This window comes from Carcharhinus amblyrhynchos, chromosome 34 (genome assembly GCF_965287045.1).
Source record: "Carcharhinus amblyrhynchos chromosome 34, sCarAmb.v2.hapA, whole genome shotgun sequence".
Lineage (NCBI taxonomy): Eukaryota > Metazoa > Chordata > Chondrichthyes > Carcharhiniformes > Carcharhinidae > Carcharhinus > Carcharhinus amblyrhynchos.
The window spans coordinates 7,621,435-8,070,358 of NC_137357.1; the positions used below are offsets into that span (position 1 = coordinate 7,621,435).

At 41.7% G+C, this 448,924-nt stretch overlaps 3 protein-coding genes across 5 annotated transcripts; 2 read left to right on the plus strand and 1 right to left on the minus strand.

Annotated features, from left to right (window-relative positions):
- Positions 1 to 29,147: 29,147 nt before the first annotated feature.
- tet3 (tet methylcytosine dioxygenase 3) lies at positions 29,148 to 379,784 on the plus strand. 2 transcript variants are annotated; one of them, XM_080217173.1, is made up of 11 exons: positions 29,148 to 29,899; positions 116,816 to 116,872; positions 268,171 to 270,922; positions 292,024 to 292,114; positions 328,014 to 328,107; positions 343,672 to 343,880; positions 348,839 to 348,989; positions 351,268 to 351,357; positions 361,609 to 361,746; positions 364,784 to 365,117; positions 368,175 to 379,784. In XM_080217173.1, the coding sequence occupies exons 1-11, from the start codon at positions 29,150 to 29,152 to the stop codon at positions 370,022 to 370,024; spliced, it is 6,516 nt and encodes a 2,171-aa protein (XP_080073299.1). In that variant the 5' UTR covers positions 29,148 to 29,149; the 3' UTR covers positions 370,025 to 379,784. The 2 variants fall into 2 exon arrangements, with proteins under 2 accessions (XP_080073299.1, XP_080073300.1); XM_080217174.1 differs by lacking the exons at positions 29,148 to 29,899; positions 116,816 to 116,872 and adding an exon at positions 196,144 to 196,544.
- Positions 379,785 to 407,393: 27,609 nt separating this feature from the next.
- LOC145361173 (MOB kinase activator 1A) lies at positions 407,394 to 424,090 on the minus strand. Its single transcript, XM_080216793.1, has 6 exons — positions 423,841 to 424,090; positions 417,729 to 417,895; positions 416,928 to 417,021; positions 412,903 to 413,036; positions 412,236 to 412,399; positions 407,394 to 411,392 (listed from the first exon to the last, which is right to left on the minus strand). Exons 1-6 carry the CDS (start codon positions 423,852 to 423,854, stop codon positions 411,315 to 411,317), a joined length of 651 nt encoding a protein of 216 aa, XP_080072919.1. The 5' UTR covers positions 423,855 to 424,090; the 3' UTR covers positions 407,394 to 411,314.
- Positions 424,091 to 425,001: 911 nt separating this feature from the next.
- On the plus strand, positions 425,002 to 442,025 carry LOC145361365 (heterogeneous nuclear ribonucleoprotein H-like). Of its 2 annotated transcripts, none has more exons than XM_080217051.1 (12): positions 425,002 to 425,092; positions 426,662 to 426,777; positions 427,978 to 428,133; positions 429,038 to 429,181; positions 432,214 to 432,352; positions 434,454 to 434,644; positions 435,051 to 435,149; positions 435,405 to 435,526; positions 435,960 to 436,095; positions 439,325 to 439,438; positions 440,343 to 440,450; positions 440,710 to 442,025. In XM_080217051.1, the coding sequence occupies exons 2-12, from the start codon at positions 426,699 to 426,701 to the stop codon at positions 440,805 to 440,807; spliced, it is 1,386 nt and encodes a 461-aa protein (XP_080073177.1). In that variant the 5' UTR covers positions 425,002 to 425,092; positions 426,662 to 426,698; the 3' UTR covers positions 440,808 to 442,025. The 2 variants fall into 2 exon arrangements, with proteins under 2 accessions (XP_080073177.1, XP_080073176.1); XM_080217050.1 differs by having other exon boundaries at positions 425,041 to 425,162.
- Positions 442,026 to 448,924: the final 6,899 nt, after the last annotated feature.

Sequence of the window (448,924 nt, forward strand, 5' to 3'; positions counted from 1 at the left end):
CTTTAGCATCCATCATAGTCTATGAGCTCCTTATGGGGAGGCAGTTGTGCACTGGACAAGTTATCCAGAATTCATGATAAAGCTCTGGGGACCCAGGTTCGAATTCCACCATGGCAGATGCTGAAATTTGCATTCAGTAAAATAAATCTGGAATTTAAGAGTCTAATGCTGACCATGAAACTATCATCGATTGTCATTAAAAACCCATCTGGTTCATTAATGTCACTTTAGGGAAGGAAATCTGCATCTTTACCTGGTGTAGCCTACATGTAACTGACTCTGACAATGTGCTTGACTCTTCACTGCCCTCTGCAATGGCTGAGCAAGACACTCAGTTCAAGGGGCAATTAGGGATGGACAACAAATGCTGAGATCCCCACATCCTATGACCGAATTTAAAAAACTCCTCTAGTGATGCTTTCTTTTTCCTTAGCTCTCCTAGACAATGAATATCCTGATTGCAAGCAAAAGAATAGCATATTGTTATCTGATGGTTCGTTGAATGGTGGCGTAGACCATATGCTATGCAGTTTATTAAATCAATTAAGAAGCTAATAAAGATCATTGATCAGAAATTGACTGGAATTTTCCAGTTGACCTTCAGGTTCCCCAGCTGTATTAGGAGCTCAGCAGATGCTTGGTGGTGGCAAAGTGAGGGGAATCTGAGTGACAAAGTGGGGGAATCACTTTGGGAGCCTCCTACAGCTGCCATACCAATGTGGTCACAGCTGCTGTTACAAGCTGCCCTGTGTAGGTGTTCGACCTCCACAACAATGGTCAGGCAACTGTGGCCATTTCACTTCGGTTTTATAAAAGATGCTAAGAGGGTGCCCCAAGATAGAGATAGTCTCTCTCTTCCTTGTCTGCCCTGGCAGGCTGTAACTCCTCCTGTTCTGGACAATCTCCGATCAGCCCTCCATCTTTGAGAACCTTACTACTGTCCTTAATTGGCCAAAAATTGCTTTTTTTTGACATGGTGTGACCATAAAGCTGGAAGAGAATGTTGATGAGGTCGAAGACAGCTTCCCTTTCCTCAATTAGGTATTTCCCGTTGCGTGATGACACAATTGCTGCTGACCACACATTCAATGTAAACTGGGGAGATAGCAGGATTGTTTTCTGACCCATTTTCCTACACCCTACTCTAGTTGCTGCAGCTCCCAGGACACCGAAAGAAAGTTTGACAAGATGCCTGAAGCAGTGTTGGTAATGGCCCAAAGTCTCCAAATAAAGACTTTCTCTCTCTCCATTTCAGTCCAATGCACAATGATTTAGGCATCAATCTCAGCTGCAGCACCATTTTAGGACCTCGCAGTGACAGATTCCATTTGATGCCAGGATCTTGCTGAAGATTAACCTTACCTGTCAGGTCAATGGGTCAGAGTTACGGTGAGGCTATAGATTTTTTCCTAATGTCAGCCGGCCTCTGACAGAAAATCCAGCTCATGATTTTCCCTTCCTTTGTTTATGTTCATGCATGAACAAATAGAATCGTGAAACTAAATGGCAAGTATGGATAATAAATATAAACTGTGCTATTTCCTGATAATAGATAATCACCCGCTAAGCAAATATTGATGTTATTACCATCCCATTTACAAGATGATTATTTTTGATGATGCACAGTTCTTAATTTATCAGTCCACAAAGTCTTCAGACTCGTCAGCTGCCTTGAGCAGCTCCAGTACTTGCAATTTATCAAAAACCCTTTCTGCTAAAATAATGAAAAGAAGAATGCCTTGTGTATGTATAATGTTTTTCACAACCTGATGATGTCTCAAAGCAATTTGCAAACTACGAAGTTCTTCTGAAGTCTAATTGTCATCATATAGAAAATACTGGAACAATTTACAAACACCAAACTCCAACAAATAGCAGTGTGTCAAAGTGACCATATCATCTGTTCTTCTGTCATGAATGAGGGATAAATATTTGCTGGACGCTAGGGGATAGCTGTTTTCTTTGCATAGTGCCACAGGACCTTGGAGAGCAGCCGAGGTTTTGTTTTATCCCTCTTAGCCGAACGAAAGCAACTCTGAGAGTGCAGCGCTCTGTTAATAGTGCACTGATTTTTGTACTGAACTCTCTCCACAACTTTTTGACTTGGAAGCCAGATTGCTACCACCTGAGCAACTGATGACCCGTTGCAACCTGTTAAAACCAGCATTGAATTTTCAGAAATTTCCTCCAAATGAATATCTAGGTTACAGGAGCCATTACACTCAGTCTCCGTCACAATCTTTTCCCTTACCACCAGACCCATCCCTCTCCCTGGCAACTGTCTAAAACTGAAGACAGTTCACAATCTTGAGCCGAAATTTTCTGGCTGTGCTTGCTGGTGGGGTCTTCTAGCCAATGACGAACCCCTGCCGTGAGAATCCTGGCAGCTGGGGGTTGCATATAATTGGAAATCCCATTCATATTGGCAGGATCAGAAAAACCTGCAGCTGCCAATGGCAGGCCACATCTGCTGTCATCAAACACGTCATAAGAAGTCTCACAACACCAAGTTAAAGTCCAACAGGTTTATTTGATAGCAAACGCCACTAGCTTTCGGAGCGCTGCTCCTTCGTCAGGTGAGTGGGGAGTTCTGATCACAAACAGGGCATACAACGGCACATACAATTTACAGAACACTGATTAGAACGTGAGTCTTTACAGCTAATCACGTCTCAAAGGTGCAGACAATGTGAGTGGAGATAGCGTTAAGCATAGGTTAAAGAGATGTGTATTGTCTCCAGACATGACAGTGAGATGTTGCAAGCCCAGGCAAGTCATGGGGGTTACAGATAGTGTGACATGAACCCAAGATCCTGGTTGAGGCCGTCCTCGTGTGTGTGGAACTTGGCTATCAGTCTCTGCTCAGCGACTCTGCGCTGTTGTGTGTTGTGAAGGCCACCTTGGAGAACGTTTACCCAAAGATCAGAGGCTGAATGCCTGTGACCACTGAAGTGTTCGCCAACAGGAAGAGAACAGACTTGCCTGGTGATTGTTGAGCGGTGTTCATTCATCCATTGTTGTAGCATCTGCATAGTCTCCCCAATGTACGATGCCTCGGGATATCCTTTCCTGCAGTGTATCAGGTAAATAACGTTGGCCGAGTTACAAGAGTATGTACCGTGTACCTGGTTGAAGGCGTTTCACGTGAGATGATGGCATCCGTGTCGATGATCCAGCATGTCTTGCAGTGGTTGCTGTGGCAGGATTGTGTGGTGTCATGGTCATTGTTCTCCTGAAAGCTGGGTACTTTGCTGCGGACAATGGTCTGTTTGAGGTTGTGCGGTTGTTTGAAGACAAGAAGTGGGGGTGCGTGAGCAGCGCTCCGAAAGCTAGTGGCGTTTGCTACCAAATAAACCTGTTGGACTTTAACCTGGTGTTGTGAGTCTTCTTACTGTGTTTACCCCAGACTAATGCTGGCATCTCCCACCCATATCCTAAGATTTATTCTTATCACATACTTGTACCATTGCTAAAACCATTTATCTTCATCTGTCACATTGCCTATTGCCTTCCCTACATAATCTTATCTGCTGCTAAAACTCTCATCCATATCTTTGTTACCTTCAAACTTGATTATTTTAACGTGGCTGGTCGCTCACATTCTAATGACAAGAAGATGAGTGGAAAAGCAAATTGCATGGAGGGCGTGGAAAGTCTGCAGAGAGATCTGGATAGGCTGAGTGAGTAGGCGAGGACCTGGCAGATGGAATATAACATCAGCAAATGTGAGGTTATCCACTTTGGTAGAAATAATAGTAGGAGGGATTATTATTTAAAGAGTGAAAAGCTGCAGCATGCTACTGTGCAGAGGGACCTGGGGGTCTTTGTGCATTAATCGCAAAAACTCAGTCTGCAGGTGCAGCAGATGATCAAGAAGGCGAATGGGATGTTGGCCTTTATAGCGAGGGGGATAGAATATAAAAGCAGGGAGGTCTTGCTGCAACTGTACAGGGCACTGGTGAGGCTGCAACTGGAGTACTGTGTGCAGTTTTGGTCCCCTTATTTGTGAAAGGATATATTGGCCTTAGAGGGAATACAGAGAAGGTTCACTAGGCTGATACCTGAGATGAGGGGGTTAGCTTATGAAGAGAGATTGAATAGACTGGGCTTGTACTCGTTAGAGTTTAGAAGGCTGGGGGCGGGGGGGGGGCGGATCTTATAGAGACATATAAGATAATGAAGGGGCTAGATAGAGGTAGAGAGATTCTTCCCGCTTAGAAAAGAAAACAGAACTAGAGGGCACAGTCTCAAAATAAGGGGAGTGCAGTTTAGAACGGAGTTGAGGAGGAACTTCTTCACTCAAAGGGTGGTGAATCTCTGGAATTCTCTTTCCATTGAAGTGGTGGAGGCTACCTCGTTGAATATATTTAAGTCACGGGTAGATAGGTTTCTGATAGATAAGGGAGTTAAGGGTTATGGGGAGAAAGCGGGAAAGTGGAACTGATCCACTTCAGATCAGCCATGATCTTATTGAATGGTGGGGCAGGCTCGAAGGGCTAGATGGCCTACTTCTGCTCCTATTTCTTATGTTCTTATGTTATCTCTGAGGTCATTCAAAAGTAAGTCATTCAAATGTCTGCTACCCAAATCCTAACTTCCACCAGATCCCCTTCATCCATCTCCCTGCTTTGATTTTAAAATTCTCATCCTTGCTTACAAATCACTCAACGGCCCCACCTATCCTATCTATGAACTTAGGTCTTGGGAGCAGGAGTAGGCTGTTCGGCCCATTGAGCCTGCTCTGCCATTCAATAAGATCATGGCTGCTCTGGTTATGGTCTCAACTCCACTTTTCCATCTGCTCCCTTTGACTCCCTTTCTCTATCGAAAATCTATTTAACTCAGCCTTAAATTCAATGACTCAGCACTCTCTGCTTTCTGGGGAAGAAAAGTCCACAGAATAAAGATCTAATGAGAGAAACAAATTGTCTCATCTCCATCTTAAAGGGGAGAGCTCCTTTTCTATCCCTTAGTTCTCACCTCCCTCACAAGTGGAAATATCCTCCTGGCATCAAATCTATCAAGTCTCCTCAGGATCTTATATGTTTCAATAAGATTGCCTCTCGTTTCATCTAAACTCAAATGGGTCCAACCTATTCAACCTTCTTTCATAATTCCTTCATCCCAGGAAAAAGTTGAGTAAACCTTCTTTGAACATTTCTCCAGAAATTTTTTTTACAAATAAGGAGATCAAAACCACACAGTATCCCAAATATGGAGGTGAATTTTCCCATTCCGCCTGCCATGGAAATCGAAGTGGGCGAAGGGCTGACCATGAAGAGGTCCGTTGACCTCAGTTGGGGTTTTCTGGTTTCAGGGCGAGCTTGGCCAGAAAATCCTGCCCATGGTCTCAACAAGGTCATGTACAGCTGCAGTAAAACTTCCCTCCTTTTATATTCTATTCCCCATGCAATAAATGCCTCTGTAATCTTTTTCTCGGGACAACAACACCTCTTAGGTGTCTGGACGCACTCAATTCTGACCTCTTCAGCATTGATGCTGTGTCTTCTGCAGCCTAGTCCCAATGCTCTGGAATTCCCTCCCTATTCTCTCTGCTTTTTTCTGTCTACCCTCTGAGAAAATTTGGGTTCAAATTACACATGCACTCTGTTGTTGTGGAATCAGAATGTGATGAGTTAAAACAACTTACTGATGGACAGTTTTATGGTGGAGCCTTAAGCAAGGTTGAGGAATTGAAAGAAAGTCTGAAGGCCATCCATGTGTTAATGGTACGGGAGTTTTCTTATGACTTATCTCTTTATAAGCCACTGGTTCAAGTTGTGCGCAGTTGTGAACACTTCAGGAAAGATGTAAAGGCTTTAAAAGTGTATCAGGGAGGCCCACCACAACTTGGGGGACTTCAGATATGAGGAGAGGGTGGAAAGGTTGGGACTGTTCTAATTGAAATCAGGAAAGTTAACAAGTGACAGAATAGAGATTTTCAAAATGATGAGAGATCTTTATAAAGAAAACAGAGAAAAACAATTATGTCTGGCGAGTGGGTCAATAACCAGAGGTCATTGATTTTAAATAGTTGGCAAAGATCTAGAGGGGAGATAAGTCTTTTTTTAAATTTCAGTTGTCATGATTTTGAACATAGTTGCATAAATAATTATAAATGGAAGTTGAACAAGTCCTTGAAGATGAGGAAATTATAGGGTTACAGACTAAAAAGCAGTCTGATATGAATCTAAGCATGACTATTCTTTCTTAGAACCAGCACAGGCTGAATGATCTGCTTCTGCACTGTAAGCTTCTATGATCTGGTACATTTTAGAGCTTGTTTAAAAACACAAGACAATAAATACTGGTCTTTGCACGATGAATGGTGTTTTAAAGGTTAATGGAAATCCTGAAGCTGTAAATGTTGTAAGTGTCCTGTTTGTAATATGAAGAATTGTGTGCTGTCAGAGTTAAATGGCTCAGTCCTTTGGGTGCATATTTGTGACTTGCTGTTCTTCAGGCATTGTGGGTCTCTTGTTGTAATGTTATCTTTAGGAGCCATAAAGGAAGCACATTATCAAGGGAATGTGTTATACATTCTCGATCAGTGAAGGTTATAAATTACATGTACTTGGAGAGGGTGTGGTATGTTTAAGTGCCTAATGAGGGAGGTTAGTCTGTGAGTGTTTGTTGTTTCAACATCCTCAAAGAAGAAAGCGTAGTTTGGTTTGATGTGGTTTCGACTTTGTGGAATAAAACATTAACAGGAGAATTTAGATTTTAAAATCTGTATATTTGGAATCACCCTTCATGGTTGTGATTTTTCCAGTAATATCGAATGCATTCTCAGTTCGGTTTGAAGGCCATGAGCAACCACAACACATGATCTGTTATTTTCAAAGAGATCCAAGAATCAAATTAGTGCCATACTGGTTTAATAAGAGATGTTCTGTCAGATTTCAGTCGATAACATTGCTGAGGAACATTGGGGAGCATTGCAATGTGGAACTCATTGCAAAGTGGAAAAATTTGCAAACACCACTATTGAACCATATAGTTACGCACAGTTGTGGGTGGAAATATGTAACGATTTAAAATGAAAATATAACCCCTTTTTTCAAACAGATAATTTCACATTTTTGCAACTTCCATCAATGGTGTTAAATTAGAAAGTTTTGACCTCCAAACTGGGAAAAGACAATATAGCGAATTTTGAAAGGAAAACCAATGCTTATTTGTATAATGATGAACATCAGGCTTCAGCTTTTACTTGTGATAGATGTGCATGTTGACATCGTTGTTTGATTTCAAATGATCTGACTGAAATAATGTGCACGTATTTTATACATTTCTCATTCACATACAATATCCATACACATTCACTGAAAGGTAAACTGCACACAGTTTTCATCCACAGTTCATTTCAGGCCATTGAATATCTTATCGTTTTGTTCATGTGCTGTAATATTGTTTGAGAAGGAGTCAGTTGGATTTCTGATATGATAGAAATCTGTTTACATAGAACTGTTGAACCAACAGGTGGTGCCAACTGGCCTCACACAGAAAACAGACTGACACCAGTGAACTTGCAGTAAGTGAGCAGTGTTCGACCAATTCTGTCACTATTTCTTTCCAACTTAATAAAAAAGAATTCTTTACTTGAATGATTTGTGGAATAATTTCTATCTTTTGAAATTTCTAATGCTAACCCTTTAAATTTCACACATTAGCAGCACTGTTAAATCTGAGACATTGGCTTATTATCAGACTCCATTAACATGCCAGCAGGACTGGTTCTCTGCACACGGCACAAAATTTATTACGAAAGATGACCTTACGTGACTTCTTGATGTCAGCTCATTATAATACTGTGGTAATGTTCTCTGAGCACATTGGACTAGGCACTAGGTCATGTGTGGGCAGGGCATATGATCAGCCAAAATACTGAAAGTTTGTTATTTCCTTTTAAAGAGAACTGCAACTATTTGATTGTAGCACAAACTCTGGCTAGAATACCAAAAAAAAAGAAATCCTATCACTTCCACAACTTAAGTTTTCCAGTCAGGCAACAGAATGTCATAGAACATCTATAGGACAGAAAGAGGCCATTCAGTCCATTGAGCCTGCACTGACAACAATCCCTCCCAGGCCCTATCGCCGTAACCCCATGTATTTACCCTGCCAATTCCCCTGACAAGAAGTGGCAATTTGGCATGGCCAATGTGCCTAACCTACACATCTTTGGAGTGAGGGAGGGAACCAAAGAGAAAACCCATGTAGACATGGAGAGAACATGCAAATTCCACACAGCCAGAGATCGAAGCCGGTATTGAACTGGATGCCTAGCGCTGTGAGGCATCCCCATGTAATCAACCAGAGATACTGTTACTGAGATCCTAATTCCAGGCTTGGTTTTGCAAATGAATACTCTCACTGGGGCTGTACACACCTTTGGACCAATATGCAGCCATCTCACTTATGCAGTTTCAAAATGTTAGAAGATCCCATTGTGTGAGTGACAATGGAGATGTTCACCCAGCCAACTGTCTGCTCTACATTCATCAATAGACATGCTAACTAATCCAAACTGTAGGAGAATGGTTGGTGAAGGTACTTATGACTGAGTTCTCAGAGTACTGCAATGTCTATCCAATTTAGTCATCCTGCAAATGACTAGTGCAAAAATTGTGTCGGATGGCAAGTGGATGCAAAGCAGGCTCAGAATTCTTCAGGTCCTGGGCATAACGAACACTCAACATCCCTTCGCACAATTACCCTCTGCCATTTCGCTAAAACATAAATAGGTGGAAATGCAGATGAGCCTATTTTGGTCATACAAGGGCGACAGGATGCATGCTCTGTTCCTGAACAGTGAGGCCTAAGGTGCCCCATTTTGGGCATCATGACGATGAAGCCAATGTAACCCAACCTCTCGGTGAACAGTGCAGATTCAGGTAAAATTCAAAAGGCAGGAAAACTTAACCTGGCCAATTACCATCCCATCAGTCTACTCTTGATCAGCAGAAAGTGATGGAAGGGGTCATTGTGCTCTCAAGAGGAATTTGCTTACTGACACTCAATTTGGGTTCCGCCAGGACCAATCAGCTCATGATCTCACTACAGCCTTGATCCAAACATGAATAAAAGAGACATAGTGCAGAGATGAAATAAGATTGACAGCCCTTCACATCAAGGCATCATTTGACCGAGTGTAGCATAACAGAGTCCTGGCAACTGGGGAATTGGAGAAATCTCTCTACTGCTTGGAGTCAGAACTCATACAAAGGAAGATTGTTGTGTTGTTGGAGGTCAATCATCTCAGTCCCAGGACACTGCAGCATGATTTCCTCAGGGTAGTGTTCAACCATCTTCAATTGCTTCATCAATGACCTTCTCTCCATTCAGGTGCTCTGGTTTTCTCCCACATTCTGAAAGACGTGCTGGTTAGGTGCATTGACCTGAACAGGCGCTGGACTGTGGTGACTCGGGGAATTTCACAGCAACTTCATTGCAGTGTTAATGTAAGCTTTACCTGTAACTAATAAATGATAAACTAAAGATCAGAAGTTGGAATGTTTGCCAATGTTCACAAACATTAGCGACTCCTGAGATACTGAAGATGTCCATATCCATAAGCAGCAAAACCTTAATAACATTTAGGCTGGGGCTGATGGGTGGTAAGTAACATTCACACTATATAAGTTCCAGGCAATGATAATTTCCAACAAAAGAGATTCTAAACATCTCCCTTTGACATTAAATGGCTTTATCATTGTCGAATCCCCCACTATCAACATCCTGGATGTTACTATTGACCAGAAATTGAGAATAGCCATATAAATACAGTGACCATAAGAGCCAGTCAGAGGCAAGAAATTCTGCAGTGAGTAACACACCTGGTCACTTTCATGTATTCTGCACTGTGGTGTACTACATGAACAGATGTCAGGAAATGCAGATATGTTATTGGACTGGCTTCACACTCCAAATCCTTCTACCCCAGGGCAGTCCCCGAGCAGATCTTAATGGCCACATGATTTGCTCCCTTAAAGGGCTAAGGACCAACATACATAATACTCTTCCCCTTTAACAACAATTTCCCCATAACAGAAAATAACAATGTAACTTATTTACAAACAATTACAAAATGTATTTGCAGAATTACTCCAATGCAACTTGATGGAAACATAATAAATGTTTCATTTTTGTTTCTTTTCATATGTTGTAATTACACTGACATGATCAATCTGTCTGGGGGATATATGTCTCCTTGGAGCTGGAACTGGATTTTGGTTCATTTCCTGCAATTGTGGCCTAGGTGAAACGCCTATCAGTGAACCCTTTTCCCACTCGTCCTCGGTCGCCAGTGTTGGCCCCACCTTCATGAAGGTGCTATGAGCTCCATGTCCCCCTCTTCTGGTACCCCCACTGATACTATTTTGAGCAGCTCTGAAATGGTTGATGAGGTTCTCACCGTTTGATGTGGGGCCGTCACCATACCGGGTGTTCACTGTCTAGGACAACAGTCCTGTTTTGGTCACAGTTGCAGCTGGAACTCACTTATCCATTGAAAAATAGATCCTGGCAAGGACCAACTTGCCCTTCTGGGATGCCCTTATCTTGGCATGCTTGGCTTCCTGGGCCATCTGTGCCTCCTAGTTTCTCTCCACCACTCTCCTTGTCTCATCCAGTCTCAGTAGGTCAAACATTGTATGCAACTGCCTCCTAAACAGTAACACCACCTGGGAGCAGTTGGTTGTTATGTGGGGCATGTTCCTGTACACATTAGAGGGCCCTGTCTTCACCCAGAACATGAAGTTATCAAACCAATTTGATCACGAGAGATACTCAAATTGAGACTGCAATTCATACCTTCCACTGAGAGAGATGGAGCATTAGAAAGGAGACGATTAGAGGTATTTTTGATATTTCAATTCAAATATTTTTCTCACATTCAACATCTCAGACTAAACCGCAAGCAAGACCTTATTTAATATTTTTCATGTTCTTACTTCTCTGAGAATTAGAACATGTTACTTACCTGTCAAACATCTTAATCGTATGTAGCATGTCCAAGGATGAATCAATATCATTTCAGCTCACTTGCCTTCAGGTTAACTTATAATGTTGTGCCTTTGTGGAGGCATAGAATCAAATATGCAATAATCCTCTGCTTTCAAAAAGAACATGGTGTAAAATGGCGGCATCCTAGTATTGGAAGGAAAATGTACCTATAGTCTTCATGCTTCTACCTCCTTTCCTTGATCAGTTAATTGATCCTGGCACATCCAGTGCATTCGACAAGTGTTGGCCCTCATGGCAGTGGCCGACCAACTGAGTATGTGTTCTCATGGCTCAGTTAAAATGCATTTCAAAATGAAAAGATAAAGACTGAGTGGCAAAATTCAAGAAAAATAAGGAACCAATTTCTGTCTTCAAGTTCGGTTGCAAAAACAGGGGACAAGTTCCTTATGTCTATTAACCAATCTGACATTTGTTGCCTGATTGAGGGATTAGTACTTCATTGATTAGGGGATTAGTACTTTATTGTCCCAGTAATAAAACAATGAAACATCAGAGTGCCCATTTCATGATTTGTGAACATGTGGAATTAAAAATTTAGAAAGAAAGTTGGACAAAAAAGTGACATTTTGTTGCATTCCTTTCGACTCAGAGTAACAAGTTCACAATGTCGATGAATGAATGAATGGTAGGGGACAGAAGAACATTCACAACATTTAAAGAGACAAGGATAAAAGCAGTGTTGCAAATCTATATTGCTCATATAAATAAAAATATTATACCTCATACAAAATGGAAATGTTATACTGCTCTACTAAAGAGAGTGGAAACTGTAACTACAAAACTAAATATAATTTAGCAATGACCCTACTTTAGTGTCAGAATATTTGTATGGCAAACTGATTGCAGAAGTGAGATAAAACTGGCTGACCTTGGTATCAAGACAGCATTTGATCAAGTGTGTGACATCAAAGAGCCTTCATAAAATTATTTAAAGAGGAATTGGGGAAACCTCTGCATAGTCTGGAGTCATACTGAGCACAAAAGACGATGCTTGTGGTTTGGCAGGCCAATCCTCTCAGCCCCAGGACAGACATGTGTATAAACTAAATTGGAGAAGTAGGCCATTCAACCCCTCAGGCCTGTTATTCCAGTCAATAAGATCATAGCTGATCTGTTTGTGTTGAGTTGCTCATTCCCCATTTACCTCCGATAACCTTTGATTCCCTTGCCCTTCCTTACAAAAATTCAGTGATCCCACTTCCACTACCTTCTATTTCAAAGTTGCACAATCCTCTTGGTGGGACTTTCCACACACCCGCCAGAGCATGTTTTGTGGCAGCAGACATGGCTTTGCATTGGCTGATGGTAGGATCAGCTGTTAATGGGGTTTCCCATTCTGTGCATCCCCGCCGCCTGGAAACCCACAACAGGGATTCACCGTCAGCAAGACCAGAAGATCTGCTGGTGAGGATGGCCTGAAAATTTTACTCCAAGAAAAATAACCAAACAATCCATGAATTTTTTAAAGTTTATTTTATTAGTCACAAGTAAGGCTTACATTAACAATGAAGTTCCTGTGAAATTCCCCTCATTGCCACACTCCGGTGCCTATTCGGGTCAAGGCATCTAACCAGCATGTCTTTCAGACTGTGGGAGGAAACTGGAGCATCCGGAGGAAACCTACGCAGACACGGGAGAATATGCAAACCCCACACAGACAGTGACCCAAGCCTGGAATTGAACCCAGGTCCTTGGTGTGAGACAACAGTGCTAACCACTGTGCCACTGTGCCACCAATGACCTTAACGGACAATAAAATAAGTAGCATTTGCAGAGGATAAAGTAGCCTAGACAACATATTAACCTTAATTAAAACAATTCTACCCAACCAGAAAATTTGTAAAGATGAACAACAACGTAAGTCCATTAATAAAGGCCAATAATGGAGGAAGGTTTACCTTTTATAATTGCCAAAAACCAGGGATAATATAAATGTCCAGAGAAAGAAACTCCAACAGACACCATCTAAACCATTGGGCACCTTACTGGACTGAAGCTCTTTTATGGCACTCCTCCCCAGAGGTTGGAGTATTCAAAGCTGTTCTCAGATCCTCCAAGACAAAAAGAGAAGAAACGCTCCATAAGTACCAGAGCATCCTCAGCTTGTAATGATTTATGCAAATTTACATAAAAGTTCTTAAAAGTCTTGTTAAGATCTTCTGCCCTTATCCTTCTATTTCCCTTGGAGTTCACCACCGGAGCTAACGTCCTAAAGTTTGATTTCTTCCCAGTCTGAAAAGTCAAATACCTACTTGGTTTATTCCCAAATTCATACAACCTCTGCTTAGCAAACCTCAAACTCTTCTGGGTACAGTGGTTCAAAGAGAACAGTGCTGTCCTAACTACATCAACTTCCCTCTGCTTCATGCGGCAATCATTGTACTGTACCCCCTCTCCAATTCAGCTTGCTGGACCTCTAACTGAAACTTCTGCTCCATCAACCTACACTGCTTTTCTAGTTGACAATGGGTTGACCAAACCTCTAACAAAGGCCTTGAAAGCCCCCCACAGAATAGAGGGGCTCACATCAGGAAGAGAATTAATTGAATAAAAAGCTTCAAATTTGGTCTTGAAGTATGAGATGTAACTATGATCTTTAAGTAAAGATGCATCAAATCTCCAGAACCTGAGCCAAAGGTGGGCCCCTCTTCAGAAGAAATTCTAAAAAACTGGAGCATGGTCAGAGATCACAATACTTCTGGTCGTACAAGAGGCAACTGACTCCAGGATCATTTTTGGCACAAAAAAAAGTAAACCCTGGTGTGACATAAATGAGGGGCCAAAATAAAGTGAATTCTTTCTCCTTGGGAAACAAAGTTCTCCACAGATCCAAATAACCCACCTCTTTACAAGCTAAGGCCAGCATCCTAACCTGCTGCATAAAGGGGTTTCTTGTAATAGAGTTTATCAATTAGTGGTTAAGTCGCCACCAATAAAAGGATAATCAGAGGCCAAGTCAGCAAAATCCATAAAGAACTTAGTGACAAAGTTTGCGGAATAAATAGGGGACCATAAATATTCATTATACATACATTCTTCCCATAACCTACCCCCTTTGCCTTTCATACGTTTTACCAAACTAAAAGGCAAAGTCTGATTAACCAATACCACTACCCCTCCACTGCTCATCGAGAAAGATGAAAAGAACACCTGCCCCATCAATTCCTCTGGAATTTTAGGTGTCCCCTATAATCCAGGTGAGCTCCTTGCAACAGAACTACGTCAACTTTCTCCTTCTTAAGAAAGGACAACACATTTCCCACATATTTCAGGAAAAAAAAACTTCATAGTAGTTACTGCCATTGCTTATCCAATCACAAAAATGCAGGGTATTAGTGCAGGTAAAATGGCAGTTAAACTGTCATGCCACACTTGAACATGCACCAAAGGAAGCCTCCCCCATCCCCAGCCGTAGTGATGGCAACAACAAACAATACAATGTCTCCTCTCAGGATATATAGTCTATCTGTACCAGAACATGAGTTAAGCAAGGATTCTATAACCCCAAAACAGCTAAAATATAAAAAATACACAAGCCCATAGGAGGGGAAGCTTATATATTTCAATCAAATCACTCACCACTCTTCTAAACTCCAACAGAAACAAACCCAGACTTTCCAACCTATCATCATAAGGCAACCTATTCATTCCAGGCATCAATCTAGCAAACTTGCTGCATGACACTGCTGGAGGAATACCTTACTGTAGTGGCCTAGGTCCAGGCATCTTCAACTGCTTCATCAATGACCTTCCCTCCATTATAAGGTGAGAGGTGGGGATGTTCACTGATGCAATATTCTGCTCAATTCACAACTTCTCAGATAATGAAGCAGCCAGTTCCCACATGCAGCAAGAATGGGACAACATTCAGTCTCCACATGATAAGTGGCGAGCAACATTTATACCATACAAATGCCAGGCAATGAACATCATCAACAAGACAGAACCTAACTACTCTCTTGAGCTTCAACGGCATTAGCATCACTGAACCCTCACATCCTGAGGTTACCATTGAAGAAATTTATCTGGATTAGCCACATAAATACGTTGGCTATTGGAGCCGGACAAATGAGTATTATGTGGAGTGTGACCGCACCCCCTGATTCTTCAGTTTTTCCACCATCTGCAAGTCACAATTCAGGATGGAATATTTTCCACTTGCCTGGGTGAGTGCAGCTTGTACAACAATAATGAAGCTTGACACTACTCAGGACATGGCAAAGCAGTTGACTGGGATGTCGGCACCTTAAATATTAACTCCTTCTACTACCAGCACACTGCAACTGGAGCATGTGCCAAGCTTCCAAACTTATGGTGCTTTAAACAAAAAGAACAAAAGGAGCAGATGCATGGGAACACCATCACTTGCATGTTCTCTTTCAAGTCACACTCTATTCTGACTTGGAAACACATCAGCCAGCCTTCATCAGCCCTGGATCAAAATCCTGAAATTCTCTCTCTTATAGAACTATGGTTTCATCTACATCATGCAGACTGAAACCATTCAAGAAAGTGGCTCATTGCCAACTTCTCAGGAACAATTACAATTGGCAATAACATCCCACAAGCACCTTTTAAAATCACGTTAGTAGTCTCACTCGGGGCCAAACAATGTTCTGCATAGAAAAGAAAAAATTCACACTGTTATGCAGAGGCAGTAGTGCTCTGCTGAAGCTCAGTTGGGAGGTGTGTGGGATATTTTATCCTATTCTCATTGTTTTTCAGCACCAAATTTTCTCAGTTAAATGAGTAAATAAGTTCAATAAAAATTTCTGAAAAATAAAAGGTGTACCAAGGGAGTATGGCACCATCAGTGGTGTTATCTTTTGAACAAATTGAAGTCTTTTTGCCTGTTGCAGTGAATATAGAAGTTTTCCCCGGGGTTGCTTGGTGGCACAGTGGTTAGCCAAATTGTTTAGCACTGCAAACTTATGTCTTAGCTTTGAGGCAACCCACAGCTAAGGAATTATTATTTTAAGAAACATAAGAAATAAGAGCAGGATTAGGCGACTCAGCTCTTCAAACTCAATCTGCCATGAAAGTACCAATCTATCCAAAGAACCCGCATGAAACAAAAATTTCACTTTTCAAGACTTTCACCATAACAATCAAATCAAAATCAACAAAAAATAAACATTGACCAACAAGCAAACTGTATTCCATAGAAACTATGAATTACACTTTTGTCTGATCTTCTACTTCAACACCATTTTCCTGCACTATCCCAATACCCTTTATGTTTTTTATAAAAAAACTTTCAATCTGTCTTGAACATACTCAACAATTGAACCTCCATAGCCTTCTGGGGCAGAGAATTCCAATGAATTACCAACCTCTGAGTGAGAAAATGCCTCTTTATCTCAGTCCTACATGGCCTGTTCCTTATTCTGAAACTGTATTTCCTGGTCCCAGACCCCTGCCCCCGCCGTCAAGGCAATATCCTTTCTGCACTTATCTTGTTGATCCCTGTAAGAATATTGTCTGTTTGAATGAGATCAGCTCTCATTTGTCTAAACTTCAGAGAATATGGGCCGTCTATTGAATCTTTTCTCAAAGGACAATCATTCCATCTCAGGAATTAGTTTGGTTAACTTTCATTGCACTTCCTGTATGGCAAATATGTCTTTCCTTTGGTGAGAAAACCAAAACTGCTCCGGGTGTGGTCTCACCAAAGCGCTATGTAATTACAGTAAGACATCTTTACTCCTACACTCAAATCCTCTTGTAATAATGTTACCATGATATTTATAAAGGCTCCACTTGCAGGATGCAAATTCCCTTTTCCCGTGTTACAGCAACACTATAGGGTTCAGCCTGCTCTGCACTTGCCTTCCCCTCTCTCCAACTGTGTTCTACCTGCTGTGGCTGGCGGTGGAGAAAATCCCTGCAGTGCAGAAAGAGGCCATTTGGTCCATGAAACCTGCACCGACAACAATCACACCTATGCCCACATATTTAACATGATAATATGCAAATCTCCCTGACTTTAAGGGGAAAATTAGCATGGCCGATCAACCTAATCTGCACACTCTGTGATTGTGGGAGGAAACTGAAGTTCCTGGAGGAGACAAGGGGAGAATGTACAAACTCCACACAGACTCAAGGCTGAATTGAACCCGGGTTTCTGGTGCTGTGACATCGCAGTGCTAGCCACTGTACTACCATGGATTAAGAAGACAGGATTAAAAGTAAAATACTAGAAACTGGCTTCAAGTGATATTAAAATGTGACTATGTGGTATTGGTATCAGAAAGACCCAAAACCTAAATAGAACAGGGAAGGGAATAAACAGTACTTTGATAAACAGTGACGTTGCTCAATCAGAATACTTATCATTTTGTAATGTGGCACAGAGGAGTGCTGGGCAATGTGAGCAGCGGGCTGGTGCTGCAGTCAGCACATATTAAACAGTGGCCACACTGGAGCTCCCATAAACCCTTCATGTTCTATCACAAATGTAAGGAAGTGAATGCTTTGGGTGCAGTAGGCACTGCAAGAAAAACAATGAGTGCCTTGCACTCAGTCCTATGTACAGTGTGCTTTCTGATTCAGTAGATTTATTTTGGGCATCTTATGGATCGTGGTGTTGGATTTTCAAACTCTATAAATGTGAATTCCATTGAGTTCTAACTTCTGCGAAGCTGGATTATCGACAATGACATCAAGAATCAAGTTATTGAGCAAGAACAAAGATTGAACATGTACTTGTTGAAGATACCTCCATGGCGTGACAAGATTGTTGTTCAGAACCAACAAACAATGTCACATTTAAGGAAATCAAAAATAATTATAAATACATGTTTGGTTATTTTTATTCAACAGTTTCAAAGCCTGTATTTTTGAAGGAGAAACCAGGTCCTGTTTTCTTGGTGGGGGAGGGGTGGTGGGTGACAGCTCTGTGCCTGGACTCTGTTAACAATCAGGATTGTCATTGCATGAAGCGTGGCTGGTTTGTGATAATCTTATTCTTGGAATTCAGATGGAGTAAAGGAGTTGTCAGGTCACTTGAGGATCTGATACTGTTTGAACAAGAATGGTTGAACTCTTCCGGAGGAAGATTGAGTTTCGAGAGCCTTTGGGACTGCATTTGGTGGAATATACGTACTTAGGGTTCAGTCGAAGAAATCTGAGAGACTCCTCTTTGTTGTATTAATGTATAAAGTGTAATTTATAGTGTCTATTGAATACAATTTGTTTGTTTGTTCATGGTTTTCTTTATTGATTTTGGTTTAATTATACAATGAAAGTCTTAAATAGTAAAATCTTGTCCACTGGTTTCTTTGGTTGGAGTTCTTAGGATGGAATCATAGAATCCTACAGTGCAGAAGGAGTCTGCACCAACTACAATCCCGCCGAGGCCCCTATCCCCATAACACCATTCATTTACCCTAGCCAGTCCCGCCTGACACTAAGGGACAATTTAGCATGGCCAATCCACCTAACCTGCACATCTTTGGTATGTGGGAGGAAACTGGAGCACCCAGAGGAAGCTGGGAAAAGTTCAGTACTTGCATATTATTCTTTGCACAGGAAAGAAAAAGTATTTTCTTGTAGGACATCTGTGAATTTTTTTATACACAAGTCTGGAGCCTCAGAAGCAAAATAGTTGGGAATAGGTATTTTGGTTGAATTGTAGACTTCCATACAATTGTAATGTCCTTGACTAGAATACGTCATAAGTATCTTGCATCCCGCTGCATTATTACAGCACCTCAAACAGATTATATGAAAATAACGGATTTAGTCAATTTCAGGGCAGATTATGGAAGGTTTCAGAACAATGTAGACATGCTGGCTCAATGGTAGATAGTAGCAGTTTCAAATTAATGAGGGCTATTAGTAAGTTAATATAATTTGAAAGGAAAATAAAGAGTGGAAAGACACGAAACATATACATACGCAAAAGAGACCAAGGAGTTCAAATACTGTACATGATTACTTGAAAATATGAATGCTGGTAGATCAGACCATTACAATGTCCAACCGTACTTTGCATTTCATTAAAAAAGAGGAAATCATTTATGATAAATTTGTATGAGTCAATAGTTAAGCTCCAGTTTGGGTTACATCCCGAGACATAAAACGTATTAAATCCATGAATAACGTACGCCTGGGATCATAGAATCTTAGAAGTCTTACAGTGCAGAAGGAGGCCATTCAGCCCATCAGGTCTGCACCAACCACAATCCCATCCAGGACCTGCTATATGCCTGACACTAGGGTCAATTTAGCATGGCCAATCAACCTAACCGGCACATCTTTGGACTGTAGGAAGAAACCCATGCAGATGCAGAGAGAATGTGCAAACTTCATACAGACAGTGACCCAAGGCCGGAATTCAACCGGGTCCCTGGTATTGTGAGGCAGCAGTGCTAACCACTGTGCTACCGTGTTGCCCCAAAATGGGAACTAGAGTTACGTAGAATGACAAAAGAGACCATTGAAACAGACATGTGTGAGAGAAGAATTAACATTATTAATACTCATGTGGTGAATCCAGAAGGATGATTTCAACAGCAATAATAACAACAACGTGCATTTATATCACCCCTTTACTATAGAAAAGGGCTGTCGTTGGGCAGAAAGTGAGGCAAGATTCTCAATTATCACTAACAGGATGTGAAGAGAGATTCGGAGATACTTATTTATACAGATGTTTGTATGAGTAAAAATAGATAGTTAAAAGGAAATGGGCAGGACAGTGAACTAGCACAAGGCCATTTCATCTCTTGGTCCTTGTTAGGGCCTTGCAATGTCTTGCACTGGTAACACTGGCATGCATTAAGCAAGGAAAGGGCAGAAAGCTGAAATTTTGACCTCTCTGATAATTGTGTGTCAGCAATTTACATACCAGCAATAGTGAAGATATATAGAATTCTGTGGCTGTTAAGTCATTTTCGAATGATTATCTTACTTGTGTTCATTCTTGGAGTTGGTGAGATTAGTGTTATTGGAAGTTTAAAATATTGTCATCCCAATGAGCAATTTGAATCATACAAATGAACTGTATGTCCAAGCCATGGAAGCATTACAGTCGATCAGAACAAGAAGGACAGGTGCAACCAGAGCTCACAAAAACTTTACAGGAAGGGGGGAATGCCATGAATTGTATGATGTACTTTCACATGAGAAATTAAAGCAGTGAATAAAGAAGGATATACAGTATACTATTCAAAGTAGAGCAAAAGAGTTCTCCCTGTGACCTGACTGACTTATCTTTCAACCAGAATCACCAAATATATTACCAGTTACCTAGCTCATCACTGTTTACTGTGTACAAATTGGCTGCTGCATTTGCCAGTTCTACCTAAGGTGAATTCAAGCTTATTGGTGTGGTGTATTGGTGTGGATCTGGAGTCATGTGTAGGCCAGACATGGTAAGGATGGCAGATTTCCTTCCCTGAAGGATATTAGTGAACCAGATGGATTCTTAAAATAATTGATGGTAGTCTCATGGTCACCATTACAGAGAAAATCTTTATATTCTAGTTTTAGTAATTGAATTTAAATTCCACCAGCTGTCATAACAGGATTTGAACCAAAGAAATGACCTAGGTCTCCAGTTTACTGACATTACCACTATACCATCATTTTGCCCTAGTCAGTGTAGAAGTGAAAACAAATGCAATGCCTTTAGGTGGTGTTGCCAAGCAGGGCAAGTGGATGAGAAATAGGAGAGAGACAAGAATAGATCCATGGGGGACACCAGAGGAAACAGTGCAAGAACAGGAGGGGGGAGCCACTTCAAGTGACTCTTTGGCACATTTAGTTAAGTGTAGAATCACACGAGAGCAGTCCTACCCAGCTAGATGACAGTGGAGATGTATTGGAGGAGGATGATCTGGTCAACCGTGTCAAATGTGGCGGATAGGTCTACAAGGATGAGAAGGGAAAATTGATCTTTGTCACTGTCACATTGGATATCATTTGTGACTTTGAGAGCTGTTTCAATCCATGTCAGGGGTGGAAATCTGATTGGAAGGATTCACATATGGACTTCTGGAAAAGGTGGGAATAATTTTAGGAGGTGACAACGTATTCACCGACTACATTCTTAAGTCTTCAGAGTTAGACTTGAATCCATGACACTGACTCCGATACAAGCATGCTACCCAAGTACAGCTGACACCACATGTGAAATGAGTTTAGGCTATTTTCATTCAGCTCCTTGTATAATTTTAAGCATAACTTAAAATTGGCCACAAAAAGGCCATAGACAATTCTGGCATCCTCTAATGAACATTTGTGGTACCAGCTACAAAGATAGACCCTTCCCTAGGACCAGTTTCTCCCCACGCCCTGTGGTGTACTTCACGGCATTGAAGGTGGGTGCCATTGGTTACCTGATCCCACCACTGTCAACGGGGTTTCCCTGCCACAAGGGTTCACACAGCGGGGATTAACCTCCGGTCTCACCAGCGTAAACAGCCAGAAAATTATATGGAGTCCAAAACTCCTGGCTTTACTTCAGGCATTGTTTCACCAAAGCATCATACAAGTTCAGCAAGATTTCCTTATTCTTGTATTCCAGTCCCCCTGCAGTCAAAGCCAACATGCCATTTCCACTCCTAATTGCTTGCTGTACCTGCATGCTAACTTTCTGTGTTCCTCGTACAAGAAAATCCAAGTTTCTCTGAACATGAACATTTATAAGTTTCATGCCTTTTAAAAAATGTTCTGTTTTTTCTATCCCACTAACAAAGTGATTAACCACACACTTCACATCTGCCATCATGTTGCCCACTTATCCAAGTCATCTATATTTATTTCAGATTTTCAATGTCCTCCTCACAGTTTACTTGCCATCTAACTTTGTATTGTCAGCAAACTTAGATATATTACCAATATCTTCCTCTAAATCATTAATATAGGTTGCAAATAACTACAAATGTTTTTCTTAAGTCAGACTAGTTTAGCAGCATTAATTGAGGAAACACTATTTTAGTAGTTACTGATTATAAAGCATTAAATTAAAACTGATACTAGCACGTTCATGCATCTGTGTAAATGCATGCTACTATTTGTCCAGGGATAATGCCTGGAATTAAAAGGAATTCCAAAGGTTCCCCTCCCCCCTTCCTTCCCATCCCCCTTCTCCCCTCCTCTCCTCTCCCCTTCTCTTCTCCTCCCCCAGCTCACAGACACACAGTAAACACTAATGTTGTGCTTGGCCAATCTCTTCCTATATAGCCTTTGTTTCCTGAGACGAATTGAACATTGAATGGGACTAAGCCGGCAATTGAAAGCACCATATGTTTAACATAATTTTAATTCCTCCTCTTGCAACAATATGTATTTATATGTGTTTAATAAAAGACATGCAAATTAATAAATCGACATTCACAAGATTGTCCAGACTGTGTGATTGTTAATTTATGATTGATATGGGCACTGTGGTAGCAGGTTTGCTGAGGATGGGGGTGGGGTGGATAATTATTGTAATCCAGACTGAGACAAACCGTATACGTGCAATTCTCTTGAGATCCTACAAAAATACACTACAAACAATGCCTTATTCTTGGATTTTAGGCACATTTGTACACAAAGCGAATCGGCAGAAATATATCTTACATAAATATAAACTTTCCGGAGCTTTTTGTTGCCTTCTCTCGGCCAAAATACAAATACATCTTTAATCCACATATTTTGAAATGTTAAAATACTTTTTAAAAAGTTTCTTAATAAATAAAACGTTTATCACACGTGACAGCCAGGATATTTTATCCGCTTTGTTTTCAGTAAAGCAATAAACTGGGATATATTAACTATGTTTTTATTATAATGAGTTATAATTTGGATGTTAGACATGAAGATTCAGATTTATCGCGAGCTTGTGAGAAATGTGAGAACAATATAATTCTTCGAGCACCAAACTTTCAAAAGATGAATTATTCTTTGTGTGCCTGCACTAGACTATGGCGAGTAAGGTAGTACCGAATCACTGTCGCATTTGTTAATTTAGGTATTTAAAAATCTGAGAACTGCATCAGAAACGTCATATGGTAACAACTCCAAACAAAGATGTATTGGATAAATCCATACTTGCATTATCGTTAATTGCGAAATGGACATTCATTCAATTGAAATACATCGTCTTGAAAATTAGTTTTCAATCAAGTTTGAAGTAAATAACCAAATAATATTCACCTTTCCACAAATATATCAAGAATCCGCATGTTGTGTGGCAGTGCTTTACTTGAGGTTAGTTAATGCTATGAAAACTGCACAGCACAAATAACCAAGCCCAGCGAATGACTTAAAGCAAAAGCGGTTTCTGCTAAGAAGATTTTGGGGACTGTTCGCCACAATTGTAAAAGTGTGCTGTCGGGATAGATTTGCATTTCAGAGCTCTCACTGGGGTGAGCAATAAAGGTTTCCCTTTTGCTATAGGAAGCCCTATAGTAATGATGCCCCCCGTCAGGAATCCGCTCAGTTTCACAGTTTCTAAGCGACGGTTCTTTTCCATTAACCTCATTTTGCCTCTTCGTCCGGGCTGAGAGGACTGAGGCCAGGGAGTGCTCTACTAAACTGCTTCCCTTTAATCACTCGTATCACACGTTTCTTTTGTGCTTTACACTTGCGTCGTGCAGTACGTTTCTGGGGGCTCTTTTATGTTTTTTCCAGACTTTTCAAACGATCACTTGCACTTTCACAGCCGTGAACAATGTGACTTCATTCTTCAAAAAACAAAATTAGTTCAGATCTTCCCTTCGCCCGGTAAGTCGTGCTTTGTTCAGCGAACTGTATTTCCCTTTTAATATGTTTCATTTCTTTGCAATGCAATCATGATATTTCCAAAAGAACAAGCAATCCCACATTGCTTTTTCTTCAAAGCGACATCGTATGCCACAACAAAGCAACTCGGAAATTCAATGAAACAGATGAAGGTACAAGAGCGGAATTGTCAAAAGAAAAACAGTTGTAGCAAAAATAGTATTTTTAGTTGCTCAGTCTTCATGTGTATTGTGTGCTATCTTAAGTTACATAGTCCTATATGCACGGCCGGCCTGTGCGATTAAATTTGCAATTCCATTCTATTGTTTGAGTCCGCCTGCCCTATTCCAGCCGAGCGCTGATGGATCACATTCCCTTGGAGGTCTGTTGTATACATTATTGCAAGTGCTGTCAAATCTATCGTTCAGTTGTGAATTAATTCTGTCCGAGCTATGTACTTTGAGGCTGTTGTGCGCTGTTTTAAAGTTTGGCACTTTAAGGCTCTTTTTCTCAGCCACGTGCTGAGGGCTGGGGCTTTAAGGAAGTCCAGGAACTTTTTCCGGCAACAGTCCACCAGACAGAAGAGACCCATTCTCTAATGTGGTTAGGAACCCGTTTATGCCAGGAGGAGCTGCTTCGTCTACTTGTTTCAATGTCAGAATTAACCAATTCATCTGAACCCCGATTACAATAGTGGGGAAATACTGTATCGGTTACGGTCGCATACGTTCGTGGGTAGATTTGGCTTTGTTACATGTCTATTGTTGGGAGGAATCGTTCAGTTTCAGCTGTTCAAGATATAAACGGATATGTGTGAGTTTATTAAAGTTATTATCAGCGGCTATATAATAAAGGCACTTCAGTAAGAGAATATTATAATACGGTATCTTCAAACGCGAGATGAAACGAAAGGGATCTGTGCTCGCCCTCTGAACTGTCAATAATGAGTGACTGGATCCCAGTGACGGGAACAAAGGCAGCAATCTTCAGACTTAATTGCAAACACAAGCACCACATCATTGAGGCAAATGGACCAATACACGTAAAGAGTTTGTTGAAAATAGGCAAGATTACGAAATGAGTAAATCGATTACTTAGGAGAAATAGAAGCAGGAGTTTTAAAAAACCGTTGGACCTATCATTCTCATACCCAAACTCTCCTAATTTTCCCCTTGACTCTATTCTTCTCTCAGGGGGCCATGAATCTTTCAACTTGTCCATTCCAGAGACCCTTGGAGGCTGAATCTTTCAAAATATTCAAGGATGAGATAGAGAGGTTCTTGAGGTATGGCGGAGTCAAAGGTGATGGGGAGCAAGTAGGAAAGTGGATTTCTGGCCAAGATCAAAGTAACCCTGATCTTGCTGAAGAGCGGAGCAGGCTCCAGGAGCTGTGTGGCCTGTTCCTGTTCGTATTTCTTATGTTCTTTTGTTCTCATTACTCCACTGAACACAATACTCCAAACATCTATCAATTTTTGAGCAAAGATGTGTTTGTTTTTATAATTTACCATTTATTTCCTCCTGTTCTGCTTTCCTAATTGAATTCAGGGTAACAGCTCAATGGTAATAATAAACATTTACAGGTTAATATTTTATTTAATGTGAATAAACACTCTTGACATTACTCCAATTTTTTTAACATTTAAGAGAATTAGAAGTATTTGTAAATGCACAAAGGGGACTATTGTTCGAGTTGTTTGCACAATTTCGAAAACGAATTGTGCAAGGTGTTAGTCTACAATTGCTACACCTCCTCATTTAAAAGATTGTGCAATACGCCAGCAAGAATCACCATTAAAGTAAGTCATTAATCACTTTTCACCCACCCTGCCCAAAGGATGGTACATGTCATTTTGCACAAACAGAAATTTAACTTTTGAAAATCCATTCACGTGATGTGAGCATTTACTGCCCACCCTAATAGATCTTGAGGACATGATGGTGAGTTGTCTTTTAAACCACTGCATTTCGTCTGGTGTAGGTACGCCCACAGTGCAGTTAGGGAGGGAATTCCAGGATCAGGGCAGCATGGTGACACAGTGGTTAGCATTGCTGCCTCACAGCACGAGGGTTCAATTCCCAGCTTGGGTCACTGTCTGTATGGAGTCTGCACGTTCTCCCTGTGTCTATGTGGGTTGCCTCTGGGTGTTGTGGTTTCCTCCCAGAGTTTGAAAGACATGCTGGTTAGGTGCTCAATTCTCCCTCAGTGTATTCAAACAGGCACCGTACTGTGGCAAGTAGGGGATTTTCACAGTAACTTCATTGCAGTGTTAATGGAAACTTACTTGTGACACTAATAATTAAACTTATTAAACTATAATTTTGACACAATGACAGTGAAGGATCGGAAATGTGTGGCTTGGAAGGGAACTTACAGCTGGTGGTGCTCTCATGTATCTACTGCCCTTTGTCATTTTAAGTGGCAGAGATTGCAGGTTTGGGACTGTCAAAGGAATGTTGATGAGTAGCTGCAGTGCATCTTCAAAATGGCACACACTGCTGCCACTGTTCATCAGTGGTGGAGGCTGTGAATGTTGAATGTTGTGGATGGGGTGCCAATCAAGCAGGTTGCTTTGTCCCAGATTGTGTTGAGCTTCTTGAGTGTTGTTGGAGCTCACCCATCCAGGCAAGTGGAGAGTGTCCCATCACACTCCTGACTTTGCCTTGTTTTTGGTGAACAAACTTTGGGAAGTCAGGAGGTGAGTTACTCACTGCAGGATTCCTAGCCCCTTCCCTTTACTATTTTACATAGTGCTGCTATTTGCAAATATCAACTCTATTGACTCGATCTAAGTTTGCTATTCTGAGTAATAGTGCTAAGGGCACTAACATTGCATAGAATTATAGAATCATAGAATCCTTACAGTGCAGAAGGAGGCTGTTCGAGTCTGCACCAACAACAATCCCAACCAGGCCCTATTCCTGCAACCTCACATATTTATCTTGCTAATCACCTGACACTAGGGTCAATTTAGCATGGCCAATCAACCTAACATGTACATCTTTAGATTGTGGGAAGATACAAGGCTGGAAAATTGGGCAGACAAATGGCTGATGTAATTTAATCCAGATAAATGTAAGGTGATGTATTTGAGAGATCCAATTCGGGTGGAAGCTGTAAAATAAATGACAGAGCCATTAGGAGCATGGAAGCACAGAGAGATCTGGGAGTACAGGGCCACAGATCCTTAAAAGTGGCAGCAAAGGTGGAAAAGGTGGTGAAGAAAGCATATGGTATGCTTGCCTTCATCGGCCAGGGCATCGAGTACTAAAGTTGGCATATTATGTTACAGTTATATAAAACATTGGTTAGGCCACATTTGGAACATGGTGTTCAATTCTGGTCATCACACCACCTAATACGAGGGATGTGGAGGCTTTGGAGAGAGTGCAGAAAAGGTTTACCAGGATGCTGCCTAGTATGGAGGCTATTAGCTATGAGGACAAATTGAATAAATTGGGATTGCTCTCCCTGGAGAAACAAAGGCTGAGGGCCGACCTGATAGAAGTTCATAAAATTATCAGGGGCATAGATAAGGTGAATGGTTGGAAGCTTATTCCCAGGGCAGAAATGACGATTCCAAGGGGGCACAAGTTCAAGGTAAGGAGGGAAAGATTCGGTGGAGATGTGCGGATGAAGTTTTTTACATGGAGGGTGGTGGGGGCCTGGAATGCACTGCCAAATGAGGTGGTTGAGGCAGACACGTTAGCGACATTTAAGACTTCTCTGGATAGACACATGAACAGGCAGGGGATAAGAACAGATGGTTGGTCTCGGTAGGACAATGTGATTGGCACAGGCTTGGTGGGCCAAAGGGCCTGTTCCTGTGCACTGCTGTTCTTTGTTCTGCATTGTCCATAGGTGAGGAATTTCTGCTCAATTTTAGGGTAGGTCTACATTTAAGGTAGATTCTACAATTTTCGGTCCCGATGCAAAACTGTTTGAACAGATTAAAGCCTAACATAGGAATTGTTCCAAACAAACAATTACTTTGGATTTTGTGGAGATTTTAGATTATTAAAGGTTGACAAAAATGTATTTCAATGATTAGATTGATGCATCAGCAATACTCAGGTTTCATATTCTCCTCTGAATAAGATTTGGGTTCAAGCCCCATTTCAAATTTTGAGCAAATAATACCAATTACAGATATATCACTGGACTACTGAAGGGTTCTTGTATTGCTGAGGCATTAGATTAGGCTAATTCTACCGACTCTGGTGACTATCAAAGACAGTAAAAAGTCTGACAACACCAGGTTTTAGTCCAACCTATTTATTTGATAATAAATAGGTTTTGATAATAAATAGGTTTTGATAATAAATAGGTTGGACTAAAACCTGGTGTTGTCAGACTTTTTACTGTGTTTACGCCAGTCCAACGCCGGCATACCCACATCATGACTATTAAAGAACCCACTTAAACATTCTCCTGGTATGTTGGCTAACACCTATCCCTTAACCATTGCGGTGAAAACAAAGGGATCAGTTGGCCACTATAATTTGTGGGACCTTGCTGTGAGCAAGTTACCTGCCACTTTTCCCCACATTACAACACTTATTCTACTTCAAAACTAATCCATTGACTTTTGAGTGCTTTAGGGCATGTTAAAGCCATGAAAGACACTGTATCTACTAAACACCTTATTTGCTTTTCCTTTTTTACTTTAACACTAAGTCTTACTGTTGGTGTTTTTATAAATTGAGTTATTGTAGTACGAAGTAAAAGTGTTAACCATGTTTTCACTGTGTTCTTAACGTATAGAGCCGTGGGGTTGTCAAAATGTTAACAGTTGAGTTGCCCTTCCGAGATCTTTTAATAAGAATAAAGCTATTATTTCATTTAGCTCTTTTAGTATCGGTTTGTGTACCTCTCCGTCATTTTATTCTGTTTCAAAGTCTGACTGGAGACTATATAGTTTGACAATCAATCGGTTGGCTGGTGAATTTAAAAACATAACTAAGAATTAGTGCAGATGATCAAAAATTGTTTGGAGCAGCACATTCGGAGACGTAAGTCGCTCAAGGTGACGTGAATTCTTTTTATTCCGTCCATTATTTTTCAATTAGGAAGGAACTAAAACTTCTTTGGAAGCAAAACTTTGCAATAGTTTTCTTTGAGATCGCTTATATGAAGTATTTAAGGATAATGTTTATTCTGACACAACTATGTTCCGCGTCCGTTAAATTTGTGATTAATAATTGAAGTCACTTTGGTTTAAGTCACAATATTTGTACTTTATTTCTTTTAGAAGTTTTTACCTAACTCGAATGAGACTACTGGTCAAGGTAGAAGTAACCATGGTGACAAACAACATTTGTGAAAGGAATTGGATTCTTACCTGATTAGTTTGAAGTACTGATACTTGTTTTGAGGTGCTTTAGATGATGAAAAGTGTGCTTGAACATGCTCAACCCCACAGAATCCCAAAACAGTAAACTAGCGAAAGAAAAAGACGGGCAGTGGATGAAAGAAGATTTTCATCTGGTGGAAAAGCCATTGGCCATCAGTAGTGTGGAATCAGGGAAAATTCATCAACTGAATGGAAAAACAGTCCACGCAACTGGAAATTCTAATACAGGATCATTAACACAGCTAGTCTTTCATTCTTTTCTAAATCAAACCGAAGGCCCGGTCCTCATCAAGCCCATTGGGAAGTCAAAAGTATTAGTCGGAGCTGACGTACAGAGCTCAAAGTCAAAAAATAAGTCCGCAAAGAAGTCTGTGTTATCTTCGACTGCTTCGATAACCTTCGTTTTCCCCAAAGCAAAAAAGGCAATGATGAAGAAAATGAAGCACATCGATAAAGCAGAGGATAGTCCCGCCTTTATTAAGGCGTCGCCTGAAGACTTTTTTGAGAGTGGCGCAGCAATTGAAGAGCACCAACTGAGCGATGAGTATTCTAAGTCTAGTTACGAGGACTACGACGTTGAGACCATGATGATGCCATCTAAACTAAAAACTCCGATGTTGAGTTCAGTGGAGCCACCTGTTCATCAAAAGAAGAAACGCAAACGCTGTGGGGTATGTCATCCTTGCATGAAAAAAGATAATTGTGGAGCATGTAGCAATTGCAAGAACCGCAAGACTGGACATCAGATTTGCAAACAGAGGAAATGCGAGGAACTTAAGAAGAAACCTGGAGAAATTACTGAGGTAAGAGATCCATGGTTGTACTAACTTTACAACACAAAGTGCAATTTCAATATTCTTTCACCTTATTAATGATGGTTCATGATTATTAATTATTATTTGATGGGTATACATAGAGTGAATGCAAGCAGGCTTTTTCCACTGAGGCTAGGAAAAAAAAGGTCATGGGTTAAGGGTGAAAGGAGAAAAGTTTAAAGGGAATATTAGCGAGGGCTTATTCACGCAGAGAGGTGGGAGTGTGGAAGGAGCTGCCTGATAAAGTGGTAAATGCGGGGTCACTTTGAACATTTAAGAAAAACTTGGAGGGGTACATGAATGAGAGGGGTGTGGAGGGATATGGTCCAAGTGCAGGTAAGTGGGACTAGGCAAAAAATGGTTCGGTACAGACAAGAAGGGCCAAAAGGCCTGTTTCTGAGCTGTAATTTTCTATGGTTCTAATTTGCAAGTAGTATCAACTTGAGGAGAAACTTTTCTAATAGAACTGGCACATTTTGAGAAACAATACAAGAATAATCAGATCTTTCTCTAAAATACAAAATCTTTTGTGATGTCAGTTTCAAGAGCTTTTAAGTGACTATCAAATAAATCAAAGGTTTAATCATCAAAGGAATTGATGTGAAGCCTAAAAGATCTACTGACCAGAATGGCTCCATTAAGATTGTAGCCTCAAATATCACATGCTTGTCTAATACTTAGGAAAAAATTGAATTTAGTTGGGTAGTACCTTGCCTTTTGTTAATCTGAAATTCAGAAGTGTGGATTTCAGAGAACAGGAGTTCCTTGGCACCTGAGATACAGCTGTTACATTAAGCTCCTAGTTGTTGTCTCCCTTTGTGACAAGCCCACTCAAACCTTTATTAATTTTTAGAGTTTCTTTGTATTTCCAACTGTTTTTCTGCTTCTAATATTGCCTTCCTTCTTTCTCATTTTTTTGCATACTTTCCACTCTTTGAGTGACCACTTTGTTTTTCTCTGCTTATTTTTCACATATTTTTCTTTGTTGACATTTTTTTCTGTGTTTTTTGATCATTCATTTACCTATCTCTTCTGCATTCCTTTTCTCTTTGGTTTTCTTGGCAATTTGTTTTCATTTTTTGTCCCTGCTCACAGTTTTCCTTCCTTGGTTTGACTTTATCTTGTCAATTTTCCCTGATTTGATCTGATCCCGAAGACCACATGCATGATGAACATTGAGCAGTACTGAAGATGTAATTTTGTACAGTTCTGGAAAACTGGCAATAACTTTGTGCAAGCTGAAACATAATTTGTATGGCTCAGTGTTAGTATTCTAACCTCTGGATCCAAAAGTTGTGTGTCCAAGTCCTGTTCCAGAAAGTCAAGTACAGAATCCAGGCTGACAAATCAATTCAGTATTGAAAGAATGCTGTCATCTTTTTTTCAGATATGGTGTTAAACTAAAGTCCCTTCTGCCCTAATGAAAATATTGTTGAGGCCCCTGAGAGATGGAGCAAACAGAATTCTTGCTAGTACATAAAATGAGAGGAGGGCAAGTAAAGAGGATTTATTAAAATGATGGAAGCAAGGGAGATTTAACAGGGAGGGAACACAAGGAGAACCCAAACCTTCATGGCTTTCTGAATGTTTTTGAGGATGTAGGAAATAAAATAAGACGTTTTCGTCAATAACAGTTGGGGTCAAAATGCATGCTGTTGAGGTGGAAGCTTTAGTCCTTTTTGATTGTTGTTTTTGAGTCAGTTAACATGATTCATTTGCTGAAATGCATCAACATGCCTCTTGAGCATCCTGATGTTAATTATTGGTGACTGTCTCTTCAACTACCTAGGCCTTTAACTTTGGAATTCACTCTCAAAACCTCTCCAACACTCTTCCTTTCTTTCACCCTTTAAGACATTTCTTAAAATCAATTTCTTTGACTAAACTTTTGCCAGCAGTTCTAAATTGTCTTATGTGAACCAATGTCAAATTTTGCTTTATAATGGTCTCATGAAGAACCTTGGGATGCCTTATTACATTAAAGTTACTATATAAATAGAAGTTGTTGATGTTATTTTACATCAGTGCACAAATTCTGATAAAATTATTGGTTGTGATGTATATAAGAGGAATAAAAATTCATCTTAAGTTTCATAGAATCTTCAGAGCTGCACACTATTCATTTTTATTTGTTAGTACATCAATTATGCCAACCAAAGCAGGTAAAAGTTCACAAATTCTCTGACATTATGAGCTTAAACTCATGAATTACATACTATATCATTATCTGAGTAATGGCTCTCACTAAGATCCGATGACAGAATGGATCTTGTCCGAAATAATTTTGCATTCCTTTATTATTAAGTTTTTTGCATTAAGGTTAAATAAATTAGTAACTTATTCAATGAATTGCTGGAAGCTCTGAGCTCCATGACAAGTGTCAAATTAGATGTTTTTTGAAAGCTGCAAATTGAGTGAATTTCATTCCACGTGTTTGCACTAAACCAAGTGAACTTCTAGTGTGGAACAGCAAATTGTGCGGAGGGTGTAGAAAGTCTGCAGAGGGATCTAGATAGGCTGAGCGAGTGGGCGAGGACCTGGCAGATGGAATACAATGTTGGCAAGTGTGAGGTTATCCACTTTGGCAGGAATAATAGTAGGAAGGACTACTACTTACAGGGCGAAAAGCTGCAGCATGCTACGGTGCAGAGGGACCTGGGGGTCCTTGTGCATGAGTCGCAAAAACCCGCCTACAGGTGCAGCAGGTGGTCAGGAAGGCAAATGGGATGCTGGCCTTCATAGTGAGGGGGATTGAATATAAAAGTAGGGAGGTCTTGCTGCAACTGTACAGGGCACTGGTGAGGCTGCAGCTGGAGTACTGTGTGCAGTTTTGATCGCCGCACTTGCGCAAGGATATTTTGGCCTTGGATGGAGTGCAGAGGAGGTTCACTAGGCTGATACCGGAGTTGAGGGGGTTGAGCTATGAAGAGAGGCTGAACGGACTGGGCTTGTACTCGTTAGAGTTTAGAAGGATGAGGGGGGATCTTATTGAGACATATAAGATGATGAAAGGGATGGATAGCGTAGAGGTGGAGAGGTTCTTCCCGCTCAGGAAGGACAGCAGGACTAGAGGGTACAGCCTCAAGGTAAGGGGGGTGCAGTTTAGAACAGAGTTGAGGAGGAACTTCTTCACTCAAACGTTGGTGAATCTCTGGAATTCTCTGCCCATTGAAGTGGTGGAGGCTACCTCGCTAAATATATTTAAGATGCGGGTAGATAGGTTTTTGGTAGGCAAGGGAATTAAGGATTATGGGGAGAAAGCGGGAAAGTGGAACTGAGCCACTTCAGATCAGCCATAATCTTATTGAATGGCAGGGCAGGCTTGAAGGGCTAGATGGCCTACTCCTGCTCCTATTTCTTATGTTCTTAGTGTTCCAAATTTATTTGCTGTCCAATAATTCTGTTCAGTTTAGCAGTGACAGCCAAATAAATTGCAAGAATTGTTAAACCAGTTAAGAACTACAGTATGTTTTAGACATCTGCATCCGTCAAAAGAAAATGATTAAGAGAAAGTTTGAGTATTCTGTTCACTACTTGTAATTCTATAACATAAAAAACATAGATTACAGAAATTTATTTCCAACATTGTAATAATATTAGAACCTGCAATTATATTATTGGGATGGGTGTACAAATGTGTAAAATATTTGTCAAAGCAATGATATTCTGGGTAAGGTGAGGTCACAAAAAATAGATCAGTCCAGATTGGGTCAACCTAACACCAAATTACAATCTTTTGATTTCTTCTCTACAAAAATGGAACCCTGCAAATTTTATTTTAATGCAGTAAGAAGTCTCACAACACAGCCGGCTTCAATTTTATTTTATCCAGAGAACAAGGATAGGCTGATGGTTTCCTGGATTTGCCAGAAATTATTCAAAATACTTTCCCTGATGTATGTCTGTTCTTTAAAAAATACTTTTCCTTTTGGTTCCTTGTTAATTATAGTAAATATCTTTCATATAAGGGTGGCATGGTGGCACAGTCATTAGCACTGCTGCCTTACTGTGCCAGGGACCCGGGTTTGATTCTGTCCTTGGGTCACTGTCTGTGTTGAGTTTGCACTTTTCCTTCATGTCTGCATGTGTTTCCTCTGGGAACTTTGGTTTCCTCCCAGAGTCACAAAGATTTTTGGGTTCGGACAGAGAAAGGACATGTCCCTTTTTCTTCGTGCTCTGCCACTTTTCTTTCTGTGTGGGTTAGGTTGATTGGCCATGCTAATTTGCCTCTTTATGTCGGGGAGGAGTAGCAGGGTATAGCGGTGGGTAATAGGGCATAGGCGGGATTGTTGTCAGTGCAGGCTTGATGGACTGAATGGCTTTCTTTTGCACTGTAGGGATTCTGTGATTTAACTTCATTTGTTCCAATTGACTCATAAGAACATAAGAACATAAGAAATAGGAGCAGGAGTAGGCCATCTAGCCCTTCGAGCCTGCCCCGCCATTCAATAAGATCATGGCTGATCTGTTGTGGCTCAGTTCCACTTTCCCGCCCTCTCCCCATAACCCTTAATCCCCTCTCTTATCAAGAACCCATCAACCCGCTTCTTAAAAATATTTAGCGAGGCAGCCTCCACCACTTCAACGGGCAGAGAATTCCAGAGATTCACCACCCTTTGAGTGAAGAAGTTCCTCCTCAACTCCGTTCTAAACTGCCTCCCCTTTATCTTGAGGCTGTGCCCCCTAGTCCTACTGTCTTTTTTGAGCGGGAAGAGTCTCTCCACCTCTATCCTATCCATCCCATTCATCATCTTATACGTCTCAATGAGATCTCCCCTCATTCTTCTAAACTCTAACGAGTACAAGCCTAGTTTATTCAGCCTCTCCTCATAGCTCAATCCCCTCAACTCCGGTATCAGCCTAGTAAACCTCCTCTGCACTCCCTCCAGGGCCAAAATATCCTTGCGCAGGTCTCATTTGCCTGAAAGATACAGCCCCTAAATTTTCTTTGTGAAATGAGTATGAAAATGCTCTAAAGTATCCTTAAGAATAGGAAGGGAGATTTAAAGTTCATTTTCCATAACGTCTTGTATCAGCGAGTGCAAATCTTCTGACTCCAAGTAAAAAGGTGACCATAGGCAATGTAATTGGACAATGTGTTAGCGTCCTACTATATATTTACATTTAAACATAGAGTGAGTTTTTTTTAACAGCTGCCTAAGGGTGAATAATGGTAATATATCTAACAGCACTTTCAGCAACTTCTGAAATTCCATGTGGTTTACAAGTAAAAAGTCACAAAACTAAAAAATGATTCTGTGGGAACTGTTGTATTTTGTCTAATACAACAACAATTTATATGGTGCCTTCAACGCAATGAAATGTTCCAAGGCAGGACCATTAAGTGCATATTTAAGGGCTTTAATACGGGCAAGGTTGTATTTCTTGTCTGAGGCCCTGCTCACTCCATGGTGAAATTGTACCTGGGTCTGGCTGGTGGGATCCCAGAGGGAATCCGGAATCCCAAAGAGAATCCCAACCATGCAATTTCACGTTACCATACTCCTCCTCAAAACCTGCCTGGGGAGGGCATAAAATTCTAGCAATCCATGTTTGAATCCTTTGAATCAGATTTCCACCCAAATTATGACAGTGAGCCACACAGAAAGATATTATGTCAAGTGACCACAAGTTTAGTCAAATAAGTAGAATTTAAGATGTGGCTTAAAGGAGGAAAATGAGTTAGTGAGGCAGAAGGATGTAGGAAGAGAATTCTGCAATTTGGCCCAGGTACCTGGAGGCACAGTCATCAATGATGGAGCAATCATGATTAGGAATGCAAAAGAGGTTCAAATTAGAGGAACACAAGTACCTTGGTAGATCATGGGGCTGCCCCTTCTGACTGGGCATTATTAGAGGGGTGTTGGAGAAGGATGTCACAGTTGTTTGACAATGTTATTGGCTGGCAGCTCTCCAAGGCAGACTTCCTTCCAAATCGCGCCTGCTGCCGATTAATGGCCAATGAGCATGAAATGGCAGTGGGCCTATTAGGGTCACCGACTTGGCACCTCCTCATTTGAAAATTGGGAACGGAAAGATGGGAATGGATTTGGGAGGCAACAAAGTTCAAAGATTTTGGTGATTATTTGTGTGATTCTAGATTGTGCTGGCAGGTAATGTGACTGCAGAGAAGTACCATCGATGAGTCTGATTCTGTCTGAATGTGAATTTTAAACAGCACACATCTAAAATGATAGCAGTAAGAATCACAAACCATGACTGGTATTCTACTTCTCTAACCTGTTGTGGTAAATTGTACAGCATCCATCACAGTCCTGGATAGGATCACTCAACTCAAAACAGATGTGTAATCAAATTAACGATTTTCCTGGCTTGCTTGACTCAGAGCTGTCTCACTGTGTACATTTATACCATCGGGGAAATCATAGTACTCACCTTTTATTTATATGCAGTGAACTGTGTGTCACAAATCACTTTCTCTATTGTTTTACGACTAGACCCAAGTTAATCAGCTATTTACCATTTACATAGATGATCTGGAGGAGGGAACCGAGTGTATGGTGTCGAAATTTGCTGATGACACCAAAATTGGTGGAACGGCAAATTGCGCAGAGGGTGTGGAGAGTCTGCAGAAGGATCTAGATAGGCTGGGCGAATGGGCCAGGAAATGGCAAATGGAATTTAATGTTGGCAAGTGCGAGGTGGTCCACTTCGGTAGGAATAATGGTAGGAAGGACTATTACTTACGGGGCGAAAAACTGCAGCAGGCGACGGTGCAGAGGGACCTCGGGGTCCTTGTGCATGAGTCGCAAAAACCCAGCCTGCAGGTGCAGCAGGTGGTCAGGAAGGCGAATGGGATGCTGGCCTTCATAGCGAGGGGGATTGAATATAAAAGCAGGGAGGTCTTGCTGCGGCTGTATAGGGCATTGGTGAGGCCGCAGCTGGAGTACTGTGTGCAGTTTTGGTCACCGCACTTACGCAAGGATATTTTGGCCTTGGAGGGAGTGCAGAGGAGGTTTACTAGGCTGATACCGGAGTTGAGGGGGTTGAGCTATGAGGAGAGGCTGAATAAACTAGGCTTGTACTCGTTAAGAGTTTAGAAGAATGAGGGGAGATCTCATTGAGACGTATAAGATGATGAATGGGATGGATAGGATAGAGGTGGAGAGGCTCTTCCCGCTCAGAAAGGACAGTAGGACTAGGGGGCACAGCCTCAAGATAAAGGGGGGCGGTTTAGAACGGAGTTGAGGAGGAACTTCTTCACTCAAAGGGTGGTGAATCTCTGGAATTCTCTGCCCGTTGAGGTGGTGGAGGCTGCCTTGCTAAATATTTTTAAGACGCGGGTTGATGGGTTTTTGATAAGCGAGGGGATTAAGGGTTATGGGGAGAGGGCGGGAATGTGGAACTGAGACACGACAGATCAGCCATGATCTTACTGAATGGCGGGGCAGGCTCGAAGGGCTGGATGGCCTACTCCTGCTCCTATTTCTTATGTTCTTACGTAATCTCTGTGGCAGACTTGGTAATCCTTTACAGTAGTCAGACTGGAGAACTCTTAATAGTCAACTCGACTCATTCATGGACTCTGGAGTGGTAGAGCTAATACGATTCTTTCCAACTCACTTCAGGCGAGTCTGCAAGTAATTGTCCCAATAGTTAGAGTTGCTCTGGCCAGCGTGATAAATGTCCTATTGCTGTAAAAGTAACCTAAGTGAGGAGTAGCCTATTAGCAGCTCATACGTTGTATGTAACCTTCTTGCAGCTGTTGTGCTTATCGATGGAAGAAATTTTTGTGGCTGCCCTTGAACCTTTTGGCCTGTGTTAGCTCTTTGAAAGATTTATCCAATCAATCCAAATCCACTGTCTCTTTGCCTAAAGGTCGGAAAATGAATTAATTTGAAAGTAGAAGATTTTGGTTAAATAAGGAAACTATTACTGTAGTAAACAACTTCAGTTCAAATCTTGTCAACCACTATATTTTGATTTAATGCAATGTAAACTAATTCAAAGACCAAATGTAACACCATATCTAGGACTAGGAATTCTGTCTTTGCATTGGGAAGTTTCTGTCAGACTTTTGAATGGACTTACCTTGTATTAAGTTGATCTTTCTTTACACCCTAACTATGACTGTAACACTACATTCTGCACTGCACAAGAAGAAACCAGGAAATTATAATGTTGTCGGATTAATGGAAGTTGATGGAACTTATCATCAGGCAGAGGGCAGAATCTTCTTGGCCCTTTCAAAGCAAGTTACAGGCTTGATCATGGATGCCTAGGGCTATCCTCTCCTGATAATTCCAGCCATGATCTCAGACAAAGTACAGATCTAGCCTTAAAAATCTATCTTGCCATCAAAAATGTGATCAAGCAAACAAGTGCTGTGCTTGAGTAATGGTTTTGCTAGCTAGGTCATTCATGCTATATTTTCCTGGCACTGTCCGGGGCATTGTCCAAGTGCCAGGTGAGCATTGCTCAGGTACCAGCTGGCATTTGCCAAGGTACCAGGGTGGCACTGCCTGTCTGGCACTGACCAAGGGGCACCCCCACCTTGCCTTCAACCCTCCCCTCGCCCCCTGGGTGGGGGAGGGAGGGACCTCAATGACTTACTGTTCCACCAGCGAGGCCAACACAATTGTTCCCTGATCATGGGGAGCAGCTGTCTGTTGCATGCTGCACAATTTTGCCGTCATAAGGGGTAAATTCTTGTTCCTAGTTGGTTGATTATTTTATGGATCCAGCAGTTGCCAAAAAGTGAAGATTGGAACAAATAAATTTTTTAAAGGCAGGAGAGGACTGAATTACTTTTGAGAAGAATGGCTGAAACCAAGTTTAAACATCAGAGTATGATTTCCTACCAATGTTCTCTGAATCTGAACCTTATGACGAATGAAAAATGAAGTAGAAATATTGACATGGCTTATGTCCTTTCCAAAGAGAAAACAAGATAAGGCTTTGGCACTGATATTTCTGAATAAAAGCTGGAGCATGTGCAAGGTATTTTTGGAGATAGAGGGTGAAATTTAATGAAATTTTTTTCAAAGTGTCAGGCGCGAGATCCATTTTTTTCAGCAAGTTTTCAGGCTCAATCTTATGCACTATGTCTGCAAAATTTTGGACTAATCTGTTTCTTGCCAGAGAGGCTGTGGGCAGGGATTAAGGAAGGGCCTGACAGCCTGTAGAGGGAATTGTGCAGATATCTGATATTGCACATGTGCATTAACAGTAGCAGGTGTCTGACAGACAAAGAGTGAGCTTTCAGGCCCCTGCTACTGCAGGCAGCTTCAAGCAGCTCCTCCCACCCAGCAATCGTGGGAGCCTGTGATCTAAGACGTAGCCTCCACTGACCACCTCCCCCCACTCACTGCCACCCAGACGAATCATGGATGGCCCTTCCTCCCCCACCGATTGTGTGCAGAATAGCAGCGGGTTCCCTCCCCCCACAGGCCTGCCCACCCATGGGCCATGCCCATGGCTCCGCGCCCACTGCCCACCCCCATTAGCCCTGCCCCTGACACTGTCTGGGGCACTGCCCAAGTGCCAGGTAAGAATTGTCCAGGTGCCAGGCTGGCATTGCCAAGGTGCCAAGAAGGCACTGCCTGTCTGGCACTGACCAAGGGGCACCCCACCTTTCCCTTGACCGTCCCCTCACTCCCGGGGGTGGGGGGTGGGACGGAGGAGGGGAGGTCTCAGTGACTTACTGTTCCATCAGCGAGGCCACCACGATTGTTCCCTAATCATGGGGAGCAGTTGTTTCCCTCGTCGGAGAGAAGCTCTCCTGGCAAGGCCAAAAAGGCATATGAGACCAGATGATTGAGCACCGGGTCCGTTAAACACACGTTAATAAAGATTTAAATAAACTTAACTACATTAACTAGCCTCTTGCCCATTTCCAGCATGAGGCTGACTACGCTGGAAATCCGGCTGCCATAAAATCTTGCTGGTCGCGAAAACTGGTGTCATTTGTGCTTGCTGCTTTATGCCTGTTTTGCAGCGATAAACCTCCCCAGAGACTCAGCAGTTGGACACTGAAGAAAGTTTGAATAAAATTTATCAGAAAGATAATCTATTGAATGAATACATGGTATGGTCAGAATTTGATAAATTTAGAAAGTCAGATTGGTATTTCACAGAGGTATATATCATGGAATTTAATGGACTATATACAAAATTTCAGAAATTCTGTTTGGTTCAGTGTTGGCATTCAAATTGTTGGGCTGTGCTGAAGTCTTGCACATGGATAGGCTCTTGGTCTTCACATTTTCAGAGAGAAAGAGAGAGAGAAAGACACCCTTCTGGACCAGATATCTGAGGCTTAAAACAATTCCTGGGAAAGTCATCATTTCCAGCGGCCTTCATGACACAAATGGGACATCGAATGCTACATCTTTCGTGACAATGGTAGGTGCATTACAAGACCATTCACACCGGGTACAACCGTCAACACAACAGAGGAATTGTGGACAAAAGAAATGGGGATGGGGATGGGGACGTTTTTAACAGTCCAGCTGTTGAGAGGCATGGAGTAACAATAACAGAAGAGTGAACCTCAGAAACATCTGTGGAATTATTAATAGCTGTTTCAGATGTGATTCAAAATATAATTGTGTTAAATTGTCCAAAATAGAGCCACAGGGTTTTAAAGGCAATGCACAATATGAAATGTTTGGAAGGGGAAGATGGTGGTAGCCAGAATTGTCTGATCTCGCCCGTGGCTGGGATTCCCCAATCCTGTTGCTATGAATGGAGATTTGGCTGAGTGCCAAATTCTCTATTCATGCTGCCACCAAAAAGTGCGGCAAATATTGATCAACTGAGGGAATTGTACTGGTCACAAGTCTGGTTTGAGAGTATGAGTCATGGATTCATTTAATTATGCCAGTGCCATATTGGACTATGGTTGCACATCCATCCGCACGATGTGAAACAGATTGTTTGAAATGTTATTTAGATTCACTCGGTATTAGGAATTGAAGTCAGGTCAAGGAATATGAAAATTCTACTTGCTTTGTGTTCTGGGATGACAACACATGAAGTAACTGAAAAGAGTGATGATTCCCCATAGGATGGGTGGGGGTAGACCACTTTATTAATACAAATGTAGTAGTTAGTGAGATATTGAGCAATTCATCTATGAAAAACACACAAATTAAACTACACATCAACCATGATAAAGCAATTGTCTTTGGAAGATTGATATATTTGCAATTCATTCAATCAAGATATTATTGCATTCCTTTAGCAAAACCTAGCATCACCATTCGAGTTAAAGTGGCATCAAGTGATAAGAATTTGAGAGAAAAAAGCAAATTGTCTTCAGGTTACATCAACAATTCCCTCACTCTTCTTGTCACAGATTAAAAATCTTTTGTTGCAGGGGTAGTTGACAGTGAGTATATAAATCTTATTGAAGCGGAAAAAGTGATATATGTAAAGAAGTATAAAGGATCCTTCCACAGCCTATTGTAAATTTTCATTGGCATGAAACTTTAATTAAGTAATAGCTCTGGACTTAAAGGTCAGAATGATCAACCATCCCTTATTTTATGGGATTTGCCTGTATTTGAGGGCAATGTCACATGTTCTGGCTTGAACGCTGCTGGGACAATGTTGTTTCGATATTTTTCTGTATGTGCAGTACCTGCTGTCCTCCTGTTTGTGATCAGTAACACCTCCTCCTCACTCCCATTTTAACAGCTCTGGCAGTACTCCCGCAGTCTAACTGACCCCCCCTGCCCCCACCCATGGCATGTACTTTAACCACATATTCATGAGTATGTAAGTTGATCAATATAAAAGTTGTATCTTTGCAGAGTAAAAACTTCTTGAAATCAGCAAAAGAAATGAGTGATGTAGAAGGAAAACTACAGAAATTAAATAAATATGTTTATTGCTACGGTACTTTGTTAAAGGACAAGGATAGAAATGCTTTTGTTTTACATTTCCTATACACGGTAACAAAGTTCTGTCTGTCTACAGTAATACCCGGTAAAGGCAAAAGAATGATTATGGATAAATCATAGAAAAATGTATAGGAATCATATTGAGGGCAATGGTAAAATTCCTAATTGACAATGGAGGGGGGGAGTATTTGCCAATTATGAATTCAGAGACATGGACATTTCAGCTCAAAGTCCTTTCAATATTGGGATTTATGAAATAAATCCTAATATACTGATTGATGAAATGCTCCATACAATCTTAGCTGATCAACAAAAATTATAAGCTAACATCTGCCTTGGCGTGGGCAATCCATGTGATGAATTCATGTTAATTGTCGGGGACAAAATCCAAAAGTACTTTCTGTGATATGTGATCATCTGCTGGCCTTGGAAGGGACTACAATTCTTTACATCTTTTCTGTGATATTAATGCACAGCATAGGGAAATTTTTCTCAAAGGACAACTACCAAAGTTGGTTTGAGAGTAACATGCATACCACAAGAGTCAAGTGAATGTAGAAATTCCCCGCCATTGCGGGGACAGCAGGGCAAATCACTGGGGAAATTCAAATATTGGCTAAACGATAAAAGGTAAGATTTATGGACTGGCAAAATTAAGTAAAACTGTGGCACGCTAGAAAACACAGTGCAAGGCCGTAGAGCAGATCCAAAAATAATTCTGGCCCTTGAGTGATCATATATTGGCAACAGAATCTCTATTCATGGGAGGGAGAGATATAGCAATAGTCCAGAAAGAGATAGGACAATTAGAGGCCATAGTTTGACGAGAACCAATATTAGAGAACAATTGAAGAATGCCATCAAAAGTAGAGGTCCCTATGATCCAGAAGTTTTGGTGGCCATAAACTCATTGGAAGAAAACTCAATATGAGAGCTAGAACTAAGTGTTGGATGATTGGAAAGAATTTTTTGTATATTCTCAAATGCCAGAAAGAGGCAGCCAGCATTATCAGACAGGCGGATATATATAGAAAATGTACTTCCTGATGGGACATATAAGACTAAAACAAGATTAGTAGCTCACGGTTTTGAAGAGAGACTTATCAGAAAAACCAGACAGTGCAGAAAGAGGCCATCTGGCCCATCGAGTCTGCATCTACCACAATCCCATCCAGGCGCTATCCCCATATCCCTACACGTTTACCCGCTAACCCTCTAACCTACGCTTCTCAGGACACTAAGGGGCAATTTTAGCATGGCCAATCAACCTAACACACACATCTTTGGACAGTGGGAGGAAATTGGAGCACCCGGAGGAAACCCACGCAGACACAAGGAGAATGTGCAAACGCCACACAGACAAGCCGGGAGTCGAACTCAGGTCCCTGGAGATGTGAAGCAACAGTGCTAACCACTGTGCTACTGTGTTGCCCCACTTGTTAATCAAGATGTTAAAGTGGACACCCTCACTCACAAAAAGTAATCCTGAAGATTTTATTAACTCTTATAGCCACATATTCATGAGTATGTAAGTTGATCGATATAAAAATTGTATCTTTGCAGAGTAAAACTTTTTGAAATCAGCAAAAGAAATGAGTGATGTAGAAGGGAAAGTACAGAAATTAAATAAATATGTTTATTGCTGCGGTACTAGATCATAAATCCTAAGATATAGTATGGAGCCAGACTAGACCCTAACAATTTTCTATTTTGGTGTTAATGTGAGAATAGATGTTTCACTCCTGGTGCAATTCTACTGACAGACAAATGAGCTTTTATCAAAATACTTATTACGTACAACACAATTAAACTGTAACAAATGAATCAGCTTAACTCTTAACAATTGAACAACACTTAGACATGACAAGATACAATTGTTAACTTTTAACCTGTCACTATGAGTTCCAATCAAGCAAAATGTCTCTTTCGATTTAAACCCCTCATTATAATTAGTTAGCAAAACACAGGAATACCTGCTTGTAACTTAGGTTAACAGTCCTAGTGGTTTCAGAAAGCCTCTGGAGAGAGAGCGAACAACTCAGCGAGACACCTGTTTATTCTAGCAGGTCCAGATAGTAACTGCTTGTGTTTTAAAATGAAAATAAAACTGTTCTATAAACTTAGCTCCTCCCATTAATCACATTACTGTCTCTGCCAGCCAATCTAATCAAAACTCACATGACTGCATACCTAGTCTAAAATCCCAGGAAGGTCTAAATAAATAAAAAGTCAATTAACTCTACCAAAGTAACACATTCCTACCTAAAATCAGTTATTATTATCCTGCATTCTCAACATTTGAGTTGAAAGGTTTTCCAGACAAATCAACTCCTGTGACAAAACACTGCCTCTTAAAGCAGCCCCAAACTACGCATAAAATGTATCAACGTAATACAGTATCATCACATTATGGATTGAATGGTGTGTTGATGGTATGATATTTTACAATTAGGTCTGTTTTGATTTTAATTTTTTTAATGTATTATTGTCACATATAGAGTATTTAGTGAAAAGTATTGTTTCTTGCACTTGATACAAAGTGTACCATTCACTGAGTACAGAGGGTAGAAGGAAAGGAGAGGGTACAGAATGTGGTGTTCCAGTCATAGCTAGTGTGTAGAGAAACATCAACTGGAGGTAAGTTGTGTTCAGCTGAAAGCGGATCCAGCAATGTTCTACTGGTACCGCAAAGAGAAGCTTGTGGCATCTTTATAATGCATGTTGATGATTTTCTAAGAGGAAGTCCTGCAGAATTTGTGCAATTTGTGATAAGTAGAATTTAAGATTGGAAGTCAGGCTTCAGGTGCCTCTCAATACATATAAGGTTAGACATTAAGTGGAATTGATCGGGAGTAATCTTGAATCAATAGTCATACCTGTAGTATGATGCACTAATATTAAATATGTAAATAGTCTACATCATCAGTGATGTAAGATCACATGACAACAGAGATAGTTCTGTGTAGAGCCTCATGCTAAACCTTGTACAGAGTAGTATGTTTAATAAAAGGTAAAGTTTATCAACAGTATAGCCTCCAGCAACACCTCTAAATACAGACAAAGGACAACCTCATCTGGATAGAGATAAGAAATGGTAAGGATAAGCAGTTGCTTCAGAGAATGGCTTATAGGCCTGTGAAAAGTAACTTGCTAAAAGTAAGTGCTTAGGGTGGGGGACACAGGATGAAATAATGAAGAGTTATGAGAAAGATAGAATGATAATCATGGATTATCTGGAATATTACAAAAGGTCAAGGACGGACATGTGGACAGGAGAGCAGGGTGGTGTGTTGAAATGGCAAGCACCAGGAAAGTCTGGGTCCTGCTTGTGGACAACTGAAAGTGTCTGCATAGCAGACACTCCACTTCTTCCCCTTAGGTCTCTTGATTTAGAGTAGACCACATTGGGAGCAGCAAATGCAATAGATCAGATTAAAGGAGGTGCATGTGAAGCGCAACTTGACCTGGAAATATTGTTTAGGCCCTGGGATGGTGAGCAGGGAGGAGGTAAAGGGGCAGGTATTACATCTTCTATGATTGCATGGGAAGCTGCCATTGTCAGTTGGTGAAGTGTTGGGTGTGATGGAGGAGTGGACCAGAGTGTCTTGGAGGAAACAGTCCCTGCAGAATGCTGACAGGGAATGAAGGCCAATGTGAACTGGAGGGACAGCACCTCATCTTCTAATAAGGCACTTTAAACATTGAGTTCAACAATTTCAGAGCATGAACTCTCTCCTCCACCTCCACTCCTTCTCCATTTAGTTTATTTCATTTCTTCTTTTCATCTTATTCATCCATATTTATCACTTTATATTCTTATTTTTATTTTTCCACTTCTCAATTCTCACTTACTATCTTGTTTCCCCCCTTCCCCCACCTCACTTCAGCCAACTGCAGCATTTCTACACTCTGTCACTTTATTCTGCCGTTTACACGTTCCGATTTCTTAATGGATCACTCCGCACTATTCTCAGTCTTTATCATCAACAATGACATTCCCTTTGTCTTTCTGTCTACGCCATTCCTATCAACTACAGCACCTCCATTTCCCCTCAACGTCACAGTATAAATCTTGTCTGATTTTCCTTGTCTTCATCTCTGATGAAGGGTTGTCCTGACTCAAAACGTTGGCTCTATTCTCTCCCCACAGATGCTGTCAGACCTACTGAGATTTTCCAACATTTTCTGTTTTTTGTTTGAGATTCCAGCATCCACAGAATTTTGTTTTTATAAAAGTAGGGATGTTTTGCGGCAGTTGTATAGCGTATTGGTGAGATCACGTCTGGAGAACTGTGTAAAGTTTTCGTCTCCTTGTTTGAGAAAGGATATCAAAGTGTTAGAGGCAGCTTAGAGAAATTTCACTCAATTGATGTCTGGAATGGTATTTCAGCCATGTCCTGGTTGCTATGTTTCTGGTAGCTCCATGATCTCATCTCAAAGACTCCTGAGTTGCTTGGAGGATATCAACACTAACAAGCCACAGTATCCAAGATAGTATCAGAGAGTTTACGTGCATTCTGTGTTTCTTGTAGCCATCTCACTCCTTTCAAGTGTTTCCTTCCTTCCTCTCCTTCCTTCTCAGGCCAGAACACACGTTCCTTTTAAGAGGTGCTGTTAAGTGGCATTGGAGATTCTGAGGGCGGAATTTTACAGGCACGTCTGCCTGAAGTTCATACGATCTTGCCCAAGGCCAATGGAAAATGCCATTCACTGAGCCTCGCCCGCCCCCAGATTCGGGGCGGGCGTGCCAGTAAAACTCCAGCCTGAATATCCAAGCAAATCCTTGCTGCCCACAGGTGCCCCAGCGCTCCAAATAGTCATGCAATAACATTAGATTATAATCAACAGGCAGCCCAAATGTTATAGGATGCCTAAATATTTACTGAAAGATGTTTGCAGTGCTTGTGCTGCAATGCTCCCCATGCAACTTTTGTAGTTTCTCATTGTTGCCTTGAAAATAATTTTTTTTTTTGCTTATTGACACAGAAATTAATATAAATCAGATTTAAAATGCTTACACATGCTGTCCAGAACATAAAAAAAGGAACAACTCTTCTGACTCCTCTCAACACAGATATAAAGTTGTGAAAAGATTTTTTATCAGAAAGGCATGTGGTAATTAACTAACTTTAATTTTTATCATGTATTTTGCTGTTGTTCCTTTAAGGACCTGACAGAGCTTTGCCACTGACTGTACATTGTTTAAAAATCCACATTTGTCTTACAGCAAACCTGATAATGGTTAACTGATTTAATGCATTTTAAAGTACTGTTGGGATCGATCCCAGAGATTTTCTTCACTGGCCAGGACTTTCTGGCTGTTCATGCTGGTGGGATCTTTTGGTCCTGCTGCAGTGTGTGGGACCATTAAATCCTGCTGCTGGTCAGCAGCTTGCTATATCCCATAGAGAAACATACTGCAGGGGAGCTAGCAAATCCTGCCCATTCTTTATGGGATGTGGGTGCCACTGGAAAGACCCATCTATTGCCCATCCCTAATTGCCCTTGAACTGAGTGGCTTGTTAGGTCATTTCAAATGGCAGTTAAGAGGAAACCACATTTTTGTTGGTCTGGAGTGTCATGTAATCCAGACCAGATAAGGATGACAGATTTCCTTCCCCAAACAAACATTAGTGAACCAGATGAGTTTTTACGGCAACTGATGTAAGTTTTTATGGTCACCATTCCAGATTTATTAATTAAATTTGGACTGAACCCACATCCTCACAATCCTGGGTTTGGATCACTAGCCCAGTGACATTATCACTACTCCACTTCTTCCCCTGGAAGAGTCTCCAGTGCACTACCCAAGAACACATGCACTGTACACAAAGTCGGGACTAATCTTTCAAGGTCAACAACACATGAACATCTGAATAGAAGGTAACTGATTGACCATTCTCAAATATCATAGTAAATACTCTGAGACAGCATAAAAATCGAAATAAATTCTGCCGCAGAAACTTAACAAAAATACAATAGGCTTTAAAGCATGAATTTTAATAATATGGAGGGCCAACAAAACAACAATTATTTTAAAATAATTTTAAATAGGAAGGTGACGATATCCTTACTGGTTGTTTTGCACTTTTAAAATGACTAATGGTAGTTTAAAAGGAGGACTAATGTCAATTTCATACCTTGTCTATGGCAACAAAAAAAGTTTTATTTACTTTCTATGTCCCAATTAACAATTTTAGTAGTTTATTAAAAAATATGGATTAAGAAACACAGAAATGATGTAGAGATTCTGCTTGGGTGAAATTGTCAATCTGAATGTAAGTTCTGCCATGAAGCTGCACGATCAGGTCACATTTTAAAATGCAATTTTTAAACATATTTTTGCTTTACAAGATTCCTTGAATTTTTAGATTTGATTTGACATGATTTGATTTGATTTATTAATGCCACATGTATTAGCATACAGCTAAAAGTATTATATCTTGCATATTATATAGACAAGGTATACCGTTCATAGAGAAGGAAAGGAGACGATGCAGAATGTAGTGTTACAGTCATAGCTAGGATGCAGAGAAAGATCAACTTAATGCAAGGTAAGTCCATTCAAAAGTCTGACGGCAGCAGGGAAGAAGCTGTTCTTGAGTCGATTGGTACATGACCTCAGACTTTTATATCTTTTTCCTGACGGAAGAAGATAAGAACAATAACTTGATGCAAGTTGATTAATCAGAATGAATCTGAGAGTTGAATTTTCTGGGTCACGTGGAGATAGTTTTGGAAGCAGGGAGGCCAGGAAAATAGGGCACGTGGGAAACCACGTTGGGACACCTTCTCAACACTTTCCCACCTCGGGGGGACTTCCTCAGACACAGGTGGGGACCAAAATCAGATGTCTGTTCCAACATTTAAGGTAATGTGTGGGGGCCATTTTCAGCCTTCAGATCGATTCATACAATGGTGCAGTTAAAGAAGATGATTGGTGAATAACTGTTAAGTTGTTATATTTATTATAGTTGTAAATTTAAGGTGTGGCAAGGCAACTCAGCCAAGTGGAGTGTGTCTGCTATGGGATTTGAGAAGTTGTGGATGTGCCATATATCCCAGACAAACACATCTTTAGCAGCCCCTGATTTGGAATTCAAACAGCGGCTAGAGTCAATGTAGCACATCCAAATGTGGAGATGCTGGCATTGGACTGAGGTAAAACACAAAGAAATCCCACAACACTAGTTTAAAGTCCAAACAGGTTTATTTGTCGCAAAAGCCGCAAATTTTCGGGACAGCCTGTCCCAAAAGCTTGCGGCTTTTGCTACAAATAAACCTGTTTGGACTTTAAACTGGTGTTGTGGCACATCCACAAGGCAGAGAACTACATGGATAGCAGGTTTAGGAAGGTGGTCACACTGCAGTTTAGGAGCATGTAGCCAGTGAGGGAATGAGTGACTACCAGTCAGTCTTAAGAGAACCAGGCATGTAATGCAAGAATCCCCTGAGTTGATCTCACTTGCTAACCGGTTTTTCATTTTGGAAATTGGTGAGGACAACGTTTCTTCAAAGGAGTTCAGCAAGAGCCAAATGGAGCATGGATAACTCCGTTGCACAGGAGGGGAGAAAGATGAGTGAAGAGGAATAGTAACAGAGGATTCATTAGTTTGGGGGACAGATAGGCATTTCTGTGGCTGTGGACATAATTCCAGGATGGTATGTTGCCTCCCGGGTGTCAAGGTCAAGGATGTCATAGAATGATAGCAAGGGTGAATAGCTAGAGGTCATGGTGCACATTAGTACCAATGACATAGGTAGGCCTGGGTTTCCTCTGGGTACTTCAACAGTTCAAAGATGTGCAGTTTAGGTTGATTGGACATGCTAAATTAACCCTTTGTGTCCTGGGATGTGATAGTTTAGAGGGAGTAGCAGAGTAGCTAAGCAGGGATAGGGCCTGGGTGGGATTGGTGGTGCAGATTCGATGGGGCGAATGGCCTTCTTCTGCACTGTACGAACACTATGATTCTGTGACTCTATGAAGAAGAAAGTCCTGAAAGCAGACTTTAGTGTGTTCAGAAATAAATTAAAAAGCAAGATCTCAAAAGCAGTAATCTGAGGATTACTTCCAAAGCTATGTGCTAGAATACATGATTGGAGAATTGGTGCAGGAGGGAGGGCATCAGATTTCTGAACATTGGGCTGATTCTGGGTCAGGTGTGATCTATACCAGCTGGACAGGGTGCACCTTAGCAGAACTGAGACTAGCATCCTCGTAGGAATATTTGCTAGTGCTGTTGGATTGGCAGGGGGTTGGAAGCCTGAGAGGGATCTCATATTAAAGGAAAACAAAACTGATAACAGGAAGTAAAAAAGTAACAGGTGAAATTAGAAGGCAGGCAAAACAAAGGCAAGTATCAAATAGGATCAGAGTGTGGAATAATGTTAAAGAGACAAAGTTGACGACACTCTTTCAGAATGCATGCAGCATTCACAACAAGGTAAATGATTTGAAGGGTCAGATAGAGATAAATTGGTATGATTTGTCATTGCAGAGACATGGTTACAGAGTGATTAGGACTGGAATCTGAATATTCAGGCATATTCATCATTTAGGAAAAATAGGGAGAGGAAGATTGGTCCCTTGGTTCCCTAGATTTTCTCAGCGATTTATGGATCTTCCTCCAAGAAGACAAAGACAAAATAATTGTTTAGTTTCTCTGCTATCTCCTAAACTCCATTTTAAATTTCCTCTCTCCACCTGTAATGGACCCATATCTGTTCTTGCTGATCTTTCCTTTAGCACATCTCAAAGAAGCTTTTACAGTCTGGCTTTATGTTACACACAAACTGAGTATAAGGTAAATCAACTGTGCCTAACGAAGGAAATTAAAGGCTGCATTTGATCAAAGGAAGTGGCTTATAAACATGCTGGAGAAAGTGGTAAGCTCAAGGATTGTGGGCAAATCAGAACCAGCAAAGAATGACCAAGAAACTGGTCAAGAAAGGAGAAAGAGAGGGGTAGCACTATTAATAAGAAACAAATTAGTGAGAGTAAATCTTTCATCGGAGGAGCAAGATCAAGGGTGAGATTCTCTGGCCGCACATGTGCCTACGCCAGAAATCACCACCTGAGCTCAATGGACCTTTGAACTTTCCACCGAATTTTCAGACTTGCTCACTACAATTCCCATGAGACCAGAAAATTTACCCATAGATAGTAGACAGACAACGGCTAGAATTTGATAGTCTACAATAAATATAATTTCTTTTAGACATAAAAGCGCAACAGGGAAGATGAATCAATTTTGCCTAACAAAAGAAGTTAAAGGCTGCATTCAAAATAAGTGGCTTATAAACATGCCGGAGAAAGTGGTAAGCTTAACGATTGTGGGCAAATCAGAACCAGCAAAGGATGACCAAGAAACTGGTCAAGAAAGGGGAAAGAGAATATGAATGTAAACTAGTGTGTAACATAAAGGCAGACTATAAAAGCTTCTTTAGGATGTGCTAAGGGAAAGATCAGCAAGGACGGATGTGGGTCTGTTACGTGGAGAGAGGAAATTTAAAATGTAGAGTAAGGAGATAGCAGAGTAACGAAACAATTATTTTGTCTTTGTCTTCATGGAGGAAGATCCATAAATCACCAAGAAAAACTAGGGAACCAAGGAACCAATAAAAATGGGGAACTGAAAAAGATTAGTACTAATAAAGAGGGAGCACTTGAATAATTAATTGGATTAATAAATAAATCACCTGGACCAGATGAGCTAGATCCCAGGGTATTGAAGGAGTGGCTATAGGGATAGTAAGTGCATTAGTGATTATCTTTCAGAATTCTATGGATTCTGGAAAAGTTCCTGTAGACTAGAAAGAAGCCAATACAACCCCACTGAGAGAAAACTGGGAACTACAGACCTGGTAGTTTTATGTCAGTAGTAGGGAAATGTTAGTGTCTATCGGGATTTATGAAAGGGAAATCAAGTTTGACAAACAACTTGCAGCATAAATAAAGGAGAACAAGTGTGTATTTGGATTTTCAGAAGATTTTTATAAGGTCTCTCACAGGAGATTAGTAAACAAAATGAAAGCACGTAGGATTGGGTTAATATACTGCTATTGATAGAGAATAGGTTAACAGACAAAAAACTGAGTAGGAATAAATTGATCATTCTCAGTACAGCATGCTGGATTTCTGGATACTAATGAAATCAAGGCTTATGGGAAAAAATAGCATGAGAGGTAGATAATCAAGCATGATCTGTTTGAATGGCAGAGCAAACTGAATGAGCCAAATGGCTTACTCCTGCTCCTAGTCATAAGAACATAAGAAATAGGAGCAAGAGTAGGCCATCTAGCCCTTCGAGCCTGCCCCGCCGTTCAGTAAGATCATAGTTGATCTGAAGTGGATCAGTTCCACTTTCCCGCTTTCTCCCTATAACCCTTAATTCCCTTGTCTGTCAAGAACCTATCTACCCGTGACTTAAATATATTTAGCAAGTCATGGAATCCGTACAGAGCAGAAGGAGGCCATTTATTCCATCGAGTCTACACCAATCACAATCCCACCCAGACCCTATTCCCATGACCCCTCATATTTACCCTACCAATCCCCCTAACACAAAGGTTAATTAAGCATGGCCAATCAAAATAAGCTGTGCATCTTTGGACTGTGGGAAGAAACCAGAGCACCTGGAGGAAACGCACACAGACAAGGGGAGAACGTGCAAATTCCACACAGAGACCTGAGACTGGAACTGAACCCCGGTCCCTGGCTCTGTGAGGCAGCAGTGCTAACCACTGTGCCACCCCTATGTCCTTCTGTCCCCTTGAAGCCACATTTAGGTATCCAAACTGGAATTCAGCCTGATGTAACGACTGAAACCCAACTGGGAAAATCTGCTCCTGCACTGTCACGGCCACCACTTATTGTGTATACATAACTGAAAATAATTTTTAAAAATTATATTGAACATTTTCACATGCCATGGTCAATTTTCAGTAAATTGAAAGAAATTTTAAAATGTGTCCGTCAGTGTTCTTGTGCCAAAAAGCAGTGTAATTTTAATGCTGAAAGCCCACAAAGGGTGCAATTAAAAGAAAGTCGCATTGGTAATCAATTCAGTCTGGAATATATTTTGTTTTACGGACAGTGCTGGCTTCAAGGATGATGTTTTGTAACAATTGGAAAAGATCATAGAAAATTGACTTGTGCTGAGTATAATTTGCACTCGAAATTCTATAATCTTTTATACTGCTTCAGATGAATGGTGCAAAGAGAAACAACATAACTGAGTGGAAACTCCAAGCCATAGACCTTTGTTGATAGCATGGTTTATGAACCTGAGGACTGTTTCAAATTGTGAGCTGTGTATGTGACAAAAAAATTGTATGCTGTATATTCTTTTCGGTGCCATTAAATTGAAAAGCAAGATTCACAAACACCACACTATCTGAATTTGAAACAGTTGTTTGAAGTACAGTACATGGTTTCTTTTAATTTCTGCGTGACCTCCCCTCCCCCAGTTGTTTCCGACACATGAAAGCAACCTTCTTGCACATGCTTCTGATGATGTTGGGAAAGAGACTATGCTGCAAGCTGACCTTAAACAGATCTGTGTGGTTTTTATGGTTCAGTTTCCTTCCCTATTTTAAAGAAACTCAAGATATGCCTGCTTTGGTCAAAGTATAGTGACAGACTAGATAGGATATCACTTTAAGGGTGAGCCCCATGTGTTTAAAGACCTTGATTTTTGGAACAAATGAAACAGTATTGACGGAACTGAGAACTGCAAATTTTGACTGCCATTGTAGACCTGAGAGAGGCCCAAGAAAAGGGATAAAGAAACAGGATACTACAGCTGTAAGAAGTAGTAGTAAATGCACATTTAATAGCAAGGAGCGATTTCAGTGGAAAAAGCGTGTAGCTTGTTATTTCAATAATGAAAATAATTGAAAACTTACGTGAGTCCAATTCAGACAGTATTTTATTAATAACTGCGATGTCAGAAACTTAGTGGGTTGGCAGAGGGGTTAGAGAATCATAGAGTTGCACTTTTCAGGTATTCTGGAAAATCTCCAAGCAGTCCTTCAGTAGTCAGTTGATGCCATCCAACCCTCAATCTTTCTGCCAGATGCAGTTGTTTATTTATGAAGCGTCATGTAAAGGCATGCTTAGCCTTTTTTACCTCAGAGAATACTCCATACCATGCCCTTTCAACCCTCTGGTCTTACAGCAAGAGGATCAGCCAATTACTCCTGCAGTCTCTGGTGAAATTTCCATTCTTCCATGTTCTAAACTATCTTTTCTCATATGGCACTGATTAATGACAGCATTGGACTTCTGACCTTCAAGGGATGGGGGAAGGGAATTAAGAAAAAGACTGATAGAGAACCTATTGCTTATTGTCTTTTAAAACTTATCACCTTATATAATGGCAGAAAATTCAGATTTGGTCACAACTTAAAATCTGAAATTAAAATTATTGCATAAACGAAGTCCATGAGTGTACTCTGGTGCCTGTTCAGATTAAAATTTCTGAGTACCAATTTAAAATCAGACAAAAGAGATTCCAACGAGGCAAGTTTGGTTTTAATTGTGGCCATTATTCATGCTGCAACATAGAACAAACTACAACATATTCTTCAAAGCGAAATTTGCTGTTATTAAGTGAGGTAGTTTATGTCATATATCCTTACGTCCAGCATTGTAAATCATTGATTATTTTGTTATTCACATCATAATAACTGCATTGTCTGCTGATTTGGAAAGGATAGCAAACAGAGGAATGAATTTATTGGAAACAAAATAGATATGACCATGTCTTAATACAATTATTTACATTCTTTATTTACTTAAAACTAAGCATTTGTTTTTTCCTGAGAGGATTAGTTCTTCTTATTGGGCGGAATTTTCTCCTCTTGTTGAAGTGTCAACTCGGGTGGGTAAAGAGGAGTGCAGTCGACATGAAGGTAATATTTAATTTTAATTTGTGTCTCTTTTTGTCAATTTTCTCCCTTCTGCTCATCTCCTTGCATTGATTCCTTACTGTTACTTGTGTTATGAAGCGAAGGTTGACCCTCTGCCTTTCAGAACTAACACCTAACCGCTAAAAGAGGAGTACCTCTCATCATAATCTGTTAAAGGTATGTGTGAAGTGGTATGATCTGTTCTTCAGCAACTTTTTATGGTTAAATCAAAAATAATTCCGACACGCTCTCTAAAAAGAATCAACAAATAACACTTTATTTATCTAACTAACAGTGAGCAGGTTAACTAAGCTACCAACAAACCGAACAAAATACTATTCTAATAGAATGCTATTTAGATAAATACTATTCCCACTTTGTAACAAAAAACAGAATTTGAGTCACCCTCTAAATTACAACTAGTTTTGGTATCTTCTGGAAACTTCAAGTTTTCTTTGTTGATTTCTTCTTTGCAATTCAGATAGTGCTTTCTTTTAGGACATAAATGCAGTTATGAGAGCCAGCAAGACTCTCTCTCGAGCTGTGAGCGGTGACAGGTGGCAGGTGCTCTCCCAGTTCATGCTACTGCCCTCATCTTTTATACCCCTGGTGACATATCAATATTTCTCACAATAGGATTGGTTCCTGGTTACTAAAAGCATCAAGTTCAAATTCAATGGGTGTTTGGTACCTACTTTAAACTGATTGGCTAAAATTCAGAAACAGCCTGTTGTCCTGGCAACACTGCTGCTTGGCCATTGATACAATGGGTGGTGTTTTGTGACAGGTGGGACGTGGTCGTAAAGTGGGGCGTAAAGCGATTAGCGCGATTGGCACTGGTTTTTAATGACTGGCGCCATTTTACAACAATAGGATTTCCGGCGTGGTCAGCCTCTCGCTGGAAATGGGCAAGAGGCTGTTAATATATTCAAATTTATTTAAATACGTATTTCAGTGTGATTAACGAGCACGATGCTCAATCGTTCAGGCTCACCTGCCTTTATGGCTTCACCGGGAGAGGTGGAACCAGAAGCCATTGAGGCCCCCTGGGGAGACTGAGAGCACAGGGGGAGGGTGCCCTTTTGGGCAGTGCCAAACTGGCAATGCCACCCTGGCACCTGGGCAATGCCACCTGGCATCTGGGCAATAACCACTGGGCAGTACTGGGGGCTGGGCCACTGGGGAAAGAGGCCAGTGGGGGAGCAATGGGGGAAGGGCCAGTGGGAGCAGGGCTAATGAGGAGAGGGGACCACTGTCGTTCTTCAGTGATAGGTGGGGGCGGGGCAGTGGGACTGCGATAGGTGGGAGAAGGGCAGCAGGGTTACGATCGGTGGAGGAGTTGCTGAGGGCTGTATGTCAGGCCGCTGTCCCCCATGATTGCAGTGGGGGAGCTGCTTCAGACTGCCTGCAGTAGGAGGGGCCTGACAGCTCTTTTTCTGTCAGACCCCTGCTACTGCTAATGCGCAGTGCGCATGTGCAGATGTCTGATGCTGCATAAATCTCCCTCTGCAGACTTTCGGGTGTGTTAAGCCCCGCCTACAGGCTTCTGCAGCAAATAACAGACTCGCTTTAAATTTTGCAGGGTGCATATGATGCGGGGGAGGGGAGGGGCTGGACCTGAAAACACACCCAAAAAACAGACCTGAAACTCTCCCAGTTCCATACCCACCTGGCACTTAGAAATGAAATGGTAAAATTCTGGTCAATATTTCAATCTGCATACTGGTACCAGATGCAGCTGCATTTTTTTTTAACTCTCTAAGCACAGCAGAAGCACGACTTTTTTAAAGGAACCATGCAACATTTTTACCTCTTCACATTTTACAATTTTTTGTATAATTTCACAAATACCAACCTATAATTACTCTACTCAACTTCACAACACCTCCCCCTTCAGGAAAAAATGAGCCATCATCGTGAAAAGATGGCTTCCTTTTTTTCTCTTTTAAACTTGCGACAAAGCACTTATTACTCTACTCAACTTCACAACACTTGTTTCCACACTCCAATATTGCCTTCCAGTAGTCTGAACTGAGACACGAAGAGTGTTCATTTGGGCAGAGTGTTTGAAGTCTAATTGACTGTATCATACCTCAACTTGAGCCTACCCTTAGCCAATACAGTGTGCATCCAGCAACAGACAGTTGTTTATACAGAAAAATGGGCACCTTACTAATGCACAATTATATGGTCTCACAAATGAATTAATAGGGTTAATGTGTGAAGTTCTCACCTGGGTGAGATTTGTCAGTTGGATTAGGTGTCTGAGGCCATTGGGCAAGGTTTTGGAAATTCTATCCTCCATAAAAGTATGATATATTTTTGCAGTACCTAAGTTTTAAATTCCGGTTATGCTTTCAGGGTTGCAATCACAGGAAGCACATTTTTAAAAATTCATTCTGAGGGACATGGGTGTCGCTGGCTTGCCAGCATTTATTGCCCATCCCTGGTTGCCCTTGAGAAAGTGGTGGTGAGCTGCCTTCTTGAAACTCTGCAGTCCACGTGCTGTGGGTTGATACGCTTTTGGGAGGGAATTCCAAGATTTTGACCCAACAACTGCGAAGGAACAGCAATATATTTCCAAGTCAGGGTGTGAGTAGACTAAGTGAATTTGCAGGCGGTGGTGTTCCCATGTATCTGCTGACCTTGCTTTTCTAGATGGAAGCGGTTGTGGGTTTAGAATGTGCTGCCTAAGGATCTTTGATGAATTGCTGCAGTGCATTTTGTAGATAGTACACAGTACTGCTATTTGAGCATCAGTGACAGAGTGAGTTGATGTTTGTGGATATGTTGCCAACCAAGTGGGCTGTTTTATCCTGGATGGTGTCAAGCTTCTTGGAGTGTTACTGGGGCTGCACCCATCCAGAAAAATGAGGAATATTCCATCTCACTCCTGACTTGTGCCTTGTAGATGGTAGACTGGCATTGGGGAGTCAGGAGGTGAGTTACTAGCGCAGTATTCCTAACCTGTGACCTGCTCTTGTAGCCACTGTATTTCTATGGTGAGTCCAGTTGAGTTTCTGGTCATTGGTAACCTAAGGATGTTGACAATGGGGGATCCAGTGATGATAACGCCATAGAATGTTCACAGGTGGTTTTAGAGTGTCTCTTATTGGTGATGGTCATAGCCAGGTCATTTGTGTGGCATAAACGTTACATGCCATTTACAAGCCCAAGGCTGGATATTGACCAGATCTTGTTACATATGAACATGGACTGCTTCAGTATCTGAGGAGTTGCACACAGTGCTGAATATTGTACAGTCATCGGCAAATATCCACACTTCTGTCATTATGACAAAGGGAAGGGCATTGATGAAGCAGCTGAAGATGGTTGGGCCTACGACACAACCCCTTGAGACTGCTGCAGAGGTGTCCTGGAGCTGAGAAGACTGACTCTGCATAATCACAACCATCTTCCCAAGTGCCAGGTATGACTTAATCTTTGTAAAATGCCGTGTTGTGGGCTCTAAAGAGGAACTGGTTTTGGACGATGGGATTAGTGTTGCTATGCTCTAAATTTCAAAACTGAAACTGGAACATGCTTTGGGTTTTGATATTTCCTTTGCTATTAATGAAAACATTTGTTTATTCACAAACAATTTGTCTGTGTAATAATCTTTCCAAAGCCAATTTTCAGTCATCATCACCTTTATTTAAAACGTGCTTAAGGTGCCGTACACTGGCTGCATTGTACAGGTCAGATCTGAAGCCTTTCAAATGCTCGCCTGAGTGGAGCCACCTGGTTTTAAACTTCCTTCCCTATTGGGCAAGCCTCCACTCACCTAATCAGCAAGCTTGCATTCTGTTCGGCCCATAGGGACATCTGTTGACAATCCCCCATGGCCATCATAACATCCTTAAGTCAGTTAGTTCCCCAGCACCCCTACCACAAGAGGCCCTTTTCCACTCCTTAGCGATTGGCCTGGGGTCAGCTGAAGGCAGGACTGGATCGGGAGGTATGAAACGGAATGGACATCTTCACTTATGAAGTGAGTATCGTATTGACGTTGGTTCTTACTGAAGTCCTGCTTCAGCTGAGACACTAGTTTCTTCCATTTCCATCTCAGAATCTGTATCCTCATCTTGTGGAGGGGCAGGCAGAAGGTCAGCTTCGAGTTAAGACTCTGCTTTGGCAGTGGTCATCCCCATCGCTGGTCATAAGGCCTGCACTGACATGGAATCCCTACCCAAGAGATGTTCCAGATGCTTTGTGACAATTTTGCCTTGCATTTGGACTCTATAACACACGGGTTCTTTTTTTCCTGTTATGTGGCCCTTGCAGTTAAAGGGATCAAAGGGAATGGAGAGAAAGTGTGTGTGCTGGTAAAGGCAGTGTCATTGTCAGAGAACAGGACTTCAGGTATCACATGCATGTAGAAACCGTGTTAGGTGGTACAAACTTTGAAGCTCGATATAAAGAAGCAACTGCAGTGTCCAAAAGACAAAATTAATGTGATGTTTATTTGACTTTAGGACGAACTCTCACACTGGGGCCGGAATCGCCCCAGTGGAATTGTTAATTGAACAGAGGTTTTGGACAGATTGATGCATTGTTTGTTTAATCTGACCTAATTCAAAGTACTGTTGTTTTGTGTTTTCCCCGGAATATTGTAGAGTGGGGCTTGATTAGGTTGATTGACAGGTAAGGTCATGCGATTGGATGTAGCTAGGCTTTCACAGAGAATGCAAAGCAGTCTACTTTTGGGATTTTTAGATAGAGGTTGCTTTCTCTATATCTCTTGCTCTGTTTGAAGTTCAGACTAGAATCTGCCGTGAAATAAGCCTTTGGGATTTTACTGTTTGGGGTGGACCTTTCTCTGGAATTTGCTGCCATGAAAATTAGAAAGCAGGGGTTTATCTGGTTCACTCTTCTGAAGTGTAAAAAGGCTGGGTATCTTGTACTTAGGTTAGCATTTTTGGTTACTTTGCTAACTGGTTCTACAGAAGGGATTATGTCTAAGGATACCGCTAAAGTGGAACAATAGAGATAGCTAGCCATTAAGAATTATATTTTTGTCATATTTAAGTATTTTAATTAGTAAAAGTTATGCTAAATTTTTTTGTTACATTCTAACATGTTCTTGAATAAAGTTTGTTTTGATAAAAGCTTCCTGGTGGGTCAGTTGAATCATACCTGGAGTGAAACACCTTATGCTCACCCCAATGCCCCCAAAATCAAATTCAAAAGTTGGGGTCTAGGCTAACTTCATAAAATATCTTGGAGTTTCTGACCTGGCCCTTAAAATAGGCAACCCCATATTTTTAAACAGTGACCCCTGGTCCTAGATTGGTCCACAAGAGACAACATCCTTTCCACATCCATCCTGTCATGAAATCTATCTGATTTTGCTTGAAAAAAAAACTCTCCAGCAGGTCTGTCCCACTTTGGTTACAGCTGTAAGGGTGACTTGAGTACATTCCTGCCGAGGCTAGATGTGACATCGCTTCCAAGTTACAAGAGCTAATTACATTATCTGTAACCAGAAAGGATCTGGGACTGGAGTTGACAAGCTACCAGCACAGTTTTACCAGTCATGTGCACTGCATGGCAACAAAAAGACCTGCCTTCAGCTGGATTATGGGATGAGGCCTTTAAATAGTCATTAATTGGCCACTTAAGGGCCTCAATTGGCAGCTGGGCAGTAAGGCTGTAGTCATAGCTGAGTGATTAAGACAATTGATTAAAAATCCATTGGGGTCTCTCGTATGCAGGTCCAAATGCTGCTGAAAGATAATGGAAGCAGAAGAAATTGCTGGCAATTTGATTGTGCCCTAGCCAGGAATAACCTTTGGAATAGTAGGAACATGATGGGTAATATTGAAAAAACTTATCATTTTCATAGTTTCTTTTGAGATTTAAAATTATGACCTAAAAATTGATTGTTCCTTGGAACATCTAGGCCTGTGGACCATTAGATAAGGACACCGGGCCTCCGTTATCTGGCAGGGGAAAACTGTACATTATTTTGATGTTCTCTGACAACTTGCCAGAAAATTGGAAATTGAATTTGGGCCATTGCATTGACTCCAGGGTAGACCAATCTAGCAAAGGGGCAGGCATGAGGCCCCTTATTTGCATAGCTACCAAATTGTGGATAGGACACTTCCAAAGTGGAATGTGTTCATTCATGCTGTCTGTCATGTTGGAGGCTTTGGTACCAGCATCATTCCTGTAAAGTTCATCAACCTATCTTTTTTAGGAGCAATGTTAATAAGAAAAATGCTTGGCAAATCTTCATTTTTTGGAGAAGAGATTTGAGAGCCATATCCAATTTTTAGCATAGTGATGTCACACACAAATTCAATGCCAATCCATTTCAACACAGTTTAAATAAGTTGCCTGTGTATTTTCAAACAGGTACCTTTTAAGAAGAAAGTCAAAAAGATCAGAAAAAAGTTGCTAAGTGAAATGAAAGATGCCACAGTCCCAGTGGAGTGCACTCTATAACACTGCTCTCCTCCTTGAGGGAGAGAGAGAGAGAGCTTACTGAGGTGTAGTAACCTGAGGGTCATTTTACCTCAGGTGAGGGGCAAGGTTGAGAACGCAGGGCCTTCATGGATAATCTCCACTGCTATAGCAATTAAATCCATGCTGTTGCTAAGTACCCTAAGCAATCCCACGGCTGTCACATTTAAATTAGTCTCCACCGAAACATAGAAACTGGGAACAGGAGTAAGCCATTTGGCCCTTCAAGCCTGCTTTGCCATTCATTATGGTCATGGTGAGAATGTCCATCTCACTATCTGTTCCTGCTTTCCCCCCATACTCTGTGATCCCTTTAGCCTAAGAGATATACCTAACTCCTGCTTGAAAACATACAATGCTTTGGCCTCAGCTGCTTTCTGTGTAGAAATTCTACAGGCTTACATTCACTGGGTGAAGAAATTTCTGCTTAACTCAGTTCTAAGTGGTTTACCCTATATTCTCAAACTCTCTCTCTGCACCCCACCGCCCGCACCCCTCCCCCCCAAACAAAGTTCAGGACTCCTCCCGCCATTGGGAATGTCCTGTTAGAATTTTATAGGTTTCTATGAGATCCTCCCTCATTACTCCAGTGAATATAATCCTCACTAACTCAATCTCTCCTCATACATCAGTCCGTATTGTTTGCCTTCTTCATCGCATGCTGCATCTGCATGTTTACTTTCAGCAACTGGTGTACAAGAGCACGTTTTCCTCTCTCAGTTTATAGTCATTCAAATAATAATCTATCTTCCTGTTTTTGCTAAGCGGATAACCTCTCATTTATCCACGTTAAATTGCATCTGTCATGCATTTGCCCACCTACTCAATTTGTTCAAATCAAACTGAAGCATCTCTGCGTTCTTCTCATAGCTCACCCTCCCAACCAGCTTTGTGTCATCTGCAAATCTGGAGATATATTAAATTCCTTCATCTATATTCCCCCTGAGAGTGAGAAGGTGAATGTAGTGGATTGGTTGAGATCATTCATCCTCTTCTTGCAATGGATGGCATTTCTCATTTGGGGGGGGCATGAGCATTGGCTGTACTGGTGACTTGCTGCCAAATCGGCATGGGTGAGGTTGGTGGACCTCATGCTCCCATTAGGATTGCCCCCAGTGCAATGCTGTTAAACTTTGGAGCAGCGTGCTTCATTCTCTTGGGGCACATTCTGCTGGTCAGCGTGACAAATCCTGGGCTGCAGAGTGTGATAAGTGTGGATTAAATATGGCATTTGGCCACATGAGGCAACATGATAACAATGGGTTGGATGAATCCCAGCCCACTGCACCACAAGATGTATCATGAACTGAAAAGCATACATTCTGGCATGGAACCCCACCAAGACAGGCTGGCAGGTTCTGTGTAGCTTTTCACACCTACTTTTGCACATTGTCTTCAGAAAATTAGGCCCATTAGGAGAGGTGGCCAAATGCATAATCAGCAAGTTGGATTTTAAGGATTGTACCATAATCAGTGGCAGCTCATTTCTTGCTATGTCACAGGATTATGGGTGTAAACATGACTCCAATAACTTTGGAATATAATTTAACATGACACTTAAGTACAGCAGTGAGGGAATATCAAAGGCATAATTTTTCAGATAAGATGTTAAACAGCACGAGAAGAAACTGTTAAGTGCATCAAGAAAATGAACTTTGTCATAAATCAGCCACTCCCATCCACACCCTTCACTATGTTCCTCAATCTACTTTCTTTCTTGACCACATTAACTTCATTCTGAATCTATTTATTGTCGTAGCCTCTAGTATTTGTTCATCCAGTTAACCTCAGCTAAATGTAAAAATCATTCAACTGTTCAATTTTTTTAACATTGTGATGAATGATGTTCAAAAGTGCCCATCTCCTGCTGCACAAATTAATGCTCAGATTTATCTATAAAATAATTCCCAGATTTATCCATAAAATAATTTCCGGCTTGGGTTGCTATTTGTGTTTGCGCGCCCTCCCTGTGTCTGCCCCAGTTTCCTCCCACAGTCTGAAAGACATGCTGATTAGGTGCATTGACCTGAACAGGTGCCGGAGTGTGGCGACTAGGGGAATTTCACAGTAACTTCATTGCACTGTTAAGGTAAGCCTTCCTTGTCACAAATAAATGAATAAACTTTTTACTTTAATGCAGAAAGAAGTACATTATAATGCTAAAATACATATATTAATTAAAGTGCAAAACAAACCAGTTTATTCCTACTTCGACAGTCAGCTGTGCCTCAGGTGGTCGCATTATTGCCTGAGTTACAAGATTCTGGGTTCATGTGCCAGTCTACGTTATAACACAAAAGTCAGGGCTGATATTCCAGTGCAGAATTGAGGAAGCGCTGTACTGTTGGAGGTGCTGTATGTCAGATGAGATGTTAAACCAAGGTCCAGTCTGCCCTCTAAGATGGATATAAAAAATCCTGTGATACTATTTGAAGAAGAGTGGGGCAGTTATCCCTGGTGTCCTGGCCAAAGTTTAATCAATATCATTGATTAAAAACAAAATCCTGAATCAATATCATTGTCACTGTTATGTTGTTGTTTGTGGGAGCTTGCTGTGTGCAAATTGGCTGCCAAGTTTCATATCTTACAACAATGGTTACACTTCAAAAGTACGTATTGGCTGCAATGATTTTGACACTGTGGTTGTGAAAGGAACTATTTAAATGCAGATGTTACTAATATATTGAAATGGTAATATTCACAAAATCAGGGTTTGTAGTATGCAAGTCTTACAAACAGCACAATAGCATGCTGTAAATAGCAGTCTGGTACTACACATAGAAACTAAAAGCAGGAGTAGGCCATTTGGCAATTTAAGTCTGCTTTGCCATTCATTTTTATCATGGCTGATCATAGAATTCAATACCCCCATATCCCTTGATCCCTTTTGCCCCTTGAGCTAAATCTCATTTCTTCTTGAAATCAGACAACGTTTTGGCCTCAACTACATTCTGTGGAAGTGAATAGTGGTAGGGCAGCAGGGTCACAAGTGGTTAGCACTGCTGCCTCTCAGTGCCAAGATTCCCAGCTTGTGTCACTGTCTGTGAGGAGTTTGCATGTTCTCCCTGTGTCTGCGTGGGTTTCCACTGGGTGCTCTGGTTTCATCCCACAGTCTGAAAAGTGCATTGGCAGACTAAGTTCTCCCTCAGTGTACCTGAACAGGTCTGGAGTGTGGCGATAAGGGGATTTTCACAGTAACTTCATGTAAGCCTACTTGTGACTAATAAATAAAATAATTCCACACATTCACCAGCCTCAGTGTGAAGAAATTTCTCCTCACCTCAGTTCTTTGGTAAGTGGTTGGTGGTGATCCCCTGGTCAGTGGGGGGAGATCATCATTTTTTTGTGGGAGAGGAGTCCTTTTTCCGAGTGTGGAGATCAGGGAGCCATTTCAAAATGGCAGCCCAGTCTTGGAACAGTGGGGATGACTGGCTGGTATCTCGAAATGAGCTTTCAGATGGGTGAATACCACTTGACAGATGCTCCCAATGCCAAAGACAAATATTCTTGTTTTTACTCCAACATGGCCACTAAGTTATAAAATGGGAGAATCGCGGCCTTTGTCAAAGCTTTTCATCTTGCACTCATCAACACAATTTGCAATACCCCACTGCAAGGGAAAAGAATAAATTTATGCAGTATGAGAACATAAGAACATAAGAAATAGGAGCAGGAGTAGGCCATCCAGCCCTTCGAGCCTGCCCCGCCATTCAATAAGATCATGGCTGATCTGTCGCTGCTCAGTTCCACTTTCCCGCCCTCTCCCCATAACCCTTAATCCCCTCTCCTATCAAAAACCCATCAACCCGCGTCTTAAAAATATTTAGCGAGGCAGCCTCCACCACTTCAACAGGCAGAGAATTCCAGAGATTCACCACCCTTTGAGTGAAGAAGTTCCTCCTCAACTCCGTTCTAAACCGACCCCCTTTTATCTTGAGGCTGTGCCCCCTAGTGTTGTAGAAGATAGTGTTGTGATTGGTAAAGATGTTGCCATGGAGAATGCACCAGCTGATGGTGACTGACAGTTAGCTGCCAAGCTTATTTGAAATTTAAACCAGGCAGCTTGACATTGAGTGGTCACTACCCTGAGAAGTGGCAGTCCTTCATTTTGTTTAGCTGAGACAGGCACCATGAGTGTACATACATGTTCTTTCTGTCTGCAAAGAAAAGAGGCCGTGTGTATTAATATATGTAGCTACCAGTATACCCAAATGCGCCACACTGTGAGCCTGACTGACAATCTTAAGTTGGATGTCAGCATAATTTCTAGCTCACTAAGGATTATTTTACATATGTTGTCCAAACGTGGGACCACGTCTGATGTGAAACACTGTGCTTTGAATTTTCAAGCGCTGGCTAGTTGGATATGGTCTGTACATTGCCCATTGTGAACAGCAGGAGAGACATGCTGTTTGATATGATCCACCAGTGTTTGGATTTATAGCCTACATAACTAGCGTCATACTCATACTGAAATTCATATGCCACAGTGCTCATTTGCATGACAGACGGAATGTCCTTTTGGCTTGATAGCAGCATCTACTTAATGGCAAATACCACGAGTGTTGCTACTTCACAGTTGCAGTTTGAAACAGCCAGTTTCATTTCAGCCAGCTCATATTTTTGAGCTATCTTGCCTTTCCGGACTTAGAATTAATCTGGGGACTTCTTAGAGTTTAAAGTGATGACCTTAGGTCTGTTCATAAAATTGCATGATATACAGCACAAAATGATCTGATCTGAGTAGCCATTATTCCTCAATGTCTTTGATGCCTATTTCAGCATCAAACTTGCATGATGAGGAAATTAACTGGGCCCTATTTACAAGGTTGTCAATAATCTTTTCATGCGTGGAACTATTAAGAATCCCAACATATATATTGATCTATGAAAGTAGATTTGCAATAGGCTGTAGTATAATCATCCTTCTGAAGCAATATTTTGCAATGCTAATTTGAAAACAAAAAGACTCATTACCCTACTGGATGATGTTTGACTGACAACCTAATGGCCTTTTCTTCAATATTTCCACATCTGGTAAAGGGAAATGTTCGAATATTTTCTTTTAAATGTCCTTATGATTTTTCACCAGGATTGCATGCAGCAGTGTCTTGGGATTGATCTTCGATTCCTGGAGACACCAGGCCAATCCTACAGGGTTGCCAATCCGAGCAATAATTTTTCGTTATTGTCTGGTAATGCGATTGACAATGATTGCTGCATTAATGTAAGAAAAGTAAAAAAACAAATATACTGTTTAGTTAACCCACAATTAATAAGAGCACACAAATCTCAAGTTCATAGCTTCAAAACAAGAAAAGAGAAAAATAGTTAAAAGGAAACATAGCAGAAGATCTGATCATTTCATAAGTTTGCTCAAATGAATGTCATGAATGACTACTATATGTGTCAAATTTTGCAAGGTTTGGAGGGAAGCCATGGACAGGGAGTGTATCAGCTTCATTCTATCACTTCATTTTGTTAGTTGTACATTAATTTGTGATTGTTTTCACCAGTTCACTTTTTCAGCACTGCTTGCCTGTTTGGAATGGGCACTGCTAGGATTTTGTGCACTAGATTTTACTTGTTTGATTCGTAAAAGGGTGGTTGTCAGTCCAGTATTTCATTTAAAATTCTCTTTGATATTTGCAGAGCTGTATTATAAGCAGAGGACAACATGCTTGCAGTTCATTAGAGAAGAGGTTTTCCTCTTCTCAGGAGGCTGTTTCAGAGTATTATCACCTTTTGTAGCATATCTGCAGTCAACAGTTGCAGTCAAGGTCACTACAGTCCTTAACTTCTTTTCCTTCAGCTCCTTCCAGGTTGCCAATATCAATAACAATAACATCAGTCAACCTGAAGTCTTTGCTTGTATAAAGCTGATGACTCATGCCAAATTCATCAGATGAAACATTTGCATCACAGGGTTAGCATAACTTTCTGGCTGCTGTACTCTATTTTCTTTTTATAAAGCTACAGATTCAAGTTACTTCATCAACTGCATTCTTAAACTGTTCTGTCACCTTCAAAAATTTGTGCACGAACATTCTTAAGTCTCTTTTCGCAGCACCCACTCAGCAATCCTACCCCCAGTCCCCTCCTCCTTCACCCCTCCACAACCCCATTTCAAAATTGTATCATTTAGCTTGTTTCTTTTCATTCTTTCCATTAAGATGCATTGTTACGACAGGGTGGGAGGAATGTGCAGTTTACCTTGCCCCACTACTCCGCAGGTCGTATCATTACTTTAATTCACTCACCAAATGGCAAACTACTTAGCAACACAGCTGTTAAGACCCAGAATAAAATAAACTTATTTCAATAAACTCAGAATAATGAAACAAAATTAATTTTTTCAAACTACATACAATTGTACTTTGGATTGATAATGCTGAAACTCTTTTTAAAAACACTTGAGCACACACACATGAACAAGCAGAGGATAAATGATAGGAGCTTTGAAAAAAATGGGCCTTGGAGGTCAGGCTTTTCAAAATAAAGGATAAAGATTGCAGGGTATCAGTGCTGTTGATCTGGAGCTCCCTGGTGTAAAACGAGACACTGGTCCCAATAGATGCCTGTCGATTCTCTCCAGTGGAGCTACAGCATGGAGGAGAATATGGAGCTAAATTAGTTATTCTTCTCTCAGCTTTTAAGGGTTCTAAATGCAGACAGATTATACTCAGTTGAGGATTTCCTGGCTGCAGGTTGATGACCACACATATAAATTCAGGCAAGGCAGGGAAAATGTGGGTTAAGGCAGCCTTCCTTCTCAGCTTATCCCTCAAAAACCAGAGTTTAAAAACAACAGGTCCAAAACCGAAAGCTGATTTCCAGTAAATCGCTAGCCTTTGCTAGCTTCACTCCAATCAATTGCAGTACAAACACACAGCCCATTCCCCCTCAACAAGCAGCATGGGAGCAAGTGATTAGCACTGCTACTTCACAGTGCCAGGGACCCAGGTTTGATTCCCGGCTTGGGTGACCGTCTGTGTGGAGTTTGCACATTCTCCACATGTCTGCGTGGGTTTCTTCCAGGTGCTCCGGTTTCCTCCCAAAGTCTGAAAGACGAGCTAGTTAGGTGCATTAACTCGAACAGGTGCTGAAATGTAGTGACTAGGGGATTTTCACAGTAACTCCATTGCAGCGTTAATGTATGCCTTACTTGTGGCTAATAAATAAACTTTACTTAGCAGGCTGGTCAGGTCATCTCTTGGAAAAAGGCAGGCTTGCTCTCAGTCCACTTGTGACCCTTTAAAACAATCGAAGTGTCCATAAAAAGTAATGTCTTTCCATATTTTAAAAGAAAAAGACAATTTCTGAAGATATGGTTTTCTCATATTTTTCTATCTTCACTGTTTTCTTTATTTTTCCAATTTTGTGTCATACTTCAGTTCAAATTGTACCCTGCATCTCCAAGTCCAAGTCACTAATTTATACAAGAAATGGTGATAGTTACAAAATGAGAGGTGGTAGACTGTTGTGCCTCAGTTAAGAGTTTATGAGATCCTTGAATCACCAATCATCAGGAGATTAGACCTGAAAACAGTTTGCTGCAGAATACCACAATATAGTGGTAGTTGGGGTGATTTGACAAAGCTGTGTTTCTGATAGAAGGGGTCGTGAAGGGATCAATATATGTTATTCTAAGAGATGGCAACATAATCCATTCACATTGCATCCCTGTCATGTTGCAGCTTAGGTCTATCATCTCCTGTTTATCCATGATCTGACTGAGCCCCCTGTAAATTTTGTGTCTCAGCATGCCAAGACAGAGAACGGTTTGCGTGATGCAATTTAAGCATTTAGAAATACTATAACTAGTAGCACCACCTCTTTCAGGGAGGGTCCATGGAGGTGATGGAAAGTCTTTGGCTGAATACAGAGTGTGGAATGCCATGCAGCAGGACCTCATACAATTTGTGACTGGATTTTTCAATTTTCCCTGACAAAAAGTTTCAGAAGATCTTCGCAAGCAGTGAAATGCTTGAGCAATTGCTGGTGTACAGAAGGAATTGTTATTTTCCAGGCTGCACTCCTAAAACCTACATACCTAGCAGAAGTAAGATACGCACAAGCCCTTTGGTGAGCTGTTTTCTGGGTTGTCTTTTCCATCTGGCTTTGTTCACTTGTACTCTATGAATAACCCACTGCAGACTCTCCCACTTACTATCACTGCATCTTTGAGTATTCATGCTGCGTGTGTGTATTGGTGTGAGTGACGGTTATAGAAAGGAGGGAGGGGGATACCTCAACACCCTGATGTAATTAGCTACCAGTCTGGCAATCATTGATGCTGAATATCCACTCTCTGTCAATAATGTCATTGGCAGCCTCTTGTGTTGGTAACAGTATCTATAGGATGGCAGATCTTCTTCGGTAACACTTGTACTCCAGCTGTGTGCCAGCTTCATCTGCAAGGAAATTGAAATGGATTCATATTTGCTCTGTTTAAGGGTTTTCAGAATAAATGATTCAGTTTCGCAAGGATGGTCAAGAGGAGAAAGTGGTTGTGTGAGCAGCAGTAGGTTTTCAGAGTGTGAGCGGAGTCAGTGTGGTTTCCTGTACGAGATTTGATCGTCTGAAAGAGTCAGGTTATTTCCAGTTTTATTCCTGCTAATTGGCCTGTGTTTATACCGGCCTTTTGTCACTCTCAGGTGATCAAATGGCTTTTAGACGGGGTGGGGTCAGATTGCACGCATTGTGATGCACAAAGTATTGGCATTATGTGGCCAGGCCCTATGAATCAGTGGATCTTTTCCTACCTGTCATTATCATTTGTTTATATAATTGGAAACAGAAGTTAAGTGCTGTGAAATTAAAACAGAAATTAAGAACTGCTGTGCTGACTTGAGCATGAGAAATGAGAAAGGGAATAATTAATAGTTCTGGGGTTAAAACATGATCCTCTATTGCTGTGCAGAATCTATAAGAAATATGGTGGGTAGACTCACCTTGCAGCCCAGGTCAAATCATTAATAATTTCCTTGCACCAAAGCCAGATTTTGGAGTTTATGTTGGTGAGATTTACATGATCTGTTACTGCTTGCTGTATCTGTGAACCAATTTATCTCAGCATTTGTCTTCTGTCAAAAGGGAAAAGAACCTTCTTCCTACCACTTGCTTGGTCAATGAACACTTCCAGTCTTACATATAAGTCCTTGAAGTCATCTTGTTTGCTGCTGCACAACATCATTGGTCACTTTTCACCATTGGAAAATATACCTTCCCTTTAAAATGCTGCAGGCTGCCTTTAAGTAGAAGTAGTCCCATCAGACATTCCTGCTCTCCAAATCAGCAAACTATTCATAAGTACAATATGTCAGACTGGCAGCTTGTTGATTTAATATAAATGAGACACAACCATGTAAAAGCATGTGCTGATTCCTTCAGAGTGGTGCGAGGCACAGCTCAAAATTAATAATGCTGGAATCAGCAGTTCCCAGGCTTGCATATCTGCAGATCTTGAAAATGGAGCAAAAACCTAGCTCTACTCAATTATATTCAATTATGTACTGTCACAGCTTTCACCTTCTTCATGAGGATTGTGTTGGGCAGAGCGTTGAAAGCCTTAAAATATAAAGTTATTGGAGATGAAAAGTTGCAAGTAAGAGTGCCACTGGATCACATGGACAGTTATATTCGCTCCTTTGAATTTTTTTTTTGTAGACTTAGAGAAAATGACATTCAGTTAGTTATAGAGAAATCTTACCTCCAGAATCCTAAAAGCATCTCTCATCATAAAACATTTACCTGAAATCTCATATATTTATACTGTATTTTATACAACACAGCATTTACCATGTTACTTGATGAACCTGCAAAACTCATGACAAAACCTTACTTATAGAATCATAGAATCCCTACAGTACAGAAGGAGGGCTTTCAGCCCATCAAGTCTGTACCAACCACAATCCCACAGGCCCTATTCCCATAACCCCACACATTTACCCTGCTAATCCTCCTGTTAATTTAGCATGGCCAATCAACCTAACCTGCACATTTTGGATTGTGGGAGGAAATTGGAGCACCTGAAAGAAACCCACGCAGACACGGGAAGAATGTGCAAACTCCACACAGACAGTAACGGGAGACCAGAATTGAACGTGGGTCCCTGACGCTGTGAGGCAGCAGTGCTCACCACTGTGCCACCCTAATGTTTCATCATCAGTAAACATATTGTTAAAAAGTCTGGATAAAGATCCAATGGGATAATTTTGCAATTCTACTTCAGCTTGGAGATTTGCCGATTGACAATGCACATCTGAAATTTGGGTGCGTGCTTAGCATGATTTTACACCTATTGGTTTAACTGCTCATTTGCAGAATTCACCTGAATTCCTATATGTATGGGAGGTGCACAAGGTTTCCCAGTGGAGGTAAACTTTGTAAAATTATCCTATAAATATAAAAATGTAATTCTGTATTTCAAAAAGTTAGTTGTAATTGAACCAGAGTTCAACAATGATTACTCTGTAATGAAATGGATGGCAAAGACTTCTTTCAATAGATTAGTTTTGAAATCCAATTCTCAGAGTGATACTCCAAGCATTTTAAAAACAAAACTATTTGCCAAACTTAGGCTACATCTGCTTTTAAAAAATAGTGCAAATAGTAAAACATATCCTTCCTTCTCCTCCCTCTCTCCCATCCCACACCACTCCTCCCTTCCCCCAGCCCGCAATCATATAATTCATATAATGGCAAATGGGAATTACCAAATATTAAATGAACAACTTGTTCCAGTTCGATACGGAGCAACTATAAAAGAGTGAATAATTCCCTGCACGTGAGTGTATACATATATTTGGAGTGGGGATGTAGGCATCAGCATGTTTTCATTTCCTTTGGAGGGGTGTATTAAAAGAAAACTATACATGTATATTAGAAGTCCCTTCAGTCATTGAGGTTGAATGGTGGAGCATATTTTTATAAAAGCAAAATATTGTGAATGCTGGAAATCTGAAATAAAAGCAGAAAATGCTGAAAAATTCAACAAGTCTGGCAGCATCTGTGGAGAGAGAAACCGAGTTCATGTTTTGAGTTGCTATCTAGTTTTAATGCAGTTATCTTCTAGATATTGCAACTACTTTTATATTTTTATTCCTGGTAATATCATTATATTTAATGATTGAACAATCAACTCCATCTATAACAATGAAAATACCTCAATTTTCTCAAACAGTGTCCTCCAGAATGCTTTGTTGTGTTCTGGCAGTCTGGAGACATATGCATTCAGTTACTGTGTGGGCCTCTGCTGGTCTGAGAGTAGTTGTACTTTTTGTACTATGTGATTATCTGATGGTCTGGGGAATGTGATGCACAAGCTGTTAGAGCAGTCTTTCGTTTCTTTCAGCTCAGACTTTCTCCCCACTTTCTGACATCGTGTACAATTTTTTTGTGCTTTATACAATGTAATTCTAAACACTGTCTAATTGTATGTCTTTAATAGGCATGTAATTAACTGTGCTTCTTGAGTGCTTATATTTATCCTTTTCTTGTATCCAGGATCTTTTGATGAATAAGAAGTGACATTCATGGCTGGGGGTGCTGATTAGCTTAGTTAGTTGAATGCCTAACGTGTGGTTCAGAATGCAGACAGCACAAGATTCAATCTCCATTCCAGCTGAGGTTGATTTAGGACCTGCCTCCTCACCCTGCCCTATTACAAAATAAGCAGTGGTTTGGTGACCCTCATATTTTTGAGGATGCTACCTGGAGCAGAAGAATGTTAGTGGCTATTGTTAGCAATATTCAGAAGACCACTACATTAAACCTAGAGACCAACTCGTTGAATTAACTTATACAAAAACTGCAACAGAAGTACGTATTGGCTGTATGTAATTCTCAGCCAACAGTATTATGACTGAAACCCTCATGGCCAGCATTTTGAGTGCCGTGTAAAGATAAATGTTTAGCAAAATAAACTAGATGTGTGATGTTGTAAAGATTTTTGACAGGCACTGAAACCTCAGTTAGCAAATATATCTATGAACAATCACTTTAAGTCAACTTATTTTTAGCTTTTTAAAAACTGAAAATGTTGCAAATTCACAGTAGGTCCATAAATGTTTGAGTTCTAATTTGAAGGCTTTGAACCAAAAATATTAATCTGTCTTTTATTATTTCAAACATCGATGAACCCAAATTTCTAAAGTTTTTCTTCAAGTTTGAATTATTTTTGTCCCATTCTGCTGCAGAGAATATGGAAGTTAAATTGATTGTGTAAAATACTTCTTTTAGGTGCTGTGTGACCATTCAAAAATGGGATCTGAGATGTTTCCAAAGAAACATGTACAGGATGCCATCTTTATGAAAGGGTGTCTGTGCTTACATATGCAGAGCAGGCAGGTTCATGATGCAAATCAGTGTGAAACCTTCATTTGAAGACAGTGCTGCCATTTTCCAAGTGCACACTTCAACCACTGTCCTGTCTAATTTTGCATAGCAGAACATGGTATTGAATGGAATAAACACTGCTCCATCAGCATTATTTAAATTGATCATGTAGTACTTAAAGGTTCATTGTTGGATTATTTTTCTGGAGGTTGGTGCAACTGTAGATATTTTTCACATTATTTTTCTTTTATGTGGCCAACATTTGAATGGTCTATGAGGAATGGTTGACTAGTGCCAATGTACTTTTCTGTATACTTACAAGCTGAAAGAACTGGCCTGTGGACATGGGTGGCCTGATAGGGCTTCTTCATGGCAACTGAGCATTACTCATTGAAGTAATGTGTAATGCAAAGCAGAACAAGTTATTAGAAGTGGGATTGATTGATCGGTGGAATCTGAACTGCTTTGTGATTATTAGTGGCTTTGGAGAGCAGTGCTCTTCAAGGATCTTTCTTGAGTCATTGTAAGGTTTGGTCTCTGGCTTTGCCAGATAAAAGAAGGTCTGCAGAAAATTGAAGGTTTTACTTCCTATCATATTGAAAAAAGCTGGTATAAACAATTTATTTGCAATTTGATTCGATTGCACAAAGTACTGAAAGTGCTCGTGTAGGAACTCCATGATTTATTTTCTTCATTGAAAGGACCCAGGTTGCCTAATTGACCCGCCATTTCTCTTGCAGATGCTCAGTATATATTTTGTTACGATCTTCCCAGTACTCCTCTTTTTACCCTGGGGACCACTAACTTGATGCATTTTTTTTTTAAACAACCCCAGCTCTATGGCAAAGCATTCCTTTTTTAAAGTATGGCAGATACTGTCTAGAATTTCACCCTCTCTGATCAGAAAAAAAACCCTCTTTTAAAACCACAAAGAGAGCTACCACACTCACCTTTCCAGCTGCACAGTGAGTCTCTCACTCTGCAACCAGACATTATAACATGTCTGCGGACCCTGCAGATTAGAGGTGTCTATCAGATTTTTTTCCAGGAAGAAAGGCAATTTTTTCTCCCTTTCTTCTTTTCTTTCTTAGTCTTCTTTAAATGACACTTCAATCTTCAATCCTGTTGTTGATTTTCCCCAGCCTTTTAATATTCAAAATGTGAGGACACACAATTTTCTTTAAGGAACTTTTCTCAGTGTTTTCGGTGAAATAAAATCCCAACTCATCATCAATTTTCTTTTTGTAATGTCCTAGCTATGTTAGGAGCTGTGGCTTTTAAATAAAAAAATGAAAAGATGTGGTTTGCACACGTGGCTTCAAAATAAATACAATACAGTTATTAAAAGAGAAGTTCTCTGTGTAAAACAGAAAATGAAACTCAGGCAGAAGCCTGTGAAACCACCTCATGATTAAGTCATGTGATCTGCTCTTAAAGCAATCGTGCAACCACTTAGATATATAACAAAGGCACTATCTGTTATTTCAATCTCTTGAAACTATCATATATTCAAAGATGAATGGAATACCCATGGAACTGAAAGCCATAAGTACTTGAAATTCAGTTAAGTATTGATAATGGCTTCAGCTGTCCAACTAATAGACTACTCTCTGGAAGGGAAAAAAAGTTACTTATTGCAGTTTCAAAACAGTGTGTCTGTTAGGAAGCAGATAGTTAGATTATTTTTCGAATGTCAGAAACTGGCATTTTTTTGAACAGCCAATGCCATTTAACTCTCAGTGGAAAAGAATGACAGCACGGGCTGATTGGAAATTCTGTTACATAATTCACTACATTATTGTGTTTTCTTCACTGAAAAAGCCCTGTAATGCATGTGACTAAATAGACAAGGTTGGTCAATGTAAGGGTCAATTTGCCTTTAAAGTACAGATCCACATGGTGATTAAACACATCTACATTACAATACAGCATCAAGTGGTGACATTTGAAGTTATGAAAACACTTTCTACCTACCTTGCAGAAAATTCCAAACTCTTCAACAAGCCTTTCACTTTATTCAGGAACTCTCAAACATGCAAGCATTTAATGGGCTCCCAAAACCCAATACTGCCAGACGAAAATGTTGTGCAGGAGAAAATCTCCAGTTAAAGTAGAGAACATGACTTCACCAGGGCTGGGTTAGTATTTTGTACAGGAAGCATTCCCAACCTGCAAAAAAAGTCAGAGAAAAATGTTGCAAAGTTAGAAATGCAGCAGAAAATCTGATTTCCTTAAAAAGCAAAGCGTGGCCATCACACACTGAAATGGGCCAACAAACTCTGACAAAAATTCAGTCCGTAGTCCTGCAAATAAAGAAATACTGTGCATTGTAGGATTTTTCTGGATGACATTTTTGATTAGTCTTAGTATAATTCAGGTGCAGGCTTGTCTGAAAGATGCTATTGTGAATAGATGTTCCAAACATTGGAATTCTTTAACTTATCGTGGGCATTTTACACAAGTTAACTTCTCAGGATTTGATGGTCATTCTTTAAATTTGTGTTTTTAACTTTGGCACTACATATTCTAGGACCTTTTCATTAGCTTAAAGAACAGTTAGATTAATTGAAAACACTCAAGTGGTCAAGGACGCTGAAAGCCAGATATAGACTTGGCACTTGTGATATTTTCAAGGAAATTACCACAAGGGAAATCAAGGGAAAAAAAGGTCTGGTTTCAATAAATGCAGTACATTAAGCTCATTAGTTGTTTCAGAGAGGTATTCCATTGTTAGAAGTAGCACAGACCACCCACAACATTTGTGTACAAAGGATTTCCCCCATTTATTTCTCTACAGGCAAACAACTATCATAGTGAAAACAGATTCCTTGGACTGTGTACTAATCCAGTCCATTGGAATATCAGCAGCTAGGTGGCATAAAAACTTCATGTGTGCTGAGAATGTGGTGTATTGGAGGAAGACATTCAGCGCAACTGAAACAGACAAAATATTTGAAGCGGGTAACACAAAATAATTGTCCAGTTGTTGATTATTCTTTGAGTTATCATTTTATTTATTAGTTCCTTACTTTTATATTATGTTTATGTTCCTGTTTCAGTACTTCCATTTAGAGAAGAAATTGTTGTGCTTCAAAGTCAGTTAACCACATGACAATTTAACTGAATGCAGCATCCAAATACGCTCAATTCCTTTAATTTAAAATTGCACAGCTTAACTATTCAAATCTTCAAAATATTATCTAATTAAGAAGTTACATGTCTGAACAGTGTTATTATTTAAATTGTTTTCAGATATTAGCCTAAGGCTGTCACTTAAAGTACCACATATCTGTATGAAATGAGTGGGTGGCCTGGGGTGGCTGTTCCAAGGACTACTTCCCCCAGCTTTGGGTTTGGTAATTTCTCACCAACATACAAACATACAAAATAGGACGAGAAGTAGGCCTGCTTCTGCCATTCAATAGGATCATGGTTGATCTATTTGTGATTCAAGTTCCACATTCTTGTCTACCTCCTGATAATCACTAATTTGCTTGTCTCACAAATGTCCATCTAACTCTGCCTTAAAAATATTCAGTGACCCTGCCTCCACTCACCTTCTGAAGCTGAGAGTTGTAAAGTCACACAGCCTTGTGCGAGAAAGAATTTCTCCTCTATTCTGTCCTACAGATGTCTAACAGTTACATGAACACGCCCTCTGTCACCTCTGAAGCATTTTATCAACTATAATCTCACTATTTAGACCAGACTTGTCCAAGGCCCTGCCCAGTCCATAGATCACTTTAATACCGCTCATCACATCACTGTGGTCTCGGCAAGTGTCCAACTCCAAAACCACCCCAACAAAGTTTTTAAAAAACGTTCATAGCCTACTCATCCAATTACAGATTGGTTTCTTCATTCATTGACTGCTGATAAGCTGCAGGGGGAAAGGGGGAGATCTGGAAGCTTGCAGGCGGGCTGTGGTGGTCCAGAGCAAGCAGTGACATTGGTGGGCTTATGAGGGGTGGGGGCGGAGCGGATGAGCAAGCAGGTTGTGTGGGTGGACTTCAGACCTCGGACCTGGACATGGCTCCAGTCTTGGACCTTAACACAGCCCTGACAAAGTCTTGGATGAAGTTTTGGCTGGGCTGGGGAGAGCAAGGTCTTGGTGGGACTGGGGAAGAGGAAGTGGAGAGCCAGGGTGAAGTAGTGTTGAGCCCAGACGTCTTGGCAGGCTCAGAAAGGAGTGAGTGCCATGTTCAGTATGTGGGAGTGAGAGATAATGCGTGTATGTGGGGGTTACTTACTGAGTGTGTGTTGGGGAGTGTGTGAGTGAGTGACTGTTTGTGTGGGAGCAAAAGCGAGTAAGTGATTGTGCGAGAGTAAGAGTGAGTGAGGGACTGTGTGTAGGAATAAGAATGAGTGACTGAGTGTGTGTATGAGAGTGAGTGAGTGACTGAGTGAGTTTGAAGAGAGGATTGTAAGAGGTTGAGTATGCGTGTGGGAGTAAGAGTGGGTGACTGTGTGTATGTGTACAGGTGATTGCGAGAAACTGAAGGCGGGATTTTATCGCCTCACTCGTCTCGGAACTGCAAAATATCGTCCGAGGTCAACAGACCTTTCTATGGTCAGCCCCTTGCCCGCTCTAGTTCCTGTGGCAGACAAGACAGTAAAATTCACCCCTGACTGAATGTGGGCAGGAATGCAAAAGGCTGAGTGTGTGTGCATGTGTGGGGATGGAGTGACTGTAAGTCTGCCTCCTGCCCAGTCTCAGATTTCTTGTACAATTCTCACCACTAAAATACAACACACACACACATGCATGCACTCATACTCAACCACCCTGTACACTGACTCTCTCACTCTCTGGTCATTTTTATTAGTTATGCTTTTGAAACTTAACTATTCATTGTTCTGACATTGCTCAGTAATTGTTTCTTTCCTTAAAATCCCAAACTGTTTTTGATTTTATTTTGTTTACTATTGTCACATGTATTAACATACAGTGAAAAGTCTTGTTTCAGTTCACTGTTGTGCCAAGCCTTATCTTTTTGAAATATTCTCATTGGCCCCTGGAGTAACAAGAATATTGCTCCTATCCCGCCACCAAGCGAAAAGATTGGACAAGCCTGATTGAGGCCATTAATGACTTGGGTCTTTATTTGACTTGAAGAAAAAATTAAACATCCCTATAATCTTGACATTTATGTGTTTGATTAGGTTAAAAAAAAACTGAAGTCTTTTTGCCAGTGAACTAAAGGCCAGATTCCAAAATGGGCAGTGGAATCTTTGAATGTAAAAACAGTGGGCATGATTGTCCAATTTCGTGCCACCCTTTGGAGAGACGAGGTGATAAGATAATGTGGGAGGCAAACAAGGAGAAACATGCTTCCCCTAATCTTACCGGCCCTGTTTTGCCAGTGAAATCAGTGTTAGGTATTTATGACGTAATTTAAATGTTATTGGCAAATCCTGAACATTTTCATCCAGGCTGACTTGACCGTACCTGCTCGCTGGTTGAGCTTCTCACTGCTGGTCTCCACCATCGAGAGACAAGACGTTACAGCATTGCTAGGGGGATCAGAGGCCATTGAAGCCTGTGGGCAGCCAGGTGCATGGCTGGGCAGTGCTCATGGCAGTTCCAGCCTGGCTGTACCTGCCTGGCACTCTGGCACTGCCTGCCAAGCCAGCCGGGAACCATAACTGTACCGGGACAGTGCCAATGTGGTAAGGCCTGAGTGGGGGCAGAGCCAGTGTGGAGATGGGGCTATGGTTGGGGGGTGGGGGGGGGTGGTGCGAGCAAGATGAGCTCTACAGGGGTGGTGATTGGGGAGGGAAAAGAGAGACTCTGCAATGTTGGAGGGAGGGAAGGAGCTCAGCAGAGGTGCTAATCAGGATGGAAGGGAGGAAGGAATTCTGCAGAGTGGGCAATCATGATGGGAGAGAGGGAAGGAACTATGCAGGGGGTGCGATTGGGGTGGGAGGGCGGGAACATTGCGGAGGTGTGATTGGTGGAGGGAAAGAAGGAATTCTGCAGATGGGGACAATCAATAGGCGGGGGGGAACGCTACAGATGGGGATGATCAGCAGGGGCAGTTGTCCTGATGTCTGTTGGTGGGGGGTGGGTGGGGGGTGACAAGAGACCTCCCAGAACTGTGGGAGATTGAGGCACCTGTGCAATGGACCGCAAGAGCTCAGCAGCCAAATCGCAGCTCACCCAAACATGCAACGCGATTCTCCCCATTTTCATGTTCGTCCGGCACTTAGAGGGTACATTCTTATCAGATCATCACACCGGTCGATTGACATGCCAAGCTGGTAAGATAGGACAAGTGGAGCAGAAGTGAGGGGCCAAATGGCTGCTGCTCCTATCTCATATGTTCATATAATCACAAAGCTCCTTCCAGAACCACCTCTTTCTGAGTTCTAGTGCCATCTGACGTCACTGATGATGTATATTAGCTGCTCGTATAAAAGCTATCAAGGCTTTAAGATACACAGTGCAAAGTAGAAGTAGGCTGCTCAGACCCTCGCTCTGACTTCTGGGACACTATTAGGCAGAGCCGTCTGGAACCTTCCCTCTGCATCTTGGCAGTGACAGAGGGGCACACATGCACTAAACGATCTCCTTGACCCACCTAGGGGTCCAACATGCCAGGTTCTCACTGTTCATGACCAGCATAAAAGCCCACCTGGTACAATTCTCGTGGAGGAGGTGGGTAAATGGTGGGAGGATACAGAATCAGATTTCAATCCAGATTCCTACCCACTCTGGTCGGGAACCTGATTGGAGCTGGTGAGGTGGGTCGGGTGAATCTGAAACCTTTTGACGCCCTGTGGCAATCCCGTTTTAGCTCCGGCACCCTATTCAGCAGACCAGCAGGATTCCCATTAGTGGTGAATGGGGCTGGTGAATCCTGCTATCACCTCAATAGCCTGTAACAACAACCCAGTCATGCTCTGACTCCTCTCTGCAATGATGGTAAGTGCAACTGGAAGGTTGTCAAATCATTGCATGTTATCTTCTTTTTCTTTGCATTGATAGCTGCTGGTATACAGTATCTATGACTTACTAAACAGAGCTTGGAGAAAACTCTCCATTTCTGTTCCTGCCACCAGCGTTTGTTCTTGTTACTTGAGATGTGTGAGAAATCAGGTAAAAACCCAACAATGGATTACACATTTCAGTCTTGCCAGCGCCTCTTCAACTGCAGTTTCCCTGAAGCAGCAAGTGTTAGGAGTTCTGAATTATATAAATTTGCTGTGTGTCATTCAGACTTTTGAGCAAGTTAACAGCTGATTCCAAGAATGTTGTTGAAAATTTGTGATGTTACCAACATCCAAAATTTGCACTGTACAGACATTGGGTTCAATATTAGGTGGAAGACATGATGGTAATGGTAGAGTTCAATATTGTGAGGGCAACATGAAAGTATGCTCAGTGTGTCGATCAATCACTTTGTAACTAATCATTTCATTATCCTTTTACTCTGAGTTTGCTATCCAAAATTGTGGTTGCATGAGTGATGAGGACTCAGATTCATGACCTCAACTTCAGTATTTAAAAGGGCAATTCAACAATGTAATTTGGAGGCAATGGAGTTGGAAAGAAAAGAAAAATAAGTTAAAGCATTGACTCGAGATAGTCCAAAGCTGCATCCCAGTCCACTGCTGTCTCCATTGAGTGAGGAAATGGTGGGTGAGGCTGGTGGTGAAATGGAAAAAGTGGCAACTGGTCCATTCTGGCTCCATTCCATTCCATAATATTGTGTAAGTTTGGGTCGGCAAGTTAAGGGCAGGGTGGATAAAAATTTATTTGTTAGTGTCATAAGTAGGCTTACATGAACACTACAATGAAGTTACTTTGAAAATCTCCTAGTCACCACACTGCGGCACCTGTTCAGGTACACTGAGGGAGAATTTAGCATGGTCAATGCTGAATTTGGTGAAAAAATGAACTGGTGTGGCGACAATAATCTCCCTCAATGTCAACAAAACAAAGGAGATTGCATCGATTTCAGGAAGTGTAGGGGAGAACATGCCCCTGTCTGTATCAATGGGGACGAAGTAGAAAAGGTCAAGAGCTTCGAGTATTTAGGTATCCAGATCACCAACAACCTATCCTGGTCCCCCCATGCCAACATTATAGTTAAGAAAGCCCACTAATACCTCTACTTTCTCAGAAGACTAAGGAAATTTGGCATGTCAGCTACGACTCTCACCAACTTTTACAGATGTGCCATAGAAAGCATTATTTCTGGTTACACCACAGCTTGGTATGGCTCTGCTCAGGGTCACAAGATACTACAAAAGGCCATGAATGTAGCCTAATCCATCATGCAAACCAGCCTCTCATCCATTGACTCTGTCTACACTTCCCACTGCCTCAGCAAAGCAGCCAGCATAATTAACAACCCCACGCACCCCAGACATTCTTTCACCTTCTTCCATTGGGAAGAAGATACAAAAGTCTGTAGTCATGTACCAACTGACTCAAGAACAGCTTCTTCCCTGCTGCCATCAGGCTTCTGAATGGCCCTATCTTGCATGAGGTGATCTTTCTCTCCACCCTCGCTATGAATGCAACACTACATTCTGCACTCTCTTATTTCCTTCTCTTTGAACAGTATGCTTTGCCTGTATAGCGCGCAAGAAACAATACTTTTCACTGCACACTAATACATACGACAATAATAAATCAGATCAAATCAAATCAAACCTAACCAGCATGTCTTTCGGACTATGGGAGGAAATTGAGCATCTGGAAGACCCATGCAGACAGGGGGAGAACAGGCAGACTACACACAGACAGTGACCCAAGCCAGGAATCAAACCCAGGTCCCTGGTGCTGTGAGGCAGCAGTGCTAACCACTGTACCACCATGCCTCCCTATGCAGGATGTAGGTTAATGTGCACCTGCACTAACTTTACTGACCCAGTTAGGTCATTCGACTGCTTTCTGCTCTGCCTATTGGAATGTGGCATTCGGTTCCTGCTTTTCACTTCTTGGGCAATCTCCAACCAGTCTTTTGTTCCTACCGCAGGTTTTTTCCTCCAGTCGCTGGGAAATACAGTAGTATACTCCCTCTAGCTCCCAACAAATCCCAATATCATTAACATACTTGAAAAATTCATTGACATACAACATATTCATGCAATACAGATCTCCTGAAACTATAATTCTAGAAGTATATGAAGCTTGCTCAATATAGTTAATAAATTAGGGTTAACCTGTAAGTATTTAGATGCCCTCAATTTGAATAATCCTGAGCTATATTAAAAGTATTATGTTCATGCTGTGCAAATGAAGTATTAGTGGTAACCTTACCAGTTATTTGCCAATTATGACAAACAACATTTTCTTGCACTTTTACTATTGAGTTTTGAGGAAGATCTTTGATCTCTGTTACATTACCTCCGCAGTCTTGGAATATTCAGTGTAAATAAGTGCAAGTGCTGAGACCATTATCAATGCAAAGATAACCATTATTTTGCACTTGACAACAGTAAGACTGCAAGAAGCTACAGCAATAATGGTGAAATGAATGTAGGAATGTCAAGTGGTCTAACAATGTGTGATGATTAAACATTCACAAGAATTCTAATGAGGGTATATATTTGCATTTATATTGGGGGAAGGGAGGTGGTGGGGGATTGAGCAAGCAATCCTCAGTGCAAACATTTGTATTGTGTATTGAGCTGATGCATGTTTGATTAGAAAATATGCATCTTTCAGTATGTCTTTTATTTGCATCAACTTGTAATAGATGACCAGAGGTGTGAGCATATGTATGAGAGCTACTCGTCCAAGGAGACTGTTCTTCACGAACATATGAAATAATTATGGAGACCTTTATTTGACAATTTCAGGATATAAGCCATATAAATATCCATTCAACAGTCTTCATTTCTGTCTACATTCTTACATAGAGCAATTTCCAGTGCAGTTCAGTTCAGCTTTGGTTGAGATTCGACTTTCCATGTCTCTTATACCACAGCCCTTAGCTAGAATTCTGTCACATGGATATTGAAGAATTGACATCACATTATCACACAGCATTTGCTGTTGCCTGGAGACAAACAACATAGATCAAAGAGCAACCCCACAATAGCATTTACAGTGAGTCAACACTGCTGTCGTGTTAGTATGAAAGCCGTAACCTGAAGTAGTGATATTTTGCGCCACTAAAATAGGGAAAGATGGTATCATTCAATTTTAAAGGATGTAATTTCAAAAACAAATAACAGGAGACATGCCAGATCGCACAATATCTCAGTGTAGATCAATTTTTAATTTTTGGACTGAAACTCACTGCTTTCATTTTTGAAGTCTCACTTCTAACTCAGCTGAAATTAGGAGTCGAGTACAATGAAACATTTCACTCTGGAGTTGAATCAATGTTAGATTTATAACAAAAATAACTGCAGTATAAAATAAACTTTTCTGATATATACATCAGAGAATTAGCAGTGTTTACAGTTGGATAGCAAGCTACCCTCTTGGTTATTAGCTTCAATTTCAGTAATTCTAATTCACCTGGCAGTACTGAACTGAATTTATCCATCTCAGATCCCATTTGGAATATTGTGAGCAGTTTTGGGCCCCATAGCAAAGGAAGAATGTGCTGGCCTTGAAGGGGGTCAAAGGAGGTCCACAAGAATGATCCCAAGAATGAAAGATTTGTCATATGAGGAGCGGTTGAGGAGTCTGGGTCTGTAGTTGAGAAGGATGAGAGGGGATCTAATTGAAACTTACAGAATAATGAGAGGTCTAGATAGAGTGGATGTGGAGAGGATATTTCCACTACTGGGAGAGACTAGAACTCGAAGGCATAACCTCACAGTGAAGGGACACTGCTTTAAAACTGAAGTGGGGAGTAATTTCTTCATTCAGAGGGTGCTGAATCTCTGGAACTCATTGCATAGATGGCTCTGGAGGCCAGGTCACTGAGTGTCTTTAAAACAGAGATAGATAGGTTCTTGATCAATATGGGGATCAAGGGTGTGGTGGGAAGGCAGGAGAATCATATCAGCCATGATTGAATGGCAGAGCAGACTTGAAAGCTCGAATGACCTAATTCTGCTCCTATAACTTATGATCTTATCTCTTTTGGTTATTCAGAGGGAATAAAAGGCAAGTTGACTATGTTTTTTCAGGGCAGAGGAAGATAAATATTGGTGCAACTATTTGGTTGCAATGCAAAAGTACCTCTTGTCAAAATGATTACTGAATTTCAGTAGTTGTCAAGAAGCCCACAGCAAAGCTTGTCCTGGATATTATACAGAAGTGAGTGACTCCTGCACTCAGTATATTAAGTTACTGGGGAATGAGGTCACATCAATAAGCAATGATTTAACCTTCTGTATTGTAATCCTGAAGTATTTTTATAAAACTGAACACATTATAAACAGGCAACTATAGCTCTGTGTACATGTCTTGAATCCAACTGCTGATCTCTCAGTTTACCACAGCTGAGACTGATAATCGAGTCTCATCAATCAACAGAAAAGTTAATCCTCCTCCCTTTGTTATTCATAAGGATTTCTTTGCCTGGAGTGGGTGACAAAGAATTAACTGCAGGGGGTCTAAACCCCTGATTTGTGAATAGAAATTTTGGTTAGTCATTAAGGAAACTGATTACTCTTTAACTAAGAACTGTTTCATAAACTCCAGAGTAAAGTTGACACTGCTATCTTCCTGAAGTCAGGAATATATAAAGCTTGTGCACAAGTTATTATTTGTAAAAATGTAAAACCACTATCCCACTTATATTTCAAGGTTCATTCCAATATTGAACTGTGGTTCAGTTTAGATACTATAGCATCACACAAATTTCAAAACATTGTTCCGTGGAATGCAAAGACAGGCTTCATGACTTCAAGACATTAAAAAATTGCTTGTGCAAGTCTTTTTGAATTCTAGTCATTGGTGTAACGTAGGAGATGCAGCATTTAATTTGCACACAGTAAGCTCCCACAGCAATGAAATTTGAACCCATAGATTCTGACATGGAGGTGATGGTGCTACCAGCTGAGGCACAGCTGACTTGTGGATACAGAGTCACATGATGTTCCTTAATCCTAGCCATGTTGGCATGCATGGGAGTCTGGAGATTTATTTCTACCCGACCCAAAGGGGAATACCAAAAAGGAAAATTACCCAAAGTCATTCTTGCCTACTTGTTCAGTTACATACCTGGAATCAGAAAATCTCATTGTCTGCCTTCTAAGTCAGGCATGGTAGTGTCCAAGGCAGTCCAATCTGGAAAAAAATAGCTTACCTAAAAGGTGTAGCTTATCTTCTATTAAAGATTTTGCACTATTGAGGTAGGAATCTTCACTTACCAACACTTGTGTCTCATAATGCACAATTTAGGAATTAAACTGAGAAGCTAAAAATATCAGTCGAATGACTTAAAAAGTAATTTTTTGATTGAATAAAAAACAATGTGCGCCATTGCAACAGTGAAGCCAATTTTCAGGTCAAATATGTTGAAAATCATAATTTCACTGTTGCATATCATATGTACATTTGTGTAAAAGATGTACCAAAGAATTTCATCCTGACTCCATACACTTGATGTTCACGCCTTGGACAGATGATGTATTAACAACACAGCTGACCTGGCTGATTCTACAGAATCAGCTTGATTTACATAATGTGGGCTGCCTTCACACCCATGCTGAGCATTGAAAGCTTACTGAGAAATAGGAAAGAATGTGCAGAACATTCAGTTCAAGCAAAGCTGTTTCCAAACAGTGAAAATTAAATTTAAATGTTGGTAGTCTTTACTAAGATTGCTAATACTTTTTAAGACCAGCACTTATTGTCCATCCCAAATTATCCCCGAGAAGGTTGCAGTGAGCCACCTTCTTTGACAGCTCCAGTCCTTGTAGTGAAGTCAGGTAGGGAGTTCCAGGATTTTAACCCAGCAACAATGAAAGAATGGTGACTTGTTTCCAAGTCAGGATAGTGTGTGACTTAGAAGGAGAACATGATGGTGGTGGTGTCCCTATGCACTCGTAGCCCTTGTTTTTCCAGTTGGTAGAGGTCACTGTTTTTTGGGATGCTGTTGAAGAAGTCTTGCTGAGTTGCTGCAATGCGTCTTGTAGTGTGACAGTGGTGGATGGAACAAATGTCTAAGGTGCTATTCAAGCAGGTTGCTTTGATCTTGATGGCATCTAGCTTTCTGAGTGTTGAAAGAGCATGGTACACTTGATGGGCTGAGTGGCCCAAATCTATGTCTTATGGTCTTATGGTATTATCTCCAGATTTGCAGATAATACAAAGTAGGGTGCAAGGGTGAGCTGTGAGGAGGATGCAGAGATGCTTCAGATTGATTTGGACAGGCTAAGCATGTGGGCATCTGCATGGCAGATTCAGTATAATGTGGATAAATGTGAGGCTATCCACTTTGGTAGCATAGATGGAAAACAGATTACTACTTGGATGGGTGTAAATTGAGAGAGGAGGGTACTCAATGAGACCTTGGAGTCCTCATGCATCAGTCGCTGAAGATAAGCCTGCAGGTATAGCAGGCAATAAAGAAGGCAAATGGTATGTTGACCTTCATAGAGAGAGGACTTGAGTATAGGAAAAGGGATGTTTTGCTTCAATTGTAAACGGTGTTGGTGAGGCCACACCTGGAGTATTGTGTGCAGTTTTGGTGTCCTAATCTGAGATAGGATGTCCTTGCTATAGAAGGATACAATGAAGGTTTACCAGACTGATTCCTGGTTGGCAGATCTGTCATATGAGGAGATACTAAGTCAGTTAGGATGACATTCACTGGAATTTAGAAGAGTGAGAGGGGATCTCATAGAAACTTATAAAATTCTAACAGAGTTAGACAGGGTAGATCCAGAAAGAATGTTCCCAGTGGTCAGGGGGAGGGAGGAAGAGCCCAGAACTAGGGGTCATAGTTCGAGGATAAGTGGTAAACCTTTTAGAACTGAGTGAGGAGAAATTTCTTCATCAAGGGGGTGGTGAATGTGTGAAATTCACTGCCACAGAGTGTAATTGAGGCCATAAACATTGTCTGATTCCAAGAAGAAATTAAATATAGCTCCTGGGGCTAAAGGGATCAAGGGATATTGGAGGAAGGGGGGATCAGGATATTGAATTTGATGATCCATGATCAGAATGAATGGCAGCGCAGACTTGAAGGGTCAAATGGCCTACTCCTGCTTCTAATTCCTATGTTTCTATGTGGTTGATGAATTTCAGTTTCTGGTCAGAAGTGGTCACAGGATTTTGATTGTGGGGGATTCAGTGCTGGTTTTGCCACTATTATTTGCCTGCATGCCATTGTAATATAAAGATGCATGGCAGATAAGGATTAACCTGGGACTGAGTAACAGCAAAATCCATGGTACGATGTATAGAGTCACATGGTAATAGATTGAGAGAACACTCTGGAAGCAGTCTGCATCAAACATACCATGCAAGACAATAGCTGGAATCTGTAAATAGTTAAAGATTAATAATGAATTGTTCATGTTTAAACATGCAAGTTTCAAGCTCCTCATAACTGAGACACCACAGATGAACCCGTAATGTAACATGATGCTTAGGAGTGACACCATATTACAACATGGTTGACAGTGGCGGTTGTTGGAGGGGGCATGTCAACTGATGTCCCAGAATATTGCAAGACTGGAGCATGCTCAATAGCCCCCTGAGCAGTCTGCTGCGGGCCTCTTGAATGAGATTAGGCTCTGCCGCTTGCCCCCTCCCCCCTCAGCCCTCTGCCCCCATAAAACTCACGACAGCTTGTGCTGTACAGAGTACCGTAAATTCAATTACAGTAAGCTCGACAGAAAAACAGGCTGGAAAAGATGAGATTTTCCCATCTGTTGAGCATATCGAATTTTTTGGGGAAAATTGCGCCCATCACATGAGATTCTGATCCAATTCAGGACTAAAATCAGCCAAAACCTGACCACCTGAAAAAAACCTGGAAGCATTTCAATTGATTCATAATCACTGAAATGCCCACTAACTAACAGCTGATCAGTGATAGCTTGGAAGATTTAAAAACGCTCAGTATCTTGAACAACCTAGCATTTACATGTTATGATGTTAACTTTCAACAGAATAATTACAATAAAATCTTTATAATTCAGCAAGCGCAGAGAACAGGTTGTGCCGGTTAACAGAATTTCAGTTACCATTGGAATCCAGGCAAAACTTGTACGATGAACTAATATTCAAGTACTCAGGAAATAAAGAACTGTATCATTCTACATCTAATCTTCAACAGTACATGAAAATATAAAGTATAAAATAATACAGCACACAAGTACAGGTTCTGGACAACATCGGAATTGCTTCTGGTTGGTAAAGTGATGTTTCGTATTAACGGAACATCAGAAATCATGGTCAGTAGAGAATTCCAGTTACTCGTGCGCTGAATAACAGGAAGTTTACTGAATAAAGCATTGAAGTATTTAGACGCATTGAAATATTCAGGTATACGAGGCAACAGTACAGTAGCTTCAACAAAGGGTTTCATGTTAAGCTCTGGCCTTATAATTGGATCTATGTTCATTTAAAAAATATTTTCACCACACTATCCTTGCCTGCTACCTCTTAAGTATTGCTTGAAATTGAGGGCTCCTTTGATCTTTCCCTGAATTTACTGTGCATTGAAACAATGTGCTTTGGAAATAGAGGTTTTCAACAGCTGTGCTCAACATTGTAAACAGGTTGGTGAGTCTGTTAGTAAATCAGCAATTAAGCTCCAACTGATCAAAGTAGATTAGATTGCTGTTTCTGCATTCCTGAGTTTCTGTGAACACACTTAAAATCATGGCACTGAGATCAGAAATACTCCAGTTCACTGACAGAATTAATTTAAAATCTACAGCTTCAAGTTGCCTGACCTGTAACGTTGACGATCTGAGTTGTGTGATATATGCTTTAATGTATTTTGGGATTTGGGTTGTGTACGCCCCTTTAAGAGGGGTGACCCTGGGGATTAGCTCCTTCCAATGCAGGACCCGATTGTGCAGTCTCAGATCTGACTGTGGAACAGTGCACACCTGCAATGAATTTGTCCCCAGTGTTCAAGTTACCAAGCCTCCCCTGTGTTTTTTTTTAGGGACTATAAAGTCAATTGGTGCATACATCATAACTGGCAACAAAGATGCATTCTGTTGGCAGTCTGTTCTGTTGAAGTGGGAGGGAATTGAGCATCGTCCTGGACTTCGTAGGCTGGCGCTGGAAAGGAACCGAAGTGTGGCAACCATTTGAAGAATGGGTCGGAGGGTTCCAACCACTGTTGCTTGGTTTGAACAGTCCATCGGGGGAGGATCATACTTGCACGGGAGCCAGCTGAAAACATCATGGGAAGCAGTCGCCAAGAGGACTTGGGCAACTGTCGACAGTGGGAAGGAATGCTAGTCATCGAGGGAGTGGCCATCACGGTGGGAGCGGTCTCCGAGGCAACTTGGGCTGTGCGCAGCTGCCAGTGATGGGGGAGGAAGCTTCATTCCTAGACACATATGGCGGGGAAAAAAATTACATGGTGGCAAAACAAAATGGTGGCCCAATTCAGGGCTATAGGGTCTTTTGATGAAGAGGCTGCGAGCTGGATACCTTATATAGAGTGCTTCAGTGCTTATCTGATGGTAATTAGATAAGCGATGACGTGGTTATACTGATTTTCTTAAGTACCATGGGGAGTAAGACCTTTCCTGTTTTAAGAAGTTTGGTACAATCTGAAAAATCCATTGAAAAGATGTACCAAGAATTGTGCAATGTATTAAAAACTCATTTGGCTTCCAAGCCATGATTGCAGAGCAGTTCAGAATTGAAAAGTGTGACCAACTCAAAGGGGAATCCATTGCTTAATTCGCGACATCTCTGAAGAGACTAGCAGAGCACTGCAAGTTTGGGAACATACTCCAGGGTGCCTTATGGGACCAGCTGCTTTGTGGCCTCCAGCATGAAGCAATTCAATGGACATGAGCTGAAAATAATTTAAAGTTTAAGTCCACGTGGAGATTGCAACTTTGATGGGGTTAGCTGCTGGAGAAGCAGCACAGTTAGTGTCAGCACCTGGGTGCATAGGGTCGTAAACCCCACAGAGTTCGATGCTGCAAGCAGAATGCTGCTGATGTGGCAAGACAGGCCACAGGGAGCTAAACTGTTGGATACTAGAGGCCCTATGTCGCAAGTGCAAGCGAGTTGGTCACATTGCCTGTTATTGCCAGGTGCAATGAAACCCAGAGAGAGAGGGGAAAGCAAGCTTTTTGAAGGGCAAAAGTTGCCAATCAGGTCTGCAGGGGAAGCAGACGGTCCAGAGAAACAACAGCTCAGGCTGAACATTCTGTCGGTATTAGGTGAAACCCTGGGTTCTCCCTAAGCTGGAAGAGAAAAGCTTGAAAATGGAAATTGATACAGAGATGGCAGTGTTAAACAAAGAGCAACCCAGCACGGGAAACAGGCCCTTCGGCCCAACGAGCCCACACTGCCGCATCCTCCTACACCTACCCTGCCCTGTGTGTATGCGAGTGGAACCCCTAACTTAGCCAGATTCAGGGGAGAATAGTGTCAATTTGGTATACCAATCAGCCTACGAGCACATCTTTGGGGTGTGGGAGGAAACCGGAGCGCCTGGAGGAAACCCACGCAACCACAGGGAGAATGCGCAAACTCCCACAGACACAGGCCCAAATCCATGTATCTGCACAGCCAGCAGTGCTAGTCACTGAGCTGTTGCGGCGCCCGTCTACCGGTCCAGGATCAAGCACACACGCTGACACGAAGTACTAGGCCACTCCCGGAACCTCCAAGAGCAGCCCACGCACGACCCACCGTGTGCATGCCCCTTGTTTGACAGCAAGGTGGACCGCCACCTGCGGAATAAAAAGACAAAAACGTTAACAAGTAAGTCTGCATTTCCGGTGTCTCCCGAGGCTCTGACCCTATTTAATACCCCCTACTATAACCCTCCATCCTTGTTTCGCTCATGTGTCTATCTAAGTAAACCTTAAACAAGTCCAATGTGCCTGCCTCCACCACGCTACTCGGTAGCGTGTTCCATACCCCCACGACCCTCTGCGTGAAGAACCTTCCTCTCATATCCAAATTATACTTCTCCTCCCTCACCCTTAGATCATGACCTCTCGTAATTGTACCCAATCTAGGGAGCAGCCTATCACTATTGACTCTATCTATTCCCTTCAGTATCTTATATACCTCTATCATGTCTCCCCTTAATCTCTGTCTTTCCAAGGAGAAAAGTCCCAGTTTCTCCAACCTTTCCTCGTAACTTGGTCCTTCCATGCCAGGCAACATCCTGGTAAACCTCCCCTGCACCCTCTCCAGAGTGTCCACGTCCTTCCGGTAGTAAGGTGACCAGAACTGGACGCAGTCCTCCAAATGCGGTCTAACCAATGTTCTGTACAACTTAAGCATTAGACGGCAGCTCCTATACTCTATTCCCCTTCCTATAAAGGCTAGCATTCCATAAGCTTTCCTCACAACCTTCTCTACTTGTGTCACAACCTTCATAGACTTGTGAACCTGCACTCCCAGTTCCCTCTGTATTTCTATACTCCTAATCGGTCTACCTTTTATCACGTAGCTCCTCTCTGCATTATTCCTTCCAAAATGCATCACCTCGCATTTGTCAGGATTAAATTCCATATGCCACCTATCTGCCCAACCTATCTATATCCTGCTGTATCACCTGACATTCCACCTCAGTATCTGCCAACCCTGCCATCTTGGTGTCATCCGCAAACTTGCTGATCACACCACGTACGCTCTCTTCCAAGTCGTTTATGTATACTACAAAGAGGAGAGGTCCCAGTACTGAGCCCTGCGGCACACCACTGGTCACTGGCCTCCAGCCCGAAAAGGTCCCCTCAACAAGTACCCTCTGTCTCCTATTGCCCAGCCAGTTCTCAATCCACCTAGCTACCCGCCCTTGTATCCCATGTGCCTTAACCTTTTCTTCCAGCCTACCGTGAGGGACTTTGTCGAACGCCTTACTGAAATCCATATAGATGACATCAACGGCTCGCTCATCGTCAACCGTTTTTGTCACCTCCTCAAAGAATTCTACCAGATTCGTAAGGCAAGACCTCCCCCTAACAAAGCCATGTTGCGTATCCCTAATCAGATCGCAACGCTCCAAATGCTCATTCATCCTACCCCTAAGTATTTTTTCCATTAATTTTCCTACCACCGATGTCAAACTCACCGGTCTATAATTTCCAGGGTTATCCCTACTACCTTTTTTAAACAGCGGTACAACATTAGCTACCCTCCAGTCTTCTGGGACCTCACCTGTGTCCAAAGAAGAGACAAAGATTTGCGCCAGAGGCCCAGCAATTTCACCTTTCACCTCCCTAAGCAGCCTGGGATAAATACATCAGGCCCCGGAGCTTTATCCGTCTTTACACTATCTAAAAGCCTTAGCACTTCCTCCCTCGTAATGGATATTTGCTGCCACTGATCTACTGCTCCCTCCAAGACACTGCACGACACTGAACCCCTCTCCTTCGTGAATACCGACGCAAAGTATTCATTCAGGATCTCCCCCATTCCCTCCGACTCAATACATAACTCCCGTCCTTTGTCCCTAAGAGGACCAATTTTCCCTCTAACCACTGTCTTGCTCCTAATGTGGGAGTAAAATGCCTTTGGATTTTCCTTAATCTTATCAGCCAAAGCCATTTCATGCCCTCTCTTCGCCCTTCTAACTCCCCTTTTTAGCTCCCTCTTACTCTCTCTATATTCCTCCAGCGCACTCTCCGTACCCAGTTGTTTTGACCTAACGTACACCTCCTTCTTCTTCCTGACCAAGTCTTCGATAGCCCCTGTAATCCACGGCTCTCTAATCCTACCTTTCCCATCCTTCCGCTTAACCGGAACATGCCTTTCCTGCAACATTTTCAGTTTGCCCTTAAAAGCCTCCCACTTGCCAACTGTGGACTTGCCAGCTAACAGTCCCTCCCAATCAGTGTCCTTCAGCTCCCTCCTAATCTGGCTATAGCGCGCCTTCCCCCAGTTCAGCACCCTCCCCTTCGGACGGCACTCATCCCTTTCCATTTTCATCCTAAAGTAGACGGACTTGATACACAAATCAGTATGCAGGGAGAAGTTAAATGCTCTGCCATTAAAGTCTGCCAAGGCCACATTGCGAACACACAGAGTAAGTGGCACCCCTTAAGGGGTACATTTGAGGGACCAGTGTGCAAAATAACCACTTTATTTGGTAAAAGGTGACTACTCTGTAATATTTGGACACAGTAAGAAGTCTCACAACACCAGGTTAAAGTCCAACAGGTTTATTTGGTAGCAAAAGCCACCAGCGTTCGGAGCACTGCTCCTTCGTCAGGAAAGCTCTGAAAGCTACTGGCTTTTGCTACCAAATAAACCTGTTGGACTTTAACCTGGTGTTGTGAGACTTCTTACTGTGTTTACCCCAGTCCAATGCCGGCATCTCCACATTATGTTTGGACACTCCAGAATTAAAATTGAACTGGTGGTGTGTTTACTAGACTGGTGGACTCAAAAACAAGGTTAAATTTTAGGAAAATTTAAGGATGTCTTTCAAAGAACGCTTGGAGAGATGAAGGACGTCAGGGTTAAATTATGGCTAGCTGAATGCTTGTTTTAGTAGTTTAAAGGTACGTCCATTTGTCATTAAGCCTAAAGTGGAGGCTGAATTGAAACATTGGTGGATCTGGATGCATTGGAACCAGTGAACACCAGTGAATGGGCCTCCCCAATTGTTACAGTCTTGAAATGAGATGGATCAGTGAAAATTTGTGGGGATTTTAAAGTGACAGGAAACCCAGCCCTGTGTGTAGATCAATACCTGCTTCATCTCATCGAGCACCTTTTCAATAGCCTGGCACGGGGAAAGAAATTCTCTAAAATGGACCTATTGCAGGCCTATTTGCAGATGGGGGTAGTGAAGGATTCACAGCCACCACTAACAATAGTCACACACAGGGACATGTTCTGCTTTCAGCAGCTTCCTTTTGGCATTATGTCAGCTCTGGCTCTTTTCAGGGGTCATGATGTGGGTATGCCGGCGTTGGACTGGCGTAAACACAGTAAAAAGTCTGACAACACCAGGTTTTAGTCCAACCTATTTATTTGATAATATACTCACTAGCTTTCGGGTTAGCCCCTTTAATGACGAAGGGGCTAACCCGAAAGCTAGTGAGTATATTATCAAATAAATAGGTTGGACTAAAACCTGGTGTTGTCAGACTTTTTACTGTCTTTTCAGGGGGCCATGGACCAAATCTTAAGTGAGTTTACAGGGGTCCAGTGTTACAGTATCTTAGTCACGGTTTCAACAGAGGAGAAGCATTCAAAGGACCTGGAGGACCCCTTAAAGGAGTTGCAGGAATACAATCTACAAGTCAAGAGAAAGAAATGCGTGTTCTTTAAGGACCCAATTGAGTACCAAGGCCATGTAATTTATGATGAGGGTTACACAAAGCATCTAAGAAGATGAGGCCAATATGAAGGCACAGGACCAGAAAATGTGGTTGAGATTGTTTTTAGGACATATTAACGATTACATCAAGTTTGTTTGAGGTTCTTGTGACAGTTTTGAAACCAATCCATTAGTCACTGGGAAAAGGGCAGTCATGGAAGTAGACCATAGAATGTGAGGAAGCCTGCTTGATGGTAAAGCAGGCTGTGAAGAGATTGGAAGTGCGAGTTGATTTCAACCCATGCAACTTGCATGCGGTGCCTTGTCCTATGGGGTTGGGGTTGGGGCTGTCCTTTCCATATTATGCCAAATGGTGGGGAAAGAGCCATCAAGATCGTTGAAAAAGGCTGAGGAAAAATATGCTCATCTGGAAAAAGAAGGCTTGCATCTTTGGTGTGAATAAATTGATCACTTCCTACACGGCAGACAATTTGTACTTTTGACAGACCATAGACCTTCGACATCCATCTTAGGGCCATACACAGGAATACTGTCCATGGCAGTAGTTCGATTGCAAAGGTGTGCATTGATGCTCTCAGCCTAGGCATATGAAGTCTGGTACTGCCAGTCCGAGAAACACAGCAATGCGGATGCTCTGTCAAGGCTGCCTTTGCCTGCAGACAAAAATGCTCCCAGCTAGAATCTGAAGATAATGTACTTCACCAGGTGTGGACTGCCACTTGAGATGATCTGATTATGAGCCAGGTACTGGACCTAGTCCTGCAAGGGAGGTCAAGCCATAGAAGCTACCTGGACATTTAGCTATATATGACCCCAAAATGGGAATTGCCTGTATTGGATGGATGTTTAATATGGGGTATGAGAATCATCATTCTCCTATCATTAAGAGGAAAAGTTAGGGTTAGGGTTATGGTTAGGGCTCCCGGAGTGGTGCAAATGAAAAAAATGGCAAGAAGTTATTTTTGGTGGTCGTATATTGATGCAGAAATTGAAGAAGATGAGGATCATGTGAGTCCTGTGCTTTGGTACAGAACGCACTGCCCTCATCACCTCTTCATCCTTGGGAATGGCCCCAACTGCTGTGGCAATGAATTCATATTGACTTTGTTGGTTCAGTGGAAGGGCAGATGCTCTGAATCATAGTGGATGCCCACTCCAAGTGGTCAGTGGTCTTGGCTGTGAAGTCCATGTCAGCAGAGTCCACGCTGGAAAAACTCAATGAAATATTTGCCTGTGGGTAATCCAGAATAAGTGGCCAGTGACAATGGACCCCACTTTGTAGCACAAGACTTTTCAGTACATGCACCACTATGGAATCAGACATATAGGAGACAATTCTCCTAAAAGAGAATCACCACCCCCAGCCAGCCCTGATTGCTGGTCTCCCTCCAGTCTCGACCAGCTCCCAATGCAGAGTGGCAGAGGGACCCCTAACCCCACCAATCACCCGTAAGCCCCTTCCTCTAGGCACTGCCCCTTAGGTCCTTCTCCCTTGGCACTGCCCGGAGCTCAGTGGGCAGGCAAGGTGCCTTCTGGGCATGGGCACTTTGCCTCTTGGACACTGCCTTGGGTGCCCATGCCCAGACAGCACCACTCCCCAGCATCCAACCCCCTGGGGATCCTGATTGCCACCCCCTCCCCTTCAATCCAGTGGGGTCTCCTCTTAGTTCCCCGAAAGCAACTCTAAACTCTGGAGTGAAATTGTACTGGCGGGGTGGGAGATGTTATTGGACCTGGAAAATTCGTTCCTGGGCCTGATAATCACATTCAAATAAGATTAAAATTAATTACCTGCTGTTCCCAACGGTTACCTGAATGGTCCCTACCGCACCAAATATCTGTTGCTGGGAAATGTGCTGCATCGGGAACGCATACACGAATCGGTGCATATGCAATTCTTTGGCCTAACCTGCCAAAAAATTAGCGGGTCAGGATGGGAGATTCGCAGCCATGGTGTCAGCACTGTATCACCTGGCAACAGATGGTCTGACTGAACAATTTGTCCAGACCGTGAAAAACTCCCCGACGTCATTACAAGACGAAGGGTCAGTAGGGCAGTGGGTAAATACATTTCTGGGTATCTACCACAACATACCACACTTGACAACCAGTGCTCGCCGACTTTATTGATGTTCGACTAGAAATTGAGGACCATGTTTAACCTGCTGTGGTTGGAGGAGACCAGAGAAATGGTTGAGTGGAACCAAGAGGAACGGATGACAGAAGAGGAGGAAGTGTGAAGTTGAGGACTTTTCAGAAAGGGGAGTTTGTTCTGGCCAGGAATTATCCTTTTGGGGAGAAGTGGATACCGGCTACCATTGTTGCAAAAATGGGACTCTCATCCTACACCAGGGATGAGCTGGTTTGGAGCAGACATGCTGACCAATTGGTCACAGCACTGCATCAAAGGTGGGAAGCCCCACAAACGAAAGAATTGTGCAGGATGGCCCCATTGATATTGCCTGAGCCTAGAATTTCCGAGTCAGAGTCGGTCACCCCAAGGGAGGACGTAGCATCAGCGGCACCAGCAACCTCTAGCCTGCCTGAGAGGATCTCCATGCTGAGCAGCAGGATCTTCCCAAATCCCAGAAGAACACTCAGGCAAAGTTTCCTGAAACGAGGAAACAGTCGAGACTCATTACATCCATGTGAACTGTCTGAAGGACTGCAGTAGTTTGCAAAACTCTGTGTAAATATTCTCCATTGTGTGTATACATGTTTCTCCATTATATGCATTTCTGTATTTCAGTCGGGAAGTATTGGATTAAAGGGCTCCAAACTATAATGGGTGTGATATAGGTATACAATGTGTGTTGGAATTTGGATTGTGTCCTGCCTCTTTAAGAGTGTGGATCACATGACACTGGAGGGACTCAACTGTGCAGTCTCAAATCTAACTGTGGAACAGGGCACACCTATAATAAAGAGCACCGCAGTGTTTAAGTTAACAAGCCTACCTCGTGGTTCTTTAGGCACCATAAGTTGATAGGTGCATACATACAAAGTTGCACCAAGCAGGTGTACTGCAGGTTTTGTCTTCTTTGACTACCATCATCCTTTTATTGAAGAAACCAGGCAATTTATAAATTTCAACTCATTCATCACTAGGATGTCCCTTGTGAAATGCAGAAAATGAACTGACTGACTCTCAAAACAACTTTAGACCTATAAGAGACATTATATGTGACTTCTATGATAACAAGATACAACAAATCATCAACCTTTCAAGATCTACATTCTTAAAAGAGCAGCTCCTTTGGGTGGGCTGTTGATACCTATGGAATCAAAGGTCAGCAACAATTTTGAAAATGTGTTTCTCCTTTTGATAGAATAGGAATCATTGCCTAAAACTTTTAAGTCCCTATTTTAAAGAAGTCAATAAACACAGGTAAAAAGTAATGCGTTCACTCTGTGAGTGAAATACATTCCCAGAGCATGTAATCTCCCCTCAAACATTTTTCATCACTTGGACCTGAGTAATGAAGTGCCCTTTCTCTGAGATCAGCATCATCTCTTAATTATAAAATAGAATCTATAATTGATGGTGCAGTCAGCTCATTGAGGCTGCACCGACCACAATCCCACCCATACCTTATCCCCATAACCCCATGCATTTACCCTAGCTAGTCCCCCAATCATTGAACAGCAACTTAATCACCAATCCACCTAACCCGCGCATCTTTGGACTGTGGGAGGAAACTGGAGCATTCTGAGGAAAACCACACATACATGGGAGAATGTGCAAACTCCACACAGACAGTCACCCAAACCGGGAATCAAATCCAGGCCCCTGGAGCTGTGAGGTAGCAGTGCTAACTACTGTACCACCATGTCGCTCGTAATGGTTGTGTATGAACAAGAACTGCCTTGAACAGTCATAGTAGGGTTTTGAGTATAATATCTTGCTCAGGTATCAGCCATGGCAAGTCAAAACATGAATTACTGTAGTGGCTGCCTGAGTCTTATATTCTACAACATTTACAATCATTTGAGCAAGGAGCTGCAAAAAGTGGATGTGTTTGGTTGTCAAGACCCTTGCATTACCTATAGCCATCTCTGCCATTCTCCTGTTTCAGAGCTTTCTCACATTTTGTCCAGAGACTGTAGATTGTTGGAGCCTTGCATTCTGATGTGATTCTGCAACATGATGGGTGAGCTCGGCACTACAATCTTCCGGCACCTTGTCAGCTATTTTGATAGTTGGGAGCTTTGTGTCAGGGTGGAGGGTGCAGCAGAGCCTAAGTATGCTGGGCAATCCGGCTTCAGAGTGCTCATGCACCATTGTGCAGGGCACCCAAATTTTCCATTGAATCAGGAGACTTTCTTCTTCCCCTCCCCCCATCAGTGACATTGTCACTCTTCCCACACCAACACGAGTCGCTGGCATCAAGACCCTTCCAGTGAGACCCCTGATAGATCACTGACATGCCATCTGTCACGACACCCTCCTTCGCCCAGCCCTGTGAGCAGCCCCCCCGCTTGAATGCCCCCCCATCATGAGTCCACCGTGATGAATGCAGGAGCATCATTTTTATGCTAATCGGCTTTGTGTCCTTTCTAGGTGCAGAGCTGTTCTCACTGGTAAACAGGGGCCAGGAAATCGCAAATTGGATTTTTGGTTTCCACGCAATCTCCCCAGCTTGCCTTGCTGACCAACCAGTGCTGTGAGCCAGTAAGATTGCACCTGATGAATCTTGACAAGACAGACATTGTGTTAGATTGGAGCACAGGATATCCAGAGTCCAAGGCTGAGTTTGAATTACAGGAGTTCTGCATGAGCGCAGAATTTAAGTCAAAATTCTTAGTTAATTTTCTTGTATGATTTTGAGTTGTGTGTAATAATAAATTGGGACTTTTAAAGTACTTATGCTCTTGAGATCAACAGTTGCAACAGTCAACAGTTGGTCATCAAAAAATGGCTGTTAAAAAAGGAAATGCATGTCTTGGTCAATGGAGAACAATTGTTGAAGTTTGTCTATCCCTATTTTGGTCACATTCATGGCAAGTTGTTGTGGGTGGCTGATGTTTTATTTGTAGGTCAGCAACATAGCCCTAGTTTTATTTTAATATTGGGAATGAATGCTCCAGAAAGCTCATTTGCAGCAATGGCAAGGGAGTTGCCTTGGTTACAGCAAACATTCATTGTTGGTGAGATCAATGTTTGGTTTATTTTTAAATTGCTCATGGCTCATGAGAAAGTATCTCTGGTCGGTCTGTTTTGTTGCATGCATCAAATTACCATATTACAGTTTTGTGTGGTTAAAAACCACGATATTCTCAAACATGCATTTGTTGTGGAATATCTTTTCAAAAATGTGCTAAATGATATTGAAATATCATGACTGAATATCCAGAAGTGGCTTTTCTTTAGATAAATTCAGAATATATTATTTACTGTAGAAACACAGGCAAGGTTGTAGATTTCAAACCATTATAATTTATTAGAAAGGAAAATGTCCTTTCCCTTCTATGAATGCTTGATACAATTCTGCCAATTTCACCAAATACGTGAGGTTAAATTTCACGGAGCAAAGTGAATAAAATGGTTGACATTTGAACAGTAACGGAAGGTACACATTTCCAATAGTAGTACTAGCTATGGTATATGTGATTGTTCATTTGCTCTATGACCTTAACTGCCTTGTGTTCATCTTAAAAATAGATGATTAGTCACATGGAGTGGATATGATATCTTACCAACATATTTTCCTTTTTTTTTTAATAACCACTTTGGGACTTTGTGCCATGTTTCTTTCCAATTGAGCTCTACAACCTGCCAATCAGACAGTGGGTGAAATTTGATGCCTAGTTTCTCACTACTCTCATGTGAAAAGAGTTATCTTTAGTGGGATTGCATTGATCAGAACTGTTCCATGCAATTTTTAAAAAAATATTCTTTTATGGGATGTGGGCTTGCTGCTAAGGCTTTCATTTTTTGGCTATCCCCAACTGTCCTTGAACAGAGGGACTTTCTCGGCCATTTCAGAGAGCAGTTAAGGACCAACCACATTGCTGTGGATCTGGAGTCACATGTGGACTAGATCAGATAAGGACAGCAGATTTCCTTCCCTAAAGGACATTAGTGAACTAGATGACAATCAATGACAGCTTCATGGTTACCATTCCTGAGACTATCTTTCAATTCCAGAGTTTAGTAATTGAATTTAAATTCCACCAATTGCCATGGGGAGGATTTTAATCCATGTCCCCAGAGGATTAGCCTGGGAATCTGGATTACTAGTCCAGTAACATCATCACGATGCTACCATCTCCCCAGATGAGTTGAATTTTTGTCTTATTTCAATCATGTAGAATACCAAATGTCATCATATTCCAATTGCTGATTTGCCATGAAGCTTTGTAGTTTGAAACATTTGATTCAGTTATAAATTCCTAGTCATCAACTTTCAAAGAACAAAGGAAATTACAGCACAGGAACAGGCCCTTTGGCCCTCCAAACCTACACTAACCATGCTGCCTGACTTAACTAAAACCCCCTACCCTTCCGGGGACCATATCCCTCTATTCCAATCCTATTTGTCAAGATGCCCCTTAAAAGTCACTAGCATATCCACTTCCACCTCACCGGCAACGAGTTCCAGGCACCCACCACCTTAAAGTCAGCTGCCCTAATATATTCTGATGTAGCTCAGAGATTTTTCTTCAATCAAATTTTGTTTGATAATATTTCTGTAAAGTACCTTGGTATTTTTTATTATTTGTTAATTGGATGTGGGTGTCACTAGCAAGATCAGGGCAGGTTTGACTTAGAAAGGAACCTGCAGGTAATGGTCTTCCCATATGCCTGCTGCCCTGTTCCAAGTGGCAAAGGTGCTTGAAAGATGCTATCCAAGAAACCTTTTCCTATATTAAAGTCACTCTCTATATGAAATTTGTTGTATTGGTTCCATGAAAATACCATAGGTGGGATTTTAGGGCCTCACTCGTCCTGAAATCATAAAATCCCATCCAAGGTCAACGGACCTATCCATGGTCCACCCCTCACCTGCTCTGGTTGCTGTGGTGGGTGGGGCAGTAAAATTCTGGCTCATATCATCCTACTTATTCTGGACACACAGCAGAAATGATCCTGCTTATCAGTGGCAAGTTAATCATAATTTAAATGGTCACCTTCCAAAATCCTCTGTACATTAAGCAACATAATTCTCATACATGTATAGTAACATAAGATCAAGTGTATTATCGACATGGTGTGCTTGGTTGAAATCACTAGGTTACATTTTAGCTTCATTTGAAGCAATTTTTAAAAGCGGCATCTGGGCCTTTTGGCTAAGATGCAAATGAGATCAAGCATTGGAGGTGGAGCTTTGCCTACTCCAATCAGCTTGGATCATGTAGATCAAGCCCAAGACAGGAGGTGAGAGCCCTGTCTTGTCAGCTTGGATCAGGAATGTCTCAACTTGTTGAGACTCTGAATTGGACTTGATTTGATTGAATTGGAATAAAAACAAAAAAAAAATCTGATGTGGATTTCCTGTCAGAATTCTGAGGTGCTTCTTGATTCATAATTTTCTTGAGCTTTCCCATTCCTATGTACTTTGTTACTGTGCAAACATACACAGATTCAAATGTATCAACTGAACTACATAATCATTTGAATAGCCAGCATGGAGGAGGACAGTAAAAGTTGCAAATGGAAAGATGAATGGTAACATGTTAACAACTGAAATTAGAACTATTAGCCCTAAATTGGGGAGACTTGATTGTGCACAAATAATTATCAAAAGACTTGCATTTATTTTCCATTTTTCGTGACCTAAAGACATTTAAATATAAAATCAAAAATGTACTTCTGAAGGGTCATCATTGTTTCAATTTTGGAAAAGCAACAACCAATGTCTGCATAGCAAGGTCCTACAAACAGTTCAGTGATAAGACCAAATAATCTGTCTTTAGGCATTTGTTAAGAATAAATAATATGAGCTAGGGTGCTCAGGAAAACTCTGAAATAATGATTTAGGATATTTCACATGCATGCAAAAGAGCAAATGCGGTCTCAGTTTAACATTTGATTCCTCATACTACACTTAAGGGAACTGAACCCATAACTACCAATCATGGTAAGATTTCTTACCTTTCTGAACTTGGAATTTCTTCCTTCTACAGTTAGAGCACAATCTTACTGGCCTGCTGTACCGGTTGATTGCTGTGGCAAGCCGGGAAGAGGCCAATAAGTTGGTTTGTGCCAGGCACAAACCAGTATGACACTGAATGCCATCTTCCTGGCCCTGATAGTGTCCATTGCGCACCATAGCTGTGCTGTGACAGTGCCAAGGGGTTGGGGCTATGACGGGGAAGATGCAAGGGGGAGGAGCTCTGTGGGGAATATGTAAGGAGGGAGATATGCAATGAGGGTGCTCTGTAGGGGTTATGCAAGGGGATGAACGACAGACGGCGGTGAATGACACCAAAAAGGATTGGGATTATGTCCAAAGACATTTCCACTCTAGAAGTGATTCAAGACCTCAACCTGCACCCTGCCAGAGGGCATGCAGAATGAAAGCTATTAAATAACTGATATAATAATTTAAGCTTGGCCCATACTTGTACAAACTGTCATGAACTTGGAAGCTGCAATCAAGTGGCTGGAGTGCTTTCAAATGCTATTCATTTGTATCTGCACAGCCCATTCTGTATTAGTCAATTACTAAAGTATAAATATTTCATTTTAGTTTTTTTTTATTCCAGAAAGGGCACAGATAAAGTGTAAAAAATGGAAAAATGGATCTCCAATATAATGGATGTCCACTCATTGATGCACATTTCAGGTGGATTTGAGACAAAAGTTCCATCTGAAACAAGCAGAAACTGTACACAACAGGTGTAATTTTGATGTGAACAGTAGTTCTATTGTTTACAAATGGCAGACTGGACATCAGAGAGAATACAGAAGAGATTTTGAAGATGTTGCCTTTAGTAAAGAGGTCAATAATCAGAGAGCAAATATGTAATTAACGGTGGAAAACTTAATTCACCCCGAGGTGGTGGGGCCTAGAGTTCACCATCTGAAGGGAAGGTGAAGGCAAAAATGCTCGCAGCATTCAAAAGAGCTTGGATATGCATTTGAAGTGCAAAAACCTACAGGTCTATGGATCAAGATTTGGAAGTGGGATTAGGATGGGCTGTTCTTTATAGCTGCCAAAGCAACAATGGGCTGAATGGCCTCATTACACTCTCTAACCTTTTCATATTTCTAAAAGAGTGACATGATTACAGTGCTATTGAAATATTCACAATGTCGTTCATAAACCACTTAATTTCCCATTTCGCCAGTTGGTCCCTGTTCACAACATGATTACACTTGTTTCTTATTAGACACTTACAACATAATGTGGACATCCTGCAGATTTTTCCCTCTTTGAGTATAATCCTTTAAAGGGACATCCTGCTATTTGCAAGATTTTTAAAAATTCCTTTGTTTTTGGTTTTTTGCTCTCCTGGCGAGGTCTATTCTGTCTGTTGAGAAAAACGACTCTTTTTCCTGCTGCAGTAGTGCACTATGGCAAATTTAATACTAGCAGATACCTCATTAATCTGTGCTAATCATTGAAATCGGACCCAAAGCCAATTTTACCATCCTACTAGCCAAAACAACCATTGTGCTCATATTAGTTAGTGTAACCTGCTGAACATTGAGCAATGGTCCCAAATGATAAGTAACTTTCCTTTGTTGGGCCAGGAGGTGCAAGCATTGCTAGTTGCTATAAAGATCACAGCAACCCCAAACTTTTGTTATCTATAGCTCATTTCGTGTTCCATTAGGGAATAATATAGCCAATCTGCAGTTTGCATAGCTCTAAAGCATGTGACTGATGACTTGTTTGCTGCAACAACTCCCTGCTCAATTTCCCATGGACAAGTGAGAAAAAAGAAACTCCTTGGTTTTGCCGAGATTGAAAGATTTCTTCAAATACTACTGCTACTCTTTTATGGTGGGAAAAGCTTATATTGGCTTGTCTCGTTTGGCTGTGTTTTCAGTGGTCTCTTGCAATGCCAAGTGAAGAAATGGAACAGATATTAGTGCACTCATTGATGTGTTCCATGGTCTGGGACTCAAGGACACAATCACACATCTGGACCGGAATTCTCCGACTGTTCACACCAATGGGACTGTCTGGTGCCGCTGCAGTGAATGGACATTTGGCTGAGCGCCAAATTCTCCGTCCTCAATCGTAGCAGCGGTGAGGCGTGAATGGCTGGGAAGTTCCTGCTCTGGTCCTTCTTCATCTTGAACTTCTTGAGTAGGTGGCCATGTCATTCATGCCCTGTGCAGGTTCATTGTCGTCTTGGAAGTTTGATGCCAGGGATAAGGTATTGTTTCTCTATGCTGCAGGCATTCCACAATTCCATCCATCTGGATAATGGATACTAGTTGTATGATTTTCACATAATGGATGGTGTGATTTTGCCTGGTGGGACATTCAAGTCTTCACAAGTGGGAAAGTCAGTTGTTCAAGTCTTCATGAATGGGGAGTTGGTCGTTTATAATGTTATCATCTCAGGAAGCACAATGCATAATTGCGAATGGCTCGTGGGGTAATGTGAAAGCACTTAGTTGGAGTGACTGCATTTAGCTGCACGTCCACGATCTTTCTGTGGCAGCTGCAGGATCATGAGACAGTGCTATATTGTACAACAAAGTAAAATAAGACTACTCTATTACAGTGTGAACTCTTCCTGCGGTGCTTCCCCATGGTATTTCAGCGAGTTTCCAAATCAGGATCATGCTGGCTTTTACTTTTCACGGTCATATTGGGATCTACATACAGCTTGCATTTAACACCTTTCAGTTTGCCAACACCAGTGAAGTGGTCAGCATAGAATTCGACAATGTTGTTTGGAAGAATAAGAACTGTATATGTGACTGCACTCGTGAAGATCAGTTGCTGTGTGGAAACTGTTAAGTGCATCACATTCTCCAAAAATGATATGGAACACAGCATTTGTTCTGCTGCTCCCTATCACACAACACCAACAAATACCGTTTAATTTACGAAAGCAGACAGAGAAAGAACTTCAGCATCCGTTGGCCATGACATTATTTAGGAAGTTGGAGATGAGCAAGTTGCCAGCAAGCCCATGAGTGAGAACAACATTAGAATTGACGTTGATATGCAGTCAGCAAACCAAGCCTACAACAACAGAGATAATGACCCTAAGAATCGATTCCATCATGAAGTACATGGTGTTAAACTTAAATTAATGTCAATGCAGGCTACCATCAAATCCAGCTTGCAGAAGAATGGAGGTATCTTAGAGTATTTTCCACTCATCGGATTTTTTTTGATCGAAGAGATTCAACTTTGGAGTCAGTTCAGCAGTTGACATATTTCAGCAGATGATTCAGTCTGCATTTAAAGGTCTTGAAAGGTCTTGAAGTCACCCTGAATATCAGCAATGACATTCTCATATATGGTCACATTGAAAGTGAACTCAAGATGTGCCTATATGAATGCTCGCAGGTTCTTTGATAATGTTATCTCACTTTGAATAAAGTCAAGTTCTCGTTCAAGAAAAACATCAAGCTCTTTGGGTGTGTTTCAGTGGTGAAGGAGTATCATCTGCTCCGTTGAAAGATGAAGCCACTGCAAATGCTGTATATTCTATAAACGTGTAGGAAGTCCAGCATCTGTGAGTATTCATCAAACACGTCTTCCCCTGACTTCCACTGTCAGCTTTCCACCAGGACCATTCTCTCCTGGACACCCTGGTCCATTCTTTCATCACATCCAATGCCTCATCCACCACCCACAGCACTTTCCCATGCAATTGTAGAAGGTGCATTCTTGTTCTGTCATTTACACATTCCAGTCTGTTAATGGATGCTGTTAGTTTCCTTCTCAGCCTTTACCAACACCATTTATTTTTCTATTACATCATAATCAATTACACAATCTTTCCCTCACCCTTACTGTATAAATCTTATCCTATTTTCATTGTCTTTAGATCTGAGGAATGTTCATCCAGACTTCAAATGTTGGCTGTAATCTCTCTCCACATATGCTCGAAGACCTGCTGAGATTTTCCAGCACGTTATATTTTTGTTTCAGATTCCAGCATGTGCAGCACTTTGCTTTTATTTGCAAGTGTTGTAGTTCATTCCTGATCCTGCTATGCTGCCTGCTTGAATAGAGCATTGGATACTCAAACTAAAAGTGTACAGGTTCCATATTGAATATCAACCAGCCAACCACAACCCAGCAGATTAGTCATTTTAAGTATGTAATTCTAAATGGCTGACATCAAAGCAAAAAGACAAAATGAGGCGTTACAACTCTAATGTATGGCTATAGAATCACAAAATTGGAAAGATATGATTGAGAGAGCATCTACAAATCAAATCACTCATTTTCTGCAAGGTATTCACAATGTTTGAAATAAGCTCACAATCACGTCTGATCTTGTGTTATACAACAACAATTTTGTCATTCTGCAGTCATTGAGGGAATGTGATGCTGATATAACATGTGGAGATTACCAGGGAATTGTTAAAACTGAACAGTTACTGTTGGAAAATATTTGGATCCCAGGAATTGATTGCTTGGTAAAACACAAAATCAGTCAGTCTTTGCCATTGTCAAATCTTTGTGATCCTTTCAAGGTTGACATTGATTTTGTAGATTTGACTGGTGACCCCTTTTTTATTGTTACTGACAAGTACAGCAGATTCTCAGTTGTGTAGTAGTAATGTCAGCTTCAGTGAAAGCAGTCATACCAAAGCTTGACCAGATTTTTGTCTTTCTTGGAGCCCTTCAAATGATGAGAAATGACGAGTCAACAGCACTGAGTTCAGTAAATTTGCCAACTAACTAGCTTGGACTCATTGAAAAATCGGTTGTCCAGGTGCTAATGGAGAAGCTGAGAGGTTTATTCTTACCTTGAAGAAAATAATATATAAGGTAATTAGGGATGAGCAACAAATGGTTGCCTTTCCAGGGATACTCATACTTTGAAAGACTAAAGAAGAAAAAAAGCTGTAGCTGAAGCAAGGCATGGAACCAAGAATTGCATAATTTTCTTCTAAGTTACAGAGTGAGTCCTCACTCAGATACTGGAAAGCTTTGGACTACACTTACATTTGTACATCTACGCACATATAATCCTGAGATATCCCACAGAGTTAATGATCAACATATCAAAAGTTGATCGAGAACAGAAGGATCCAATAGAGTAAATGCAAAGTGAAGCATGACATTTTGTGTTACATCACTAAAGCTAGGAGACAAAATGTTTGCAAATTGTGATGATCCTGTTGGAAAGCAAACAATATCCAAGCATTTGTTGCAACCAATACAAAAACACAATTCATAAATCAAGATCTGAATCACGTCATTCTTCAAAGAACTGAAAACACCATTTATGAATCTAATTTTGAAATTAACACATCAGGTGAAGAACATGAGTTAAATTGGACCTCACCTAATGTTAGACAGTGGCCAGGATTTTCTGGCCGTTGACATGGGAATGGTCTCAAAATCTTTGACACTTCAGCCTGCAGCGAAACATAGTTAACTGATTTTAACCCAAGGTCTTAACAATCAGGGGAATTGATTGAAATATTTCTAACTGACCTATATCTCTGAGCTAGTTCTTGCAATTGATATTGAAAGATTGAGCTAATCCATGATTGCATAGGTGTGAGCATCTGGGATGAAAAACTCTCTGACTTTCTGCAGACCAGAGTTCCTAGGGGAAATTGCTGGTCTTAGTCCACACTATTGTTCAGTTACAGTGCAAATTCAGGACTTCAATATCACCTTTAAATTTGATATTAGAGCTACTGTTAACATCCTAGCAGGTGATCTCAACTGGCTTCAGCCAATACCCTTCATCCATCAGACATCAAATTACAAAGTAAATGTGGCACAGACCTTCCAATTAAAGGCAGGATTATTGCTTCTCTTTGCTACAAAAGATGACAGATTGTTGAAGAAGTAGTTCTAGCGAGGAATTATGCAGCATGGAGGATGTTGGTTCCAGCAGTAATATTAGCTAAGACTGCTGTCCTACACTGTGGAGACACAAGATAACCTGTGGCGAAGTCATGCAGACCAATTACTGGTGGCACCCTGTCAAGGAGTGGGAACATCAGCTGCAGAGATCTAGACGGTTCAGCGAGAACAGGCAGAGGTTCCTGAGGAATAGAATTCCTACAGTGCAGAAAGAAGCCATTTGGCTCATAGAAGGGAGCAGGGAACCCACAGCTACACCTTTGGATGGGATGAGCTGGGAACACCGGTAGTAGTGAATGATGACATGTCTATGGAAGAATCACTGGAGCCATGATCGCTAGAAAGGGACTGTAGGCCGGTTCCAGCTCCCAGGAAACATGGGATAATTCCATGGAATTATCGGCCTTTGGCCCATTTGATCATGTCTATATAACTAAGCATTTGGGTGGGAGGCTAAATGAATGTTATTATTGTCTGTCATGTATAAAGTTATGACAATGTTTGTCAATTGTTAATTGTTATTTCTGGATTACGATTGATATTTAGAAGGGATGTATGTGGGGCATAGCCCCTCTAAGAAGACAGGTCAGGTGACCTGGGGCATGGGGTGACCTGTCCAGGAAATCTGCTCCTACAGCAGTCTCGGGCTGAGTGTGTGGAGTACAGTTCTTCAGTCAACCCTACTGTTCCTCTGGCTTGCCTTTCCATGTGACTTCTTCGGAGCTACCTCCCCCAGTAGACTGAGACTTAACATGAGCCAGGAGGATGGCAGCAAAGACAGCAGTTCTATGCTTCATGGCGGGAAATCTCAGAGGGCTTCTGGACACATGGAGAAGAGGCTGGCCACTGAAATGTGGTGCAGTGAAGCAAAGGTGGCCTGGGATGTGATGGCTTTGACCAGGTGTCACCTGCATCACCCGGACCAATCATCAGTACACGCTTCGATGGGCGGAATAAGCAGGATGCTTCAGGGTGAGCGCCACACAGTGCTGATGCACATCAGGTGAAGGTGGGAATGTCCAAGGGATTGGGCAGAGGTCTGCTGGATCCCAAGAAACAGCTGGCCTGCAACCAGAAACCAAGCCACTGGAAACAGTTCTCCTAAAGCTGCTGGAGATGCAGAGGCAGAGCCTGGAACTGCACGAGGGCGTGACAGCAACATTCTGACAACTGCAAGTTTGGAGGAGTCCCACAGTCTTCAGGCACAGGAGATGGTGCCGGCATTATATGGCACCCAGGCCAACACTGCAAAAGTGGCAACCGCAGTGGAAAGCCTGGGGAAGGAATTTGTAAGCATAGGTGACAGGGTCCAAGGCATGGCCAAGTCTCTGAGGACCGGTCAGAGAGGTCCATGAGTTTGGGCTTCAAGACTATGACTGAGTTACAGAGTGCAATTGCAGAGGTGCTCCAGAGCTTAGTCCAGATGCAGATGTGCATTGCTAATGGCTCTTGCACCGTGGTACAGATGATGTTGGACCTCAATGACTGCCAATTAATGCAGAGGCATCTGAAGCTCACTCTGGCTATCTCTCCATCCCTGTATCCCAGGGGGGCCACGAGCACCCTGAGGAAGGAGGAATCACTGGAGGCCATTTCAGGGCTTCCACCCCAGAGACTCCTGCTCCTTTGAATCCCGCCCTTCATTCCCCTGCTTCCTGATGCCAGTGCATCTCAAAAGGCTGAACAGGATGGCATGGCTACCTGTGACACCCGCAAGTTAGCTGGGGCCCTCCAGGTTCTGGCCCTCCAGAAGAGGCCTACCAAGGGCATCAGAGGCCACAGGGCATGGAAGACAGCAGGCCATCTCCACCTCTGATGTGCATCCCGGGAGTCACCTTGATATAGCACAAATAGGCTTACATTAACACTGCAATGAAGTTACTGTGAAAATCTCCTAGTTGCCACACTCGGGCACGTCTTTTATACTGTGGAAGGAAACTGGGGCACCCGGAGAAAACACGGGGAGAATGTGTAGTCTCCACACAGACAGTGACCCAAGTCAGGAATCGAACCCAGGTGCCTGACACTGTGAGGCAGTCATATTAACCACTGTGCCACCTTGGAAGGGTGGGCAGTGTTCTTGGCAGGGTAAGCATGGAGTAAGGGTCTTGAAAGGGACAGGCTTCTTGCAGGAAGGGTCAAGGGGAAGTGGGGTGTTGGTGCAGGTGCTGGAGCATCTCGCGGCAGTGGTGGCCTCCCTGCTCCTCATGTCATGCTGCATCTTTGCCATTGGCTGTCCTCCATCCTCTGCGTTCTACTTGGACTCCTCCTCCACTCCCTCCTGATTTAGCTCCTCCCCAGAGGAATACGCTTGGTCCTACTCCTCCAGAATATCACCCTGCTGCTGTGCAACATTCTGGAGGGTACAGCAAATTGTTGCGATGCGAGAAATACTCTGGGGGCTGCACTGAAGAGCAGAGCCAGAGTGGTCCAGCAAGTGTAACCATATCTTAAGCATGTCAGTGCATTGCTCAATGACAGATTGGATGGCAGTGTGGCCCTCATAGTAGCAGGTCTCCGTCTCGGTTTCAGGCCTTCGCGCCACTGTCATCAGTCATGACCTCAGCAGCTAGCCCTTGTATCCAGCATTCTGGTAGCCTGGGATGGTCTTCAAAGACCCCAGGGATATTCGAGTGCCCTAGGATGAACCTGTCATGCTATTATACTCAATGCAACCTGGCCAGTCAGCGCATGAACTGTGACTTGTCGCCCAACAGGGAGTCCGATATTAGCTAGCTCTCCCACCCTCAGGATTTTTGTCCTTCCTTCTCTCTCTGCTCCTTGAGCTGACACATTTCAGTCACAAGAGTCCCTTCCATCCAGATATTGACCCCTGGCAATCCTGGCCACTGGCAGCAGCTTTTGGCAGATTGGACTGAGGTCTGTGACACTCATGTAACGAATAAGGATGGCTATGAGTAGGCCCACGTTGAGGAATACTTGCAGTATAATTTCTACGTATACCCACCTGGACGTGCAAACTCACCTCCACGAATGGTATGCAGTTCAGAAAAAACAAAGAACCCTCCTAACTTTCATGTGATTAGATATTATGGTGTTCATTGCAGGAAACACTTTAGGGTTTATGCAATGTGAAGAGCTGTGTTAATATTTGACAAGCTCTCTTGATTGAGGCTACAACTGCCAGACCTGGTGCTTGTAACTGTTATCCTGGGATGGAATGTCAAAAATAAACCACAGAGCCTCTTAAGCAGATAGAGAGCAGTGTAACCAGAGCGACATTAGTGAGCTTTACAATTGGCATCAAAGGCAATCCCTCAAGGGCTTCTGTGCGGCCATGAGAATACTCACTACTCAAGCCCCAACTGAGAGGTGGGTGCCAACCTGCTGACCTCCAACCCCCCCGCCCCCCAAACATCCTTGAAGGCCCCCACCCTGCAACCGCTGACTTGTCCTTTGCATCCTGGAAGTTAGTGCTAAGTGGTATTCACTCCTCGCTCACCCTCACAAGCGATAGTGCCTGGGCCAAAGTGACCAGTAGTGATTTGTGTCTGTGTGACTTCCCACTTGGGAAGGGCAGAGGCACAGCTGACCATTATGAGGACCTCATGGGTCAGAGGGGACACAGGAGATGGAGATGCCAGCAATGTTTTGGAGGAAGGGGGTGGGTGCTGGCATTGACTGTTTGGAAAAGGGGTCTGTTGTCAGCGAAGTCCAGGGGGAAGGGTGTTCTGTTGGCATTGACCTTTTGTGGTGGGGGGAATGCCAGCTCTAATTACAGAGTGTTGTGGGGCAGGAGGGGAAAACGATACCAGCGATGACTGTTTTGAGGGAGGGCAACCTCCATGGTGGGGTGAGTGATCTGGAGAAAAAAACCCAGCCTGTTTCCCTGGACACCAGTTTTCAATCAGAACCTGACAATTTGCCAATTTCTGGTTATTTACTTTGCTGATAACAATAGAAAAATAGAACTTTTTAAAAGGCGTGGAAATTTCAAATGTTGATGCTCAGCAGAACTGGATACACTCATATGAGGAATACAGAAAGTAAGCATACGGGTATGGCAAGATAACTCTAAGGAAAGAATTTCACTAAGCTCCACCCATCTCTATGACAATATAGCACATGACCTAGTCCTAAAGAGAAATGCAAATTAACTGCATTATAATTCAAAAACTTTCCTTAATTCTGGGAAGCTACATGCATAACCTATCACTTACTGCAATAATGCATAAGTCATGGGTGGATTTCTGAGTGCAGGACAGACAGTTCTGGCAATGCCTTTCCTGCTAGCCAGAATGGTGAGATCCTGGACCCGATGTAATGCTTGGGACTTCATTAATTATGCACAACATGTTCTCCTTTGAGTGACTTGGCAAGCCGGCCGCTGATTCATCCATGAACTGTCAGCTGCTATGTTCAAAGTTCCCGGCATCATATTTAAATACCAGACCAGTGCACGCATATCACTTTCTCCAGTCTACCTGTCTTCACCAGACCATGCCACTGTCAGCAACCCAGAGGGAAAAGGTTAGCAGCCTCAAGAAGAAAATTGTTCTGCAATTCAATCAGTGTGTGCTAAAAGGGACCCATGTCCCACTTGAAACTTTACCCACTGCATCTGAAGTCTTCATTCATCCACTTCCAGTAAATAATATGATGTCCCTTTGACTCCCTTGTTTGTGAGCTTTTCCTGTAGACTTGTCAGAGTCCAGCTTCCCTGCACTTGGTCTTCCCTCTGCCTCTGTTGTTTGTCTTAGAACCTAACTCCCTATAATCTCTGCTTGCCATTGTGAGTCTTACCCCTCCCTGCTCCTTGCACAGCCCTCCTCCAACATTGTCTCCATGTCTTCGTCAGTCTTTCCCGAGCCTCACCTCACACTCCACGCCTGGTTCAACTTTTTACCCTTGCTGCAGTGGCTGCATGAGTTCTCCAGCACATTCTTATCCAGATACTGTGTAGAGAAGGTGACTTGTATACTCCCCAAACCCAGGCACAGTACCAAATCGGTGACACAGGAGAGTCTATGGGTCCAGCTGCACGTTGCTGTCCATGAAGACCAGCTCAGCATGGAGATGGAGGGCAGGACTCAGTCTCCTCCAGCAGAGTAGTGAACAGTGCATCAGGAGCAGTGAAGCATTGTGGCATTGTTGCACTTACTCTGTCACTTGGGAACTGAGGACTATCTTGTGCATACCACACTTTAGCAGTCAGGTTTTAAACCACTGCAATTTCAAGTTTTTGTGACATAAGATTGAAGGGCCTGATGGGATGCCACTGGACAGCTGTTTTAATGAGCATTCAATGAGATGCAAATGAATGCAAATAGAATTCATATCATCAGCCAGCAAAAGGCTGATCTGTCATTAATCTGCCATTGAGAAAATTGTTATGTGATCTTATGTTGGGTTTCTTACTTTTTGGCTCCCGCTACATTGTCTGCTTCTGCTCACACCCAACTCTGCCCCATATTTCTTGTTCTTCAGCCAAGTAAGCTCACTTACCATTTTATGATCTTACCTTTGTCAATGTTAACCTCTTAAATCAACATGGCCTCATTCTTTTAAGCATAATAAACTCCAACCTTGTTAGAATTTCATTTACTTCAGGATTACTGACAGTTTCTCAACCAGATATCCTGATTTCTACAGTTAAAACTTTAATTCCTAAAACTAAAAATTATATTCTAAAATAGAAGAATAAACTAGATAATCACGATAGTGGGTAAGTAGAATTGAGACTGAAGATCAACCATGGTTGTGTTTCATAGCAGTGAAGGTTCGAAGAAGTGTTCTACTCCTGCTCCTATTCCTTGGCTGAGATTCTCTGACTTTGTCCAGCCCCACTGCTGTGAATGGAAATTTAGCTGAGTGCAAAATTCTCCATTCTTGATGGCAGCAATGGAGAATTCTAACCCTTATGTTTTGTTAAGCAAGCATTACAATTTTGAGAGATGGCAATGGGTGGCACGGTGGCACAGTGGTTAGCTCTGCTGCCTCAAACCTCCAGGGATCTGTGTTCAAATCTGGCCTTGGGTCACTGTTGGTGTGGAGTTTCCACATTCTCCTTGTATCTACGTGGGTTTCCTCTGGGTGCTTCGGTTTCCTCCCACACTCCAAAGATGTGAAGGTTAGGTTGATTGGCAATGTTAAATTGTCCCTTAATGTCAGGGGGACTAGCAGGTTAAATACCTGGGGTTATGGGGATAGGACCTGGATGGAATTGTGATTAGTACTCGCTGGGCCAAATGGCCTCCTTCTGCACTTACAGGGATTTATAATTCTTTGAATTGAACCTTAAAGAAAGTAATGGAAGCAGGTACAGCAATTATCAACTGAGAAAAATGGCAACTAGAAGGGAGAACAATGGAGACAGGAGAAAATAATCTAAGACTAGGAATAGGAACTGGAAACAGGGAAAAGTAGCGAAATGCTAGAGTGAGCAACAGAAGCCAGGAGAAAGTGATGGAGCTGGAGCAGTGATAAAAGTCAAAAGAAAAGCAACGATATAAGGTGAGAGTTCTGGGAGCTAAAAGAAAGCAACAGAAGTCAAAAAGACAGCAGGAGCAGTTACAGACGGTAGAAAAAAGATAGAAGATACCAACGGAAGTTTAGAAAGTAGCTGCATTGGGACACAAAGTAAGGGAAGGAATATCAGGAACTGGTTGAAAGCAATTGGAGCAGCAGGAACAAGGTTTAGTAGGAATTTAAAGAGAACAGGAAAAGGCTAATATAAAGAAGCATGGCAAGAACTACCGCAGCCAGGAAAGAGGCTGAAATTATGGAAGTGTTATGCTTCAAATACAAAATGCTATGTCTGACAATTCTAGCTTACAGATAAAAATGCTCAGTCTCATGGGAACCATGTTTTTACATAGGGCTTTTTTTTTGTTGTTGCATTACCAGAAATGGACTGAACAACATAGTGCATGGAATAATATTATTATTGTTGCAAACTTTGACCTTTTGATCCAGGATGTGAGGCTATATATAACATGCACAAAGCTGTTTTAGATGCAGTTTCCTATTCTAACACATAAACTGAAAAATAAATATGCATTTTTAAAATAGAATACTCACTGAGACTTTTGGTATCAAAAATTAACAGTTAACAGCAAAACCTTTTTAAGAACAATTCAGAATGATGCTAACTTTTAATATAACCATATAATGCACCCTTCCCCCAAATACTTATGAAGTTACCGGTTTTACACGTGACCCATAAATGGGTCTTAGTTCAGCTGTGTGCAGCTGGTATTGAGCCAGCACTTCCGTCTGCTAGTCCACTCCACAGTTTACTACTGATTTCATGCTGATAGTTTGCATAGATACCACATAGGGGTGGTATTGTTTAGGAAGCTTGAATGAGGAAGACAGTTGACAAGTAACTAACATAACCGGCCCATCCTCCACGCTCTTTCTCCGGGTATTTGCCGATTGGTTGCTCCAGAGGAGTCTGAGTAGGCAGTGGGCATGCTTGTCACGTTTTAAGTCTCTACTGGTTGGGAGGGGGCGGGGTGCTGGGAAGGTTTAGAGAGAGAGAGAGCTCAGCAGTACGATAATGATGCTAGAGTCAGGATTAAAAAAAAACTATGTACCACGGTGCCCGTAACATAGCTCAAGGAGAAGGAGGCAAGATGGCTGCCTGATAGGGTCTGCCTCTGATGGAGGAAGCAGAGACTGTTTCAGAGGAGTGTTGCAAGATAGAGGGTGTAGTGTAGGTATATTTCTAAAGAAGCTTTTGAAAGCTATTTTAAAAAGAAGGTTCTGCTAGATTTGTCTGATAGGTTATGTTTTATTGTATTATTAATGAACTGCAAATTATTCACTATATACAAATTTTATAAATAGGTATTTGTTGCCCTTTCATGCAAAATGTATCTCTTAGCTCAGTAACCATTAGTCAATCTCAATTTTATTGGCATTTTTGGTGTAATTTCTCGTTTGGGTTAGATTTCTCTGTCTCATTCCTTAATTGATTTTTTTGTGTTTGATTCTTTTTCCCTGCAGGTGGGGAACAAGGACAATACAAAAGCTCACAGAAAGAAGCAAACACTGGCTGAAAAGGTAAATACATGGCATTATGAAAGCCTTACTTTCACATGGACAATTTGTTTATTTGAGAAAGATTAGAGCTCTGATTCTAATAGCGAGTGTGAAAACCAACAGGGAAACATATTCTTCATACAGCTTTAAATAAATATTTGTTGTGTTCAGAATCAAATTGCATTTTTTTTTAATGTGAAGAAGCTGAAGTACATTCCATAGTGTAGCCAACAAAAAAACCTTCATTATTAGACAGCAAGAAAATGTAGATTATGTACTGGAAGACAATAATCTTGTACGACAGCATATGTAGCCAAAGCTAATGGTGCATAAACAAAGGAAGTACTGAGCCATATATGCTATAAAATATCAAAACATACATAAGTCTCCATGAAAACACTGGTGAAGATTCTGTTTAAAAAAAAGAGACTCGGTTTACACGGCAAAGTTTCAAATCTATGTACCAGACAGAATTTAAATTTGCTAATTAACAACCTCTGTACAAAGTTAGTGTTATAATGCATCTCAGTTACTTTTTCAAATATGCCATGGTGCTTTTTTTGTTCCTTTAAGATCTAGTGGATGTTTTTGTTCAGCGTGGGGAGATGTGCCAAGGTTATGCTTTAACAGGCTGTTAACCTTATAAATGCTGAACTTACTTTGCACCTTGCAGCCACAGGTTGATGTTCCTCTTAAATGAGAATACGACAAAGCTTTCAATGATTTCAAAATTTAACAAATAAAAAGCGCAAAGGGTTGTGTTCTGAGCTGAAATGTCATCCGCTGGGATTTTGTTTTACTGTTTGATGGAACTGAAAATTCCACCTGTACTTAAAGAGTTAACAGATGCATTTTTTTAGGTAATGTAATTATAGAAAGGGGCTGTCTGGAGGGGCACTCTGCTGCAGTTGCTTGATTTCTTAAGCAATTCCCCTATGAAGTACTGTTCTATTGTTACCCCTACTCTTTAAATAAGAATTTCAAATTTATACAAATAACAGAATAAGTCTGTATTTAAACCTTTTGATTTATAGCTGGAGTGTTTTATAATGTACATCATACATTCTTTAATGCTTAAATTAACAAGGCACTTAATCTGTTCATGAGTCAGTCGCTAGTTGTGTATTATATGATACATTTGCTCAAAGGTTGGTTGTCCCAAAAATAATCTCGCTATAATTTTCAAGGGTCGTGTTTGTCTTGGTCTATTATTTTAAAGGAAGTAACTGACAGACAAAGTTAATGAATCAATCATTAATATATTTTGAGATTTGCATGTAAACGTTACTCAATAATCTGCCAGCAATTGTCTTTATTTGGTTATCTTTCTTTGATGATAAAGTGCTGTATTTTCTATTTAGTTGTCTGAAATCAATAAATATTTGTGAAATGCTGAAGCCTTAGGCTGGCAGGCAACTTGGATCTCACTGTAGAGGTATACGAACAATATTGATGGCAATTGCATCATACACTAAAACAAATTTAAGTTTCTACTTATAAATTAGATACGAATATTGTGAATTTTGCAAAATTTTGAAGTCGAAGAACAACTTACGAATGAGATTAAATTGGAGAAGCAAGTGGTAGCTGCACACAAATAATTCCTGGCTTTTACTGCTGGTACTGAAATTCTGTTTCGCTCTGACACTCACGTGGTTAAGAGGCCCTGTGGAAAGGTTAGAGAGATGGCATGCTTGCTGTTTGGCAGGCAGTCTTGGCAAGTCATGCTGGTTGCACGCACATGGGTTTGAGGTTTACAAACAGTATTTCTGCACACGTCATCCGTGAGTCATCATATCAGGGAATGTAGCTCAAGGACCGTACAGGAGGCGCACTAATAATAGATAGTTTATTTTGATCAAATGAGAAAAAGAATCATACTACTCTGAGAGTGGATTTTTCTCGAAAAGAGAAGCACCTTCATTTTGCAGCTGGAAACTTCCATTTGAATTCCATTTTTTTAAAAGAAATATTTGTCAGAGCCTCCGGTATCCTATTTCAACAGGTGTTCTTTTGTTGCTTGTCAATGAATAATCGAGTCATGTTATTCTTTTCCATTAAGTCTGAGGTGAGAGATAAGTTTCTAAAAAAAACTTTCAATTGCGCTAAAATGTACACAGTGGAAGTTCACCTTGTGTCTCTAATTTAAAATACAGTTGATTAAATCATAATTTTGTCACAGGGAAAATGAAAATAATTTAACAAAGTGAAAAACAGGGATAACCCGTAAGGTTCAGCCCTTTTTATGCATTCAAAAAAAAGGGCAAAGGATCAATGCACTAATATGTTTGAACCTGGTTTAATTTTTAGTTATATATCATTATTTTATTCTACAAAAGACAACATTTTTCTGCATCAAATACCCCTGTATGTTACAAAAATAAAATTATTTTAAATCATTTTCTGTTCAGATTCTGCCCTGTATTTTCAAGCAAATGCCATAGATTCCTTTCTGCTGAAGAGCTTGCAGATTGAAATAGTTTCATCAACTGCAGTTCTAAAATGATAACTTGATTATAAGAAACATGTGGACCCACAAAGAAGTTACCCACTATATCTGTTGAGGGTTATGCATTAAGAAGGCTTTATTTGAACAAAGCTGATGATTGTGCAATTTTCAATGAACAATGTTCAGCACCATTCGCAACTCCTCAGATACTGAAGCGGCTGGTGCCGAAAAGAAGTTGAGAGATGGACGACATTCAGGTTTGGGCTGATAAGTGGCAAGTAAAAATTCATGCTTCACAAGTGTCAGGCAATGACCATCTCCGACAACAGAATCCAACTATCTCCCCATGACATTCAAAGTATTACTTATCCTGAATCCCCCACTTTCAACATTTTGGGACCATTATCGAGAAACTGAACTGGACCAGCTATACAAATACTGTGGCTACAAGAGCAAGTCAGAGGCTGGAAACTCTGTGGCAAGTTGCTTTGATGAATACAGTTCCAACACTCAAGAAGTCCAATACTACCCAGGACAAGATAGCCTGCTTGATTGGCAGCCCTTCCACAAACATTCACTTCCTCCACCACTGACTCACAGTGGCAGCAGTGTGTACCATATACAAGATGCACTGCAGCAATTCACCAAGGCTCCGTGGATAGCCTTCCAAAACTGCAACCTCAACCACTTTGAAGGAAAAGGCAGCAAATGCATGGGAAGACCATCACCTGCAATTTCCACTGCAAGCCATACACCATCTTGGCTTATATCCGTATTGCTGTTCCTTCAGTCACTGGGTCAAAATCTTGTAACTCCCTTTCTAACAATACTGTGGGTATTCCTCAACCACATGGACTGACTCACCTGCTCCTTCTCAAGGGAAATTCCGGAAGAGTAATAAATTCTGGCCGAGCTAGCAATGCCCACATTCCTGAAAGATTGAAAAAAAACTACTGATTTTCAATGAAAATGACAATTGCACAGTTCTTCTATCTCAACTTATTAGCCTTCACATTTACTTGTATTATAAATAAAGTTATGACAGATCACTCAGTGTTCACAATTATTCCTTGGATACAGCACTCTGGTGTATCTATATCACATACACTGCAGCAATTCAAGATGGTTCACCACCACTTTTTTATCAAGGATAATTAGGGATGGGCAATAAATGCTGGCCTTGCCAGCGATGCTCACTTTGAATAAAAATACAATACTGTGAAGAGACAGGAATCAGGAGTTATTCGGCAAGTTGCCATGAGTTGTAATAATAAAGGTAACCTGTTAATTAATAGTAGACCTTGTTGAATAATGGAAAGATTGTCCTCAAAATACAAAACATTAGCAAAACGAAAGTTATTGCAGCATATCAAACAAAAGTAACTTCTGTAATTAGATTGTATAATATTTAATTTTTTGCCTTTATCATTAGTCAACTAACATCAGAACTTCATTGTCTTCGGCGTTACTGGGGACTTTAAGACAGTATTGAACACATTATCAATGTTTACTCTTTAATTGACTTAATATTGGCCTAGGAAGGGCTGCAGCACAGATGTACCAGAATGACACTGGTTCTACAGGAGTTGACAGGTTATACAGAATAGGTTAGTGTTCCCTCGAGTATAGATGATAAGGATAATCTGATAGAGGTGTTGAAGATGATCAAAGGATTTGATAAGATAGTCTCTTTAGGGAGAGTGCTAACAATGGCACATAACCTTAAAATTAGAAGTAGCGAGTTCAATGGTGATGTTAGAAAGCACTTCTTCCACGCACAGGATTGTGGAAATCTGAGCTTTCTCTCCTAATAAGCAGTATTTTTGTTGGGCAAGTATTATGGAAGCAATGTAGATGGATGGTGTTAAAATCCAAATCAGCCATGCTTCAACAGAATGGTGGAACTGGCTCAAGGGAGTGAATGGCCTCCTCCTTGGCGTATGTTCCTATTTGTTCTATATGTAGGAGATGGTTTGCAGGTTGAGAATGCCATTTTCTATGAAAACCTCCATGAAGTTTTCACTCAACAATTTTTTTCTCTTTATACTTGCTCAAATATATCAAAATAGTCTTCCATTTCCAATTAAAACATGTCAATTAACTGTGAGTGAACTATTTGTAGAGATGTCTATGACAATCTTACCTTGTGTTACCTTGTATTTCTCCTTAAAACGAATTGGATTTCAGGATTTTCAAAAGTCAAAACTACTAAATTACCCCATTAGCTGAAATTTCTCAATATCATTTATAACATGTGAAAATGCTAAAAAGAACAGGTTCAATCACCTGTAACATTTTCCAAAAGAAAGTTCTCCTGTGTACAATTGTTAAGTTAGCCATAGGGTCTACTTTCCTTCACCAAGGATCCCACACCTTTCCTACCAGTGGTTATCCACCTAATGTTATCTTTGCTCAGTTAAATTTGCATTTTTCAATGAAATAGTAACCAATTTTGTGAGCCAAGATCACCAAATAAAATACAGTAAGATTTGTTTCATAAAATACCACTTTATTATTGGTTCGTAGTTTATACAGAGCATGTGTCCACCTGTGCAATGGTTTCCATTTGCTAGTTTCTGATTCTAATAACCTCGACCACATGGACTACAGCTGTTTAAAAAGGTGGCTCATCACCACTTTCCCAGCTAAATTAGGGATGAATGGCCAATATTATAATTCAGGTCAAAAACTCCAAAGTGGTTTATGAAGTCTTCCTGGATCATAAGTTTTGCAATTTGAATTTGGCTGGGGGAAGCATGAGATGTTTCACTTCGGAATGATTCAAATGACCCACTAAGGAGCTTTTGTCAAAAGTTTATTAAAGAATACAGTTAACATGTATAGAAAGAGAATTAGCAATAACTTTTACCAATTACAAACAAGTAAAAAAACAACCAAGATGCTGTGTGAACCTTAACAGCTATGTACTGTTCCAACCAAACAAATCCCATAAACAAAACTCCTGCCACAGGTTTAGCACAGAAAATGTGAATGCTCACATAATGCTGGAACTTAGTCCCTTGGCTGGATACTGCAGTTCTCTTGATACACAGACAAACTTGAAGTCAGAACAGCTTCACAAAACCAGGCAGAGAGAGAGAGTGGGAGAGACTCTAGTTATGAGTTAGCAAACCACCAACAACAGAATTTTCACTCCAGAAAGGCCAGGTGACCCGCTTCCAGGTAGCAAGCAGAATTTACAATCCCATGGAGAGAGAAGCTCTGCTTTATAGCTTGATATCCAAACCTTCTAACTAAGGAGCAGTCAGCAGCTAAACTGAAAATGAAACCTTGAATTCATGATGGAAAAAAACTGTAAAGAACACATGATCTGCCACCCCAGTCACAAATTCCCAAGTCAGTGCATGAGGCCCAGATTAAAAATAAATAAAACCTATTTAAACCATTGAAGCAACAATAAAAAGCACTTCTAGCAGACAACTCAGCAACAATATAAAAAAACTGCTTACAAATTGAGTCAGTGCATGAGGCCCAGATTAAAAATAAATAAAACCTATTTAAACCATTGAAGCAACAATAAAAAGCACTTCTAGCAGACAACTCAGCAACAATATAAAAAAACTGCTTACAAATTGCAGAGAAGATTTTTTTTTAATTTCTTAAAGGTACACCAGCATCACACCTATACATCAAATGCTGGCCTAACCAGTGACGCCCACATCCCATGAAAGAAAAAAATATATTGCTCATCTCTACCCCTAACTCTGTCCCTTTAATCCTGAAATCATAATTTTTGCATTTGTCACTTTTAACCTTGATGACTGGAATACTCTTCTGCCTGGTCTGTCATTCACCATCCTCTATAAACTTGTTTGATTTCAAACTCTGCTACCCACACACAATTCTGTAAAGGCCTCACATCAGATCTCAGTTGCCCAATGCTCCTGCCCTTGGTGACATATACTGGCTTCTGGATCACCCAGTGAATAAAATTTACATCCTGATATTTACTTGCCTACATGGCCTCACCTCTCACTCCTATAATTGCCATTCACCCTTTCCCTCCAATACTGGCATTTTCTGCTCCTCTCAATATCACCACTCTGCAACTTATTCACAGACATTCTACACACTTTGTGAAATTCTCTCTCTATAACCCTCAACCTTTCCACCGGTCCCCATTTAAACTACCCCAGCCAACCCACTTTTTCATATATACTTTATGGCCTGGAGTTTTAGGATGTTGGGGTTTCCCTTCCCACAACCCAAAAAGATAGTGATGAATATACTCCCATTGATACCAGCTGCCCCGTCAGTTCAATATTTAGAGTGATGTTACATTGAATACACGTATTCCGTGGCGCCTATTTTGACACACGACTTGTACATGAATTTCTCTAGTAAAAATTAATTGTTCAAATCTGAAGTTCCCTGTGCACAGGAGAATAAAGGATTCATGAATGAACTTGAACAATATAAGATACTGATTAAACTGTCACTATGGACTATCACATAAAACAATTATTTAGGAGTGGAAGATTTAGATTTTGATTCTCCAATTGTGCTGAAAGTTTTTCATCACTCCCACCTCCCAGAACCCTGACAGAGATGCCTTATTCTGGGTTAGGGTCCTATAGGCTTTATTCATTTATCATCATCGTCATGTGTGTTCCTCCTAAAGGCAGATCCTTGACTCAAGGGAGGCTTTCCATATCTTTCTATTCCATTCATTTGCCAAAAAATTCCTTCAGATTTCAAGCCATCTTTTTCTTCTTCTTCAGCTTCGAGAAATCTTCTCTTCATAACCGTTTTTATCCGCCTGTTTCCTCTTATGTTGTGCCCTATCCAGTCTCTCTGCTTTTTCTGAATTATGTTCAACAAATGTCTTTGTTCACTCTCTTCATCATTTGTTACTTTTACTGTTCAGCAGATCCTTTGCATTCTCCTCCAAACCTACATTTTAAAGCTATTCATACAGTCAGGCTGCAGGTTTAAGTAGCAACTATTGCCACAATATTTGTAAATGAGGTTGAGCCTTGTCCCATTTTTACCCAATACAGATCACTATATAATGATCAGAAGTGCAACTCTGTCAGATTTTCTACCACTTTTCTGAACCATGGTCATTTAGCCTACCTTATCATAAGCACAGAGTAAACTTTGAATCTCATTGTTTTGTACACTTGACTAGTACATTTATCCTCAAAGCCATTAGGGCAACCTGCTGGCAGCAGTGCCAGGGTGGCATGGTAGCACAGTGGTTAGCACTGCTACACGAAAGCACCAGAGACATGACCTTTGCTGATTGTGTAGAGTTTGCATGTTTTCCCTTTGTCTACATATGTTTCCTATGGGTGTTCGGTTTCCTCCTACTGTCGAAAGATGTGCGGGTTAGTTGGATTGGCCATGACAAATTGCCCCGTAGTGTCCAAAGATAGGTTAGATGGATTAGCCATGGGAAATGTGCAGAGTTACAAGAGTAGGTCGGGAAAGAGGGCCTGGATAAGCTACTCTGACAGAAAGTCAGTGCAGACTCGATGGACCAAATGGCCCCTTCTGCACTGTGAACATTAAATGGATTCTACAGAACCCTTAAAATGTGTTGTTTTGTTTCCTAAATATCTGACAAAACTGTGTTAGGTAATTTAGCATCACTGTCCTGACCGAATTTGCCTCCATATGTCTAAAATAACTCAACTATTTGAACATATAAATGTGAGAGAGGTACAAGCATTTGAGTGGATAGTTTTATCTAACAAGTGTCACCATATGGGATATGATCTGTTTTGAATCAGGACTTCTCAGCTTCTGTAACAAATGTCTATCTTTGCACTGCACTCATACATTGGTTTGTATAATGTTCTAAGTATCTATCAATTATCCTGCAAGCTATATTCAACATGTGCACCAGATGATTTGTGTTCTTCACACTGGAATGCACTTAGACTTTGTGAATTGATTTAATCAGTTCCTTGTGTAATGGCTTTTAGAACAATACGCATCGAACCACTAGACATGAGTAGTAATATTGGAGAAATGTCTGGAAGCAAAAGACATGACATGACCATGACCACTGGAGCTGGATATTATTCAAACTTTTGCTTCATCAAATGTTTTCAATATGTGGTGCAAAATACACTACCTGAACGATGTTAGATTTATCTAATTTATGAAAAGATAATTTAACATAATACACACAAGTTCATTTAATGTATAAACAAATAGACACAATTGTTTCACCTGCTCTACCAACACATTTTAAACATATAAAAGAATGTCACAAGGAAGACTCATACATAGCGAAGGTATGAATGTGACAACCAGTAACTGTAGGTCCCTTTGGAAAATGAAGTGGAAATGTACCACTATTTAAACTTTTTTTTTGATTACCTAGATACCACACCATTTACCCCCAGTGATTTTTAGAGAATTCCAGAAATTTACCTCAGAATGATGCAAACTAAATATATTAAGAAATCGTGCTTCTAATGTGGAGCTTGACGTGATTTAGTAACTTGGGCAAATGCTCCCACTATTATTTGTTCATTAATTTCATGAATTTCAGATATTCACTTCCAGTGATGAGGCTCTCAATTTGGGAGTACAATTGTGTAATATTCTCTTAAATTTCCTACCTGATTATAGCATTGAGTCCAGCACAGAAGCAAAATCATTTTACCAACTATCCCCTTCTTCAGAAACCATATTAAAAATTCAGGGAAAATGTGTTTTGGAAGGGCAATACAAAGTAATTAGTTAATAGTTGATAATTCATCAACAAGGGAAGATTGCAGTGATCTTAATGGTCCTAATTCATGGGACAGCCCTGGTAAATAAAAAAATAGAATAATAGGTAATTTTTAATTTGTTTGTTGTGTAGCTATGAGTTACTGGTGAAGGCTATCAATCATAAATTATGTTAGCTTTTTCTGCTTTTTACTGATGAGCATTGGCAAACACGAGGCCATGTTCAAGCAAGATATACCAACTGCAGACAAGTCACACTGAAGAAATTCCTCCTCATCTGAGTCCTAAGTAGTCTGCCCCTTATTCTGCAACAGTGTCCACTACTTCTAAACTCACCAGTCAGAGGAAACATGGGGTGAGATTCTCTGGCCTCCCCTCAGCGTTTTTCTTGACGGCAGGAGGCGGTGACAATGGGATCTTCTGATTCTGCCACTGTCAATGGGAATTCCCATTGAAGCTGAAATAAATCCCATGAGGCTGGTGTCCTTTCATCAAATTCAGATTTATTTACAATAGTTAGTAACACAAGAACAGGTACTTTCCAGTATAGAGTATATGCCCTGAGTACCAGTGACCCTGGCATTCCACAATCTATACCACTACAGAGCTTCCGGATTGGTCAGCATTAACTACCTCAGTCAGGGAGCTCATATTCTAACTTAGAACTTGTTAAAGTCATTACATCCTTCCCCATCAAGGTCTGAGGATCCTCGGCGAGTTGTTTGCCTATGAACCTCTTGCTAGTTCTGGTTCCTCCAGCTCTGCAATGGAAGCAGACGGGTTGTAGCAGACCAGAGCTCACCTCCTTCGTCTCGAACTTCAAGGTATGGGTTCGTTCTCTTCATTGGGTGAGAAGGGAGTTGACGAGGCTAAGTCGGCTGTGTCCATTTTGGACTTGGAGGTTCCCATGACCAGAGACAGAGAATGTTTTTCCGAGGCTTCCGTTATGCTCGATATGGATTGTTCCAGAATGGCTCGGGGCTTAAATGTTTTTAAATAGTCTAGGTGTTTTCCTAGGATGGTATCTCCCACTCAGACTTTGTAGGAATCCAGTCCTGCCCTTGAGTCACGGGGCCATTCCCATTATTCTTTAATAACACCCTATTGCCTGCTTTTAGAGGTTTCTTCCAGATGGTGTTGTTGTGAGCCTTTTCTTTCTCCACCCAGTTTGGGAAGATCTGGTTCAACCTGGTATGGTGTCATGTGTACATGAGCAATTCTGCTGGGGCTATTCCGGTAGTTGCATGGGAGTGGTCGTTTTGAAATTAAAGAGGAATCTGGACAGTTTGGTGTCCAAGGAGGTTGCGGGTTGTTTCTTTAAACTTGCTTTTAATGCTTGGATTGCTCTTTCTGCCAGGCTGTTGGATGATAGGTGATATTTTGAATTCCATTCGACTTCATAAAATAAACAAATTCCTGGCTGGTAAAGGGCGGTCCACTGTCAGAAACCAGCAACTCTGAGATCCCATGTGTCACAAAAGAGGTGTGAACTTTCTCCACTGTCATTCTTATGTTTGATGAATTCGCCCTGTGTATGTTCATCCATTTTGAGTGGACATCTACCGTTACAAGGAATATTGAACTCATGAACGGACTGGCAGTCTGTGTAGCAAAGTTCCCAGCCTTCTCAGCCATCCCCAAGGGCGCAGAGGAACTGCTGATGATAGCTTTTGCCCTTGTTGGCATTGCTGACACTGATCCACGAGCAAAGCTATGTCCGTAACCATTCCTGGCCACCAAACATAGCCTCTTGCAAGCATTTTCATTTTTGTCACTCCTGGGTAGCCATAGTAAAGTTCGGCCACGAATGGACAACAACCTTGGCTCGCAATGACAACTCTGGAGCCCATAGGCGTATGCCATCTTCCATGGTCAGCTACTCTCTCCAGCTCCAGTATGGATGAAATGTGGGCTGTAATAACCTTTCTGTTTCCCCTGTCAATGGTAACTGTTTTAATTTTGTGAGGACTGGGTCTTTTTGCATCCACAGCTGAATATTATTTGCTGCCACTGGGAGAGTTTCCTAAAAGTTCATTGTCATCGCTGTCTGTTCGGGGTTACCACTGTTGAGGTGTGTGCTAACAGTAGTCAACTCAAAATACCTGTATTGGCTACTTGGCCAATTAATAATTGTAGGCGGCCGGTAATAAAGCCCACTGGTGATTTTTGCCTATGCTACTGGTGGCACTGGCTTGTCCTTTTCTCGCAGTCCGAGGCTTGTAGTCCATGATACTGATGAATTTTCACCTATTCAGGTACTGGTGGAATTTCTTAATATCACCGTCAACCCTTCTTTTTCATTCCACAATAGCCAAGGCCTTAGAAGAATACGGAATTGGGCATTCATTTCCGTTTGGCCACCTGTGTGCCAATACCACTCCGATTCCATACGGGGATGCATCACAGGTCAGTTGTACTTCTTTTCTGAGATTGTAATGAGCCACATTTGTCAAGGAAAGCTATTGCTTTACTTCACTGAAAGCCAAGGATTGACTGGAAACCCACTCCCATAGCTGAAGTTGGTGTAATGGGGCCAGGATGAAGGCAGGGTTGGGTATAAATTTCCCATAATACGTGACCAATACCAGAAATTATTTTAGTTCCAGGATGGATGTGGGAGCCAGGGTGCCTTTGATCGCCTGCACCTTGTCTTCCAAAGCGTGAAGACCAGATTTGTCAACTCTGTTGTCAGATAGGTCACTTGGGGACTCGGGATACAATTTCTCCTTTCTTAGGCGTATGCATGCCTTGGAAAGCCGACTTAGGATTTCTTCAACATTCTCTAGGTGTTCCAGATTTGTTTTTTCTGTTATGAGAATATCATCCAGGTAAATAGCAACCTGAGGTAGGTCTTGTAAGATGTTCTCCATTGTTCACTAGAAAATTGCACAGGCTGACAATACTCCAAATGACAATCCAGTGTATTGGTATATGCCTTTATGAGTATGATTGGTTGAATATCTTTGGGAGTTCTCGTGTAACTGTAATTGTAAGAATGCAAGACTCATATAAAGTTTTGAAAAGGAGCATTCTCCTACCAAATTCACATTATAAGTCCTTGATCCAAGTGATCGGGTATTTACCCAGCTGCGAGAAATGGTTTACTGTTGTTAATCCCTGGAACGGTGGACTGAAACCGGTATGACCAGTGCTGCCCATTTATCCAATTGGACTGCTTTGGTGGTCCCTTCCAGATTCCAGTTTTCCATAAGGCAAATGATAATGGGTGGGCTTTGCAAAATCGCAGAATCGCTTTCTGGTCAACATGTAAGGTTGTCTTGGCTCCTTTGATCGTTGCTAGGCCTTACTGGAAAACATCAGTGTATTTAAGCAGGACTTCTCAAAGGTGGCCATTCTTTACCTGAAAAATATTGAGTCAATCCAGATGGATCTTTCACAACTATTAGGTTTGGGCCTGAGTTTTCCACTACAATAATGGGTAACCAAACTAGTTGCCTTTCATAGGAGACAGGGACAGCAGTTGTACCCACAATTTGCAAAAGTTGCTTGTATAGGTTGTCAGCCTTGCTGAGGTCTTGGTTAACATTAACGGTTGGCATCCAGAGCAAATTTTACAGAACACTGATTCTTCAACCACCAATATTGCCGCACCTGTATTGATCTCCATGAATACCAGATGTCCATTTAACTATACATGTATCTTGATTGAGTCTGATTTGGACTTTGCTATCCAATTTAGTTACTCTAAATCAGATGTAGGTTGACCTTCCAGGCTGTGAACTCTCCTGGATACCAGCCTACAAGTTGTTTTTCTAAATCTAGGACTCATACGGCTCCTTTGCTGTTTTGATTCTGCATATTGGCAACCATCACAAAGCACAACCTGGTGGGATTCTGAAGAATTTGTGATTGTTTGGTTGCATTTTGGCTTTGCACTGAGGTTGAGCAGACCTGGAATTACGTGTATCTGGATGTCTCCTGAGTGATGCTATGTAATTGCCTGAGTTCAAGTGGTGGACTCCAAGCTCAGTTGAACTGGCATGGCTGTCCACTTCCATTGGGATACTTTGCAATTCATATGCTCCACTTGTAGTGTATTCCAATGATAAAGCCAGCTGTAATGCCTGTTTGAAGTCCAGTTGAGTTTCAGCTGATAGGCATTTTTGAATAGTTACTTTATTAATCTCGCATACCAGATGGTCTCTAAGCATCTCATTTAGAGTTAAATCAAATTCACATGCTTCTGCTAGTTGTCTTAACCTAGTTAAGAAATTCATAACTGATTTTCCTGGCTCTCTGGCTGCTGAGTAAAGCTCAGAATCAGAGGAGGCTTGGGATTGTACTATTCTCTAAATAATCAATTCTTGAAAGGTTTTAGAATCAGGTGCCTGAGGGAAAATTAAACTCTGAATGACAGCAAATGCTGAAGCTCAGTAGGAGTCAGGAGAATTTTCGTCTGCTATATTTTTGTCTGAAAAAATAATGCATGTGTTCCACATATTGGGCCAGTCCTCAACATCTGGGTCAACCAACCGTACTGTCCCAAACAAAGGCATGATACATAAGAATGGCCTACCACACTTACGCTAATTGTTGTGAGAGAGTTCCTTCAGAATCGTGCTTTACCTCCGCCACTGAAATAACTCCCACGAGGCCGATGTCCCTTCACCAAATCCAGGTTTATTTACAATACATCGTAAAACACAGACAGGTACTTCTTGGTTTAGAGTATACATCCTGAGTGCTGGTAACCCCAACATTCTGCATCATATATATCTCTGCAGGGCTCCCAGATTGGACAGCCTTAACTGCCTCAATCAGAGAGTTCTTTTTGTATCAGGTCTTGTGGACCTCGTTAAAGTCCTTATGGAAGCCACCCCACACGGCCAGGAAACCCACGACCTGGACCAGAGAACCTTACTGGAGAATGGCCGGAGAATTCAACCATCCTGTCCACATCCACTCTGTCAGCAGCATGGTGGCAGAGTGGTTAACACTGCTGCCTCACGTCACCAGGGACCGGGTTTGATTCCTGGTTTGGGTCACTGTCAGTGCGGAGTCTGCACATTGTCCCTGTGTCTCCGTGGGTTTCCACTGGGTGCTCCAGTTTCCTCCCACAGTCCAAAAGGTGTGCTGATTAGGTGCATTGGCTATGCTAAATTCTCCCTCAGCGTACCTAGACAGGTGCTGGAGTGTGGTGACTAGGGGATCTTCACAGCCTTCATTGTAGTGTTAATGTCAGCTACTTGTGACACAAATAAAATAAACTTCAACCAAAACTAAAATGGCATGCCCTATAGGAAGTATTCTTGAAATCGAAAGAAAACAGGCCTATTTTTCTCAATCTCTCTTCATAAGAAAACCCCACCATCCCAGGGATTAGTCTGGCGCGCTTCTGTTGCACTCCCTCAATGTTAAGGATATCATTCCTTAGATAAAGTGACCAAAATTGTACAAAATACTCAACGTGTGGTCTCATCAAGATTCTATACAATTGCAACATGACAACTTTATTCCTATATTCAAATTCCCTGCAATGAAGGCCAACGTTCAGTTTGCCTTCTGAATTGCTTGCTGCACTTGTATGCTATATTTTAGTGACTCATGAACAAGGACACCTCCACTTCCAACCGCTCGTGATTCAAGAAGTGCTCTGCCTTTCTGTTTTTTCTGTCAAAGTAGATAATTTCACACTTACTCATATTTTATTCTATTTGCCATGTTTTTGCCCCCTCACACCTTGTTCAGGTCCTCTTAAAGCCTCCTTGCATCTTCCTTACATCTCCCACCCAATTTTGTGTCATCAACAAATTTGAAGAAATTACATTTGGTCCCCACAGCTAAATCATTTATCTAGATTGTGAACAGCTATGGTCCCATTACTGATTCTTGTGGTACCCAAGTAGTAACAGTCTGTCATCCTGAGAATGACCTGTTTATCCCTCACAGGTCTGTTCACCTTGGCGATTTCCTGCAATGCATCTTGTCGATGATAAACATTGCTGCCACTATTTGATCGTGATGGAGGGATTGAATGTTTGTGAAAGAGGGACCAATCAAGCAAGATGCTTTATTTTGGATAGTGTTGAGATTGTTGAGTGTTGTTGGAAATGCATTCATCCAGGCACATGGGGAATATCCCATCACACTCCTGACTTATGCTTTATGGATGGTTAATAGGCTTTGGGGAATCAGGAGATGAGGTACTCATGCAGAATTCCTAGCCTCTGACTTGCTGTTACAGTCACAGTATTTATAGTCACAGTGGTCCAATCCAGCTTCTTGTCAATATTAACCACCAGAATGTTGATAATGTGGGATTCAGCAATGGTAATGTAATTAAATGAATTGAATTTGTCTGGAACACATGGGGCATCCATGAATTCCTATATTCCACTTGGGGAGAGTTACAGAACAAAGCGATCCAGGGGTACATGTTCATAGCTCCTTGAAAGTGGAGTCACAGGTGGACAGAGTGGTGAAGAAGACATTCGGCATCCTTGGTTTCATCGGTCAGAACACTAAATACAGGAACTGGGACATCTTGTTGAAGTTGTACAAGTCGTTGGTAAGGCCACACTTGGAATAATGTGTGCAGTTCAGGTCACCCTATTATAGAAAGGATATTATTAAACCAGAAAGAGTGCAGAAAAGATTTACTAGGATGCGACTGGACTCAATGATTTGAGTTATAAGAAGAAGCTGGATAGACTGGGACTTATTTCTCTGGAACGTAGGAGGTTGAGGGGTGATCTTATAGAGGTCTACAAAATAATGAGGGGCACAGATCAGCTGGATAGTCAATATATTTTCCCAAAGATAGGGGAGTCTAAAACTAGAAGGTATAGGGTTAAGGTGAGAGGGGAGATACAAAAGTGTCCAGAGAGGCAATTTTTTCAGACAGAGGGTGGTAAGTATCTGGAACAAGCTACCAGAGGTAGTGGCAGAGGCGGGTAAAATTTTGTCTTTTAAAAAGCATTTAAATAGTTACATGGATAAAATGGGCATATAGGGATATGGGCCAAATGCGGACAATTAGGATTAGCTTAGGGGTTTAAAAAAAAAGGGTGGCGTGGACAAGTTGGGCCAAAGGGCCTGTTTTCGTGCTGTAAACCTCTATGACTTTTAGTACATTCCAGTCAGCCGAGCTGTTGTCCCATACCTTAACTTCTATAAACTATCTATTATAATGAGAATAACTTACCAGTTAATCATCAATCAGCTTCTTCCCTGTACTGAAGTTAATAGCAAATACTGGAGGCTATAAAAGGTAGACCTAGGTGTGACTGACAGTTTCCAAGTCCTCTTTTCGCCCACTCTTATAAGTGCTATTGACTCCCTCCATATTCTCCTTTTGCCTAGTCATCTAGGTGGTGGTTACTGTCTTCAGACCCTTGTTTTATCTGCTGTTTGCAGCAATTACTCCCTCTGGGTTCTCTTTTCCCCTGCTCTTCAAGGCGGTGGTTCCTGCCTCAGGTCCTCTTTTCCCCCACTCTTCCAGGTGATAGTTACTGCCTCTACATTCTCTTTTTGTTTGATTTTCTGAGTGGTAATTTTGCCTCTGGATACTCTTTTGGTATGCTCTTCTGGTGGTTATTTTTTAGATTATTATTGCTGCAAATACAGGAGTGAAAAATGTTGTTTATTGTTACCTTGTTCTTGAATACAGGTACAAAATGTTCACTTACTGCTATAGCACAAGTGACATGCATCTTAGTGGTGAAGTAGAATTTTTGTCGCTAAGAAGTAAACATTTACATTTCAAAAAAATATTAACATTAAGGGTAATTACTTTAAAAAAACTCATTTTCTGCTCCTGAAGAAATAGAAAGAACATATTTTTCCACTTTCTGTTTGAACATTCAAGTACTTACTTTAGTTCCAGAATAAATTACCATTAGATTGACTAACAGCCCAAGCGATTGAGTCACAAGCCCAAAAAGCTATTTGATAGATACTTTAAACATTAAATTGGACAATTTCGATAAACTATTGATGTTCTGTCACTAGATGTTAGTGGCATATTTAGTAAGGTCATGTAGTAGTGGTTATGGGAGAATCCAGTACGAGGGGCCGCTGTTTAAAAATAAGGGGTTGTCCAGCAAGGACAGAGATGAGTAAAAATGTTTTTCTCTCAGAGCGTTGAGAATCTTTGGAACTCTCTTCCTAAAAAGGTGGTGGAGGCAGAGTCCTTGAATATTTTTAAGGCAGAGGTGGGTAGATTTTTAAAAGGCTATAGGGATAGGCAGGAATGTAAAGTTGAGGTTCCAATTAGATCAACCATGTCTTATTGAATGATGGAGCAGGCTCACAGGGCCGAATGGCTTACTCCTGCTCCTAATTTGTACGTTTGTATGTCATGACAGCTCAGAATGAAGCCATTTGGGCCATTGCATCTGTGCCAGCTCTCTTCAAGAGTAATTACTTAGTCTCATTCCCTTGCCTATTTTCATACTGCTATTTGAAGAACAACTGAAGCCTCCATTTTTTGACATTATTTGCACTGAATCTTCTGAATTCCTTTTCAGAATTATGCATAGTTTCAAATATATTAGGATGCATGCAAAAATGATTCTTGCAGTCAGAATAAAAAAAATGCTTGTAAGAAAATTTAATCGGCATAGCTCCACTGGCAAATATCGAAGGAACCCCTTCAGTACTTTGCAGTAGCATAAGCAGGATATTTTCTTGAAGTGTTGGGAAAAGACATAGAACATAGGAACAGAAGTAGATCATTTAGCCCTTTCAGCCTGCTCCACTATACAATAGGATAGTGGCTGATCCACTATTTCAACACCATTCTCCTGTGCTCTCCCCATATCCCTTGATGCTATGAAGTCTCGAAATCCTGGTCTCCATAGCCTTGTCTGGTTGAGAATTCCACATGATCACCATCTTCTGAGTGAAAATTTTGCTTCTCATCTCAATCCTGAATGACTTTATTGGACTAAGCAAAATTACTTCAAAAGTTATGTTTTACAAATTGAAATTTTACAATAAGGTTAAAATTACTTCCATTCATTTAACTATTCAAATAAATAGTTATTTGGCAGTACATAATTTGAGTGTTGTTTAAAAAAAAATGTGTCAAAGCTTATTAACTTGCACTTATCAGGACAGATTCACAAGACTACCAACTATAAAGGGAACAACAATTCCTGCTGCATGAGAAGAGAATGCAATTGGTTGGCAAGTAGAGTCTGGTTTCTGAATGTTGCACTTAGCAGAGCCTGCTGGCCAACCAATCTCACTCTTCTCATGAGTATAAATTGTTGTTGTCTTTACAGATGGTACTCCTATGAATCTGTCCAGATGAGTGCAAGACAAAAAGCTTTGACAACATGTCTCTTCTTTCAGGAATATTCCAATAAAGCAAATGAGAAAGCAAAAAAGAGTAATGTTGAAGCATAAAGCATAAAGTTGATACACTGTTAATGTATCACTAGTTTATCAATAACCGCTGTTGGTCACTGTAATATCCAAGCGAATATTCAGAGAAACCAGCTGCTTTATCAGTTTTCACTGGTTGAATTTTAAGCTAATTATCTCAAGAAAAACATTTGATATTTCTAAATTCTTTCAAATGGTCTAAAATTGATTTTTCCAAAGAAAGAGTGGTTTAAAGTTGTCCATTTCAGGGGGCAGTCTGAATACCCTGAACATTCTCCTTTTTTCCCTAAGGTGCTTTACCACTCAGGTACTGTCGCAGGAGAAATTTCTAAGATGTGCCAACCTAAATATGGAAAGACATTTCAAAGGAATGCAAATCCTGGGAAATATGTGAGATGTATTTCCTTCATTTTAGGCTTTTGTGGTAGTAGTAGATGATAGGAATGCCTGCTAAATTGTCATGTAGCAAAACAATGCTGAGACTATCAATTTATTGCCACAATCATGAAAAAAATTGCCTTAAAAAAAAACTTAGTCAGCTCCACTGGCCCATCCTTTACATAGAATGTGTCTTGATGGAACCAGTCCTAGCACTTGGAATGTATTTAAAGAAAATAAAGCCCCCAACTTCTGACAATCAGCTGTCATCAGAGAGGGCCATTGGAGTGAGTGAAAATATTGCTTAACCAAAGAAGCACCACAATCTTTCCAACACAGTAGTCTCAGTGTGCAGTCATTTGTCAGTATGCAAAGGACTGAACAGCCTTTTTCTGGTGACTGGTGAAGTCGAGGTTTTGCTGTATAATGTGGTTGTGAGTGTCGTTGACCTTGGTCCCGGTGCACAATATCAATATTATCTGCAATGAGGTGCAAGTGGCCTTGAATCCATAGTTGGCCAGAATCGTTAGTTTCTGTGTGTGGTAACTGCAAGTATTACGGCAGTCGTTGCTACAGGACTGGATCAGGTTCTGCTGACATGATCCATGTGAAGACAGTTATCACCAGCCAAGTTGAGGCAACAGCACCTGCAAATATGGTTCTTGCATCTTGGCAAGAACAGTTGATCAAGCTTTCCCAGATGATCATACGCTGCTCTCCCCTTTGAGGGGGTAAGCCGACTGGTGGTGATTTTAACTTGAGGATCACAACATCTCAGGCAGTAACCTCAACTGAACCTATTCTGTTGGCTTAGCTTTGTATCATGAACCAACCATCCAGCCAACTGAGCTACCTGGCACTCAAGTGAGGAATACATGAGTGCACTTGATCAAATAATAAGGATGTCATCAATTTGTATTTCACAATTCTTTATCTTGTTTCCACAAGGCAAATGATTTTAAGCAATGCTAAGTTGAATGCAACAGGGTGTATTCAGCAGTATGTTTTATTCTCCATTTAACAGACTTTGTCAAATCTATAAATTCATACATAACCAATTGTTTGGGATTCGGATTTAAGATGTACAAACAGTTTAATATATTTTTTAAACCCATATTCCTGATCTCACCTTGCGTGAAAGGATTAAAACTTTGAAGAGAACATCGCAAAGTAGTACTATTGGTGAAACAATACTCATCAAACATCAAAGTTTTTATTCCCCTAAAATGGCAAGTCAAATTTGAATTTTTCAGTCATGCAACATTCATGGTTCAGTGACCACAGATTCATGCTGGCCTGCACATTAAAGGGATTTAATCTTACTGGGTGTAAGGGATTAGCATAAATGTTGTAACATTTTATAATAGCTTTAATTGTTGCCACAGTAACAGCAATTTAATATTCTGAAATGTACTGAGATGCTCAATAGCTAAGAAAACGGATGAATCTGTTAAATTCTTTACTGCAGCGTATCCTCAAGAATTCACTCCACACACAGGCATCAGGGAACACAAGTATTTATTGTAGTCTCACTTGCTCCACACTCCAAACAACAACTGCCCTCTCAGGGCAGTTTCTGCAGAACACACCACATTCAGGATCACTTGGCTTGTTCCTGTAAAAGGACTATGCTCCAACATTTGTAACACTCCTCCCCTCTAAACAACAAGCCCTCATAACAATAACAATGACATGATCAATCTGTCAGGGTGATGACAGTCCCATAGGGTTGTTTCTTGGGAACTAGGGCTGGCCTTAGATTCCTCTCTGGAGACCGTAGTTTCGATGAACCCACCGTCCGTGACCCTTTTTCTTGCACAATGTCGCCAATGTCGGCCCCGCTCAATTTCTTCTGCAGAAGGAGGAGCTATTGATTCTATGCCTCCCTCTGTTGGTACCTCCGCTAGCTCCATCCAGAATGCCTCTGAAATTGTTGATGGGCCTCCATCCCCTGATCTGGAGCCGCCAGCAATTGGTCCACATGCCAATGCAAAACTAACTCGTCCCAAGTTTCCACCGTATAGGACAACTTCCCTGTCTTTACTACAATTGTGGCAGGAATCCACTTCTCCCCGAAGAGTAGTTTCTAGCAAGTACCAACTCGCCCTTCTGAAATGACCTGAGCTTGGCATGTTTAGCTTGATGGCTCATAGGCACCTCCTGGTTCCCGTCCACCACTCGTCTTGTCTCATCAGGCCTCAGTAAGTCAAACATTGTGTGCAACTGTCTCACAAACATCAGTGCCACCGGGCAGCACTTAATTGTTGCATGGGGAGAGTTCCTGTACATATTCAAAAACTAGTTTAGTCTTTGCGTCAATGATCCCTCCCTTGTGAAGCCTCCAAGGAATGTTTAACAGACTATGCAAAATGCTCCCCCAAGCCATTCATCTCTGGGTGACAGGGTGCGGACTTAACATGATGAATTCATGCAATTTCATGTACTTCCACTGGGGTGGCATGTGAGACAGTGGTTAGCACTGTTACTTCACAGTAGTTGGCGGCGGGAGGTGGGGGGAGGGGTGGTGTTCAATTTCAGCCTTGGGTTAATGGACATCTTCCTCGTGTCTGCATGGGTTTCTTCTGGGTGCTCCGGTTTCCTCTGACAATCCAAAAGACATGCTGGCTATGCTAAATTCTCCCTCAGTGTACTCGAACAGGTGTCGGAGTGTGGTGACTAGAGAATTGTCACAATAACTTCACTGCAGTGTTAACGTAAGCCTATTTATGACAGTAATAACTAAATAAACTTCCAAAGTCCCGCGACACAAATTGCGGTCCACTGTCATTTACAACCCGGTCTGGACAACCAAACCAAGCAAACATGTCATCGAGCTTCTCAAAGGTTGAATCTGTGGTTGTCGACTTCATACATATCACTTCCGGCCACTTCAAGTGTGCTTCATGGACACCAGTAACATATTGTCTTCCACTGGTTCCACACAATCCATGTGGACATGCTCCCAAGGTTCCTTTGCCCATTCCCATGGTGCAATGTTGACGCAGGTGGTGCCTTCCAAATTTTGGAACATGATACGAACGAGCCTGCTTTCTCCTCAATCTTGGCATTAACATTTGGCCACCATACATAATGAGGGGCCACCTCTTTCATCCACACCACACCTGGCTGCCCTTGGTGCAGTTGTTCCAACCCTTTTCCCCTCAAGAAAGGGAGAATACCCTTTTCCAAATTGCAGTCCTGCACCAACAATTCCCACTGCCGGCTTAGGTATAACTTCAGTTTCAGATTCTTCTGTCAGCTTGTTTTGTCCTTAAGGATAAGGTCTACTATTTGACTCAACATGGAATCCTTGTAGCTTGTTTTATCTTAGCAGTTGTAATCGGTACCTTATCATCTTGTGAAAAGTAAATGATATGGATAACCTTGTTCGGGACCTTTATGCGATAAGGCAATGGCAGCCTGAATAATGCATCCATGTTTGCATGTTGATTCGACTGATGGTAGTGGATTTCATATGAATGGCCCAATAATATCAATGTCCACATCTGCAGATGAGCCGGTGAGGTTTGTCTTACTGATGGTCAGTGGTCCATCAGTATGACAAACTTCCTGCCATTCAGATAGTGGTGAAACTTGATAACCCCAAAAATGATGTTGAGTGCATCCTTCTCTACTTGCGCATAGTTTACTTTTATTTCAAGGACTGACCTATATGCAAATGCAATCTTCTCCATTTGCCATAACAATGGGTTAACATTGTTCCTGTGCCAAATAGCAAAGTGTCACAGGCCAGCCACAGAGGTAACTTCTTGTTAAAATGGACAAGGATCCCAGACTCTTTCAACTCCTTCTCACACTCTGGTGCCCACTGCCACACCTGCCCCTTAATCAATAACCAATGCAGTGGTTTCATTACTGTCACCAGGAAGGCACAAATTTGCCACAATAGTTTGACTCCCAGAAACGACCTCAAATGGGATATGTTTTCCAGTCTTGGCACCTTCATTATGACTCCCAGCTTCTTCAGTGCTTTATGCAACCTTTCACCGTCGATAACATGACCTAACCACAAGGAACTACAAAAGATAGTGAATGTAGCCCAATCCATCACGCAAACAAGCCTTCCATTCACTGATTCTGTCTACACTTCCCGCTGCCTTGACAAAGCAGCCAGCATAATTAAGGACCCCACGCACCCCGGACATTCTCCCATCAGGAAAAAAAGATATAAAAGTCTGAGGTCACGTACCAACTTACTCAAGAACAGCTTCTTCCCTGCTGCTGTCAGACTTTTGAATGGACTTAACTTACTTAAGTTGATCTTTCTCTACACCCCAGCTGTGACTGTAACACTACATTCTGCACTTGTTTCCTTCTCGATGAATGGTGTGCTTTGTATAGGGCGCAAGAAAAAGTATTACTTATCACTGTATGTTTATACGCGTGACAAAAATAAATCAAATTAAATCAAATCAAATCAAAATACTCAACAAAGTCCTTGAAAAACTCATACTTCGCTTTCCTGATCTGTAGCCCATGTTCCTGCAGTCTCTTCAACGTATCTTCAATGTTTTGCAAATGTTCATCATCTGTGGAAACTGTTTCCAGAATCTCATTCAAGTAACTTTGGACCCCCAAGAAGACATTCAATATCTGGTCTGTTGTTCTTTGAAAAATGGCTGGGGCTGATTCATAAACCAATTGTTTGTAAAGGAGTAATCCTTTATGGGTGATGATGGTTAATGGTGGCTGTGAGTCTTCAGCCACCCCGCAACTGCAGATAAGCTTGGGAGAAATCCATTTTGATAAATTTCTGATCACCAGCAAGGTCGTTAAATAGGTCTTTAATAAGGGGCAATGGACATTGATCAACACAATAGTTGGGTTCACCGTGACTTTAAAATGCCACAAAGCCTCAATGAGCCATCGGGCTTCATGACAGGGACAATGGGCATGGCCCACTCACTTGTGCCCACTGGTTCCAAAACTCCCAAACCTGTTAATTTCTCAAATTCGGCTTCCTCCTTGGGTCTAATCGCATACGGCATTGAACATGCCATCATGTTCTTTGAGCATGCATCCAACCTCAGACAAAGGCTCATTTCCACTCCTTTCATCTCACTCAGGGTTTTATTAAACACCTTCTTGTATCTCTGCAAGAAATCATTCAGACGCAAACATCTCCACTAATTTGTTCATCACTTCCCAGTTCAATTTCAATTGTTTCAGCCAGGATCGTCTGAACAGCAAGGGAAAATCACCCTAATGACATACACAGTAGGTGCAGTTTTACCTTGTCGAGACATAACCCTTAAGAGAAACCAATTGTTCTGTGTATGTCCTCAATGATATTCACAGGCTTCAGGGGAAGATTATTCAACGTTTCCTTATATGTTGACTGTAGGATCAATGACACTGCCACTCCCATTTCCATTTTCACTCATTTTTCTTCGACTTTGGGCATCACCTGGAATTGATCTGTTTCACATCTGACAGACAAAATGTTTAGTTTAAACTGCGTCTTCTCAGTCTGCACTGTTTCATCTGCAGACCCCATGGACTCCTTCTCCTCCTCTACATTAGCACTTACTCCTGGGTTTGGATACTGATTGCTTTAGCTTCACACTCTCCTGGGACGCTGATGCTCTGCAGTTTCAGGCATTGTGGCCTGTCTTCTGATAGTTCGAGCACTAATATTCCCTTGCCCAGCAACTGTATGCCGTGTGACCCACTCGACCACAATGGCAGCATTCCTTGGGCCGTGACTGACTCTTTGGCCTCTTTGACACCTTATGTATTCTCGCATTAACACCTAAGTGTGCTGCCTCCCTGGTAGCCCTTTCTATGGAGACTGCAATCTCAAAAGCATTCTTAAAATCCAGCTGTGGCTCTGCCAGTAGTCTTCTCTGAATTGTTTCTTGTTGGCAGCCACATAAAAGCTGGTCCTGCAGCGCATCCTGCAAGAAAGCCCTGAAGTCACAATGCTCTGTGTGGCTTTTGAGGGTAGCCACAAATCTGGTTATGGTCTTGCCCTCCATCTGTTCCCACCTGTAAAAATAGAAACGCTCCGCAATCAGCAGTGGTTTTGGCACGAAGTCCCCCTCCAATATCATACACAACTCATAGAATAGCTTCCCAGCCAGTTTCTCCAGCTGCAGTAAACTTAGGATGCACAATTAGATTGTCCGTCACCTGATTTGCTGCTGCAAAAAATACAGAACCGTTCGTTGTAGGCTGTCCGTGACATGGCTTTTTCGTCGAATGCGCCTATCAAAGCAAATTTTCCTGCCATTTGTCTTGCCAGCGCCAGGGTTTTTCCCACCTTTTGAACCTAGGCTTGGAGTCTGTTTCTCCTGCGCTGGCTCCTGTGTTCACTTCTTCCCGAGTGCTGGGTATTCCAAGAGCGCAACGACTGAGTCTTCCTACGGTCACCCCCTGCAACAACTGATGCCAGTGACGGTCATGGAGACAGATTGCACCTGTTGATGTCACCCGAGTCCATCCAACTCACTGACGTCTCTTACCCCAATGGTCCGACTCATCCAACTGACGTCTCTTACCCCAATGGTCCTACTCATCCTCCAAGAGTTTTCTTTATACGCTGCACTGTGGATCTCGGCAGATGGTCTGCGATGAAGGTTCCGATCCTCACCTTACGAGTCGCCAGTCACTCCAACCCTTGACACCAGTGTTAGATTCTTTAGTACTGAGGGGTACCTTCAAGAACTTACTCCACAGACAGGCATCAGGGAACACAGGTATTAATTGCAATCTTACTCACTCCACATTCCAAATAACAACTGCCCTCTCAAGGATCAATACATTTTTCGTTGATCAGCATTAATCTAAGCTGGAACCTTATCAGAGCTTTAAAAAGGTTCAGCTTATCCAATGCCTGTTAATAAATTCCAAGATTCCAAATGCATTGTTAACCATTCTCTCATTTTGTTACCTTTAAAGATCAATGCATATGCACCTGCAGATCCTTTTGTTCCTCCATACTCTTTCGAACTGTGTACATTGCTTATGTACTGTCTCTCTCAAGCACTTTTACTAAAATGCATGACCCCACACCTCTCTGTAATAAATTCCTCTGCCACTTGACTGACTATTCTGCCAACCTGTCTTGTCCTATTGCAGGCAATTCATTTTACCCTCACTGCTTGTCACTCTTCTCAGCTTAATATCATTGACAGTTTTTGAAATTTTATCTTGTGTTCCAAAGTCCAAGTCATTTATGTAAAACAAAAAATATCGTGGTCCTCTACTGTCCTACCACTCTAGAGATATGCCAAAATGGGCCATTCCATGAGTGAATATTGGAGCAAGGATAGTGAATGCAAGAATTGTGGCAAAATGGGTCACATTGCAACAGCTCATCGGGCTAGATCAGCTTTCCCTGAGAAGAATATTCAGAAGAAGAATCTGGATACCTTCAAGACGAAGGACAAGTTGTACTCTACAAAAAGAATTTTCAACATGGAAGAAAAGAATTATGACTATGAAGAAGAGATATAACAAAGAGCTCCAATTGAACATTCTATCCCCACATAGATTCTGGGTGGTTGTGAATTTAAGTGAATGTATTAGGGTGGAGGTTGACACTATTGCTGCTGTATCTTTAGTTCCTAACAGTACACTCAAATAAAAGATGAAACATCTTCCTTTAAAACCTGCTGATGTGATCTGAAGGATATCCACGTTAGAGATTATACCATGAAAAGATTACATCATAATCAATGTGGAGTTGAGTGGACAAACAGCGGAGTTGCCTCTTTATGTGGTTTGTGGTAATTTTCCAATTTTGGCCTTGGAGGGAGTGCAGAGGAGGTTTACTAGGCTGATGCCAGCGCTGAGGGGGTTGAGCTATGAGGAGAGGCCTTCATAGCGAGGGGGATTGAATATAAAAGTAGGGAGGTCTTGCTGCAGCTGTATAGGGCATTGGTGAGGCCGCAGCTGGAGTACTGTGTGCAGTTTTGGGCGCCGCACCTGCGCAAGGATATTTTGGCCCTGGAGGGAGTGCAGAGGAGGTTTACTAGGCTGATACCGGAGTTGAGGGGATTGAGCTATGAGGAGAGGCTGAATAAACTAGGCTTGTACTCGTTAGAGTTTAGAAGAATGAGGGGAGATCTCATTGAGACGTATAAGATGATGAATGGGATGGATAGGATAGAGGTGGAGAGACTCTTCCCGCTCAGAAAGGATAGTAGGACTAGGGGGCACAGCCTCAAGATAAAGGGGGGGCAGTTTAGAACGGAGTTGAGGAGGAACTTCTTCACTCAAAGGGTGGTGAATCTCTGGAATTCTCTGCCCGTTGAAGTGGCGGAGGCTACCTCGCTAAATATTTTTAAGACGCGGGTTGATGCGTTTTTGATAAGAGAGGGGATTAAGGGTTATGGGGAGAGGGCGGGAATGTGGAACTGAGCCACGACAGATCAGCCGTGATCTTATTGAATGGCGGGGCAGGCTCGAAGGGCTAGTTGGCCTACTCCTGCTCCTATTTCTTATGTTCTTCTCAGATCATGGTTGGAGAAGATAAAGCTTAAATGAAATACTGTGAATAGATTGGTTGATGTCAAAACAGACCTGCAGAAGCTTTTGGCTAAATGCAAAAGAGAAACTGGGCTCAATAAAGAGAGTTCAAGTGAAACTCATAAACCATAATAGTCAACCAAAAAGTCTCAAAGCGAGAACAGTGCCATATGCAATGCATCCTAAGGTCAAAGAATTGCTATGACTTATGACACTGGTGTATTGAAGCCAATTACAATGAGTGACTGTGTTTCTCCCATCATATCTGTCATTGAAACCAGATGGTTCAGTTTATATTTGTGATGATTTTAAAGCAACCATAAATCCAGTGTTGTGCACTGATCAATATGTGCTTCCTTCAATGGAAGATTAATGGGTTATCAGGTGGTCAGAAATTCAGCAAAATTGATCTTTCACAAGCAAACTTACAGATGAATATAGCCAATGAATTGCAAACATTGCTTACAATCATTACTCATGTTCCTTTTCTGTTGTAAAAGATTGTCTTTTGGAATAATATTCACACCAGCCCTATTTCAAAGATCGATGGATCAGATTTTAAGTAGTCTCTTTGGTGTACAATGTTACCTAAATGAAAATCTAATTACAGGGTCTAGTGAACAAGGACACTTAAATAATTTTGAACATCTTCAAGCATATGGTCTGTATATCAAGAAAGAAAAGTGTGACTTTTTCCAGGCATCAGTTCAGTATTTGGGTTAAGTTATTGATAGTAAAAAGATGATATTCTAGAAGCAGCATGTCTGATGAATGTGATGCAATTGAGGTCTTTTCTAGGATCAGTGAATTATTATGGCAAATTTGTTTTGAACTTAGCTACATTATTGAAACCGTTAGAAATACACTACCATTGTCCCTTTACACCTTGGGAATGGTTTAAAGTGCTAATGGCAACAGTCTCACATAGACTTTGTTTGTCTCTTTCAGGATTAAATGTTCTTAGTCATAAGTGATGCATTCTCAAATTGGCTAAAAGTTGTTATCATAAGATCTACTACATCTGAACAAACCGTTAGAAAACTTGATGAAACCTTTGCAAGACATGGTAAACTGGAACAGCTTATTAGCCATAATGGTTCATCGTTTACTTCACAACAGTTTAAGGATTATCTCAAAGTAAATGGTATTCAGCATATAAAAATCATATCTTGTCATCCTTCAACCAACAGATTAGCTGAAAGATTAATACAATTCTTGAAACATTCTTTAAAAGCTTCAAAAGAGCAAGGTTCATTATCACATCATGTGAATAGATTTTTGGCATCTTATAGAAACAGTACTCATGTGATGACCCAAAGTTCACCTGCATTACAACTCTTAAAGAGAAAGTTGAGAACTACATTTGATTTGTTATTATTTCCAGAAACTTCAGACATAATTTACATGTCATTAGTGAGTCCGAGCTCACTTGCACTTACCTGCTTACCATTTGTGTTCCTCATCAGCGAGAATCACAGCTGGTCTCCACCAGCAGAGGGAACTCTACAGATGGGGATGATCGGCAGATGGAGGGGGGGAATTCTGCAGGGGTGGTGATCAGTGGGGGCTGGGGTTGGCGATGTTCATTGAGCAGGTGGGAGGCATGGCAGTTAGTGGGGACCATACATGATTCTTACTGGGGAGAATCTCAGCTGGCGAGGTGGTAAAGGTAAGTGAACCCAGACGATAGCATCCGGGACTTATTAATGACATTCAAATGGTGTCACTAATATTTAAATCAGCTTTGCACCCTTTCTGGGCGTGAAACCAATTTTATGGACAAAATACTGCTGGGACAATCGGGTGAGATGAAAAACCAGGGGCAAACCTGATTTTACGTCTCCTACCCAATCTTATCACCTTGTCTCACTGAGAGTCAGGTGGGACGATGTTGGAAGGTCATGCCTTTAGAAATTTTTTTGTAAGATCATGCCCTTTGCTTACTATACTACTTGAAAATGATGCAAAATTAGTTCCAAGAGAAGAACAGTCTACTGAAGTTCCAAATCATACTACTAGGGTCAAGAACAACCAAATTCCAGAATGTTATATTCAACCAAAGAGGAATAGACATCCTCCTGATTGAATTTCTTATTGACTGCATAGACTGATTAATGATGTTTCTGCTGTAACTAGAATATTATTGTTCCCATGTAATAATTTGTTTTCATGATTGCTTTAAGAGCTGGTCATATGATTTGATAGTGATGTCATTAGATCACAAAGGACAAGAACCTTATTTTAATAGATTTGAATACATTTTAATATTATTAGTCAGCTCCCCGCCACGTGAACCCCCTTACTGATTATTCAAGCCTCATCGATGCCACGTCAGCGGGGGTGGTACTGAGACTTGCAGGAATAGCAGAGAGTGGGTGGTGAGAAGAACTCTGTCAATGTCTCTGTGGTGTCAGAATGACAGTGTAAACCCTGACCACCCATAGAGGCTCAAAATCTGGAGAGAGAAGTGGTTTGTACACACCATCTGAGCCTGACACTTTTAAAAAAATGGTGACGTTCCACCAAAATGTAAAATTTTATCAGATTACGGTTTTGATTGAGTAGCCATGATGTGGCGATACCAGCATTGGACTGCATAAACAATGTAAGAAGTCTCACAACACCAGGTTAAAGTCCAACGGGTTTATTTGGTAGCAAAATCCACTAGCTTTCGGAGTGATGCTCCTTCGTCAGGTAAGTGGGAGTTCTGTTCACTGTTCCTGTTTGTGAACAGAACTCCCACTTATCTGACGAAGAAGCAGTGCTCCGAAAGCTAGTGGATTTTGCTACCAAATAAATCTGTTGGACTTTAACCTGATGTTGTGAGACTTCTTACTTTGATTGAGTAGACAGAGACAAAAATATTCCTGTGGTGAGTGGGTCAATAGCTATAGGATTGATAATTATTGGCAAAAAATCTGAAGGGAAGAGTAAAATATTTTTTCCTCACAGTTTAAGGGATCTGAAAGGGATCAAAAGGTGGGGTAAACTATTTAGAATGAACAGGTTTAAAAGAGAGTTGGATGGGTGCTTGAGGATGTGGGACTTACAAGGCTACAAAACAAAAAGTTAAGGTGTGGGATGAAGCATAGAATCCTTACATTACAGAAGGAGGGCATTTGGCCCATTGAATTCATACCAATCACAATCCCATCTCGGCCCTATCCCTGTAACCCCACACATTTATTCTGCTAATCCTACGACACTAGGGTCAATTTAACATAGCCAGTCAACCTAACTTGCACATCTTTGGACTGTGAGAGGAAACCCACAGACACGGGGAGAAAGGACAAAGTCCACATGGACAGTGACCCGAGGCTGGAATTGAACCTCAGTCCCTGGCACTGTGAGGCAACAGTGCTAACTATTGTACCACCATGCCACTAAAATATAAGCTTGACTTAACCTTCAAAGAGTCACAATGGCCTTTTTTTCTGTGCTGTAAGTTTCTGTGAAAGAAACTTGACTTCCTGAACTACTCTGAACAACCACAATGCACCTCCGCTTGAAGAGGTGCAAATGCCTTTAACTCACACCTTGCACTTGCAATATCAGCCCCTCCCTTCATTATTCAGCAACCAATTAATTACATAACTAGCACTGGCTGCATGCAGCAATCATTAATATCTTCAGGCACACTCTCCACAGCCATTTTCAGGATGAATCTAATTTAAGTCCCATAGATCCCAATATTAAATGGAGTTCAATTTTCAACAAACAAGCTTAGATAACAATTCAAAACTCATCCACTCTTGCAAAAATGATGTCTGCTTTATCTGTGCTCCTGGAACTCATTTAAATGCCTATGTGAGGTCTTGTGGCACAATGAAAACGTCCCTATCTTTGAGCCAGTAGCTCTGGGCTCAGGTCCCATGTCAAGACTTGTTGGCCATAGAAGAAGCATTCATGGTGTGGTTCAATAAGCTAATAATCACCTGGAAATCCTTCCACCATTCTCCACTAGTCCTCAAATGGGAAAAGTGTGTGTAAAAATAAATGCTTTCAACAACTTTCAACTGGGACATTGCCAGGAAGTGGTACTAATTGACAGACCTCTGTGGAGTGGGTAATCCATAGAATTAGCTGCAGTGTTGTCCCACTGGGGCTTCACAATTTGGAGGGGACAGTAGCTCAAGATCACAGCAGGAGCAACCTAAGATAGCTTGTGGGGCACGGAGAGCACAAAAAAGATTTACTAAAAATCCAATTGCTCCTTTACTGGCAGGGAATTGACTGTTGCTTTCTGCTCAGGTGTCCAGCAAATACTGCTGTTAGATCTTGATGATATCCTCAGGAAATGGTATGCATGTAATGAAAAAGGACCCTGTGAGTTTTGGGAAGATATTATTTGCGCTTGCTCAGTGGATGAGTTGAAACTACTTAAATGTTACCTTATGGGAAATCCAGGACAGATACATAATTTTGATGATCTTAACTGCTCAGTGACCCAATTTTTGCTGGGCTGGTCGGATTAATGACATCCCCAAAGTTTACACTGTGCATACCTTTATTTCTGCAACCGACATGTATGTATATTTATGACTAACTTATACATACTCCAAATATTAGAAAATATCGCTGAAACCTGAAAGAATGTGAACTTTTCTTTTCATCTAATGCTATGGAATCTCCATTATCTATGCTCCATTTTCTGTTTCCTGATTCTTCTGATGGAATTTGCAAGATTATCTTACATAAAGAACTCCCTCATTTTACAATAGATGAGCACCACTTTATGCAAAAAAAACCATTCGAGCCATTTGTATTGTGCTTGTTTAAATCAGAATTTTAAGACCAAAATTTGGGTTTACTGATTATTTGCCAATTGCCATGATTGAACAACGTGGTTCCCTGCAGAATGGATTATGGGTAATGGAGATTGCCATAATCATGACAGTGATGGTTGGTGACATAACATGCTACTTATTGTTTGCATGATAAAATATTACAAAATACTTTGCCAGCTGGCAATACCACTAAAAAACATTAGTTATGTTTTTTTTGCAACATTCATTGAAAGATAAAGGAAATGCAACGCCACACTTCTGCCTGTAGTGTTTCAAATGTCTTCACCAAATATCTTCAGATATTTTTATATGTTCTTTTTATGGAATGTCATTATTGATATCAGCTTGCTATGACTCTAAATTGCCTTTGAAAAGACATTCAACTGAGCTTTGAGATTCATAATTCTGGTACAAACAACAAATTTTAAAACTACAAATGAACTCAGGCAGTCTGTGGTACCACATTCCTTGGGTTACACTTGTTCCATCCTGGTTATGAACATCATAGATTCGAATAACCCCAAATTGTATGAGTAGCTAGAATAAAATTTGCATATTTGTCAACAGAAATTGTTGCATATACTGATCACTCATCTTCTTCCAGCACTGTAGTCCTGTCCTCTTCTGGGGAGTGCTTGCACTGACCACTGCATCCCAGGCAGGGATAGTGACTCTACTGGAAGGCTGTCTTCTGGAGCAGGGGTAGAGGATATCCCATCTTTGCTCCGCTCCATCCAACATCCTTGTGAATGTCCCTTCCAAAAAGCATGGTGTGGCCTTCTTGCCTGCCATGCCCTGCAATCATTGTGGAATAAGTACTGGGAGCTGGTTATATTGAGCTCCCCAATGCTTGCAGTAGCTAAGTCATTGCAGGGCAGGTGAATCAGAGGGATTCACTGCAAGAGCAGCATGATTCTCTTGGGGGTAAAAATTATTAGTAATGAGTTGTAAGATTTGGTCCAAGAAGACGGAAATCACTAAGTTTTTCATAACAGAACCAACAGTGCCCCAGGTGCAATCCTTATAAACATTGTAGTGAACACTCAAGATGCATTTAACCGTGATGCATTCCCCCTCACTCCGAGTCCAAGTGCCACTGTCAGGATGTCACTGCCACAGTGGTACGAGAGTGCACTGTTGGCACTGCCAGAGTGCGGGCTTTAATGGGCTGCACCTGAAGGGGTGCCAGAAGTGAGTGGGCCTGTGGGAACCAATTGTGGAGAATGTCTCTTGCCAGAGTAGCGGGAGGGCCTCTGGCCTGGGGGGGGGTAAGAAAAGGGGTGGGAGTCAGTTTGCCCTAGTGCCTGCATGATGTTGCAAGGGTGACCCATTCTTTCAGCCATGAGGGGTAGAGTGGCCCTCTGTGCTGAGGGGTTGGGGCTGCTCCCCTGGTCATCAAGGGTCACCATTTCGGTTGTGTGGGGGCCTGCGTCCCAGAGATCAGGATGTCCTTTAGGAAGAGCACCCCTATCTCTGTAAAGTCAGAGTAACTGGCGTGTTTAATGTTTTGAATATTTTTACATGCTAAAGTTCGGAGATTCCCACCTGACATGCATTGTTAATGCCAGCAGGAAACACTCTAGTTTTTCCCACTGACAGGAGCACTTAAAATGAAAACAGGAGAATCCTGGCCAACCTCTATCTTATGCAAGACAATTCTTAAAAGATGGGAACCTGATATTACTGATACAAACCTGATACTCTCAAATTGTCAGTGATGACTACAGCACAATGGTAAAATTATAATCTAATTTGGTATCAGATCTTTTCATTAGAGGGGCAATGTCTTCATGAAAAAGTATTTGTCAAACCTTTCCTGCATGGCAGGTAAGATAGGCTGAAAAGCGATACATCATTTTTGCCATGGTGCCACAAATTAAATGATGATGTATTTCAACAAGACTTATGTCATCTGTAAAGCCTTGCTAAATATCTAATCATGGTTACACTTCAAGATTATAAAATATTTGTAATTCCAGTGCCTGTGTATATAGATAACTTAAATTTTGAAAAAAAAGTTCCATTTAAGATTCTAAAAGGATTTTTTGAAAACTTAATGTGAGTTGGTTGTTTCTGTTCTTTCACACATTGAAAACTGTCAGCCCAGTACATTTTGTATCAAATTCACCTCATTTCAACAGAACAAAGAGGGCAGATGGCTATGGAGCAAAAAAAAGAGTATACAGAGAAAACAAAAAAGGATATTTCTACTGTAGCTCTAATCAGTCATGTATGATTTTATTTTATTCCTTGGTGGGACTTGGGCATTACTGGCTGGCCAGCATTTACTGTCCATCCTGAATTGCCTGAGGGCAATTGACAGTCAATCACATTGCTGTGGTTCTGGAGTCACACGTAGGCCAGACCAGGTAAGGATGGCAGATTTCCTTCGCTGAAGGACATCAGCGAATGTGGTCATCAGCAGATTCTTAATTCCAAATATTTTTTATTGAATTCAAATTCCTCCATCTGCTGTGGTGGAACTCGAACCAAAGTCCCCAGAACATTTGCCGAGTTTCTGGATGAATAGTCTGGTGATACAAATAGGTTGAATACAAGTAGTGATACAAGTAGGTCTAATACAAATAGGAAATATACAGTAAATGGCAGAACCCTTCAGAGTGTTGATAGGCAAAGGGACCTAGGTGTACAGGTGCACAGGTCACTGAAAGTGGCAATGCAGGTAGAGAAGGTAGTCAAGAAGGCATACAGCATGCTTGCCTTCATCAGCTGGGGCACTGAGTTGAAAAATTGGCAAGTCATGTTGTAGCTTTATCAAACCTTAGTTAGGCCACACTTGGAATATAGTATTCAACTCTGGTCACCACACTACCAGAAGGATGTGGAGACTTTGGAAAGGGTGCAGAAAAGTTTTACCAGGATGTTGTCTGGTATGCAGGGCATTAGCTATGAGGAAAAATTGGAGAAACTTGGTTTGTTTTCACTGGGACGACAGAGGTTGAGGGGTGACCTGATTGAAGATTATTAGAGGCATGGACAGAATGAATAGTAGGAGCATTTTCCCAGGGTGGAAGAGTCAATTACTAGGGGGCACAGGTTTAAGGTGTGAGGGGCAAGGTTTAAAGGAGATGTGCAATGCCGATTTTTTACATGGAGGGGTGGTGGGTGCTCAGTACTCGCTGCCAGGGAGGTAGTGGAAGCAGATCGAATAGTGACTTTTAAGGGGCGTATTGACAAATACATGAATAGGATGGGAATAGAGGGATATGGTTCCCAGAAGGGTCGGAGGTTAAGTTGGGTAGAATGGTCAGTGCAGTCTTGGAGGGATGAAGGGTCTGTTCCTGAGCTGTAATTTTCTTTGTTCTTTATTCTTTTATAATACCAGTAGGTAATTGCCTTCCTGATCACTTAAGAAACAACGTGTAGATCACAGTCATCTTGGCTACTATGAGAGCATACCCATTCAGATTGTACGCGGGGCATTCCCTTTCTCAGGCTCTTTCTGTGCTTTCCTTCTCAAAACAGCCACAGCTTCCCACAGTGTAACACCCAAAACAACCAGTGCGGCTGTGTCTGCGCAGGCACGAAACTTACATGCACTGATGCTATGCCCTTTGCAATTGAGGATGAGATTTGGAACCTATCAGCATGCATCTGGAAATCCTAATTTGAAATTCTAATCACTTAGCTGTTTCTGTTGACTTCTAATAATTTTATGTTTTTATGTTTCAGTGTATGCAAGTATGCTCCTCAAAATTTTAGTGTAAATTACCATCAGTAAGAGTGACAGAGAAGCTGATTTGAATATTGGTGTAATTTTGGTCTATTGGATTGAGGAAATTTTTTATCTTAAATCAGCAACCAGCATTTTAAAAAAAAGCATTAAAACACAGCACTGCTGGGCGAAATCTTACCACAAAATGGCAAAGTGTTGGTTCCGACGTGAAAAACAGAATGATTCTCACAATGGCACCAGCATGTTTTCAGGCTGAATGTTTTCAGGCTAAATGCCTCATTAGCAATAATTATTATGCCCACAAGAATCATACCACTCCTATGTTGTGTTCCTTCTGATTCGTCCACCCTGCATGAATTAAATGCTGCAAGCACTGGGAAGCTCCATATAAACAACTCTCCAGCATTTGCTCCACAGTGACTGCAGAGAGTAGTAGGCAAGAAGACAGCACTATGCTTTTCAGAGGGGGTCCTCACCAGGATGCTGGATGGAGTGGAACAAAGACAGGACACCCTCTACCCTGCTCCAGGAGACAGCCATCCAGCAGGGTCCCCACCTCCAACTGGAATGCAGTGGCAGCCCTGGTCCAGTGTTGTCCAGAAGAGGATAGGACAAAATTGTCAGAACAGGATGAAAGACCTTCACTCAACAAGGGTAAGTGAACCACCCAAGTCTCCCACCAGACCCCTGGCACTGCCAATCCGTTTTCTCACTCAGTCACCTTGACCTTTGCCAACAACAGGCACCAGATTCCTCCTCCCTCCCATAATCATCGGCTGAAACTATACCACTTACCCACGACAGAATCTGAACGGGTGAAGGAATGGAAATCTCCATTGATCTTGGACAGGAATTTCCAGCCTTGCTTGAACAAGGCCATAAAATCCTGCCCAGCATTTTTCCCCAGTGGCTGCTATTATAGAAACGTAGAACATAGAACACTACAGCATGAACAGGCCCTTCGGCCCACAAGTTGCACCGATCACATCCCTACATACCAGGGCTATATATAACCCTTAATCCCATTAAATCCCATGTACTCATCCAGAAGTCTCTTAAAAGACCCCAACGAGTTCGCCTCCACCACCATCGACGGCAGCCGATTCCACTCACTCACCACCCCCTGAGTGAAAAACTTACCCCTGACACTCCTCACACTCCAGCTCTCACCCAAGCCCAACACCTTCCACACCTCACCACCATCTTAAATATCAAAATTCAGAACCATAGAAAAGTTACAGCACAGAAGAAAGCCATTTGGCCAATCTGGTACATACCAGCCGAAGGTGCCTGTCTAATCCCACCCTCACAATAAACTATGATAAAAAGCAAAATATACTCCATCAAAACATTATATTCCAAAATATGAAAATAAGTACAGCTGACTAGATTTTGTATGCATTTAAAGTGCTGATCCAGGTACTCTTTAGAAGAATTTAGGGTGGCTTCCTCCACCACCAGCTCACTTTCAGATCGAATTTCAGATACCCCCTCACCCTTTGCATAAAAATGTTCTTCCTCATGTCCCCTCCACACCTGTTTCACTTATCTATGTCCTCTGGTTCTAGAATTCTCCACCAAAGGATACAATTTTATCTCGTCCACTCTATGTCTTCTATCAAGTACCCCTCAGTCTTCTTTGTTCCAAGAAAAACAATCCCACCTAGCCAATTTCTCTTCATAGCTACATTTTTCCAGCCCTGCCAACATCCTTGTAAGCCTCCTCTGCACTCTCTCCAGCGCAATCCTTCCTGTAATATGATGCCCAGAACTGCACATAATATTCTAAACGTAGCCTCATCAGTGTTTTATACAATTCCAACATATATCCTTACTTTTATATTCTATACCATTGCCAATGAAGGACAGCATTTCATATGCCTTCTTTACTACCGTTTCTACTTGAACTGCTGCCTTTCAGACCTGTGTACTTGTATGGCAAGACCTCTCACTAAATCTACATTTCTTAGTATATTCCCATTTATTGTATATTCTTTATAACTGTGTGACCTCCCTAAATGCATTACCTCACTCTTCTCTATGTTGAAATCCATCTGCCACGATACTGCGCACTCCACCAACAATTGCTATCATTTTGTAGATTATAGCTATCCCCCACACTATCCACTACCCAGCCAACCTTTGTGTTAGTCATAGAGGTTTCAGCATGGAAAAAGGCCCTTCAGCCCAACTTGTCCATGCTGCCCTTTTCTTTTAAACCCCTAAACTAGTCCCAGTTGCCGACATTTGGCCCTTATCCCTCTATAGGCATCTTACCCATATAACTGTCTTAATGCTTTTTAAAGGACAAAATTGCACCTGCATCTACTATACCTCTAGTATCTTGTTTCAGACACTCACCACTCTCTGTGTGAAAAAATTGCCCCTTTGGACACTTTTGTATCTCTCTCCTTCATCTTAAACCTATGCCCTCTAGTTTTAGATACCCCTACCTTTGGGAAAAGATATTGACTATCGAGCTGATCTATGGCCTTTATTATTTTATCAACCTGTCTAACATCACCCCTCAGCCTTCTACGCTCCAGAGAAAAAAAAAGTCCCAGTCTATCAAGCCTCTCCTTATAACTCAAACCATCAAGTCCCAGTAGCATCTTAGTAAATCTTTCCTACACTCTTTCTTGTTTAATAATATCATTTCTGTAATAGGGTGATCAGAACTATACACTGCATTCCAAGTGTGGCCTTACAAATGTCTTGTACAACTTCAACAAGATGTCACAACTCCTGTATTCAATGTTCTGACCAATAAAACCAAGCATGTAGAATGCCTTTTCACCACTCTGTCCACCAGTGACTCCACTTTCAAGGAACTGTGAACATGTACCCCTGGATCTCCTTGTTCAGTAACTCTCTTAAACTCCCTACCATTAACTAAGTCCTGCCCTGAATCAATCTACCAAAATGTATCACCTCTCATTTGTCTAAATTAAACTCCCTGTGCCATTTGTTAGCCCATTGGCCCAACTGATCAAGATCCCATTGCAATCGGAGATAACTTTATTTATTGTCCACTATGTCATCAATCTTGGTGTCATCTGCAAACTTACTAACCATGCCTCCTATATCCTCATATAAATCATTAATATAAATGGCAAATGATGGTGGATCCAGCACTAATCCTGAGGCACAAAGCTGGTCACAGGCCGCCTGTTTGAAAAACAACCCTCTAAAACCACCCTCTGGCTTCTGTCATCAAGTCAATTTTGTACCTATTTAGCTACCTCATCCTGGATTCCATGAGATTTAACCTTATACAAAAACCTACCATGCGGTACATTGTCAAAGGCCTTGCTAAACTCCATGTAGACAACATCAACTGCATCGTCCTCATCGACCTTCTTGGTGACCCCTTCAAAAACTCAATCAAATTTGTGAGACATGATTTTCCACTCACAAATCCTCGCTGACTGTCCCTAATCAGTCCTTGTGTCTCTAAATGCCTGTAGATCCTGTCTCTCAAAATATCTTCCACCAACTTACCCACTACAGATGTGAGGCTCACTGACTTGTAGTTTTCGGGCTTTTTCCTGCAGTCCTTTTTAAACAAAGGCACAACATTTGCCACTCTCCAATCTTCAGGCACCTCACCTGTGACAATCGATGATTCAAATATTGCTGCGAGGGGGCCTGCAATTTCCTCCCTGCCAGAATGTCCTGGGAAAATGCTTCATCAGGTCCTGGAAATTTATCTACCTTGATGCATTTTAAGACTTCCAGCACCCCCTTCTCTGTAAAATTACAGTCCTCAAGACATAACTATTTATTTCCCCAAGTTCCCTGACACCCATGCTTTTCTCAACAGTAAATACTGATGAGAAGTATTAATTTAAGATCTCACCCGTCTCTTGTGGATCCATACATAGGTCACCTTGTTGATCTTTAAGATGCCCTATTCTCTCCCTTGTCACTTGTTTGGCCTTTATGTTTTTGTAGAAGTTTTTTGGATTCTCATTTGCCTTATCTGCCAAAACAATCTTGTATCCTCTTTTGCCCTCCTGATTTATCTTCTAACTCTACGGCTGCCTATGCATGTCATGTGCCTCCATCTCCTTGATCAGGGCCTCAATATCCCAAGTCATCCAGAGTTCCCTAATTCTGCTAGCCTTGATCTTCGCTCTAAGAAGAACGTGCTTACTTTGAACCCTGGTTAACACAGTGTTGAAAGTCTTGCACTTACCAGACATCCCTTTGCCTTCCCACAGACTCCCCCAATTAACTTTTGAAAGTTCCTGCCTGATACTGTCAAAATTAGCTTTGCCCTGATTTAGAATTTTAACTTTTGGGCCAGACCTATCATTCTTATTATGATCACTAGTCCTCATTAATACTTCTGTAACCTACCCTTCCTTATTTCTCAAGAGGAAGTCAAGATTTGTCCCCTCTCGAGATGGCCATCCATATATTGAATGAGAAATTCCTCCTGAATACACTCAATAAATTTATCTCCATCCAACCCTTTAATGCTATGGCTCTCCCAGTCAATGTTGGGAAAGTTAAAATCTCCGACTATTACCACCCTATTTTTCTTGGAGCAATCTGTAATCTGAGGAGCTATTTGCTCCTCAATTTCTGGCTGACTATTTGGGGACCTATAGTACAACCCTATTGAAGTGATTTCAAACTTCTTATTTCTCAATTCTACCCATATGGACTCAGTGTCAGAACCCTCGGATATATCCCCTCAGTGCTGCCATGATGTTTTCCCTAATCAAAAGTGCAATCTCCCCCTCCTCTCTTACCTCCTGTTCTATCTTCCCTATGGCATCTTTACCCTGGGACATTGAGCTGTCAGTCCTGTCCCTCCCTTAGCCATGTTTCAGTAATTGCTGTAATATCCCAGTCTCACAAACCCATCCATGCCCTGAGTTTGTCTGCCTTTCTGTCAGGCCTCTTGAAATAAATGCAGTTTAATCTGGACTTCCCTTGCTGTCTGTCTTGCTCTTGCCTGATCTGTCTAGTACTCGGATTATTGATATTGCCTTTACTACTTAATGTGCTCTCTTTAACTTCTGTGCTGTCTTCAACCTTGTCTTCTGTCCCCCTACTGTTTTGCATCCCACCCCTCTACCAAATTAGTTTAAACCCCCTGAGTGGCTCGAAACATATCTCCCCGCCAGGATATTAATTCCCCGTCCAGTTCAGGTGTAACCTGTCCTTCTTGAACAGGTCACCGTTTCCCCAGAAAAGATCCCAGTAATCTAAAAATCTAAATCCCTGTCCACTGTACCAGTTCTCAAGCCATGCATTCATCTGCCTAATCTTCCTATTCTCACTAGCATGTGGCACTAGTAGTAGCCCAGAAATATGTAAATTTGTATGCAAATTTTTCAGTTGTGCCCCCGCCCCCCCCCCCCCACCTACCTATCCTACCTATAGTCTTCCTCTCTGTGTTACTGAAGGACAAACCACAACAGGCATGAGTGGGCGCAGCAGCTAGAGTCATGCCTGAGCTGAGAACTTTCACATGTTTTGAGGAACGAGCCTCAACCTGGCTGGGGAGGAGCAAGTGCATGCCTGTGCTGCTGGTGAAGTGGGGACAGCAGAAAAATGTGAGAATCTTTGACACATAAGCTGTCATTTCTTCAGCATCAAGTGAGTAATCAATGTTCCCACTGTATCCCTTGTAACACATTGATGTCATGTCCCTTCTCTTGCAGGCTGACCAGTGGAACAGGCCTCGCCATCCTCACGCCCCCTGAAACCACCAAACTCCAGCAGCTCAGAAGGGTCTTCTCTAACTCCACCATTGAAGAGGTGCCACAGTTGTCATTTGCACCCAGCACCAGTGCAGATACTCACACACTGGTGGGATCAATAAGTAGGCAGGCTTCTGGGTCACTCACTGGCGAGCACCTTGCAGCTGATGAACTACAGCAGGCGGAGACAGGGACATCCCAGAGAACCGACACTTAGAAGGATGCCGGAGCTCGAGACTCCATTGAGTCTCTTGCTGATGATGTGCCCCTATGCCTGATCATCTCATAGCTGCTGGAACTGTGAAAGCAGAGTCACAAGTACCTTGAGATGACAGCAGCCCTCTTTGGAGTGCAAAGCCAATTGGGAGAGTCCCATTGCATTCTGTCCAAGAAGATGGTGTTGTCACTGAGCATATTGAGATGATCACTGTGAGGGTGGCATCCACAGTGAAGACCTTGGTGCAGGGCATGCACTCCATGGCAGGAGATGTCTGAACCAATGCTCAGGGTGCAGAGTGTGAGTTCCACGGTGCAGGATTTCAACTGCAAGTTTCAGGCACTGGTGGGAATCCACGAGGGTCAACACCATATGTTGGCTAGTCTTCTGGATCTCACCCAGCTGCACCTCTCTCACCTGGAGGAGCACAGAGGTCTCTAGGAACCCCAGCAGAAGAGGATCAACAGGTGTACAGTCCAGGGCCCTCTAACCAGCGAGCTCTGGGCATCTCCAACCCATCTCACAACCCTTCCCTGTGAGCAACAGGCCTCCAACCTGTGGCACTCCTTCATCTCCTCCAGGTCCAGGTGGTCTCCCATCTGCAGTCTCCCATCTGCAGCCCCAAGTTGTGGAGCACACAGCAGACTATAATGATGCAGAGATCTTCTGAGGGTGATATTGTCGGACACCCCTTGACCAGTTCAGCCAGCCAATCACATGCTCGACCAGCATGCATGTTGCAATGTGAGCCTCATCGTAATGGGCCTCCGCTGGCATTTGTGGCCTCTACATTGGTGTCATCAGCCACCTCCTGAGTGGGTGCCTCTTGTCCCCGAGGAGCCATCCTTCCAGTCACCACTCTCCCTCAAAGACAGCTGGGATCTGAGAGTGTCGCAATGTGTAGCTGTCATGGATGCTGCCTGGAAAATAGGCATACATGTGCATGAAGTGCATTGTGTGATCATAGATGAGTTGCACATTGAGAGAGTGGGATCTCTTGTTTGATTTAATTTGATTTGATTTGTTATTGTCACATATATTGTTTCTTGCGCGGTATACAGAGAAAACATATCGTTCATTGAGTACATAAGGGAGAAGAAAAGGAGAGGGTGCAGAATATAGTGTTGCAGATTGGATGTAAAGAAAGATCAGTTTAATACGTGGCAGCAGAGAAGAGAATCTGTTTTTGAGTCGATTGGTCCATGTTCCCAGACTTTTATATCTTTTTCCTGATGTCCCGGATGTGTGGGGTCCTTAATTACACTAGGTGCTTTTCCGAGGCAGTGGAAAGTGTAGACGGGTCAGTGGATTGGAAGCTGCTGTGCGTGATGGACTTAGGTATGTTCACAACCATTTGTAGTTGCTTACAATTCACCAGATTCTCTGTCTGCTATACTCTGATTCGTCATTGTTTGAGATCCAAATCACGATGGTGGTGTCAGCAGCAGGCTTGAAAATGGACCTTGTTGTTCATGAATGGTGCTGTGTGATACCCTGGTGCACACAGGACCTTGTGGGTGAGTCAATCAAACCTTGCACCTGAAACAAGCCTGCTAAGGCAATGAAGCACATGGCCTTGGCACTTTGGCTCACTTGGTTCCAATCCAAGTTGGTATACATGTGAGCCCTCGCACAAAGGGCAATTGTAACCTCCCAGATGAATTTGTGTGTGGCTGACTCAGAGATGCCACACAGGTCACCTGTGCTGCCCTGGAATGAGCCACTCTAATAGAAATTCAGAGCAACTTTTGAGTTTAAGGGCAACACCCCGTGGGTGTCCCCCCAATCTATGTGGTACCGGCTCTTCCAGGGTTTGACAGAGGTGATCCACCATCTTTTCGGACAGACGCGGTCTTCTGTGGCACTGTATCTTTAACATCTGCAGGTATGATGACAAAAGTCAGAAAACTTTAGGTTGACACCTATGCAATTTTGGTGCTGCTCCCAGAACAGTGTTAGGCCTAAAATCTCCCTCCTCTGCAGGGTGCTGGATCTGGCCAGGTCCTATGTCTCTGCTGCTGATCAACGCTAGTAAGTATGGTAGCCCACTTGATAGGCTCCATGATCCTTTCGACCATGCACTTTAAAGAACAAAAAACCGCAATGAACTAACTGTAAGGTTTCAGGAGAAAGTCTTGACTCTCCTCTCTTGATTCTTCTGGAATTATTTTGAGCAACACATTCAGTCAGTGCATCAACACCATTCCTCATACCCTCCACTCTGACACGATAACAACATCTCCACATTGGTTGGTCTCTGTCAACTCCAGTAGGATGCAATGTGCGGATCTACCAGTGTCTCAAAGGCATCAAATGCCCATATTCCCCCTAGGCCCAAGTTACTCCCCACACTCATAAGAACATAAGAACAGAAGAAATAGGAGCAGGAGTAGGCCATCTAGCCCTTCGAGCCTGCCCCGCCATTCAATGAGATCATGGCTGATCTGTCGTGGCTCAGTTCCACATTCCCGCCCTCTCCCCATAACCCTTAATCCCCTTGCTTATCAAAAACCCATCAACCCGCGTCTTAAAAATATTTAGCGAGGCAGCCTCCACCACCTCAACGGGCAGAGAATTCCAGAGATTCACCACCCTTTGAGTGAAGAAGTTCCTCCTCAACTCCATTTTAAACCTCCCCCCCTTTATCTTGAGGCTGTGCCCCCTAGTCCTACTGTCCTTTCTGAGCGGGAAGAGTCTCTCCACCTCTATCCTATCCATCCCATTCATCATCTTATACGTCTCAATGAGATCTCCCCTCATTCTTCTAAACTCTAACGAGTACAAGCCTAGTTTATTCAGCCTCTCCTCATAGCTCAGCCCCCTCAACTCCGGTATCAGCCTAGTAAACCTCCTCTGCACTCCCTCCAAGGCCAAAATATCCTTGCGTAAGTACGGCGACCAAAATTGCACACTGTACTCCAGCTGCGGCCTCACCAATGCCCTATACAGCTGCAGCAAGATCTCCCTACTTTTATATTCAACCCCCCTCGCTATGAAGGCCAGCATCCCATTAGCCTTCCTGACCACCTGCTGCACCTGCAGGCTGGGTTTTTGCAACTCATGCACAAGGACCCCAAGGTCCCTCTGCACCATCGCCTGCTGCAGTTTTTCGCCACGTAAGTAATAGTCCTTCCTACCATTATTCCTACCAAAGTGGACCACCTCGCACTTGCCAACATTAAATTCCATTTGCCAGTTCCTGGCCCATTCGCCCAGCCTCTCTAGATCCTTCTGCAGACTCTCCTCACCCTCTGCGCAATTTGCCATTCCACCAATCTTGGTGTCATCAGCAAATTTCGACACCATACACTCGGTTCCCTCCTCCAGATCATCTATATAAATGGTAAATAGCTGAGGCCCCAGCACCGACCCCTGGGGCACTCCACTAGTCACCAACCGCCAATCCGAATAGCACCCATTAACCCCCACTCTCTGCCTCCTATTCCTCAGAGAAACCTTCATGTTAGAGAGCAGTTGAGTGGCTGCAAGTTACCAGTGTATGCACCCTGACACACCCTGTCATGACCTCGATTGGGGTGTATGATGATGAACAACACCATCATGCCTTGCAGAGGGGTTCACATCAGTATTATCTGTGTGATGTTACAGCCTTTCTGGGAATGACAGGTCAATGCTTGGGACATACACTTGCAAAGCGTTCAAAGGTAACCTCCAATTAATGGCTGTGCTGCTTGGTTACACAACATTTTTTGGCATAACCAACTAAGGGAAGGGAGGAGTGCCTGTTCGGTCACATGTCTTCCTCCTGTGGTAGACAAGGCATAGGTGAATTGTGTGAGGCCAGCAATTAGCATGTCCAACGCATTCCTAGAAAGCACCCTGTTTCTGCCAGGTCACAAGAGGCGTAGAGCTGAGCAGCCTTCTATGACCCATTGACATCTATGATTACAGGCAAGCACCCGTGACAATTGGATTTGAATTGCCAGGCAACTTCTCCCCTCACACCGCTGCCTGAGTGTGGGTTCCAATGACATTGCAGTCATCCTCCCCTCAGTGCAAGGCTCTTCAGGCCGCATGAGAAATGATGCAGCCACATTCCTGAACTCACCACTCTGCCCTTATGGCCTGGCCTGTCATGGACAACACCTGGGTATCTCACAGACACTCCAGTGCTGAACCTCGTTTTTGAGCCCCCCCACCCAATTGCCAGCCGCAACTAAGGACGAGCACTAAATCAGTTGTGATATGGACGGGAAACCAAGCCTGAGGATACAGGATGCTCTGCCTGCATAATTGCCTCACAACCTCTTTAAAGCAAGGGATGCCCCAACATGACCCCTCCTGACACCTCTCCCCAAAACAGCGCTTCTGGGATCCTCACCCCCTGGCCCTAAGTTGAACTTATCTGTTTCCTTGGAGTCCACTCTTTGAGCAGTGCACACGACAGAGGATTCTGGTTGCCTAAGTGCTCACATCCAAAGCCCCCCGAGAGCCCAGGTTCATGCTTATGAAATGCTGTTGTAAATGGTGTGACATCACGCCAGCACCCACTGAATATCTGGTGAGGGGGAAGTCCTGGAGCGTGCTCACCAATATCATGCTAATATATTAAAATGAGCATTCTGTGTCCCGTGGCATGTTACACAGGAAGATTGGAATTTTGCTGGCGTGATTCACTCTTTCTGGATTTTGAGCAAGCGCTGCCATTCACACAGATAAAGAGTGCAGGTTCAAAATCATCCCCACTGTTTTCCACAATTAACTCCCACATTTTCCATTATCACTCAGTCTAAAGGTTAATCTGCAATATTTTTTGAGACAATGGATGCTTTGTCTTACTGTTTCAGATTATTATTTAGTGACCTTCTGCTTTCTTATGTAGATATGCTAAGAAAAGGCTGCATTGATCGTGAAATTTCAATGTTCCCTCAATTCTTTAGATTAGAAAGAAATCAAAACTTGCACTTATTTAATGTTTTCACAACTTCAGGCTGTCCCAAAGCAATTTCTTGTCAATTAATTATTGTCACCACTATAAAGTCAGAAACACGGCGCTCAATTTACCCACAGCAAGCTCCCACAAATAACAAGATAATCACCAGATAATTTACTTTGGTGATGCTTATTAAGGGTTAAATATTGACCAGGACACCAGGAAGGGATAGAGTCTCAGTTTAACATCTTGTTCAAAGGTAGGCATCTCCGGATAGTGCAACTCGGCCTCAGTACTGCACTGAAGTGTCAGTCTAGATTTTAAAAATAACAGAGTAGAAGAATTTTCACCCAAGCACCAATGAAGAAAAACTTAAATGACAACTCAGTCCTCAATGTAGTTTTGTTAAGGCTTTAGTTCAGTTGTGATTTGAAAACTTAGTTCTGGAGAACTCGCCCTCGTGTGGTTGCCTTTGACAGGATTGTAAGATCTCACCAGTGCGAAGGATCAGAAAATTCTTCACTTGGTACACTGGAATGTACAATTACAATCATATCACTATGTACGTATTTGTGCAATTGGCGTATAATGTCTCCTTATGTGGAAAGGACTTTGTTTTATTGCTGCTGCTAGGTTTGCAGGAAAGAAAGGCAAGTTTCTACTTGGTGGTCTATATGGAACTATCACATTTATCAGGCGAGGAATTGCTTCCAGATGTTCAAGGTTTAATCCAGTGTTGCTGGTAAGAAGTTTATGTAGTGTATTTGCACCACAAACAAATCACTGTGCCATATGCATATGTGTAGCTATTTGAAAATTGACAATTGTGACGAGCTACTAGTCCCTGATACATGGCTAGGGAAAGTAGAGACAAGCCAGTGAGCATAAACATGCATTGCTGTTGTGTATGTCTTCTGATGGACAAAATTGAATCAACATTACAAATGGCAGCCAGCTATACCATTTCTTCAGTGTGACTGCATTCACAAGGCCCCAAAGGAAACCACGGCTGGGATTTTACTGGCTCACCCCACCCATCGATAGGTGGAGTGAACCAGTAAATTGCGCAAGAGCTAAGAAATCAGAATCACACCCGATTTCTCAGCTCTCGCAATCTTACAAGATTTCAAGCGGGCTGGGGCTCATGATTGGCCGCAGGCTCCCACGATTGCAGGGGCGGGGAGTTTGCTCAGGCTGCCAGCTGCAGCAGGGGCCTGACGGTTCTCTCTCTGTCTGTCAGACCTCTGCTGTTGGAATCGTGCATGGGCAACAGCTTCCTCTGCGGGCTGGCTGGCAAATTAAGTCCAGCCCACTGCCTCTAGCAGCTAGAAATAGTCTAGTTCACATTTTCAATGTCTAAGTATGTAAGATTGGGAGATAAAAGGGACTCAAAAAATGGATCAGAAACTCTCCCATTTTCACGCTGGCTAGATATCTAGAAAATATCTTGTAAAAATTCCACCCCAGGTCTCCAGAGCCTTGAGTATCACTGTACTGACAATATCACTTTGGGCTATTATCAGTGGCAGTGCTGCAGGATAAATGCAAAAATATGGCTAATGCAGGGCAAAATAAGACTTTAAAAATGACATATGTCCATTATCGTTGAAGCCAGATTTTTATTAACAATGTAGCATCAGAATATGTTTTGGATGGAAAATACTTTTTATGTAATGTATATGCTGATATTTCTCACAGCATCTGCTGTGTAAGACTCTCAGCACTGGAATGGATGTCGTTTTTACATCTCTTCATCTTTCTTTCCTCCTTTATTTCACTCCTTAAAGACTGTTGTTTAGACCAAGCTTTTAGGCATCTAACCTAATATCTCTTTATGTGTCTCAGGGGCATACTTTGTTTAATAATACTTCTGTGAGGTGTCTTGGGACATTTTATTGTGTTACATATATATGTAAGTTTTTCTATATTTTTATTCTAAGTCACACACCGCATTGTAACCACATTGTTAATACAATCCATCAAATTGATTTAAAAAAAATTATTTCATAGGATTGAGGAGTTGTTGGCAAAGCCAGAATTTGTTGTCCATTTGTAATTACCCTTGAAAAGATAATGGTGAGCTACCTTCTTGAACATTGCATTGCATATTGTGTAGGAATAGTCACGATGCTGTTAGAAAGAAAGTTCCAGGCTTTTGACACAGCAACAGTGAAGAAATGATGATATAGTTTCAAGTCCTGATGGTGGATGGCTTGTTGATCAACTGGGCTGTCCTGGTGAGCTTCTTGAGCATTTTTTGAGCTGCAATCATCAAGGCAATGAGTATTCCATCACATCTTTGGCTTGAGCCTTGCAGATGGTGGACAGGTTTTGGGGGGGGGGTCAGGAAGTGACTTACTCACTGCAAAATTCGAAGCCTATAACCTGCTGTAGTACCAAAAAATTTATATGGCTGTTCAGGACTTGATGGTTTGAGTTAAAAGGAGAGACTTGATAATGTAGTCAATCCACCTAACCTGCACATCTTGGAACACTAAGGAGCAATTTAGTATTACTAATGCACCTAACCTGCACATTTTTAGACTGTGGGAGGAAGCGGGAGCACCCGGTGGAAATCCGTGTAGAACATGCAAACTACGCACAGTCACCCAAGGTCAACGCCGAACCTGAATACCTGCTACTGTGGGGCAGCAGTGCTTACCACTGTGCCATTCATGTCAGTGCAGGTCGAAAAACAAAAAAGAATGTCCATTCTAATCTCACCTTCCCTTCCAACACCTGACAGATACCTTTTAAATGAGAAAGGCATTTAAAGTTTTGGGTCACGATGACCATTCTCCAGAAAGGTTAACTTTGTTTCTCTCCACAACGGCTGCCAAACTTGACTTTATCCAGCATTTTCTGTTTTTATTTTAGATTTCAAGCATCTGAGGTATTTTGCTTCTATAATTTTTATGAATTGGGGTTTCTGCTTCCACCACCAAACAAGCAGCAAATTCCAGACACCCACCACTCTTTGGGTGAAGAAGTTTCTTCTCATATCCCCTCCAAATTTTCTATCAATGACCTTTAATCTGTACCCTGGTAATTGACCTCTCTGCTCAGAAAAACAGGTTATCTCCATCTACTCTAACTCAGCCCCTCATAATCTTGTACACCTTAATTATGTCTTCCCGCAACCTTCCATGTTCCAAGGAAAACAACCTTAGCCTATCCAATCTTTCCTCATAGTTGCAATGTTCAAGCTTTGTCAGCATTGTTGTAAATCTCCTCTGTACCTTCTCCAGTTATGTCCTTCCTGTAACGTGGCAACAAGAACTGACCTTTTGATGAAGCATCTGGAGATGGAACACCTACAATGCTGAAATAATTGGCCACCAACAAACACAACCATTTCCTTTGTGCTAAGTCTGACTGATTTTTTTCCCTTATTCCTTCTAACTCCAGGTTTGTTCGGACTCCTTGATGTCACACTCAGTCAAATGCTACTTTGATGTCAAGGATGACCACTGTCACGACACATCTGAAATTTAGCTCTGAAGCTAAGTGCCCTGATAAAATACATTTTGTTGCAGTTGTACAGGGTGTCAGTGAGGCCTCATCTAGAATACTGTGTACACTTCTGATCTGCTTACTTTATAAAGGATGTACTAACATTGAAGGCAGTCCAAAGGAGATTCATCAGGCTAATTCTGGGGTGAGAGGGTTGTCCTGTCAAGACAGACTAAATAGTCTAGGTCTGTATTCCTTGGAATTAGTGAGAGGTGACCTAATTCAAACATATTTGAATCATCGATCGTCATGGGTGAGGTACCTGTAGATTGGAGACTGGCAAATGTTGTGCCTTTGTTTAAAAAGGGCTGCAGGGAAAAGCCTGGGAACTACAGGCCAGTGAACCTCTCATCTGTGGTGGGTAAGTTGTTGGAAGGTATTTTGAGAGACAGGATCTACAGGCATTTAGAGGACTGATTAGAGACAGTCAGCATGGCTTTGTGATGTCTCACAAATTTGAGTTTTTTGAAAGTGTAAACAAGAAGGTAGATGAGGGCAGTGCAGTTGATATTGTCTACATGGATTTTAGCAAGGCCTTTGACAAGGTACCGCATGGTAGGCTGTTGCATAAGGTTAAGTCTCACAGGATCCAGGGTGAGATATCTAAATGGATACAAAATTGGCCTTCTTGACAGAAGCCAGAGGGTAGTTATAGAGGGTTGTTTTTCAAACTGGAGGCCTAGAGGGATGTGCCTCAGGGATCAGTGCTGTTCCCACTGTTATTTGTCATTTCTATTAATGATTTGGATGAGAATATAGGAGGCATTGTTAGTAAGTTTGTAGATGACACCAAGGTTGGTGGCATAGCGGACAGTGAAGAAAGTTATGTTGATTGCAATGGGATCTTGATCAATTGGGCCAGTGGGCTGACGAATGGCAGAGGGATTTTAATTTAGACAAAAGCAAGGTGATGCATTTTGGTAGATTGAACCAGGGCGGGACTTAATCAATTAATGGAAGGGTGTTGGGGAGAGTTACAGAACAAAAGAAATCTAGGGGTACATGTTCATAGCTCCTTGAAAGTGGAGTCATAGATGGACAGAGCGCTGAAGAAGGCATTCGGCATGTTTGGTTTCATTGGTCGGAACATTGAATACAGGAGTTGGGACGTTTGTTGAAGTTGTACGATACATTGATAAGGCCACACTTGGAATACTGTGTGCAGTTCTGGTCACCCTATTATAGAAAGGATATTATTAAACTAGAAAGAGTGCAGATAAGATTTACTAGGATGCTACCGGGACTTGATGCTTTGTGTTCTCAGGGGAGGCTGGATAAACTGAGACTTTTTCCTCTGGAATGTAAGAGGCTGCGGTGTGATCTTATAGAGATCTATAAAATAATGAGGGGCACAGATTAGCTAGATAGTCAATATCTTTTCCCAAAGGTAGGGGAATCTAAAACTAGAGGGCATAGTTTAAGGTGAGAGGGAGAGATACAAAAGTGTCCAAGGGGCAGTTTTTTCACATAGAGGGTGGTGATTGTCTGGAACAAACTGTCAGAGGTAGTAGTAGAGGTGGATACAATTTTGTCTTTTAAAAAGCATTTAGACAGTTACATGGATAAGATGGGTATAGAGGGATATGGGCCAGATGTGAACAATTGAGTTTAGCTTAGAGGTTTAAAAAAAGAAGAGCAGCAGAGACAAGTTGATCCGAAGGGTCGTTGTAAACCTCTATGACTCTACCTAAGATCCTCAGGGGGCTTGACAGGGTAGATGGTGGGATGTTTCCACTAATGGGAGAGTCTCTAAAAAAAAATGACCAGCTGTTTATCTTGTAGAGGTATGTGGAAACTTCTTCTCACAGAGGGTGGTGGATCTCTGAAATTTTCTGCCCCAAAGGGTAGTGGAGACTGAATCATTGTAAATACTCAAAATGGAGGTGGATAAATATTTGATAGTTCAAGGAATAGAAGGCAATGGGGAAATGTCACAGAAAAGAAGTTGGGATCAACCATGGTCTTATTGAATGACAAGGCAGGCTTGAAGGTCCTGGTGGCCTACTCCTACTTCTATTTCTTGTGTTCAGAGGATTGACCTCAGTACTCTCACCTGGGATGAGGGTCTAGTGGCTCGACTTCCCCTTCTAGCTCTGAATATCACTCTTAGCATAGTGAAGTCTTCATTCTGGTCTTTGAACTGTGAAAAATTTGAAGTGGCCTAGTCACTTAATCTCTAGGCCCAGTGAACACCTGGCAGGCTTCCAAATCACAGCAGCTCGCCATTCTACAAAAATGATTCCCCTTTCTATCTGTCGGAAGCTGCAGATGTGGGAAGACCCCGTTGCAAGTCCTCTGGCAGATAGGAGAAGTCACTTCCACAGGGTGGAGGGGAGGGGGTCCCTTCTCCACAGCTGCTTTAAACTACACTTGTTCCGAGTCTCAGAGCCTTCTTAGAAAGCACAAATGCTTGGAAATCATTTGGAGTCCCTTGCTTTCCTTTGAAAAATGTTGTTTTCATTCAATGTCATCGTGTAGTCAAAGGTTCTGGGAGTTATCCATTCTTTTCATAATGGGGGGAGGATTCCCCTCTGTGATAAGGGCTTGGTAATGCTACCCTGGTCAGCTGGGGGGAACCACCTTTTCTGTTGGGGAAGGGATGCCTGTCCGTCAGTGCAGTGGTCAGGGACCTGATCTCTGAACAGCTGGGCTGGCAAGGGTGTTTCACACTCTATGTAAATTTAAAATGTTATGGTGGGTGAACCTGACCTCACAGCCACTGATAATTCCAATTGAAAACACTCCCACTTTCACACTCACAGGAGCACTTAGAATGCAAATATGTGAATCAACCAAAAGTGTCAACCAAAAGCAAAACCAGCATTTTGTTCCCAGAGAAGCAGGCAGGTTTCCTCTTCATGTGAGGAACTTTCCCCCAAAATTTAGAAGTATCATGTAAGTCTGAAAACCAGAGTGTTTCACTCCATTTTTTTTCAACGAGTTACCCCATCAATTTTCCCAGTTTTGTTTTACAGTCAGGAGTTTCACACTGGTAGGAGGTGGGAGTGGGACGTGTGTGGTAGAGCCTGAGCTCGCCAGGGAAGCTGCTTTCTCACTGCTAGCATGCGCTCTGATCTCTCATATACTATGTGTAAGTGTAGAAGTGAAACCCTCAATCACCACCCACCTAATGCTCCCCGCCTCCTGATTGCCAGCCTCGACCCAGGACAGATTGGCAGCCCTGGTCCCCGATTGGCAGCCTTGACCACAAGAGGCAGTCCCACCACCAACTCCCACCTCCCAAAGTCTAGTTACCTCCTTGCCTCCTTTCCTACCGATCTCTACTCACTCCCTTGTCTGGCTCTGCCCCTTCTGGCCCTGCCCCTGTAAGGCCATGTCTCCTCAGGTCCTGCCTCCTTGGCACTACCCAGTTCCTACCCGATGTCTGGTGCACAATGCCAGCATGCCTGGTGGGCAGTGCCAGTGTGCCAGGTTGGCACTGCCACAGTCCTAAGCTGGCAATGCTCTTTTGCACAGCCATCCTGTCTTCAACCACCCAGGAGGCTTTAATGGCCTCTGGTCCCACCAGCGAGGTCTTCATGTTAGGAGAGGTAGTGAACCCAGATGATTGCATCCGGACCTCACTAATAGGTTTTAAATGAGGTCAGAAATCGCACCCCATATCTACTGACAGTTTGTCAAATAAAAGCAGTGGACATGCTTCACGCTGTCATTCCTGAGCAATGGGGCCGAAAGATGCTGGTAAGCCTGGCTCCATAGAGATTGGGGTGCCCTCAAATTAAAGTTGAAGATTCCCTCCCCCACTGTAGCCAGCATTGGGGCATTAGAGCATCGCGCCCCCACTGTAATGCAGGTTTTTACCCCTACGCCCTCATGATTGCAAGGCAGGCACAAGCCCCACCCACAACAGTGGGAAGCCCCAAGTAGGGTTCCCTAGAGACCCTGCTCCAGCAGGGCCAACCTAGCAGTGACCCTGGAGTGCTAAACACACTTCTGACATGATCATTTTTTGGAAATCAGTAGTGATTCCTACGGGCGTGACATCATGCCAGTGGGGGAGCCTAGGAGGTAAAGTAATTTAAATCTATTTACATTCACAGTAATCAGCTCACTTTCTCGCTGCCAGGAAGTTCTCATTCTGAGATCTCCCTGGTGCAAATCCCAAGAGTCAGCGACCATAATGGGATTTGTGTCTGTGGCAAGAGGGACCAGAAAATTGCCCCCATAACAGAGAAGGCCAAGAACTGGAAAAGACATGAAATCCAAGATCTTATCTGGTTAAAACACAAAACAATGTAGTAAGAAGTACACTCATATCAACACAAAGTAGACCATAGCTGCTTTTCTAATGCCAATCACCCAAACAGAGCCCCAGAACTGTGATGAAGCAGCAATTGATGAGCAGCTGGGATGCTCTGAATTCCTGACTCCACAAGAACCATTGGAACATGCCTTTTGTTGGTGGCTACTGTCCTTTATATCAGGTGCAAAAATAAGTCCTAATATAGTTTTTGATTCAATCATTTGCTATCACTGAACAATATTAAATGGTACTCTGCAATGCTCTTCTATCCATTAGGAATTTCAATTTAGTATTGGCTGAAGTCATACCTAGGACAAAGTATGATGTTTGTGGTTGTTGGAGGTAAATCATCTCATTTCCAGGATATTGCTGCAGGAATTGTTTTGATAGTAAGATCCTCCAGATGCTTCATCCTTTCCTCCAGCATCAGGTCCGAAGTGGGAATATTCATTGATGATTGCACAATGTTCAGTCCCATTCGCTGTCCATATGCAGCAAAGCCTGGACAGCTTGCAGGATTGGACTGATAAGTAGTAAGTAACATTCATAATACGTAAGACCCAGGCAATGGCTATCTCCAACAAAAGAAAATCTAACCATCTCCCCTTGACATTCAATGGCATTAACATCACTAAATCCTCCTATCAACATACTGCTGGGTTTACCATTAATCAGAAACTGAACCTGACCAGTCATATAATAGCTGACTTGATTGAAACATATAAGATCCTGAGGGGTCTTGACAGGGATGATGTGGAAAAGCTGTTTCCTCTTGTGGGAGAATCTAGGGGGTCACTGTTTAATAATAAGGGGATACCTTTATAACTTAAGATGAGAAAAATGTCTTTGACACAGAAGGTTACTTCCACAAAAAGGTGGTAGAAGCAGAGTTTTTGAATCTTTTTATGGCAGAGGTAGATAGATCTTTGATAAGCAAGGGGATGGAAGAGTATCAGGGGTAGGTGGGGAAAATGGAGTTGTGATTATAATGAGATTATGATCAGATCAGCCATGATCTTATTGAATGGCAGAGCAGGGTCAGGGATGAGTAACTTACTCCTCCTCCGAAACTGCATGTTTGCATAAATACTGCGGCTACAAGAGCTGGTCAGAGGCCAGAGTGCTTTGATGAGTAAGTCACCTCCTGACTTTCCAGTGCCCATGAGTATCTGCAAGGAATGAGTCAGAAGTGTGATGGAATATTCTCTTTTTGCCCGGATGAATGTAGTTCCAACAGCACTTAAGAAGCTCAATAGCATCCAGGATCAAGCCATCACCTAAATGTTCACTTTCTCCACCAGTGACACACAATGACAGCAGCGTGTACATCTTCAAGATACACTCCAACAACTCACCAAGGCTCCTTCAGTAGTACCTTTCAAACATGTGACCTCTACTTGGAAGGACAAGGGCAGCAGATACATGAGAACACCACCTCCGGCAAGTTCCCCTCCAAGTCACACACCACACTGACTTGGAATTATATCACTGCTGTTCCTTCACTGTTGCTAGGTTAAAAAAAAACCTCAGAAATTCCTCTTTTACATCATACGGACTGCAGCAGTTCAACAAGGCAGCTCACCACCACTTTCTCAAGGGCAATTAGGAAGGAACTGTTGGCTTAGCCACTGATTCCACTGACATTGTGGCTGGATGTATGATCGAGGCAACAAATAGTCAGGTCCTAAAAGAACAAGAACAAAGAAAATTACAGCACAGGAACAGGCCTTTTGGTTCTCCAAGTCTGCACCGACCATGCTGCTCGACTTAATTAAAACCCCCTACCCTTCCAAGGACCATATCCCTCTCTTCCCATTTCTATTTATGTACTTGTCAAGCTGCCCCTTAAAAGTCACTACCGTACCGCTTCCATTACCTCCCCCGGCAATGAGTTCCAGGCACCCACTACTATCTTGTGTTAAAAAATATGCCTCATACATCTCCTTTAAACCTTGCCCCTCGCACCTTAAAGCTATGCATCCTAGTAATTGATTCTTGCACCCTGGGAAAAAGCTTCTGACTATCCACTCTGTCTATGCCTCTCATAATTTTATAGACTTCTGTCAGGTCGCCCCTCAACGTCTGTTGTTCCAGTGAGAACAAACCAAGTTTCTCCAACCTCTCCTCATATTGAATGCCCTCCATACCAGGCAACATTCTGGTAAATCTTTTCTGTACCTTCTCCAAAGCCTCCACATCCTTCTGGTAGTGTGGCAACCAGAATTGAACACGATATTCCAAGTGCGGCCTAACTAAGGTTCTATAAAGCTACAACATGACTTGGCAATTTTTAAACTCACTGCCCTGGCCAATAAAGGCAAGTATGCCATATGCCTTCCTGACTACCTTCTCCAGCTGCATTGCCACTTTCAGTGACCTGTGTACCTGTTTGCCGAGATCCCTTTGCTTCCCAATACTCTTAAGGGTTCTGCCATTCAAAAATGTACCCTTCCACTGCTAGCCTCTGTCTTCTTTGACCAAGCCAGTTTCGTATCCACCTTGCCAGCTCACCTCTGATCCTATGTGACATCACCTTCTGCACCAGTCCACAATGAGGGAACTTGTCAAAGGCCTTAACTGAAGTCCATGTAGACAACATTCATTGCCCTGTCTGTATTGGACCTTCCAAAATGCATTACCGCACATTTGCCTGGATTAAACTCCATCTGCCATCTCTCCGCTCAAGTCTCCAATCGATCTATATTCCGCTGTATCCTCTGGTCCTCATCACTATCCGCAAATCCACCAACCTTTGTGTCGTCCACCAGTTACATTTTCCTCCAAATCATTTAAATATATATTACAAACAGCAAAGGTCCCAGCACTGATCCCTGGGGAATACCACTTGTCACAGCCCTCCATTCAAAAACGTAGCCTTCCACTACTACCCTCTGTCTTCTTTGACTCAACCAGTTTCGTATCCACCTTGCCAGCTCACCTCTGATTCCATACGACGTCACCTTCTGCACCAATCCGCCATGAGGGACCTTGTCAAAGGCCTTGCTGAAGTCCATGTCGACAACATTCACTGCCCTACCCTCATCAGTCACCAAGTCCTAGTATAGGCCATTCCATTACGACCAGGATAGGTCAGAAACCACTGCCCCAATCATGGTCCTTAGCATCACTGGGCTAGGGTCAATGAGGAAAGAATTCCAATGTTTTGGAATTTTCACAACCCTGTCATCACTGATATCCAGAAGCCTAGTTGTGCGAATTAACCGAGTCAACTGACAGATGGAGCAGCAGAAATAGAGTCTATGTGGGAGATCCAAGTCTGGGTCTGGGTCTCAACCTATAATTTTTTAAGAAGTGCCAAAATGTCATTAAAATGAGCCACTTTATAAAATTAAATGAATGCCAGCTTTTCAGCAGTTGAAGATTTTTCCCATTTATCTTCTCTGATGGGAACCCAAAATTTCCCACGATGGCACAGGTGTCTACCTGATGTATCTCAATGAGACGAACTTTTAGCTTAGTGAGATGAGTTTTCCACAATCCTGGATACTCTTGAAGTCAGGAACTGAAGTAACTAGCAGCTCATATGCTGCACTTCTGCTCATATAACTGACCCCAATAGTTTTCAGGGTATTTGTTTTCTAAATTTAATACATTAAATTAACATCCATAATTAAATAAATTATCCATAATTTCTAGATTATCAGCAAAATGGTTTTTGGGGAATAACACAGTTCAGAAGTGTGCTTCATGCTTAACTCTCATGGTTAATGTTTCTCGGCCTTAAGATTTCTTGTCTTCTAAAACTCTTCAGCCTATGAATTATTCAAAGGTATGCTGTTTTTACTAAATGTCATTGCCTATAATTTAAGGTCTGGTAGGAACATTTCAACTGCTGACAGTAAGTGACCCAATGGAGATACTGAGTGATGCCTACAACAGTACGCAAGATGTTATACACTGCGTAAGGACGTTGCAATTGCCTTAAGGTGGGGAAATCCCCTTTCTGTACTGTGACATCCATGAACGTGCAGAAAGGAAAATGCTGATAATAATAAGTATAATTCAGTTACACAATAATGGCTGCAAAATCTCAGTCAATCCCAAATTCAACTAACTACTGTAACCATAATAATATAATTCTTCGGCTATGTACACATTTGAAATCATTAACACTTAAGGGGAAGAAAAGCCACCTCTTCACTTTCCTGAGTGTTATGAACCCGGGGGCGCTTGAAATGAGTCACAACTGACAATGGAGCACATGGCAACATCTTTACAGTTAATACTCAAGAGAACATCACAATGACTGTTACAAGAACTGCAGTCAGAAATCTGAAATTGTGAATCATACACTTGTGATAACAGGTTTCAAAGGAACAAATGATGAAGGTCATTTTTGGAAGATAGTATTTGCGGCCGGATGGAATATAAAGTTCAACATTTTGATATTCTATACATCATAGCTGTTTTGGCACTTCCTTTTTAATTGTTTACTAGCTTCATAAGTGCCATTTTTTTTCTCCCAAAAATCATTATTGTTGGCACCAGAAATTATTCAGAAAGATACAAAATAGCTCCTTGCTGTTTTACTGCTTTGAGGACCTCATGTATTTGCGAACTTTCCCAACAAAGCATTCTTTTCATCATTTTTTCTCACGTCACTGGGTAAGTACTTCAATTTGTGAAATTTATATTTTATCATATTTTTTCAATATGCTTGTAACAGTCTTATAATTTTTTTTCAGTTTTTGAGTACAATTCTATATGTTACTCAATTTTCAATGCATATCCAGAAAACTGAGAAAAAAATCAAAAGAAATCTATTTTCATAATTATGAATTATTTTGTGCTGTCATCTTGATTTCATTGCCTACCGTTCAAAAGTGGTTGATGTAAGATGAAATTCACAACATTTGGTTTCGAGTGAATTTTACCAAATGGCTTAGTGAACAAAAAAAAAGAGAAGTACACTTTGAAAATTGTTTCTTTCCATGTTCACAGAATTATTTAAGTCTGATGTTCGAAATGAAAATGCTCAGTTTCGTTACTACCTCATCTGCATCACTGTTTTCATTCTTACAACTCAAATAATATTTGTACATTAGTGAAAAAATTCTGAATTAAAAACAATTCTTTTAATGTTCATTGGGAAAATATATCTGGTAAAAAAGTTCTTTATCAATTTTAAATTTCTGCCACATTTTTTCATTATGAAACTGAAAATGCTGAATATTCTTTTTTAAACGGTAGCTGCAATTAGGCAGAAAATGGCTGACTACAATATTCTGTGCCTGTGTTAAACAAGAAAATTAGCATATTTAACATGCTACGGTCAATCCAGAAATACCGGAATAGTACAAAGTTAAACTTTTCTTGAAGGGTTTCAACTGCTGCACTGAAACAAATATTTTTTAAATCCAGAAAGAGTCTGAAACTGCTCTTGAATTCTATTCAGGTTAACAATATAAATTAGTCGGATGATTTTAACCTGATTTTCCCAGTGGAAAATAGGTATGTAGGTAGTTACCAACAAGCAGATTATTTACCTGTTCAATCACAACCATTTCTGACTTTAATCTGCAGAGTTTTTTGCATGTGGATTAGATGCCATAATAGTAGAAGGATCCAGTATGTAAAGGGTTAACACGGGACTGAGCAGACGACCACCCACACTGTGATATAAGAAAGCACATGACCTTGAGCTAAAAGGAGTCTAGAGATAGTTAGCAACATGTAAGGACCTGCCTAGTATGGGGTCCTCACCATATCATTGAACTCTAATGTAAATTTGTACATAAGTTAGTGCTGTTAATAAAGACTTTTTCAGAACTTCAGCAAAACTGCTTCGTAGTGTCCAAGCAATCTGAATCACAGCTAGCAACAACAGAACAGATCATGGTTTTTTTTAGCATGTGCAGTAATCATCAAGCCAGACAACAGATTTGCAGTGCTTAAATGGACCTCTCTGAGCCTGACGCTGAATTCTGTCAGGGAACAGTATTCAGTAACGTGAATCATCGATTGGGCTGTGCCACAGCTACAGTCCAGATTCCCTGCAAGGCCCGCTTGTCCCAATTTATTGCCTTGACCAGTGTGGAAATGATTGTCAGTGTGAGCATTCAAGCTTAGTGGGCAGTCTGTGTGATTTGTAATAAGGGAATGGTTTTTAATGTAGGTTCGATTCCTGCTGCTATCTCTCAGCTCTTGTTCCTTGGCACAGTGGTCTTAGCCATATAGGCTGGCGTGATAGGTCCTTGTGTAACAGCATGTTTGGGTTCTTGTAAACCTTCTCCAGAGGCTTTCTTGTTGCATTCTCCCCCCTCATGTGAGGGATGGAGTTTTGTTCGGGATGGGATCCAGTGGAGTTGAGTTGATCAGAAGATACCTGAGATGATATGCATGAATGTGTTAAGTTGGGTATCTCCAAGACTGGTGTGGGATGATTCATACCATACTGGTACGCAATACACTGCAGTTGGGTTGATGATGGCAAGAGCTAAGGTCCTTAAGGTTTGAGTATCTGCATTCATGAAGAGCTAGCAAGTTTATCAAGAAGGTTGTTTCATTTTTGATCTTTGCTGATGTCTTGCTCAGGTGCTTTTTTGTATGTCAGTATTCAGTCAAGGGTAACACCAAGGTAAACGGGATGTTGTTCGTGATTCAGTCTCTTGCCATTCAAGGAGATGTTGAGATCTTTCTTGGTACTGGAATATACTTGAGACCGTTTTGTTGCTTCTGGGCTGAAGGCCCCATGTCTTATTATGACTGGCTAGTTTTGCAGCCATAGTTGTTTAGTGTTGCTTCTAGTTTACAATATGTCTGAGCTGGAGAGGCACAGCAGATATCGTCAGTATAGGTGACTAACTTCTAACATAACTTTTGAAGCAGAGTTAGGGGCAGATTGTTGATTTAGAGATTGATAAGGGTTGAAGCTAGAACAATTCCTGGGGAGCCTGTTGAACTGTTTCCTCCAGATGGTTGTCTCATCACCCATGTGCACCCAGAACTATCCATCTCAGAGTAATAGTTCAATGGCGTCAACAACCCATTGAGGGGGGCGAGGAAATCAGTGTGCCAGACAGTATCATACGCAGGTGAGATAGAGAAAGATGCACCTGTTTTGAAGTTAATTTCAAAACCATTTTCAATGCAGATAGTTTTCACCCTCCCTGAATTCAGCTTTCAAGATTTTCTCCACTCCTGTTTCCATCTGTTGTAAGATGAGATGCACTAAGACCTTGCAGCACACAGAGAATAGAGATATCGGTCGAAAGCTTGAAGGTAAATTTGGTTCTTTGCTTAATTTTGGGAGGCTGATGACTTGGACATGTGTTAGAGTTTCAGCAGTCTTCTTTCGCAGATAATCTTTGTGAGGAATTGAGCTAACCAGCAGCAGATACATGGGCCAAGGTGTTTGAGGAACTCAGGAAGAATGTTGTTATAGCTGGGCTTTATTGTCCAACTCCACTGTAATGAAGGGTTCAGGACATGATCTGAAACTGTAATGCTGTCAAAAGGCTCTCCACTCAGTATTTGTGATCATGCTGGCAGCGGAGAAGAAAAATCCACATCCTCTCTAAAAGATTGAAGATCTATGAAAGAAGACCAGCAATAATTCTATCCTGAAACCACCTCACTCAGGAAGGAAGATGGATAGTGGATACAGTGCCGGTATAAATTGGTACTTGCACATATGCCAATGAATTGGGGTCAAGTTTGCTTTTCTGAATCCCAAAGCAGGGTGGTGGTGGTAGGGGGCAGAAAAGAGAACACCAGCACGGTTGTAACTGGTTTTTAATATAGGCTGCTCTAAGAGACGAAAACAAGCCCTGAATTGTATAAATGAAATTATCTGGTAGTCACAAGATAAATTAATATGGGGCTTCATTCAAGAAGCATTATAAAATGTTAACGTCAGTGGATAATTCAATACTATATTCCAATGCCTTGTTCCAATGCAACAACCACTGCAAACTGTGAATGATGTTTGCTCTGATGGTCAAATCCAGGTCTGGATTAGGCAGCATGGTAGCACAGTGGTCAGCACTGCTGCTTCACAGCTACAAGAATCGGGTTCAATTCTCAGCTTGGGTGACTGTGCGGAATCTACATGTTCTCCCTGTGTCTATATGGGTTTTCTTCGGGTGCTCCAGTTTCCTCCCATGGTCCAATGATGTGTGGGTTAGGTGGATTGGCCATGCTAAATTGCCCCTTAGCGTCAGGGGACTATCCAGGGTAAATGCATGAAGTTATGAAGGTGGGGCTTGGGTGGGATTGTGGTTGGTACAGACTTGATGGGCCGAATGACCTTCTTCTGCACTGCAGGATTCTATAGATTTTTTTCTGTCACTGCAGAGCATCATAGAACAGAAAACCTAAGAACTTAAAGATAGTAATAAACTTAACCTTGAGAGCCTTATCATTGTGTATCAGTTGTAACTTGAAACGAGCAGCAACTGTGACAAGTGAAGAAACCATAACAAGTTCACAATTATTTAATTTAGGTATTTTCTTTTTACACCGAATGAATTTGGCCAGGGAAATGTTTCCAGTGAATTAGTCACAAATAGCAGCACATGCTACTCTGCAGACCAAAGATATCGGCTGTGATTCTGCTGCACAGCGAGCCGGGAGAATCCTGCAACAGCCTATTCACGGGGATTGCAGAAGTGTTTGCGCTCTGCTTGCACCTTCCAGTGTTGAATTTCCAGCATTGTCTGCTCCACATCACAAATCGCTGGGGAGACTTACAGACCATTTAAATGGGCATTTTAATATTATTAGCAGACCTGGGACCACCCCACAAGATACTTGACTCCAGCAGGGATTGCACTAACTCCCCACTTTCTGAGAGCTAGCAGCCCAACCCTGCTGGAGTAAAGGGAGGGGGAGAGGGGGGGTGCCATCAGGGCCCCAGCAGGGGGTAGTGCAGGGAGAATGTGGCACTGCCATCCTGGCAGTGCTAACCAGTGCACCCTGGCACTGATCAAGGGGCAAAGTGACAATGCCTAGGTGCATGTGGCATTACCAAGAAGATGGGGCAATAGGGGGTTGGGCCTAGGGGCGATTGGTGGGTGCAGGGGGGTGCGGTCCCACTGTCAATCTGCAAAGGGATCGGTCGAGGAAGGAGGGAGGCCAGCAATCACGTGGAGGGAGTTGGGACTTACAGGAGGAGGGTAATTGTTAGTTGGGGGAGGGGAACTGGAGATCACGGCAGATGGGTGATGGGGGGCATGGGGGGAATTGGGACTGGCTGGGCCTGGAAATGGTCAGTGATCGGGCTGAGGGGGAGGCAGAGAGTCAGCATTGTGGAGGTCGCGAGACTGGCCAGCAATTGAGCTGGCCAGCAACCGGGAGGATTTTACTCGAGACCATTGTGCATGCGCCAATCTCAACACTTACAGATCAGCTCATGCGCAGTGGCCCGCTCAGCATGCTGAGTTGTGCCTCTCCAATGAGAATAGGCCCTGCTCCCCGAAATTTAATGAATTCACGCTGGTGGCCTCTGTACTGCACAGAGTCTGGAACATTCTTGTCTGAGCTCCCACTGAGAAAAGCAGTGTGAATTACTCCAGTTTTCAAGTGAATTTGACAGTTCTGAGAGAATTGCACCCATCAAGTGGCAAATGCACATGCCATGCAGCAAGGAAATCCTGTTCAGTAAAACGAGTTGTATCATTATTCAGTCACAGGTTGGTTGACTGTGACTGAGACTGTGTTTAAATTTATGAGTAACACAAGCTTTTGGTAATTATTGGATATGTGATCTGTATGAATGGTTATAAATTTTTATACTTTTATCCCAATTTAGATCAAACTATTAATTTTATTGACAATCTTCAATATTTAATCACCTGCTTTGATTCTTCAGAAGCTGGACCTTACCTTGTATGTCTGATAATGAATTGTACATGAACTGTAGTGTGAGACTATTACAGATCATTACCACTTAATTAGATGATGATTCTGTCATGCAATTACTAGTAAGAAATGTTCTCATTCAATAAACGCTAGGAAACTTGAGAATGATGTGATAAGGCTGCATATATATTCTATTGGTGTTAGTGACATGCTAACAACTGCGAATTATCATACCATGACTACCAATATCGCAACAACATTTATGTAGCATATTGTACAGAACATCCCATGACATTTCTTTTCAGCGTAATCAACTTGCTTCAAGTAGCAAGTAGTCCAAGGTGCTATATAGGAGCATTATCAAACCAAATCTGATGTCACGCCACCAAGGAGATAGTAGGATGCAAGACCAAAGCTTGGTCAAATAATCTGTTTTAAGGAACATCTTGAAGGAGTTGAGAAGCATAGAGGGAAGTAAGTCTATGGAGAGAACTCTAGAGCTTCAGGCTGAGATAACTAACCACTAAGGTGACTTAAAATAGGGTATTCAGAAGTGATTAGAATTGGAGGAGTGCAGAGATGTTAGAGGGTTGCAGGACTGGATGAGGTTACAGTGATGAGGTTACAGGGCACAAAGTTGCACTCTCTCTCCAATGTCAAAATATCCTTCTTAAGATGTAGTGCCCAGAACTACTTACAATATTGCAAGAGTAATCTAATATTGAAGCCGAAGGATGACTTCTATCCCCTTGTATTCTAGTCTTGTGGAGATGTAGTGCTCCATTAATCTTTTTGATCGTTTTCTGTACCTGTTCATAACATTTTAATGATCTACATACTTGGACTCCCAACTCTCTCTCAACCTCCACTGCTTTGAGCTTTTCACTGTTATTTTTAGCTTCTAAGTGGATAACCTCATATTTGCTTTCAGAGAAATCCATTTGCCATAGATATACCAATTGATTTAAATCTGTCAGTATCTCCTTGTAATTAAAGAGCCACCTATCTTTGTGCCATCAGCAAATTTGGATTATGTGGCTTTCCATCCCACCATCCATGTTGTTAATAAATACAGTGAATAGTTAAGATGTCAAATGTGACTAGTTACGCCCTGTCAACTGAAGTACCTAACACTCACAGTCACTCAGCCACTTTCCTAACCAGGTAAGTAATTTGCCATCAATATCATGGGCTTCAACATTATCCAGCTCGCTGCACCAGTCGCTCAGTGTGGCAAGCCAGGAAGATGGTGTGGGAGGGCAAAAGTCCAATTTGCGCACCTCCCTGCCTACCCCTTTTCACCAGTGAGAAAGGCTTCCCACACAGAAAGGGCATGAAGTCTATTACACAAAAATGACGGAAGTTAAAAGGTCTTACCTGATCTGGCAGAGCTGCATCCACCTCTCAGCTATTTCTGCCCAGCCAGTGAGAATTACTACTGTTCTGCAGCAGTGGAGACCAGGCATCATGGCCATGCTGGAGGGATCGGAGGACATTAAGTTTCGGGTGATCAGGACAAAGCCGAGCAGCACCCATTGGGCAGTGCCTACTTGGCACCCTAAGAAGTCTCACAACACCAGGTTAAAGGCCAACAGAGGGATACTCATCTGATGAAGGAGCAGCACTCCGAAAGCTCATGATTCCAAATAAACCTGTTGGACTTTAACCTGGCGTTATGAGACCTTTTACTGTGCCCACCCCAGTCCAATGCATCTCCACATCACACAGGGCATGCTGGCAGTGCCCACCAAAAGTGTGCAGGGATAGTGCCAAGGGCATGGGGGCCTGAGTGGGGTTGAGGCCTGAGTGTGGGTGGGGCTATGAGGGGAAGTTATGCAGGGGGGAGCTCTGCAAAAGGGGTAGTCCTGCATGCGGGGAGGGGGGGGTGGGGGGGGAGAGGGGGTGACATATGGGGGGAATGCAGGGGGCAGGTCGTGCAGTGGTGGGTCGTGGAAGGAGTGGTATAACTGGGGGTCCTCCAGGGTAGTTATTGGGAGGGAGGTGTTCTGATGCCCACTGTCGATGTGGAGGGTATGGGGGGGGGTGACAATAGGGATGATGGAGGGGCATGATGTCCATTGGAGGGGAGGAGGCAGGAGGAAGTCTCGAGGTTCAGTAGGAGATTGGGGTGCCATGCCAAACTCGCCCAAAAGACCGCTGTGGAACATTCCTACTCGAAGTGTGGTGACAGTTAAGAGTTTTTAAGGCTGCGATCTTACTGACCCGGCTTAATTGTTTGGCACTTAGGGCACAATCTCATAACCTTGTTGCGCCCATCATTCAGTGAGGTGCGGTAGTCAGATTGCATGAAACTCAAAAAATTGGGTTTGTGCTCGTTTTCTTGCCTCACATGGCAAGAAAACAGGCGAAATTGGTCTTGCACCCACAAAGGCTTTGAAGCCGATTTGAATATTAATAACATGGTTATCATGTTATTAGTGTACCCGAACGGGGAATAAACTTTTTTAGATTATAGCTGTTAAACTTTTAAGATTTAAGAATGTAGTTGAGTGAAGTTAAATTTAAGAGTTTAAAGTGCCCTTTCAGATCATTTTGCAAGTATCTCAGTCACTCTGCTAAATCATAATACCATAGTTTTTCTTTGATTTTTATATCATTATAATAGGCATCCTTTTTGTAAATAGGATAAAAATAGTGGACCAAAAAGTGCAGAATAGATTCACTGGAATGTTTCCAGAGATAAGAGGAGACTGATATAGAAATGGATCTGAGAAGTTTCTTTTGCATGGAGAAGGAAGAACTTTTTGGATTCATTTCACACCTTTCATAACCTCAGAGCACCCAAAAACACTTTACGATCACTAACATCTATTTCGAGTGTAGTCAGTAGGAAATGCAGCAACCAATTTACACAAGACTTATTTTCACATTGAGAAATCACCTCCAGTAATTGGTGCGAGGAAACAAATCTAACAATAATAATTGAAGATTAAGTTCTTTACCAAAAGGATAGTTGGACTGGGAAATTACCTGGCTTAAATATGTTGTTATGCAAGGTACATAAATATTTTCCAAAAGAAATTCAATGTTTGAAAAAGAGGAACATTGAGAGATATACGGCAAGGGTTGGGGACTGGGATTTGACTAAAACCATTGTAAAGGTTTGGTGGGCGGAATAGTCATAGAGTAATAGAGGTGTACAGAAAAAGGCCATTTGGCCTATCACGTCTGTGCTGGTCAAAAACAAGCCACCTAACTATTCTGAGCCCATTTCCAGCAATTGGCCCACAACATTGTATGCCAAGCAATGATTTTCATATCATCCACAAACCTACTCATTAATTCTCCTACATTCAAGTCTAAATCATTCATATAAACCAGAAACAGCAAGGGCGCCAACACTGATCCCTATTAGATCCCACTGGTCTTCCAGTCTGAAAAACGTCCCTCAGCCGTTACCCTCTGCTTCCTACTACTCAGCCATCTGTGGATCTCCTACATTCAAGTCTAAATCATTCATATAAACCAGAAATAGCAAGGGCACCAACATTGATCCCTATTAGATCCCACTGGTCTTCCAGTCTGAAAAACGTCCCTCAGCCGTTACCCTCTGCTTCCTACTACTCAGCCAACTGTGGATCAAATTTGCCAAATTTCGTTTGATTCCATAGGTTTTTATGTTCGCTATCAGTCTCCCTGTGGGACCTTATTAAAAGTCTTGCCGAAGTCTTGCCAAAAAATCTATATACATTGCCCTCATTTACACAGCAGGTCACCTCATCAAAAAATTCAATTAAATTGGTCAGACATGACCTCCTCTGAACAAAACCATGCTGACTGTTCTTCATCAATCCTTGCCTCTCCAAATGCAGATTAATTCTGTTTCTCAGAATCACTTCCCATACTTCCTCCACCACTGAGGTTAGACTGACTGGGTGGTAGTTTCCTTGTTCATCCCTTCCTCCCTTTGTGAATAATGGTGCCACACTGACTGTCCTCTAGTCCTGTGGCACCTTTCCTGTGATGTGGGTATGCCGGCGTTGGACTGGCGTAAACACAGTAAAAAGTCTGACAACACCAGGTTTTAGTCCAACCTATTTATTTGATAATATACTCACTAGCTTTCAGGGTTACCCCCTTCGTCAGGTGAATGGAGAGTTCTGGCCTCAGACAGAGCATATAAAGCACAGACAGTTTAGAGATTACTGATTAAAATGCGAATCCTTACACCTAACCTGCTGTTCAAGACCTGAAGTGGCTGATAATGTGAGTGGAAGGAGCACTGATCACAGTTTAAAGAGATGTGTATTGTCTCCAGACAGTACAGTAAGTGAGGTTTTGCAAACCCAGGCAAGTCATGGGGGTTACAGATAGTGCGACATGAACCCAAGATCCCTGTTGAGACCGTCCTCATGTGTGCGGAACTTGGCTATCAGTCTCTGCTCAGCGACTCTGCGCTGTCGTGTGTCGTGAAGGCCGCCTTGGAGAATGCTTACCCGAAGGTAATTATATGCTCTGTCTGAGGCCAGAACTCTCCATTCACCTGACAAAGGGGGTAACCCCGAAAGCTAGTGAGTATATTATCAAATAAATAGGTTGGACTAAAACCTGGTGTTGTCAGACTTTTTACCTTTCCTGTGGCCAGAGGGGAATTGAACATTATTGCCAGTGCTCCTGTTATTTCCTCCCTTGCCTCACTCAGCAGCCTGGGAGGTATATTTCATCTGGATCAGGAGATTTACCTACTTTTAAGCCTGTCAGATCACTCAGAACCTCCTGTCTGTCTATTTTAATTTCTTTAATTGTTTCAGTCCTTCTCCCTGATTTCTGTCACAACCGAACACTGACACAAATCAGTCATTTGAAACCCTTTCTACATTCCCTGGCTCCACACAGAAATTATCACTGTGGTCCTTAATGAGCCTTTTTCGTTCCCTAATTTTCTTTTTAATCTTAATATGCTTGTAAAACAACTTGGGATTTGCCTTTATTTCCCTGCTAGTGTCTCTTCTTGTCCTCTCTTTGCTTTCCTAAGCCAGAATTTTGCTGCCCCGCCCGCCATGGGAACCAGAACACGTGAGGGGTGGACAATGGAAAGGTGTATTGACCTCGGTAGGAATTTTAAGGTTTTGGATGAGCGAGACTGTAAAATCCTGCCTCTAATTTCCTTTTTAAGTTGCCTCTTGCACATTCTCCACTCTCAGGCTTCTGCTGTTTTAAGTCCTCAGAGTCTGCCATAAGCTTCCTTTTTTCTCTTTATACAATGCTGTATATCCTTCAATATTCAGCGTTCACTGGGGTTGTTGGTACCACCCGTTTTCTTTATTGGAACATGTTGGCCCTGTACTCTCCCTATTTCCTTCTTTAATGCATCCCACTGTTCTGTCACAGTTTTACCGAAAAGTGACTGCTTCCAGTTCACTAACAGTCTCTTAACACTACTATAATATTTTATGATTCTATCTCTTGATGCACTTCATAGTATCCTGGACCAGCAATGCTGAAAACTCTGAATAAAATTTTAGAAGTGGTTTATTTCAAATGCAGCAGAAACAACAACTTACATATATACAACATGCTTACATTTCGCACTTTTAATGTAATGAAACATTGCAAAGCTCCACAGTATCACACCAAACCATATAAGCAGATATTAAATTAGATGACCAAAAGCTTAGTCAAAGGTAGGTTTTAAGTAGTATGTCAAAGAATGAAAGCATGATACATAGTTGGAGAGATGGGGGAAGGGAATTTCAGATCTTGGAGCCTAGGCAACTGAATGCATGGCCAAGCAATTATAACTGGGAAACTACAAGAATTTGAGGAGTGCAGATAACTGGGAGGGTTGTGGGTCTGGGGGATATGCAGAGATAAGGAAGGGCAAGGTCATGGAGGGCTTTAAAATCAAGGATGAAAATTTTAAAGTCAAGGAAGTACTTGGCTGGAGCCAATGGAGGTCAGCAAACACAGGGGTGACAGAATATCATAAGTTAAAACACAGGCAACAGAGTTTTAGATTACCTCAAGTTTGTGGAGGATAAACTGTGGGAAACCAGCCAATAGTAGTTCTTAATGGAATGCAGAATGAAACAGATCAGACAGGATTCTTCTCTGATCACACCCAAATTCAGGTGGAATTATAGCTGAGAATGTTGAAATTCGGACAGGGGACTAACTAAAACTCTGACCCACATTACCCTTGAACTCATCGCTGTTGGTCTTAACTAAGACATTCTATGTTGCATTTCTTCAAGTGTTTGGAATGTGTGCCCCCTCATATTGTTCAGATCTTTTCAGCGACTGTTGTGGGGAGCCTATCATAGATTCATTGGAATTTACCTCTGTGTTGGCAGATTTCTTATTGATGGCGTTGATAGCCTGCTCTGCACACCAACTCGAAGACTGGGTTAGGAATATGGGAAGGGAGCGCTTCCTCTCAGCTTTGTGGGTGCGTGGCCATACAGCAACCCAGAATTTAGCTCTCAGGAGATAGACAGGTTGCATATAAGTGTGTACAGCCAGACATCAATCTTTGACTTTGCACTGAAACAAACAGGCCATGTATAGTGGAGAGAAATTGTAGGCAGCATTATAGGAAGGATAAAGATTTTATTTGCAAGAAAAGCACTGCTGGGAGAGAATCCCAGTCATAAAGTCTGTTTGGCGCAAGATGTAGCAGAAATATTAAAACATCTGCAGCTTACATACTCAGCAGTGAGGTATATCCACTTTTCTATCTTTATATTGGGATCGAGAAGTTAGGAATGAAAGAGCCTCAGCCCTTGAAATTGAGCAACAAGTTCAAGTTCTTGCAGGTTGAGAGGATAAGAGCAATGGCTGTAGTGTGGGTGAGCAGACTGACAATGGCACAGAAAATTATATGCCTGCCTATGTGACAACAATGGCCTCAGAATCAAATATTCTGTCAACCCTCACACATGTAAAATGGTCCAAATCTTGGGAGTAGACATCACTGGATGATTTGCGTGCTGATGCACAGACCTCTGTGGGAATTGCCTGGGAAGTTCAAACTTCCGATGGGTTGATTCCCTGCTGACAAGACCCTCCACGAATGTCTTTAACAGAGTTTATTGGCAGAGATCTGCACGAGATATATGGAACTTACCTGGATACTTACCCAGAAAATGTTCGATGATTTAATGCCTGGTCAACCAGATGTACAGAATCAGAAACTCTACAGTGCAGAAAGAGACCATTTGGCCCATCCAGTCTGCACTGACCACAATCCCACCCAGGCCCCACCCCCATATCCCTACATATTTACCGGCTAACCCTTCTAACCTACACATCTCAGGACACTAAGGGGGAATTTTAGCATGGCCAATTAGCCTAATATGCACATTTTTGGACTGTGGGAGAAAACCGGAACACCTGGAGGAAACCCACACAGACACAAAGAGAATGTGCAAACTCCACACAGACAGTGACCCAAGCCAGAATTGAACCCAGGTCCCTGGAGCTGTGAAACAGCAGTGCTAACCGCTGCTACCGTGCCGCCCACAAATATAATTCAACTGAACAGCAGAACTGACCCCAATCGCCCCTCCAGCAATCCAGTCCAACTACTGATGAGATCCTATAATACCTGACAACACCTTTGATCTGATTAGGAACTCTACGAGATGTTTTTCTTCCAGCCTGAAAAACATCCATTCATCACCGCTTTCTGTATCTAAATAGTTATTTGCGTATTGCACTCATCAGGACAATCACAAGAATACCAACGTCAAGGGCAACAACCAAGTTGAGACAGTATGAGAGTGTGAATTGGTTGACAAGTGGACTTTGATTGGTAGAGGCATTGCCATGAAGAATGCACCTGTTAATAATGACTGATGGTAAACTGCCAAACATTGTTTCAAAACTTAAATGAGATAACTTGACTCTGATTGGCCAAGGCATTGATTTCAGGAATGAACCAGTGAATGGTTATCACATCTGAGTTGAAACAGATGCAATATCTGTATATGTTCTTTTTGTCTGAAAAGAACAGGGTTCTGTGCATTAATATATGTAGTATATGCAAATGCGCCACACTGCGAGGTTAACTGACAGTCTTAAATTGGTTGTCAGCATAATTTGTAGCACAGAGGATTATTTAGCAAATGTTGTCCATTTGCATCTTATGTTTTGTGTTTTGAGAACACAGACTGGTTGGAAATGGCCTGTACCTTGCATATTACAAAGAGAGGAAGGGACATGTTTGATACAATCCAGCAGTCTTAGGAACACACTGTCTACATACTTAGCATACTTACTGAAATTTGTGTGAAAGGCAGAACATCTTTTTGACTCGGTAGCAACAGCCTGTAAGTGGCGAATACCACTTGTGTTGGAGTAAATTAAGATATAACGTTTGCAGTTCTCCAGTCTTCTTGTATCAGCTTCTAAGGAAAACTAAAAAATTACACCTGGTGCATTCACAATTTGCAAGCTCACATCTTGCAGTACACTTGCGTGCATCTCATCTAATCCTAGTGCCTTATAATTTTAAATGCATATAGCCTGCCCAATATCATCTCCTTTTCAATTTTAAACCCTTCTGGTGTCAAAATTACCTTTTTTTTTATCATGGCTTGGGCAGCATCTTCTTCCTTGGTAAAGACACCTCCTGACTCCCCAAAATCTGTCCACATTCAACAAGGCACAAAGTCAGAAGTGTGGTGGAATACTCCCCACTTGCCTGGATAAGGGCAGCTCCAACAACACTCAAAGACAAAACAGCCCACTTGATTGCCATCACATCCACAAACATCCACTCCCTCCTCCTCAATGCTCAGTAGCAGCAGTGTTTACTATCTACAAGATGCGCTGCAAAAATTTCACCAAAGATCCTTAGACAGCACCTTCTAAACACATGACCACTTCCACCTAGAAGAACAAGGGCAGCGGATACATGGGAACACCACCACCTGCAAATTCCCTTCCAATCCACACCACTTGACTTGAAAATATATCGCTGTTCCTTCATTCAGTTAAAATCCTGGAATTCCCTCCCTAATGGCATTGTGGGTCAACCTACAGCACGTGGATGGCAGTGTTTAGAGAGGGCAGCTCATCACCACTTTCTAAAGGGCAATTAGGAATGAGCAATAAATGCTGGCCAGCCAGTGATACCTATATCCCACAAATGAATGAAAAAAGACAGATATAATGTATTCATTTAATACCTCAGCTATGCTCTCTGCCTCCATGTGAAAATTTCTTTTTTGGTGTCTCATCATCTCTACATCTATTTTTACCACCATTTTCCTTTTTGTTATCTGTCAGTCTCTTTTCATACTCCCTCTTTGCCTCTCTTACTTTTTTTTTTACCTCCTCTCTGAACCTTCTATACTCAGCCTGGTTCTCAATTTTAATTTCTACCTGACACCTGTCAGAACACTTTTTCTTCTTGATCTTAATTTCTATCCCCTTTGTCATCCAGGGAGCTCTGGATTTGTTTGCCTGGCCTTTCCCTTTCATGGGAATATACCATGGGAATTAACTCTTCTTTGAAGGTAGCCCATTGATCAGCTACAATTTTTCTGCCACCCTTTGACTCCAGTTTATTCAGTCCTGGTCTTCTTATTCCATTGAAGTTGGATTTTCTCCAGTTATAATTTCTTACTCTGGACTTATCTTCATCCTTTCTCATAGCCTAAATCTTACGACACGATGATCCTAAATGTTTTCCTACTGACACTTGCTCTTTGGCCACCTCATTTCCAAGAATCAGGTCTAGCCTTCTCCCTCATTGGACTGGAGACATACTGCTGAAGAACACTTTCCTGAATATACTGTAGGAATTCTTGACTCTCTCTGCTCTTTGCACTGGCTATAGTCCTGAATTAAATCAGATAAAAAACTATTTTGACGTGAAAATGGGCCTTACTCACATTATGGCTTATTTGTTTCCCAATGAAATTATAGCTTTAGTTTAGAATGTTTTTTTTGTGAGTCATCAGTGTTTGAAAAGTGCATTTTTCCAAATTATACACCCACCCATATCAACAATCACTGTCTTTCAAATTGGCATTCACAGATAAGAAATTTTGCACTCTGCATCAGTCATTTTTCTTCATCCCAGTCTCAAAGAGATCTCTATTACTCCAGTGTTACACAGCTTTTGGGTGTACAATCAGTGAATGTTCCAGCCAGCTGTTCTGGTGATGAGGAGATCTTTGTCTTTGCCTGAACGGCATCTGACTAGTGAGTTGTCAAGACAAAATTGGCATCCAAGGCAGATTACCAGTTTTGGCTCGACAGATACTTGTTTGAACAAATGTTACACACACTCCTCTTCAGTTTAATCCAGATATGACAATCAAGATTCTCTGGACCTGGAATGCATTTTGAAAGCAGGTCCATTGCCTTCTTGAAGGAAGCCACTCCAACTGCTGAGCAATAATGGAAGATTGCAGTGGCCACAGCAATTTGATGTTGGGTCATTGCCCAACAAATCTGGAGCACTGCTACCCAAATAGTGCCAGATTGAGGCTTGAAAATTCATTTACTACCTTATATAAACTATCCTTTTAGACACTGTCAGTTTAGTTTGAGTTTATGCATTTCTATGCAATAGATTCACAGTATTTCCAATAGTACCAATTCATGCCAACATAATTTCAGCATGAGCCTTAATAGGAACATAAGAATTACTCGTGTGATGAATGAACTCCTGAAAAAGGGGAAAAAACATTACATTCAAATTTGAGATCAAGACCTCCAAGTTCAAGAACTACAGTTCCCAGCAGGACTTGGCAGCCTCTGCTGTGGAATACTGTGAACAGTTTTGGTTCCCTTATTAAAGAGAGTCCAGAGACATTTCACTAGGTTGATCCTGGGTATAGAAGGATTTTCTTATGAGGAGAGATTGAGTTCATTAGGCCTAAACTCATTGGAGTGTAGAAGAATGAAAGTCAACTTCACTGAGACACATAGGATTCTCAAGTGGCTTGACAGGGTAGGTACAGAGAGAGGCTTGGAGAAGAGCTTAGGACCAAAAGGCATAATCTCAGATGAAGGGGTCACCCATTTAAGACAGAGATGAGGATGAATTTTTTCTGATAGATTGAAGTGTACCTATGGAGTTCTTTACCACAGAGAACCACTTTGTTAAGTATGTTCAAGGCTGAGGTAGGTAGTTTTTTAATCAATAAGGGAACCAAGGGTTATGGGGATAAAGCAGGAAAGTTGATTTGAGGGTTATCATATTATATATGTCATGATCTCATTAAATGGCAGAGCAGACCTGATGGGCCAAATGGCCTACTTCTGATCTGACATCTTATGGTCTTATGCACCAGATGGGGAATGACCTCGTATGCACGTTCGAGGAATTTTCTAATTTTTACGTCAGTAAGAGGCACATTTGTATAGTCATTTTTTAATTATATTTTCAAACTGGGAAACCAGTTCTGTGCCTGCATCAAAGCAAAACAAGGAGGAAAGTCAAACAGCTCAAAAAGGTCAGGTGACCTGGAAGAGGAGCGCTGTTCCAAAGAGAATTTCCAAAGGAGAAGAACATGGAAGGGGGACAGGGAGCAAATCAAGAAGAAGATGTCAAACCAGGGAATAGGACAGAAAGTGATCCTAAGAGGGCAGTAAGTTAAGGGACAGGAATGTGAAACAGGCCTGTTTGAGAAAAGTTGAGGAGCAGCGAAAAAGACTTTAAATTAGAACTGCAGGAAGCAGATATGGAACAATATAGGTTTAAGAGAAGCCAGAACATCTAAGGAGGCAACCAAATGTTAAGACACCTTGCTACAGACTTCTGTAGCAGTGGTGTTCTGCTTGGCAAGGCTGAAAATCTAAGAGTGTGCGTGAAACTTGAAGCTTGAATGCACATGGAGGTCTAGGAGTAAGGAACATTGAAAGAAGAGATTGAAATCTTGGATGTTCATGATTACCAAATTAAAGTGTCATTTGGGAGAGAGTCTCAAGGTGAGTTCTTTGAGCATGGAGATTGGAGGTCTTCACAAGAAAGACACTGTTTTAGTGAGACCTGTTGGCTGACAGCGTGACAAACGTCGGTGGGGTAGGGAAGTGTGGCATTGATGAGAAATCCTCAGAATCTGATTCAGTGGCATCTGCTGCTTGATTTTGGAGTGCGATGAGTCGACCACAGTTCATCTGTTAATTTACACATACTGCATGCTTTGTATGAATATTGGTGCATAAGATAGATATTGTAAATAGTGTTAAATTTACAAATTTGTGTATAGCTGTAAAGCTATAACTGGGGTAAAGAAATACTGTGATTTGACCCATATACTGGTATTTTGTGTTGAAATATTTCCAACTTTTTTGTCCAGTGTAATATGGTTTAATAAACTTATTATTTGTGTAAAATTATACTGGCAGACTCCTGTGAATGGTTTCTGAAAAAAAAGTCTATCAAGCAAGGTTTCACTCTGGGATCTGACTTGTCCAGTACTAACCTTAGCTGGGATCAGAACACTAGAAACATAGAATTGTTAAGGTGGTGAAGGAGGCCATTCAGCCCATCATGTCGACACTGGCTCTCCAAATGAATATATTGACATAGTGCCATTCCCCTGAACATTATTTCTGTTCAAAGAATCATATAATGTTCTCTTGAATGCCTCAATTGAACTGCCTCCACCACACTTCCAGGCAGTGTATTCCAGACCCAAACCTCTCATTGGTAAAAAAAATACACAGTTCACTTTCTTCTCTCCTGGAAGTTATGGATTCACTGGTATGACAATTTGATTGCATGACTAATTATGGAAATTGGTCTCTATCAATTGATCTACGACAGACCTATAAATGACGTGAGAAAAAGTCCCACTGGTTGCAGAGCTTTGAGAATTACAGTTCCCAAATCCCCTTCTCCCCCTCAACTATATTTCATATCTCAAATTACTCATGAAGTATATTCTGAAATATTAATATATGAAAGACCAATCTAATTTGTTGGAATGAATTAACACTAACTGTTTCTGCTGCCTCCCTGGAAGATTCCATCCCCCCCAACCCCATGCCCGATATTGACTATTTTCTCACTGTAATATTGTTTCAAAGATTATTATGGTATTTACTTATCATCCCCACCAGCCCCCATCAACCGCCAGTCCTCCATTCCATTTTTTAAACAGCAGTTGAGTCCTCTGGTTTTGCTGTTTTGCAGAAAGTTTAGTGTCTAGTCCTTTTAAAATCATGTAAACAACAGTCATATCACCTCTTAACTTATTTTCCAGGGAGAACATAGCCGATTTGCATTATCACACATTTAATTCAGTTCTTTCAGCCCCTCAAACATTCTGGTTGGTCTCTTCTGTGTCCTTACTGAAGCTTCTTTATCATTTTTATACTGCTGTAATCAAAACATAAGTGACTTCTAATTGAGATTGCACCAATGAATTATAAAGTGTAGGATCAACTCACCAGTTCAGCTCACGATGTTGGTAATAATTTTACTTTGATGTCTGTCAGGACACTTGGATCTCTTTCATTTTCTACACAAATTATATTCTTTCTACTTAAGTAATAGTTTCTTCTTGGAAGGTTTTATTTTCCGTAATGATGCAGACCATTTCAAAATTTCGTAACTCTGATTTTCAATGTTACCATCTTCACAAGAAACAATTTAGCAAATTTTGTTTTCATTTTTCTACAAATTGAATGGGTTTGATTCCTGGCTTGGGTCACAGACTGTGTGGAGTTTGCACGTTCTCCCTGTGTCTGCGTGGGTTTCCCCTGGATGCTCTGGTTTCCTTCCACAGCCCAAAGTGGATTGGCCACGCTAAATTGCCTACTCGTGTCAGGGGTATTAGCTAGGGTAAATGCATGGGGTTGTGGGGATAAGGCCTGGGTGGGATTGTGGTTGGTGTAGACTCGATGGGCCAAATAGCCTCCTACTGCACTGTAGGGATTCTACCATAGAATCATAGAAATCCTACAATGCAGAAAGAGGCCATTTGGCCCATCGAGTCTGCACTGACCACAATCCCATCCAGGCCTTACACCAATATTTACTTGCTAATCCCTCTAAGCTACACATCTCAGGACGCTAATTTTAGTATGGCCAATCAACCTAACCTGGACATCTTTGGACTGTGGGAGGAAGCCGGAGCACCCAGAGGAAACCCACGCAGACATGAGGAGAATGTGCAAACTGCACACAGACAGTAACCCAAGCCAGGAATCAAATCCAGGTCCCTGGCGCTGTGAAGCAGTAGTGCTAATCACTGTGCGACCATACCGCCCTATGATTCTATGAGAGTTGTCACTCTATGACTTCTGCATTACATTTCCATTGATTTTCGACTTTTTTATAAAGCATGTGATACACAATGCAAATATTTTCTTTACATCTACCACTGTGAATTGTTTGTTATAAAATAACATGCAAAATTAATGCAACATTAACAAACTCCTGAGTGTCCACAATGTTGACATTAAAAAATGCCCTCAATCATTGAACACCCAATAAATGTTATGTTCCAGAGATGGCTGCTTAGCAAATATTCACTGGAGAAATAATGGACTGAAAAGAGTTAATTTGACACATGGAGGGAGACCTAGCACCGTGCAGTCAACTCTCATTTGTCAATCAGTAATACAGGTAATAGAACTAAATGAAAATCATAAAATGTATTGAAGTTTATTATTGCAGCTGACCCTTTCATCATATTATGTAGAAATCCTTGAAGCAAGATAGAAAAACAACCATGCATGCTAAAACATGCCAAGGTTTGTGATTGGCAGTGAGACTGTACGTATGTGTGAGGCATGTTGGGTGGATTCCTTTAGCATCAGCTGTTCAGCATTCAGAGATTACATCAGAGAGACCACTGAGAAGCTCTTTTTTTTAAGAGGGATTGTCGTTCACCTCTTCACGTCAGTAGCTACGGCACAATATCAGTTAAGCGCAGTGCTCATAGCAACACTCCTACTGGAGTTCCCACAGGGAGGAACCAGTTTTTTTTTCAAAAGGGCAGAGCCTCTATTTCATACTCACAGGCTCTTTAAACACGCCTTTTTTTCAGAGGCTTTAAAGATCCACAATCAAAGCAAACATGAGCACTTCGGGAGGCAAACTACAGGCTGAGAAAATAATACTACTACTCTCAAAGATGATAAGGCCACTGTACTGGTTAAGCACCAAAAGGAATTAACAAAATATGTTCTGTTTTTATTCCCTTTTTTATTTTTTTCACACACAGGCCTAATCGTTCTAAGAATCGTACACTTTTTGTTTGGACTATGTACGTGCGCTGTGTGACAGGGATAATGGCCCCTACAGCTGTTAGGATGGGGGTGGGGGAGGTGTATGTAGGCTGAATAACTAACCATATCACTGCTTCCTGCTTTATGCTCTCAGTTGTGGTATCACATTTACCCAGGACTCTACATGGTTCAGCTTCCTTTCAGTCCTTCATTTTGTAATTCTTTTTTTGTGGACTTGTAATATGTAAGTACGCTTTGCTTGCCTTTTATTAGGATAATGTTTGTTTTGTCTTTCGTTGTCGGAAATAGAAAATTTGTGCTAAAACCTGTTTTACTTATGCTTTCACTGAAACCACAGAAGATTTAAATGCTTGCCATGTTGAGAGCCGTATGTTTCTGCCTGTCATGTCTTGAATTTGTTGGTAATCTTTAGAAGCTACACTTAAATATTCAGCAAATGGCTTGAAATTCAATTACACTGTTTAATGAGGATTTTCAAGTCTTATGAATACTGCCTTAATGTTTTTAACATGTGTTGTAACACGGGATTAATAGGAAGCTTTTAAAAATAAATATTTTTGTGATGTGTACTTTTTCCCAATCTGTTTGCTATGTTTGTTGGGCTGACCAAAATTATGTTTTTAAAATATCTGATAGTTTTGTTGAGCTGCAATTTACAAGTAATGCTGGATACCTTGGTGTGTGTTTCAACTCTCCTAAAGTGTGTCAGAACCATTGAAATATTAACTCTCTAAGCTTGATACAAACAATTTTCTGAATTCTACTAAAATGTGACACAGCTATTGACCACCTTAATTCAACAGATTATTGGATATTGTTAATAGCAAAACTGGTCTGTTAAAGTACATAAAGCTGAGGCTGTTAAGTTTCTTTATACTTATTGAAATAATAGTCTTAATGTTTATCTAGTTCTGTGCTCAAATATCGAGGAAAAGGTTTTCAGTTGCTTCGTTAATAAGATAAAGTGTATGCAGTCTTAACTGAAGAGTGTAAAACTAGGCGAATTATATGCTTATGCAATGTCTTCTTTAGTCATTTGATGAAACAAAGGAACTGGAGTAGGAGATGGTCATCTGTCGAACATACGCAAGTATTGTAGATCCAAGAGCTGAGAATCTTACCCTGACTAGCCTGGAATATAGTTGAACAACAATGGTTTATGTCGAAGAATGCTGATATTTTTATGAGATATTCCTGCCCAAGCTGCTGTAAAGACAATCAGAAATCTGACCTGCTCCCATTGTCAAAGGCACAGGAGTGGCTTTCTGTGCCTGCTAATCGTTCGATGTTGTGGAAGACAGCAAGAATATAGCCAGGCTTGTGCTTAGTCAGATGGAAAAAGAAGTGGCGGTGCAGGCAAAAATGGGACAGGCCAACAGGGACCTCTGCTGTGTCCGCAGCACCAGCCGCAATGAATCCTTTGTCTGGGAAGCAGCAGCGGGGTCATTCATCTGTTCCCAAGGCTGTTGACAGAGACACAATATGGAGATTAGGTTGGAGAATGCCACCACTGAAACTTTTAATGAAATAAATCTATTCAAAAATGGTGGGATTTTGTGCTCAGTAAAAGATAATTACATAGATTTTGTGCAAAAATTGCCATGTTGACCATATAAGTCAAGGCTTGAAGTTTTGATTAGGTTTAATTTTCAGTTGATGTAGAGATTCAACATTTCTCCTTTTTAATAAGCAAGCAGAGTAAGGTAGTTAATCCTGGTCATTTAATAAAGTGAAAGGAAAAATAAACTAAAATAAACCAAACTAGCTACTGTGAACAAGTGACAGTTATGCCTAAGCTGTTGCATGGGGAGTGCAGTAATGTTGCTCCACAAAACTTAAAAGGAAAAAAAAACTATTTTCACAGCAGTCTTGGTGCATATTATCAGGGTAATCCATTTTTTGGAAGGGACCTAAAACAGGCTTTTAGGCCCCATATTAACTGGTGAAAAACCTATCTTACACAACCACCAGGGTGCCTAAATAATCAGGCCAGCAAATTTGAGGTATATATTTATTTCAGCAAGCTTGGGGTAAAAGAGATAGCAATATTAAATAAATTTTGGGTTATGTTTTATGGCAGAAAAATTGGCACAATGACATCCAATTTCCACCCCTTTACTTTGTTCAAATCGGCAACTTCGCCACTGTAAGGTGCCAGTACAGATATCTGATGTGTACATCATAGTGCGATACCTATCAAGGAAGGCCATGTGCTGTTCATTGTGTTACGCTAATACTGTCTTGCCTTACTGGTGAACTGCGGATGCCCTGAGGATACCTTCCAACTGTGTGCTAAATGTGGTAGATTCAGAAATCTAACAGCTCAAAATAGGGCATCCAAGAGATGTTGTAGACCAATAGCAGCAGTTTTCAACCAAAATTGCTCCTTTGGTTTGATAGTGGTGGCAAAATGAACGACATGCCAGACCATGAGGTTACAGATTGTGGTTCAATGAAGAGTGCAGATGGGAATGCCAGGAGCAGCACCAGGCACACCAAAAATGAGGTGTCAACATGGTGAAGCTACAATACAGAACTGACGACTTGCATGCCAAACAATATGGGATACAGCTAAGTGCTCCCACAACAAATTAATCCTGTCCTGATTCTATGATTCTACAGATGTTCATTACCATTTGTAACCCCTCAGATACTGAAGCAATCTGTGTCAATATGTAGCAAGGCCAAGACATCATTCAGTCCTGCTCTAGTCAGGAATGTGGTGGATAATTGAACAACTAATCAGAAAAGGAAGGTCCACAAAATATCCACATCCTTAATGATGAAAGCCCAGAATCTCAGCGCAAAAGGGAAGGCCAAAATATTTTCAACCATCTTCAGCCAGAAGTGCCAAGAGGACGATCCATCTTGGTGTACTCGCAGTCCCCAGGATTGCCGATACCAATTTTCAGCCAATTCAATTTATTCTACTTGATATCAAGAAACAGCTGAAAGTACTATAAATTGCAAATGTTATGGGCCTGACAGCACTCCAGCAATAGTACTGAAGACTCATGCTCCAGAACTAGCTGTGCCCCAGGCCAAGCTGTTCCAGTACAGCTACAGCACTGACATCTATCTGACAGTGTGGAAAATTGCCAGTATGCCCTGTCAACAAAAAGCAGGACAAATCCAATGCAGCCAGTTACCACACAATCAGCCTACTCTCATTTATCAGCAAAATGATGGAAGGTGTCACTGACAGTGCTATCAAGCGACACTTCAACAACAGTAACCTGCTCATAACTGCTCAGGTTAGGTTTCAGTGGAGACACTTGGCTCCTGACCTGATTATATCCTTTATTCAAACATGGATGGAAGAGTTGAAAGAGTGGAACTCAAGAGGTGATGTTAGAATGACTGCCCTTAGCACCAAGATAAAATTTGACTGAGTGTGCCATTAGTGAGCCCAAGAAGATTGAAATCAATGGAAAACACAGGGAAAAGTCTCCATTGGTTGGAGTCATACCGAACACAAAGGAAGATAGTTGTGGCTTTTCAAGACCAATCATCTCAATCTCAAAACATTGCTGCAGGAGTTCCTCAGGGTAGTGACCAAGGCCCAAGTTTCCTCAGTTTCTTCATCAATGAACTTAAGATAGGGATCTTCACTGATGAATGCAGATATGTGTGGATTAGGTTGATCGGCCATGCTAAATTGGCCCTTTGTGTCGGGGGGGATTAGTATGGTAAATACGTAGGGTTATGGAGATAGGGTCTCAATGGGATTGGTGTCAGTGCAGCTCAATGGACCAAATGGTCTGTTTCTGCATTGAAGGGATTATATTATTTTATGATTGTACGCACACTTTAGGAAGGATGTGAAGGAATTAGAGAGAGTGCAGAAAAGATTCATTGAGACTAGTTCCAGGGATAAGGAACTTCATTACCATTTTGCAACTCCTCAGATACCAAAGCAATCAGTCCAATATGTAGCAAGGCTTGGACATCATTCAGGCTTAGACTGAAAAAATTAGCGAGCAACATTCATGCTACACAAGTGACCAGCTCAAACAGAATATCTAAGCATCTCTCTTTTGACATTCAATGGCATTACCAGCACTGAATCCCCCACTATCAATACTGACAAAAAACTGAAATAGCCATGTAAATACAATGACAACAACAGCAGGTCCAGGAATGAGTCTGGTTAAAGAAAAGAAGGTCAGAAAATGCTTTGTGGCAATCAGTAATTATAGCACCTTCATGATCTGTCGTGAATAAATGCTTCTAAACCGCTTCAAATGGGTGGAATCATTAGACTTCAAGTGGGTAGAAGCATAATTTTTCCTTTGTTTATCTTACATTATGGTCAAGACTGTGGACCAGTGCATATGTATAAATTAACCAATGTGTCCTCAGCATTTCAATTTTTCAATTTTTAATGTAGTTGTACATGTAATACAGAATGAATTAAATTCTAACACCAGAACATGATCTGTTTATGGTCCATCATGTGCATGTATGACGGTTAATGGAGTTGAAACTTAAATTTTTATAATTGAAGAATATATGGTGTAGTGTTATTTTGGTACTTTCTTTCGGCTGTAATTGTTTCACTTGGTTTATGTTTATTTTGGATTTTGGTATTGTCTAATGAGACGAGTAAGATACTTAAGAGTAACATGACACCAGCAAAATGGGCACAGACTATGGGAGTATTTTGGTATTTAATTTTCCAATTGTATCCATGCTGAATTTGATTTATTTTGTAGCTCAGCTTAGACAATTGAAAATACTCAATGGATCGAAAGTCTTCCTTCTGTGCCACAAATGACTTGATGGGATGATTTTTGTGACGCTCAGGTAACATAATTGAATGAAATAAAATGGGTTGCCAGCCCACCAGCTTCCCGATCACTCCTGAACTGTTCCCCATATTAAGGAGGAGGGAGTTGGGGCAGACATATTAATTTGTCAGACAGCCTGTCTGTCCTTAGACTTATTGAGTCCCTTAAGTGGACAATTAACTGCCACTTACAGGCCTCATATCACCTCTACCACATTTTTAAGTCAGCAGAAGGCAGGGCAAGGAAAACAGCCCAGCATCTTTCACTGCCCCAGCTGTTGGCAGGCAGTATGGCTTTGAAGGTTCCACGTGCAATCAGATTGACCAAGCAGCTGTCTAGGACTGAAGTCATGATGTGGATATGCCGGTGTTGGACTGGGGTAAACACAGTAAAAAGTCTGACAACACCAGGTTTTAGTCCAGCCGATTTATTTGATAGTAAACGCACAAGCTTTCGAGGTTTCCCTCTTCGTCAGGTGAATGGAGAGTTCTGGCCTCGGACAGAGCATATAAAGCACAGACAGTTTAGAGATTACTGATTAGAATGCAAATTTTTACACCTAACCTGCTGTTCAAGTCCTAAAGTGGCCGACAATGTGAGTGGAAGGAGGACTGATCAGAGGTCAAAGAGATGTGTATTGTCTCCAGACAGCACAGTGAGTGAGGTTTTGCAATCCCAGGCAAGTCACGGGAGTTACAGATAGTGCGACATGAACCCAAGATCCCTGTTGAGGCCGTCCTCATGTGTGCAGAACTTGGCTATCAGTCTCTGCTCAGCGACTCTACGCTGTCGTGTGTCGTGAAGGCCACCTTGGAGAACGCTTACCCGAAGGTCAGAGGCTGAATGCCCGTGACCACTGAAGTGTTCGCCAACAGGAAGGGAACAGTCTTGCCTGTGATCAGTGCTCCTTCCACACACATTGTCAGCCACTTTAGGACTTGAACAGCAGGTTAGGTGTAAAGATTCGCATTCTAATCAGTAATCTCTAAACTGTCTGTGCTTTATATGCTCTGTCCGAGGCCAGAACTCTCCATTCACCTGACGAAGAGGAAAACCTCAAAAGCTTGTGCGTTTACTATCAAATAAATCGGTTGGACTAAAACCTGGTGTTGTCAGCCTTTTTACTAGGACTGAAGTACCATGAACAATTTTAAAATTTGGGTCACCAAGAAAATTGCATAAAAAGCCAATAAAATCTAAAAAGGATGTAGAAGGCAAAGTCATAAAATTAAAATCATCAACAACGTTCTTTAATTCTTCAACGGCATATAGAACATGGAACATTACAGCACAGTACAGGCCCTTCGGCCCTCAATGTTGTGCTGAACTATGTCCAATTCCAAGATCCCCTCCCTATCATTCTGGTGTGAATGTGTGAATATGTTCTACTCTTACAGTCTTCCTAGTCTAGAAACCAGGCATACAACTTTTGCGGAATTATTCCTTGAGGGCTGAAATTCAACTCTGACCCAAGTAAGGCCAACTCCAGTGCCAGCCAGATTTCTCACTGGGGAGGTACCAACCAAATTTATCATTTTTATTAATTCACATAATGTGAGCATCAGTGGCAAGGTTACTATTTATTGCCTCTCCTACTTATGCTTGAGAAGGTTATTGTGAGCCACCTTCTTGACCTGCTGCAATTCATGTGGTGTCGGTACACTCACTATACTTTGAGGGAAAGAGTTCCGTGATTTTGACCAAACAACAGTAAGGAACAGTATAGCTCCAAGTCAGGATGCCGTATGGCTTGGTGGGGAACCGGCAGCAGGTAGTGTTCCCAAGAATTTGCTGATCTTGCCTATCTAGGTGGAAGAGATCTTTGGTTTGGAACTTGCAAGTTAGAACATAAAAACATAAGAAATAGGAGCAGGAGTAGGCCATCTAGCCCTTCGAGCCTGCCCCGCCATTCAATAAGATCATGGCTGATCTGTCGTGGCTCAGGTCCACATTCCCGCCCTCTTCCCATAACCCTTAATCCCCTCGCTTATCAAAAACCCATCAACCTGCGTCTTAAAAATATTTAGCGAGGCAGCCTCCACCACTTCAACGGGCAGAGAATTCCAGAGATTCACCACCCTTTGAGTGAAGAAGTTCCTCCTCAACTCCGTTCTAAACCGCCCCCCCCTTTATCTTGAGGCTGTGCCCCCTAGTCCTACTGTCCTTTCTGAGCGGGAAGAGTCTCTCCACCTCTATCCTATCCATCCCATTCATCATTTTATATGTCTCAATGAAATCTCCCCTCATTCTTCTAAACTCTAACGAGTACAAGCCTAGTTTATTCAGCCTCTCCTCATATCTCAACCCCCTCAACTCCGGTATCAGCCTAGTAAACCTCCTCTGCACTCCCTCCAAGGCCAAAATATCCTTGCATAAGTGCGGCGACCAAAACTGCACACAGTACTCCAGCTGCGGCCTCACCAATGCCCTATACAGCCGCAGCAAGACCTCCCTACTTTTATATTTAATCCCCCTCGCTATGAAGGCCAGCATCCCATTCTCCTTCCTGACCACCTGCTGCACCTGCAGGCTGGGTTTTTGTGACTCATGCACAAGGACCCCGAGGTCCCTCTGCACCGTCGCCTGCTGCAGTTTTTCGCCACGTAAGTAATAGTCCTTCCTACCATTATTCCTACCAAAGTGGATCACCTCGCACTTGCCAACATTAAATTCCATTTGCCAGTCCCTGGCCCATTCGCCCAGCCTATCTAGATCCTTCTGCAGACTCTCCACACCCTCTGCGCAATTCCACCAATCTTGGTGTCATCAGCAAATTTCGACACCATACACTCGGTTCCCTCCTCCGGATCATCTATATAAATGGTAAATAGCTGAGGCCCCAGCAACCGACCCCTGGGGCACTCCACTCGTCACCAACCGCCAATCCGAATAGCACCCATTAACCCCCACTCTCTGCCTCCTATTTGACAACCAATCCTCTATCCACGCTTACACCCTACCCCCAACTCCATGCCCCCTTACCTTCTGCAATAACCTCTTGTGAGGTACCTTGTCAAACGCCTTCTGAAAATCAAGAAAGACCACATCCACCGGCTCTCCTCTATCCACCGCCCTAGACACATCCTCATAGAACTCCAATAAATTTGTCAGACACGACTTCCCCTTAACGAAACCGTGCTGCGTCTGCTCTATCAAGCAATTCCCCTCAAGATGCCTCGCTATTTCCTCCTTGATGACGGATTCTAACAAGTTGTGTGTGTTATAATGATGTAAAGGCCCTATTCACTTATTAGGGATCGTGCATACATATTGTGGATTCATTTATTAATTCTCGGCCCATGTGACCAGCTACACATGGATAGAAAGCTTGTGGACATCAGCAGTACATCATGTGTAGATCTAGATACTCGCCCAGGCCGAAGTGAAGTTGAAGCTGGATCACATGACACATTTGGCATGCTGGCAGGCTGCTAAACCTTAAAGACACATTACCAAATCCCTCCTTTTCAAATTTACTTTCCCCCTCCAAATTAAGTAAAAAGTTAAAAATTTAAGTTTATCTACTCGCGTCACAAGTAGGCTTACATTAACACTGCAGTGAAGTTACTGTGAAAAATCCTCTAGTTGCCACACCCCGGCGCCTGTTCAGGTACACCTGAGGGAGATTTTGCAAGGCCAATGCACCACAGCAAAGTCTTTCAGACTATAGGAGGAAACTAAAGTACCTGGAGGAAACCCACGCAGGCATGATGAGAACGTGCAGACTTTGTACATACAATGCCGCAAGACGGGAATTGAACCTGGGTCCTTGGTGCTATGAGGCAGCAGTGCTAAACATTTACTATTTACAGTAAATATTCATGTTTAGTTACATTGTATTAATGTATAGAACTAATGAATCTATAAGTCTCTAAAGTTTAGTCAGAAGTCTCACAATACCAGGTTGTGAGACTTCTTACTGTGCCCATCCCAGTCCAATGCTGAAATCTCCACATCATCTCTGAAGTATAGAAGTTTCTAGTGGCTTGCCCAAATTTCATCATGATAGCCTTGTCTGGTAGTGTCTTTAATTGCTCACAGTGGTCAGTATGATTGTTATTCTTGGATGTTGTTCCTTGTTGCATTTTGGATTTTGAACTTGATGCTGTAGGACTGAATGGTGGTTAAAGATCTGGAATGGATCTGATATATGCTCAGTTATGCCTTACCATTTTGTTTTTGTGCGCAATGACTTCATAGTGTTTTGGTACCAAACAAAGCCTTGTGACCTCAACTGGATGTCATGTATTCTCTATTGGATCTTGGATGCAAACTTGCTGTCCCAACTGTAAATTTGACAATTCTGTGCCCATGTTTTTATTATGCATGTTAACTATCTTCTCTTGCAGTTTTAAAAGTTGCTGTCTAGTTTCTGAGAGAGTAGAATGGGTAATAGTAGATAGATTTTGCAGACTGATCTGTCAAACGTGAGCTTTGCTGGTGATGGAATACCTAGTTCTACCTAAAATTATCACTCTCCAATGTAACACTGCGGATTTTGCTTGGTTCGTCTACATTTTAGAATTAGGAATTTCACTATGTGAATCATTCATTCGGCTAGGTTATCAGATTGAGAATAATGAGGAGAAGTAGTCGTGCGATCAATATTCCATTCTGAAATGGCTTACCAATCTATTGTGGGTCGTTATTAGTAATGATCTCTCTAGGCATACCAAATAAACCAATAAGAGCGCTTGGAGTGTGCTTGACGTATTGTGCAGTTGTTGAATAACCGTAAAGTAGCCGACAAATTCAGTGCCATGGACAAGATAAAACGTTAAATGCAATTTTGAACAAAATTTGGGTTGGACATTCATGTGGTATGGGTCCTTATTTTGACATGTGCTCTTGGCAAGTCTCACATTTTGTGATGACGACTTCAATATCATCATTCATGCCGAGTCAATAGACTGTGTCTGTTGCAAGTCTTTTCATCTGATCACTATCCATATGTGACTGATGAAGTTGTTGAAAAATATCATCAGTACGATGAGCTGCTTGTACTTAAAAATGACTCCCTGGATGATGCTTAGCTTATGTTGATAAAGCCAAAATGATTTTGTGTGTTCATGAACATGATGTATTGAATCAGGCCATGCTTTGATGATGGCTTTCCACAATTTCTGTTGTGTAGAATCTTTTGTCATTTCTTCTTGTAATTGCATTTGCATGGCACAAAATACAGATCAATTAACATGCTTGCATTCTCCTGCAAGCATAACTTTGCAGCTCCTTTGAAGTTGATGCCTTTGTTGAGACATTCTGGATATGTTGATATTATGTCATGAACTAAGGTGATAAGACTAGTTTTTGAGGTTGATCTGTTGTATGAGGTATGATGAATTCCATGGACTGTCATTAGCATGAGGTCATGGCATGCTGGTGGAACTGCAATGGCTGGGCCTTTAGTCTCCACAGTATACAATATCTGTGACATCCATGAGAATTGATTGTGTTTGCACTCCAGGATTATGGATCCTCTGCGTGGAATTAGTGAACACTTATACGTTGAGAATTTCACAGTAGCAGGTTCGTCAAGATGCTCCATGTCTTTTAGAATATCCAAAAGTAGCATGTTGGCTCTTGCCCTTGTATCAATCTTGGCCTATAACAAGTAGCAAACAACCTTCTTAGGGTAGATAATTCAAATCTTAGCAAACAGTTTGGTTGGTAAGATGGCAACTGTTTTCTAAGAGATTGGTCATGTGAAAACTGTATTCACCACTTTTCATCTACCACCTCATGTATATGTTTCCAGTGGGATACCAGGTGGTCATTCTTATTGATTGACAGTAAATGTTGTCTATATCAGTGTACACCTCTTTGTAGCTGCATTAAACTTTACTCTCATGCTACTGCTACTGCCAATAGCCTTTATCGCCATGTACATTGCAGAATTGTTGAAAAGTTGGCCATTTCCTAGGCATATACGAGGCTTGCTAGGCTTAGGTGCTCCAGTAAGTGTGTCAATAGTTGGGGTTGTATAACTTTGTTGGCTTGCATGGATTGCTTCGTTACTTAGCACTTCGATAGTATGTATATGTTTTGGGCTTGTCTAGGATGCCTTTCTGGAATGCTTTCATGAAAGTGGATGCAATCACTGATTCAGCATTTCTCTGTGATATTTCTGCATTTGGAAAATCATAATACATACCCTTTTCTCTGTATCTGCTGGTGCAATAGTCTATGGATTCTGTTGGCTGTTGTCAAAATGACATGAATTCTAGTCAATGAATATGGAAGGTTAAACTGATACTGAGCCAGTCTACCAAAGAAGTCCATATCTTTTGGGATCCTGTTGCTCGTCTGCTGTTAATCCTGATGTGTTCAGCTGTACAGACCTTCATTCCCAATTGTGAGGTTTTTTTTATGGTTTGCTTGTCTACTTCAAACATAATTAAATCAGGAAACCAGGGAAATTTGTGAACATGCTGACAATATCCCATTGATTTTCCTTCATGTACAGCAGTGGGATGAGTGTTGCTGTAGAGACTTTTGTATACTTTTTGAAAGCTTTGCACATTATAATTGCAGTCTTCTCTGGCTTGAATCATAGAATTCTCACAGTGCTGAAGGAGGCCATTAAGCCCATCGGGTCTGCACCAAGCATAATCCCACCCAGGCTTTATTCTCATAACCCCACATATTTACCCTGCTAATCTCACTGACACTAAGGGCAATTTAGCATGGCCAAACAATCCAACCTGCGCATCTTTGGACTATGGGAGGAAACCACAGTACCCAGATAAGATCCATGCAGACATGGGAAGAATGTGCAGACTTCACACAGACAGTCACCCAAGGCCGCAACTGAACCAGGGTCCCTGGCGCTGTAAGGCAACAGTTTTTGATTTTTTTTGATTGACTCTTGCTTGATCAGGCCCTCATGCTGGCACTCCTACTGAGCTAACATAGTGCTGATTCTCTTGACCCGTTTTCCCACTCATTGAACTTACAGTCTGTACATTGCAATCTCAACTCTAGGGATCTATTTGTTTACCAGTTCTTTATCTGAGCACGATATCTTCAATGCTTTCCATTTCTGCGACTCCATTTGACCAAAATATCAGTGGTCATCTCATGTCATGTAGCATGATCTAAAACTTTTCATCATGTTGTATCTGTACGTAAAGTTGCTGCCTGGCTGTGCATTACATCATTTGGAAAGAACCACGACTGAACACATGCTGTGTGTGTTATAATTATAGAAAAGCACCACAATGTTGGAAGAGTCCAGAGTTAGGGTCACAATCTCAGAATAAGCCATTCAGGACTGTGATGAGGAAGAAGTGTTCTCTACCACAGAAAGCTGTTGAGGGCCAGTTTGTTACATATGTTCAAGAGGGAGCTGGCCCTTGCGGCTAAAAGGATCAAGTGGGACACTGAAAGTGCATGATCAGCCATGATCATATTGAATGGTGGTGCAGGCTTGAAGGGCCAAATGGCGTACTTTTGCAGCTATTTTCTAGGTTTTTATGTTTACTCCTTGTAAATCAAAAGGTTAAGTCAGGGTTTCCATCAATTGGAAAGCATAAGCACGTATAAATAAGTTAGTTTTCATATGTGTACTGACAACATCCAGCTCTACCTCACCATCATCTTTCTCAACCCCTCCACTGCCTCTAAGCTTACAGATCATTCGATATCTGATAACTGATTAGCAAAAATTTCCTCTAATTAAATATTGGGAAAACTGAGCTATTGTAGAACATAGAACAGTTCAGGCCTTTCGGCCCTCGATGTTGTGCCGGGCTTTGTCCGACACCAAGATCAAGCTGTCCCACTGTCATTCTAGTGTGCCCCGTGTGCCTATCTAATAACTGCTTGAACGTTCCTAAAGTATCCAACTCCATTATCACAGAAGGCAGTGCATTCCACACCCCAACCCCCTCTCTGAGTAAAGAACCTACCTCAGACATACCTCTTATATATCCCACTATGAATCTTATAGTTATGCCCCCTAGTAATAGCTACATCCACCCAAGGAAATAGTCTCTGAACATCCACTCTATCTATCCCCCTCATCATCTTATAAACCTCTATTAAGTCGCCGCTCGTCCTTCTCCGCCCTAAAGAGAAAAGCCCCAGCTCCCTCAACCTTTCCTTATAAGACCAACCTTCCAAACCAGGCAGCATCCCAGTAAATCTCCTCTGCACTCTCTTCAATGCTTCCACATCCTTCTTATAGCAAGGTGACCAGAACTGCACACAATTTTCCAAATGTGGTCTCACCAAGGTCCTGTACAGTTACAGCATAACCCCACAGCTGTTAAACTCAAACCCCCTGTTAATAAACGCTAACACATATATACCTTCTTCACGGCTCTATCTACTTGAGTGGCAACCTTCAGAGATTTGTGGATATGAACCCCAAGATCTCTCTGTTTCTCCACGTTCCTCAGAACCTTGCCATTGACTCTGTAATCCACATTCAAATTTGTCCTACCAAAATGAATCACCCGCATTTATCAGGGTTAAACTCCATCTGCCACTTTTCGGCCCAGCTTTGCATCCTATCAATGTCTCTTTGCAGCCTACAACAGCCCTCCAGCTCATTCACTACTCCACCATTCTTGGTGTCATCAGCAAATTTACTGACCCACCTCTCCAAGTCATTGATAAAAATCACAAATAGCGCAGGACCCAGCACTAATCCCTGTGGTACACTGCTGGTAACTGGTCTCCAGTCTGAAAATTTTCCATCCACCACCACCCTCTGCCTTCTATGAGATAGTCAATTACTTATCCAATTTGCCAAATTTCCCTCCATCCCACACCTCCTTACTTTCTTCATGAGCCTACCATGGGGAACCTTATCAAATGCCTTACTAAAATCCATGTATATAATATCAACTGCTCTACCTTCACCTACACGCTTAGTTACCTCCTCAAAGAATTCAATCAAATTTGTGAAGGAAGACTTACCCTTCACGAATCTGTGCTGACTATCCTGGATTAAGTTGCATCTTTCCAGATGATTATAAATCCTGTCCCTCAGGACCTTTTCCATTAACTTACCGAACACCAAACTGAGATTAACCGGCCTATAATTATCAGGGTCATTCCTATTTCCTTTCTTGAAAAGAGGAACAACATTCGCCACTGTTCAGTCCTCTGGCACTATCCTGTGGACAGTGAGGACCCAAAGATCAAAGCCAAAGACTCTGCAATCTCATCTCTTGCCTCCCAAAGAATCCTAGGATATATCCCATCGGGCCCAGGGGACTTACCGACCCTCAGGTTTTTCAAAATTGCCAGTACATCTTCCCTCAGAAAATCTACTCCTCCACCTATCAGCCTATATCACACTCTCATTCTCAAAAACATGGCCTCTCTCCTTGGTAAACACTGAAGAAAAGTATCCATTCATCGCCTCTCCGATCTATTCTGACTCCATGCACAAGTTCCCACTACTATCCTTGACCGGCCCTCACCTCACCCTGGTCATTATTTTATTTCTCACACAAGAGTAAAAACCCTTGGGGTTTTTCTTTATCTGACCCACCAAGGATTTCTCATGCACCTCCTAGCTCTCCTAAGCCCCTTTTTTAGCTCATTTCTTGCTACCTTGTAACCCTGAAGCAACCCAACTGAAGCCTGTTTTCTCATCCTTACATACGCTTCCTTTTAACTCTTGGCAAGACATTCAACCTCTTTTGTGAACCACGGTTCCCTTACTCGGCCATTTCCTCCTTGCCTGACAGGAACATATCTATCAAGGACACGCAGTATTTGTTCCTTAAACAAGTTCCACTTTTCTTTTGTGTCTTTCCCTGACAGTTTTTGTTCCCATCTTATGCTCCCTAATTCTTGCCTAATCGCATCATAATTACCCTTCCCCCAGTTATAAACCTTGCCCTGCTCTCCATTGCAATAATGAAAGACAGTGAATTGTGGTCACTATCTCCAAAGTGCTTTCCCACAAACAAATCTAACACTTGGCTCAGTTCACTACCCAGTACCAAGTCCAATGTGGTTCCACCTCTTGTTGGCCTGTCCACATATTATGTCAGGAAACCATCCTGCGCACACTGTACAAAAACTGCCCCATCCGAACTATTCGAACTATAAAGGTTCCAATCAATATTTGGAAAGTTAAAGTCACCCATGATAACTATCCTGTGACCTCCACACCTAAAAAGTCTGACAACGCCAGGTTTAAGTCCAACCGATTTATTTGCTAGTAAACTCACAAGCTTTCGGGGTTTGTCCCTTCGTCAGGTGAATGCAGAGTTCTGGCCTAAGACAGAGCATATAAAGCACAGACAGTTTACAGATTACTGATTAGAATGCGAATCTTTACACCTAACCTGCTGTTCAAGTCTTAAAGTGGCCGACAATGTGAGTGGAAGGAGCACTGATCACAGGTTAAAGAGATGTGTATTGTCTCCAGACAGTACAGTAAGTGAGGTTTTGCAAACCCAGGCAAGTCACGGGGGTTACAGTGCGACGTGAACCCAAGATCTTCTCCGGAGTCTTCAACATATCATTGATGAAGACAAACATCTCGCCAGGACCATCCCCATACCCCCACTTCTTGCTTTCAGACAACCACGCAACCTCAAACACACCATTGTTCGCGGCAAACTACCCAGCCTTCAGGAGAACAGTGACCACAATACCACACAACCCTGCCACATCAACCTCTCAAGACATGCCGGATCATCGACATGGATGACATCATCACACGTGAGAATACCATCCACCAGGTACACGGTAAATACTGTTGCAACTCGGCCAACGTTGTCTACCTGATACGTTGCAAGAAAGGATGTCCCGAAGCATGGTACACTGGGGAGACCATGCAGACTCTACGACAACGGATGAATGAACATTGCTCGACAATCACCAGGCAAGACTGTTCCCTTTCTGTTGGCGAACACTTCAGTGGTCACGGGCATTCGGCCTCTGACCTTCGGGTAAGCGTTCTCCAAGGCAGCCTTCACGACACACGACAGCACAGAGTCGCTGAGCAGAGACTGATAGCCAAGTTCCACACACACGAGGACGGTCTCAACAAGGATCTTGGGTTCATGTCGCACTATCTGTAACCCCCGTGACTTGCCTGGGTTTGCAAAACCTCACTTACTGTACTGTCTGGAGACAATACACATCTCTTTAACCTGTGATCGGTGCTCCTTCCGCTCACGTTGTTGGCCACTTTAAGACTTGAACAGCAGGTTAGGTGTAAAGATTCGCATTCTAATCAGTAATCTATAAACTGTCTGTGCTTTATATGCTCTGTCTTAGGCCAGAACTCTCCATTCACCTGACGAAAGGACTAACCCCGAAAGCTAGTGAGTTTACTATCAAATAAATCGGTTGGACTTAAACCTGGTGTTGTCAGACTTTTTACTGTGTTTACCCCAGTCCAATGCCGGCATATCCATGTCATGACCTCCACACCTATCCATAATCTGCTTTGCAATTTCCTCCTCTACATCTCTATTACCATTTGGGGACGTATAGAAAACTCCTAACAACATGACCGCTCCTTTCCTATATCTAACTTCAGCCCATATTACCTCAGTAGGCAGATCCCCCTCGAACTGCCTTTCAGCAGCTGTTAAACTATCCTTGATTAACAATGCTACTCCTCCACCTCGTTTACCACCTTTCCTACTCTTACTGAAGAGTAGGGAAGATGGTAAAAGAGAAGATTTTTTCCATTCCCATGAAAACTGCATTCCCTAACCATCAACTGTATCTATCTCTGAGGCTGAACCAGACAGTTCTGACCCAAGATGATCTTCCAATCACATACTTGCGCAAATACTAACATTGCTTATTTTCATCTTTGTAACAATGCCCGTCTCCATTCCTGATTCATATATACCTTTGTTACTTCTAAATCTGGCTATTCTAAAATGCTTCTGAACAACCTCCCATATTCGACCCCATGTAAATTTGAGATCATCCAAAACTCTACTGCGTGCATCTTCAATCACACCAAGTTCTGTTCATCTACCTCCCATAGGTGCTTACTGACCTATATTGGTTCTTGGTTAAGCAACACCTCTGCATTAAAATTCTCACCTTGCTTTCATATTCTTCCAATGATTGCTTGCTCCGATTACTACAATCTTCACTAGGTCCACAATTCTCTGAGATCTCTGCACTCCTTAAATTCCAGCCTCTTGATCATTCCTGATTTTAATCGTTCCAACATTGGGGACCGTGCCTTTAGCTGCCAAGGCCTTAAGCTCTGGAATTTCCTCCCTAAGCCTCTCTGCCTGTCTACCTTGATTTCTTTCTCTTTGAGATATTGGTTAATTCTTTCTTTGACCAAGTTTTGGTCATCTGACCGGCTATGTCATAATTTGATTTATAATGCTCCTGTTAAGAAACTTGGGATGTTTTATTATATTAAAGCTCCTTTATAAAGATAAATTGCTGTTATGCATGAAAGCCCATTGGGATTATTGTGAATATTATTGGTCTCCTTATTTGAAGAAAAGATGTAAATGCATTAGAAGCAGTTCAAAGAAGATTTTTTTAGACTAATTGTAGGCATGGGTGGGTTATCTTTTGAGGAAATGTTGGAGCGGTTAGGTTCATGTCTAGTAGAGTTTTGAAGAGTTAAGAGGTGACTTGATTGAAACCTTTAAGACCAGAGGGGGTGTTGACAGAGTGGTTGTAGAGAGGATGTTTCATCTTGTCAGAGAATCTAGAACCAGAAGTCAGTGTTTAAAAATAAAGGGTTGCTCATTTAAAACGGAGGTGAGGAGAATTTTTTTCTCTCATGGGGTTGTGAATCTCTGGAACTCTTGTGCTCAAAAGGCAGTGGAAGCAGTGTATTTGAATTTTTTCAGGCAGAGGCAGCTAGATTCTTGATTAGCAAGGGAATGAGAGTTATTGTTGGCAGGAATATGAAGTTGAAGTTACAAGTAGATTATCTATGACCTTGTTGAATGGCAGAGTAGGCTCAAGGGGCTGAGTGACCTCCTCTTACACCTAATTCACACATTCATCTGAATAATTCCTCCAAATATTTGTGAGCAGCAACAGCCTCCAAACTAAAGATCTTTGTTTCTAAAATTCATATCATTGTCTCATTTTTCAACATTTGCAAAAACAAAATTGCAATTTGAACATTCTGTAAGATTCTACTTATGCTAATTTTCAATGATGCAGATGTGTTTAATCTTCTTTGCTGGTTAATAAAGCTGAGCAGCTTTAGAAAATACAGAGATGAGAGCAGAAGTAGGGAAAGGTTTACGACCCAAGAAAAAGAGTTTGATATACAACAGTTCAGCAAAACTGTCCACACACCTAAACTGATGCATACTTGTCTCAGAGAGAAGCCTTTAGGCTAAGGATGCAGTCTGAAAGAGAACTCTTGACTGTTGTTGTGCACAGTGAGTCTGGGGTCACTGGGGAAAGAGGAGAAAGGGTTTTCCCAGGGCTGGCCTGACCTGGTAGTTGATAGTGGCTAATGATCAAGACTGGGAACTCTGCTTGTAGAAGCTTGGAGAAGCTCCAGCTGACATCATATACTTGACTCGAGGCCATAGCAGAATTTCTGCAAAATTTGTTCAGAGAAATGCCAGGCCATTGAGATTTTTATTTGAGCATTGATATAAAATTATAAATCCTGACTGAAAACCACGGGCTTTAGAAGAAGTTGAGTCTCCAATAAAGTCTTCTTGAAGATTTTCTTGAAGACATTCAAAGATACAGGAAAAAACAATTGTAATTGTTAAGTTATGGTGTGTCATTATTAAATATATAATGCAAAGATATTTTAATGCATTTGTAATCTTAAAGTAGGTGGCATTGGCAGGAGGAAAGGGGAAATAAAAGCTGCACCGTTGTACCTCTACAAAGTGCTTATAAAATGCACTGCTAAGAAGTTGGCTGCTAACTGCCTGATTTTGTCCAAGTCAGCAGCCATGTTCATGGATGCCTCACTTGCCCAGTTGCCTTTTGTACCTAGCACATGTGTTCTTGGATGGCCCCCGGCAGCTCGCGCTCTGCAATCACGTCCAACAAAGCCACACAGTCAATACATTACTCAAGTAGTCAGGTTCAGGAACTGCATACACATATCCCTTTCTACCAGAATCAATAGCAACTGAGTTCGCCTTTTGTTGATGCTTTCATAACCTTGGAATTGCATTATTTTCTTTTTAAAACATTAAAAGTGTAATTCACATTTGCGGTGTGTCACAAGGCTATCTATGTCCTTTCATTTTTAAAAATGCAGTTTTTCAACTTTTGACTGATTAGAAATGTTGTGATTTGAACTGTGGCAGAGCAAACTGTCATATTCCAAAGTGAAGTTGACAAAGCAACAAAAAAACCTCAGGAGAGTGTAAAGAGAGACATTTCCTGTTATCCAAACATACACTGAAATTCATAATTGTCTAAGGAAGAGACATTAAAAAGGCAAAGTACTAGATATTGAAACAACGGCTGCCATATACAGACACAGCCAAAACCTTCTAGAAATACACATTTGGTAAAGTATTTCAAGAAAATAGAAAGATTGCAAGTGACACAGATGGTGTCAAGAAAGTGATCAGCAGGGGAAACAGGCCGAAGGTTGCTCTCTCTCTCTCCATTTCTCTCTTTGGAATAAGAGTGCCACCCAGTTAGAGAAGCCAACACTGCCAGAAACCTACCAGTCAACCAAAATCTCATCATAATTGCAACATATTCCAAACCTGACCACATCCAAGAAACAAGTTAACCCAAAGGGACTGCAGCAGATTTTTTTGTGCATGCATGCTTGTGTGAGTGTGCCGAATGCTTGACATTGCTTTACTATTATTATTTAATGGGATGCCATGACTTAAATTGTTGAGCACTAATTTACATCAACCGTGAATTCAAGGCTTTCCAAAACCTCTTTGGGAAATTCATAGGTCTGAATTTTTAGAATTGGTCCCCACTGTCAGGTCCCAACTGACTCCAGCAGCCCTTGTGTCATATTAGGGTCTAATGAACGTTTATTTTCATAAGACAGGACTTCCAATCAGACTGGCTAGCACATCCATTGACAGTCCCTCCAGGCATGGCTCTGCAGTGGCCAGAAGAGGCACTGTGGCGAACTGCTTGGAACTCAGTCTCAGGACCTGGTGTACGGGTTAGTGGCAGATGTCCCAGGATGGGACAATAGGGAAGGTCTGGGAGGTGGAAGCGATTGGGGTCTTGGGGATAGGCCAGGGAGAGGGGCAGTAGTCCAGAGATCACCTTAAGGAGAGGGTGCCCCGGTCAGAAGGGAGCTTCCCACTTGATATCAAAGTTTATTCTTTTCCAACCTTGCTCCCTGAATGATCATCTGCCCACCAGTCTTAAATTTAAGTGGTCACTTAATTGAGTAAGGTCTTGTCTCAAGTTCTACCTCTCCCAGTGAGAAATCGCAGCCAGATTGGGCAGGAACCTAGAAGAAATCCCATCCATGCAATTTCATGCTCCCCCACTGCCTCAGAACCCAATGAGAGGGGGAAGAGGGGAATGTAAAATTTTGGCCATAAAGTTTCTAAGTGACTGACAAATTAACTATTTTCATTCCTTTTGTAAGATCGCTCTGAAACTCTGCCATTTGTACAGATTTATGTATTGTCGTATCTTTCAACATTTTCAACAGTTATAACTATATTTCACTGTCACTGTTCAACACTTGAAATTTATTAACTTTGAAGCATACAACTCTGTTGAGTAACTTAAATTACGTTAGGAATGTACGTTTCTGAATACTAAGATTTCCCAATTGAAATTCATTGCCACATTAAACGGCATGTAAAATTAGTCTATAATACATAGAAAGTTGGCGCAGCAGTAGGCCATTCCACCCATCAAGCGTGCTCTGCTATTCAATGTGATCATGGCTGATCCTCTATTTCAATGCAATAGTCCCACTCTCCCCATACCTCTTAGTGCCTTTTGTATCTACAAATAAGAATCTATTTCTTTGTTAAATACATTCAATGACTTGATCTCCAAAGCTTTATGTGGTAGAGAATTCCACAGGTTCACCACTCTCTGACTGAAGAAATTTCCCTTCATCCCACTCCTAAATGGATACAGAGATGAAGAATTTTATGTTTTGACGTTTTTTGGCTATACATGTAATTGCTAACACTTCTTGACCTGAATTTCACTTTTGCAATTTTTACTGGTGAGTGCTAAATTCACTCCTGTTCTGGTTTCACGCAGAACATTGTATTGCTATATGTGGTAATTTTAAATTAATTTTATTTATATTTTATTGAATTTTGGTTGTTAAATATACTGATGCGCAAAGTTCTGTACAGGCAGCATATTTTACTGCTGGCATAAATGAATAAAAGGCTATAAAACACATGCATACCAACTTAAATCTATTCTGCATACTTGTTTCAGGCCCATGTAATGTATTGGCTGTGAGTGCTGAAAAATGATGTCTTTGCCTATGAATTCAGATGTTGGACATAATCTTTCCGATGCAGCAGGCTGGGAAGATAGCATGCGAGGCTTGAATCAGTTTCTCACCAAACGCATCTGCCCAGCCATGTTTTGCTCGCGCAATCGGCTTCACGCACCCAACAAGGACACAAAGCCAATTTAAATATTCATATAATCATTTGAACTGGGTGGTTGGGGGCACAGCTAGATAGTGCCCATGGACAGTGCCAGCCTGGCAGTGTCTGTATGCACACTGCAGTGTCTACCTGACACCCTGGGCACGATAATTGTGCTGGGGCAGTGTCAAGGAGTTGGAGCCTGAGTGGGGGGTGGGACTATGATTGCGGGGAGGCAAAGTTGGGCTCTCTAGAGTGGTGATCTGCATGGGGAGCAGGAACTCTGCAGGGGTGGAGATTGGCAGTGGGAGGGAGGAGGGAGCTGATTTTCTGATGGCGGGAGGGGTGATCAGCAGGGAGGAGAAATTCTACAGGGGTGGTTTTCGGTGAGAGGATAACTGTGCAGGTGCGGATGATCGGCGGGGATGGTTGATCTGCCGGAGTGGTGATTGATGTGCACATGGGGGGAAGGCACAGAAAATGACTGGCATGGGGGGTTTCGACACAGGGAGCGATCTTGAGGGTGGGGGGAGAATGGATAGGGACTAGCACATAAAGCAATCAATGAGGGGCGATCACTTGTTTGGCAGTTTAGAACTTTTTATGGAAGATTCTGTCCGTCCCCCCGCCCCCACCCTGCACCACCTCCAGTTGTGTTGTGACATAAAACAGTTGAAACAGCTTTCTTCGGGGTTGGTGTGGCAAGATTAGGGGAGCTCTTTTAAGTTGTAGTTTTTAAGTGACCATAAATGATTAGTTGTTAGAGAAAGCTCAAAAAGTTGCAACAGTTTTCAAAAGTTTATGGCCATGAATTGTCATTCTCAACAACAGCATCGTTACTAGTTTGGAGTAATTCTGAAAAACAGAGAAGGTGGCGATAAATTAATCAATGCTGTACTTATAGCAGGGAATTACTTTCAAATTAAATGCTGGTTGGAGATAGAGGTACAATACTTCCAACTAATATTCTTTTCAAGTGGGCTGGGAGCATGTGATTAATGAATTTACCCTGATATAATCATTGCATGTTTTGTGGCAAAGTGGTGCAAGTACATTTCTCTGCATTTTCAGTCATTGGGCATATCAGAGTGAATTTTACGAATTCTTGCTTTTGACGGAATTGCACCCAAAAAATTCATGTGTGGACATAAGCGGATCACAGAGAATTTTCTCTTGTAAACCCTGCTGACATTCACAATCAAATTTCTGACAAGTGCTCATGGTGCACAAACCTTTGTTGAAAGGACAAATTAGAAACTTTATCATTGGTGCCATCATGCTACAGCTGAACCTTGAAATGTAATAATTAAACAATGTTGATTTTCCCAAAATAGATTACTTTGTTGTACAGAAAGAATCTGAAGGAATGGTTAGGAAAAATTAAAGAGAAAAATAATGTGAAATAAAATCATGGAGAATTTTTTGCTCAAAGTTTCCGTTTAGATTTCTATCAAAGAAGACAAGTGCTGAAACCTAGAATATGTTCTTGGGACTTAAAACCCCAGAACCCTTCACCTCAAATGAATGTGAATGCAAAGTGATGAAATGTAAAAAATAATAATAATAATACAGTCTCACAACAGTTTCAACAACTGTATTGTATTCCCACCACAAAATCTGTGGGGTTGGATTTTCACAAGTGATCTGCTAATTCCCCACTGTAACTTCAGCAGAAGATCAGCAGAATCCCAGGGGATATGCCATAAGCTGTTGATGACATTTCTCTCATACCGATATTCAACCGATATTCTGCCAAAGTTTCAGGGAGAGATGAGGCAAACTCTGCAGCAATTCTATTCATTTTTTATTGTTTTCTACAATTGAGTGCATGGGCCCAGTAAATAACAATTGTTCCAAATGAGCAACCAGTATTGAATGGAGGATAGTTTTGTTACCAAATTTACTTCAATTATATAGAAGCCATAACAGTCAGAGATTTCACCAACCATTCAGAATTTTATATAAACTCCAATGTAATAACGAAGTCTAACATTTGACTCAAATTCCAAAATTACTAAAATTTGTAAAATACATTTTATCAGAATCCAACATTTAAGAGAGTTACTTGGAATGATAAAGTTCTGAGAACTGAGGCAGTGGACTAAATAATATGCTCCCAAATGAGCAACTTTCATATCAGGAGTCAAATTATCAGGAGTGATGACATTGGGCAGCGTTTCTGACATCACAACACCAACATCAGGTGGGCTCAAAAGTTGGAACTCCATCCGCATTTAGTGATCTCAATTAAGCATGCAAGTGAGATCATTAATGGCCCAACTGACTGCCGTAATGCTCTGAAAGCAATAATGCAGCTTTAAAGTTAAAATCATGCCATGTATGGAATCTGTTTTTCAATGGGTAAGCTTGTTGGAGCATGTTTAAAAGCTGCAGATGGGCACAGAATCTCAGTTTAGCAGTTTGCACTGTGATTGCAGGGAGTGCTAATTTAAATGGGCAGATTTGGAATCAATTGGGGTTGAGGCCTTCAGCTACACAAAGTGTCTGTGACATTTTTGTATTGTGGTTTCAATGGTAGACACAACCTCCAGTAAGGAAAATAAGATGAAAGAGGAGAGTGAGAGGAAGAAGGGCAGAGCAGGTGTAGAACGCACTGATGGTGCATGAAGGGGTCAGAAACTGGGGAAAGTGTTGAAAGTGTCTGTAAGTCAAATTGGCATCTGAATTGTATCCAAATTCCAAGGGTTGTAGAACTTAGCAATGATTCTTGGTGAAAAGTGAGGTAGCTGAAATGATGGAAGAATAAATTAGAGTCGCCAAGGAGGAAGCGGTACACGATGCTGATTCTAAGTACAACCATGCTGAGACGCCAATTGAGTGTCTGTTACCAAAATAAGACAGCCTTAAAGTTGGCAGTTGAGTAATTGGGTAAAGCCATCCCTCCAAAAGATTTTGCTCATTGGAAAACTGCTCTGCAAAGTTTTGGGACCTTTCTATTCCAAATGAAGTCTGAAATTAGATGAGCGAGTTTATGAAAAAATGATTTAGGGATAAAATTTGGGATACACTGATGAAGCTATAAAACTTGGGGAAGAAATTCATTTTGATAGTGTTACTGCGACCTGTTAAAGACAGTGGGTGGATGGACCAACGCTTTAAATCCTGTTCTAAGTTGCAAGCAGACAGGTAAAGTTACATTTAAAGAGATTACCAAATTTATCTGTTACATGCACCCCCAGATAGATAAATTGATTAAAGGAAATCTTAAAAGATGATGCATGCAGTGGATAGTCTACTAGCTGATGCATTCAAAGAAAATGTTTTCTCATATCTATAACCGAAAATACTACCAAACTGCTTGAGAATAACAAAGTATCAAGCAAAGACATGGTATCTTAATCTTAAGAAGATCATCTGCATGAAGTGAGACCCTCTGTTCAGAGTGCCCCCTTCATACTCCTGTCATGCAGTGGCTATCACGAAGTGCAATAGCAAGGGGCTCAATAGCTATAACAATAGTTGAGAGAAAAGGGAGCACCTCAAAAAAGACTGGGAAGTATTTGGGATGGGTATTATTTGTTCGGACAGTAGGACAGAATATAACAATTTAATCCAAGAAATGAAATTTGTGCCCAATCCAAATTTCTCCAAAGTATAAAAAAGGTTGCTTCACTCGACATGCTCGAAGGCTTTCTTGGCATCGAAAGAAATTAAGATCTGTGGGAGTTTCAGAGACTATACATAACATTAAAGAGCTGCTTGATGTTAAAAAAGTAGTGTCTATTTGTTATAAATTCGGCCAGGTTAGGAGAAATAATAGAGAGAAGAATAGACTCTAAATGCATAGCTAATATTTAAGACTCATGTTGAGCAATGAGATTGGCCTAAAAGAACTATTTGCAAGGGGGTCTTTTATAAGATCAACAAAATTGAGGCCTGTCTTTCAGCTTTATTGATTCAAATGATTCATCAAATATAATGGATGGGATTCTCCTGCCTCCTGGCCACGTATTATTTGGCAGTGGTAAACAGTGTGCTGTTTGCTGGTGGTAGGATCCTCTGGTCCCACTGCTGCCAATGGGATTTCCCTCTCCATGCCACTGGGAAATCCACGGGCGGGGGTGCTCCGCTGGCAGGATCAGAAAATCCCGCTGGCATAAATGGCTGTAGAATTCTGGCCATTAGGTAGTAGAGAGTTCAATGTTTATCTGAGATCTTTTTATAAGACTCAATGTGATATCCATCTGGCCCTGGACATTTTCCACATTGCATGGCTCTAGTCGCCTCAGTAATTTCGTCTATGGTGAAAGGTTCTTTGAAGCAACTCACTGAGTCAGGATCAATGGAGACCTTCAAAGCTTCAAAAAATTTCGGAAAGGCTGATGTGTCAGGAAGATGTTCAGAATTGTTCGAGGTATCATAATGTTCTTTTAATTGATTGTTTATGTGCTGAGGATCAACTGATATACCTGCAGAAGTTTAAATCTGTGTAATTAGATGGCTGACTGATGGAATTGGTGGGCCAACAATTTACTTGCTTTGTCATCATGTTCATAATGTACACGTCGTGATTTAAATAGCATCTCCTCGGCTTGATGTGTGGAGAAGATATCAAAATCAGAATATAATAGGAGCCACTCTTCATATACCACTGGAAATGAATTAGGGCATATATGTTGTACAATTGAATAATATGTTCTGATAATACAGAGAGTTTTTTATTCTTCTGTTTTTTCATAGGCAGTATAGGATATAACCTGCCCTTTTAAGTAAACCTTCAGGGACTCCCAAAGAACTGAGGTAGAGATATCATTAAAAGCTATCTGAATTAGAATCAGAATTCCTATAGTGCAGAAGGAGGCCATTTGGCCCATTGAGCCTACACTGGCAACAATCCCACCCAGACCCTATCCCCATATTTACCCTACTAATCCTCCTGACACAAAGGGGTAACTTAGCATGGCCAAGCAACCTAACCCACACATGTTTGGAGTGGGCCAACAGAAAGTTAAAAAGTCATTATCTGAGAACATATCTGTATTAAATCTCCAGGGAACGAAATTCAGTTCTGCCACCAAATAGTAAATCCATTGTTAGAGGAGCATGGTCAGAAATAATTATAGCATTATATGAACAGGAGCAGATAGCCAGAAGCAGTTTATTATCTAACAAAAAAAACAGTATCTGTGTTTGTATGATGAACAGGAATGAAGAAGGAGTAATCCCTGTTAGTTGGGTTGAAGAAATGCCAAGGATTTGAGACAGTGTACTCCTGAAGGAATTAAGGCATGCTGGTTTTAGTAGAGGAGCAGTCAAGTGTGGGATTCAACCAGCAATTGAAGTCACCCCCTAAATTAAGTAAGTGTGAGCTCATATCTGTCAGGGATAATAAAAAAGTAAAATAACTTTTCGTTGTCCCAATTAGGGGTATATACACTGGCAAGAATTAAGTAAGTTTTATATATCCGAGCCATAACAAAATTATATCAGCATAATATTTGAAGCTACAAAAGGTAAGGATTTGTGTATTTACCTTTCTGCTCACCTTGTTTTGCTATGAAAAGTTAAATGATAAAATTGGCTCACCCACCTGTTGCAAAGTCTAAAGTGATCCAAGACTCTAAGTTGGGTTTCCAGAAGAAAAACGACTTGTGCACCCAGATGTTGGAGATGTTGTCAGACTTTATTCGCATGATGGGGTGATTCAACCCCTTAATATTCCAGCTGGCAAACCCAAGAGTGCAAACAGTTGTGACTTTTTAGATTGAGGCATATTTCCTTCGAGAGAAACATAAATTCAGTACATCATGGGTAGGGGACTATGTATTGTAAAGATCCTTTTAAGACAAGGATAGATAAATTTTTGAACAGTAAAGGAATTAAGGGTTGTGGTGAGTGGGCGAATAAGTGGAGCTGAGTCCACGAAAAATCAGCCATGATCTTTTTTGATTGGTAGAGCAGGCTCAAGGGGCCAGATGGCCAACTCCTGCTCCTCGTTCTTAAGATACGAAAAACAATGTTATCATGCCAAACAACTTTTATAAAACGGTACAAGATCAAGCATGACAAAATGAAAAATAGAGAGAATAAAAATACACCTCCCCCCACCCCACAAAGCATCTCCCCAAATGAGATACAGATAGATCCAATTCTTCTTAACTTCTTCACTAAACATAGCCCCTTTTTTTAAACAAGAGGTTAAGAGACATTAATAAGTCAAAGAGTAAAAGGCATACTAACAATGACTATATCTGAACAAAATTCTCACCTACAATGACAGGTGTCTCAAATATCCTGCAACATAACTTCATATAAGGTTGGCAGATGCTAGTAAGATGAAAACTTTGCAATAGAGTTCAGTAATATGTACCCTATTCGTTGATATTCCTTGGAAAATAAAAGTTAGTTCAGGTACTATCCTGTTGCTCTGTGTCTTCAGAATGACCGTCTGACTTTCTTACGTGGTTAATGAAGATTGCAGCAGCAGATGGATCTTCAAATGAGTGTTTAGCTCCACTTGGTTGTGTGATTTTCAATCAGGCAGTGAAGTAGAGGCCAAAGTTGTTCTGTGAGCAGGAGTTCAGGAGATGCTTGACACTGCCAAAGGTTGCCCACTTTTTTGGCTACCGCGGGGGTGAAGGCTGGAAATGTAGACAGTCCCTTTCCCCAGTAGGGGAGGGAAACAGTCTTCCCAGTTTGGAGGAGGATCTCACAGAAGGAAATGGTGTGGATCCTTGCCATCCTTAGGTCTTGTACACAAGGTCTAAGAGAGGCCTATCCTCCAATTTTAGCATGTTCTCCAGCAATCACGTGGAGAACTTCGTAGGGCAAGGGTCCTCCATCCCCTCAATCACACCAAAAAGGTGAATGTTGTTGCAGCTTTGAACGCCCCTCCAAATTTTCAAATTTTGCCCTCATTGATTTGACTTCGGCTGAGAGCTGTTTTACTATTGTCTGTAGGTCCACCATAGTGTCACTACAGGACACTACTGAATGCTCAAGTTCTTTCAAGCGTTTTTCTTGAGATTTAGAGGCCACTTTGCAGTTCTGAATGAAGTACTCCAGCTCTTACCTGATGGATAGTATCTCTGAGAGTTGTGGCCAGCATATCAATTGTTCTACATACAACACTTTTGAGCGATTCTAACGTGCCTGTCAACAGCTCCATGCTTAGGCAGGCCCTTATCTGGGTGATTCATTTGTCCATCTACACAAGTAGCATCAGGACAGGTCGAGGTTTCATGGCTTGCTGCCGCAGTACCCTTCTGAAATTGGTTCTGGGCAGTTCTCAAAGTTTTGCAAGTAAAATAAAATGCACTTGCACTCATACACAAAAGATATTAGTGTAGAGACAGCAAAATAAAAGTATGTCTAAAATATTTATAAAAATATTACTACACATAATTTAGTTACAACTTGCGTAGCAAATGGAAAAGTGTCTTACAAAGAAGTGAGTCCCCTTCCTCTCCCAAGAATAGAACAGAATCCCTACAGTGCAGAAGGACGTCATTCAGCCCATTGAGTCTGCGCTGACTACAATCCCACCTGGGCCATATTCCCGTAACCCTACACATTTACCCTGCTAATTCCCCCTCGGGTCAATTTTAGCATGGCCAATCAACCTAACCTGCATATCTTTGGACTGCGGGAGGAAACCCATGCAGACATAGGGAGAAAGTGCAAACTCCACACAGACAGTGACCCATGGCCGGAATTGAACCTGGGATCCTGATGCTGTGAGGCAGGAGTGCTAACCACTGTGCCACCGTGCCGCCCATAAGGAAACCATTTTTTAATTTTTTTACCAAGTATAAAAACTATGGAATAACAGTGTTCTTCCATAGTTTTTGTATTTGGTTAAAAATTATAGTACTTGGACAATTGCCAAACAATTTAATGCATCAATCAACATTCAAAGATAGCCAATCTACCATGGAATCTGTTGTAGCAGAATAATGAAGTTTCTGTGAGCAATTCCACATTCAGGACTGAGGTGGAGGAGGTTCTAGTTTCCAGACTGCCAAAACTATACTAACTGCAAAAGCTGCAATCCATTGTTTTTGACATTTTGAAGAAAATGGCTTTATAATGATACGTACAATATCTCAAATCTGGCTTACATAAACCAGAGTTGTCCAAAAACTGGAGATTTTTAGAATGTACCATGCATCAATTTTAATTGAATAAAATCTAAAATAAACTTACTTGGACAATTCAGCTAGCTACTGCATGGGGCAATATGGCACCTGACTAGCTACTCACTTCACTGCTTGTGATCTTTTCTATTCTTGTGCTTCGAGTGACCCTTGATCCACCCATCTGGCTGCTTACCTGATTTGCTGATGGCCCATGGGATGCTTGGGCTTTTTGTTATCCCATTAATTTTGCCAACCAGATCATTCAGCCTTTTACATTCAAGGGATGGGACCCAAATCTATGCAACCAATTCTTCATTTAACTTTCTAAAGCCCAGAACCATTCTGATGAATCTGTGCTATATCCCTTCCAATGTATCCTGCCTGGTAGTCTCAAAACTGGATGCAGTGCTCCACATACAGACTAACCAAGTTTGAGATAAGTGAAACTAACTTCCTCTCTCGCCTTCCAAAGATAAAGAATAAATTCCACTAATGTTATTTTTATTGCCTAATGTACCTGTCCACTAGATTTAATAATGTGTGCACTTCAATTCCCAAATCTATTTGCTCCTCTATTGTTCTTAATTTCTCACCGTTTAGAAAATACTTCACTTGGTCGATATTGATAGTCTCTCACTTGCCCACACTAAATTCCATTAGCTATATATTTGTCGACTGATTTTATCTTTGTTCCTTATAACTTCCGAATACCATCTGCATTACTTTCTATGCCAGCAAAATCTATCAAAATTCTGTATAAAACATACTGCATTTGGGTCAAGACAATAACAAATTTAGGATCTGGCCTGTATCTAAATGCCTTGATCAACTGAAAACAACTATAAAGCGTTTAATAAATAGTTACTTTCAGAATATTAGGGACAATGGTTTCCACTCAGCTGCTTGAGCCTGTTCCGTTGTTCAATCAAATCATGTCAGATCTGCATCCCAACTCCATTTTTCTGCCTTTAATCCATTACCCCAATAAATTGACTTAATAACAATCTACCTCGGCTTTTAAACCTTCAAATGCACTCACACCCACAGCCTTTTCGGGAAGAGAATTGTAGGTTTCTATTACTCTTTGTATTGAAAGTGTTTTCTGATTTTGTTCTTGAATGGCCGAACTCTGATTGATACCCCTACCAGAGGAAATAGTTTCTCCATATCAATCTCATAAAATCCTTTCAACACCTGAAACACCTCAACCAGATCATTCAGCCTTTTACATTCAAGGGATGGGACCCAAATCTATGCAACCAGTTCTCCTAATTTAACTTTCTAAAGCCCAAGAACCATTCTGATGAATCTGTGCTATCTCCCTTCCAATATATCCTGCCTGGTAGTCTCAGAACTGGATGCAGTGTGCCACATATAGACTCACCAAGTTTGAGATAAGTGAAACTAACTTCCTCCCTCTTCTATTTTAGCCTTGCTAAGATAAAGAATAAATTCTGTTAATGTTATTTTGATTGCCTAATATACCTGTCCACTAGATTTAATAATGTGTGTACTTCAATTCCCAAATCTATTTGCTCCTCTATTGTTCACAATTTCTCACCATTTAGAAAATACTCCACTTGGTCCATATTGATAGTCTCACAATTGCCCACACTAAATTCCATTAGCTATATATTTGTCTACTGATTTTATCTTTGCTCCTTATAACTTCCTAATACCATCTGCATTACTTATTGTGCCAGCAAACCTTAACCCAAAATCTATCAATATTCTGTATAAAAAATACTGCATTTGGGTCAAGAGAATAACAAATCTCTATTTACACTATCAAGGGCAGAAGTCTGAGTAGTGTTGAGGAGCAGAAGGATCTTGGGGTCCGGGTCCACAGGACTCTTAAATCGGCCTCGCAGGTGGAGGAGGTGGTCAAGAAGGCGTATGGTGTACTGGCCTTCATTAATCGAGGGATTGAGTTTAGGAGTCGGGAGGTAATGCTGGAACTTTATAAGACCCTTGTCAGGCCTCATTTAGAGTATTGTGCGCAGTTCTGGTCGCCTCACTATAGGAAAGATGTATAAGCTATTGAAAGGGTACAGAGGAGATTTACAAGGATGTTGCCTGGACTGGGAGGCATGCCTTATGAAGTTAGGTTGAGGGAGCTGGGACTCTTTTCCCTGGAGAGACGAAGGTTGAGAGGCGACCTGATAGAAGTTTACAAAATGTTGAGAGGAATAGATAGGGTGGACTCTCATAGGCTATTTCCCCGGGTTGAAATGGTCGCTACGAGAGGACACAGATTTAAGGTGCGGGGAGGGAGGTTCAGAAGTCATGTTAGGGGTAAGTTTTTCACTCAGAGGGTGGTGAGTGAATGGAATCGGCTGCCGTCAGTGGTGGTGGAGGCGAACTCGCTGGGGTCTTTTAAAAGACTTCTGGATGAGTATATGGGGTTTAATGAGATTGAGGGTTATAGATAGGTCTGTAGGTTGGTAGGTGATGATGTGATCGGCGCAACTTGTGGGCCGAAGGGCCTGTTTGTGCTGTAGTGTTCTATGTTCTAAATACTAAGAGAAAATTCAAACAATATTAGAAGATGGCAAAGTCCCTTTCCTTCTCAGATCTGAGTTCAAATTCAATCCAGATTTGGACAACTCTTTCAGGGCTGAATTTTACCACATGCTTTAATGTCAAGCTAAAATGTGGGTCCCAAGTCCATACTTGTTGACAGTGGGATTGGTCTGCAATTTAAGTACAATGGGCAAGCTCCTGATGCTACACCCCAATCAGAAAGTCAGCAGCTCTAAAGCCACAACAGTCCCATCAATTGCTGCTGAGGCAGGCAATAGACCTCAAGGGTGCCTCAAATGAAAACAGCCTTGGACATATATGTTAGAATTAAAAATTAATGGAACTACAGGTGGTGAGTCTTTGAAAACAAAGGGGAAATCCCCTCCAAATGGTTCATCGGGGCCATAAGGGCAGGTGCATGAATTGGCTGGTAATTGAGGCCAATAGCTTTCAATAGCTGCTTGCCTCATGGAGCAGGAAGCTGATCCACCTCAGAGTCCATCGGAGCAATACTCCCAGATATCTGGAATGCACCAGGAAACTATATCACCATGGTCCCCACTATTTCACCAGTTCCACCATTTTTGGGGGCTGGTAAAATTGTTGACACAAGTACAACAGGCCAAATGCTCTCCTCTGAGATGCATGGTTCTATGATTTTATTTTTTCCTTTGATTTTTAGTTTAATTACTTGCCTACTAGTTTCATGCAAATTGGCAAGACCTCTTGTTGCTGATAATGTTCGAGAGAGAAACAATTGCTCCAGATTCTAGGCACCAGTTTACACAGCAGAAACTAAAGATCATAGAAGTATAATTTGTTGGAATTATGTGTGTAATGCTTTGTTATTTAGTAAAACAGTTATGAAGCAATGGTCAAAATCTTTGTTAAAATTCATACTTAGGAGATCATTTTTACTTCAATTCACAAAATGCGGGCATCACTAGCGAGACCAACATTTATTGCCCATTCTTACTTGCCCTTAAGAAGGTCTTGGTCATCTGTCTTCTTGAATCAGAGTGCTCCGTGTGATGAAAGTGCTCCCACTTAGGTAGGAAATTCCCTGAAGGAATAGTGAAAGGGCACAGGCAGCATTGGTTTGAAAGTTGCTGATGAAGAAATTTAGTGAGTTGCTGCCATGCATCCTATTGATTGTACACACTTTAACCACATTGTGGTGAGTGAATATTTCAAGTGGCGATGGGGTGCCAATTGTGGGCTGATTCATCCTGGATGTTGTGGAGCTGTTTGAGTGTTGTTGAAACTGCATTCAGGAAAGCAAGTGCATTTGTAACAATCAAATTATCAACAAAGAATAAAGGGGTGATTCTCCCATCCCGACACGCTAACTTTTTAGTGCGATGGGCTGGGAGAATCACAAGTGGGCCGATTTGCGGGATTAGCACATGCGTTCACATGAGGGGGGTAGTTTATGAGGAGAGATTGAGTAGATTGGGCCTGTACTCGTTGGAGTTTAGAAGGCTGGGGTGGGGGGGGGGAATCTTATTGAGACATATGAGATAATGAAGGGGTTAGATAGGGTAGAGGTAGAGAGATTCTTTCCACTTAGAAAGGAAACCAGAACTAGAGGGCACAGCCTCAAAATAAGGGGGGCGCAGTTTAGAACAGAGTTGAGGAGGAACTTCTTCTCTCAGAGGGCGGTGAATCTTTGGAATTCTCTGCCCATTGAAGTGGTGGAGGCTACCTCGTTGAATATGTTCAAGTCACGGGTAGATAGATATCTGATCGATAAGGGAGTTAAGGGTTATGGGGAGCAGGCGGGTAAGTGGAACTGATCCACTTCAGATCAGCCATGATCCTATTGAATAGCGGGGCAGGCTTGGAGGGCTAGATGGCCTACTCCTGCTCCTATTTCTTATGTTCTTATGTTATAGTCTTGGCGCATCTCCGATTTAAGAGAAGAATCTCCCACACTCTGTGCAATGCAGAGGTCACAATCGTAAAGATCATTAAAAGTTCAGGGGGCAGGGCCTATTCACCCTGGAGTCTGACAGCTCCAGGCCTCTGCACATGCGCATTGGCCCCTATTTATCAGCCTGCAGTTTGCTGGCCAGCTCGATTGCTGGCCAGTCCGGGAACCTCTCAGAGCTGACCCTCCACCCAACAGGCATCTCCGATCGTTGGATGTCTGATTTGTCGGGACCATGCTGGAAACCAGCGGGACCTGCTGGTCATTTTAATCTTATTTTCTTGTTATTTACATGTCATTATTCAGCCCAGGACTAAAGTCTCTGGGCCCACTGGCATCTCCCAACCCTTCAGTACAACCTCACTCCAGTGGGGTTTACATAGCACCCCATTTTCAGGGAAGAAGCAGGAGATCCCGCTGGAGTGAATTTGGGGCAATCAAGGCCTCCCAGGGGATTGAGTGGCAAGGGCTGATACCCCCCGGACATTGGCACTGCCTACCAAAGAGATGGGGCCTAGGAGGCAGGGCCTAGGGGTGGCACTTAGGGGCGATTGGTGGGAGTGGGGCGTCCTGCTGCCACTCTGCATTGGGATCTGTCGGGGCTGGAGGAACGCCAGCAATTAGGATGGGGCTTGGGGGGGGGGGGAGTGCCATCTGCCTCCTGTTAGGGGGAGGAGGGTCTGCTGGGGTGGGGGGAGGGGTGGTCTGCCAGGGTGGGAGAGCAGTGGGGGGCGGGGGGGGGGATGGGATCATTGCTGCTGGGTGCAGAGGGGGAGGATAGCTGGTGATTGGAGCACTCCGAGACTGGAGGGGCAGTTGGGGCTGGCTTGGGAATGCTTGTGGAGGCTGCGATTGGACTGTGGGGGTGTGGGGGGGCCTGTTGGGTGGAGGGCCAGCTCTGAGAGGTTCCCGGACTGGCCAGCAATCAAGCTGGCCAGCAAACTGCAGGCTGATAAATAGGGGCCAATGCGCATGTGCAGAGGCCTGGAGCTGTCAGACTCCAGGGTGAATAGGCCCTGCCCCCTGAACTTTTAATGATCTTTACGATTGTGACCTCTGCATTGCACACAGTGTGGGAGATTCTTCTCTTAAGTCGCACTGAAAAAACTGGCATGATTTACACAACTTTTTCCACGAATTCAGCACGTAGAATTCTTTTGGGAGAAATGTCCCCCAAATGTTCAGTCTCGGATCAGAAAACTGTTGACTGTGGATAGTTGCAACTCTGCATTAAACTTCAGTAACTTCCAATATCTGCTTGTGGACTAGTATTCACAACCACTGTTGATTTGAATCTGATTGTCTAAGAATCCTTTTCATGCCAATATAAAGGTACACATCAACAGGATATGGAAGGAGATGATGATTACAAGTAAGTTCTGTTTACTGTTGGAATTAATGGAGCACAAAAATGCTTTTCTCAAATCAAGGCAAGATTTTCCAGTATTTACTCACCTGGCTATGGCAAGAAAACTGACGTGCAGCTCCCCGGCTGCACAGCCCACTCTTCCTGTCAGATAATTCAGCAGTTAGAGTAAACAAGTGCTGCAGGTGTCTCTGATACCATCACACTTGTGGGGCAGAGCCAGGTAAAACTGGCAATGTCAGCTATACAGAAATCAGGCCATTGTTTCTGAAGAGCACTCCAATCTGCAAGAGAAATATCTCCCCCTCCACAGATAAAGGTGACAACTCCTCCTCCCCCTCATGGATAAGGGGGATCTCCCCCAAAGAAAGCTTTGCCAGAGGCGCCTCATGGTACTACTGGGGGCAATGCCAGGGGCAGTGCCAGGTGGCAGTGCCAGAGTACTGCCCACGTATGTTCCTCTGGCAGGTTCTATTGTCACATTGGCAAGGCGGAAGTTTTTAAAGTCGGGAGAACATATGGTGGAGATGCCCGTTAAGTAGATGCTAATTTATGGAAATGAGGTTCCTGACCTTTCTGGGCAGTAACCTTGCAACATTGCTGGCGAAGAGCAGGAAAAATCAGAAAACAGATTTCGCTGTTGAGATTCTCGTTTCAGCAGTCTTGTGATTGCCATTCACACACGTGATGAACACTGACAGAAAATCCTGGCCCAAGATTCAGAATTAGGTTCAAACATTTTGTCTTGGACAGATTTGTTGGGGGATTAATTGCATTGTTAACAAATTAATTGCACATGGAAAAGCCATTCTCTGTTCACTAGAATGATTTAATGTAAAGCAAGTTTGATATCAGCTTAATCCAACTCCAAGTGAAGGTTTGTCTGTATCAGGTGTTTTTAACCATTTTGTTTCTGAGGCACCCTCCAGTGTTATAAAAATTCCATGCAGTTCCTATGTGAAAATTAGTTATAGAACTAAACGCAGTATTGTTTTGTTTTGCATATGCTACTAGCACAGAGCAACAAATGTGTCATTAAGTTTAAAGTTTATTTATTACTGTCACCAGCAGGCTTACATTAATAGTGCAGTGAAATTACTGTGAAAATTCCCGTCGCCACACTCCGGCACCTGTTCAGGAACACTGAGGGAGAAATTAGCACCTAATCAGCACATCTTTCAGACTGTGGGAGGAAACTGGAGAACCCAGAGGAAACCCACGCAGAACTGGTGGGAATGTGGAGACTCCACACAGAGACCCAAACTGGGAATTGAACCTGGGTCCCAGGCGCCGTGAGGCAGCAGTGCTAACTGCTGTGCCGCTCGTGTAAAGGGATCCTTGAGCAGTACGTCTGCATGTCATGGTCAATGTTCAAACTGGCTCAGTTAATGTGGAAGGTAGCAGCCTGATGCTGAGATTAATAAACTGTCCTTGAGGTTGATAGAATTAAACTGCGTTTAATAGACCATCACTGAGTTTAGTTAAATGTCACTGGAGCTGATAAAGTATAGATGAGACTGATGGTGTTGCCAGCCATACTAGCTCTTACTTCTTCTCTTGTCCATTACTTAAGTAATGCACCCACCATCGAAACTGAATGTCATTTCCTTGATAACATACATGGTGGACTGATGACAATATGCCTGGTGGCCAAGTGAAGTTTCTCACGTCTGATTGTTACATTAAATCCACATTCTTGGAGTTTGGAACCCAAACTGAGCATCCGTCAGTTATTGATAGTTTCATCCAACACTGCTGTCAATAAGGCCTTTCAACACTTTGATGTTTGCAAGATTATGGGCGGCAGTCGGCCAGCTTGGATTTGTATCTGAATGCGATTACTGTCACTAGAGAGGTAGTGCTTCATAGACAAATGGGACTGATGGTGGACGAGTCCCCAGGACCAGATGGAATGCATCCCAGGGTTCTGAAGGAAATGGCAGAGGTGATAGTGGATGCCGTAGTGATTATTTACCAAAATTCGCTGGATTCCGGGGAAGTGCCGAAAGATTGGAAAACGGCTAATGTTACGCCACTGTTTAAAAAAGGTAGCACACAAAAGGCAGGGAATTATAGGCTGGTTATTTTAACGTCTGTAGTTGGAAAAATGCTTGAATCCGTCATCAAAGAAGAAATAGCGAAGCACCTGGAAAGGAATGGTTTGATAGAGCAGACGCAGCACAGATTCGTTAAGGGGAAGTCGTGTTTGACGAATTTATTGGATTTCTATGAGGATGTGACTAGTGCGATGGATGGAGGGGAACTGGTGGATGTGGTGTTTCTAGATTTTCAAAAGGCGTTTGAGAAGGTGTCTCACAAAAGGTTGCTTCAGAAGGTTAGGGTGCATGGAGTTGGGGGTAAGGTGTTAGCGTGGATAGAGGATTGGTTGTCTAATAGGAAGCAGAGAGTTGGTATCAATGGGTGCTATTCTGATTGGCGGTTGGTGACTCGTGGAGTGCCACAGGGATCAGTGCTGGGGCCTCAGCTATTTACCATTTATATAGATGACCTGGAGGAGGAGGCTGAGTGTAGGGTGACGAAATTTGCTGATGACACGAAGATGAGTGGAAAAGCAAATTGCGCGGATGGTGTGGAAAGTCTGCAGAGGGATCTGGATAGGCTGAGCAAGTGGGCGAGGACCTGGCAGATGGAGTACAATGTTAGCAAGTGTGAGGTTATCCACTTTGGCAGGAGTAATAGTAGGAGGGATTACTATTTAAAGGGCGAAAAGCTGCAGCATGCTACGGTGCAGAGGGACCTGGGGGTCCTTGTGCATGAGTCGCAAAAACCCAGTCTGCAGGTGCAGCAGGTGATCAAGAAGGCGAATGGTATGCTGGCCTTTATAGCAAGGGGGATAGAATATAAAAGCAGGGAGGTCTTGCTGAAACTGTACAGGGCACTGGTGAGGCCGCAGCTGGAGTACTGTGTGCAGTTTTGGTCGCCGCACTTGCGCAAGGATATTTTGGCCTTGGAGGGAGTGCAGAGGAGGTTCACTAGGCTGATACCGGAGGTGAGGGGATTGGACTATGAAGACAGACTAAATAGACTGGGTCTGTACTCGTTGGAGTTTAGAAGGATGAGGGGGGATCTTATAGAGACGTATAAAATAATGAAAGGGATGGATAGGGTAGAGGTAGAGAGATTCTTCCCAGATAGCAGGACACAGATAGAGGGCACAGCCTCAAGATAAGGGGGCGCAGTTTAGATCGGAGTTGAGGAGGAACTTCTTCACTCAAAGGGTGGTGAATCTCTGGAATTCTCTGCCCAATGAAGTGGTGGAGGCTACCTCGCTAAATATATTTAAGTCATGGGTTGATAGGTTTTTGACAGACAAGGGAATTAAGGGTTATGGGGAGACAGCGGGAAAGTGGAACTGATCCACTTCAGATCAGCCATGATCTTATTGAATGGCGGGGCAGGCTCAAAGGGCTAGATAGCCTACTCCTGCTCCTATTTCTTATGTTCTTATGTATCTGTGGATAGAGCATGCCAGGCCAATTTTCCACTATGTTGGGTATGCTTCTTACATTTTTCCAGTTTTGTAGCTGTACTAGAATATCTTGGCTAAAGGCATGGCTAGTTCGGGAGCATAAATCTTAAGCACCACAGTAAGGATGCTGTTGCTGTGTAATAGGTGCAAAGCTATTTCCTGATATCATGTCTAATGAACTGAATTGACTGAAGACTGGCTTCTGTAAAGGTGGGGACTTCAGAAGAAGGCTAAGATGGAGCATCCAGTCAGTAATTTTGACTGAAGATGGTTGCAAATGCTTCAACCTTGTCTTTTACACTCATGTACTGTTATTGAGGAAGGACCTTCCCATGGAATCTACTTGCTTTAATTTGAAGAACTTAGACATTAAAACAATTGAAAATACTGAACAGATTCTTTTCTATCCAGGTGACCAAATAGAGGTTTTTAAAATTATCATGAAAAGCTTTCACGTGTTCCGCACACAATCTATTGAAAGCATAACTAAATGGTGCTGAGATAGCTTTCTTTCTTCAGTTGCAAGCCCCAGAAGGTTCAGATCTCAAAGTCTGATAAGGTCAACATGGAGAAGAAATTTTCATTTGTTGGGGAATCCAAATCGAGGGATCATTTGTATCATATATAATGGGCAGAATTGTTGCGAGTGGGATACTGACCATGCAAACATCCTTGCCTTGGGGCGAGCACAGCCAGAAAATCCCACCCAATGAATTTAATAAAGAATTGAGCATAAATATCCAGAAAATGATTAGAACATGCAATTTGCAAGCACGCATTAAGTAGTTATAGAGTTATTACAGCACAGGAGACCATTCAGCCCATTAAATCCATGCTTGTCCTCTATAGAGCAATCCAGTTAGTTCATCCCCTAATCTGTAATGTTCACGTATTTTTACTAAATTAAATAATGAGCATTTCCCAGAGATAGCGAGGATAAAATGTAGTTAGGATATCGACTCTGATCATAGCTGGAAAGTGTAAAATGTGACATTAAAATAGTTTGGGACTTGGTTTTTATACTCCAGTTCACACATGAAGAACTTTCACGTGTTCCACACGCAATCCATTGAAAGTGGAAATAAATGGTGCTGGGATAGCATTCTTCCTTCAATTGCAAGCCCCAGGAGGTTCAACTCTCAAAGTTTTGCAATGTAATAAGCAGGCAAGTTGTTTATGGCTGTCTCAGAGGCAGAATCAGAAAGAATACTTACAGCACTGGAGAGAATGATTCAGCCGATTATGCTCATGCCACTCTCTGTGAGAGCAATTCAGGTAGTCCCACTCTCTCGCTATCTCCCTGTAGCGCTGCAACATTTTCTCTTCAGATAATCATCCATTCTCTATTGAAAGTCAAGATTGAATCTGCTTTTACTATACACTCAGGCAGTGCATTCCAGATCCTTAATAGCTTGTTGCATAAAAACTGTTTCCCTCATGTCACCTTTAGCTTTTTGGAAATACTTTAAATCAGTATCCTCTGGTCCTCGATTCTTCTGGATCTGGGAACATTCCTCTTGTCTACTCTGTTTAGAACACTCTTGAATTTGAGCAACTCAATCAAATCTCCTCTTAACCTTCTCTTTAAGGAAAACAGTCCCAACTTTGCCAATCTATCCACATCACTGAAATCTGTTTCCTGTCACTCAGCCAACTTTGTATCCATGCTGCTACTGCCCTGTTTACTCTCTGGACTTAAACTTTGCTGGCAAGTCTGTTATGTGGCTCTTTATCAAATGCTTGCTGAAAGTCTAAGAACACCACATCAATTGCATTGTTCCTAACCTTGTCCATTATCCCATTACTGAACTGGAATTTTCCCTTAACTAGGAGATGTGGCTGAATAAGTTCCCTTAGCTTTCTGAGCAGATGTTTTTCTTGGTTTTCTTTCTCTGCCAAATAATCCAAATACCACGGACCATCTCAAACAGATATCAGGACTGCCAACTTCTTAGACAAAATTCACTTGCATGGCTCTCATAGCGACAGAACCCTAGGATCGGGTCCCTCACAAAAAGGAGTTAATGGGAATCATGGAGAAAACTCTCCAACTACCTTCAGCTGTTTCATCAATGACCAACTGTCCATCATAAGATCACTGATGAATTTGTAATATTCAGCACCATCTGCAACTGAAGGTCATTCATGTCCTTGGACAACAATCTTGCAAGTAACATTTCTGCTGCACAAGCAACAGGCAAACCATCTCACTTCGACATTCAATGGCATTGGCATTGCGGAGTGCCCCTCCAATCAACATCCTGGGAATTACCATTGACCAGAAACATAACTGGATTGCCATATGAATATTGTGACTACAACAGCAGGTCAGAGGCTAGGAGCCTCTCTGGGATCACAAGCCCCAGCAAGAAATCCTGGTGGTTCACTGAATCAAACAAGAGGGCCAGGTTGGGATTCTAGCTGGACTTCTAATCTGTTGTGAGACTTCTGGCTGGGTTGCACCTAACCTGATCAGGTTCCCGCCCAGAGGAGCAAGAACCTGATCACTGCTGGTTTTAATACATTTAAATGTAATTTCTGGGTTTAAGACCAGATGCTCTGGTCTCTCTGTATGCTCCTGCCACCCCAGCAGGAAGGCTAGTGGGCACCTATTTCTTCCGGTCCTGACATGCAAGATCAGGTGCTGTGGAATCTGAGGGTGGAGGTAAGGAGGCAACTACTGCCTCCAGTTATGTCCATTGGCTCCTCTGCCACTGCCAGGCTGCTGAGGAAATATCCCTCAAGACACCTGGGGCTTGAGGGGTGCTCCAGCTGGAGGTAAGGTGTTGACCTTGAGGGTGTCTCCCAGGATGGGGGTGGCTGGCCTTCTTCCTGTCCTGGGAAACATGGAAATCGTTCTTAGGATGGCGATATCAGGCAAATTTCTGGTTGAAATCTTACTACTGTCTGTGTTCTGTAAAACCCTTAAAGTGCCCTGGACTTCTACTATGTCCCCTGCAGAGTCGAAGTCCTTCAAAATTGCAGTAATGCACCATTCTACAGTAGGGGCTGCCCTTGCTTGATTTAGGAAGCCCCTAAGATGTTACCAGAACTCTTTGAAGTTCCACTCGGGCAGATCCCCTTGCTTTCTCTCATAAGCACCAGATGCACTGAAAGCTCTTAGAACTATTTTGATTGACAACTCCAGAGCAGATCAAAGGGGGATGAGCTGAAGTCTGTATACATAAGGAACTGATGGTCCATTGGCTTCTAAAAGTATTTCTGACTAACAGTTCCAGGGCAAATCAAACAGTTCATTGTTGATATAATTAGTTCATGCTCCATTAAGCCTGCATTCTTTTGAGCTGCCTTGGTTTCTAACTGCAGTTATTTTTTTATTAAACAAGTTTTCTCTTTGATCTGAAGTGCCAACTGGTGTGAGCAGCTGCTCGTTAGGTTTTTGTACAGGTTTCCTCATTGATTTGAAGACCTTCCTAGAAAGGCTAGGTGCACAGTCTGAGAGGTTTCTTTCCTTCTGAGTTTTTTTCAATCTCTTATGCCAGAATAGCATTCCTGTACTGATGGTTGTTTTCAACCAAAGAACAAGCTGGCACAGCTGAGGGATTCTAACGGCCATCACTTCTTTCTCTGAATAGATGTTATGACCACACTGGGGGGATTATCAGAGGGCTTTGAAACTCCCGTGTGGTCAGGTATATGATCTGACTTATGACACTGCCCTGGCTTTATCCTCTGCTATTCCCATCCTGCCAAAGAAAGCCTGGCAGTGACACCCTTGTCACTGCCAGGGTTTCACTGAGAAACAAGACGGGTGGGCCTGAAGAGTACAGGGCCTGAAAGATGCAGGGCCTTTTCTGTCCTCAGATCTTTTATTGATTGGGGGGAGGTTGCCGTGAGGCCTCTGGGTTAGGTCACTCATATGTCTGTGTGGTGGTTGGAAGAGTGGAGAGACGGTGGCCTGAAACATCTAGGGGTGGGAGGGGGGGCGGTGAGGGGAGGGTGAAGGGTTGAGGGTATTCCCCTTGTCTGCAGGGGTCGCAATGTCTATGGGTGGGGGGGTGCTGCTGGTGGGAGAGGGGCCCCTGGCACCATACTCTGAGATCAGGGGAAAGCTAGGCTTGCCGGCATGTTCATGTTGTGTTTTTTTTGCAACCAAAGAGTGGTTGAATCCAATCTAGTTCGTGCTACCAGCACCAGTGGAAAATGCACCACTATTCCTACTGGCAGCAGCATTTTGATTTTTTTGGGAGAATTGTGGAATTCTGCAGTAAATAACTCAACCCCACCTCCCCAAAATCTGTCAACCATCTGCAAGGCACAAGGCAGAAGTGTGATGGCAATTAGGGATGGGTAATAAATTTTCACAGTCAGTAACTTCATTGCAATGTTAATGAAAGCCTACTTGGTGACTAATAAAGTTTAAATGCTGGCCTGCCAGTGATGTCCATATCCTGTAAATAAATCAAAAAATCTTCCCCATTACCTGGATGAGTGCAATCCCAACAGGACTCAAGAAGTTTGACACCATCCAGGACAAAGCAGTCATTTGATTGGCACCCAAATGACCACCTTAACATTCACTTCCACAGTGGCAGCAATGTGTACCATCTACAAGATTCACTGCATCAATTCATAATTGAAGGTGCTCCTTCAACAGTACCTTCCAAATCTGCCACCTATAAACACAAGGGGCAACAATGTATTGGAACACCATCACTTGCAATTTCCCCCCAAGCCACATACCATCCTGACTTGAAACTATATCGCCATTCCTTCATTGTTGCTGTGTCAAAATCCTAGAACTCCCTTCCCAATAGCCCTGTGGGTGTGCCTGCACCACATGATCTGCAGCGGATCGAGAAGGCAGCACACCACCATGTGCTCAAGGACAATTAGGATGGGCAATAAATGCTGGCCAACCAGCAAAGTCCATATTCTAGAAACAAATAAAGAATTTAAAAACTAATTGCAATTTATTTGCAATTAATGCAATTTATTCATGTTTTAGGATTGTCTGCTTTTGCCTAAAGGATGATAGGCTGGTATCTATGCTACCAAAATGAGGGTGATTTCCACATTGGACAATGCCTTCTTGGGCAAAATGACATCAAACAGCATTTTCTGATTTCATAACATAGATTTTAAATAATATGTTATGCCTCAGCCTTAAAAGGTGCCACCCATGCAATGATAATCCCAATTAATAGCGCAATTAATCCAACTGATTGCCATAATATGCTCTGAAGGCAATAAATCAGTCTTAGAATCAAAATCATACCATATGGGAATCTGTTTTTTAATGGGTAATGTTGTTTGGGTGGGTTTAAAAGCTACAGCTGAGCACAGAGTCTCAGCCTAGCTGTAGTACACCAGTGACTACAGGAAATGTTTATTTGAATGAACAGATGAAGCATTCTGAAATCACTTGAGGTAAAGGCTTTTCCTCAGCTATGGAATGTTTTGCTAAGCACTATTTTTGTTCCTGCCCATTTCACAGGGTTAAATAGTATTTATGACTTAGCAGGTTGCACTGATGATGCATGAAGGGGATAGAGCTGTGCCAGAGCCTGAGGGTCTGGAGCCATTCAGACACCCTCAGGCGGAGGATCTCAATGCAGTGAAGTCTACAGGCAATGATTGAGCTATCTGCAACTGTCAGAGACTCGGTGCAGGAAAAGTCTCAGGTTAACAAGAGCCATCGAGAGCCACAGTCACATCACTCTGTGACGTGTTTGAGGGGAGATCTCCTCCAGCTGCAGAGGAAACACCCGATACCTGTGGCTTTGAAGATTACTTTCAAGCTCATTCCCTTTGCAGTGGACTCATTCAAGACAGCCTGTGAAGAACTCATTGGCATCACTTAACTTGCTGCACACCATGGAGAGCGCGTTGGAGGGAGGGTCTGTTAAGGAGCAGTGGAGGATCTTTAAGGAGATCTTTCTTGGTGCTCAACGGAAATTTATTCCGATGGTCAAAAAGGATAGTAGGAGGAGAGGTAATAAGCCGTGGATAACAAAGGAGGTGAAGGAAAGTGTTAAACTAAAAGCGGAGGAATTTAGAGTAGCTAAGAGTAGTGGGCGAGAAGAGGATTGGGAGAGGTTTAAATGTCAACAAAGATTGACAAAGAAGTTGATAAGGAAGGGTAGGAGAAACTATGAAGCTGGGCTAGCGCTTAATATAAAAAAGGATAGCAAGAGTTTTTATAAATACATAAAAAGGAAGAGGCTGGCTAGGGTGAATGTTGGTCCTTTAGAGGATGAGAAAGGGGACCTAGTGGTAGGGGATGGGGATATGGCTAAGGTATTGAATAACTTTTTTGTTTCTGTCTTCACGGAGGAGGACGTGAATAATTTGCCGGGTGTTAGCGATGGAAAGGTGGTAGGACTGGAGGGTCTTAATGACATTACTGTTACTAGAAAGGCGGTGCTCGACAGACTGGAGGGGCTGATTGTGGACAAGTCCCCAGGACCGGATGGAATGCATCCGAGGGTTCTGAAAGAAATGGCGGAGGTGATAGTGGATGCCTTGGTGGTTATTTTCCAAACGTCACTGGATTCCAGGGAAGTGCCGGATGATTGGAAAACGGCTAATGTTACGCCGTTGTTTAAGAAGGGTGCCAGGCAAAAGGCGGGGAATTATAGGCCGGTTAGTTTAACGTCTGTGGTAGGTAAAATGTTAGAATCTGTCATTAAGGAGGAAATTGCGAGGCATCTTGAAGGGAATTGCTTGATAGAGCAGACGCAGCACGGTTTCATTAAAGGGAAGTCGTGTCTGACAAATTTACTGGAGTTCTATGAGGATGTGTCTAGGGCGGTGGATAGAGGAGAGCCGGTGGATGTGGTCTTTCTAGATTTTCAGAAAGCGTTTGACAAAGTGCCTCACAAGAGGTTATTGCAGAAGGTCGAGGGACATGGAGTTGGGGGTAGGGTGTTAGCGTGGATAGAGGATTGGTTGTCAAATAGGAGACAGAGAGTGGGGGTCAACGGGTGCTATTCGGATTGGCGGATGGTGACTAGTGGAGTGCCCCAGGGGTCGGTGCTGGGGCCTCAGCTTTTTACCATTTATATAGATGATCTGGAGGAGGGAACCGAGTGTAGAGTGTCGAAATTTGCTGATGACACCAAGATTGGGGGAACGGCAAATTGTGCGGAGGGTGTGGAGAGTCTGCAGAAGGATCTAGATAGGCTGGGCGAATGGGCCAGGAAATGGCAAATGGAATTTAATGTTGGCAAGTGTGAGGTGGTCCACTTTGGTAGGAAGAATGGTAGGAAGGACTATTACTTACGAGGCGAAAAACTGCAGCAGGCGACGGTGCAGAGGGACCTCGGGGTCCTTGTGCATGAGTCGCAAAAACCCAGCTTGCAGGTGCAGCAGGTGGTCAGGAAGGCGAATGGGATGCTGGCCTTCATAGCGAAGGGGATTGAATATAAAAGTAGGGAGGTCTTGCTGCAGCTGTATAGGGCATTGGTGAGGCCGCAACTGGAGTACTGTGTGCATTTCTGGGCGCCGCACCTGCGCAAAGATATTTTGGCCTTGGAGGGAGTGCAGAGGAGGTTTACTAGGCTGATACCGGAGTTGAGGGGGTTGAGCTATGAGGAGAGGCTGAATAAACTGGGCTTGTACTCGTTAGAGTTTAGAAGAATGAGAGGAGATCTCATTGAGACGTATAAGATGATGAATGGGATGGATAGGATAGAGGTGGAAAGACTCTTCCCGCTCAAAAAAGACAATAGGACTAGGGGGCACAGCCTCAAGATAAAAGGGGGGCGGTTTAGAACGGAGTTGAGGAGGAACTTCTTCACTCAAAGGGTAGTGAATCTCTGGAATTCTCTGCCCGTTGAAGTGGTGGAGGCTGCCTCGCTAAATATTTTTAAGACGCGGGTTGATGGGTATTTGATAGGAGAGGGGATTAAGGGTTATGGGGAGAGGGCGGGAAAGTGGAACTGAGCAGCGACAGATCAGCCATGATCTTATTGAATGGCGGGGCAGGCTCGAAGGGCTGGATGGCCTACTCCTGCTCCTATGTTCTTATGTTCTTATGGCACTCACCTTAGGAATCTGCAAACTGCTCAATTACACTTTTTCGAGAGAATATTTATTCAATTCTGCATCTGCTAGATCCTCTAACACTGCACTCCACTTTAAAGTATTGGCTACAGCGTCGTCACTGTTCATGGTTTATGATCTTGGAGGCCAAACATCACACTCATTATTAGGGGTGGGACGCAGGTTCAAACCTGCCCTTCAGCTAGGTTACCCCCCACAGTATGTATTCGCAGGTACATTCTAAAGGTAGGACTGGAAGTCAATCAGATGTACCCATCTTCTGTTGGGAAAAAGATACAAAAGTCTGAGGTCACGTATCAACTGATTCAAGAACAACTTCTTCCCTGCTGCTGTCAGACTTTTGAATGGACCTACCTTGCATTAAGTTCATCTTTCTCTATACCTTATCTATGACTGTTAACACTACATTCTGCACTCTCTCATTTCCTTCTCTATGAATGGTATGCTTTGTCTGTATAGCACACAAGAAACAATATTTTTCACTGTGTGTTAATACATGTGACAATAATTAATCAAATCAAAAAAACCAGCACCCAGCATTTTATTCAGCTACACATTTTATTTCAGTAAGTGCTCATCTGAACAAATTTGAACGTTGCATTGAATCATAGAATCACAGAATCCCTACACTGCAGAAGGAGGTCATGCAGCCCATCAAGTCTGCACTGACAACAATCCCAACCAGGCCCCATCTGCATAACCCCACAAATCCACCCCACTGATCCCTCTAATTTACACATCCCAGGACACTAAGGGCCAATTTAGGATGGCCAATGGATGGCTTTAACAATTCAACAGGAAGAAAAATCAAGATGCGAGGACAACAGGCAGCTGGCCTGCTACCAAAGTGGAATTTCAATCTTTATACAAGGAGCATACATTCATCAGGAAGACACAAATGTAAGCGTGTTGACATTGAGGCAGCATGCAAACAATTGGATTATACAGCTATCCGAATGCTTTTATAAGCTAGTTAATGGCACAAAATCAAAACTGTTCTGGGGGTTTATACTAATTAGTTGAAAGATCTGCCTGCATAAAATTGTGCACAGTCATCTCATTTCATTACTGTGCCTAGAGCAAAAAAAACTGGGCTGTAAAATATTATGTTACATGGAGTGCAAAACTTGGAGCTTGTTGATTTTGGACTGCTTACAAAATTCAAGCTGCACCCACATACTACAAGTTGGCACTGAAAATGAGGGTTTGTAGCAGCCTGTTCATTTGAACAATTAAATTTGTGTTTCAAAAGTTCAGTTAATGAAACTATCCTAATGTGTACTCAATTCATGTTTTGCCCCAAGTTTGATCCTTAGGTTGTTCCAATTTCACTTGCAGTACAGTCGAGATGCTGAACCCAATATTAACACTGAGGAAATAATGACAAGAGTTCCTATTCTTAAATGCTGTCAGTACTCCATGCTGGATATGTACTTTTCTATGCTGTATTCCTTGTTAAAGTCTCTGCTCCCACTGACTGCCAATGCTCACCTATGAAAAATAGATCAACGGGGTAAGGTACAAAAGGGCTGCCGCGCATTGTAGATGCATCAGCCAACGACCATAGGAATGTAAGAAATCGGAGCAAAGTAGACTATCGAGCCTGCTCCATCAGTCAATATGATCGGAGGTGATCTTTGGCTCCAACTCCACATTCCTGCCTGCTCCATATTAAACCTGAGAGACAAAAAGTCTGTCTATCTCTATCATAAATGGCCCATCCACATCTCTGTAAGGTGGAGCATTATAAAGATTCACAAGCTTTGAGTGGAGAAAATTCTCCTTATCTCGGATCTCTTATCCAATATGTGCCCCTCCTTCTATAGGAAACAATCGGCAGAATTCTCCTAGCTGAGACTAAGTCATATGGTGAGAATGGGAAGCAGTTCCCTTTGTGGAGGCTGATGGGAAATCATGCCGTATGTTCCAGCCCTAATCTTATTAATTATGCAATTAGCAATTGTGCAATTAGCACAATATTCTATGGGAGATTTTACTGTGCGCATCTTGCCATCATATCTGGGTGCCACATTTAAAAGGCACCCAACATCACTAACCACCACTGAAGAAAAAAGTTGGCTCCCCCAGAAGATGGATCTCGAGAAACACACTGAGGCTGGAAGATGGGCCTCCTCAATTACACTGAAGCAGGAAGATCCACCTGATCAATCCTTCTTCCACCCACTGCTGTGATGTTTTTCAGTCAAAGGTTGCTGTGGCATCTGAACTTGGGAGACAACCCCAGGTATTCTTCAGGTAAGTCTCAACTTCTACACGCCAAATTGTTCTAGATGTGTTCTGGATCAGCAACTTTTCCCACTAGCATCGCAGAGAATTAGGTTTGTGGGGAAAATTCCAATCAGGCCTTCACATGCATCTCATTAGCGGGATGCAAATCAGTTTCATGCCAGCAACCAGCAGATTTCTCAATCTAGCATGGAGAGCACCAATGGAAGATCCTGTGGAAATTCATGCTGGTATAAAACAGATTTTGGGTCTTTTATGCATTCTTCCCCCCATTCACATTGGCATGAGAATGGGAGAATCCCACGCAATATTTCAGTATCTACCCTGTCAGGCCACTTTAGAATCTGAATGTTTCAATGAGATGACCACTTATTCTTATAAATTCCAGAGAACATTGACCCAATTTATTCAACCTCTCATCACAGGGCAACTCCCTCATCTCAGGGTCCAGTCTCGTGAATCTTTGCTTTACTGCCTCTGATCATATAAGGGTCAATACGTAGAAGGTTCACATGGAACTGAATGCAGTACTATGCACACAATGATGTAACAGAAATGTGACACTCACTCGGGGTCAGTCTTGTGTTGGACACAGCTGTGACCACAAACAATTAAGGCTCCTTGCTTGAACCTTTACTGTATATACGATGTTCTTGTAGTAAATAAATACATACACTTAACCTACTGAAGTCTACAAGGACTTCATTAATATACGGTATCCAGTGCCCTAAAGCACCTCCATAAAAGTAAATCCTTTCATAAATATGGAGACCTAAGTTGCACACAGTATTCCAGGTGTGGTCTCACAAAAGCCCTGTACAGTTGTAACAGGACTTCTTTCTTGTACTTAAATTCTTGCAATAAATGCCAACTTGCAATTCACCTTCCTAACTGCTTGCTTTACCTGCAAGCTAACTTTTTGTGTTGTTTGTATTCATTTGTGGCTGCAAGAGGGGAGGGAGGGCTGTGAGAATTCAGAACAAAAACTTGCCAAAGAAATAAATGGTTGTCCAATAGCTTTCAAAAATTTACACTTTGGGTTAAGTACCATAAGATTCCCACAGTGCAAAGGAGGCTATTCTGCCCATCAAGTCTGCACCAACTCTCAGACACAGCATCTCACCCAGGTCTCCCCATTCTATCCCCACCAATCCCCCAAACCTACACACCTTGGGATACTAAGGGGCAATTTTGCATGGCCAATCCACCTAATCTGCAAATCTTTGGGCCTGAACAAAGCTTAAAAGAAAGATTAAAATGAAAACTGTGTTGGGTCAAATTAAAGATATTGGCTGGGATTCATCAGACCCACTGGACCTGGTGGGAATTCCAACAGCCTGTTGATTCGGGTGTCGGGCCTAAAACAGCAAACCCATCACAATGCTCCTGGCCTACCTGCTAACCCTGATCAGGTTCCATCCAGAGCAGGCAGGAACTCAATAAATATCCAAAACCCTCACATACGTTTAACTTGCAGGCTGGAAGCCCAATTCAGTGGCCTCCCCAGATGCACCTGCCCCCTCAGTGGGAAGCCCACCAGGTGAACTTTGGTGCAGATCCTAACAAATGTGGTCCTGGTATCTTGTACTCTGGGCAGCGAGCGAGAAGATAAGTGGTATGCCCAGGTGCCCCTTTGCTGCTGCCACGCTGCAGAGAGAGGCTTCTCCAAATAGTCTGGGTCTGTATTTCTTGGAGTTTAGAAGAGTTAGGGGTGACCTCATTCAAACATATAAGATCCTGTGGGGGCTTGATAGGGTAGGTGGTGAAATGTTTTCACTAGGGGGAGGCTCTCGAAGAAGAAGACAGTTACAAGATAAAAGACATTTAAAACTGAGATCTGTAGGAATTTCTTCTCACTGAGAGTCATGAATCCCTGTCCCAAAAAGGTACTGGACACTGGATTAGTGGAATTATTTAAAATGAAGGATAAATATTTGATAGATCAAGGATAGAGGATTATGGGAAAATGGAACAGAAAAGAAGTTGAGGCTGGCATAAATCAGGCATGATCATATTGAATGGCGAGGCTGCATGAAGGGCCTGGTGGCCTACCCTTGCTTCTACTTGTGTGTTCTTGAAGGGAAGGGCAGGGGGTTTGGGGGATTTGCGACCTCTTCTTACAGTGGTTGGGGCGAGGATGCTCCTCTGTTCTGAGGATTTGGAGGTGCTGTGCTTTCCTTGCCAGTGAGGGTGGCCACATCCACTATTTGGGGAGTGGATGGAGGGGGGGGGGGTGGGTAGGTGGAATGGTTGCTCTCTCTGAAGTGGGCTGGCTGGTGTGATTCCTGGGTTGCACAAATTTAAATGCAAAAATTGGGTGAATCCCATCTAAAAGGTGCTACTAATACCAACGGGAAACACTCCGGGCTTATTCACAGCTGCATTCCCTGTGGTCAATTGAGTTCAAACTGCAAGGCTGAGTCCGATGGCAGTTTTAAAATCTACCCAGACAAGCTTGCCCATGAAAAAACAATTCCTCAGTTGCCATGAATCTCACTCACACTGATGGAGTATTATTGCCTTCTGAACATATTATATAGCAGTGAGTTGGGTCATTAATGACCTAAATTTCTTGTCAATTTTATAATGCAGATTGGCTGCTGACTTCTTGAGCTGCCAATTTACCCTATTATTGGAAATTGGCATTTGGCATTATAAATGGCACCCAACATCATTGCATCCAGAATCCGCTTGCAAAGTGGCAGCGGATTGAAGGATGATAAGTTTACTTCGAACAGAAGGCCAGTGATTGCGGAGATGGGGGGAGGCGGGCAATATCCAGTGTGGGAAGGTGACTGACAGATCTCTGTTCTATGAGATCTGTGCATGCTCGATTGTGCCTTCTGTGAGCAGCTGGCTTTCCAGCGAATTTAGAACAAGCCCCCATTCCCTACTGGTCGGAAACTGATTGTACAAAATTCTTTGCACAAAGTGGTGTAAGATTTCATTTGTGACCTTGCCAAAAAATGGATCTGAGACTCCTGTTTTCAAGCTTAGTTAGCATTTGGAATTTTTTTAGTAAGATCATTCTGATGGTCTCCTAAAAATTTCATGATGTCAGAATGTCGATCGGATGATATCAAGTTTTAAGTAAAATTAATTATTTCTTTATGTTCTAAATTGTAACTTTTGAAGATTAATTGTTTTTAGTACGTACCAGTTGGAATGTCATACCAACACATTTACTTATTGTGAGGACTTGGTACAATTGCATGAAGGCAGATTTAATATCTTATCAACATCATCCAATTACATGTGTCCATAAATTTATTCCAGCCTGAATTATTCATTATAATAAAATAGGATTTCATCAGGGCATCTTTTTTCAATCTATCAAATGTTTCGCCCATCTCTGAATCTCATGGCAAATAAAGACACAACTTCAAATCACATTTCATAATCAGAATAATGTCATGCATTATTAGAACACAGCACACCTGCATTTCCCTTTCAAGACACACACAATTTTGACTTGGTATTATATCATTCCTTCATTATTGATGGGTCAAAATCTTGGAACTCTCTCATGCAGATAAGAACATAAGAATATAAGAAATAGAAGCAGAAGTAGGCCATCTAGCCCTTTGAGCCTGCCCCGCCATTCAATAAGTTCCCGCTGTCTCCCCATAACCCTTAATTCCCTTGTCTATCAAAAACCTATCTACCCGTGACTTAAATATATTTAGCGAGGTAGCCGCCACCACTTCAACGGGCAGAGAATTCCAGGGATTCACCACCCTTTGAGTGAAGAAGTTCCTCCTCAACTCCGATCTAAACTGCCCCCACCTTATCTTGAGGCTGTGCCCTCGAGTCCTGCTATCCTTTCTAAGTGGGAAGAATCTCTACCTCTACCCTATCCATCCTCTTCATTATCATATACGTCTCTATAAGATCCCCCCTCATCCTTCTAAACTCCAACAAGTACAGACCCAGTCTATTTAGTCTCTCTTCATAGTCCAACCCCCTCACCTCCGGTATCAGCCTAGTGAACCTCCTCTGCACTCCCTCCAAGGCCAACATATCCTTGCGTAAGTGCGGCGACCAAAACTGCACACAGTACTCCAGCTGTGGCCTCACCAGTACCCTGTATGGTTGCAGCAAGACTTCCCTACTTTTATATTCTAACCCCCTCGCTATAAAAGGCAACATTACATTCGCCTTCTTGATCACCTGCTGCACCTGCAGACTGGGTTTTTGCGACTCATGCACAAGGACCCCCAAGTCCCTCTGCACCGTAGCATGCTGCAGCTTTTTGCCCTTTAAATAATCCCTCCTACTATTATTTCTGCCAAAGTGGATAACCTCACACTTGCTAACATTATACTCCATCTGCCTGGTCCTCGACCATTTGCTCAGCCTATCCAGATCCCTCTGCAGACTTTCCACACCATCCACGCAATTTGCTTTTCCACTCATCTTCGTGTCATCAGCAAATTTCGTCACCCTACACTCAGCCCCTCCTCCAGATCGTCTATATAGATTGTAAATTGCTGAGGCCCCAGCACCGATCCCTGTGGCACTCCACTAGTCACCAACCGCCAATCAGAATAGCACCCATTGATACCAACTCTCTGCTTCCTATTAGACAACCAATCCTCTATCCACGCTAACAGCTTACCCCCAGCTCCGTGCACCCTAACCTTCTGTAGCAACCTTTTATGAGGGACCTTATCAAATGCCTTTTGGAAATCTAAAGACACCACATCCACCGGTTCCCCTCTGTCTACCGCACTAGTCACATCCTCATAGAAATCCAATAAATTCGTCAAACACGACTTCCCCTTAACGAATCCATGCTGCGTCTGCTCTATCAAATCATTCTTTTCTAGGTGCCTCGCTATTTCTTCTTTGATGACGGATTCTAGCATTTTTCCAACTACAGGCGTTAAACTAACCAGTCTATAATTCCCTGCCTTTTGTCTGCTCCCTTTTTTAAACAGCAGCGTAACATTAGCCGTTTTCCAATCTTCCGGCACTTCCCCGGAATCCAGCAAATTTTGGTAAATAATTACTAAGGCATTCACGATCACCTCTGCCATTTCTTTCAGAACCCTGGGATGCATTCCATCCAGTCCTGGGGACTTGTCTACCTTCAGTCCCATTAGTCTATCAAGCACTACCTCTCTAGTGACAGTAATCGCATTCAGGCCCTCAACTCCTACCATCCTTCTATCTTTAAGATCCGGCAAACTATTCGTGTCCTCCTCTGTGAAGACCGAGGGAAAAAACTTATTTAAAGCCTCAGCCATTTCCTCATCTCCCACCGCTAAATCCCCGTTCTCATCCTCTAAGGGTCCGACGTTCACTCTAGCCAGCCTTCTTTATATATTTGTAAAAACTTTTACTGTCCTTTTTTATATTTAGTGCTAGTCTAGCTTCATAGTCTATCTTTCCTTTCTTAGTCATTCTTTGTTGATTTTTAAATTTTTCCCAATCTTCTAATCGCCCACTACTTTTAGCCACTCTGAACGCATCAGCTTTTAATTTAATACTCTCCTTTATTTCCTTAGATAACCACGGCTGGTTATCCCTTCTCCTACATTCCTTCTTTACCATTGGAATATATTTTTGCTGAGTACCGAAAAAGACCTCCTTAAAAATCCTCCACTGTTTCTCAGCCGTCCTACCAACCAATCTGCGTCCCCAATCTACTTTCGCCAATTCCGCTTTCATCTTATCATACTCCCCTCTGTTCAAACAGAGGACACAGGCTCGGGACTCTACTTTCTCATCCTCCATCGGCATCAAAAATTCAATCATACTATGATCACTCATCCCAAGAGGATCCCTCACAAGAAGATTCCTAATTCTACCTGCCTCATTACACAACACCAGATCTAAGGTAGCTCGCTCCCTCGTAGGTTCCGTCACATACTGTTCAAGGAAACTATCCCGACAGCATTCCAAGAACTCTTCCTCAAGTCCACTGCGTCCGACTTGGGTCCTCCAATCAATATGCAGATCAAAATCCCCCATAATTATCGCCGTTCCGTTTCTGCATGCATCATTTATTTGCTTGTTTATAGCCCGCCCCACCTCTAAGTTATTATTTGGGGGCCTATAGACCACACCCACCAGTGTCTTCCTCCCCTTACTATTCCTTATCTCCACCCACAACGATTCCACGTTTTGATCTTTGGAGCCTATATCTTCCCTTTCTACAGCCCTGATATTATCCTTAATTAACAGAGCTACCCCACCCTCTTTTTCCTCCCGTCTGTCCTTCCTAAACAGTTGATACCCCTGGACATTCAGCTCCCAGTCCCTGTCACCTTGCAACCACGTTTCTGTAATAGCCACTAGATCATATCCATTTGTGCTGATCTGCACCATCAGCTCGTTCACTTTGTTGAGAATGCTTTGTGCATTCAGGTAAAGTGTCTTTATACCAGCCTTTATCTGGACCTTATTTGAAGGAACGCTACTAACCTCCGTCATGTCCCCTACTCCTTTTATTATTGGGACATCCTCAACATTTTCCCGCGCCCATACCCTCTCCCTTACTTTAGATTTCGTAATTTCTCCCACCCCTACACCCCCCCCTCCCCCCCCCCCACCCCCCACAATTAGTTTAAAGCCCTATCTACAGTCCTAGCTATATGATTCGCCAGAACTCTGGTCCCGGCACGGTTCAGACTAAGACCATCCCATCAGAACAGGTCCCATCTGCCCCAATACTGGTGCCAATGCCCCATAAATTCAAACCCATTCCTCCCACACCAATCCCTGAGCCACCCATTCATCTCCTTAATCCTATTTACCCTACGCCCATCTGCATGTGGCTCAGGTAGTAATCCAGAAATAACCACCTTGTCGGTTCTGCTTTTTAATTTGATTCCCAGCTTTGTGTACTCCCTTTGCACGTCCTTAGTTCCCATTTAGCTTATGTCGTTGGCACCCACATGTACCACCATGACCGGATTCTCACCGTCCCACTCCAGGTTCCTCTGCAGCCCAGATGAGACATCCTGGACCCAAGCACCAGGCAGACAACGCACCCTTCTGTATTCTTTATCCTTACTGATATACCTGACTGCAGCAGTTCTTGAGAACCTTGAGCAATAAGCCATGGCCTTGCCAGCAACATTCACATTCCACAAGTGAATAAAAAGAAAATTACATTTATTTGTAAATATAAGACAAATGGATTAAAACATTTCACAAAATGATATGGTTGAATTATTTCTGTTCAAGTCAGCCAAAAAAGGCACAACCTATGACAAATCCAAATAATTCTGAATTTAATTCCAAAAGAAATTGATCATTTGTATTTTTTCAGGATCAGTAGCACAAACATGTGAGCTGTTCATCCACCGTGCAGAATACTTTTCAACAAGCAACGAGCATAAATTTATTTGGACATGACCACATGATCGGTGGATTTTTCCACATTGCTGCGATGGTCGAGTAGTGTAGCGGGGCAGGAGATATGAGCAAGAGGTGAAAAATCAGGTTTGCGCCTGATTTCTCCCCCTCCTGATTTTGCTGGCCTCGTTCTGTTGGTGAAGGCACAAGGCTGATTTCATTAATGAGCCCAGGATACAATCATCTGGGCTCACTTACCTTTCTGACCTCGCTGGTGGAGCCACTCACCAGCAAGGATCACCAATGGGACCCAAATGTGATGGCTTTGCATAGGACCAGAGGCCATTGGGGCCCCCTGGGTAGTTGGGGGCAGTAAAATTAACTTTAACATTCACATTTTCAAAATGTATTCTGGGACCACACTGGCCACTGTGTCATTCAATCAACTGATCCTATCAGAAATGCATAAACAATTGCAAAGATGCGCAGATAAGGTGGATTGACCTGAGTCTCCCATGATATGTAGGTTAGAGGGATTAGTGGAGTAAATATGTGGGGTTACAGGAATATTCGTTGGAGAGTCAGTGCAAAATCAATAGCCTCCTTCAGCACTGTAGAAACCCTATGACTGTGTGAAGCCAGGACAAGCTTTTGTTTGTACATTTGCGCTGTCTTGTTTTGCATTTACTGCTGCACTTCGTGTGTAGACATCATTAGGCTGCACTGAAAGTATTGTACACAGAGGATGATCTCTGAAGTTCAGGGATCATTAACTTGTTACCAGATATATGAATATAAAATTGAACCAAACATTTTGCAATATTCATGTGAAATCATAACAAAATTTTTAAGATCTTCAAAAGCTGAATCACATAACAAACCTTTATATTCATATAATACAGATCAATTCTTACTGGAATTGGTCAAGATATTCAGCTATCATTCTGCAAACTCCAAAGATTATGAAACATTAGCTGAATGTAAATACACCTAAATTTGACTGCGATATCACAGCAAAATGGTTTGTGTTCTAAACTTTCTGGACACCTAATGCTTTTTTTTAAACCACTGCACTGCATTCATTCAGTTTAAATGTAAGAAGGGTATATTAGCAACACTGTAACTCCTGCTGTCAACAAACAGGGAATGGAAATCAGTAAGTCAGCCCCAGGTGCATGTGAGATTTCTCCAACTGTCGACTGTCCTTGCCATTGTCCTTACTTGTCCCATTCTTTTTCTACTTCCCTCACCACACTCCTCACCATTTTCCTTGCTTCCATCATAATCCTTACTCTCATTGTTTCTTCGCTCTTTTCGTTGTTCTCACTTCCCCTGCCACTCTCCCCCATGATCCTCACTGCTTCCCCACTTCTCCTGTCACCCTCTTTGCCTTCTCCACCAATTCCCCAGACACCATCCATTCTGGAAACCAGTTGTCAATGTGTGATGGGAGCAGGATGAAGCGGTGAGTGAGGAGAGTCACGATGGAAGTGTGGGAAAAAGCAGGAGGAGATTGCAGATGGGAGAGTGAAGACTTGCAAGGTGCTGTCAGTAAATTACTTTTAAAAGCCAATGAAACAGAATCACAGAATTATTACAGTGCAAAAGGAGGCCATTTTGCCCATCATATCTGTACTGGTTCTCCAAACAAGCATTGTGGCTTCGTGCCATTCTTCTGTCTTTTCCTCAGACTCTGTTTCCAAATCAGATAATCATCTAATGTCCTCTTGAATCCCTCAGTCCTCCACCACACTTCCTGACAGTGCATTCCAAACCTGAACCAGTCATATGAAAAAGTTTTTTCTCACATCACATTTGCTTCTTTTGCAAATCACCTGAAATTCTTTCATTCCTGATCATTTCATGAGGTGTAGCAACTTCTTCCTATCTACTCTGTTGAGCCCCTCCCTGATTTTGAACATAGAGTCATAGAGTAATCGAGGTTTACAGCATGAACACAGGCCCTTTGGCCCAGCTTGTCCATGCCGCCCTTTTTAATAACCCAATCTAATCCAATCTAAACTAATCCCAATTGCCCACATTTGGCCCATATCCCTCTAAACCCATCTTACCCATGTAACTACCTAAATGCTTTTTAAAAGCAAAATTGTACATGAATCTACTACTACCTCTGGCAGCTTGTTCCAGACACTCACCATCCTTTGTGTGAAAAAATTGCCCCTCCAGGCACTTTTGTATCTCTCCCCTCTCACCTTAAACCTATGCCCTCTAGTTTTAGACTCCCCTACCTTTGGGAAAAGATATTGACTGTCTAGCTGATCTGTGCCCCTCATTATTTTATAGACCTCTGTAAGATCACACCTCAGCCTCCGACATTATAGAGAAAAAAGCCCCAGTCTATCCAGCGTCTCCTTATAACTCAATCCATCGAGTCCCGGTAGCATCGTACTAAATCTTTTCTGCACTCTTTCTAGTTTAATGATGTCCTTTCTATAATAGGGTGACCAGAATTGAACAAAGAACAATACAGCACAGGAACATGCCTTCGGCCCTCCAAGCCTGCACCGATCATAATAAGAACATAAGAAATAGGAGCAGGAGTAGGCCATCTAGCCCTTCGAGCCTGCCCCACCATTCAATAAGATCATGGCTGATCTGTCGTGGCTCAGTTCCACATTCCCGCCCTCTCCCCATAACCCTTAATCCCCTCGCTTATCAAAAACCCATCAACCCACGTCTTAAAAATATTTAACGAGGCAGCCTCCACCACTTCAACGGGCAGAGAATTCCAGAGATTCACCACCCTTTGAGTGAAGAAGTTCCTCCTCAACTCCGTTCTAAACCGCCCCCCCCTTTATCTTGAGGCTGTGCCCCCTAGTCCTCCTGTCCTTTCTGAGCGGGAAGAGCCTCTCCACCTCTATCCTATCCATCCCATTCATCATCTTATACGTCTCAATGAGATCTCCCCTCATTCTTCTAAACTCTAACGAGTACAAGCCTAGTTTATTCAGCCTCTCCTCATAGCTCAACCCCCTCAACTCCGGAAGCAGCCTAGTAAACCTCCTCTGCACTCCCTTCAAGGCCAAAATATCCTTGCGTAAATACGGCGACCAAAACTGCACACAGTACTCCAGCTGCGGCCTCACCAATGCCCTATACAGCTGCAGCAAGACCTCCCTACTTTTATATTCAACCCCCCTCGCTATGAAGGCCAGCATCCCATTCGCCTTCCTGACCACCTGCTGCACCTGCAGGCTGGGTTTTTGCGACTCATGCACAAGGACCCCGAGGTCCCTCTGCACCGTCGCCTGCTGCAGTTTTTCGCCCCGCAAGTAATAGTCATGTGTTTCTAACTAGAGCATCCGTTTGTATCCCTCTATTCCCAGTCTATTCATGCGGCTATCTAAATAAGTCCTAGCGTGTCTGCCTCAACCACCTTGCTTGGTAGTGCATTCCAGGCCCCCACCACCCTCTGTGTAAAATACATCCCCCGCAAATCCGTATTGAACATTGTCCCCCCCTCTGCTTCATGACCCCTTGTGTTTGTCATTTCTGACCTGGGAAAAGGTTCCAACTGTTCACCCTATCTATGCCCTTCATAATTTTATAAACTTCTGTAAGGTCGCTCCTCAACCTCTGTCTTTCCAGGGAGAACAACCCTAGTTTACTCAATCTCACCTCATAGCTAATCCCCTCAATACCAGGCAACATCCTGGTAAAAGTTTTCTGCACTCTCTCCAAAGCCTCCATGTCCTTCCGGGAGTGTGACCAGAACTGGACGTAGTATTCCAGATGTGGCCTAACCAACATTCAATATAACTGCAACATCACATGCCAACTTTTATGTTCTGTGCCCTGTCCAATAAAGGCAAGTATGCCATATGCCTTCTTCACCATCTTTTCCACCTGCGCTGCCACCTTTAAGGATCTGTGCACTTGTATACCCAGGTCCCTCCTGGGTATATACTCCTGCTGGTTCTGCCATTTATTGTATAGCACCCCCCCTGCATTAGATCTACCAAAATGCATCACTTCACATTTATCTGGATTAAGTTCCATCTGCAATTTCTCTGCCAAATTTTCCAGCCTGTCTACATCCTGCTGTGTTCTCTGACAATGTTCATCACTATCCGCAACTCCAGCAATCTTTGTGTCATCCGCAAACTTACTAATCAGACCAGCTACATCTTCTTCCAAATCATTTATATACATCACAAACAGCAGAGGTCCCAGTACAGAGCCCTGCAGAACACCACTAGTGATGATGTGGATATGCCAGCGTTGGACTGGGGTAAACACAGTAAAAAGTCTGACAACACCAGGTTTAAGTCCAACCAATGGTCTCAACAGGGATCTTGGGTTCATGTCGTACTATCTGTAACCCCTGTGACTTGCTTGGGTTTGCAAAACCTCACTTACTGTACTGTCTGGAGACAACACACATCTCTTTAACCTGTGATCAGTGCTCCTTCCACTCACATTGTCGGCCACTTTAGGACTTGAACAGCAGGTTAGGTGTAAAGATTCACATTCTAATCAGTAATCTGTAAACTGTCTGTGCTTTATATGCTCTGTCTGGGGCCAGAACTCTCCATTCACCTGAAGAAGAGGGAAACCCCTCGAAAGCTAGTGAGTTTACTATCAAATAAATCAGTTGGACTTAAACCTGGTGTTGTCAGACTTTTTACTGTGAACACCACTAGTCACAGACCTCACATCAGAAAAAGACTCCTCCACTGCTACCCTCTGTCTTCTTTGGCGAAGCCAGTTCTGTAGCCATCTAGCTAGTTCACCTTTGATCCTATGAGATTTAACCTTTTGCACCAGCCTGCCATGAGGAACCTTGACAGATGCTTTACTAAAATCCATGGAGAAGACATCCACAGCCCTTCCCTTGTCAATCATTTTTGTCACCTCCTCAAAAAACTCAACTAAATTTGTGAGGCATGACCTCCCTCGTACAAAACCATGTTGTCTATCGCTAATGAGACTATTCAGTTCTAAATGTGTATAGATTCTATCTCTAAGAATCTTTTCCAACAATTTCCCACCATGGACGTCAAACTCACTGGCCTATAATTACCCAGTTTATCTTTGCTGCCCTTCTTATATAATAGGACCACATTTGCTATCCTCCAATACTCTGGGATCTCACCTGTGTTCAATGAAGAAATAAAGATTTCTGTTAGAGGCCCAGCAATTTCAACTCATGTCTCTTTCAGTAATCCAGGACAGATGCCATCTGGCCCTGGGGATTTGTCTACCTTAATGCTTCCTAAAACACCTAACACTTCCTCCCTTGTAATTGCAATTTGTTTAACAGTCTACACATCCCTCTGAGACACTACCAATCAATGTGTCCCTCTCCTTTGTGAATACTACATAAAGTATTCATTTACGATCTCACCTACTTCCTTGGGTTCTAAGCATAATTCCCCTCCTTTGTTCTTGAGAGGTCAGACTCTTTCTCTGACAACCCTCTTGTTCCTAACGTATGTACAAAATGCCTTGGGATTTTCTTTAATCCTGTCTGCCAAGGACATTTCATGACCCCTTTTTGCCCGTCTAACTCCCTGTTTAAATTCTTCTCTACTCTCTGTATTCCTCCATTGCTTCATCTGTTTTTAGCTGCCTGGACCTTATGTCTGCCTCTTTTTTCTTTTTTATTAGACCCACAATTTCCCTGGTTATCCACAGCTCTTGAATCCTACCTTTCCTAACCTTCCTTTTTACAGGCACATGCCTGTCCTGCACTCCTATCAACTGCTCCTTAGAAGACTCCCACATGCCAGATGTGGATTTACCCTCGAACAGCCTCTCCCAGTTGCGCACAGTATTCCAAGTCTGGCCTTACCAATGTCTTGTACAACTTCAACAAGACATTCCAATTCCTGTATTCAATGTTCTGACTGATGAAACCAAGCACGCCGAATGCCTTCTTCACCACTCTGTCTACCTGTGACTCCACCTTCAAGGAGCTTTGAACATGTATCCCTAGATATCTTTGTTCTTAACTCTCCCCAACGACCTACCATTAACTGAATAAGTCCTGCCCTGATTCAATCTACCAAAATGCATCACCTCGCATTTGTCTAAATTAAACTCCATTCGTCAGTCCACTGCTCAGTTGATCAAGATCCTGTTGCAGTTGGAGATAACCTTCTTCACTGTCCACTGTGCCACCAATCTTAGTGTCATCTGCAAACTTACTATCCATGCCTCTTATATTCTCATCCAAATCATTAATATAAATGACAATTAACAGTGGACTCAGTATTGATCCCTGAGGCACACCGTTGGTCACAGGCCTCCAGTTTGAAAAACAACTCTCAACAACAGAAGCCAATTTTGTATCCAACATCTCTGTCAAATATCCTCTTAGCCTTCTCTCCAAGGTGAAGAGTCCCAACCTCTGCAGTCTATCCTCATCACTGCAGTTTTTTTATCATTCCTGTAAACCTCTGCTGCACCCTCTCCAATGCAATCATATTCTTGCTCTCGTCTACTTCCCAAACTGGATACAATATTCCAGCTGAGGCCTTTTTCTCATGGTGTTGCAATTACCGGTTCTTAAAGATGGAGCATGGGTTTCTTCTGGGTGCTCCAGTTTCCTGCCTCGGTCTAATAATGTGCAAGTTAAGTGGATTGACCATGGTAAATTACATGTTTAAGAGTCCCAAGACGTGAAGCTTAGGGGATTACTCGGGTAAATATATGGGATAATGGGAATCAGGCGGGTTGTGGTTAAGATGCCCTGTTGGAGAGTCAGTACAGACTCAGTAGGCCAAATGGCCTCCTTCTGAACTGTAGGGATTCTATGATAAAGCAGCACTGAGAAGGAGCTGCACTGAGAAACTCCCTTGGGTGGCATGGTGGTATAGTGGTCAGGACTGCTGCATCAAAGCTTCAGGGACCCAGGTTTGATTCCAGTCTTGGGTGACTGTGTGGAGTTTGTCCATTCTCCCCATGTCTGCGTGGGTTTCCTTTGGGTGTGGTTGTTTCCTTCCACAGTCGGAAGATGTGCTGGTTAGGGCGATTGGCCATACTATATTTACCCTTAGTTTTAGGGGAAGTATCAGGGTAAATAAGTGGGGTCACAGGGACAGGGCCTGTGTGGCATTTTTGTGTAGGTTTGATGACTGAATGGCCTCCTTCTGTCCTGTTGGGATTCTATGATTATAATGCATTTGATGCCCAGGGCATTTCTGTCTGTGATCTCACTGTCTATGATGTCAGTTTCTGCATCTGCACATGCAGTGGAAGGGCTAGGAAGGGCTCCCCCTCATGTTTCAGCACAAATAAACCAATCTATTATCAAAGTTGTTAAGTTTTTAAAAAGATAACTGTCATTTAAAATCATTTTTACATTTTAATTCCAACAGATTTCAGACTACACAATGAAAGTAAAATAATCTTTAATATTTCGCCAAGTAATGGGTTACTTCTTATAGAGGACTAAATTTACTGTCACTTTCTAACATGATGGTCGGAATCTTTTTGAGACATTATGTCTGCTGAACTACAAGTCAATCAGACAGTGCCAGGCTGGTGCAATCCTCGCCCTGCAATCACAAATTCAGAGGCAAAAATCTGGCCAAAGGCCAGCAGCACCATTGGGGAATTCATGGCTGCCTAAAAAGGAAAGGTTCCCAGGATTGTGCAGCAACCCAGGCCACAGCTAAGTAGGGGGATTTTATGGCCTGCAGGAGATGTCAGCATCAGGTGGCAGTGGGTGGTGGTGGTAGGGGCGGGGGGTGCGGTGGTGCATGGTGGGGGAGACACTTAGCAGGTCCATCCCTTCCCAATGTTTAGTTCCTCAATTAGGCACTGAGTGCCTTTGATTGAAGTACTCGTCCCAAGATGTGACAAGCTGGGTCCATTGTTTTAGCTGCCATGCATGCTGCACGGCCACAGGCTCACCTGCAGCTGGGATAATACCAATGGCGTGTGGTGAGAAACGTAGAAAATAGTGCAGGAGCGGGCCATTCAGCCCTGTAAGCCTACACCACCATTCAATATGATATGGTTGATCCTGCACTTCCAGAATCCCACTCCCGCTTTCTCCCCATACTCCATGATCCCTTTCACCACAAGTGTCACATCCACCTCCCTCTTGAATATATCTAACAAACTGGCCCCAACAGTTCTCGTGGTGGAGAATTCCACAGGTTCACAACTCTCAGAGTGAATAAGTTCTTCCTCATCTCAGTCCTGAATGGCTTACCCCTTATTCTGAGACTGTGTTCCCTCGTTCTGCATGTCCCCAAAATCAGGAACATTCTTCCCACATCTAGCCTGTCCAGTCCCATCAGGATTTTATATGTTTCTGTGAGATCCCCTCTCATTCTTCTATAAGCCCAGTCGACCAAGTTTCTGTTCATATGTCAGACCTGCCATTCCGGGAATCAGTCTGGTGAACCTTTGCTGGTTTCCATCAATAGCAAGAATGCCCTTCCTCAGACTAGGAAATCAAAACTGTACACAAAACTCAAGGTTTGGCCTCACCAAGACTCTGTATAACTGCAGCAAGACATCCTTTACTCCTACACTCAAATCCTCTTGCTAAGAAGGCCAGTATACCATTAGCTTTCCTTGCCACCTGCTGTACCTGCATGCCAACCTTCAGCGACTGTTCCACCATGACACCCAGGTTATGTTGCACTTCCCTTTTTCCAAAACTGCCATCATTCAGATAATACTCTTCCTTACCGTTTTTGCCACCAAAGTGAATAACGTCACATTTATTCACATTATATTGCATTTGCAAAGTAGTTGTTCACTCAATCAGCCTGTCCAAGTCACCCTGCAGCCTCTTAGCATTCTTCTCACAGCACACATTGCCACCCAGTTTAGTATTGTCTGCAAATTTGGAGATATTTCATTCAATTCCTTCATCCAAATCATTAATGTATGTTGTGAATAGCTGGGGTCCCAGCACAAACCCTGTAGGACCCCACTAGTGGTTGCCTGCCACTCTGAAAAAGACCTGTTTGTTTCTACTCTTTGCTTCCTGTTTACTAACCAGTTCTCTGTCCAAGATGATACATCACCTCCAATACCATAGGCATTAGAACAGGAAGACTGCCCACAGGCCGTCCTGCCAAGAACTTAATTCTGACAGAGTTGCAAGGCAGCGGGGTTCCACTATGCTAAGATCTCAACCCGTGAAACCAGCACCCTCGACTTTCATAGTTAAGCCAACTGGTTCTGGTACATCACTGGTGCAGATGTTGTTCCTAATATTTCAGGGTTTTCCCAGTGTAAATCATTAAGTTAGCTATTGTATTTTTTAATTTTAGAGGTTGAACTCCACCTTGCAGGTATTTGCATGTCTACTCCCTACGACCACAGCAGAAGCAGTGTCTAACCCCATACTTAATGGCTGCCCATTTACCAGTACTATTACAACTAGAACCCACTTGCTCATCTTGACATTATTCAGTTTGTATACTTCAGATTCTTTTTCCGTATTTCTGGGTTGCTGACCCTTATTATTCTTCTGCCCCCTATGTTGCTTGGAGGCATTCCTCTTCCTGTCATTTGCATCCTCAACTCTGGCACCCCGAATTTCAACAGTTTCCCACAAGGGGTGGTTTACCTCATCTGTCTGCATACATTGTAACTCATAAAGTGCTTCGCTCAGTGCTCTCAGTTGCCTGAGCTATTTGCATGGATTTAGCTAAGGAAGTCTCAGCCTGAGCTATATTTAAATTATTCATGCTGCAAACCACTGTGTCTCGTAGCACATCACCCAAATTGCCTAAGCCTCAAATAAATGCAGAAGTTATCCCTTCTGTGTTCCTCATAACAGAATTAAATTATAACACTGATTGATGAAACCTGGCTTGGGGTGATAATGGTCCTTAACCAATGTTGTAAGCTGGTCAAAAGACTTCTTATCTGGAGCCTTTGGGAATGTTAAACTTCAAATAAGATTGTAGGTCTAGACCCCGGAAACTGTGAGCAGAATGGCTTCCTGTTTATCCTTCCCTGTGATTTCATTTGTGGGGAAGAAATGACAGAGCCTTTCAACATACTGTTCAGTCTCTGGGTTGAAGATTCTAATTTCTCACTGAGGGGCATAGTGTTTCACTTACAACTTGCTGCAGCAGGCTTTTATAGAGAAATTCAACACCAGGATCTTCCTCTCAATTTTCAGTTGATGACAATGGAGTCCCCTTTTACCTCATCACCAAATAGCCTTGAGGCACAACTCCAGCTTGGCAGACGAAAATTAAACAAAACAATTTACTGTGAAACCAATTATATACAGAGAGGATGATGAACACGACTTTACTCTCCTGCTCCAGACCTGTACTTTCCGCCGCAATTGGCTAAAGTTCATGCATGCTGTGCTGCGATAGTTCTACTGGGCTACATAACCCTTTAATGCGTGCCCCTTAAAGGGGCCACACTATCACAGTTGTTGTTTTGGATAAACTGAAGCTTTTACAAATATCCTTCTTTGTTTCAAAGAACAAAGTATAGCACAGGGAATAGGCCCTTCGGCCCTCTAAGTCTGTGTTTCTTTTAGATGGTAACAACATCTGATCAGGAGACCAATCTTGGAAGCCGTTTCCGTATGTGCAAAACAATTGACAAAAATAAGATCATGCTTTTTATCGGTGCATGTGCAAGTTGACCAATCAAAAGAAAGTTATCAAAAATGAAGAATGCTTGAATATTTTCTGAGATTACCTCAATATTTGCTCTAATATGAAAACTGAAACCTACAAAATCTATTAGCGTAATGTGACTGCCAACTCAGCAAATATTTAGATTTTTTCAAATCCAAGACCACAATTACACAGAAGTTGATTAATTATTCAGTTTACAATCTCTTACAATAGTTAAATTTGATATTATTTAATATTTTTTAAAAAGTCTTATTTAATAAAATATAAACAAAAAAAAACCAAAATTGATTCATCTAGATAAATGATTCATGCTATAGGAAAACACTGCGAAAAGCTAAAAGACATCAAAGCTTTGAACTGTCCATTTGGATTCAAAGCTAAAATACTGGCTTCAAAGCTTATGCAGATTCATGAAATTGAAAAATTCCAAGGTTGAATTCTCAACACCTTTGTCCATTTAGCAACTTTGCTAATAATTACTCAACACATGATGCCTCATTAAATTGAACATTCAAAGCAATGAAGCAGAAGTATATACCAATGTTACACCGCTGCAAAGTTGTTTATGACCTGGAGCTTCCTAAGAAATTATTATAATCAAACATTAGGTTCAAGACCCTCCCCTTCCAAAACTGGTTTTATATGAGTAAATACCTTCTACTGTGTAGCAATTTGTGTTGGCAATGGCTATATCTGTTGAGCAATTGGATGTGATTTCTGGATGTTCAAAAGACAAGTATCTATCTTTAATAAATAAAATAATTTATTCTGCAGTTTCATTTGTAATTATTTTTGTTTATGTTATAATTAAAAGCTATCCATGTCAAAGTTGCACAAAATAAATAAATTACTTAAACAGAAGGTCAGGTCGCTTATGACTTGACAAATATTCCTTGAATTACCTCTGCAATGACAGAATAGTTTAGTCTCTAATCTGTTGTCAAAATCTGAAATTAAGATTGAATCTTAATGGTGTCATGAGTGCTCAATAAAGAAGCCCAGCTTTCAAATGATCAATTAATTTTAGGATCAAGTTTGAAAATAAGAGATTTTGAGATAATAGGCAGGATTTTTCTGACACCATCGCTGCCAGATGTGTTTGGTTGTATCAAAGGCCAATGGACTTTGGCTGGGAGGCCAGATCTCCTGTGGTGGGTCATACTATGACGGGGCTGGAGAATCCCAGCCAATGTTTTCCATTTTTTTAAAAACCTTCATTGATAAATCAATAGTATAACATAAATTATGTTGCACTGTGGCTGTCTTCATGGTTAATATTAAAAAGTTGAGAAACTTAAAATGCTTTATGAAAAATAATTTGATGATAATGTTGTCATGAATGCAGTCAGAAAAGGGTCAAAAATGTGAATGGAATGTTAGTTTTTATACTGAGAGTCACAGGGTCATAGAGGTCACAGCATGAAACAGGTCCTTCGACCCAACTTGCCCATGCCACCCAGTTTTTACCACTAAGCTAGTCCCAACTGCCCACATTTGGCCCATATCCCTCTATCCCCATCTTACCCATGTTACTGACTAAATGCTTTTTAAAAGACAAAATTGTACCTGCCTCTACTTCTGCTTCTGGCAGCTCATTCCAGAAGATGGAGCCCATTCAGCCCATGAGCCTGCACCGACAATAATCCCACCAAGCTTCTGTCCCTGTGACCCCACCTACTTAACCCACTAATCCACTAACACTAAGGAGCAAATTAGCATGGCCAAATCAACCTAACCTGCACATCTTCGGACTATAGGAGAAAACCCATGCAAACATGGGGACAACATGCAGACCCTCAAAGACAGCAACACAAGCCAGGAATTGGACCTGGGTCTCAGGTGCTGTGAGACAGCAGTGCTCGCCATTGCTACCGTGCCAGTCGAGAGGACTAAAATACAAAGTGTAGATGATGCCTTGAGTACTGCGAGCAGTCTGCAGCACACCTTAGGAAGGATACATTGATCTTGGAGAAAATGCAGTCTAAATTTACCTGATTAATACCTGGACTCCAAGGGTTAAACTGCGAGGAGAAAGTAGACAAACAAGTTGTATTCTCCAGAATTTTGACTTTAAGACGTGTTTTGATCAAAACTTTCAAGATATTAAGGTGAACAGATAGGATAGGACACAATAATTGATTCTAGGCTCTGTAATTACCCCCCCACCAGCCCTTCCCCCTTTTCCATTTGCTGGTGAGGACCATACATGCTACAGGACTTTGAACAGTGAGGGGGTAAGTCCAAGTGAGCCTGGACAATAGTGTCTGGGACTCAGTACTAACATTTAAATAATATCATAAATACTTTGCCAACAAATAAATGCCAGTAAGATTGTGAGAGATAAAATCCCAGCATAATTCTGATTTTTTTGGCTTTTGCCCTATCTTACCGCTTACCAGCCTTGCCAATTGACCAGTGATATAAGCCAGTAAGATCGCGGCCTAAATAGCAGCACTGCAAGAAAATGGGAGTCCTCCATGCTAGTATTTTCACCAAGCTTGGCACTGCAAATTTCTGAAACTCTACCAGATTTTTGCCAGCTGAGAGTTTTGCCCTGGTTTGGGGGGTGGGGGGGGGGGGGGGGGGGGGGTGGCTTAAATATGCCTATGAAGTTAAGCTTCTGTGTGCTCAAACACCACAATCTGCTGGTGGAGCGGGAGACCTCCTCTTACCCTTTACCCACAGACATCAGTCCCTTCCCCTTCATCAGCATTGTTACCCTCCCCACACTGACAATAATCACAGGCATGCCCACACCCCCTCCCCATCACAACACCCTCTGCAACCCCTGCTTGCATAGGCCCACTACCTGCATGAACTCCCTGTCATAGCACCCCCCGCGCCCCCCCCCCCCCCCCCCCAATCACAGTCCCACAGGCCCGACACACACTTAAGCCCACCCCCTTGGCACCGCCCTAGTTTACAGAGTCTGGACACCACTGGGGTGCCAGGTGGGCACTGCCAGGGTCAGGTGGGCACTGGCTGATGGACACTATGTATCCATATCCTGGAGTTTCAATGGCCTCTGATCCACCTGGCATGGTCATAGCGCCTGGTCTCCCTATTTCAGAGCAGCGGTGATTCTTGCTGACGTTAGTTCTTGCTGGTGGGGTGAAGTAGCTGTGCAAACCTCATTAATTGTATGGAGATACAGGGAGTCTTATGCTAATGAGCTTCACACCCTTTCCTGGCACAAAATCTGTTTTTTACAGTAAAATGGCGCTGGTGTGAATCAGATTCTTGGTCTCCCATGTGATATTCCCACCTCACACACTTATCAATGGGCGCAGTGAACCAGTAAGATCATGCCCATGGTATAAAAGTGTTTTGACAGTTCTTTTAGGAAATTAGCAAATGAGCAGTTAGTGTTTCCAGGAACAGTTTTTCACCATCGTGGCTATACATTTATGAATGGATTTCTTCATTTGAAATAAGATAACGCTGACTATTTAACAAATGTGGATGTCGTTTTTATTGGTTTTAATTACTTTTTTTGATTGGGGAATTTGATAAGATCGAAGATTATCAGATTGAAAGGTGAATATTTATAATGTAATGTTTAATCACATGTAATGTCCTCAATTTTCAGAATAATTAGAATTTTTAATCTTGTGCCACACTACTAGGAGGAATGTTTCAATTGTAGTGGTAATATTTAGACAGACAACCCAAGTTTATACTCAGGTTGGGGAACAAGTGAAGACAGGGTTAATGTTGCTCAATTAGTTCACTAAAATGCAATTACTGTCAACCATTTCCAAACTGCAGCTGACTGACCGAGCAAACATTAAATGGGATGAACTCCAGCCATGCACAAATGCAAACTTTACAATCTATTTTTAGTTCTCAGTTACAAATGACCAAAACAGGAAGTGGTTCCCAACTTCTTTATGAATACCATGCACAATACTTTCCTTAGTGCAATACTATTTTTCATTGGTTCTTGAAAATGTGTTTTTTTTAATTGAGAGAACACCGTACTGAGTTGCCAAACATTGCAATGAGCAGTTAACTTGGCACAGCCAGAGTGTAAACTTGGAATCTGTCTAGTTTGGATGGTGTGGATCCCTACCACGTAGTGCCAACAGTCTTCAATATAGCCACTGTATACTTCAAAAAATGAAAAATTAATTAACCAAAATAAAATATTTTTATTGACATATTTTCATTTGCATCTGTTTTACAGTTTGATTTCTAAAATACATATAGCTCTGACTTTTATTTTAATCTTGACTTAATACAGTTCAGCTATTATATTTTGCTGTTGTTTGCCACTGTCTAATTTTTTTGTTTCAAATTAACAACATCCAATTTCAATTACAGATTTTTAAAATTGAAATAGGCGATGTCACTTTCATAATGTTAAAAATGCTCAATTCATGGCACGAAGTGATAAAATGTCACAGTGAAAGTTTAATTTAAAAAAAACTTTCTCCTTAATTTCAAGCTTCCAAGAGCTAACAATTTATTTTGAGAAGGAATATGCTCATTATGATTTCTCATTTGAAGATCAATTAAGTTTTGCTGTCTGATAATAACTGGCATATTAAATTCTACCACACTGAATGGGAACAAGTACAATTAAAACAATTGGTCCCAAAGAAACACCAAAACCATTTGAAATTAATCTTAAAGCAAATTGAATAGTCAATGCACAGTTAAACTGTGAGCTTCAGCTAAAGATTAGTTGATTGAACTATAAGTAGTGTGCAAGTACTTCTGTAACCCTAGAGTCAGAATAGCTTCCAGCTACTAGCTTCCGGCTAATTGATAATAGCATCGCTTGAGGACAAGGGAGTATGTTGACCAGAATTAGTTTTGTGAGTAATTTTGACCAATTTACTGACTGATACAAATTAATTTATTTACCTTTCGCATCAACCTTTAGTATTTATTTGAACACATGCAATTACAAATTCAAAAATAATATGCTATAATTTTAACATATTCAATTATTTTGTTCTATAGACAGGTTCAGAAGGGAGCTCAGTGGATGGCCCCAGAACAGACCAAATGGAAGAGGGGTCAACCAACCATGTTGGTGAAAGCAGGTTAAGATTAGAAATGGCACCAAGTCTGGTTAATGGAGTATGTAGTCAAGAACGACATACCATTGATGTGGAACCAAGTGAGTGGATGGATAACCAGAGACTCCCTCAACACCCCAATGGAAGCATCAACCTGGAGACAACTCAAATACTGAACCAAGTTAGGAACCATGTGAAGGAAGACCTGGCAACTGCAAGGGATAATGTAATTCTGGATGATGCTAGAAAGTTAACTGTACTCCCTGAAACAGTGGTAAGCATACCTTCATATAATTCACCAGCACAAAACTGTCAGCCTTTACAAAAGATTAACTTGACTGAGAAATGTAACCCAGAGATTAATAACAGCAGTGATGATTGCCCTCTGAATGATAATTTGAGCACTTTGACCACTGCATGGACCCTTGCAAAAAACCATGGGAAAAAACCACCAAACTGCAATTGTGATGGGCCAGAATGCCCAGACTACTTGGAATGGCTTCAGAAAAAAATAAATGCTGTTATTAATGAGGAACAGAACAGGACTTCACAAATTTCTGATAAAATCAGTGATATACCTGTGGAAAATGGTGCTTTACAAAATCACATGCCTGTTTTAGAGGAAACATCCATTTTTGATTCCTCTGATGTTCCTCAATATTCTCAGAGTGCTTTGACCATTGCAAAAGAGAAAAACATAAGTCTTCAGACAGCCATTGCCATTGAAGCCCTTACACAGCTATCATCAACACTTCCACAGCCATTTCTAGAAGCTTCATCACAGATTAACAGCACCTCTCAAATAGCTGATGCCTCATCTTGTTCTATTGAGGAAAACCATGCTCCTTTGCCTACATCTTCTGATGCCATTCAGGACTTGCAAGACAGCCTCAATCAGCAGCCACAAAATAGGCACCCTTCTCTACAAAAGCAGCCCGGTCAGCAAATGTTCCCGGAATATCAGTCTCAAGTGCAAACTTCATGGGAGCATCTAAAAAAACCAGCACAGATTGAATCTCACTACATTCCAGCCATGAAAACATTACAAGATCCATTTAATAATTTTTCAAATTCAATATCAACTATAAAACATACTGATGAAGTCTCTGCTCACAGGAGTGATGCAGCCAGCGCTGAAGGAAACATGCCAGTATTCAATACCAATCAGCCAGTTACTTCACTGAATGACCCTATGACTGAGTTAAAGCAGCTATTAGACAGTAACAATAGTAACAAATATCCTTTGCCATTGTATAAAATGCCAAGCATAATTGCACATGAAGATGCAGGCATAAAGACCCAACAAGATTCGTCACTGGCATTTTCCAACTTGTCAACTGGAGTTGGATTTTATGGAATGTTACCTGAACAACAGTCACCCCAGTCCATGCAGCAAATGCAGATGCATCAGAAGAGTAAACACCAAAAAACACAGGCAGCATTACAACAACATCTACACCATAAACGCAGCCTCTTTCAAGTACACAGTCAAAAACAGAACCATCTACACGAGCAACATAAATGGTGGTCACAACATCAGCCACATGTAAAAAAACAGAAGCAAAAGAAATTGGTACAAGAAAAGAAGAAATTACAACCAACACATAAGCAGCGTAAAGAAACTCAGCTTCAAAAGGCGCAAAATATTCATCAGCAACTTTTCTTGCTTCAACTTCAACAAATGCAACAGACAAAATTGCAACAAAGTCTGCAGCATCAATCATTACCTCAGCAAAAACAAGTATTGGATGGGTTCCAGCAAGTGGAAAAAATACAGAATAACTATGGAATAGGGGAACATCAAACACAGTTACTGCCTCAACAGCATCTTCTGAAAGAACAGCAGATACAGGTAACACGTCAACCAACTTCTGAAGTTACACCGCAGAAACAGACAGATAGTAGTGAGTCAGGTAATATTCAGGAGACTCCCGCTTTTAATCGGTCAGTGTCACAGGAAATGTGTAACTCCAGGCCAGATTCCTTCCTGTCTCAGCAACACATTGAAAAATATCCACAATCATCTTCACTGAAGAATAGCCCTGCCAGAAATGCAGATGAAAAAGATCCACACACAAATTCAGACTCCTTACCTATTCAAATACAACAAAATGATGTGTCCGGACATAGTCCTCGCTCCTTTGAGGAAAAAATTGAAGAACTCTTAAAACAATTTGAAGCAGAATTTGAATCAGGCTCTACATCACAACAATTCCAGTTTACTCCTCAGAATAACTCAACATCTCAGGTAGAACCAAATGAAAACCAGACTCCTTCTACTGGCCCTCAGCTTTCATTTCTTAATCAGTCTGACCAGAGCAGTCGAGCACTGTTTTCTCAAAATAATGCATCTCATGAACAGCATGAGAGCAAATCGACCAAAATAAACAACAAAACTAATTCCACTTTTCAAGAAAGTACAAAATGTTTTAATAATTCTTTTCTGACTGGATCCTCAAAACACATGAAGGTTGAAACCTCTGGTGCGATCACTGTGCTATCAACAGTTTATTCTGGAGAAAATATAGAGGGACTTTCAGAAGAAGGCACTCCCACAAAAAATGCACCTCTCACCCCTTCTCTCAGTGGATTTTTGGAATCTCCACTGAAATATTTGGATACCCCAACTAAAAACTTGCTGGATACGCCATCAAAAAAGGCCCAGATGGAATTTCCATTATGTGACTGTGTTGGTAAGTTTGAAAAAGTTGGATCTTCCTTCATTTAATATTACTTATAAAATAAATTTAAGCACAATAATTCCAGAAAAAATAGGGAAGGAAAATGGAGGTGTTGTGGAAATACTTACCAGGGAAGGTGATATGTCCTTGTGGGACAAAGACAGAGTTCAGTTCGTTCGAGTTGAGAAACAAAAAGGGTATTATTAGCCGGGAATATTCTACAGCCTACAAATAGTAAGAGGAAGTGATAAAGGAGCAAATATGTATGGAAATCAGAATGGGATATGGAGACTTTGTCTAAATATCGATTAAGGTAGTTTAGAATGAAGGGTAAGGAGGTGGAGGAATTTCTGAGATGTGTTCAGGAGAACCTCTTTGATCAGGATGTTCTTGGGCCAGCGAGAGAGGAGGTATTGCTGGACCTAGTGCTAGGAAATGAAGTGGGTCAAATGGATCGAGTGGCTATGGGGGCAACACTTGGTTAAAGAGTTGCAGAAAAGAAGGAATGACTAAACTGGAAGAGGGCTCATTTCAATGGGATGAGAAAGTGTCTTGTCAAGGTAAAATGCAACCAAAGAATGATAGGAAAATCTGTAATGTATGATCTTTAAGGAAGAGATAATTTAGGGGTAGACTTGGTACACTCCAATAAGAGTGAGGTAATGAACCAAAACTAGGGCACACTGGATGTTGAGGAGAATAGAGCATATGATGTAACATAAAATATAAAGTATATGATGCCCGCTAGGTGAATGCTTCAAGCGAGAACCTCAGCCCAAATACCAGGTTCAGAGAGAAACGAAAGAGGAAAATGGGAAATATCACTGGCAAAGAGACAATGGATGAGATTCTCCCAAAAAAATTCGAAGTGTCGAATTTGCATAAAAAATGGAATAAGTCCTTGCTGGTTTTTTCAGCAGGATTTTCAAAATAGTGCACCAGTATGAATCACGCTGCATATCAGTGCCACAGCCTATTCCTGCTGGAGAGGCTGGCAGCACAGCGCTGAGCGGCCCACTGTGCTGATCTATCACCGATCTATCAGTGCCGAGTTTGGCGCATTTGCAGTAACCTGCACTGCTGGCCTCCAAATTGCTGGCCAGTTGCCTGATGCCAATGGGCAGTGCCCAAGGTGTCCCTTTGGGCAGTGCCAGCAGGCCAGACTGGTACTGCCAAGCTGGCAATGCACAGGAATCACCCCCCCCTTTCCCCTGATCTCCTGGTGGGGGTGTGTTTGGACGGGGAGGGGGGTGGGAAGGGGGTCTCAATTGCCCTCCCCTTCACTCCAGCTAGGTCAGGCCGCCAGCTCCCCGCAAGTGGGAAGCTATTGTAAAGTCTGCTGGAATGAAATAACCCTGGCAGCGAGGGAGATACTAGCAGCCCAAAGACTTCAGACCCGGGCCTGCTAATAACATGGAAATCCCAATAAATTATATATCTCTGCGCACGGAGTTGACGGTGCTGGAAATCCAACGGCTGAAGACTCATGGAGGCCATGGTGCTCAGCGGGAAGTCCATTAAATGGGCCTCTTTTTGAGTCTCCCAGACCATTGCGCTTTTGCAGTGCAGTGGGCTGCAAGAATGGCCTTCAATATAATAGAATGGCATGTAAAATAAAAGAAACCCAAAAATCTTCCACTGGCATGTAAATTGTAAATGGGTGGTAAAAAGTGGAGCACCCTATTAGGGAAAAATCGGTAAAAGTGAAGACAATAGAGTTAATAGATGGATGAAAATTGAGAGGAAAGAAGTACTGTAAAGGCTCACTGTACTTAGAATGGATAAGTCATCTAGTCCAGTTGGCTTGCATGCTAAATTGCGTAAAGATGTAAGAGTGGAGGTCACAGAAGGACTTGCCAAAATATTCCAATCTTTCCTAGCTATGGGGAGGTGCCAGGAGATTGAAGACATGACATTCTTATTCATGAAAGGGCATACAGGTAATCCAAGCAACTACAGGCCACACAGCTTGACATCAATAGTAGGAAAAAGAACTAACAGTCAGTTGGAGAGGTTTGAGTTAATTAGGGATAACCAGCACAAGTTTGTAAAAGGCAGATTATGCTTGACTAATGTGATTGAAATTTTTTGATAAAGGGAATGCAGTGGATGTTGTCCATATGGATTGTAAGAAAGTGTTGATAAGACACTCATTAACAAAATGGAGGCTCTTAGATAGGAAGGCGAGTGTCAAGAGGGAGGCAATGGCCTACAGGTATTTTCACTAAACTATTTATCCAGAAACTCAGCCATTATTCTGGGGACCCAGGTTTCAATCTCACCATGGCAGATGGTGGATTTCAATTTCAGTAAAAATATCTGGAATTAAGAATCTACTGATGACCCTGAAACCATTGTTGATTGTTGGTAAAACCCATCTGGTTCACTACTGCCCTTCAGGGAAGGAAATCTGCTGTCCTTACCTTGTCTGGTCTACGTGTGACTCCAGAGCCACAGCAAAGTGCTTGACTCTCAAATGTACTCTGAAATGGCCTAGCAAGTTCAAGGGCGACTAGGGATGGGCAATAAATGCTGGGCCAGCCAGCGATGCCGTTGTCCCATGAATGAATTTGTTTTAAAAATTGGTTTAAAAAATTAGCTTCAGGACAGAAAAGAGAGGCCTGGTAAATAGTTATTCTTCAGTTTAGAGAATGGTAGACAATGGTGTTTCCAAAGAGTGAATGCTGGGACTACTGTTTTTTTTGTTATATGTAAGTGACTTGGATATTGGATTATGGGGTAAAATTTCAACATTTGCTTTAATTCAGAGGAGTGGTAAACAGTGAGAATGATACTAATGAACACCAACAGAAGCTGGCAGAACGGCAGCTATAATTAGTGCAAAGAAATGCCACGCATTTTGACAGAAGGGATAGAAGGAGGCAATATAGATTTCATGCGATAATTTGGAAGTGTATGGAGGACTTGAGAGACCTGGGTTGCATTTACATAGATCTCTAATGGTAGCAAGACATACTGGGCAGGATTTCTGGCCGTCCTCGCCACAAGACCAGAAAATCCCACCCAAGATCAACAGACCTTTGCATGGTCCCGTCCCACCTGCTACGATTCCTGTGGTGAGCGGGGTGGGAAAATTCCTCCCACTGAATGTGGTTAATAATCTCGGACTTCTTAAATAGAAGATTGAGTGCAAAAGAAGTGAAGTCATGCCGAACCTTTAAAAAGCCCTAGGTAGGGTACATGTAGAGTATTCTGTACAGTTCTAGTCACCACACTTCACAAAGGATGTGAGGGCCCTTGAATGAGTGCAGAGAAGATTTACCAGAAAGGGGTGGAGGATTTTACCTGCAAGGTTAGATTGGAGAAGCTGGTATTGTTCTCCTTAGAGCTGGGGAGATTTGATAGAGATAGATTATGACAGGTTTAGATGAGATAAATAGAGAAAAATTATCCCATTAGCTAATTGTACAAAGACTTGGGGACACAGATTTAAGGTTTTGGACAAGAGAAGCAGGGGAACGTGAGGGAGAACTATTTTTATATAGGGAGTAATAATGACCCACAAAGGCAGTGGAAGTAGAGACAAAGAATGATTTCAAAAAGAAATTAGGTGGGCAGTTGAAAGAATGAAACTTGCAGGGTTACAAGGATAGAGTGGGTAATGGCACTGACTGGACTGCTCCATGGAAAGCTGGCATGGACTCAATGGGCCAAATTGCCTCTTTCTACACTGTAAATGACTCGTAATGCTTCTATGTTTGGAATAAATAAGTACAGTATTGATTTTAAATCCAGAATCATGAAACTATTTTGATAGGATGAAGGAGTTCGAAGTTGCATTAATTTCAAGGATGTTTAATTTGAAGGATGTTTAAAGGATGATTAATTTCAAGGATGCTCGACAGACTGGAGGGGCTGATTGTGGACAAGTCCCCAGGACCGGATGGAATGCATCCGAGGGTTCTGAAAGAAATGGCCGAGGTGATAGTGGATGCCTTGGTGGTTATTTTCCAGACGTTGCTGGATTCCGGGGAAGTGCCGGAAGATTGGAAAACGGCTAATGTTACGCCATTGTTTAAGAAGGGTGCCAGGCAAAAGGCAGGGAATCATAGGTCAGTTAGTTTAACGTCTGTTGTAGGTAAAATGTTAGAATCCGTCATCAAGGAGGAAATAGCGAGGCATCTTGAGGGGAATTGCTTGATAGAGTAGACGCAGCACAGTTTCGTTAAAGGGAAGTCGTGTCTGACAAATTTACTGGAGTTCTAGAGGATGTGTCTAGGGCGGTGGATAGAGGAGAGCCGGCGGATGTGGTCTTTCTTGATTTTCAGAAGGCGTTTGACAAGGTACCTCACAAGAGGTTATTGCAGAAGGTCAGGGGACATGGAGTTGGGGGTAGGGTGTTAGCGTGGAGAGAGGATTGGTTGTCAAATAGGAGGCAGAGAGTGGGGGTTAATGGGTGCTATTCGGATTGGCGGTTGGTGACTAGTGGAGTGCCCCAGGGGTCGGTGCTGGGGCCTCAGCTATTTACCATTTATATAGATGATCTGGAGGAGGGAACCGAGCGTGTGGTGTCAAAATTTGCTGATGACACCAAGATTGGTGGAACGGCAAATTGCGCGGAGGGAGTGGAGAGTCTACAGAAGGATCTAGATAGGCTGGGCGAACGGGCCAGGAACTGGCAAATGGAATTTAATGTTGGCAAGTGCGAGGTGGTCCACTTTGGTAGGAAGGATTATTACTTACGTGGAGAAAAACTGCAGCCGGCGATGGTGCAGAGGGACCTCGGGGTCCTTGTGCATGAGTCGCAAAAACCCAGCTTGCAGGTGCAGCAGGTGGTCAGGAAGGCAAATGGAATGCTGGCCTTCATAGCGAGGGGGATTGAATATAAAAGTAGGGAGGTCTTGCTGCGGCTGTATAGGGCATTGGTGAGGCCGCAGCTGGAGTACAGTGTGCAGTTTTGGGCGCCGTACTTACGCAAGGATATTTTGGCCTTGGAGGGAGTGCAGAGGAGGTTTACTAGGCTGATGCCGGAGTTGAGGGGGTTGAGCAATGAGGAGAGGCTGAATAAACTAGGCTTGTACTCGTTAGAGTTTAGAAGAATGAGGGGAGATCTCATTGAGACGTATAAGATGATGAATGGGATGGATAGGATAGAGGTGGAGAGGCTCTTCCCACTCAGAAAGGACAGTAGGACTAGGGGGCACAGCCTCAAGGTAAAGTGGGGGCGGTTTAGAACGGAGTTGAGGAAGAACTTCTTCACTCAAAGGGTGGTGAATCTCTGGAATTCTCTGCCCGTTGAAGTGGTGGAGGCTACCTCGCTAAATATTTTTAAGGCGCGGGTTGATGGGTTTTTGATAAGAGAGGGGATTAAGGGTTATGGGGAGAGGGCGGGAATGTGGAACTGAGCCACGACAGATCATCCATGATCTTATTGAATGGCGGGGCAGGCTCGAAGGGCTAGATGGCCTACTCCTGCTCCTATTTCTTATGTTCTTATGTTTTTTGTCAATAAGTGTTATTCACCATCATTGTGAATCATTTTCACTCTTTTTAAACTTTTTTCCAACCTTATTTCCAGATATATGCAATCCATTCCTTCATTTAAATTTATCTTCATTGACTGTCCCTGTCTTTGTTACATGAGTTCTCCTTTTTGCTTGCTTTTTCTGAATCTGCTAATGATTACTGATTTTCAATGGTCGACGTACTATTGGTAGTTCACGTAGGCTAAAATTAAAACTATTTCTGTGCTTAATTTAAAGCCCTTCCATCAATTCCTTTGAGCTGAGCTGTGGTAATATATGCAGTTCTGTGCTCAAACTCATTGATTTTAAGAAATTACAAAAGAAATTGAGCACAACAGAGGGAAAAAAAATTGCTAGCAACAGCAAGAGTGAAATAGAAATTATGTATTATTCTGCTTTAAACAATTGGAAACGGTTTTGCATTTTGTTTTTTATGCTGTATAAAAGTATAAAGATATGTTTATATTTAGAGTGTTTTTTGAATATTTATACTGTATTAATACTGACTGCGTGGAGTTTGCACATTCTCCCATATCCGCATGCTCTCATTTCCTCCCACAGTCCAAAGATTTGCAGGCTAGATAGAACATAGAACATAACAGCACAGTACAGGCCCTTCTGCCCTCGATGTTGCGCCGACCAGTGGAACCAATCTAATGACCCTCTAACCTAAACTATTCCAATGTTATCCATATGCCTATCCACTGTCCATTTGAACGCCCTTAAAGTTGCGAGTCCACAACTGCTGCAGGCAGGGCATTCCAAGCCCTTACTACCCTCTGAGTAAAGAACCTACCTCTGACATCCGTCCTATAACTACCACCCCTTAATTTAAAGCTATGTCCTTTATCAACCTGGGTGCCAACTTTCAGGGAGCTATGCACATGTACACCGAGATCTCTCTGCTCGTCAACACTACTAAGAGTCCTTCCATTAGCCCTATATTCTGTATTCCTGTTACTCTTACCAAAGTGAATCACCTCACACTTTTCCGTATTAAACTCCATCTGCCACCTCTCAGCCCAGCTCTGCAGCTTTCTATGTCCCTCTGCAAACTGTAACATCCATCCTCACTGTCTACAACTCCTCCGACTTTGGTGTCGTCAGCAAATTTACTAACCCATCCTTCTACACCCTCATCTAGGTCATTTATAAAAATGACAAACAGCAGTGGCCCCAAAACAGAACCTTGAGGTACACCACTTGTAACTGAACTCCAGGTTGAATATTTCCCATCAACCACCACCCTCTGTCTTCTATCAGCTAGCCAATTCCTGATCCAAACTGTCAAATCACCCTCAATGCCATGCATCTGCATTTTCTGCAGTAGCCTACCATGGGGAACCTTATCAAACGCTTTACTAAAATCCATATACACCACATCAACTGCCTTACCCTTACCCACCTCTTTGGTCACCTTTTCAAAAAACTCGATAAGGTTTGTGAGGCACGACCTACCCTTCACAAAACCGTGTTGACTATCCGTAATCAATTTATTTCTCTCTAGATGATTATAAATCCTGTCCCTTATAATTCTTTCCAAAACTTTGCCCACAGCAGAAGTAAGGCTCACCGGTCTATAATTCCCAGAATGGTCTCTACTCCCCTTCTTGAAGAAGGGGACAACATTTGCTATCCTCCAGTATTCCGGCACTATACCTGTAGCCAATGACGACATGAGGATCAAAGCCAAAGGCTCTGCAATCTCCTCCCTAGCCTCCCAGAGAATCCTAGGGTAAATCCCATCCGGCCCAGAGGACTTACCTATTTTCATACTCTCAAGAATTGCTAACACCTCCCCCTTATGTAAATCCTCAATCCCGTCTAGTCTACAACCCTGTATCGCAGTATTCTCCTCGACTACACTGACTTTTTCCTGCGTGAATACTGACGAAAAATACTCATTCAGTGCCTCTCCGATCTCTTCAGGCTCCACGCACAAGTTCCCACTACTGTTTCTGACTGGCCCTAATCTTGCCCTTACCAATTTTTATTCTTGACATACTTATAGAAAGCTTTAGGGTTCTCCTTGATCCTATCCACCAAAGTTTTCTTGTGTCCTCTTCTAGCTCTTCTTAACTCTCTCTTTAGTTCCTTCCTGGCTAATTTATAACTCTCTAGTGCCCTAACTGAGCCTTCACGTCTCATCTTTACATAAGGCTCCTTCTTCCTCTTCACCAGAGATTCAACTTCCTTAGTACACCACGGTTCCCTTGCTCAGCCACTTCCTCCCTGCCTGACAGGTACATATTTATCAAGGAGTCGCAGTAGCTGCTCCTTGAATATGGTCCACATTTCAGTTGTTCCCAGTCCCTGCAGTTTCCTACTCCAACCTATGTATCCTAAATCTTGCCTAATAGCCTCATAATTACCTTTTCCCCAGCTATAACTTCTGCCCTTCAGTATATGCCTATCCCTTTCCATCACTAAGGTAAATGTAACCGAATTGTGGTCACTATCACCAAAGTGCTCACCTACCTCCAAGTCTAACACCAGGTCTGTTCATTACCCAGTACCAAATCCAATGGATTGGCCATAATAAATTTCCCCTTGATGTCCCAAGATGTGTAGGTTAGGGAATTAGGGGGATAAATGTATGGCGTTATGGGAATGGAGTGGGGGGTGGGCCTAGTTAAGATGCTTTGTTGGAGAGTTGATGCAGACTCAATGGGCTGAATGGTCTCCTTCTGCACCGTAGGGATTCTATGATTCTAAGAAATTGGATACTTATTCCAAAGATCTGTTAACCCTGAGGGTAACAAAGAACCAAAGGAAGTAGCAATCAAAAAGGAGTGTCATTTTAGCACTTTTAGGTGATTTTAAATAAAGTCAGATTACTCCTAATCAGATTGGCAGGTAGGTAGGAACTTAAGAAATAGGAGCAAGAGTAAGCCACTGCAGCCCTTTGAGCCCACCCTGCCATTCAATGAGGATATGGTTAATTTTTATTTCCATTTCTGACAGTATCCCCTATTTCTTGATGTTTTAATATGTAGAAAATTATTAATAGTCTTGTCTCCCTTTATCCACCCCAAAATCTTTTCTAGTCCCTATATCAATTTTTGCCCCTGTACCCAATCCCACAGTCTCTCATATCCTTCATGCCAACTTGTGAACATGTACCCAAAACAATGGCTGCTCATACCTTCCATGCCATTCTATGCACCTGTATCCACTTTAAAGTTCCTATAACAATCTCATGCCAGCTGATGCATGCCACTCTTTTTGCTTACCAGCTCACCTAGTATCCATTATGGACAGACCTCAGGACCCATGCAGAGATGAGATAAAATGAAGTTCTATAAAATAAAGTTTGAAGTGTTGATTGCAGAATTCACTATATTGAAAAAAAATTCTCATTCCTAAAATATCATTTACTACATTTACACTTCTTCAACTACGTAAAGTCTTATAACAAACATTCAAGTGTACACTCCCTTATAGCCTCTATGCCAAGCATTGCAATTCCCTTGTACATCAAACAGCCTATAACGGCTTGTAGCTGTCAATGGAAATGGTAACGGAAACAAGTATTTAGTAATGGATGTCCTCAGTCTTACATCAACAGAGTGATTTTTTTTTTAATTCCAGACATTTTCTGTCAAAGATTCAAAGGGGTGGACTTTTACGTGCCTTGACAGTTTGACATCTCCCTTTGTCAGGTCCTTTGAACAGGTGGGAGATGGTAGTGTAGTGGTACTGCCACTGGACTAGAAATCTAGATGTTCAGGCTAATCCACTGGGTTCATATCCCACTACAGCAGCTACATTTACATTCAATTAATAAAGTTTGGAATTGAAATCTAATCTCAGTAATGACGACCATGGGACTGTCACCAATTGCAGTAAAACCCCATCTCGCCCACAAATTCTCCTCAGGGAAGGCGATCTGCCTATCTGGTCTATACGTGACTTCAGACACATAGCAATGTCAGTGACTTTTAAATGCCCTGTGAAATGGCCCTGAAAATCACTCAGTTGAAGGACAGTTAGAGATGGGCAACAAATTCTGGCCTTGTCAGTGGTGCTCACATCCCATAGAAGAATAAATTTTGAAGAAGTATTTTTAACAGTTGATTTTGACACGTCTGTTGCGTGCAGGGGTAAAGTTTCTCGAGAGCCTTGCTGAAACCATAGCTGGAGCATTGTGGATTGTGTAATGTGTCCTTACTTAAGGAAGGATATATTAATGGGTCATAAAGGATCATTTATATTCATGATTTGGATGAGAATTTAGGAAGCACGGTTAGTTAATTTACAGACAACACAAGATTGGTAGTATAGTGGACAGTGAAGAAGGTTACCTAGGATTGCAACAGGGCCAGTGCGCTGATGAATGGCAGATGCAGCTTAATTTAGATAAATACGAGATGATGCATTTTGATAGATCAAACCAGGACAGGACTTTCTCGGCTAATGGTAGGATCTTGGGGAGAGTTATAGATCAAAGAGATCTGATAGCGCCCTGAAAGTGGAGTCACAGGTTGACAGAGTGGTGAAGAAGCCTTTCGGCATGCTTGGTTTCGTTGGTCGGAACACTGAACACAGGAGTTGGGATGTCTTGTTGAAGTTGTACAAGACATTAGTAAAGCCACACTTGGAATACTATGTGCAGTTCTGGTCACCCTATTATAGAAAGGATGTTACTAAATTAGAAAGAGTGCAGAAAAGGTTTACTAAGATGCGATCAGTACTTGATGATTTGAGTTATAAAGAGAGGCTGGGTAGACTAGGACTTTTTCCCCTGGAGCATAGGAAACTTAGGGGTGATCTTATAGAGGTCTATGAAATGATATGGGGCATATCAGCTAGATAGTCAACATCCTTTCCCAAAGACAGGGGAGTCTAAAACTAGAGACCAGAGGTTTAAGGTGAGAGGGGAGAGAAACAAAACGGACCAGAGGGGCAATTGTTTCACACAAAGGATGGTGACTGTCTGGAACAAACTGGCAGTGGTAGATGCAGTTACAGTCTTGTCTTTTAAAAAAGCATTTAGTTAGTTACATTGGTCAGATAGGTATAGAAGGATATGGCCAAACATGGACAATTGGGACTAGCTTAGTAGTTTAAAAAAAGTGTGGCATGGATAAGTTGGGCCAACGGGCCTGTTTCCAAGTTGTAAACCTGTATGACTCTATGATATTCCTGCCACAGAAGAAGTATAACAAAGGTTCACCAGACTGATTCCTGGGGTGATGGAATTACATCTTCTGCGTTAATATCCTTTCTATAATGGGGTGACCAGAACTGTGTACAGTATTCCAAGTCTTATTATGATTATTATTGTCTTGTATAAAACATCCCAACTCCTGTATTCAATGCTCTGACCAATGAAACCATGACAAAAGCCTTCTTCACCACCCTGTCCACCTGTGACTCCACTTTTAAGGAGCTATGAACCTGTACTCAGTTTGGACTGTATTCTGTATACATATAATCAGTTATTGTTTAACCGTACAAACCTCTAGACCTCTGCATGAGACAACATGCAATCCCACAACACAGGCAAGGGAAAAAATCTGTTATAAGGAATAAAAGCCATGTAATGCCAGAGATGCATTAATACATATAAATGTATATATTATGTACAGGACACAGTCCTGCCTAGGTACTACCTTCATGCCAACTTCCACAACCCTCTAATATTCCCATGTGACTCTACGTCATAATCTGGGCGGTACTGTTCCCCCAGTCCCACATTAACCCTTGCAGTCCCAAGCACACAAATACACCAACCTGTAAAGTTAACTTCAGTAGATAAGATATTTCTGTTTCTATCTGTAGGGACAAAATAGGAAGAGTAAGCAGAATATATTACAATATAATCTATTCATGGAATGACGTGTAAGCATATAATTTTTAGACCACTGTACATTCCAATAGTACCAAAATCCAATGTTGGATCAAATAGACATTTCCATAAGCACGTGCGAAAATATTGCAGAAATGAAGGCTTTCAGCATAAGAAGCCTTTGCTGTCAACAGACATTACACGATCTACTCAATTATTGTTTCCTGAGAAAAAGCTTTCAAAATTTTCTTACTGTCTCAAAAGTTAAATCAAGTGAAATTATGAAATATCCAACTAATCTTACACACTCATAACTATTTATTTTTCTTCCAGGGCATTTCAAAGTCCTGGTATTTCAGGAGTCATGGTGTTGTCAATATTATTTGACCCTGTCCATGTGTACTTGTTCTAATAAACCTTAATCTCCTCTCCCCAAATATTTTTTATTGGGACTATGAAAAGGTTCTTCAGCACATACAAAATAATTCAATAAGCTGCTTCTCAAGAAATTTATTTCAAGCTGTTTGATATTAATACTGCCATATCAACAGGAGGTTTTACAACATTCAAATTGCATCAAAAATGCACGTGCCAAGTCAGGTCATCCTGTTTAAAGTGCATTCTTGACAACATTTTTAACATTATCACAACGTCCTATCAAATTATAAGTTCTATATTTTTCCAAACATTAAGACAATACATAATTTTTGACGGTGAGCTTTGAAAATACTTTTCTCTAAGTACATTAATCTGGGTCATATATATAAATTTAACTGAGTTAAGTGAATATAAAATCATCATTTCAATTGTTACAGTAACAATTTCTACATTTTAAAATGTCTACTTGAAATCCTGAAGTAGATTTACATGAACCATCCCCAAAGCAACAATGTAATACCTAAAGACTGTATCATCCATAAAAATGAATAATTTCCCTCAGCTGCTCCTGAACAGCTTGTTAAAAAGTCACAGGCCCAATTAGCATGCTATGTCAAATTTCTGTGCAGCTTTTTCTGGAGATAATCTCAGGTGACTTGAAGAAGGTGTAACAACTTAAGTTGCATTCACATAGATGGCAGAGAGCTTTGCTTGCAGATCTCCCATTATGGCAGATGCAGATCAAGGAAAGTTTGCTCCCACACTGATATTACTGCTTTTATTGGTCTGTTCTTTGTCAAGGGAAAGGCTGGCATTATCAACAGGCTTTACTTACAAAGTTGTTTTGCTGTTTGATCACTTGTTGCTTCATCAGTTCTTTGTAAGTTGTGATGGAGGCTACATCCAGTTCTGCATCCACCACTGCCATCCATCCCACCAAATACAGATTATTCCAATGCAAAAAAGAGAATTATCTTGAGCACAAAATCAGGCCATATAGCCAAACAAGTCCATGCAATGCTTCTGTTCTATATCGAGTCCTGCATTCTTCTTCTTCCACAATCATCAACACCATATACCTCTCCTTTAATGCATATTCATTTCAACCATTGCTGTGGTAGCGTGTTCCACATTCTCACCACTCTCTTGTAGTTTCTTCTGAATTCCATGTCTGAATTCTCAGGAACCATCTTACATTGATAGCCTTTAGCTTTTCTCTTCCCCACAAGTGAAAGCTTGTGTCTGTTCTACCAGAACCTTATATAATTTAATGTAAACCACAAGACCCCCTTCATGTGACTGACAATACTTTTCTTGTTATTGTAATTTCTTTCTCAACCAGTCTTCTCCTAACCAGTCTTGTGCTCTGCCAGTTGGGATAAAAAGGGAAGCCTCAGAGTCAGTAAGCACCATCCTATTCCTGCACTATTCTTCATACTTGTTTTCTCTATTCCTGCATCTACTTGGCTACATAGTTTTGTCCATTTGCTCGATCCCTCCAAGGCAAACTCCAAAGGTGTTGAAATCTTGCTAAGAGTCCTGCTCGAACCACAACACGATAGTTCAAACTTACTTGTGGGGATCGACACTATATTAAAATAAATACCACTGACATGTAAATCAGTTTTATTCAGACACAAATTAAATTTTAAAAATTATCACTCTTGAAGATCATCATCAACAACTTGCATTCATAATCATGTTCTTAACATTGTAAAATATTCCAGTCTCAGGATAAAGGGCCAATCATTTAAAAGAAATTACTACACCCAAAGGGTTGTGAACCTTTGGAATTCTTGACCCCAGAGGGCTGCGAATGTTGCATGGTTGAATAATTTTGAGGTTGGGGGTGGACAGATTTTTAGATCTCAGAGAATCAATATGGGGAGTAGGTGGGCTGGCAGAGCTGAAAGCGATTTTCAGACGTGATTGTATTGAATGGCGGAGTAGGCTTGACAAACCATGTGGTTTAATCCTGCTCCTGTTTCTTGTGTTCTTGTGAGAATTTCAGATTTTAGGGCCAAGGCACCTGAAAGCATGGCCATCAACATTGGAGTAGTTAAAATTGGGGATGTCCAAACCAGATTTGAAGGAGTGCAGAGATCTCAGAGGACTGGAATATTTTACAGAGTTAGAGGCAAGGCCATGGAGGAGTTTGGAAAAAGGGCAAGCAATTTAAAATTGAGGTATTGCTGGTGTCACGATGAAAATCTTGCCCAGGTACCTCTGAGAATCAAATTCCTTTGGTTAGTATTTGGAACTTTAACTGAATTACTCCAGTTAATTGTGCAGCTGCCATTGAGACCCAGGCAATCTTCTTCCTCTATCTGACCTTCAGCTCTGTAGGGTGTTGCCATGTAAATCCTAAGCATTCAATCATATGGTAATAAGGCTCGAGAGAAGGTTTGGGTGTTGAAGCTGTCAGCATGGTGGAGTGTAATAAGTGCTTTTAGGAGAGGAAGATCAGTTTTTATTTCTTGCCTATGGATAAAGGAAAACTGAATACATGTATTCTTCAAATTTTATATAAATCTTAATTCAAAGTTTAAGTACCTCACCCAACTCAGTGGAATAGATTTGCATCTGCATTGTCTCAGTGGTAATCTGGCAGGGCAATCTCCCAATTTGGAGAATGCAGCTAATTTTCCTTCTATGAAAGTCAATCTCATTGAACTCAATGGAATGGAAATTAGGTAGGTTTTACAAAAAATGGGTGATTTGTTCTGCCACATTACTACTCAGCTTGTGAAGATGAAAATGAATTTCTTTCTAAAGTTTTCTGAAGCTTCTACTATCTGAATTTGTACAACATCAATTGGCCTCATTGAAAACGCGATGAAAAGTTGGATAAATTTTCTTCTTGGCAAAACAAATTTGCAGTTGCTGCAAAAGAGTGGAGAACTGTAAAATAGCTCCAATTTAATACACAATTCATACTGAATTATGTGATAAATGTTATAAGATTTTCTCCTCTTTAAATAAAATTACACAATCCACACAATCTCATAATTTATCTACATACCTGGATCTGTAACACTATGGGTGGTGAAAGCTCACAATGTTACAAAACATGCCAAAATGGATGCTCTGCTTGAATATTTGGATTTTGTCATGAAAATTAATGTATAAAATGCCTTTACATTCTCAACAGGTCCCAAATATTGAAGTTATTTTAAAATGTACGATCTGTTGTAATGCAAAGCAAAGCAAACCAATATTCTATTTTAGTATTGGTGGTTAAGGGATAAATGTTGGTCTGGATATTGGAAAACCTCTCCTGCTGTTTTCTGAAATAGTGTCATGGGATGTTATACATCTGTCTGAGTCAGCAGGTGGCACACCTCAACATGTAACCCAAAAAAAAAGTGCCTCTGACAAATCCCCTTTAGTACACCTGGAATACGTATGGGTATGTAGAATGGGTAGTGAGGGATAAGGAAAAGCGGCGTTTCTGTTATGGCTTTCTCTTTATTTTAACTGTGTTCATGGGATGTGGGAGTCAGTGGCTAGGCCAGCATTTATTGCTCTTCCTAATTGCCCATGAGAAGCTGATAGAACCGTTGCAGTCCATGTTGAGTAGGTACACCAACAATGGTGTTGTTCAGGAGGGATTTCAAGATTTTGACCCAGCAAGAGTGAACGAACAGCAATATCATTCCAAGTTAGGATAGTCTGTGGCTTGGAGTGAAGTTGCAAGTATTCCCATGCATCTGCTTTCCTTGTCCTTTTAGATGATAGAGATTGCGGGTTGTCTAAGGAGCCTTGGTGAATTGCTGCAGTGCATCTTTTAGAATGGTACGTACTCCTGCACTGTGCATTAGTGGTGGAGCACGTTAAAGTGGTGAACGGGCTGCCAATGAAGCTGGCTGCTTTGGCCTCGTGGATGTCAAGCTTCTTAAATGTTATTGGAGCTGCACTCCTCCAGACAAATGGAAAGTATTCCACAGGCTTGCAGTATCTTGCAAAGATGGGTGACCACCAAATAGGTTAATGAATGATTGGATTATTAAAGGAAGTAACTATATATAGAGAGAGTGATATAACATCTGTCGTAATCCACAATTCCAGACTTCTAACTGGTAAGGAAAGCATACACTTTGCTCCAGAATTCAAGTACTCCAGCCCAATTGATTGAACGGGTCACATGACCCTCTGAAAGCTTGCCCCTTAAAGGGGCATACTATCACATCCCTCCCACTTTAGATTCCTTATTAAACATTACAATATTATCCAAGAAATGATCTCAAGCACAATCTCCTTATAAGGTAAATCGGTACAGGGAGTTCCTGATCCTTTGAGAGCATTGTAATTCATTATAAGGTGCTTCGGCAGTAGAGGTAACTTTGGTTTGAACCTCAATGGGTGGACTCTCGACCTGTGAAAGTGCATCAGTGCAGGTAACTTCTCCAGTTCCCACTGGAACATTGCTTGGTTCTACCTTGGGATAGCTTGCTGCTGCATTACTTTCATCCAGAGCAATATCGCTGACAGGCATACTAGGGGCGGAGTACCCCACTGTGATTCTGTCCTTTTCAAATGGTCCAGGTGTTCCATTATCCTTTTCTCTCGGACAAGTTTTTTTTATGACTCTGGGCCTGTTCTGGATAGCGAATGTTGTCCCATTGTTTAAGGGATAGCAAATGTTGTCCCATTGTTTAAGAAAGGGAATAGAGACTTCCCTGGGAATTATAGACCGGTGAGTCTTACTTCTGTTGTGGGCAAAGTATTAGAAAAAATTATTAGGGATAGGATTTATAGTTATTTAGAGAGTAATGAATTGACTGGAGATAGTCAGCACGGTTTTGTGAAGGGTAGGTCGTGCCTTACTAACCTTATTGAGTTTTTTGAAAAAGTGACCAAAGAGGTGGATGGGGGTAAGGCAGTTGACGTGGTATATATGGACTTTAGTAATGCGTTTGATAAGGTTCACCATGGAAGGCTTCTGCTGAAAATGCAGATGTATGGGATTGAGGGTGATTTAGTTAATTGGATCAGGAATTGGCTAGCTGATAGAAGACAGAGGGTGGTGGTTGATGGAATGGAGTTCGGTTACAAGTGTTGTGCCTCAGGGATCTGTTTTGGGGCCACTGCTGTTTGTAATTTTTATAAATGATCTGGATGAGGGTATTGAAGGATGGATTAGTAAATTTGCTGATGACACCAAAGTCGGAGGAGTGGTAGATAGTGAAGAGGGGTATCACAGTTTACAGAAGAGACTTGGACAAGTTGCAGAGCTGGGCCGAGAGGTGGCGGATGGAGTTTAATGTGGAAAAGTGTGAGGTAATTCACTTTGGCAGGAATAACAGATGTGTAGAGTATAGGGCTAACGGTAGGACTCTGAATAGTGTTGACGAACAGAGGGATCTAGGTGTATATGTGCATAGATCCCTGAAAGTTGGAAATCAAGTCGATAAGGTTGTTAGGAAGGCATACGGTGTCTCGGCGTTTATTGGTAGGGGGATTGAATTTAGGAGCCGCAACGTCATGTTGCAACTGTACAAAACTCTGGTGTGGCCGCACTTGGAGTATTGTGTACAGTTCTGGTCCCCACATTATAGGAAGGATGTGGAGGCATTGGAGAGGGTGCAGAGGAGGTTTACCAGGATGTTGCCTGGTATGGAGGGAAGGCCCTATGAGGAGAGACTGAGGGATTTGGGGTTGTTTTCGTTGGAAAGAAGGCGGCTAAGAGGAGACCTTATTGAAACATACAAGATGATTAGAGGTTTAGATAGGGTGGACAGTGATAGCCTTTTTCCTCGGATGGAGAAAGCTAGCACGAGGGGACATAGCTTTAAATTAAGGGGTGGTAGTTATAGGACGGATGTCAGAGGTAGGTTCTTTACCCAGAGGGTGGTGGGGGAATGGAATGCCCTGCCTGCTGCAGTTGTAGATGCGCCTAGTTTGGGGGCGTTTAAGAGGTCCGTGGATAGGTTTATGGATGGAAAGGGATTGGTTTAGGTTAGAGGGTCATTGCTTTTTTCTTAATTGGTCAGCGCAACATCGTGGGCCGAAGGGCCTGTTCTGCGCTGTAATGTTCTATGTTCTGGCCACGACCATTCCAGGGATCCAGTTTGGATCAGCACCTAATTCTTCATATATAACAGGTTATTCACCGCAAATGCACTCTCCATTTTTGTTGAATTGTGATGCTTCTGTGCATTCCTTTTTGCTTCCACTGCCAAAATTGGAAATTCAAGACCGGGCGTGATAATACATCACCCATTAGTAACTTGGCAGGTGTGACACCTGTGGTGATGAGAGGGCTGTTATTTTATAGGTGATCAGGAAATGGACTAGTTTGATTTGTCTAGAGGCTGATGACTTTCTTTTTGCGGGCTTTGAATGTTTGGACAGCTCTCTCAGTCAGCCCATTTGAAGTAGGGTGGTAGGATGCAGGTCGAATATGTTGAATACGATTGGTTCTCATGAATGCTGGAACTCTTCACTAGCGAAAGCAGTCCCATTAGTGGATACTAGCACTTTGAGCAACCTGTGTGTAGGGAATGTCTGTTACAGTTTATCGAGGGTTGCTGATGAGAACTTCATTTCAGTCATTTCGAATGCACATCTACTATTAGCAGGAAACATTGCCATGAATGGGCCCAAAAAATCAAAGTGTAGTCTCACCAATGGTCAACTGGCCATTCCCAAGAATGAATTCAGGCTGCAATCTGCAATTTTTGCAGCATTTGACATTGTTTACATTTGACCAGATTCTTAATGTCAATATCTATCCCAGGCCACCATATATAATTGCATGAGCTTCATCTTTGTCACCCAGGATATGGGAATGACTACCTTGCTCCCCATAATAATACACTGTCCTCACAATTTGACTCATCTTTGCTTAACTGAAAGGGTTTTATTTTCTCAGACCTGTTATCATAATGCTAGCCGTGGAGATTGTATGCTTAATCTGAGATAATGTGCGGCCTTTCTGGGTTCAAAACTTGGTCTGTCACATTGAAGCGGGCAATGTATCAAGAAAATTGTGGTACTGGCGGAAGCAGTATACTTTTGGTAGGAAAATATCCCTTAAAATGTCCATGTTTGAAATATGTGTGCCTGCCCTAAGTTGAAAAGTATACTTATAGGCTGCCAGCACTAGAGCCTATTGGACCCTCACTGAAGCGATGGGAGGAGTGGCCTTATTCGCCTTAATTAGGCCCAACTGGGATTTGTGGTCAGTAACTATTATGAAATGCCATCCATAAACATACTGATGGAACCTCTTCATTCTGAAGCTGATTGCTAGTCTGTCTTTTTCAATTTGAGAGTAAGCTTTTTCAGAATCAGTCTGAGTCCTTGGTGATATGCCTTTCTGCACCATTTTCCATCTTTTGTGAAAAAACTTCTCTGATAGTGTAGGGAGATGCATCACAGGTAAGAATGATCTCTTCTGAGGGATCAAAATGAACTAAGATGACTGCCATGCCAGTTTAACCTGTTCAAAGGTTTCTTTCTGATGCTCTTTCCAGAAACATCTGGTGCTTTTTGAGCATGTAAGAGTGCCAACGCTATAGAAAGATTAGGAATAAATCTACAATGATGGTTCACCATTCCTAAAAAAGATTTCAATTCTGATACATTTTCAAGGGTCCAGTGCTTTCTTAATTGCTTTTATTTTCTTCTCCATAGGGTGTTTTAAGGGGTATTCTCAAAACTGTATACTGAAGTCAGAATATTTTCCTTGTTGGCCACAGGTAGACTTTGCTTCGTCTTGTATTTGCTCCTTCTGTTCTCCCTCCTATTGCAACCATGTAGCTTCCCTAAATTTACATTTATCCTCTGGGTAGTCTCCTCCACACTGGTAGCATTCTTTAGTCTGTGGACCAAATTCCCTGTACCTCTGCATTCTCTTTTGTTCTGAGCCTCTTTGTTCATTACTTTCTGTGCTTTCCTTTCTGGTGCTGCTACTACCAGCAGCTTCCCGCCAAAACCTGGCAGACCTTGCCTGCTTGCAGACTTTGCAGCTCAATCACCACTCTTTTCGCACTTTTTATAGCCTTAAATTAATTTCTGCCACTGCTAATAATTTCTTTTGTATAGTTATGTTGTTGACACTAGACTAGCCTGTCTCACATTATTGAGTGCAGACTCAAACTCACATTATTCAGCTGTTCATCTTAGGCGTACCACAAATGCTGTTACCAACTTCCCTGGGGCTGTTATTGAATTAAATTTGTATTGTTGCATTATCACCGAGGACATTGGGTGATAATGTCCGTTGACTATTTCCACAAGCTCCTTGAAAGTTTGGGGGCAGGATGTTCCAGCCACATTCACACTAAAATTCAAAAATCCCACCCGAAGTCAATGGACCTCTCCATGGGTCCTTGGATGGGATTTTCTGGTTTCAGGGTGAGTGCGGCTAGAAAATCCTGCCATAAAACTTTCGAGGAGCTTGTGGAATTAGTCAATGAACATTATCACCCAATGCCCTAAGTGATATTGCAGTAATACAAATATCTACAGGAATAGGAAGGCACTCCAATTGCTCCAGATCGCCAAATGTAGTGTCTTGCAAAGACAGGTGACCACCAAGTAGACTAACAGTTTATTAAGGTTAGTAATTGTGTACAGAGAGTGACATAAATGCTACCATATGATGCCAGACTTTTACCTGGTTAGGAAAACCTGCAGTCATCTTCTAGGATTGGCCTCCATTAGCCACAACCATCTTTTTTGTGCTGGATATGGCTTCAACAAGTAGAGAGGTTTCCCCTGGTGTTCACTGACTCCAGTTTTGCTCGGGCTCCTTGACGCTACACTCAGTTAAGTGCTGTCTTGATGTCAATGGCAGTCTCTCTCACCTCACTTCTTGAATTCAGCTCTTTTGTCCATGTTTGGACCATGGCTATAATGAAGTCAGGAGCTGACTTGCCCTGGTGAAACCCAAAATAGGTGTTAAGTAAGCAAGTTATGGCTGACTAACTGCCATTTGATAGTGTTGTTGATGACCACTTCTATCACTTTCTGAAGACTGAGAGTAGACTGCTGGTGCACTAATTGGCCTGATTGGATTTGTCCTGCGTTTTGTAGGAATGAAGTTGCTCTCGCTCAAGAGAAGGCAACCAAGTATCTTTAGGTGCTGGCATGTGATTGTTTTCCCTCATCTATAATATTCCAGAATTCAGTGATATGTGACTTTAGTTTCTGTCTCATTCCAATGTGCTGTCTTGTTATGTATTTGAATTTTGAGACTCATGGGCCTCACTTGGCATGTCCTCCCTTGGCAGATGCAGGCTATTTATAATGCCATTTAATTTGCTGGGACCATAATATTCCACCAGACGGGATGGGCCCAAAATCCTGGCCTTAGACTCATTGGAACTGAAAATCCAAAACTTTGTCAGCATGATTTGAAAGTGATTCCTGATTCTATATTGTGCATAGTCTTGACAAGTAGAGATCTAAAAAGTTCACTTATTTCCTATTTGTTTTAATTTTTATTGCAGAGCAAATCATAGAAAAAGATGAAGGCCCATACTATACACATCTTGGCTCTGGACCCACTGTGGCAGCAATTCGAGAACTAATGGAAGAAAGGTATGTTAAAAACAAATTTCTATCCTTTTTTGAAATGGATATGGGCCACATGATGAGAAATAAGGTTCACAGATAACTAGAATCAGCAAATAATATTAGAGCAATGTATAATTCAAAAATAAATAATATCAGACTGGGACAAATTGGAGGCAGTTTAAGATGAGTTTGCAACGCGTGCATGAAAATGCACATAGATGGTAGACAATGTTGATAAGCTACAGGCACAAGTCACCACATGGGATTCTGATGCAATGAAACAAAATACCCTAGCCTTGGAGAAGGATATGTAGTCAATATAGAAAGACGAGGGACAATTTGGTTATAGCTAAGGGACAATAGAGAGTTACTATGCAACTGGGTACATACTTGCGGCTACAAAGTAATGGAAGCGAGATCGAGGAACAAATGTTCAGGTAAATTAAAAGAAGATGCAAAAAAAAAGCCTTGCTAATCAAGGACCTAATATAGACTAGGATAGTAACAGAGTAAAGGGCAAAACGAGGGATTTCTGAAATGTGTATGAGAACTTGCTTGATCAGCATAGTGGCCACCCAATGAGAAAAGAAGCAATACTGGATATTGTTTTGGGGCTTGAAGCAAGTACAGCATGTTTCAGTCGAAAACATTTGGAGAACAGTGATCATAACATCATCAAGGTTTAAAATAGTTATGGAAAAGGACAAAGTACAAGCAATTGTAAGAATATCTAACTGGAGGAAGATTAATTCAGGTGAGCTGAAACATTATCTGACCCACAAAGATTAAATCTAAAATTGGCAATTAAAACTGCCATTAAACAATGGGAACCTTTCAAAGAGGCAAAGGTTTGTATATAGAGTTAGATTTCCCTAGAAGATTAAATGTTGAGATTAAAATGAGACAGGAAAAGGAGACTTGACAATTTCAAGGTTCCTAACATAGTACGAAACAAGCTGAATATAAAAAGTACAAAGGAGATCAAAAAGAAGTAAGGAACAAAAGAAAAATGAAAAGAATTTTCTTTAAATGAAAGATCAGTGCTTGGCCCTCAACTTATATAAATGACTTGGATGAAGGGGTGGATGCCAGATTTAATGATGTCACATAGGTAAGAAAGTAAGTTCTGAAGAGGACACAAGGAGGCCACAAAAAGATATAGATATGTTAAATGAGTGGGCAAAGGTCTGGCAAATGGAGTACGATGTGGAAAATTGTCCATTTTGACAGGAGGAATAAAACAGACACATTTTCCAGTGAGATTGAAGAGATGTGAGGTGCAGAGGAATCGGAGTAGCTTAATGTATGAACCACAAACGGATAGTATGCAAGTTTAGTAAATAATTATGAAAACTAATAGAATGTCATTGTTTATTGTGAGGGGAATTGAATACAAAAGTAGGGAAGTTATGCTTCAGTTACACAAAGCATGAATGAGACCACGTCTGGAGTAATGTGTACAGTATTAGTCTCCTGATTTAAGGAAGGATGTAAATATGTTGGAAGCAGTTCAGAGGAAGTTTACCAGACTAATACCTGGAATTGCTGGTTTGTCATATGAGGAAAAGCTAAACAGGCGAGGCTTAGATCTGCCAGAGAGTAGAAGAATAAGAGGTGACATAGAGTCATAGAGGTTTGCAGCATGGAAACAGGCTCTTCGGCCCAACTTGTCCATGCCGTCTTTTTTTTTTAAACCCCTAAAATAATCCCAATTGTCCGCATTTGGCCAATATCCCCCAATAACCAACTTATCTATGTAACGATCTAAATGCTTCTTAAAAGACAAAATTGTACCCGTCTCTATTGCTACCTCTGGCAGCTTATTCCAGACACTCACCGATCTGTGTGTGAAGAAATTGCCCCCTGGACACTTTTGTATTTCTCCCCCTCACCTTAAACCTATGCCCTCTAATTTTAGATTCCCATACGTTTGGGAAAATATATTGACTATCTACCTTATTTATGCCCCTCATTATTTTATAAATCTCTATAAGGTCACTCCTCATCCTTCTACGCTCCAGAGAGAACTTACAAGATCATTGACAGGTTTGATATTGAGAGAATGTTTGTTTCCTCTTGTGGGAGAGTCTGGAACATTTCAAAATGTTTCAAAATAAAGGATCATTTAAAGCAGAGATGAGGAAAAATCTCTCTCATATATCTTTGGAATTTTTCCTGAAAAGGTGGTGAAAGCAGAGTATTTGAATATTTTTAAGACAGAGGTGAATAGATTCTTGGGGTTGACGGGTTATTGCAGTTAAGTGGGATGCAGATTTGACATTACAATCAGATCAGCTGTGCCCTGCCTTAAAGAACAGAATGGCTTACTCCAGTTGCTCGTTTGATTATGAATTTGGAAGAGAGGGAATGAATAGCCTAATGACTTGCATAAAGGGGAACCCAAAACCTTTTTTACAAACTCAAATAGTGAAAAAGTAATTAAGGAAAAGGTAGGGCCGATTAGATTAAAAATAGATATGGAAAGGTTTGGTAGCACTTGAAGTGGAAAAGTTCTCCATGGGATGCATTCCAAATCACAGAGAAGGGTTGAAATTCCAGTGCCTCTGGTTACAATCACGGGGACTACATCAGAGAAGTGAACATTACAAAAGTTGCACTCCTAGTTAAAAAACAGAGCAATAAACCTGACAAAAAAAGAACAGTCAACTTAATGTCAGTGGTGGGGTAATTTTTGGAGCCAATATTCCAAGACAAAGTTGATCAGAAAATGTTAAGAAATGAACATCAGCACAGATTTGTTGAAGCATAGGTGTTTGAACTTGATTGAGTTATTTGATGAAGTAATGGAGAGGACTAACAAGCGTATTGCTCTTCATATTAATAAGTATGCATTTTCAAAACGTATCTGACAAAGTGCAGCATAAGACCTATTAGCAAAATTAAAGGCCATGAGATCAAAGAGATAGCAGCTGTAAGGACAAAATTGGCTAAGGAAAGAAAGCAGAAAGCAGTAAAAGTTTTTTTTCATGAGGGTGGTGGTGTTTCCTGGGATTGGTATTATACCCACTGCTCTTTTTGATGTGTGTTAATGATCTTCCCTTTATTGTGAGATGATGTGTGTAGTTCAGTAGGTCTCACACAAAGGTTCTGAGTCCAGTATAATTTAACAGTAAGTGTTTATTAACTACTAGCAACAAAAACATATATATAGTCAAAGATCTAAGTTAGGAGCTGTCTGCATGTTTGCCTCTACACATATATCTGTGCAGTCCAAGACTGGATATATTAACTTTTCTCCCCTCTGGAAGCCAGTTACAACTGCTGAAGGAGCAATGGACTCTGATGACTGGGTAAATAAACCTTGATGAATAGGAGGTTGTTTTGGATGTGGTCATTCTAGTGTTTGATTAGTTGAGCTTAATTCTTCTTTTTCAATTTTTGGAACTTAACCACTTCTTCTCAACTTTCCATCTGGTATTATTGATGGTCATTGATTCATCTTGTTCCTGATAGGGAGAACAAGTTCGCATTTCATTGTAGTGCTCATTCTGTTTTCCTTCCTCTGTGTAATTTGCCATGATGCACTGGGATGGAGGATGCCTCTTCCTATTGTGTGGATTTGAGTTATCAAAAGGCTCACCTTGCAATTTAGCTTTCTGGACAACAATGTTTTCACTGGTTAGCTTCCTTGCCTCACTGAGGTGTGCTGCAGTCGGTTGGTGACTGCTTCTCAACTACAGCATCATCTGACTAACTAGCTGGATGTTGCAGCATCTGTATTGGGCTGTATTGAGGTCTTTTACCAACAGATGTTGGAGTTGGATGTTAAGGCTTTTCTTGCTACTGGTTCATCTCTTGGCTATATTTCATTTAAGACATCATGGTAACCATCTGAGTGGTTGGCTAGTCTGACCAAAGAGGAGCTTCTGGTAATGGACAATCCAGCTGTGCAAAGACAGAAGACAAATCAGGGTTAAGTCCCACTCAAAAGTATTTTTTCTGTTGGGGCTCAGAGGAAAGTACAATTCTGTGTAATTGATGGCAGAGGTTGACTTAACATTGCCTGAAGGTTTGGGGTAGCACAAGCAATTCTGCTGAGAAGAAAAAAAGACTGGTTATGGATGTCGTACATGACTTCAAAGGTTTGTTTGTTGTCTACTTTAAAAGTTCCAGAATCATATTGTGTCTGTCATTCATAGCCAGAAAGCCCTCAGCCACAATTCCTTACCTGAGAGGACCAGAACACTGGCTCATTTATCCAATTTAAAGTTTAGGAGATGATTATTAACCAAGATGTTTGCATTCCAGAATGAAATCCTTGATCTTTGATGTCACCTAATAAGTATGGTTGTGTTTCCTCTTGGTATAGTGCCTTAACCTTGAGAATTGTTTTGGTATCATGTCTGTGTCTACTGTTTTAGCTTTGCGTAGCTTTCTGAAATTGTCCTGTGTGGTTCCAATTAAAATACAGTCATTGATCACATTTATGAGGTTGCTTGGTTCCACAGAGATGGCATGGTTGCCCACCATCTAGTGGTCAGTTAAGGTATAATTTCTTTTGACTGCTGTATCACTTGCTGGACAGTGCAGATTGTTCTGTATCCTGGCTTGCTTTCACCTCTTAAAATGGATCGATGCTGTAAATGGGTTTCAGATTTCCTAATAATTTGAATGATATTTTCAAGGGTCAAATTTTCCTTAGCTTGGATCATATTTGAGAGTGCACCGTCTGCCACTCCGACAACAGTTTTGTCCTTGATTTGCTCTGATCTCAATCATCATAGTCACAGTGCTCACCAATCCATACAGCTCATTAATGAAGGAGTCAACAGGTTCTCCTGGCTGCTGAACACATCTGTTAAACTTTTGTCTTTCAAGGATCTTGTAACTGTTCGAATTAAAATGTGTGTTAAATGATTTTAAAACTTCAAATCTTTTATGAACAAATGAAATAGGAACAACAGTAGGCCATTTGATAAGATAAAAGCTGATCTGTTTATCTTTCAAGTTCTACATTCCCATCTTTACCTCAAGAATCTTTAGTTCACTTGCCTACCAAGAATCTATCTTCCGCCACCTTAAAAATATTCAATGACCCTGGCTCCACTACCATCTGAGGCACAGACCCTGATTTTACCTGCATGCCTGCCCCGAATTCTCCGTTTGCCTTGGGCCGTGATCTTATGAGCCTCAGGCAGGTGTGCTGGTAAAATTCCAGCCAGAGGGTTCCAAAGTCACACAACTCAGAGAGAAAGGAATTCTCCTCAGTTCTGTCTGAAAAAGGATATCTCTAACTTTAACTTTAAAATAGCTATTATAACATCAGCAATTGGATCTACTCAATAAAGAAATGTGTTTACCTGTTCAGCTTCTGTCTTTTTGTCTAGACCTGAAGGAATCACGTATCTAAGGAACTTCTTTCTCCAAGTCCCCAATTTTGTGATTGGTGGACCTTGTATGAGTATAAACTAGGCTGGTCAGGTAGATGTTTGATCCATAGACATTTAAAATTCAAGCTGTGTACAGCTTGGAATGCTGTAAGGAAATCCACGATGGTGCTGCGGTATGCTTCCTCTTAGTGAAGTTTCCTGCAATTAGTTTTTAGCAGGATACCACAGTAATTGCATCTTGATTACTGTAGTGAATCCTTAAATCAGCCTGAGTCTTCCCTAAAGTATCTAAGTATTTTTAGGTCATGAAACCATTGATTCTGACTATTTCTGAGTCTTTTAACTCCCAATTTGTTCAGAGCAAGCTCAGCCGCCATGTGATCAGGCGATGACTCAAAACCAAGGGCTGTTGACAATATGTTTTAAAATGGCAATTCTGACTGCGGCTGACTTAAGTCTTCTCAAAACTCATTCTGGCCAAAAACTAAGGTTTTCTAGCTCACCTCTGCTAGTGTTTCTAGACTTTGCATTCCTGGGTATTGGATCCAGACTTTAAAGGGTTTCAGTGGAGTCTTCTGCTGCAGTTTTAGTTGTATTTCTGCCTTCTGCTTTGGAGCTTTGCTCTGGTGATATCCTATGTGCCTTCACTTCTGATGCTTTGTCAGGTCAGAATTCTGCTCGTTTAATTTTCCAAGTTTTTAATGTCTTTTGCAGTCGCTGTGAGGTTCTGGGTTGTTCTGATCACGATCACCATGTTGTTTGCTGTGGTAGGTCTCACAAAGACGTTTGGAGTCTTGCATAGTTTCATAGTAGTGTTTATTAATTACTATATTTATCAAAGGAGCTCTCTCCGTGTTTACCTTCACACACATCTCTGTTCAATAACTGACTGCCCTCTAGATTCAGATCATGTGTCCATTTACATCACAAAGTGGGACGGTACTATACCCAGTCCCATATTAACTCTTTCCATGCCAGATCCTATACTAGATTTGGGTATAAAGGACATAAGTTTACAGATGATAGAATACTCAACAGTTTAACAATAGGGAGGCCGGCAACACCAAATCCCTAGGGTGCAGAAGGAATCCTTTCAGCCCATCAAGCCTGCGTCATCAACAATCCCGCCCCAGGCCCGATCCCTATACATTTATCCTGCTAAACCCCTCTGACAGTAAGGGTCAATTTATCAAGGCCGCTCAACCTAATCCACACATCTTTGAACTGTGGGAGGAAACTGAAGCACCCATGTAGACACGGGGAGAACGTGCAAATTCCACACAGTCACCCGAAGCTGGAATTGAACCCGGATCCTTAGGACTGTGAGGCAGCGGTCTTACCACTGTGCCACTCACAGACCTCAATACGACATTGATAGATTAGTAAAATGGGTAGTCGTAAGGCAGATGAAATATGACAATGAAATGTTATCAGGATGAATGAGAGGCAGAAAAAAGTATTTTAGAGGGGTGGAAAGAATGGAGATCCATGGATTCATATCATTGAAGGTTTCAGTACAAGCTGAAAAGATTATTTTTTTAAAAAAGCAGGTAGGATCTTTGGTTTTATCAATAGAGTGCAAAAATAAGAAGGTTATGATAACTCTTTACTAAAGTGGTTAGGCCTCAGTTTGCCATTGTTCAATTGGGGTACCATGCTTTAGAAAAGATGCCTAGGTATTGGTAACAGCATAGAAGAGATTTACAAAAATGGTAACAGGGATGTGGGACCTCCATTAAGTGGCAAAGGAGATATTCAAAATTATGAATATACAAGGAGAAACTGTTTCCATTCAGAGAGTAGCCCAAGTGACTGGCCAAAGAACCTGAGGCAACATTGAGTTCAGTTCAATTCAGATAATTAAATAGATCTGGAAATAAAAACCTGGTATCTACAGTGGTGACCATGGAAATACTGAATTATTGTAAAACTCATCAGGCAGGATTTTTTGGATGTTTGAGGTTTCCTGTCCCACTCCCTGAAGAGTCACAGGAAAACCGATACCAGTTGCCCTGCAGCTATTTAACACTAATCAGGGCATTTATTAGCTAGGGCAAGACTTCTACCCCCATCTGGTTAATGCTTTGAAGTCTCAGCAGTGCTAGGTTCCCACACCATGTTAAAAAGTTATGAAAGCTGCAGCTAACTCAAATCATTGTTGTAAACAGGTAAATTTTAGTAGTTTCCTTTTAATTTATATAAGCCTAATTACCTGCCAATCTTGTACTCCAGACAAACTGTGTGGAAACTCTGGTTCCCTGTTGCCTCAATTCTTGTTCAGAACAGTATATTTGGTTCCTTCAATATGTCAATATTACCTTATCTCTGAACATAGTGCCTCTCAGTCCCAAGGAGGAAAGGAAGCAACAATAACAGCAATTATTTGTATTACTATAGAGTCTTTAATGTAAAAGAAGGTTCCAAGGTGCTTCACAAATATTAAGGCTCATGATAAGCATAAACACAGATCAAGCGAAAGAAGGAGCAATTGGAGGGGGGGGGGGGGGGGGGGGGGGGGTAGAAAAATGTTTAGTCAAAAGTTTGGGTTTTAAGGAAGGTCTTAAAGAGGAGGCAGCAGTGGAGGAAATTAGGATGCATGCATCATATCATGGGAGCTAGGTGGCTGAAGACTGGGGCAAAGAGGGCAAGTATACAAAATGAAGGAATAAATAGAAACATAGACAAACTACAGCACAAATAGGCCCTTCAGCCCACAAGTTGCATCGAACATGCCCCTACGTACTAGGCATACCTATAACCCTCCATCTTACTAAGTTCCATGTACTTATCCAAAAGTCTCTTCAAAGACCCTATCGAATCCTCCTCCTCCACCACCACCAGCAACCGATTCCATGCACTCACCACCCTCTGAGTGAAAAACTTCCCCCTTACATCTCCTCTGTACCTAGTACCCAGCACCCTAAACCTGTGTCCTCTTGTGGCAACCATTTCAGCTCTGGGAAAAAGCCTCTGAGAATCCACTCAAACAATACCTCTCATCATCTTATACACCTCTATCAGGCCACCCCTCATCCTTCATCTCTCAACCTATCCTCATATGGCAAAATGTTCATGTGTAAAGCACCTTATTGTATTCTTATGATATCTCCTAACTCAATGGTAATGGTCCCATAAACTGCCATTTAGCATAAAAGAATAGTCACCAACAGAATAGTCATTTCAAGACTACATGAGCAGGCATGAATTAGGCCTGTTTACAATTTACCAGTTTACAACGATAACTTGAGTTAGCTGTAGCTTTCATAACTTTTTCACAAGATGTGGTAAGGGAACTCGGGCAGCACTAAGAATAATGGAAACAAATTCCTCCATTAATCACATATAAACTGAACATCAATAAATTTTCAAGAAGAAAAGCTGAATGCAAGTAAATGATTTTGAAAAGATTGCATAGCGATAGTTCTGTAGGTTTCTTTCTCATGTTGTTTCCTTCACCATCTGCTGCAAACCCAACACATCAACTATGTCCTTTAAAACTCAGTAAAAAGTCTGAGAACACCAGGTTTTAGTCCAACCGATTTATTTGATAGTAAACTCACAAGCTTTTGAGGTTTCCCTCTTCGTCAGGTGAATGGAGCATTCACCTGACAAAGAGGGAAACCTCGAAAGCTTGTGAGTTTACTATCAAATAAATCGGTTGGACTAAAACCTGGTGTTATCAGACTTTTTACTGTGTTTACCCCAGTCCAACGCCAGCACATCCACATCATCTTTAAAACTCAGCCAGCTCAGTTAGTAATCGTGCTACCAAGTCAGTCTTGGTGACGGACATTGAAGTTCCCCACTAAGAGTACATTTTGTGACCTTCCCTACCAAGAGTACATTTTGTGACCTTCCCTCCCTGGCTGCTGCTTCCAAGTGATGTTCAACATGAAAGGAGTGCTGATTCATCAGCTGATGGAGAACACAGGTGGCGCTAGGTGCTAATCAGTAGAAGGTTTTCTTGCCCGTGTTTGACCAGATTCCATAGGATTTCCTGGGATTCAGCGTCAATGTTGAGGAATCTAAGGGCAACTCCCTCCTGACTGTATATGCTATGCCACCACCTGAGGTGGTGTCTGGTAGCTGTAATCCATGAGAATGATTATATCAGGCTGTTACTCAGCTAGTCTGTGGAACAGCTCTCCAGGAGACCCCAGATGTTAGGAGGAATTTGCAGTGTTACAGGGTTGGGCATTGTTGTTTCTGGTGCCTAGGTCAGGTGATCCATTCAGTTTTGTTCCTTAATGGCTTTTCTGTAGCAGTGACCTGCTAGGCCATTTAAGAGTCATTGCTATGGATCTGGGGGTACAAATTTCTCTGAAGGGCATTAGCAATGGGTTTCATGACCACCATTACTAGAAGTCCACCAGATTTAAAACTGTCTCCCTAGAGCATTAGCCTGGGCTACTGGATTACTTGTCTAGTGATATTACCACGACATCACCATCTTCCCCATGCATTAATATGGTGGAAGTGATGAGCAACAGGAAACCCTTAACCATAATTATCTGGGACAATAGGGAATTGTGGTAAAATCAGTGTACATTGTGTCCATTTGTCTAGTGCAAAAATGACATTTAACAGTGAAGGCCCAATCCCAATCTGCACATACATTTGTTCTACTGCTAAATTGCATCAGGAACATTTGATTTAGAATTTAAATACTTTTATATGTTACTGTGAGAAGCAGGAATGATCTCTTTCATTCCTTTGCTGTCTCCACATTATCCCAATCACTTTATCCACCCCTTTTGTTGTGAATCCATTCCATCCCTTGGCCTTACTTATGAGTCACTGATGGCGAAACAAGACTTTTGGTATCCATTTTATTCAAACAGTTGCATTGCCTTTGGAAATAGGATAGGCTTTATCAGCTTGTCTATATTATTAAGGTCCTGGCCTACCGGTTCAGATGTAACATGTTGCAGCCTTCACACATGAAGCTGTGCTGACAGCTTTCTATTCAATTATCCTTTTCTGATGCTTCTAGTAGGTATTCACATTTGATAAAAGGTTGAAGTCTTGAATGGGCCAGGCCTCTACTCAGAGTTGTAGGGGAAAATACTGGTTAAATTGGCAGTACTTCTGATAGCGAAACAGTCTTAATGAAAAAGCAAGCTTTGGCTTAGGTGCTGGCCAGGCTTCAGTAAAATGTTGGCCAAATGAAATGAATGTCTGATGAAAAGACTGGTCGGCATTTTCCTAAAAAAACGGCACAAGGTCAGGTTATGACTGAAATCCGGCATGTTTTTCCACAGAGAAACATCCAGCTTTTCTCTCCAGATCTTAAATCATTGAATCCCTAAAGTACAGAAGAAGCCATTTGGCCCATCAAGTCTGCACCAAGTCTCTGACAGAGTGTCTTCCCCAGACCCTCTCCCCTGCCCTATCCCCATAATCCCCATAATGTTTGCCCCATAATCCCTATCTTACACCTTTGGACACTAAGGAGCAACTCGACATGACCAGTCCACCTAACCTACACATCTTTGGACTGTGGAGGAAACCCACACAGGCATGGGGAGAACATGCCAACCTGTTCACACAGGTAGTCACCCAAGGCTTGGGTCCCTGGTGCTGTGAGGCAGCAGTGCTAACCACTGTGCCACCCCAAACAAGGAGGCATGTTTGGCATTGTCATTCTTGAGGGGTGATGCCTAAAGTCACCAGCAAGAACAGCTCCAGAGAGATCAGGGCACCATTTTTAAAGGGCACCCTGATCACAAGGTTATGAGGCAGACTTCCCTTCACCACCCCTAACAGATATTGCCCCACCTTACATAATCACCAGCAATCTCCCCACCATTCCCCCTCAATCATCCCCCGGCTGCCTGGTCCACATCCTGGCAGCGCTTGGCTAAACTGGCTTCCTCACATCCCAGTGTGGTCATCTTGACTGCTGCACAGCACTAGTGATTCACGTCAGCATGAATATCATGCCAGTGGGGAAGGGAGGCATCTGATGTACTGGAAGGTAAGGAATAGCATGAAATGTACTTAAATTGATGGTAATTATGTTCATGCCCTCATTGGGCATCAACCTGATTACATCACTAACAGGGGATGGGGAAGATTTCATTTTGAAAAATTGATATAATTCTGCACAAATCCCATTATGGTCCTCTTGTAAGAGTTAGTGGCCACAATGGGATTTATGCCCATGCTGCACGGGCAATGAAAATCCAGTCTTTATTTACAAAACAGGGCTAATTACTTTGTACTAAAGGGAGGTTTGCTGGAAAAGCCAAACTTTCACCCACTCAGGAAAATAGTGTAGTATTGACATGCTGTGCTTGGTTGGAGTCATTAGGTTGCATTTTAGCTTCATTTGAAGCAATTTTTAAAAGCAGCAGCCCGGCTTTTTGGCTAAGATGCAAATGAAATCAAGCCTTGGAGGACGAGCTATGCCTACTCCAATCAGTTTGGATTATATAGATCAAGCCCAAGACAGGAGATGAGAGCCATGTCTTGTCATCTTGGATCAGGAGTGTCTCAACTTGGTGAGACTCTGAATTGGACTTGATTTGATTGAATTGGAATAAAAACAAAAAAAATTGTAATCTTGTTAGAATACATAAGGGTACATGTGAGGATCATAATATTGATTTCAATTAACAACGGAGTCTCATCATTACATCCCACTGCATAATGTTACTAGGTGTCAAATATTGGATCACAAAAAGCAAAACTAAATTCCTTATCCTGAAATCATTTTGCAAGGAGATTGATGATGCTAACTGAAGAGAATATCTAAGAAGGATCTGAAATTTGGGTGGCACAATAGCACAGTGGTTACCACTGCTGCTTCACAGCTCCAGGGACCTGGGTTCAGTTCTCAGCTTGGGTCACTGTTTGTGTGGAGTTTGCACATTCTCCTTGTGTCTGTGTGTGTTTCCTCTGGGTGCTCCGGTTTCCTCCCACAGTCCAAAGAGGTGCGGGTTAGGTTGATTGGCCATGCTAAAATTGCCCCTTTGTGTCCTGAGATGCGTAGGTTAGAGAGATTAGCGGGTAAATATGTCGGGATACAGGGGTAGGGCCTGGGTGGGATTGTGGTCAGTGTAAACTCGATAGGCCAAATGGCCTCTTTCTGCAATGTAGGTTTTCTACGATTCTATGGTATTGAAATTAAATTTGGAGAAAAATGATCATGTGGTATTGGGTAACATCTAACTTAAAGGGATATGTGGAAGAGCAGCATGAAAGCTCGAGCAACAGGGTGGTATGGTGGCACAGTGATTCGCACTGCTGCCTCACAGCGCCACGGATCTGGGTTCTATTTCAGTGACTCTTGGGTGACTGGGCAGAGTTTGCATGTTCTCCCTTGTGTCTGTGTGGGTTTCCTCCCACAGTCCAAAGGTGTGTGGGTTAGGAGGATTGGTCATGATAAATTACCCCCTATTGTCCTAAAGCATGTAGGTTAGGGGATAATTACTTGAGGTTACTGGGATAGGGCTTGGGTAAGATACTCTGTCAGAGAGTAGGTACAGACCTGATGGGCTAAATTACCTCCTCCTGCACTGTAGGGATTCTATGGTTCAACTACGAAAAGGATAGAGTTTCAAATTCATATTTTTGCATTATGTTTCGAAACAGTCGAAAATGAAAGCAACTTTGGCAAACACTTTTTCAAAGCCCTTAAAGGTAAAGAATGCGACCAATTCAAGATGAAATATTCATTAAGCAAAAAACAAAATACAAGAAATATCAAGATAGAATTCAAATTATCCATATTTCACATTATCCAAAACACACAACTAGTTCTGCTCAGTCCTCATTACTGAACACACTGTTGTTTGTGGCATCATGACAAATGTGTACATTTGCTGCCAGACCACACATTTGCATGCATTAGAACTGAAGATTTGGATGCCATTCAATATATTTCTCTGGGTCCAACTACCTCAATTTAAAGGACTTGCATGCCAAGCTGGACTGATTCAATTGGATCAATGGAAAGTAAGTTGAAGCCAGATTTACACTAAGCAGGCCTGAGGGAAAGCAACATCACAAAGGGAAGCTTCAAAAGAGAGAAGCTTTCTCCCAATGAGGTTGAAAACATTTCCAGTTATGTTCTGTTTCCCTTGGTAGAGTGTCTTCACATACGCTAAGTAAAGTTTATTTATTAGTCACAAATAAGGCTTACATTAATATTGCAATGAAGCTACTGTGAAATTTCCCTAGTCACCACACTCCGGCACCCGTTCAAGTCAATGCATCTAACCAGCACGTCTTTCAGACTGTGGGAGGAAACTGGAGCATCCAGAGAAAACCCACGCAGACACGGAGAGAACATGTAGACTCCTCAAAAGCTGGGAATTGAACCCAGTTCTCTTGCGCTGTGAGGCAGCAGTACTAACCACTGTGCTACCGTGCCATTCAGGAGCCACTATTTTTATGGCAGCACTCAATTTTTAAGTCCTGTGATGATCTACCATTCAACAGACTACAGATTGCAATTTAAAAATAACTTTTCACATGACTGACACTTTCACATCCTTTTCCGCTATGGAAAGGATCAGCTTCTCACGTGAGCACGTTTTCATAAGCACATAAGAGCTGTTTATGTTTCTGCATTGCAGGTTGCACTTCTTTTTCAAAAAGTAAATTAATATATATTTTATCATTAAGATTCTATGATGTGGCCCAGCAATGATTTTGCTTTCCATAAATAACAGTTTCAAACCTATTTTAAAAATTGTCCAACTTTGTTTGTGCACATGTCGAACCAATGGGAATATCCAATCTCCCTGTCATTTCTGCCCAAGCAGTTAACTAAATTTGCACAGAACCAAAATAATGAACACGTACATGTAGTTATGTTTTTACAAGTTCACTAGATACTTTTCTCATATTCATAAACAGCATGACTGAAAACAAGCTCTTTCTTTGCACAAACCAGCATGTGACTGAATACATTGAATATCGAGTGTTGTCTGCGTTGAAGAAAATCTCACTGTAATTAACTGATTGAATTGCCATCGCCCCTCATGTTCAATTCACAATCAGTTGGCAGAAGAATAAACTGTCAGAATGTGCAACTGAGAATATATACTATCAAAATCAAAACAAAAATACAGTTGTGGCAAATCATTGGAACAGATGTTGCTTGCTTAGAATATGTGCAACTTGAATTCTATAAGTATACAAAAATTAAAAATGATGTGACACTTCACTAACCTTCCTAATGATCTTAAAAAAAAGCACTCTATTTAATATAAAATCAATGTGAGGTCTTTCTAACCACTGCTCTGTAATCTCGAACTTGATGAGTACAAAAGAACTGGCTGTTCTGTGCCAGTAATGTGCTGGACAATAACTGTGTCCTTTATCCTCGACATTGGCTTAAAGTTGCCCAAGAAGAGATCGCAACGAAACAGCTCCCTTTAGAAACTTGCCTTCCACCTATTCCTAGAATAAAGCTAAACTATGAGAACCTGAGAGGTAGGACTGATTTATCAGTCTTTCGCAGCCAAGTAAACACCAACAATTATCAGCCTGTTAACTGATGGCTAACTAATCTTATTTAATTTTTTGAAGAGATCACTTGGTGGCCTGGAAAGTATCTAATTGATGTTTTTATTTGGACTTTCAGGAAGCATCTGATAAGCTGCCTCACATTTGATTATTAGTACATGGATTTGGAGGAAACCTTGTATTATGGGTTGGTGATTGATAGGTAGGAGACAGAGAGTAAAGGTAACATAAATAAACTCTTATTGGTGTTCTCCAAGAATCTACACATTTCAATGATTTAAAGGAATAGAGAGGTGTATATTCAAGTTTTCAGTTGTGGCCAAGTTAAGAGGCACAATATGTTGCATTGACGAGAGGAGAAAGTTGCAAAGGGACGAAGTTACATTAAATGACTGGGTAAAATTGTGGCATATAGAGTTCAATGGAGGGAAGTTTGAGATCATTAATTTGGGTCTTTGTATGACATATTAGAATATCTTTGAAAAAAGACAAGAAATTGGAGGAAAAGCAGGATTTTGATGTCCATGCACATTGCTGCACATGGCTAAGCTCAGTTGGCTGGACAGCCAGCTTGTGATGCAAAGCAATGCCAACAATCCAGATTCAATTCCTGCATTGGCTGAAGTTATTCATGAAAGCCCGCCTTCTCAACCTTGCCCCTCAGATGAAAATCACACCAGTCACAGCCAGTGGTCATCTGACATTATGGCAACTGATGGGTTTTTTAGATTGCAACAATGATTACACTTCAAAATCACTGAATTATTCGTAAAGCACTTTGAAACACCCTGTCCTAGTGAAAGACACAAAATAAATGATAGTTTTTTTTAAAGAATGTAATTGACACAATTTACTTGTGCTAAGCTTTTCTCACCTTCCTGCAGGAAGACACTTGAAATTGACAGGCCAGGGAGAAGGTAAGTGCCCAAGGTCAGGGTGGAGTGGTCTGCTCAAGCTGTGGGGAGGGTGTCGGGTTGGTGGGAAGATTGGGTCTGCAGAATTGAGATTGGGTCAGGCCTGTGGCTCGATGATCTGGTCAGGTCTGGAGGAGGGAGGGGGCGCGGATATGGTGGGAGTCAGGTCAGAAGTTAGGTTGGGCCTGCAGCTAGGATGTTTGGTTGGTGGGTGGGGGGTGGAAGCTGTGGCTGGATCTTTATAATAGTTACCCAAAGTTAGATGATGTTTTAATTCTCACTTTTTCTGAGTAAATATTGGTTAACCCTGGTGGAACCAACCAGAGTTTACAATTTAAATCACATTATAGAATTTTATGGTGCAGAAGGAGGCCATTCGGTCTATTGCGCCTACACTGACAACAATCTGATGCTTCAGCATAACAGAGAGGCAACTGTCATGCAAACGCTTACTTGTGAAGTTCAGAGAGGGGATTCTCAGCCATCTTTGGGATAACATCCCCAATCTGACACTGGGGAAGTCAAAAGTTATAGCTCATAGAATTTCTTCATCAGTCTCTGAATTGATGAAATAACTTCCAAGTGTTATTGCTAAGGTTAGCCTGGTCAGAGATGAATATTTTAATCTTACACCACATTTATCTCAAGGGGACTTAAAGAACTATTGAACTTGGAGGAATTTACCTGAATGATACTGAGATTTAAAGGACAGGGAGCATCAGTTGTGATTGTATTTGCTTCAGTTTTGATGGTTAAGGAGTGGCCTAACTGAGGTATTTAAAGTGAAAGAGAGCAGATATGAAGAATCATGGGACATTGGCACCATGTTGGGGAAGAGGGGACCTTTTCCGATGGGAAATCATGCTGGGATCAGAGTCCTGGCGAATCCTATAACTATGGCTGTAGATAGCGCAATAAACTAAATAGTTGCCGGGGGGGGGCGGTGTGTTAATTGTATGGAGGCTTATAAATCAATGTTAAAGGAGAGGGTAGAAGTGCAGGTTAATGATGAGGACTTTCAACTGGTTAAAGAAGCCGAAGGCTCAGGAGAGTTTATTAAAGTTTCTAGGCTACATAATAGAACAGAGTATAGAAGGTGTCAGGAATCTAACCTCAGGCAGAGCAAAAAAGGTGACAAGTATGAGAAGGGAAGTGTGGTCAATGCAAGGTTGAGGGTGTTGTACCGAAATATGCGCAATATATGGAACAAGAGAAATGAACGTGTTGCGCACATCAAAATTGACCAGTACGATGTTGTGGACATCACAGAGATGTGGCTGCGAGGAGATCAGGGCTGAGATCTAAACATCCAAGGATATGTGTCCTACTGAAAAGACAGGCAGATGGTCAAAGGGGTTGCACTGTTGGTAAGGAATGAAGTTAAATCAATAGCAAGAAGTGATGTAGGATCAGAAGGCACAGAATCTCTGTGGGTAGAGTTGAGAAATCGCAAAGGTTAAAAAGACCCTGATGGGAGTTATGTACTGGCCCCCTACTAGTTGTCACAATGTGGGACTGAAAATAAATCAGGTGATAGAAAGGGCATATAAAAAAGACAATATTACAATAATCACGGGGGGCTTCAATATGCAATTGGACTGGGAAAATTAGTTGGTAGTGGATCCCAAGAAAAGGAATTTATGGAATGTCTCAGAGATGGTTTTTTTGGAGCAGCTTGTGACAGAGCCTATTCGGGAACAGGCAGTTCTGGATTTGGTGATGTGTAATGAGGCAGACTTGATTAGGAAACTTAAGGTGAAGAAACCCTTAGGGAACAGTGACCACAAATGATAGAATTTACCCTGTAGTTTGAGAGAGAGAAGCTGGAATCAGACGTAACGGTATTACATTTAAATAAAGATAACGAAAAAGACATGAGGGAGGAGCTGGGCAAAGTTGTTTGGAAAGGGAGCCTTGCAGGGAAGACAATGAAATGCAATGGCAGGAGTTTTTGGGGGTTATTTGGGAGGCACAACAGAAATTCATCCCAAGGAGGAGGAAACATGCTAAGAGGCATCCATGGCCAATGAAGGAAATCAAGGACAGCATTAAAGCAAAAGAGAAAGCATACAAAGTGGCGAGATTAGTGGGAAACCTTTAAATGCGAGCAGAGGACAACTAAAAAAGCAATAAGGGGGGAGAAGATAAAATATGAGTGTAAGCAGCTAGTAATATAACAGAAGATAAGAAGCATTCTTTTCAATATATAAAAGATAAGAGATAGACGAAACAAGACATTGGACACTGGAAAATGAGGATGGAGAAGTAATAATAGGAAACAAAGCAATGGCAGAGGAACTGAATAGTTAATTTGCTTCATAGTGGAAGACACTAGTGGGATGCCAGAGCTCCAGGGGAGTCACGGGACTTAGGTGAGTGTAGTGGCCATTATTAAGGAAAAGGGTCTGGGGGAACTGAAAAGTCTTAAGGTGGATTAATCACCTGGACCGGATGGACTACACCCAAGGCTTTTAAAAGTGACAGCTGAGGAAACTGTGGAGGTATTGGTGGTGATCTTTCAGGAATCCTTGGAGGCAAGGAGGGTCCCACAGGACTGGGAGGTAGCTAATGTAACACCGCTGTTTAAGAAGGAAGGGAGGCAACAGATGGGAAATTATCGGCTGCTTAGCTTGACTTTGGTCATCGGCAAGATATTAGAGTCCGTTATTGAAGATGAGATCACGGAGTACTTGGAGGTGCATGATAAAATAGGATTGAGTCAGCACAACGGGAGGTCATGTCTGACAAATCTGTTAGAGTTCTTTGGGGAGGTAACAAGGAAGTTAGATAAAGAAGAACCTGTGGATGTGATTTATTTAGATTTCCAGAACGCCTTTGACAAGATACCACATAGGAGACTGTTAAATAAGTTAGGAGCCCATGATGTTAAGGGTAAGATCCAGGCATGGATAGAGGATTGGCTGATTGACAGAAGGCAGAGTGGGGATAAAGCAATCTCTTTCAGGATGGCAGCCGGTGAGTAGTGGTCGGTGCTGGGACCACAACTTTTCACAATATACATTAACGATTTGGAAGAAGGAACTGAAGGCGCTGTTGCTAAGTTTGTAGTGTTACAAAGATATGTAGAGGGGCAGGTAGTATTGGGGAAGCAGGGAGGCTGTAAAAGGACTTGGACAGGTAAGTGGGCAAAGAAGTGGCAGATCATAGAATCATAGAAACCCTACAGTGCAGAAGGAGGCCATTTGGCCCATCGAGTCTGCACCGACCACAATCCCACCCAGGCCCTACCCCCATATCCCTACATATTTAACCTGCTAATCCCTCTAATCTACGCATCTCAGGACACTTGGGTTGATTGGCCATGCAATTTTAGCACATCTAACCCGCACATCTTTGAACTATGGGAGAAAACCGGAGCACCCGGAGGAAACACACGCAGACACAAGAAGAATGTGCAAACTCCACACAGACAGTGACCCAAGCTGGGAATCGAACCCAGGTCCCTGGAGCTGTGAAGCAGCAGTGCTAATCACTTTGCTACCACGCCACCCTCCACTTTGCTACCATGTGGCCAATGAAATACAATGTGGAAAAGTGTGAGGTTATGCAGTTAGGAAGGCAAATGCAGTGTTAGTACTCATGTCGAGATGGCTCGCATACAAGAGCAGTGATGTACTCCTGACCTGTATAAGGCTCTGGTCAGACTCATTTGGAGTATCTGCTGACCTTGGAAAGGGTCCAGAAGAAGTTCACAAGAATGATCCATGAAATGAAGAACTTATTGTATGAGGAACAGTTGAAGACTCTGGGTCTGTACTGGTTGGAGTTTAGAAGCATGAGCGGGGGAGGGGGGAATCTTATTGAAACTTAATGGATACTGCGAGGCCTGGATAGAGTGGATGTGGAGAGGATGTTTGCACTAGTAGGAAAAACTAGAACCCCTATCTCAAATTGTAATTGTGGACCTCCTCCCAGGTGCAGAGGCACTGGGGAGGATGGGGGTCATGAACAGGGACCTATTGGCCAGCAATCTTGTTGGGGATGGTGGAGAAATTCCCTCGAAGAGGAGACTTGTTTCTACAACTACATTATTACAAAACAATTACAAATATATTCAAAGAACAAATATGAAAGATACATTACCAATGGCTAACACCATCCATTTACCAATAACTTACATTTACTACCTTTTATTTAGGAAGGGTTCATTATCAGTTATAGTTTTCCAGGGCATTGCCCTTCCTGTGTCCTTGATGTCCATGGAGGGAGGGTGGGGGTGGGGCGGGGGGTGCTCCACAATTTCAATTTGAGATCGGAGTGCCCTTCAAAACAGGGTGCCGATTTCTGTGAAGCCAGGCTTACTAGCATGTTTAAGCCCTGCCACTCAGGACCGGTGCAAAACTCATCACTTTCCCAAAAATGACTGAAGACCGGAATTTTATCACCTGGAATAGGAATGGATGAGGGGCATTGACTTCGGGTGGGATATTATGGTTTCGGTACACGTAAGGCTGTAAAATTCTGCCCTAAGTGTGGTACAATTGCGATCTGATGCGTGCCAGATCACATCTGTTTTCTCACCCAAAATGACACTGGATCGATATCATTTAGGAGGTACAAGTTCTTTTTTCTTATGTGTGTTCTATGACATCACTAATTTTCCATATTTCTATTGAAGTTCGGTCTTGAAGTCTCCTGCAAAACAACCATTAGGATGAGTCACTGCAAATTATGATGCTGAGGGAGTACAATAAGACAGATGTGAAGTAAACATTCTGACTACAAATTTTATTGTACATTTCACATCACAGTTCTTTTGAGGGCAAAATAAGCACTAAATTCGCCTCAGTTATATTAAAACCATTTTGTAATTTACCATTTCAAACACAATCTTCATAAAAATTGAAATGAAAAATTGAAATGCGCTAAATTGAACAATAACCAAAGGCATAAAATACACAGGTTAAATTAAGAACAAGGCAAGATCTTCAAAGTATTTTTGTTACCCATTGCTATTCGTTTTATTTATATCTTATGTAAAGAATAGTGTTCTACACTATGTGCATTTTAAGTTCTGTTTTTTTTTGGCATTGAATGCAGTGATGGAAACATCAAAAATAGCAATATTAAAATTTACACTGAAAAAATGCATTTCATCAAAATTATGGGAGTGATTCTTCCAGCGCAGCAGGCCGGGAGACATAAGCGGAGGCCACGTAGTGGGTTTCTCACTTGACGCAGTGGCCTCCATGGATCTCCAGCTGCCAGAATTCCGGCGCTTCATCGCCATGCCAGAAATAGGAAATCAACGCGGATCTGATTAAAATACTTAAATTAGAATTTTAATATCATTAGCAAGCCTGGTGGGGGGCACTGCTAGTCTCCTCCCACAGCCACCCCCAACCTCTCCACTAAGAGTGTTTCACTCAGCAGGTTGTACAACAGCTCCCCACTACAGGGGAGGTCGGAGGGTAAGAGGGGAATGCCCCTGGTCATTGTGAGACTGGCAGTGCCAGCCCGGCCATGCCCAATGTACCAGGTGGCAATATGTAGCACCATCCACCAAGGGGAGATCAGTGGAGGGGGGGTGGGGAGGGGTCACACTGCCACTCTGCACAGAAATACATGACAGAGAGAGGGAAAGGCTGATTGGGGCTGGCCATTAGGGTGGGGGGGCAGTGGTCTGCCTGCAGGGCACTCAGGACTCTGTTTGGGAGACAGGGAAGAAGGTGGGTGGCTGGGAATCAAGACTGCTGGGCTGAGTGAAGGGAGGGGAGGAGCTTGGGGTGGTTAGGAGGCCAGTTGTGGGGGCATGGGGAGCGTTCCCAAAGCCAACGATGCGGGATCATGGGGCTGGCCAGCGATCAGGGGGCCAGCAGAGTGGGGCTACTGTGCATGCTTCAATCTCTGCTATGACAGATCATCGCATGTGCCGGTCTCCGCTCTGACAGATCAGTGTCTGCGCAGTAGCCCGCTCAGCGCTATGCTGCCAACTTCTCTGTGCCAACCTCTTCAGAAGGAATAGGCCTGGCCCCGGCTTTTCAGCAAGATTCAGGCTAAGGCTCTCTGTGATGCACAGAGTGTGAGAGACTCATTTTGAAAATTTACCCAAGGTTTTAAGTGAATTCAGGGAGAATTTTACTCCATGATTCTGGTGGGCAAGCTGCAGCCAAAGAACTGCAGCAACAGACTTCAAAGTAAAAGGCTTACCTTTAAACAAAAACCAATATATTTTGGTAGAACAACAAAGTTATTGAGAATAATGTGTATTTGGGAATTAGTTAAACGTCAAATACAATTTTTTCTCATTAACATTGTCAAAGTGGATGGAAATAAAAAAAAGTTCTTGCAGGCAGGACAAGCAGCTTTTACATTACTGAAATTCTGGAGCAGTTGACAGATATAAAGAAAATAAACTTATTCCAAATAAATCATGCTTATGCTATTCACTGGAATGCTTTGTCCTTTGCTTCTGACCAGCAACTGGAAGAAATTATGGGAAAAGATCAGAAATTAACCTTGTCACTGAACAAAATTGCTATAATGGTGCTCAATCCCGAGCACAAAAACTACAAATACTGCAATTCAAACTTAAATTCAGATTTCCAACTGCAAAGTAAAAGTAATTATTAATGTAGTGTTATCTCTTTCTAGATTAATACAAATGAAACTAAAGGGTAGGCATAGAGGTTGCACACAGAGCTTTAATTGACACTTGTTGCTGCTTCAGCCTACCTAAGCCAACAACTATGCAAGAGAATTGAATCACGTGCGCTTAACTTTTTTGTTTCTGTCTTCACGGAGGAGGACGTGAATAATTTGCCGGGTGTTAGCGATGGAAAGGTGGTAGGAATGGAGGGTCTTAATGACATTACTGTTACTAGAGAGGTGGTGCTCGACAGACTGGAGGGGCTGATTGTGGACAAGTCCCCAGGACCGGATGGAATGCATCCGAGGGTTCTGAAAGAAATGGCGGAGGTGATAGTGGATGCCTTGGTGGTTATTTTCCAGACGTCGCTGGATTCCGGGGAAGTGCCGGAAGATTGGAAAACGGCTAATGTTACGCCGTTGTTTAAGAAGGGTGCCAGGCAAAAGGCGGGGAATTATAGGCCGGTTAGTTTAACGTCTGTGGTAGGTAAAATGTTAGAATCCATCATTAAGCAGGAAATTGCGAGGCATCTTGAAGGGAATTGCTTGATAGGGCGGACGCAACACGGTTTCATTAAAGGGAAGTCGTGTCTGACAAATTTACTGGAGTTCTATGAGGATGTGTCTAGGGCAGTGGATAGAGGAGAGCCGGTGGATGTGGTCTTTCTGGATTTTCAGAAGGCGTTTGACAAGGTACCTCACAAGAGGTTATTGCAGAAGGTCAGGGGACATGGAGTTGGGGGTAGGGTGTTAGCGTGGATAGAGGATTGGTTGTCAAATAGGAGGCAGAGAGTGGGGGTCAATGGGTGCTATTCGGATTGGCGGATGGTGACTAGTGGGGTGCCCCAGGGGTCGGTGCTGGGGCCTCAGCTATTTACCATTTATATAGATGATCTGGAGGAGGGAACCGAGTGCAGGGTGTCGAAATTTGCTGATGACACCAAGATTGGGGGAACGGCAAATTGTGCGGAGGGTGTGGAGAGTCTGCAGAAGGATCTAGATAGGCTGGGCGAATGGGCCAGGAAATGGCAAATGGAATTTAATGTTGGCAAGTGTGAGGTGGTCCACTTTGGTAGGAAGAATGGTAGGAAGGACTATTACTTACGTGGCGAAAAACTGCAGCAGGCGACGGTGCAGAGGGACCTCGGGGTCCTTGTGCATGAATCGCAAAAACCCAGCTTGCAGGTGCAGCAGGTGGTCAGGAAGGCGAATGGGATGCTGGCCTTCATAGCGAGGGGGATTGAATATAAAAGTAGGGAGGTCTTGCTGCAGCTGTATAGGGCATTGGTGAGGCCGCAGCTGGAGTACTGTGTGCAGTTTTGGGCGCCGCACCTGCGCAAGGATATTTTGGCCCTGGAGGGAGTGCAGAGGAGGTTTACTAGGCTGATACCGGAGTTGAGGGGATTGAGCTATGAGGAGAGGCTGAATAAACTAGGCTTGTACTCGTTAGAGTTTAGAAGAATGAGGGGAGATCTCATTGAGACGTATAAGATGATGAATGGGATGGATAGGATAGAGGTGGAGAGACTCTTCCCGCTCAAAAAAGACAGTAGGACTAGGGGGCACAGCCTCAAGATAAAGGGGAGGCGGTTTAGAACGGAGTTGAGGAGGAACTTCTTCACTCAAAGGGTGGTGAATCTCTGGAATTCTCTGCCCGTTGAAGTGGTGGAGGCTGCCTCGCTAAATATTTTTAAGAAGCGGGTTGATGGGTTTTTGATAAGAGAAGGGATTAAGGGTTATGGGGAGAGGGCGGGAAAGTGGAACTGAGCCACGACAGATCAGCCATGATCTTATTGAATGGCGGGGCAGGCTCGAAGGGCTAGATGGCCTACTCCTGCTCCTATTTCTTATGTTCTTATGTTCTTATGCCAGGATTGTCTGGCGTTCTCAGTGGCAGGAGATGGCACACTGTTGGCTGGCAACAGAATCATCTGGTCCTGCTACTGAAATTGGAATTTCCTGCTGATTCCACCCTATGTTGTCAGGAAACACATGGTGGGGTTTCACCGTCGGCAGGACCAAAAGATCCCATCAACATGAAAAGCCAGAAGATCACACCCGTGATCTTCCATTACTTCTTGTGACTATATAAATATTAACATAAGCATGCTACTTAAATGATTATATTTAGCATTACAAACAGTACATTACAACAGTATTATTTTCCTTTAAGTAGTAACCCCATATCATTAAAAAGTATATATATTATAAGCAACCCAGATGGAATATAAGGAATTTGACAATTTTACAAAAAACGTACAACAGTATCAAGAACATTTGAAACACTGTTCTTTAAAGTTTTGTCTTTGTTTGTAAGCATACTAGTTGTTCATCAATTGACTTGACCAGATGCTGTTACAAAGACACGTGGATGTGCCCTTGAACTGTCTATCGTTCCCTCCTGAAGATTATTTTTGGGAGTACTGGCTATTACCCACAATAAGCAGCTGCAGTGGAAGAATCACTCCAGACTGGTCTTTATGTTGAAGCTAGCTTATTGTAAGACTCTTCCTCAGCCCAAGTAACCTGTAAGAAGCATTGACCTTAAATTGTTCCAAGTGCCACTATTTACATGTTTACCTAGCAAGTCTCTTAACAAGGTAATTACCACACACATTGTGATTAGTAGTTTATTGATAATGTCCTCAGTTGTTGGTGTGTTGCTTGTTTTTTTTATCTGCAAAGACGGATATGCTGGTTAGTCACCATGTACTTGATTTAATTTGATCTGATTTGTTATTGTCACATGTATTAGTATACAGTGAAAAGTACTGTTCCTTGCTCTATACAAACAAAGCATACTGTTCATAGAGAAGCAAAGGAGAGAGGGTGAGGAATGTCATGTCACAGTTGCAGATAGGGTGTGGAGAAAGGCCAACTTAATGTGAGGTAAGTCCATTCAAAAGTCTGATGGCAGCTGTTCTTGAGTTGGCTGGTACTTGGCCTCGGACTTTTTCCCAATGGAAGAAAGTGGAATAGATTATGTCTGTGGTACTTTGGGTCATTGATTATGCTGGCTGCTTTTCCGAGGCAGTGGGGAGTGTAGGCAGAGTCAATGAATAGGAGGCTGGTTTCTGTGATATATTGAGCTACATTCATGACCCTTTATAGTTTCTTGCGGTCTTGGTCAAAGCAGGAGCTTTACCAAGCTGTGATATATCCAGAAAGGATGTTATCTATGGTGTAAAGGTTGGTAAGAGGCAAAGCGAACATGCCAAATTTCCTTAGCCTTCTGATAAAGTAGAGGCGTTGATGGACTTTAACTATAGCGTCGGCATGGGGGAACCAAGACAAGGTGGTATCCATCTGGACACCTGGAAAATTGAAGTTCTCAACCATTTCCACTTCATCCCTGTTGATGCAGTCAAGGCCATGTCCTTCACTAGGCTCCCTGAAGTTGATGATTATCCCCTTCATTTTACTGACATCGCATGAGAGGTTATTGTTACGCACTGATTCTCCAGATTCTCTATCTCTTTCCTGTACTCCGTCTCATCATTGTTTGAGATCTGACCCACTACGGTGGTGTCATCAGCGAACTTGGAAATCGAGTTGGAGGGAGATTTGGCCACATGGTCATAGATGTATAAGGAGGATAGTAAGTGACTGAGGACAAGAGCCTTGCAGGGCACCAGTGTTGAGGATAATCATGGAGGAGGTGTTGTTGCCTATCCTTCCTGACTGCAGTCTGAGTTAGGAAGTCTAGGGTTCAGGGAGTACTTGCAGAGAGTACTCTGAAGTTCAGATTGATTCCTTCACAGTATCTCACCATTCGGTGTTGTCACCTCAAAAGTGGTTTTCTAAACATCTTGGACACCTCTGCTGGGATCCATCTGTGTTCTTGTAAGTTTAGGACCTTCACCTGCATTATTGGCCATTGTATAGTGGCAGTAATTCTGCTGAATGCATATCATGTGCATCTTTCATCTCACCTTGTGCAGGATTTTCCATGCAAGTCACTACTAGCTGGTGGCAGGATGTTCTGGTCTCACTGTTGTCAACTGGGTTTCTCGTTGAATACACCCTTGCTACCTTGAAACCCACAATAGGAGTGCGCCGTCCATGCAACCAGAAAATCCCAATGGCAGACAGTTCCAGCCCTTGTTTCTGATGTAACCTGTTTGTAATCACTAATCATTTGTTGAGATGATAACTTGGTAATGTTGTCTTCACTAGTTGACAAAACAGAAGTAATGACAAGCAGAGTTTAATGACATTGTTCAAAGACATGAAGAGCAATTTGCACAGTTTCCAAACACTTTTTAGTCCATGATTTGACTGTCCTGACCATATATTTAGCCATCCCATTTTAATAAGGATATTCTGGTCATATGATTGGTAGACTATTGTTTATTGTATCCTGGAACAGTTTTCCCATGTATTATGGGCCATTATTTGATGCAGCTTCCACTGGAGTACCAATGAAACTAAAGATTGCACCAAAAGAACAGGGAAGTTTCCTGGAAGTTTCCCAAAGTTCTGAAAATTTGTTGTAATAGTTGGTCACTAGCAGATAGTCTTCTCTGCCCACAATTAATAGATCTGTTGCTATCTCGATTAAAATCAAAAAAGATATGCAAACATCTGATCAATCATGGGCATTTTACATTAAGATTATGCCATTATTGTGTACTCTTTTGAGGTCCAAAGTCTAAATAACAGTGAGTAGACAATGGACTGGGTGATTTTGAGGCCTTTAGTCTGGTGATAATCATGAGGAAGAACTAACCACCCATTCCCAACACCACTGTGACACACTGCTTTGTGCTGGATAATGATAAATATCACAGAATTCATTTGTGTATTAAAAATACTTGCATGTGTTAATGTCACACTGAAGTCCTCACACTTAATTAAAAAACTGAAACAATCTGAAAATACTTTTTGCTTCCACCCTGAAATCTGAAGTTGTCAAACTTATTTCAATCTGCTTTGATTGATTGCTTATACTATATTTATTGATAACAATTCAACATTCTTGTCTTCATAGAGCAAACCAGGTGAACATAGCACTACCTTTGGTGCAGAATGTGTTTCTGCATTTTAAATACTCCTATCATTAAACTGCACTCATCCTGGTAATTGAAAATTTTTCCATCACCTTGTATATTGTGAAAAGTTTTTGGGGAGTCAACAGGTGACTTGCTCACTACAGCATTCCTATCCTTTAGCCTGCTCTTGTAGTCACAGTATTTATATGGCTGCTGCACTTAAGTTTCTGGTCAATGATAATCCCAAGGATGTTAATGGTGGTGAATTCAGTGATGGTAATGTCATTAAATGTCATGAGAGAAAGCTCAATTCTCTCTTGTTGGAAATGGTCAATGCCTTGGTGGCATGGATGCTATTTGTCACTTGTCAGCCCAGCTAGATCTTGTTGCATGCAGCTTTGAAACCCAGGCTCAGGTTTCTGTAACTGTTAACACTACTGCACATATGGCCACCCAAAACATCAATAGCATCCACGACTACACACATATTATAGAACACGCTTTCCAATCTTGTTTGGCATCTTATTCCAGATTCCAGTCACCTTTTCAATGTGTTCATAACAATGCAAATATTTTATTTTGGGTTGACCTTCAAACTTCACTTAATAGGCCTAAAACTTCAATGTAACTGGTCAAAGTAATGTCATCAAACTGGACATTAACTTTGTTTATTGGCACCTGGCTCACTGTTGAAGGCAGCACGGTAGCACAGTGGTTAGCACTGCTGCTTCACAGCTCCAGGGACTTGGGTTCGATTCCCGGCTCAGGTCATTATCTGTGTGGAGTTTGCACATTCTCCTTGTGTCTGCGTGGGTTTCCTCCAGGTACTCCGGTTTCCTCCCACAGTCCAAAGATGTGCAAGTTAGGTTGATTGGCCATGCTAAGAAATTGCCCCATCGTGTCCAGGGATGTGGAGATTAGAGGGATTCATGGGTATAATATGTAGGGATATGGGGTAGTGCTTTGGTGCAGATTCGATGGGCCGAAGGGCCTCTTCCTGCACTGTAGGGTTCTATGGTTAATTTCAAAAAAGAGTTATCAAAAATTCAAATACCTTTATCTACATCAACATTCATTTTAAATTATTATTTATGGTAAAGTAGATCTGCAACTAAGTCCAATCATCAACTTGACAATTGAAACCCTTCTGCAATATTCTCAAGGTCTCAATTTTATATCTCAAAAGTTTCAACCATTACTTATTTTGTTATTATTACTATTAACATTATACTCTTCTGTTTTACCTTTAAAAAGTAAATGTATAGCCTTTTGACATTGAGTGATAATTATGACTGAAATGAGGAGGAATTTCTTCACACAGATTGTGAATCTTCAGGATCTCTGCCCAGAAGGCTTAGACAGGAGAGTGGAGTTCTGGTCACAGATCAGCTATGGCTTTGGGAATGGCAGAGCAGGCTTCAGTGTCTCTATGGCCTATATTTTCTCCTAGTTCTTATGTTCTTACAATGTAAACTCCTGTCTTTTGAAATAAAGACAAAAATGAAAGGCACAACAAAATGTTGCTTGCAGTTTGCTAATTATAGGTCCTGCCATATCACTGAAATCAAATTGGTTGATAATTGATAATTCAATCAATTTTACATAGCAGTGTGATTGCAGTTCTATAGCCTATGTAGTATTACTGCTCATGATGTGGATGTGCTGGCGTTGGACTGGGGTAAACACAGTAAAAAGTCTGACAACACCTGGACTAAAACCTGGTGTTGTCAGACTTTTTACAGTATTACTGCTGTCCAGGGACAACAAATATTTGTTTCCTGATGCATGCTTATTCAAATGCAAGTGCATTACACATCACAAGACTTGGTACTTAAATATTTCGTATTATATAACAACCAGGGTAAAAAAAGATTGAAGAGAAAAACGTTCCCATTTTACTGATCTGGACATCTGATTTATTGGTTGCACGTTTGCAAGCCTCTCGTGGCACTTACCTGTCTGTTTATTGACGTGAGGTGAATTTGGTGCCTTTATATGTGTGCAATCACCCAAGAATGTGCAGCAGGGCATGGGAACATACTTAGATGTGTCTCTTAAGTCTACACAGGCTGCCCAAATTGCGCAGACAAAGTCATTTCCTAAAGGCAGAAGTATGATGATATTGTGGGGTATATTAAGAAACTGATTATATAATTATATAAATGCATCTATCTATATCAAAATGTCCAATCCAATGACTGACTAATCCTAAGTAATGTAGAATACGCAAACAAGTGTTTATGTTTGGTTGAATTTTACAAAGGAGTTCAGTATTTTATATTGTGACTTTCAAGCTGAGCATTTTTTTTATAGTTCAAACTGAATAAAGATTTTAAAGTATCCTATACTTCCGAATCTTTCAACATGAGCCTTTTAAAACAGAATTGGCCTTTCTTTAAAGCAAAAAAAACTTTAATCATATTTTAATAATTTAAATTAATACCTCAGAGGTTCCTTTACTCCAGCTTAGATGAAGCAACTGACCTTGGAGGAATACTTGTAAATGTTGCTGTTCCTGTACAGCTGCTACCCTCAGACTTTTAGGTGGTAGAGATTGCAGGTTTGGAGATGCTCTCAAAGGAGCCTCATTTTAATTGCTGCAGTACACCTTGCAGCACCTTGCAGTACACTGCACTGTATGCAGATGATGGAAGGAGTGAATATTTGAAATGATGGATGTCTGCCATCAAATGGGCTGCTTTGTCCTTAATGGTGTTTGATGCTTCTTGAGTGTTATTGGAACTCGACTGATTCAGGCAAATGAATACTACTCCAGCACACCCCAGACTTGTGTCTTGTAGATAGTGAAAGACTTTGGTGTGTGGTAAATTATTCACATGGAATTCATAGCCTCTGGGCTGGTCTTGTTGTCACACTATTTACATGACTGTTCCAGTTAATTTTTCTGGTCAATGTTCATGGTTCATGATTCAGTAATGCTATTGATCTTTAACACCCAGATTGTGACATTATTTTTGTTGGGAAAGGTTATTGCCTGGCACGTATGTGGCATGAATTTTATTTAACATTTTTCAGCACAATACATCTGCTGCATGCAGACACAGATGCCTCATTATCTGAGGAGTTGGGAATGGTACTGCATACTGTGCATCACCAAATATTCCCACTTCTGACCTTACAGCTGGGATCTTCTGTTGTGGCAGGGATGGAAAATTTGGAGAGCCAACTAAAGTCCATTGCTTTTCGGTGGCACTGGAAAATCCCAGCCATGGGCTGGTTACCACCTTATCGAGGGGTAATTAGGGATGGACAACAATTGCTGCCCATCTTAGCAATTTTCAAAAATTCTGCAAATGCATTTAAAAAAAACACAGAAATTTCTTTGTGATAGATGTTGCATGACATAATTGTGGCATGATATTCATTCTGAAATATACCACAGATGGCCCATATGAACAGTGGTTGTTTTTTGCTATCCAATTTGACTTGAGCCAAAAGGAATCTGCATGACACAGTGTTTAAAAAAAAAATCAGGAGAGATGATTATGTCAGTTGTGTGATTTGAATTGCTATTTCTGTTCTGCCTTTAAATTGCGAAAACATCATTGAGTTTGTTGTGCAGTTTTCATCTAAAAACTGAAATATCAGGAAAGTAATATAATTTTAAACTTTATGGGGTGGAATTCAACTTTGACAAAGATGATAGATGACCCATTATATAAGCCCAACATTTTTCTTTCCATTGAAGAAATCCCTAAATTTTGAGTTGTTGAGTCATCGGCAGTGGCCCTCAGGGCAGGCCTTTGAAAAAGAGGCTAAACGATCACAAGGCACAATGGAACAAAAAGATGTGGTTAATAATTCAAAAGAAAAGAGAGACCAAGAAGGTAGCTGACAACAGGGAATTAAGGTTTGGGAAGAGGGGGAAGCAAATAGTCAGGGAGCAACTGGTGGCTAGAAGAAGTCTATGATTTTAACATGAAGCATCTCTGCACTTCCAGGGAGGTACTTTTCTGAAAGTTACCTTTTTGGTGGCAGCCATCAATTAGGTTGGCTCGCCAAAAGGTTTTGTTTTTAACAATTTGGTCAAGTTGTGAATTATTATTTTCCTTACTGGATCAAATTCAGTCTTACACCATTTATGCCGCTCTTTGCTTCCTACCTGTTCACCTACCGAACTCACAAAGTTAAATCATTTAGAGATTTCCACTTAAGCATAAGCTGACAATGGGGCCGGAATTTACTGCCCTCACCAATGGTGGGATTCATGGTGGATGGTGGGAAATGCTGGCATTTGCGGTCCGTACAATCATGGCAAGTCGCCATTCGTGCAAAAGGCCATTGGGAACCTGATTATCATAGAATTAACATGATTAAAATGAGCACCCAACCAGAAATCTCCTTCCCCAACATATCATCCACCCTGTCAGTGGGAGTTTACATCAAAAAAACAATGTGGCATTAACATGGCGAAGACTCACCAGGAAAGGTCAGATCCTTCTCTTTGGTAGAAAGTGCGTAGTGACTGTGAGGGCAGGCGTTAGAACCTGAAGGTTGGAGGGGAAAGGGCAGAGAGGGACTTGGGAATGCCAAAAGAGGGGAAGAGAAATGAAATCAGGGAGCCTTGCAAGTCGTTTGACAGTTTGGGAGGTTTTTCAGAGGTCGTGAAAAGGCTGGAGACAAGAGGTGGCGGGGGGGTGGGGGGGGGGGGGGTGGTGGTAATCATGGGTGGGAGTGGATAGCAGGGGCTAGTGAGGGGGAATGGCATCAGAGGAAAGTCTGTGGTGTCAATGATGGAATCATTGGGGGCCTAACTGACGATACTGGTGATGGGAGGGCATAGTTATTGTTTGAAGGGCCAGTGGGATGTGGTAGAGTAGGAGGGTGAGGCAGCACTCGTTGGAGTTTAGAAGGATGAGGGGGGATCTTATAGAGACATATAAGATAATGAAAGGGATGGATAGGGTAGAGGTAGAGATTCTTCCCGCTTAGAAAGGATAGCAGGACTCGAGGGCACAGCCTCAAGATAAGGTGGGGGGTGGGGGTGCGCAGTTTAGATCGGAGTTGAGGAGGAACTTCTTCACTCAAAGGGTGGTGAATCTCTGGAATTCTCTGCCCGTTGAAGTGGTGGAGGCTACCTCGCTAAATGTATTTAAGTCACGGGTAGATAGGTTTTTGACAGACAAGGGAATTAAGGGTTATGGGGAGAAAGCGGGAAAGTGGAACTGATCCACTTCAGATCAGCCATGATCTTATTGAATGGCGGGGCAGGCTCAAAGGGCTAGATGGCCTACTCCTGCTCCTATTTCTCATGCTCTTATGAGCATCTGTGCAGGCAGTGATTGGTTTGGATGGTTGGAGGGAACGTGGAAATGTACATCAGGGTGGACAGACTTCTCCACATTGCTTGCCAATCTGTTGAAGGCCTCTGACACCTCTGCCTGCTGTTTCCCTGCATCTCCAAAATCTTATCCATGACCGCTTCCAGAGGCTCACCATTAGATGCAGAAGGTGTCTTCTGCAGCAGACTCGCTGGAGACTTTGGCTTTCGACACCCCCTCCTAGTGTGGTCATGTGTCTGCGAGGTGAACATCAGAACGTGACGACCAGCCGAAACTAAGTTTATCAGTTATCACACATATGCCCTCAAAGCCAACCCCAATCTCTTCCTCTACCCACTCCCGTCCCCGCCCCAACAACGGCTGTGCTTTCAGTGTGGCTGGGTGAACAAACCACAGTTGCCTGCCTACACCATCATGAATTCTAATGGGGCTGTGAGGCAGCACCCCAGCACCTTACAAAGTGTTTTTATGCATGGGCAGCACAGATGTTGGCTTGCCATTGGTGGCCATGTCTCAGAAATGGAATGAATATGGGTAGCAGCGGGTTCACTTACCCTGGTGGTGCAAATTAAGTTATACATTTTTGATGAAGTCCAGTCTTCCTCTATACAAATGCAACAGTGGCCTGCATGGTGACTTCCTTCCAGAAGGGTGAGCTCCTCCTCCTCCCATCTCTGAGAAAGAGGAAATCCTTCTCGTCTTCCATAGCCTTCTATATACGTATCATTTGGAAGATACATGTGTATCTTCCATAACACAGGCATCAGCACTTTATGCCTCACTTTACCACCACATCACACCTGAAAACGGGCGCAATGCAATGGTAAAATTGCCCCCTGAGGGTTCAGTTCTTGGTCTGATGGCACAACAGGGCAGCTCGTGGCAGGCTGATCCCATTAGTCAGGGCCCTGTGCCTCAGCACGGTATATTTCATGTAAGTCCATCCCGAGAATGGGTTAAAATTCCCCACATTGTTTTAGCTGTTTCCTTTTTCCACATGGACCGCACAAACCGCGGAGCACAGGTGGAATTGTTTGTTCGCCAGAATGATATCACAACTGTTGAAACATTCTGGCTGTGCAACAGTGAAAAATATTTGTAGTGCGCAGTGAACAATAAATTACCAGATGGTGCCAAGTGTAGTTGAGGTTCTGAGTTTGTTCATTAGAAAAATCTAACACAATTGGGCCTGTGGTATTCTAACACTGTATAATCAAAGTAAATAATGTTGAATAAGTACTTTGGAGCATGTTGCAAGAATACTTTCAGACATTGACATGAAACTATTTACAAAAACACTCACCTCAACCCTAAAATGTCATGCCTTTGAAATGTACATCATTCAGTGTTAATCAGTTAAACATTTATTGCAATTAGTTTCAGATAATGGTTGGAATATCTAGCTAGATTTAAATTTGTGCGGACAGGTTTGACATGTTTCAGCAAGCATTTTTTCTTATGGCTGGCATCATGGCAAACAATGCTGAGCAATCATTTCTGAACCTGGTTAAGAGAATTTGAACAGAAGTAGTACCATACAATTAGAGCTGAGCTCCAAAGATGAGGTGAAAGTGACTGCTCTTGACATCTGGCAACATTTGACCAAGTATGGCATCAGGTGTCCTATCAAAGCTGGAAACAATCGGAATCGGTGGGAAACTTTCAAAGTCATACCTCGCACAAAGGATGATGATGTAGTTGTTGTAGGTCAATTATCTCAGTTTCAGAACATGACTGCAATTCCTCAAGGTTGTGTCCTCAGATGAACCACCTTCAGTTGCTTCCTTCCAGAATAAGGTCAGAAATGGGGATGTTCAATGATGATTGCACAATGTTCAACACCATTCACAATTCCTCAGCCACAGAAGCAGCCCACGCCCAAACACAACAAGAATGTACGATATCCAGGCTTGGGCCAACAAGTGGCAAGTAACATTCACAGTACACGAATACCAGACAATGACCATCACCAACTGGAGAAAATCTAACCATTAGTCTTGACATTTAGTCGTACCACTATCTCTAAATCCCCACTATCAACAGCCTGGAGGTTACATTGACCAGAAATGGAACGGGACTTGCCATCTCAATACTGTGGCTACAAGAGCAGGTCGAGGCTAGGAATCCTGCACCAAGTAATTCATCTGACTCCAAAGCCTGTCCACCATCTACAAGGCACAAGTCCAGAGTCTGATGGAAAACACTCCCATTTGTCTGGATGAGTCCAGTTCCAACAACACTCAAGAAGCTTGAAATCATTCAGGATAAAGCAGCCCACTTAATTGGCACCCCATCTACAAACACTCATCATTCATGCACAGTGGCAGCAGTGTGTACCATCTCAAAATTGCAAGACAGCAACTAACCAAGTGTTCTTCGTCTGCATCTTGCAAACCCACAACCATTATTGTCTAGAAGGACAAAGGCAGCAGACATATGGAAACATCACCCACTAGAGGTTCTCCTCCAAACCACTTGGAAAAACATCTCCCTTCACTGTCACTGGGTCAAAATCCTGGAACTTCCTCTCTCACACCACTGTGGGTATACTTAACTGCCTGGATGCAGAAGTTCAAGAAGGCAGCTGTACACCTCCTTCTCAAGGGCAATTATAGTGGGCAATAAATACTGACCTAACCAATGTTGCTCACATCCGAGGAAATAAATTTTAATGATTAGAATTGAAGTGATACTGAAGCTTAGTTAATTTCAGAGTGTGCCAGTCAACATTCCAGTAAAGGGTTTATTTGATCATAATTTGAGCTATTTTGTTTTGAAGCGTCAGCTAAAATTACAGATACGTTTGTTACAAGAAGCAGATAATACTTACGTTTTGCTTGCATAATAAAGTACTAATATTACAAGTGGAAATATATATTTTGAACCAAATATGTCACCAATGCTCACAAAGGAGTTGCTAAGATGAACATATGCAGTTGGAAAGATGCAAGAGAAAAACATTTTTATGATGAGTCAAAGAAAGAGTTGACGACATTTTAAGCACATTTCTAGCTGATGAAACCAAGCAACTACAGATAAATCAGCCCCAAACCTACAAGCAAATGCCATGTGGCTGTGAAGAAATACATTGTGCGAAATCATTCATATTAATGATATATCTTTAACCAGCCATGGTTTAAAAAGGTATACATGACAGTTTGAAATAAGAGATCAGCTACCAATAAACTCTGTTTGAGAACCTAGAATCCTTCTATGTAACAAGGTAATCTTTAATCTACATAATGGTTTAACTCATACATAATTGTTATTTCTTTCAGATATGGACAGAAAGGGAAAGCAGTTCGAATTGAAAAAGTCATTTACACGGGGAAAGAAGGAAAAAGTTCCCAGGGTTGTCCAATTGCAAAATGGGTAAGATTCAAGTTCTGCTTTTTCTTTTATTTAGTTTTCTTCTTTGTCCTTCTTCTTCTGGAAATAGTTATTTACGCTGAAGAAAATTTCATAGATCATGGGCATCCTTTAGTATTTACCCAAATGTCCATTTAATATAAATTTGGAAAGCAATTGTTGGTAAACTGCTTACTATCAGCTGTTATGCCTGAAACTGATCCTGTTTTCACTCATTATCCACACAGGACCACCTCGACAGTGTTAAATAAATACAACTCATTTAAATCAAGTTAGTTTTAAAACTAGCAAATGCTGGAAATACTCGGCAGATTTAGCAGCATGTCTGGAAAGAGAAACATAGTTAACGTTGGTGTATTTCAGAACTGGGTAAAGTTAGAAAGGTAATTGCTTTTATGTAGGTGACATGGGGACTAAAAAAGAACAAAAAGGAAGTTCTGTGATAAGGTGAAAGTTGGGAGACATGAAATGACAAAAGGGAGGACAGGGCCAAAGAATACAAATAAAACAAAAGATGAATTCAAAGGAAATGTCAGTGGCAGAATCATGAATAGTTGTTGACCAAAAGCAAAAATGATTGAAAACAAGATTAAGGCTGACAGATGCAAATAGAAGGAAACAAAAGGGAGCATCAAAGCTAATGATCTGAAATTGTTGAACTTAATGTTGGGTTAAGAAAGCTGGTTTTCTTATTTTTGCTTTTGGACAGCAACTGTTCATTATTCTGCCTACACATCTACTTCTGGACACATCTGTTGTTTCATTACTCATCCCATTCATATTTGTTCTGGCTCTGCCCCACCAACGCTTTTGTCATTTAACATCTCCCATCTCTGCCCGATCACAGAACCTCCCAATTTCACCTACATAATAGCTATTGTGAGGGCAATTCTCCCATTGTGACCCGCAACTGTTCTAGCAGTTTGGGCTAGGAGATATGCGTCTTTGGCCTTTGTCCAGGATTTGCGCATGCGCCAGGAACGCATGCGTATCTCTCAGAGCCAGGGAACAGTTAGAATCCCTGCCACGCTGACACCAGTGGGAAGGCAGGCAAGTCATTGAAGCTTTTTTTAAAGTAGTTTAAATATGTTTAGCATTTCATTATCAGGAATTTGCCGGTCCCGACTGAATCTCCCACCCCACCAGGAGTACTTCATTCCAGTGGAATTTAGAGTAGCTCCCCACATTCGGGGAACTACCGAAAGACCCCACCAGAATGAAGGGGGGACACAATTGGAGGTAAGACAGCATGGGGTGGTGCTCGCAGGGCATAAGCACCCTGCCAGTGCTAGCTTCTACCCCCTGGCACTGCCCAAGAGGCAAAGTACCCATGCCCAGGGGACACCGAGGCACTATCCATCAGGCATAGGAAAGGAGGTGGGGCCTATTGTGGGCAGGGCCTATGGAACGATTGGTGGGGGTGGAGGGATCCCACTGTCACTCTGCATGGGGGTCGGTCTGGGATGAAGGAAGAGCAGCAATTGTGGGATAGGCTGACCCCACGGCGGTGTGGGGGAGGAGGCGGAGAGAGAGATTGGACATCAGGTCAGTGATTGAGCTGGCCAGCAAACAGGGAGACTCTCAGATAGGGGCCACTGTGCATATGCAGAGTTCCAGAACTGTTAGACGAATAGGCCCCAATCCCCCTCCTGGGTTTTTAATGTGATTCACGACTGGGACGTCTGCGTTGCACAGAGTGGGAAGGTTCGAGTGTGAAGTTGAACTGAGAAAACAGTCATGATCGAGAACAGTTTTCCCACCAATTCCGTACTTTTGGGAGAATCGTCCCCTGTATTTCTAAACTTTTCCCAATTGTAATGGAAGATCGTGACTTGATCTTTCTGACTCATCAGAAAGCGATATGGCCCACTGGAATTATAAGACTTTAATGTGCAGTTACCAAGTCTTGAAAACCATGCTGAAACCTGCAATGGCTGGAGCTACTTGGAAGATTACATGCAGGCCCGGTGAAGTCCAGTTCTGTCAGACTCAAGGAGGCCATGTACTTTTTTTTTAACCATACTCACTGCCATAAAGCAGCCAAGTTTAACTAGCCCAGTGAAATTGATAGGTAAGGGAGAATGTAAGTGTAATTGGGATTTAGGTGGTTGTAACAGTTGGGTGTAATAGGGAGTTCAGAATTCAGGAAGGTTGGGAAGTTGGAAAGTGGGAGGTCAGAGGGTCAGAAGTTGGGGTGGGAGGTTGGAGGAAGTTAGCTTGGGTCTGTTCTGTGGGGAGTCAATTGGGATGGGAGTAGGCAGGTCAAGGTTGTTGGATTGGGTCTGCGGGTCTGGAGGGCTGCTGGGATTTGTTTCGAATCGGGGCTGGGCTGGACAGGATGGGTCAAGTCCACAGGTCAGAGGAATTCAGAGGGTGATGGAGAATCATGGTTTTTGGGATGGTCGTGGATGTCGGGGAGTCCGCTGAGGGATGTAGGGAGAGTCCGGTGGGAAGGGTTCGGTCTGGGTCCTTACAATAGTTAGCCTATTGCCGTAAATTCAATGACTGGGATTTTTTGACCTCATCAGTTATTGAGAAGTTCGAAGAGGTTTTAATCCTTGTAAATTTTTCAGAGTAACTACGAGTGTAATCCTGGCAGAACCATACAAAGTTAGCGATTTAAATTGCATTTTGGATGGTTCCCAGCTCAGTGTAACTGCCCAGAGGAAGTCAACACTTCTGGACATTCACGTGAAAATCCTTACCAAGAGTGATTCCCCATCTTTGGGGTAGTCCCCGCACCCACCCACCCCTCCCAAAATCCGATGCTATGGCACTTGGAAGTTATGGCCTTCTGTTTGTCTCCCACAGATACTGCTGAGAATTTCCAACATTTTCTGTTTTATTTCAGATCTTCAGTATCCATAGGATTTTGCTTTTGGATTAGTTATACATGAATTGTGTTTAATTGAATGCATGTGGTGAGTGTTAACTAGGGATTCAAAGAGGGACAGACTTGAAACAGGGTTTGACTTAAGGAGGTGTGTACGTTTGTAATGCACACTTCTGTATCTCTGAATAAACGCTTAAAACAGTGCAGGAAGATTGGATCCTGTTCTATCTGTCACCATTGGGCTTTCTGGACCATATCAACTTTAATTTATGATTTAACCTTTCCCAACAGAGCTACTGAAGCCAACCTTTGAACACTAATTGCTATTTCCACTGTGGTATCATAGAAGTAATTTATTAACATGACTCTTTTCATCACACATACCTTATATTTATTCTTAGAAGTGGCATTTTCAGCCTTTCATATGTTTTAAGTGAATTCATGAATCATATTACAACAGCCTACTCCAAAATTGGTTTTAGGAATTATGCGATAATATTTTCTCTGCACAATTAAATTATAAACACCTATAATGCTTTTACTACAAATTGTGCAAAGTAAATTTCCTCTCATCCACCAACTTTGCTTCTCGAAAATTTTCCGATTGCCATAAATTCAATGGCTGGGATTTTCTGACCTGCTGTGGGAGATTCAGTCGCCTGGCCAAAGTCCATTGGTTTTCAGCAGGACTGGATGATCCTGGTGACAGTCAAAGCTGGAAAATCCCACCCAATGTTTTTTCATCAAACCTTTGATAAAGTTTGATGAAATTACATTTTCAATAGACCTGTTTTAAAAATGTTGCTTAACTTCAAAATTGCAATTACGTGTACACAAATGCTACTGCAAAGCTTAAAAGACTTCTCATAACCAGATATTCACAGTAAGACAATTGCGAAAGGAAAATGAGCAATTGTACTTGAATTGAAGTGGAAGTCCTACTCAAATTTTCACCAAGTTCTCTTTTCTACACTTGAGATTAGATACACACATTAATTTCATCGATTATAACTTGAGAATGTTGGACAAACAGTTCTTAAGACACACCTAAAGTAGAATTTCTGAATTCGCAAACATCACACATGCAGCAATTAAATCATGTAAGTCTAAATTTTCCACTTTAGACTCAAATGGCAATTGGCAAGTTTCAGACAGACAAAAGGAAGAATGTTTATGCTCAAAGCTTCTGGGAAGCTTTGAGCATAAACTGGTTTTTGAATAAAATTAAATATTTACCTTAATTAGAAATACCTGACTGAATTGAAGAATAGAGTTGCACTATGTTTGTTATTGTGTTCAACTACAATACAATAATGCAACAATACCTACACCTCTATTGCTTATTCAAATTTCCATGATAAATTTTGCTATCAATATTTGGTTCAACTTGCAAAAATTATTCTGTTTCAGCCATCAACCTAAGCAGAATTTGAGATGGTGACTGTTACTGTTGACTCAATGGGTTGGAAGATCTTGGTTTGTCAGTTTTGGTTTGGCTAGCAATCAACTGCTTTTGCAGCAAACAGCTCAGCCTAAAGCACTTGAAGCATTGTTGCTTTTCCAGAACATATATTCATATAGTGAAACTGGAACATGTGGGAAATTCATGCCTTCTATTTGCAGGCAAAACATTCGAGTGCCCATGAAAACTTTTAAAATGTTACTCCTGAAACTGAAAGATTCGTTTTTAACACTTTCAATCACTCGGCCTGACTGTATTCAGAGCAGTTTTGTTCCAGTTTCATGGGAGTTACTGATGATGGTATGTTTTCTGCAGTAGGAGAAATATGTGAGCTAAAACAGCTGTTGCAAGAGTGCTAGCCAAAGGTTCTTGTGACTTGGGACAACTTGTTGTTACACATGACAACCGCACGCCTTCTCATTTTCTTCTTACAGGTGTCATGATAATTTATATTTGTATTTGTTTCCTTCCATTAGTTGATTGAATTTGATTTGTGAGAATAGACACCTTGGAGTCCATTATGTACAATGCAATTATTTACCTGTTAGATGAAACTACAGCCCAGATTTTTGTTCCCGGGTGAGGTTCCCCAAGTTGGGAGATTTCCCAGCTCGACAACTGAACCTTTAAAAATATCCATCAGCCGGTCAGATTTTTGGTTGGTGACGGATGGCCGGAACAGGAGTGAGGGTGGGCAAGCCCAAGACAAAGGCATAATCTATCGGGTGCAGAGGTGGGCTGAGCACAAGGCCTGCCTTTATGGTCCGGCCACACTGTTTAAATAAATAAAAAATAACAAAATACAAAAAAATTCTTCCAGACCTCAAGCGTGGATTGAGGATTGGCTATCTAATAGGATGATGTGGATGTGCCGGTGTTGGACTGGGGTAAACACAGTAAAAAGTCTGACAACACCAGGTTTTAGTCCAACCGATTTATTTGATAGTAAACGCACAAGCTTTCGAGGTTTCCCTCTTCGTCAGGTGAATGGAGAGTTCTGGCCTCGGACAGAGCATATAAAGCACAGACAGTTTAGAGATTACTGATTAGAATGCGAATCTTTACACCTAACCTGCTGTTCAAGTCCTAAAGTGGCTGACAATGTGAGTGGAAGGAGCACTGATCACAGGTTAAAGAGATGTGTATTGTCTCCAGACAGCACAGTGAGTGAGGTTTTGCAAACCCAGGCAAGTCACGGGGGTTACAGATAGTGCGACATGAACCCAAGATCCCTGTTCAGACCGTCCTCAAGTGTGTGGAACTTGGCTATCAGTCTCTGCTCAGCGAGTCTGCGCTGTCGTGTGTCGTGAAGGCCGCCTTGGAGAACGCTTACCCGAAGGTCAGAGGCGGAATGCCCGTGACCACTGAAGCGTTCGCCAACAGGAAGGGAAAAGTCTTGCCTGGTGATTGTCGAGCGATGTTCATTCATCCGTTGTCGTAGCGTCTGCACGGTCTCCCCAATATACCATGCTTCGGGACATCCTTTCTTGCAACGTATCAGGTAGACAATGTTGGCCGAGTTGCAAGAGTATTTACCATGTACCTGGTGGATGGTATTCTCACGTGTGATGATGGTATCCATGTCGATGATCCGGCATGTCTTGCAGAGGTTGCTGTGGCAAGGTTGTGTGGTGTTGTGGTCACTGTTCTCCTGAAGACTGGGTAGTTTGCTGCGAACAGTGGTCTGTTTGAGGTTGTGTGGTTGTCTGAAGGCAAGAAGTGGGGGTGTGGGGATGGCCCTGGCGAGATGTTCGTCTTCATCAATGATATGTTGAAGACTCCGGAGAAGATGTCGTAGCTTCTCTGCTCCGGGGAAGTACTGGACGACGAAGGGTACTCTGTCCACTGTGTCCCGTGTTTGTCTTCTGAGGAGATCGGTGCGGTTTTTCGCTGTGGCGCATCGGAACTGTCGGTCTATGAGTCGAGCGCCATATCCTGTTCTTAAGGGGGCATCTTTCAGCGTCTGGAGGTGTCTGTCACGATCCTCCTCATCTGAGCAAATCCTGTGTATACGGAGGGTTTGTCCATAGGGGATGGCTTCTTTAACATGTTTAGGGTGGAAGCTGGAGAAGTGGAGCATTGTGAGATTGTCTGTGGGCTTGCGGTACAGTGAGGTGCTGAGGTGACCGTCCTTAATGTGTCCACGAATGCAACTGATTCTGGGGAATAGTCCATGGTGAGTCTGATGGTGGGGTGGAATTTGTTGATATCATCATATAGTTGTTTCAGTGATTGTTCACCATGAGGCCAAAGGAAGAAAATGTCATCGATGTATCTAGTGTATAGCATCGGTTGAAGATTCTGTGCAGTGAAGAAGTCTTGTTCGAACCTGTGCATGAAGATGTTGGCATGTTGAGGTGCAAATTTGGTCCCCATGGCTGTTCCGTGTGTCTGGATGAAAAACTGGTTGTTGAAGGTGAAGACATTGTGGTCCAGGATAAAGTGGATGAGTTGTAAAATTGCATCTGGAAACTGGCAGTTGTCAGCATTGAGTACTGAGGCAGTCGCAGCAATGCCATCGTTGTGGGGGATGTTGGTGTAGAGCGCTGAGACATCCATTGTGACGAGGAGTGTCCCTGGTTCAACTGCTCCATGTGTGCTGAGTTTCTGTAGGAAGTCCGTACTGTCGCGACAATAGCTGGGGGTTCTTTGTACAATGGGTTTCAGGATGCCCTCGACGTAGCCGGAGAGGTTCTCACACAGAGTTCCATTGCCCAATACGATGGGACGGCCAGGTGTGTTTGCCTTGTGTATCTTTGGGAGGCAGTGGAGATCTCCAATGTGGGGAGTACGTGGAATGAGAGCACGGAGGGTGCTCTGAAGGTCCGGATCAAAGGTCTTGATCAGATTGTTGAGTTGACAAGTGTGTTCTTTGGTTGGATCTGTGGGTAACTGTCTGTAGTGTTCCTCATTGTTTAGTTGTCGGTACACTTCTTTGCAGTAATCCGTTCTGTTCAGTATGACAATGGCCCCTCCTTTGTCTGCTGGTTTAATGACAATGTTGCGGTTGGTCTTGAGAGCGTGGATGGCGTTGCATTGTGCTTGGGTGATGTTCGGGGCTGTCTTGTGAGTGTGGCTGATGAATCTGGTGTTAACGCACCTCCTGATGGTTTGGGCATACAAGTCCAGTCGAGGGCAGCGGCCTTCCGGAGGAGTCCAATTGGATTCCTTCCTCTTAGGTTGTTGCACTGCGGATCTCTCTGTCGGCTGTTCTGGTTCATCGGCTGTCTCACTGTGTTCGCTGCTGGCATCTTGGGGTTTGTGGAAAAACTCCCGCAGCCTCATTCGCCTGATGAATTCCTCTGTGTCTGCTGCGAGACTGATGGGGTCCATTTTGGTGGTGGGGCAGAAATTGAGCCCTCGGCTGAGAACTTTGATTTCACCTGGTTGAAGTGTGTAGTCCGGCAAGTTGACAATAGACCTCCCTGCGGTAGTGCTGTTTTCTACTGTGGTGCCGGGGGAGGCTTGGTTGTTGCTGGCGGTGATGCCGAGTTTCTCAAGTTTCCTGTTCTTGGTGTGCATGTAGGTGGTGTAGTTTCTTTGTCTGATCTGCTTGGCAGAGTGAATGAATGAACATCGCTCGACAATCACCAGGCAAGACTTTTCCCTTCCTGTTGGCGAACGCTTCAGTGGTCACGGGCATTCCGCCTCTGACCTTCGGGTAAGCGTTCTCCAAGGTGGCCTTCATGACACACGACAGCGCAGAGTCGCTGAGCAGAGACTAATAGCCAAGTTCCACACACTTGAGGACGGTCTGAACAGGGATCTTGGGTTCATGTCGCACTATCTGTAACCCCCGTGACTTGCCTGGGTTTGCAAAACCTCACTCACTGTGCTGTCTGGAGACAATACACATCTCTTTAACCTGTGATCAGTGCTCCTTCCACTCACATTGTCAGCCACTTTAGGACTTGAACAGCAGGTTAGGTGTAAAGATTCGCATTCTAATCAGTAATCTCTAAACTGTCGGTGCTTTATATGCTCTGTCCGAGGCCAGAACTCTCCATTCACCTGACGAAGAGGGAAACCGTGAAAGCTTGTGCGTTTACTATCAAATAAATCGGTTGGACTAAAACCTGGTGTTGTCAGACTTTTTACTGTATCTAATAGGAAGCAGAGAGTTGGAATAAATGGGTGCTTTTCTGGTTGGCAGTTGGTGACTAGGGGCGTGCCACAGGGATCGGTGCTGGGGCCTCAACTGTTTACCATATACATAGATGATCTGGAGGAGGGGACTGAGTGTAGGGTAACAAGGTTTGCTGATGACACAAAGAAGAGTGGGAAAGCAAACAGAGTTGAGGAGGAACTTCTTCACTCAAAGGGTGGTGAATCTCTGGAATTCTCTGCCCGTTGAAGAGGTGGAGGCTACCTCGCTGAATATATTTACGTCACAGGTAGATAGATTTCTGATAGACAAGGGAATTAAGGGTTATGGGGAGAAAGCGTTCGATGGAAATGGAAGTTCTATTTCAGATCAGCCATGATGTTATTGAATGGCAGGGCAGGCTCGAGGGGCTAGATGGCCTACTCCTGCTTCTGTTTCTTATGTTCTTAAGCTCATTTGCATAGCTTAAGTTGCAGATTTGGGTGAATGTAGGGAGCATACTAATGTTGGGAGCAGAAGATTGTGTCAGTACATTTAAAAGAAGTAATGTGCATTGACTGAAAACGTTAAGACAAATTTTCATATCTTTTGGAAAGCCTCAAAGTCATCTCAAAATTCTCGTAACCTTTTCTCAGGAAATCAGGAATTAAGAAATGATAGGCAAAAATCAAGGAAAGACAAAGTATAGGATTGGATGGGATGTCCTGGTTCCACCCACTGTTGGGATTGTTTGTTCCCTCCAAAAATCAGTGGACTTCATATGGATTGCTGACTCACCTGCAGCAGGATCAGCAATTATTTTTAGACCCTAACCCAACACTGGTGTTTTGGGTAGCGACTGAAATAGATTTGTACTGTTGGCCTTCCATGGGACTGCAGAGTACCATCTATGTACATCAGCTCTGTGGCAAACCTACAAAAAAATGGAGGCAAGTTTCATGGCAATTAATCATTATTTTAATTGCAGGCACCAGCCATATACTGGAGATGCAGGTTCCCTTGCAAAAGATAGTCCCTCTACACTTATCCCAAACCCTGTGCAGAAAATCCTTCCCCATTGCGAGGGTCTGCAAAAATGATGGATGGCATCTTAGCAGGTATGGCCAAATAGAGTCACTAACTGCTGACCATGGGGCATGCCTTCTTTCATGTCTAAGGACCATGATATTCTAATTAATCAGGTATTTGCATGTCATTATGTTGCCATTTTGTCTGCTGTTCCTGTTTCATTTGGGAAGAGGAACCTCAGCATGAGCTGATTGTCCACAAAAGAAATGTTTATTTCTGCAGATACAGGTGGGCAGGTGTTGACAGACAGGCCGTTCATCCCTCAGAAATGTTGACCTGCTAGGACTTCAATAGATTCTTATCATTTTCTTCCAAACACACCCGACAAGGAGAATCCATTAGTGCCTATAATGGTGCTCAATAGGTGTATTTTTTTAAGAACAATTGGTAAAGTTCCATGAGAACCGAACTGCAAGTAGCTAAACAACATAATTAATAAAATTAGTCAAAACTTAACTGAGATATAAAGGACTGAAGTAACTTGGCTTGATCGTTTAAATTTCCCAGCAAACCTGGACACCCATTTGTTCTTCAGACTCGGTATTTTCCATACCTAAACAATGGAAAAAGATGTCCAGAACGGAAAAGCTTGCGTATTCTTGGGGAAATTTTAACTTGTAAAGGAGCAGGTTGGTGCATTCAAAGGGTTAAAATATTTTAAATTTCCAGCACATCAGAAACCTGATGTTATTGCACACACTTTCACGTTTAATGAAGGCATCCAGTGGGGCTGACTGTTCAGTGATTATAATAGTAAAGTGGAAACTGAATTAAGATTTTATCCTTTATTCAGGTTTCAGCTAAGCATATAGTTTTTCTGAACTGTCTGAAACTCACCAAGATCAACAAAGTGAGTACACAGAGAGGACTGATAGGGCTGTGTGAAATTGCCAGACTGGAAAGCCTTTCAATACTGAATCGTGACTGCTGTTTACTTGCTGAAAGTTTTTGTTCTGAAACAGTATCTTTGTTGGTGATTTTCAACAAGTTGGAAATCATTTCTATTATTTTAGAGTTTTTTTGAAATTGATCTGAACTTCTGTGCTGTTAGTCTTCCTTGCAACATGGGAAAGCTTATGCAGCTCTACTTTTGACATCCGATGAGGAACAAGAGAACAGCAGGAGCAACATCAGCAGCTATTGTCTTCTCCTCCTCAGCCACCTGCTGTTCCATGGGACAGAGGGGATGAACACAGAGCTCCAGCAATATTCCTAGGATGAAGTATCAGCTTTCTAAGCAACAGTGTTTCAGGAGACACAGACTTCCTCAGCAGATCTTCGCTGACACCTGCAATCTCCAAGGGCAAAGACCTTCATCCAAAGTGACCCAGATAGATAAGGTTTGACAGTGGAGATTAAGGTCACACAGCCCTAAATTTCTTCATCTTTGACAATTTACTTATAACTGCAGAATTTCATAATCAGCTATGCACAAGTGCATCTCCTAGGTGACTATTACTATGTCAGGCCTGCTACTTAAGTCCACTTGCTACTGATGAGGCCAGTCAGATTGAGAGGGCTGTCAGATTTTCTGCAAAACCCAGATTCTTTTTGTTCAAGGTGTCATAAATTGCACACATGGCAGTCAAGGCACCCTTGGACCATTAATTGTGAATTGAAAAGGGCCTAATGTATTGATGTTCAGCTGTTAAGTAACCCCTAGAATATACTCATGTCCGTTTCTGCAAGACATCCTAGACAGCGGTCTGTTATGACGATAAAATGTTGATCATACATGTATTTATCTTCTTTCCACTTTGGCTAATGTCCGTGAGGCATACACAATTGGGCGCTCCATCCCAGTTGCTCCATCTGTGTGACAATACTGCACCTATTCCATAGTGAGAGGCATTGCATGTTATGACCAACAGCCTTTCCAGGTTGAAATAAGTCAGTCTGTTATCTGACTGTAATTGATGTTTCACCCTCATAAAAATGTCCTTCTGCGGTTCTTTTCATGTCCACTTCTGATGTTTTTTTTCATGAAATTATAGAGGTGCCAGTAGGGTTGCCAAATTGGAAATGAACTTTCTATAATAATTAATGAGAAAAGATTTTAATTCTATCATATCCCTTGGAGTTGGAGCCTCTTTTATGCCTCTTACGTTTTCCTCAACTGGGTGTAGGCCGTCTTTGTCAACCCTGCATCTGAGGTATGTTACTTCAGCTGCTTGGAAAACACATTTTTATCTTTGTAGTCTGACCCTGGCTTATGAAAGCCGTCATAAGACTTCTTCTAAAGTTTCATGGTATTCTTTGATCATGGCTCCTGTGTTTAAAACTTTGTTTAGGTAAACTGCCCCTCTGGATATTCCCTGCAGTTTGCTTTTCATTATTCTTTGGAAGATGTCACATGCCAATGATACCTCAAAACATATACGAGTATATTCTTGTGCATGTTTACCATCATATACTTCCTTGATGATGTTTCTAATTCTAACTAGAGATACACATGGCTCACATCTTAGTGAAGATCTAGCTGCTGGATAATTTTACATAGAGATCCTCTATTCACAACATTGGATAATTGTCCAAACGAGATGCTCTGTTCACTGTCATTTTATAATCACCACAGAGATGGATTGTGTTGTCTGGTTTTAACATTGGAACTACGAGTGCGGTCCACTCAGAAAATTGCACAAGTCGAAAAATATCTAGCTCTTCTAATTGCGTCAGCTTGGTTTCTACTTTCACTTATAGAGTTTGTGAAGCTGGCCTTGCCTTAAAATATCTTGGTTGAACATCTGGGTTTATGTACATTTTTGCTATGTATATTTTTACCTTGTCCCCTTTTCTTTTTCCAAGGCCTGCCTGGAAAACTTCTGGGTACTTTCCTACTACCTGTATTTCTTACTTACCTATTACCAGTGCCCATTTTGAAAATTTGTCACCAATTCAAGCGGATATTTTGTAATCAGTCTCTTCCTTAAAGGCCGGGTCTTGGTCCTTGTACCACAATTAACAGGAGCCAGACTGTTTATTGTCCATATGTGACTGGTTTTACAGTGGTCCCAATTATATGTATTGGCTCTACTGTATAAGTTGCCAATCTTGCCTTAGTGTCCCTCAACTTGAGTGATAAAATGCCCAGTCGTAATCTTCTAAATTCTCACTCCTCTAAAGTGGATAGTGTTGCACCCATTTCTACCTCCATGTTCAATGTGTGTCCATTCACTTGAAGTTGGATCTGTATTGAGGTCACCTTTGGTGTAATGATAATTTAAGTTGTGCTAGTTCCTCTTCTTCAGTCTGACTTATCTGTTATGATCTGTTTTGGAGTGGTTTTGCCTTTTGATCTGGGCAATACAAGCTCTGCTTGTTTTGGTAACCTTGCTTAAGGCGGGCTCCCTGGCTGCAGGCATAGTGTTGTGCTAGCCCACCCTAAACTCTGGGTCTCTTTCAGTGCCAGGATTTCCTGGCTTTCTTGCCCAAGACTTTGGGTCACAAGTGCGTTCAACTGGGTATCTGGGCCTGCGGCAGGAGGCTTGTCCAAGCCTAAGGATGTTGTTATTTATGGGTCCTTGCAGCTCTTGGACTGCTTTCTCTGTATTTTTGTGAGATAAAGTAGTTCTTTTTTTTTAAAATCTAGGTTTGGCTCTGTCAGAAGCCTTCTTTAGGTCGCAAGATCATTCATGCCACATACTAAATGATCTCTCAGCATTTCAGATAATGCTGGGCCATACTTGCAATGCTCCGCCAGTTTTTCTGTCACAGGTTCTGCTGCAAATCTAGTAGTTGTACTGTCCCGTTGCAAGATGGTTTAGGATACCATTTCCATTAACTCAAAGGTCTTGGAATCCGGTGTTGCCAGATATGTCAGATTTCTTATAATACTGAACACTGCACTCATTAGGATAGCCTTTTGCCAGTTATCTCCTTCTATTTCCTTAGCCAAAAGAAGTACCTAATTCTTTCAGTATATTGTGGCCAGTCCTCTAATGTCATATGGCTCCAATTTCCTGAAAAATGACATTGCAAAAACAGGCTTACCAGGATCAGGTGAGTAGTGTTACTGAAACATTTATTTTACCTCATCGCCAGAATAATAACTCCAGGAGTCTGCTGTGGATGAACAGTGCTTTATTACATAAAGTAAAGCAAAACAACAAGCCTGCGATGAACACAAACAGGTCCCAACTGGGACAGTACAATAATGGACCCAATCAAGGCCTGCTTTCTAAAGGGCTCAGTTTGCGAGCTCCAACTGATAAGGTAGTTACAAATCATTAGGGAGTTCATATTCTATGAGTCCTACAGGGAGGTCAATCAGTGATTCCCCATGCAAGTCCTGGGGGTTATCACACTGTCGCCATGATTTTGTCACCCAATTGCCCCCTTCCGCTGTCAGTGACAGGGTGTGTTTCCTGACATTCAACATCAGGAAAATTATTTGAATAGTTAGCATATCATTATCAGGTCTCTACATCTGAACCATTCATCTACCCATCAGAAAATCCATCCACAACAGTGTGAGGGAAGAGCTGCATAATACCTGACTGGTCTCTCAAGCAGACCTTCTTAGGTGCTCAGGTGAATGCGTGGATCGGGGGCAGAGGGTCATGACCAAGTCCCCGGGTGGGGGGTGGTTCCAGGGTGAACACCTTTGCATAGGAGTGGCCTTTAAAAAAGGCGATCTTATCCTGGAGGGACTAAGTTGCTGGTGGGATGGGCCAATCAGGCAGCCTTGCAAGCAATATGTCATGTGACCCACCCCATGCTGCTTTTATTTCTAACTATGGGACTGCACGCTGGAGAAAGCTGCTGTTGCTGTAAGCAGCTTCAATGCCGCCTCTTGCACCCTGGGAAAATTCAGCCCTAAGTGTTAAATTTTTGCACGATATTTTAATCAAAGGTCAACCATTTAAGATGGTTGCTTTCACTATCACTGTTCTAACGAGGAGCCATACCTGAGTCCAGAATGATTGACAGTAAGGTAGAGCTCACATGCATTTTCCACTCAGTCACACACTAAATGCTGATACAACAGGTGATTGGCGATACCAAATCCAGCCTATTTTGCTTCTTTGTTTCTGAAAAATTAGTTTCGCGTGAAATCACAGACAGCTCATTTTATTTTCATGCTGACAGAATCAGCTAGATGGTACTTCACAAAGTGGCAGAAGATAAGAATGATTGCAAGTAGTGTACTATCTTTCCTGATTTCATATTAAACAGAATGAACTGTATCGAAAGTTGAAGGTTAACTTTGTTAGTTCTTCAGCACATCTAGAGCTTAACAAGGCAGAGCATTCTACATTTTAACAAACGGTGAAATACTAAATTAAAGCAAAATATAGCTACTGATTGAAACAGTTGTCACAAATAACAGTGATATGTAGCTGTTTGCAAGTCTGCTTCCAACTGGAGAAAATTGCAAGTCAGCCGTTGTGAAGGAAGATCCACATTGGCTGAGGAATATTTTGAACTAATGTGCAAGCGAACGAGGGCATTGCAGTACTATAAATTTAATAAAGAGTTGCCACAAAGTGTTTAACAATGCAAAATGATCTATGATCTAATTTCATTCTATTGTTTGATACAATAAGTAAATTTAGGTAATGTGTAAACTTTAACATCCTTGCCACCAGTATTGTTTAGATAATGAAGTATTGCCAGTAATTAGCCTCATATTACTCATTCAGTGATTCTATTAGGTTTTTTTTGTTCAAAGTATTCTCCTTTTTTATAGAAAAAAATATACTTTTACCAGATATTTCTTTAACTTATTTTAAAAGCACTAATTACATCGACAATCTAGAAGTTCTCCCTCATTAATTACAGGGACATCCCTAAGAGTTGAGAAGGGCTTCATTGCAAGCGGCAGGTTATTCAAATTCAGACAAGCCTGAGGGCCACACTGGAGCTGCATGATCTTGAGAAATCCACTACAGATTGGAGGATTTGTATTTCCAGTAGTATAGTATCCCAGGTTGGCACTAAAATTGACATGTTTCAAAAAAAAAGAAAAACATGGTAAGAGCATATTTTTCTTGTCTAAAAAGGAGTACTTCAAACAAAAAAAGGATTTGTTATATTTTCCTATCCCTTTAACTCCTTTAGAAATACTCACCAAAACAATGTTTCACTAATTACACACAGATAATAAGAAGAGCAAGCGAAGAAGAAAAAGTCCTCTGTCTTGTACGTGAGCGTGCCGGTCATCACTGTCAGAATGCAGTTGTTGTTATTCTTATACTAGCATGGGAAGGCATTCCTCGAGCCTTTGGAGACAAGTTGTATGATGAACTAACAGAGACTTTAACAAAGTATGGAAATCCTACATGTCGCCGGTGTGGATTAAATGATGAGTAAGTTTCGTGGTTTACTTTTAGTTATTTCTCAATATTCGAGTTCAGCATTAAACCTAAAAAGGAGAAATACAAAGGTATGAAGATAAAATTGGCCAAGGTGGATTGGTCATAAAGATTCGTAGGTAAGACAATAGACGAGTGGTGACAGACAGAAAGGAGGTAATTCATGACTTCCAGCAAAAATACAACCCAATGAGGAACAAAGACTCAAAGTGGAGGAAGAATCTACCATGGATAACCAAGGAAGTTAAAGAAGGTATTAAGTTGAAAGCAGAAACACATAAGATGTCAAAGATCTGTGGTTGGTTAGACGAGTGGGATAAATTTGGAATGCAGCAAAGATGAACGAAAAGAAAATCAGGAAGGAGAAAATAAACTGAAGACAAGCTGGTGAGAAATGTAAAAACAAATTAATAAGTTTTTTTTAATACATTAAAAGGAAGAGAGAAGAAAAAGACAGCATTGATCCCTTTGAAAATTAAACTAGGAAGTAATTATGGAGAACAAAGAAATGGTAGAGGAGTTACATAGATATTTTGCACTGGCCTTTACCATAGAGTATACTATAGGCATCCCAGAAATAGTAAAAAATATAAAGGAGGAATTTGTTACAATCACCTCACCAGAGAATTAGTCTTAGGCTAACTAATGCTCCCGCTTACCTCATGGTTTGCCTCTCAGGATCCTCTAGGGGGCAATTGCAGAAATTACTGCATGAGTAATCATTTCCCAAAAACCTTGGATTTTTGGAACTGTACAAAAGGATTGGAAAACTGCTCATGTAGTGTTCTTGTTCAAAAACGAAACAAGGCAAAACGCAGGAAACTACAGACCAGTTCGTCTACTTTCAGTTGTTGGAAAAGGATTAGAATTGATTATTAAAGAGAGAATAACAGTGCATTTGGAAAATCATAACCTGATCATGCAGAATCAGCATGGCTTCATGAAAGGGAATCACGTTTGACAAATTTACTAGGATTTTTTGAGGAGGTATCAGACAGAGTAGAACCAATCAATGTTATTTATTTGATTTTCAAAAGACATTTGTTAAGGTGACACATAAAAGGCTTGGAGTTCACGGTGTTGGAGATAATATTCTGGCATGGATAGAGGATTGGCTAAATAACAGGAAGCAGTGAGTAGCAAAAAGGGAATCTTCCTCAGGTTGAAGAGCAGTAAACAGTGGAGTGCGACAGGAATCAGTGCTGGAACCTTAGCTGTTTGCAACATATATTAATGATTGGAGGAAAAAACTGTGGCTAGATATGGGATGGAAGGCAGGTTATAAGGAGGATATAAATAATTTATAGAGAGGCATTCACAGGGTATGCAATTGGGGAGAAAATTGGCAGAGTGCAAGATAGAAAAATGTGAAATTATTCATTCTGGAAGAATGAGGGTGGCATGGTGTCACAGTGTTAATACTGCTGCCTCACTTCACCAGGGACCCAGGTTCGATACCTGGCTTGTGTCACTGTGCGGAATTTGTACATTCTTCCTGTGTCTGCATGGGTTTCCTCCAGATGTCGGGTTTCCTCCCACAGTCAGAAAGGCATGCTGGTTAGATGGATTGGCCATGCTAAATTCTCCTTCAGTGCACCCAAACAGGTGCCAGCATGTGGCAACTAGGGGATTTTCACAGTAACTTCATTGCAGTATTAATGTAAGTCTATTTGTGACATTAATAAATAAACATGAAACTTAAAAAAAGAGAAGGCAGATTATTATTTAAACAGAGAGAGACTGCAGAAAGTTGCAGCGCAAAAGGGCTTGGGCATCCTTGTTCATGAAACCCAGAAAGTATACATGTGCAGAAATATAATATCTGAATAATGTTAGGGATTGTTTGTTTTAAACAAAAAGAAAAAAAGATGTGGTCCACACACACACACGTTCAAAATGACAACAACAGGTTTATTGTAGGAGCTGTTGTCTGTAGAAAATGAGATCAAGGCAGGAGTGTGTGAAATGCCCCACTGACATCACCATCATAAGAAATAGGAGCAGGAGTAGGCCGTCTAGCCCTTCGAGCACGCCCCGCCATTCAATAAGATCATGGCTGATCTGAAGTGGATCAGTTCCACTTTCCCGCCTGCTCCCCATAACCCTTAATTCCCTGATCTATCAGAAATCTATTTACCCGTGACTTAAACATATTCAACGAGGTAGCCTCCACCACCTCAATGGGCAGAGAATTCCAGAGATTCACCACCCTCTGAGAGATGTTCCTCCTCAACTCTTCTAAACTGCGCCCCCCCCCCCCAACTTATTTTGAGGTTCTAGTTCTGGTTTCCTTTCCAAGCGGAAAGAATCTCTCTACCTCTACCCTATCTAGCCCCTTCATTATCTTGCAAGTCTCTGTAAGATCTCCCCTCAGCCTTCTAAACTCCAACGAGTACAGACCCAGTCTATTTAATCTCTCTTCATAAGCTAACCCCCTCATCTCCGGTATCAGCCTGGTGAACCTTCTCTGTACTCCCTCCAAGGCCAATATATCCTTTCACAAATAAGGGGACCAAAACTGCACACAGTACTCCAGTTGCGGCCTCACCAGTGCCTTTTGTACAGTTGCAGCAAGACCTCCCTGCTTTTATATTCTATTCCCCTCGCGATAAAGGCCAACATTCCATTCGCCTTCTTGATCACCTGCTGCTTGATCGCCATCAAATCATGTGACCAACTCTTAAATCAATCATGCACCATGTAAATATATAACATCCCTCCCCATTTACTTCTGGGGTAATGACAACAGATTACAACAATGTTATATATAGAATCAGTAAGAATTCTCTAGCCACAGGACTACGCGTCATTCATCATTACACACACTCAATAAGAAAGTTGATCAGGAGGACGTCTATTTCTCTTTGGTTGCATATGATGTACTGGAATTCTGGTACGTGACCCTAGAATGTCAGGTCCCCCTTCACTGCCTGCTCTCACCGTCACTGCCAATTGCCCTCGTTCAAATGCCTTGCCGCTCTACCCCCATCACACATAAAAGGAACGCCCTGCAATGGTCTCATAAGAACATAAGAACCCAAGAAATAGGAGCAGGAGTAGGCCAACTAGCCCTTCGAGCCTGCCCCGCCATTCAATAAGATCGTGGCTGATCTGTCTTGGCTCAGTTCCACATTCCCGCCCTCTCCCCATAACCCTTAATCCCCTCTCTTATCAAAAACCCATCAACCCGCGTCTTAAAAATATTTAGCGAGGTAGCCTCCACCACTTCAACGGGCAGAGAATTCCAGAGATTCACCACCCTTTGAGTGAAGAAGTTCCTCCTCAACTCCGTTCTAAACCGTCCCCCCCTTTATCTTGAGGCTGTGCCCCCTAGTCCTACTATCCTTTCTGAGTGGGAAGAGTCTCTCCACCTCTATCCTATCCATCCCATTCATCATCTTATACGTCTCAATGAGATCTCCCCTCATTCTTCTAAACTCTAACGAGTACAAGCCTAATTTATTCAGCCTCTCCTCATAGCTCAACCCCCTCAACTCCGGCATCAGCCTAGTAAACCTCCTCTGCACTCCCTCCAAGGCCAAAATATCCTTGCATAAGTACGGCACCCAAAACTGCACACAGTACTCCAGCTGCGGCCTCACCAATGCCCTATACAGCCGCAGCAAGACCTCCCTACTTTTATATTCAATCCCCCTCGCGATGAAGGCCAGCATCCCATTTGCCTTCCTGACCACCTGCTGCACCTGCAGGCTGGGTTTTTGCGACTCATGCACAAGGACCCCGAGGTCCCTCTGCACCGTCGCCTGCTGCAGTTTTTCTCCACGTAAGTAATAATCCTTCCTACCATTATTCCTACCAAAGTGGACCACCTCACACTTGCCAACATTAAATTCCATCTGCCATTTCCTGGCCCATTCGCCCAGCCTATCTAGATCCTTCTGTAGACTCTCACCACCCTCCGCACAATTTGCCTTTCCACCAATTTTGGTGTCATCAGCAAATTTCGACACCCTACACTCGGTTCCCTCCTCCAGATCATCTATATAAATGGTAAATAGCTGAGGCCCGAGCACCGACCCCTGGGGCACTCCACTAGTCACTATCCGCCAATCCGAATAGCACCCATTGACCCCCACTCTCTGCCTCCTATTTGACAACCAGTCCTCTATCCACGCTAACACCCTACCCCCAACTCCATGCCCCCTGACCTTCTGCAATAACCTCTTGTGAGGTACCTTGTCAAACGCCTTCTGAAAATCCAGAAAGACCACATCCACTGGCTCTCCTCTGTCCACCGCCCTAGACACATCCTCATAGAACTCCAGTAAATTTGTCAGACATAACTTCCCTTTAACGAAACCGTGCTGCGTCTGCTCTATCAAGCAGTTCCCCTCAAGATGCCCAGAGGGCCCACCCTGACACTGCACCCTATGCTGAGGCAGTACATCATGCCCCTCTCCCCGAGAGGCTATAGTTACCTTGGCACCACTGGCTGTTTTCCCACAACTGCTTGATGTTCTTAAATAGCTGTTCTGAATATTTAGTGAGAGGCGAACATATGATTAGTGATATGATATTAACTAAGCAGAATTTGTTAAAATGAAGTTCCTGTCCACCAGCAAAGGCAGGGAAAATCAGCAAATGAGAACTTACTGGCGAAATCTCATTTCCTGACTTTTGGATATTTTGTACCCATGTCACCATTCTTGCTGATGACGAAAGCAGGCACAAAATAATCCCTTAAGTCTTATGTTAGTCAAATCTTTTCATAGATTGTTGCAGTAACCTCAAAGAAGTAGATGTTAAAGTGTTCTTGGAAATTGTACGTGCAAATTTTGAAAACAAGAAAGAAATAGTCAACCACAACAGATGATTAATATTCAAGCCATATGTGTACTATAAGTGACAATTCTGTATAAATCCTTTGACCACCATAACTGAAGCTTTCAAATGGATTAATAATTACTGCTATGATGTGATTTTAATTTCAGCCGCACATGTGCATGTCAGGGAAAGGATCCTGAGACCTGTGGTGCTTCCTTTTCCTTTGGCTGTTCTTGGAGTATGTACTTCAATGGATGCAAGTATGCCCGCAGCAAGCATCCACGCAAATTTAGGCTTCTGGGAGACAACCCTAAAGAGGTTGGTTTAATTCACTATGTTTTATTACAGGATTGCATTTAGAATTTATAAGTGCATTACTGTTACAATCTTGAATAGGGAGAAGACAGATAAATTGTCAGCCTTGGTCCAGCAAGTGTGTTCTAGCTGTTGACTCATTTGGTCTTAGATTCAAGTCCTATTCCAGAGACTCGAACACACAATCTCGACCAATATATCAACACCCGACTAAGGAAGTGCTGCAATGTCTTCAGAATGAGACATTAGGCTCACACTTTAACGGCTGTCTTTGGTGAACATAGAAGATCCCAGGGCACAGGGTGCTGGCTGACTCTTATCTCTCAACCAAGATTAAAACACATTAACTAGTCATTTATGTCATAGCTGTTCAAAGGATATTGCAGTGTGCAAATTGACTGCTGTGTTTCTAATTATGGGAAGAGTGACTGACTTCAATGACTATGATGCCGTTTAGGACCTTTTTAATACATAGCATATAATTTGGGGCTGTATTCAAAGGCTCAGGCAAAGTTGCAACTAGAAATTTTCCACACCTGAAAATTCAGATAAGGTGCCGATGTCACAAAACCATGAAAGGAAAAATCAAAAATTAAAAAAGGCCATTCAGACTGATAAAAATTAATTGCTCTAGCAAACTGCTAATTCCCAATCCTCAACATTCTGTTGCCATTTGAATGGGGCAGCTTGGTGGCACTGTGGTTAGCACTGATGCCTCACAGCACGAGGGTCCCAGGTTCAATTCTGGCCTCGGGTCACTGTCTGTGTGGAACTCGCATGCTCTCCCCATTTCTGCATGGGTTTCCTCTAGGTGCTCTGGTTTCTTCCCACAGTGCAAAGATGTACAGGTTAGTTGGACTGGCCATTCTATTTGCCTCTCAGGGTCTGGCGGGCTCGCAGAATAAATAATTAATAATTGCCTGTAATGGCAAAGAGGGAAGAAAACAGAAAATATTTTTTCTCATTAACTAAATTCACTCAAACATAATTTAGAAAGAAAATTAAGGCACTGACAATGCTTGTCAGCTGAAAAGTAAATTATTGTTAAACAATGAATAAATAATACATTATTTAATGGACACACAACAAGTTATTCAACCAAGCACTGCACTAGTGTAGTTATTTATCTTAAGAAAAATAAACTGCTTCCTTCCAGAAGTATGCAATGCATGATCCTGTTGCCATAACTACAATTTCATTGCCTATAGATTGAAAGACTCTTGCACAAGAAAAATAATGGGATGATTTTGAGCCTGCATTAGTTATGAGCTTAAATATGAGCGTGGTGTCAAGAGGACAGTAGTGTGGCACCTGGGGAGGTCATTAGTCTACTGTTGGAAGCAGGGGCGGTAATGAGTGTGGCATCTGGGGATCATTAGCATGGCTTCCCGCAGTTTGACGCATCTTTGCTGGGGTATCAACACTGGGACCTGTGAGGGAATGACGATCCTGGGTGGTACCATGAAGGGGGCAGCTATCAGGTTAGCATAACGAGCAAAGGCAATGTTTCTCGGTGGGGGTAAGAGCCATTCCTGGCCATTGTGCAGGACATTGACAAAGAGTTATCTCTGCTCCATTCAGGGAGGACATTGAGACTGAGGGAAGAACGACGCCAGGAATGTATCTCCCCCCCTTTCAGGCAACAATCTACAGCTATAGGACATGAGCAGTGTGGAGGGGCTTTGCCACTGGTCCAGGAAATGTGGCTGGATATTTAGTGAATGAATTATCTGGCGGACGTTCCAAATTTGGACTGATCCATACATATCGCAATCCTGCTCCCTCAATTACTGTTGCTAAGCTTTAAAGATCCAATCGAAAGCGGCGGTGCAGTAATAGACGAGCACAGCGTATGAAAACAGCAACAATTAGTAACTAAGAAGTATTAATTAGTATATCAATATTATTCTGCACATTCATGGAATTGTGAAACAGTTCAAGAACATCAATTTTAATTATTGGTTTTAATAAATGAAAAATAAAAGTGAACTATACTGCAAATTGTAAACTCCCACACCTGTGGCTTGTATTTGAATTTTGTTTATCAGCAGTTCAAACACATTCCAATCAATCCAAATGAGATTCCATTATAAATCACAATACCTTTAATTGTAGCTACACTTTGTATTTCATTTAGGTTGTCAAAGTACAATCCTCACAGAGAATTAAAATTGTGAGGGAATCAGTAGTAATATTACTGGTGAACTTCATCTACTAATATTGCTGGTGAGTCCTCTTTTAGCATCAAAGCGTGAATTGTAATTGTTATTTTCCTCCTCAGGAAGATTTACTTAAAGAGAGATTACAAACTCTGGCCACAGAGGTTGCTCCACTATACAAGCAGCTGGCACCTCAAGCCTTCAACAATCAGGTAAATTAAATAGTCTGCTACAAATCTAAAACAGTAAATAAAGCTGGAAAATGTGTTCATTTCTTAACTGTCTATGAGCATTGCTTAAAAATATATTTTCTAAAAGCAGCACATGTTAAATCTGTTTTACCTTCATCAGGCAACATGTTGTTTCACACATTTTGCATAGAATCATAAACCGAAATGTTTCAGAATAAATTCATTTCACTAGAATTTGCTACATTGTGGAATGGTGGAGTAACTTGAATTATCACCACCCAGTGGGTTCCCAAGCTCACATGGCTTACCTGGGGACAATATTAAATCATAACAAGCAGCTTCATCAGGCAAAGGAAATAATTCAGAAGTCAAGTAGTCAATTATTTTCATGGATATTAATATACTATGTACACAGTAATGAAGTTAGAAAATTGAAATTATGTTGTCTGTGTTTTGAAATGCAGTCAGTCTGATGTAATGTCCAGCTTTCCAGTTATGTGATTCTGCCAAGAGGCAAGCTCACTGTAGGCTTCCATTTCTGATTGTTCAATAAAGCCTCTTACTGAGGAACTTACTAATGAAGCACTGGTGTCCTTAAACATGAAACATGGGTGTCCAGAAGTTGAGATAAAACCTGCAAATGCTACAGAGAAGACACAGAGAACCCAGGCACACAAAGGTTCAAATCTCAAAAAAACAGTTGCTGAAACAAGGACAAAGGAAAAACAAACGATGGCTGCAATTAAAATACTGGCTACAAAGAAGACACAACTTGGGAAGGTACAGAAAAGTTCAAATCTGCAAAACGAGCTGCTAAAAAAAGGGTCAAAGGGAAATATAGTGTGGAAAAAGGCTGCAGTAAATTTTCCAATCCCATTTGCAGTAACTACAGACAGTGAAACATGGTTTTATTTGCAGGATTTCCATTTACAATGGTAAAACTGAGATTGCAACAGATTCAATTAAAAATGCAATACTGATAAGAGTTGTCTGAACACTGCTGAGGAGGGACTGCTACAAACTGTATACCACCTTAAATCTAACCAACAAAGAAAACTGATGACAGAGATTTTGAAAGCCTTTTTTAACCCTGAGTCAATGTTATGTCTTCAGCATTCGTGCATAAGATCACAGAAAGCCATCGAACAGTTTGTAACGGCAGTAACACAGCTTATGAATTCTGATAGCTAAAAGATTAATTGATTAAAGATAGGTTAATTTTAGGTGGGCAAGATTCACTCCCCCCACTGATCGCTGTAGAGTGGAAGTGGGTTCCCTCCACTCAATAGCCCACCCCCCCACTGGACTTGACCCTGGCACTACCAATGAGCATTGCCAAATTGCCCAGTGGGCATTGCCCAGTTGCGAGACCGGCATTGCCAGGTGTCAGGGTGGCACTGCCAGTCTGGCATTGCCCAAGGGACACCCCTCCTTACCCTTGGCCACCCTAGGGGCCTCAACAGCCTCCAGTTCCACCGCTGAGGCTAAGTCGACTGATCCCCATTCACAGGGTGCACGTCTATTCCTCACCAGGGAGGACCTTTCCCGGTGAGGTCACAAAGCCGATTGAGTGGCGGGCTCACTCATGACGTGTAACTGCATTTAATAAATTAACCTACCTTATGCCCATTTCCGGCAAGCGGCTGATTGCGCCGGAAATCCGGCGCTCATAAAATGACCCACTTTATGACAGCATCATGCCCGAAAACAAGCACAGCACAATGGGTAAAATCCCAGCCAGCATTTCAAATGCAAGAATCAGGATAACGTCTTCAAATTTATGTCTTCATCACTAGTACAGGAAAAACGCAGTTTATGAATTCGGACAGCGATTAAAGACAGATTAATCTTAGGTGGGTAAGATTCCCTTGGTGAGAGCTAGACTTCAACGAGATGAGAAACTGATGCTAAAGAAAGCGATGGATATGTGTTAAAGTGTAGAAGGTATCAAACGTCAGCTAGAGCATGTGAAGGCAAAGCAGATCACCTCATACGTTCTGCTCAGAGGCATTCCAAGTCAAAAGAACAGAGCTATTATAGACAAAAGGACAGGAGGTAAATACAACATAAAAAAGGAAAAGAAGGATTACCCAGCCTGGGGAAGGCCCATTTTAACTGCAAGAATCAGAATAATTTCACACACCCATGTTTAGTGAAAAAAGAGCATATTAAGCTATATAGATGACTACTGGAGAGATATTGGCAGAAGAGTCTGGTGAAGAACTATATACGGTACAACACATTGGTTCAAGTCTATAGGCGATGAATGCTTTGTGACTGTTACACTCCAAGTGAACATATAATGTTCGCTAAACACTGGTGCGTCATGCAACATAATGACCTTTGCAGGCCAGTGCGAAGTCGCACAACACAGCGATCTGAAAATAAATTCTCAAACTGAGATTGAGGTTATATGATGGCATGGTACTCTGACCAAGGGGACAGCAAATGACATAAGAAAGGAATTGGGTTCAGGTGGGGAAAGTGTGATGTTAGAGGAGAGAAAATGAAATCGGCATAACATTGAGGGCCGAAGGGCTGTACTGTGCTGTAATGTTCTATGTTTCTACATGATCAGAGATGGCCTAATCTGGGATTAACACAATAGGCAAAGGGAAGCCATAAATCGATAAGGTTCAGAAGGTATGCATGAAAATAAGTAAGTAAGATTAAATGAAGAACTAGAGTTATTGAATCCCTACAGTACAGAAAGAGGCCTTTCTGATTTATTGATAGAGCTGAACAACTCACTAGCCAACACCACATTGAGCTTAACTCTGGGTTATGTGCCTTACATCAATGTGTGGCACGGTACTGTACTGAGTCCACGTTAATTCAATGCAAACCAGACCCTTACGCTACCGATATACATTACCATTAAGTTTAAGTGGAGAATATGGGGAAGCTGTAGTTTGAAAGTCTTCATTAAGGGCACCAAAAGCAAAGATGAGGGAATAACAGAAATGTCATGTTTCTGTCAGGGTCATGACATGAATGCAATCATCTATAAAATGGTCATGAATAGGAAAGGCCTCCTTCATAAGTGAAAGGAGGAAGATGCAAGAAGAGTAGTGATAGCTGATCCACTGGAACATCTGGAGGGCAGAATGCAGTGGGAACAGGTTTGCAAGTTTAGTTCCCATGGGCACACAGTTCCCAGTGTGGCAAGAGATTAGGGTGGAGCAGTTCATCTTGCTGTTCATAAGCAATGACGAGTGCCTTGTAGGAATATGCAGAAAATGTCACAGAAGGATGCTATGAATATATCCATGATGGACTGAAGTGGAACGCCAGCAAGAAAATTGAAAGGTCCAGGATAAGGAGGGAATCGGGGAAGGAATGAGAGAGTGCAAAGTTGGAAGAATTCAAAGGAGGCATAATAGAAGAGGGGAACCTTGTATAAAAGAAAATAAGACAAAAGAGAAAATAGAGGTGGCAAGCTCTGGTCCAGTACCACAGCCAAGACACATATGCAAACTCAAGTCATGGAATCATACAATACTTACAGGACAGGAGGCCATTCGGCCCATCCAGTCTACACTGACAACAAGGCTCTATGTATTTACCTGCTAATCCCCTGACACTGTGCGGCAATTTAGCATTGCTGATCCATCTAACTTGCACATCTTTTGGACTGTGGGAGGAAACCCACACACACATGGGGAGAATATGCAAACCCCACACTGTTGCCCGCGGCCAGGATTGAACCTGGGTTCCTGGTGTTGTGATGCAGCAGCGCTAACTACTGTGCCACCTGACGTTGGTGTCATTACAAAGCACAATTGGGATATAAATGTTCCAGACCACCATGGCTAACTATGAAACTGAAGGGTGCCATTGAATTGAAAAAAAGTCATGCAATGTTCTAAGAACTTGTGGTACACAGGAAAATTGGGAAAGGTTTAACAAACAGCAAAGAATGACTGAAAAATTAATAAAGTGGGAGAAATTAGAGTCTGAGAGCAAACTAGCAAGGAATATTAAAAACAGACAGTAAAAGCTCTGAAGTGTATAAAAAGGAAAAAATAGTTGAAATGAACAGCAGTCCCTCAGAGGGTGAAGAGTCAAGAATTATAATGAGCGAATGGCAGAGATTTTAAGCATTTTGTATCCATCTTCACAGCAAAAAATTCAGAAAACACCCAAGAATAGCAGAAAATCAAGAAACAAAGGAGAGGGAGGAATTTAAAACAATCACTATCACTAGTGCAAGAGTTATGAGAATACTAATGGAAATTATGGCTGTTAAGTGCCTAGGACTTGATGATCTGCGTCCCCGGGCTTCAAAAGAAGCGGCAGCAGAGTTAATGGATACATTGGTTGTAATCTTCCAAAATTTAATGGACCCTGGAAAGGTCCCAGCCAACTGAAAAACTACGTATGTGACATCTGTGATCAAGAGAGGAGACAGATGGAAAGCACAAAACTAAAAGTCAGTTAGCCTAACTCTGCCATTGCTAGGTGGCAGGGCATTTTGAAAATCATTACATAACCAAGTAGAGTCAATATGGTTTGTAGTAAGGGAAACTGTGTTTAACAAATTTATTAGAGTTATTTGACAATGTAACAAACGGGGTAGATGAAGAGGAACCAGTAAATGTTGTGTATTTGGATTTCCAAGAGACACTTGATAAGACGCTACGTAAAAGGTTACTGTCAAGATAAGAGTTTAAGAGGGGTGGGTGTAATTTGTTAGCATGGATATGGCACTGCCTTAACAACAAGAAATAGAGAGTTGCGATAAATGGATCGTCTGAACCCAATTAAAAAGTACCTGGATCTGCACCTCAAATGCTGTAATGTGCAGGGCTATGGGCCATGTGCAGGAAGATGAAACCAGAAGGGTGGCTTTGAACATAAGAAATAGGAGCAGGAGCAGGCCATCCAGCCCCTCGAGCCCGCCCCGCCACTCAACAAGACCATGGCCGATCCGCTGTGGCTCAGTTCCACCCTCCCGCCCTCTCCCCATAACCCTTAATCCCCTCTCTTATCAAAAACCCATCAACCCGCTTCTTAAAAATATTTAGCGAGGCAGCCTCCACCACTTCAACGGGCAGAGAATTCCAGAGATTCACCACCCTTTGAGTGAAGAAGTTCCTCCTCAACTCCGTTCTAAACCGCCTCCCCTTTATCTTGAGGCTGTGCCCCCTAGTCCTACTGTCTTTTTTGAACGGGAAGAGTCTCTCCACCTCTATCCTATCCATCCCATTCATCATCTTATACGTCTCAATGAGATCTCCCCTCATTCTTCTAAACTCTAGCGAGTACAAGCCTAGTTTATTCAGCCTCTCCTCATAGCTCAACCCCCTCAACTCTGGTATCAGCCTAGTAAACCTCCTCTGCACTCCCTCCAGGGCCAAAATATCCTTGCACAGGTGCGGCGCCCAAAACTGCACACAGTTTGGGTCAGCATGGACCAAATGGTCCCCTCTGGTACTGTATCATTTAACATAGAACACTACAGCACAAACAGGCCCTTCGGCCCACAAGTTGCGCCGATCACATCTATACCTACTAAGCCATAGGTCTATCTATAACCCCCAATCGCATTAGATCCCATATACTCATCCAGAAGTCTTTTAAAAGACCCCAGCGAGTTCGCCTCCACCACCACCGACGGCAGCTGATTCCATTCACTCACCACCCTCTGAGTGAAAAACTTACCCCTAACATCTCCTCTGTACTTGCTTCCCTGCATCTTAAATCTGTGTCCTCTTGTAGCGACCATTTCAGCCCAGGGAAATAGCCTCTGAGAATCCACCCTATCTATTCCTCTCAACATCTTATAAACCTCTATCAGGCCCCCTCTCAACCTTCGTCTCTCCAGGGAGAAGAGTCCCAGCACCCTCAACCTATCTTCACAAGGCATGCCTCCCAATCCAGGCAACATCCCTGTAAATCTCCTCTGCACCCTTTCAATAGCTTCCACGTCCTTCCTATAGTGAGGTGACTAGAACTGCGCACAGTACTCCAAGTGGGGTCTGACAAGGGTCTTATAAAGTTGCAGCATTACCTCCCGACTCCTAAACTAATCCCTCGATTAATGAAGGCCAGTACACCATATGCCTTCTTGACCACATCCTCCACCTGCAAGGCCAATTTAAGAGTCCTGTGGACCTGGACCCCAAGATCCTTCTGTTCAGCACTGCTAAGACTCCTACCCTTGATATTGTATTCCTTCATCCCATTGGTCCTGCCAAAATGGACCACTACACATTTATCTGCGTTGAAGTCCATCTGTCACTTCTCCGCCCAGTCTTGCATCCTATCTATGTCCCGCTGCAACTTCTGACATCCCACCAGACCATCCACAACACCACCCTTCGTATCGTCGGCAAACTTACTAACCCATCCCTCCACTTCCTCATCCAGGTCATTTATGAAAATGACAAACAGCAAGGGTCCTAGAACAGATCCCTGAGGCACTCCACTGGTGACTGACCTCCATGCAGAAAAAGACCCATCCACAACCACTCTCTGCCTTCTGCAGGCAAGCCAGTTCTGGATCCACAAGGCCAAAGCCCCTTGGATCCCGTGCCCTCTCACCTTCTCAAGAAGTCTTGCATGGGGGACCTTATCAAATGCCTTGCTGAAGTCCATGTAAACCACGTCCACCGCTCTTCCTTCGTCAATGTGTTCAGTCACATTCTCAAATGTGGCTCGTAAGGCACGACCTGCCCTTGACAAAACCATGTTGACTATTTCTGATCATTCTAAACTTCTCCAAATGTTCATAAATCTTGTCCCTCAGAAGCCTCTCCATCAGCTCACCAACCACTGAGGTCAGACTCACCGGTCAATAATTTCCCGGGCTATCCCTGTTCCCTTTCTTGAAAATAGGAACCACATCTGCAATCCTCCACTCCTCCGGAACCTCTCCCGTCTCCATCGACGACGCAAAGATCATCGCCAGGAGCTCTGCAATTACTTCCCTCACCTCCCACAGTAACCTGGGGTACATCCCATCCAGTCCCGGCGACTTGTCTATCTTGATAGAGTTTAAAAGTTCTAACACATCCTTGTCCTTAACATCCACATACTCAATCTTTTCAGACTGCCGCAAACCTGTAGTACAACCTCCCAGATCACTTCCCACCTTAAGTACCGAGGCAAAGTACTCATTAAGCACCTCTGCCATTTCTTCCGGTTCCACACAAACTTTTCCCCCTTCACCTTTTATAGGTCCTATCCCTTCTGTTCTCATCCTTTTACTTTTCACATATTTGTAGAAGGCCTTGGGATTCTCCTTAATCTTACCTGCCAAGGCCTTCTCATGACCCCTTCTGGCTCTCCTAATTTCCTTTTCAAGCTCCTTTCTACAAGCCTTATACTTCTCTAGATCCTTAACATCTCCTAGCTCTCTGAACCTTTTATACACCTTTCTTTTCTTCCTGACTAGGTTCACCACAACCTTCGTGCACCACAGTTCCCGCGCCCTACCAAAACCTCCTTGTCTCATTGGGACGTTATCGTGCAGAGCTCCAGTCAAACATTCCTCGAATATCCGCCACCTTCCTTCTGTACTTTTCCCCAAGAACGCCTCCTTCCAGTTTATTCGTCCAATTATCTGCCTGATGTCTTCATATTTCCCCTTTCTCCAGGCAAACCCCTTCCCAGCCTACCTGATCCTATCTCTTTCAAATGCTATCGTGAAGGAGATAGAATAATGATCTCCATCCCCAAGATGCTCTCCTACCGAGAGATCCCATGCCTGTCCTGGTTCATTAGCCAGCACCAGGTCAAGTACAGCCTCTCCTCTCGTAGGCTTATCCACGTACTGTGTCAGGAAACCCTCCTGAACACACCTAACAAACTCCTCCCCATCCAAACCCCTTACCCTTGGGATATTCCAGTCGATGTTTGGGAAATTAAAGTCTCCCATCACGACAACTCTGTTATTTCTACATCTCTCGAGGATCTGTTTCCCTATCTGCACCTCAACTTCCCTGTCACTATTGGGCAGCCTATAGAAAACACCCAGCAAAGTTACCGACCCTTTGCTGTTCCTAACTTCCACCCACAGAGACTCTGTAGACAGCCCCTTCACGGCATCCTCCTTCTCTGCAGCCATGACACTGTCCCTGATCAACAGTGCCACTCCACCACCTCTTTTGCCCCCAACCCTGTCCTTCCTGAAGCATCTGAATCCCGGCACCTGAAGTACCCAGTCCTGTCCCTGAGATATCCAAGTCTCCGTAATGGCCACAACATCACATTCCCAAGCAGCAATCCACGCCCTAAGCTCATCTACCTTATTTACGACACTCCTGGTGTTAAAATACCTCAGCCCCTCAGTCTGGACATTTCTCTTACCACCCATCTAACCTCTCTCTCATACCGTCTACAGTCCTTCCCTACCCGGGAGCTAACCTCCTCAGTCTCAGTCTCCTCATCTCTGTTCCCTCCCCCCAACCTTTCTAGTTTAAAGTCCCCCAGTAGCCCTAGCCAGTCTTCCCGCCAAGATATTGGTCCCCCTGGGATTCAAGTGCCACCCATCTTTACTGTACAGGTCACACCTGCCCCTAAAGGGGTCCCAATGATCCAGGCACCGGAATCCCTGCCCCCTGCTCCAGTCCCTCAGCCACGCATTCACCCTCCACCTCATTTCATTCCTGGTCTCATTCTCCCGCAGCGCAGGCAGCAATCCTGAGATTACTAACTTCGCATTCCTCTTTCTCAGCTGCCTACCCAGTTCCCTATAATCCCTTTTCATGACTGCTTCCCTCTTCCTGCCTATGTCAGCAGTACCTATATGAACCACAACCTGCAGTTCCTCACCCTCCCCTTTCAGGATGTCTGGGACGCGTCCAGAGACATCCCGGATCCCAGCTCCAGGGAGACAAACCACCATCTGCGACTCCCAACTGCGTCCGCAAAAACGTCTGTCTGATCCCCTCACTATGGAGTCCCCTATTAGTACTGCCTTGCTGCTCTCTTTCTTAGTTTTTCAAAGTACTGGCTCAGCTCCAGAGAGCTGGCCACCGTTTCCTCCTCCAGATGAGCTGTCCCCCCCCAAGTGCTACTCAGGCAGGAGTACTTATATTGAAGAGGGACATCCACCGGCGTGTTCTCCATCACCTAAGGTTTCCCCTTCCTAATAGTTATCCACATGCCTTCTTCCCGTTGCCCTGCTGTGACCACTTGCCGATAGCTCCTATCAATTATCTCCTCATTCTCTCTAATGAGGCGAATGTCCTCAAGCTGCATTTCCAGTTCCTTTACCAGGTCCCGTAGGGACTGCAGCTCCACATACCGAGCACAGGTATGGATGTCTGGGAGACCAGGAGCCTCCAAGACCTCCCACATATTGCATCGGCAACAACATACTGGCCTCACACTCATACTGGCCCTTTATAGAAATCCAGAGGGAAAAAAAGTAATGAAAACTTATAACTAACCTTGCCTCACCCTTTTCGCTTTGGCCCTGTGAGCCAAAGCCCTCACAGCTCACACAAAAACAGAAACAAACTTACCTGCTCTCACTCAGAGCCCTTCTCTCTCTCTCTCTTTTTTAGGTTAAAGGAGGAGGGAGGGATGGGATACTCTACCTGTGTAGAGTATCGGGATTCCTCACCACTCCAATTTATAGTGAGGTTAAAAAAAAACTCTACCCAAGTGTCTTTGCAACACCTTCCAAGTGTCTTTGCACCACATTTCTGTGGTTCTATGGGTCATTTACAGGATGGCAAACTGTTACTACTGAAGTGACACAAGGATCATTGTTACAGTCTCAATAATTTACAAGCTATATTAATAACGTAATTAAATTTGGTAACAATATTGAGATATGTAGGATGGCAAAATGTGAAGAGGATACAAAGAATCTACAAAGGGATAAAGATAGGTTAAGTGAGTGAGCAAAAATTTGACAGGCAGACTATAACATGGGAAAATCTAAGGTTGTTCACTTTGATGGGAAGAATTTAAAAGCAGAATATTATTTAATTGGAGAGAGACTACACAATGCTGCAATTTAGAAGTGTCCTTGTACATGAATCACAAGAAGTCAGCATTTAGATACAGCAAGTAATTGTGAAAGTAAATTGATTAATTGCAAGGGGGATGGAATACAAAAGTAGATAAGTCCTGTACTGGGCATTGGTATTTTTAGCTTCTTCACCATAACACCAGCAAATATTGTAAATATCGATCATTACTGTTCATTTGAGAATAAAATGACACAGGTGATAACTATATCCAAACATGTATGAAACATGTAGCCAAACTTTCTTTTCACAAAAAAAACTAATACGCAATTCATTTTCTCTGCAGATTACAAATGAACAAGTAGCCCCCGATTGCAGACTTGGGAAAAAAGAAGGAAAACCATTTTCTGGTGTAACTGCATGTATGGACTTCTGTGCCCATGCTCACAAAGATCAACATAATATGTACAATGGCTGTACTGTGGTAAGTAAACTAATATTTTGTGTGAAATCAATATTTATTCAGTTTAGTGCCTCAAATAAAACGTTGAATCACATATTTTCAAGACAATACAACTATACTGCATTCAAAAACTTTTCTTTCATTTATTTTCACACTTTTCAATGGATCAAATAACTGCAATCAGAGAGACCTAGTGGCATAGTGGGTTAGTTAGACAAAGGCCTTTTATCTCAAACACAAATTCAAATTGAACTGAGATCAATAGAACAAGAGTCACTTCTGTTTGCGAGCTGCAAGGGTTCCAATGTCAACTAAGATTGAGCAGTTTCAATTCGGCTAAGTTTGCTGCTAATGCCATGTTATTTAGTGATGACAGGCCAGGTTAGCAGCTGCCATATTTATAAGAGACAGTGTGCAGCAGGGCACATGCGCAGTCATCACTGGGAGTAGAAGGAGAAAATGTTGTGAATTTCTATCCTGTACTGAAGTGATAGATTGTGGAATCTCCTTTTACAAAGGGATTTTCAGATGGGAAACTAAATCTTTTCTGTGAAATATTTTACTGCAGTCATGTTGGTCAGTGTTTCTAAATACTGTCTTACTATCCCTCTAATTTAAGTGACATGTAGAATGTCGCAAATGTAAGATTGTATATTACCATACCTTATACTCACAGTAACCTTGGAAAAGGAAATCCTGTTCAGAGTTTTTTATATGCAGCTTTCTTGCAGATGTGGCTTTGCTGGGATATATTTTACCCAACAACCATTAGCTCTCTGGTCCCTCTCATAAATAGGCATTCATCTTGTGTACATCCAGACTGTGAATTTTAGAGGACAATCGCTGAGGATAACACAGCCAGGTTCAAGTCCAACATTACGTGATGTGCACATAGGTATTGGTTAACAATGAGGAATAATCACCAACATTTCCATTCCTTGGCTGAAGATTTTTCAGATTAATTAAATAAACCTCACGTTATCACTTCAGCAGAAGCTGACACTTTGCTAATCTCTTTGGCTCTGAACTACAGCTGAAATTTTGAGGAAGTTCTGAAAACTCAGTTCTAAAAACTAATCATTTTCAGTGCATGCCATGATAGCATGACACGTCACAAAATAACAACTTAGAACACAGTTTTTATTTTGCAGCATTATTGGTAGTGATATTTCAAAATAAGACGAAGCGCACATGAATAGCAAATTATTGATTGACCACTTTCTTCACAAGATGTGTTAAAATGATGTTCTACAGAGCGCACAATTTCAGAACTGCGATGCATGATGCAACACTGCCACATGTTGCCGATGTACTGTACTACACAAACTTTCATTCCTGTTTGAGAGAATAATATTCCCTAAAGGATAAGGGGAAAATAAATCAGAATATTTTTCATACTGAAGGCTGGAAACATTCAGGAATTCAGGTGACATTTCTGAAGAGAAAAACAGAGTTAAACATTTCAGGTTGATGACATATTGACCTCAATAGTTACGAGGGGGTCGGCACGGGGGTCATCCAACAGAAAACTTGAAATATAGTAGGGTCTCTTTTTAAAACAAAAATTTTGTATTTCCTGGCCAGCAGTTAAGAACATAAGAACATAAGAAATAGGAGCAGGAGTAGGCCATCCAGCCCTTCGAGCCTGCCCCGCCATTCAATAAGATCATGGCTGATCTGTCGCTGCTCAGTTCCACTTTCCCGCCCTCTCCCCATAACCCTTAATCCCCTCTCCTATCAAAAACCCATCAAACCGCATCTTAAAAATATTTAGCGAGGCAGCCTCCACCACTTCAACGGGCAGATTAAACCAGGGAGTGGAAACAGGGGGACAGAATGGGGTGGCATGGTGGCACAATGGTTAGCACTCCTGCCTCACAGCACCAGGGACCCAGGTTCGATTCTCGGTTTCGGTCACTGTCTGTATGGAGTTTGCACTTTCTCCCTGTGTCTGCGTGGGTTTTGTCCAGGTGCTCCGGTTTCCTTCCACAGTCCAAAGATGTGCGGGTTAGGTGCATTTGCCATGCTAAATTGCCCCTCAGTGTCAGGGGGACTAGCTAGGGTAAATGCTAGGGATAGGGCCTCGGTGGGATTGTGGGCTGAATGGGCTCCTTCTGCACTGTCAGAGTCAATGATTCTATGAATGTGAAGGCAGAGGGGTTGGGGGAACAGATAAAAAGCCAGGGAAAGGGGATTGCAAAGGCTACCGTGGGGGGAGGGGGGAAGGGATTTAAGGCTTTGGGCAGATTAAAGATGCGATCAGAAAGTCTGGTATAAAAGGTCTTGGAATCAAAAATTTTGGGAGACCAAAGGCCAGGAACAGGAAGTTGGAGGTGTCGCAAAGACTGGAACGAGGGTGGGTAACAGGATCGAGATCAAGGTGGAAAGAGTCAGCTGATTATAAGATAGTTCCTTATGGTCCACAAGTAGTACTGGAACGACATTCAGCTGTTGAATCTAGCCATTCTTATTGCCTACAGCGTCCAATGTTTTCAAGCTCCTTCATGGACTCCAGCGAGATTCTAATATCTAAATTATGAATACTGGTTAATCATTCAGCTCACTCATCCACATTTAAACTAAAAATGGCACTGGAGAAAGGCTGAGATCAGATTTCATTTTTTAAATTTTAACCCATCCTTGCTGATACTCAATGATTATCAGGAGGGATTTACGAAGATTGTAACTTGGTGCTACTTCACTTTGTAAAAATCAACATTTAAATAATTTAGTACTAGAACCAAGTGGCAAACACGACTACAGTCAATGTAAAAAAAAATGTTGAAATAAAATCAGGGACACTATTTTTAAAATGCAACTCTTCTTGGCTCAGGAAATTTAGCAACAGCATCAGAAAAGAAATGCCTGAAAACTAAGTTCCATTCTTATCAGATTACAGGACTTCAGTACTTTATAAAGCAAATTGCAGATTTGTGTTAGCTATTACTTATATCTGAATTATAAAACCTGGGTAATTAACATAAATGTTACTGATTGTCACAGGAATATTTAAATAAACTGTTTGGGATATTTAGCTATTTGGCATATTTGTTCATAGGTTTGTACATTAACAAAAGAAGACAATCGTAAGTTAGGAACAACACCAGAGGATGAGCAATTGCATGTGCTTCCACTGTACAAGGTGTCAACAACTGATGAACATGGTAGTGAAGAGAATCAGAATGAGAAGATTAAAGCAGGAGCAATACAAGTGCTTACAGCATTTCCCAGGGAAGTAAGAATGCTGCCTGAACCAGTTAAATCAGCACGTCAGAAGAAACTAGAAGCAAAAAGAGCAGCTGAAAAACAGAGAAACCAAGCAAAGAAACTTTTGGCTGGAAAAATAAAGCAGGAAGCAGAAAATTTGACTTGTCACACTCCACCAAACAAAGGTATTTTGTTTTATTGTAAACTGTGTACTACCTTTACATAGCACCATATTTATGTGTATGAAAAATATAAGAATCAATTTAATTAAGCTTGATTGTTGAGGGTTATATACCTTTTTTCAATTAATGTATGTCAAAGTTTTAATTACTGTCATTGAGCTTTTCCTTAAATACTTTTCACTGATTCTATTTAACATAGCATGGTAGTTTGGTGACATTTATATTCAGGGGGATTTTCCATCCGCATTTGCAGAATGACAGTGGAGGCAGAGAGTAGAAGGGGAGTCCCAAAGTGGCTTTCACACCAGCTGGATTTCCCCAATTGATTGTCCCTGCCGCCGCCAATGACGTAATGGGATTCCAGCTATACAATGATGGGAACACCAGTTAAATTCATTTACATATACTTAGTCACCCCCACCCCCAACTGTATCACCTCCCCAGCCTCCCACCCCCACATTGGAATTTCCCACCTCCATCACTTACTTTTTGAGCAAGAGTAGTTAAATAAATTTACAGCATTCTGCGCAACACAGAAGGGAATCACATCAGTGCGGTGAGGAGGGGGGATGGCCTAATCTCACTTGAGAGATCAGCATCAGACTGCTCAGGGGCCGCTGTGCATGCATCGATCTCCCAGTATACTAGGTGATTGGTTAACATGCCCCCCTCCCCCTCCACCAGATGCCTCCAATCGCCAACTGTACCACGAACCCCATCTCCAAGCAAAGTCCCTCCCCGATACCTTCCCCTGCGCCCCCCACTGCCCAGTCTCGCTAGCCCCCTTGAGATTGCCTTGTGAGCACTGCCAGTGTGCCAGGGTGTCCAGTGGATAGTACCAGAGTGCCAGGCTGGCACTGCCCAAGGAGCACTGCCTTCCAACCTCCGGGGGAGTGGCGGGGGGGCCTCAATGGTCTCCAGTCCCAACAGCAAGGCCATCAACACTTGGCCCCAGTTGTTGGGACCACACATGATCCCCACTGGTCTGCATCTCCACCAGCAGGATTAGAAATCTAGGTAAGCCCAGCCAATTCCACCTCAGGCTCACTAAATAGATTTGAAAGAGGCAATGAATATTGTAATGATGATTATGTCTGAAAAAAATGGCCTGGGACAACTGTGATTGGCTGCAATGTAAATAAAGTGCTGCAATTTTCATCAAATTTTTATTCCATTACTTTCGACATCCTGAAAATCTTCTTCAGTTTGTCATAGCTTGATTATCTGGCATCTCTCACTGGCAAAATCTTCTGGTTCCACTGAAGTCACCCCCCACCCCACAGCAGTTTCCCCCTCAGTCAGGTGGGCGACCAGATGAAGAAACACAATTTCTCATGTCCAGAATGTTTTCAGTATGTTTTAGGAGCACATGGATATTATCATCTAAATAGTGAAATCTAGGAACAGTGGAAGGCCAAAGCCCTTTACACATATCACTGGAATATAACAGTCAGGTGCAAAGAAATAATCAAACAGGCTAATGAACTGTTTACCTTTATAACTAAGAGTATAAACTATAAAGGGAGGAAGTTTTTCTACAGTTATAGCAAGTCCTAATTAGACCACTTTTAGTGTACTAAGTATAAATTTTGGTACTGCATCTTAGAAACAATAAATTGGCCTTGGAAGGATTAATTGGAATGTTATCAGGGCTGCAAGGGTTGGATTATGAGGAGTACCGACATAACATAGGCTTCCATATTCTCTGGAATATAGAGGGCTAATTGGGGACTTGATTAATCCTTTTAGGATTTTGAAGAGAACTGACAGAGTAAATAGAGAGAATTTTTTTCTGCTGGAGCAATCTTGGACAAACAGCTATAACCTTAAAATCAGAGACAAGCCACTCAGAAAAGAAGTTAAGAACTATTTCTTCAAACAAATGATGGCAGAAGTGTGGAACCCTCACCCACAAAAAAAGTGAGCTTAATTAATAACTTTTGTGCTGGCAACTCTTTAAATCAGATTCTTTGTGACAAGAATTTGCAATAAAAATGATGAAAGGGCATCTTCGTCAAACTTTTCATTGAAAATCACATTACAAGTAAAAATTCTCAGGAAAAAAAAGGGACGGAATTTTCCTGTATAATCGGCAAAGGTGGGAATAGCAACCTTGAAGATGCCAACAGCAACAACGGCTTTCTGCTCCATATTTTGCGGATTTAATCTGAAAGACTTAAAAGGCAGGTCCTATGACTGAATGCTAGCGGGGCAGGATCTGACTGAGCCCACCCCACCAGCTACTTTCTCCCTTGAAGATCAAGGTGCCATTTTTAAAGATCTCCCCACTGCAAAGTGGCAGTACCCCTACCAACCACTGCCCTCGAATGACGCATTCATCTGAGCTCCTCTGGGAGCTCTGCTCACCAGGTGCCCACCCTGGGAGCCCAGTCAGGTTTTCATGCAATTCTGCCCTCACGGTGATGCGAATAGACCTTCATATCAGGGGAGGGGAAGGTGATTCAGGCGTAGAGGCTGATAATGAGATAATAATGTGTTCAAATGATGTTGCAAACAATGATATTGGGAAACGCTCACTGATGAGGGAGGAGCCAATCTCACCAGGTGTTTACATTGGCATGGAAAGTGGTTTGGGCTTCTGAGATTTTCCACTCCCTTTGTCGAACTCACGTGACAAAACAGGAGTGTAACATCCCAGGCATTAATTTCTTTATGCTTGCTAATGAAAAATGAATTTTGAATAGATCTGGGTAAGTACATTTTTACTGAAAAGGATGATAAAAATTTGAAATAATCCACATACAAGGTACTGTACTTAAAGGTATTGGAACAATCCAGAGTATTAGCAGTCTGAGTTGGAGTGCAAGAAGGAAAAGTTCAATGGGTCAAATGGTTTTTTCCTCCCTTTAAATTTTCTTGTTTTCTTATTTTGTGATTTTTTTTATTTCAAATGTTCATTTTTGGACAATAATGAAGTCCATTATTGTAATGTGTGTAATTACTCCACTGGTCACATTAAACAGGTTACTTTTGACATTTAAAATATGACTATATTACCAATCATTCTGGTGAAACTTATTTTTCCTCATGTTCCCACAGATGTGACTCTGGTGACTGCAACACCCCAACATCACATTGCAACTTCAATCAAAATAGAACCACAAGATCACTACAACCCCTACAAACACAGTGGAAATTCAGTTGTTGAGAGTTACACAGTGCTTGGTAGCTGCAGACCCTCCAACTCTTATAGTCTGGGCAATGTCTATCCTTATCATTCTTACTATGCAAGGCCAACCCTGCCTTCCATTAATAATTTTCATCCAAGATATTCATTTTCTTACGGATATTATGGTTATGCAAGTAACCAATTATTTCCCACATCATTCCTTAACTATGGCAGAAATGATTCAAGACCAGGGAGTTTCTCAGGAAACAGCTTTGAGAAGAAGCCTGATATACAGGAGCTGTGTGCTACTTTCAATCTTGCCCTCAGAAATAACAGGATTGATTGCTCCGACCAGGCTACAGAGATGACACCAAAGCAGAATCATCAACCCATGTTCCAAGGAGGAACAGGATTACTTTCTCAAACATCTTTATCCACGGCATCCAATCCGTCACATCAAATACGTCAAATGCCTGAGGAAGTCAACAGAGTTTCACAAAATGCAAACAATGTAAATCGATTTATCAAGCAAGAGCCAGATGTCTCTGTTTCCTATTCCCAATCCTGTCATGGGGTTTCAATGAATGTCCACGCAGTAAACAATACATTTTCTGCTTTACAAATGCCACCCAACATAGCCCATCAAGGAAAATCATGGGATATGTTTAAACCAAATGGTAGTTTGATGTCAACTGGAACATCTGGACACGAAAAATCATGGGGCTTATTCAATCCTACCGATAATACCAAGTTGACTAATACAAATGTTCTTGAAAAATGGAACTCAATAACATCTAACAGGAATGCAACAGGATTACCTACAACAAATATGCAAGAAAAGCCATGGAATTTACTTACAGATAACAGAAGTGCACCACCAGTGCAAAGTACAAATCTCCAAGAAACAATATGGGATTCATTTAAAACTGGTGAAACCATCTCACCACCCTCCATGTCATCTAATGTGAATCTTAAAGACAAATTATGGGAACCTGTGAAAATACAGAACAACTTGTCAATGTTATCAGGTTCTAGCCTACAAAATAAACCATGGGATTTGTACAAAATAAGTAACAGCAAGTCTTCAGTGTCCAACATAAACCTGCATGAGAAAATGTGGGGTGAAAATGGAACAATATTGCCCAGCACAAATATGGAAGGCAAGCAATGGGATCTTTACAAAGTAAATGAAAATAAACCAGTATTACATGATGCAGACTTACAGGAACAGCTCTGGGACCCTTACTGCATGAATGAAAGCATGGATGAGTTGCCTCCTGAGAATGTTAAAGAGGAAGAAGAGGAAGTGTGGTCTGACAGTGAACACAATTTTTTGGATGGGAACATTGGCGGGGTTGCTGTGGCACCAACTCATGGATCTATTTTGATTGAATGTGCCAGAAGAGAGCTTCATGCCACTACTCCATTAAAAAAACCAAACCGATCTCATCCCACACGGATATCTCTTGTGTTTTACCAGCATAAGAACTTAAATCAGCCAAACCATGGCTTAGCTCTCTGGGAAGCAAAGGTGAAAATTCTTGCAGAAAGAGCAAAACAAAGGCAGGAAGAAGCAGCAAGATTAGGTTTGCCTCTGGTAAACACCAAGCTTCTTGGGAAAAAACGCAAATGGGGCAACACACCAACTGCAGATACTGAACATGAAAAAAAAGACTATTTTCCCACACGTCAGGCAATGACCATCACAACAAACACTGTTATCACTGTGTCTTCATATGCCTATACCCAGGTAACAGGACCCTACAACCGCTGGATTTGAGATATGTACAACCTTGCGGCCATTTTACCTCACTACAGCAGCTGTTTCTGTTGCTGGTTGCGGTGCTTTCCTCTAATGAATATACTGTAGAGGGGAAATTCCACTCAAGTGCAAATCATCTCGAAAGCTGCACTCTGAGCAAAGAATTTTGATTGCAATTGAAAAATTTCTGGTTTTAGCAATCTAATTTATATATCTACATGTTTTTGAACTTATAGTTGCCCATCACACTGAGGGGTAAAAAGAAAACTTTCTATGTCAAATTAGAAAAATAGTATTTATTGTACACCTTTTGTTGTATTTGTTGTTCAAAAAAAAATAATCATTTGTTAGAGAAGCAGCTACTACTTCAGGGCCAGGTTAATTCTGACAGATTACAACATCTCAAACTGTTGAATTATATTTGTAGGGCATCATCTGAAGCAAAACTAAAAGAAAAAGAAACTGGTGCTTTTAAAAAAAGTTTACAGCACAGAGTTCATTTTTAGTCACAACAATAAAAAAATCATCGACACAATCCTTAGCCCAGCAACTTAAATTTGTAAAATATATTCCGCTGGCCTGGCTGTTGGTGCTCTAAACCTTATTAGCCTGATGTTTCTATTGAAACATTAAACACATGCACTTATATGTAAAAAAAAATCCCATTGTGCCGTTCAGAGGTAGATTATAATGGCAATTAATATCATGGTGCTCCTCCAGCTCATTGTTTTTACAATTCTTCTAACATCTCATTTCATTGAAAAAAGAAATTTACAGTGCATCTAATGTGCTCTTTAAAGCTAGCTTAACTGATAATGCTGAAATCATTTTATGACTAATCGTCTAGTTGCGTTTCACTAAGCATCCGATTTGTAATTGCAGTAAAACCTGTACTTTTGTCACCACAATTTTCAAATTTTCCCTCCTAGCTATACCCGTGTGAACAAAAAATGGATCAGAAAACCAAATTAACAAGATTATTTTCTTTTAATGCTCTTTAGATAAAAAATATTTCAGAGCATTGCAACTTTAGACCAAAATCTTGACGCAGTAACTGAACTGTACTAATAACTGTACTACCAGATATATTTTCATCAAGCAAACTAAAATTTTCGGAGTTTCAGATGTACTCAAGATCCATATTGTGCTTCACCCAATAACTAAAGGTGGGTTTTACTATAATGACAATGCACCGCCAGTCTGAAAGGTAGGCCTGTCATTACCATGCTGTCATTGGAACTGCATTCAGGTGCCTCTTAAGAGTGCTGGAATTCAAATGGCAGTTGATTTGATTTTTGTTTCATTCTTAATTTTTATACCATTGGTATAAAAAGAACAGCAGGTTGTGTATTTCACCTGCATCCTATATCCAATTTTAAACTGTAAATATATTAAAAGCATTTTAAAGCACTTTCACATTGATTTTAAAATGACAACTTGAAGTAGTTTATTTAACAGATAATTATTGGGAGAACTACTGTAAATAGCTGCAGAATTTTTAGCAAAATATTTCTCAACCTTCCTGCATTTTTTCCTTTAATCTTCCACAAACATGTTTAGAGATTAATAATGTATAATGATATGGTTAGTCTGTTGGTTCTTGAATCCTACTCATGTTCTGACACTGATAAAGCTCAAAAGTAACTTCAGAATTACTTTTTGGGATTGTTGAAATATTTGTTTTTGATTGAAACCATGCTTTAAATAGCCCGTTGCTTTGAAGTACCAGTTATTTTGCCACACTGAAGAAAGCACAGTGCTGTCAAATTTGATACATAAATCACAAAGTATATCCTCTTACTGTAGGCAAACATCAATACAACCTGTATTATTTCTGAAGTAGATGTAGAAATAAGGGAGTAGTTTATGATCCAGGCTTACTGTACTTAACTGTTCTATCTTGAAACCAGTAGGTGTTTACCCAGTTTCACATTTTAAAATGCATGTTTCGTTTAATCTCCTAAGTTTTTAAAATGGGGTATTGAATTACTTGCATGAAAATCGATCTACTGATTTTGTACAAATGCTTAATATTTTGACCAAATTTCCTCCACTGGGCTTGTGTTCAGCTTTGAGGAAGTCACTGTACAGTTTAAAAATGGCATTTTTATTTTTTTATTCCAGCAACAGATACATCAAATGTAGTGTTTTACATACACCAGAAAGGACTGTGATTTTAAATAAAATGGTGAATTGTGTACATCGCAAGGAAAGCCAAATTTCATCTTAAAAATTTCAAATCTCAGAAGAAAATATAATTGACAAGGACATTTTATAAGGCATATTGACCTCCACAAAATAAACTGTAAATATTCTAATATTGGTTGGTTCTCTTAAAAATTAATTCATGTGCCTTCCTTGATTATTTCAAGTCTCATGTCCAAAACCAACAACTATCCAGAGGACAAAATTTAAGCCTTACCCCAAATCCAGTACAAAGTTCAAAATAAGTACAAAATTGTACAAACAAGTCACCAGTCCATAATAGTAACTGGATACCAAATTTACCACTCTGACTATCTAATCAAATATTTATAACATAAACTAATGATTCATAGTTTGGATCCTACACCTTTTAAGAAATTGATTAGAAGTATGTTACAGTGTACATGTCATAGATGCCATTCTTAAACTAGAAGAACAATACCTCAGATCTCAACATTGTTGAAGAATTGAATACTGAGTATATTTTCTGGGCAGGTTTCTGAATACATTAATCCTTTGAGGACTATATTAGCATTTACAATATTAACAGAATTTCTAAAAATTTTCAGGCAATAACAGTGATATAAGAACATCAATCAAAGCTTATTTTGTAGCACATACATGATATGCATCATTAAAAGATTACATTATTCCATTCAATGTTGGATTGATCCTGCTACAGAAAATGGAATAATCAAAACATTAGCTTTTTTCTCTTATTTGTCACAAAATGTAACATACATTTTGCTATGTTCCACTAAACTTGTGAAAGATGGGTGCTTTGACAAGCTGATTTGATTTTGCCAACCATCTTCCAGACACACAAAACCTGTAGGTAAAATGTTCTTGTTCCACACAATGCTTCTTCTAGCAACCCTGATGTGAACTGAGGGCAAGTGTGAAATCTCAAAAAGCTCAAGTTCAAAATATATAATTTTTAGTTGAGAATCCAAAGGTATACGATTGGAGCTACAAAGCTATTTTCATTCTGTCTCATGTTTTTACTTCATAACTTAAAAAACTGCTCAGCCAGGTACACGGAAAATGTAGTACTCAAAGGATTGACTGAATTGGTATTACACTGTTGCATGTCACGTTGCAGCACTATTTCAATAATAATGTAGATTCCTCCCCCTTACCCCAACACACTCAGGCCAATCTATGAAGATTAAGTTTATAGGTTTTAATTTCCCTTATTACTGAAAGTGCAGTATAAAAGCTCTCCTGAGCAACAGGTAATTTTAATTCCTGGAACTAAAGCTCAGGAATTATTTCTGTATGTGCAAACACTAAAGGGTGCTAAAATAAATAACTAAATGTGAAATACCAGCAATTTGTACTCACTGTATGAGCCTGACATAACTTGAATTATATGCAGGGTAGCTTTTCTTACTGTTTCATAACTTAGTGTGGCTAAAGACCGCCAACATGCAACTTGTATTTGCTGGTTAAATTTAGAGAAGTACAGTATTTATTTCCAAATCTCAAATGATCTGAGTTGTGCAAATTTGTCAAAGACAAATATAAATGCCACTGATAAAATTTCCATGCAAATACCACATTAGATTTTGCACAAGACAAAATTGAAAGCTGCTGATTAAAATCCATCGTACTGTGAAAATTAAAATTTCTTCAGGAGAAAATGAAGTTTGGAACTTGGCTTTGAGCCTTAATTTTCCATCAGCAAATAGCAGTAATATTTAAATTATTGAATTATACCTTGAAACTAAATTGCTCATAGCACAGCTTTTAAATTCTGTCAAAAAATAAATCCGTCAAAATTATGTTAGATACAATGTTAAAAACCATAAATATATACTAAATTACATAAACCAATCAGAATTAACCGAGATCAAATTAAAATCCATGTTTCTCATGTTTAAAGGATAGATTTTCAACAAAAAGCTTTCAACAACCTTGTTCACTTAGGTTTCAACATACATCATAAATCACATTAAAATGCATCATTATGTCATTTGTACATGATTTTGTTGTGACATAATGAAGTACTCTTTTCCTCTCCATACAAGAAAATATTTATCACAAACATATTTTCATTAAGGAAGTAAATACCAGCTCTTTAAACTCGACCTTATGTCAGCCCCTAAAGTGCAAAAATAGATCAGATTTAAACCTGTTTGGACTAAAACTTTATAGAACCTAATTTATTCGGAAAATAATACTGGATTCTGAAACCTCTGATTTAGGAATTATGCAAGCAAACTTTTGTTAATCTTAGAATGCTGATTACGAACATTGAAAATCCACGAGCTATCAGCTCATCAGGTAACGTGGCACTGAACTTGAGCCGTGGTGCTATTTAAAGAGTAATGTTCCTCAGACAAGTCTGGAAGCATCTTGAACGTTAAACGTTGCAATGTTGTCAACAGATATTCAAAAACAGCTTGGAAGAAACAAGCATACAACATCCATTGCATTACGTTTCTGCCATAGCCTGGCACGATTCAGTGAAACAGATTTTGAGAATTACAATCATTTATAATGTGACCTGCTGAAAGGTGCTAAAATATTCTTCAATGAAGTGCTACAGCTTAAATTAAGTTGGTGTTCAAAGTCACTTTCACAATATTTAGAAAATTAGAAATTTGATTCAGAATTAAAAGTATTTTCAATATTGCAACATAAATTTATTGGCAGAGAGAACAGAAAATCCATTAGAAATATTTTACAGCCTCAATTTAGGATAAGCAAGTTTTATTGCACAGCTTTAGTAGACATGTATCTGTTGTATGTACGCAAATATTATTTGCAATGTAGACACAGCACACTCAATTAGGTGCATATACATACAATGTTAACACATAGTTAAACTGAAGTTTCTTGTATTAAAATGTGACATCTAAAGGGAAGTATGTTAAATGTGTGTATTTTTGGTGCAACATTCTTCTGGTAAAATGATTTAAGGCAGCTCAGCTTCATATGGCCTTTCTGGTTTCTTCAATTACAAAAATGTTAGCTTTTGTTACCCGTTTTGCAGCAACATGCTTGCATTGCCTGTGCTTAAATGTTGGCATAAATTTATGCTTTATCCATGTGGCTTTATTTTGTATATCAGTATTTGTAAATATGAAGTATGTTTTAAACTTCTTCCAAATTGCTTTTATATTTTCTTTTGTTTTTATTTGAGGTGCTATTCAATTTGTCCAGTCAGGTGTTCCTCCCCTTTTTTTAATAAATGTTTGTGTTTTGGTTGTACAGAAATATGGATTCTGTTTGGTGACTTCCTTGTCCTAAAATCCAGGAATATATGTTTTTCCTACATTCCTTAAATAATTTCTAACATTAGATAAATCTTGTAGTTAAGATACAAATAAGCATGGCTTTCAAAAAAATCTGAATTGAAAAAAATGTTTTTAAAAATCTCCAACATTAGGGCATGCTTTCTTCACTTTGGTAATTACAGTTATAACTCAGTGCTCTTCTGGCAAGATTTATTTACTTTAAAACAAAGATTATGGGCAATAGGGTATACTTTTAAATAGGTAGATAGATAAAATAACATTAAATATTAACTCTGTGGTATTCCCACAGATACTAAACTTTAAAGATTCACGGGTAAAATCTTCCATCTTCGCTGCATAAGAGCCACTCCTAACATTGATTTCAGAACATTGATCATGTTGTTTAGGTACTGTAAGAGCAATTTTCTTGCTTGGAATAACAAAATTCCTGGTTGAGAGCAGGAACAAGTTGCCTCTTTTGTCAGGAGCGGCAGGTGGGTGTTTGTGAAGTCTTTCGTATTTTCTAGGCTTATATATTCAAATTCTAGAGAAAATGTTCTGAAATTGCAGAAATTTAGTAACAAAATGAACACTCAGTACATTCTTGCAATTTCGATTATGTCTGCTGCAACCCATGAAGACCAAATGACAATTAAAACAATTACATTCAGATTTCAAATGTAAGTATCTTGAGCAGAAAGACATCTTAAGATAGGAGCACAATTGAGATGTTTTAAATATCATGAGAAAATGGTTTATTCTGTTTGACACTGGTAGCTGCATTTCAGATTTGGACCGAGCTATACTCATTCTATGCTATCCAGTTCAAACCTCATTTCCCCTATCCAGAAAAAGTTTGCACATGTGGTCACATGCACACACAGAGCTTAACTCCTCACAGTACGAATTTAAATGTTTAGTCACAGTTGATGAGACCACCTGCATTTTCTAAGCATTTAAGTTTACTTCAGGAAGGTTTAAAAGTACTCAGTCGGTCCAAGGGATCTTCGAGCACTTTTCAAACACAATTCAACAACTTACCAGAATTTAATGGTGTTGAACACAAGCAGTGTGAGACAACCTCCTGTCAGGAGTTTCATTCTCCTTTCTGAAGTCAGTTCAGGCTCTTTCTGTAAAACACAAACCACTTCATGTTGTTAATGTATTGTAAACTCAATCTTCAAACAAATTAAAACACTGCAATTGTGTTACTTCTTTTGTTCCTTTGGTTAGTTTTGGAGTGGTACGTATGCAGTTATTCTTTGTTAGAATGCTAACTTTATAATTCATAAAGAAAGCATTTTATTTCACAAAGTGCACATATCAGAGAAAGTATTTTATGCCCTTTCTCTATTATTGAAGAACGCATAAACAATTTACGCTATCTCAGATGCTCTGGTCAATAATGAGTGTTACAACAAGGAGTTAGTGTATATAATTTTTATTTTTATTTGTGGAAATTGTAAATTCCCAGTGGCTTGCCAATATTCAGAGATTGCCTCAGATCCTTGCAGCATGTAAGTCAGTAAATACACCTTTTTAATGTAAAAATATGCTATTAATGTTACTGGTAGAAGGGTATTGCAAGGGTTGCTGTTGCAGTAAGATACTATGTTGTACACTTTGTATATTATTGTATAGAAAAAATTACTCTGTTTTCGTTATAGTGATTGGGCTTATATATCTTTTATAATTTATCAGTGTACTGGCAAGGATACCTACAGGGTGGAAAAATTATCAAAAATTTGTCATGAATTTTTGTCAATAATTGAAGGTTACTAACAAGCAAATTAGAATGGGATTCCACATTCCAGTTGTTAAAAAATTAATACTAAAAATGTTCAAAATGAGTTTCAATTTATCGTTCATAAAAAACAGTGACTGGAATTCTCATCTGCAGTTGGGATTCTCTGGTCCCACTGCCGAATGGAGAATTATAAAATGCCCCGTTCTCGCTGGGCATCAGAGGATTCCGGTCAGTATATTTGGCTAAACACTTATACAATTTGCAGTTTTAAAGAGAGGATCTTCCATTTGATCTAAAAGGCATATTCTAATAAAAACTCAAATGAAACATTTCTAAATATACTCTAGCCAAATTTAAATAAAGTTTACAAATTGTGAAATGTAGATTTAATTGGCTTCAAACAAATGAATATGCATTGCATTTTGTTACCGCGAGTGTCAGTTCCTAAGACCTGATTCGGTGGGGGGGGCGGGGGGAGGCGGAGTAAACAAGATATTGAATTCGATGATCAGCCATGATTAAAATGAATGGTGGAGCAGGCTCCCACTTCTAGTTTCTATTTTCTGGCTTATAAGTGTCTGTTAAATCTTTTTGATTAACCCAGGGCAAGTAGATGATAAGAACCCCTACAGTGCAGAAGTTGCCCACTGAATCTGCACCGACTCCCCAACAAAGCATCTTTCTCCCCTGCCCTATCCTTGTAACCCCACATATTTAGTGTAGTTAATCCCTCTCGCCTACTCATCTTGAGACACTTAAATGGCAATTTAGCGGTCAATCCACTTAACCTGCACATTTTTTGACTGTGTGAGGAAACCCATGCAGGCATAGGGAGAGTGTGCAAACTCCACACAGTTACCCACCAAGACCACAATTGAACCTAGGTCCCTGGCACTGTGAGGCAGCAGCGCTAACCACTGTGCCACCAAGTCGCCCGTTAGAATGATTCCTTAATTCTTTAAAAATCTAAAATCTTCATTGCCACCACCAATTTAATTTAGAGAAATTCACAATATCATTGAAATTAGGCAGAATAAGCACATCTCTATGTTCATGACAGAACACAGCTTATTCCTGGATGGATAATTTGGCTTTTATCTGTCCATTGGACATGGACAAAATAGATTTAAAGAAACAATGCAGGTGTGTGTTATTTTACACACATCATCAGAATTTTTTTAAAAATGGGACAGCCAAAAGTCAATTTATATATGATAAATAGACAGATATGTTGTAACCATTGTTTTCTTCTAGCCCTGTGATCAAAATCAGTCTTGGTAAAACAACAGATAACTAGGGTTTTGGGCTTGAGCCTTGGTCTGTAATAAATGTATTTTAAGGCTTGTCAGCAAAAACGGTTCAAGCACCTGGAATGTTCAATACAACTGAAACATTGTTCTCATGATTTGAAACCCTGCTATATATTTACAATGTATTGTTTAAGACAGCAAAGCTGTAAAACAGTCCTGTCAATTTGATTTTTGCTTCATGCCAATTAAATGGAAGACAACTCTTTAAAACTAGACTGTTTTTCTTGAACTCACCTGCAGTTAGCTGTAAATAATTAAAATTAATAATGCTGCAGTTTAATTTTTTTGGCACAACCACTGGCTGTAAATCTTGCAAAATCTAAACAAAATCACTTTGATGTGTTTGAATTGAAGTCTATATTTAAAAAGGTGCAAACATGTTCAGTTTTAATTTTTTTGCTTTTATATTAAAAAAATCATGCTATTAATGTCCCAAACTAATTTAAACAGCTGCCTAAAACAAACACAAAATATAGTGTGGCCTAATTTAACTTTTCTTTCCACTCTGACATCAGGGATACTTTTAACTGCGATGTATCGGTATGCCATCTCTGCTTATTTTATCATACATCTTTCAGGGATTTTATTTTGGGCTTAGAATACTTCTATCCATGTTGTAAGTGTAACAAATAAGCTTATCCTGTTGCTTTGGTTAACAAAAAAAACTTTGTATATTATGTCAAAGCTGTAGTGTATAATGTTCCAAAAGCCTATTGTCTTTTTTATTATTTTGTAATGTATTTAAGGAATTAGGGGTGAAAAAAGATGGATCATGAAAGAATAAAACAATAGGAAAATATTGTTCAAATTTGTTTTTGTATTCAATTTTTGACTATAAAAATGTTATACATACTGTGTAACAAGTTCCTCAGCCACAAGAGGTTAACTTGTAACCCATACTTGAAACTTTCTTCTTTGTTAAAAGTCAGTGTCCGCTACTTGAAGTTTGCAGTTTGATGGATGAAAAGTAGCATAAAAAATCCAGATGGAATAGGATCATTGTGTACCTTACTGCAGATATTAGTACAGTAAATATTTTGCTGAAAGTTTTATTTTGGATTGATTTATTCTTTTTCTTTTATTTTTCTTCAATGGTCTTATTCAGTAGTCCATAATTGTATTATTAAGGCTCTGATTCAAGACTAGGATTCCTTCTGATTTTATTGTATTGTACACAAAAAGGTTGTTTGCAAGAACTTCCTTGTAACTGTATTCTTCCTGATCATTTTGAAATATTGTGGGTGTTTTAATAAATTTTATATTTATTTTTTGCACTCAAAGCAATGGCTTTTGTTCCCATTTGTAAGACTCAAAATTGTGTTAAAATATTGAGGTAAGACGACAATTATTATTTAACATGACATTGCTTGATGCTGAGCAATATATTATTTGCATTTGAAAGTGTAACATTTCAGGGTTTCCATGTAATATTCATTATTTCTTTTAAACATGTAAAATAATTTGATTCTTTCATGTCAGTGCTATGAAAGTGAACAATTCTCTTTATTTCATAGATTTCTGATGAACTAAAGAGACATTTATTCAGCTTACCTGAAAGAATTATGTTGGGGAAATAAATGAATCAGTGTCATAAAAATGTAGACATGCTTGTGTCAAAAAATCCACTTTAAAAAAAACTGGAATCTTGCAAAACAACTAACCCTCAACCTAAGCAAGACTGCTAAGCTTTGTGGTCACCATCAGTATTATTTCTGATTGATATCAAAAATTAATGAAATATTTGCAAAATTGTAGATTTATGATAATAAAAGTTAATTGAATATGAGAATTGGGATACAGATATAAAGAAATGGCAGCAGACGTAGGCCATACACCACTTAAGCCCACTCTGCCATTCAATAAGATCCTGGTTGATCTTGATCTCAGTCCCACTTTCCTACCTATTTCCCATAACACTTGATTCTATAGTTCAAGAATCTGTCTATCTCAGCCTTGAATATATTCAATAACTCAGACTCCACAATAATATCATGTCTAATTTTTCCAAATTATGGTCAATTATGTTGAACCTTTCCTCATAAGATTGCTCCCTCATCCCAGGAATCAACCTAACAAACCGTCTCTGAACAGCCTTGAGTGCAAGTATATCCTTTCTTCAATAAGGTGACCAAAGGTCTAAGTACATTCTCACCAACGGCCTGCGCACTTGTAGCAAGATTTCCCGACTTTAATATTCTACCCCCCACCCCACGGTAAAGGCTCACATTCCATTCGCCTTCCTAATAACTTACTGTACTTCAATACTAACATTTTGTATTTCATGTGCAAACACATCCAGATCCCTCTGTACCATGGTATTCTGTAGTCTCTCGCCATTTAAAAATTTGTTTATTCCTACTCAAGTGGATTTTCACATTATTATCCATCTGTCAATATTTTGCCCAACCATTCAACATACCTATAGTCCTTAGCAGACTCCAGCCTGAAGTTTACTAACCAAATGGCGAGAGATGAGTTTCTCAGTGGCAGATAGGAACAGGCTTGGGTAGGATTGGCTGCCCACTCCACGGCATTAGGCAGTAAATTTGCATGATTTAGTGTCCTGTTAGGGAGTCACTGAGGAGGACCACTAGCATTTTGCCAATAGCAGGGCATTCCTGGAGTGACCATAGGATCCAGATGTTTCAGACCCACAGAAAAGCTGTGGGCTAGAAGGTGGACACCCATGCCTCTAACTATCCTCGTTTCCCTCCCAGGGGCTTCGCTTTCCAATCTGGGAGAGATCTCAGATATAATTAATTTATTTAACTCATTCATTTGAGGCTAGTGATCTCCTACGCTCCTCAAAATGGCCACCTCTCCTAATGGTGCTGCTGAGGCTTCAAAGAAAATACAGACATGTAGAGGGAACTGGGTGTCCTAGTACATGAATCGTAAAATGTTAGTATACAACAAATAATTACGAAAGCTGATAGAATATTATCGTTTATTGCGAGGGGAACTGAATACAAAAGTAGAGAGGTTATGCTTCAGTTGTACAGGGCATTGATGAGACCTTATCTGGAGTACTGTGTACAGTATTTGTCTCCTTATTTAAGGGAAAGATGCAAATATATTGCAAGCAGTTCAAAGAAAATTTACTAGATGGAAGTCTGGAATGGGCATGTAGTCTTATGAGTAAAGGCTAGACTTGCATCCATTGACATTTAGAAGGTTAAGGGGTGACTTGACTAATACATGTCAGATCCTGAGGGGGCTTGACAAAATGGACGTGGAAAGGATGTTTCCTCTTGTGGGAGAATCTAGAACTAAGGACCATTGTTCAAAAATAAGAGTCACCATTTCAGCCAAAAATCAGGACAAGTTTCTTTTTTCTCTCAGAAGGTCATGAATCTGTGGAATGCTTTCCCTCAGAAGGAGATGTGAGGCAGTACCTTTGAATATTTTTAAAGCAGAGATAAATTCTTAATAAACAATGGATATGGGGACAAGAATGTAGGGCAACAGGAAACACTCCATGTTCCCACACTCCATCACAACACAGTCTCAAAATGCAAGAATTCCAATCGTGGAGTTGAGGTGAAAATCAGATCAGCCTTGATATTATTGATGGCAGAGCAGGCTGAAAGGGCTGATTGGCCAACACTTGTTTCTAATTCATAAATTTATATGTATGTTCATATGGTGAGTCTAAAACCAGTGGAAAGAGTCTCAGGATCAAAGGCAGGCCATTTAAGACTGAGATGAGGAGGAATTTCTTCACTCAGAGGGTTGTGAATCATTGGAATTCTCTATTCCACAGGGCTGAGGAAGCTCAATCACTGAGCATGTTCAAGACAGAATCATTAGATTTCTGGAGACATCAAGGAATATGGAAATAGTGTGAGAAAGTGGCATTTAGATGGTCAGCCATGGTACTGAATGGCAGAGAAAGTTTGACAAACAGATTGGCCTACTCCTTTTCCAATATTCCTATGAAGTGGGGACTGTTAGCTAAAGGTAAATCTGCAGCAGAGATAGTGGCTGGGATTTTATGACCTCACTCAGGCAAGGCCCAGCACCAAACAGTTTGCGATCTTCCCAGCCCCTTTGAAGTGGCGCAAAATGCATTGCTCCCAGGAAGGGCAAGAAGCTTATCAGATTGGATTTCAAAATCATCAGCAAGCTTGGCATGCAATCATCCTCCCTCCCAGGGTCTGCTCACCTCTCAGTCACAGTGACATCACACTGGTGCCAATTAGTAGAGGTCTTTTAAGTCTGACTCAGGCGCAGCAGTAACAGGAAAGCTAGGGGTGAGTATAGCTGAGCCTCAACCTCTATGCTGCGGGGGAAAAAAGGAGGTCAACAACTGCCAAGGTGCAGGACGGGGTGAGGTGCTTTCATGGGTGCCGAGATTAGGGGGCACGGGCATATCCAGGGGTCCATAGGTCAGGGGTTGCTGTTGGCTTGGGGCTCGTGTTGCACGTTGCACCCATTGCCCCTGTCCACAGTGATTCCTGAGGGATTACATATGACGCCGAGTCCCAACTCAACTATTGTACTGGTTATGCTGCCATCTATCTGTTGGACAAGATCAATGTTTTATTGCAGACAGTCCCACAAATACCACGTCTGGTAGTTGTCACCCCAATCAAGGGAGTTTGGCAGGTCTTGAACTCTGCAGTGCTCCTTACAATGGCCACCTGTCTTATGAAAATCACGAGGGTGCTTCTCCACCATCGGCCTTAACTGCACGCCATTCCCAGAAGCCAGTGTACCAAAAGTCCAGGTGGGTGCACACAGGTGTATGCTTCACGGCTTCCCAGTGGGAAGTTACTCACAGCCACCCTTATGCTCTACATGAGTGCTGGAGCGAGAAACTCATAGTCTGCAATAGCCTGGGGTATAAGGGGTCTGGCCATCCAGGGGGATAGGAGGGTAGGATCATGCCACTGCATTAGAGGTGCAGAATTCATCATACTGCATAATGGGAAGTAAGAGGCCATTTGTGACCATGAGAGAGCATGGGCAGTATCCATTGCCTTGACGAAGATGTGGCAATGGCTGGCAGGTGACATGAGGCTTTGGGATGGTATCTGGTTGGCAGCATTCAGAGTCATGGGGACATGGGCTGCTGGGAAAGATTGAGGGGGCCCCACCAGAGCAAACATGGATTTTGGATTGCAGCCAGCAGAACTGGCAGTCATAATTGTTGCTGCCTTGACAGCTGATGAACAAAGCCAGCCCAGGCAAGAAGCCGCAGGGGAAGATCATGAGGCCATGAGTCGGGGCCAGAACCCGGTCATCCATGGGCCCAGGTGGATGGGTGGTCTAGAGGAGTGGAGACAAAGACCCTGCCTCGAAAGGACCTGCATGTCTTTTGGTGGGATGTCCAACGCCAACCTTCCTCACAGACTGCATCTCAGCAGGAAGACATTGCGGCACTTGTGGACCTGGCACCTCATGAGCCTGGAGGACACTCACTCCCAATGGCCATGAAGGCGACAGAGGCCCTAAACTTTAATGCATACGGGTCCTTCCAGGGCTTGAGCAGTGAATTCTTCAGCATCACGCAGTCATCGGCATACAGGTGCATCCATGAGATCACTGATGACCTGTACACTTGGGCAGCCAACAACATCTACTTCGATGTGGACAGGATGCCCCATGTGCAGGTGGCTTAAGGTGCACATTACGCTACAGGCCCCATGAAATCAGAGAATGCGCTTTATTAACAAGTAGATGTTCCATTCCCTGAACATCACGCCACCCAGAGGACCATGCATGATCGGCACATCATGCGTATCTCGGATGCAAGATGGATATTTGAGCACCACCCCAGACTGCCAGGTGACTCGTGGAGAAAAAGACTACCTGCTGCAGTCACGGTTGATGATGTTAGTGCGAAGGCCTGACACTGAGGCACAGACTCTTATAATGAAGTCCACACTGCCACCCGTTCCATCGTTGAGCGGTGCATTGGACTCTTGAAGATGCAGTTCTGCTACTTGGACCGCTCTGGCAAGGCCCTCCGGGACAGTTTCCAGAGGGTCTTCACGTGGATCAGTGGTTAGCACTGCTGCCTCACAGCGCCAGGGTTCGATTCTCGGCTTGGGTCACTGTCTGTGCAGAATCTGCATGTTTTCCCCGTATTTGTGTGGGTTTCCTCTGGGTGCTCCCAGTCCAAAAGACATGCTGGTAATGTGAATTGGCTGTGCTAAATTCTCCCTCAGTGTTCCCAAGCAGATGCTGGAGTATGGTGACAAGGGGATTTTCACAGTAACTTCATTGCAGTGTTATGTAAGCCTATTTGTGACATTAATAAATAAACATTAAATACATTTTTTCTTTGTTGTCTGCTATACACTCCACAACTTGGTGCAGCACTGGGGAGACATCCTTAAAGAAGGGCAGAACGAGGCAAATGCCCCTGCAGAAAAGGGGAGACCAGGAGGATATGGAGGAAGAAGCAAAGGCCAGGGGCCTTTGCTCCGGTGCATGATGAGGATGGCATCCCAGGCTGTCTGTCACTGTGGACCGACATGGCCCCCCCACTGCTGGGACAGCTCAGGGGGGCCTGCAGGGACTGGAACGGAGGATCTCAGGCCACTGAGGCCCCATCAGCAGTGAAGGCCAGTGCCGTCGCAACTCTAATGGCATTTTCGAATGAACACTTGGAGCACCACGGCAGTCAGTGGTCTGGCACTGGGAACTGGAATCGTAGACTCGGCGGGCCGAAATGCTTCTGTTGTGCGGAGAGAACCTTCTGAGTCTCCATGGGTACGGACAGAGTACAACTCTCCTATGGGAGGCAGGTCATAGAAAGATGAGTCACAGATGTGGGGGGCAATAATATTTAACAATGATTATCTACAGAACCAATCACCTTGTCCCTAACTACAGTATTTGCCTTCACCCACGCCCTCTTGGTGACCATGCAAATGTTTATTCTTACATTGTCTAACGCTATGTCTAAGTGACCCCCAGGATGCACATCAGAGATGGAAGCAGCCAGCTGCATTCCTCAGCCCATGACTTTGGCAGGCATCCCCTGGAGGCCCAGACATAGGGGAACCCTGGCTGACTTTCAGGTGTCACAGATGTAGCCATGTCACCTTGTTCAGCCTGCTCGCTGCCTGTGAGATGCATTGCTGTGTGGAAGGGGGAATATGGGTGCTCCCAGGTCTTGGCATGGGCTCCAGCATTTCTTCTTCCCTCAGGGTGCCTGTGGGCCCCAAGGACACTCCATCGGATGGAGAGGCGGCTGGAGTGAGCTCCAGCAGTCTCTGCACCACCTCTTTCTGGCAGTCCAGGAGGCCCAACTGCATCTGCATCATGGTACCTGAGCCCTCAGTGATCAACCTCTAAGTCTGGGCAAAGCTCTGAAGCTCCTCCGCAATTGTCTGCTGTGATTGGGCCAAGCTCTGCAGCCTCTCCACAACTGCCAGTTGTGACTGAGCCGTTCACTCAAAGCCCACAGCCCTGGCCCTCTGCGTCTCCAGCACGCTCCAGAGGCCATCAGCTGTGGTCCTTTGAGATTCAGCCGTGCCTTGGACCCTACCACCCTTAGCAACCACTTCCTGCCCCAGGCTTTCCACATGCCATTTTGGCCTGGGTGTCATACAATGCTGACAACATCTCCTGCACCTGAAGGCTGCTTGACTCCACCAAACAACCTTGCAGTTGCTCGAACGTTACTGACACCCTCTGCTGCAATCCCGCTCTGCTTCTGCATTTCCAGTAACTTCTGGAGAACTGTTCCCAGCGGCTCAGCACCTGGCTGGGGTTATCAGTCTCCTTGTCTCCAGGAGATCTCCACCTGCCTGATCCCTCGGACATTTCTGCTTCCATCTGATGTGCATCAACAGCTGTGCGATGCTCACCAGATAATACCCAATAAGCTTCACCACTAACATGTCCTACTGAGATGACTGGATCTGCGCTGGTGGGTGGTGCTGGTGATGCCTGTGTCACCTGCTCAGTGTTCTCCTCAGAGGTTTTCTCCAAGATATCAGTGGGGGTTGCAGTAAGGGTGCCAACTCCTGAGGGCCCTGCCTCATTGGGTTCTGCTCCTGCAACATAAGCACATGGTTCAGTGCAAGGAGGGACAAAATATCTAGGTAGCTTGCAACTTACTTGGGAAAGGTTATGTGAGTAAAAGTTTTGTAGCTCCCTCACTTCTGTGGCGCATGCCAACCTGATTATTGGTCATGGCTCTCTCAGCTACCTCCCGAGAGCTCCATCACATGCTCCTCGAAGGGAGTCAGGAGACGTAGTTCACCACAGGTCTTCTCCTGCTCCCTTTGGTTATGTGCCACCTTATCCTGCACAGGCTTACTGAGGTGATTGGATTGAAAGCCTGATGGCTGAAAGATTGTAACGTGGGTTACCAGAGCGGTTTGGGACAATGCCAGATGGAAGGGAGGGCTGCACAATTGTGGGGTTCTGCAGGTTTTATGGGAGGAAGGGCCACAGTAAGGGATGGACACTCACCCTTGCTGCCAGAATGAAGTTGTTTATTCACTTGTGACGTTGACCGCCAGTCCCGTGTATCAATGCACAGGCACTGAATGCAGCAGCCACCACCTCCCAGCAGCATTGCTGACTCAAGTCCTAAGTCATCTGTCCTCTCAGAGGCTTAAGATGGCCGGCCACTCCCCATGGCATCTCGCAGCCATCTGAGCTTTCCCTCTGTAAACTGTGGGGCTGGTCTACATGCTGACAGCTTCTCGGCTTGACTGACTGTGGTTGCATTGTTAGTGTTTAAATGCAGCTCCCCAGGTTTAACAGCACATAGCTATGGACACTTGGGACAGTCATGCCCCTGGAGCCTCCATGATGGTGTGTTCCATGTGATGGCTCTTTCAGTTCATTAACTATCAAAAAATCACCATGCCTAGCCTGCCTGAGAAACTGGCATGGAACACTCCATCATTCTTGCAGTTTTGACACTTAGAAACAAGAAACCTTTTAGGAAAGTTCCATCCCTTATGTCTTCACAAGGGAGGTGGAGGGGGTACAATGTTGTGGTTAAGGAGAATGAGTTTGAAGTATTGAAAGGAACAAAGCTGGTGAAAGAGGAACTATTAACTAGTTATAGTTTCTTTGAAAGTAAATAAATCACCAGGTCTGGATGAAACATTTTCCAGAATGCTATGGGAAACAACATCTTTCCAAATCGCTCTGGTTACAGATGTCAGGTTTAAAATACTACTAAAGTTGTCATGTTGTTTAAAAAGGAGAAAAGAACAAACCAAGTAACTAAAAAGTATTGAGGCTAATCTCGACGGTGGGCAGATAGTTGGAGCATATTCTAAACGATAGTGGCAAGCAATATTTCCTTGTAGTGAGTGCACAGCAGAACTGTCATGCAGCAAGCTGGAGATTTTTCCACAGGTTGCACGCAAACCAGACTCTTCGCGTTATTGCATAAAAGGAAATTAAAAGATTATATGCCTTTAAAGAAATGTCCAGGCCCAACAAAAGTAAACAGGCATACTTGCTATAAATTGTGTTAACGGTCTTGAAGCTTTCAGAGAGAGATTTTGCGGAGAGAGAGTCCAAGTCTCAGAAACAGCCTGTGCATGTTTCTAACTTCAGCAGAACTACAATTGCAACTCATGCCTGGGTTTGCTAATTGTATTTATTTGAAAGTGGTTTGATCGATGCATGAATGGGGCAGTCGGAACTGGAACATTCATAAGCTAGAAAGTAAAGTTGCTTCCTTTCATATTAAAATATCAATCAACTGTTAATTGTTAAGCTGCTTCATTAGAGTTATATTTAAACTGTGATTACATAAAGTTTGTTTTACTGTAAAAGATCCTTATTTTACTTTGTCAGTCAAATCATTATTGGAAAGAAATATCCTATTTATGCCAAAAAAAGTCTAGATCTATAACTGCAACAGCTTCTTTCTCTCTGTTTCTTTCTCCCAGTGCACATTCATCACATTATCACATGACCCCAATCAACTTCCCAAGGAGAATTTTGTGTTAATTAGGTCTATCGAAGTAACAAATTCCTACCTGAAGTAAGTAATTCACAACCCATGCTTTCCAGGCACACCTGTAGAATAAAGCTGAAATTTTAAATATTCCACAGAAACATAAAAAAGCCAACACATACATCTGTGGCAAGAGTCTACTATTATTGCAACGGTAACAACATGCAAAGTCTTTCCTTGACAGCACCACTGCATGGGCAGCTATTATCAACTAGAAGGACAAGGTCGATAGGTGCATGGAAAACTAACATTTCCAAGCATCCCTCCAAATCACACACCAAGCTGACTTGGAAATTACGGACTCATACAATAATACATCAAGCATGCACTGACTCTTTGGAACAGTAATTCAGTCTGCTTATTTGCCATAGTCCCCCAATTCTTTTTCTCTTTCAAGTATTTATTCAATTCTTTGTGAAGGCAAATACAAAAGCAAAATACTGCAAATGCTGGAAATCTGAAATACAAACAAAAAAAAGCAAGAAATATTCAGCAAGTATGGTAGCACCTATGGAGTGAAAAACACAGCTACTGTTTCAGGTCTGTGACCTTTCATCAGAAATAGAAAACATTGGAAATTTAACAGGTTTTTGAGCAAATGAAAGGGGGAGGATGGAAAGAAGAATAAAACTGAAGGTCTATGATAGGGTGGGGGGCAAACAAAGTTGTAATAAGAACATAAAAACATAAGTACACAGAAAACAGGTGCAGGAGTGCACCACATAACCTGCTCTGCCATTCAATACAACCATGGCTGTTCACATTCCTGTTCACTTGTCATAATCCCTGATTCCCTAAAAATCAAAGGTTTGTCTCACTTAGCCTTAAATCTACTGTAGAATGAAGCATCCATAACTTGCTGTGGAAGAGAATATTAAAGATATATGACCCTTTGTTAAAGTAATTTCTCTCATTTCAGTCTTTACAGGCTGGCCCTTTATCCTGAGATTGCCCAGAAGCAGAAACAATCTCTCTGCAAGGCAAGTCCAATTAAACCAAGCCCAATCCAGCATTTGAATGAAAAGTAATAGGCTGTGTGGGGCCATTATCCAAAACAAAAACCAGCCATCAATACCTAGTCACCATAATGGACTTTGCCACTTGATTACCTGAGGCCATTTACCTCCGAATAGTGACAGCCAAAGCCATAATCAAAGAGCTGGCCAGGTTCTTTACCCTGTACAGCTTGCTGAGAGATATTGATTCAAATCAAAACAACTTCAGTCTCAAGTGCTTTGACAGGTTGGACGTAATTTGGGAATAATCCAGCTAAAGTCCTTGGTGTATCACGCTGTCCCAAGAGGCCTCAGAGGAGTATCACCAGGTCCTGAAAACCAGTTTTCTACCAGGGACACACCAAATGAATCTACTGACTTCAGCCCCTTTGAATGAATTTGCGTACAAGTTCTGGAGAATGGAGGACACCTTCACGTTGGAATATGTTTCACCCTTCTAGGCTCTTCAACGTCTGTGCATCGGCCAAAGAGAATTTAAAAGCTTCCCTGTAGACCATGACACGCAGGCAGACATGAATACGCAGGCTAGACACTCGAACCAGGAGACCAAGTCCTAGTGATGAAATGAAAACAGAAAATGCTGTGGAGACAGAGACAGTTTTTTCACGCTTCAAGCCTGCTACTGTTCTACCAAGTTAAAGAGATGGGGTGGAGTAGGTGGGCCAAAGTAGAAGGCAAAGTATAGGTGGGAGCTAGGAGAGATTTGACAAAGATATAGAGGCACAAGACTCAAAAACATCTTCTTCCTTGCTGCCATCACTTTTGAATGGACCTACCTTATATTAAGTCGGTTTTCTCTACACCCTAGCTGTGACTGTAACACTACACTCTGCACAATTTCCTTTCCTTCTCCACTATGTATTCTATGAACTCTATGATTAGTCTGTACAGTGCACAAGAAACAGTACTTTTCACTATCTACCAATAAATGTGACAAGATTTAATCAAATCAAATCCTTTGCTCCTGATTCACGATAAGGCCTCCTGTACAGAATTGGCATGAAATTATTATGGAATGTATCCTAATTGAGTTCCTAGTCTGTATACTCCTTTCCAAATCAGATGCATTCCCTGAAGTATGGGGTCCCTACCTCAAATATACAGGTACCACAACATTTAATTATTTCTACAAGGTTTTCCATAGGCTATGCAGCACTGCCTGTAATATATGTACAGGATATACATCACTTTGTCATGTTTCCATGGCTTTAACCTCTTTTTCCCCACCTGTCCGCTCTATTTTGTTGTTTATGTGGAAGTGTCGGATATACTGATAATACTGAATATATTGAAAATACTGTAAAGTTTGTTAGTCACAAGTAAGACTTGCATTAACGCTGCAATGAAGTTACTGTGAAATTCCCTGAGTTGCCACACTGGTGCCCGTTTGAGTCAATGCACCTAACCAGCATGTCTTGAATCAACTGCATTGGTTTTTTTCTCCTGTCTTTTTCTATATTTATATATGGAGATTTTAATTACAAAGCTGTATACTATACCAGTTTCAACAGCATGTTGTATTTGCTGTTGCATGATGCAAAATGCAAATGCTCCAATAAAAATATATATTTTTAAAATCTGCATCAAGTCTACGCATCCTTGAACCTTTTTTCTTTGCATGATTCTTGCCATTGCTTGCCAAGCAGATCAAGTCTCCACGTACCAACCTCATCTCACTGCGACAGTATCAACTGCAACAAAATTCTACAAAATCCTATTTGAACTAGCTGCACTGTAGCTCCTGTGAAGGAAGCCCCACTGGACTCTGACTTTCTGGCAAACATATCAGCTAATACTGCAACCGTGGTTCCTTGTCTTTCAAGCTATTCATAGTTGTAAAAACTCCTCTTGCCTATCTTTTTATTGTGTGGTGCTATGTGGGTGTCTGAGTTCGCATATGTGAATAAACTATATTCACTATAGGATGGTGAGAAAATGAAGTTCAGTTTTGCCTCCCCTTCCATTATTTTATTGCTGATCAAGAGTAGACTGATGGATAGCACATTCAGTGAGGTGGTTACACTGCACCATTAGGAGCATAGTGGCAAAAATATGCAAGTTTGGAGATAATACATTTAGTTCCCTCTTCTAAATCATTAATACATAGTGTGAACAGTTGGGGTTCTAGCACAGATCCTCACTAGTCGCGAGGTAAAAAGGAAAAGGTGGTAGGGTAGTACTCTTAATAAGAGACGAAATCAGTACATTAGTAAGAGAGAATCTTAGATCGAATGATCAAGATGTAGAATCCATTTGGGTGCAGCGAAGAAACAGTAAGAGGCAGCAAACATTTGTGGGTGTTGTTTATAGACCACCATATCGCATGTTGGAAATTGCTGATGTTGTGCTTGGTTGAAGGAATGTGCTTGCTGCATTTTATAGATGACAAGGAAGAAGGTCACCTCTAATCTGGAAAAGACCCCCTGCCCTGTTCGATCAAAGGATCCTAAGAATGGACCCATGCTGATAAAGGAAGATAAGGCCTAATACGATAATGTACACCATGAGTTCAGATCCAGATGTTGAACATTACAGACACAGCATTATTACTCTGATACACGGGAAAAAAAGACTGAGTGCTACATACTGCCTTTTTCAGACAGATTGAAGAAACCAAATTGGGAGACCAAAGGACCTACAGTAAATTCAAGAGCAGGCAACATAGGAGGAGCTTGCACTTAAACGAGCAGGAGGCAAATTTTATGAGAAAGTGAGGTCGAACACAACTGGTTGCCAACTCAAGAGATTAGTGTTCAACGAACACTGACTGTATTGTAAAAGAAGATATGTTCCTTGGAAATGATACGAGTTACACCAGTGCTCACTGATTCTACCCCACCAAAACGAGGTCTATAGGATACAGAACATAGAATGCATAAGGAGAGAGTCTATTCTGTGATGTGGCGGCCATATGAAATAGCCAACAACATTTGCTGCCCCTTATTGTTTCTTAGCTCCACTTAAACCGATTCTACAACTTGATCATTCAATCTAAGGTCGTGTCTTACTAACATACTTATCTTGACCCTTATTACAAGTGCTGGGTACCACAATACATGCTTATTTGCAGTCGGGGCCAAATTGGAAGGGTGTAGCTTTGGTGGCTACACAACAATGTGTCCTCATCCGATCAGAGGCAAAATGGTGAACAGGGAAATGGCAGAGACACAAAACAGTTACTCTGCATCTGTCTTCATGGAAGAAAATACAGAAAATCTCCCAGAAATACTAGACGACCAAGGGACTTGTGAAAAATGAAAGACTGAAGAGAAAATTATATTAGTAAAGATGTGTACTGACAAAGTTAAATGGATTGAAGGTTGATAAATCCCCCTGATTGTATCTTTATCTCAGTGTTCAAGGAGGTTATGGAAGAGATAACGTGTATGCATTGGTGGTTATCTTTCAAAATTCTTGATTCTATAAAGGTTACTGCAGACTAGAAAATCGTAAACATAACTCCACTAGTTAAAGGTGGAAGAGGGAGTATGGAGAATGTCAGGCCTGTTAGTTTGACATCAGAATTAGGGAAAATATTAGAATCTATGATAAAAGTTGTGATAATTGGACATTTAGAAAAGAATGGCAAAATTGGTCAGCGTGAGCATGGATTTATGAAAGGGAAATCATGTTTGATAAACTTGTTAGACTTTTTTGAGAATATAACTTATAGCATTGATAAAGGTGAGTCAATGGCTGTGGTGGATATGAATCTCCAGAAGGCTTTCAATACAGGAAATTAGTAAATAAAATCATAGGATTGGGAGGAAATATTGATTGAGAACTGATTAACAAACAGAAAGCAGAGTCGGAATAAATGGGTCACTCTCAGGATGGCAGACTGTGACTTGTAGGGTAAATTTAAGTTAAAGTTTATTTATTAGTCACTTGTAGGCTTACATTAACACTGCAATGAAGTTACTGTGAAAATCCCCTAGTCATCAACTCCAGCACAGAGGGAGAATTTAGCATAGCCAATTCACCTGACCTGCACATCTTTGGGCTGTGGATGGAAACCAGAGCATCCAGAGGAAAATCCTGCAGACATAGGGAGAAAGTTGAAATTCTACACAGACAGTGGCCCAGGCCAGGAATTGAACCCAGGTCCCTGACGCTGTGAAGCAGCAGTGCTAGCCACTGCGCTAGGTCCACATCTGTTCACATCTATATAAATGATTTGAATATGTGAATCAAATGTCATCTTTCCAAATTTGCTGATGACACCAAACTGGTGAGGAGGATGCAAGGGGGCTTTAAGAGAACATGGACAGGATAGATGAGTTGACGAGAACATGACAGGCAAAATATCATGTGCAAAAGTGTGAAGTTATGCATTTTGATATAAAAAATAGAAAGACAGAATACTTCTTAAATGGAGAGAGATTGGGAAGTGCAGGTATCCAAAGAGACCTTGGTGCCCTTTTTCGTGAGTCATGAAAAGATATCATGCAGATGCAGCACGCAATTAGGAAGGCAAGTTCTATGTTGACCTTCATTATAAAGGGATTTGAGTACAGCATTAAAAAAGTGTCTTGTCGCAGTTGTGTTGAGCCTTGCTGAGACTTCATTTGGAGTATGGTGTACAGTTTTGATTCCCTTATCTAAGAAAGGAAATAGAAGGAATGCAACGGAGGTTCACCAGGTAAATTATTGGAATGGCAGAATTGTCTTGTGAGCAGAGATTGTAGAGACTGGATTGATATTTCCTCGAGGTTTGAAGAATGAGGGATGACCTCAGTGAAACTTACTAAATCCTGACAGGGCGGACTTGGATATGATGCTTCCCCTAGCTGGTGAGTCCACAACCAGATGGTAATCTCCAGATAAGAGGCAGGCCATTTAAGTTCAAGATGGTGAGTTATTAATTCACCCTGAGGGTGGTGAATCTTTGACATTCTGTATCCAGAAGATTGTGGAAGCTCAATGACAGAATTTGTTTAAAGCAAAAAGTGATAGATTTCGAGAGACTAAGATATCTTGGAATCTCGAGACAGTGCAGAAAAGTGGTGTTGAGAAAGATGACCACCATGATTTCAGAGAGGCAACGACCTTGTGGTATTATCACTATTATTAATCCAGAAACTCAGATAATATTTTGGGAACCAGGGTTCGAATCCCGCCATGGCAGATGATGGAATTTGAATTCAGTAAAGAAAATCCGGAATTAAGAATCTACTGATGATCATGAAACCATTGTCAACTATTGGAAAAACCCATTTGCTTCACTAATATCCTTTAAGGAAGGAAATCTGGTGTCCTTAGCTGGACTGTCCAACATGGCCACTAGAGTCACTGCAATGTGGTTCATTCAACTGCCCTCAAAGGGATGGACAATGGTCAGCCAGCAATGCCCATGTCCCATGAATGAATATTAAAAAAATTTAATTGAACGGCTGAGTAGGTTCAATGGGCTGAATGCCTTAATCTACAATCTGCCTCTGTTCTTCTCCTGCTGCAGCAATTCTCTTTCGCAATACAAATCCGAGGGGTCCCATCTTCCACCCAAACTATTTGCATTAATTCCATGCTGAATATCTTTCAGCAAGTATGTCTGGACAGTCTTGGACCTGCTTTTCCTCAAAATTGATGAGTCAGGAGACATTCACACATCAGGCAAGGTCAGTGGAAGACTAGGAAATAAAGGGAAGAAAAAAAATATATAGCACCTGAGTAGTTAAGTACTGTCAATTTATAGCCAGTGTTGTTGCTTGGGCAAATGAGTCATGTTGCACACATGAAGTCCCTCACTGGCACAGTGGTTAGCACTTCTGCCTCACAGCGCCAAGGACCCGGGTTCAATTCCTGGCTTGGATCACTATCTGTGCGAAGTTCTGCGTAGGTTTACATAAGAACATAGGAAATAGGAGCAGAAGTAGGCCTTCGAGCCTGCCCTGCCATTCAATAAGATTATGGCTGATCTGAAGTGGACAAGTTCCACTTTCCTGCTTTTTCCCCATAACCCTTAAATTTCCCTGTCTATCAGAAACCTATCTACCCGTGACTTAAATATATTTAGTGAGATAGCCTCCACCACTTCAATGGGCAGAGAATTCCAGAGATTCACCACCCTTTGAGTGAAGAAGTTCCTCCTCAACTCTGATTGAAACTGCGCCCCCCCTTATCTTGAGGCTGTGTCCTCTAGTCCTGCTATCCTTTCTAAGCAGGAAGAATCTCTCCACCTCTACCCTATCCATCCCCTTCATTATCTTATACGTCTCTATGAGATCCCCCCTCAGCCTTCTAAACTCCCAACGAGTACAGACCTAGTCTATTTAGTCTCTCTTCATAGGCCAACCCCCTCACCTCCGGTATCTAGTGAACCTCCTCTGCACTCCCTCCAAGGCCAATATATCCTTCCGCAAGTGCGGCGACCAAAACTGCACACAGTACTCCAGCTGCGGCCTCACCAGTACCCTGTAAGGTTGCAGCAAGACCTCCCTACTTTTATATTCTATCCCCCTCGCTACGAAGGCCAACATTCCATTCGCCTTCTTGATCTCCTGCTGCACCTGCAGACTGGGTTTTTGCGACTCGTGCACAAGGACCCCCAGGTCCCTCTGCACTGTAGCATGCTGCAGCTTTTCACATTTTAATTCATAATCCCTCCTACTATTATTTCTGCCAAAGTGGATAACCTCACACTTGCTAACATTATACTCCATCTGCCAGGTCCTCACCCACTCGCTCAACCTATCCAGATCTCTCTGCAGACTTTCCACACCCTCCACGCAATTTACTTTTCCACTCATCTTCGTGTTGTATTTGCTTTTCCACTCATCTTCCTGTTATTCTTCGGAGGTTTCCTCTGGGTGCTCCGGTTTCCTCCAAAAGACGTGCTGGTTAGGTGCACTGGCCATGCTAAATTTTCTTCCAATGTACCTGAACAGGTGCTGGAGTGTGCCAAGTAACTTCACTGCAGTGTTCATGCCTACTTGTGACACTAATAAGTAAACTTTAAAGCTTAAACAAATGGAAAATATAGTGACAAATGAACATTTTTGATGTTTTTTAATTCAAAGGATCTTCAGCCTAGACCATGAGGAGAACACTTAGTTGTTTACAGAGTATGCTGGGCAGGCAGGCGAGCCTTTCACTCAACAACTCAACCCAAAGCAAAGAGGCATTGCCAACCAAGCATGTATGGCACAATCCCACAGCACCAAAATTAGCAGCGGTGGAGGAAGGGGGACAATTCAGTGCATTGAGCCTGCACCGACAGCAACGCCACCCAGGTCCTCTCCCCATAACCCCACATACTTACCCTGCAAATCTCTCTGACACGAAGAGGGAAATTTACCATGGCCAATCCAGCCAACTGGCTCATTTTGAGTGTGGGAGAAAACCAGGGCACCCAGAGCAAACACACACAGACAAAGGAAGAATGTCTGTGTGGAGTCTGCAGAGTCACCCAAACCAGGAATTGAACCCAGGTCCCTGGTGTCACCATGCCGACCCAAGTTTGTCCCTTAACAAGCAGACATATTTCAATGAATAAAGCATCTGCTCATTGTAAATATTTTTCTGGTAACCAAACTGCTTGCAAGGAAAATCCAGAATCATAAGCCCCTGATTGCCATAGGGGCAGGGACTCATTCATCTGGTGGCAGACCCTGTGGCTGTATTTCATAAAACATTGATTTCTTCCTCCTCTGCCAGAGTGTGGATAATGCGGTTGGCATTTGTCCAATTTAATGATCGAGCAGAGACCACATTTTCATGGAGGAGCCACATTCACATGATTGTCCATCAGTACTGGGGAAGTAAACTGATGGGATAGAATCATGATGCTTTGTTGTTACTTTCCATGGATCAGAGTAACACAAACTTCAGTCGAAGGATTATTACTAATCTGATGCCTTGGGCAAATGTTATCACTTATTCAACAGTAAACACATCTGAATGCAAATGTGGAGTCGCAGGCTATAGTGCAGAAGACTAGCAAGGAATGGCAATACTGGAATGAAATTTTATCAGTTGTCTGCAGAACTTCTCAATGGTGAAATCTTCGGTTTCTCCAACCTCACAGCAAAGGGGTGTTAATTGAAAATGTTGCATCCTTATGAGACACAATTACAAGACTGCCACCAGATGAATGAGCTCATCTGGCTCTATGGCAGCCAGGGACTTGTGATTCTGGGTTTTCCTTGCAAGTAGTTTGGATACCAGAAAATTATCTGCAATGAGGAGGTTCTTTAGTCATTGAAATATGTCTGTCCAGGAAATGCCTTTGAAGCAAACTTCTCTTTGTCGAAAAAGATTGATGTGAATGGAGAAGACAAGAATCCAATTTTCACTTTTCTGCGGTGATGTTACCTGAGGCTTATGATGACCCTGATATCTTAAAGGGTGATCCAAGTTCATAGACTGGAAGTCAGTCTGTCTTGACTTTGATTTGATTCATTATTGTCACATGTATTAGTTTACAATGAAAAGTATTGTTTCTTGTGCACTATACACACAAAGCATAGACACAGAAAGGAGAGAGGGCAGAATGTTACAGTCATAGGTAGGGTAGAGAGAAGATGAACCTAGTGGAAGGTAGGTCCATTCAAAAGTCTGATGGCAGCAGGAAAGAAGCTGTTTTTGAGTCAGTTGGCACAAGACTTCAGACTTTTGTACCTTTTTCCCAACAGAAGAAGGTGGAAGAGAGCATGTCCAGGGTGCATGAGATCCTTGATTATGCTGGCTGCTTTTTCAAAACAGCGGGAAGTGTCAATGGATGGGAGACTGTTTTGAGTGATGGACTGGGCTTCAATTACAATCCTTTGTAGTTTCCTGCAGTCTTGGACAGAGCAGGAGCCATACCATGCAATGATACAGCCAGAAAGAATGCTTTCTTTGGCTCATCTATAAAATTTGGCGAGTTGTCACAGATATGCCGAATTTCCATAGTCTCCTGAGAAAGCAGACACATTGGTGGGCTTTTTTAACCGTAGTGTCTGCATGGAGGGACCAGGACAGGTTGTTGGTGATCTGGACACTTAAAAATTTGAAGCTCTCAACCATTTCTACTTCAGCCCTATTGATGTAGACGGGACCATGCCCTCCACTATGCTTCCTGAAGTCAATGACTATCTCCTCCACTTTGTTGACATTGAGAGGTCTTAGCACCAGTTCACTAGATTCTCTATCTCTTTCCTGTATTCCATCTCACCATTGTTTGAGATCCAACCCACTGCAGTGGTGTCATCAGCAAACTTGAAAATCAAGTTGGAGGTGAATTTGACCATACAGTTAAAGGCATGCAAGGAGTATCCTAAGGGGCTGATCACTGACATCAGCAATGGTGATCTCAGACACAGGCTTGCACAGCACTGGTGGTGAGGATGATCATGGAGGAGGTGTGGTCTGTGGATTAGGAGGTCTAGGATCCAGTTGCAGAGGAAGGTACCAGGCCCCAGGCCATGAAATTTAGAGATGAGTCTCGAAAGAATAATGGTGTTGAAGGCTGAGCTGTAGTCTATGAATAGAAGTCTGACACAGATGTCTTTGTTATTTCGGTATTCCAAGGTTGAGGGTAGGGCCAGGGAGATGGCGGCGATAGGCGAACTACAGTGGATCCAGGCAATCCAGCAGGCAAGAATTCATTTTGCCATACTAACCTTTCGAAGCACTTCGTAATGATGGATGTCAGAGCCACCGACGACAGTCATTAAGGCACACTACCTGGCTTTTCTTTGGTAGCGGGATGATGGTCATCTTCTTGAAGCAGGTAGGGACCTCAGATTGGTGTAGAGGTTGAAGATGTCTGCAAATACCTCCACCAGCTGGTCCGTGCAGGACCTGGATATTCCATCTGGGCCAATGTATTTCCATGGGTTGATTTTTGAGAACACTACTCTGACGTTGGCAATGATGATCTTAGATACAGGTTCCTCCAAGGGTTCCGGGATGAAGGGCGTCCTCTCGCTGACCTCTTGCTCAAAACGGGTATACAATGTGTTGAGGCATTGGCAAAGGGTGCATTGGAGCCTACGATTTTACCCGTCTTCATCTTGTAGCCTGTTTTGTCTTGCAGACCTTGCTTTAGGCGGCGGAATTCTGCGTGGCGAGCCTGGAGTTCTAGCTTGTTCCAAAGCTGTCTTTTGGCAGCTTTGATGGACCTCTATCATATCTGGCTTTGTTGTACAGGTCAGGGTTGCCTGACTTGAAAGTCTCAGACCTGAACTTCAGGAGCAGTGGATATCCCTGTTCATCCATATTCCAGTTAGGAAACATGCAGATTTGTCTCTTTGTTGGTTTGATATTGGCTGGAATTTCAAAATATTCTTTGTTGGGCCAAATGGTGAGCCATATAGGCAATACAGCAAAAATCCTCATCACTGAGCTTGAAGACGTCATCAAAACTCTTCTTCCAAAAGATGAATGACTTGGTGATGCTACAGATATATAAGTTAAAATTTAGTGTGCTAACTGTAGAATGGTAGGTGTTATATTACAGATGGTGCTTTTTCAAAATTCAGCTAAGAGCATGGCAAGGTCTACAAAGATAAAAATAGGCTACAAGGTGAAGGCACATGGAATCGTCGGCTTCAACGCACCCCTCCCCGATGAGCTCAATGCATTCTATGACCGTTTTGAGCAAGCGGTCATTAAGAACATGCCCTCCACACTGGAAGCCCTGGATGAACCTGTATCTGGGGTCACCATTTCAGATATCAGAGCAGCCTAGTTGAGGGGGTTGAGCTATGAGGAGAGGCTGAATAAACTAGGCTTATACTCGTTAGAGTTTAGAAGAATGAGGGGAGATCTCATTGAGACATATAAGATGATGAATGGGATGGATAGGATAGAGGTGGAGAGACTCTTCCCGCTCAGAAAGGACAGTAGGACTAGGGGGCACAGCCTCAAGATAAAGGGGGGGCGGTTTAGAACGGAGTTGAGGAGGAACTTCTTCACTCAAAGGGTGGTGAATCTCTGGAATTCTCTGCCTGTTGAAGTGGTGGAGGCTACCTCGCTAAATATTTTTAAGACGCGGGTTGATGGGTTTAAGAACATAAGAAATAGGAGCAGGAGTAGGCCATCCAGCCCTTCGAGCCTGCCCCGCCATTCAATAAGATCATGGCTGATCTGTCGGTGCTCAGTTCCACTTTCCCGCCCTCTCCCCATAACCCTTAATCCCCTCTCCTATCAAAAACCCATCAACCCGCGTCTTAAAAATATTTAGCGAGGTAGCCTCCACCACTTCAACGGGCAGAGAATTCCAGAGATTCACCACCCTTTGAGTGAAGAAGTTCCTCCTCAACTCTGTTCTAAACCGCCCCCCTTTTATCTTGAGGCTGTGCCCCCTAGTCCTATTGTCTTTTTTGATAATGATTTTTTGTTTATGATAAGAGAGGGGATTAAGGGTTATGGGGAAAGGGCAGGAATGTGGAACTGAGCCACAACAGATCAGCCATGATCTTATTGAATGGCGGGGCAGGCTCAAAGGGCTAGATGGCCTACTCCTGCTCCTATTTCTTATGTTTTTATGTTCTTCTTGAAGGTCAACCCACAGAAAGGAACTGGCCCGGATGGGGTACCCACACAACCACCCAGATCCTGTGCTGATCATCTGGCGGGGGTATTCACAGACATCTTCAAACTCTCTTTACAATAATCTGAGATCTCTATCTGCTTCAAGAAGATGACCATCATCCCGATACCTAAGAAAAACCAAGCAGCATGCCCTAATGACTATTGGCCAATTGCTCTGACATCCATCATTATGAAGTGGTTCAAAAGGATAGTCACGGCATGAATCAATTCCAGCCTTCTGGACTATCTGGATCCACTACAATTTGCTTATCACCACAACAGGTCCACAGCGGACACCATCTTCCTGGCCCTGCACTCAACCCTAGAACAACTAGATAACAAGAACACCTATGTCAGACTCCTTTTTATTGATTATAGCTCAGCTTTCAACACTATAATTCCCCCAAAACTCATCTCCAAACTCCGTGGCCTGGGCCTCGGCTGCTCCCTCTGCCACTGGATCGTGAACTTCCTAACTCACAGACCACAATCAATAAGGATAGGCAACAACACCTCCTCCATGATCATCCTCAACACCCATGCCCCTCAAGGCTGTGTTCTCAGCCCCCTACTATACTCTTTATATACCTATGACTGTGGGCCAAATTCCCCTCCAATTGAATTTTCATGTTTGCTGATGACACCACCATAGTGGGTCAGATCTCAAACAATGACGACACAGAATAGAGGAATGAGATAGAGAATCCTGTGAACTGGAGTGGCAACAATAATCTCTCCCTCAATGTCAAAACGAAGGGGATTGTCAGTGACTTCAGGAAGCGTAAAAGAGAACATCCCCTGTCTACATCAATGGGGACGAAGTAGAAAGGGTTGAGAGCTTCACGTTTTTCGGTGTCCAGATCACCAACAACCTATCCTGGTCCCACCATGCCGACACTATAGTTAAGAAAAGCCCACTAATGTCTCTACTTTCTCAGAAGACTAAGGAAATTTGGCATGTCAGCTGCGGCTCTCACCAATTTTTAAAGATGCACCATAGAAAGCATTCTTTCGGGTTGTATTGCAGCTTGGTATGGCTGCTGCTCTGCCCAAGACCACATGAAACGACAAAAGATTGTTAGTGTAGCCCAATCCATCACACAAACCAGCCTCCCATCCATTGACTCTGTCTACACTTCCCACTGTCTCGGAAAAGCAGCCAACATAATTATGGATCCCAAGCACCCCGGACATTCTCTCTTCCACCTTCTTCCTCGGGAAAAGGATACAAAAATCTGAGGTCACGTACCAACCGACTCAAGAACAGCTTCTTCCCTGCCGCCGTCAGACTTTTGAATGGACCTACCTTGCATTAAGTTGATCTTTCTCTACATCCCAGCTATGACGGTAACACTACATTCTCAACTCTCTTGTTTCCTTCTCTGTGAACAGTATGCTTTGTCTGTATCGTGTGCAAGAAATAATACTTTTCTTTACGTTTATACCTGACAATAATAAATCGGATCAAATCATGTGAGGAGCTAGAAAATTTTAAGGAAATATAGAAACCACTGCATGTATGCAAATTAAATTCACTATATTACCTAGAGTGACACACTAATAGGCTCCGATTACCATTCCTTTTGTGTAAATGTAAAACACACAGAAACATGTTCTGGCCCCAAAATTTAGTCAATTTCTCTGCTGAATCAATCAAACCTAGTTTCTGATGTTAGGCATTTTACTATATGATGGCATATTTTTAGAAAGGTACACTGAAAAGTACGTAGTGTCGCCTGTAAAAGTCTAAGTGGACCGGAACTAACTTGTTACGAACTACCTGGCCTGAGGAAGGAACGGCACTGATACCAAATAAACCTGTTGGACTTTAACCTGCTGTTGTGAGACTTTTTAATATAAAAGAGGCTCTTCGAATAAAGGTGCTTTGATGAAAAATAAAATCAGTCAGGAGGTGTGTCCACCAACAGTGACATCTTGGTGCCACTTGTTCAGGAGCTGGTGGGATTGCTGCTGCAGAGACATGCACAAGTCCAGAAGCAAGAGGAGAACAGAGACTAATTGCGAGCCGCTTTCGGCCAGAATGGGGGTGCCTTTTCCATGTGTTGCGAACGCAAGATAAATATTAGCATGTTAAAAAGCTTCCGGCAAGATCCCGGCATCGATTGGGCAACACACACCTGTGTGTGTGTGTCTGTGTATCCTCCCTACACACACACCACACACACACACACAGATATCAGCTCTCACCTATTGCGGTACCTTCTTTCCCTTGAGCTTTTGTTGTTGACGCCATGAAGGATTTGACCGTTGGGCGGCCGAATGCTGGGGAGAGGCGCGAGCGGTTTCAAAATTGGCGCTCGAGCACCCCTCACCCCACCGCCCTCCCCGTCTTTTCCAGCTGCCCGCCGTGCGGTTTCAACGGCGCCCTCTTCGCACACGCGGAGCTCCCTCGGTGCAATTTCAATGGCACGCGCACGTGAGTCCCCCTCCTCCTCCAGCTGACCTCCCGGACGGTTTCAATGCCCTCCCCACTTTCCCATCACCCAACTGTGGGTTGGGAGAGGGAGCTTTGAAACCGCCCGGAAGGGCAGCTGGATTACAGGCTCCACGTGCGCCCAACTGGCCGCCATTGAACCTGCCTGGGGTGGGGCGGCTCCGCGTGCGTGAAAAGGGCGCAGTTGAAACCGCTCGGCGGGCATTTTGTTGGGGGGTGGGGGTTTTCACAACCGCATTTAAATTGTCTTATCTACTACAAGTAAAATGTTCGCTTTAACTTGCATTTCCATGAGGCCTTCCAAACCCACAATCTCACCCACCTAGAAGGACAAGTGTGGCTGATGCATAGGAAACACTGACAAAGTGTCACCTGAGGAAGAAGCAGCGCTCCCGAAAGCTAGTGGTGTTTGCTACCACATAAACCTGTTGGAGTTTAGCCTGGCGTTGTGAGACTTCTTACTGTGTTTACCCAAGTCCAACGCTGGCATCTCCACATCAAATTTCCTCAAAGCCACACACTATCCTAACCTCGGGTTTCATTGTTGAAGCCAAGCCTCGAAAGCGAAAGGAATACGTGGCGATCCACATACTCCAGCCACCCGCTCCAACCACTGTCTGTCCTACCTGTGGCAGACAGCTGGTTGCCTACTGGACTCTCAGTCGTCCAAAAACTAATTTTTACTGTAGATGCATGTCATCCTCGCCTCCAAGGGGCTGCTAAGAGAACTGAGTGCACCTACAGCCTATGCTCCATAGCTATTCAAGAAGGCAGCTCACCTTCTCAATACCAAGTCAGTGACACCAATGTCCCATCAATGAATTAAAGTTCATTTCACTAACTCTTCTTGATATCATCATACGCCTTAAGTTCTGTGCTCTCCTTATGTAGAATTCCAATTCTCATTGTCTCCCCTTTCACAACTTCTCCAAAAACATAAGTGGATTTTTATATTTCTACTTTTTTTCCTTGGTGAGTTGCAGCTGTGCACCTTGGTACAGCCAAGGTACACTGGTGTGTGGTGAATATTCACTAGTGGAGCATGATTTCACACCTTCTGTCCGTAGCTGAAATAAACTTGTATTAAGGGCTGGAACTGATCAGTTATGGTGGAAATTAAACTGAGCCACAACTGGTTTTGGTACGCACTACAGGTGTGTGATGTGTCAACCTATCAATGGTTGAGCTATCTTCTGACAAGAAGCCAGCGCTATGTTTGTCTTGTATTTTTATCAAGCAATTATTCACTTTGTTGGGTGTTTTATTACTCATGCATGGCATTTGGGTGTCACTGGCTGGCCAGCATTTATTGAGCATCCCCAGTCGTCCAAGGGCCGTTGATAGTGGCTCTGGAATCACGTGCAAGGACGGCAGATTTCCTTCCCTAGAGGACATTAACGGATCAGATGGGTTTTCCTGACAATCGACAATGGTTCCATGGTCATCAGTAGATTCTTAATTCCACATTTTTTTTGATGGAACTCTTGTAATTTTTGTTGGAACCACGTCCCTCGAACATTTGCCACATTTTTGGATTAATAGTCTAGCAGTAATACCACTAGGCCATTGCCTCCCCCTTGGGTTGGAGTAGCTTGGCCAAAGTCATGACTGCTCAAGAACAACTGGCAGCAGTATCACTCCAGTGGCTATTAGCAGCAAGTTTCCATACCATACTTGACCCATGCCGTTAGATTTCCAGATTCAACAACTTCAAATTGTAACTACTTTGAACAGTAGTTAAGGTCTAGTACAGATTCTAGTGTCCAAAAGAGAAAACGCTGGAAAATCTCAGCAGGTGTGGCAGCATCTGTAAGGAGAGTAAAGAGCTGACGTTTCGAGTCCAGATGACCCTGTCAAAACTGATTCTAGAGTTGCCAGTTACAGCTGGTCTATATCCATCTTTTGTTTCACTGCTCGTCATATTTATTCTAGTTTTCCATCACCATGGTCCCTTTGGTTATTTAATCACTTCTACCATTACAGACTAACCCCTTTGTTCTTACCCTCCCTTCCCCCACAAGTTCTATATTTGTTAAAATCTGTTGAATTTCTGATTTCTTCTACTGGCAAAAAGTTACTCATTTGAAATAACCCATTCTTTTGGTCCATAGATGCTGCTGGATTTCTAGCCTTTTCTGTTTTGATTCTTGATCGTTAACTTCTGTAACATTTCAGTATAGATTCTCTGTAAATATACTATATATTGACTGGTTTCTGGAGGAAAGTACTAAATACCAAATACTAAAAAACATCAAACATCCTTTCATGTTTGTTTATCTTTACTGTTTGTTTTAAAAAAAGCCTATAATAAAACAATTGGTGTAGCTCTAATCTTGTATGGTCTTAACTTCAGAAAGCAGGTCAAGTTGATCAATATCACTTTAGTTTGAAAACACTTTCTCCAAAACGATTATGTTTTGAAGGAAAGAATCTATAAATAACACCAATGGTATGCTAGATATTTGGAACAAGCTCTCATAACTCGCTTCCAAATGTGAAACGAAGAGCAAGTCCACAGAAGAAAGATTTTTTAAAAGTCAAATAAATAATATCACCTGTGGTTGACTATTAACTGCCCTCTGAACAAGTGCAACTAGGAATGGGCAATAAATATTGGTAAGCCAGCAACGCCCATGTCCCACAAATGAAAAAAATCTCTTCTGTGGGATGATTAATTATAAAGAATTCTTCGCACCAATTTAGAAATTGAGAACTCCCAATGCTGCTCAGCCTGGTTTACCCCATCTCATTTAAAAGATCAAGTAATTGGGCATAAACAATTGAGCCAAACTGCACACTAAGCAGATTCCCAAAAGATCTCAGGTCCCCTCTCAGTTGTGCCAGGTTGAAAGGGCCTTTTTTCTGTGGTTAAATGTTAAGCAGTCCCACTGTAGCACTGTCAAAAATCTTACCTTTAAGATTATAAATCGTCAATGTCACAAGCTTGGCGAAAAGACCCAGAGTGGTGAAATTGCATTTCTAAAGCAGAAGAATATCACTTGGTAAGAATCAACTTGTTCAGTCACTAAATCCCCGATTTTACTTCCTAGCTGGAATAAACACTAAATCCCCAGGTTCACGCCAACGTGCGGGAGATCTACAAGTTAAATGAAAGTTTAATTCTCTTACCATGGGATGAACCTATGCACCCACCATTAAGAGGCCAAAGACTTGGCAGTAAATTAGTTTTGTGAGAATCAAGAAGGCTGGAGCTACTGATGGTGGGAGGGTGGGGGAAACGATTAGTTTTATTTATTGGTGTCAGAAATAAGCTTACATTAACACTGCAACGGAATTACGGTGAAAATTCCCTAGTCGCCACACTCTGGCGCCTGTTCAGCTTGGGAACACTTTAATGCTGTGAAAGCAGAAGACCATGGAAACAGCACCAAGAGTGCACAAATTCACAAGCCATGTTGCACTTTGCAGTCTTGGGAAATCTACCCTGCAGGCTCATGAGCCTCTTCCTTCCATTTTTTTATTGGGACCTTGTCAGGAATTCAGTTACTCTGAAAAACAAAAATATCAAAACCCCTCACGAACACCAACAGGAGATCTGGGGAGAATTTGGTGGCCCCTTCTGTCTAAGGATTTGCAGGTCCAGTTGAAATCAAGGGAGTTTTGAACGGCTTATCATATTTTATAGTTCTCATCCTGCCCCAACCACAACACAGTAATTAACATCAACCCATGGAAACTAACACTTCATACAGAAATGTACAGGAGTAATGACTTAATATTAATTTGAACTTACCCACCGCTAGCACCTATTATCCACAAAGGCACAAACAAAATGCAATAGCAACATTTTCACACACTAACTTGACACATTGGTTGCCCAGAAGGCAGGACAACAGTGCCACAATTAGCATTATCAATTTAAAACAGGAGGGATAAAACATTTTAACCATTTATTTACATCAAAATATAATTGAATAAAAACCATGGATGGCTTCAATCATTTTATTTGCACAAATTGAAATGTAAATTCAAATGTAATTTAGGTCTCATCATACATATGCACATAGAAAATAAAAAGGATTTATAAAGAACAAAAAGATTGCTGAAACAAGAAAAAATATTGCCAGCTACAATGTTTGCTTCAGTTCAAGAGTCTAGAATCTTGTGCTCTACCAGGTTTTTAAGTGATTGCCCAAAATTTTTAGGCCCAGCAACATTCAAAAAAAAAACTTCCCCATAGATGGGTCTTCTAAAAATGCTTGGGCAACCTTAAATACCTGTTTCATTGATCCAGTAGTTCTGTTTAGTGGTCACTGCTGTAAATACATATTTCAGTTCAAATGTTGTACTAGTTCATATAATGTGAATTTTTTTTTAAACTCCATCTTTCCAAAAGGTCGATCCCAAATCTGATCGATTTGAAATTAAAATTTTAACTTTCACCAAGATTGCCTTCCATCATCTACATGGCTAAATAATCCCGACTGGATTTTCACACCACTAACTTACAGGTACAGACACGTGCCCCCATTCAGACCATTTTATCGACCAAATTATTTATCCACAAACTTAGGTACTTTATTGTAGAATGTTAGTTGCTAACATTTGTTTTCTAAAAAGATCGTCACCATTGCAATAAGAATCTGCACTGTACTTCATGCCAAACCATTGAGCGTACCCCAAAAAATGGGTCAGGATTTATGTTTTGCATTAGATCTACGTGCCATCACAATCTCATACAAAAAGAATTAAACAGTATAATGTAATGAGGTTTTGAGATTGCTGTAGCCAATTCACAGTCCGTTTCTGGCTCAATTGGAGGACTTCAGGAGTTAAGCAATTGTAACTCTGCCTTCTTGATTCAAGAACAGGATTCTATCATATGCAAGAACAGAACTGTATAAAAGTTGGCAACGCTATATCAACATGAACCAAATTTATCTTTGCTCATTATTTTATGACGGAAAGAAAGACGCATTTGGTCACAACTGAAAAACAAAATACACAATCGATATCAAAGAATGCACGCCCTTCAAATGCGATGTTTATCCTTTTCAAATTATATTTACGAAATCTTCTAAAATGCAGATGTTCAAGAGCACTTCATCCACTCATTCACAGTCATTCACAAATTGACAATTTAGAGTACGCTGTTTTTAAATTTACTGGTTTCTCAGCTTGCTGCAAGTGCAACTCTGATCAAACAAATGTGCATTATTTCTTTATCACAATCACCTTGTCCCCTGCAGGAAGTCACAAGCATTAGAAATTACATTGTACCAACATTCAAAAGTGGCAAGTGTAAAATACTTGCCGTCTACTAAAACTACGTAAATCAACACTTGTAACCCATGTTGCGATTTCAAAGTTAAAAAGAGAATTCCATTTTACCCTGATTTGGAAGACAGGATTCAGGTTTTAAGGGGAGGATTTTTCAAAACTAGTTTTTAATGACTTTTGTGAAGGGTCGGCAATCCAATTTTCTTGAATTGACTTGTATTTGATAAGTGAAGAATTAGAATTCGAATTCGATCTTGAACCATTGGAAGGCGAATTCTCCCACTCTGAAGACAAATCAATTTCCAAATTCTGTTCTAAATTATTTATCCTTATGCTCTTCAGTTCAGCTGAAATTGGGGCCGAGATTTAATCTTGCATTTCTCAGTGCCATACAATGTGAATTTACCATCTGGGCAAGTTGGTTAGAAGGATGATAACCAAACAGATAATGGAAAGCCTTGGACAGGAGAATGCACGACAGCTATCGTTGCTTTTTCTCGACTTGGAAACATTCCAATTGAAGCACAATTTTAAAATTTGGATGAACATGCCAAGATATAAAAAAGTCCACTTAAATTCTACTTCAAGCTTCAAATTTATCCCTATACCTCCCTTGCCTCTTTACTGTGCTCAACACCAAAAATAAAAATGTTGAAAATCACATTAACAGCGACCAGCAACATTTGAACAGAAAAATGCAACTTGGCCAAAATATCAGACTATTCAATTCTTTTCCGCCATTACACAGAAAAATTATTTTAGAGTTTGAACTGCAGCAAAAGAAAATTTGAAAATTCTTAGATCTGGCAGGTGTTGTTTTCAGTAGTTACCATTAAAGTTTGGACAATGATACTGAAAATAAAAATGGCATTTACTTTAAGCAAATTATTGCTAGTTATTTTTTTTAAAAGTCCCCTTGCCCCATGACTACTTGCAAAAAGGCAATCACAGGTTAAAAAGTTACATCCTGCTGCAAAAGTTCCTTATTTACCTTAATGTGTAAAAAATGTTGTTTTAAAAATTCAATATTAAAGCATGACTGACCTAGTTTTGAAAAGTAGTCTAGTTAAGGCAACTGGGCACAGTCCCCAAAGTGCATCTAATAACATTAGAAATAAAGGCAACACAGTCTTCACAATATGCAATCGTACATGCTCTGTGTTATAATCCAAAACTGCAATTATGAGAGAGCCAAACCAAGTGGTGATTGCGAAATTCCAAAAAGTGGTCAGATGTGCCATCAGAAACCAAAACATTCAAAGCTTTAAATGAAAAAGGTGAATTCACACAATCAGCTGGTTACAGACAGTATATTAACAGCACAGTACATGGGGGCACGATTTTCCACGCACCCACAACCCACCCCACCCCACAAATCCCCCAACACGTTGTTCCAATGGCCGGTGATAGGATCGTCTGGTCGTTTCCCATTGTATGCATCCCTCGCCACTGCAAAACCGCAGCAGGGGCTGGATCTCAAATGTTCGGAATATTCCCGCCATGAAATTCAAAAGGAAAATTTTGGGGCTTTAAATAAATCAACTAGTGGTACTTTTCCTTTTGCAGTGTGCTCTCACTTCAGTTTGAGTTATGACACTGCTCAAGCATAACATCTTAACCCTTGCCTTCAATTCAAGACTCATCACTTCTATGAAGTGAGATTTTGAGGCAATTCTCCTCAAAGTATAAGTACTCTCGAGTTGCCTCGTTTTAAAAGTTTGCAAGTACTGTAAATACCTCAGGTAAAATTGAGGTATGTGTTACTGTTCGTTACTGCACTGTCAATCTATGACATGGACAAAAATGCCTCACTAATACCTAGCCAATCATAACACCCACAATGTTGTTAGAGGTGAGGGAATAAATGTATGCGTATGCACTGACAAAAGTATAAAATTGTTCCACTGTCTTTCAAATCCAAAACATACATTTAGAGACTGTGTACAATTAACTAGTCTACAACTAACTAGTCTATTTGCAGCATGAGCAACCTGCAGTCACACTGCAAATCAACCCATTTAAAACATACATTCAAACTGCACAAGTTCCAGTTTGCTTTTAGGTCAAAGACAAGAATCATGTTAGTTTGCCATCTTCCCTCAAAATAAAGCAGAGAGGTAGGTGGAGCATGCAGAAACCAGGAATCCAGACTACAAACCCATCAGTCAAGAATCCAAATGGATCAAATTGGTGCAGCAATAGTTTTCTTCCCCCTAAATGTCTTTAGCATGCAGTGCAGCTACAAAGTTTTAACAAATTCAGAACAAGTAACTGTGCTAGTCACATCTAGGGGAAGAAAATCAACACCACAACACAACATCCTATATGAAAACGTACAACATTTGGGCACCTTTGAACATTTCAATGTGGTTGAATGGCAATGTCTTTAGAACACTGACATATGGCTAGAACCAACAGCTTATGGATTTGCTATCCAAAAGTTATTCACACTAATATTGAAGTACTACTTAACACAATGACGGAGACAATGGATTTTTCCACAGAGCATGCTCACAATGATCACACATCATACTGTGCATGTGCAGGAAACAGGGATCTTGAGGGTAGAAAAAGAGAAGCACTAAGATCACGCTGATGTGGAAAAAAGGTTTCAATCCTTTAAGAACACTCATCTGTCCTTTGATCCAAGTTTTTCAATTAGATCCTGGAGTGGAGCAAGCTCTTTCCTGTCAATCAGATTAAATTCCTAAAAAGACAGGAGGAAAAAATATTAAAATCAGGAAGAAATTAGTGGATCCCTTATGCTGAATGATAACTGCAAATGAAGTGAAAGCAAAGTGAGGAGAAAGATGGCACTAGAGGGCTTTTGACTCTTCAAAACACGTCTACATATGTTGAGCAAATTTATGGATACATATCTAGGTACAATTACTATGAAGGACACTACTTTTCCAACTAAAAGCCTCGCTCTACAATCCCATTAAGACAAAAAAAACTTCCCTCGTTCTGCTGTATTAAGTCACATGATGCAGATTTGCAAAGCAGGAACATGGCATCATCTAAAAGACAATTTTCTGTTACTGAAGTGTTGAAGAGTGCTATTTTTCATTTGCTTTTTTTTATTTCTGGCAATAGAGAACAACCATGTTATACAGGACCATAAACGGATCATCTTATTCCGTCCAAGTATCACCTTTCTGACTCAACAGTAGATTTGCAATGGAATTTGCTATGAACTGCAACAACTTCAATACAGATCATTAGGCAGTTGAGAAAGAGAGGAGTTACAGAGAAGAGGAAACAAATACGTTTTTGGGTCATAAGGGAAAAAAGTGCCTGCTTTTCTTGAATTAAAAAATCTAGATGACTGAAAACATTGGACAATAAAGTTTTGATGTGTACTCATCCTGGATCACAAATTAGAGATTCATAATGACGTTAAAAACGTACATAATCTACTCATTAACCAGATGAACAAACTGTTCAATTTACTAACTATACCAATACACACAAGCCATGATTTTTAATGCAAAATGCAAATTTCAGGTATAAGTGACACAGTGCTGGCAAATAATGCAGGACATACTACCTGAACAAAAAAAATGAAGTGCTTGAAGGAAGTATTAAGATGGGCCTCTTCCTGGAGCTGCATCACAGAATCAAAATGCTGATGGTAAATGTGAGCGTAGACCCTGAACAGACGCTTCAGGATGGTCTTGGCGACAGACATGAAATTTTTAGGAAAGGGTACTCCTGCAGTCAAATAAAGTTATAATAAATCAAAGCATAGACTTAAAATGAACCATGCATTTGCATACTTAAGACAAAACTTCAATTTCAGAAGGCATCCAAACTTGAATAAAAACATTAGCACCTAAAATCAATGGGTGAATAGATGGAACAACATCACAAAAGAAGCTTATCATCCAGTTCCAGGCCTGACTTTTCCAGAAGGCTTTTATAGGGGGGCATTTTTTTTAAGTCTTCTGCCCTTACTCATGAAAGTAGGTTCATAGGATGAAGCAGCTCACCATCCTTTTACAGGAATGAGATAAGATTTTCAAATTAAATTGGGGGTGTGGATGGAGGAAAAGTAGTAGCTCTGGAAGCCAGTAAACCATGGCACAAGAGTGTTGGAATATATTGTAGTCCTACCACACAAAAATTAAAATTGTCTTCTGACCCTTAAAAGATATCCTCTGTTTCTTATTCCCGTGAGAATTATTTTCCAAAGCGGCAGAAACAAAATTGCTCACCTATTTTTGAAGGAAAGAGAGTCTCATCATCAAGCTGGTCCTGTACCCATGTCATCAGATAATCAATGTATTTTGGAGCAGAACATTTGATTGGTTTTTTAATGTTTGTGCCATCAGCCCAGTGGTATTCATATCTGTAACAGATATTGTTAGTGGTAATACAGGTGATAGGAAATCAAACGCCGGCCTTACAGTTACACTCCCTATTTAAGCTAAACTTTTAAGAGAACATGGCTAAACTAACAGCCTTCATTTATCGAAATCTTTTAACATTTTTCATATGACAACCTGAAAGGAGAGCAAAAACCAAATCCAACAGAACAAGAGAACCAAATGATCAACTGGAAATTACACGACAGTGTTCTGAAATAGTCAACTTGCTGCTCAATGACACCATCTCAAGTTGGTTCTGTAATAGGGTCACTTTTATTTTCTGAAATGAGGAAGTGATTCAATAAAAGAGAGGAGACCATTGAAAGAAAAGGAAGAGGAAAAAGGTGCTCAAATTGAATGATCCCTTTTCAAGCTTTACTTTCCTCACTAGTATTGAGTCCTTTTGATTTTTAAGCTAAACCAAGTTTCTGTTTATTTCTTCCTAATTTTAGATGTCCCTCTACACTTAATAATTGTGGCTGTGGAGAGGTATCCTAATATGAATTGCAAATTCCAGATACAAGTGTTAAATGAAGGACCTAGAGAAAGATTGGACTTGAACATACGCAAGGATATTTTGGCCTTGGAGGGAGTGCAGAGGAGGTTTACTAGGCTGATGCCGGAGTTGAGGGGGTTGAGCTATGAGGAGAGGCTGAATAAATTAGGCTTGTACTCGTTAGAGTTTAGAAGAATGAGGGGAGATCTCATTGAGTCGTATAAGATGATGAATGGGATGGATAGGATAGAGGTGGAGAGACTCTTCCCGCTCAGAAAGGACAGTAGGACTAGGGGGCACAGCCTCAAGATAAGGGGGGGGGGGGTTTAGAACAGAGTTGAGGAAGAACTTCTTCACTCAAAGGGTGGTGAATCTCTGGAATTCTCTGCCCGTTGAAGTGGTGGAGGCTACCTCGCTAAATATTTTTAAGACGCGGGTTGATGGGTTTTGATAAGAGAGGGGAATGAAGGTTATGGGGAGAGGGCGGGAATGTGGAACTGAGCCACGACAGATCAGCCATGATCTTATTGAATGGCGGGGCAGGCTCGAAGGGCTAGATGGCCTACTCCTGCTCCTATTTCTTATGTTCTTATGTCACATGTCATTGTATGGAATCAAACGCCTTAGAGGGTGGAGGCAAAGCAACAAAAAAAGGGAAAAGCAAATCCATAGAGAAGTGTAAAATTAATGTAACCATGATTAAATACTCCCTTCTTTATAATTATATACTGCATTTACCAAAGCAAAATAGTCTATCTATACAACTACCAACTCTTTTAACTGGGCCCCCAATTAAAATGCAAGCCACAAGCCAAACACATGGTAAGATTTAACACATCTATGTTAAAAAATACATTAAAAACCAACTTATGTTAAAAGACAATGTAGCACATGGTTTATGGGTAGAATCTATATAATGTTTCATGGTTGACAGACATTTTGTCAAATAAATTAGAAGTAAAATTGATTGACTGTTTTCTGAAATCGCATTTAGAAGTTGCATCGTAAATTGTGCCAACATAAATTGTGTCCTGATATAACAGGATTGGGAGCTAAATAAAATCTAATCTCATTTGATAGGGTGACCAAAATCTTTAGGTCCAGAGTGCAGAGATGAGGCTGCAAAATTTGATTGGAATGTTTGAAAAAAAAGTGTTTTGTGCTTTCGAGATCCTGTTTTCCAAGCTTCACAATAGCATTTTGAATACTACATCCAGATTGTGTTGGTTACTCATATAGAATGTCATCTTAACAAAAACAATTTTAGTGGCAAATGCCAGCATGAGCCTCCCCACTTAAGTGAATCTAATGCCATTGAAAATAACATTTCTTATTTGGATAAATCCACGCATGTTTTAGTCATATTGCTCTACTTTAGCATAAAGTTACAATCTTTCATTCTTCTCGACAGTTTAAGGTTAAAGTTACTGTCCAATAACGAGTGGGCAAAATTTAACTTCAATATGAAAGCCTTAGTTCCCAATACTTAAATGGAAGGTTTTTGAAAATATGAAATTTAGTTCAATCGTTTGATTCTTTTCAAGAATCAATCATGCAATGTGGTGGAAAACAAGCTCCACACTTGCACACTTAGCAGGGTGTCTCAGGTACACCCACCCAGTTTCAGATTGAGAACTGCTGCTAGAAGCAGACAGTATCTGGGCTGCTCTCCTCCTCCTTCAGAGATTGCAGTAGAGTAACAACTATTCCTATCTTTTCAGAGCTAAAATATTAAAGTAATTATACCTACTAAAATAAAATTACTATGGACCATTCACTTCAGAGTAAAAGTCTGGGGAATTCATGAGATTAAAAAAAGTATGAAGAACAGATCTGAATACCACACTTTAGCAAGGATATATTGGCTTTTGAGGGAGCACGATGTAGATTTACCAGAATGATGACTGGACTCCAAGGGGGAGAAAACACACAAATTAAGAATTGCAATTCCCATAATTTAGAAGGCTGAAAAAATGACTTGATAAAATTTCAAGATGTTAAGGGAAACAAAGAGCACGAGATGGAGAAAAATAATTTACACTCATTAGGAAGTCTTAAGATGCTTTCAGCCAGACATTCAAGGCTGAAATTCGGAAAAACTTCCACATGTCAAAGAGTGGTAAACTTTTTTAAACTCGTTCACAAATGGCGCTTGATGCCAAGTCAATTATAAATTTAAAAAAGAAGTTGAAGATTTTTGTTATCTACAGATATTAAAGGATTTGTGATAAAAGCTTGTATGAAGTTTGGTCATAGGTCAGCCATGGTCTCACTGAATAGCAGAATAGGCTCATGGAGTCAATTTCCTAGAAACAGTATTCCTAGAAACAGTATTGGGCAGTCCATTGAACAAACTATTTAAAATTGAAGACAAACATGCTTCAGTTCATATAAACAGGCTTTTAAAAAAAGTTACCCAATTGGGGGCATGCAAGTTTAAATCCCTCACTTTTATAATGATCCTGAAAAGGGATCACAGATATAAATCAGCTGGACCAATTACTTTGTAACGTCTCAGCAGTCATGTAGGAGCATAGGGCAAATTTTACTGTTCCACCCACCACGGGAATTGGAGCGGACGAGAGGCAGATGATGCAAAGGTCCGTTGACCTCAGGTGGGATTTTCCAGTTCAGGGTGAGCAAGGCCTGAAAATCGATGCAGGAGTAGGCCATTCAGCCATTCAATATGATCATGGCTGATCATCCCACTCCCATTTCTCCGTCAATGCTGGCCCCTCAAACAGTGGCAGAAATCCCTAGTTAGGAAGCAATTGAACTATTCAGGATAGTGTGAGGTGATTAACACTGAGCTTTCATATTTAGCAGTCATGGAATAAATTGAGGGCAAGTTGTGATATTATTTGAGTCGCCGAGCAGATAAGACCATTTGGTCTGATCAGAAGATTAGACCAAAGTTCTTTGGAGTAGGATGGAGAAAGAGAGGGAAGAATGAAATATAAAGCACTCTCATAGTGCCTGCTCTTAGGATTACTATTTTAATTTTGCAATTGATCGAAATGCATTTAATCCAAGTTAAATGACTGGCAAAAATCAAGTTTAGTTATTCACTAACTTATTAATACATTAGTCTGTGAAGCTGTACAAATTTAAGTCAATTAGACTACATAGCAAACATGCTTATTTCACAACTAGATTTTAAAAATTAAACTTAAACTTCCAAGCCATCTTTTGACACATCATTTCTTTGTGAGTCACTTCATTGAAAGACAGGTTTAGGCTTGAGAGGCATCTCATCTCAAGATACCTGGAAACATTTTACACTCAAATTAATATTTCTGGCATGTAGTCACCCTTCCCATATCTAGCCATTTCTCTCTAACATCTTCAGGTGTTCCGTACAGAGGACCTTTCCTACCTTGGCCCTGCTGACATAACAGGACAGCTCTGCTCTGTACAAAACTCTGTTATTGTTCCATACAACATGTTGATTTGGTTGAAGAAGTCAACAGCTGAAAAAAAGAAATTTCAACAATGAGAAGTTTGTTTTCACTGCAGTATACAGACCATTTTGTTATTATCATTGATTGATGTACATTTCGGGCCCCATCCTTTAAAACCAATTCACAGAAATTATATTAAAAATGCCAAAACAATTTTGGGACTCAAAGATGACTTTGGTAATGGAGAAAAACGTGACCAGCACAAAAAGGTGAAGAATGAGTTTGAACTTCACAGAAGTTTAAAAAGGAAACAGCAAAAAGGAAGTCTCAGTTATGCAACTGCTATTTGTGAGGTTTAACTGCATTTTGACTGCAGGGTTGTTTCTGAAATTCACCTCAATAAGTTAAGATACTTGTGTAATAATACAACACAAGTAAAAAAAATCAAAGCCATTTCTAAAGTTAGGCTCAGACATGGAACAGCGACTTGCATTTAGAAAGCATGTTCAGTGTGGTCTGATGTTGCAAAGCACTTCACAGGAACATTAGCAAGTGTTGACACCTAGCTGCACAAGGAGAAATTAGAGCAGTTGGCAAAAGTTCAGGCAAAGTGGTAGGTTTTAAGGAAAGTCTTAAAAAGAGATATTTAGGGACGAAATTTCAGAGTTTAGGGCCGAGACAACTGAAGGAGGTCACCAATGGTAGAGCGATAAATAAGTACTGGGGGACAGGGTAAGAGTAGATAAACAAACAAAATCCAAATTTGAAAGGCTTACTATTAACGGCAATCCATTCATTTAGATCCTCGCCTTCTGGTAGCATAACAGCCTGGCGAAGGTTACCACTGCCCAAAGTTGCTTCAGCATGCTTCAGCAGTTCATATTGGTGCGAACCCTCTGGAATGTTCTTCTTTGGTTTGAAAGTTCTGTTGTTTCGAACCCCACTAGAATTCAAGTAAACCATTCGTTATTGATGATCCTTCACTGCAAGTACAGTACATACATACAAAACATGTTTTTGTTGGGGGGGGGGGGGGAGTGAGAGAAGGGGTGTGATGAGTTAGATAATGAGAATTGTACTTTTAGCCTTGACAGATCAGTTTATTGCAAGAAAATACAACTCAATTAAAGGGATCCTGGGACAGCATAATCCAAATATGAAAGTTTACAAACATTACTGCTTGTTTCATTTGTGTAATATCAACCCTGCTTTCAACAGTTTGACCAACAGCAAGCAATGTTAGCTGAATCGCAGAAATGATATGAAGTGAGCCAAGATTAACAGCTGTCAACTAACGTCAATGGTACAGAAGACAGGCAGGCAATATTAGTCATGCTCAACCCAGCCCAAACAAAAATAGCACAGGCCCCAATTAATTTTTCGACCATGCCAAAAACATGGATCTGATGGTTGCATTTATAGTGCCTTCTTTACAACCACCAGAATGGATCAGTAAATTGATGAACCATTCAGCGTGACCATATTGATTGTTGCAGGACAAGCTGTCACACAAAGCAACTGTGTCAACAGGAGCTGGCAATCATAGTTACCATGAAAAACCTCTGCATCCTGAGCAAGCACAGAGGCACAGCAGTTAGCACTGCTACCAGAGACCGGGGTTCAATTCCCGACTTGGGTCACTGGCTGTGCAGGGTCTCCAGTTTCCTCCCACAGTTCGAAAGACATGGTGATTAAGTGCACTGGACTTGCTAAATTCTCCCTTAGCGTAACCGAACAGGCGCCAGAATGTGACAACTAGGGGATTTTCACAATAACTTCATTATGGTGTTAATGTAAGCCTAATTGTGACTGATCAATAAACTCTGACTTTAAACATGCTTGCTATACTCAGCAGGCCACCAACTCTTAAAGTTGGTACCTTTAGAAGATTGCTTACAGGATACAAGAACATGATTTACTTGAGAAGCATGCAGGCACCTTATAATTAATGATATTACTATAACCACAAGTACACAGCTTATTATTCCCAAGTGTTCTTCGGAGACTTACACAGGATATACAGAACAGCAACAGGCCACTTGACCCCATTAGTCCATGCAGTGTTTATGCTCCACCTCCTCCTCCCCCATTTCCTCATCCCAATCTATCATTGCAAGTCTCTTCTGTGTCTCATTCTCCCTCAAATGCTTGTCCAGCTTCCCTTTAATTGCATCTATACCGCTTGTTTCAACCACTCTGTGGTGGCCAATATTACATTCTTGCATGCTTTCTTCTGAATTCCCTGCTGGATTTCTTGGTGACTTAAGACCATCATCCTGGGATTGAAGCAGCAACTACGCAACTGATTTTGGATCAAAAGGAACATTTTCAAAAAAGTAAACAGTGCAAATCCAGAACAAAAAATAGTGCTTGCTAGCAGCTCAAGTTACCATTAACAAACCTGCTACAGCAAGCAGTGAAATTCCAGCTAATGGTGATGCACACAGAAATTCTAAAACAACCTTCAACTACTCTATTAAATTATATTCACACATTTCAATGCTCCAGCAATGGTAGTAATCAACCACAGAACGGCTTTCACACTTCAGTTGTGAAGAGAAAACAGCCTAAAGCCTACAAAAGGATGATACAGAGAAGAGATTTCAAAATTTATCGGAACATAAGAACATAAGAAATAGGAGCAGGAGTAGGCTATCTAGCCCTTCGAGCCTGCCCCGCCATTCAATAAGATCATGGCTGATCTGTCGTGGCTCAGTTCCCAAAAGCCACAAAGAGAGAAGCAAACTCAAATACTCTCCAGCCAAGAAATGATGTGCATAATATGGGGTGGTGCAACAACATAACAATTAAAATGTTTGTTTGGTTAAGTCACAACTCAGATCCTAACTCACAACTGGGACATTACATTTGGCCTTGCCACCTCTAGGTGAAGGAGGAAAGAAATATACATCAACACTCAGTGTTTTTGACTTGCAAATCAGATTCATGTTGTCAAAGCCATGAAGGCTTAAATCTCATGCTCCCACACCACACCCAAAGACAAGGAGACTTCCAAGAGACACCACTGAAACATGTGGGAGGCAATGGCCTTGAGGTATTAACACTGAACTATTAATCCAGTGACTCGGCTAATGTTCTGGGAACCGATGTTCGAATCCCATCACAGCAGTTGGTGGAATTTGAATTCAATTAAAAAATCTGGAATTAAGAATTTATTTATGACCATGAAACCCATGTGGGTTCCTCGTGATCTTTAGGAAAGGAAATCAGCCATCCTTATCTGGTCTGGCCTACATAAGTGACTCCAGAGCTACAGCAATGTGGTTGACTGTCAACTGCCCTCCAAGGACAACTGTGGATGGGCAATAAATGCTGGCCCAGCCAGCAACATCCCATGAATTAATAAAAAGATTGAAGAACTTGTTCTTGGGGGTCATATTTGAGGGTGAAGAGATTGGGATGAGGGACGGGATTGTGCAGAAAATATAGAGTGCAGAGTCAAAAAGACATTGAATCATAATATGAATTAAATCACTTGAAAATGCACGTCTAATCTGCCATTGAAATAACTTGTGCAAACGTCCGTGCAGCACTGCACCAGACAACAAAAGATTTCCCCCATGGCCAAAAAAAAATCGCAGTCTGTGGAGCACTGTTCACAAAAAAGTACTCAGCATCTCTGGGATGGCAGTGAAGAGAAGTTTCTGGAATTTGAGTGGTGTGGATACTTGTGCTGGCTCAGAATTAAGACATTCTAAGGCCATCACTAGGGCTGGACAAAATATCATTTCTCACCACCCCCGTGGAATCCACCAGTTTCAGGAGTGAAAGGTATAAAGAAACACAACAAGCCAAACCATTGCCTTCATAAATCAAAATGCAGCACAAAAACTAACAAAATTCTCTACAAATTAGTTTTCTTGTTCAATTTTCGAGGCAAAGATTACCAAGCTTGCCATCTAGGGCATTTGGTAGTATTCCAAACAGTACATTAGATGACTGCTAAGGCCAATCTGTGCTTAATAGGCTGCAAATCGGACACAATGCCACAGATTCTTGCGTTTTCTCTGTGTCTCTGATATACATGAGTTTTTGAAGGAAGCTGCACCGGTTTTTGAAATTTGGCCAGGTGAGTTTTGCCCAAAAATCGAGGTTGATTATAACCATCGTTGTTTGTTGTAAAAATCCATCTGGTTTACTAGTGTCCTTTAGGGAAGAGACTCCACCATACTCAGTCAGTCTGGCCGACATGTGACATACGCGGTTGACTGTGAAGTGCCCTCTGAAATGCAAGCTACTGAGTTCAAAGACAAGTAGGAATGGGAAACAAATTCTGATCTTACCCAGCGATGCCCATGTCCCATGAAAGAATCAAGGGGGAGAAAAGCAAAACCTAAATGCATGACTGGTGTTTCCATCACCAGAAACAATTATTTTGTAATAGGTTATTTAGGCAGGGTAGAGTCATACAGTTTGGTTCAGATAAAAGTCATAATCACTGAATGATTAATCATGACATTTCCTGAAATCTAGTCCTGCATCAACCTCCACCCTCTAAAAATAAAGAACGCCCCAGTGTCTAAAAAAAAATTTGGCTTGCTGACAAGGAAGGAAAGAGGGATAAGAGGCAAAATAACATGGCAAATTGGCACATAATGTCAAACAGAAAGAAAATTCTGAAGTATTTTCAGCTCGTTTACTGACAATTGTGCAACTTATTCAAGTAACTTCAACCAAAGTACACTATACAAAATGAGAACAATCAAGCCTTTTGAGGCACCGCATCCTTATGGCGAACAATAGGAGCTGAAAAAAAACCAAACAATTCAGAGAATGCCATTGTTGGATGGACCTTTCAAATTATTACCTCCTGACCTGTACAGGCCTGTTGTTATCTGACCTACATACTCATTGGTGATTTGAACTACAGATATGAAATGGCATTCTCTATGTCACATGCATCAAACAAACTACAGTACGATAATTAAAACACCTGCCCCTGAAATTATTTGAATGTTTAAGATAACCATTTATGCTCAATTCATAAGATCGCAAATCTGGTTCTATTACAATCTTATAATGCCATTCTTTATTTAGAATTTCAAATAAAGCACGTAACAGAACAATCTTGTATTTAATTGCAACACAAGCTTAATATCTTTCCTAAAGGCAAATATAAAAAGATATCATGGGAAACTCATTGAAAATATTCTAACCAGAAAGTAAGCACATTTTCTATTTTAGAAATTTTAGGAAGTAGAAAGGTGAGAGAAATGAAACCGACACAATGGTTTTCCTTCTGGTGAATGCAAAGAGAAAATGAAGGAAAGGGGCAGATTACTTTAAAATCAATTTAAATCAGTAAATGACACAAGCAGTATGAGCTTGAGCTGGCTCTGCCATTGGCCAAGAACATAGCTTATCTCATTGTGGTCTTAAATCCACTTCCCTGCCTGCCCTTCAGAACCCTCGACTCCCCGGTAGATCAAAAATCGGTCTCACTCAACTAGAATATATTCAAAGGTCAAGTATCCAAATTCCAAACAGACCTCTTATTTTGAAACTGTACCCTCTCTGCCCCCAGTTATAGATTCCATGGGGACACTTCTTCTCAACATCTACCTTGCCAAGTCCCTCAGAATCATTAAGGTCACTTCTCATTCTTCTAAATGCCAATGAGTATAGGTCCAACAAGCCCTAAAATTCTCCACAAGACATTCGTCGTTTTCATCCCGGGAAACACAACATAAAAGCAAGCAATAGTAATTGGCAAAATGGACTATCTGGTGCTTGGGAAAATTATGCTCTTGTAAATCTGAGGCTCTTCCATCTCCCGTCAGGAAAAAGATACAAAAGTCTAAGGTCATGTATCAACCAACTCAAGAACAGCATCTTCCCTGATGCCATCAGACCTTTGAATGGACCTACCTCATTAAGTTGATCTTTCTCTACATCCTAGCTATGACTGCAACACTACATTCTGCACCATCTCCTTTCCTTCTCTATGTACGGTATGCTTTGTCTGTATAGCATGCAAGAAACAATACTTTTCACATGACAATAAAGATCAAATCAAATTAACAAGTGGTCCACAATAATCCAGACCCAAACATAGGGGATTTCCACAGTAACTTCTTTGCACTGTTAACGTAAGCCTACTTATGACTAATAAACTAACTTTTACGAGGCTCTGAATGTAAATCATTCTCCCTGTAACTTGCCAAGGGCTGAAATCAAGAGCTCAGCTTCAAACCCACGCAAGTTAGCAGGGCAGAGCAATCCGTACTTTATCAGCAGCAAATAAACAGAAAACGCTGGAAAATCTCAGGAGTTCTGAAAGCTCAGTGGAGCGAGAATAGAGCCAACATTTCGATTCTAGATGACCCTTCGTCCATAGCTGAGAGCAAAGAAAGGAAGTGGGTTTTCTTTGCTCTTAGCTCTGACGAAGGGTCATCCAGACTGGAAACGTTGGCTCTATTCTCTCTCCACAGATGCTGTCACAGCTGCTGAGGGTTTTCCAGCATTTTCTGTTTTTGGTCCACACGGTATTTTTTTAGCTGATCAGATTAGATTCATAGTTTTTTGTTTAAAAAACGGACATATCCTGTGGCAGGGACGAAGTGGAAGTCGAGATCAGGTCTTCCCACAAGTTCGTAGACAGGAAACGATTTGAACAAGACAAAATTACAACACTATTATTACAATATTATTTTGAAAGGAGGGGAAGAAAGAGAGATCTTTGCAGTAGGTTTAAGCAGCCACCCATGTTCCCTCACGAGAAAAAAAAGGGCAGCTGGTTTAACCAGGAGAGCAGCACAACTCAGGTGGAGATCGAATCGAAACCCAAGGCCGACAGGCCCAAAGTTGCCACTGGCTCGAAGCGAAACAGGAAGAATGGAGGAAGGAGTTCAGCCCGCAGATACTTACAAAAGGAAGCTCATTTTCTTCTAACTTGCTCCGCTCAAAATAGAGAAGAAAAAAGACGGGAGGGGAGTGGGGGAGGAGGTTTAAGGAGTGAAGCGCAAAGACATTACAGGCCGAAGCCACCTGACGAAGAGAGAAGGATTTCTTCAAGCGACAAAACTAATGAAAGCGGCCCCAGGGCCCAAGACACCACACAAAAAAAACTTGACCAACTCTCTTCCACAAGCGGGCCGCGTCGCGCGAGACCGGCCTCAACGCGTCATTATGCAAATCAAACAAGGGGCGGGTGGCTGGTTGGACAGGACAACCAATCAGCAATCGGCGCGCCTGATTGACAGCCCTACTGACCAATCAACAATGCGAAGGGATTATGGACGGCCAGATTAGCCAATCAGCTGATCGCAATGAGGCAAGCGACGGAGGTGGTGACCCAACAGTGGGGTGATGGATGGCCACCTCTGACCAATCGGCGTTCGTACCGTGATGATTGACGGCCTCATTGGCCAATCGGCGATCGCAGCCAGGAGGCCGGGCTGCCGGAGAGCCCAACCAAGCAAAGGTACCAGGGTGATGGACGGCTCTTGTGCCCAATCATTGATCGCAGGTAGGGGCCTGATACGGCCGCTGCAACCAATCAGCGATCGCATCGATGAGGTGGACGCCCTCCGCGACCAATCACCGATCTCCCCAGCCCTGCCCTCCCGGAGCAGTCAGAATCACCTTTCAACCCGGGGAGGGAAGGATATTAAAAGCTTAAATAAAAATTAAATAAAATCTCCGTAACATTTTCGGCGAATTGTTAAGAAGGGAGGAAAGAGAAACATTTAATTTGAATAAAAAGAAAACCTCACACCGCTAGAACATTTTATTGACAGGCCGCTCGGCCAATGGAGAGCCGCGGCCCTGAGACGCTGGCCAATGAATATGAGCGACAGAGAATTAGCCAATGGCGAGCCCCGATCCTGACGCGCCGACCAATAGAGATGGGCTAAGGGGGCGGGCTTGAGTCCGGGGAGTTAAAATGTCCCATATTTATATTTTTTTTAAAAATAGCGGCTCAGTGAGAGAAAAAATGTGGAGTTTTCCTGCCTTCGAACTGATCTTTTAAAAAAAATAAGACATTTTGAAGGAGTGGGTGATATTCATCCGTCACAGAGACGGCGGCGGTTGACGGCACAATTCCATCTGTTTCCGGTGATTGACGTCAGCGGGGGAGCCGTTGAGAGAGGCAGAGAAGCGGGCGAGGGAGCTGGAGGTAAAGGAGAGACTGAGAGGAAAAAATCGCTTCAATTCCAGCTAAAAACCAACCTCTTCGAGTAGCTTAGGTATTGCTCCGTTCGTCGTTTCTGTCCGAACCATTCTTTTTATTTGTTTTGGTTCGGTTTTATTCAGTGATAGTGTTTGGTGAGGGGAGGATGGAACACGAGGCCGTTGTGAGGCGCGGCCGCCATTTTACTGTTGTTTCTCCCTATCCCCCTCCCCCCACCCCCCCTCCTTCTCCTCCTCCTCCTCTCCGATGTTTTGCTCCGTAATGGAGGCCGGCTCAGCACGGCGGTGGCGGTTTTTTATCCTCACCCTCTCCTTTCGTAGCACAGCGCCCTGTTTCTTTTTCTCTTTACCCCCCGATTCCCTTTGTATCTTTCCCGCATGTTTTTATTTTCCGTTATAGCTGTCCGCTCTCATATCCACGAGGTCTGGCACGGAGAGTGGAGTTCCCGCTCTCTCTCCGCGGCTTTTCTTCCCCTTTCGCGCTCCGGGCTTCCGATGAGGTAGATGTGGGGGGGCGGGGGAAGATCTGTAATTTTAGGCGAAAACTGTATGGAGGGAGATTTTCCTTCCTTTTTTTTCTCTTAGCCTGGGTTAACGGCTAGTACACAGATTTGAGATTTGTTTTTAATCTTCTCTTCCAACATGGTCGTTTCTTCAGTACCCTTACGAGGTCTTGGGTCTGTGTGACGTTGGCATGTTCCCCCTGTGGTTGCATGGGTTCCCCCCCACCCCCCAGTAGTCCAAAGATGTGAAGGTTTGGTGGATTGGCCATGCCACATTTAAATCTCCCTTTTGTGTCGGGGATTCGCAAGCCAACTCCGTGGGGGTTACGGGGATAGACCCTGGGTGGGATTGTGGTTGGTGCAGGCACGATGGGCTGAGTGGCCTCTTTTCTGTACTGGAGGGATTCTATGACGCTAAGGCATCAATCGTCATGGTCCTGTGTAACTGGGACCATATGGCTGCACCTGCATACAATTTACAATATTTTGTGGTCTCTTGCCATTTTCTTGATTAAACTTCTATTCATGGGAATGAATGGGTGAATTTTATTCTCAACATTAACTATTAAAATGAGCTCTCAAAATTAATATTGCAAATACTTGCCTTTAGTTACCCAATGTGACTGAGTTAATCAGATCTTTAATCTAATACTGTTAATATTACTCTTGGTCTCAGCCCAGGTTTATTCTAATTGTGAAGAACAAATGTTCCATTGGCTTGCGGGTATTAGGGTTGGTATTATGGTAAACATCCAGTTTGTATCCTGTTTGTTTCAGTAATACTTCAGGTTGTCTTTATGCATTTATTTTGTGCAAACTTGTTGATTTTTTTGACTGCTAGTATTATGGTGTGATCTTTCTATGTTACATGTGTTCCTTGCTTTGCTGACCAGGTGAAATCACTTCTCATGAACAACTGCATTTCCCGAACGGCTTCAGTTCATAAGTACTACTTTGGTTGTACCGTGTTTTGTGTTTGCCTAAAATGCGTGAAAACTGTTGTGCAAATGTAGATTTCTGTCTAATCAAATTATTTTGACTTTATTTTCCAGACTTTGTTTCTGAGATACCAGTGATTCAGACTTTAAAATGGATGAAGATTTTGTTGTCCGTGTCCGTGGGCTTCCATGGTCCTGCACTGCTGATGAAGTGTTGCACTTCTTCTCAGGTTTTGTGAATTAATCTGAATGATTATGCTTTTAAGGAAATGTAGAATTCTTCAGTTGAGGGTGATTTACAGGTTTGAATTGTCTGGGAGTGTAGGTTGATTAGTTGGCAGAAGTAAAGCATTGAATTTGTGGTACAGGTGAGAAATTAATCATTTCTTGTGCATTGAGATTCATATGTGATAATTGCTTGCTTCTAAAGAATACTCCTCTCATGGCATATTACAGTTTCATCTCACCATTACTGAATAGAGAAAGCACTCTTCTTTGCCCTAAATAAATAAAAGCTGCATGCAGTTTGGACCTTGTTCTAAAAATTGTTGCACTTTCTGAATAATGCCAATAGCGGTAACAAGGTAAGATATCAGAGCAGAATAATGTCGTTTGGCCCATTAACTCTGCCATTCAAGGCGGCTGATTTGATCACCTCCAAGTCCATTTTCTCGCTTTTCCCCATAACCTTTGATTCTCTTACTCATCAAAGACTTATTAACCTCAAACATACTTAACCCAGCCTCTATACCTCTGCAGTAAAGCATTCCACACACTCAATGCCCTCAGGAAAAAGTCCTCCTCATCTCTGTCTTAAATGGGCAACTGTTCACTGTGATCCTCACCCCTCCCATGAGGGGAAACAACCTTGTTGAATAGTGCCCTGTACACTTGATTGGGCCAAATATTAGCGCATGTACCAATTCAAATGCAACAATTTTCTCAGTGTTTTTTCTTGAAAGGTGGGATATCTTGAGGTAAGAAGCAGTGAGGTAGAGCAGCTGATCTCTTTGGTGTGTATTCTGATCAATGCTGATCTTGAGTTCTCTATTCCATTTAGTGGCTATCTGGTGTTTATGGTTTAACTGTCCCCAACATTCATTAATTTCTGTCTGCTGTTTCGGTCCCTTTCAAAGACACACATGTGAATTTTAAATTATTCTGTTCTGGTCGACATTAGATCTTGCAACTCGAGACAATACAGATATTGGTTGAAGTGGTCAAAGCTTTTGGCTTGTTATGAAGGCTTGGGGTGGTAATTTGTTTGTTGGATGCATTTTCAGTAATGCATTTCAATTCCACAATACCCTGTGCTTTTGCTATGAGCACACTTGCTTCACAATGCCTTTGCTATTTTTATACCATTTCCTACTTTCTGTCCCCCTTAGTGTAGCAGAATAATAATTTGGTAAATCGTGTGCTGCTTTTAGATTGCAAGATATTAAATGGAACTGGTGGAATACACTTCACCTATTTGAGAGGAGGCCGCCCCAGTGGTGAAGCCTTTGTTCAGTTGGAAACTGATGAAGATGTAAAACGTGCCCTTGCAAAGGACCGGGAAAGTATGGGCCATAGATACATCGAAGGTGAGATCTTTTTAAGTAATTAGTTAATCTGAAAGAAGTCATGGTTTACTATGGCAATAGTTTTTGCTCAGAGGATCAATAAGTAATATCTAGGTTCTATTGTGTGAGCTTCAATTTGAAGCACGTTCCTGGATGGTTTCCTGTTTTCGACTGTTAGAACTTTGATCTCTGTATCTAAATGTGGACCAATTTGTGTTCTTCCCGTGCTAATTACTGATTTGCAATTGTAAATTCTGTTACCTCTATAATTCTCAGCCCCTAAGATGCCTGCTTGTTGGCATTCATTCCCAAATGGTAGCAGGCTATCTCTTCCTGGCCCACATCCACCGTATAGTGAAATTTTGTATGAGCCCACTCTGGCTTATAATGTTTCATTAATATAGCAGCAAAATTTGTGAAATCTAACCCCAAGTTTCTAAAGACCTAGTCCATTAATCTGCTGTAGAGCATAGTCAAATTGAAATCTTGTTAAAAGAGCAGACTGCAGATTTCTATGCAATCAAAACTTGATGAATACACAGCCAGTGTAGATACAGGACATGTGCTTATTGCTCACCTTGACAGCTTTTGGTTAAGCACATTGCTCATGTGGTTCTTGCATTTTCTAGTTTCATCAGTTGTCCTGAATGGTAATCACTCCAGTTCTGGATCATTTAAATAACGTAGTAAAAAGTCTGACAACACCAGGTTTAAGTCCAACCAATTTATTTGATAGTACACTCACTAGCTTTTGGGGTTAGTCCTAAACCTGGTATTGTCAGACTTTTTACTGTGTTTACCCCAGTCCAATGCCGGCATATCCACATCATTTAAATAAGGGGCACAAATGTCAAGTTAGTTTAACGTTGTCTTTTTTTTTTCACATCCCTGCAAAATGTCTGTCATTTGCAACTTGTATTCACAGTATTCGAGACGAAGGCTACTGAAATGGACTGGGCGCTGAAGCATGCTAACCCGAATCAAACTGAGTCAACGAGTGATGGAACGGTGCGCCTTAGAGGCTTGCCCTTTGGCTGCAGCAAAGAGGAAATTTTGCAGTTTTTCACAGGTACCTTTTGCTTTTTAAAACTTTCTCCAATAATGGAACGCCAGGTATTTGGGCATGTGGGTCTGATGTGGTAATGTCATAATTATTTTAGAATGGGTTACTTTCATTAGGGATGGTTTGGGGGGCATTTTGTGTAGCTTGGGGATAGCCTGTCCAATGGTTATTTGTGCTTGACATTAATGTGCAAGGCTGATCAATACAAACTTCTGTCAATTGGGGATGGTGGGGTGGGAGGAGGAGGAGTGGGCGAATAGCTAAATAATCACTGACTGGTAGAATGGCACAGAATTGGGCACAAGGGTTTTTTGTTCCAAAAAAAAATTATTTAAAGTTAAATGCCTTTTGATGGTTTGGAACTTAGCAGAATGATTTTCAATAAAGGCCACTTAAGAAATGCAATTGCTGTAAACAAAGTTGTCTGTGGGATTTTTGGTTGCAGTTTTCAGCAAGGGTGACTAGTTAGCTCCATAGTCCCGGCAAAGCTTATTGAACCAAGTTCTCAAACCACTTTTTTTGTTTAAGGAGAATTATTTTACAGTGTTGGTTACATTTGTTGGTGAAACACTGGCAAAATTTTTTGTTTTATTAAGGCCACAGAGGCAGTTTAATAATTTTGCTTTTTCATTTTGAGGATAAGAATTGATTTTTTTCCAAAGTTAATCCTTGAGTCCAATCTTGTGAGCCAGTAATATAAAAGATAACTTATTATTTTATTAACATTTGAAGGAATTGTTTAGAATCTGACTTTTTATGCTAAATTTTCCAGTAACTTTACATTTGCTGCTTGAAAAATAACTTTAGCAGGTAACAAATTCAAATTTTTGCCGCATGATCTTCCAATTTTGATTTGCAAATACTTAAACACAAGTTTAACACTTTGATTTCAATTCTAGTAACACAAATGCTGCATTTGGCTGAACAAAGGTTTTAAACTATTCCTTTTAATGTGTTTGTGTCCAGTCAAGGTTGTGTTTCTTGGGTTTTGGTGGGAGTCATGCTATAATTTGGCATCTGTTGTGTTGCACCATGGAGTGGTAGATGCAGGCATGTGCTTGCCATTCCCATGGAGTTTCCAAGCCCACCTTTGCCAAAGACCAGGCTCTTTCTCCACGTAGGAGAGTAACTTGGATTTCTGCACCTCTAGCCATGGCTTCATAGCCATGTTGACTGTCGGCCTGCCCTCAGGCTTCTTGTGCCTAAATGTGGGAAGACCCAAAGAAGGGATGGAAACCTAAAATGGGTGTCTTGCCCTCAAATTGGGTTCTTTTGTTTCTGTGTTGACAGTTTAAAATCGTTTCTACTGATATACAAATGTGGTTTTAAGTTTAAGTTGTGCTAATGTCTCAGCACTTCAAGTCACTGTAGTTACTGGCTGTGAAGAATTTATAATTGGGTCAGAAGGTTGCGGTAACCATAAACAAAATCTCATGTTACAACCAGAAAGCCACGTGTTAGTGGGTGGGAAAGTTTTTGTGTTTGGCCATTCCATCTCCCTTTTCCACCTCTAACTGAAGGTGCCAACTGCTTGCTGTATTACATTGCATGTACCTGGTTCCTTGCTTAAATGGCTACTTTTCGTGTGTGAACTTCATGGTGAGTGCCAGCAAGGTTTTCAACCATTGGGGGAGCATCTTGAGCCCCAAAATGTCTTCCTGTGGGCAAGACTGGATAACAGGTAAGCAAGTCCTTGGCTGGGGTGAGTGTTGAGCAAAAAGTAGCAGTTAAGGATCCATCTCCTGGGTTGAGACTAGCCTGTTAATACTTTGAGGATCTCACATGGATCAGGGTGTGGGGTTGGTAACTTAGCTCAGTTGAAATTGTGTTGCATATGTTATCCTATAATTGAACGTGCCAGAAAAGTTTGGCTGCATTTTGACCAGGTAATCTTCAATAAGAGTCAAAGTTACCTAGGTATTAGGCTGGATCGATGTCCTAGCTTTCGGTTTCTTCACAGTCAGTAACTTGCAGCATGTAAGCAGACTCTTACATTTTAAGACCGTGTAAATTGGTGTATTGACGCAGAGTTTGCTTGGTGAATGCATTGGCTGCATAGTGCTAATTACCTAAAGTAACAAGATCCTGATTTGTTTTCTTATGACCTTTTAATAGTGAAGCTTGATGCTGTCATATCTTTGTACAGTTTAAAAGATCCAATCCCAGCTGTTGAGTTCTGTTATCAAGCAATAGGTTCAGTTATCCATGAAGCTATCTGAAGTTGCTGTCTTAATCATGTAGTTTCTTAATTGATTATTTCTTAATTATGCAATTGTAGCATACTTGTTTACTGCTATAATTACTTTCCAACCAACAGTGCCAGTCAGTTAATTGTGTTAATTATGTAAAATGTGTTGATGTAATGTTTACAGTCTGTAACTGATACTGAAGCTCTGTTCAGCCTGCATTGGCTTGCACAGACTTGATTAAAAAGGAAGTGAAGCACTTTTGCATATGCTGATGGGGCCTTGACTTGCAGATGACATGAAGTGAAGAAAATCACATTTCAACTGTGTTTCTTCATGAACAAAGCAAGTGAGGCTCAGACTCTTGGTCATGTGATTATCAATCAAAACTCTTAAGAATCCTATTCCTTATGATTCCAGCAGATAAAGATTTATCTGTATAGTTTCATTTTAACATCATATGCTTTGATATTTCCCCATAATCACTTAAGTTTTGTAATTCCAAATATTGGTTTCTGTTGTAGGTGTAATGTTGAACCAGTTTGAACAATTGCAGCAGCTCGTTTTGTTTATATTGCTAGTTTGGCTGCATAGTCACTATTTAATTTGCAAAATTTATTCCAGTTGGCAAAATTGGCTATTGTCAAACGTCCCTGTAAGCTGTGGTTTGAAGTGCAAGCCTGGTTTTTGTTGGATCTTTGCTTTATATAAACAGCATTTTGCAGCCATTTGCCTCATTAGTCAATTCTGATATCAGTACTCAATATTGATATGCTGTAGTATGTGTATGAGTAGGAATGTTTCAATTTTTAATATTGTTCCCCTTGTGGGGTATTTGTCCTTGGGTTGAAGGGTTGGAAATCGTGCCAAATGGGATAACATTGCCGGTGGACTACCAGGGGAGAAGCACGGGGGAAGCCTTCGTGCAGTTTGCATCAAAGGAGATAGCTGAAAAAGCACTGGGGAAACACAAGGAAAGAATAGGGCACAGGTGGGGATGGACGGAAGGGTGGCTCATACGTCTTTAAGCCCACTTGTTCAGGTTGCAGAATTCATCCATTTTTGCAGAGAAAATAGTCGAACCTCCCACACGCCATTGGAAAACTTGAGTGGGGACTCAACTGATTTTTCTAAATTGTGTGTAAAAGATGTCCTATACTATAGGGCCCTCCATATATGTGTGTATGACTTCAAAAATGATTGATTATACATGGTGGTAATCTACTAGGGCAATGTTTGCCAAAATTAAGTTTTTTGTAAAGATTTAATTGTCCATGGAGAGGGCCCTACAGTTTAGGATTGTCACGGATGTATACATTAAAATTACAATTGCTGCAAATTGATCAATTTTAAATTAGTACTTTGGTACATTTGGATTAAATTACACATACAAAGTGCAGTTACAAAAAATTATTTGTAACATTTACAAACAAATATGACAATTGTCAGAAGTTTTCCCTGTTTTTAGAATTTTATCAGCTTAGTGCTTGAAGCACGCAGCATTCCAAGCTTCTGTCTTCATCTAACCTAATGGGAAGGTGATGACTAGTTGGCTTGCTGATTTTTTTTAAAAAATATATATATATTCTATTTTCCAGTAGAAATGTATTGCACTGAAATCAGTATTCCGATTTGCGTTCAGAAGCGTCGGTGTAACTAGCCAATTGGTGAAATTTGTCCCAAATGCTTGTTGTACTAAGCTTTGTATTTGGGGGGAAAAAAATGTCTGACTTGATGCCTTACTTGCATGTAGCTTAGGATTTTACTCCATTGGAGTTAGTCCATTGGAGAGGCCAGTTTCACAGATTGCAGTCAGTCACATTATGACTGAACCAATGCTGACAGTGTTTTTCCTTTGTCCCTCAACACCCTTAGTTTGCTCAAACCTTTTAGTGTGAGATTGCATTTAGATGAGACCAGATTCCAAAATGTGTAAAAGATTGTACTGTGTGTCGCTTTCCTTCTGGAAAGATATAGCCCTCAATTCCAAGGTTTGTTTTTGAGGGCTTTTCCTTACTGAGACACATGCTCTGAGAATATAGTTCCCAACCCTAATGGGCAGCCAGGTGAATAGCTTTCTCTCGGTGGCCTGCTGTTGGGTTTCTGATTGCCATTTGAAACCAGATGAGTCAAGAATGCCAGTAAGATAAACGTGGAACATGCAGTGGGCTGAGTTCATATTTGAATGGAATTTGCAGAACATGCGTCTCTTGGTGCCCAGCAAGCTGTGCCATATGAGATTACATTTCACTACTGCAAATAGTGTTAGAATGATATTTCCATTCTTAACTATCTTGAAGGGATTCAGATAGGCCACCTGCTGTTAATTTAACTGGTCGCTCCCATGGTTCTAATCTGTGCTACAAGTCAGACATTGTTCCCTAATTGATAGATTATTGCAAAATTTTCATAGTTGCTATATTTAAAGTCAGTTTAAATCAATATACTTTTGCTAAGACCTTTGTAATGACAGATTGATTGCTCTGGTGAAAAGTTAATTTTACTGTGCGTTGAATTTAAAGATCATTGATAATTGGCGTGCAGATAAAAAAAAATTTAAGTGGCCTTGTCAGGGTGCTATCCAGTGGTAATGGATCATCTTGCCACTTCACTCAAATGCTGCTAGGGTGTAATGGTTTGAAGTATTTGGTGTTGGAACTGTATTTAACAGTTCCATATGCACAAGTGTATTTAATTTGTCAAATGTACACCAGCACTCGTGCTTGTTTTCAAATTTTGGCTATGCCAGAAAGTGGTGTTCACCTGTAGTTTGAAGCAGATCCCCATCTTTAAACAATACTGCTGGCTTTAACATTCCAGTATGGTTCATTCCAAAATGAATGGTGGTGATTGTCTCCTTTCCATAAACCTGCCTGAGTGTTAGTATTGTTATATTTTAAGAGCCAACTTCAGAAATGCTTAGTCATGTTTTGTATTTTCCTATTGCAACTTAAAAAATTGTGCTTGAGGAAGTAGCTGAAATTGAAACCACTTTCACCAGAGCAATCTACGCTTATGAGATGAACATCTTTAGTAATGAGTTAAAATATAATCAAAGCCATAAGGTAAATATATTCATTGTGGCTGTTTAGGTATATTGAAATCTTCAGGAGCAGCAGAGGTGAGGTTCGAGCTTATCATGATCCTCCAAGAAGGTTAATGGGACAGCGACCAGGACCTTATGATAGACCAATGGGGGGTGGACGAACTGGCTATGGTGGTCCAGGGCCAATGAGAGGAGACATGTTTGATCGTGCACGCAGAGGGTCTGGATATGGTGGAGGTAAGAGCATTGGAAGTGACAAATGGGTTTCTGGGTCTAGTGGACTTAATACGGCTTATTAAAGTTCATGATTACGTCATAGAACCCCTACATTTGCAGAAGAGACCATTCGGCCCATCGAACCAACATTGACAACAATCCCACCCAAGCCCTATCCCTGTAACCCCACATATTTATCCTGCTAATCTCCCAGACACTAAGGAACACATTTACTATGGCCAATCCATCCAACATATTTGCACCATCTTTGTTTCCTACAACTTCTTTTGCAAATGAGCCTGATATTAACCTGCCTTTTAAAATCAAAGCTGCTTACATGAATAAAATTACTCCTTTTTGAAAGGTAGTGCAAGTCCAGCTGGGTACAACTCTTTTGGTCAAACTGCTAAATTTATTTTTCTCGTAGGTTATGGCAACTTTGATGATTATGGTTATAATGATAACTATGGTTATGGTCGTGATGCATATGGACATAATTCCAGAGGTGGTGGAATGATGGATAGAGGTAGGATAATGAAGTTTTTATTGCATGTTTGCTTAGAGGACAAAAGCTTGTTCAAATTAAAACTTTAATGCTTTTGACATGTGCCACCTGAAAAGGCTGCTACAGAATTACAGTCAATTGTTTTAACCATGGATGAACTTGATTGGTAATGGAGTTGCATGTCATAGTATTTTTGAGCTGTTTCAAAAGTAGAATGAGTAAACTGTCAATTTATGGAGTTGTGACAATGCATGACTGTATGTTCTTGATGTATAGGCATGGGAAGCCGTGGTTATGGTGGAGCAGGAGATGCTGGTCCTCTGTTTCAGAATGGTACCGGTCATTATGTACACATGAGAGGATTACCGTTCAGAGCTTCTGAAGGAGATGTTGCTGATGTAAGTATGCCTTTCAGGAATCACTTGCTAGTAATGTGTGGTAGGAACCTATAAACTGAAAGACAAATCCATGAAACTTTGAACAACGACCCTTTGATTCCATTCCTTTTGTAATGGTAAATTCCTGTAGTATGCCTATAAATAGGGAACAGAAGCTAAAATCATTCTTGTATTGATTTTTTTTTTGCTTTACAAACTATAAACTGCATTGGAAGTTTTATTCAAGTTGAGAAAATTAGTATTTGTCTTTGCTTCCTGATGTTAGAATCCCTGGTTGAATTAATCATTTACTTGGCCTGACATTTCAACTCTGACAAGGACCTCAAAATCACATTGTTTCCAACAGTGATTTTTGTGTTGTTTATTTTGCTTGTTTTGTGAGAATTAAATTATCGGTGCTGTACTTTACAACTGCAATTCTTATTCCCTATAGTTTTTTTCACCACTGATTCCTGTGAAGATCAACTTTGAATATGGCTCAGATGGTCGCCTGACTGGAGAGGCTGATGTTGAGTTTGCTACTCATGAAGATGCAGTTGCTGCCATGTCTAAAGATAAAGCACACATGCGTGAGTAATTTATTGTTTGGAATGAAAATCATAACTCCTAACAGTACAAAGAAAAATACAGCACAGGAACAGGCCCTTTGGTCTGCCAAGCCTGCACCAACCATGCTGCCCAACTGAACTAAAATTTCTACCATCGAACATTACAGCACAGAAACGGGCCTTTTGGCCTTTCTTGGCTGTGCCAAACCATTTTTCTACCTAGTCCCACTGACCTGGTCCATACCCCTCCACATCCCCCTCATCCATGTACCTGTCGAAGTTTTTCTTAAGTATTAAAAGTGAGCCTGCTTTTACCACTACTTCTGGCAGCTGATTCCACACACTAACCACTCTGTGAAGAAGCCCCCCCCTGCCCCGGCAACAAAATATTCCCTTTTAAATTTTTCACCCTTAACCCATGTTCTCTTTCTTTTTTTCTCACCTAGCGTCACTGGAAAAAGCCTGCTTGCATTCACTCTTATACCCATAATTTTATACAACTCTATCAAATCTTCCCTTGTTCTATTCTCCAGGGAATCAAGTCCTAAACTATTCAACCTTTCTCTACAACTCAGTTTCTCAAGACCTGGCAACATCCTTGTAAACCTTCTCGGCACTCTTTCAACCTTATTAATATTCTTTCTGTAATTAGGTGACCAAAACTGCACGCAATACTCTAAATTCGACCTCACCAACGTCTTATACAACCTCACCATAACATTCCAACTCTTATGCTCAATACTTTGATTTATAACGGCCAATGTACCAAAAGCCCTCTTTACAACCCTATGTACCTGTGATGCCACTTTTAGGAATTATATCTGTATTCCCAGATCCCCCTGTTCTACTGCACTCTTCAATGTCCTACCATTTTATCTTGTATGTTCTACCTTGGTTTGTCCTTCCAAAGTGCAACGCCTCACACCTTCATCTGCATTAAACCCCATCTGCCATTTTTCTAGCTGGTCCAAATTCCTCTGCAAGCTTTGAAAACTTTCCTCACGGTCCACTACACCTCCAATCTTTGTATCATAAGCAAATTTGATGATCCAATTTACCACATTTATCATCTGGATCATTGATATAGATGACAAACAACAGTGGACCCAGCACTGATCCCTGTGGCACACCACTAGTGAAGGCCTCCACTCAAAGAAGCAATCCTCCACTACCACTCTCTGGCTTCTTCCATTGAGTCAATGTCTAATCCAATTTACTACACCTCCATGTATACTTAGCGACTGAACCTTCCTAACTAACCTTGTCAAAGGCCTTACTGAAGTCTATGTAGACAACATCCACTGCTTTCCCTTCATCCACTTTCCTGGTAACCACCTCAAAGCTCTAGGTTGGTTAAACATGACCTACCACGCACAAAGCCATGTTGACTCTCCCTAAAGTCCCTGTCGATACAAATATTTGTAGATCCTATCTCTTAGTACTCCTTCCAGTAATTTACCTACTACCGACGTCAAACTTACTGGACTATAATTTTCTTGATTACTTTTTGAGCCTTTTTTAAACAAAGGAACAACATGAGCTATCCTCCAATCATCTGACACCTCGCCCGTGGATACTGACACTTTAAATGTATCTGCCAGAGTCCCTGCAATTTTAACACTAGTCTCCTTCAAGATCCGAGGGAATACCCTATCTGGTGCTGGAGATTTATCTACTCTGATTTGCCTCAAGACACACAGCTGCTCCTCCCCTTTAATCTGTATAGGTTCCATGACCTCCCTACTTGTTTGCCTTATTTCTGTAGACTCCATGCCAGTTTCCTTCAGTAAATGTGGATGCAAAAAACCCATTTAATTTCTCCCCCATTTCTTTTGCTTCGTAGCCAACCTCTCTGATCTTCAAGAGGACCAATTTTATCCCTTAGTATACCTGTAAAAGCTCTTAGGATTATCCTTCACCTTGACTGTCAAAGCAACCTCGTCTTTTTTTTTAGCCCTTCCAGGGACCATATCCTGCCATTCCCATCCTAGTCATGTATTTGTCAAGACACCCCTTCAAACTCACTAGCGTATCTGCTTCTTTTACCAACCCCCAGCAGCAAGTTCTAGGCACCCACCATCCCCTCCGTTTTTAAAAAAAAACTCGCTTTGTACGTAGTTCCAATGACATCCAACGGGTGAGCATTAATTTGTCTTCCAATGAGTTTGCCTTCCAGGTGCATCAACATTGTCCAGATCTTGTTTACATGCTGGTGCATTCTCTGAGACTGAGCTTTTAATTCAAGTTTGCTTCCAGTTACTCAGTGAAAGGAGGCAATGAGGATTCGCAACTTTTACAAATGACTAAAAATCAGTACTTTTCAAAGGCAACTTCCAACTACAGAAAAGAAATTCTCCATTCAATTTCAGTACAACTGAAAATCTCCTATTAGTGTGGTGCATTCTGCTGTCCCTGAAGTGGACATCCAGGATCAGTCCCTCTGTTCATAATGGCTTGCTTTGCTTTGCATTTTGCTGGCAACTTAAAATTCAAGAACTGTCCATGAGCATATACTACATGCCTAAAATGAGTAATTATGTCTCCCAGCATCTGAGCTGCATTCCTCCAACATGCTGACGATATGTAGCATAAAGCTGAATTAACCATTCTCCTTAAACAGGATAACAGCAATAGCACACCACCATCACAATGGATGACTCATTATTAACATATACCTTGCAGCGCTGTCTCTAATGCAATCTAAGCCCTCCTTTGATCATGACACCTAAATTAGCTGTCAGATTCCCTTCAGTCTAAATTTAAAGCTTCAGTTCCAAAGTCTTAAAACCAAAAGATACTGAGAGCAGAACTATAAACAGCAATTATTATAAAGAACTAATTCATTCTATTGCATCCTTTCATGTTGTTTTGTTCTTGATAGGGACCCTGCTTGATAGCAGTAAGGAATGCTGGAATACTCAGGTTAAGCAGCACCTCTGGAGAGTGGGTGTGGACTTTTCAATATCACTGTGCAGATGATTTTCTCTATGCTGCTTAATCTGTGCATTTCCAGTCATCTTTTTTATTTCAGTTCTCAAACTCGCATTTTGTTCAAGGTTTGATAGTCCAACTATCTTAAATACTTGTATTAGTTGTAACATCTTGGTTTTCAAATTCTGTACTTTTTGAGTAGGGCTGAAGTTACAAACATTTGTATGAGAAAATGGTCTCTATTAAATTTCAGAGTTTATTGTCCAATTCTGAAATTGCTGACATGCAAATGCATGATTAATTTTTTGTCTTTTTTTAGAACATCGGTATATTGAGTTGTTCCTGGATTCAACAGCAAATATGGGAAGTGGGCCTGGTTATGGAAATCACAGAATGGGTGCTATGGGCATGGGGATGGACCATTATGCAGCAGGTGATTCTCATTTAAAACTTGTCAGAATGGACATTGAATTAAGGATGCAATGTTGACTAACATGATTGAACTTGGGACCACAATGTTTCTTTACATAGATTTTAGGGAAGGGGGGTTCTGAGTGCATTGATGTGTGTATGGTATAGGTAGAGGAATCCAATTTTCTGACTTTTTAACCAGTGTTTTTAACGTACTGACTACTAGCTAGCTGCTATAAATCATATTTGCTAAGTGTTGATTTCTAGTTGCAAACTAAATGGTTATAATGCACTCAGTATTTGCTACACCTTTGGATGAAGAAATGCAGGAGTATTAGTGACTGTAAAACAGTCCTCTACAAATTTATAGTCAGAGAACAATTCGGCACGGAAACAGGCCCTTCAGCTCAACTTGTCCATATCAACAATGGTGCCATCTCAACTTATGTTTGGCCTATGTCCCTTTAATCCTTTCCCATCCATCTCCTTATCCAAATGCTTTTTAGATGTTACTGAATCTGCCTCAACCACTTTCTCTGGTAGCTCATGCCATATACACACGCACACCACCCTCCGTGTGAAGAAGTTGCTCCTTGGGTCCCTTTAAATCTTTTCCCTCTCACCTTCAACCTATGTTCTCTAGCTTTCAATTCCCTATCCTGGGAAAAAGACTGTTCATTCATAAGGAAGAAAGGTTGCAATAATGTGAAATAGACCTGAGGAAGGCTGTGTTGCATGTGCCAAATTGTTGCTGCTTGCATTTTTAGCAGTGCACTGCAGTCAGCAAGTAACTACTAGAACAGGGGGATGACTGCCTTTGGGCACTAGCTGGGGGTAGTGCCAAGTGATTAGCATAGACATGAACTGCTTGGTGACAAGGTGGAAAGATTAAAACATTTAAATCTCCATTTTCTTTTGATGCATAGGCAATCAAGGAGGCTACGGGCATAACAGCCAGGGTATGGGAAATAGTTATGGCAGTATGGGAAATAGCTATGGTGGATATGGAAATGCTGGCAACGCACGTGGATTTGGTAAGTGCTGCTCCTTGTGACTAACTTGCTTCGGGAAACAGTTGTTGAGAGAATTAATAATAACTGTCATGGTTATAATTGGAGCGTGTGATTGGTTGCCTCAGGTTCATTGGCCATGTTCAGGACTGCGGAGCAGTTTAAGACTATGCTTCCTCATTTTGCACAAAGTAATACAATGATGTACTCTAATAATGGGGCTTGGATTCTGGGCAAGTGCAAATCTGGAAATAACTTTTCAAAATGTTTCTTTCCATTGCAGGTTACGGTGGTATGGGAGGAGGTGGATATTCCAACAATCCAAATCAGAATATGGGAATGGGAAACTTGGACACAAGCATGGCTGGATGGAGGATGTAAACTAATGTTACGTTGATCAGGCCATGAGCCGGAAGCTTCAGAACCCAAACTCTGCCACAATTTCATAATGGATGACCAATGCAGCAGCATTGCTGTTTGTTTTTTCTTCAAAACCAAAAGCAGTAATATTTTTACTAATAGAGCTACTTCGCAATTCTTTTTTATTTTTTTACATGTTTTGGTGTAAACATATAGAATGCCCATGTTGCCCAGACTTTGGGTAACTGTTTGAAGCTTCGGGTATTAGATCTGATGGGGAAGGAAAAATTGTTTTGATAATTTTGGACTTGCGTGAATGTGGCAAATCAAAGTAAACATCTAGTGCAAAGCCTCCTTTTGATGAATTCTTACATTTTATTATTTTAACTAAACTAAATCTAACTTTAGTTCACGTTTCAAATATTATCAGATGAACAAGTTGTGTGATTGTGAATGCTATTTTCTACTTTGGTGGTACCATTTAAATAAAAAAAAAATGTGGGGAAGGGTTTAACTTGGTATTCTTTCTACCGTATTTACCAGAAACTACAGGGCCACCAATGAATGTCCACACTTCATCCAGTTTAAGATTGTGTTGTCGCATGTAGAAATGTGCGGTTATGGGCATCTGTTAGGGCATCTTTTAGTTCTGTTTGTGTTTTTTTTTTGTTTTGTCCCATTTGTTTGCTCGTGAGACCACTACTGCAAATACTGTTCCAATTTGTTTCATGGTTTAGCTGTCCTTTAGCTTCTCCCCATTGCCCCTTCTGCCCATTCGTAAGAGCTGATGGAGATTTTCTTAGTTGGGTTGAAATGATACATCTTATTTTGACTGGCTGGAATGCTTTAACAGATCAAATCCAAGAAGCAGATGTTAGGCTATTAGTGGGTTGAGCTGTCAGTTCTCCAGAAATTTAGCGTTTTGCATTGGAAATCCCGGTGAACATGTTTTTCTTCGGCAGTTGCTATGTTGATTTTTTATGTCTGTCTGGTTCACATGGTTTTTAACCTTGATTCTTAATACTTTGACTGTTAGCAATGTAGTTTTAAAAATGAGAAGTGTATCTTTGTACCTTTCTAAAAGGTGCTTTTTGGTTACCATGCTTTGTTCAGTGGGACATATTGACTTTGACAATTAGTTGAATATGCTTCTGAAACCTGTACATTTTTTCAACATCTGAAAGAGATGACTTACTGTACATTTCTAATGGTGAATATAATAAAGTGTAATTTCAGAAATATGTTAATAGGGTGAGATTTGTTCAGGCTTGAAAGGGAAGGTTGGTCTTCAGTCAATCCTTGTATGAGTGGGGCCCTTGGCTTTGTATATTTGAATGTGTTTTAGGGCAGGATAACAGACTTAAGTGGCAGGCAAATGTAACATTAGAAGCACAACATGGCTAGAATTTGGAATGCATTGCCTGAAGTAGTGATGGCTACAGCTGTACTGATAGTATTCAAAGAGGAGTTGGGCATAAACATAGGAGAAAAATGGAGGAAGTGGGGAGAGCAGATGAGTGAGTTGAATTACCTCTGTTGCTGTGCTATTCTTGGAGGACAGCGTACAGAGCATTTTTTTCCCCCCAGCTATAAATAGTGACAAAATCTGGTTATCAGTAACGTAATAGAGCTTGAGCTGACAACTGAGCCAGAAAGTTTGGGCTTCATCTCGAGTGGAAAAAGTATATACCTCTGGGTTGCAACCTTTTCCCCATTGTAGAATCCAAGTTCTAAAAGGTCCAAGCGTGAACTGGTTTTCTTTTCTGGTCGTGTGCACAAAGTAACCACATTGACGTGTACTTCAGAGTTAGACGGAATTGCAATTACTCTGCCTGGAGATCCTCAGTTTTGCTTTTACAAATCCACATAGGCTGAATCAGAGATGATTTCAGATTTTTGTGCCAACCTTGATGTTTTAATATCATACTTTGTGAGCCAGTGCTCACAAATTGGAATTCAGTAACATTGTGATCAATCCTACAGCACAGGAGATTGAAAGCAAAACTGAACACCAAGCATGCAATATTTTCATTTCCTAAGAATATAGGAAACAGAAATAGACTGTTTGGCCCTGTGAGACTGCCTGCCATTCAATGAGATTATATAGCTGATTTGTTTTGAATTCCACATTGCCACTACTCCATTAATGTTTGATACCCTTGCCTATCAAGATTCATTCCACCTCTGCTTAAATGTTCAATTACCCTGTTTCCACCACCACCTGAAGAAAGACTTCGCACCTGCTGTAATAGTGATCCCTCACTACCTTTAAAAGGTCTCACAACACCAGGTTAAAGTCCAACAGGTTTATTTAGAATCACAAGCTTTTGAGCACTGCTCCATCAGGTGAGTCTCACTACTGTATGCACAACAGTCCAACGCTGACATCTTTGCATCATGCCTAATTTTAAAAATACTGCCTCTTAGTTCTGGACTTGCCATTAGGAGAAATGCCCTTATCCTGTCCACCTTTTTGAAGATCAAATCATAGCTCCTGAAAAAGCTACCTGCATTGATCATGTATTCCTAACTAAACCATCCGTTTGTATCCCTCTATTCCCAGTCTGCTCGTGTGGCTTTCTAGATGAGTCTTAAATGATCCTACTGTGTCTGCCTCAACCACCTTGCTTGGTAGTGCATTCCAGGCCCCCACCCTCTGTGTAAAATATGTCCCCCGCATATCTGTATTGAACCTTGCCTCCGTACCTTGAACTTTGATCTCCTTGTGTTTGTCATTTCTAACTTGGGGAAGAAGCTTCCAACTGTTCACCTTATCTCTGCCCTTATCAACTTCTATTAGGTCACCCCACAACCTCCACCTTTCTAGGGAGAACAACCTTAGTTTACTCAATTTCACTTCATAGCTAATACTCTCCATATCGGGCATCATCCTCGTAAACTTTTTCTGTACTCTCAAGTCTCCACATCCATCTGGTCATGTGATGACCAGAACTGGATACAGTATTCCAAATGTGGCCTAACCAATGTTCTATATAACTGCAACATCATGTGCCAACTTCTGTACTCTATGCCCCATCCAATAAAGACAAGCATGCAATATGCTGCCTTTTCCACTGTGTTGCCACCTTTAAGGATCTGTGGACTTGCACACTTAGATCACTCTGCGTGTCTGTACTCCTGATGGTTATGTTTCGCTCCCCCTGCATTACTTTGCATTTATCTGGATTAAATTCCTCTGCCCAATTTTCCAGCCTGTCAATGTTCATCACTATCTGCAACTCGGCAAACTTGGTGTCATCCACAAACTTACTAATCAGACCAACTACATCTTCAAATCATTTATATATCACAAACAACAGAAGTCTTAGTACGGAGCCCTAAAGAACAGTAGTCACAGATCTCTGATCAGAAAAAGACCTGTCCACTGCTACCCTCTGTCTTCTATGGCCAAGCCAATTCTATACCCATCTAGCTAGTTCACCTTTGATCCTGTGAGATTTAACCTGTTGCACCAGCTAAACATGAGGGACCTTCTGAAATGCTTTACCAAAACCCATGTAGATGACATCCATGGCCCTTCCCTTGTCAATTGTTTTTGTCACCTCAAAAAAAAACTCAACCAAATTTGAGGCATGACCTCCCTTATACAAAACCATGTTGTCTATCGCTAAGAGATTATTTTGTTCTAATATACAACATCCACAGCACCACTCATCACTGTCACCTCGTCAAATAATTAAGTTAAACTTGTTAGACATGATGACCTTGACAAAGCCATGTTGACTGTATTAACACTTTAACCTGTGATATTCTCCATCAGTTTTCCCACTCACTATTGATGTCAAGCTGATAAATCTGTTTCCTGCGCTATCCTTTGCTCTTTGTTTAACAATCATGTCACATTTGCAATTCCCTCAGAACTAATTCTGTGTTTAGAGAAGTTCTGTCAGCAGTTTACTCCCTTAGCCCTCTGGGCAATCTAAGATGCATCCCATTCAGGTATGGTGACTTCATCTGGAGTAATGCCAGCCTGTTTAGCACCTTTCTCACAAGAGTGCTTAGTTCAACACCCACATTTTCAGCTGGGCCATCATCACCATTTTATAATTTGGTAAAGACAAGCTTCTGCCATATAGTCTGATTCACTGTGCAATTTACCCTGCTTGTTCCTTGTGGCCCCACACCATTCTTTACTGATCTTTTCCCACGAACAAAGGATTATGTTTACTACTTTCCATCTAATAGAACCTTTCAAAAGTCTAGGAATTTGGAAAATTATACCTTGGTGAAAACAATATTTCCTCCACCGTTTCCTTAATCTCTCCCTGATTACCAGCGATTACTGCAATGTTTTTATCCAGTGAAAATGGAAACCCAAGTATTTTTCAGCCACGACATCCTTAATATGTAATTGAGTTAGTACTGGAATGTTGTACGTTCTAGTCAAGACAGATGCAAGTATTTGTTTCATCCACAATTTTCTTATTCCTTCCCATTCCCACTCTGAAGGATCAGTAAATGCCTGTAGAAACCCTTGCAATCTCTTGCATTTCTACCTCCTTCAACTAACCATGGATAGTGAATCCTCCCTTAGAATTTTTCTTTATTTGAATATAGAGGATTTTGAAGTATCCTCAACTTGTCTATTGATTTAACCATCAGCCAAATCCCGGTACACTCCAGCTGACTCTGCTTTCATGCTGCATTGTTGCCTTTTAAGCTTAAAATAGTCATAGACCCACTCGTCTCCATTTCAAACTGAGTGGTAAAATTCAATTGTTCTGCTACCTGCAGTGCCTTTAGTCTGAAGTTATTAATGCTGTCACATTACAGTATCAGATCTAATATAATGTTCTGTCTGGTTAGTTCCAGAATGTGCTGTTCTCAGTCTACGTGGAAAGCATTCTATGAGCTCTTCATTCTGGCTACTACTGCCAATCTGATTTTGTGTGTGTGTACAAATATATAAGATGAAAGTCACTTATTATTGCTGTCCTTTTCTGAAGTTTTTATTCTTGTATGCTTGTTCTACACATGTGGTTCCTGTTAGATAATCTGTAGTATACTCCCACTATTTCCCTCCAAACTGATCAGGCACCCTGACCTTGAACCAAGATCATCTGTATTGCACAAATGCTCCCCCTTCATCTTTTATCTGGCTTCCTCTTCTTGAATGTTGTATACCCTTATTCAGAATTCAATTGTTGTCCTGCAGTCATATCTCTAATTTCCATCAGATCATACTTTACCAATTATGAATGCTATGTGCATTCAGAAACATGGACTTTTCCCTCAGCTTTAGTTTTCTGTTCCTTCTTGCCATTCTCTGACCTTCATTTCCTTGTCTCTAACCTTTGATAGACCACACCATTGCACATTTGATCCCTTACCCCCACTATTCATATTAAAATCCTTTGCTTTCTTAGTTGTAGTTCACAAGAACACTCTTGGTATGGTTCACATGTAGACCATCCAAGTAACGTACAGTCCCCACTTTACCCAGTACTGGTGCTACAATTCAGAACTGTTTCAGTATAGTTGATATGAAGTGGTTACATTTGGTTTTCCCAGCTGTACTGCAGTAGGGTAATGATTTAGAAGCAAAATGCTGACAATACTTAGCAAATCAGGCAAATCTGTTTTTTAATGAAAGTTTCACTCACAATGCAGTGTGTGGATGCTTTGGAATGTGGAATATTTATCCTGGCTCAAAATAATCTAATGATCAGAGAAGGATTATTTGAAGCAGGACAAATGCAAAACACAAGAAATTGTAATGATATTCTGCAGTGCATTCTTTAACCAGAAAAATCTTGTTAATTTTCTTCAGTGTTTGACCATCTTCATCTATGATATATCCTTCTCAAGAATCAAGACTGAACAAATTAGCAACTATTGGCTGATTTCTCTTTTGCAAATCTTACGCTTGGGTTTGCAAGTGAAAAATCACAACTGGTCTTGCATAACCTACTCAAATGGTCATGCTTTCTTATCAGTCTTCTCAACTTGTCCTACCACTGTCACTAGTCTTAAGATTACACCCACCTTGAGCTACCCTGGGCTTGCATATGGTTGAAATGCACTAAACAGATTGTTTTACACAGTCGAGCCTCGGTCCTTGCACCAGTCAAACCCATATACTCCAACCACATGACTCATAATCCTCTTCATTCAATGAACAAAGTATCAAATACCATCTGCCAAATATCAATTTACCATGCAGCAGTTACTTCTGGTCTGTATTTGCCAAGTTTATTTCCCCCCCCCACCCCCACATAAGATTGGAGTACTTGATGAGTTGCCAAATCAGTTACTGCTTCTACCTTCAATATGCTTCAGGTTTATTTATGACCTGGACTTCAGGATTACAGGGCCCTATTCCAAAAATTGCAGATGAGACAAAACTGAAACGTAAGTGTGTGGGGCAGGAGACATGAATAGTGCCAACTTCAGGAAGATATCAACACATTGGTGGAATGGGTGGCTAATGACAATGAAATTTAATGCAGAAAAGCATTTATTCATTGGAACAAGAGGCAATATCAAATACTACAAGTCTGCAAAGTGCAAGAGATTACACAAATCATTGCTGGTGCTAAGTTAAAAATGTAGTTAATAAGGCATCCAGAATCCTGAACATTAGCAACAGGACCTAGATTACAAAAGCAAAGATCTAATAAATCATATGTACTCTGGGCTCAACTGGATTATGGTCTCATTCCATTATCACACTTTGAGATTGATATGAAGTCATTGGAGGCAAAATAAAAATCATTCAAGTAGTGCCTCAGATGGAGGGTTTCAGTAACATGGATGTGTTGGGAAATCTCAGGCACCCACTGATGTGGAGAAAAGACTGAGCAGATTTGAGGTGTGCTCTGTAGCATAATTGTGATGAGAATACTGGTCTCAGCTGTGAGGTCCTGAACAATTTGCCTTGCTGTCATCCCAGTATGACATTTTAATCCTGATGTGGTAAAGACCCTAATCTAATCTGTTATTTTACTTTTTTTTGTATTTCACTTAATAAAATGTAACTCGACGTGGTTCTTGGCCATAAACATTCATTTTTCTTAAAAAGTAAACCTTTTAATTCAGTATTTGTATACTCAAGTTGTGGCACTGAAGATTTGCTTTTCAATTTACCTCACTCTTGAAACTGCAGGATCATCACCCTTGCCTTGTCACTCATTATCACATGGACCATGACATATGACTGTTCGTCTTCCCCCGACCCTGATGTGTGTGTGTACAAATAAGAGGGTGCACGAGCCCTAGCCCCGGCACCAGTGCGCTGAGTGCGGCAAGGGCTTTCACTACCCGTCGCACCTGGCCAAGCACCGGAGGGTCCACACCAGGGAGCAAAAAAATCAACCAGGACTCTTGTGAGTTAGTGGTTGTTGAAATTACAGGTTTGAAGGGCCGAAAGAGCCTGTTCCTGTGGTGTAATTTTATTTGTTCTTGTGCACAGTGAGCGAAAATAATGTGTTCATTGTGTGAAAAACTGCCAAACTCGGTGGAAACTCCCTTTTCCTCTTCAAAGTGTTGCCACAGGATATTTAACCACCATGAGGTGGATGGGAGCTACCTCGTACAGTAAAGTTCTTCCCCCGTATTAAACTTGTGCTCGAGTCCTCATGTGAGCTTGGACACAGAAACTTCTAACTCAGGCACTGAATGCTATCAAATTGGCCCATGTTGGTTTAAAAGTGTTCATGTTACCTTTCTACAGACAAAAAGCTGCAAATGCTGTTGACGTGAAAGGTCTCAATTATGACTTTTTCCAGCATTTTCTGTTTTTATTTCTGCCATTGGTGTGAGTTTATAACATATGTTAACTTTGTTCGCTGACTCAGTGCCACACCACATGTACCTTTTGATCCTTTGTGGCCACCAATTACCAGGTTTTGAATTGTTTTTTATTGTTATTTATCACCTGCAGCTACAACAATCTAACCCAGGCCCTTAATCCCATGTATTTGCCCCTGATATTAAAGGTCATTTTTCTCCCCCTCTCTTTTTGCTTTATTTTAAAAGTTTATTTATTTGTGTCACAAGTAGGCTTACGTTAACAGTGCAATGAAGTTGTTATGAAAATCCTCTAGGCGCCACACTACGGTGCCTGTTCAGGTACATTGAAGGAGAATTTAGCATGGTCAATGCACCAAACCAGCACG

Coding starts and splice junctions, on each gene's coding strand:
- tet3 (XM_080217173.1), top strand. CDS start 29,150: ATGCTCAACCCCACAGAATCCCAAAACAGTAAACTAGCGAAAGAAAAA. Junction 29,900..116,815: donor AACCTGGAGAAATTACTGAG/GTAAGAGATCCA, acceptor TTTTCCCTGCAG/GTGGGGAACAAGGACAATAC. Junction 328,108..343,671: donor GTTGTCCAATTGCAAAATGG/GTAAGATTCAAG, acceptor AATTACACACAG/ATAATAAGAAGAGCAAGCGA.
- LOC145361173 (XM_080216793.1), bottom strand. Junction 413,037..416,927: donor GTTATGTCAGCAGGGCCAAG/GTAGGAAAGGTC, acceptor TATCTGTTACAG/ATATGAATACCACTGGGCTG. Junction 412,400..412,902: donor TCTCTTTCCTTCAAAAATAG/GTGAGCAATTTT, acceptor ATTTGACTGCAG/GAGTACCCTTTCCTAAAAAT.
- LOC145361365 (XM_080217051.1), top strand. CDS start 426,699: ATGGATGAAGATTTTGTTGTCCGTGTCCGTGGGCTTCCATGGTCCTGC. Junction 426,778..427,977: donor AGTGTTGCACTTCTTCTCAG/GTTTTGTGAATT, acceptor TGCTGCTTTTAG/ATTGCAAGATATTAAATGGA. Junction 432,353..434,453: donor AAGGAAAGAATAGGGCACAG/GTGGGGATGGAC, acceptor GTGGCTGTTTAG/GTATATTGAAATCTTCAGGA.